Source organism: Anabrus simplex, chromosome 5 (genome assembly GCF_040414725.1).
Source record: "Anabrus simplex isolate iqAnaSimp1 chromosome 5, ASM4041472v1, whole genome shotgun sequence".
NCBI lineage: Eukaryota > Metazoa > Arthropoda > Insecta > Orthoptera > Tettigoniidae > Anabrus > Anabrus simplex.
In genome coordinates this window covers 369,287,016-369,764,404 of record NC_090269.1, presented here as the reverse complement: position 1 = coordinate 369,764,404, position 477,389 = coordinate 369,287,016, and the positions used below count along the sequence as shown (strand labels likewise).

The 477,389-nt window shown below is 38.0% G+C and overlaps 1 protein-coding gene across 1 annotated transcript; it reads right to left on the bottom strand.

Moving 5' to 3' along the window:
* Positions 1 to 51,590: 51,590 nt before the first annotated feature.
* Rme-8 (receptor mediated endocytosis 8) lies at positions 51,591 to 449,041 on the bottom strand. The gene is made up of 37 exons (XM_067147687.2): positions 448,766 to 449,041; positions 448,585 to 448,661; positions 448,206 to 448,464; positions 426,792 to 426,992; positions 415,520 to 415,662; positions 407,859 to 408,113; positions 407,094 to 407,220; positions 401,964 to 402,086; positions 400,747 to 400,919; positions 389,013 to 389,220; positions 372,085 to 372,240; positions 371,613 to 371,867; positions 356,845 to 357,027; positions 353,336 to 353,515; positions 332,802 to 333,010; positions 322,026 to 322,185; positions 320,000 to 320,145; positions 297,801 to 297,924; positions 271,660 to 271,862; positions 259,119 to 259,404; positions 255,822 to 255,976; positions 221,357 to 221,558; positions 218,961 to 219,152; positions 214,507 to 214,642; positions 214,183 to 214,367; positions 200,136 to 200,327; positions 182,794 to 182,973; positions 175,531 to 175,698; positions 175,041 to 175,271; positions 172,220 to 172,382; positions 153,220 to 153,486; positions 135,547 to 135,829; positions 126,876 to 127,092; positions 112,502 to 112,687; positions 104,812 to 104,952; positions 68,931 to 69,171; positions 51,591 to 53,206 (listed from the first exon to the last, which is right to left on the bottom strand). The coding sequence occupies exons 2-37, from the start codon at positions 448,659 to 448,661 to the stop codon at positions 53,094 to 53,096; spliced, it is 6,720 nt and encodes a 2,239-aa protein (XP_067003788.2). The 5' UTR covers positions 448,766 to 449,041; the 3' UTR covers positions 51,591 to 53,093.
* Between the last annotated feature and the right edge of the window lie 28,348 nt (positions 449,042 to 477,389).

Below are 477,389 nucleotides of genomic sequence, written 5' to 3'. Positions count from 1 at the left end.
TGCCTAAATCTTTTTGGCGATTATGTGGAAAAATAAGTATGAAGCTACTAAACTTTTAGTGATAAAATCAGTTTGTTTTGTCAATGTGTCTTTTTTATAGCCAATCGGAGGTTGAAAAGAACAGTCTTTGTAGTTCCATACTATCCCAAGTTGGGTCGGACTGTGTAGTATAGACATCGCAAAGGAAAGGCAAAAGAATGATCAAATGCTAGTAATTTCAGGAATATTTTCATTGATTGTTGAAAATTGTCAACAGTTCCAGTCCTCTGCCCATGATCAATAATAAGCCAGTAATCAAATCCACGGCCTTCTGGTACGAGGCAGTTATGCTGCTTCTACACCCTGGAGCTGGCCCATTTTAATAAAACATTGATCTTTTTTATGTTTCAATAGAATTAATAGGTGTAATTATTCATGTTTATTCAGAAATTGGACCAATATTCATCAACATCATTAGCTATGTATTTAGGAGGAGAGGAGGTGGCGCTAAGAACAAACAAACAATCGAAAAATAAAAACTTCAGAGTTCGTAAAGTTAACAATGTTTTATTGTTAAAGATGTAACTGTATTTCTTTTAACACACTGATCGATGTACATTCTATTAGAAAAACAATTCACTGAAAAGTTCAAATAAGAAACCTGATGTAGGTTTCAGTTTAAATATGTCCAAATGCATTCTTCATATTTCAGTCCTAGATATCATTATTCCAGCCATTTTTGGGAGGCTCTACCGAGTATAAATTGCTAACAAAAAATTACTTATTTTTATAATAAATAAAAATTGAATATGTTATTATATTATTAGGCCCCAAATTGGGGGATATCCCCCATTTCTCCTACTAATGGTGCTCCTGGACCAAAACTGTCTTTTAATAATATTCTATTGCATTATATATGACACAGTCATATGGGAGGGATCTATTACAAGCAATACCATAAATCATTTGTACCAGTTACAGGGTAGGAAAATGTCACACTAGTTAAAAATTGTTTCACCAGAGCTGAGGCAATGTTGTAGGTACAGTGTTACTGAGTATCCCTTGTCACTCCCATATTGTTCTTCATAACGGGTAGGACGAGTCTTGTCTATTAACTTCATCTGCATTTGGTGCATCCTGATTTAAACTGATAAAGCTCTGGCAATTGAATGACTCCCAAGAGGAGGAGTACCTCTCTACCATGCCAATGGCCTCTTGGACAGTGGATGAACAAGTGGAGGATAGAGCATTCTCTTTCCCTTGGGATGGGGAACTACCCTTAAAAGTAGGTGGAATAACAATGCCCAATAGCATAGAATGTGGAAAATTCTGAACATTGAACCAGGCAGAGAAGCATCTATTAGAGCTCTAGTGGTCAGGAAGGCATATGAAGGCTATAGCAGCACTAGAACCTCCATTCATCACAGTCTCTATACCATTGGGCACAGTTTTGAGTATGTCTTCTAAGGTCAACACCATGAAACATATACACATTAAGACAAGCCCTGTGGCGACGAATGTGCGATCACCATTTTGCTTGAAGAATGATTTTCACATTCATTCATGCAAAGCTTCTTTTAGAACTGTGGATTTGGACACAGCATTGACAGAGTTAAATCTTTTCTGTATTAATTTTCTTCAAAGTCGCTACCTGATACAAGGATAAAAGCTCCATGCATGGTGTACAGTTTCTTGTGCCTTACAAAATACGGTACCATAATGTATTGCAGCTACTTATAGAAGCACTAATATGTTGGCAGTGAACAGCAATTACCCATCAAATGATGAGTACAGCAGTCCACCAGAGTGGAAAGGATAATGGACAATGGCATAAAAAGGTCAACAACTGAGATCAGTAGCAGTTGTGCCTCATGAACTGTGGAGATTTAACATATGAACCACATCACTAACTAGACAAACAGGTGAAGGACAATTCAAGGAGCATTAAGGGTGTTATTCTTTTTACTTTATGACAGGGTAGGATGTAGAAGATTTCCATTTTCATGGAGCTGGTTTAGTCATTGACTTCACTCATCACTTCTATGAATTACAATCTGGTATAAATCTAACAATAAATTGCTGAAAAATAGCTAGGTTCACCATGGCATGGTACAGAGCAGTTAGCTGATGACGATGTGAAATGACTTTGTGTATGCTTGTCCGTGGCTATCACCACATAGTAAAGGTAACAGAGAAACAAAATACCGCTACGTAAATATAGATGAAAGAATCTGAAATGGAGAAATTTTTTGAAAAGTGATACAAAGAATCCATTATACATTACTGGCACTTACTAACCTGGGCACTAAACATTGCAACATTTAAGGAACTTTCAAGCATCTATGCTATTTATTGAGTCTCTAAACCAACAGAATGGAATTTCATCAAGAAGAATAACACAGGTTGTCACTAACAAAAAGGTTCAGAAGAAGTAAAATAATCTATATAGGTTCATTTATTTATACAGGCATCGCTTTCTAGTATACATAATATCTCCCCATTTGAAGAATAAATGCAAACATCAAGAAGTACTCCCTTTCTCCACCGGAACGCTGCTAGCGTGCAGTATTCAGAACGAGTGGCACGCAGTTTCCACAGCTGTTAGATTCGGATGATTTTCCTGTTGATCGGCTTGCAGTTTAAATATTTCACCCTCTCGAAAACATACAGTCACTTCATCTCCAATGTTTTTTAAGATAATGAGGATAAGAGTTTTGCAGATTACCTGACCTAGTTTCTCAGCATGATTTGAACTGTCATTTGAGTTGCACTTTAAAACCTCCAAACTCTTTAAAACAGGGAGAACTGCAGTAGTTAAAGTCATACAAGCTCCCATATTAACAAATTTTGCAGCTTCACACACAAAATCATTTACAATGTTTATAACCGACACCAACCATTCTGATGGATAGAAGACGACATTACATCGATCTTGCTTAATAATAATGTCCATTGGTGGCGAACTGCATTTTTCTTGTTGAATTAGGCCACGGCACTATTCACAAGTTACTTCTTTTCTTATTTCCTTTACAATGAAACCACTGAGAAAAGCTAGCGATGCAAGTTTAATAGATACTACCTCCTTAATTGTAAAAGAAATAAGGGTATTAGGTTTACTCCATAATAACAGTATGGTTATTATTTATAATAACTGTACTGGGCGGTACACCTCCACGCCGCTAATTCAAACATTGCGCCAGTTGAAACTCCTCTACTGGAGGGAGCCTGAACTTTAACAACCATGTTAATTCTAAAGTTTCTCAGAAGATGTCGCTATTGTAAATTTTGAAGAGTTCTGAACTGTGTCTTTTTCGATTTATATTTGTTTGCTCTGTAGTAAGAAGTGTGAACATTCTCTTCTAGATGGCACTACTTAAGAACTACAATTGTCCACCCTAGTGCAAAGTGAAGGAACTTTTTTTTGAAGAAATTTTGTAGTCATAAGTTTGTTCTTTGTTAAATTTCTTTCAGTTATTTTTTGGGTTGGCAGTATAACCCTTCTCTTTCTGCTTGTTTTGAATTTAGCCAATCCTGAATTTCTCTAATTAAATTTTGACCAATAACGTATGTCTTCTCCGATATGGAGATGTTGCTTTATGCTACCCAATAAAATTGAGGGGGGTGTGGGTTCTCATTCTTGAAAGGTCTCGAATGTTCCACGAGGGTATTTAAACTGCTGATTTTCTGGTCTCCGGGCCACTTCAGTAACATCTATCCTAGTGTGATTATGTAGCAGGGGCGGGAAGCGCCTCTTTCTTCGGGCAGCAGTTCATCCATCAGGTAATGGCCTATTAATAACTTCTTTGCTCGCTAGCTCAGCAATTTAACCCTCGGGGCAGGTTCGAAACTTTTATCATGTAACTTTCCTTTAAAATGTAAAAGACACTTGGTATAAATTCTGTCTCTTTAACTACAAATTGGGATAGAGAGTGCCTAACCCTCTCGAGCTCCCACTCTTATTGTTTTGAGGTGACTACGTTTTCATAACAGTTTCCCTTCTCTTCGTAATGTAATAAAGCTTTCCTATCCTGGCTGGAGGGCAGCTTGAAGGTTGAGTTTGGTGTGGCCTTTGAATAGGCTTGAACTTTGTGAGCGGGTTGCTCTTTCTTAAATTTGGTTTCTGTGTGCCTCAAGCAGGCTTAACTGGGTAATTGGGAGCTAGTGCTCCTTGGCATGATTGGGGTTTTCTGCCCCTTTGTTGAACTTTGTACATAGGTAAAGTTGGGCTCTTTGCTCAAGGATTGCGTGTCTGGGGGCTCGAAGCCCAAATCCATTAACAAATTGCAATTGTACATTCTTAATTTGTTGATATGCTACTGAATACCTGTCATACTTGTTATTTCTTGATCTTGAAAAGAAAATATAACCTTTGTTAAATTTTTAATTAACTTTAATTTCGTAAGTTGAGACCTATTCATCCCAGCACCTTCTTTCACCTCTGCCGTTCCACAAAACATCGTAACAAGTGGTAGCAGAGCGTGGTTGAATGGGTCTCAATTTAGCCCCCTTGGACGGCTAAACATTGTTTTTAATTCGAACTCTAATAATTTTCTCAGTTGCTGGAATTTCTTTTTGATTTTTTCTAAAAAAAAAATGTTTGTCATCATGTCCGGCCCTCGCGAGGTTCTCCATCCTTTCTATTTGCGTAAAGAAGAATTAATTTATGAACTATCTCTCCGAAACATTCAATCTGGAGGCACGGTTGCGTTGGATGCTAATAAACTTAAAGATTCCCTTGATTTGCCTATTACCACCCCAACGTTGGGAGAGAAAGAAATAGACGATGCTCTCTCCATGATCAATGACAATACTACTACGCTAGCATCTGTAGTTAGTTTCTTGAAGAAGGGAACCCATCCCCTAACCAACTTAAACGTGTGCAAGCTCGACTATTTCATTTTTATAACAGGCTTAATGATCTATTGTCTCTCAAGTTGAGTGGCATTCAGGGAAAGGAGGCTAGTGCCCTCATTGAAAACATTTCTAAATTGTCCAGTACTGTTGGTCACTTGTTATCAGGGGTAACGCCTCCCAAAACTGACCCGCCCCTGGTGGTAAACACTGTTAGCGAGGAAACTTCTTCCAAAGGGGAAGAAAATGGAACATCAACAGTTACTCAAAAAACCACTCCCCCATTAGAAACTGAGTCCGATCGTCGTACGTCCATTCCACCCTCTGTATTAAATAGGGCACCTTCGGAATCGGCTTCTCCGCCACTTAGGCCCCTTTCTACTATGTCACCTGGTTTCAGCAGTTTACCCCATCCATTAGCTATGTTACTTAGAGGTATTTCCAAGTTTTCTGTTAACTCCACAACCGATGTCATTGCTTTCTTAAGGTTTTTAGTTGAATTCCAAGATCATGCCCTTGTTTTTTCGCTGTCTCCGTGTCAAATCCTTCAGATAATTTACCCTTATTACATTGGTGTTCTCTCCGACAAGATAGTTAGGGCAATCGCTGAACAGTCATCCATAGAAGACTTCCATGCCCATCTGTTGGCAAATTTTATCCCCGCTCGAGCTAGGTCATCGCTCATTCAAAAGTACTACTACCGAGTACAACGGTTGGATGAGAATTTGGCAGACTTCATCCAAGACATCAAGTTTTACACTAGGGTGTTTGCCCTACATTTCCCTGAAGATCAAATTGTTCAGGCTATTGTAGAAGGTATTTCACCACCTTACAGATCATACTTGTGTTTTGCTTCGCGTCCGCAAACTTTCGCTGAGTTAGAGGCTATGGCTGTCTCAGCCGAAGGAGTCAGATACACCGATACCTTGCGTGTCGCGAAAGAACCCCCTCCATCCTCTAGTAGTTTTCGGCCTCCACCTCGCCGACCCATCACACCCCGTAAATGTTACGCTTGTGGGTCGCCTGACCATCTTCACAATAAATGTCCATTGATCAAATCTAGTAGGATAAATAATGGAGCAAGTTCATCCCAAGGTTGCTTTAAATGCGGCGCGTTTTCACATATTGCCAAGAACTGCCCTAATGCTAACAGCACTCCTTCCTGCTCAACTTCTGGTGCAACTTCCACCAAGGCCAATAATAATAAGTGACTAGGGGCTTCGGCTGAGTCGGCGAACCCTTCTTCTCGAGGCTCAGCCCCAAGTAATCATGTCGAAATTTCAGGGAAAACTCTGTCTTCAAATTTATCTTTTGAAGGTCCCAAAGAATGTCTTAGGATTGCGGCGGATACCCCCGCACCTGTTCCTTTTCTCAAAATTGAATTAAATAATGAACCTGTAACAGCTTTATTAGATTCAGGCAGTGTGTGTTCTATTATTTGGCTGAATGGTACTCCAAATTGAAAACTGTTTGTAAACTTCCTGACTATTGCTCATCTTCAGTTCAATATGTTTCGGCTAATTCTTCTCCATTAGAAATTTTTGGTTTTTTATATGCCAAAATTCGGATTTCTAAATTTACTTGGAAAGTTAAATTGTTTGTGGCAAAGCACTTGTCGTGCCCCATTATATTGGGAGCAGATTTCATGTCCCACACTGGTCTGGTGCTCGACCTTCAGAGTAGGTCGTGCACATTCAAATTTGCTTCTAATGGTAAAATCCCTTTGTTAAAGTGTAGTTCTGTATCATGTTCATCTATTTCGCCTACCCAGGATGAGATGTTGTTAGATCTTAGACATCTACCTGAGGAGCAGGCTGATAGTATTCGTAAGCTGTGTCAGTCGTTTCCAGAGGTGTTCTCGGATACTCTTGGTGTTACTGACCTTATTGAATACAAAATTGAGGTCACGGATTCGATTCCTGTCCGTTTTCCACCTTATAGGCTGTCACCACCTAAAATGAAGGCATTGAAAGAAATCATCGATCAAATGTTAAAGAATGGTATTATTTGGCCCTCTAAGTCGGCGTATTCTTCGCCCATTTTTCTAGTCCCGAAACCCCAAGGTGGCTTCAGGTCTGTGATTGATTATAGGGCTCTCAATCGGAAGGTGGTGTTACAATCCGTGCCCCTTCCAGACCTTCACTCTTGTTTTTCATGGTTTCGGAAGGCTAAGTTCTTTACCATCTTGGATCTGAATCAGGCCTATAATCAAATTCCTCTGGCTGAAGAATCTAAACAGCGTTAGCCACGGATTGGAATTTGTATGAATACAACCGCGTACCTTTCGGGCTCCCCACGGGAGCAGCTGTACTTACGAGACTGCTAGATAGGGTCTTCTCCGACATCAAATTTGAGTACTTGTACCACTATCTGGATGATGTCGTCGTATTTTCGGAGACTTTCGAAGAACATCTAGATCATCTGAAAGAAGTTCTCAATCGCCTTCGTAAGGCTGGGTTAACTGTGAAGTTGTCCAAGGTCGCCTTCACTAAGCCTTCCATGTCATTCCTAGGGCATATTGTGTTGCCCGATGGTGTTGCAGTCGATCACTCTAGAACACAGGCCATCCGTGATTTCAAGCCTCCCAAGGACATCAAAGGTATTGCCAGATTCATTGGTATGGTGAATTTCTTCAGGAAATTTATTCCAAATTTCGCCAATAGAGCGGCGCCCTTGAACTTACTACGTAGGAAAGGCGTCAAATTTGAGTGGGGACCTTCTCAACAAGCCGCTTTTGAAGATCTCAAATTAGCTCTGTGTAATGCCCCTGTTCTGGCTATGCCCGATTTCTCCAAGAAATTCATCGTCCAAACCGACGCGTCGTCGTAGGCGGTAGCTGCAGTCCTTCTTCAAGAGACTGAACTAGGGAGGCGACCCATCACCTATGCCTCTAGGGCTCTATCGGCTCAAGAAGCCAAGTATACCATCTATGAGCTCGAAGGTTTGGCAGTCTTATTTGCTTTAGAAAAGTTCCGTCTCTATCTGGAACATGTCAAGTTCGACTTGGAAACTGATAACCAAGCCTTAAGCTGGGTCTTAGGTAGGCCGCGTCATACTGGTCATATAGCCCGGTGGGCCATCCGAATTTCTGCCTTCCAATTTGATGTTAGGCATATCAGAGGTACTGAAAATGTTGTGGCAGACGGACTAAGCCGTATGTTTTCCAATGATGTAGAGACCCATGAACTGGTCGATAGTTCGTCACCTCCCGAGTCCATACGACCCGAGGTTTATGCCATTCTGACTGATGCTCCCATGTTGTTTAGGGATATTGAAAAATATCAACGTGAAGATCCAGTGCTGGCTCCCGTTATGGAAACCCTTTCTTCTGGGGAACATGTCGTCCCTTATGTATTGAGGAATGGTGTTTTATGTTGCCCGTCGAGGCATGATCAAAAAATGAAAGTTGTAGTTCCAGCTGTTCTTGTACCAATGATCTTCAAGTACTATCACGAGACCCCAATAGGGGGGCATTTAGGCATCTTCAAAATCCGTGAAAAGATTCGTGAAATGTTCATCTGGAAGGGTATGGACGGAGAAATCCGTGAATTGGTAAAATCTTGTAAATCATGTTGGCTTAGTAAACCTACCATGTCAACTAAGCAAGGGCTTTTGTCTTCTCATTAAGCGTCACGCCCCATGGAACGTCTCTACATCAATTACGTAGGACCCTTCCCCCAGTCAAAGGGGAATGCCAACAAGTTCATCCTTGTATGTGTAGATGGTTTTACAAGATTTTCTTGGTTATTTCCAACTAAGCTGGCTACCGCCCAGTCCACCATTACTTGTTTAAATTCCATTTTTGCTTCTTTCGGTCCGTGTCAATATATTGTGTCTGATAATGCTAAAGCTTTCACATCCAATCTCTTTCGTAAATTCTGTTTTGACCTGTCCATATCGCATGTAACAACATCTGCTTACTATCCTCAACCATCTCTAGCGGAACGGGTCAACCGTAATCTGAGATCGGTCCTTATTGCCTATCATCACGACGATCATTCTAGGTGGGACACATCCCTGCATTGGTTAGCTTTTGCTTTGAATTCGGCGGTTCATGAATCCCATAAATTTACTCCAGCTTCTTTGATGTTCAAGTTTGTTCCAAACATGCCGCTCTCTAACCTTTGGTCTCTGAGTGACATTCTACCTGAGACAATAGATCCTGATAATATTAAAGATCTTTGGAAGAAGGCTAAAGCCAATCTTAAAGTGTCTCATGAAAAGGTTAGGGAAAGATATGATCGTGAACGGAGACCCACCCATTTGAAGGTAGGCGACCAGGTGATGGTCAAGAATTTGGTTCCCGCGGGCAAGCTTGCCCCCAGATTTCATGGGCCATGTATTATTCTTGATTTCCTTACACCTGTTACTTTATTATTAAGCAATCCAGCGACCGAGAGGATATTTAGGGTTCACCTGTCGCAGGTGAAACCTGTGTAACTTCCGCGCTAACTGGTTTTTATTTTTTTGTTACATTTTGAAAGAATTCGGAAGGTTATATTTTTTTGGTTTCATTTTTAGGCCTTTTGCCCCTTGAATTAGGTCTCTTGTATTAAAATATTCTTTGTACAACCACCCCCGACCAGTTAAACTGCTATCCTGTCCTCACCATGGCCATTACCATGCTCCCGTCTCCTGCTCAAACACACCAGTGGCTAATTGAAATAAAATAAAACCTCCACGCCGCTGGCCCCTCTGCCTCACCACAAAGACTGTACCCTAAAATCATTATGGTCCAACAAAATTCTGCCGCCGAGATCTTAATGTTTCAGTGCCCCCGCAGCCGTGCGGTGCCGTACCGCTCCTGTAGTAGAGAACGGGCCCGATCTACTCCAGTAAGGACAACCAGAGTACGGCGAGCCGGAGCCCTCCTCGCGGCCAAGGCTGATGTGCGGCGCTCCTCCGGCAAACTGCCCGCGGACTGTAAACAATCGTCGCGTGTGCGGCGTGCTTCCCCACCACTACCCCTCTCATAGTGCGGGAGAGCGGTATCTCAGGGTACTTGAGGGGTCCAAGCGGCCTCATCGGGCTGCTGCGGCTGGTCTTGCCATCAAGTAATAGGCAACTAATGTACTTATCCAGCTACATGGACATTCCATCTCCACAATTACTACATTTTTGGATTCAGCTGCAACATGCGGTAGACTTAGAAAATTTTTTTTTGTCTCTTCCTTTCAAGAATTAAAAGATTTTTTTTTCTGAATTCAACTACTACAAGCATAAAGACATTTCATCAAAAACTACTACAAAGAATTTTGAAACTGAATCAAACCACCTTAAGAAAACTCTTTTGTGAATCCTTCTGCAATTAATTTCTATATCAACATCATAACTTGGACCTTGTTTTAAAACAAAATTTGGTGTTCTTCTGTGTTACCCCTTGGAAGGACTTTTGGGGGGGGGGGGGGAGGTCTGTACCGGGCGGTACACCTCCACGCAGCTAATTCAAACATTGCGCCAGTTGAAACTCCTCTACTGGAGGGAGCCTGAACTTTAACAACCATGTTAATTCTAAAGTTTCTCAGAAGATGTCGCTATTGTGAATTTTGAAGAGTTCTGAACTGTGTCTTTTTCGATTTATATTTGTTTGCTCTGTAGTAAGAAGTGTGAACATTCTCTTCTAGATGGCACTACTTAAGAATTACAATTGTCCACCCTAGTGCGAAGTGAAGGAACTTTTTTTTGAAGAAATTTTGTAGTCATAAGTTTGTTCTTTGTTAAATTTCTTTCAGTTATTTTTTGGGTTGGCAGTATAACCCTTCTCTTTCCGCTTGTTTTGAATTTAGCCAATCCTGAATTTCTCTAATTAAATTTTGACCAATAACGTATGTCTTCTCCGATATGGAGATGTTGCTTTATGCTACCCAATAAAATTGAGGGGGGTGTGGGTTCTCATTCTTGAAAGGTCTCGAATGTTCCACGAGGGTATTTAAACTGCTGATTTTCTGGTCTCCGGGCCACTTCAGTAACATTTATCCTAGTGTGATTATGTAGCAGGGGGCGGGAAGCGCCTCTTTCTTCGGGCAGCAGTTCATCCATCAGGTATTGGCCTTTTAATAACTTCTTTGCTCGCTAGCTCAGCAGTTTAACCCTCGGGGCAGGTTCGAAACTTTTTATCATGTAACTTTCCTTTAAAATGTAAAAGACACTTGGTATAAGTTCTGTCTCTTTAACTACAAATTGGGATAGAGAGTGCCTAACCCTCTTGAGCTCCCACTCTTATTGTTTTGAGGTGACTACGTTTTCATAACAGTTTCCCTTCTCTTCGTAATGTAATAAAGTTTTCCTATCGTGTCACCTCCATAGTAGGGGATTAGCCCTTGCATAAGCAGCCTAGTGCCAAATAGGTTTAAAAAAAGGTGTATTAGGAGTGCAAGTTACGCCTCCACTCAAGTTGGTATTTTGGGGCCATGTAATTGTCCTGTTTCTTTACTGAATAGGCCTCAGTAGGTTGGATATTTTTACCCCTGTTCTTGTGTGCCTGGAGGGCAGCTTGAAGGTTAAGTTTGGTGTGGCCTTTGAATAGGCTTGAACTTTGTGAGCGGGTTGCTCTTTCTTAAATTTGGTTTCTGTGTGCCTCAAGCAGGCTTAACTGGGTAATTGGGAGCTAGTGCTCCTTGGCATGATTGGGGTTTTCTGCCCCTTTGTTGAACTTTGTACATAGGTAAAGTTGGGCTCTTTGCTCAAGGATTGCATGTCTGGGGGCTCGAAGCCCAAATCCATTAACAAATTGCAATTGTACATTCTTAATTTGTTGATATGCTACTGAGTACCTGTCATACTTGTTATTTCTTGATCTTGAAAAGAAAATATAACCTTTGTTAAAATTTTAATTAACTTTAATTTCGTAAGTTGAGACCTATTCATCCCAGCACCTTCTTTCACCTCTGCCGGTCCACAAAACATCGTAACAATAATATTATCTAATAACCAATAATAAATCAATTTTGTGAAGTGATAGTATGGACACTGGGGCTTCTATAAATTTTGCAGAATTTCTGTCACTGTTTCTGGAATAGAGATCACCTCCGATGGGACTGATCGAGGTGACTTGACACAGCTAATAACATTCATCTCTTGAGTATGCTTGATTTTGCTGTTTCAAAGGAATCCCTATCTTCAAAATTCTGTTGAGGGCAAGTATTACAGCCCTTGAATCCAGCATGTCATTGCTGCCTGAAGTTCTCCTCAAAATGCTAAAGAACATTTCTAGGAAATCACTGTTAAATACTCTAGTTAGCACAAAATGAAAGCCCAATGACAAAAAGTATCAGATACAGAGAACTGTAGAACATGTAGTCAGGCAAATAGCCTCATAATTTTCATTGCTGAGAAAACTCACTCCTTGCTCATGACATGCTTCCTTCACATCCTCAAGATATACCAGGAACTCACTCTCCAGCCAGTGAAGCTAGTCATCATCTGTGTTAAAAAATGGATCTTATCAGGGCAAAACTTAGTGTTGTTGTAACTGCTAACATCATGGATATTGAACCATTTCTGAATCATTTTCGTGAAGTATATGATAGCTGTGCAGTATTGCAATTTGTGGGCTTTCAGATGTTCAGAATATTTTTGGAGATATTCCAGAGCTGTTATTACTGGTGTAGAAAATATGTTCTTCACTCGTTTCACATTCACTTTTTTAATGTTGTTTGGGCTGGCATGTTTTGATTCAGAAAGCAAACAGCTTTTAGCACTTGATTTGCTTGTAATTCATATAAATTCCTCATGTGAGAGCCACTTATTGTGTCCTCTCCGTCAAACATAGTCTTCTCTTAAAATGTGTCTTACATTCTTCAAAATATGACATTGGTCAATTGGAAATAAGGGTCAGTTCAGATCATTTGAGTAATTTGTAGCTTCAAAATCTTGCTATTGGAAAGTCATCTCATCATATTAACGTTGGTCTTGTGATTATCAGAAACTAGATGTGTTACAAGAAATCCACAAGCCTCAATCTCTCAGATTACAGAGAGTGTCAAATTATACAGTTCCTTGCCTGAGATTTGTTTGGTAAAGAAGTACATTCTGCACTTAGTGCATAACACCGCTATCATAAAACAAAGTAAATTATTGGTGAAAAATTCAGATTCGCTCACATTATGATGTTCTTAATTTTGGATATCATATTCTCTGGAACAGATGTGGTTTTGTGACCAAAGAAAGTATCTAGCTTTTGTCATATTGCAATTGTTGTTTTATCACCATTTTATCCACTATCAAAGAATCCATGTTCAAACGTTCAGATTCTAGGGTTAATCTCTCTTTCACAAGGTTCATAACGCCAGTGTTGCATGAAGTATCACCCAAATACCTGGACAGTGTGCTCTTAGAAAGCAACTTCAGTATATTTTTCCTAGCATACCTGTAGCCTTTGAGTGATATCCATTCCCACACTTTACTGTGTTTTACAGTGGATTCTGTCCATCTGGGAGAGCATTTCTCAAAATTTGCCATTTACTCAAGAAGGAATGAAGACTTGTCATTTGAGAGATCTTGCCCAGCTGTTTTAATCATTCACGACGAGGCTCTATGATAATTATTGTTATAAGTCTCCAACTCCTAAATAGTTCGTTCTCAAGATGTGAAAGTTTAGCCCGCCCTCTCCACAATTTCAATCACAATTTTTTTTTCTATTTTGAGCACTTTTCCATCTAAAATGTTGCATTGGATATCAATTGAATGAAGGCAGTCATCTTTTCTGGGATACTCGTATAGAGAGACACCTGAGGTATTGCTTTCTTCATAGCTTGGTTCAGTTGATTCATATTTTCGTTTCTTACCTGTTGCATTGAATGAATGCTTTATAATAGGTCTACATTCTGGTTTGATCTGTTGGACTTTGTAAGATGGATAAAAGGGAAAACAGAGGGAACAGCAGCATCCTGCAGTTTCTTAATTTTCAATCTAGGTTGATAGTCGCACTCACGAAAATGAAGGCTAGATACCACAGAAGATCTAGAATTTAAAATGGTCTGAGGTCTGCTCTTGATATTGCTTTAAGCCATTGTTCTCTGAGATCTGTTTGGTTCGGAAATTTGTTAAATGATACTCCTCTCACTTTACTAATCTGACTTGTGCAGCAAGGCATGCAGCAATACACATTTGCTATTGATAGACTGAAACCTGTAATAAGACATTAATATGACAAGTTAATGCAGCCTATGGCATGATCATAAGCAATAACTAATTAAAACAAATATGTCATGATAGCCTTCTGTGAAGTAGAAAATTAGATGAAAAGGATATGTGAAACTCGAATGGTACGAAAGATTTAAGCATGTCTTGTAATTACTCCTTTTAATTACTGCCATTACATACCTTCTTATGCTGAAATAAATCTTCCATGTTTCCACTAATATCACAACTGAACACAGTCTCAATAAACTACACAAAGAAACAACACTCAACATGTTACTACCTCTTTCTAATGTACCTACAGCACGGGTTTACTGTGTGTTGCTAGCGCCACAGCGGTCAAAGTAGTCCCTATGTGATGTTCGCAAAAAAAGCACACAAGCTGAGTGAAGTGGGGAGGCTGAGAGATATACAGTACCAGAGGGCGATGATATAGGATATAATTGCATTCATCATGGACAACAACACTGAAGAAAGCTGCGTATGGAATTGTGATCAAAGCCAATTCACAATGAAGTGACACAGGACTGGACATTATCAGAAAGGGAAAAGAAGGTACCAAAAGGTACTGTTGCATTAGCCCAATTAATATGGAGTATGCTATCAAAGTGTTACTTTCTCTGTCTGGTGAGCTACCAAACTGATCTCAGAGAACAATGGCTTAAAGCAATATCAAGAGCAGACCTCAGACCAATTTAAATTCTAGATCTTCTGTGGTATCTAGCCTTCACTGTTTTAAGGAAATTAGAGGAAACAATTTCGGCCCTGAAATAGGTAATAAAATACAAGATAATCTTCCATTAAATTTAATTGTAAATTGAAGTTCTGGCAGGAAAGTGACAAAAGAGCATTTGAGGTGTTTTATACCAATATTCTGAATGATACAGTGCAGCAAAATTCACTTCCTCTCTGCAATTCATAGTTTTTTTATAAAGATGAAATATTCCTTAAAGGATCACTATCAGAGAAGATAGTAACAATAAAAATTATTCCCCCTAGAAGAACGAAATACACATAACCCCTACATGTATATTTTTCCAACAGAATAAAGTGTATGTAAGCTTGCCGGAAAAATAATCACTCATATCAGTGCACATGCACAGATGGATAGTTAAGCCTGTACAGATGCCACAGTGAAAAAGTCCTGTGCTCAACCGCACGTGCACTACCTCTATGTGAGCATGAGGGAGTAGCAATCAGTGAGACATTGATATTTCAAGCGGACATTGTACATCAACATGGGTAGATATACAGATGTGACAGAGTGGCAGAAAGGGGGCAATCGTGTTTGGCTGTGTCCATGGCCATACGGTGTCTGAAGTTCTTGGGTTTGTTGGTGTTTCGCAGTGGACTGATCAATGTGTCTACAAGCAGTGGTGTACAACACAACGAAACACGATGTCAGAGTTGTGGTCTAAAAAATATCCTGACTGAGAGGGACTTGAGACACGTTTCACGGCTTGTGAGTCAAAAACGCTTCCAAATCTGACTGGAATTTCTGCAGTCAGTGAATGAAGATCCATCCCAACCTGTTAGCAAGAGAACATTGTGGCGGGAACTGCATCCAATGAACGTTTGGAGTGGGTCACCTCGTAAGAGGCCATTGTTCACACAGGCACATAAAGCTGCACGTCTTCAGTGGGCTAGAAATCATCAAACATGGACAGTAGCTGACTGGTGGAATGTAATGTGGTCTAATGAATCCCTTTTTTTGCCTGTATTCCAATGACCCATATCATCAAGTGCACCAAAGGCCAAATGAAGCATTTCATCCTGGATGTGTACAAGGCCAGATTCAAACCGGAGGTGGGTCTGTGATGTTTTGGGGATGTTCCTCGTATCATGGATTGGGTGATATAGATGTTGATTCCTGTAGGGAATCTGAAATATTTGTTCTGAATAAGTAAATTTATAATACCAATATAAATGGTCCGTTATTGGACATTATAAATTTGCCAGCCAACTCATTCCTGGTTGCCAGCGTTTAGCTCCCGTGTGCTAGGCTGGGCTCATCAGTCAGTACCTAGCACACCCACCAAGACGCATGGCTAGTGCATACCGTGGAGGCCACTGCGTAGGCTACTTGAAGCCACCGGCAGTCCCAATGCACTATGAGAGACTTTGTCTCACTACCAAAAATTGATGCCTGCTTGGCCATCAGATGATATAGATGTTGATTCCCATAGGGAATCTGAAATATTTGTCCCGAATGAGTAAATTTATAATACCAGTATAAATGGTCCGTTATTGGACATTATAAATTTTCCAGCTAACTCATTCCTGGTTGCCAGCGTTTCGCCCCCATGTGCTAGGTTGGGCTCGTCTGTTGGTACCTAGCATACCGACCAAGGCGCATGGCTAGTGCATACCGTGGAGGCCACTGCGTAGGCTACGCACACAGGGGCAAAACGCTAGCAACCAGGAATGAGTTAGCTGGAAAATTTATAATGTCCAATAACGGACCATTTATACTGGTATTATAAATTTACTAATTCGGGACAAATATTTCAGATTCCTTATGGGAATCAACATCTACATCAACACTCGGTAAGGCAATCGGTCTGTGACCGATAGGTTTATCGGCAGGTTTTCCAGGTTTTAGAATGGCAATAATCTTTGTCTTTGAACAGACAAAGTAGCTTATCTCCTTCAAAAACAATGGTAGCAAACTTACTCAGCCACAGGCGAGTGTTTCTGCTGCAGCTGATTAGGAATTCAGGATGGATTCCACCAAACATGGAAGACTGACCAGCTTTCATGTCTTTGAGACCTCTTTCAATATCACCAATAGTAAAAGGCTAGGATTATTCTGAATTTGGTAAATATCTGGCCTTCAGATGTTTATAACGTAGAAAGCTAGGGAGAGAGGATGGACGTGTGATACTGATGCTATTTACTGTCATGGCACCATGATAGTAATTGTTAACATAAAAAAAAGGGAGGAATATGAAAAGATTTGAGAAGCCAAGTATTGTATCTGATTACAAGAATGAAGTTCATGAAACTGACCAGGCTGATCACTTCTCCTTTACTTATTTCCTTCAGAAGGAAAACTGAAATAGTGGAAGGAAGTGTTTTTTTCTGGAAATCAGAATATAACTCTGGTAAACTCACATAAAATTTATGCCAGATCATGAAGAAGTATGAAGTATAAATTTTTGGTGAAAGCTGGTCAAACAGCTCACTGATGATTATTAGCTAAGAGATTGCACAAGAACTGTGTAGTATGCAAAAATAGAAACATAAAAGAATACACCAGGAAACTTGTTCAAATAACCAATATTGGGCCCTGGCATTTGCTTCAAAATAATCTTACATTAAAAACTGTAGCTTAAGAGAACATAAAGCAAGGACACTAATAATGTCTGTATCATCTATATCATATATATAGTCTTTCATAGTGCATTGGTACTGCCTGTGGCTCCATGTAGCCTATGCAGTGGCCTCCGTGGTATGCACTAGCCATGAGTCTTGGTGGGTCTGCTATTTACCAACTGATGAGCCCAATTTAGCACACTGGGGCAAAACGCTGGCAACCAGGAATGAGTTAGTTGGAAAATTCATAATGTTCTATAATGGACCAACTATACTGGTATTATAAATTTACTCATTCAGAACAAATATTTGAAGTTCCCTATGGGAATCAACATCCATATCATAAGTGGTATGTTCCAAGCTGTAAGTGGAGTGATGGTGTGGAATGACATTAGTAGAAAAATATGCTTGAGTGGAGCTTTTAAAGGTAGGAAAGATCATAATATGAAGATAAAGTTTGAATTCAAGAGGGCAAACTGGGACAAATATTTGTTTATAGCAAGAGGAATTAGGGGTTGGAATAATTTATCAATGTTCGATAACGTTCTTTGAAATCACTTAAGAAAAGTCTAGGTAAACAATTGATAGATAATCTGCCACGTGGACGACAGCAGTAAATGCAGATCAGTGATGACCGATTGGTTTTGTGTCTCCATAACTTGAAACATTTCACATAAATACACTGTCTATCAAAAAATCTTCACTTTTGTGTTATCAAAGCATTGCTGTGAGCATGATATGCAATGTTACTTGAACATATGCAGAACAGAAATGAAGTAATATAAAGTAACACAACAAAGATCATATTATTGTTTAAGAATCCCATTACACAGAGGGAGTACCAGAATGGAATGTATCAGTCATAATGGCAGTCACTGGAAGCGATATCAGACCCAGCTGGGTCCTCATGGTAGTGAAGTATTTCATGAAGACCTCCTGTATGAAAGCTAATGTACTTGTACTTGAAAAGTTAATTTTCTTTACGTACACTTCCATAAAGGGGAGTGTGGTAAAATGTAAACATATTATTTGACTAGGTTTTCATTTGATAATTTATATGAAAGAAAAAAGACTGTCATCAGTTGTAGTTTAGAAATGAGTACTAACTGAAGGTAAATTATAAAAGAACATTGTAATATGAAAGCTGTTAAAGACAGGGGTATGGGACAAAGAAAACTTCATTACCTCACTAGCATATACTCACAGTTTCCAGTCGTGTGATAGTGTACAGGACACAACATGCACACATGGTCCCAACCGTGTGAGAGAGCTGTGTGAGCTTGATCATATTTGAGCTCTTATTTCAGACATTTTATATACCATTTGAAAGAGGAATAATTGCTCCTTCTCATGAGAAACATTGCATTTGATTATCTCAATTAGTTCATGTACTATTTGATATTGATCATGAATACCCGTCGTACCTGTCTCCATCCAAACCCAAGGCCAGTAGCAGTAATCATGTTGCATAGAAGGCAGATGTTAACAAGCAGTGATATTTCTGAAATTCTGAACAGAAGCAAGAGTGAAAGTGAGTCAGAAATTTCAGATTATGAAGAAATGTTTAGTGGTAGTGATGACACACTGGCAGATGTAAAAAAAATTGACAGTGAATCCGAAAATTCTGAATTCACGATGTTTCATGGCCAGGTTCAAGTAAAAAATAGAAAAGTGGGCAGTGGAAATGGGGGAAAAGCAGTACAACCACAGAAATTTTCTTTGTCTGGGCCAAACAGTACAGTTCCAACATTACTCAAGCAAATTTATGGTGCATAAAAGCCCCTTACTTAGCCAATACGAATGAGATAAAGGTCTAGTGGCTTTGCATATCCCCGACAGCTTCAGAATTTTCCAGACAGTGGCAGTTTCAGTGGGTGGGCCCAGATGCACCCAAAAAATCCAAAGTTTTTGAAATGTCATAAAACTGTAACTTCAACAAAAATGAACAACAATAGAAACAAGGGATAAAAAATATGAGCATGGTGAAAATATAACAATGTATGAGGATTGTTCCTTTATTAGTGGCAACAGTGTAGATTGTACTCCAGGAAGCGGAACTAGTGTTTCTTGCATATTCACATGTTAGGATGATGCTCATCTCACAGTATATGGACTAATCCATCCAATGCCCCACACTTGAGTTCTCCTGCGAGGTCTAGCATCATCTATGAGAGACTGATCAAACAGTTAGTCCCCATGAAAGTCAAAAGCAAATCAGAACCCCAGCAATGTAAAGGCGATGGCAACTCTGATGTATGACTGTGATGGCGTTATATTATAACCCAAGGAAAGACCATAAATGTGCAGTATTCCTATTCATTTTTGCAATATGGCCTGCAACTAGCATTGAGCAGGAAGCAACGACATATTCTGCAGACTCCTCTCATTATTTTGCAGGCAGCTGATTTATGAGCTTCATGGAACTGGAAAGCGCTCTTCCATCCCCCATACTTCTGAGACTTGAGCCTCTGTGATAAGGATTTGATCCTGAAAATGAAGGAACTGCTGTTCCCAAAGTTCTGCACGCAATAGACTGTTTCATTCCTATCATCCAGAGAATGGGCACACCTACCACAAATTCCACATCACTGAGAATGGGTACTACACACTACACAGTGCTGGGGCTATACTGAGGGATGTATTGTTCATGGAGGTATATCTTTTGTATCAGCTGCAATTAGCAACTGTGAGTAATAGAGAATCAGCCTTGTGTTTTCACTTTTTTGAGATAACAGACAATAGGAATAAGTTTCCAATATTTATCATTCTTGTTATAACAACAGAATTCAAACAAAAATTTTAAAATTTATATTTTTTGGGGGGAAGGGGTAGTTTATTTACAGAGATTATATACCCCCTCTCCTGCTGGTTACTGCCTGAAATATATACTAGTAGTTAAGCCCTATGATCCTTCTCCCCTACACCATTTCTTGGTGATTTCTCACCTTGTTTTCCTTCAACTGAGCTAAGTTGCACAGGATTTTTGCATTTGTGAATAAATCTGAGCAAGGAACAGTGACAGAAACTGTGTGAAGGATGGCTGTATTCTGGGAAAAGTTCTTGTACGTTCCCTTCAGAATATCTGGGCAGTTATATATTTTTTTTTCCATAGTCACTACACAGTTCAATAAAAATATTTCGTCGCCATAAGACCTATCTGTGTCGGTGCAACGTAAAGCCCCTAGCAAAATAAATAAATAAATAAATAAATAAATATTAGTAACCGGTAAGAACTTCAAACTAGGTGCATATTATTGCTGATGTTTTTATGAAACATATGCACAGTAAAAAAAAAAAAAAAAATTCAGTAATATATGTGTTATGCATTTTCCTCATTATTTTATAATGAAATAATACCCCCCAACAGGCAATTTTAGTGGGGAGGAAACTTTCAGACAAAATCGGTGGATTTCACACCCTGGAGGAAAACCTTACTCATACAGTATAAATAGTGCACTCTTGTCAAAATTACGCATAAGGGCTTCTAAAAAATTAGCAAAACAGAAGGGTAATTCAAGGAGATGGAAGATTTAATAAAAAAGTGTGTTAGTTCTTCCTTTGACAACTGCCTTGGCAGAGCAAATTTACTCAACAATGACACTTATAAAAAAAAATGCCTAAAAATGACTACATCCCAAGAATGCCTCAGTAACCTAACAGTGACTTCAGCTGAAAAAGAGAAAAGTTATAATTTCATGTGTGAACCAAATGCCATCACTGATGAGTTTGCCTCACAGAAAGCATGTTGAATTTAATTCACCATAGAGCATAAGCATGTGAGTAATAAATGTATTTTGTACATTTAAAATACAGCATTATCATATTTTTGATTAAAAAATAGGCCATGCATTGTTATAAATTGAACAGTTCTGTTAAATATTCTGATAACATAAAAGCGTTAATGGCACTATTGTTCTTTTGAATTTGTGCAAAAATAAGCATGTAAGTAACTTTAAGTTTGGGCCCATCCAAAATATTTTTCCTAGAACCACTACTGTTTCCACACCATGAAAACCTATTGAAATGTCAAGATATCAATCAGGAAATTCCAAAAGTAACTAGAGTATGGTTCAAGTGTATGGGGCCCTCACCAGGATTATTTGAATCAAGAACTGGAAAAAATCCAAAGAAAAGCAGCTCGATTTTTTCTGGGTGATTTCCGACAAAAGAGTAGCGTTACAAAAATGTTGCAAAGTGTGGGCTGGGAAGACTTGAGAGAAAGGAGACGAGCTGCTCAACTAAGTGGTATATTCTGAGCTGTCAGTGGAGAGATGGCGTGGAATGACACCAGTAGACGAATAAGTTTGAGTGGTGTCTTTAAAAGTAGGAAAGATCACAATATGAAGATAAAGGTGGAATTCAAGAGGACACATTGGGGCAAACATTTGTTTATAGGAAGAACTTACCAAGGGAAATGTCCGACTCATTGGCTGAATGGTCAGAGTACTGGCCTTCGGTCCAGAGGGTCTGGGTTCGATTCCCGGCTGGGTCGGGGATTTTAACCATAACTGGTTAATTCCAATGGCTTGGGGGCTGGGTGTGTGTGGCGTATTCAACATTAGAAATCATCCTAGGTAGGGCCCTCATCTTCACAGACATGCCGGTCGCCTAATAGGCCGTCTACTAGAAAAAGACCTGCACCAGGCCTCTCCAGAGGCCATACACCATTATTATTACCAAGGGAAATGTTCAATAAATTTCCAATTTCTTTGCAATCATTTAAGAAAAGGCTAGGAAAACAACAGGTAGGGAATCTGCCATCTGGGCAACTGCCCTAAATGCAGATCAGTAGTGACTGATTGAATTGATTGATTCATTTTATATATTCAAGTTTGTATGAGAACCCACTAATAAATTTAAGTTTGCATGACAGCCTACGAATAGCTATGACACGTGCAAATTAAATAATAATTTTGGGTGTGCAAAGGGCTTGAAAATTAGCACACCAATGGATTATAGGTGAAATTTGTTATGGGCTGTTGAAGAGACAATCAACTTCCTGACATTTGAGATTTCTTCAGACTTCTGTACTATGGTACTGATCTTTACTTGAGAGAATGAATTAACAAGAAATAAAATCTCAAATAGATTCATATGCCAGTACTGTATAAACTTATAAATTTATAATTACTAGAAGTTTCAGCATTATTACACACATACAGAGGTTTCTCTATTGATGAGATAAAGACAACACAATCACACTATTTATATATTTACAATTTAGAATGTTTGTCATTATATAATATATTATTCACAAAATCACTGTGGTACATGTAGAAATGGTACTAGTGGCAGTAATATTACAGTTATACAGTATTTACACATATACAAGAATGGAACTTGCACAGCAGAGTTATAAACTTCCAGAACCAAATATTATCAAAAGTGCATAGTCAATAAAAATTTATTCAACATCCATTCCAAGCAATCCACACACACCCAATAATTAAAACATCATAGCAGGTTATTTGACTAAACTTTATATAGGGTACAATTTGCATATTACCTAATCACTGGATATAGTGGTTTAAGGAAATTATTCCAATCATAGGAAATTCAGCAATGTTAAGAAGGTGATGGTAACAATTAGGAACATTTACAAACATCTAAATAGGAAAATGTATTATATCTTTTCTACAGGAATGTTTACTCTAGTATTTTCAGAACTGAACAAAAGAACTACATACTTTTTAAAATCCACAATTACTCTTTGGCACGACAACAGATTTAGATCTCATTGAAGGTTAACTGTAATATCCAAAACTAATACAACTGAATTATCAGAAAGGAATAAAATATAATTAAGTAGGAGGTATTTCAAATTCAAAGCTAGTACTGAAAATTAACCTTCAGATTAACAGAGTTATTGCTTCACCTCATATTGGCTTGAGTTGAGTACTAACTGCCTGTCACATAATTGAATAATTGTTATTTCTACTGTATTAGTCAAATATCTCCTATTCATAAGTAACCTCATTCAAGAACTAAAAAGGCTATCATACTTTAGGTGACATTTCATAACTGAACAGTGTTTTAATAACCAGTTGTTTGAGATTTGGATCATTTAAGAAAAGATTTGGTAAATTACTAATAGGAATCTAAAACCTGAGTGACAGCCCTGAATGCAGATCAGTGGTGATTGAAGGTGGTTGAAGGAAAACAATTTAAAATTTCAGTATTTTTGTATTACTTGCTTTGATTAAATTAGTCACAACCACAGATAATAGCATTATTAAAGCAACCAACTTCCACTTCTGCACCCATACAAATAAGACAAGAACCTGTAAATGATATCAAAACACTCACAGCTCAAGTCCAGTTAAAAGACTTATCTGAAATGTAAAGTGTTTATTTTGTAAATACCTGCTTGTATTATGTATGTTTGGGTAAATTAGAAAGATGAACAAAGAAAGAGTGAAAAAATAAACTACGGCATTACAAGTTAAAAGAAAGAGGAAATCGAGGAAGACTCTACAATGAATGGTTAAAGACACATGAAGACAACACCACCTGTTTTAAAATTTGCTAATATATGAGGAATGGTGACAGAAAAAGAATAAAATGGGGTTGGACCATATTTGCCCCATGAAATTGCATCTGGATAAGGAAAAATTGTGATGATGATATCATCATCTTACATATTAAACACAGAGCTACACACAACAGAACAATTGTTAAATTATGAATAATAATACATTTTAAATTAACTTCAAATACCAAAACATCCCTTCCTCCTATATTAACTTGAATTCATAAACTATTAAAAAGAAAATTATATTATTCTCCTTGTAAATGATTAATAGTAGTCCTTAAAATTTCACTAACATCTTCAATATCATCTCATTTTGTGCTCTCAGAACTTAAAGGGTAGTACATATTATTTTTTAAACCAATGATCTGTAGATAAATGACTCAGCATTGTTACTTCCTCTCACATGCTAGACTGGAGCTTGAACTGCAGGTCTATTTCTAGGTGTGGCTTTTACAAAGAAAAATATAAAAAAAACAGAACAGATTGTTCCAACATGGTCTCATTCATGAAATTAACTTCTGGAAAACTTTGTAAACATATGAGAAAAAATCAGGAGGGTTACCTTTTTTAACATTTCTATACAAGACTGAGCTTTCTCTTATAAGTTTAAAAGGGGAATAATTTGTATATTCTGAAATTCAGAAAGTTGTTCTAGTTTTCTTGTTAGATTTGAAATATTTGCTGCTTAAAATACAATTAAAAAAATTGTTCACTTCCTCTATTGTTCATAATTTTTTAGTGGGGTCAAGATCTTGGTACACTACACTCATCATCATCGATGTCCCACTCCAGTCCCTCGGGTGTGGTTAACAAGCCTCCTCCACTCCTTTCTGTCCTTCCACTTTTCCTGCTCCATTACTTCCACCACATCCAATCCAGCTCTAATGTCCTTCCAAATCTGATCCATCCACCTTCTTCTCGGTCTTCCAACTGGTCTCTTTCCGTAACTTCTCTTTCCAATTCCCTTCTTGCTACCCGTTCCTTTCCCATTCTTTTTACATGTCCCAACCATCTCAGTCTTGCTTTCTGTATCTTCTATACTAATGGTTCTATATTTAGCTCTTCTCTGATTTTAATATTTTGAATTCTATCTCATCTTGTCTTTTTAACCGATGTTCTTAAAAATTTCATTTCTACTACTTGGATCTTACTGTCTTGTTTCTTATTAGTTACCAGTGTTTCTAGTCTGTATGTTACAATTGGTATGAAATACTGTTTATAAAATGTTAATTTTGTTCTCTTGGGAACTGAAAGTTCACTTTGATGGCAGATTATTCTCACATACCAGGTATCCAAAATTTCTAGGAGTCATTCTAGATAGGACTCTAAGTTTCAAAGAACATCTTAGCAGAACTGCCGCCAAACTCAAAACCAGAAATAATATCCTGCAGAAACTGTGCGGCACTACGTGGGGGTCAACAGCTTCTACACTTCGGACTTCTGCCCTTGGACTAGTTTATCTTGTGGCTGAATATTGTGCTCCAATCTGGATAAACAGCGCTCATGTTAAGCTTGTTGATACTCAGCTCAACCAAACCATGCGTTTAATATCAGGGACAATCAGATGTACTCCAACATACTGGCTGCCATCATTAAGTCACATACCACCTCCATCCGTGAGAAGAGAACAAGCACTTATCAAGGTGTACAATAATATGTGCAACAATTCTTCTCTTCCTGTACATCTTGACCTCCCTGTTATTAACAGGAAGATACTTCGCTCTCGCCACCCTCCATTGAATACTGCAAGGAAGCTTGCTGAAAGTAATTTCAACATGATTGACAGATGGAAGCAATTATGGAAGACCTCTGCAACACCAGAACAGCAAGCTATGCCATGCATCACATCTAAGCCACCAGGTTTTGAGCTCGCCAGAAAACTTTGGTGTACTCTAAACCGAATCAGAACTAATTGTGGTAGATGTGCAGACTCCCTTTATAAATGGAAGAAAATTCCATCTCCCGAGTGTAGTTGTGGTGCTAAAAGACAAACTGTTCAGCATATTATCCAAGAATGCCCTCTATCAGCCTTCTCAGGAGATCCAGCCGAGTTCCTGATGGCTACTCAAAACGGTTTAAATTATATTAGAGATACCAATCTGACATTGTGATTTAATGTGTTCAGACGTGAAAATAATTTTAAAATACTTTTATTGTGATGTGATTTTAAACCATACGATAAATAAATAAATATTGTTCTCTTGGGTGCTTTGTCATCCCATAAAAGCTCTCTGACTTGATGATAAAATGTTGTACCTTTACTTAGTCTGTTATTAATTTCAGGGTTGATTTCATTTCATTAATAATGCTACCCAGATATGTAAATTGTTCTACATTCTCTAACCGTTTTCCGTCTATGTTCACTTGGCTTCTCTTTTTCTCTTTTCCAGAGTGCGTGACTACAGTTTTCTTTTTACTAATTACCATTCCAAACTCCTTCAGATTTTCATTCCAAACATCCAGTCTCCTTTGTACATCCTTTTCTCCCTTTCTTCAAATCACCAGATCATCTGCAAATACCAAAGCATTCACTTCATCAGTACTGATACTCTGTTTTACATGTTTTATGATTTCATTCATCAATATAATAAACAATAATGGTGATATTGCACTTCCTTGCTTCAGACCTTTTTTTTGTATAAAATGTTTCAGAGTCACCACTCCCCCCTTGTACACTGCTTTTTCTCCCATGATACAACATTTTTATCTTATTAATTAATGATTTTGGTACATTCCTTTTCAGTAGGCATTTCCATACATGTTTTCTCTTAACTGTATCATAAGCTTTTTCCAAATCCAAAATTACGAAGATGCTTTCCTTGTTCCTTTACCCCCTGTGGGTGGGGGCGGTAGAATAACACCCACGGTATTCGCTGCCCGTCGTAAGAGGCGACTAAAAGGGGCCCCTGGGACTCTGAACTTTGGAGCGTGGGTTGGCGACCGCAGGGTCCTTAGCCGAGTCCTGGCATTGCTTCACGCCCTTTGTGGCCCTTGTCTTTCTTTGGCCAATATCTTCATTTTTCGAAGTGTCGGACCCCTTCCATATTTTCCCTCTGATTAGTGTTATATAGAGGATGGTTGCCTAATTGTACTTCCTCTTAAAACAATAATCACCACCACCACCACCACCACCTCCTTGTTCCTTTCCAGGTGCTTTTCCATTATTGTTTGCACTGTAAATATCAAGTCTATTGTTGATCTATGAAAATCTAGATATGATGGATGCCTACATAAGTAAGGACTACTGCAGAGTGAATATGAAACACAACATTCCTACAAAAAAACTGGATAAATACTGACTATTGGATATACAGACAGGGGAGTTTACAGTTAATAATACAGTTCAAGTTGTTTTAAGCTTTTAACATTTTTATTAAAAGAACATTTGGCTTCACAGATAGTAAAGAGTCATTAAAGATGCATTAACCACCTGATTATTATTTCTTCTTCAATTTTTATAATCTCTTTTGAAACATGATACCAAAGCAAAGGTAAAATGTTATTAACATGCTTCAACTAAAATAGTTCTTTATTATAAATTACAAGAACGAGTAATTTTGCAACTTTAACTTCCAGAGGCAAGGAAATAAGGGAGGAAAGGGCAAATATTTACCACTTGTTTTCATCCTCATGCTGTCATTTTGATTTAAAATTACACTTAAAATGTATTTGTCACAACTATTTCAATGGCGTTTAACTCTTGAGGTGGAGTTAACAATTATGTTTATTCTTCTTAGTCAGACAATTATTTCTGTGGTTATTATTCACAAAAATTTAAATAACATGGGAGGAATGCTCAAGAAGATGAATACTGACAATCTGCAAGTCATAGCATGGAATGTAAGAAGTTTGAATCGTTGTGGTAGGTTAGAGAATCATCATCTTATTCTCCTCAACCCTAAGGTTAGAGAATACCAAAAGGGAAATGGACAGACTAAAGTTAGATGCAGTCGGTATAAGTGAAGTACACTGGCGGGAAGAGCAGAATTTTTGGTCAGGTGACTACAAAATTACAATACAAAATCAAACACGAGAAATGCAGGAGTTGGTTTAATAACCACTAAGAAAATAAGGCAGCAGGTAAGTTATTATGACCAGCATAGTGAATGGATTATTGTAGTCAAGATTAGACACCAAGCCAATGCCCACTACAATAGTGAACAGTGAAAGTAGAACAATGCTAAAGAATTGAGAGAAAAAGAATACAGATGATTTAAAGAAAGAAGTAAACAGAAAGTGCACGGTAACTATGGAAGAATGGCTGAAAGAGGCATGGATGTTGAATGTTGTACAATTGTAGGAAAGGAAGATGCCACAAATAGGAAAATGAAACCTTTGGAGAACAGAAAACTAAGTGTATGAAAATTAAGAGCTCGGATGGAAAATCACTTTTAGGGAAAGAAGAAAAAACAGAAAGATTGAAGGAACATATTCAACATTTGTATCATGGGAAAGAAGTAAGTGATAAGGTTCTGGAACAAGAAGAGACTGTTGATGCTGATGAAATGAGAGACATATCTTGAAGTCAGAATTTAACAAAGCTTTGAGAGACCTGAATAGGAACAAGGCACTTTGAATTGATGGCCTACCTTCAAGAAATACTGACTGCCTTAGGAAGAGGATCAAACTCCTCCCCTTTTTAATGTTTATAAAGAACAGGCAATAAAGGAAATGAAACAGGAATTTGGGAAGGGAATCGCTATCCAAGGAGAAGAAATTAAAACTCAGAGTTTTGTAGATGATATTGTTACTTTATCCAAGTCTGCAGATCTGGAGAAATTGCTGAATGGTATGGACACAGTCTTGGAGAAGGAGAACAAGATGAAAAGGAATGAATCCAAAACAAAAGTAACGGAGTGCAGTAGAATGAAGTCAGGCGGTGCAAGAAATATTATGAAGTCTTAGAGGAAGTAGATGCATATTGTTACTTGGGTGTGAGAATAATTAACAATGATAGAAGTAAGGAGGACATAAAATGCAAACTAGCCCAAGGAGGAAAGGCCTTTCTGTAGAAAAAATTTGCTCACTTTGAACATGGATATAGGAACTAAAACAATTTTTAACCTCTATGAATTGGTTTACAACCTGACAAACTGGATAAGTGTGTAAATTGGGGGTATAACCCATAAGTTGCAAAATCCTATGATTAACTGTTGGTTTTTTAATTTCGTACCATTCAAATATTTCTCAACAAAATATAAAAAAGTCATTTGTCTCGGAATAGGTTAATACTTTCATGTAGAGCATTGCATTGTATACAAGTGAAACATGGAAAATAACAAACTCAGAAGGAGAATAGAAACCTTTGAAATATGGTGTTACAGAAAATGCTGAAGACAAGATGGGTATATATTAAATCATGAATGAAGTGATACTGAATCGAATTGGTGGGAGGAGAGCGAGGTGGTGAAATATGACTAGAAGAAGAGATATTATAGGACACATCATAAGGCACCCAGGACTTGTACAATTGGTTTTTGAGGGAAGTGTAGGCAGTAAGAACAGTAGGGGTAGATGGAGGCATGAATATGACAGACAGATAGAGTACATGTAGGAGTTACACAGAAGTGAAAATGTAAGCACAAGATAGGTTGGCATGGAAGCTGCATCAAACCAGTCTATAGACTGATGATGATGATGCTTGTTGTTTATAGGGGCCTAACATCTAGGTCATTGGCCCAGTCTGTAGACTGATGACCCAAACAACATCATCATAAATAAATTTGACTTCAAGGATCATTTGTCATTACACATTAAACTGAACATCCTGAACAGTAACAAACACAATAAGGTATCTAAAACTTAATAATATTACTTAATACTGTTGATAATTACAGTAGCCTGCCTGGTGGCCATGATCATTAAGGTGTTGAAGTCTAAACGGTCTGACACCATGGTTAGTCGGTTTGAGTCCCATTGCATGTTATAATTCTCATGTTAGGTCCGTATTGAAATGTACGTAAATACAAAGTATGTTACAAGTGGATATATAAATATAAATATAAATATAAATATAAATACACTGACTGACAGAGCAAATGCAACACCAAGAAGGAGTGGTCAGAACTTTATGCCAATTGCAGGGTAGACTGACGTCACTGAGGTATGCTCATGATGTGAAATGCGCCGCTGTGCTGCGCACGTAGCGAACGATAAATGGGACACGGCGTTGGCGAATGGCCCACTTCGTACCGTGATTTCTCAGCCGACAGTCATTGTAGAACGTGTTGTCGTGTGCCACAGGACACGTGTATAGCTAAGAATGCCAGGCCGCCGTCAACGGAGGCATTTCCAGCAGACAGACGACTTTACGAGGGGTATGGTGATCGGGGTGAGAAGGGCAGGTTGGTCGCTTCGTCAAATCGCAGCCGATACCCATAGGGATGTGTCCACGGTGCAGCGCCTGTGGCGAAGATGGTTGGCGCAGGGACATGTGGCACGTGCGAGGGGTCCAGGCGCAGCCCGAGTGACGTCAGCACGCGAGGATCGGCGCATCCGCTGCCAAGCGGTGGCAGCCCCGCACGCCACGTCAACCACCATTCTTCAGCATGTGCAAGACACCCTGGCTGTTCCAATATCGACCAGAACAATTTCCCGTCGATTGGTTGAAGGAGGCCTGCACTCCCGGCGTCCGCTCAGAAGACTACCATTGACTCCACAGCATAGACGTGCACGCCTGGGATGGTGCCGGGCTAGAGCGACTTGGATGAGGGAATGGCGGAACGTCGTGTTCTCCGATGAGTCACGCTTCTGTTCTGTCAGTGATAGTCACCGCAGACGAGTGTGGCGTCGGCGTGGAGAAAGGTCAAATCCGGCAGTAACTGTGGAGCGCCCTACTGCTAGACAACGCGGCATCATGGTTTGGGGCGCTATTGCGTATGATTCCACGTCACCTCTAGTGCGTATTCAAGGCACGTTAAATGCCCACCGCTACGTGCAGCATGTGCTGCGGCCGGTGGCACTCCCGTACCTTCAGGGGCTGCCCAATGCTCTGTTTCAGCAGGATAATGCCCGCCCACACACTGCTCGCATCTCCCAACAGGCTCTACGAGGTGTACAGATGCTTCCGTGGCCAGCGTACTCTCCGGATCTCTCACCAATCGAACACGTGTGGGATCTCATTGGACGCCGTTTGCAAACTCTGCCCCAGCCTCGTACGGACGACCAACTGTGGCAAATGGTTGACAGAGAATGGAGAACCATCCCTCAGGACACCATCCGCACTCTTATTGACTCTGTACCTCGACGTGTTTCTGCGTGCATCGCCGCTCGCGGTGGTCCTACATCCTACTGAGTCGATGCCGTGTGCATTGTGTAACCTGTATATCGGTTTGAAATAAACATCAATTATTCGTCCGTGCCGTCTCTGTTTTCATCCCTTTCGAACCACTCCTTCTTGGTGTTGCATTTGCTCTGTCAGTCAGTGTATAAATATAAATATAAATAAACACTTGTAACATACTTTGTATTTGAGTCCCATTGGTCGAAAAAGTTTTCACCATCAGAATGCTGGCCGTCAGGGTAGGAGAGGTGGTGGTATACAATTTCTAATCATTAGATTGCGTGCCAAAAGCCTGGATTAAATTCCAATCCCCTCCGCAGTGATCATATGGAGTAAGGGCATATGACGCTGTTGTTGTTGATGATTCATCCATCGGATGGGGACGTTAAGCCTTGAGCAGACCCCTTGGTGCTATGTAGGCTATGTGCAACCACCGGGTTTGACCCTCTCCCTTCCTACTATCATGTATCACATCATTCATTTCATCTCAATAACTCCTCTAATGAAGTTGTCATCAGGAAGGGCATCCAGTCATAAAAATCTGCCACGACATATGGGACAAGGGTTGGACAAACAAAAAACTGTTGATAATTACAGCATGACAATTATAAAGTGTGGCAAAAGAATTGGATCACATTTATAGAGCTCTTTGTTTGAAACATTGCACCTTAAACAATAGAATTTTCAACAGTCCCAGCTTCTTTTACTAAATAGAACAAGAAAGATCACCCGGAAAGCAAGCACTCTGATGTGGGATATCCAGTTTGTGAACTCTGTTCATTGATAAGGTAGGCAGAGTTTAGGGACTAGGGACTACTATGGATTCAATGTGATCTGAAGCACCACAAGTCAGTCCCTAGTGCATTTATTTTTATGGTGTTTATTTGTTACTATTCAGGATGTTCAGTTTAATTTGTAGCGATGTGATGATCTTTGAAGTGGAATCTATAGTGTGTTACTTAAGTCAATTTGTACAATCCATAGTTGAATCAATATTAATCATGCTGAAGACCAATGGAGCAATCTTTTTGGTATCCAGAATGCTGTTAAGACAAAAAATGCAGGAAAACTGCAGTGCTTCATTAGTTCAAAGGTAAGCATCTCCATACCTGAACATATTTTACAATTAACCATAGTACATCACACTCACGTAAATGAGCATTGCTGATTTTAGAGAAGTGAACAGCAGATGTGTATTTCTGTCTGTTGGGGTACGAGCCTGGAGTCTGGTTGCATCCTCAAACAGTACAATAGATGCACTAGTCATATTCCAAAAATTTCATGACTTGTACCTAGCCACTCGTATCTCATATATTATCCAACTGATATACTGTAGCTAACTACCCAGACTGAACACTAATTTCATTTTTATTCTTCAATTTAAGAAAATACCTTTTATCATTTGCATTGGCTCTTAGAAGGCAGAATTTAATATGCTAAATCCCATACAGAGCTTGGTAGCTGCAGTCGCTTAACTGTGGCCAGTATCCAGTGTTCGAGAGATAGTGGGTTCGAACCCTACTATCGGCAGCTCTGAAGGTTATTTTCTGTTGTTTCCTATACCTTATTTAAGGCCACAGCCGCTTCCTTCCCATTCCTAGCCCTTTCCTATCCCATTGTTACCATAGGACCTATCTATGTCGATGTGACGTAAAACAACTAAAAAAAAATCCCATAATAGGTTCCCCACGAGCAGAATTTAATATATTAAAATGTTCAGCGATCCAACATTAGCAGCGCACATTGTAATAAAAAAAACTCAACAGATGGCAGTAAACACCACTTTTAGGTCTGGCTGAAGGGTGAATCCTCGAATAGAGTTGTATTATCTCCCTGATAGCTTTTTACAAGCTGTGTTCAGTCAAGCATGTGTTGCAAGTTCTGAGACCGGCTATTGCAATTTATATAGCTATTTTGAGACTTGGTTAGTAAGAAGTCAGTGAGCAATAGATTGCTTCAATTTTGGACTCCATGGATGTAGGTGAAAGTGATTTTTCATTTGAAGAGTCCAAAGATAGAAATTCAAGTAGCAAGTCTTCTCACTACACAAGCGACTCAAGTGCCCCAGAGAACGAAACAGGTGATTAAAGGACTGATGTGAGTAACTTAGACCCAGGACCTTCGAAGTACCATTCCGATACATAATATTAATCAAGAACCAATTTAACATTAACATTTTTACATGGTAATAATAATAATGGCGTATGGCCTCTGGAGAGGCCTGGTGCGGGTCTTTTTCTCACAGACGGCCTATAAGGCAACCTGCATGTCTGTGAAGATAAGAACCCTACCTAGGATGATTTCTAATGCTAAATGCACCACACCATCCAGCCCCCGAGCCATTGGAATTAACAAATTAAGATTAAAATCCCCGATTCGACCAGGAATCGAACCCAGGACCCTGTGAACCGAAGGCCAGTACGCTGACCATTCAGCCAATGAGTCGGACATTTTTACATGGTGACCAAGCCTACAGAGTACTTTTCACAATTTTTTTAATATCGAAATGTTGACATAATTCACCAGGAAACAGTAATTCAGGGAAACAAATGTTAACGACAGGCAACATGGCCAACTAGATGATGTGCAATCAAAGACTGGTAATCTCAAACACTATCTGATATAAGGTCTTTGTTTGGTGTAATAACTTATACGTGTAATGACTCTTATGTCTTTTATGCACTAACATGCTAACGCAAAAAAAAAAAACCACTATATCCTACGCACCTCTACAATGGAGTACATCCAATATTCAAGGTAAGTAGTTAAGATTATATACATATGCATGTTTATAGCTAGTGTTCAATAATTCTAGATGAATTTTATTTTGTCATATACTTGGTCCGCGTACAGACATATAACACTTGCACCCGCGTAGGGTTAATACAATGAATGATGGATAACTAGGAAATATATTTAACATACTTTTATTTTCTAGAAACACTCAAGATGTTGGTTTAACAACATAGGATTATTTGGACATTATCCCTCCTTTGATTTGTGATGCATGACCAAGACCGTGAAGGTGATGTCACTGTTATGCTGTTTCGAAGAAAGAGTCGAGCTGAGGAGTGTGTGTTTGGTTACAGGACAAACAAGAGTTTTAATTATGGACAAAGCAAGAAGTGTGAAACGTTGGTTCTTCAAGAATCAAGATTCATAACTGGTTGATGAGTATGATTTTCAAGCAAATTCTGTAGCAATGGTGCCAGTAGTTCCAAAATGGACATGAAAGCTTTTTATTTTATTTTTGCTATTTGCTTTACGTTGCACCGACAACGATGGGATAGGAAAGGCCTAGGAATGGGAAGGAAGCGACTGTGGCTTTCACTAAAGTACAGCCCTAGCATTTGCCTGGTGTGAAAATGGGAAACCACAGAAAACCATCTTCAGGGCTGCCAACAGTGGGGTTCAAATTCCACTCTCTCCCGGATGCAAGCTCACAGCTGTGCGCCCCTAACCGCACGGCCACCTCGCTCGGCAGGACATGAAAGCATGAAGGATGCTACAGGATCCAGGTTGTGTCAACACCCATGAAGATAAAAACATCAGATAAATTAATGAGCTGATGAAAGGAACAGACATCGGACTAAAAGCAAATGTTTCAATTTAAAAAAAACAAGAAGCCAGAAATAATATTTGGGCCATTCTCCCAATTCCTTTTCATGGACATATTTACACAATTTTTAGTATGAGCTTTTCATATACCTTGGCTGTTCCTTTGGAAAACTCTCCTCTTTAATAACAATATAAAAAAGAAAGTAGATTTTTTAATGATATGTGACTCATTGCATGGACAGGAAAGTAGGAATTTTCATTTTTGAGATTTTTGTGGATATAAACTTGGCATAAGATACTGAGCATTTAAAGAAGAAAGTTCATGCTTCTAGATGCAATACTTTAGAATATATTAATTATTGACTGTTGCTATTACGAAATTGTATTTTGAGAAAAACAGAATTACAGCTTTCGCTAATTTTCTTACCAATTGTACAACATTTTCCTGACATCAAGTGATGAAGACTCAAACTGCTGCATAAGTTAGTTTGTTAAGAAGACCCATAGATAGCAGAGGAAATCAATACATAAAGTGCAATTTTTACACCCCAGACACTTTTGTTCAGCTCTATGGTAACATTTCTATCAATATCAGGAACAATGTCAGGTTCAATGGTCCACTCAATCAATACACCCCACTTTACAAGTGAAAACTATTTAATATAAAAACACACTCTGGAACATGTTTTGTCTCATTTGAGACTTCATCAGCCATAATGTCTCGTAGTACATTATTGCTGGCAGGACCTAGTGTTTACAGTGCACTATGTCTTCTGGTATGGGCTAGAGCAATTTTGTTACTTTCATTGATCTGTCTCAGCTTTATCCTTAGCTTTGACAAAATGAAAGTGACTGAGGTATGAGTAATGCTAGTAATGCCATTCCTTCTGCAGCCAGTCCCTGCTATGAATGGTGTGAAAATATTGCTCATAGGGTCAGTTGGTGCATGCATTTCAGTGGGCTTGGCAGACTGATGTGTAATAGCAACTTCTGGCTCGGTGAGGAAAGCAACGGGAAACTACCTCACTCCTCATTTCCCTAGTACGCCTCTTCAGTGATGCCTAGGCCATCTATGACAGCTGATGGCGGAACTGTTGAGGATCCAACCAGCCTTCGGGCTGAGGACTAAACATACATACAGTACATTACAAAGCTCATTGTTGCTGTCTAGTAACTGATAAAAATGGGAGAACCCATGTCCTTTAAGAACTATTTGAGAATACACTAAAGAAAATATACACATTAATTACATAAAATTGTCCTCACTTCCTGCAAAAAAAAATTACCTTCAATGTTAATTTGAAACATTTCTTGAAACACGACATGCCAGCCATAATGTCTCGTAACAGAATACAATGCTCATTGTTGCTGTCTAGTAATTTAAAAACAGAAGAACCCGTGTCCTTTATGAACTGTTGAGAATAACCAGAGACAAAATATACACACTATTTACAATAAAATAGTTCAACACTTCTTGCAAAAAATCTTTCTTCAATGTTAAATTTTGAATGAACTTTCTTGAAAATATTACATGCAGTGTTGGTAGCTGGTAGTTTCAGTGTGCTGACTGAGGGAGATTGAAATTCTGGCCTCGGAATAGGAATGGGACAAAATCCACATCAGAATATTTAAAAGCTTTAACTCATATAGAAATTTCTTTCCAAAAAGAAGCTGTATCTGGTAGAAGGAATCTGAAGCTTCTGAGATAGCCTGTCATATGCCAAAGATCAGTGCTGCATGACCACCATATTGATGGCTTAATTCTTATGAATATTTCTTTTTTAAAAAAAGACAAGGTCTAGAAAGAAAGATATAAAAATTAATGGGTTTAAAACCCTCGGAAATTTTAGAAATAAGTCATCATCATCTGGGTATCCTTCCAGCGGGCTGGGTAGGACTTTCGTGGACAATATGCCTCCATCAGATCCTGTCATTATATAGAATTCCTCTCCTTTCACATCCTGCAGTGTTGTTCCTTTCTCGATAAGGTCTGCATTTATTTGGTTCAGCCACCTTCTTCTGGTATGTCCAACAGGTCTCCTTCCAGGTACTGCCATTTCCAAATATTGTCTGGGAGTTCTAGTATCTTCCATCCTTTGCACATGTCCAAACCATTTCAATTGTGCAATGCGTAGTCTTTCTTCCATCATACAGGTCATTTGCATGTCAGTTCTAATGCACTCATTTCTAATTTTGTCTCTTCTTGTTTTTGGCATAGCAGATTGTAGAAATTTCATTTCACATGCTTGCAGTTTGCTGATGCCTCTTTTCAATAACAGGTCTCCAATCCATATGTCATGATTGGCAGGAACATTGTTTGTTTGGCTTTTACAGGAACTGCTTTGTCCCACACTAGATTTCGTACCTGATAGAAGAACGTGGAACCTTTTGTCACTCTGTTTCGGATTTCCAATTTAACACTCCCCTGGTTCGATACAATACTTCCAACATAGCTGATGCTTTCTACACATTCAATTCTCTCTCCATGAAGTTTGAGGTCACATTCGCTGGGTGTTCTACTCAATTTCATTGCTACTGTTTTCTTCTTACTCACAGTTAACTTATATTCCTTAAATTTGTTGACCTAGCAATCTAATTTCCTTTGGACTTCTTGCTCTGTTTCTCCCCAAAAGCCTGTCTTGTTTCTTGAAGAAGGTGTTTTTTATTATGATGTTATTTCTGGCACAGAAATCTAGGACATTCTCGCCTTCACCATTCCTTCCCCCATATCCAAAGGGCTCCATTACCTCTTCAGAGCCTGTTCTATCTACTCCAACTTGAGCATATAGATCCCCTATTATCATAATATTATCCTCTTGTACATGCTCCTCCAAATTCTGAAGGAACTCTTGCTTTTCGTCATCATTACATCCTGTCTGCGGAGCATATACTAGGATTATTGTGAGACTGTTACTGCCAAGTTTTATTCTGGCTTTGATCATACTTTCATCTGTATGTGATATCCGTTACAGCTTTAATATCTTTATGTAGCACAAATCCAACTCCATTCTTTGTTTCCTTCTTGTTACCATGCCAGTATAGCTTGTGATCTTCGCTCAGTTTCTTTGATTTCATCCCCTTCCATTTTGTCTCACTCATTCCTATTATATGAATTTTCCACCTTTCCATCAGGTCGACTATCTCTTCACACTTGTTGGTCAGTGTAATTATATTCAGGGTTCCTACTCTCAGTTTGGTTTCTTGGTAAGGTCTATTCCAGCTGTTAAGTCTTTGATCGGCATATCTTCTTGCATTTTCAGTATAAGCATCAGCCTTCTTAGGGTCATCATTAGTTCCTGAAGTGCCAGAAGTGGAGTCTTTTTCTAGTATGTTCGATCCGAGGCTTGTCCGTACATTGAAAGCAATCAAACAATTACTTTTTTACTGGCTCGCTGGGTCTAACATACAGAAGGATTTTCTTTCGAGGTTTACTCCCTTAGCCTCCTCAACCCACAAGGCAGTGGGATCCATCTGTACTACCCCAGAGGATGGGTTGCCTCGAATGCCAGCTCTGCCATACCGAATCATCATTTCCACTTTCGCTACCATTGAAATGAGAAGTCAGAAATGAGTTTCCATCATGAATGCGTGACGTAAAAGCTTACCATCAAATTTGGTGAAACTCCCTATAGCTGGTTCACAAGTGAGCCTTGCTCTGACTTGCTTCTCGCCATGCTACTGTGCATGTTATAATTATGTTTCCTCTCGTCCCGTGGAACTTGGCTAGGGGCGATAGATGGGAGGGGCATTGCTATTAGTATGGGAGGGGAAATAGCTTGGCCTTTGGGTCTCTTTCCACGCAACAGGTCACATATGTAAATATATAACCACAAATGTTGTAGTTGAGCGAAATGTAAGTGTTTTGTGATTCAGGACCTATTGTTCAAAATTAAACAAATGTTCAATTAATCACGTGATTGTTTTCTCCCTGTCTACTTGTATCTCTACAAAATACAATTCATCTTCAAAACAATTGAGATATGCAGACAGTTCACAGTAAACTTCAGTACAAGCTCAAACATTGGTAACTTAAAACAGTTAAATGACCTCAATAAAGTACTGGTTCAGTTTTATTTGTTATGCATGCATGCTGGATCAGTCATAGTATGGGAATGGGCAATACTATTTATCATACCAACAGTCCAGCTCCTAGGCTAAATGGTCAGCATTGAGGCCTTTGGTTCAAAGGGTAACAGGTTCAATTCCCAGCTGGGTTGGGGATTTTAATTGCATCTAGTATTTCCTCTGACTCAGGGACTGGATCTTTGTGTTTGTCTCAAACACACTCCTCTTCATATTCACTCAACAAACCACACAGCCTACTACTACAGAAACACACAATAGTGAATACATTCCTCCATATAGGGTTGGCATCAAGAAGAGCATCCACTCATAAAACAAGGCCAAATCCACACAGTTCGCACTCGCGACCTGAACGGGATGTATGAGGAGGAGGAGGAGAATACTTCAGTATATACCAAATTAAAGGACAACACAGGAGAGTAAGCAAAATTAGACAACATTAAGCCTGTTTCAAGACAATACAAAGGCATTTTGTAAACTTTGTAACTAAGAAATTAGAGTTAAATGTGCTATTAAAAAAGAAGGAATATGATAAGCACACACAAATCCACACCAAAACCTTGCAGTTGCAAACATCAAACTTGATTTTGAATCCGGTTCCTAGGTTACAAAGATCATTTTATTGTAAAGTTAATTGATTCCAACATCATTTAATAGTGCAAGGTATCAGTTTAACAAATTCTGATGAAATATCATTTTGTAAACATGCTGCTTTCCAGACATCTTTTGAACAGAGATTTCTCATTCAAAATCAGACCTTTTGTAACGTAGGCCTACTGAAGAATAATTTTTAAAAATATTAGAACAGTATCTTTATACGATTACAGTTGTCTTCAAAGAGTATCTCACCGGGCAAGTTGGCCGTGCGGTTAGGGGTGCGCAGCTGTGAGGTGAGCTTGCACCTGGGATGCAGCCCTGAAGAGGGTTTTCCGTGGTTTCCCACTTTCACACCAGGCAAATGCTGGGGCTGTACCTTAACTAAGGCCACGACCGCTTCCTTCTCATTCTTAGGCCTTTCCTGTCCCATCATCGCCATAAGACCTATCTGTGTCGGTGCGACGTAAAGCAAATAGCAAAACAAAAAAGGGCGTGGGGCTATCTCATGCAATGTATTAAGAAACAGCTGTGTAAATGTGGATCAGAAGTGTTTATCCCCATTAGTAAGATCAATTTCTCTCTTTTTTTTTTAAGACATCAAGGTTTATACTATAAATACAGATTAAATGAAAAGAATTAGTTAACAATACAAACCTGGGAATAAGCAACAATATCATAATGAACTTTATGTCAAATATTCTAGAGAAGAAAAATTATACTAGCGTAACAAGTAGAAGAGAAAGTATGAGGTCGTACGTGGTTTACTATTGGTCAGTATAGGGACCACAGTGACACGTTTGCTAGAGGCAGCACCGTATATTTGAGGGTTGTCCTAGGTATGGTGTTAAATTGTGTCTGAGTGACCACCTAAATAAGTGGTTCCCCTCCATCAAGTACCCAACATCCTCTTCCGAGATATGATAGAGGGGTAGAGGTAAAGGACACCCTCATGCCCTTGGAGCAAGAAATCACCCCTAGAGATGGAGGATCCAAATCAGTTGGTCAATGGCACAGGATGTGGAAGGAAAAGAGAAACCACCGCATTTACGATCTTAATGAAAGCATCATGCAGCCACAGAAACAATACTGTCATGCCACAGAATCTGAGTAATAACCGGCGCCAGTCTGGGTCCGGGCTGACTGGTGTGAAATCTGTAACCGGATTTTCAGCGGTAGCGACCAGGCCATGAATGGCAAATCTCCTATTGGTCCAACAATTACAAACTAGCTCTGCAGTGACAAAGCTATCATAACATGGAACGTGAGAAGCTTCACATTGTAAAATGAGAAATTTTACAGCACAGAGTCGACATCTGTGGTTTATCAGAAACTTGCTGGAAAGGCTGAGGACACTTCAGCACTGCAGATCATGTTGTATCACGTGCTGGTGCAAATGAAACTAGTCAGAATGTAGTTGCAGTTATTGTCAACAAGCGACTGTCTAATTATGTAGAAGTGTAGAGACGTATCAGTGAAAGAATGTTTACCTTTGCCTTCATCACCAAGCCATACAAGCTAAACTGGGTATGACATTAAATGGTATCAATCAATCAATCAATCAATCAATCAATCAATCAATCAATCAATCAATCAATCAATCAATCAATCAATGATCTGCATTTAGGGCAGTTGCCCAGGTGGCAGATTCCTTAAAATTGCTTACCCAGTCTTTTCTTAAATGTTTTCAAAGAACTCGGAAATTTATCAAACATTTTCCTGGATAAACTATTTGAATCCCTTATTCCTTGTTCTTTAAATGAAAATTTGCCCCAATTTATTCTCTTGAATTCCAACTTTATCTTCATATAATGATCTTTCCTACTTTTAAAAGTTTCACTCAAGCTTATTCATCTACTAACATCATTCCTTGCCATCTCTCCACTGACAGCTTGGTACATACCGCTTATAAGTTATAAATTTCATTTTTGTTCCATAATGAAGTGCAATTATAAGAAATAAATTGACAAGACCTTTTCAAGTAAATAATATTACATCAGCCTTGGGACTAGTTTCAGCCACTGAGTGGACATCTTTAGCCATAATAAAACAGATTGTGTGATAACTAAAACATATGTATACAAGACAAAGAAAATGTTGCAGGAATAATTATAACATTAAAATACATACAGTATTTTAAAAAATATGGTTGTGATCTTCTTGTCATAATATGATGTCTTTAAGCAGAGTTAGAACCTCAGGCAATGAAGTAAATCTGGAAATGATAACCAGAATTAGGAATGAATAAACAAACAGAAAAGAAATTAGAAAGGAGATAAATATTATTTGAGATTCACCTCTATAGTGAAGTGTACAGTATATCTAAATTCTTTGTCTTATATACACGTGTTTTAGTTATCACATTTTTTTGGCTACCGCTTTTTTCCCACATCTGTGAGGTCGCAGGTGCGAATTGCGCCGTACATATGGATTTGGCCCTGTTTTATGGCCGGATACACTTCCTGAAGCCAACCCTATAGGGAGGGATGTAATCACTATTGTGTGTTTCTGTGGTGGTTGGTAGTGTGGTATGTTGTCTGAATATGATGAGGAGTGTTTTGGGACATACACCCAGTCCCTGAGTCAGAAGAAGCGATTAAAATCCCCAGGGTATCTTCCATTCGCCAATTTTAAGTTAAAATGACTTAGACCTCGCAGCTAGTCAAACCCCCTTTGTTTTCGAGGCATTCCCTCTTTCTTTGATTTTATATACTGTGAAATAAATATGTAAATTTTAATTTCCTCTGGGATTGACTCCAGTAGTCCTGTTTCAGCTTAACGTATTCTTGCTTAAAGTATGCACCTTATTCAGAAGTGTTTTTGAAAAGGCAGCTACTTGATCAAGCTCTGAGTTAGGATTTAAAAAAAATAATGAACATGCTTTCTTTTCCTTGCTAATGTCTTAACCTGCATTTGGTATTATGTTAACATGTAGTTTTCTTTAACTTCTTTGGTTGTAGAGGGACAGTCCTTACTAAATTGAGAGCTCATTTTACTTATATGTAATTTTAAGTTGGTATCGTCCGCAACTACCTTGTCATGACTTCAAATTATGACTCTTAAAAATTTTCTTTACATTGTTTTTAAGTCGTTGGCATGAAGCTGAAGCTTGTACTATTGACACTATTGATATCTCAAAATTTGTTTATTTACTATGTTAACTTCATTTGTATTTCATTATTGGCCTTGTTTGTAACGTAATTTTCCGACTTTTTAAATTCAGTAAATGTAGTGTTCAATTGGGATCACCGTGAATTTCATTTTCCCGGCAACGGACCTGGCAGGGTTCCCAACCGCTTCCCATTTCCTTTCTTTTAGTTGTCATGTTGGTTAAACTGTTATTTATATCTCTTATGTTGTTTTCAGAGTATTAACATGGTGTGTATATTTCTTTTATTTTTGTGCAATCAAAATTTATTATATATTTAAAATTTTATTTGTCTTGTTCCTTGTTGTGTAATCCGTAGCGGTTAAACAATTGAATGTTTGTTGTATCCTAGGAGCTGTCTCAATTGAAGTTTAGCTGTCATGGGGCAACATCTTCCTTGCTCCTACTTCATGCAGGACATGGACACTCCCAGACAATTTCTGTTAAGCGTTTAAATTAAATAACAGACCTCCATGTTGACAGTGTGCATCTGTCCGTTCATTCATTCAGCAGGCCATAATAGAATCATACAATGGAATTAGTAATAACATTCACGAAAGATGACAGAGATAAAATGTAACCATCAACAGGATTTTAAATCCAGAACTCAAGTTCTCCAGATTCTACTAGGACAGTCGACACATGTGACAGTGACCATGGAAACATCTGTTCACCCGACACCATGCAGGTTTGAGTCCTATGGCCAATCACAATTTCAGCTCTATCATCTTGGGCACTATTCGTTTGAAGAAAAACTACTGTATCTAAAGTCATTTCCAACCTTCATAAAACTAAAGTATTCACTGAAGCTTATGCTTAGGAATATATTGGGTGAGCAGAATATGAGTTGCCAGTGCATGCAATAGGCCTAGTTCAGTTACAATGTCACCCAATGCTGCAGACGTCGAGCTGGGAATCCCGAGCATCTTGGGAATTGTGAGTACATTACCAGTTGGACCTAAGCAGTTGCTGAAATAACACATGTGTAATACTGTGTTTAAAAAAAAAAAAAAAGCTTATAATAGAAATCTACTCAACGAGTGCATATGATTCACACCGATTCACACATACGTACAGAATCAGCTTGTGCTGACAGGAAATTATTTCAAGAAAAATTCCCCTACGACTGTGCTCCAAGTCATACTGCAATTAATGAATCGGCTAACAAACTTTCGGAAACTGGCAGAATTCAAGATAAGAACCAAACACGACAACACATAGTGCTTGCAGTAGTAGTTCTTGATTAGACTGAGCATCATCTAGAAAACTCCCCTAGGAAATCTCACTGGAGTCTTTCTCAGCAACTGGGAATTTCTTGTTGTTGTCGTCTGAGTCATCAGTCCATAGACCGGTTTGATACAGCTCTCCATGCCACACTATCCTGTGCTAAACTTTTCATTTCTACATACGGTAACTAATACATCCTCTATCTTCTCTAATCTGCTTGTCATATTCGTACCTTGGTCTACCCCTGCCATTCTTACAACCTACACTTCCCTCAAAAACCAATTGTACAAGACCTGGGCGTCTTAAGATGTGCCCAATTATTCTCTCTCTTCTTCTGGTCAAATTTAGCCAAATCGATCTTCTCTCACCAATTCAATTCACTATCTCTTTGTTCGTGATTCTATCTACCCATCTCATCTTCAACATTCTTCTGTAACACCACATTTCAAAACCTTCTATTCTCTTTCTTTCATACCTAGTTAATGTTCATGTTTCACTCCCATACAATGCCGCGCTCCAGATGAAAGTCTTCAAAAACATCTTTCTAATTCCTATATCAATGTTCGAGGTGAACAAATTTCTTTTCTTAAGAAAGCTCTTCCTTGCTTGTACTAGTCTGCATTTTATGTCCTCCTGACTTCTGCCAGCATTAGTTATTTTGCTACCCAAGTAACAATAGTCATCTACTTCCTTTAAGTCTTCATATCCTAATCTAATATTTCCTGCATCATCTGACCTTGTTCGAGCGCACTCCATTACTTTTGTTTTGGTCTTATTTATTTTCATCTTGAATTCCTTCCCCAAGATTCTGTCCATACCATTCAGCACTTTCTCCAGATCTTTTGCGGAGTCAGATAAAACAACAATATCATCGGCAAATCTCAAGTTTTTGATTTCCTCTCCTTGAACTTTGATACACTTTCCTAATTCTTTTATTGCCTGTTCTATGTAAATATTGAAAAAGAGAGGGGGGACAAACTGCAGCCTTGCCTCACTCCTTTCTGGATTGCTGCCTCTTTTTCAAAGCCCTCGATTCTTATCACTGCAGACTGATTTTTGTACATTTGTAGATAATTCTCCTCTCTCGGTATCTGATCCCTATCACCTTCAGAATCTCAAACAGCTTGGTCCAATCAACATTATCAAATGCCTTTTCTAGATCTACGAAGGCCATGTACGTGGTCTTGTCTTTCTTAATTCGGTCTTCTAAGATCAGACATAATGTCAGGATCGCTTCACGTGTTCCCACATTTCTTCTGAAGCCAAACTGATCTTCTCCCAACTCAGTTTCAACTTGTCTTTCTATTCTTCTGTAAATAATACATGTTAAAATTTTGCAGGCATGAGATACTACACTAATGGTGTGGTAGTTTTCACACTTTTCAGCACCAGCCTTCTCGGGAATAGATATAACAACTTTCTGCTGAAAATAAGATGGCACTTCTCCTGTACCATACATCTTGCACACTAAACGGAAAAATCTCTTCATGCTGGTTTCTACTAAGGCAGTCAGTAATTCTGAGGGTATGTCATCATTTCCCGGTGCCTTGTTCCGAATTAGGTCTCTCAAAGATCTGTCAAATTCTGACCTCAAAATTGGGTCTCCCATGTCATCAGCATCAACAGCCTCTTCTTGTTCCAGAACACTATCATCTACTTCTTTACCTTGATACAACTGTTGGATATGTTCCTGCCATCTTTCTGACTTTTCTTTCCCTAGAAGTGGTTTTCCATCTGAGCTTTTAATATTCATACACCTACTTTTCCTTTCTCCAAAGGTTTCCTTGATTTCCTGTATGCAGCATTTACCTTTCCTTGCACTTCTCTTTCAGCCATTCTTCCTTACATGTCCTGCACTTTCTATCTACTTCATTATTTATTTGCCTGTAATCTTGTCTGCCCTCCTCAGTTTTTGCATTCTTGTACTTTTGTTGTTTGTCAATCAGGTCTAGTATCTCTTGAGTTATCCATTGTTTCTCAGGTGATCTTTTCTTTCTTCCTAACTTTTCTTCAGCAGCCGTACTGATCTCATTCTTCTTGACTGTCCATTCTTCTATTGTGTTTCCTTCAGGCTTTTCATTTAGTCCCTATGTTACACGTTCCTTGAAACAATCCCTCACACTATTTTCTTTCAACTTATCTAGATCCCATCTCCTTGCATTCCTTCTTTTCTTCAATTTCTTCAGCTTCAGATAGCATTTCATGACCAACAGGTTCTGGTTAGAGTCCACGTCTGCTCGTGGGAAAGTCTTGCAATCCAACACCTGGTTTCTAAATCTCTGCCTGATCATAATGAAGTCTATTTGATACCTTCCAGTGTCTCAGGTCTTGTCCATGTATACAGCCGTCGTTTGTGATGTTTGAACCAAGTGTTAGCCAGGACTAAATTGTGATCAGTGCAGAATTCAACCCGCCGGCTTCCTCTTTCATTCCTTTGCCCCAATTCGAATTCTTCTACTGTATTACCTTCTCTTCCTTGGCCTAGCACTGCATTCCAATGTCTCATCACAATTAGATTCTCATCACCTTTTACATACTGTATTAAATATTCTATCTCTTCATATATTCTTTTGATTTCTTCATCATCTGCTGAACTAGTAGGCATATAGACCTGCACTATTGTGGTGGGCACTGGCTTGGTGTCTATCTCGACCACAATAATCCTTTCACTATGCTGGTCATAGTACCTTACCCGCTACCCTATTTTCTTATTCATTATTAAAAATACAGATGGAATTCCTCCACAGTTTTGGTATGGTCTTTCAGCGATAGCTGGCATACAAATCTAAGAGAAAGGTTGTTCCCCTTCATGAATATACAGAGCCACCAGTTGCCGTTTCCTAATTCAGTTACATATTTAAGCAGATATCTTCCTGGATACTGACCTGATTTCGATCCCTAAAATGTTTTATATTTTATTTAGTGCATGGCTTTTAGTCCAAAGAACTGTTCAGTTAACCTGACGCAAGTCTTTCTATTTGATACCCATTGTCAACCTGTGAATCTAGGTGTGTAGATGATGAGGTAGGGAGACGGTGAAACTCGTTGGCACAAAGCCACCAGTTGTTGGATAAGGCTGTCTTCTTGGCACATGGCAATTGTCCTTTTTGTTTACGCCAGTAGCATACGTGTGATGACTCTACACAAAACTCATATGCTGCAAATGTGACTAGTGTTAATTTAAATTGTGCATTGAAATTCCTGTTTTTCTTACCCATCGCTAACTGCATAAAATTAATTAGCATAGAGACCAGTAAATAATATAGAACAAGTGTGCTTCTCCCGTGGAATTACTACAAGCTTACTAACAATGCGTAAATAGACCAACACTATGTCAGGTTGCTGAGCGGTCCTGTTGCAGCAGTGTTGTAGCTTGCGGTTCTATCACTGCCTACAAAGTAACGACCGGCCATTGGAACAATAGTGCTATGGCTAGACGGGAGTCTTTAAATGCAATAATTTTTATGGAAATGAATGTAACATATTATTTTGTTCACCCTAGCTAGACTGTGTATTAAATAAAATAGGTTTCAGAATGTGCTGGCTACACAACGTATTTTTAAGTTAGTTACCTTTGTTGTATGGCCTCAGTGTAAACCGTCATGCATTCGTAAGAAATGAAGTTCTTTGAAAAGTCATGTGAGAATTAAGCACAACATAAAGCATTTGTGTAGTTATTGGTTGTTAGACGATGACATGAACAGAAATGATAAAGATGTTGATTCCAATAATGGACCAACTATATTGGTATTATGAACAGAAACGACAAAGTGGTGGATCCATCCAATAATCTGCGACTATGTTACTTACTGTATGTGTAGCTGTTAAAAGATGTGCCCTTTAACTGGAAGGTTATGTACACCGGTTCATTGGTACGCGTAGTGACCCTGAAGATGCTTCGTACTTTGATATTAACACAATGGAGACCGAGCTCGAGTGTGTATCGGGGTGGGGTATCAGCTCAGACTGACCGCGCCTGAGGCTAACTCAGGTCTGCGTATTTGTTATATTGTCAACACAGCCAGGATGAGAATCGCTCGGAAAGTAAAGAACTTTTATAACAGCTATACCGTGCGTTCGTGTCCTCTGTCTTTGATTTCTCGAACTTATAGCAGCTTATTTTTACTCAAATTCGCTTCTACACTCCATGCTTCCAGCTGTTCAAGGCGTGCGCTTTCAGAGTTTTGTTTACATCGTGCAAAGTGTTTAGACTGCGTTTTGTTTCTGCTATAATGATTGGATCATTGAATGAAGGTGGAATTGTAGAGATTTTAGAAGAGATTTTTGATGACAGTGGTTCAGAAGAAGAGGTAGATGATTCAGATTTAGACCCTGATTTCGAACTTTATGTTAGTGATGAAGGTATTTATGACCTATTCTATCATATTCCACCCAGATGTGATTTTGCACTTTGTAGTTTATTTAGCTAATGTTTCACGATCTTCATGTGACTGGATTTTCATTTAGAATGAAGTGACGCAAGCGATGATAATTCAAAGGCAGGGACTGATTCACATTCGCCGGGTACTTTTGGTGATTTGGATGCACTTGCAACGCGAGTGCAGGTAAAGGAAAAGCAGAAAATGGGAAAGTAACGAGGAAAGAGACATACTGGTGGTATCCAATGTGTTCTGTAGCACTTTGTGTTCCTGAATGATTTAAACTATTCCGCACTCAAGCTCATTATTTGTAAGACTTTGTTGTCAGACTTTTTTTTGTTGTTGCAAAAGACATACCGTTGGAAAATGTGTAATGTGAAAAGTATTCAATAGATCTTAATGCAACTTTTTAATCTGTAGAATAGACACTTTTAATTTTTTAATGATATATACGTGTTATTGCGACCTACCTACTATTTTCTACAATTTTTTAAAAACCTTCAAAATATGGCGGTCTACCTGCCCACATGCCACCTTAAGACAGGGTCTCCAATGTGTTAAGCAATTAATTTCCATACCGCCTAGCCATGTCTTTATTGCACACCATAATGTACATATTTCTAGCATTATTCAATGGATGAATGTTATGTTTAAAAGAGACCATTTTGACTCAGCCTTAATATTTTCACAATGTGCATCTTGAAAAATTAAAAGTTTTTATGATTTATTTACGTCGAACCGACACAGATAGGTCTTATGGCGACAATGGAATAAGACAGGGCTAGGAAAGTGAAGGAAAAAACCTTGGCTTGAGTAACCCTCTCCCGTCCACATTTCCGCTCTGCTTATGCCCAGGTTACAACCTATTATTTAGGAAAAATTGAAACAGAGCGCACAGTTTCGGAAAAAGTTAAATATAATAAAAACTATTGATCACAATGAGTTCAAATTTTCAATAATATTAGAAAATACACCATCACATCCATTTCTCTATTCATAGAGTCATAATGTTGTTGGTTCAAACCTCTAACTCCTACTGGTGATACTCGCCACATAGGTAGGTTGCATTTGTCACATTTTCATGTTGTCTGATAGGCTGCCATGCGCTGTTGGTGGGGGATAAGGGAATGGAGGAGCGGCAAGGAACTGACCACCCTACCGTAGGTAAACTCCGGCTCAGGCACACCTCTGCGGAGGTCGGACCTGCCTTCGGGCAGAATACACCCTTACCCTACCATGTTGTCTGAATCCCTCTAAACCAATAATCACGTGATTTTGGAGGTGGAATGATGCCCATGTATATAAGATTTTATTTCATCTGGAAAACTGTCTTCCCATTCTGTATCTATTTTACTGGAATGTGCCTGTTTGAATGCTGCATTGATATATATGCAATAGGCAATATCTCCTCCTAATATACATAAAAAACAATCTGTTTCTTGTAATACTCTTTCTGAATTATGGACAGGTTTAACATCATCCATGTAATCATTTGGAGTAATGAAACAATACGTTTGTGTTACATGAATTGCCATGGCATCGCTATCAGGTCCGATTTCTCAATATCAGTTTTCACCTATATCACTGTTATCACTAAATTTATCTTCATTGATATGTTATTCACTCACTAAAAATTCACCTCCACCCTTACTCATTGATTCTGTGTCACTTTCTTCGCCTATATTCAGTTTCAATATCTGCAGTATTCAATCCCGCCATGTTTACGAACGAAACAGCTGACCTGTCCTCGCGGAAGTTCAAGACCGTTGCCTAGGTTGATAATAGCTCTTCTTTTATTTCCTAAGCCTTGTAGATTGTACTGTGTGTTCATAAATGCCTTATAAATATTTTACAGCCGATAAAAACACAAAACTATTGCACAGATTGCAGACGTGGGCAGTAATGCAGCCAGGCGCTAAGGACCGGAAGGCAAAGTAAACAGTCGGGCGCTTTCTGGCGGGAAAGGGTCAAGGTACAGCCCCAGTCTTTGCCTGATCTGAAAATGGGAAACCATGGAAAACCATCTTCAGGGCTGCTGACAGTGGAGGTTTGAACCCACAAAATTCCAAATGTAAGGTTACAGCTATGTGACCCAAAAACCACATACCAAGCAAGTGGCTGCGTGGTTTGGGTTACGTAACTGTCGGCTTGCATTTGGGAGATAGTGGGTTTGAATCCTAATGTTGGCAACCCTGAAGATGGTTTTCTGTGGTTTCCCATTCTTACACCAGGCAAACGACGGGGCTGCACCTTAATCAAGGTGCTTCCTTTCTACTCTTAGCCCTTTCCTACCCATCATTGCCATGAAACCTATCCGTGTCGGTGCGACGTGAAGCAAGGAAAATAAAACACGTAGACAGCTCACTTGGTAAATCAAACAGAAAACACATTGACGATAGAAAACTTTTATATAATCATGGTAGTAAAATTATGCAAAAATTTTACCCAAATTTCCCTTTAGAAATTAAGGGTGGGAAAATTATGCGGCTAAATACAATATTAGTCGGTGTGTCTAATATTGAAGTTGTAGTTTGGTACACCGCAAACTCGTTTGCCATCTGGCTACGAGTACTGGCCGTGTGGCTCATACAGGCTCCACTACATAGATGGGAAACTCTATCTGCTCACCCTGGACAACAAACATGAAAGAAAAATGACAGTGCTGACAATATATACCTGAGAAATCTTTACTTCAGTTTTCTTTTTCCTGAATCTTGAAACCAATAACTGATCTCGAAAGACCACTAAAATAATTTTTGAAGGTTGCATTTCATAATATGAGAAACTGTTCCTAATTGTTACCTCTCACAATCCATCACTAAGTAGAGACACTGCCATCCTTTTCATTTAAGAAGTAGATAACAACACATTGCCCAAAATGCCAATTTTTGTCCTTAGTTACTGCCGTTAACCAGAAACCACTGGTATAATTTCCAATATTTAGTTCTTATTTAATCAAACTCTTCTTAAAAATATCTCATTTACTTGATAAAAGGATGGGATTCCTCAAGCTTATTAGTTTTCATTTACCACACAAATTATAGTCTTATTTCATCACATGTTCTATAACTCACTCAACAGTTTGGGAAATGGGTGTCACAAAAAATATTTGATAGATCCATTACTTTCATATAATACATTTTGTCTCATACTTACAAAAATACATACTAACTTTATATCTTAATATTACAATTAAAAATAAGTCTTAATACAGATAAGACCAAAATTATTTTACACTCCTCATATTTCCAAGGAGTTCACTAGTTTTAAGGTACATTTCAGAATTGAAAAAATCAAATAACCTGAAACTTACATATATACACCAACTTCAGCTGAAAAATATTACAACACTTTCCCTGTAATATAAAGTAATGCTGAAAAACAAGGAAGATCAAATTGTGCACAAATGCTGATGATATGGATGTTTATAAATACGTAAAAATGATATAAAGAAAAGAAATACATTACTCACTTTAAGCTCCATGATCATGTTTTAAGTTGCAAACTCATATTAGCTTGGAAAAAGTTATGGAATTCTTTTAAGTATGAACCTCAAATTGTCATGCAGAGGAAAATCATAATAAGCTTTACTTAAATTTTACAATTCTTAAATGTTTCAAAAAGGCTAAAGAGAACCAGTTTATCATGATATAAACAAAAGATGAAAATTCATAGATTATAACAAGTGTCTTTCAGAGTACCACATGAAATCAAAATTGATAGAGAAAGACAACAAAAAATTCAGCTATAAGCTTCATGTTTTAGTAACTAAAATAGAAATATATAACCTAAGAAATGAATGGATAAAGAATATTTATAATATACATAAACCTGTCCATAAAGCCTCAAGGTACATCCATGAAAATAATTTCAACCAAGCAAGAAAGTACTTTCTTTAAAAAATTATCGTCCACCTCTATCACCAAAAATTTAGCAAGAGACTATTATTGCATAACTACTTCTTACAAAAATATAGAATTTTAAAAGGTAACTGTCATTCACTTAATTATATTAAGCAAGGCTTTGTTTTTAACACCATATGGTAATCCAAAAGACATATGATTGAATTTAATTCCTCATCAGCTTCCAAAACTTCATGTAATATATAATTACAGCAACAAGGTTATAACTGTTTCAGAAAATTAACAAAGTAACTATTGCAATAGCTCTGAAATAAGCCCACATAGGAACTGACATACAAACTTATTATAATATGCAAACCCATCCAAATCAAGGGTTTTTAATGAATAAGAACTAAGAGACTTCTTAAACATAATGGGTCTTTTCATATAAACTTAAGTTACAAAAATCAAGGCTGATTATCATTGACTAGTAAGGAGTAGAACTGTACTAAATTGCCTAGAATAGAATATCTGGACTTGTAAAAGACAAGTCCAGGATTAAAAAAAGAAAGAAAAAACAACAAGAAAATAAGTCGTACTCCAACATTGGAATGATTTGTTATTATCAACACGATGGAGTGAAGAGCTATGAATAAATAAACTTAACATTACTGGAACATAAATATATAAGTTCATACTCTCAGTAGTTAATTCTGGCAAGAATTTCTGTTACCACTGCATGTATTAAAAAGCCAACAATAGCATATCAACAGAATTCTCATCATTCACACACAAAAAGCAGTTATTGCAAAAACACTGCATACAGCTTTCCATTTCTTCTTAAATACCTTCAACCTGATTCCATAACATGGTTTAAGAGTTTGTAAATTGCAGACGTATTTTAGATAATATTGTTCTCTTATAATCTAACAATATAAGTCTCTTTGATTAAACCAAAATTAATAAAATAGTATCACATGTGTATTCTGTAGTTCATAATGCACAAATTTAACATACTAAACATATTTGTTCTTGTAGCTGCTTCCTATACACATACTTATCACAGAAGCAGGGTCACGTATGATCCCTGGTAATTACAGTTCATTATACCTGCAACATAACACATTATTTGACGAGATGCTATGATGCTGGTTTGCTATTATCAGATAGTGTCAACCCTTCCTAGAGGATCTTCCCTGTCCATGGGTGGTGGTAAATCAGGTAAATTGGGCGAAGGGCCCTGTGTGAGGTAGCCAGCTGTAGCAGGAGGAGCTCCTAAAAATAAACAATGAATAGGGATGACTTGAATATTTGCAACAGTAACTATCACACATTTATACATACCGTACTAAACAGACAAATTTACTCGAATGAACTTTCCTTTACTAATTAAATACAACAACAACCACCACCTGCAATGCATTCGAAAATGAAAGTCAAATTTGGAATAGGAACACATTAGAATGAACACTGACAGGTTATGGTGAAAAAAAGAAGAGGAAGCAACAGAAAGAAGAGACCAGGGCAAACAGTCATTCTTTTCCAAATTTAAAACAATTACTCTTCTCAATTTGAATGGAATAATGATCTTCATACATGGTGATTCAAAATTCCAGCACCATAGGACAACTCTGCTACTAGTACAGAAGCAAAAAATGGAAAGAGGGGAAAGTTGTTTGAAATATATTCTACTAATGTGTTTGAGAAAATGCTGAAACAAACTGCATTCACGACAGCGACATACAGTAACAGGGGAATCAAAGTCAACTGACGTACTAGTGAGGCTGATAATTCAACATGTAAATAAAGGTGATGCAGGAAGGTGGCGTTGGTCACACTTCCAAGTCCATGATATTATCTTCCAATCGTTTCCATCCATAACACATGTAATTTGTCAAAGACCTTCATGGTCATGATGCTGATATGTGGGTGGAGATCTGGGAGTGATTGGAAAGGCATCAACACCAGTGGAACCGTGAAGCTGATATACTGTTCAGTGATAAGGCCCTTTTCTATTTGAATAGGGCTGTGAATGGATACGACGCTAAGTACTGGGCGTGTGAAAACCCCTTCACCTATCTGTAGAGGCACATCATTAGTCGCATATTACTCAATGCAGTGGAGCTGGGTTGGTCAATGAGGTCTAGTGGAATGGCCACCTAAATCACCCGATCTGACATCATTCCTCTGGGTATAACTCAAGTCTACTTTGTACACAAACAGGCTCTGAACACTAATGGCACCATGGGACAACTTCAGGAGAGCCTGTGCAGAAATAACCCCTACAATGCTTAAGAATATGTGCAGTACTTTCCTTCACCTTCTCTGTTAGTCTGCATGCAAAGTAAATAAAGAGACAATGTAAATGCAGTGGTAAATGAATCTCGCATCGTATGCATACCAGCAGTGTTAATAGTGGAGTTGTCCCATGGTACCAGACCCTTGAATCACCCTGAATAATGAGAATTAAAGTACTGGACAATGTTTTGATGTCTTAAGTTAGATTCTGTGGACAGTATACAGCACAAAATAGCTCGTTAAGAATTACCATTCTGAAGCATGACAAAATGGTTAAAATTAAGTCAAATACTGTGCACTTTTGACAATGACTGGTGACAAAGTCAGTTCATTTTTATTTCCAAGGGAGTTCATGACAATGAAAAACATTGGATTTAAATGGCATTATATAAAATTCATATATGTTATCAAGATATTTAAAAATTTGATTTAACATGTAGATACCCGTACTTAACTTTCATTAAGTTCCATTTTGTGATTTCCTAGGAATTCTTTAATCTTTCCTTATATTTTTGAAGAAAATGGAACAATGGAGACAAATGTTTCCTTTGAATGTTAATCAAATAGCCTCAAAAGTGACCAAATAATAATAATAATAATAATAATAATAATAATAATAATAATAATAATAATAATAATAATAATAATAATAATAATAATAATATATTATTATTATTATTATTATTATTATTAAACCAAAGGCCAGTACGCTGACCATTCAGCCAACAAGTCGGACAATATTATATTATATTAATTAATATTATTATTATTATGGAGACCCTGAGATACCAGAATTTTGCCCTGCAGGAGGTAAGCCTGGAGTGACCATGTGGCGTCAGAGATATCACGCTAGTTTATTTTTGTCATTGCAAGGAAACTACCAAGGCCACTAACCAGAAAAGTCATCTACATTTCAAGTAACTATTCACAACCAACAAAATAAAGTATCAGTGCACCAATATTGGTCTAACTTGTGTGGTGGTGTGTCAATGTCACGTACGTGTCATGGCGTCTTTAACTTTCTGTTTTGAAGTATTATCTTCAATATTATTGCAGCAATTCTTCTTCTTTTCCTACCGCTTATCCCACACTTGTGGGGTCGCGGGTGCGAACTGCATCGTACATGTGAATTTGGCCCTGTTCTATGGCCGCATGCCCCTCCTGATGCCAATCCTATATGGAGGGATGTAATCACTATTGTGTGTTTCTGTGGTGGTTGGTAGTGTGGTATGTTGTCTGAATATAAAGAGTGTTGGGACGGACACAAACACCCAGTCCCCGAGCCAAAAGAATTAATCGGAAGCGATTAAAATCCCCGACACGGCCGGGAATCGAACCCGGGACCCTCTAAACCAAAGGCCAGTACGCTGACCATTCAGCCAACAAGTTGGACAATATTACTGTAGCAATTATTCTTTAGAATATCTCAGATTGCATATTTCTGGTATTTTTAGAGCTGAAAATGACTGGAAAGGCGATATAACCTTGATGGCCTTGATGATGGAAGGACTGTGCAGAGTTTGGTTGAGGATGATCATGATGATGATGAAACTGAACTGTACAGTATAATGTAAACTCATATCCTTGTCCCAAGGCAGTGCAGCTCTTTTTAGACACACCCCCAATGGAGGTGTGCCATTTTAACCACATACCAGCCCTGCTGTCATTCTTAAAAAAAAAAATTCTGGCAATACCGGAAATCGAACCCAGGCCTTTAAGGACGGCAGCTAATAGTGCTAACTGTTATGCTATGGAGGAGCATAATTGTATAGTGATGAGGAGGAAGACATTCCAGAAACCAGACACTGAACAAGATGTAGATAGAAGTGACGAAGCAGGAGAAAATGATATGATTATTTCCTAGGGCAACATGGAGTTTCTAAGTGGTGTAAAGCTAATCCTCCCAGAAATGTTCAAGTGAGTGATAAAATATCATCACGCATTTATCTGGTGTAAAAGGTGTTGCAAAGCTTGTTAAAACTCCTGAAGAGTGCTGGGAACTACTACATAAAACTACCAAGGACATTACTGGGCTAGCGATAGGACTGGCGTGGAACTGTGCCACTTGGTTATGTCAGAGAGACTATTCAGGTCCTAATCTATTGCCTGATGTCCACCATTAGTTGTTTTATATTAATAAATTAGATTCAGTAATTTATATTCATCTTTTCAAAATGTCCTGAAATTAATGCAAATCCTTACTCGAAACTTGGGATAGCATAATTGCCTCAAAAACTCAATGGTTTCCATCCATATATCAGCTGAGAGTTTGAAGGCAAAAGGGTTAATCATAACCTGGCTCAAAGGTTTTTAACAGTTTTGGAGGTATTTCAACAGACAAGGAGTACAGAAGGAGCTGTAATATAAATTTTAAGTTTTAAGTTTTTGACACAAACATGGTTTTTAAAGATATTACATATAGTTTCCAGAATATTTTAAGAAAAGGGATGGATTTTTTAATATAATTTCAAAGATTTTACTTAAAATTGACAATTCTTGTATTTTTAATTTATTTGATAACATATTGTTCAGTTGCTCGCTCGCCGTAAGGCATGAAGGTCGTGTAGTAGTGATATCGTGTGCGGCGTGTCAGTTGCTGGTGTGCTTTAGTGTGTATAGTGAGTGCAAAGTGAACGATGGCCGCCTCCAGTGGGGGGCATCTGCCCCTCACAGCTGATCAGTTAATTGTCGATAAAGAAATTGAAGTCCATATGGACAATGAATCTATAGATAGTTCTTTAGAATCTTCTAATCAAACGCAAACTCAATTATCTACGAGTAATCAATAAGGGCAAACTCCACCGAACAAGGAAATTTCATCTGATCAACAAAGTACTCAACTCAGTGTTGTAGCACAGTCTACAAATGTGCTGGAGTACTATAATAAGTTCCATTACGGTCCCTATATAGTGTTTGTGGAATCGTCCACTGATAAAAATATAGGCCAATTACACCCTATGGCTTTAGGACGACGTTTCTATGAAAACGATTTAAATGTAAAATCCCTGCAACGCAAGGGACGAAACCATATTCAAGTAACCTTCCATATGGTAGTACAGCAAATGCCTTCTTACAAAATCCGATGCTCGAGACTCTTAAAGTCAAAGCCTTTATCCCCTCTTTGAATCTCCTACGTGTAGGACTTATACGAGGTGTTGATAAAAACCTATCAGATGATGAAATACTCCATCAACTTGAATCCTCAGTGTCTATTAAAGTGATACAACGGTTCAACCGAAAAGTCGTTCAAAACGACACAACCGAATATTTACCCACAGGATCCATTAAAGTTATTTTTCGTGCACAGAATCTACCTCAACAAGTAGCATTATACAAAGTTTATTTAGATGTCGAGCCATTTATTTTTATGCCTACCAGATGCCGAAAATGTCAGAGGTATGGGCATACTGAAAAACAGTGTAAAGCACAAGCTCATAGATGTGGCAAATGTTCCCAACAGCACGCCACTATTCAATGTACTGAACAGTTCACAAAATGTGTTTACTGTAAACGGGAGCATTTGACAGGATCCCCCGATTGTCTGGAACACAAATACCAAGTAAAATTGAAAAAAGTCATGAGCACAGAACATATTTCATTTGCAGAAGCGAAAGCCAAAGTAGCACTCCCTATATATTACCCGGAACAAAACCCTAACCATTTTCCTCCATTATCCCGAGATCACACCCCTCCTCCTCCTGAAAACCCCAGGAAAAGGAAATTCACGCAGGTTATTGTGCATCCTCCTCCTCCTGTCCCAGGATATGATAAAAGAGGTTATATGTCCATTTTCCGCAATGAAAATATTCCTGTAGAACGACTCGCTTCTCAACCAACTACAACATCAGCTAACTCAACAGTTCAACCTTTTACATCAACCACACATAATATGTATAATAGAGATATGTCGGCCCCACAGGCCCAACCGCTGCACAGTATGAAGGACCATCTTCAAAAAAGAAATTCAACGAATATTAGTTTCATTAATACAAACTCTGGGCAAAGAGCCCCAACTGACTCAATTAGTTTACAAATTACGTGATCACATAGCAAACATTCTAGACGTGTATGATCAACATCCTACAATGAAATGTTAGGAGTGTAATTCCAAAAAAACATGAATTACAACTACTTATTCAGGAAACCTTGGCCCATATTATTATGCTTCAAGAAACTTGGTTCACATCACACTCCCATTTCACTCTCCTGGGATATAATATTGTAAGACAAGATGGCCCCAGATCCGCTGGCGTGGCAATATGTATACACAATTCCTTTACCTATATGCCTTTTCCAATCCATAATCAGATTCCCCAAACTTATGTTGTCGGCATCATCTATAATAATATTCATTTGGTTAATATATACTGCCCCCCAGATATTTATATCTCGACATTGCAATGGTCCCATTTTTTTTCACAATTCGATTCCTTCTCAAATGTCATTGTCTTTGGTGTCTTAAATTGCCACCATACAGAACAGGGAAGTATATCTGATACACCAAAGGGTTCACATCTTCTTTGTACCTCTCATCAGCATAATTTTACGATACTTAATGATGGTTCTCCTACGCGAATCTCCCCTCCCGGCTCTCCTCCTAGCGCCGCAGACTTAACTTCATGTCGTACAGCTTTGGTCCCCAATATTACTTGGCACACTTTATCAGATACTCACACAAGCAACCATTTTCCAATTATCATTACTTATGGTATTAGTAAACCTCAAATCTCGATACGACTAATTGAACAAGCCAGTAACATACGCTCCTTTAAAAATTTTAATAATGATACATACATCAAGTACCTGAATCATTCATTTACACGTGTGCACGGTTGTAATCTTACATTTTCAACTCTTCTTACAATCCTGAATAATTATTTAAATACTTATCACCCATTCAAACCAATACTATTATCTTCTTCCCAGCCCTTTCAGACTATACATTGGTGGGATAAGGAATGTCACAATCTCATTAAACACCCCAATATTTTATTTAAAACCTATTGTCAAGCAATGACGTAAGCAAATTATTTAAAAATAAAGCGACATATCGCTAAAACTAAACTTATTTTTAATACTAAAAAGAGAAATGCCTGGAACAAATTCATATCATCATTAACTTCTCATATCCCACCAACCCATTTGTGGAATGTTATACGAACGATTACAAGAGCCTTTCACCATCAATCACAGCATCCTTTCCTGCGAACCATCCTCTGTTCCTTACTCAATTCCCTCACACATGATTATATGGTACCTCAATTCATTTCGCCCTCCTATACAACACACCCTTATTTTTCTACTATAACACAACCAATACAATTAAATGAACTACGAGCTGTTATGTTAACTGCAAATATTTCTTCCCCTGACCCTGATTCTATAACTTACACAATGCTCCGACTACTCCCATCTCGGCACAACTTTTACTCCTCAACTATTATAATGATATCCAACACACGGCGCGCATCCCCACCCAATGGAACGATTTTCATTTAAAACCTATTTTAAAGTCACATAAACTTCCTGATACTCCAGATCATTTCCGCGGAATAGTATTGAGTTCTTGCATACGCAAAACCTTTTGTAAAATCATACTGCGGCGACTAATTTGGTTGCTAGATTATTATAACCTTTTTTCCCAAATTCCAATATGCCTTCATAAAAGGACGTAATACCCAAGATCCAATTAATATACTAATTCTTGATATTCTATTAGCCTGTTGGAGACAACAGAGTACTATTGCCATATTTTTCGATATAAAAGGTGCCTATGATTCGGGACCGTTACATCTTCTATGGGGAAAACTAGCCATGAAGGGATTCCCTTTCAAATTTCTATTTATCCTATATCAATTATTTTCATATCGTACATTAACGATTAATTCGGCACACTACCAAATTCCAAGTCGACAGACATCTCATGGTTTGCCTCAAGGTGCAATATTAAGTGGAATACTATTTGCCTTATACATGAGTGATTTAGAACAAATCATAACACCATTTGCTAGAGTGTTAGCCTTTGCGGACGATTTTGTTATTTATGTTACACATACAAACATTGAAGAATGCCGACAAGCAATCTACTGCTATGAGCAAAGTATTCCTTTGGTTTAGCGCTCAAGGTCTACAACTTTCCATTTCAAAGTGTGCGGCAATGGTACTCACACATAAACACTCATTTGATAATAAACCTATTTCCATTAATGGTTTCATTATAACTTTCACCAATCATCATATATATTTAGGTATACTTCTAGATCGTAATCTCACTTGGAAACAACATATTCAGACCTTACGAAGAAAAGCAGATGGTTACCTCAAAATTCTAAAAACAGTTACTAGGCATAAATGGGGAGCAGAACCATCAATCGCGTTAATGCTCTACCGGATTATTGATAAAGCGTCAGAAACCACCTTATCTCAACTCAATGTAATTCAACACCAAGCATTAAAACTTTGTATCAGTGCTCTCAAAACTACCCCCACAAATGCACTACTGGTTGAAACAAGTGAATGTCCCCCTGTCATTAGATGCTTAATGCTTGCAAAAAAAATATATCTTAAAACATCTCGCCCTATCACGCTCCATCCTCAGACCGAAGCTGCAACTTCTTTATGAATATTATTCCCAACGCCCTCCAAAAAACGGAAGAACTCCAGCGATATATCAGGCTTATGTTGAGATGCAAGTTATTCGCTCCTTGTTACTACGAGCTCCTTAGTTACCCATGCATTCTTTTCCATACAGTACTCTAAACTTTATACCACATATTATTATTCAATCCTCATCCATTACCCCACATTCCCTACAAAGTGCCTCATTATTTACTTCAGTGACTAAGAAACTCAAAATTTCATCAATTGGAAGTGATGTAAATATATACACAGATGGATCGAAGTCCAAACACGGCGTAGGAGCAGCCTTTTTTGATTCCAATACACTTACAAGCTTTCAGTATCATTTACCAAATCATATTTCCATCTTTACAGCTGAACTCTTTGCAATTAGGCAGGCATTATTATATGTTCAACAACATTCCTTTCCTCAAGTAAACATTTTTACTGACTCCCAAAGTGTGCTACAATCTCTAAGTACCACCACACAGTCTTATAATGGATATTTATATGATGTTAAACACATGCTATATCAACTTGAGAATTCAGGAGTTTATCTCAATTTAATATGGATAAAAGGACACTCAGCACACCCAGGTAATGACAAAGCTGATCTCGCTGAGAAAGTAGCTAGTAACTCCCCTTCTGATCCGCTTCAGATAAAGACTCCTCTTGCAGATTATTTTCCAATTCTCAAACGTGATGCTCTTCAAACTTGGCAGAACATATGGCAACATACTTCGAGTACCAAAGGGAAATTCGATTATCAATTACAACCCTATATTCCACTGAAACCTTGGTATCTAAAAGGCTCCTATACCCGATGACATGTTATTAACATTATTAAACCCTTTATACAAACTTAGTTTTAACATTTCTAACCTCCCATACTGTATATGTGGAAATCCTGATGGCGATAGTAACCATCTGCTTTTTCAATGCCCTCAATATTCATCCTCTCCCCGTATTTTATTCAAGCGATTAATAAAATTACACATACCTTTGCCAACAAGCGTTCATTGTTTACTATTTGAACCTTCTCCAAATATAATTACACTTTTAAACCAGTTTCTTGATCATACTAAATTAACTTTGTAAACAACTGATCTTCTTTTGTTAGTTTCATCACAGGTCTTAAAACTCCTACATTCTTTTGTTATCAACATTACAACAACTGTTCTTCGACTTCGTACATAGCTTATAGACGTCGACAAGTGTATACATGAGTGCTAAAAGTACAAAAGTGAGACGGATAATATTAAGTGAGTTTTGTGTGGAAAGTTTTTTAAACAACAACGGGCTGATAATCACTATAATTCTCCGGCTGGGTAACATTCAAATCCCCCCCATCAGCAAGAAGAAGAAGATAACATTGTTAGTATGCAACGTATGCAACTGAATCAAGTTCAGAGGTTATTTGGTAAACTTGTGGTTGCTGATGAATGAATGTGGTTCTTGAAACATGTAAAAACAAAGTTAGTATTGACAAGGTGGACACACAACATTACCGGTGATTTTTCAATGTTGTGATTATTATATCTATCATTAATATCAAACCACCTAGACATCTGTAATGTTACATGTGAGACACATACAGCACTTAAAGTAAAACTTCACGTGGTAATGTACTGTATGAGGGGCAATCGCAGGTGCACGCAGTTGTTGGGTTATGTCTTTGTTGGTGCACAGACTGATCTAGTGTGTTCGTCCGGCTGTAGAAATGGAGGCAAGCAAAGAAGAACAGAGAAGTGTGGTTTGTTTTCTGGTGGCTGAGGGTGCTCGTCATCTCAAGTCTGGTGTGTATGACGAACACTGCATGTCCATGATGAGTGTGCACGAGTGGCATAGGAGATCCTGAGAAGTGCGCATATCACTGTAAGATGATGCGCGCCTAGGAAAGGCCCATCGAGCCATTTCTCCTGATGTGATAGGGCGGATTGATGGCCTTATCCAGGAAAACCGACGAATCACAGAGGAAGAATTTTGTGTTCAGGCCAGCATTAGCCATGCCTCCGTGCACGCCATTATCAAAGAGCACTTGCATTTCTAGAAAATTTGCGCTCAGTGGGTTCTGCATCAACTGACAGAGGGACAAAAGACTGACAGAATGGCGTCATGTCTGATATTTCATCTTGTGATTTTCATATTTTTGGTGACTTGAAGAAAGATATTCGTGGAAGTTGATTTTATTTGGATAAGGAACTGCAAGAGCAAGTGCGGTTGTGGATCCGTCAGCGACCTACCTCTTTCTACAAAACTGGATTGATTGTCAATGGGATAATCTATTAATGCTTTTAGTAATTACTTATGAATAAAACCATTCCACGGTCACGTAGCGGGTGTTCGGTTTTCGTTTGACTGTCCCTTATATTTCATGTATTTCTGTTCAATGCCAGAATAAACCTACATAGTATTACAGAAACCAGTACTAAGTGGACACACTGTGGAACCGCACAAATTTATTGGTAAGGGTGTGCTATGGCCACATTTTTTAATGAGAAAGACAAGACTTATTATGTAAGACCATAGCATGGGATGAGATGAGATATAATTCCCGACACAAAAAGTGAGTGTACTGAAAAATCCTAAGTCCAACTGTACAGTGACAAGCATTGTTACGTACCACTTATGATGGTGTGATTCCTAGTTTGATACTAGGGGCAATGAAACTTTACTCATTTAGAAGTTGCCATCATAACTGGAGTATCTATAAGTATGGGAAGCAATTAGATAGCACTGTTTCCTGTAAACGGCCTTAAATATGCTAGTTGCTTTATGTCGCACCGACACAGATAGGTCTTATGGCAACAATGGGACAGGGAAGGGCTAGGAGTGGGAAGAAAGCGGCCATGGCCTTAATTAAGGTACAGCCCCAGCATTTGCCTGGTGTGAAAATGAGAAACCACGGAAAACCCTTAAATATGAGCAAGGTGGAAGGTAACGGGAAGACTAATAGGTGTGTTATGCGTTCCTGTTCATAAAGTGCCGTAGCCCAGTGGGTATGGACTCAAGTTCACAGTGGAAGGCTTGTTTGAATCTTCTTGGGATGTTTTCTTTTTTGTTTTGTTTTTTCCATTCCACTGGCAGCATGTGGCGTTATAATTATTGAATAAACTTGGAATCTTCTTCGTATATCTGCAATATATCCTACTCCCTCCGAATGCCAAAATATAAACCTAAGTATGTTCTTTCCAGAAACACAAAAGACATGACGCTTACAATCTACCCTGGAATGACATACTCCTATTGGACGATATAGACGCGAAAGTAGACAAGTTTAATTCCCTTGTAATCACTCTGTACGATAAACACCCCCTAAGCGACAGATAAAAGTTACAAGTTATAATTCTCATGTTTAGGTCCATATTGAATTGTACAATGAAGTCAAATAAATATTAAATGTTTATTTATTCCACCTGTTCAATACATAAAAAAGATAATGAATTAAATAAAATTATAGGGACATGTTTCGCCCTTTAATTATGGGCATCTTTAGCCTTAATCTCAAACTGAAAGTTGATTAATCAGGTACCTGATTGTAATTAACTTACATATGAATGTGAAGGAAATGTTAGAAATGTGCTAAATGGTTGACAATAGTTATGAAATTCTTAATACCAGGCCAACCCTTTCCGGGTCACGGAGCAATATATTGTGCCTCGCGGGAAGTGCCCCAGCAGTTACGGCGCAATACATTGCGTGTCGAACTTCCCAGCATCATATCTTCGCTTCTCTTTGACTTTCTGCAATGATTGAAGTATTTGTCGTATCTGCCATCTATCAGCTATATTACAGAAGCTTGCGCTCATTTGTATTCTCTTTGGGAGCACTGTTAACTTAAATTTTTCATGTGAATGTCTACTACACTTGCGAGTCAATGCGATCTGATAAACATGGCTGCTCGCAGGAATGCGGAAGTTTTGAAAGGTGATGAAAAAGTGTTTGAAATATTAATGAATGATGAAAGTGAGGGTTCAAATTTGTGTGAAAGTGATTTAGAAAGTGTTGACGATATTGTACCCGAAGTTTCAACTGTTGATGATGAAGGTGTGACAATGATGAAGGATTATAACCAGCTACCGCGAAGAGGCAGAAACGAAATGTATCAACTGATCACCGTGTCTGGGAAAAAGAAACGAGTAATAATACATTTTTACCTACTGATTTCTGCTATAAGCCTGATCTTGCCAGAATCCAGGACTAATCTTTGACTGAAAACTCTCCAGAACTAGACATTTTCAAAATATTTTTTCTGCATACCTTAGTGGAAAAAATAGTCATAGAAAAGAACTTTTATCACTCGCAATACATAGAGAATAATTAGATCATTTCTCCCAGATCCCGAGCATCAAAATGGACTGATGTTACTGTCGAAGAAATGTATTTATTTTAGCAATAAGTATTAATGGGTCATGTAAACAAATATAGCTTAGAAGAATATTGGTTTGTGCCCAGCCCCATGCTTTGAGGAATATCATACAAAAAAACTTTCAAGCAGGTAAATTGTGTGATATTATTGTTTTTCATTTCATTCATCTATATTTTATCCATTTTTGTGAATATAATGTCCAATGAGTGTGTTTTGCTATTTATAGAGAGATTTATTTATGTGCCTGTAAAAACCTAAATTGTGGGGTATGTGAGCATTTAGAAAACCTGACCTTGAAAGGGTTAATAAAGTCTAAAATACAAATGTTCGTAAAGTTATACACTTTCTTGAATGTAGTTAAGAAATTCTTGAAATGAGGCCTTAATGAAGTTTAAAATACAAGAAGTCGTGAGTTTATACACTAGAGGAAACTTTTGGATCTTAAACAGATTGCATATCACTATAATAATCACATCAAGAGGGGTTTATAATAAATGTGAAGTGATAAAACTGTAATTTTCTAGGAGCATGAGAGAAGAAGAGTGCTTGAAGGTAAGTTGCTGTGTTAAATGTTAGCAGGAAGGAACGGCTGTAGTCTCTTGTGTAGAGTCTTAACGTTGAAATTGGTTGACGTAAAGAAGATTCGGAGAGAAAACGTTGTGTGTAATTTCTTTTATTTTCAAGTGAGTGAGTGAGTGAGTGAGTGAGTGAGTAAGTAAGTAAGTAAGTAAGTAAGTAAGTAAGTAAAACAAATAAAATAAAATAAATAAAACAAATCAATCAATCAATCAATCAATCAATCAATCACTGGACTTCTCGAATGAGCTGTTGAACTAAATGCACGGCACATTTTATACTTCGATGTTGGTAACGTGTATTCAACTGACTGAAATGTGTACCTTAATGCATCCACCCACGCGCAGCGGAATTTGTAGCGAGTTTGAACGCTGATAGATAGTGCGTGCGTGGCGCGCTAGACTGCTGTTTTTGTGGTGGCCGCTTCACGAACGGCTGCCTGCATTTTGAACTTATTGGGGAATGACTCACATAGCTGGGTCTCCGTTTTCATTTTACGAGATGAACCTGCCTAGTACAGGCATTGGATGAAAGGTGTTCTGGATCCCTTTCAGGGATCAGGGATTGTATATATTGTACCGTTGTATCTTTTATAATGAAATAGTGTAGTGTTAATATGAATATTATATTAGTTTAAGTGTGGTGTTAATTTTAGGTGTATGTGACGTGGTTGCTCGGAGCACTGTTCATTATGGATTATACGATAATGTAGTGTTCTTCATTTATGTAAGTACTGCATCTTAATTATTTGTTGCTAAGTTTAATATAATTTTGTGTGTGCATGCCTCGGTATTGTGCTGTACATATTATTGTGAGGCATGATTTGAGCTCCTTCATGTGGACTTCGTCCATGTGGACTTCTATTTGGAGCCGTTGTATGGCATTGTGATGTTGCCCGGTGAACTTTGGGAGTGTTTTGATCATTTCCCATTTTATTTTTCCTCTTATTTATTTTATTCTGCTAATTTGGCATGTGCTTCACCATACGTTTCCCCTTATGCTGGTGTTTACATTTATTTATTGCTGGCCGTTGCTTGTAAATTTTTTTTGCCAGTGTTTTTCGTAAATTTTATTTTGATATCTTGTTCTATTAATTTTATAATTTTTCATGCCGGTAGTTTTCTCCCTCGTGACAGTATATTTTGAATTGTGCACCAAGCAATCACTAGTTGTCACTCTTTTTTTTTTAAAAAGATTATTATTATTATTATTATTATTATTATTATTATTATTAAAATTAATTTAAATTTTAGATAGTTATACTCAGGTTTACTTGGTAGTAGGGATTTTTAATATCATCCTTTTAACAAATAATAATTGAGTAGAATGTAATGGATTCTTGATGGAGGTTTCCTAACATTCATGTCGTCATTTTGCATTATTGTGTTATCTTGGTAAATTGATTTGGTGCAACGTGTTATGGTATTAATCTTCTTCTGCTATGCGTTCGGTGTGAATACCTCCATCGAGAATGGTCCTGAGAAAATGTGTTTATTTTTAAGTGTAAATAGGATGTAATATGGTACATTTTTAAGTTTATTTAAGGAACTCCTTACTTAGTTACGCCCCTAGGTTAATCATTTCCATTTAACTGATTATATTTACTTGAACTTGAATTAGTTACCTCAAGATTATTTATTTCTTTATTTATTTAAGAGATTTTTAAAAAAAAACCTTAACTTATGACTTGTAAAACTTATTATTACCTTAATTGAAAGGCACTATATTTAACCAAATTTTACTTCCTTTTTTTTAAAAAAAGATTTATTTAAAGCTCTAATTGTTCCTCCACCTAGATAAAATAGATTTTATTTTTCAAATTTATTTCTTGCTAAAGATGTAAGGTTTTGTATAGTTCATTGAATTAATCATAGTATTTCTTTTTGAAAAAGGGGTACAATTTTTTTTCTTGTAGAGGCTTGTTCTGGTACCCTTGTTGATCCCACCCCTTTTACTTGCTTGGGAAATGGGTCCTTTGTGCTCAATATTCACTCTTCCACATTTGTTTTGGGTTAATTAATTCTGTGTTTTTGTGGCATTTTATTTTGTTTGCTTCTTTGTTGTGATACGACTCCCCATGGCGTTACTAGCCAGATGCCATTTTGATCTCACTAGTGTTAGGGGGCGTGTCAAGCATAGTGAGCAAACCAATCAGATGGCAGGATGCCCCCACTACACTTATTACGCACAAGCAGGTTATTCTAATGGAAAGTATGGCACACCAAGGACCTCACACCTGTGAGCGAGTAGTTGCTCTCGCTGAACAAGGAATTCTAACCGCAAGAGGGGCTGAACGATGCACCATCATCCCACAGAGTACAGCGATGAACTGAATAAGATGTTTTCGAGAACTGAGACACGTAAATGGACATGCTGGTTCGAGTTTGTAGCAGATCTCGAACTGGGAACAGGATGATTGGATGATCGCTGAGGCCCATTCAACCCTGTTCATGAATTCCGTGAAGCTATGCCAGGCCACGTGTTTTCCTGGCAGCTCAAGGACGGTCATGAGATGCCTGAATGAGGCAGGGTTACAATTCTGATGATCGTCCAAGAAACAAAAGCTCACCAATAAGCAGGGGGATGTACCGCTTGTGTTTGCCTTCTCGATTCTCTGCAACATTTCTATCCCGCGAGAGCTCACCCAACTCCAACACACAACAGATGGATGACTAGAGCTCCTATGCTCGATCAAATGTGCTGGTTTGTGCTGAGTGCTGAAAGGGTGAAACACGTACCAGCCCATCATTCGTGAAGGAAAATGTGCCCTCATCACAGAATATGACATTCAACCATCACGTACCGCCTTGGCTGACAGAGCCTGCACGTTTGGAGGTACTTCACACAAAACTATAACATACCTGCTGGACAAAATAGAGTGCATACATTTCTAATGTGAGCACGCGAAGGATAAATAATATCCCCATGGCTGAGAGATGTAACAAGCCATGTCCTGTGGCCATATAAGAACAATGTAATAGAATGTAACTCAGCAAGGCCATGTTGCAATTATACAGAAAGGATAAAGTACATGATTTTTTAGCTTTGGAAAATGGGAAGAAATAACAGTATATTTCAATTAAAAATTTACTAAGAAATGAAATATTGACTATTCATTCAAAATTAAGATCAAAATACCTGTAAGATATCCAGCCATAGGAGTGTTACTGATGAAGAGATCATGCCGCTGATCTTTGTATTCCGTCCATACCGATGATTTATCCAATATATGCGTAACTTTTTCCCCAAACATTAAGCTGCGAGTCATCGATTTGAGAGCTTTTACTATTTGAGCTTTTGTCATGGCTGGGTTTTCCGATGCATCTAATCGACCGTCCAGCAGTCCCAGTAGATATGGCACCATATCAGCATCCAAGGCCTAGAAGACGTATCAGAATAACACATTTTATTCAACAAAGTCACACATAATTAACAACATTAGAGCATTATAAGAAGACCACTTTAAGATGTTACACAAACGTTGGCTCTTAATACCTTGTTAAGAAAGAAGTCATTATTTTTCAGTGTTGATTCAGTTAATCTATCTTATAAGCTTTTCAGTCTGTCAAACATGAATGTAACACTTAGAAACTATAAAGCACCTGTATAAAGTGAACAATTATAATTTACACATATTTTATAGTGTTGTATGTGTTATATTTGTGTTTGACAGACTGAAAGACATATCGTAATACCTTATTGTTTAAATTACATTTCTAAAACATAAGGAGAACATCTGGAAAATAAAAATGATTACATAATTATGAAAACTGACATACTTGTGTAGAAAATATATTTACTTTGGAATAGAGCATAAGCTCTTTCTCCCTAAATATTGGTGCATAAATTAAGATACTTTCACATCTGACTATATAGTTAATCCAGAGACCTACGAAATGTTTCCAACTTGTATTGGAATCGGACAGCATTGATTAAGTTTTGAAGACATGAACACAGCAGCCATTGAAATAAAATTAAGAGTGAGATAAGACTGTGTTCTATTCCTACTTCTCTTTAAACTCTACTATGAAAGACTCTTCCTTGAAGCAATGGAAGGAAAACAGCAGGGTATTGTAGTGAAAGGTAGTGTAATAACCTGAGATACACAGCTGACACGGTTCTACATGTTAAAAGTGCGTAAGATCTACAAGCACTACTGAAATGGGTAGAACAACACAGTGCATCTACAAGCTTGCATCTTGCTCTACATCGCACCGACACAGATAGGTCTTACGGCGACGATGGGACAGGAAAGGGCTAGGAGTGGGAAGGAAGTGGCCGTGGCCTTAAGGTACAGCCCCAGCATTTGCCTGGTGTGAAAATGGGAAACCACGGAAAACCATTTTCAGGGCTGCCGACAGTGGGGTTCGAGCCTACTATCTCCCGAATACTGGATACTGGCCGCACTTAAGCGACTGCAGTTATCGAGCTTGGTACTAAAGAGATCAAGGTAATTGTTGTAAGCAGTCATGCCATTCTCCCTGTTACCTTATTTCCTGGTAAAATATTAGAACAAGTTCACACTGTCAGATATCTAAGCTGTATACTTGAACACAAGTGGAACTATTCAATAGAAATAAGATCTTGGATTAAGCAGGCAAGAACTGCTTTTAAGTAAATGTCCAAAATTCTCTGCAGCAGGGAATTTAACATAAGTCTTTGTCTTTGTACACATCAGTTCTATGTATTCTCAGTATTGCTACACGGTGTTGAGACCTGGACAATCAGGGCTATTTCCAGCAAAAGACTAGATTCTTTGATATGTCATGCTATGGACACCTATCAGATATAATGGGTGGATAAAGTACATAACAATGAAGTGCTTAAACGACTGCAAAAAGAACTAGAGGACATGCACACCATCAAAACAAAAAAACTAGACTACAATCAATCAATCAATCAATCAATCAATCAATCAATCAATCAATCAATCAATCAATCAATCAATCAATCAATCAATCAATCAATCAATCAATCAATCAATCAATCAATCAATCAATACTGATCTGCATTAAGGGCAGTCCCCCAGGTGGCAGATTCCCTATCTGTTGCTTTCCTAGCCTTTTCCGAAATGATTTCAAAGAAATTAGAAATTTATTGAACATCTCCCTTGGTAAGTTATTCCAATCCCTAACTCCCCTTCCTATAAATGAATATTTGCCCCAGTTTGTCCTCTTGAATTCCAACTTTATCTTCATATTGTGATCTTTCCTACTTTTATAGACGCCATTCAAACCTATTCGTCTACTAATGTCAATCCACGCCATCTCTCCGCTGACAGCTCGGAACATACCACTTAGTCGAGCAGCTCTTCTTCTTTCTCTCAATTCTTCCCAACCCAAACATTGCAACATTTTTGTAACGCTACTCTTTTGTCGGAAATCACCCAGAACAAATCGAGCTGCTTTTCTTTGGATTTTTTCCAGTTCTTGAATCAGGTAATCCTGGTGAGGGTCCCATACACTGGAACCATACTCTAGTTGGGGTCTTACCAGAGACTTATATGCACTCTCCTTTACATCCTTACTACAACCCCTAAACACCCTCATAACCATGTGCAGAGATCGGTACCCTTTATTTACAATCCCATTTATGTGATTACCCCAGTGAAGATCTTTCCTTATATTAACACCTAGATACTTACAATGATCCCCAAAAGGAACTTTCACCCCATCAACGCAATAATTAAAACTGAGAGGACTTTTCCTATTTGTGAAACTCACAACCTGACTTTTAGCCCCGTTTATCACCATACCATTGCCTGCTGTCCATCTCACAATATTTTCGAGGTCACGTTGCAGTTGCTCACAATCTTGTAACTTATTTATCACTCTATAGAGAATAACATCATCCGCAAAAAGCCTTACCTCCGATTCCACTCCTTTACTCATATCATTTATATATATAAGAAAACATAAAGGTCCGATAACACTGCCCTGAGGAACTCCCCTCTCAACTATTACAGGGTCAGACAAAGCTTCACCTACTCTAACTCTCTGAGATCTATTTTCTAGAAATATCGCAACCCATTCAGTCACTCTTTTGTCTAATCAAGTTGCACTCATTTTTGCCAGTAGTCTCCCATGATCCACCCTATCAAGTGCTTTAGACAGGTCAATCGCGATACAGTCCATTTGACCTCCAGAATCCAAGATATCTGCTATATCTTGCTGGAATCCTACAAGTTGAGCTTCAGTGGAATAACCTTTCCTAAAACCGAATTGCCTTCTATCGAACCAGTTATTAATTTCACAAACATGTCTAATATAATCAGAAAGAATGCCTTCCCAAAGCTTACATACAATGCATGTCAAACTTACTGGCCTGTAATTTTCAGCTTTATGTCTATCACCCTTTCCTTTATACACAGGGGCTAGTATAGCAACTCTCCATTCATCTGGTATAGCTCCTTCGACCAAACAATAATCAAATAAGTACTTCAGATATGGTACTACATTCCAACCCATTGTCTTTAGTATGTCCCCAGAAATCTGATCAATTCCAGCCGCTTTTCTAGTTTTCAACTTTTGTATCTTATTGTAAATGTCATTGTTATCATATGTAAATTTTATTACTTCTTTGGCCTTAGCCTCCTCCCCTATCTCGACATTATCCTTGTAACCAACAATCTTTACATACTGCTGACTGAATACTTCTGCCTTTTGAAGATCCTCACATACACACTCCCCTTGTTCATTAATTATTCCTGGAATGTCCTCCTTGGAACCTGTTTCTGCCTTAAAATACTTATACATACCCTTCCATTTTTTCACTAAAATTTGTATGACTGCCAATAATGCTTGCCATCATGTTATCCTTAGCTGCTTTCTTTGCTAGATTCAATTTTCTAGTAAGTTCCTTCAATTTCTCCTTACTTCCACAGCCATTTCTAACTCTATTTCTTTCCAGTCTGCACCTCCTTCTTAGTCTCTTTATTTCTCTGTTATAATAAGGTGGGTCTTTACCATTCCTTACCATCCTTAAAAGGTACAAACCTGTTTTCGCATTCCTCAACAATTTCTTTAAACCCATCCCAGAGTCTGTTTACATTTTTATTTACCGTTTTCCACCGATCATAGTTACTTTTTAGAAACTGCCTCATACCTGCTTTATCAGCCATATGGTACTGCCTAACAGTCCTACTTTTAAGACCTTCCTTTCTATCACATTTATTTTTAACTACCACAAAAACAGCTTCATGATCACTAATACCATCTATTACTTCAGTTTCCCTATAGAGCTCATCTGGTTTTATCAGCACCACATCCAAAATATTTTTCCCTCTGGTTGGTTCCATCACTTTCTGAATCAGCTGTCCTTCCCATATTAACTTATTTGCCATTTGTTGTTCATGCTTCCTGTCGTTCGCATTTCCTTCCCAATTGACATCTGGCAAATTCAGATCTCCCGCTACAATCACATTTCTTTCCATGTCGTTTCCCACATAGCTGACTATCCTATCAAATAATTCCGAATCCGCATCAGTGCTACCCTTTCCCGATCTGTACACTCCAAATATATCAAGTTGCCTATTATCTTTAGAAATGAGCCTTACACCTAGAATTTCATGCGTCTCATCTTTAACTTTTTCGTAGCTTACAAATTCTTCTTTCACCAGAATGAAAACTCCCCCTCCCACCTTTCCTATCCTATCTCTACGATAAACACTCCAGTGCCGTGAGAAAATTTCTGCATCCATTATATCATTTCTCAGCCATGATTCAACTCCTATTACAATATCTGGTAAATATATATCTATTAAATTACTTAATTCTATTCCTTTCTTTACAATACTTCTACAGTTCAACACTAACAATTTTATGTCATCCCTACTTGATTTCCAGTTCCCTGTTCCCTTATCACCGCTCCCTAGGCCATCCCGTTTCCCTGAATGTACCTCCCTATTACCCTTCCAAACAAATTTCCTAACTTATACGTACCACTGCGGTTTAAATGAAGGTCATCCGAGCGCAGATCCCTTTCTCCTACCCACCCATTAGGATCTAGAAATTTCACTCCCAGTTTCCCACATACCCACTCCATAGTCTCATTTAAATCCCCAATCACCCTCTAGTCAGTATCCCTCCTACACAGTATTCCACCAATAACAATCTCTGCTTTCTTAAACTTCACCCATGCTGCATTTACCAGATCCCACACATCTCCAACTATGTTGGTACTTATATCAGCTTGCCTTACGTTGTTGGTACCAACGTGAAACACTACCACCTTCTCCTTCCCCTCCTCCCTCTCTTCTACTTTCCTCAACATCTGCCTCAACCTAATTCCTGGATAACTTTCTACCCTGGTTCCCTTTCCTCCACACACTTTCCCCACGTGTCTAACGATGGAATCCCCCATGACCAGAGCCTCAACCCTACCCACCTCATTTGATCCCCTCCCCTCCTGGTCAGCCCTATCTTTCCTGATAGCTGCAGAAGCTACTTCCTCCTCCCTTTTCTCCTTCCCATGACCCTGTTCCACCTGTCTTTTCCTATCCTCTACTCTACATTTCCCTTTCCTACCTTTTCCCTTCCTCCTACTTCCACGCATCTCAGCAACAGTTCCCTGTCCCTCATCTTCCCTCTGTTGTTCTACCTGGAGTGACTCGTACCGATTTCGCACAGACACCTGTCCTGAAGTCTGATCCTGAATAGAGCCCTTGGCCTGCAATCTCCTTCCCCTTAGAACATTAGACCACCTGTCTTCTACAACTCCTCCCTTTCCTTCCCCTCCCTCTTGTACACCTACTGTAACCTGTACATTGTTTGAGGGAGTCCTATCTTCCTTCCTGTCTTCTGTGAGAATCCTAATTATCTCCCTCAAACTTTCCAACTCCTCCCTCATACCCCTCAATGCCTCACCACACCCACAATAAGTACACTCGCGCTCCTTAGCCATTCTTTATGGGGGAAAATTTTTAAATTAAAAAAATAAAATAACTTATTTGCAAAAAAAAAAAAAAAAAAATGAACGGAGGGATATATTGTCTGGGATAGTACACAACAATAAGGTAATTAATATACGACTACACTACAATACTACTTAGTCGTGCTCTATTTTTTTATCCTACAACCCCTAACAGGATAAAAGCTGCTGTTAGTTACTGAATATCGAAAGTAATACACAAGAACTACACAGTTCCAAACTGCAATTAAGCCTATCCTAATTTCACCAATATTTTAGTAAGAGTTTCTACGGATACCTCTACTGCACCAGTACTACACAAATATTTTACAATAATAAAATAAGCACACTAAATTCTAATAGGATATTACTCGTATACTACTGTACAGTACACTACAGTAATTTTTAAACTACTTTCAGACGTATCCTAATTACGATACCGGTACTGTACCGTATGTCACTACTAAGCACAACAGAAATGAAATTTGCAAGAACTACTGTACTCAAAGATTACCAACGAAGCTAAATACTTAGACAAATTATTATTAGTATTACGGTCTAATAGATATACACGAAAGATAACACAAGAATATAGCAGGCAAGATACGGCACTATCTAAATGTACTGTATCTATACTACAATGTATCTACACTACACTACACTGCGTTTGGTTAAATGCTTAAGTATCAAAAGGATTGCCGTACACGAAGAAAAACACGAATATAACTGGCAAGATACTATCTAATATATTATACCTTATCTTCACTACAATTCTACTGAAATGTGGTTATGTGATTATTACAGCTGGTGGATTACTATTATTTTCCCTACTCCACGGGACGGAGAAAAAAAAAAAAAAAAGTGTCCTTAATTAGGCCTACTGAAAAATACGAGGTTGTCTACAATAATTTCTCAAATATTTCAATCAAAACTACTACTACTACTACTACTACTACTACTCCAGGGACTTTAACTGCAATTACTGGGATATATGAACTTTATTATTATTAGCTAATCGCTCATAAATACTGAAAGATCGAGGTAGCGAAATATAAATTACGGATACTAACTACCTACTCAGAAGTACAAATGAATGGAATACAAGGTCAGCTGATTTTTATTTATATTTACTTGACTACACTACACCCTTTGTTCACGACTGTAGCCAACAATGCAATATTTGAATATGAGGAGCGACAATAATCAATAACAATACGACTGTTAACTATTACCGTGTAATCTCTTTAACTTCTTTTTAAATGGAAGTTTACAGGTGTATCGTGTTTTTTAATGTAGTAAATTATTACCTTTGCGATAGTTTGAACGTATATCTATACAAAATACCGGAGAAGTTGCTGCAGAAGTTACGGTACTATTCCTTATGATAATCTGCCTTTGTAAGTACAACCAACAAACCTACAGATATTTACAAATATTTTTAAAGTTAATATTGTTACCTACTTTGGACATATGAGGAGATACAACAAATACCAGCTTCTTTCAAATTGCCATCCAAGGTAAAATTGAAGAAGGAAAAAGAAGAAGAGAAGCAGAAGAAGAAGAAGAAGCCATGGACAAAGACTAATATCTGTTTAAAAAACCTAAGTGATTGGTAATTCTTTTTTGAGTAGCAGAAAACAAATAGCAATTTATTCACGAGTTATATTTTTGGGTTTATGCCATGTAAATTTTGTGAGACTGGGAGGAGGAGGAGGAGGAGAAATGATGTAATTAATCCTCTTACTTCTACCAGTCTCACAAAATTTCTATAAAGTAATGTGTATTTGTATATATTAAAACAACATCTGAAAAGACAACTTTTGTATGTTCTGAAATACACCAATAATCCATTAAAGCTGTCAGTATGCAGAAACATTACAAGCAGGCACTAGACCACATGGAAAGAAAGAATATTTGCAAGAAAGAATCTTTGCATGTCAGAGATACAGTTATATTATTGTTTAGAAGTGTTATAGGAAGATACATTCAGGGGAATGGGAAAGGCTAGGGAGCAGTGAGGAGAGTACAAGGATGACAAAGTTATTAAGCTGTAGAAGTACTGTAATCACTAATATCAGTTATGTGGAGAACAACACAGAACAGAAATGATTGTAGTGTGTGAACTCAATTTACCACATGTTAACTGAGAATGACACAAAGCATGACCAACAAATAATAAATTAATCTGGGAACGACAGCTGAATCAGAAAGTGATGGAACCAAATATAGGGAAGAATGTTCTAGATGTGGTGTTGATAAAACCAGATGAGCTCTATAGAGAAACTGAAGTGATAGATGGCATAAGTGAACGCAAAGCCGTTTTAGTCATAGTTAAAATTAAATATGACTAGCACTTACCCGCCGGCTCCGCCTGCAATGTATTACATTGTTCATGTTGCAACGTTTCAAGGTAATGAAATAATACGCATGATGGGGGTGAAGCTGATTCATCCACGTTGTGCCCCTGGATAGGTATTTGATATCTCAAATGCTGAAATGAATGTCAGCACTTGGCTGCCAGACTATCTTTATAAGATCTCCTGGCAAATTTAAACATGCAGATTGCACCAATTCAAACTACTGTTCCCAATGGCTTCTTTCAGCCCCATGACAAAGAAATTGGGAAATGGCATCAAAATCTGCCAACTTAATGTTGAAGGCATCAGTCGATGTAAATGTGAATATCTCTCCAGAATGCTCTGGGATAAAAACACTGATTAGTACTACTCCAGGAAACTCAGGTAGCCAGTGAGGAAGAACTCAAGAAGAGAGGGAGAATTTATGATTATGATGTAACTGGAGCGACCTATGATAGTGTGTACGGAGTAGCACCATATGCTCGTAAAAAATCTGGATCATGTGGAGTTTCCCTCCTGTAATGCAGATAACAGCATCCATACAATTGTGGTAAGTGTCCAAGACTTAACAGTAGTTAATATCTACAAACCACCAATAATCCCCTGGCCTACCCAAGTTCTCCCAGCTTTTAATCATCCTGCCATCTATGCTGGAGACTTCAACAGTCATCACGAAAGTTGGAAGTATGTAAAAGATGATGAGTGTGGTAGTGCTCTCGTTGCATGGGCTGAAGATCTGAACCTACAACTTATTTTCGATGCTAAAGATAGGGGAACATTCAGATCAGCTAGTTGGAAACATGAATACAAACCAGACCTCTGTTTTGTCACCAGGCTATCCCTTTGCCATCTAAAGAAAGGTGTTGGAAGATTTTCCAAGATGTCAACACACACCAGTACTCATAGAAACCGATATCTCCATTCCTTTAATTCAATCATTCCCCCATTCCAGATGGAACTTTCAAAAGGCAGACTGGACAAAATTTTCATCGGAACTAGACAAATACATCAAACAGATCCCTGCAAGTAGCAGTAACTATCAGAGATTTGTGGGCCTTGTTACATCAATAGCCAAAAAGTATATTCCAAGGGGTTACAGGGAAGATTATGTTTCTGGGTGGAATGAGGAAAGTGATGCCCTCTATAATGAATTCCTAGAAATAGTGACCATAAAGAGCTGTAACATCATCTTACACATGCTTTGTAGAACAACTTGGGGTGCCTCTGCTACAACCTTGAGGTGTTCTACACTGAGTCTAGTCTTCTCTGCAGCTGAATATTGTTGTCCAGTATGGCTAAACAGTAGTCATGTGAAGCTTGCTGACACCCAGCTGAACAACACAATGAGAATGATCTCAGGTTTAATAAGATCCACACCTTCCTACTGGCTTCCTGTGCTCAGTAATATCATGCCACCTTCCCTTCACAGGACACAAGTGCTTATAAGGGAATATAATAAAATTCTAAGGAACTCCACACTGCCTATTCATGATGACATTCCTGCTATTGAAACAAATCGGCTTAAATCAAGAACTCCACAGATCCGGTGTGCCCAGATGCTATCTGCAAGCAGTTTCTGCTCCACTGCACAGTGGAGGGAAGACTGCACATCAAAAAATGACCCTCAGCACTGGCCACTATCCAGCATCATGAACTTTCAAGAAAAATGTGGAGTACACTGACTAGGATCCGTTCTGGGCATGGAGTCTGTGCCTACTGCCTGTTCAAGTGGGGAAAGATTACATCCTCCCAGTGTGATTGTGGTGTCCCTGCTCAGACAATCCAACATATTGTGCGTGGGTGCAACTTACGAGCCTATCATGGGAACTGGACAGATTTCCTCAGTGCTTTGTCAGCTTCACTTGCATGGATAGATGCTTCGGGTACTGGGCTGTGAATTGTTGTGTCTCTTATCCACAGTAGCTTGTAATTGTGAAGTTACTTTGTAAATCTGTATATAGTTAATTTTTTACCTTTATCTCGTAAGCATGTTTTCCTTTCCATATGCTAAATAATAATAAATACGCATGATCTGTTGTGGTAATAGAATGTAATATTATATCAACAAACACTTGAAAATATATCAGAAATGGAAACTGAATAACATTTGTATTTCTGCAGTTTGGTAACTTTTTGAACTTATTGCAAATTACCGATATCAATTTGTAATTTTATACATATTTTTTCCTAAATGTGAAATCATTAACCTAGTGGCGTAGGATAAACAACATTACATCACACTACTGGGAGTGTAAATGTATAATTCCCTCGGAGTTACAACCCTCGAGCAAGCTATATATATGTATACAGTAACTGACCATGAAAGAAACCTGTAGTTATGATTTCCGCTAATGATGGAAATGAGGTGAAAGATTCAGAGCAGATTTTCCAATTGCTGCAATGTATGGCTGTGGTAAAGATAATGTCAAGAGCAAATAATTGCAGGATTGCTTTGAAAGTTACTTACATGTGATCAGAATTCAATTTTGAAGGTACTCTGGTTGCATTTATTCATTACAAATGACATAAATTACGAAAATATGATTTGCATAACTGTGCTTTTCTTCCATTCTGAGTAGTTATGAATATATGGCACCCTACACCAACGAACAATTTAGCCCTGGTATCTCTGCAATCTCTACGAAGTTTGGTCATGACACCTGAGTGTCAAAGACAATACACTGCTATGTTGTACCATACAGCAAAATCCACCATCTAAGAGCAAACATTTGATACCTGTGTATAGAACAGAGGTTAAGAACTGCAGAGAAATGCAAAATGACTGTACATACGATTGAAGTAAGTGCAGTAATCCAATCTATGACTAATACAAAGTCTGTATAGGTTGGAATAAACAGAGTCAAGAAAATACATCTGAAAGCAATCGCACAGTACTTATTCTAAGCAATAAATTGCTATGCTGTATCACAGAGCAAAATCTGCTACCTGTAAAATAATAATTTGATACTCATTTATGGAATTTAGGTTAATTTTCCTAAGAATAAATCACTAATTGTTCAATAGATATTGTTGTCATCGACCGGGCAAATGGTGATTGATCCCACTGTAAGATTCGAAGAAAATGAAGAGCAGCCTTGATTGGTGTGCGAGGAGAAAAAGGCCATATACGAAGCATGCCTTGAGGACCTCGGAAAGAAAGATGAAATTACAAAATGGGAAGTCGTTGGCCTTATGATCGGCGCTAGAGAGACAATTCCTAAGGAGATGCTGAACTTCTTAAGAAACAAAATCTCGAACACCATTATCCAGACCACGGCGGACTCTGCGTTCAAAACTTCATTGGCGATTGTTAGACACCACTTGTACTCTCTGACTTGAAGAATCATGTATTGGATTTTTTTTTTCAAATAAAATCTGAAAGAGAGTTATGACTCAGGCCCTGCTTAATCCATATAAAATAAATATTATTCATATGAACTGATCAGGAGGCCAATCTTTTGATCCCTAATAGGGGTGGCTATCAGGTGGATTATCTCTTATTTCAAGTTCTATGCTATTTGTTTATCCAGTCTATCCGTTAAGACTGTTCGTATCAAAAATGATGTCAACACGTGAAACCTTTACCCATATATTGTATATTAAGACCGGTTTTATGAAATCTTTGATGATATACAACCCGCCCGATTCATTTATGGGATTGAGGTTAATTTTCCAGAAAATAAATTGCTAGATTGTATCATAGGGCAAAATACAGTGATATACCAACACAGAGTTTAGTCCTGTACCACTGTATGAGGTTTGACCATATACTATTCTAAATTCCATGCTGCTGACAAGAGTAATTATGATAGGTAGAAAATGGTAAATAACAATGTAAATAGTCTATGGAACGGATTTAACGCAACTGCTGAGGGGTGTGACAACAAGTAAGTACCTTTAAAGGTGCTAAGGAATGTTGAATAACCAGTATATTACAACAGCAAAATAAGGAGATCAAGAAGAAGATGCAGGTTGGAAAGAAACAAGTTGGAATGGTTGTTGCGTACAATCTATTACTTTTTGCTATCCTAAATCCCATGCTTTTCGTATGTCTAGTTTATTCCTTACGAACTTTGGTATAAAAAATGGCATCAAAACCTTCTAGCCGTATATTACATATAATGATTAATGACTAATTTTATTTTATTAAATCTTTGATGATATAACTACCTCTACAAACTGTCTGAGTGCCTCATGAGCCTTTGTGCAAATTTTGGTACTGATCAGTGGAGGTGTGTAGATTTGTTTATTATTATTTATCGATATGGCTACCTGTGGGCCACGTTTACACAATCTTCCTTCTGTCACGTAGTAGACTGATACCCTTTTCTTTACACTCTCGCCAAAGATTCTTGAGTCTTTCACTTCTTCTTGCTCGCTCTTCCACCGAGATGTTCTGTGGCTTTGCATGTTGCTCTTCAGACGCATCCCTCATTCCTGCAACCTTCTTCCTAAATGATGTCCTTTCTTTTATATCCTCCTCCTTGATACCTATTTCTGCCAAGTCATTGTGCACCTGTGTAAGCCATCCTGGTTGTTTTTTCCACTTTTCCTGCAGAAGAAGTATCCTGTTAGCCAATCTTTCAGGGTTCATTCTTTTGATATGCCCATAAAACGTCAGTCTCCTTTTCCTCATTACAGTTGTGATTCTGTGTAGATTTGTATAACGAAAAAACAAACTTACTTTTGATTTTATAGATATACAGTAGATACAAAGGAAAGTTCTAAATTAGGACTATTAAGCAGTATCAGATAGTTGACAAGAGAGTAATTATGATAGGTGGAAAATGGTGCATAACAATGTAAACTGCCTATGGAACAGGTTTAAGCATCTGCTGAGGGGTGTGAAAACAAGTATGTACCTTTAAAGGTGGTAAAGAATGGTAAATACCCAGTATATTATAACAGCAAAATAAAGAGACCACGAAGGAAATGAAGGCTGGTAAGAAACAAGTTTGGAATGGACGTTGAAGTAAGGAGAAAATGAAGGAACTTGCTACAAAACTGAATTTAGCAAAAAAGTCAGTTAAGGATAACATGATGGATAGTATAATTGGAAGTCATGAATTTTTATTGAAAAACAGAAGGGTGTTAGGTATTTTAAGGCAGATACATGTTCCAGGAAGGACATTCCAGGAATCATAAATGACCAAGGAGGAGCTGGACAGTTAGACATAAGGATAACGTCCATGCAGAGGAGGTGACTATACTAGTGAAATACTGAAATTTACCTATGACAAAGATATTTGCAAAAAGTTACTGTACCTACAAAAGTTGAAAGCTGGAACAGCTAAAAATGGTAAGATTTCTGGGGATGGGTTAGGATATATTACCTTATCTGAAGTAACAGTTTGCATGAAGGAGCTATTATCGATGCAAAGACGGCAATGAAGATTTAATTTGGATCAATAGCATCTCGTGTATAAAATCACAGGAGCACATTAACACCCACATTATTTTGCTGACATTGCATTTAATTATTTTTCAAAAACAACAGTTAAGTATTGTTTTGCTTATCCAGTTGTTGGTTATAAATGTCCATTTTCACAGAGCAAACATACAAATGAAGCTCTCCTAACAGATAATCACAAGCGAGTCAAAATATGAGAGTTGCTCAATTATTTCTGCTGATGCTGTGTGGGTGTGCGCACGCGAAGTCGGGGAATAAGTCGCTACAATCTAGGCCATAAATGATTGCATTCACGCTGAGTGAAATGGTAGTTTAGGGGAAGGCCTAAAATTTAATTATCAATTATGTTATTAGTTATCGTATCTTAATGAAATTTGGTATGCGAAGTCAGGGAATAACTCGCTATAATCTAGGCCATAAATAATTGTATTCACACAGAGTAAAATGGTAGTTTAGGGGAAGGCCTAAAATTTAATTCTCAAGTATTTGTTATTAGTGGTCGTATATTAACAAAATTTGGTACGCAAAGTCGGGGAATAAGTCGCTACAATCTAGGCCATAAATAATTGTATTAAAGCTGAGAAAAATGGTAGTTTAGGAGAAGGCCTAAAAAATTCTCAAATATTTATGTTATTTGTGGTCCTGTCTTAATGAAAATCGGTATACAAAGTCGGTGAATACGTCGCTATAATCTAGGCCATAAATAATTTTATTCACGATGAGTGAAATGGTAGTTTAGGGGAAGGACTAAAATGTAATTCTCAAATACTTCTGTTATTAATGGTCGTATAAAGTTATATAGCATTAAATTTCCAATCATTTATGTCTTATACATTGTTACCGCACCGGCTATGATCACAGAGATATTCATGAATTTGGATTTTTATTACTAAGTCCATATCAGCGCTGAGTCACAAGAAAATGGGTAAACAGAATTTAATGAAAATCAGTATGGCTAGTCGGGGAATAAGGAACTAGACTCTACGCTACAAATAATTTTTCAAGACGCCCTAATATCACAGAGTCGAAAGAAAACTAAATGTGAAGGTCTACAATATAGAAAGCTTACAAAATTGATCAACAATAACATTACGTTGACCATTGTTTGTTGTGATGTGTTTTGTGCCTTCTGTTGCCACTCATCTCCGATAGGATTACTGCTGCGTACCGAGTATTATTTTTAATTTGCCTTGCGTCGCACCGACACAGATAGGTCTTATGGCGATGATGGGGTACGAAAGGGCTACGAGTGTGAAGGATGCGGTCAGGGCCTTAATTAAGGTACAGTCCCAAAATTTGCTTGGTGTGAAAATGGGAAACTACTGAATAAACTCTTCAGGGCTGCCGACAGTGGGGTTCGAATCCACTACATCCCGGATGCTAGCTCACAGCTGCGTGCCCCTTACCACATGGACAACTCGCCCGGTCCTACCGAGTGTAACAGCCTTCCTGAATATTGGCGGGAAGTAGCTGGGAGTTAGATAACTTTCTTCTTTAGCATGCCATTCCTCTGGTTCATACATTTTCTGACACTACTGGTACATAACACACTGGTTCATCATAGCATTCGAGCTATTCAATCCCTACTCTGAGGCACTGATTGGAATGAGCAGTGTGCATATTTAATGGAGTAAAGGCAGAGGAGTGTTCACGGCTGTCTGCGGCCTGGTCATTCCAGTTCTGGAACTTAGGACTCAGTTCAGCACTGTTGTACTGTTCGTTAAAAGTGACAATATGTGCGTTTTTTTCATTTGATCGCGTATTTTATATGATTACATTGCTTTTAATCGCTACTTTCCTAGTGATGTTTTTGTAATGACCTATGTTGACTTCAGTTAGGGAAAACCACAAAGTCAGTCTTTGTGAAAATCCCGTTGCGAAGCACGGATGCATCAGCTAGTTATAAATATTACTGAATCACAGTTAATTTCTTTATATGTGTTTGTGTGTGCTGCCTGTAGTTATCGTGAATATAAATTAGTTACTGTATAATCTTGAATACCACCCGCACTGTTTTTTCGAAAATATCGCTTCCAAAATTAGGTGCGGGTCTTATTTAAAATTATGGGAAATTTATCTTTCCGAATGCACGTAAATCGGGTATCACCACCGGCACGGCTTGGCAGCCATGCTCTCTCCGCTCTCAGTATACGCTACTTCCGCGCTTGGCGTCAGTCTCACGCACGTTCTCGGAGTACCAACATGAATTCCACAAAGCGTTTGCGATCTTTTACTGCGAGTGAGAAACTGAAAGTAGTTCGGGAAGCCGAAATTATTGGAAATCGTGCCGCCGGTAGGAAATATGATATTGACGAGTCGTGTATTCGCGATTGGAGAAAGAAGAAACATGTGCTATTAACATGTAGCGGTGATTGTAGAGCTTTTCGTGGACTGAGTGTACAGTTTCCAGAAATGGAATGGATGGCGGCTGATAATCACATACTGACGCCAAATGGTCACATTCAGTGCCCGGAAGTTCAGCTGCTGTGTTTGTGGATTTTGGCGGCATAGAATCGTATCCCTGGAGACCTCATAGGAAGAGCTTCAGGAAATGTAGCATTTCTAATGCTATGGATGACAGCGATGATGACATTTTGTGGGAAGGTGAAGGTGATGGTGGTGGTGGTGGTGGTGATGATGATGATGATGATGATGATGAAGAATGAACTCGTTGGATATCGTTCTGGAAATGCTTGTTTACTTTTATTTGTATTTTCTAATTATTTGATTGTGTTAGTAAAGATTGTAAATAATTTTGACCTCACATTTAAAAAAAAATTGTTCTTTAAAAATAAGGGTGCGGGTCTTATTCGGTGGCGGGCGGTATTTCTTCATTCATACTCGTAGCATACTATGTTTGTTTCCATTAACGCTTATTAATTTTTGTTTGTACCTACTCAGAGGAGCGTTAGTTTGAGGTCCATATCAACAACAAATACCAGTAACTTTCAGTACCTGCTTCAAAAGCAAAGGTTGCAAATAAAGACAGCTGCACATCATCAATCCGATTGTTGACAAAACTGAAGTTGTGAGATGAAAGCGTGTGTATAAAAGAAAATTTATACGGGAATGGTACACAAAACATGGTTTTGTAGATGTGACACACTTAACGCGTTCTGTTTCCTGGGCCTCTTATTTGGGGAGATATTGCGTGAACAAGGAAGGGTGTTACAGATTAGGGGCATATGAGTAGATAGATAGATATATATATATTTATTGAACATAACAGGCGAATTTGCCCCGATACATGTTCACATGGACAACTCACATCAAGAGAAAAGAAAAGAAATACCGGATTCCCTGGGCATGCCATGAGGGTTCATTGGATACCCCGGAAACATGACACTCCCAAGGTAGAATCACCACGGCAGTCATCCTCAGTCTCTCATGCCACGCCAATCTTCTCTACTTAATATTAAGACACGAAATAAAATGAATGATAAAGAATAATAATAATAATAATAATAATAATAAACAAAAATCTACCTACAAAACAACTAATCTGGCCCTACCCTGACCTTGCAATCACCACATGACTGTCACAACATATAGTTCCGCAAAAGAACAAAAACCGCTGACATTACATTACAACAGATTAAGCTCAAGCCCTTGTATACATAGTTGCTTACTTCGCAATCCTTGTTACTTAACTGGCTTACCCTGTATTAAAAGTATACCAAATGAGAACAATCGCATACTTTCATGCAATCTCGCAAACGGTACTTCACAATCTGAATGCACATCGCTGTCACTCGGTCTTACTTCACCTCAAGGCACGAATTCTACATTCTTCACTATGTCACCAGCACTTCACTTACTGCTGAACTCGCCTAACAAACTCAACCACTGAATACTGTTAAACAAGACCCCCATAAACATTGTAAACACCTGTCCCCATTCCCAAACACATACCTCCTTATTTCCTCCAAGCTATACTCACCACCATTGCCCTATGAATCTCCTTTTTCCATTTTTCTTAAACATGCCTTTTTAACCGCACATAAATACTGGTTCAATTCTCCTCCGTCTTCCCATTCCTTAATAATCCACCTTATAATACTCCGCTCGTCCCCTATTCCTAACATTTCCCAACGTTTGGCACTCAATAGACTATTTCTGATCTTACTTATTTCTTCACAATTACCTAATAAGTGAAAATCACTGTTCTCTGCCCCACAAAGTATACATACCAACTTCTCTCAACCTTTTAACCATCCCTTATTTTTATGAAGCCCCAACAGCCACCAAACCAACCCTCTCCTGTTTAACCTCTCAACATTTCTAATATTTATCCCCGTTACTTCTTCTACTTTATTAAAAACACTAAGAGAACTTCTTACTCTATTTTCAGCCAATAATTTCTGCCTATACAAATCTTTAATCCTCCTTGTCAGTACCTTCATCCCTCTAATTCCGTCTTCATCCACACCTCTTCTCATCCAATATCTAACTATTCTTTTCACACACTCAGATTCCAAATCCTCCCCACACATTAGTTCTGCCCCTGCATTAGCTGTGCACAGCGGCAGTCCCATCACCATCTTACCAAAGTTACTTATAATTCTTCTTAATTCACCTCTTTTCTCATTCAACCCCCATACTTCTGCACCATAGAATACCCTATTGAAAATTACCGATCTTAACACTAACCTCAAGGTTTTATAACTGATACCCGGATATTTAACTAACAAGTTTTTGACTGAGGCTAGGGCTGCCAAACCTCTGCTTTTCGCCCTACTAATCTGATCATTCCAAGTTCCTTTACTGTTAATAATGACTCCTAAATATTCCTGATACTATCCAAGTGCTACAATCACTAATGGATAGAATTGTAAGAGTCAGCAGCCAATACGGGCTTGAAATAAACACCGCAAAGACAAAACTCATGGTTATAAGTAAGGAAAATATTTCCGGAATAAACTTGGTTATAAATCAAAAGAGTATAGAAAGGGTAAAACAATATACATACCTTGGAACCATAATAAATGAAGACTGGGACTGCTCACAAGAAGTCAAGGTACGCATTGGAAAAGCAAGAAGTGTGTTCCAGAAAATGAGTAATGTGTTTAAAAGCCACAATCTAACTTTAGGGACTATAATCCGACTTCTGCACTGTTATGTATTTTCTGTTCTTTTATATGGTGTAGAGACATGGACCTTAAATAAAAACACAGAGAAGAAGCTGGAGGCCTTCGAAACATGGCTTTATAGGCGGATCCTGAGAATATCTTGGACCCAGAGAATTACAAACGTGGAAGTAATGAGAAGGATGAACACAACACCTCAGTTGATCAAGATAGTGAAATGCCGAAAGCTGCAGTATCTGGGACATATAATGCGCAACACAGATAGATACAACCTACTCCAAAAAATACTCCAGGGGAAAATCAACAGCAAAAGAGGTCCTGGAAGAAGAAGAATATTTTGGCTTGACAATCTTAGAGGCTGGTGCAATATGTCATCAGTTGAACTGTTCAGCTCTGCCACAAACAAGACGAAAATAGCCATCATAATCGCCAACAACCGAAACGGATAGGCACCGAAAGAAGAAGAAGAAGAAAAAATATTCCAACTTCCTTTCTTGTTCCAACCCTTCTCCCTGCAGGACCCATTTCCCGTTCTCCCCTCTACCTCTGTTTCCCTGGGCTACTAGCATTTTAGATTTATTCCCATTAATTCTCAGGTCCCATTTCTTCGCGAAATCCAACACTGCATATAAAGCTTTCTGTATCCCTCCTGCAGTTAATATTACATCGTCCGCAAAAATCAATCTCGGAACCTCTAACCCATTAATTACTGGCACGGCCCAATTTCTATCCCCATGCCCATCCAAGATATCGTTGATAAATAAAATAAACAATATTGGCGATAATTTGCACCCTTGCTTCAAACCCACCTCGGACTCTTAAGGGTCTGCTCAATCTAACATCTCCCAATTTTACACAAAATCTGACCACCCTATATATTCCCTCCACTGCTCTCATCATTTTTTCCGAAACCCCCAACCTACCCAATTTCTCCAATAGAGCCTCTCTATTCACCTTATCAAACGCTTTTTCAAAATTAATTGCTGCCACATACACCTTACTTCTATACAGGCTCTTATACTTCTCTAAGACTGTCCTTACTATCATTATATTACCCACTATTCTTTTCTTTTTTCTAAATCCTCCTTGGTAATCTGTCAATATTTTATTTCTTTCGGCCCATTCACTTAACCTGTTCGCCAACTTACTTAAGGAGTCTAACAGAGATATTCCTCTATAATTGTTCAAACTATTCTTACTACCCTTTCCCTTATATAGTGGACATACAATTCCTATTTCCCATTCCTTCTGGTACTTCCCCCCCATCATAGATCTTATCGAATAGTTTAACTATGCCCTCCAACATTATCACATTTTTGCTCATTTCTTTCCAATACTTGTTATTGATCCCATTACATCCCCCAGCCAATTTGTCCCCGATTCTTCTCATCACTCCCAAGATTCTTCCCTTGTAATTTACTTGTCCAAATCATAATTTGCCACTCTTCTATTCCTCCAAATTACTTCTTCCCCCATCTCCCTCCACCATTCTTCCCCCTTACCCCCAAGTAATTCACCAAAATACCTCACCCACTGAACTTCCTCAATGCTCATTCTCTCTATACTCCTTCCACCCTTAATTATTCTATTAATCCTTCCCCAAACTTTTTCAATGCTATTAGTCTTACAATCTTTATTTATGGCTTCAGTTTGTTCCCCTAACCACGCCGTTTTTACCTCACAAATTTTCTTTTCATACTCCTTCCTCAACTTACAGAAAACCTCCCTTTCTGCACTCCCACCTTTCTTTCTATACTCTTCTAACGCACCCACCACCCTCCTCCGCATTCCTTCACACTCTGTATTAAACCATTCTTCACCCTCTTTCTTTTTCTTCCTTCTACATTCTACCTTCTGTGCTATCATCATTGTTGGATGTAGCATCAATTCCAAGGTCTCCTCTAACGCACCTTCGCAACCATATTTCAAAAATTGTAATTCGTCTTTTGCTACTCTATCCCAATCCCGTCCCACTTTCTCTGACCATTTGTACTTGTTATATCCACTCCCTAATTTATCCTTCATCTTAACTTCCGTCCTTATATGCGTCTCTTCCCCCCTTTTGAACACAATCCACACTGGGAAATGGTGTGTTTCCGTCCGTCCGTCCATCCATCCATCCATAATACACAAATTTCCCGCAGCGCACATCTCTAGGAGTTTCTCCCCATAGCTGCTGATAATTTTATCCTCGCTACTTCTAGGGAGGTACATTCAGGGAAACGGGATGGCCTAGGGAGCGGTGATAAGGGAACAGGGAACTGGAAATCAAGTAGTGGAAGTAAGTAATTGTTAGTGTTGAACTGTAGAAGTATTGTAAAGAAAGGAATAGAATTAAGTAATTTAATAGATATATATTTACCAGATATTATAATAGTTGAATCATGGCTGAGAAATGATATAATGGATGCAGAAATTTTCTCACGGCACTGGAGTGTGTATCGTAGAGATAGGATAGGAATGGTGGGAGGGGGAGTGTTCATTCTCGTGAAAGAAGAATTTGTAAGCTACGAAAAAGTTAAAGATGAGACACATGAAATTCTAGGTGTAAGGCTCATTTCTAAAGATAATAGGCAACTTGATATATTTGGAGTGTACAGATCGGGAAAGAGTAGCACTGATGCGGATTCGGAATGATTTGATAGGATAGTCAGCTATGTGGGAAACGATATGGAAAGAAATGTGATTGTAGTGGGAGATCTGAATTTGCCAGATGTAAATTGGGAAGGAAATGCGAACAACAGGAAGCATGACCAACAAATGGCAAATAAGTTAATATGGGAAGGACAGCTGATTCAGAAAGTGATGGAACCAACCAGAGGGAAAAATATTTTGGATGTCGTGCTGATAAAACCAGATGAGCTCTATAGGGAAACTGAAGTAATAGATGGTATTAGTGATCATGAAGCTGTTTTTGTGGTAGTTAAAAATAAATGTGATAGAAAGGAAGGTCTCAAAAGTAGGACTGTTAGGCAGTACCATATGGCTGATAAAGCAGGCATGAGGCAGTTTCTAAAAAGTAACTATGATCGGTGGAAAACGGTAAATAAAAATGTAAACAGACTCTGGGATGGGTTTAAAGAAATTGTTGAGGAATGCGAAAACAGGTTTGTACCTTTAAGGGTGGTAAGGAATGGTAAAGACCCACCTTATTATAATAGAGAAATAAAGAGACAAAGAAGGAGGTGCAGACTGGAAAGAAATAGAGTTAGAAATGGCTGTGGAAGTAAGGAGAAATTGAAGGAACTTACTAGAAAATTGAATCTAGCAAAGAAGGCAGCTAAGGATAACATGATGGCAAGCATAATTGGCAGTCATACAAATTTTAGTGAAAAATGGAAGGGTATGTATAAGTATTTTAAGGCAGAAACAGGTTCCAAGAAGGACATTCCAGGAATAATTAATGAACAAGGGGAGTGTGTATGTGAGGATCTTCAAAAGGCAGAAGTATTCAGTCAGCAGTATGTAAAGATTGTTGGTTACAAGGATAATGTCGAGATAGGGGAGGAGGCTAAGGCCAAAGAAGTAATAAAATTTACATATGATAACAATGACATTTACAATAAGATACAAAAGTTGAAAACTAGAAAAGCGGCTGGAATTGATCAGATTTCTGGGGATATACTAAAGACAATGGGTTGGAATGTAGTACCATATCTGAAGTACTTATTTGATTATTGTTTGGTCGAAGGAGCTATACCAGATGAATGGAGAGTTGCTATACTAGCCCCTGTGTATAAAGGAAAGGGTGATAGACATAAAGCTGAAAATTACAGGCCAGTAAGTTTGACATGCATTGTATGTAAGCTTTGGGAAGGCATTCTTTCTGATTATATTAGACATGTTTGTGAAATTAATAACTGGTTCGATAGAAGGCAATTCGGTTTTAGGAAAGGTTATTCCACTGAAGCTCAACTTGTAGGATTCCAGCAAGATATAGCAGATATCTTGGATTCTGGAGGTCAAATGGACTGTATCGCGATTGACCTGTCTAAAGCACTTGATAGGGTGGATCATGGGAGACTACTGGCAAAAATGAGTGCAACTTGATTAGACAAAAGAGTGACTGAATGGGTTGCGATATTTCTAGAAAATAGATCTCAGAGAGTTAGAGTAGGTGAAGCTTTGTCTGACCCTGTAATAGTTGAGAGGGAAGTTCCTCAGGGCAGTGTTATCGGACCTTTATGTTTTCTTATATATATAAATGATATGAGAAAAGGAGTGGAATCGGAGGTAAGGCTTTTTGCGGATGATGTTATTCTCTATAGAGTGATAAATAAGTTACAAGATTGTGAGCAACTGCAACGTGACCTTGAAAATGTTGTGAGATGGACAGCAGGCAATGGTATGTTGATAAACGGGGCTAAAAGTCAGGTTGTGAGTTTCACAAATAGGAAATGTCCTCTCAGTTTTAATTACTGCATTGATGGGGTGAAAGTTCCTTTTGGGGATCATTGTAAGTATCTAGGTGTTAATATAAGGAAAGATCTTCACTGGGGTAATCACATAAATGGGATTGTAAATAAAGGGTACCGATCTCTGCACATGGTTATGAGGGTGTTTAGAGGTTGTAGTAAGGATGTAAAGGAGAGTGCATATAAGTCTCTGGTAAGACCCCAACTAGAGTATGGTTCCAGTGTATGGGACCCTCACCAGGATTACCTGATTCAAGAACTGGAAAAAATCCAAAGAAAAGCAGCTCGATTTGTTCCTGGGTGATTTCTGACAAAAGAGTAGCGTTACAAAAATGTTGCAAAGTTTGGGCTGGGAAGAATTGGGAAAAAGAAGACGAGCTGCTCGACTAAGTGTTATGTTACATGTAATAAATATCATTTTTGGTCCGTATTGATGATATTTGATTGAAATAATAACATTAAGTTATTTATTAGACCACCACTATTAGCTAACAAATTTATGTAAATCATCCAAGACGATTTTGTATTGATTAGGTGGTCTAATAAATAACTTAATGTTATTATTTCAATCAAATATCATCAATACGGACCAAAAATGATATTTATTACATGTAATATCAATGCCAACCAGGCAATAGTAAGACCTAACAAGTACTTGAACCTAAAAATTAAAATAGGCAAGATTTCTAGAGATATCAAGTTTCTTAAAGATTGCTTGAAATTAGAGTTGGTACCTAAATTTCTCAAATCTTTACAAAGAAAAAGTCATCCCTATTCAAAATCTAATGCCACTCAAAAGAAAGTAAACAACATATGGTTGAAAAATGAAATTAAACTATTATACAAGAAGAAATCTTTACTAAATTTACAATTATATAGGACTCATTTGACCATCTCTCAGAAATTACCCCCACTTGAATGGAGCTCATTTTTAAGGTACACTGACCTCAAACTATCTTACGTATTAGACAAGAAACAGAAAACCCTAAACCATAAATTACTTTGTCTTCAAGAAAACAAATGTAAAACTCCTGACCAAAATACAAACAACAAAGTGTCCCCTTCCCATTTGACTAACATTCCCACTACAATCAACCTATCTAATGCAACCTTCTCCAACCAAGAATTAAATCTATTAGATAAAGGCATCAAACATAATTGGCCTAATCACAAAAAGGCAGAAGACATCATCACTACCATCGCTGAAACCGAAACTAATATCGATAAACAAATCCCAATTGATAAACAGAATGACGTACGATATGGAGTGAAAAAGAAACTCCCAACTTTGATTAATGAGATAACATCTAATAATAACTACAATGTCTCGAAACAAATTCTAAACCTGAAATCCAAAATCCATAACAACAACGTAGTAATTACAAAAGCAGATAAGGGCAACACCATAGTAATAATGAACAAACAAGATTACATCAATAAAACTGAAACTTTTTTTTCAGACAATACCTATACCTTAATCAACAAAGATCCAACAAACAAAATACAGCGTAACTTAAAGAACCTTCTTAAAAATTCTAACTTCATTTTAAATGATCTAGATTATCAGAAATTAACTGTAATAAACCCAAAATTACCTACAGTCAGATCACTGCCCAAAATTCATAAAAATGATGTCCCCATTCAGCCTATAATTAATAGTATCAATAGTCCTACCTATAAAACCTCTCAATTCCTACACAAATTCCTAAAAAAACACTTCAAATTTCACAACTCCAACCCCATAAAGAACTCGATCGAACTTTGTAATTCCCTAAATAAGTTCAGTCTACAACCAAACCACGTTTTACGTTCTTTTGACATCACCAACATGTATACTAATATCCCTATCAACAATACTATTAACATCATAAAAAACAATCTGTTGAAACATAGCACATTGAGTAAAATCGAAATTGATGAATGGTTAAAATTACTTAATTTCGTTTTAGACAACAACTATTTTACCTTCAATAAGAAAATTTACAAACAAGAAGGTCTAGCGATGGGAGACCCGTTATCTGGAATACTAGCCGATATATACTTAGATAATCTCAAACATAGTAAGATTATTAATAACATCAACGGACTCTGTCTTTGGCATCGCTATGTTGATGATACCATAGCTATCATTGATAAACAAATCAACAACAGCAATAACATACTATCATTTCTCAACAACTTAGATAATAATATTAAATTCACTAAAGAAGATGAGTTCAATAACTCTTTGAACTTCTTAGATATCAAAATCACACGAGCATTGAACAAATTTGACTTCCAAATATACAGAAAACCCACCTTTTCTCCAACAACCATAAAAAATGATTCTTTACATCCCAACTCACATAAAAAAGCCACTTATCTCAGTTTAATATATAGAGCATTAAAGATCCCTATGTCCTCTATTAATTTAAAGAAAGAATTACTATTCATCAAGGAAATAGCTAAATTCAATGGATTTAACACGAGTATGATTGATAAAATCATCAATAAAACCAAACTGAAACTAGCTACCAATTTAACTCCATTGAAACCCGTCAAACCAAAATACGCTAAATTCACTTTCACTAACCATAGCATTTACCCGATAACCAATTCATTAATGAAGCATGAAATAAAAATAGCCTACACAACAAAAAACACTAATCGTAATTTATTCTTCAATCACAACTCTATTAACATCACAGACAATAGTTACTCTGGATCAGGAATATACAGATTGAAATGCTCTACATGTAATTTTTCTTATGTTGGCCAAACTGGCCGCAGCTTCTCTACCAGATACGCCGAGCATTACAATGCCCAAAGACACAACAAATTCTCCGCAATGGCCAACCATATGAGGGACACCGGGCATAAATTCACCACAATAGAACAAGACCTCCATATCCTAAAAAGAGTCGATAAAAGCAAACTCATGACAGAATATGAAAACTTATTTATTTTCCTCGACCAACATTTTAATAAAGATAAGAATCTAAATGACACTATTGATAAAAAAAGCCCCTTGTATGAACAGATTCTTATTTTATTACGAGAATCAACTTCCCTCACCAACAAATTCTTAAAAATCTTCAACCTCACATCAATTAGAGTTCCCACCTCCCCTACAGCTAATATAACCCCGTCCCTTCCCCCCGCCGCTAGTACCTCTAATTCAAATACAACCAATAAACCCATAGCCACACCCACCGTAACATCGCTCCCTCCAATAGCCTTACACCGTTACAACACACGCAGTAATACACTCTCTTCCTTTCCTCCCACCAATAGTAGCCCCCCTCCAATAGTTACGTCAACGCAAACAGATCCCCCTCCAGCACAAAACTTCAGTTATAACACACGTAGCAAGAAGTCTACTGTTGTAAATACTTCTAACTCATAATGTTACAAGCTATCTTTGTCACCGTCAAATGGTAAGTGCACACGATTCTACTTCAATATTTTTCAAATATCTTTTCACACAATTAACTCTACGTTTCTTGCTTCCTTTTACAGATTCCACTTTTATATGCTTTTTCAACTAGAATATCTACAAACTCACAATTTACAACATTTGAACATCACTTCAAATTTTGAGATGGTCCATAGTGATCCTATTTGAAACTGTTCTTCAACTTCTATTCACCAACTTCATATCCTCAACGTGTTCTACAACTTCACCATATGCATCTGACTTTCGTCTTTTATCTTCAAGATCATGATTATCTTCGGATCTCTCGACTAACTTTGACTTTTCTTTTTTCTCTCTTCTTTACTTTGATTATATACGATTTTTCGCCATCGTCTAATTATAACCGCCAGACTATCAACTTTACTTTTATGCAATCTTACTACTTGTTGTATAACAATCTGTTGTTTTATCCATTGTACTTATTTTAGCAGCCTTTTAATGTTAATTTTGTTAATACTTCCACTATTATATCTCATCACATTGTATTTTCAAACCATCATTGTCATTTTTAATATTATTTTACTTCAAATCTCTTCAAGATTTTAAAATTCATTTCATTACTACATGTTATTTAGACGCTTATTTTTAATTTAAGGTTAAGACTATGGCTGATGATGCCTTCAGAGAAGGCGAAACATGTACCACTATTACCTAACAAATTTATGTAAATCATCCAAGACGATTTTGTATTGATTAGGTGGTCTAATAAATAACTTAATGTTATTATTTCAATCAATAAGTGTTATGTTCCAAGCTGTCAGCGGAGAGATGGCGTGGAATGACATTAGTAGGCGAATAAGTTTGAATGGCGTTTTTTAAAAGTAGGAAAGATCACAATATGAAGATAAAGTTGGAATTCAAGAGGACAAACTGGGGCAAATATTCATTTATAGGAAGGGGAGTTAGGGATTGGAATAACTTACCAAGGGAGACGTTCAATAAATTTCCAATTTCTTTGAAATCATTTTGGAAAAGGCTAGGAAAGCAACAGATAGGGAATCTGCCACCTGGGCGACTGCCCTAAATGCAGATCAGTATTGATTGATTTTCAACATACACCTTCCATCCTCCCTACTATATACTGGGCTCTGTTCCCCTATTCTAGCGTTCCAGTCTCCAAATAACAACATATCCTCTTCTCCTGCAAACTTCTCTCTTATCATACTAATATCCACCAATAAATCTTCAAAAAGATACTTATTTGCATATGGTGAACTACCAGGATGGCAATATACGAACGCTAGATTTATTTTCTTCCCCCTTCCCTCTACCCCTCCCATATTCAATCTCAACCATATGGTTTCTTTCATATCTGTCTCTATATCCTCCACCAGTTCACTGATTTCTTCCCTAATTAGTACTATCATCCCTCCTGGTGCGCGACCCTTAGTCCTCTCCTTTCTTCTATATTTATATTTAATCACAAACCCCTTCCATGAGATATCCCTCCGTTTCTAGCCAGGTCTCCAAGAGTACCATAACATCGAAACTTTCTATTACTTCCCGAACTTTCTTATTTCCTAATTTGTTCATTAGTCCCTCAATATTCACACATCCTATTTTCCAATATAGTTATAACTTTCCCTCCCTCCCTTCTAAGTTTCCTCCTCTAATCTTACTCCTTGTAGTTCTCGCCCCCTCATCCCCTGTCTCCATTCCTCCTTTTTTTACCAACCTATTCCATTCCATGCCCTCTGTATCCTTCGTCCCTTTACATACTTTACCCCAGAGGTCTTTTAAACTCCTACTTCTTCCTTTGCTCGTAACTGTTTTACCTTCCTGTCGATCAGTCTTCTCATGTCCTTTCTTGCTCACTAAACCATTGCACTCTGCTCTCACCGTTTCTTGCTGCTCACCCTCACTCACCCCTTCACTGTTCTGATCTTCTGTATCCACACTGCACTGTCCATTCTCACCTGAGTTGATTTCCTCTCCTTCCTCGTCTCCACTCCTCGTTACTTCTTTCTTCCTTCCATCTTTCCTTGTTATCTCTCCTCCCTCGGAACTAACGCATTCGTCCATCTCCTTTAGCTTCGCCACTGAGTGCTCCCTAACCCATCTTCCGTTTGTCACCACCAACCTCTGGCCTCTTATTCGGGCCTTTAGCCCCTGATTTCTCGCTCTCCATAGGTGTCTGTTCAAAATCTTCATATTTTCACTTCCTTCCTTTCCCATGTTTCTTTTCACCCCTCCTTTCTGGTCCTGTAAATTATTACTGTTTCTTATCACAATTTCTGCCATTAGGGTTGAGAAAAATTTTACCCTAATTGGCCTCCGTCCTTTAGTTTTTCCCACTCTCTCCACATCGTCTATGTCCACTTCACTGAAATTTATCTTCATCCTATCCCGTATAACCTCTGCCACCTTGGATATCAGGTCAATCTTGCCTTCCCTCTCACCTTCCTCCACACCATATATCAATATGGCTTTCTTCATTCTCTCCTACCTGTACCCCTCCGCTTCTCCCTTTATCATCATCACCACCTCCTCTTCCAGATGTTTCACTTTCCCCTCTTAATAACTCTATTTCCTTCTCATTGTTGTCCACTCTCCTGTTCGATTCCTCAGTCTTCGTTTCCAGCCATTTCTTCATGTTGCCTATCTCCTTTCTCTGCTCCTCCATCATGTCCTTTATTTCCTATACCTTATCCCATTGACACTTTTCCTGTATTACCTCACTCACTACCACCTTGAGTGCTGCCAAGTCCTCCATGCTGAATTTTCCGCTGGTATTTGGACCTGGATTTACTTCCAACCCCCCCGCCCTTCTCCCCAAATAACCAGTAGCACCGCTATCACTGTCACTACCAGCACCGCTTCACCCATTTTTACTCCTTTTCTTAACACCCGTCCATTCTTGGTCTCCTTCCCCTGCTTCACCTGCCATTTCCCAATCGCGGCCCGGTACTGCTCAATACCGACCATGTTCTCGGCACGCACTGCACCTCGCGACTTCACTCCATGGTTGCTCAAGCCAGACTGGCATATGAGTAAGAAAGTGAAAACAACACAAATTTTTAGAGACATATTAATAATATGAATCTGGCTATGATAGCAAAAGACACTACAATGATTTTTTGCTACTTGTTTAACACTGCACTAACACATTGAAGGTTTTTGCTGCCTAGAAAGGGAGGAGAATGCATTTCCTGTTCAAATGAGGAAGGAGATAAGTTCCTCTGTTATTTACTGTCTGTTGTCAGCTAGTGTAATCACCCAGCTACTTTGTCTACGAGACCCCAATGCCAATGATAATGTTGCTGTCAAAAGCACTCTGGTAGACTACAAAGACAATGAAACAAAGAAAATGCAGATTATTATTATTATTATTATTATTATTATTATTATTATTATTATTATTATTATTATTATTATTTAGCACCTGGCACAAAATCTAGATGTATAAAATTGAATATATTACAATAACAAGAAAACAATTTCATATCAGGATATCCACCCCTTCCGCCCACTCTAACACTGCTTCTGATGGTATAAGGAAGTCAGCCCAGCTACCCAAGTAAGCATGTAGCTTGTAGACTCCCCAAACAAATAGCATTAAAAAAAAGCATGTAGCTTGCAGCTGCCAACGATATGTGCGATGGTTTGCCGTGGGGTACCACAGTCACATTCTGGTGACGTTATGCAGTTTCATTTGTACAGTGAGTCCCTGCATCTTCCATGGCCTGTCCAAACTCTGTTAAGAGTGACTCACTGCCTGTGCGGTAGATGAAATCCACTAATAATTTGCGCACCAGAAAACACGTCGTGAAGGGACAAATCTGCTGAAGATTCCCAGTGGTCTTTCCAAACTTTCACAACGTTAAAGTTGTTGCGGATCATGCTAGCAGCATCACGCAAAGGTGGATGGCGTGATTTCAACCTTTGAAGATTGAGCGCAGGGATGTCTTCTTGTACCGGTAGTTGGGGGTTTTTGCAGATTTTACAGTACTCTCTTAAGAGGGCATTCGATCTGCGCAGGTATGAATATGTACTTCATTTTCCATGGCAATTTCATAGCACATCCTCAATTAAATTAAAACAAACAGGCTTGCATCTTGTACTGTAGGTGCAATTTCTCACAATGTTACAACAGATGTAATGATTATGCTACATATTATTTTCAAGTTTAAGAAACCTCATGGTAAATACGGTATTATTATTTCTATTTTAAAACTCTTTTTCATGAATCTATCACTGGTGAAGCATTAAAAGAACAATACTGAGTTCTTGAAATAAGTTATCAAAATGAGAACGTGCAGTTTGCACACTGGAGTGTGTCACAGGTATGCAAATACAGATGATGATGATGCTTGTTGTTTAAAGGGGCCTAACATCTAGGTCAACGGCCCCTAATGGTATGAAATGAGACGAAATGCAATGATAATTTAAAATACAAAATTCATCCACTGACCAGAATGCAAAACGTGTTGGTGAAGAATGGATGAATATGAATTTAAAACAGTGGATCCGACCCCCAAATGCCTCACCTTCCTAGAAACTATATTACTGATATTACTGATCAAGGGACTGCTTCCAAAGCACAATCCTGAAGCGATGATGCTTGATGTCTAAAGGGGTTCAATATCCAGGTCAACAGTCCTCATAATGGCACTTGTCGCTATTAAAGTAGAACCATGGTATTTCTCAAGTTGTGGTACTAAGGAAAGGTAGCGTAAACTCATGCTGTTCCAAACATTATGTTACTACTCACAAGTACTGTAAGTCGTACAGGTAATGCAGACCTATGGTGTTTCTCACATAATGGTACAAATCACAGGCAATGCGTGATGTTCCGCATATAGTGGTACTAACCACAGGTACTGGAAACCCACAGTGAACCACTCTCTGCTGCTACTAATCACAAACCTATTGTGTACCTAACATAGTGGTACTACTCACAGGTAAAGGTGACCCGTGGCTTTCCCTGCGTGATGGTACTAATAGCAAGTATTTTCATGGTTCTAATTTGATCATCCCTTGGTCGCCCCTTTTAGTCGCCTTTTACGACAGGCAGGGGATACCATGGGTGTATTCTTCATGTGCGTCCCCCACCCACAGGGGGTTGCAAATGGAGTACAATTCTGTCGTAATTGTCTTAAGGTGAAAACCACATGGTCATCAGCCTATCGGCAAAGAAAATTGCAAAAATGATTATCAAAATGAGAAAAGTCATGAAGGACTCTCCCAAATATCACAGAGTTGGAAGAAAATTAAATATGCAAGCCTACAATCTCAAAAGTCCGTAAAATTGATCAGCAATAACATTGCACTGACAATTGTTTTGTAGTAATGTGCTTTGTTTCTTCTGCTCTCACTCGTCTGCGATATATGGCATGACTGTTGCATACCCAGCTGAACAGCCTGCTTGAATAATGGTGGGAAGTAGCTGGGGAATTAAATAATTTTCTTTTCTAGCATGCCATTCCCCTGGTTCATACTTGTTCTGATAACTGCTGGTAGGTGACACACTGTTTTATTATAGTATTCCAGCTATGAGCTGGAGACAGGAATGGGCAGGGTGCAAACTTAACAGAAAACATCAGAGCAGTGCTCACTGCTGTCTGTGGTGGTGTCATTCCAGCTCTGGAACTTGCCATTGTTAGAATGCCAGCATAGTACTGTTCATGAAAAGAGAGAAACTGTGCCATTTTTCATTTGATTGAGCAGAGCATTTCATAATTAGATAACATTGCTTTTAATTGCGACGTTCCAGCCGGTTAATATTGTGCTCTGACAAGAATAGAATAGAATAGAATAGAATAGATTTATTTATCACCAACAGGTTATTTCCCAATTAAAGATTATTCAATAAAAGATAATATACAGCAAATACACCTTAAGTAAATAACACTAATTTACTAAAATAAAAACCAAATTCAAACTAAATCTAGAGACCATTTTATATGCATATTTACAAAACCTTAAATAAATTAAATAAATAAATAAAACTCAATCTCCTTAAATAATTGACATTATTAAACTACATCTAGTAACATTTACATATTTACATATCTTACATATAGGGCCTTACATCTGTGAGGTCATTAGGGCATATCTGATTTTAGACGGGGGTGAGTGAAAAAGGTCCACTGATTCACCCACCTCATTCAGTGATGTTAATGCCCTCACAAGCCATGAGTTAGCCCGAGCCACAGTTCTCACTTTAGGCAGATGAAAAATATACCTTTGCCTAGTATTGCGACGAAGAACATGTAATGGAATCAGCTCCAGTAATGTTGAGCAATCCACTCTGTTCATCAGACACTTATAAAGAAAGAGGGCATTGGCACATCTGTGGCGTGAGTGCAATGTCCTCATGCTCATAGTCTCACAAAAAGACTCGTAATCGGACGAAGAGAGAGAAATACCCAAACCCTTGTAGCTGATCCATTTCATGAACCTTATTTGGACTCTTTCCAAGTTTTGTATTAAATACTGCTGAGAAGGCAGCCACACATCGCAACAGTATTCTAACGATGGCCTGATTAGAGTGCAAAACAAAGTTTTTAGAGTTCTAGGAGAAACAAATTCGACACAATTTCTTTTCAGAAAGCCAAGTAATTTAAACCCTTTCCTAGAAATCTTGTCTAAATGTTTCTCGAAGGAAAGACCGTAGCAGTTTGAAACTGTCACACCAAGATCATTTATTTCATTCACACGAGCTATTTGGTTATTGCATAAATGGTAAGGGTAATTTACTGGTTCCAATTTGCGTGAAAATGTAATTGCGTTGCATTTTGAAGTATTCCAACCAAGCAGCCACTTTTCACACCAGTTACTTAGTAGGTTTAAGTCAGACTGTAACAACTTACAGTCCAACTCACTATTGATTACCTTAAAGATCTTTAGATCGTCAGCATAGAGAAGGCAATTACTGTGTTGTATAACTGATGTTATATCATTTATAAATATGACAAAGAAAAGAGGGCCAAGTAAAGAGCCTTGGGGGACACCTGAAGTAGGGTGGTATGGCTTTGACATAATACCATCAGCTTTTACTACGCGACCTCTATTAGTGAGATAGCTTCTAATCCACTCCAAAGCACATCCTCCTATCCCATATGCTGACAATTTGGTGAGTAGAGCATCATGTTGAACTGAATCAAAGGCTTTGGAGAAGTCCGTATAAACAACATCCACTTATTGCCTCCTATCCAGAGAATCAGAAATGAAATTGATATACACCGCCATATTGGACACAGTAGAGCGTTTCTGTACAAAACCGTGCTGCGCTATATTAATATACTGTGAAACTGAACTGTACAATCTCTTATACACGATCTTCTCTGCCACCTTTGAAATTAGGGACAATAACACAACAGGCCTATAGTTATCAAACGCCATTTTGTCTCCTTTCTTGAACACTGGTATGACATAACCTTTCTTCCACTCACACGGAAAATACCCTGACGAGAATGACATATTTATTATGATGCTAAGCGGCCTACCTAGCTCAGACGCACATTCTTTCAATACTACTGCGGGTACGTCATCTGGACCACATGATTTGGAGGTATCCAAAGAAGCAAGAATTGAAGATACCTCTGCTGGAGAGGTCACTATTGAAGTTAGGCCTATATCACACTCGGACGAAGCGGATAGATTACACTGTGCGGCAGGTGAGTGATACTTTTCAAAGGTATCTGCAAAACTGTCCAAGATGCTCCTCTTGCCCTGTAATTCTTCCCCGTCCTGAAGCATAGTAGATGGCAGGCGAGATGACCTCCGTTTGTTGTTTACAAAATTCCAGAAACACTTTGGGTTGGCAGCTAATTTTGATTCCATCGAAGTTATATAGTTTCTGTATTTTATGAGCTGAAGACGCTTAAATTCACCGCGTATGGTCGAAAATTGCACATAATCACTATTATGGCCCTTTTTTTAAACTTCCTTCTTGCCCTCTCCTCTACTTTTAATTTATCTATTACCTCAGAGTCGTACCGGCATGGGTACTTCCGCGTGCTAACTATCCGGGATGGTACAGTGTCTTTTATTACAGCGCGAAGGAAGTCGTAGAAAAGGGTTAATGCCTCGTCAATGGAGAGGGAGTCCTCGATTAAATTCCAGGGACACAACGAAAGGAGATTTCTTATTTGAGGAAAATCGGCCTTAGTCCATGCGAACATTAACTTCCTCTGCGGTACGGGGCGCATAACTTGCGGTAAAGATAGAGTGAATTCTACAGCTCGATGGTCAGAAGTAATTACCTTTTCCGTCTCAAAGCAGTCCAAGTGTCCACAGTATTGATCCGATATTAGAACAAGGTCCAGGAAGTTCTCGTTTCTTGTTGGGAAGTGACACATTTGCTTGAGTCTGAATTCACTAACGATTTCAAGAAGTAAGAAGACATCCGCACATCTTTGTTTTATAACGGGACCAGGATTCCAAGCCAAATTTCTGGAATACTGATGTGGTTGTAATGACCCACGTCAAATTCAGTTTAATATTTGTCCGTGTCTGTTACAGCACCACAGGAAAGACGGATGTGTGGATTTAAATAAAACTTGGTACTCAGTTTAGAATGAGGTTGAGTATGATCTTAGCTACAAGTTGTTCAAAAAATTTCAACAGGAGGGTGCATTTTAGAAGGGGCCTAAAGTATAAAACTAGATGTCTCTCTCTTATGGTTTACACTAAAATAGCTCGTGGCGATTTTTCATTGTATACCTTTTTCCGATACAGCCAAAAATGAGAATTTTTTTAATGACTGGCTATACGTCACACCAACATAAGTAGGTCTTTCGGAGACGATGGGATAGGAAAGGGCTTGGAGTTAGAAGGAAGAGGCTATGGCCTTAATTAAGGTACAGCCCCAGCATTTGCCTGTTGTGAAAATGGGAATCCACGCAAAACCATCTTTAGGGCTTCCGACAGTTGGGTTCGAACCTACTGTATCCCGAATGCAAAATCACAGCTGTGTGCCCCTCACCGCACAGCCATCTCACTCTGTAAGGGAGATATCAGTGGCAGTTGTGTGAAAGTTTAAGTCCAAGAGCAGGTAACTAACTATAGATTGTAAAGAGAGTTGCTATGGAGATCGTTCTGGTAACATTTTAAAGGCTTTGTACATACCTCAATAGTTTTTAATATTAACGCAATATATGACTTTCTTTTATACAGGAAGGAAGAGATCAAATCCAGATCACCAATAATCCAAAAGAATATGAAAGTGCAATGGGACACGGAGAGCAGGGAAGTGAGTACGTAACAACAAGCTTCTGACAGGTAGAGGCATGCCTGCTAATATGTCTCAAAATCTGGGGGAACAGTATGAGGGAAAGACAAATATGTAATCATCTATATGCTAAGTGATTGTCCTGTCAACGACGGGTACTACATCTAGTTCATACATGTGTGATCATTGTTCACATGATGGAAAGAATACAAACCTGTCTTACAAGCTGATCCTGATTAGTTGAAAAGAGGCGATGTAGAGTTTCACAGGCTACACCTATCATGTCCTTTCGAACCTGCATAGCCTTCTTCAAAGGGCAAATACAGTCTGTGTGAGCCATTGCTGATATGCACGCCTGCAAGGAAACACAAAATTAGAAAAAAATAGTTACCATAATTTCTCCCTTATCCAGATGCTGACAGATTGGGGAAAATATGGCTCCTCTGTATTTTGCTATAGGTATTTACCACTCCTCCCTCATTCATTACCATGTTTCACTCTAGATTTTGTTACGTTAAGCTTTTTGTAACCAGGTTCATCCATTACAATCTGGATCTTTCTAAGCTTCTCTTCCCCTTAGTTTGCAATAGCATAGTTCACACTGGCACTGGTTGAATATGTCCAAACTACTTTTATTTCTTTTCATAAATCTTTACTTCTCACTCATGTCTACAGTACACAGATCTTGGCTTTCTTCACAGAACTGTTAATGGTACACTTAAATGCACATCTTTATTACCTCATTTTCCGTTACATGTTCATTCATGTAGGATCCGAAATAAACCACTATTCCACATACCTCACGTGCGCCTAACACTCCAGCAATGCTCCATATTCTATCACCTTCTCACAACAACAAATGTCCTGCACAAAATTGACATATTTATTTCCTATCATCTCACCAAAACAAAACTGAAAACAGGGACACTGGCTATCAATTAAGTAATACCTGGTTGCCAGCCAATTAATGATTTATGTAGGTAGTTCCCTTCCCTATCCCTTCACTACTGTTATTTTGTTTTGGTGTTTTCCAAATTTGTACGCTCCTCATCACCAGATGTTTTATTCCTGGCTTGTGTCAATGTCATACCCTCATATGTGCGTATGTGCATACACATGTTATATTATGTTATGTGACCCTATCAGACTGATTCTGATGGTTCCGTCAGCTTCTGCTTCGAACGCTAGTGCTGTGCCGCGTATGCAGAGCCATCTGGTGACGAATGAACGCACCATTTCCACTTCAATTACGTCTAAATTCAAACACCTCATTGTTTGAGAAGCCTTTCTCGTGGACAGTCAAGATTTTCTTATGATGACGCAGAGCAAAGTTCTCTGCGAAACGTAAAGAATTTCACCTTATTTTCTTGACACGGCATAAGCCCAAAAGCCTATATATATCATGTCTAAAACTGAAATATATGCTAAAGGAATAAGCTCTCAATTCTCTCTTGACAACATGGCCAGAACATTATCAGCAAAATGGACATTATATATATGCGTGTGTGTTTTCCCCTTCTTATTTATATTATTTATTATCTAAAGATTTTGTTAATATTAAGCCCCTTCTTTGTTAAATTTTATTGTTTTCTTACTATTAATAGTTTATATATTGTTCCACAGTCAGTGTAAAACAAACAAACAAACAAACAAACAAACAAACAAACAAACAAACAAACAAACAAACAAACAAACAAACAAACAAATAAATCCGTATGTCCATCCATCCACAAATGAGTGATTCTGAACAGGAACCAACAGTTTTAAAGATGCAATGCTTTTAATGTAATAGTGATCCACTCTAGTCACAACTTAGCAGTACTCCTGCATTTTATTTTTAAAATTCTTATGTATTACCTTCAATATCAAAACTAAGTTTTCTTGGGATTTCTAACTTCAATGTAACTAGACCTCAACACAATTACTGGACTTTCAATGAACAACAGTGTTTTCTGTATATAGTGTACACTCACATGGTTATATTTACTGTACTTCTTTTTAATGTACTGGTATCTTTAAATATTGACATATTTTTTTTTTTACAACCTGCTTTGCGTTGCACCAACACAGATAGGTCTTACGGTGACGATGGGATAGGAAAGGGCTAGGAGTAGGAAGGAAGCGACCGTGACCTTAAGGTACAGTCCTAACATTTACCTGATGTTAAAAGGGGAAACAATGGAAAGCCAGGGCTGCAGGCAATGGGGTTCGAACCCACTTATCTCCTGAATGCAAGTTGATAGCCTACTTGACCCAAACCGCACAGCCACTTGCTCAGTCAAGATGAAACATGTATGAACAGGGATGTAACTGTGTTATGACAATATATTGCTTTGTATTGAAGAAGGTGGACTCCTTTCAAAGTTTCACTTAAAATGAGGAAAGTTCACCATACAGGACTTTGCAAGGAAGCCTGGTGTCGCTCATTAGACAGACATGCCCAGTCCACCGAAGCTGATGGTCAATGATAGAGGCTTCTATACAGTTTGTATAAAATTTCTCAAGAACTGCAAGATTGGGGACATAGTTCTCCCATTTGATATTTAATATGAAATGGTAGTTACTGTTCATGAAAATGCTCAAGTTTATTGATGTGTTGGTGGTACAGAGTCCAGGCTTCGCAACCATAGAGTATCACTGTGATGATGACTGCATTATCCACCATGAGTTTGGCATGATCTGTTAAGTCTTTATTCCTAAAGACCTGGTTGGATAGCTGACCAAATGCCAAATAACCAGTACTGAGTCTGTCTTTCACATCCTCTTCTGAGGTGCATTGCTTAGACAGAAGCTTTGAAGGTATGAGAAGTGTTCTAAGTGTTAGAAGTTTGTGCCCGAAACAGAAACACTGAACTCTGCAAGGGTGGTCCCTGGGGCAGGTTGGGCAAGAATCTTTGTTTTTTGTGCGCTGATGGTAAGGCCAAAACTATCACAAGCACTCTTGAAACCACTGACTGCTGCATCTCCTCAGGTGTAAGAGCAGGAGATGCAGTGTCATCAGCATACTGCAGTTCAGTTACCCTGGTCACACAAGTTACAGAAATGTGGACGAAGTCTCATCAAGTTGAAGAGAAATGGCAATACCTTAAATCAATGCCAGAGGTGTTGGTACAGGATTTTTCACAAAACATAGCAGCCACATACAGAATAAAGATCATTCGGGCAAGTACACACCCTTCCTTCAATCCATGTGTGAAAGGAAAAGCATCACAGATGTTTCGCTGATGGAAAACTTGACCAGACATGCCATCATAGAGTGCTTGCACCAAGCGAACAAAGTGTTCAGGGCAACCAAAGTGTCTCATCAGTGTCCACATAGCAGGCCTCAGGACAGAATTGAAGGCCTTTTCCAGATCATAAAATACTACGAAGAAAGATTGCTGCTGTATTTTCTTGGAGTTGCCATGTGCATAAGATTATATCAACTGTGCTTCTTGAAAGATAAGAATTTCATTTTGGTCCGCATTGAACTGAGATTACAATTAAATTAATAATATATTATGGTTCCACCTATTCAATACAATAACACTTAGTAATGTGAGGTTACATCACAAGTCTATCACAAATGGTATCGGTTTCGACCCCAGATCTGGGTTATCATCAGCCAATCGTTCAAAAGGTACAAGATAAAAGTAATGCACAGATGAATAATAAGTAATATAGAAGCTACATTTTCAAGACTAAAGTTCGTGTGGAGCTATATAACACTTGAGTATAAAGCACTAGGTTTTAAATGTCTTTAAAATCTTGATGTGAAGATGAATAAATAGCTCAATGTTAAATCTTATAATCGTATGTTTGATACATTAAGATGCAAATACCTAGTTGTCTTGTTATGCAGAAAAGTTGAAATTAAACACCATTGTGCAGAGAAATAAAACAGAGTGCAGTATTAGAACAATTGAGAATCACAGTTGACAAACGAGGGTATCTTTAAGATAAATGCTTGAGTAGTTCTGGAGGTGGTGAAGAGATCAATTTGAAGGTCATATTGTTCTGAACCATGGTTGATTTTAATTCCCAGTTCAATGTGGAAATAGAAAGACATAATGAGAGTGATAAAAGCCAATTTAGGTGAGGGAAAAATTTTAACGGCAAATTGATCGAGAAAAATATAATATATAACTGCATAGCGTAATACAGTGAAGGGCTGAATTTGGAAATGTGTAAGAGAGCGGAAAGGGAACGAGGAGAAAGGGAGAGGGGAAGGAGAAGGTGGGGAAGATGGAAAGGAGGAAAGGGGAGTGAATTTAAGGAAGGGCAGGTGGATGAGGTAATGGGAGTAAAAGACGTGGATGGAAACTATGCAAGGCTTGGAAAATCGAATTTGAGTTTAAAGATTTAACATTTAAAAAAATTAAGATAAAAAAATCGAAAAGAATATTTGGTTTCTCTGAAATGTTGTTTAAATTGAAATTTGGATTAAAATACTGGTCAAGATTAATGTAACATTTTTCGGTTGCGTTAAGTAGGGAGGCCTTTGTTTATTATTTCAAGTATTTTCATGTCCTGTTCTATGTTGGTGAAATTATGTTTAGAATAATGTCCTGGTTCTGGTAATCAAAAAGTCTTTCTTATCGCATTGCCTGGTAATGACATAGTCAAGGATATATCAGTGCTAACAGCATGGGTACATTCATGTGGTTTTAAAACTGTTAGGTAGGTGGAACTACTGTAAGTATCGGTGATGAATAGTTGATGCTCAGCACAGAGGCCAGGAAATAATAACCCACTGGTGTTGCATTTTCCAATACCATGTTTGCCCATCATGTCTACAAAAATCCCATTTGTGGGTCATTAAATTATTATTTGTTTAAAAGGAATATTTTATATTTCCACATTAGCTGAAGAAGGTCTCACTGATTGAAACATATACTAACATATGCATAGTATATTTATATTCGTAAGTATTGAATGGTGGAAATGACATTCCGTTTAAAGGAATAATTAGAGTAGGTCAATTTGGAACAAACATGATATTCATCAATTGCAAATTGCAGTCATTAAATCTTTATAACAGGGGTTTCCAATTAGTAAGGACTCTAGGGCCACATTGGAAACCTTAGGTATGATCGCGGGCCGCACTTTAATAATAGGCCAATTTTCGTAAAATTCTACAAATAGAACAGAGGTACCAGTATGAAATAATGTTCATAGTTCAATTGAAATGAAAGTTTGATAATTTTAATTGCTTAAAATACTATTTTACATCAGCATAAAGGAGTGAAATTAAAAATTAACACTTTTATACCCAGGACAATTGAATTCTGAAGCAAAGCACCCAACAATCACAGTACATTTGAATTAATATTTGACGAATGACAAAAAAGAAAAAAATGCCTTAAGAATAACAAATTAACAATGTAGTCAAAACAAAACTAAAATAAGGACAATTTATTGGGAGTAGTGTGATCGATCAGCTGCAGCTCTGTTGTTACTAATCTCAAAAGATGCAGTAAGGAAGAATCTGAAAGTCGACTTCTGCATTGATTTTTAATGAATTTCATAGATGAAAACACACTTTCACATATGTATGTGCTCCCAAACATTGAATTTACAAGGAAAGCTGGGAGAGTGACTATTTAATTACTAACAACAGTGGGAAGCTTCAGTGTATGGTTTGTATGCAAATAGTTTCTGTGCCGAAGGAGTACAATGTTAAATGACATTAACTCAACAATGCACGAGAAAAAAGTATGCAGCATATAAGGAAGAAGCTTGACACGCACTGGTTGCGGACTTCAAAAAGAAATTAAACCAGCAAACAGGTATGTTTGGCAAAGTCTTACAAAATCAGTTGTCCTCTCTGTACGTATCCTATGCAGTGTCACTTGAACTAGCAAAGGAAAGGAAAAAAAAACAAAACACAGAACAGCTGACTTAATTCTTTATCAACTTTGTTTGCTCATTTTTTTCTGTATCCTTTTCAGACCAGCCACTTGCTGTTATGAGTGTCTTTTATAAATTTCATTAACATTAGCGATTAGAGTTCAGTTTCTGTGGAGTTGGGACTGGTTTCACATGAATGTGAAGATTTTTTGTATCAAGTAGGCAGTGCATTTCTACAAAAACATTTTTAGACAGGTTGGAAATTATGAAACAGTTGAATGTTGCAGATCGTATATATCTGCATGACAATTCAAATGTTTTTATGTCATCATTACAATATGTATGACAATATTGGAACATAAGTTATTGAAAAATATTCTCAAATGTTTAAATATTGATTTTATTATTGTGGCAAGATATACATGCAAGTGAAAATGATATCCATACGAAAATATATGCTCTCACAAGAAAGAGGGCTCTACATTAAAATAAAATAATCTATTCAAATCGAGTGAATACTTAAGAACAGGAAATAATATTAAATAATGAATTAGTCCTGACTTGGGCTAACTTTCTGAATGAGCTATGAAATATTTTGGGTACATTTTCTTCACATTTCTAAAGCTCTCATGGGCCGCACAATATGGCTTCGCGGCCCGCCTTTTGGAAACCCGATTTATAATATTGTAATTGTTTGCTGTGGACAAGAACTGTACATAATTTGTATAAGACCAAACAAGTAGTTTAGAAGATGTTGGAATGTCTGTGTTAGCATGAAAAATTGTGGGAATTAATTATTGTTGTAGAGCTACCGTACAGTCAATGAATATTAATGACTTTATAGGTTATATCCCTAGCTGATATGCAGTAGAGTCCCGCTTAACCGACCTTTCCTTTTCCAACATTTCCTTTTACTTGACATGACTGTAAAACAATGGTGACATAGAAACAGAAGAGGAAGAAAATTTGTATGATGGTGTTGCCAAAATAACACACAAGGAAGGATTTAAAGCCCTTGAAACCGCACTGGAATATGTGAAACAACAAGAAAAACCTCCAGCATTGGTGCATTGCTTCTGTAGAGAATATCTGATGTGGCAGTGAGAAAAAGGCTCAGCTGGAAAGCAAATGGTTATTAGAAACTTTTTACAATAAATTTAAATCTGGATCCATGTCTTTTTATGCTCAAATTTCTAACTGTATTGTACAGTGAATAGAAATATCAATTGCATGAATAATAAGACATCTGTGAGCACTCATGACACTGTTCTTTCTCTTCTTCTCCTTCTTCTTCTTTTATGACCACATAGGATCACTTTAGTCAGTCCGTCGTTCAGGTCTCTTTGAAGGGATTGTTCGGGCTTTGCGGTCCTCCCAGTACTTCTTCAGACGCTCCGATCTTCGTGCCCTTTCCTCAGTTGAAAATGTGCGTGTTGTTGGTTTGTTTTGTGTAAGGGTAAAGCGGAGGTTTGTATTCTTGTTTCTCTTTCTCTATTGACAAACATTTTCACTAATCTGACACCCTGCTGGCCTGTTCACGTCAGATAAGCAGTATTCTACTGTATTCTAATACTGCACATGTTCGTGAAATAGTGATGAAACCATTTGGGCATCATGACCCTTGCAACTATCAACACTAACGTCATTTACATGCTCTTGATATGTGAAGTGCAATTATGACTACTCAAGATTTTGAATCATATTTAACCTCAAGCATCAGTAAAGAGCACTTACACAAAGCAATCTGCTGTCTATTCTCTATCAAGTTGTGTTAATGCTTCATTTACCAGTTAGAACATGGCCTGCATGAAATCTATCTGCAAACTTTGGTACTCAAGTGTATATACTGATGCAGCTGTAAGGTTAGGACAGAGAAATGTACCCCACGAGTTCTACAATTATGCAGTATTTCCATGGAAAAGCTGCCAGACTTTCAGGAGAAATATTCAGAATAGCTATTGAATATAATCTTAGTCACATACAGAAATAGTCTACTCTGTCTTCGTATGGTATTTATCTCATCGTTCATGCCTTGGTACTCTAGGTTAAATCATCCAAATATCTCTGTAACTTACCTCACTGGTAGCAAGTTGATGTAAAATAAGGATAGCTGCCCGAGGAACTGCTGTTTGCTGTAGCTGAGCCACCATTTGTTTGCATATTCTAGGAATATGACCCAATGAAGGCACCTGATCTGCCAGAGCAGGCTGGGCTTGTAAGAGACTCACCAAGGCATTGGTAGCTAATTCCAGAAGCTCTACCTAAAGGACATATATACAGAATTGTTATGGAAGTCAATAAATCCATGGTTACTCCCCTTAACAAAGCACTATTAAAAGATATTACTAACTTCTGTCAATCTCAAAGTGCACAGGAAGAGAGATAAAGTAATAACAATGGAGAGAATTATGCAGATCTTTAAAAAATACATAGAGAAACTACACAAGTAAAGCAGGGGTTATGGGTTACCATCTTAAAATACTTAAAATAACTTCCAGTTTGTTAGATTGTATTCAGTACATATAGTACATGCTGAAGAGAAGTTAGTAAAGAACAAAAATGGCCAACCGTACACCAACCGAAACTATAACCTTCTGATTTTGCATCAGGTGATCTACCATTTGAGCTATGGTGGACCAGGTCATACTTGTTCTGTTGGAAAGGATTCGAGTTATGGGTCTGGTACTACTGTCAGCATAACTGTTGAGTGCAAGCTTGAAATACCTTTACAGCATATCGTCGTCATCGGCTGTAACTCGATCCGAGTATATATAACTTCTTCCTGCATACAATGACTAGTTCAACTCAGTTTATGGATGTGTTTATGATGACTAAACAGACCAATCCTGGCATAAAACATATGCCCACACAAATCACACTGAATGGATGGAGGAGGGCTGGGTTGTAATTGATGGAGTTTTCTTGCTTGTCGCTTGGCCCCTTAAACAAGTTGACAGCAGTGAATGTAGTGTTCTGCTACAGTGAATGGTCCACAGCACATTCTTCCCATGTCTGTATATCTTCATGCTGTGTTTCAGCTGGTCCTTAAAATGCTTAAGAGGGGCTCCATGAGGTCTACTGCCAGAGCAAAGTTCACCATAAAGAATTTGGCAGGGAAGCCTGGTATCACCCATGCAGTGAACATGGCCTAACCATCTCAGCTGATGAACGATGACTGTTGCCTCAGTGCTATTTAGCTGCACTTCGTCGAGAACTGCCGTGATTGTAACATAGTCCTCCCAGTTAATATTCAAGATGAATCTAATTTTCTGTTTGTGGAAGTGCTCAAGTTTTTTGATATCACGCCGATAGTGTCCAGGTTTCACAGCCATACAGTGGTGTGGAAATGACAACAGCTTTGTACACCATGAGTTTGGTATGCAGTTTTAGGTCGTTATTCATGAAGACTCTGTGCATTAACTGTCCGAATGCTGCATGAGCAGCCCCAATTCTTTTATCAACGTCTTGTTTGCAGGTACACCGTTTAGACAAGATGCCACCAAGATATGAAAAGTGATCAACCTGTTCCAGTGTTGAGTCTAAGATGGAGATACTGAACTCAGGAAGAGTTAATCCTGGGGCAGATTGTGCAACTACCTTAGTGTTTTTCGCATTAATGGCGAGACCAAAACGATCACATGCAGTTTTAAAGCAGTTGACTGACTGTTGTAGTTCTCCAGGTGTTAGAGCAGGAGATGCGGTGTCATCGGCATACTGCAGTTCTGTCATCCGGGTAACCAGAGTACGTCTTTGTGAGCGAAGTCTTACCAGATTGAAAAGGCCTCCTTCAAAACGAAATTGAATCTCCATGCCTAAGTTGTCTGCAGATGATTCATGCAGCATGGCAGCCATGTACAGTGCAAAGAGTGTAGGAGCATGCACACAGCCTTGTTTTAATCCATGAGTGATTGGGAACGAATCTGATACTGAGTTACCATGAAGAACCTGCCCAGATATGCCATCATGAAGAGCTTGAACCAATTCCATGTAATGTTCAGGCCATCCAAAATGTCTCAATACTTTCCACATAGCAGATTTTGGTACTGAATCAAAGGCTTTTTTCAGATCATAGAAAACTAAATACAGAGGTTGCTGTTCTCTGCATTTTTCCTGGAGTTGTCTAGCACAGAAGATCACATCTGTTGTGCCTCTGGAGGTTCGGAAACCACATTGAAACTCGGGCAAAATCCTGAGATAACTCAGAGCCGGTTTAATAGAATTCTTGCAAGAATTTTACCTGCAATTGACAAAAGCGATATACCACGGTAGTTCCCACATACACTATGATCGCCTTTCTTGAAGATAGTGATGATGGTAGCATTTTTCAAGTCGTCAGGTACTTGTCGAGTTTCCCAAATCAAGAGGATGAGTTAACAGAGTGGAAGTGCAAATGATAAAAGCTAAGTACAAAATTGTGCTAGTATGTGAAGGCTAGTATAGGGGGGAAAAAAATAGTTTAAAGTTGAAACTGGTCTCCGACAGGGAAGTGTACTATCCCCCATACTATTCATCATAATCATGGATGAAATTCATAAGAACATTAAACAGAGATTTGGAAGACAGGCAACAAAAACCATGTTGTTTGCAGATTTATTTATTTCGTGTCAGAGTGTTGAGAAACTTAAAAATATAAATAAGGTATTATATACAAATAAAACAGAATGCATTTTATGTCACAAAACATGTTTCACACAATGTCTGTCCAGAAATGGGCAACAGAAATTCCCTCTTCAGTGGCTTGAATCAAGTCTTGAAGTGTACAACGAACAGGGCAGGACTGACAGTCATACAGGTGTTGGGTAGTTTGTTGCTCCCCACAATCGCAGAAGTCTGACTGATCTTTCAGATAACCCCATTTTTTAAGGTTATCCTTGGATTTACCTACTCCACTCCTCAAACGATTAAGTGCCTTCCAGGTTGTCCATTCCAAATGATGACCAGGGGGTGGAGATTCAGAAGGCACCATCCAATCAGAAAGATGCTCCATTTTTGCTCGCCACATATCACAACGTGCTGTTCTTGCTGGTTTATCGAGAGCCTTGGAGACATTGAGGAAACTTTTCCTGGACTTCAGTCTTCTGGGTGGAGGTCGATGTCCAAATAACGGGTGGTTGCTAGTGAGATCCACCTTCGACCTCTCTTGCCTTGCAAACACTTCTCGCCGAATGTCTGGAGGAGAAATACCAGCCAAGCAGTAGAGTTTGTCAGTGGGAGTAGGTTTCAGACACCCAGTTACTATTCTACATGTTTCATTAAGGGCTGCATCCGCCCGCTTCGTATGGGCTGACCTAAACCATACAGGACACGCATACTCAGCTGCAGAAAAACTCAGAGCAAGAGCTGAGGTTCTTAACAAAGTTGGATGGGCTCCCCATTTGCATGAGCCAAGTTTACGGAGGATGTTATTTCGGGCTGAAACTTTCTGTCCAGAATTAACAGAGTGTTTCTTGTATGTTAAGGTCCGGTCTAAAGTGACACCCAGGTACCTAGGTGTAAAACAATGCTCCAGTTGCTTACCCTCCCATGTCACGCAGATGATATAGTGATATGGGGTGAGGATGAAATGGAAGTGCAAAAACAAGTAGATGTATGGAATCAAGAGACAGAAAAATTTGAGATGAAAGTAAGCTCAGAGAAAATAAAAAAGGAAGGAAGGAAGGTAGGAAGGTTTTCAAGTACTTGGGAAGTGTGATCACAGAAGATGTAAAGATAACCGAGGAAATTGGGAAAAGAGTACAAGCAAACAGCTTCTACCAGAGTGTAAGGGGTATTTTGTGGAACCAAGATGTCATGAAGAAACGTAAGACTTCTACCAGAGTGTAAGGGGTATTTTGTGGAACCAAGATGTCATGAAGAAATGTAAGAAAGTATTATATTCAACCTATTACGAACCCATACTAGCCTATGCAGATGTATTGTGGACTACAAAAAAAACGAGAGAAGAGTACAATACAGGCAGAGGAGATGAAATTCCTAAGAGGTATCAAGGACAAGACCACAAAGGATAGAATTAGAAATAAAGAGATAAGGAAAAGGACAGGAATCTTGAAACTTCAAGACAGGATAGAAACAACAAAGCTAAAGTGGTATGGGCATATGATGAGAATGGCAGAAGAGTGTGTGCCAAAAAAAAAAAAAAAAGAAGAGCTTTTTCTGAGAAGTTAACAGGAAAGAGACCACGAGGAAGACCCCGAAAGAGGTGGACAGATTCAGTGTGGGAGTGCATAGAGACGAGGGGAAGGAGAAAAACCAGAAGATATACTTAAAAAAGGAGAAGAGTGGTGGAGAGACAGGCAGTGATGGAGGTCCTTGATTCACGACCTGACCCAGGAAGCTGGAAACTGGAAATGAAGATGATGATGATACCCATAAACACAGGACTGCTGTATTCTACAAGACAACACTTTTTAATAAGTCACAAACCTAGTTATTAGTTTATTTTACAACTAGCAATTAGCCGCGGCTTCGCTCACATGGATTTCATAATTTGATCAGAGTAATCGTTCCTCTGCATTGTACTAAGAGACTATCTGAAAATTCCTAAAGTATAAAACCTCACCCAAAAATTGAGTTTCATTTACCCCAGAAATTCTTTGTAAACCATGTTTGTGGTATTACCTTTTGGGGCTAAGACGACCATGCGACATGGGAGAAACAGTCTTCTCTCAAGTCAAAAAATAAATACATAAATAAATACATACATTTTTATACGAGATTTCAAATACCTATTCCCATATCTGTAACTTATTCAGTTGTTGAGATATACATAATTATTCCCATAAAAAGAATTCAACCCCTTGATCAGCACTTCCCCTACCCCGATCTAAGTGTATTTTCCGGAAACAAAAATACATGTTACCTTATTTTTAAAGAAGATTCCAAATATTAATTTTCATGTCTGTAACATTTTCAGTTTTTAAGATATGAATGTCCTCATAAAAAATTATTCAACAATTTTTCACTACTTTTCACCTCCTGTTAAGTGCCCTCTCTGAAAACAAAAAGGAAAAGGTTCCTATATTTTAAAGGACTTTCCAAATACCAAGTTTCTTGTCTCTAGCATGTTAAGTTTTTGACATATAATGTAAAATTAAATGGCTTATGGCTTTTACTGCCCGGAGATCCCAGGATGGGTTCGGCTCGCCAGGTGCAGGTCTTTTGATTTGGCACCCGTAGGCTACCTGCGCGTCGTGATGAAAATGAAATGATGATGAAGACAACACATGCACCCAGCCCCCGTGCCAGGGAAATTAACCAATGATGGTTAAAATTCCCGACCCTGCTGGGAATAGAACCCGGGACCCCTGTGACCAAAGGCCAGCACGCTAACCATTTAGCCATGGAGCCGGACGACATATAATGTAGATATACCGGTACTCATTTTAAAAATTCACCCGCTTTTCCAATTCTTTTCAGTCCCTCAGTTGGATTTTCCGAGAAAAAAGTTTTTCATTAATTTTAAAGAATACTCAAATACCAGTTTTCATGCCTGTACATCTGTAATACCTTCAGTTTTTGAGAAAAATGTATACTCATAAGAATTATTCAACTTCTTCTTCCTCACTTCTTTCCACCCCTCTCCCACCTTAAGTGGACTTTCAGAAAACAAAAAATACGTGTTTCTTTATTTTGAAAGGAAATTCAAAATACCAACTTACACTTCTGTAACAGCTTCAGTTTTTAAGATAAAGTATCCTCATAAACGTATTTCAACTCTTTAGTTACTTATTTTCAACCCCACACCCCTTACGTCAATTTTCCGAAAAAGCAAATGCGTGTTTCTTTATTTTTAAAGGAGATTCCAAATACTAATTTTCACATCTGTAACATCTTCAGTTTTTGAGATATAATTATACTCATGAAAGTAATTCAAATCCTTTAACACCCCCCTTCCTACCCGTTAAGTTGATTCCCCCTCCCCAAAAGTGCGTGTTTCTTTATTTTTAAATGAGATTCCAAATACCAATGTTCACGTCTTTGATATTTTTAGTTGAAATGAACTGGCGTATGGCTTTTAGTGCTGGGAGATCCCAGGACGGGTTCGGCTCACCAAGTGCAGATCTTTTGACGCCCGTAGGCGACATGCACGACGTGATGAGGATTAAATGATGATGAAGACAACACATACACCCAGTCCCCGTGCCAGGTAAATTAACCAATGATGGTTAAAATTCCCGACCCCGCCAGGAATCGAACCCGGGACCCCTCTGACCAAAGACCAGCATCATTTAGGCATGGAGCCGGACAACATTTTTCATTTTTTGATATATAAGTATCCTCACACAAAGAATTCAACTAATTTTTCAATTCACACACACACACACACCTAAAGATGCGTCTTACTTTATTTTTTAAGGTGATTCCAAGTAAAAATTAATTTTCACATGTGCAACCTTAAGTTTTTGAGATAATTTTTTTCCATAAAAATAATTAATTTTTTTCACTTCCTTTCACCCTCTCCCTCTTAGTGAATTTTCAAAAAAAATAAAATAAAATAATCGTTTCTTTGTATATAAAGGAGTTTCCAAATGCCAACTCCCTTTCCACCAGCCCACCCCCAAGTTGACTGATTCCCCCCACCCCCCCCTAAATCCATGTTCCTTTATTTTTAAAGGAGATTTCAAATACTATTTTTCACTTCGGTACCATGTTAAGTTTTTGAGATATACTGTACAAATGCTCATTTTAAAATTTCAGCCCCTTTTTAGTTAACCTTAAGTGGAGTTTCCAATGTTTCTTTACTTTTACAGGAGATTTCAAATACCAATTTTTACATCTGTAACATTTTACGTTTCTGATATATACTGTAGATATAGTCTTTCTAAAAATTCACCCCAATTTGTCACTCCCATTTAACCCCCATTAATTAGATTTTCCAAAAACAAAAAAAAATATGTGTTTATTTTCAAAGGAGATCCAAATACCAATTTTCAGGTCTGTAATATTTTCTGTTTCTGAGATATAAGTATCCTCATTTAAGGCATTCAACCCTTTTTCACCCCTCTTATTGGGATTTTCCGAAAACCAAAAATATGTGTTTATTTTTAAAGGGGATTCTAAATAACAATATTTATATCTGTACACTTTAAAAGTTTTGACACACACACACACACACACACACACACACACACACACACACACACACACACACACACACACACACACACACACACACACACTCTCTCTCTCTCTCTCTCTCTCTCTCTCTCTCTCTCTCTCTCTCTCTCTTTAAATGTTAACCCCCCCCCCCTTTTCAATCCCCCATTAATTGGATTTTAAAAAAAAATGTGTTTCTTAATGTTTAAAGGAGATCCCAAATACCAATTTTCAGGTCCGTAATGCCTTCAGTTTCTGAGATCTAAGTATTCTCATTAAAGGCATTCAATCCATTCTTCACCCTTTTCCACCCTTCCTATTGGGATTTTCCGAAAACAAAAAAAAATACGTGTTTCTTTATTTTTAATGATTCTAAATACCAATTTTTACATCTGTAAACTTTCAAAGTTTTGAGATATATATACACTCATTTTAAAAATTCACCCCCCTTTTGACCCTCCCAATAATTGGATTTTCCAAAAACAAAAAAATATGTGTTTCTTTATTTTTAAAAGAGATCAAAAGTACCAATATTCAGGTCTGTAATATCTTCAGTTTCCGAGATATAAGTACCGGTATCCTGATTTAAGGCCTTCAACCCCTTTTTCACCCTTTTTTACCCCTCCTATTGGGATTTTCCGAAAACAAAAAATATACATATTTCCTTATTTTTTAAGATGATTCTAACTACCAATTTTTACATCTGTAAACTTTTAAAGTTTTGAGATATAGGTACACTCATTTTAAAATTTCACCCCCCTTTTTACCCCCTTTGCGACGGAATATCCAAAAATCCTCTCTTAGCGAGCACCTACATCTTAATATGAATGTATCCCCAAAATTTCATTTCTTTATGTCAAGACTGAATCAGTCAGTCAGTCAGGACAAGTTATTTTATATATATAGATGTTAATGGTATTTAAGTATGATAGTAAACAAAATTTATTAGATATGTAACCAGATTAATAAGTTAGAGAACATGCAGTGTAAATTAAAATTGTATTTTAAGAGTGCGTGTTCATATATGAATCAATATACCAGTGGACAACAAGACTAAGTGCATAAACTTGCCAAAAGTTGAACAATTTTAAATTTAAAATATTTCAGTGTTATTCCAATAATTTTATTTCTATTACATTTCAGTGTTTCGCTCTATGTATGTACATAATCCTATAAGCTATCTTTAACTAGTCAAATATGGACACCTATTGTAACAAAAAAAGCACATTTTAAAATAACTTTAATTATATTTTACGGAGCAATGCAAGTTCAAATACAAACAGGATCCTGATTATATTTTCATGATTTTGAGGTAGAAACATAGCTGATGATGCCCATAATATAAGGGTGAAACATGTCCCATTTATGAAATTAACAATAATGTAAAATTTCTTAATGTAATAAGAAAATATATTGTATTGAAAAGGTGGAAAATTTTAAAAATAAAATAATTATAAATAAAATAAATAAATAAAAATTAGATTTTAATATTAAAATGCCCTCATGTCTGAAAAATCATATCTAGTGTTTCCATATGCCTGCTGGATAGTTTTTATTTGTACATTCAGTAATACGTTTTCTCGCTTAACGAGGTTCTACTGCAAATATCTGTGCAAAATTACATGTTTTCAAAAATGTATGTCATGGTAAAGTTGGTGAAGATGTATTCAAACATTTTTCAGTTGGTAAGCACATAAAATTAAGATTATCTGCAGCTAAAATTTTAGCTAATGTTTGCTTCTGCTGATATGTGTGAATAACTGTTTTCACAAATTAACTATGCAACTATGCTAGATCCTGTTTGACTGACAAACATCTGTCGGCACAACTGAAAACAGCTTTAACTGAAATAAACTTGGATTTCAGTGAAATAATTGTTTAAAAAAACATCTTGTAATTAATTATCAGTTTATAGTAGTAGTAAATTTGTACTTGCTTTCAAATATAATACAAGCCTTGGATGGAAGTTTAAAAATGGAAATGGAACTGACAAGTCTCTGACTACAGTTGCACAGTATGATGGTATTGCTGATGTTCATGCAAGTGTTAGATCACAGAAAAAAACCCAATTTGGAACAATAAATATTTCAACATTGAATGGGAAGGAAGATTAATTGATTGACCTAATGGAGAGACGAAAAATTGACATCCTAGGATTAGGTGAAATAAAAGGGAAAGGAATGAAGAAACTAAGAAAGAGGTACACCTTGTACTGGATAGGTAACAGTAAAGAGAAAAGAAAAGAAATTGAGTTGGATTTGTAGCGAATCAGAATGATGAACCAACAGCTGAAGTTGAGTATGTAAATGAAAGAATTATAACAATGCACATAATGTAAATAAGGAACTACTGAAGATAGTACAGGTGTATGCTCCACAGACAAGATGTAGCATGAAAGAAAAAGAAGAGTTCCTGAATGAACTGGAAACACACATTGTTGGAGATGGGATCATGACAATGGGAGATCTGAATGCTCATGTGGGAACTGATAGAATGGGATACAAGAATATTCTGGGCCCACATGGGCATGGTGATAGAAATTAAGATGGAGAGAAACTGTTGGACTTTTGTATCAGAAATAACGTGATAATAAAGAACACATGGTTTATGAAGAGGAAGAGCCATAAGATCATACGATATAGTTGGGATGGACAGTATGGAAAACTCATCGATTTTATAATAAGAGTCCGAGAATGGGGAAAATACGTCATGAATATGAATATAATCCCTAGTGAAAGTGTGGAAGGTCATCATAGATTATTAATTGTGGAATTAAAACAAGTAAAAATCCCTAAAATTGTATTGAAGAAGAAACCAAAGATCAGGATTTGGGAATTGGAGGAGGAGGATAAAAGAATGGCATTCGAAGATTGTATAAAAAGGAAGTTGCCTAACACAGAAATACGAAGTGGAGAAGAAGAGTGGGACAATTTAAAATAGACATTTGTGGAAGCAGCAATTGAGGTATGCGGGAAAAGAAAAGCAAAAGTTAAGGAAAAGGAGACGTGGTGGTGGACAGACAAAATAAAAAAAGAAATAAAAGAAACGAACAAGGTGAAGAAAGGAATGGATAAGGAAAAGCAAAAAATGCACCAGAGGGATGAAAATAAGATAGAAAGGTTACATGTGGAATTCAAAAGATTGAAACTACAAATAAAGAGGAGTGTCAAGGAACAAAAGGAGAAATGTTGGGGAGAGTTTACCAACAAAATTGAGCAAGATAGTCAAGGAAATTAGAAACTATTATGCAGAGTAATAAAATTGAAAAGAATAAATCAAGAAAAAAAAATCAAGGTATTAAAGAGAGAAGACAGATCCATAGTACATGACGAAAAGGGTCTTCAGAAGGTGATGGTAAAGTATTTTGAAAAACTTTATAATGAGGAGGACTGCTTGGAGGAAGGAGTAGATAAGAAAATGGAAATAATAGATGGAGGAAAAGAAGAGAACCCGATAACATGGTTGGAACTTGGAAAGGGCAGTGAAAGCAATGACCAAAGGTAAAGCAAGTGGAAAAGACTAATTCAATGCTGATATGATTAAGGCAGCAGGAAGCATTGGACTACAATGGCTATACAGAGCCCTCAATGCCAAATGGAAGGATGAAAGGATATCTGAAGATTGGCAACAAGGAAGCATTGTACCATTGTTCAAAAAAGGAAATAGGAAGAAATGTGAAAATTATAGAGGTATAACCCTATTATCACATGGGCTAAAAATAGTGGAGAAAGTCATAGACAAAAGACTAAGGGATATAATAGAAATACGGTTAGAGGAAGAACATTATGGCTGTAGACCAAATACATCAACAATAGACTTAATATTTACAGTGCAAACGATAATGGAAAAACATCTGGAAAGGAACAAGGAAATCATATTTGTATTCTTGGATTTGGAAAAGCTTATGATACAGTTAAGAGAAAACATGTATGGGAATGCCTACTGAGATGAAATCTACCCAAATCATTAATTAACAAGATAAAAATGTTGTATCATGAGAGTAAAAGCAGTGTACAAGTGAGGAGTGGTGACTGAAACATTTTATACAAAAAAGGTCTCACAAGGAAGTGCACTGTCACCATTATTGTTTATTATATTGATGGATGAAATCATAAAACGTGTAAAACAGAGTATCAGTAGTGACGAAGTGAATGATGTATTTGCAGATAATAATACTTTATTAACAGAAATACCATTTTACATAACAGTAGAGAAGTATAGACAAACCACAGTAAAAAGAAAGTTCAATGGAGTATAAGTAGAAAAAATATGTACAGATATATACACAGGATATATTACAAGTAAGCACAGGAAAGTAATACAAAAGTAATACAAAACACAGTAAAAAGTAAGTTCAATGGAGTATAAGTAGAAAAATATGTACGGATATATACACAGGTTATATTACAAGTAAGCACAGAAAAGTAATAGTCAATTCTGGAGATTATGTAAGCGAGTTCTGAATTTTGACAATGAGCAGTTAAATATATCAATATCCACTTTGTTTAGAGGTCTTGACATTCGTTCAATTGGTCCATTGAATGCATAGTTAGTTCTATGCCAATTTGTAGACAATGGATTCTTGAACCTTGTGCGTCAGTCTGGTACATGTACGTTAATTTTTGCAAGGAGTTGTGGACAATTCACCAAGGAATGAAGCAATTTAAAAATGAAGAGTGTATCCAATAATTCACGGCGTTGTGACAGGCTATTGCAGATTTAAGGACTGTTGTAGGGATGTATAATCAACATTATCATATGAGAATCCTGCTCTAAAAGAATATAGACGAAGAAATTTATGTTGTACTGAATCTAATCTATGGATAGAGGTCTGATGAGAAGGGTTCCAAACAGGTGAACAGTATTCTAGTATAGGGCGTACCTTAGATACATACAGCAATCGATAGATAGCTAAGTTTGAAAATTCCCTAGAATATCTAGTAATGCAACCCAATCTTTGAAATGCTTTCTTACAAATATTTTCAATATGTTCATTAAATGATAGGTTATAACTGAATAAAATACCAAGGTCATTAACTTGTGAAACAGGAGTTAGAATGTTATTACTAAATTTGTACGAAAATGATATTTTCTTCTTGTTTAAAAAAAATGATATTATTTTACATTTCTCATGATTAAGTTTCAACCCATTTTGATTACAGTACTTTTCCAGATGATGTAAATCTTCTTGAAGTTTTAAACAATCAAGTAGACAATTTATTAGCATAAATTTTTTTGCATCATCGGCAAACAAAAGCAATTTAGAATTCTTAAGTATATTTTTAATGTCATTTATGTAGAGAGTAAAACGTAAGGGCGCAAGGTGAGACCCTTGAGGAACTCCACTGGTAACAATAATAGGCGCAGAAAAATGATTCCTTATTTTAACAATCTGCAGGCGATTTTTCAGATATGATTCAAACCATGAGAGGAGAGGCCCATTAATTCCGTAGCCCGTTAGTTTTTGCAGCAAGATATCGTGATCGACAGTGTCAAAAGCTTTTGAGAAGTCTGAATAAATGCAGTCCTCTTGGGAGTGGTTCTCTATTGCATCCAAGAGGAACTGATAGAATAAAAGAAGATTGCTACAGGTTGACCTTCCTGAAAAGAATCCATGCTGCTCATCAATGATGATGTTTCTAAAGAGAGGTGTGATTTTGTCAAGAATTATTGAGTCAAATATTTTGGAAATGTGAGAAGAAATTATAACTGGTCTATATTGTTTTTGTCAGTTTTATCACCATTTTTGAAAACTGGACTAACAAATCCTTTCTTCCATTCCAATGGAAAAACACCTTGGTTTAATGATAAGTTGAACAGATAAAAGAGTGCTTCACATAAAATAAATGAGCAGTACTTGAGCATGTAAGTTGAAACACCATCAGGTCCTACAGTTTTCTTTAATTCCAGAGATATCAGTTTGTTGTAAATTTCTGCCTTACTAATGTTTATAACTGATAGATTGACAGAGAAAGGATAATCATATGACATACTACTACTATTCTGATAAGAAGAATAGACAGATGAAAAGTGGTTAGCAAAATGTCAATATATTGTCTCAGTATGATAATGTGTACCCACATAATGCCTGTGATCATAATTCACAAGATATTTCACAACTTTCCTAGCCAGCACGAATGCCAATGGATAAGGTGGGGCACTTTCTATAAAATGTAAAGCTATCAGGGAGTCCAGACAATTCTAATATTTTAGCGTGAATTAACAAGTATGTACTGTCTTCCAACAGAATTTCACATCAAGGAAAGAACTACCTGTAAATTTTCTCAAATTTTGTATGTCACAATAATCACAAGATAATATATGACTTTATATGACCATCCAAATCAAGAAACAGTACAGGCATGTGTCAATGGCTAGGGACGACACGAGACACATTCACAGGGTGTTGGAATGCCAATGAAGTTCAGAACCTATGCATGTATTAAGATGAGTAAATAATAATTTACTGGAGCCCGCTGGAAATATCTGTAGGTAAGAAACTCGAGTTAGAAAATGATGATGATGATTAAGATCTTGTATTCCCTAAGATACATGTTCAAGATGTTGTGATTTCTCTTTACAGCAGAGTATAACATCCATAATAGTATCAATTTCAGCAGAAGCTCTCCTATCTACTCAGAAAGCTATTGGGGAGTCCTGACAATTCTAGTATTTTAGTGTGAATTAACAAGTATCTACTATCTATCTTCCAATGTCTGGCTCCATGGCTAAATGGTTAGCGTGCTGACCTTTGGTCACAGGGGTCCCGGGTTCGATTCTCGGCAGGGTTGGGGATTTTAACCATAATTGGTTAATTCCGCTGGCAAGGGGGCTGGGTGTATGTGTTGTCTTCATTATTTCATCCTCATCACGACGTGCAGGTCGCCTATCGGCGTCAAATCAAAAGACCTGTACTTGGCGAGCCGAACGTGTCCTTGGACACTCCCAGCATTAAAAGCCATACGCCATTTCATTTCATCTTCCAATGGAATTTTACAACAAGGAAAGAACTACCTGTAACTTTTCTCAAATTTTATATATGCCACAATAATTTGAAGGCAGGTATTTTGGCAGTGAAATGGAAATAAAAAGAATGAATTTTAACTATAACAAACAGAAAGATAACTCTGATACTGGACGAGTTCATTATTTATAGTCATGAACATGTTCAGAAATTGCATGAAAGAACAAGATGAAACAATTCCATGAGGTGGATTAATTGAAGTGAAGTGATGAATAGGACAAATAGACTTTGCAAGCGACAGTTCTTTTAGAGCATGTCATTTATGAGATTTTAAAATTCAGAAACTCATCTATCAAAGTTTACTGTCAATATGCTTCATGAAAACTTACATCTGGTTTCTCCTTACTCATGAGGTTAAAACATGTATCCAAGAGTTCTGCCAGGAACTCCTTTGGTTTCCGCAGTACCCAGCCAGGATTGTCCACAAATAGTCTTAAGTACACTCCTGCCACTACAAGCTCATTTGGATTTGCAGAAGTTACAATTGAACTATCTTCAGGAAGACGCCAGTTTACTTTAGGATTCTGCCTCTGTGCAACATGGTGCCTGTGAAAATAAAACATTAGTTCAGTTTGACTTTTTTCTATGTATATAACTCATTATACTGATCAAAATGTCTTTTAAATAAGGTATAATATTTGTGAGGTGCAACCACAGTTTTTTGAATGTATTATATTGAAGACAGAACGCTAGGAATCAGGATGGAACATATACAAAGGATAAATATAATGGAAATTCCAAACATGAAAACACACCAAGACAGCCATTTCTCAGCCATAACTAGATACAAATGATCATATTTTGCAACTGTATACAACAAAATTCATTTCAAATTACTGTGTGACCCTATGTACATACAGTAGACAATTAACTGACCATTGGATTAACTGACAGTATTATTATTTTTAAATAATCCCAGCTAAAATTATATTTGTCTGTTAGGCTATAATAAAGCGCTATGTCTCTTCAAGTATAAAATTGACCCTGTGTTGCCATTCACAACACATGGTATTTTCAACTGTTGGGTGAGCGGGACCCTTATTGGTTGCTGTTGAGACCAGCCTACCAAACATCACAGGTCATTCATGGAAGTTTTATAAACTCAATCTCAACGTTAAATCTCAACTATAGTCACTTAAGCTCCAGTTCTCACAATAACTATAAAAGTTTTCTGCGACACAATGTCATCAAAACAATTTAGTAAGAGAAAATTTAAAGTGTTGGACAGTGAAACAGAAGTCAGAATCACAGCAACAGGAAGCTTTTAGGTTATTAGGCCTCTCGTAAGTCCAATTCCTCATCCATGTTGTGGGATATGAGCAGCATATAGAAGTAGGGGAGTGCCTGTAAAGGTGAAGTACAGTGGGGACTTCTTGTGTCCTGAGACTGCTACAGCATCTGTGAAAGCCTTACCGAAACCCTGAAAATAGCAACTAATGGGGCTCTGGTGAAGCTACTGTCTAGCCGTATATGAGCTGGTTCTCCAAAGACTAAGGGAACAAACCCTAACAGAAAATCAGCATGCCCACTGAGCTTCAGGTGCTGTGGGCTAATAACTTCCACACTCAAGAGTGGAAACATTACAGGAACACATACAAAAGCCAACTGGAGAGATATGTCAATGGCAAATTTTGGAATAAAAAAACGGACTTAAATTGGTTTTGGAATGTACGGGCAATTTGGAAAATGGTAAGTTGGAACAGATTTCAAGAGAAATGGACCACTATGAGATGATGAAACATGATGAAATGGATTTGAAGAACACCAGCAGAAGAAGAAGATGATTACCATCAAAGCAGGGTGGGATTGTTGCTGACAAGAGAAGCACAAAACAGCCCTCTAGACACGAACCCAGTGTCAAACCCATCATTACAGCATGGCTCAAGACAAGAGTTAGAAATATCCACCTTGTACAGTGCTACGCATCAACAGAAACAATGGATCCTCAAGATAAGATCACTTCTATGGACAGCTTGAAAGTGTTGTAACCAAGACCAAGAAGAAAGATCAAAATACTAATCTGAAAATCTGAAACAAAAATGAGGAGATGCAAAGAGTACTAGAGAAACATGGTATGGGAGTCCAATATAATGTTTCTTTTTGCCTGAATAACAATTTTTCCTCTCAAAACATGCCATAAAATTACATGGGCCTTGCCAGATGGGAGAACACAAAATCAAATCCACCACTTTGTGATCAGCCAAATGTGGTGACAGTCCCACTTAGACACCCAGAACAAAAGAGGTGCAGATTATAGAAGCGATCGCCACTCTGTAATGGCTTTAAAACAAAGATTGCTACAGTAAATTGAAGAAGCAAATGAAGAGGAAATTCAACATCGAAAAACTGAAGGAGCATCACCATCACCATCATCATCAACATAATTAATTTCCCTCATCCAGCTCCCAGCAAGTTGGGTTAATTATGGCACCTTTCCATCTTCCTCAATCCAAGCACCACTGTTCCTCCTTAATTGTGTTCCAATCTACGTTTCTTTTAATTATACCATTCTTGATTGTTCTATCTCAGTCTCCATCATCTGCTTCAGCATTTTTCCCTCTTCTATCCTCTTAACATGTCCAAACCATCTAAGTATATCCCTCTCCATTCTGTTGTAAAGCTTTTCCACTGTGACTTTCTTCCTGATGTCCTTACAGTATTTTGTTCTTGTTTTTCTTATCACACTTCTTAAAAATTTAATTTCAATGGCCTGGATTTTATTCTCCTGTACTTTCGTCAGTATCCAGGTCTCTGCTGCATGTCAGTATTGTCTTAGACATTACCTCTTCACACTCCTTTAGTACTTCCTTCCTCAACATCAGGTTTCTCACACTCTGGTAGAATGCATTTCCTGTTTCATATCTCCATGTCCAGACCTGCATCCTGTATCAATTTGCTTCCCAAGTACTTGAAGCTCTCCGCAATTTCAAGGTTCTGTCCCTTTATTTTTATTATTCCTTTCCTCCCTTCCTCCTCTAGTCAACAACACTGTCTTACTCCTTTCTATGTTGATTTTCATTCTATAATTTTCAATAATCTCACACAACATGTCAAGTTACCCTTGTACTTCCTCTCTGTTTGCTCCCCACACCACAGTGAAGATTCAGACTGGTATGGTAAATTGAAGAAACAAACAAAGTGGACAAAGGAAATACATCATCAAAAAGCTGATATAAAAGAATTTGTATTAGAGCTGAAGAATAGGTACAGTTCACTTGAGAGCTCAGGTGAAGACCCAAATAAAACAAGTGTGAATGGTACATGGAAAAGGATCAAATCAGCCTTCTTGAACACAAGTGAGAAGATACTGGGATTTAAGTAAAACAAGAGAAAGCCTTGAATAAAATACCTGGAAGAAGATAGACGGAGGAAGAGATATTAAAGCACAGTTAAATCATGGCAAAGATGAAATGAAGAAGAAAAGCTTGATGGAACATTACAGCAAAGTGAATTGATGAATACAAAAAGCAGCAAGAGATGATAGAAGGAACCAGGTAAATAGACTAGCAGAGAAGGCACATGAGGCAGCACTCAGGCGAGATTCTAAACAGCTCTACAACATCACAAATCAGCTGTCTCGAAAGAAATTCAAACGGCCATGAATAGTGAAAACAAATGAAAAGATGGAAGGACCATTTCAGTGAAATGCTGAATATAGTTGTACAGGAGGATCAATGTGAGGCCGACTATCAGGAGGTCCCAGAACTGCAAGTGAATATAAACCTGCCAACGAAGAGTGAGATCATAAGGGCACTGAAGAACTGCAAGATAGGCAAAGCACCTGGTGTGGATAACATTGTGACAGAGGTTCTGAAAAAAAAAAAAACTATGAGGGAACTGCAAAGTGGTGTTACCATTGTTTGAAGACACATGGAACATAGACACACATTCAGAGGATTGGAAGAAGGGCACTGATGAAACTATTGACGAAGGGGAATCTGACATGTTGCATTAACTGGTGCAGAATTACATTCTTGTCTATACCAAGAAAAGCTTTTTTTTTTCCCAGAATCATACTGAATCAACTGAGAGAACTACTGGAGGCCATGTTCTGGAAAGAACAGGCAGTTTTTAGAGAACAATAATCCTGTACAGACCAAATTAATAGCCTAAGAATCATACTAGAGTAGTCCATGGAATATCAGTCATGTACTTGGTTTTTATTGACTTTGAAAGGGCCTTCGATAGAGTACAGTGCCAAGCAATCTGGAGAGTGATGCAGGGTTATGGGGTTACAATGAAAAACATTAACATGGAAAAAAAATGTTATACCTGTCACGTGGAAAATGGAGACACTTCTTTCTTTCTTTCTTTCTTTCTTTATTTTCTTTTGCTAGTGGTTTAAAGTCGCACTAACAAATCAAAGGTTTTCAGTGATGTAAGGATGGGAAAGGGCTAGACTGGAAAGGTAACAAGCCACGGCATTAATTAAGGTACAGCCTGGTGTGAAAATAGGAAACCATGGAAAAACATCTCAGGGCTGCTGACTGTGGGATTCGAACCTACCATCATGGAGACCTTTCAGAGCCCTTCCAAAAATAGTCATAACAGAGTGATAATTGGGAAGTCCTGTAAGAACAAGACAGTGGCAGCAAATCAAGTCAGATGGAGAACTCTTCTATGTGTCCTATGCTCCACTGAGAAGTCAAGATCATTGGCAAGCTTTTCCAAAATATTGCCTAGCAGTGGCAGACTGTCTGCACAGTCCCGCCTAGTTAGCAAATATGGTTCGCTAACCTCAGAGAATTAAAATGACTCTCCATTATCAAAAATTTCCTTTTGATATAGGTATAATTGGCAAAAGTTAGAATAATAGAAAGATTCACGTTGATGAATTGGTGGCCACTGACAGGGATGCCAATGATAACAATGGCTAGGAAGAAGGGATTATACCTTGATAGTGTATTATTCTACAAATTGCCCTTGAATGAGCAGAAACCTTCATTCATTTTATTGAGCAAGAAGATGACACTTCATTCCTGGGCATTATTTAACTCTGGATAATTAGAATGGACATCAGCAAAATAGTTGCTGGTAGTAAAATTCAGAAGAAAGTTGCAGACTTTTTAAAAGAACATAAAATATGGTATGAGCAAGTTGAACTGATTTTCTGTTATTCTGCTGCTCTTCATTATGAGAGAGAATTAAGGCTCAACTGTAATTGAAAAATTTGTGTAAATCACTGATAATGAAAAAAAAAACAACAAAAAAAAAAACAAGAAAAAAAATCATCCCCCTCAAAATTTGCATTTCCTTCCACCAGGAAAAAAAAATTAGAAAAAATCAATAAGGCTTCAATGTACAGTATCACATTGATCTTCTTCTTGTTCTTCCTAACATTTTCCCTCTGGTGAAGGGTCCGCTGTTCTAATCTCGGCTCGCCATTTTGCATGGTCTTGGGCATCGTGTGGTTTTAAGTCCAAAGTCTTCATATTCACATTCACTGTGTCATGCCAACGCTGCTTTGGACATCCACATGGTTGATTCCCATTCGTTTCAAACATGTGGGTGAGATTGACTACTGTTACAGGTGCAGCACACAGGACATGACCATACCAATGGAGATGTTTTTCCAGTGCCTTCTCAGTGATGGGTGCAATGCCCATTTGCTGGCGGACGGTGTCGTTTTTGACATGACGCAGGAGTGTGATGCCCATCAACCAGCAGAGCATGCGCATTTCCATGGTGTGTAATTGGCGCTATGTAGCTTTGACAGCTGGTCGAGATTCAACACTGTATAATGCAACAGGACGTACTGCCATCCAGTATATTTTCGATTTCAGATGTAGTGGTATCTTTCTGTCGCAGAGTAGGCCTGTGACTTCTCTCCATGTCATCCATGCTGCCTCTATCCTACTTTGCACTTCATCACGTATCCCACCATCGGTCTGCAAATGAGATCCTAGATACCTGAATTTACGGTCTTTGTTAAGGTCTCTCCATCAACTTGAACTGAGCCATTGCTTGGGATGGTTTCCAGGTATTTGGACTTCTTTTTGTTCAGTTTAAGACCATACTGTGAGAGACGGCTGTTCCAAACTTCAACTTAACGCTGTAATCCACTTCTGGTGGTATCAACAAATGCGACATCATCTGCATACAAGAGAGTCCAAGGGACACTCTTCTGCAGGTCCTGTGTTACTGTGTCCATGACAAGAATGGGGACAATGTGGAGCCTTGGTGTACACAGACTTTCACTCTTCGAGATGCCGACAGCGCAACGCGCATGACTTGTGGTGTTTGTGTAACACATCTTGATCCAATTGATAAGCATTTCTGGTACACCATGGTTACGAAGAGCATACCAGACCACACGATGTGCAACACGGTTGAAAGCCTTTTTCAAAATCAATGAAGGCAATATGCAGTGGCCGTAGTTTCTCTCAATGCTTCTCAATGAGCATTCTGGCAGCAAAGATGGGTTGGTTGTTACAGCACCCTTGACGAATCTGCACTGGTTGGTACTAATGCCGACAATATCACGCAGCCGTCGATCGAGGATTCTCTCAAATATCTTCATTGTGTGCGACAGGAGGTGAATTGGACGGTAATTTTCACATTCTGCTGGGTCACCTTTTTGCTTATGATGCTTGCAGCCCAATCACTGGGAACAGAGCCAGAGTACATTATGGCACTGAAAAAGTTGGTCAGCCAGGTGATCGTGGGTTCTTTTAATTCCTGCTATTTCCAGAAGTCTGCTAGAAGATCATTGGGTCCTGGCGCATTCTGGTTCTTCACGGTTCTTTTTATGCACAATTTCTTGGACATGGGCTGTCCATAACCACGTCTGCCTGTCAATACGGTGGGAACCAGGTTTTGTTGTACCCAAGGCGTTGGTGACTTCCTCTGGTGTGATATGTGAGATAGGACCTGCTGTTGGATTACTTTCTGGAATAGGAGGATGTGGGAACTCAATGTTCGAAATCTCTTCAAAGTGTTTTGCCAACATTTGAGGATGTTCTGTTTGTCTTGTAATTGCTGACCATCTTTGTCCTTTATGCATACATAATGCTCAATATCCTGTGCAGACTTTGTTCTAGCTTTGGCCATACGAAAGATAGTTTTCTCTCCTTCCTTTAAATCCAGTGTTACATACAGGTCACTATAGTGACTGTGCCTAGCTTCAAAAACAGCTTTCTTAGCCTCAAGTTTGGCTATGACATACCTTTCCCTGTTCTCTGGAGTTTTGTGTGAAACCCAGTTTCTACATGCCTTCTTCTTTTTATGCACAATTTCTTGGACATGGGCTGTCCATAACCACGTCTGCCTGTCAATACGGTGGGAACAGATTTTGTTGTACCCAAGGTTGCTGTGGCAGTTGCAGTAACAGATTTCCAGAATGTGATCCACGTGTTGTCAAATGCATTCAGGTCGATGGGAGGAAAATTTACACTGTCTGCTAGGGTCTCCTTTTGGTCTTTAAGCTTCCACCACTTGATCTTTTTGGGGGCATTTATACCCCCACCCCCACCCCCACTTCTACAATGTTTACACATCTTTAAATCTGCCGCGGGCAGCTTATGCTGAGGGGCTACACAGTCAGATGGTATGACCTTGACATCTAATACTAATCTGAGATCACACCATCGAACAAGGATAAAGTCAATTTGGCTGCTATAGTCACCACTAGTATAGGTGATGAGGCGGTTGATGCGCTTTTGAAAAATGTGTTTTCAATAACCATGTCATCTGCCTTGGCAAAATCCAATACCATCATCATTTCTGGATACGGTAGCCATTACCACCATGGCAGGTATAACCATCCTTGGTGTGACCAACATACATTGGGATCACCACAGAGAAGTAGAAACTCATCTTGAGGACACGCTGAAACACTGTCTTGGAGCTCCTGCCAAACCTGTTCCTTTTCTAGGTCACCACAGCCAGATTGTGGCGCATATGCAGAGAAAACACAGAGTCGAGAAGATAGTGTGGTGATAGTAATTGACATAAGGCGTTCTGAATCGTGCTGAACCTCAGCAACTCGATCTCGCAGGCTGGCGCAGACAACGATAGCCACACCATTCCTGTTGGATGTATCATGGTAGATCAGTTTATAGCTACCTCTGATGTCATGAGATTTCTGGCCTTTCCAATGTGTTTCTCGCACAAATGCAATGTCAACATTCCATTCTTTCAGCATCGCTGCTAGATTACAACTGCGTCCAGTAAGAGTCCCAATGTTGAGCGTAGCGATGCATAAATGTTGTTTGTATTGAGCTAGCTTCTTTAGCTGGTTCCGCCCTTAAACCAGTAGCCCTTGTCTATTTGTCACTGTGGTCAGGTGAGGCCGTCGCGTGTCCCTTCTACGGGACGTCCTAGCATTATCCGACAAAACTGACGTAGACATGATTTATGGGTTGTGACAGAGTTTGTCGCTGGGACATTTTAGAACTATTACCAACAGGAATTTAGACCGCCCCTAACATGGTCAACAAACGTCTTTTGTAGCCGCTCCTAACATGAAGAACAGATGCTAACTCAGATATATGCCCAAAGTTATGGACAAATACCTTTTACTAATCCTGAGTACTAGGATGCCACTTCTGCCAGCCGCACTGTTCCGAATTCCAGCTTCTCAACTGTTGCTACCATTGTGGACTTCACTCATAACCCTGAGCTGGAGCCTTCCATATTTATGACCCCTGAAGAGAGGGTGTCCAAGTATTATAAACCCTCAGGAGTAGGGCTGCCTGTTGGTCCGCGGGTTCATTTCCAAGGTATCTCACCACACATTTCTGTAGGCCTCCTATCCGCCACCTCGGAATGTGCCCTCTAGGGGTTGACAGGCTTTCCCGAGGGCACAGTATCACACTGATATATGCAATGATCACATGGCCAGAGTGATTCAATTTGTTAAAAAGATTAATACAATTCAGTGAATAAATTTCCTTGTGAACTCAGCATAACTGTTAAAATATGTGAAAATTTGCATTGTTGAATCATAAATATTCACAATTGTAAAACAATAGAGAGAATAATAACATAAGATGAACTTACTCTTCTCTCAGTTCAGCAATTGTACTGCAGACTCTCTTCCGACAGTCTGTATCCCAAATGAGTTCTGGGTTTTCATGAGTGTTCTCAAACATATGCACACATGCTTGAGGACTGTCTCGCATGGCATCAGCAAAAGCGGGAGGAAGGAAACGTCCCAAAGTCAAGCGCACTTTTGGTCCCATAAGTTTATCAGCCATCATACGCGCTAATAGTTCTGCACATTTTTCCCTTACAATGGAAACATTAGAATTGCAGAACAGATCCAGCAAGTAAATGACTGCACCTGTAAGAAAAAAATCTGGATTAAGGATCATGAATACCAGGAGATCTGAGGGATATACTTCAAAATTTAAGAAGGCAGAGGGGAATTCTCATAGAGGCAAGTGTAAAATTCTGACTGGATACTAAGTTCCAAAGATCTGATGGTCAAGGTCTGGCAATCACAGATTAAATCTACAAATCCTAGGTAAAATAACTAAATCCATCATTTGTAGAAAGAGAGAAGTCACATATAACAAAAAAACATAAGGACATTTTCATAACCTATGACTAAAATCCTCATAATTCAGTGTAAAAGGGAGACAATTCCCATTAATGTACATGCTTCGTTCTGTCACATTAAATTTTGTTTCATTTGAATAAAGTTACAAGTCCACAAGTGAACATGGACTTGTAACCTTCTTTCAATCATAGGAGGTTGTGCTTTGCAGTTGTCATTTGTTTAGTTGTGCATTTCACGTTTTTTCTATTCACAAACAAATTTCCATTGTCCAGTAAAGATGTAGCATTTGGATAAGCAGGATACCACCTTTGCCACACAAAATAAAGAGAGGTGTTTGTAATTCAAATGAATATAAGAGAAATAAAATCAGGAATTTCAAGATCAAGGGTCTTGCTCATGTGAATCATGCAGGCAGACATGTTCCAGTATGCAAAACAGAAAATCCTTGCAAATAAGTTGAGGTTATGATATAGTATTACATTTTTTTTTGCCCTATTAGTTTTATTATTTTTTTAATACATTACCTGATATGACATGGTAATATGCAGTCATATGCTATACCATCGTTCTTTCATTTCACAGTTGTCGCCAGAAATGCTTTGAAGGAGGGTGCGAAATAACACAGGCAGGCATCTCATGCTACATAGACAGCCTTGAATCAAAAAATGCTCAAGATTTGTACCTTCAAAGTCTCACTGAATGCCTACCAGTTAAACAGCAACGCATTCAAAAGGAAGGTAACCCGAGATCAGCAACATACATTTACCATGTCATGCTTAATGGTATATGCACACAGGTATGTAAGATAGCATTTGACTATGCAAGCTGCAAGAGACAAGAATATCTCCAGTGGAGAAGAGAAGGAAAGCACCGAATCCTCGTGCTACACCAGGGGAGGAACTTGCAAGAATACATAATCATATTATTTATTTTCCTTTAAAAGAAACGTACTATGGAGGTAAAGAAGTTCCCCATCTAGATGCAAGACTTTCTGTTCGGATAATGCACTCTCTCTTTAAAGAGCAGCACCCAGACACCAAATTAACTTACCCATTTTAGGTTAAATATTTTCATGATAATTGTTCATATTGTTTTGGAAGACCACAGATTGACATATTCTGCACCTGTGAGGAGTTAGTTGTGAAGATAAAAACTCCTCACCTCAATGACATGGCTAAACGAGTTGCTGTGGCCGAACTACTAGTTCATAAGAGAACAAGTCAGAAATTTTATAAGAAAATTAATGAACTAGAAAAGAAATACACAGACCATGCACAAGCAGCTGCCCCAAGTTTTGACTTTATGCAGAATCTTCCAGTCTCGGTGATACCTGTACAAGAGATGTTTTACAGTAGGCAGCTATGGGTAAATGTCTTTAATGTACTTCATATACAACATACGAAGAGGACATTCATGTTTCTTTGTCTATCATGAAGGACAAGCGCAGAAAGGTAGCAACGAGTATGTACTTTCCAGCATCAGTACATTGAAGAAGAAGTATCGTCTTCAGTAACAGAACTGCATTTGTTTTTTGATTCCTGTCCTGGTCAGAATACGGCCCTACGGTATAGGGGAATTGAGCCTGCCTCTTACCCGGAGACCCTGGGTTTGATTCCTAGCCAGGTCAGTGATTTTTACCTGCATGTGAGGGCAGTCAGCCTACGTGATTACAAATGAGGAAATATCTGACGTTGAGATGATGACCCCGGTCTAGAAAGCCAAGAATAACGGCCGAGAGGATCCGTCGTGCTGACCACACGACACCTCGTAATTTGCAGGCCTTTGGGCTGAGCAGCGGTCGCTTGCAAGGCCATGGCCCTTTGGGGCTGTTGCACCATGGGGTTTGGTTTGGTTCTAGTCAGAACCATAATCACACAATGGTAAAATTTATTTTGTCATTAACAGATAGTGGAAGTTTTCAGAAAATATTCCACAACTTTCCAATAAGAGAGTAGTGCGGAAGAGAGACAGGACATACACAATTCGAGAGCATGTAAAAATGATAGTCACAGCTCATACACAAGGCTGTTTTACTGTTATTCTTGTAGATGGAGATAATATTCTAGATTTCAAGAGTTGCTGGCCAACTTCCTATAAAAGAACTTGCTTATTTCTAGAGACATCGTCTAGAAACGTTCCAAGAGTCACACCAAGTGAAAACATAGATGGGCTTGTAAACCATACATTTCACCTCCTGGCACGGCCATACCAAACCCCAGAATGAACTTAATTGCAGCACATCCTCGTGGTCAAGTACCATTAAATAGAAAGAAATCAGAAGATAACAGAAAAATGATAAAATACATTCCTTCTGAGTATTTGGGTTTCTATGAAGAAATATTGATATAGCCAACAACTGAGGGAGAAGAAGAAAGCAATGAATCAATGAATGAAAATCAGAAAACCATTATGTACTTGCATAATATATTGTATTTGAACCTGAATACATTTTTCCGAATTATATTTATGATTATTTAATCAAGCTGTTTGATAATATCATTTAAAATGAATAAATCATTTGAAAAACATGGCAAGCCCACGATATATTTTGACCACTGGAGTTACGTTAATCTTTTAAATAGTAATATGTTTATGTGTGATGTAATGCCTAATCAACCTTTTATAGTTTAAGTTAGTTTTGAATGCAGAAGTATTAGAATACATACATACATTATCATTATAGACCGTTATGCCTTTCAGCGTTCAGTCTGCAAGCCTCTGTGAAATTACTAATTAGAATTAATCACTTTATACAGTTTTTCTTTCATTCCTGAAAAATTACTTGTAATGGACTTTTCTCCTTTTTTAAATGGTGGATTCAATTGCAGCCAGTTCATCATGAGAAGTAAATAATTTTCCATATCAACGAATAGTAACAGTATGATATCATTGAAGTTGCAATACAGACAACATATTCAAGCAAGGAAAGGAAAACTCAGGACTGAAAAGGAGTTAACCAAGCAAGAATGAAAAAGGATTATATTACAGATTCAGTGGGGTTGGGGGCACTGAAACTATGATATATTTTAACAAATCATTATCAGTATAAGAGAAGAAAGAATCCAGTGTGAAGTTGCCTAGCATTTTTGAAAAATATTTCCCAATTAATCCATTTCCTATTCTTTGACATGTGTATTTACAGCCCTTTTTAAGTAAGATTGATATAGCAAAGCTAAAATGGTTTGGGCACATGATGAGAATGCCAGGAGAGAGAATACCAGAGAGAACATTCATGGATACAGAGACTGGAAAGAGGCCTAGGGGACAGCCTAGAATGAGATGGAGGAGCTCTGTTGTGGACTGTATTGCAAATAGAGGAGTCGATAGCAATAAAGTACTAGAAGAGGATGGTGGAAAGATCGAGTAAGGTGGAGGGCTTTGGTACACTACCCTACCCAGAGAGAATGTGGAAAAGGGAATGGATGAAGATGATTTAAGCAAGTGACTCTTCCTCTCTCTCTTTCCTTCCCTAGTTTTACAGTCATTCACAAATATGCAAAAAATCTTCCAGCTGTGCATACATCAGCCAGCAGGGAAATGGCAAAAAGAAGAATAGCTCCAAGGTATAGATAATTTGGTGCGAACCTAAAAGACATTTTATTTTCCTTCCAGTTTCACTGATTTTCTCTGCTAGGTCCAGTACTAAGCAATGAGCTCATGATTCTTCATAATCAGCCTACACCACATATCAATCAATCAATCAATCAATCAATCAATCAATCAATCAATCAATCAATCAATCAATCAATCAATACTGATCTGCATTTAGGGCAATCACCTAGGTGGCAGATTACCTATCTGTTGTTTTCCTAGCCCTTTCTTAAATGATTTCACAGAAATTGGAAATTTAATCAGTTATATACTTGTCGGTTATATCTTGTTCTACATTATATATTAATTGTGTTGATTTATGAGTGATGAATGGCATTTATAAAATTTCATAGAGCATCAATATTTGTTTATATCTGTTCAACAACCAGAGGTTACATAAAATTTCACTATCTAGAGAGAGATCATCTATATATTATATAAAATAACATGTCCTGACTGATTGACTGATTTATCATCGCCGAGCCAAAACTACTGGACATAATGAAATGAAATTTTGAGGATACATTTATTTATAGTACAATGAAGGTGCTCGCCAAGAAAGTATTTTTAGATATTCCGTTGCTAAGGGGATGAAAAGGGAGATGAAATTTTAAAATGAGGGTATCTATATCTCAAAACTTTAAAAGTTTACAGATGTAAAAATTGATATTTAGAATCTCCTTTAAAAATAAAGAAACATGTAATTTTCCCCCCCAGAAAATCCCAATAAGAGGGATGAAAATTGGTTGAATGCCTTTAATGAGGATACTTATATCTCATAAACTGAAGATATTACAGACCTGAAAATTGGTATTTGGGATCTCCTTTAAAAATAAAGAAACATGTATTTTTTTTTTGAAAATCCAATTAATGGAGAGTGAAAAGGGGGGTGAATTTTTAAAATGAGTATCTATATCTCAAAACTTTTAAAGTTTACACACGTAAAAATTGGTATTCAGAAACTCCTTTAAAAGTAAAGAAACATGTACTTCTTGTTTTTGTAAAATCCAAATAATGGGGGGGGGGGGTGAAAAGGGGGGTAAATTTTTAAAATGAGTGCATCTATATCTCAGAACTTTTAAAGTTTACACATGTAAAAATAGGTATTTAGAATCTCCTTTTAAAATAAAGAAACACATATTTTTGGTTTTCAGAAAATCCCAATAGGAGGGGTGAAAAAAGTGTGAAAAATGGGTTGAATGCCTTAAATGAGGATACACTTATCTCAGAAACAGAAGATTATGGACCTGAAAATTGGTATTTGTGATCTCTTTTGAAAATAAAGAAAATGTATTTTTTTGTTTTTGGAAAATCCAATTAATGGGGGTTAAACAGGAGTGACAAATTGGGGTGAATTTTTAGAAAAACTATATCTACAGTACAGCTCAGAAACGTAAAATGTTAGATGTAAAAATTAGTATTTGGAATCTCCTGTAAAAGTGAAGGAACATAGGTGATTTGTTTTTGGAAACTCCACTTAAGGGGAACTAAAAAGGGGGTGAAATTTTAAAAGAAGCATTTCTACAGTGTATCTCAAAAACTTAACAAATTACTGAAGTGAAAAATAGTATTGTCTATCTCATTATAAATAAATAAACATGTATATATTGCTTCTGAAAAACCACTTGGGTGGAGGGGTACAAGTGACTGAAAATGGGGTTAAATTCTTTTAATTAGGATACTGATATCACAAAAGCTGAAGATGTTACAGACATGAAATTTGGTATTAGGAATCTCCTTTAAAGATAAAGAAATTGTATTTTTTGTTTTCAGAAATCCACCTAAAGTGGGAGGGGGAAATTAAAAAATGAGTTGAAGTATTTGCATGAGGATACTATTATCTCAAAAACGAAAGATTTTGCAGACATGAAAATTGGTATTTGGAATCTGTTTTAAAATTAAAGAAACACATATTCTCGGAAAATCCAATGAAGAGGTGTGGGGAGGGAGGTGAAAGAATTGAAAAATTAATTGAATTAATTGTATGAGAATACTTACATCTAATAAAAACTAAAGTTGTTATAGACATGAAAATTGGTCTTTGGACCTCCTTTAAAAACAAAGAAAAAAGCATTTTTGGGGGAAAACATCTTTGGGGTGGGGGTGAAAAGGAGTTGTATTCCTTTTATGAGGAGACACATCTCAAAAACTGAAGATGTTAGAGCCGTGATAACTGGTATTTTAAGGTCCTTTACTATTAAGGAAACGAGTACCTTTTGCCGAAAAATTCACTTAAGGGGGAGGGGGGAGCGTGAAAGGAAGTGAAAAAGAAGAGAATTTTTTTAATAGGAATACTTATATCTCAGAACTGAAGGTAACAGACGTGAACATTGGTATTTGGAACCTCCTTTAAACATAAAGAAACACGCCTTCTTTTTTTTTGGGGGGGGGGGGGTAAACCAACTTAACGGCAGTGGGGTGAAAAGGAGTTGAGACCAATTGATTTTACTGCTCATAATGTACTTTTTCTGATCATAAACTAATCATTTTTAATCTTTCCTGGGTTCGTTTTCAAGAGTCATCTTTTCCTTTGGAGACCTTAAGGTTAGATTACAGTAGATTCTGCTGGCATATAAATAAAAATTTAAACACATTTAAAATAAACGATAGGAATTATATTAACCGTGCAATTGTTTAACTCTATAACAAGGTCAATTATGCATGGAAGTACATCATTCGTGTCGCCAGAAATCTCGTGCACTTGCCTACGAGCGACAATGGTGCTGGTCACATTGTCAGCAATGACAATGGCAGCAGATGTAATTAACCGCCAAGTAGCGGTCTTGCATCTTGCTGTGGGGTCCAGAATAACAACAACAACAACAACCTAAATTCAACTAATATCACCCACTCTAATAGTAAGAATAAGAATTTTAAAAATGTTCTGGACCATCGTCAAAATGTGCGGACCACGCTGGAAACGGGTCCTGGCCGGGTAATGACTACAATTGCAGTCCGGCCGCGGGTTCAATACCGCCTAGGCACCCAAGACGACACCACGCCGGATCTTCTCAAGGATTTGATCCATATTAAAAATGCTTATAGGAAAAGATGGCAAAGAAAGATTTAGGGACCCAACTGACTGGGTGGAATACCTGGACCTAGCCCGGGAAGTACGAAATCGATTGCTGGAAAGAAAGATTGAAAAGTGGGAGGAACTTTGCCGTAATCTCTCAGAAAACGAGTCAGATCACGAATTTTGGCGGATTCTCTCAGAAAATGAGTTAGATTGCGAATTTCGGCAGATTATATATAAAACATTAAGCATTCAATTATACATTTCATTATAATACCGTAGCGAAGCATGGGTATCTTGATAGTCTATATATATAAAATAACATGTCCTGACTGAATGGCCGACTGATTCATCATCACTGAGCCAAAACTACTGGCTATAAAGAAAAGAAATTTTGGGGATACATTTATATTAGGGTTTAAGTGCTCAGTAAGGGAGGATTTTTGGATATTCCGGCGCTAAGGGGGTGAAAAGGGGAGCGAATTTTAAAAATGAGGATATCTATATCTTAAAAACTTAAAAGTTTACAGATGTAAAAATTGGTATTCGGAATCTCCTTTAAAAATAAAGAAACACGAATTTTTTGCTTTTAGAAAATCCCATTAAGGGAGCTGAAAAATGGGGGAAAAGGGGTTGAACACCTTTTATGAGGAGACTTATATCTCAAAAGCTGAAGATGTTACAGACATGAAAATTGGTATTTGGAATCTCCTTTGAAAATAAAGAAACACATATTCTTTTGTTTTCAGAAAAACCCTTAACGGGGGATGGGGGGGGGAGGAAATTGAATTTTTTTGTATAAATATACCGTATATAGCTACCAAAAAATCTAAACATGTTACAAACATGAAAACTGGTATTTGGAATCTTCTTTAAAAATAAACACGCATTTTCGGGGAGGGAGTCAACTTTGTAGGGGGGGATGAAAACGGAGATGAATTCCTTTTACGAGGATACATATATCTAAAAAACTGAAGATGTTACAGTCATGATAATCCGTATTTGGAAGCTCTTTTAAAGAAACGCGTACTGTTTATTTTTGAAAAATTCACTTAAGTGGTGAGTGTGAAAGGAAGTGAAAAAAATTGAGTTATTTTTCTGGAGAAACTTATATCTCAAAACTGAAGGTTACAGATGTAGAAATTGGTATTTGGAATCTCCTTGAAAAATAAAGAAACACAAATTTTTTTGGGTGGGGTGAAACCAACTTAACGGGTGGGAGTGGAGTGAAAAAGGGGTTGAATTCTTTTTATGAGGATACTTATATCTCAAAAACTGAAGATGTTAGAGGCATGAATATTTGTATTTGGAATCTTCTTTCAAAGTAAAGAAACACGTGTTCTTTTGTCTTCAGAAAATCCACTTAAGGGAGATGAATGAATTGAAAAATTAGTTGAATTCTTTGTATGAGGATACTTATATCTCAAAAGCTGAAGATGTTACAGACGTGAAAATTGGTATTTGGAATCTCCTTTTAAAATAAAGAAACATGCATTTGCTTTTTTGGGGGAGGAAAATCGACGTAAGGGGTATGGGGTTGAAAATAAGTAAATAAGGAGTTGAAATATGTTTATGAGGATACTTTATCTTAAAAACTGAAGCTTTTACAGATGTGAAAGTTGGTATTTTGAATTTCCTTTCTAAATAAGGAAACATGTATTTTTTGTTTTTTGAAAGGCCCCTTAAGGCGGAAGAGTGGTGGAAAGAAGTGAAGACGACGAAGACGAATTATTTTTATGAGTATACATTTATCTCAAAAACTGAAGGTGTTACAGACGTACAGACATGAAAACTGGTATTTGGAATATCCTTTAAAAATAATGAAACAAGTATTTTTTTGTTTCTGGAAAATCCAGTTAAGGGGCTGAAAGGAATTGGAAAAGCAGGTGAATTTTTAAAATGAGTACTGGTATATCTACATTATATGTCAAGAAATTACACAAGAAACTTAGTATTTGGAAAGTCCTTTCAAAATACAGGAACATGTACCTTTTTGTTTTTGGAGAAGGCATTTAACAGGGGTGAAAAGAAGTGAAAAATAGTTGAATTATTTTTTTTGAGGATATTTATATCTTAAAAACTGAAGATGTTACAGCTGTGAAAATTGGTATTTGGAATCTTCTTTAAAAATAAACATGCAATTTTGTTTCAGGAAAATAAACTTAAATGGGGGTGGGGGTGGGGGAAAGACTGATCAAGGGGCTGAATTCTTTTTATGGGGATACTTATGTATATCTCAAAAACTGAACATGTTACAGATGTGGGAATAGGTATTTGGAATCTCCTTAAAAAAATAAAGAAACAATTTTTTCAACTTGAGAGAAGACTGTTCCTCACATGTACAGTTCTATGTCGCATGGTCGTCTTAGCCACAGAAGGTAATACCACAAACATGTGAAAAGAGGTTTGTACCTTTAAAGGTGGTAAGGAATGGTAAAGACCCATCTTATTATAACACATATACTAAGAAAGAGGTGCAGATTGGAAAGAAATAGAGTTAGAAATGGCTGTGGAAGTAAGGAGAAATTGAAGGAACTTACTAGGAAATTGAATCTAGCAAAGAAGGCAGCTAATGATAACAAATGGCAAGCATAATTGGCAGTCATACAAATTTTAGTGAAAAATGAAAGGGTATATATAGGTACTTTAAGAAAGAAAAAGGTTCCAAGAAGGACATTCCAGGAATAATTAATGAACAAGGGGAGTGTGTATGTGAGGATCTTCAAAAGGCAGAAGTATTCAGTCAGCAGCATGTAAAGATTGTTGGTTACAAGGATAATATCAAGATAGAGGAGGAGACAATGCTAAAGAAGTATTGGAATTTACATATGATAACAATAACATTTACAATAAGATACAAAAGTTGATAACTAGAAAAGTGGATGGAATTGATAAGATTTCTGGGGATATACTAAAGACAATGGGTTGGGATATAGTACCATATCTGAAGTACTTATTTGATTATTGTTTGGTTGAAGGAGCTATACCAAATGAATGGAGGGTTGCTGTAGTAGTCCCTGTGTATAAAGGAAAGGGTGATAGGCATAAAGCTGAAAATTACAGACCAGTAAGTTTGACATGCATTGAATGTAAGCTTTGGGAAGGCATTCTTTCTGATTATATTAGACATGTTTGTGAATTTATTAACTGGTTCGTAGAAGGCAGTTCAGTTTTAGGAAAGGTTATCCCACTGAAGCTCAACTTGTAGGATTCCAGCAATATATAGCTGATATCTTGGATTCAGGAAGTCAAATGGACTGTATCACAATTGACCTGTCTAAAGCATTTGGTAGGGTGGATCATGGGAGACAACTGGCAAAAATGGGTGCAATTGGACTAAACAAAAGAGTGACTGAATGGGTTGCTATATTTCTAGAAAATAGATCTCAGAGAATTAGAGTAGGTGAAGCTTTATCTGACCTTGTAATAATTAAGAGGGGAAATCCTCAAGGCAGTATTATTGGACCTTTATGTTTTCTTATATATATATAAATAATATGAGTAAAGGAGTAGAATCAGAGGTAAGGCTTTTCGCAGACAATGTTATTCTGTATAGAGTAATAAATAAGTTACAAGATTGTGAGCAACTGCAACATGACCTCGATAATGTTGTGAGATGGACAGCAGGCAATGGTATGATGATAAACGGGATTAAAAGTCTTCTTTTTTACTATTTGCTTTACGTCGCACCGACACAGATATGTCTTATGGCGATGGTGGGATAGGAAAGGCCTAGGAATTGGAAGGAAGCAGGCGTGGCCTTAATTAATGTACAGCCCCGGCATTTGCCTGGTGTGAAAATGGGAAACCACGGAAAACCATCTTCAGGGCTGCCGACATTGGGGCTCGAACCCACTATCTCCCGATTACTGGATACTGGCCGCACTGATTAAAAGTCAGGTTGTGAGTTTCAAAGATAGGAAAAGTCCTCTCAGTTTTAATTACTGTGTTGATGGGGTGAAAGTTCCTTTTGGGGATCATTGTAAGTATCTAAGTGTTAATATAAGGAAAGATCTTCATTGGGGTAATCACATAAATGGAATTGTAAATAAAGGGTACAGATCTCTGCACAGGGTTATGAGAGTGTTTAGGGGTTGTAGTAAGGAGGTTAAGGAGAGGGCATATAAGTCTCTGGTATGACCCCAACTAGAGTATGGTTCCAGTGTATGGGACCCTCACCAGGATTACTTTATTCAAGAACTGGAAATAATGCAAAGAAAAGCAGCTCGATTTGTTCTTCGTTACAAAAATGTTGCAAAGTTTGGGCTGGGAAGAACTGCGAGGAAGAAGACGAGCTGCTCGACTAAGTAGTATTTAAATACAAAGTAAGTTACAAGTGTTATTTTTAATATCCACCTATTCAAAACAAAGATTAACACCATAACTGTCAAAGAAATAAATGAGCATACACTTAACGTTATTTTCTTCAACTAACCTATCCATAACTGATTTACATCTTTACAGACTAAAGGGTAAGTGTTTATACATTCTCCATTTTTTGCTTTTGAACCCACATTCTCTTCAAAAATACCTTTCCTAAGCATTCACTCTCCTCTTGTTACAGACTTCACACCAAAAAGCTCTAATCAACATCAATATACATTCGACTTTCGCTCCTTCAAGCAAGATAAATACGACTATAGACATCTGAATACCTTTCCTTGCTCCCCCAACTACTTAAAGAAGACTGTTATCTTATTGTAACACATTCGACTTTCACTCCTTCAAGCCAGTTGAATAAGGCTATAGACAGCTGAACAGCTACTTAAGACTGTTGTCTTATCTTAACCCTTTGGCTTTCAAGGTAACGATCTATCGGTATCCACGGGTCCTGCGAAAACTGTCAGGGTAACGATCCGTCGTTACCCGCCTTTATTGTAATTATTTCATTATTTACGCGCCAAATAGCATTTTTTTTGCACGGAATAAGAAGAGTACAGTTTTATCTCACGTTATACTCCGCGGGAACTGCCGGCTAACCGTATTTATCGTTATTCTTGAGGTCTGATACATGTGCTCACTGGAGTTCCGTGTCTTGTTTACATCGTGGTTGGCGGCAAACTTGCGTTCATTTCTCTCTGTTTTCATTCGTGATCATATAGTGAAATTAGGCTGTATCGTAGGCAATATATTTAGTTTACTTGTTAGTTCATTATTGAAATAGTTTTCTTAGGTAATTAGATGCATAGTGATAGTGAAGTGTAAGATATAGTTCATTTAGGTTAGGCCTAGTTATTTATCGCACGCGACATGGCGAAGAGTGTTCATTTAGCTGACGATGATATCACTGAATACCTTGAGAATTATTCAAGTGATGGTGATGTTTCTCTGTCTGAATCGGAAAGTGTAGACGATAATGATAATAATCCAGCACCTCCAGACAGTGATGTTAGTGTGGATATCGATATCAGATTTAAGAAATGTGTCTTTTATGCAAAAATGGCTGACATTTTTCAGTGTTACATCACTTTAAACATTTTAATCTCTCCTTGGATGTAATGGACATAGAATCGTGATATTTACCATGATAGTAAACAATAATATAGCCTTCCTACTGACATGAATAACAAACTCGGATTGTGAACACTATTTCCTAGAATTACTTCCAAACTTTCAAAATCTGAAATTTATAACTTTGCTTCTATATTTATTATTTTTTAACATTATACGCTTTTGGTTTAGGGAAATGACTTACATGCAGTGATACTAAGTGATGTATATTCTATAAGTTTGCCAACTTTCATGTTGATATCTTCATTGGTGTGCCTTCAATGCAATTTTAAAAGAAGTGTATGCATAGTGTGCTAAATATGGCTGTCAGTTTTCACACATCCATCAGCTGAGAGCTTGAAAGCGAAAGGGTTAATAGACGAAATTAACATCTTTAACAGTCTATCAGCTTTACTTTTTCTTATCCTCCAATAGGAGTATTGAAGGAAACACATTTCTATTTCATTATAAAGTTTGAGCTGTTTATTGCTCTACCCTTAACAGGTTTTGGGCGCATTGACTCAGCGCTCCGGAAAGTGTATCTTGTGAACTTGTGACATGCAGCTTGATACGATTTTAACCAAGGACATTCAAATAATTTTATGTTAGACAAACACCTACATTGATATCCTCTTTTAAAATTTGTAAGAACAATCAGGGTCCTGATTATTCACCTTACAGGTTTGAGTTTGAGGCTGATGATGCCCTTAACATGGGCGAAACATGTCCCTTGTAACTTTTTATGATAAGATTTAATTCTTAATTTACTAGATCTCTTTGTATTGAATAGGTGGATATTAAAAATAACACTTGTAACATACTTTGTATTTACGTACATTTCAATACGGACCTAACAAGAGAATTATAACGTGTAACTGGTATGTTCAGAGCTGTCAGTGCAGAGATGGCGTGGAATGACATTAGTAGACGAATAAGTTTGAGTGGTGTCTTTAAAAGTAGGAAAGATCACAATATGAAGATAAAGTTGGAATTCAAGAGGACAAATTGGGGCAAATATTCATTTATAAGAAGGGGAGTTAGGGATTGGAATAACTTACCAAGGGAGATGTTCAATAAATTTCCAATTTCTTTGAAATCATTTAAGAAAAGGCTAGGAAAACAACAGATAGGGAATCTGTCACCTGGGCGACTGCCCTAAATGCAGATCAGTATTGATTGGTTGGTTGATTGATTGATTGAAATCCTTATCTCCCCTTATCCGAATAATCCAAATATCATTAACTCCTAAGGTATCCAAATCCATCCTCTTTCCTGACTCAGCCAGCCAGTTTTACTTTCTTTCTTCCTTCCATAACATTAACATTCATAGGTCCCCATCGAATTACATTTTGTTTGCCAAATTGTTTCCTAGGAGTACTTTGCCTGTCAAATGGAACTGGAATTAAGTTACTCAAATAGGTTGAAGGCTTGCTTGAAATATTACTAATAATAATAATAATAATAATAATAATAATAATAATAATAATAGAGAATAATAATGTTATTTGTTTTACGTCCCAGCAACTACTTTTACGGTTTTCGGAGACGCCGAGGTGCCGGAATTTAGTCCCGCAGGAGTTCTTTTACTTGCCAGTAAATCTACCGACTCAAGGTTGACGTATTTGAGCACCTTCAAATACCACCGGACTGAGTCAGGGTCGAACCTGCCAAGCTGGGGTCAGAACGCCAGCGCCTCAACCGTCTAAGCCAGTCATCCCAGCGCTTAAAATATTCAGAGGTCAGTAAATTCTATGAATCAGAATGCTACCCTACATAAACGTAGTCCCAGCGAGAATCTTTGCACTAACGAGTTAGGGACCACTGGTTGATTGCACAGTCCTAGCCGCCCAAGCACAAGAAAAGTCATGAGTCAGAATATGTAAAAGATTCCCAGTCATATTCCATAGAAACTAGTATCCTGACTCTTAGGACCTCTTACTAGGCCCCTCACCCATGGTCCATGAGCTAGTATGTGATTACAATAACCCACTCTATGAACCATAAAATGTTTCTAAGGGAGGGAAAAAACTTCCTTGAATCATATCTGAGGATCAAGTGAAATTTTGGAATAAATCTTTTATCTTTGCTGTTGGTTTACTGATTTTTATCATCATCATCGTCCCACTCCAGTCACCCAGGTGTGGTTAACAAGCCTCCTCCACTACTTTCTGTCCTGCCACTTTTCCTGCTCCATTACTTCCGCCACATCCAATCCAGTTTCTCTAATGTCCTTCCAAATCTGATTCATCCACCCTCTTCTCGGTCTTCCAACTGGTCTCTTTCCCCTTCTCTTTCTAATTCCTTTCTTGCTACCTGTTCCTTTCCCATTCTTTTTTACATGTCCAAACCATCTCAGTCTTGCTTTCTATATGTTCTGTATAACATTTCTATATGTAGCTCTTCTCTGATTTTAATATTTTGAATTCTATCTCTTCTTGTCTTTTTAACCGATGTTCTTAAAAATTTCATTTCTACTGCTTGGATCTTACTATCTTGTCTCTTATTAGTTACCAGCATTTCTAGTCCATATGTTACAATTGGTATGAAATACTGTTTATATAATGTTAATTTCGTTCTCTTGGGTACTTCATCATCCTATAAGAGCTCTCCGACTTGATGATTAAATGTTGTACCTTTACTTAATCTGTTAATTTCAGGGTTGATTTTATTACTTCCATTAATAATGCTACCCAGATATGTAAACTGTTCTACATTCTCTATCTATGTTCACTTGGCTTCTCTTTTTCTCTTTTCCACAGTGCATGACTACAGTTTTCTTTTTACTAATTACCATTCCAAACTCCTTCAGATTTTCATTCCAAATGTCCAGTCTCCTTTGTACTTCCTTTTCTCCCTTTCCCCAAATCACCACATCATCTGTAAATACCAAGCATTCACTTCATCACTAATGATACTCTGTTTTACACGTTTTATGATTTCATCCATCAATATAATAAAAAATAATGGCAACAGCACACTTTCTTGCTTGAGACTTTTTTTTTTTTTTTTGTATAAATGTTTCAGAGTGAACACACTCCACGTGTATACTGCTTTTACTCTCATGATACAACATTTTTATCTTGTTAATTAATGAAATGTCATATGGCTTTTAGTGCCGGGATATCCCAGGAAGGGTTCGGCTCGCCAGGTGCAGGTCTTTCTATTTGACGCACGTAGGCGACCTGCGCATCGTGATGAGGATGAAATGATGATGAATACAACACATACACCCAGCCCCCAGGCCATTGGAATTAACCAATTAAGGTTAAAATCCCTGACCCGGGACCCTCTGAACCGAAGGCCAGTACACTGACCGTTCAGCCAACGAGTCGGACATCTTGTTAATTAATGATTTTGGTACATTCCTTTTCAGCAGGCATTCCCATACATGTTTTCTCTTAACTGCATCATACAGTAAGTTTTTTTCCAAATCCAAAAATACATCTAGGATTTCCTTGTTCCTTTCTAGATGTTTTTCCATTATCATTTGCACTGTAAATATCAAGTCTATTGTTGATCTATTTGGTCTACAGCCATATTGTTCTTCCTCTAACTGTGTTTCTATTATATCTCCCTCAGTCTTTTGTCTATAACTTTCTCCATTATTTTTAGCCCATGTAATAATAGGGTTAAACCTCTATAATTTTCACATTTCTTCATATTTCTTTTTTTTGAACAGTGGTGATTTTTATATAAAGGAAAAATATTTTCCAGATTGGAAATGGTCTGGATTTCTTTGGTTTGATATTGAAATTGAATATATAATCTGTTACAGACCACCATATATTGAAGTCGAGTAACAACCCCCTCTCTCAACTAGTATTTATCTTTACAAACAAGATCTGCTGTCCGGCTACATCTTTGCCATGTAACGTGGCTTTGGACATCTTCAAAGTTGAGGCCTACATCCGACATGTTTTCCATTATGTTATCCAACCATATCTCCTAGGTCTAGCTGAAGGGCTGTCTTTATTAATGAAGTATTGCTACTACGTATGACATGATCATACCTCCGGACTTAAGCCTCTCTTATTTTCTCTATGATTGCGACCACACCAACACATCATAGTATCTTCGTGTAATTTCTATGTGGTCCATTTAAGTCACTTGTAGTGTCCATCTCAGTGTTCTTATCTCCATAATCTTGAGGATCGGTCCTTGATGTTTAGTTAAAGGATGACATTCCACTCCACAGAGAACATTAATTACGTTGCTCCACTTGGACCAGGATGTGCTTACTCTCAGCCTGGCGTCTGAGGTGATCAGAGACCCAAGGTATTTAGAGTGGGTAGTCTTTTGTAAGTTCTGACTGTCAGTGATGATGGTGCCATTGGTTTGGGAGCCACAATCTAAATATTCAATCTTTTTGGAAATTTAATTACAGTCCATTCTCAGCAAACATGTTCCAGATTTGTGTCCGATACTGAAGTGCAAGACGACATTCCTGCAAAAGTACCACATCATCAACATATACAAACATTCAAGGATGCAGAGACTGCATGTCAGCCATTACAATATTTGTATAAAGAATGAATAATAGGGGCTACAGGGCTGGACCTTGACAAACACCAATGGTGATGTTAAAAGGCAGTGAGATTCTAGCTAGACATCTAATCACGATTGTAATGGTTCAGTAAAGAAGTCAGGCCCATTCTATAAAGCTCCGAAGTGCTCACCATATGAGACCATAAGGGACCCAATCAAAAGCCTTTTCCAGGTGCAAAAATGCAAAGAGCGCAGTTTTTTTTTTTCTTGTCTGTATCTTTCCATCGAGTGACAGAGAGGATACAAAAATCAAGTTTAGCTTTTTGAAAAACCCACCATCTTACAACAGAAAGTTATTAAATATTATATGAGATTGAGAAGACATTAATTTCCATCTCAAAAGTCAAAACAATGAATGAATATTGGCTACCTGTGTGGCAAAAATGAGATGATAATCACCAAAAGCAAAACTATAGGGCAAGAGTATTATCGGAATAAAAATGAAGAGCTTTAAGAACCAAGTATTCCAAGATCACATGTATTTTATTCCATTATTTAAAATAGCATACAGTATGTGCAGAATACTCACCCTTATTAAGAGCCTCCTTCACTAACTTGGTTGTTGACATGAGAGCATATAGTGTTTCCAGGGTTGTGGCCTGACTTTCCACAAGAGCATACAGGACTAGTAGAAGATGCACCAGTACATCAGATGCAGCAATATCATTAACACACTCCTGGTTACGGGTCACACTAGACACCACATTCAGAGCACCTTGCTGAACAGCCTTGCAGCTGTCCACACCAAGCAAGCCGAACAGTAACCGGAAATGGCCAATACACTGCATCTCTACACCTAGAAAAAGAGTGCCATTTCTAGAAGAATGTTTCACAAAAATATGTTATATCAATGAGAAATTAGGAGATATATAGACAGTTAGACACATAAAAAGGAATATTTAATAGGATAAACACAAGGAAAAAGTTGCTGTGGGAAGAGAGAGAAAGAGGAGACATGGACAAATGTGAAAATACAGAAGGGCAATACACTGCCATCTTCAAATACAGGATCTCTCATATAAACTAAGACTGTCCAAGTAGCGTTTTTACTCTTCGATTCATAAGGTGCAGTACTGGAGGTGCGTCCATAGTTCTTGACCTTGCAAGCAACATCCACAGGTTTGACCTCGCAAGCATTAGTCGCCAGTCTGAATGGTGAGACAGTTATCATTGTAAAACAGTATTTTCATATGTAAAAGTTATTTCAAGTTCGAGTCGGCTTGACGGGCTCGTGATGCATTTGTTGAGCAATTTCCTGGTGAAGTGCCCCCTCATGAGCACAGATTCTCATAACTTAAATAAATTTGAAACTACTGACTCGATGCTTAATATAAAACATGCGCACACACAAACAATTTTAACAAAGGAAAAGCTAGATGACATTGGTGTGAATCTTGAATGGTCACCGAATAAATCACTCAAAAAATTAGCACAAGGAGGGGTTTCTACTAAAGGACTCATGCTGCTCTGAAGCATTCATTATAAATAGGTAAAATAACGTGTCTAGATATGAAATTGCTCCATGCATTGCCCTGGTACTTTTTGAAAAGCTTCTTTTAGGATTTATATTACCTGTTAATGCATCAAGTGAATTTTTGTGGATTTTTTATTGTGACATTGATTGATATTTGACAAACATTTTGTACTTTTAGAATTATTGTTGTGTGTTTAATTTAAAGTTTGATTTATTTGTTAAGTTCTTAAAGATTTAGATTCTTTTTGGGTGGAAGTTTGTCCTTATTGTCTGCATATTGTCTGCACATTAGATGATCCTTTCAGACAAATAATAAAAATAACCTAAGTGATGGTTGTAAGTGCTTACGCGTCGCATAATAGATGTGATGTACACAATTTCAATTGTCGTTGGGACTGTAACCAATTAGCCTAGTAAATTAGAGAACAAATCCTCACACATTGGAGGAATTGAAAAAAACCATTGCGAATGAAATCAGAAACATTACAGTGGCAGATCTCACTCGCGTCAGCCAGAATGTGGTTACCAGATACAACGCCTATATAATCTAGGAAGGACGACACTTCCGGCATCTTTTATAAGGCAAGATTTCATATAAGATTGTATACACGCTTAAAGTTGGACGGCTGCGTGCGACATAAGTTCAGTTAAGGCAACTGCCATAGCGCACAGTACAAACACTGTGCGTTAGGTCTTAGTTTGAGAGACTCTGTAGACAGGATCTCTTCTCATCAATCCCAGAAATCAAATAGTTTCTAAGAGGAATTAAACCAGCTATTCTTGCAAATAACAATGAGAATATAACAAAATACACTGCATATTTAAGGAGGAGCTACAGGGATATTAACCACCAAGTCTTTGCTTCAAACAAACAGATGGAAGTAAAGTTACTAACAATAAAGGAAACTGACAGCTATTGGCAGGCTATTTTAAAGCACTGCTACACTGCCAAGAACCTCTGGAAAGACTACATGCCCAGAAACAAATCCACAGCAATCCACATTCCAAACTACCAAGCCTTGATGAGATCAAGCAGAGCTCAAAGATGCACCAGGTGAAGGTGGCATTATGACAGACATGTTGATCAAAGGAGAAATTGCTGCAGAAGGAATCCACTGCCTCATTGAAGACATATGGAAGATGAAAAGATCCTGAATGACTGGAAATGTGCACTCATACACCTCTTCCATAAGAAAGGTAATCAAACGGACCCGAACAACTATAGAGGGATCTCTCTACTTCCAATCACCTATAAAATACTCTCTAAAGCCCAGCTGAGCAGAACTGAAGATCAAGCAGATCACCTCATTGGAGAATACCAAGCTGGTTTCTGAAAAGACAGATTGTGCGTGGAACAGGTATTCAACCTTAAAAGCATTCTGACAACAAGAGCTATAAGGAGCGAGAAGACCACGGTCATCTTTATTGCCTTAAAAATAAAAAAAAAGCATGCGACTTGATTGATAGACAAACCTTATTTAGTGACTTAGAAGTTTGGAATTTATAAGAAAGTGAGATAAATAAAGTTAACACTGACGGACACCATCTCAAAAGTACAGTTCTTAAGAGAAACCCCTGATCTGTTTGAAATGACGACAGGGGTCAAACAAGGAGATGGATTATTCCCGATCCTCTTCAACATCAAACAGGAGAAAATAATGAAAACCTTGGAAGAAGCTCTTAAATTGGAATGAATAAGTGGAATATACCAGGGAAAGAAAGGACAGAACCTAAAAATCAAGTGTTTAGCTTTTGTCAATGACCTTGCTGCCTTAGCCCAAAACCAAGAAGATGCTCAAAAAATGCTGGAGAACCCATGAAATCGCCAAAAATTCAGGTCTTATAAAAAGACAATATATGAAATACAAGCATCAAAGTGAGAGGTATATGGCGGTAAAACATCGGAAGATTAAAAGGACAGAGAAGTTCAAATACCTGGGAGAATGGATCCAACCCAACAGACTGGATAAAGAGGCAAACAAGGCAAGAGACAGAAAATTAGATCTGGTCTACAAGCTAACACAGAACATGTATAAAAAACGGGCAAAATCCCACAAGGCGGTCATCTTTATTGACTTCATGCAACTTGATTGATAGACAAACCTTATTTAGTGACAGAGGAGTTTGGAATTTGTAAGAAAGTGACATAAATAAAAAAGATAACAATGACGGACACCATAGTGAAAGTAAAGTTCTTAGGAGAAACCCCTGATCTGTTTGAAATGACTGGGACTTGGAAGAAAAAGAGAAATGATGAGCTTTACAAGTACACTGAGAAGTTCACGGACACAACGTGGAAACGAAGGCTAAAATTCTATGGACACCTACTAAGAATGGATGACAAACGACTGACCAAAATCTTCCAGATACTTCATGGCACCAAAGCACACCTCCAAGTGGGGAGAAGAGGTCAAGAGGGAAGTTGGAATTACACTAGAGATGATCCAAAATAGAAGAAAGTTCAGAAGAAGTGTTGACAGTCTAAAATAATTTGAAGACAAATCATTAGAATGGAGACCCAAACGGATCATTTCGGAAGAAGAGAGAAAGACGAGGAGCAAAAGAATGAAGAGGTTCTGGGAAGAGAAGAGAAGAGAAGAGAAGAGAAGAGAAGAGAAGAGAAGAGAAGAGAAGAGAAGAGAAGAGAAGAGAAGAGAAGAGAAGAGAAGGCCAAGAAGCCTTAAGTTCTATGCAGTCTATAGTTGGCCAAATTTGGAAAAAAATATATATATATATCCCTGCATATTTTAGTAACATGATCAATAGCTTAAGTAAAAAAAAAAAAAAAAAAAAAGAACACATGAGGGGTGGTAAAAAAAAGCAATGAGGCTATGCAGAAAGCAACAAAAAACAAAAACAAATGGCTTTATGTTCAATAATAATGTAACATAGGTACGTACATATGTTGAAAATCTCAATGTACCAAAAGCATGTCTAATTTTAATCTCAATCTCAACCAATAATCCGCTTTAGGAGAAACAAGAGAGTTGCCTACTCTCTTCCCTTTCACTTCAAGTAATAATAATGTTATTGGCTTTATGTCCCACAAAGTACTTTTATGATTTTTGGAGACGCCAAGATGCCGGAACTTGGTCTTGCAGGAGTTCTTTTACGTACCAGTAAATCTACCAACATGAGACTGAGGTATTTGAGTACCTTCAAATACCATGGGGTTAAGCCAGGATCCAACCCACCCAATTGGGGTCAGAAGGCCAGAGCCTCAACTGTGAGCCATTCATTCAGTGTATTTAAGTCTATATACAGGGTGATTACAAATGATTCATCAGGTTTTGGATGATGTATTTCACAAAGTATTACTAACAAAATAGTGAATGATGTATGTATGTATGTATGTATGTATGTATGTATGTATGTATGTATGTATGTATGTATGTATGTATTGAAACAGGGACCATCCGCTTATGCCTGCAATTGCCCGTAATTGAACTGGAGACTGCACAGACTGTTTCATAAGTTTAAATTGTTTGAGCTGTAGTCTGTGACGCAGCACATGCTACTAGCGAGCTCCACTGCAGCTTGCGAAGGCAAGACCGCGACATCACCGAACATGAGTCCTGCACTCCAAAAGGAATGTCCTAGAAGCTTTTTTCTATCTCCACTTCCTGATGAGATAATGGCAAATGGACAATGGGACCGTGTAGCTAGCAATAACAAATACCTCGTAATCAAATTTCAAACCAATAGCTAAATTATTAAGATGTTAAAATATCGGGTGATATCCACAACGTTCACGCTCAGGGTCAAGTTTTTGTATAAAAGGCGAGCCTGGAGACTCAATGACACACAGCGACCTACAGCAGAGACTGGTGGAGGTCTGCTGCATGACGTAGTACTGGCGAGCATGATTTGAATTGGTGCGTGGAGTGCAAAGTTCCAAACGTCTGCAACTTCGAACTCGGTATCAGCGAGGCATGGCCTAGGTGAGAAATTTAACTGTCACAGCAGTGTAACTTTAAACTCTAAACTTTTTGTGCACTTCTAAAGGACTTATTTCAAAGTTGTAGCATTCAGACATTTTAACATATTACGTTACTTGCTTCAGAACCCAAGTGTTATACTTTGTTCAATGAGACATCATATTTTTGTGCCGTGTGCTACAGAACTGTGAGTAAACAACATAACTTACAATTTAATGAAAGAGGCTAACGTATTTGAACTTCTGCAAGTGACCAGCTATTTAGGACTCTGTTTCTTAAAATTATGTGCCAATTATTTCACGTAAGTGAACACAGACTCTTTACGGTGTGCGAGATAGGAAGTAGACTGTTTCTTGAATATTACGTGCCCATTATTTTATGTGAGAACATAGACTGTGTTATTGAACATTACGAAATTATCGTGTGCGAGATAGAATATACAGACTCTGTTTAGAATTCACGAACTGTATTCAAACTTACAGTCAGGAACACAGTGCATTCAGTGTATTGAACTTGTGCATTTAGACAGTGACGGTTCAATCGCATTGTTAACTGGAACCTTAGTTCAAATATCACAAGTGAAACTTCCCTATGACGTTACACTCGTTAATCATGAACTGACAGTGCTATTACACATCAAGTAGCGTGAGCAATTTGACACCACATACATAGACTTCACCACCCGTATCATGGTGAACATGGTGATGGTGTTCCGGATCATTGGGGAACATGTGATGAATGTGCTCCTGGTCGTCGGTGGATATGTGGTACTCTGGGGCTACGAGGACGCAGTCAAACGGAGCCAGCAACTTCAAGATCCAGAACAACAACTTGAAGGTGATATGCATCTGTGTTGCTTAAAGAACAGTCAGTTCAAACTTTATGGACTGTGACTTCCAATTTAACTTTCTAGCTCATAAGTTACTTTCAATTTCTGAAGTAACTATCAATTTCTCAAGTGACTTTTGATTTTACAAATAATTCTCAATTTTACAGTGTAATATTAAGTCTTACCAGAGCTACTTCAAAGCTCAAACGAACTTGCTAATGAGTGGAAAGAACTTTGAAGGACATTTATAGAATGCAATTGAGACTTAGCCATTTTGTTAGATATTCTTCCAGTGAATTAGAACTTCAGTAATATCAATTTTACTAATTATTTCAAGAGTAAACTCTAATTTACGATAATTTCTGAATTAGGCATTCAGTTTAGAACTTCAAGAGTGAACTTTATGTTCATAACAAGTATGTATGTATGTATGTATTGAACCCAAATGGTCCATATCATTATCTTAAAATATGGTAAATTATAGAAAGGTACAGGGAAATGGATTACAGTCACATTGGAGGCTGGATATATGGTGCAACTTCGCTTGCCCAAGCTTGGAGCTAAGGTCCACGTGTCAGGGTCATTTGATGACGTAATATGGAAGTCATGGAATATTCTACGCTATCATGAGAGAAGTGTGTGATCAAAGCACTCAGATCATAAGTTGGCAACATTTCTGGGTAGCGAATAGGAGTACAGCAGGTTCCATGTGATGGGGGAAAATTAAATATGGATGCCCGTATGAATGCCCTCCAAAATTAACTAAATCTACCGAGGGACAGTGTGGAATCAAATTTAAGTTCTCCCGTGGACGAGAATTAAAGAAGACATACTCCTAATGATCTATCGTAACCAATAAATGCAGTCATACATGACAGGATATTGCACCACTAATGATGGGGTTCCCCGAACTCTGTACCCGAAAGCTACTGTGCAGGGAGAAGCCGCGTGCCGCTTGGAAGAACTCACTCTGTTACGTGGTTTTGAATGGACCGGACGAAAGGCGCATGGTGTCTGATGCGGACTAACGATTTTGAGCATTTCTCAGTCTGATAACTATAACTGTCGAGAGGATACAACGGGATCCGATAGATTTCCTTTTAACTGGATAATGGTGAAAATCTTGTAATTGTGAAGATAATATTGTAATATTAACTTTGATAAAGCAGGGAAGACCGGAATGATATCGATATACAGACGCTTTGCAGTGCTGCGTGCTAAGAATCGTGAAATAGCAGAGACAAAGTCTATATTATTGGTGTAAATAAGTGTTTAATGTGTTGTTATAAGTTGTTTATATATGCGTGTGTGCATTTTAGTGTGAAATATGTGAAGCCGTGTGAAACATTAAAATCTGTAAGAATGAAGAACGTAGGTATCGAGAAAGGCATTGGTTCGCATGCTAAGGCCGCCAATATGATGGCCTAACTCTTATCATGGGGCCGACCTGAAACCATGAGGCCGTGGAGCTGAGTATGAAACGTCGCCGAATTTGATAAGTACCCCTGATATACTATATCTGGCTTATGCATGATTAGCTGTTAACACATAATTAATTTCATGCATGATGTTCATTTTATATTTTTTTCTTTCACTGTAGCAAGGATAGTTAGAGTTATAGGGCGTAATTTTCGTACTGATGCCTGGGGAGTGAATAATTAAATAATATGCGTGTGTTGAATATGATCTTCTTAAATAATGATATAACAAGTGTATAAATATGATTTTCTAGTGATAAATACGTGTGTGAAATATGGGTTTTCTTTCGTGCGCGATCTTCTAATAAAGATATCAGCGTGTGTGTGAATATTTGAAGTGATATAGGAGGCATTCAGTAAATTTTTGTAGTCATGGGAATTAAATAGCTTAGTATAGCATGGTGCATGATATCAAGATCATCGAGAGAAGTTTCATTGACTGAGAATATACGAACCTTGGCTATCCAGGCACATTACAGTGAAATTTTAGAGTTTATCTCCTCAGTAAGTAACCTGTATTTTTATTAGTAGACGAAATGTGCTGTAGGGAATAGATATTCTTCATATAGATTTTATCCGAGATTTAGTGAGTCTAGTTTCGAAGTAGAACCTTTAAGACACAAATACCAGTAGCAGGAGTTGAACCAATGAGGTTCAGTAATATGGGAATCAGTACCGGCCAAGTGATATATTTGTATTTTAAGATACTGAAAGTCGCGAGGAATGTGGAATTAAACACGTGATAAATGGAGCAAATAATGTGTACTGAAAGTGTTGAATGCTCATAAATGGTGGTTCTTGTTAGCTCAGAGAAGCAGTAATACGAAAGTTGATTTGAGGAAACATAATGAGTTCATTAAAGTGGAGAGAGAGAGAGAGAGAGAGAGAGATATTAATTTGGTGCTAATGAGAATGAATGGCCGTGCTAGTGAAGTAAACAGATGAGAGGCGCGAGATAAAATAGTCGGCGGTGCCAACTGGATATGTGTATTAGAGGTGTTCAAACAGCGTTGTTAGGGTCTTAAAGTAAAGAATTAATGTCATTCATAATATAGTTCGACTTGAGGAATTTAGGACAGCACATTGAGATTAAAATGATAGGTATACTTCGAGACAGTTCATTGTGATGTACAGAATGATAGGTCACTGTAATGATGCGGAGCTGAAGGTCGGAGTTTGATGCCCCGCCAGGTCAATGATCATGTTTTTCCTGTGATTATTTATTTGACTGATGTTGTATTTGCTTCATTGAATTTATTTGACTGATGTTGTATTTGCTTCATTGTATTATATGTTTACTATGTTTGGGCAATGCAAATTCTGGTTTGCAGTTGTATAATTTCTTGTCGATGTGTGAATTCATTTCAATTATGGTTGATTTATTGCGACAATGTGGTTCTGTCCTATTTTAGAATCAGTGTAGAATAAGTTTGTGGTTTATGATATTAGTATAGGCTCTTTGTTACAGAGTTGGAGTATATTTTACGTACTACGAAAACAGCTGATTATGTATGTGCGAGATATTTTTGTTTAATAATGAATCAGAGTAGTAAGTTAATTTAATCGTGTCAGGGGTTACTATTGAGTCGTCACATTCCGTATTATTTGCATATATAGGAGTGGAGGATGTTACAGGAAAGAATGAGTCAGATAGATTTCAGACTTAAATAATATTAGGAATGATTACATAAAGTATTGAATAAATAATTATATGATTTTAACAAATCTGCGGATTCAGTAATTCTTTGATTTCACAAATATAATTGAATAATTTTTGACGATTCCAGATGTAATCATTTTAATAATGGTGATAACCTCAATTTAATGAATAATAATAATTTAATGAATTTAAATTAATAAAACGAGGGGTTCACGAATTATACAACGAATGTCGGATTTAATGACTTCATACAGCTTCATAATTTCACGATGGAACATAGTAATAAAGTAAATGATTTAAGAATTATAATTACAAGGTTCATAATTCAATAACTGAATAATTTGAAAGTATGGAAAGTGAATGCAGATTGATTCAGGAATAAATGGATGAAGGTTTTTGGTTTTATATTTTGGACTTCGAAGGTCACTCTGACGAACTAACGGATGTAATGATGGTCAATTTCACTAATAGTTTATTACTATTATTATTTTTGAAATGTGGTGTTAACTAGAGATGATGGAAATTGGATTGATTTATAAAAATGGAAGTAGTGGAGAAAAGAAATGTTGGTAAAATGAAAAATGATAAGTAATAGGAATAAAATCGAGTAATGTGTTTGGAGGAGATTTTGAATTCATGAATCAGGTTGTTGATATCTCAGGGTGAGAGTTGACAAATTGGAAACATTAATTTGGTAATTTAGGTTGGTGAATTCCTAACAAATGATGGCGTGAGGAGTGCCTCATAATACATAATTATGTAAATTGAACATAATTCAGATGAACCGAATGATATAGTGAGTGATGTATCAATACATGGTCCGAAATTATTTTTGTTGTTAATTTGTATAGGAGCGTTACTTTGCCAAAGTTTAGCATTTTAATAAATCTGTGTTTACAAAAAACTTCTCATGCAGATTTTCTTATCTAAAATTTTTCTTCTCTCCTATCCTTCTTGCTTAGTAATTTAAGGCTAGTTTGTAACATTTGAAGATGTCTCTGTGGGTAGTACCCAGTCAGTGACCCTGTAATAGTCTTATGCCGGTGCTACATTTCAATGGCTTGAAGGGTAGAGGGTTGAGTATGTTCAGTCCGTCAGCGATGACGCTGGTGGGATCCTCAACAGCTCTGCCATCAGCTGTCATAGATGGCCTAGGTATCACTGAAGAGGCGTACTAGGGAAATGAGGAGCGAGGTAGTTTCCCGTTGCTTTCCTCACCGAGCCAGAGTTGCTATTACATATCAGTCTGCCAAGCCCACTGAAATGCATACACCAACCGACCCTATGAGCAACATTTTCACACCATTCATAGCATTCATTATCATTGCTCATAACTCGGTCACATTAATATTGTTAAAGCCAAGGATGAGACTGAGACAGGTCAATGAAAGTAACAAATTTATTCTAGCCCATACCAGAAGTCATAGAGCACTGTAAACACTATGTCTCGCCAGCAAATACATTGTACAAAAAGCACATTTTCAAGTTTCTTACACATCAATACAAATGCTCTATGCGTCCCTTGTGTTACACAACATACATCTATGCAGTAGTCAAGTTCGACCCATACACATTCGAGCATGTCCCTGTCAATGTTCACCAGCACAGCAGTGATACGATCCTGGAGTTCAGCGAATGTTATTGGCGAAGGTGGTACCAGTATGTAAACAATGTCTTTCACGTATCCCCAACGAAAAAAAAATCAAACTATAAGGTGAGGAGACCTTGGGAGCCACCTGAAGAGTGTCAAATCATCCGGAGCATATCGCCCAATCCATCAGTTTAAAAATTCCTTGTTCAGATAGCAATGCACTTCTCTATGCCAATGCATATTCTTGCTGGAATATAAAGTTTGGATTATCATCTATCAGTTTCAGGAACTGCCAACTGCCAATCTTACAACATGTGTAGGTACCCTGTACCCATCACAGAGCTCCCAGAAATAAAGTAGGGCCCGTAAACATTGCTACGTGAAGCAACTCAGAAAACATTCACCTTTGGAAAATCTCTTTAATTCTCCACTATGAAAAGGGGATTTACTGTGTCCCATATGCGGACATTGCGACTGATCACTTTTCCATTTACGTGGAACGTCGCCTCATCACTGAACACGAATTGGGAGGCGAATTAGTCATCTTCCATTGCTTCCTGGAAATGTTCACTTAATTCTTGTCTGATGGTGCACTCGTTTGGCCATAAACGTTGCACCAGCTGTAGGCAATATGGTGTCTGGTGTAATCGCTTGCACAGAATCTTCCACACAGTTGGTTGAGGAATGACCGGTTCGTAACATGCACAATGAAGGAATGCTTCTTGAATGATATCCACTCTTTCAACTGAAACACCTAGTCGTTCAGAGCTTTTTCCTTTACAGAGCAAACTGTGTCCTTGAACTCTCTATACCACCGCAGAATGCTTTGGTGGACTGGTGGCTGTATGCTGTACTGTCTTTGGAATGCATGCTACACGGTACTGACAGATTCGCCCTTCTCGTATTGCAACACACACAAAATGCTTCCTGTTGATTAGCCACCATCTGGAAAACTTATCACCCAGCCACCTGGTGAATCACAATGAAATCTGCAATGACATAAAAAAAACTTAAAATATGCTCTTTTGATTGGTTATGGGTAGAAACTGATGGGTTTTACATATTTGACTCTGAAAAATGTCAAAACTATAAGGTCAGGAGACCTTGGGAGCCACCTGAAGAGTGTCAAATCATCCGGAGCATATCGCCCAATCCATCAGTTTAAAAATTCCTTGTTCAGATAGCAATGCATCATTTGTAATCACCCTGTATATATAAAATAAGAGCTTTTTGTTATTACTTTCAGTATTATTAACAAATACATCGCAAATGAGAAATATCCCGATGGCAATGGTCACTTACAGTAGTGATATAATAAAGTTAATAATTACCCAACAAAAACAACAACAACGAGTGCAACAAGCAATTCCGTGGAAAGAAAATATTACAAGAAATACTACTAGTTTAACATTCCAAATCCAGCATCATCATATACAAATTCACACACTACTGAAGTATTTCCAGTGCTTAACACAACGGCTTACAATACTACAGGTTGAGCTTAAGACTAACTTAACATTACAAGTGATAATAAAGTGAAGTTAAACCATAATTACCCTACAACAACTACAACAAGCAATTCCGTGGGAAAAAAATATTACAAGAAATACAACTAGTTATACACACATTCACACACAACTTAATTATTTCCAGTACTTAACACTACGGCTTACATTACTATAGGTGGAGCTTACTACTAGCTTAACATTATAAGTGATGATAAAGTAAAGTTAAAAAACATAATTACCCAACTACAACAACAGGAGTACAACAAGCAATTCCATGGAGAGAAAATATTACTAGAAATACTACTAGTTTAACATTCTAAAATTCAGCACAAAATCACAAATTCAGTGTCAGTCGTTTACAGCTTTTACTTTTCACTTCACACTAGCACTAACGATCTTCTTAAACGATTTGATACCGGAAGGGAATCTATCAAAGACCTGCTGCAAATAATTTATTCCAATCCTTTATGGTCCTGTTTATGAAAGAAAACTTGCCCACATCAGTTTGCTGGTTTCTGGCCCTAATTTTATGCTTTTGATCATTTCTCAATAAGTATGAAGGAGGTTCCAACTTATTCCTAATACTACTCCAGGCAGCTCCTCCCGTGTAGCTCTTATAAAGACCACACAGGCATGCTGTAGTTCTTCTAGATTCAAGACTTTCCCAATTAATGGTATTCCTCCTATTTCCGTTTACAAAATGTATCACTCTTCTGTGAACTTTTTCTAGGGAATTTATTAAACTTACCCTGTACGGATCCCAGCACGCAGACCCATATTTAATAATCGGTCTTACCAAACATTTAAAAGCTTTACTTTTGGCACCAACGATCTCCAGGATTTCTTAACTACATTTTCCACTTGCTGTGAACAGTTTAATTCTTTTCTAATAGTAACACGTAAGTACTTACAACTATCAACTTCAACAACACTTCCCCCACCCACCCAAGTTTGTAATCCCTCTTTCCTGTCATTTTTCTTTTACTGAAACACAATTTCTTGCCTTTTCCGCTGTTCATTTTCTTTTGATTTACATGCGCCCATTTTTCAATCGTATCTAAATCCTGCTGAAGCAATAGTTTGTCCTCTGTCTATATCTCCCGGTATATGACGCAATCATCAGCAAAGAGGCGCACTTCCGATTTTATCGAATCAGGCATATCATTCATGAAAAATATGAAAAGAACTGGCCCAACAACGGTACCCTGAGTTACGCCAGACGTAACATTTACTGGAGAAGATAGTGTCTCTCCAACGCGCACCCTCTGAGATCTTCCATAGAGGAGTTCTCGTATCCATTTCACCTCTCTACTGTCATAAATTTGTACGTTGGTCAGAATTTAAAAAGAATGGTATTTCTGTAGCGGCCATGTCCACAGTAAGAAGGAAATGCAATTTTTAATTTTCCATCATCTTTGGTTGTCTCTACCTGCATCACAAGAGAATGGATGAACAGAATTCAATGAAAATCAGTATGAAAACTCGGGGAATATGTAACTATAATCTAGATTATAAGTCATTTTAATCACACTAGGTGAAATGGTACACCACTGGCGTGTATGTAAATGAGTAGAGTTGCAATTCTCTGTGATAGGTAGAATGGCCACCAGACAGCATTAATGTTGTTCATGTTTAGTGCTGTTACCAGGCCTGGTAGGGTATATAAGGGACAGCATCAAATGTTGAGCGATCACGGTGAAGGTAACGGAGATGCCGTGTACTCATGTGAGACAAAGTTATCAGCACCAGACAGTTTGACAGAGGCTTCATTGTGAGTCTCCATTTGGCCAGTTTGTCAAATCGTGCAATATCCAGATTTGTGGGGCATTCGAATGTGACAGTGGCATGATGTTGGACTGCATGGGAACATGAGGGCAGATATACTTGTCGTTCAGGTTCCGGTCGACCAAGTTTAACTGCCACAAGGGAGGATTGCCGTAATGTGCACCAAGCACATCGTAACCCCTTCACATCTGCGCCTGTCATCCGAGAACAAGTAATGGACTCCCTGCAATATTTTGTGTTATCCTGCATCATCGGTCAGAGACTAGCAGCAGCTGGACTAGGGAATTACTGTCCGATGTGTAGGCTGCTGTTAAGACCACAACCAAACGACTGCATTTGGAGTGGTGCCGTGACCGGAAAGCATGGACTGCTGATGAATGGCATCAAATTTTATTCAGCGATGAATCGTGGCTCTGCGCTGCCCCATATGACCATTGTCTGCAAGTACGGCGGTAACCTGGGGAGAGGTTCCTTTCTTCCAATGTTTTGGAGAGGCACAGCGGTGTTACTCCTGGCATCACGGTGCGGGAAGCTATCGGGTATGACTTCAGGTCACGGCTGGTACTGATTAAGGAACTATGACGGCACAACGGTACATCATGGACATCATGCGTCCTCATATGTTACCTCGTCCACACACAGTGTGTGTCTCTATGAACTGTATGCATGATGTGGAGGTAATCCTGTGGCCAGTACGATCCCCAGATCTGTCTCCAATAGAACACGTCAACTCCACCCCAGAGTCAGTATCCAAGATATCAATGACCAGTTACAACAGTTGGGGGCCAGCTTGTCTCAGGAAACGATACAATGGCATTATGACACTCTTCCCAACTGAATCAGTACATACTGTACATCCAGGCCAGAGCGGGTGCAATGTCATACTGATAAGTTGGCACGTACTGCCAAGTTTTAAAAATAAATTTGACTGTATTTTGTAATCACTGAAATAACATCACATACTCTCTCTCAATACGTTAAGTTTTGTTTTCTCCTCCCCTTTTGCGTGTTTCAATTTTTTTGTCAGGCAGTGTATACACAACCACTTCTACCCTGCTGACCAATATTCTGATGGTGACTCCCCCTCACCATCAAAACTCAAATCAGGTAACAACATCAGACCATTAAGACTTGACGCCTTAACAGTCATGACCATCAAGCGGGCTCATTAGGAGTAATCATGTACTCCACATCACAGTATAAAAATGGTAGTGAATAACACTAATGTTCAAAATGTTGCATTTGTTTCCTTTCTGCCTCACAAATGATTATTCGAGGAATTCAGATATTAAAAAAATATTTACATTTCAGTTACATTTAAAAGATACATCAATAATATAATATACACACAATTGGTTCAACTCATTTGCGGTTAATCGTCATTTGGCGTAAAATTCCGGTGTGAAATTCTTTCTGAAAAGTCAAATAGGGTACATCAGATAAGCTGGAGATGTAGGTCTGAAGTACCGACATTGGAAAATATTCTTCCCGTTATGAGCTGACAATATGAGCTGAAGTGAAATAAATGTGTACTAATAAAAGTACAATTCATGTAAGTACATAATAATGACATACTAGCAAAAAGAAAACTGTCCAACAGGAGAAGGGCCGGGCATCGAAGAAGAGTCCCCTGTTATATGTCCCCAAACCATTCGTATCCAATCTTGTACAAGTGACGTATCCATCAACCATTTTTCTTGGATACTAACGTGGGTCCATTGTGGAAATTTTACTTTAGGCATTGTTTTTTGTTTTAGAACATAAGGTGCAAGCTTTCTGCCATCACCTGTTATAGCAAGCAGTGCAGTATATCGATCTTTTTTGCTTCCAGTAGTGTGTATGATAACACTCGATGTCCCTTTCTTATCGACTGTTCGACTCTGTGGCATACGGAAACTGACTGGCGTATGACCTGTGGTTCCCATTTGCGAGAGCAAATATTCCTTCACTTTATGTTTCTCAATTACAAAGCAATGAAAATCAGTGACTTTTTGGTTGAAATCATTCCGCATTTTGTGGCATAATGTTGTTCTTCGTCGCAGAGAAAGTCCATTTCTCTTCATAAAATTAATCATCAGGCCTCGGCTAACCTTTAAATCGGAGACACTGATTCCATGTGCAGCAGCTATTTCTTGTCCTTTAAAATACAGCATTTCGCCAGAAACGACATAGCCAACATTGCGTAACAAAATCACATATTTAAGCAGATCATTCTTTACTTCGGAAACTTGCCGCTTTTTGGTCCGCAAAATGCTTTGCGAGACTTGTTGGTCATTTGAAGTGCACTTCTCTGTTACCACGGTAACGCAGGTTGCATTCGGACATTGAATAATTGCGGCCCACTGCCCTATCCCCGTATGTTTCAACGTAAATGATCACCGCAAGTTTATATGATGCAGTATTATTCTAATACTTGCTTACTGTGGACTAACAAACAATTTTGAGATCACAAAAAACATGTCCCCGTGCCCAAAACATCTTTATTTCGAAACGCATTTGGAGCTGCGCGATAGAAGTTTGAAGACGTGGGTGCGTCAAATATGTGAACATTTCTTTTTCTCCACTTTGGACCTAAAAATATTGGGAGTGTAAATTATGCAAGGGCGTTAATTATGTGAGAAAATACGGTATATCAGGGAAGGGTGGAAAGTACCGAGTGAACACAAAACAATATTGGAGTTTTAAATGGTTAGTATGCCTAAGCAAACAACTTCAGCCACCTGTTTCCACAAAAGAGTTAATGTGAAAATTTTTATTGTACTTGCAAATTGTTTCCTCATCCACCTTTTGAGTTCTATGGTGGTTCCCTAGCATAAGGATTTCTATTTTCTGCAGTTTGCAAAGCATAAATCAGTAATTATGGTTTAGCATGTGTGTCAGCAACAATTTGGATGTGATCCTCCATCAGACAATGTTTGATGGTGGTATTAGCAGTCCCAGAGGGCAGAGTGTATATGTAAAGGGAAGAGTCCAGGGCAACCATGAACATCAGATGAGAAAGTCGAATGCATGGCAGTGTAGAAAATGTATAAAAGTGAATGAACATGTGACTGAACCATCTTCAACAGTTAGAGAACATAAAGCCTGCTGAGTGTGAGGTATGTGTATACTTCTGCACACAACGCAGCAGTGAACAGAAAGCAATGAATATTTCCTCAACCATGAATGTCACCAATCAGTTATGTATAACATTAGTTTCTTACAAAAATGTAATTGGTTAAGTTCACTAAATGAGTTTTTCTGTTAATGGTGAAACAATAAAAATGTATATCCATTTGCATTGCATTTTGGCTTTTGATTTCCTAGTACCATACCATAGGAAGGTTTGGGAAACCATGGTTAAAAAGAGACTCGGAAGAGAAATGTTAGAAATGGGGCAAGCAATGTACAACTGTGTTAGCAGAGTACTGACCCTAGTTGAAAAGACAGAATGGTTTAGGAATAAGACTGGACTAAGATAGGGGAGTGTGCTGTCACCTCTTGTGTTTATTATGGTCAAGGATGAAATTGTAAAGGAAACAAAGGAAGCCTATGGAGATGAGATACAGCAGAGAAGTGCAACAATAACTAGATGTACTGAACAAAAAAGAAAATTGAGAAGTATGCCATGAAAATCAGTACAGAGAAAAACAAGACTATGATGATGTCGAAAAGCAAAAGGCAAGGAAAAAGGCACTGTGAAAATTAGAAGTCAGAGTCTGGAAATTGTGGACAACTTTAAGTACCTAGGAAGTGAATTAATGCAAAATGCTAGGGTGGACATGGAGATTAGCAGGAGGGTACAGCTGAGTAATGCATACTACCAAAGTGTAAGAAAACATGTTTGGAGCAAAGAAGTACCAAGGAAAAGTAAAGAGATAATATATAAAATGTACTATGTATCCATACTGACTTATGCAGCTGAAACTTGGACTTTGACTAGCAGGCAAGAGAGTAGAATTCAAGCCAGTGAGATGAAATTCCTAAGATGTAAGATAGGAAAGACAAGGAAATGAAGATGTTAGGAAGGAAGTTGGGATAGGAAAGCTAAATGAGAGAGTTGAAAAGAATAAACTAAGGTGGTGTGGACATGTAAAGAGGATGGAGAATAGAATTCCAAGACAGATGCTGGAGACAAAGTGCGAGGGCAAGAAAGCAAGACGAAGACCCAGAACAAGATGGATTGAATCAGTGAAGAGTGGCATAAGAAGATTAAATTTAGACTGGGACAAGATCGTGGAAGAGAAATGGTGGGAGGAAAGAGGAAGATAGAGAAGTACCATAAATACCCCAACTGGGCAAGAGCTGGATAAGGGGAAATGATGATGATGATGATTTGGCTTTTGATGCTCAATTTTTCAACAAAATTCTACAGTAGCCAGTATTGTTCTCAAACAACCTGATGCCTCAGAACAATTTTCTACTAATTCCAATAAAGCCATGTACATTATTCGATTGGTTTTTAGTGCCAGAAGTGTCCAAGGACAAGTTTGGTTCGCTTCATGCAGGTCTTTCTATATGATGCCCATGGGCGACCTGTGCACCTGGATGTGGGATGATAATGAGGCAGGGAGAGGATGAAACCCAGTGTCAGCACATAGCCTACTCCTAACGAATAATACCAAGGGGTCGGCTCAAGGCTTAATGTCTCCATCCGACGGACAACTCGCCATTGAGAGTATCATTTGCCTTCACTCCATATGAACACTCCAGAGAGGTCTGGAATTGAATCCAGGCTTCTGGCATGCAATCTAGTGATTAGAAATTGTATACCACCACTTCTCCTATCAGCCAACATTGTGATAGTGACATTTTTCCCCAGCAACAGGACTCTAACTAGCTAACCATGGTATCAGACAATACAGACTTGACTCCTTAACGACCTTGGCCACCAGCTGGGCTGCCATGGTACAAAACACATTGCTCACTTTCTCTCTCAAACTTCCTTATATTTAGTTCTCAAGCTAGTAGTTTTATGTGACTGCTGAATATTGAAATCATAGCCACAGGACCTTCAGTTTACATGGAATCCAAACTACAGGGACATGCCTTTCATTTCAAAAATCCCACATGTATTGGCCAGGATTCTCCCCGTGGTTGCCTTGGCAAGAAGCCAGTGACAATGTTACCCAGCTATCACTTTCTCAACATTCAGATTCAGTTCTGCTTCGATAGTTGTATGTATATACCCTACCTTGATTTCTAACAGACATTTCTGGAGAAAACAACAGTGCATGTTTATTATACTGTGATTAGTAGTCTACGTGTTATAATTGTAAGGACATACCTGGGTTATTTTTGATAACATTCGACAATGCCTCCAAAGTCATGATGACCTGCTCGACACGTTTCTTATCACTTTCTGAAAGTGCAACGCTTCCCAGACCACTTAAGTGGTTGGACTGAGCGGCCAAGAACTCCAGTAGGTCAATTGTAAAGCCCTTTGAATTCTGTAAAATGCAAGAAACCTTAGTTAAAATTTTATTTACTGCTAAGTAAAATTTAGATCAAAATATTAACTATACAAATACCAGCATCAGCATCAACAGATTGAAGCCATTATTACATGCTAAAGAGAGAACAAAAAAATAACAGGAAGTTAAAAGGAATTTAAAAAAAGTATACTGTATACACAGCATGCAGATAATCTGTAGAAAACTTCAAACCAGATAAATGGTATTTTATAAAATAAGTGATAACCAGTCTTTAAAACTTCTGTTTTCTTTGAACACCCACCATATGCAAATTCTGATGCAAACTTCAAAATGCTTTCTTCCTAGTTTTTAAAACAAGTTTATGATTTTCTTCACAATATCACAAATACCAAAACCAGGTTTTCCTAGCGAAAATCTATTAAATAATTTTGAACTTTCAAGATTTAAGCATTTGTATCCATTTTGGGATGAAGAAGATAACACAATAGTATACCTCATGTACAACAGAGATTAAGAGTCACACATTAATATAGTTATGGTCATTAAAATGAAACCCACTTGCACACAGCACTGGTTATTATGTGATTCTGACAGCTTGAGCTGGTAGCATGAGTACATACTAAAGGCAGATTCAAGGATAACGGCTGATAGTAGCATCAGATATTTGAACTGGGAAATCTCCATGCAAAGGTCTTGATGTTCAATTCCAATTTCCCAGAAACTTTGCTCAGTCGAAATAAGTGAATACACGTTTCGGCTTATCCGTAGACACTCGACCGTTTCAGAGAAAATGTTGGTCAAAGTTTCCGACGTGCTTTATGTACCTATTAGCGCGTAGCAAGTTCAACCAATGCGGTGATGCGGTTTCACACTTTTGCTCATTTCGACCCCTTTTTCACTGAGCGAAATTTCTGGGATTTCGGGTTGTTACACTTGGCGGGGTTCCCCTTGTGAGAAATCACCCGCTACCTGTTCTCAAAATTTAATTACATTTCCTCTTTCCACAAACACAATACATGCTCTGTTATCACCCTTGCCATTCCCTTTGGCAGGTCAGATGTCTATGCTCACTCATTTATTCTGATGGGAACCCGATTATGGAACTAAATAAGGAATAGCATTCACAAAGTGACTTCTTTAGTCTCATTTAAGTCTTCATAAGGAAGAGCATCTAAGATGCCATAAGACCTATCTGTGTTGGTGCAACAAAAGCCCATAAAGCCCCTAAAGCCCCTAGCACAAAAAAAAAAAAAGAAAGATGCATAAACCAAAGGTGTGAAATGCATAATCATGACAACTGCATAACAGTCACATCCTCATTTAAAGACAAACTGATCAACCTTTTCACTGAATAGTCATTGCAGGGATAATTCTGTTTACCAAGACGAAGAATTATTTCAAAATGTGCCGCCACTGCAACATAAAGTACCAGTATGCTCAAGGTCGAACTATGTGAGAAACAGTGGCGACTGCGATGAAAGGGCGGTGTGAGATGCTAGCACAAAGACAATAGCCATAAATGCCTTCAGTTTGGTACAATTGTTGATTACGGGTGGTGATTATTACTGGCTGCTGGTGAAACAAATTTTATTTCTTATGGATGCTGGAAAGGACCCATCATCATTTTAAGTTTCAATCCTCAATGCACTTCCCTTCATTACAAAGCCTCAAAAGGCTTTGAAGCGGACTATCATCTTAAATTGCTCCTTGAAAGCAGGATTCTTCAAGAATCATCCTGACTCTCAGCTGGCAGAGGAGGAAGAAGAAGACCTGCTTCTTGAACTTAAGAGGACATTAGAGAGAAGTGTAAACAGAGATTCTGGATTATTTAAGTAGTAAGCAGTGATTAAGTAGTTTTCCATATGGAATAAATGTGTGTTAATGATGTAAATAGGTATAATAGCAGTAATTAAACTGTTCCATTCAGAGAAAGAAAATTTATTGCACCTTAGATAATTCTATACCTACCTATTCTAAAAAGATAACTGGAATAAAAGAATATATTACACAATATTTTAACTATCCCCTTCTCCCAGTCAGTGGATGAGGAGAATTACAAAGGCAGTGTAATATCAACAACAAATTAACAATGAACCTTTATTTGAGGTAAGAAATAGGATTAAGATTGAAATACACTATAAATTAATAACATGCATTCATGTAACATTTCCCTTCTTTTCCAAAACATTTTTACATATATAAGTTGTTTCCCATGATTTACACTTTCCTTCTGTTTACACCAGTATTCCTTGGGTCCCTTGAAAAGTGCAAAAGGGGTAATACTATAATTACAATTACGTCCGATATAATATTAACTGCAAGAAACATGCACTACCATGAGCTCATTCTTTCTTCTTTTCAGCAACTACAGTATACATACGTGTCACCACAATTCCTAACAATTGTTTCCCTGCACCTCAGGCTCTATTCTATTCTGAACAAATATCTCCTTATTTTAGTATTAAATTACAATTAAGTAATTCCAGGAAAATTTGTATTTCCAAACTAATAAAAAAAAAACATTAATTTTCATATAAATATAGAAAGTATTGTAAAAGATAATTTCCACAAATGGCAGATCTTCAAAGTTAATCTGAAAATTAAATACTTTTATCAATAGTTCTGAAACAAGTACAAACTCACAGAACAATTAAATCAAGTTTATATACTTGCCTCAATGGGAAAAGTAGGCTGTTCATTGTAGATGCGTACAAAAATTTCCCCAACAATAAGTTCCTTCTCATGCATTGAATATGTAAAATCACTGCCATATGTTGGATCTTCTTCATCCATATCCAGTCTACTTTGACGATGCTCCTCCAGGAATTCACACAACTCTGCTCTTGTTCCATTATCCCACAAAAGATACGGGTTCTCACAGTTGCTGTTTAATGTTTTCAAAATCTAAGAAACAAAAATGAACATTTTAAATAACAATAACAAACAGAAATGCCCATGTAGAAGTTTAAATGACCAGTTTAAATACATGTTTACCCAGCAAGTTTTGAACTTACCCTTTCATTAATAGAGAGAGAAAACATTTATTTACAAATGTATTGCTAGATTTTCATCTAGTTGCCACAAGGCACAGTATACTAAAAATCAATCAAATATTAAAAATACAATATGCCTCAGGAAAACTGGCAGATTGTATGCAACATACCTCAGCTGGCTTATCCAAGCCAAGTTGCCGAGAAAGATATGGAGTTAACAGCCTCTCTAAAGCTGATCTTGTCACAGCATTGGAAGGAGTTTCCAACTCGCCAGAAAGATAGCCTCCCAGCCTGGCACAAGCAGTCACAGCTAGTTTTGCAAGTTTATTTGCCACCTCCTGTATTCAAGAAAAAAGAAATAACTGAAATATGCAACCAAATAAATTAATGGTAGATAGTAGTTGTATCCTTAGGCTAAGATAATGGCCTGTCTCTCCACTTTATCAGGGTCAGCACTTGATATGGAATTGGCTCAGTTTTATGGCCAGGTGCCCTTCCTGAAGACAACCCTATGTGGAGGGATGAATTCACTGTTATGTGTTCTGTGTGTTTCTGTGAAGGTGGCAGAAAGGTGTGTTGTATGTACAAGAAGAGAAGGGTATTGAGACAAACACAAATACCCAATCCTCAATAGTGTTCTCCCTAGGACCTTTTACCCCATTCAATGCCAAACCCGTATATATACGTTAATGAACACTGTGCCTTGTTGGCCAAACCCATACATATACGTTTTGGTGCAGTGTGTACTTCACTGATCTCATATATGAACGGGATATACTGTCATGCTTTGAAATTCCGTGGAAATCCTCAAAGAAGTCCTCTCCATTTTGCTTGTTTTGAAAGTGATTTGATGTTACTTCACCTTCGTTGGAGTGGAGCATCTTTCCTGCTAACGTGTAGCCATCATGGCCTCTTGAAGTATACATTCAACTCTTGTTGACAAAGAAATTGAATGTTTTCTCGTAAATAGTGATTCTGGAGAACGATATTTTGATAATGAAGTTGGAGTATATATAGGGGGCGATATTGAACAACAAGAAAGTGAGAGACAAATTAGTAATGATGAATGTCGTGTGGAATTGTCAACCCCTTCTAAGATAAATTCTAAATTCTTTTTTTTTCCCAAATGTCAATAATTTTAATAATACCAGTTCTTGGATCAACAATTTTATATTATATTTCAGTAATAATGTCACTGAGCGGAGTAACCGTGCATGTTAACATGCTACGGGTATGGAGCCAAGCTCTCCATTCAGCAGGCGAGTGGGTTCGAACCCCTCCATCAGCTGTCCTGGGAATTTTTTTTTTTTGGTGGTTTCCCTTTTGCACTCCCAAGCAAATACCAGGACAGTTCCTATTCATAGGCCACAGCTGATTCCTTCCACTTCCTTACCCAGTTTCATTCACCATCATTTTATATTCATTACCTTCTCAACAGAGATTGGCATCAGGAAGGGCATCCAGGCGTAAAAACATGCTGTAAAATATCAGTAAAAAATTATCTGTAAAAGAACTTCTTCCTTGGAAAAACCCAGCCCAGAGGGTTCACCTGTTCATCAAATCTCATCAGTGAAAAGGTTTATGGGCGCACTGCCCTGCCGTTTTTACAGACCACCCGGCTAACATAACCTAGATATGTGCTAATTACATAATATTACTACATATTTGAGTCACTGGGTGCTCCAAATTAAATTTAAATACAGTAGAATCCTGCTTAACCGAATTTCACTTAACCAAAACCCGGCTTAACTGAAATGCTCTGGCAAAATTGTATTTTAATATTTTGTTTTTACCCTCTCATTCTTAGCCGTCAAGATTAGAAATTCTCTTGCTATATGTGCTGAGAGCTACTGGGCAAACCCTATTTTTATATCATGACTTATACCAGAATGCACGTGTAGCATAAAACAAAACAGTTTCTTACCATCTAGTTCGTTCCATGATACATTTTTTGAACAAGCGCCTATGATGGACCACGTGGTTCTTAACTCTGGTGAGCTCTTTTCTTCCTCTTAGCCCAGTATTCCTTCATTCTAGCGCTACGGATGTCTTTTCTTTCTTGAGTCCATTTCACTCCTACTCCTGGACGCAGTGATTTAGTTGTTAGTGACTGGAGAGAGTCAGATGTCTTGATTAACTTTCTGAATTTATCTCGGTTGTAAATGTCAATATTATTATTATTATTATTATTATTATTATTATTATTATTATTATTATTATTATTATTATTATTATTATTATTATTATTATTATTATTATTATTATTATTACTGTATTATTCATCATGAAGATCATATAGACTGTGGTTAACGTTGCTTCAGTTGCGGGAGTTTCATCTTGTTTACTGCTTGGACTATACTGCAGCTTCTGTTAGGAAACCAGGGAAGTCCAGCAACCCTTCTCCATTCATATTTTTCATTCATCCAAGGTCGTTCCACTGGCCTTGTGGTTTTATACTGTAGTTCCAATGCTTTACTTTCCCCATTGCAAAAGAAATTGTTTCAATATTTCAGATTGCTTTGCGCTTTGTTGAACAAAGCAATGAATCTACACCAGCTGATGTATTGTTGATTTAACGGTGGCACGATATAGCTCCAAGACAGCACTGCACCAAGAAAATTCAGAAGAAAATCACTGATTTTATACAATGAGTGAAATTATGTACACATTTTAATGTTAATATACAGTAGGCACATTTGCTTAACAGAGTTTATGCACTTTTATTTCAACATTTAACTTCCGAAAATATTTACCATGTGTCATCTGAAAAATGCATTGACCAAAGTGGCTCCGCCTCCTTCATTTCGGATAAGCGGGGTTCTACTGTTCTACTGTAGTGCAAAAATTACTCGAATTACTTCGGAGTTTAAACGTTTAGCTTGACTATCACATAGTGTCGTATGCGAGCGGTGTCTGGATTGGCGTGGAATCGCCTGCAAGCACACGATTCCACATCGTGTCACAAGCCCGTTAGGCACTCCACAGCAAGAGAGTGCTAAGCCCGGTGTTACAAGATTATGAACAAGCAGTAGAACACTAGAAGTTCAAAATACTCTGTTATGTCTTGTTCATGATAATTACACTAAAATAGTTCAATTTTGCAGTTATGTTTACCTGTCTGATATTACTGTTAATGCCCCGAGGGAAATAAACTGAAATCTTATATTCATTTTTTACATCGTATTCCCCGCCTGGCTACTCATTCCTACCACCCGGCTGATGAAATTTCTGAGGAGAACACTGCTCGAACTAGGGCAATTAACCATGAGCAGTTAAATATCTTGGCTACGGAATCTATGAGAATGGTATGAGCTCAGTACCCCCACCCTTTTCCGAGTTGCTAAGAACAAGAATCTAATTGCCCTGATGATAGCAGATATCTGATGAGGATATGGAAGAAGGAGAATAATAATAATTTAAAATGCTTGCCCTGGTTGGGAAAGAAATCCAGAGATTTCTCAACTGAAGATCAGTATGCTGACCATTCAGCCAAGGAACCAGACAAATCAGGATAAAGCACAACAAGAAATAATACCAGATTCAATGAAAACTACTAGACTTACCTTACAAGTCATTATAGTTTTCCCTGGGGATAGAACAAGGTAGGAAATTATTATCATACGATGTAGCTGCCTCTGTGTATGAGTGGTTGAGTGTCTGCCTCCAGATTCCAAGATAGCTGGTTCAAACTTAGCAGACGCAGTCTGATTTTTTAAGGACAGAAAAAAGTCCATTTGATACACTATATCATACGATGCTGGCATGTAAAAGATCTCTGGTGGCACATCTGATTTTTGCCCAACAAAATTCATTAACATCAGCCATAGACGCCCAAGAGAGATTTGATTTACTCTGGCATCTAGTAAGCTAGAGTAAGACACAACGTCAAAACTGATGAGCCAGCAGCCTGATAGCATCAAATTAAAGTGCTTGCACATGGTAGATGAGGCCATACAATTATTATTTTCATTATTATTATTATTATTATTATTATTATTATTATTATTATTACATGCATGCATACATACATCTTCATTTTAGACTGTTATACCTTTCAATGTCCAGTCTGCAAGCCTCTGTGAATGTACTAACAGCTGGCACAATCCCCTAATTGTAACTAGTTTTGTGATTTAATTTAGTTCTATGCCTTATTAGAAACTGAGTACAACCACCATTGTCCTGGTCTCCTTCTATTTCTCTTACACCCCATAACAGAATTCATTATTTTCCTAGGTAACCTGACGTCATATGACCCCACAACCGAAGCCAGTTTATACATACAGCTTCGTCCATCGAGTTAATTTCTAACTTAGCTTTTATCTCCTCATTTCGAGTACCCTCCTGCACTTGTTCCCACCTGTTTGTACCAGCATTCATTCTCGCTACTTTCATGTTCTTGTTCCTTGAAAGTGTACACAAATGCATTTAAACAGTAAATGCCAATGTAGAAAAGCTAGATTTGTTGATTGTCATTCAAAAGTGGTGTTGTACCTTAGTGAGGTACATACAAATTAAATCAAATTCATTTATTTGCAAATGAGGTGTCTACCTCGGTGGCAAACGGTACACAAAAATACATTATCTAGCACTAAATTTTAAATTAACAAGAGAAGAAGACATCATCTTAAAATTCAGTATTATACAATTTACACTAACAATTTTTGTATTAAACACACAGCTCATCCTTAATAAATTTATATTAATTACAAAATTCTACTCATAATATCTCCTGTACTTACAAACATAATCAACTTGTCTACGGTACGAGGACGGTTTGAAAAGTTCTCGGAATCACTGCTAGATGTCAGTGCTAGAGCAACGAGGTTCCCGCGCAATAATCAGACATCCTTTGTGAGTGAACACGTGGTGCGTCAGTGCTCTAGCTGCAGGAGTGTGGTAGTGACGACTGTTTGTTGTTGTTCCCGCGTTGTGATTTGTGACAATGGAAAAAACTGAGATTCGAGCAGTGATTAAATACTTTGTAAAGAAAGGTACGAAAGCAAAGGAAATTCATGCCGACTTTCAGAACACACTGGGGGATTCTGCTCCTTCATTTTCAACTGTTGCCAAGTAGACCAGCGAGTTTAAATTTGGTTGGGAGAGCTTGGATGATGATCCGCGTAGTGGACAGCCAAAAAGTGTTACGACCCCAGAATTTATCACAGAAGTGCATAAAATGGTCATGGAGGATCATCGACTGAAAGTGCAGGAGATTGCTGAAGCTGTAGGGATGTCTTCTGAATGGGTATATTATATTTTAACCGAAGAATTGGGTATGAAAAAATTATCCGCAAGACGGGTGCTCTCGACATTGGACAATAAACGCACCAGATTGGAAATGTCCGAACAAAGTGCAACCAACAAGATTTTTTGCGCCGGTTTGTGACTACAGATGAAACTTGGGTCCACTACTATACCCCAATGACAAAACAGCAGTCAAAGCAGTGGAAACATGCTGATTCACCACCACCAAAGAAAGCAAAGGCAGTGTGTTCGGTCAGAAAGGTCATGGCCTCAGTTTTCTGGAATGCAAAAGGTATTCTGCTGATAGATTATCTTCCTACTGGCCAAACAATTAAGGGGCAATACTATGTAAACCTCCTAGATAAACTATAGGAAAAGATATGCGAAACAAGGCCTGGTTTGGCAAGGAAAAAGGTCATCTTTCATCAGGACAACGCTCCGCCGCACACAAGTGTTATTGCCATGGCAAAACTTCATGAACTGGGGTACGAATTGTTGCCACAGCCACCTTATTCACCTGATTTGGCACCATCAGACCTTCATCTATTCCCCAAGCTGGAAATTTTCCTTGGTGGACAGAGATTTTCTACAAGGGAAGAACTAACAGCCGAATTGGAGAGGTATTTTGCAGGCCTGGAGGAATCTCATTTTCAAGATGGGATCAAGGCATTGGAACATCGCTGGACCAAATGCATTAGTCTACAGGGAGACTATGTTGAAAAATAAAAGCAGTTCCACCGAGGAAAGCTACTTAATTCTAGTACATTCCGAGAACTTTTCAAAGCACCTACGTATGTAGAATACATCTGCTATAAGATTAACATTTACATTGCATTTATTTATTTATTTTCCCATTTTGGAACCTAACAAGCCTAACAACCTGCTGCGTCTTAACCAGAGTTCTTGAAGGGCCTTCACAGCTACCGTAGCGGGTCCCAGGGCCCTCAAAGTTCCCACTGTACCTCACCCCTACTTTGGCTGTCCAATCTCCATGGACCAGGGGATGGAATTAATTTATTCACAAAAATTCTTTATTTACAATAACCTGCACAGATCAAATGCCCTCTAACATTTCTTTTCTCTGTTGCTGCTTATTCTTTTCTTGAATATCTGTGCAGATTTTGGAAAATGATCGAACACTACCCCTGGTAAACTGTTCCACTCCTTCACGCCCTTCCCAATGAATGAAAATTTACCTTAATCGCTTCTGCTAAAATCCCTTCTAATTTTATACTTGTCGTCAGCCCTGCCGATGTAATTATTTTCCAACTGAAGCCTCTCACGGATTTCCCCCCCATGCTTCCTCTCCTGTATAAGCTCTATATAATCCTCTAAGTCTAGTTTTCTCCTTTCTCTTACTTAAAGTTTCCCACCCAAGTTTCTCTAACATTTCTGATACACTACTTTTTATTCTGAAATTCCCTGTTACAAATCTTGCTGCTTTCCTCTGCACACCATCTATTTCTTTTATTCGATATTCCTGGTGAGGATCCCAAACACTGTTTGCATATTCCAATAATGGACGAACCATACTTAAGTAACTTTTCTCCTTTAATTTTTTGTTGCATCCTTTAAGTAGCCTCATTATGACATGTAACGATCTATATGCTTTCCCAACAATGTCATCAACATGACTGTTCAAGTGCAAATTACTTTCAAATCTCACACCTAAGTATTTGCACTTGTCATCTTTTCGAACAATTACCTCATCCAAAGTATATTTAAAATCAGTTTTCAAGCTCCTGTTTGTAAATGTTATAACAGTTAATTTGCCTCCATTAACCGTCATATTAGTATCTTCAACCCATTGTTGAATACTGTCAAGATCCCTTTGTAATTCTGAGCAATCTTCAATGTCATATATTTACTTATAAACAATTACGTCATCTGATTACAACCTTATTTTTGATGTTATATTGTTCCCTAAATCATTTACGTACATTAAGAAAAGTAATGGACCGATTATATTACCCTGCGCAATTCTCTTCCAAACTTTCTTCTTGTGATACATTCCACACTACATGCTGACTCGCTTTTCCTTTGTGACTCATTCACATGAAATCCAATAGATGTCGTTTAATACCTGCTTATCAATAACCTCAGCTAACTAGTATGTAAAAATTTAGCCAATTTCTGCTATTGACAGACAGCGCTGAGAGCATTAACATGGCTATATTTGGACATAATACCTGCTGATTTTCTTCTTCATTACGTTCCACCCCTCCTTCCTCCAGTGTGAAATCATAGCTGAACATGAACAGCAGAAGATGCCACAAAGCTCCAGCTTGCATCAGTTTCATCTGAAGTATGCTGTCCACTGCAAGGGAGCTGACACACTCAGTAGCCACAGAGCACAGCTTGGTCAGGTGCTGCAAAGGATGGAATACAACAGTTCTGTTTTTTGAATTTCATGAAAACACTTCTGTTGTAAGAAATCAGTTCATAGTGTCAAACTTCTCTGTTTTAAGACCATGTTACAATGTCTAATGTTTTAAGGGGAAGGAGATTGTAGGCTAAGGGCTCCATTCAGGATCAAAATTCAGGGCAGGTGTCGATGAGAAATCGGTACGAGTCACTGCAGGTAGAACAACCAGATGAGGAACAGGGAACTGTCGCCGAGAAGCATGGAAGTAGGAGAAAGGGAAGAGGTAGGAAAGGGAAATATGGAGTAGTGGATAAGAAAAGACAGGTGGAACAGGGTCATGGGATGGAGAAAAGGGAGGAGGAAGTAGCTTCTGCAGCTGTCAGGAAAGATAGGACTGACCAGGAGGGGAGGGGATCAAATGAGGTGGGTAGGGTTGAGGCTCTGATCATGGGGGATTCTATCGTTAGACATGTCGGGAAAGTGTGTGGAGGAAAGGGTACCAGGGTAGAGTGTTATCCAGGAATTAGGTTAAGCCAGATGTTGAAGAAAGTAGAAGAGAAGGAAGAGGGAAAGGAGAAGGTGGTTGTGTTTCACGTTGGTACTAACAACGTAAGACAAGCAGGTATAAGTACCAAAATAGTTGGGGATGAGTGGGATCTGGTAAATGCAGCACGGATGAAGTTTAAGGAAGCGGAGATTGTTATCAGTGGAATTCTGTGTAAGAGGGATACTGACTGGAAGGTGATTGGAGATTTAAATGAGACTATGAACTGGGTATGTGGGAAACTGGGAGTGAAATTTCTAGATCCTAATGGATGGGTAGGTGATAGGGATCTGCGCTCAGATGGCCTTCTCTTAAACCACAGTGGTACATATAAGTTAGGAAATTTGTTTAGAAGGGTTATAGGGAGGTACATTCAGGGAAACAGCGTGCGCTAGGCAGCGGTGTTAAAGGAAAAGGGAACTGGAAATCAAGTAGGGATGACATAAAACTGTTAGTGCTCAACTGTAGAAGTATTGTAAAGAAAGGAATAGAATTAAGTAATTTAATAGATATATACTTACCAGATATTGTAATAGGAGTTGAATCATGGCTGAGAAATGATATAATAGATGCAGAAATTTTCTCACGAAACTGGAGGGTGTATCGTAGAGATAGGATAGGAAAGGTAGGAGGGGGAGTATTCATTCTCGTGAAAGAAGAATTTGTAAGCTACGAAAAAATTAAAGATGACAAGCATGAAATTCTAGGGGTAAGGCTCATTTCTAAAGATAATAGGCAACTAGATGTCTTTGGAGTGTACAGACCAGGAAACGGTAGCGCAGATGCTGATTCAGAATTATTTGATAAGATAATCAGCTATGTGGGAAATAATAAGGAAAGGAACGTGATCGTAGCGGGTGATCTCAATTTACCAAATGTTAATTGGGAAGGTAATGCGAACGACAGGAAGCATGACCAACGAATGGCAAATAAGTTAATATGGGAAGGGCACCTGATTCAGAAAGTGATGGAACCTACTAGAGGGAAGAATATTCTGGATGTGGTGCTGGTAAAACCAGATGAGTTCTATAGAGAAACCGAAGTAATAGATGGTATTAGTGATCACGAAGCTGTTTTTGTGGTAATTAAAAATAAATGTGAAAGAAAGGAAGAGATTAAAATTAGGACAGTTAGGCAGTACCATATGGCTGATAAAACAGGCATGAGGGAGTTTTAATAAGCAACTATGATCGGTGGAAAACGGTACATAAAAATGTAAACAGACTCTGGGATGGGTTTAAAGCAATTGTTGAGGAATGTGAAAATAGGTTTGTACCTTTAAAGGTGGTAAGGAATGGTAAAGATCCACTATATTATAACAGGGAAGTAAAGATACTAAGAAGGAGGTGCAGGTTGGAAAGAAATAGAGTTATGGCTGTGCAAGTAAGGAGAAATTGAAGGAACTTACTAGGAAATTGAATCTAGCAAAGAAGTCGGCTAAGGATAACATGATGGCAAGCATAACTGGTGGCCACACTAATTTTAGTGAAAAATGGAAGAGTATGTATAGGTACTTTAAGGCAGAAACAGGTTCCAAGAAGGACATTCCAGGAATAATTAATGAACAAGGGGAGTGTGTATGCAAGGATCTTCAAAAGGCAGAAGTATTCAGTCAGCAGTATGTAAAGATTGTTGGTTACAAGGATAATGTCAAGATAGAGGAGGTGACTAATACTAAAGAAGTATTAAAATTTACCTATGACAGCAATGACATTTACAGTAAGATACAAAAGTAGAAAACTAGAAAAGCAGCTGGAATTGATAAGGTTTCGGGGGATATACTATAAAGACAATGGGTTGGGATATAGTACCATATCTGAAGTACTTGTTTGATTTTTGTTTGCATGAAGGAACTTTACCAAATGAATGGGGGAGTTGCTATAGTAACGCCAATGTATAAAGGAAAGGGTGATAGGCATAAAGCTGAAAATTACAGGCCAGTCAGTTTGACGTGCATTGTATGTAAGCTTTGGAAAAGCATTCTTTCTGATTATATAAGACATGTTTGCAAAATTAATAGTTTGACAGAAGGCAGTTTGGGTTTAGGAAAGGTTATTCCACTGAAGCCCAACTTGCAGGATTCCAGCAAGATATAGCAGATATCCTGGATTCAGGAGGTCAATTGGACTGTATTGGGATTGACTTATCTAAGGCATTTGATAGGGTAGATCATGGGAGACTACTGGCAAAAATGAGTGCAATTGGACTTGACAAAAGAGTGACTGAATGGGTGGCTCTGTTTCTAGAAAATAGAACTCAGAGAATTAGAGTAGGTGAAGCTTTATCTGTCCCTGTAAAGATTAAGAGGGGAATTCCTCAAGACAGTATTATTGGACCTTTATGTTTTCTTACATATATCGTGTTATTTGCTTTATGTCCCACTAACTACTCTTTTACGGTTTTTGGAGATGCCGAGGTGCCGGAATTTAGTCCCGCAGGAGTTCTTTTACGTGTCAGTAAATCTACCGACACGAGGCTGACGTATCTGAGCACCTTCAAATACCACCGGACTGAGCCAGGATCGAACCTGCCAAGTTGGGGTCAGAGGCCAGCTCCTCAACCGTCTGAGCCACTCAGCCCGGCCTTATATATATATCAATGATATGTGTAAAGAAGTGGAATCAGAGATAAGGCTTTTCGCAGATGATGTTATTCTGTACAGAGTAATAAATAGGTTACAAGATTGTGAGCAACTGCAAAATGACCTCGATAATGTTATGAGATGGACAGTAGGCAATGGTATGATGATAAACGGGGATAAAAGTCAGGTTGTGCGTTTCACAAATAGGAAAAGTCCTCTCAGTTTTAATTACTGCGTTGATGGGGTGAAAGTTCCCTTTGGGGATCATTGTAAATACCTAGGTATAAATATAAGGAAAGATCTTCATTGGGGTAATCACATAAATATGATTGTAAATAAAGGGTACAGATCTCTGCACATGGTCATGAGAGTATTTAGGGGTTGTAGTAAGAATGTAAAGGAGAGAGCATATTTGTCTCTGGTGAGACTTCAACTTGAGTATGGTTCCAGTGTATGGGACCCTTACCATGATTACTTGATTCAGGAACTGGAAAAAATCCAAAGAAAAGCAGCTCGATTTGTTCTGGGCGATTTCTGACAAAAGAGTAGCGTTACAAAAATGTTATGAAGTTTGGGCTGGGAAGACTTGGGAGAAAGGAGACGAGCTGTTCGACTAAGTGGTATGTTCCGAGCTGTCAGTGGAGAGATGGCGTGGGAGGACATCAGTAGACGAATAAGTTTGGATGGTGTCTTTAAATATAGGAAAGATCACAATATGAAGATAAAGTTGGAATTCAAGAGGACAAATTGGGGCAAATATTTATTTATAGGAAGGGGAGTTAGGGATTGGAATAACTTACCAAGGGAGATGTTCAATAAATTTCCAATTTCTTTGCAATCATTTAAGAAAAGGCTAGGAAAGCAACAGATAGGGAATCTGCCACCTAGGCGACTGCCCTAAATGCAGATCAGTATTGATTGATTGATTGATTGATTGATTGATTGATTGATTGATTGATCTTTAGACCACTGTGTTTCAAATACTTTGTTCTACACGTAATATGGCTGAAGATGACCTTTAAATAGATCATAGTCCCATTAAATGTTCATTTCATAAACACCATTTAATTTGTATTGAAAAGGTGGAATTAACTCACTTATTTTTTAATTTGGTTTAATCAGAGTTCAATATGGACCCATAAAATGAAATTCATTTCTCTTGATTCCTAATACAGACAGTCACCAAGATGAATGATATAAAAGTTGGTTGGTATATATATTTTAGTGAGCTTCTGAACTATTGCAATAAGAATTCAAAATGATAGCTTGACCAAACATGCAATAGACTTTATAGATTTCTGTCTATTCTCTAAGGTCCATGGTGTGGGTTCCTGTAGTAGTGTCCTAATTTGTGAACCATGAGCAATGGCTGAGTGACCTGGTAAAGGCCGACTCCAACTTATTAGATGCTATGGGAAGAGTTTTTTTCTCACAACGTATTTAAATTGATGACAAGAAATTCAGCGCCTCCAAGCAATGTGAACAGAACTGTTGTTTCAAATGTAATCATTTGCTCTCATGATAATCAGGTGGAACATATGGTTATGACATTCCGTACTTTTTCCTGGTTAAACTCTACGTCATTGAACAGTAAAATGCTACTGCATACTTTTAAATTTAGAAAGAAAAAAAAAAAGAACATTTGTTTTCTTACCTTAAATAAACTTCTAGTTTCATTATTGTAGATATAAGAGCATGTTCTCGAGTGAAATCTTTGGTCATATTTTGGTCCACCAACTGAAATAATTGCCAAAATTTTGGGATAATACTCATTCTAAATCATTTAATAAATTTGTCTTCTTCATTCAAAAGGAAGTCAAAGAGCTTTGCAAGCTCACTATGTGCATCCCTGGTAAACAAGTTTAAAGAATTAAAAATATCCCCCTTTTATCTGTACAGTAAAGCCTTGGGCTGTGAGCATAATTTATTCTGCAAATGTGCTTGTAAATTTTCTCATATGAAATAATTGAAAGGCATATGATTTGTTTCACAGCCCAAGAATATGATGTAATGATATAAAAGGATCCACATGAGAAGAAACTTCTCTACCTCTTCTAGAATATGTGGTCATGGCTTTGGAATGTTCATGACGCTTTTTGCTGCATCTGGACCCTTTAGTTCTTCCTTCTTTAATATTGTGCAAATAGTTGAGGTAGACTTTATGTCAAATCTCTTAATATTGGGCACACGCATGTCTTGTTCATAGTTCTCGATGTTTTCCATCTTAATTTTCATCATATCGTTTCCTTATTGCCTTCACATTCCTCTTAATTTTTTTCCTTCACGGAGCCCATTGTTATAGTAAAGTTACTAAATAACAGTCACTTGACTTAGACACAAAATAGAAAATGCTTTATTTAAACACACACTTGATTAAAGTGCTATAGTATACAGTTTGTAAGGATGCTAACTATACAAGCTAGACATGCTAACTGAACTCAACCACGGGAGAAGATTACCCACAATCCCACTGTGTGAGGGAAACGACTGACTCAATTGTGTGATCATGTGGCATTCAGCAGACAGATCAGTACTTACTACAGATCAGTACTTTGCTCATTTATCAAGTTATAATTCTTTAAATTTATTTGCTTGTCTTGCAAAACACACGCAATCCGAGGTTTTGCTGTATTTATTTCTTCATGTTCTGCTTCTTTGCAAGAATATGGTAAGGCTATTAAGCAAACCATTTTGTTTGTTTTGTTTCTCTTTCCTTTGCTTCTGATACGTGGAATCTTCCAAATGCACGTTACTTTGATTTTCATCGCATCACTACAAATAAGTGGGAGTTAGCCTTAAGTCATCCTGAGAGTCAGCATACCAGTTGCTATGAAAAATGAGAGGGCATCTCGGGACATAATCTCAGTCGTGGCTCTCCTTGTGCTCAGGTGGCTAGGACTATATCAGTGGTTTCTAAATTGGTAGAGGAAAAATTCTCACTAGGACTATAAGTTATATATGGTAGCATCCTATTTTTCACAAATCGCTGAAAAGTCATGCAAAGATGATTTGGGTGTCAGCATCACACAACCTGGCTAGAAGGTCATGGATCTGCTACACCAGTAGGTGTTGCAGGAAACATGAATTAACTCTTTAAATCCTCTGCAATTGATGCACACGAGAAAGAGACCATGTTTGTGCCTCAGCACACACTGCAGAGCTTCTAAGATGACAAAGAGTTCTTCAGTATACATGCTACAGACACTACGTAGCGGTATCTTTGAGTTGATATTGTCGGACATGAATGAGGAGTCCAGATACTGGTGAACAAAGTCATGGAAATATCTTTGAGGAACAGAGGCATCTGGGTTCACCCTAGGTCTACAGAGGACATCTATCCATATATTCGATTGCAGAACTAGCCATGGAGGTACTTCACTAAGGATCCACAGAAGACAACCGCTTTTAGCCAAACCCAACTTACAACACAAGCTATTAATTCGAATCTTGACTGGTCATGTGGCTATCTGCCATTCTTTGTACTTCTGCTAATATCTGATTGACAGCTTAGATGATGAGGCATTTCACGAATTCTAGCAGCCTACATGAGGAGTATATGCTGCCGTCTTTTTCGCAAAGGTTGCAGAGAGTTGCCTGGGAATCAAGCTAGTCCGGAGAGCTTCCATTGCCTGCCTAACTTCACTATGGTGTTTACTATTTAAATGATTCAGCATAGATTTTGTTGCTGAATCATATGCTGCTCTACCATAGTCAATACACAAAAAAATATCAAAGCAGTATACAAAAAGAAGCAGCACCGCATGGGCAGCCTCCCTCAAAGTACTGTTGATAAACTTGAGATTCACATCAAAGAAAAGTACAATAAGTTCCACCTTTTCAATACATTATATTATGTGACAGTTTTACGTTACAGTTAAACCTTCACATTTTTATACACTCGGGACCGGTTTCGACAGTGTACCTGTCATCATCAGCCAAGAACAATTAATCGAGGACAATAAACCTTACAATACTTCAGGTATGATATAACAGTGAATATAAAATTATACATTATCTATCTACAAAAAAGTGTGAACATGTCCAGGTAAAAAATCACGATTTAAGAAAAATCATAGTCCTGTAGGGTGTACACTTATAAAATTTCTAATTAAAATAACGTGTTAAAAACCTGCTGTTATATTATAGCTATAGCAGAGATGTTTATAGGTGTAAATCTATGGAGTTTTGGCACTCAAGACATATAGCTATGTTTGACAAGTTAAAGTGTTCAAACATTTAGTTAAATGGTGTTCCACTTAGAATATGTGATACAGTTCAGCTGAGGTTATAGTAATATGTTTGTAGGCTTAGTTTGGTATTTTTAACACTCGGGACATATAGCCATGTGTGACAAGTTAAAAGTTGATAAAACATTTAGTTAATGGTGTTCCACTTAAAATATATGGTGAAGTTCAGCTGAAGCTACAACTTGGACTTGAGGAGCAGATAATTATGTAAAATATCAATATAAGTAGAAATGAACAATTTGAATGGGTCACTGCTTGTTGATGTAGATGATCAGCGAGTCCTATTAAACAATTATACATGTCGACATGTGGTTGTATATCATCTTGCTGAGAAGTAACAAAGGTCCTGGCTAAAATGGTGCTTGTAGATCTTATGTTGTAGGTTGTGATTACATAAATTGACTAGAAGGGATCCTGATCCAAGTCGGAACCTATAAGAAATAAAACGCGATATAAAGTTACCGTATTTAAGAAACGAAAGGGAGTTAAATTTCGCGAAGTATTGGTGAATGAGAAACTCACCTCAGGTGCCAAGTTGATGGTAGACGGAACGTAGTGGAACTGACAGGCTGAGGAGAGACGAGGCCTAGAAGGGAGCAGGGAGGGGCGGAGTTACTGAGTTAGGGGAAGGAGGCAACGCGGTAGAGGCGGGACTGTGATCAGGTGGGCGCGTGCGATGGTAGGGGAAATATGTAAGCGTGTTGTGTATTGTTTTGAAGATGGATCGGTTTTTTGGTATTTTAAGAGTGTTCATTATTTTGATAAAAGTGTCAAAAAGTATTGTAGGTTTTTCGGAGAGATCGTTAAGGTTAAAATTTGGGTTATGGTATTGATCGAGTGAGATGTAGAATTGTTCTGTAAAATCGAGTATGGGGCCTTTGTTTATTATTTCAATGATGTCTATGTCGTTATTCATACCATAAAATTTATGTTTATAATCATGTATATGTTGGCCTATTGCGGAAAATTTTCTGTATTTTATCGCATTTACGTGTTCAGTATATCTAATTTTGAACGATCTACCGGTCTGTCCAAGGTAGGTGCTGAGACAGTCGTTACAGTGAAATCTGTAGACGCCTGATTTGTCAGAAGGGTTAGAGGTATTGATTGAGTTAGAATTGTATAGGATATCTAGATTTCTGTTATTAGTTTTGAAGGAGATGTTAATTTTCTGTTTCTTAAATATATTTGTAATTTTGTGAATATTACGGTTGTAGGTAAAGGTTGAAAAAGATTTCGATTTAGTAGCTTCTTTAATTAGGTTCGATTTTGGGCGATGTCTGAATTTACTGATTATATTTTCTATAAAATTCTTGTTGTATCCATTATGAGCTGCGATATTGCGTATGGTATTTAATTCTTTGTTGAGGTCTGATTTCGACATTGGGACATTAAATGCTCGATGTACTAAGCTATTATAAGTGGCCCGTTTATGGCTTAGGGGGTGAATAGAATCTTCTTGTATTGTAGTGGCAGTATGTGTAGGTTTTCTGTAGACATTATATTTGAAGGAAGATAGAAGTCTGGTGATAGTGAGATCAAGAAAATTAATAGTATTATGGGCTTCGGATTCCAGTGTAAATTTTATGTCTGTATCAATAGTGTTAAGGTGCGTTAAGGTGGTAGCTGCGTCTGTAGTGCGTTGGTCCATAATAATAAATACATCATCGATATACCTGGACCAAAGATGTATATTGCTAAATGTTATGTTATTGTCAATTTTTGTATGTTCTAAAAAATCTAAGTATATTTCTGCTAAAATGCCGGAGGCTGGGGATCCCATGGCTAGGCCGTCTTGCTTGTATATTGTTTTATCGAAGGTGAAATAGTTGTTATTGATTAAAAGTTTCAAGATAGACATAAAGTCAGTAATCTCAAGTTGACTAAGTTGACTATGGTTATGCAAATTTTGAGGGATAATTTTAAGAAGTTTTTCTGGTTTAATACTAGTGTACATATTAGTGATATCAAACGAATGTAAAGAGTGGTATGGTTGAAGTGTAAAGTCATCCAGTTGTTTGATAAGTTGTAGTGTATTCTTGATAGATTTTCTAGACTTAAAGGTGTAGTGTCTTAAGAAATTGTTGAGTGAATTGTGCTACTTTGTACAATGGGCTCGGTCTGTAGTTTACTATAGGACGTATCGGGATATTAGGTTTATGTATTTTAGGTTGTGCTTTAACGGTGGGAAGTCCTGGGTTCATTTTAATTAGTTTGCTTTTTTCACTGTCGGTTAAAAGAAATGATGTGTTTTTAAGCGTCTGTTTTAATTGCCGTTGGATAGTTTGTGTAGGATCTTTGTTAATTATTGTAAAGTGCTGTCTGTGAAAAACATTTTGGTTTTGGATACATATTCTGTTTGATTCATAATAACAGTGGTGTTGCCTTTATCTGCTTTCGTGACGATAGTATGAGTATCTTTAATTTTATTTTTAAGTTGAATGATTTTATTTCTATCTTCGAATTGAGATTTGGTCATGCTTTGGGTAGGTGATGTAAAGGTTTTCTTAAGCTGTTTGTTGGCTTCGTGTCTGAGTTCATCTTGTATATCATGTTGCGAAAACACTAATAGTAGAAACGGAAACAGCGATAAAGAAGATGCCTCATGATATACAAGATGAACTCAGACACGAAGCCAACAAACAGCTTAAGAAAACCTTTACATCACCTACCCAAAGCATGACCAAATCTCAATTCGAAGATAGAAATAAAATCATTCAACTTAAAAATAAAATTAAAGATACTCATACTATCGTCACGAAAGCAGATAAAGGCAACACCACTGTTATTATGAATCAAACAGAATATGTATCCAAAACCAAAATGTTTTTCACAGACAGCACTTTTACAATAATTAACAAAGATCCTACACAAACTATCCAACGGCAATTAAAACAGACGCTTAAAAACACATCATTTCTTTTAACCGACAGTGAAAAAAGCAAACTAATTAAAATGAACCCAGGACTTCCCACCGTTAAAGCACAACCTAAAATACATAAACCTAATATCCCGATACGTCCTATAGTAAACTACAGACCGAGCCCATTGTACAAAGTAGCACAATTCACTCAACAATTTCTTAAAAGACACTACACCTTTAAGTCTAGAAAATCTATCAAGAATACACTACAACTTATCAAACAACTGGATGACTTTACACTTCAACCATACCACTCTTTACATTCGTTTGATATCACTAATATGTACACTAGTATTAAACCAGAAAAACTTCTTAAAATTATCCCTCAAAATTTGCATAACCATAGTCAACTTAGTCAACTTGAGATCACTGACTTTATGTCTATCTTGAAACTTTTAATCAATAACAACTATTTCACCTTCGATAAAACAATATACAAGCAAGACGGCCTAGCCATGGGATCCCCAGCCTCCGGCATTTTAGCAGAAATATACTTAGATTTTTTAGAACATACAAAAATTGACAATAACATAACATTTAGCAATATACATCTTTGGTCCAGGTATATCGATGATGTATTTATTATTATGGACCAACGCACTACAGACGCAGCTACCACCTTAACGCACCTTAACACTATTGATACAGACATAAAATTTACACTGGAATCCGAAGCCCATAATACTATTAATTTTCTTGATCTCACTATCACCAGACTTCTATCTTCCTTCAAATATAATGTCTACAGAAAACCTACACATACTGCCACTACAATACAAGAAGATTCTATTCACCCCCTAAGCCATAAACGGGCCACTTATAATAGCTTAGTACATCGAGCATTTAATGTCCCAATGTCGAAATCAGACCTCAACAAAGAATTAAATACCATACGCAATATCGGAGCTCATAATGGATACAACAAGAATTTTATAGAAAATATAATCAGTAAATTCAGACATCGCCCAAAATCGAACCTAATTAAAGAAGCTACTAAATCGAAATCTTTTTCAACCTTTACCTATAACCGTAATATTCACAAAATTACAAATATATTTAAGAAACAGAAAATTAACATCTCCTTCAAAACTAATAACAGAAATCTAGATATCCTATACAATTCTAACTCAATCAATACCTCTAACCCTTCTGACAAATCAGGCGTCTACAGATTTCACTGTAACGACTGTCTCAGCACCTACCTTGGACAGACCGGTAGATCGTTCAAAATTAGATATACTGAACACGTAAATGCGATAAAATACAGAAAATTTTCCGCAATAGGCCAACATATACATGATTATAAACATAAATTTTATGGTATGAATAACGACATAGACATCATTGAAATAATAAACAAAGGCCCCATACTCGATTTTACAGAACAATTCTACATCTCACTCGATCAATACCATAACCCAAATTTTAACCTTAACGATCTCTCCGAAAAACCTACAATACTTTTTGACACTTTTATCAAAATAATGAACACTCTTAAAATACCAAAAAACCGATCCATCTTCAAAACAATACACAACACGCTTACATATTTCCCCTACCATCGCACGCGCCCACCTGATCACAGTCCCGCCTCTACCGCGTTGCCTCCTTCCCCTAACTCAGTAACTCCGCCCCTCCCTGCTCCCTTCTAGGCCTCGTCTCTCCTCAGCCTGTCAGTTCCACTACGTTCCGTCTACCATCAACTTGGCACCTGAGGTGAGTTTCTCATTCACCAATACTTCGCGAAATTTAACTCCCTTTCGTTTCTTAAATACGGTAACTTTATATCGCGTTTTATTTCTTATAGGTTCCGACTTGGATCAGGATCCCTTCTAGTCAATTTATGTAATCACAACCTACAACATAAGATCTACAAGCACCATTTTAGCCAGGACCTTTGTTACTTCTCAGCAAGATGATATACAACCACATGTCGACATGTATAATTGTTTAATAGGACTCGCTGATCATCTACATCAACAAGCAGTGACCCATTCAAATTGTTCATTTCTACTTATATTGATATTTTACATAATTATCTGCTCCTCAAGTCCAAGTTGTAGCTTCAGCTGAACTTCACCATATATTTTAAGTGGAACACCATTAACTAAATGTTTTATCAACTTTTAACTTGTCACACATGGCTATATGTCCCGAGTGTTAAAAATACCAAACTAAGCCTACAAACATATTACTATAACCTCAGCTGAACTGTATCACATATTCTAAGTGGAACACCATTTAACTAAATGTTTGAACACTTTAACTTGTCAAACATAGCTATATGTCTTGAGTGCCAAAACTCCATAGATTTACACCTATAAACATCTCTGCTATAGCTATAATATAACAGCAGGTTTTTAACACGTTATTTTAATTAGAAATTTTATAAGTGTACACCCTACAGGACTATGATTTTTCTTAAATCGTGATTTTTTACCTGGACATGTTCACACTTTTTTGTAGATAGATAATGTATAATTTTATATTCACTGTTATATCATACCTGAAGTATTGTAAGGTTTATTGTCCTCGATTAATTGTTCTTGGCTGATGATGACAGGTACACTGTCGAAACCGGTCCCGAGTGTATAAAAATGTGAAGGTTTAACTGTAACGTAAAACTGTCACATAATATAATGTATTGAAAAGGTGGAACTTATTGTACTTTTCTTTGATGTGAATTCTGCTTCAATACGGAACCTAAATATGAAGTTCTTAACTTTAAACTTGAGATTGTTAAATCTCTCTATGCAGGTAACCATAAGTTGATGGATGCCACATCAGTCTCTTATTAAAATGAAGTCCCAGGAACTTGCAGGTGTCTACACCACTGGTAGGACACTATTTTGTAAGCAGAGCCACAGATCAGGCTGACATTGACAGAAGTGTACAACTGAGGTTTTCACGACTGAAAATAGAAAACCGTGACGTAGGGTCACCTGTCGAATCAGTTAACAGCTTGCTGCACTTGTCTCACAGTAACCAGCATCCTACCCGAGCTGAAATGTAGAGCTAAATCAACAACATACAGTGATGGCAAAACTACAAGCCCAGCAGTGGGAATTATGCCATTGACAGCGATTGTAAACAGTGAGACAATACAGACCCTTGTAGTAGTTCATTTTCTTCAACGTAATATTGAGAGTACATCCTCCCTCCCAGACTTGAAATAGCCGGGGGGACATTAAGTTCTCAATAGACATTACCAAATTCGCCTCTAATTCCCAAGGATGAATTATGGAGATAATTCCCTATTGCCAGGGAGGTTTATAAGCCTTTTTGAGATCAAAGAACATTGCGATCAAGTGCTCCCTCTGAAGGAAGGCCCTCCTGAACGGTACTCTCCAGACTGACCAGATGATTGGTGGCAGACCAATGAGAGCAAAAACTATACTGGTAGTTAGTAAGGTGGCCTCTTTCCTCTAATGCTCACACAAGTTCATGGTTCATCATCCTCCTGAGCAGCTTAGATGGCGATTTGTTAGACAGACATTTAACCCTTAGCGGACAAATTTTTTTCTTGTGTAGTCCTGCACTACTAAGGGTTATAAATTTCATGTTGTTGGTCCGTATTGAACTGAGAATAACATATGAGTAAACAACACAGTAAAGGTTTCCACCTATTCAATACAAAATATGTTCACAATATTTTAAAATTACATGGAACTAGTTTCGACCCATCTAGGGTCATCATCAGCCATATCAAAGCAAAGATCACTCTTGATGAAATCCTAAGAACATGTTCATTTTAACAGTAAGATTATTATGGAATAACAAGTGAATGTGGTAAATGAAATGAACATGAATTTTAACAGTAAGAACAACCTAAATACTTGAAATTATCGATCTAGCTTTGTATCACCAATCTGACATTCAATTCTGTTGAATATCTTACCTACCGACATCAATTTAGTCTTCGAGAGGCTAATTTTCATACCATACTCATTGCACCTATTTTCAAGTTCCAAGATATTAGACTGCAGGCTTTTGGCACAGTCTGCCATTAAGACCAAGTCGTCAGCATAGGCCAGACTGCTTACACATTTCCACCTAACTGAATCCCTCCCTGCCATTTTATACCTTTCAGCAGATGATCCATGTAAACTACGAACAGCAAAGGTGATAGATTACAGCCTTGTCTAACCCCTGTAAGTCCCCTGAACCAAGAACTCATTCTACCATCAATTCTCACTGAAGCCCAATTGTCAACATAAATGCCTTTGATTGATTTTAATAATCTACCTTTAATTCCATAGTCCCCCAGTCTAGTGAACATCTTTTCCCTCGGTACCCTGTCATATGCTTTCTCTAGATCTAGAAACATAAACACAACTGCCTATTCCTCTCATAGCATTTTTCAATTACCTGGCGCATACTGAAAATCTGATCCTAACAGCCTCTCTGTGGTCTGAAACCACACTGATTTTCATCCAACTTCCTCTCAACGACTGATCGCACCCTCGCTTCCAAGGTGCCAGTGAATACTTTGCCTGGTATACTAATCAATGAGATACTTCGATAGTTGTTGCAATCCTTCCTGTTCCCTTGCTTATAGATAGGTGCAATTACTGCTTTCGTCCAATCTGAAGGAACCTTACCAACACTCCATGCTAATTTTACTTCTCTATGAAGCCATTTCATCCCTGCCTTCCCACTATACTTCACCATTTCAGGTCTAATTTCATCTATACCTGCTGCCTTATGACAATGGAGTTTATTTACCATCCTTTCCACTTCCTCAAGCATAATTTCACCAACATCATTTTCCTCCTCCCCATGAGCTTGGCTGTTCGCAACACCAACAGGATGATTTCCTTTTACATTGAGAAGATGTTCAAAATATTCCCTCCACCTCTCCAATGATTCCCTGGGATCTATTATGAGTTCACCTGAATTACTCAAAACACTTTTAGAAGTGAAGCTTCCACGGTGTGAAGAATTATTTAATTTATTTTCCGGGTTGAACCGTGTTGTACTTGTACGCATATCACGTACAGTTTGCCAACGTTTCGAATACATTGCAGTATTCATTGTCAAGGCGACTGAAATACCCCTACTCGATCCGAGGTAATCAGTCTCCCAGGCTGGGAGTAGGGGTATTTCAGTCGCCTTGACAATGAATACTGCAATGTATTCGAAACGTCGGCAAACTGTACGTGATATGCGTACAAGTACAACACGGTTCAACCCGGAAAATAAATTAAATAAATACTCAAAACACTGTTCATTTCATTTTTAACTCCCTTCCTAAGATTCTTTATTACTGTCCAGAAAGGTTTCCCTGCTGCTTCACCTAGCCTTTCAGGTTATTACCAAAATCTTCCCATGACTTCTTTTTGGATTCAACAACTATTTGTTTTGCTCTGTTTCTTTCATCTACGTACAAATCTCTGTCTGCCTCGGCCCTTGTTTGGAGCCATTTCTGATAAGCCTTGTTTTTATGTTTACAAGCTGCTCTCACTTCATCATTCCACCAAGATGTTTGCCTTTTCCCATCTTAACACACAGTTGTTCCTAGGCATTCCCTTGTTGTTTCTACTACAGCATCCCTGTATGCCACCCATTCACTTTCTATATCCTGAACCTGCTTACTATCTACTGTTTGAAACTTCTCACTAATCATACCCATGTACTTCTGTCTAATTTCCTCGTCCTGGAGATTTTCTACCCTTATTCATTTGCAGACAGATTTCACTTTCTCTACCCTAGGCCTAGAGATACTTAGTTCACTACAGATCGGATAGTGGTCTCTATCATCGAAAAATCCCCGGAAAACTCGTACATTCTTAACAGATTTCCTGAATTCGAAGTCGGTTAAGATATAGTCTATTACGGATCTGGTACCCCTAGCCTCCCATGTGTAGTAGTGAATAGCCTTATGCTTGAAGAATGCATTCGTAGCAGCTAAACCCATACTAGCACAGAAGTCCAGCAAACACTTCCCATTCCCATTAGCTTCCATATCTTCCCCACATTTACCAATCACCCTTTCGTATCCTTGTTCTATTATCCAACTCTCGCATTGAAATCGCCCATTAGCACTTTTTTATCCTTGCTGTTGACCCTGACCACGACGTCACTCAATGGTTCATAAAACTTGTCAACTTCATCCTCATCTGCACCCTCACATGGTGAATACACGGAGACAATTCTAGTCCTAATTCGTCCAACTGACAAATCTACCCAAATCATTCGCTCATTTATGTGCTTAAAAGAAACTATGTTGCGTGCAATGGTATTCCTGATAAAGAGCCCTACCCCAGACTCTTCCCTTCCCTTTCTAACACCCGTCAAGTACACTTTATAATCTCCCATCTTTTCCTCATTATCTCCCCTCACCTGAATATCACTTACTCCTAGCACATCCAGATGCATCCTCTTTGCTGACTCAGACAGTTCTACTTTCTTTCTTCCATAAGACCCATTAATATTGATAGCTCCCCATCGAATTCCATTTCGTTCGCCAAGTTGTTTCCAAGTAGTCCCTCGCCTGTCAAATAGGAGTGGGACTCCGTTACTCCCATAGGTCTGAGGCTTTCTTAAAATGTTCTGAGCTCGGTAAATTCATGAAGCAGGATGCTACCTACTTGCACATAGTCCAAGTGAGGATCTCTCCTCTAACGGGTTATGGACCACCGGTAAATTGTATAGTCCTAGCCGCCTGAGCACAAGGAGGGCCTTGACTCAGAATATGTCCAAGATGCCCACTCCCATTCCATAGCAACTGGTATCCCAACTCTCAGGACCACTTACTAGGCCACTCAGCCGTTGCCCATGGTTTACGAACTAAGACGTGACTACAGTAACCCACACCATGAACCATCATCACAAGAAAGAAAAGAAAAGAGAAAAAAGTCAGGATGCTTACCTTGAAGTACAATATATGACACAAATCTTTCACTAAGGTAGGCATCTCCACCATTTTGTCCCTACATCCCTGGAACTGGGCAGCAACACTAAAGCACCTGGTTATGTGGGTGCACACCTGAACTGCAACATCAGAAGGCTTTGAAGATGCACTCAAGACTGAAACACATCTTGAATAAGCATCTAGTAGCACCTGAAATCAAAATATTAAGAATAAAATAATACTTCAGACTAATGATGTTACAATTTTCTAAATTTATATACTTTCTGAATGTGAGATATTCAATATATGTAACATTCAGATGTAAAATTTTGGAAGAATGTACAGCCAAACAAACATAAACCTTCAAATGAGAGAAGGTAACAAGAGGTAAGAAGTGAAAACATGCAGTGATTTTTAATGAACAACATATCAAATGACATACCATGAACAAAACTGGGAATGAATGTCAGTAAAAAGTATGAAATGAAATAAAAATTAATGAAATTGAATGAGAAATATGCAATATGACCTGTTCCTGTTTATCTGACAGGAAACTTGATCAATCTGTACACTGATGTAGTGCAATATCTGTCTTGACTAGTTGATTTACTACTAGTTACATTCTCTCTGACGGACGGTCACCCATGTAAAGTGAGATGGTTGAGGTAAATAGACTTACGGTAGAATTACCGTATTTACTCGTGTATTAGAGCCCCCACCCCCACCACCACCGGCTTTTCGAGACAAAGAAAATAAAAAAATAAAAAATCTCGCATATAAGACCTCCCAACGTAATTCGTCAGAGAACAACTATTCCGCTTTGAAGCGGGTACATGTCTTATTGCAGCTCTGATGACGTCGCACAAATTTGTGAATAGTTTCGTCCGTTCGACCTACGCAACGAATACGCGACAAATCCATGCGGTACATCTGTGTTTCATAGTTAAGAAATGTCCGCCTCCGTAGCGTAGGTCTACTGCAGCTCTGATGACATCGCACAAATAGGTGAATAGGCCTAGCTTCGCGTCCGACCCGCGCATTGCAAGCATGCATCAGTCATGCTATATGTCTGTGTTTTTTAGTTAATAATGTCTGCCAGCGTAATGGTTAACACAATTAGTTGCTGTTCTTGGGAGTCTGACTTCGATTCCTGGTACCGTACTGCCAGAGATTTACGAATGGCAAGAAGGTTGATATGCGGTAAAAACGGCATATGTAACTCCCCTCCCCTGGAGGTGTGTGTCAAAAGATCTGCACTACCTCGGGATGAGGAAACGAGTTTACTTTAGTTGAGAAATATTCGCGGTTGTTGCTGTTTATACAGCAGGCGAGAACATTAACAAAGCTGTCATTTAATATCTTGTAACTCGGGCCAGTATAGGTGTATATTTGGAGAGAAGTAAGTTTAAAACGTGATAAAAGCTATCCAATTTAAACGATTGTTTTACTCGCCAACGTGTGTAACAAATAATAATAATAATAATAATAATAATAATAATAATAATAATAATAATAATAATAATTTTATGTCCCCACGTACTTTTAACGATTTTCGGAGACGCCAAACAAAACATACTAGGGTATGCGTTAATAAAAGAAGAGAGAACGAACGTACGAAATTAAACATTATGATAACAAAACGCATTACCGCCGCACCTATAGATATTCGCAAATGCGGTATATTTTCCTGTTATTTATTTTTATTCTTTCCGTCGAGGAACTTTCGCCACCATCACGGCGATAATATACCTAACCTAAACAATGTGGTCTGTCTTATCTCATGGACAGGTGTTTATAAAATCCTGATGTGATAAATGTAGAGAACAAGCATGAAATGTACTTAAAAATAGGGGTCTGTGTTTCAACAACCGCAGTTCTCTAAAGCAAGTGATTACATTCGAATATAGGCTACAACTCGTAACATACGCTAGTTATCAGCTGATGGTTTGGCACATAGAACACCGGTTTGGTATGCCTTCTACAGACTGCTTTATTCGGAAGGAGTAGCTTCTGCTACATATAATCAAATGGGAAAATAAGAGACCATCTCCAGAAACCATTTGGGAATAGATTCACACTGTTTAGACTCTATAGTCGGGAACAAAATGATTTTTAAAAGGTTCAAAAAGACGGGACCTTGTATGCTCTCGATTGCACTGCATGGCTCAAAAAGAATGAAGCATGGCTGTCGTAACGCGACTGACGAGATGGCAGTGAAGATGACGTCACTTGGAATTCCGACACGCCGGTAGCAGGGCAGGGAAGTTGGTGGCGCAAGGCAATAATTCAAATGAAAGCAGTGATCAGGTTTTCTGTATGGTAGGCCTACTGCTGAACTGACAGAAACAAATGACTGGCCATTAAGTTATTTTGTATCAATATTTGTTCTACGGGGTCGATTATGGAGCGAGACGAATCTTCGTAGCGAGTTTTTACGGTCGTATGCCCTTCCTGACGTCAACCTCACCAGAGGAATTAATGAGATGTAACGAATGACGTGACATGAGTAACTAAAACGGACTTTTATATGTACCGTAGGTCTAAAAGTCATGTTCACCATTTATTGTCTTTTTACGTTTAGAAATACTGCCTTCCGACGAAAATAGCCAGTATAATACCTTCTAAGTTTGTTAAATAATAGTATAGAATGTTTACACTACAATTTATAGCTCTTTATAGCCTAGAAGTCATGTGTTCGCTGCACAAAATTTTGAGGCTTTCGCATACTGGACCCCCCTTTACAATTTTTGGCTGTAAAAGTGGGAAAAAAAAGGGGTCTAATACACAAGTAAATACGGTATTTACCATATGGCTTTTAGTGCCGGGAGTGTTTGAGGACATGCTAGGCTCGCCTGATCCAGGACCTTCTGTTTGACATCCATGGGTGACCCATATGAAAATGAGGGACAGAGAAGGTGAAACCTGGTGTCGGCACATAACCTACTTCTGTTGAGTAATGCCAAGGGGTCTGCTGAAGGCTTAATGTCTTCATGTGATGAACAAGTCACTATCTTAAACTCACTCCATATGAACACTGCAGAGAGGTTTGGAATTGAATCCAGGCATTTGACAAGCAATCTAGTGATTAGAACATTCTGATGGTGAACATTTTTTTGATCAATGGGACTCGAACAGGCAAACCATAGTGTTAGACCATATAGACTTCACACCGTAATGATCATGGCCAACAGGCGGGCCTAGTGACAAAAACATGTGAATGAAAAATAAAACAATGATCATGCTTCTACTGAGAAAGTGAACAGTAATAGTATCATGTGTGCTGAAGTCTGAGATCAGATATGTGAAAAGTAGCGACAAATAGCAATCGTATTCCAAGCACAAATGCCAGGAGTGAACCACACAATTAATTAAAAATTGCATTTAATGATTGTGATGAACTTGACACAGGACACTCTGTGAACCGATATTTGTGAAGTGATGACATGAATTACAGAGCACTGACTACTCACTGGATTCCCCTGAAAGTAACAAGTTTCCAGTGGAATTAGAAGCCAGTAAGGAGATCCCTTACTGTCTGGCATGTATTATGTTCAAAGGAAGGGGGATCATAACAGGGTCCAATTACAATCTCTAGTAACTAAGTCCCTAATGAAATTTTAAAAATTGCTAAAATATTCAGAGAACATCGTAAATAACAACTACCAAACACCTCTCCTTAAAAGTGACAATTTTAAGGTAGTATAAAAGGAAAAGAAAAGAGATGAATGTTGAAGTTAAACTGAAGAATGAAATGAAAAAAATGAGTGAAAATCATACAAAACAGGTATCGATCGTGAAAACCATTACTTTGTGTTTGCCAGAACTTTCCACCTCAAGGTCACAGCAATGACACCACTGATTTAGAACACTAATTCAAACGTGAAAATTATGGGAATTTTAAGGAACCTCTTAAATTTTGCGTTGACAGTGGATGAAATTCTGCAAAGTCATTCGCAAATGCACCTAAAAAATTGAATCTAACAATTAAGACAACACACAATGATTTGATAAATTACTGTGCTACAATAATAAGTACATAAATACATCTTCATTATAGACTGTTATGCCTTTCAGCATTTAGCCAGCAAGTCCCTCTGAATTTACTAAATGCCTTCACAATTCTTTATTTGTAACTAGCTCCGATGCATTCGGGACAAAGTGGATTCGAACCCTACAGTTGGCAGCCCTGAAGATGGTTTTTAATGATTTACCATTTTCACACCAGGAAAATGCTGAGGTTGTACTTAAATTAAGACCACGATCACCTCCTTTTCACCCCTAGCACTTTCTTATCCTGCTGCCGCCACAAGAGCTATCTCTGTTGGTGCAAAAAAAAAAAAACTCCAGGTCTGTGGCCTTGTTTAGCTCCACATCTCTTATCTTTAAATCATAGAAACCAAGTACAACCATTGTCGCCTTGGTCTCCTTCTACTTCTCTTCCCTCCATGAACGAGTCCATTATTCTCCTTGGTAACCTAGGAGTGCCATGGCCAGGTATTACATCAAATCAGGAATTGTGGGAGCGTATCCAATAACGCAAGGCTGAAATCCAGATAAAAGAATGAAAATGGATAGGTCACACACTGCGTATAAAGGCCCTGACAACATTCCATAACAGGCTCTTGAATGAAATCCACAAGAGGCTTGAAGAGGAAGACCAAGGATAACGTGATGTCAAACAATGGAAGCGGAGGCGGCGTCAGTTGGGAAGTCCTGGAAGAATATCAAAACTGTGGCAGCAAATCGAGTCAGATGGAGAGCTCTTGTATGTGCCCTATGTTCCATCCACAGGAGTGAAAATGAAAATCCACAGCCTGTTTCCAGTCATTCAACCAGGTCAGGAATGGAATGAATGAAGCCCCCATCTAGCAGTGAGGATGGGAATTGTGCCGGCTGCTGAAGCCTGTCGCACTCCTCTGGGGCAATGCTTAATGAATGACAGATGAAATGAAATCGGAGAGTGTTGCTGGAATCAAAGATGACAGGGAAAACTGGAGTACCCGGAGAAAAACCGCCGCCTCCGCTTTGTCCAGCACAAATCTCAAATGGAGGGACCGGGATTTGAAATACAGAACCCATCAGTGAGAGGCCGGTACACTGCCGCCTAAGCCACGAAGGCCCTTTCCACCCAGGAGTAATAGGAATTAATGATGATGATAATGAGTTTACTACACACTGCCCTCAGTTAATCATTCCACTAAGATGTTGGCTTTTTCTTATCTTAACATAGAGTTGTTCCTACATTCCCTTGCTGTTTATACTACAGTATTCCTGTATCTCACCCATTCTCATTCTATATCCTGAACCTGCTTGTTGTCTTATTTGGCACTTTTCACTAATTACATGCACGTATTTCTATGTAACTTCCTCGTCCTAAAGATTCCCGACCCTTATTTGTCTGTAGACAGATCTGTTTTCTCTATCCTAGGCCTAGAGATACTTAGTCTACTACAGATCAGATAATGATCCGTATCACTGAAATATCCCCAGAATACCCGCACATTCCTAACAGATTTCCTGAATTCATATTCGGTTATGATTTAGCCTATTATAGATCTGGTGACCCTATCCTCACATGTGTAGCAGTGAACAGCCTAATGTTTGAAGTATGTATTCGTAACTGCTAATCCCATACAAGCATAGGAGTTCCGGGAAACACTTCCCAGTCTCATTGGCTTACATATCTTTGCCCCAATTACTCACCACCTTCTTTTATCCTTCAGTTCTATTTCCAGCTCGCATTCAAATTGCCCACTAGCACTGCTGTTGACCCCGACTACAATGTCACTCAATGCTTCATAAAATTTTGGTGATGTCTGAAGCCATTTCTTTTCAGATTTGATTCTGTTAATGTATATATACATAATCATTATGGACCGTTATGCCTTTCAGCATTCAGTCTGCAAGCCTCTGTTGCCACAATCCCCTACTTGTAACTAGTGCTGTGGCCTCATTTAGTTCTATACCTCTTATCTTTACATCGTTAGGAACCGAGTATGAACATCGACATCTTCGTCTCCCTCTACTTCTCTTACCCTCCATAACAGAGTCCATTATCCTCCTAGGTAACCTATCCTCCTCCATTCGCCTCACATGACCCTACCACCGAAGCCAGTTTATGCGTACAGCTTCATCCATTGAGTTAATTCCTAACTTAGCCTTTATTTCCTCATTCTGAGTACTCTCCTGCCATTGTTCCCACCTGTTTGTACCAGCAATCATTCTCGCTACTTTCACGTCTGTTACTTTTAACTAATAAATAAGATATCCTGAGTCCACCCAGATTTCGATCCCGTAAAACAAAGTTGGTCTGAAAACAGACCGATGTAAAGATAGTTTTGTCCAGGAGCTGACTTCCTTCTTACAGAATACTGTTGATCGCAACTGCGAGTTCACTGCACCTTGATTCAATCTCACTTACTCTATTACCATCCTGGGAGAACAAACATCCTAAATACTTGAAATTATCTACTTGTTCCAGCTTTGTATCACCAAGCTGACATTCAATTCTCTTTGATTTCTTACCTACTGACATCAATTTAGTCTTTGAAAGGCTAATTTTCATACCATACTCATGTACCTATTTTCAGGTTCCAAGATTATATACTGCAGGCTTTAGGCACAATCTGCCATTAAGACCAAGTCATCAGCATAGGCCAGACTGCTTACTACATTTCCACACAACTGAATCCCTCCCTGCCACCTTTCAGCAGATGATCCATGTAAACTACGAAACACAAGGGTGAAAGATTACAGTCTTGTTTAGCCCCTGTAAGTACTCTGAACCAAGAACTAATTCTGTCATCAATTCTCACTGCAGCTCAATTGTCATCATAAATGCCTTTGATTGATTTTAATAATCTACCCTTAATTCCATAGTCCCCCAGTATGGCGAACATCTTTTCCCTCGGTACCCTGTCATATGCTTTCTCAAGATCTATGCAACAAACACAACTGTCTATTCCTCTCGTAGCATTTTTCAATTACCCGGTGCATACTGAAAGTATGATCCTGACAGCCCCTCTGTGGTCTGAAACTGCACTGGTTTTCATCCAACTTCCTCTCAACCACTGATCACACCCTCCCTTCCAAGATGCCAGTGAATACTTTGCCTGGTATACTAATCAATGAGATACTTCGATAGTTGTTGCAATCCTTCCTGTTCCCTTGCTTATAGATAGGTGTAAATACTGCTTTTGTCCAATCTGAAGGTACCTTACCAACACTCCATGCTAATTTTACTACTCTATGAAGTCATTTCATCCCTGCCTTCTAATTATACTTCACCATTTCAGGTCTAATTTCATTTATTCCTGCTGCTTTATGACAATGGAGTTTATTTACCATCCTTTCCACTTCCTCAAGCGTAATTTCACCAACACCATTTTCCTCCTCCCCATGAGCTTGGCTGTTCACAACACCACCAGGATGATTTCCTTTTACATTGAGAAGATGTTCAAAATAATCCCTCCACCTCTCCAGTGATTCCCTGGGATCTATTATGAGTTCACCTGAATCACTCAAAACACTGTTCATTTCCTTTTTCTCTCCCTTCCTAAGATTCTTTGTTACTGTCCAGAAAGGTTTCCCTGCTGCTTGTTCTAGCCTTTCCAGGTTATTACCAAAATCTTCCCACGACTTCTTTTGGAATAAAAAAACTATTTGTTTTGCTCTGTTTCTTTCATCTACGTACAATTCCCTGTCAGCATCAGCCCTTGTTTGGAGCCATTTCTGATAAGCCTTCTTTTTATATTTACAAGCTGCTCTCACTTCATCATTCCACCAAGATGTTCCCTTTTTCCCTTCTTTACACACAGTTTTTCCTAGGCATTCCCTTGCTGTTTCTACTTCAGCATCCCTGTTTGTCACCCATTTTCTTTCTATATCCTTGAACCTACTTACTGTCCACTGCTCAGAACTTCTCACTAATAATATCCATGAATTTCTGTCTATCTTCCTCGTCCTAGAGTTTTTCTACCCTAATTTGCTTGCAGACGATTTCACTTTCGTCTATCTTCCTCGTCCTAGAGTTTTTCTACCCTAATTTGCTTGCAGACGATTTCACTTTCTCTTAGATACTTAGTTCACTACAGTTCAGATAGCAGTCTGTATTATCGAAAAATCCCCGGACAACCTGTACTTTCCCAACAGATTTCCTGAATTCGAAGTCTGTTAAGATATAGTCTAATGTAGATCTGGTACCCCTACCCTCCCTGTGTAGCGGTGAATAGCCTTATGCTTGAAGAATGTAACTGCTGAACCCATACTAGCACCGAAGTCCAGCAAACACTTTCAAATCCCATTAGTTTCCATATCTTCCCTACATTTACCAATCACACTTTTGTATCCTTCAGTTCTATTTCCAACTCTCACATTGAAATTGCCTATTAGCAGTATCCTATCCTTGCTGTTGACCCTGACTATGATGTCACTCAATGCTTCATAAAACTTGTCAACTTCATATTCATCTGCACCCTCGCATGGTAATACACTGAGACAATTCTCGTTCTAATTCCTTCAACTGACAAATCTACCCACATCATTCACTCATTTAGATGCCTAACAGAAACTATGTTGCATGCAGTAGTATTCCTGATGAAAAGCCTTACTCTACACTCTGCCTTTCCCTTTCTAACATCCGTCAAGTACACTTTATAATTATCTCTTCCTCGTTATCTCCCCTTATCCGAATATCACTTACTCCTAGCACATCCAGATGCATCCTCTTTGCTGACTCAGCCAGTTCTACTTTCTTTCTTCCATAAGCCCCATTAATATTTATAGCTCTCCATTGAATTCCATTTCATTCGCCAAGTTGTTCCCGAGGAGTCCCTCGCCTGTCAAATGGGAGTGGGACTCCGTTATTCCCATAGGTCCGAGGCTTGCTTAAAATGTTCTGAGCTCGGTAAATTCATGAAGCAGTATGCTACTCTACTTACACATAGTTCAACTGAGGTTCTCTCCTCTAACGGATTAAGGACCACCCATCGCTTGGTAAGCTGTTTCTTTTTCAGGTATAATTCTGTAGCCAAATATTTTCTTTTTCAGATAGTTTATAAATTTATTCAAAATTAGTTTTAACAGACTGAAGAACCTAACAGTTATTTTTAATTCTTTTTTAAAATTGTTATGAAAATATTAAAACTCAACACAAAAATTAATAGTTGATTAGTCATTAACTCTTAGACTCAAAGTGGTTTCAAAGAATTCGTATGTAGACAGTTGATACATCATTTTCTACTGGTAGGTTTTGGATTCAATCCATTAATCTACTAACAACCCAACATAGCTTGACATTTAAGAGAAAATTTACTAATCTATTAACGAAACTCTTTCCAGGGCAAAATTGTAGCACCTTCAGTTTGAGGAACTCCTCACACAGTGTTTTGTTTTAAGGTAAATACTTCTAAAAACTCACCCCAAAATTATTACTGAAAAACAATTTTTTATTACATCAATATATATATACAGTCGAACCTGCCCTAACGGACACCCTTATTCAGCGGACACCTCCCTATACGGGCAATTTTCCTCGGAACCGATTTTATTTTACATAAGACAAGTGTTAAATTGGCCTCGTTTAAGCGGACACCTTGAACTCCTGACAGCGGACAGTGCCATTTGTCCCATCCACTTGACTTAAGCGGACACTTTACACATTGCAGGACAATTTATTACATTACACGTAACTAATCTCATGATTAGGCCCGTATTGAAATTTGCTATAAATGCTTACAATATAGTAATTATTTCAATCCACCTGTTCAATACAAATTGGATTTTATGTTACTAGTTCATAATATTACAACATGAATTTGCAGGGACATGTTTTGCTTTATTTACAAGCATCTTCAGCCTACACAATTGTCTCAAGGTTAAGACCATGTCATATTTGGATTGTTTTTACAAAATATTTTGCTTGAGTATATGTCCATGTTTGGTAATAATATGGGAAATATGTACACATTAAAAGTATAACAATATGAATTACAATGTTGGATAGAGGTAACCCTTAAATCCTAAAATGCATTGACGTCTAAAACATAGTAACTACAATTTTAAACTACAATTTAAAATTCATGTTGTAATATTATGAACTAGCAACATAAAATCCAATTTGTATTGAACAGGTGGATTGAAATAATTACTATATTGTAAGCATTTATTTTACAATTTATTACGCCGGACCACATGTCATTCTTTCTTTTAAAACCATTCTTCAGTCATAAGGAAATCCCTTTTGAATGTTTGAACTATTTCGAGTGCGAGGGGAGAGAGTGTACATCAGAATGCAGCTCTACCTAGTGGTGTATAGGCCTATTCCGAGAATTCTAATTGCCCAGAAATGCTGCCAGAGACTGTTGACTCACAAGTTACCTGGGGATTTTCGTCCCTTCTTGCATCATTTTATTCATAACTCTGATTGTCGTTGTCGCTGATAATTAGTGAGACAGAACTTACCGTAGCAGTTCAGTTGTCTGTTAAACATGAGTAACAAGGGACGATCCTGTTTAGATCTCGAGGCAAGAAAAAATGTAATTATAGAAAGTGACAAGGGACTTTCAGTGAGAAAGCTTGCCGAAAAATTCAACTGCGGGAAAACTCAAACATTCATTTTCTTCTTGTGATAAGAAGCTTTTAATTCTTTTAAGCTAAATTTTCAGCTTTCATTTAATTCACTGCACTTCGTAAATATTTCTAGCTGTCCATAGCAGCCTTCATTAGTCATACAAAAGGACCATTTTGAATAAAACTTTTGTTTTACAGAGCCCGAATCAGGAACGAAAAGCGATGATGACGGTGAGGCGGAAGAAGAACAAGAAGTTCTGACAATGAAGCAGGGACTAAATATGCTTAAACAGATAAAGAATTTGTGTATCACGCTGGACCGTGAGTACGGCGAGAACACTATGGAACCATTTAACAGACTTTATTCTGTTTTCGAGAATATCACAGTTAAGAAAACATGTGCTAAATTTACACAGACGAAGCTTCACGATTACTTCACGAAGCTGTAATGTTTGTAAATGATGTAAAATCACTTATAATAACTCTCTATGAAATACTAACACAGAAATGACTTAGAATAATAAAAATAAAGATATGTATGCTTATATTTAAGGTGGATGTTCTTTGCCATTAAAATGTGATTATTTTTACAAACTTACTTTAGCGGACACCTCTCGTAACGGACATTTTTCCTCGGAACCGACGGTGTCCGAAGAAGGGAGGTTCGCCTGTATATATAATACAGTAGAGTCTCGTTAATCTGAACTAATTGGGACCGGAGTTTGTTCGGATTACAAAATTGTCAGATTAACCAGAAAATATTTTCTAATAATAATTTATTGTTTTTACGTCCTACTAACTACTTTTATGGTTTCCGGAGACGCCTAGTGCCGGGATTTTCTCCCGCAGGAGTTCTTTTACGTGCCAGTGAATCTACTTACACGACGCTGACGTATTTGAGCACCTTCAAATACCACCGGACTGAGTCAGGTTCGAACCTGCCAAGTTTGGGTCAGAAGGCCAACGCCTCAACCGCCTGAGAAAAATAGTTTCTACAATACAGTACAGTACATACTGTATTTTGAAATGTCCATTCGTTAGCAGTTACATTAATAAAATACTGTATAAAATTACATTAGGGTATTTAAGAACTCGTACAGGAGAAAATGACAATGAAAATGACATTAGCGAGTGCATGGAAGCTGACTGTCATCAATTATTACAAACAGGCCAAGAAATTGTAGCTATGGTGGAGAAAGAATCTGGAGTTGATGAGGAACAGAGTGACGATGAAGAAGACCACAATGAACAACTAGTGTCACATTCAGATGCCGCGGCCGCCTTAGAACTTGCCGTACGCTACATCGAGCAACGCTCCGCTGCCTACGCCCACTGCTGTGATGTTTATGAGACGCTGGTTTAACACTGCATCTTCGAGTAGGTTACAATCACTACAGCAAAATAAACTAACAGACTTTGTAAAGATAAACGACCAGTGATTGATGGTTTATGATGTGTAATTATGTTTACATTAAGTTATTCTGGTAAAATATGACTAATAAAATGCAAGTAAATCTTCATTCTGTAATATGTTCCTTCATTTCAATAAGGAGAATTTTTTTAAAAAATTCAATATTTCAGTTCGGATTAACCGGACTTTTGGATTAACGGGACTCTAGTGTATATACAAACAGTATAACCCTGATTTTATGTGACCTCGATGTAACATAAACCCGCATTTGAAGTAAGAAATTTCCAGTCCCTGAAATTATTCCATAAGAGCAATGCTATTTTATATTCGATTTAATGTAATTCACAATAGGGCAAAACCCGCATTTAGCATAAGGAAATGTTGAAATTCTCAAATATTTATTTCTATCCGTTTTGGTTATGGGACATTAAGAACCTATGAAAAAGACGTCATAAGCTTGCTAAGGATGATTCAAGGCAGAAGAGGAAATTGGAGCTCGGGCACTTAGGACTAAAGTGAGATGTTGGACTCAGATGCACTTCCGACCAGGGCCGTTGTAGCAGTAAAGAGCCCCCGTTTTAATGATATTATAACCTTCGAAAATTTCTATATTATTCTGTGCAATATCCTTCATTTACAATGGGAACCCTTTTACTGATTCATCCCTTATTACGGACAAATTTGGGCACATTAGTTTGTATCCGTTATCAATATTCATACACTCTACCAAATACAGTACATGACTCTTTTTTTTTGGCTTTACGTTGCACCGACTCAGATAGGTCTTATGGCAATGATGGGACAGGGAAGGGCTAGGAAGTGGAAGGAAGCGGCCGTGGCCTTAAGGTACAGCCCCAGCATTTGCCTGGTGTGAAAATGGGAAACCACGGAAAACCATATTCAGGGCTGCCGACAGTGGGGTTCGAACCTACTATCTCCCGAATACTGGATACTGGCCGCACTTAAGCGACTGCAGCTATTGAGCTCGGTGTATATGACTCTACTCCAGCGTTTATATTGAATGTGATCAATTGTCTTCCGTGTCGATTCCTTGCTACGCGCAAGCGAGTCAATCATGAGTGAGCCTGAGGTCTCCTCACAACTCCGAGTCTCCGACTCGTGTAAACAAACATCAGGATAATGTTTTCGCAATAAGTGCAATGCCAACAGTTGTTAAATCATTAGAAATAAAGGCTGAAGTAAACGATTGCTAAATTTTAATACTATGTACTGAAATAAAATAAGAATCTGATACTTCTTCTCAAGATACAGCGGTGTACATAACTAATTTCAGTGGTTAGGTTATGTACTTTCACATCTTGTTAAATTTCAGAAAGGTTGTTTCATGTAAATTTATAATGAAAATGTTATCAGGGAGCTTGAAACATCTTTTTATAATACATGCGCAGTAAACCTAGGTTAGGTAACGCCGTTTGAAGTAAGAAAATGGAAAAGTTTGCCACAAGCCTCTTGGAGTGATGCTATTACAATTCTTAAGAATGAAATGGAATATGCGTGTTCAGACTATTGGAATTAGAAAATACATGCTAATAAATAAGCCGCTGCTTGGAAAACGTCCGCGAAAATATTTAAACAAACCGACTGCCATTTCATAATGATTTTAATGTGTTTTTGTGCGAGTTTGGTATCTTTCCCAACTTTTATGGAAAATCATATATAAAAAAAGAACAACCTTAAACTGGAGTGGTTTTGCATTCACCGACAAAAATCTGTCAAAATGAAACACAAACCGTAACTACAGTACAGTGTGTATGGTAGATATATCCTTGTTTTATTGCTGTCACTGTGTAAATAATATATGATGTTAATACAGGCAAAGGTCTCTGGAAAAGGTATGCTTTCCATTGAAACCTCGATTTGAGGTAAACCCCCATTTAAGGTTTAAAAAATCAAGTCCCTGTAAAAACAATAAATAGGGATTTTACTGTATGTTTATTCAAAAATGGTTTCTGTAGCAATTCTCTGCATGAAAAACATTCTTACAAAAATCCTGTAAATTATGACTTTAAAATAATAAAAGCAAATCAAGTCACAGAGTAATTATGAAGCAAGTGTAGTACTTACATCCAGTCCTCTTTCACGCCGAAGTTCTTCAGCATTTAGTGCAGAACAATGGACTGTATGATAAGCTAGTTCACTAGCTGCAGACAGCAGTGGTGCAGATTTAGAGAACAGCTGATCATCATCAGTTTCCATTTGAATTGTTTTAATCAACTGAGGATAGCCGGCATACTTATAAGGCTGTAATTCTGGAAATGACAGCACAAGAAAGAGGCAAAGATATTAAGAACATATTGAATGTATCACTTCAGCTGGTAACTTTTAGAAAAATTCTTTAGAAATTTCAACTTGTAAATAAACTGTATACTTCATGGTTGGATGTTTTACCTTCTGTATAGCGATGGAACAGTATACTTTGTGTTTGAAGAATTAAAACAATGTTGTTTGGATTTGGTCCTTGGGTGGTCCATATACTTCTACTACACAGAAATTCATATGCCTTGCTCACACTCTCAAATTTTTCCTGTGAACAAAAAAAAAAAAAGGAAATAAGGTCATTTTTGGAACTTTTTCGATCGCCAAGCTGTTAAGCAATAATACATTACAGTTTTACAGAATATACACCATTACTTGTATAATTCTCTCAATCACAAAATTTACACACCCTTATATTTTTAGTTCAAAGTGGGAAAATATTTTTCCGCATATCTGACACACCCGGTTTCTTAAACACTTACTGTGCAGTTCCATGAGTGTTGCAAAATACAGGTGGTAAATACCAGATCTGCTATTTTGAAATCTGGTATTTCCAAATTGCAGTGCTCAACTTGTTCAGTGTGAGAGACGAACATATATTCTATGCAAGTGTTCTGCATGTGTCCTGTGATCTCATAACTGTTAGTTATAAAATCCACAATCAGCAAATAGACAAGTAATATTGCATTGTACAAACTCATGGTAATAAATTATGCCAAGATTAATGGTGGTCATAAGTTTTCAGTCTGAGTGCAATGTGTGGTACTGGTGGAAACAGAAACACACACTTAGTTACGGTACCATCAAGTGTCATAAGGCGCTTCGTGGAATAAAAATTGGTAAGTTTTCGCAAGTATAAGAGAAACTTCTGGAATACTAGGTATTGGTGCGTAACGATAGATATGCTGTTTCTCATGAAATATTTTGAAGTACATGAAATACATGCAGTCAGTCTGGGCAGTTACCTCACTACAGCAACGAGTAGACCGTACAGCTAGCTCCTCAACGCAAAGTGTCGTTAAATAACACGATCCTTAAAAGGGACCAATGGCTTCGGGCAGATAAGTTTCCTCTGGTGGGGTGACACCCTCAGAGTAGGAAACAACACTGGAACCCATCAAGCAGCGCCTAACCCCAGGTAAGGGGCGGCTGCAAAAGGCATCTGTACTTCACGTTAGGAGCAGCCTGATTACCTGTTTGCAGTAGCTATTAACTGCCTTCATCATAACAAGAGCCTAAAATGAAAATTTTACCTTTAAATCAGCCTCAGAAAAGTCTAGGGTATTTCCCCGCAAGCACACCCAGTTTTTATGCTGGGGAGAACTTGGAGAGGTGGGTGATCAGTAGAGAGCATCATGAAGATGGCAATAATCATGCCACTAAATGGAAAGTCAGAAGATGCGATTGATGTTAAGGAAAGTATAGCTATGAGGGGACTGAGCGAGCAGAAGTGGAGAGGAAAGGCAAGAAGAAGTTTAGGAAGGGATACACACTCTACTAGAGTGGAGGAATGGAAGTAGGAATAGCAGCAGGACCTGTTACTCTACATTGGCTGTACGAGTTACTTAGATGTATTTGGAAAAAGAAGAAAAGGAGAAGAAGAAAGAAGAGGAAGAATGCCTCAGCTACAGTGCGCAAGCATGTAATTTGACAGCATCTGGCAGCTTGCTCATCAATTTTGACATCCCTTTATCTAAAGTTGATACTGAAATGTCATTCTCTAAATACCCTGTAACAGTGAACGACAGATAAAGTCTTAAGCCATAAAATGTTGAAACATTAACAATCGTAGCTTCTGAATGAGTAGACCAGGTATCTATACTGTTTAGGAATATGTAGATTTTGTGATTCTTTATTTCTATGTTTAATTTAAATTGTAATTGTGATGATGTTTAATTACTACAGTAAACTTGAAAAAATCCACCTAATATGTAGGTTATCAATGCAGATTACACACTTTGGGTATCTGAGCTTAAGTATTATTTGAAAACAAATGTTGATTTTGCATTTACATCACATTTTGGCACAAATTTAATTTTTTTTTTTTTTTTTTTTTTTTTTTTTTGCAATTTGCTTTACGTTGCACTGACACAGATAGGTCTTATGGCGATGATGGGACAGGAAAGGCCTAGGAGTGAGAAGTGGCCACGGCCTTAATTAAGGATCAGCCTCAGCATTTACCTTGTGTGAAAATGGGAGACCACAGAAAACCATCTTCAGGGCTGCCGACAGTGGGGTTCGAACCCATATCTCCCGGATGCAAGCTCAAAGCTGCGCGCCTCTAACCACACAGCCAACTCACCCGGTAATGTCAGATTTGATAATGTTTTCAAAATGCATTCAAAATAGGTTTACAAGGTCATGAAGAATGTAAAAACAAAAGCAGAGGCATTTCAGGTAATATCACAATTGTATAAAATCACTACCCCCAAACATTACACAGTACATACTGCAAACATGGCTAGTCAGAAATAAAATTTCTGAGAAAGAAAGAAGGGAGGAAAAGAATAACAATTGAATGAAATAACAGACTGATATAGTTTGGATATATTTAATAGATGAATGATGAAATGTCAAAATGAGGAATAAAATCACCAACAAAAGGAAGAAGTGAGAATGAGGAAGAATCAGATTATGATGGATAAACTTGGTTAAGAATGGTATTAACACCATTATCTGAACTGACTGGTTTATTTTATTTATTGTATGGCTTTTAGTGCCAGGAATGTCTGAGGAAATACTGTATTTTTTCGCATAATTAACGCCCTTGCATAATTTATGCATCCGAATATTTTTGGGTCCAAAGTGGAGAAAAAGAAATGTTCACATATTTGACGCACCCACTTAATAAACATCCATCACGCACCTCCGGATACGTTTCAAAATAAAGATCTCAACTACTCAGTTATTAGCCTTCCTATTGCGAAACTGGGCATTGCAAATACTGGGCAACTAGAGGAGAACCTACTTAATTATATGATTCTGTTACGCAACGTTGGATATGCCGATTCTGCGAAATGCTGTATTTTAAAGGACGAGAAATCAGCGTCTCGGATATGAAGGTTAGCCGCGGCTGGATGATTAATTTTATGAAATGAAATTAACTTTCTCTTCGACGAAGAAAAAATTCATGCCAAAAAAATACCGAATGATTTCAACTGAAAAGTACGGTAATTAATTTTCATCACTTTGTGATTGAGAAGCGTAAAGTGAAGGAATATTCGATCTTCCAAACAGGAACCGCAGGTTGGACGCCAATCAATTTCCAAGCGCCACAAAGTTGAACAATCGATAAAAAAATGGACATCGATTGTTAGCGAATGCACTACCGAAAGCAAAAGACGATGTACTGCAATGCTTGCTTAACAGCTGATGGCAGAAAGTTTGCACGAAAAACAATGCCTGAAGTCAAATTTCCACGAGGGATCCACGTTCGTATCCAAGAAAAAGGGCGATGGACAACAAGATTGGATACGAATGGTTTGGAGAAATCTAGCAGGGTTGCTCCCTCGATGCCCAGCCCTTCTCGTGTTGGACAGTTTTTTGGCCAGTATGCCATTATTATGTACTTTTATTAGTTCATGTTTATTTCACTTCAGGCCGTATTGTTAGCTCGTAATGGGAAGAATGATTTCCAATGTTAGTACATCAAACCCACGTGTCGAACTTACCTGATGTACCCTATTTGACTTTTCAGAAAATATCTCACCCCTGAATTTTACGCCAAATGATGATAACCTCAAATGAGTTGAACCAATTGTATTTATATTACATTTGATGTATGTTTTAAGTGTAAATGAGTTGTAAATAATTTTTAAATATCTGAATTCCTTGAATAATTTACACATCCAAAACCTTCATCGGTATTTTTCGTCAAAAAAGTGTGAGAAAATACGGTATTCAGCTCGCCCGGTGCAGGTCTTTCTTTTTGACGTCCATGGGCGACCTGCACGTCTGGATGGGGGATGATAATGAGGTAGGGAAAGGGTGAAACCCAGTGTTGGCTACATTCCTGTCTAATAACACCAAGGGGTCTGCTCAAAGCCTTAAGTCTCTATCCGATGGAAGAGCACCATCAACTGAAACATGTGCCCTCTCTCCATATAAACACTGCAGACAGGTTTGGAATCGAATCCAGGCTATTGGAACACAGTCTAGCGCTTAGAAATTGTATATCAACACCTCTCCTACCCTGCCAGCCAACACGCTGACGGTGCAACGTTTTTCGACCAATGGAACTTGAATTGGCTAATCATGGTGTCAGACCATATAGACATGATGCCGTAATGATCAGGGCCACCAGGCAGACACTGAATATAGTGATAAACAAGAAATGTTGGAGAGACAGGACAGAATAGATGAGAAGTGTTGGAGATACACAAAAGAACGGAAAGGAAATATGCTTGTCCCAACCTGACTGCTACTGGGTAAGGAGGAAATGATGACTTTTTCTGAAGACTCCACTGTAAACAGAGCACTACATAAAGAAGAGAAGTTATCTTTCATTCATTCATCTTTCATTTATTCAGTAAATTGACTTTTAACATTTAGGTTCAGAACTTTAATTTCTAAGAAAGATGCCTCACCCGTCCTTCAGGATTTTTATCTGGATGGAACTGTTGAGCCAAACGATAGTATGCTTTCCTAGAAGCAGCCTCATCATGTGGAACTCCCCTCTGTAGTCCAAGGGCTTCATATGCATCATCCACAGACATAGCAGGAGGCTTCTTTTCTACTTCCTTCTTCCATGCTTCCAGCACATCCTTGAGCAGTTTCACCTGAAATTCCATTCAATAATCATACTGCATAGAAACTGCAACTTATATTGTAAGTACCTGGAACTTAAAATTTCTTACATAATACAAAAACTTACAGGAGTAACAAATGAACATCAGCTCAGGCACCTTATGTACAGTTTTATGGATGATGTGGAGTTTTTGGACAAAGAAAACAATCACAAGTAAAGAAATAGCTAGTGACTAAGGTGACTAACATTCCTCCCCCACTAACCCTGGAAAAAAGAAGTTAACAGCATAAACGATTAAATTTTCATTCCTTGATATTTTAAAACTCCATCAAAATTGAAACTGTATTCTGGATCCAAATGGTCACCCTCACTGGAGGACAGATGATTAATTTCTTTAATAAATCTCTCTCCTCTCTCTATAATGTATTTTATCGAAAGGGAAAAAAAGAGGTAGAGAGAATCATCAGTATAGGCCCACAAATGTACACACGTTTTAATGAAAATGCTTCCAGTGTAAGTCTAACATGGCGTTTTGAGAAGTTTTGCCTCCTGAACTATAACTATTAACAATTGCAATTTACAAATTTGGTCCGTATTGATGCAGCTTAATTAAGAACAAATATTTTGTTTAATGATACACCTAATCAATACACTTCATTTTACACTTTACAAGTGGAAATACATTCAATCTTAAAATATTTACGTATAATTTGCTACATGTATCTGTCTGTTATAACATAAATTTTATCGCAAGGTATACAGTCATCAATATCGAAGATATATCCTAAGTGTTGGAAGTAATGACACATTGTTATGGAGATGCAGGTACCCATATGCTGAATCCTGCAGTACCAGTATCATCCAGGTGCAAGAGCTTTTGGCTGTTTTGTACTGCTTGAGGTGAGACATGGACAGTTAACATCTATGATTGTGACTTCGAATTATGCTCATAATAGCCCAGAAGCTAGAGACATCCGGTTTTCATGGTGCTCCAAGCTTATCATATAAAAACAATTTTTAAAAATTTATTTATTTATTTAATCTGATCCAGGACAAACTAGATTTGCCATAAGACTGTGTGAGTAGATTTTTAAAGTGTAGTTTTCAACATTTTGTGAAGGAAGCAGTTTTTGTAAATATTACAGCAGAAGTCCGACATAGCGAGTACAGCATATAACAAGAAGCCCGTTGAAACTATAATTTTGGTCTGCCCCTTCAAAATTCCTATATTAAACTGTATAGTATCCTTCGATTACAGCGACAGCCCGATCAGTGACGCATCCATTATTACGAGCGATTAAGCGTGCATGATTTTTCCATTACCGATATTTATGCACCTCAGCGATTATGTTGCATGCGATTATAATTTCATAATGTTACCATCCGAAGTCACTCCCAAGTCGTGTGTTTCCTTACACGGGCCGTGACCTGTTTGTAGTTAATTTCTGTGTGTAAATGTTATGGACATGTGCGTGGCACATTTTTTTAATTTTATTGGCCATTTAGCTTCTTCTCTTGTTAATTTGTGTTGTTCAGTATGAATGATAGTAATGTCCTACATTAATAAATTCATTTTACCCAATTTCTTTCTCTTATTCACGAGATTTATGTACCCGTATTCCTGTCATGTACCTATGGTATTTACCTCATGGAGAGGTTAGATTAATTAACTCAGCTCACACAAATTCTGAACGGTAACAACACGCTTTTCTGCATGAGCCCGGCATAGTTTGAGGACACGTACGGTACAGTACATTCCAGTGATTACTGAAGTGAGAATCTATAAACTACAAATAGAATAGCCACTGAAGACTACTGTGAATGATCAATCAGTCTCGGCTTTGAGAAGCAAAGTGATAACAGTCCTATTCTCAACTCCTGAGTCCTGTGGTCACCAATCACAAACTACTACTTGTGAATCTCTGAGAGGCACTTAAAAAATGCAAGTCCATCACTGTAATATTTCCATACGTTTTGTAAGAACTTAAAAGTTTTCTATAACACAGGTTTTCAACAGGTACATAGCCTTTTGGGGACCAAGTGTTAACATGCAATATATATAATGTGCAATAATATAAATCATGTAAGTAGCCTTAATTCCTAAAATTGAGAGACAAAGTTTCACTGTATAATGTTCTTATTTTCAAATCTTTAGTACATTTTATTCACTATAAAATCACATTCTGAGATGTAAAAGACTCAATTATAAATAATAATTATGATATATAAGCTTACAGGTTCATTGATGGGCCAGTTTGGGAATCTGACTTGATCACAGAGATGTCGCAGGTAGAAGATGCTGCAGAAAAGTTCCTCATCCAGTTGAGGATACCTCACCACTGGAATAGCACAGTAGGAGTAGATTGCCCGTGTATTACTGCGCAACCGGGGACTGAAGTCAGCTACGTGAGCACACAACTTCTCTATCAGCATTCGCCTATGAACAGTAAAATTAGAAAGTGAATCAAGTTATCCGTACATAATTATCAAATAAAATTTCAAAAAACCTACATAAGTAAAAGGTATGTGTCAATTTTTAAAAGATACTCAAAATCTACTTTAAATTTATTAGGTCATGTTCAGTACATATTGAAGAAATGTTAAGTACAGAATAAAAACGGCCAATCGGACACCACTGGGATCTGAAACCACAATTAAAAGATACTTGCTTATGATGACTGTTCACATGTTCAGGATATATGTACACAAATGAAATTTGCATAATTAGTACCTAATTATGAGTTAGAATATATCACAACAAGCAAAACATGTTCTGTCACTCAAAAATGAATGAGCTCATAGTTTATTTAGCATATGACATACAAAGCATATACAGAAAGTAAAACTGAGGAAGATACACGTTTAACAAACAAAAAGGAGAGATTCAGTAGGCTGTGGCGTAGTAGCCCTCAAGGCTGACAATCAAGATTCTTCAGCCAGTCAACTACCGCAGAGGTGGCATCATCAATGAAGTCTTCTTTTTTGCCTCATAAAACTTGACCGGACCTTCAAATGCGATGTGGCTGACTGTCTGGTTGTCATTTCCACAGTTACCGGCAGCCCTGCTTCACTGCTGATACAGCACAGATGATGGAGTGGGTCAAATCCTGTGGGCCTAGCATTCTGCTTTTTGATGGTGTGCCTGTGGCAGTACCTTGGAGGAACTCTTTAATTCCACTTTTGCTTCAAACCAAACGCATTTGCAGACTGAATGAAATCTGCAGATATTGGGCAGCGGGTTTATGATGTTAATTTAGGATGTAGTATCTTCTCGTCCAGCAGGTGGTGGTGCTGAATTTTTTTTCTCAACTTGCTCTATGTCGCACCGACACAGATAGGTCTTATGGCGATGATGGGATAGGAAAGGCCTGGGAGTGGGAAGGAATCGGCCATGGTCTCAATTAAGGTACAGTCCCAGTATATGCCTGGTGCTTGAACCCACTATCTCCCGGATGCAAGCTCACAGCTGCGCACCCCTAACCGCACGGACAACTCGCCCGACAATTTTCATTTTAAGAGAAAGTGCAACTAGGCAACCATGCTCTATATAACACTAATCAGAGAGAAAAAATGGAACGGATCCAACACTTTGAAAATGAAGGCATTGGCCAAAGAAATACAAGGCCCACGAAGGGCGTGAAAATGAGCCCCTGGGGCCCCTTTTAATTGTCTCTTACAGGCAGGGGATACCATGGGTGTTATTCTACTGCCCCCACCCACAAGGGGATTCTCGTCCAGGACATCAGCATAAACTGGTAACCGAGAGTTTCAGAGCATCTTTTGATACTCGTGGACGAGGGCATTTTCTCGTCTGAGATGTGAGGAAGCAATATCGCAGAGTGTTGGTAACTAGTAGAGAGGGGTGGATTTAATAGAAGACAAAAAAAAGATTTGGAAAAAATATATAGATTTATTTCATGACACTAGATGTGCTTTTACACAAAATACAAATGCAATCAATCAATCAATCAATCAATCAATCAATCAATCAATCAATCAATCAATCAATCAATCAATCAATCAATCAATCAATCAATCAATACTGATCTGCATTTAGGGCAGTCGCCCAGGTGGCAGATTCCCTATCTGTTGCTTTCCTAGCCTTTTCCTAAATGATTTCAAAGAAATTGGAAATTTATTGAACATCTCCCTTGGTAAGTTATTCCAATCCCTAACTCCCCTTCCTATAAATGAATATTTGCCCCAGTTTGTCCTCTTGAATTCCAACTTTATCTTCATATTGTGATCTTTCCTACTTTTATAAACGCCATTCAAACTTATTCGTCTACTAATGTCATTCCACGCCATCTCTCCGCTGACAGCTCGGAACATACCACTTACAAGTAACTATTCTCATTTTGGTTCCGTATTGAAGTTGACATATGTCTCAAGTATTATTACAATATTATAAGTCCACCTGTTCAATATTGTATTGTATTGAACAGGTGGACTTATAATATTGTAATAATACTTGAGACATACATACCACTTAGTCGAGCAGCTCTTCTTCTTTCTCTCAATTCTTCCCAACCCAAACATTGCAACATTTTTGTAACGCTACTCTTTTGTCGGAAATCACCCAGAACAAATCGAGCTGCTTTTCTTTTGATTTTTTCCAGTTCTTGAATCAGGTAATCCTGGTGAGGGTCCCATACACTGGAACCATACTCTAGTTGGGGTCTTACCAGAGACTTATATGCCCTCTCCTTTACATCCTTACTACAACCCCTAAACACCCTCATAACCATGTGCAGAGATCTGTACCCAGCAGCACAGATATATTAGAAGAAGAAGTTCAAACAGCCATCAATCAGATGAAGGACGGAAAGGCAGTGGGACCAGATAAAGTAGAAGCAGAGTTCTTAAAACTGATGGATGAACATCATGTAAAATGGTTGACCAAAGTTTTCAACCAAATTTATTTATCTGGGAACATTCCATCGGAATGGCTCAAATCAGAGTTCATCACCTTGCCAAAAAAGCCAAACGCAAACCAATGTGGAGATTACTGCACAATAAGCTTGATGAGTCATCTCTTGAAAGTGTTCTTGAGAGTGATACACAGAAAAATATACAGAATGTGTGAAGATCAGATAGCCCCTAATCCATTTGGGTTTATTAAAGCAGTAGGTACGAGAGAAGCTTTGTTCAGTGTGCAGGTTCTCTTTCAGAGATGTAGAGATGTAAATAAGAATGTATTTGCTTGTTTCATAGACTACCAGAAAGCCTTTGACTGTGTAAAACATGAAAAATTGATGGAGATTTTGAAAAATATTGGAATGGAGGAAAGAGATCTGTGAATCATGAAGATGCTGTATTGGAATCAAACAGCGGCGTTGCGTGTTGAAGGAGAACACACCGAAGAAGTCAAAATCCTGAGAGGAGTGAGGCAGGGATGTATCTTGTCTCCTATACTATTTAATTTGTATTCAGAATACATATTTAGAGAAGCTTTGGAAGATATAGAAGAAGGAATTTTGATAAATGGAATGAGATTAACAACATCCGGTATGCTGATGATACAATTATATTTGCTGATACTATCCAAGCGTTACAATCACTAATGGATAGAATTGTAAGAGTCAGCAGCCAATACGGGCTTGAAATAAACACCGCAAAGACAAAACTCATGGTTATAAGTTAGGAAAATATTTCCAGAATAAACTTGGTTATAAATCAAAAGAGTATAGAAAGGGTAAAACAATATTCATACGATGGAACCATAATAAATGAAGATTGGGATTGCTCACAAGAAGTCAAGGTATGCATTGGAAAAGCAAAAAGTGTGTTCCAGAAAATGAGTAATGTGTTTAAAAGCCACAATCTAACTTTAGGGACTAAAATCAGACTTCTGCACTGTTATGTATTTTCTGTTCTTTTATATGGTGTAGAGACATGGACCTTAAATAAAAACACAGAGAAGGTGAAGGCCTTTGAAACATGGCTTTATAGGCAGATCCTGAGAATATCTTGGACCCAGAGAATGACAAACGTGGAAGTAATGAGAAGGATGAACACAACACCTCAACTGATCAAGATAGTGAAATGCCGAAAGCTGCAGTATATGGGACATATAATGCGCAACACACATAGATACAACCTACTCCAAAAAATACTCCAGGGGAAAATCAACAGCAAAAGAGGTCCTGGAAGAAGACGAATATCTTGGCTTGACAATCTTAGAGGCTGGTGCAATATGTCATCAGTTGAACTGTTCCGCACTGCCACAAACAGGACGAAAATAGCCATCATGATCGCCAACATCCGAAATGGATAGGCACCGAGAGAAGAAGAAGATCTCGTTCATCTGAAAGTTGATCTTAGTATGGCAGCCGTCCATCATCTTAGTATGGCAGCCGTTAAGCTAAGCTGATTTTAGTATTCAGCAATGGAGTACACTAAGCCAAGTGCAGCGGTCCACATACACTTGCCTGTGCTCCCCATTATGTAGCTGTTAACTTACACAAGATGTTCCATGCTCCGGTTTTTACTGCTATTCTAGAAAGCTGCTGACAGAATGTCATCGATCAGTCCAGCATTATAACCAGGTATTTAAGACGTCTGTTGTGGTGAAGCTACATATGGTTAAAGCGGAGTTGGCAAGTCGACTATTCAGATGGAAGCAACACACTTTTCATTTAGCCATGCTAGGACAAAGTCTCCATTTCCTGAAGTAATCTCCTAATTTAGTCAAGTCATTTGTCAAGGTGTCCTTGCTCACTACAACAGATTGACATGTCACTATGGCCCAGTAGTCAGTACATCGAAATTTCCTGCAAGATGTTGGTGGCATGTCATACAAGTATAAGTTCAAGAGGAGTGGAGCAAGAACTTATCTTTGTGCCAGTTCACTGTTTAGCTTGAATTTCCTGCTGGTTTTGTCATCTAGATGTGGTATGATCTGCTCATTACCCAGAAAGTTGTTAATTATATTTACAGTACTATCTTCCTGCAGGGTACTACTTAAAGCAGTCTATACACGAGTCCTTTCCTCCAGACAGTGCTATACGCTGCTATTACGTCTATAAATGCTGCTTATGTTTTCAGCTTCTTTTGAAAACCAAGCTCACTGTAGGCAGTCAGTGCCAGTACTTGATCTTAGCAGCTTCAGCTGGGTTGAAAGCCTGCTTGTTCCTGGGGATTACATCCATTACTGTAGGAGCAATACGACTGTCTCTCGAACAATTTAAAACAGCAGCTTAGGAGTGCAATCAGAAGGAAGCTCGAGTCTATCACATTTGTTACGTTTCAAAAGTGTTATCATCTTCGTGTTCCTAAATTCCTTCAGCAACATCCTGGCAGTTAAGATGTTATTGAAAAACTTCACACACCACTGTTTGTGTGTATCCTTATCACTATACTGGAAAATTTCTGGATAAATTCCATCCTCTCCAGCTGATTGCCCCACCAGTTACAAAATAAATGTTAATTAAGGCCAACCTAATCAATACCTGTATTACTCATGATGAGTTAAAATTGGTCAGTATACGAGTTTTGGCTTGTTTCAAGCCATCATCAGCTGACAATGCATGGTAACGAATAATCATTCTCTTAATAGACTAAAAGACATACATAAAATAGACATTAAAAACTCATGAACCTTCATGAGAATGTCTTAAAATTAATTATGTTGTAATTAATGTACACAAAATGTTATTCTTAGGAAAACACTGCACATGAATTTGATGAGAGTGTAAATCCTCTGCTGTATTATAAGTACTTGTTAGAACAAGTAACATAAAGGGAGGTGTGCGGTTACATGCAGTTTGAAGTTGAAGAATGTGTGTTGTTCATGGAATGGGGCTAAAAACATACAGTATTAAAACATACTAAAACACTGCACATCTTAGGAAATTCTTAAAAATTAGTGCTTCTTGATAAAGAGAACGTAAACACTGTGTTTCGTTGGATGTGAAGGACATCTTAAATTTTTAAACAGAACATACACCCTGGTTTGATTGGGTCCTTCAGATATTAGTGAAAATTTCTGAAATGAGATGTTGAGAAATATAAATATTAACATGGTCAACATGTACAGACTTGACAAAACAGATTCTTGATTTGGATGTTCTTGGAACAAACTGGATTCTTTCTTATCTTCTGATGTTCTGTCAATACGGCCCAAATTGTTCACATGGATGAGTTTACAAAGAAGATGAATATCTGAAAGATGCAAAACAAATTTTTAACAATTGATTTTCCCCACCTTCAGCTGCTGCAGACCATCTTCTATCTCATCCAGGGTGAAAGGGTTTGAAAAGGTTGTTGAATTTATTGTTTGTATTTAATATTTTCAGACTTTATTTTATCAGATAAAACTTGCTGCAGTTAAGACACCCTTTGTACTCCCTGACCTGAAATAACGTGCATCTGATGTTATTTTTTTCCAACGAATCAGGAAGGGAAAGTCCACCCGATGGATGACAATTTCAATTTTGAGTCATAACTCAAACCCTGCTTGCATCTAAACAACAGATAAAAGTACTTAAATATTGCTCATATTAACTGATTAGGGGCCCGATCATTTCAATTCCCTAATAGGGCGGCTATTCTCTCTCTTATTAAAATATTCACCTCCCATGTAGATACAAACCCTATGTATACCTCACAACAAACATTTTATATATATATTTGCTAGTGGCTTTATGTTGCACCAACACAGACAGGCCTTATGGCGACGATGGGATAGGAAACAGCTAGGAGTGGGAAGGAAGCGGCCATGGCCTTAATTATGGTACAGCCCCAGCATTTGCCTGGTGTGAAAATGGGAAACCACGGAAAACCATCTTCAGGGCTGCCAACAGTGGGATTTGAACCCACTATCTCCCGGATGCAAGCTCACAGCTGCATGACCCTAACCACACGGCCAGCTCGCCCAGTAACATTATATTTACAGGTTACATTGTTTCTGAGAAAAGTCTACCTTCGAGGAACTTGCACAATTCTATGCGCTGATTCTTTTTGAGCTACTGTACATGTTATTAGGTCATTAATGTCATTCTGAAATTCATTGTTAGATAACTTAATAATTATAGTTAGCCCTTATACAGGCATAAAAATAACGTGGTATAATTAAGCTCACAATGGGCAGTACTACATTTACCAAAAATGTCACAAAAGGCTGTCCTCAATGTTCTGCATGTAGTCCAGGATCCTGGACAATTCTATATGACAATTTACTGACTTTGGAATTACCTACTGACTGTCACATAATTGCTTATGCAGATAATGATCCCCTTCTCTTACTTAAAAGTGATGTTTCAAATTTGACTTTTCGAGCTAATACAGTGCTGAATATAATTTACAACTGGAGATTTGAAAATAAATTGGAGTTCAACCCCCAAAAAACGAGCGACATGTTCATTACGAGGAAGAGGAAAGCTGAAACACCTGTAGTACACATGAATGGACAAGTCATAAAATTGGTGGACCAAATGTCATACTTAGGTGTTGTTTTAGACAGAAAACTAACATTTAGAGCTCATTTCAATGCTCTGTCTACCAAAGCTAGCAAATTGCTGTCTGGTTTCACTATTGCTACTGGATTGGCATGGGGTCTTAATCCAGAATTATTAAAGATAATGTATCATGGAGCAGTGGAACCATTATTACTGTATGGTTCATCTGCTTATTGTAATGTATTGAAAAGGAAGTGGGTTCAAGCCAAACTAGCCCAAATTCAAAGAGGTTTTGTACTCAGAATTATTCGTGCATACCGCACAATATCCACGGAAACAGCCCTTGTTGTGGCGGGAATCCCACCTCTGTATTTAACAGCCATTGCCAAAACTGAGCTCACATTAACAAAAAATGGTGTTTTGTATCCTGATAGGATCTTAAGGGTTACTCCTGAACTGCAAGCTAATGCATTGACAGCAGGTCACCCAAGTAAATTTGCCAATAATCTTGTGCAAGATGTGTGCAACACACAACATCATTACAATATTTATACAGATGGATCCCGGATTAGCAAAGAAAAAGATGGCTGGCCTGTAGGATGTGCTTTTGTAGTGCTACAGAATAACAGTGAGGTGCATGCAGAAAAATTTAGACTATCTCCCTCATGTTCAGTCTTTCAAGCCGAATTGTGCGCTATACAACAGGCAGTTATGTGGATTAAAAAACACAGTTGTGCTGCGCAAATATTGAGTGACTCACAGGCAGTTTTGAGAGCAATCCAAGAAAAATATAACTTTCATCCGGTAGCTGTTAATATAAGATCACACATATTAGGCCACAGTAACCATATCTGCATGAAATGGGTCCGAGGTCATGACAGAGTAGAAGGAAATGAGAGAGCTGATGAACTTGCCAAAGCAGCTATTACTACTTCTGATGCCTTGTTGATATATGAAAAGTCCCCTATGTCTCATGTACAAAAGGAACTGAGGGAGTATACACAAGATATGTGGAACAACCAATGGATCACCAGCACAAATGGCTGGCTAACAAGGGAGTTGTTCTTTCCAAATATTCAAGACAGACTACAAAGTAGGTTATTACAACATGAACATATTATAACTCAGTTTCTGACAGGACATGGAAAGTTTGGATCATACTTCAAGAGGTTTGGAATCAGTATTCAGAAGCCCTACAGCTGTACCTGTTCCTCATCTTTTATTTGAGTGTCCAATTTTTAACAGGAGTAGATATGAATTATTAATGCATTTAAACATGTGTAATATAGAATAACAAGCACCTCTCACTATGGTATTTCAGAGAAGATGCTATTATAACGTGTTTGTTAAATTTCTCCAGCTCATTTATGTCATTTCTATTTTAATTCAATTGTCATGTATCAACTTAGTCTCACTATCTATAGCCCTAATATACTACTTGTAAAATAGGGTTTGTAATGGGATATTCAATAATAATAATAATAATAATAATAATAATAATAATAATAATAATAATAATAATAATAATAATAATAATAATAATAATAATAATAATGTAAGCTTACTAATTTAAGTTCTGAAGAAGTGATGTTGTTGAATAATGGTATAGACACTTTATGTGAACCCCAATTAATAGCTGAAATCTTTGACTCGTTTGGAAAAAAGAATCACTGTCATAAGCCAAACTTAATTTTGTGTAACTAAATATGTTTATACTGACATAGAATAAATTTCTGAAGTTTATCAATCAATCACCACTGACATGCATTTAAGGCAGTCGCCCAGGTGGCAGATTCTCTCTGTTTTTTACCTTCTCTTTTCTTAAATAATTGCAAAGAAATTGGAAATTTATTGAACATCTCCCTTGGTAAATTATTCCAATCTCTAACTCTTCTTCCTATAAAAACTTTATCTTCATATTGTGACCATTCCTACTTTTAAAAACACCACTCAAACTAATGTCATTCCGCGTCATCTCTCCACTGATAGTTTGGAACATACCACTTAGTCGACCAGCTCGTCTCTTCTCTCCGAAGTCTTCCGAGCCCAAACTTTGCAACGTTTTTGTAACGCTACTCTTTTGTCGGAAGTCACCCAGAACAAACCAAGCTGCTTTTCTCCGGATTTTTTTTCCAGTTCTCCAATCAAGCAATCCTGGTGAGGGTCCCATACACTGGAACCACACTCTAGTTGGGGTTTTACCAGAGACTTATATGCCCTCTCCTTTACATCCTTACCACAACCCCTAAATACCCTCATAACCATGTGTAGAGATCTGTACCCTTTATTTACAATACCGTTTATGTGATTACCACAATGAAGATCTTTCTTTATATTAACACCCAGATACTTACAGTGTCTCCAAAAGGAACTTTCACCCCAACAACACAGTAATTAAACCTGAGAGGACTTTTCCTATTAGTGAAACAACCTGACTTTTAACCCCATTTAGCTTTGATAGGGAGTTCAAGTTATACTGGTTGGGAAAAGGAAGCAAAAAATGGGCTAATTGTTATAGTAAGTATACTGAATGTGCTGATAAATGCAGCATATATAGGTGATAGAATAATAAAAGTGACAACCAACATCAGAAGGATAGAGAAAGACTGATTATAATACAGGAAGAAAATCAGAAGGAAAAACTGGAGGATTTTGTAAACAAATTTGAAGAAAGTAATACTAGTAATGAGACAGTAGTCATGGGAGATCTAATTGCAGAGGTGGGCCAAGAAAGGAGGAGAGACCTTCTGAATTTTTGCTGATAACTGGCAATACTTGGTTCACAAAGAAGAATTTTAAGAACACCTGGTACGAGTGGGATGAATGCAGGGCAAAGACCGTGACTGATTATTTCCTGAGAGAGGTGTAAAAGGAAAGAACAACTAGATGTATCGACGTTTCCACGTGAAGCCTTTGATGGGGATCATAGATTGATTGTAGCCCAATTCAGGGTAGAAAAATTAACTAGGATCAAGGATATGAGAGAGAGAGAGAGAGAGAGAGAGAGAGAGAAAATTAAAGTGTGAAAATTGAAACAGGGAGAGCCCAAGGAGAAATCCAAGAGGTAATCAAGAGAAGAGTCCCAAATGGGGAACTGATTGATTGATGTTTGTTGTTTAAAGGGGCCTAACATCGAGGTCATCGGCCCCAAATGGGGAATTAAATGAAATAGAAGAAGAATTAAGTAGGCATTTATACAGAGGGCAGTAGAAACCTGTGGACTAGCGTCAAGAGGAAGGAGAAAGAAACGCCTTGGTGGGGTGAGAATGTTATAGAGAGAGTGAAAATAAAGAAGACAGCATGGAAAATATGGGTACCGAAGAAAGTGGATAGTTACAAGAAAGCAAGAAAGACGTGTTAACAGATAGTGAGGAAACAGAAATGTTGGGGAACTTAGCAAGAGAATTGGATACATTGGTCAAAAACAGAAGAAGAGTTAAAGAAGAGGTGGAAAGACTATTACAATATGCTTCTCAATGTAAACTGGAAAATAGGGGGAGGAAGAGCCAGAGGATGCAATAAAACGCACACATGATTATGAGGTAAAAAGTTGAACAGGCAAACAAGAAAATGCAGCAGGGGGAGCAACTGGATGTGATGGAGTAACCAATATCTCAAATGCTGGCAGTCTTGGACTCTATTTAACAGGAAGAGTAATTAAAGCACCTTTGAGAGAAAGAGAATTACCTCAGGAATGGAAAAAAGGAGAGAGAGCACCAGTACTGAAGAAAGGTAACAAAATGATATGTGACAACTAACAAGGAGTAACCTTAATTCCCCATGTTGACAAAATATGTGACCAGGTTTTGGAAGATAGACCAAGAAAGGTAGCATAGGAACAACTGGAAGAGAAGCAGCATGGTTTCCAAAGAGGCAGATTGACAATTAATTTGATATTCGCTATGAGACAACTGGTGGAAACTAAAATTGGGAGTATGATAAGGATGTAATAATGACTTTTATTGACATCCAAAAGACATAGGATGGTGAAATCAGAGAAACGAGTATGGACAACTTTGTGAAATAAGGGTTGCAGAGGATACGGTACCCATAATCCACGCATTATACAGGAAATGCAAAAGCAGAGTGAAGAAAAGGATTGGAAAGACAGACTGATTTGAAGGTAAGACAAGACATACAGGGAAGTGTATTGTCCCTTTTATTGCTTGTCATTGTAACCGGTGAAGTTATTGTATTCACAAAGATGAGCACACGAGATGCTGTCAATTGTGTACACTGTTTTATTTGCAAATTATACAGACACACATTAATGAAACACCATCCTCAACTGAATAGAAGAAGACTGCCACATTAGCATGTCAACCAACTACCAACACAACAAAATCACAACACGAGTTCACACACTCGACTCGACTAACGACTTTCACTAACAACTCAACAACCCACGACTGTCCTTTATATACCTTGCCTGGCCAGGCTTATAAAAACAACATGCTTTCTTGTATTTTCTCGAGTCTCCAATAACCTACGTACAAATGGACTGAACATTCTGTACAACTCTAGTGACAAAGGTGCATTGTTCTAGACTGTTACCCTGTGTTGCAAAACATTACACTGGATTTATACATCATATTTACAGGTAATAATAAATGATATACTATTAATTACGTATTCTTACATTAAATAAAGTCGTATTAATAAACATACAGTATAAGTATCGTGACATAACCTCACATGTTCTGTTATACAAGAAAGATCATACACACACAAATAATAAATGATACGACCACGATTTATACAAAATAAAGTCCGTAGTGACAGCCTGTCATACATAACTATGTAGATAATAATAATAGTAGTAGTAGTAGTAGTAATAGTAGTAGTAGTAGTAGTAGTAGTAATAATAATAATAATAATAATAATAATAATAATAATAGACGTAAACAACTTCGTAGCCACACCTCACCAGTCATAATAACAATAATAATAATTATAATAATGACAACACCACCTACTAATCAAGCTTGATATTTTCACTATTTACCCACGGGTTTAGAACGCCTCCGTGGCTCAGGCGGCAGTGCGCCAACCTCTCTCCGCTGGATTCCGTGGTGCAAATCTTGGTCAATCCATGCGAGATTTGTGCTGGACTAAGCGGAGGCAGGACAAGTTTTTCTCCGGGTACTCCAGTTTTTCCTGTCATATTCCATTCCAGCAACACTCTCCAATATCATTTCATCTGTCATTAATTAATCATTGCCCCAGTGGTGTACGACAGGCTTCGGCAGCCGGCACAGTTCCTATCCTCGCCGCTAGATGGGGGCTTCATTCATTCCATTCCTGACCCTGTCGAATGACTGGAAACAGGCTGTGGATTTTCACTCATGGGTTTAGAGAATTGTTTTCAAGTTATACTGATGATGATGATGATGCTTGTTGTTTTAAGGGGCCTAACAGCGAAGGTCATCGGCCCCTAATGGTACGAAATGAAAGAACAAAAATTTCAAAGGCATCCACTGACCAAAATAAAAATAAAGCATGTCATGAAGAATGAATGGATGGATGGACAGGAACCAAACAAAACACAAAACAAACAAACAAACAAAAATCAAACAAAAACCAGTGGATCAGACTCAAAACAGATTGAAAATAACATTATTACCGACCAAGGAACCACTTATAAAGCACAATGATGCTTGGTGTCTAAAGGGGGTGCAAAATCCAAGTCTAAGGCCCCACAGAATGGTACCTGTCGCGAGTAAAATAGAACCATGGTATGTGTCATGTTGGGGTATTAATCAGAAGTAGCGAAGACTCACGGTGTTCCACAAAAGATGGTACTACTCACAAGTATTGCAATACGTACAAGTAACGCAGACCTATGGTGTGTCTCACACAATGGCGCAACTCATAGCCAACGCAAACCGAGAAGGTTCCCCACCTAGGTGTACTAAACACGGGCGCCGGTATTCCCGTGGTGTTCCTCACATAGTGGGTACTAATCACAGGCAACGCAGACCCACGGTGCTGCTCATATAGTGGTACAACTCACAGGCTACGCCCAGACCCGCGGTGTTGCACACATGGGTACGACGCACGGGTACTGGAATCCACCAGGCCAGGCTTTAACTGCTACTAATCACAAACCTATTTCGTACCAAATTTAGTGGTACTACTCGCAAGTACAGGCAACCTATGGTGTTCCCCGCGTGATGGTACGATTCAAAATTAGTTTCATGGTTCTAATTCAGTCAGCCCTTGGTCGCCCCTTTTAGTCGCCTCTTACGACAGGCAGGGGATACCGCGGGTGTATTCTACATGTGCGTCCCCCACCCGCAGGGGGTCAAGTTATACTAGTCCATTACACACTTGCATCAAAGTACAGAAGGAAGTCAAAAGGAGGATGAAGCCAGAGAACACTAGAGTTTGGTTATTTGCTACTGATATTGTGATATGGGGCAAGAGTGAACATACATTAAAAACTCATTTGGATGCTTGAAACGAAGTAACAGAAGTCTGGGATGTTAAAAATTAAATAATTGAAAAGGAGGTTCAACCTATTCAATACTTAAAAGAAGGAAATGCAGTAATCACATTCCTATTTAAATGGGACCGGTTTCGACCTTAGTCCAGGTCATCATCAGCCGTAAAAAGATGTACAATGTTTATGAATATTGGAGGTCAGTTTCACACTTTGATAGGCACAAAGACACGACACCACATTCTGTATGCACAAAGTCACAACACTATCAACTAATATACGAAGTTCAAAAATAACTAGAAGTCGCAGACGAATAGATTTGTAGTAGAAAGCCGCCAGCTCCTGGTGATCAGCGCGGCACATTCAAGGTCATGCGCTGCGGTCAAACGCCAAAGTAGAGTGGAGAATGTTTTTAAGGTCTAGAATTTGTCACGGTTGCGGGAAGTTAAGTACGTATATAAAAATATACGACGCAAATCAGAATAATTGAGTGAGTACTTGTACTCCTGCTAATTTCTTGGAAAACAGTTGACTTGAAAAAACAATTGTAGAGATAAGAAAATTGTTTTTTCAAGTCAACTGTTTTCCAAGAACTTAGCAGGAGTACAAGTACTCACTCAATTATTCTGATTTGCGTCGTATATTTTTATATACGTACTTAACTTCCCACAACCGTGACAAATTCTAGACCTTAAAAACATTCTCCACTCTACTTTGGCGTTTGACCGCAGCGCATGACCTTGAATGTGCCGCGCTGATCACCAGGAGCTGGCGGCTTTCTACTACAAATCTATTCGTCTGCGACTTCTAGTTATTTTTGAACTTCGTATATTAGTTGATAGTGTTGTGACTTTGTGCATACAGAATGTGGTGTCGCGTCTTTGTGCCTATCAAAGTGTGAAACTGACCTCCAATATTCATAAACATTGTACATCTTTTTACGGCTGATGATGACCTGGACTAAGGTCGAAACCGGTCCCATTTAAATAGGAATGTGATTACTGCATTTCCTTCTTTTAAGTATTGAATAGGATGAACCTCCTTTTCAATTATTTAATTTTTAACATCAATAATTTCAATACGGAACAATGAAGTTTTTATCTTTAGAAGTCTGGGACACGAAAATAGTAAATACGAGAGTAGAACCACAGTGGTGACACAGAGTTAGAGGCTTGGAAGAGGTGTAATAAAGTCAAACAACAAGCCTATGGAAATAGTTGACAGCTTCAAGTACTTGGGATGTGTAGTGTCAGAAGATGGGACTATAACACAAGAGATCAGTAACAGGGCGCAAATGCAGAAAGATTCTTCTAGAAGATAAGCAATATAGCAGTGGCGGTGGGCTCTCAGGAGCACTTGAGCACGTGAAACCAAGTTTTAATACATCTTTACGCATTCATGGATAATTTAAAACTTTCCTTTCTTTCGACCTGATTTCGACAATCGATCGAAAGCATTCGACTTATATCGAAGCTCCATTACACCGACAGTTGTTCGTTTTGACTGACAGTGCAACGAGCACACTGGATAATACGCTATTGTGCTGAAGACTATACGCATGCGCAAAGCAGATGACATCATGGTTTATGCACTGGTATTGCCATTAGCAAGGAGCATGGTAAGGTACGTGCCTTGCCATCTAGAGCCACCCTCAAACCAGTGGCAGTATTACAGTTGACCACAAGGGTCTGCCACCTCTCCTATTACGGTTAGCCACAGCCTCCCAAGAGCTACTATTGTATTACATTACCGGCAGATTTCCTTAGTATTTCTGAATAAGCATTTTCTAGCTCGTTGTGAACAGGTGTTCGTAATCGCAGGAAGAAGTTTGCTTTACCTTGTGACTGGAAAATCTTTTCCATTGAAATTGATTTGAGCGTTGTGTTTTGCTTCTCTGTTTGTATGGTTTGTAACCATGGTATTCTTTGTGTAAGAGGAAATGAATTCAGTTCAGGTAAGTTTAACCAGCAAAATATTAATCTCAGGATAAGTTAGAAATTAAAAGGCTTGGACCGGACAGACCAGATTTGATTATCGAAAAAGTTACAAAAACTGACAAACGCGAGTATAGGCGTAAGTTTGAGAGAGAAGTGTACGAAACACGCAAGTGGCTCTGTGGATGTAGATCTAGGAATGCGCTTTTTTGTTTGTCCTGTCTATTTTTCAACAAAGAACGAAGTGTAACTTATGGAATTCAGCTGGGTGCACAGACCTTGTGCATTTGAGTACAAAAATAAATAAACATGAAAATTCTCATGCACACAAAAATGTGAGTATTGAATTCCCTACGTTTAGTGTTGTCTATTATTTCCAAGATGAAAATAATTAACATGTGATACAGTAGAACCGTGATTAACCGAGATAATGTGGAGACTATTGGGCTCAATTCGGAAACAATTATTTTACAAAAATCGACCGATAAATGCGGTACGCATTGTTTCTATACTTCTCTTTATACCCAGGTGAATTTTGTGCTACTTAAAACCAAGAACCAAGGTAGTGCTCGCATCCTTCAGTGTAGTAAAGTTCTACACTAACACAACCGGCCCCGGCGCTGCCTCTTACCCGGATGTCCCGGGTTCAATTCCCGGCCAGGTAAGGGATTTTTACCTGGATTTGAGGGCTGGTTCGAGGTCCACTCAGCCTACGTGATTACAACTGATGAGCTATCTGATGGTGAGATGTCGGCACCGGTCTAGAAAGCCAAGAATAACGGCCGGGAGTATTCGTTGTGCTGACCACACGACACCTTATAATCTGCAGGCCACCGGGCTGACCAGCGGTCGCTTGTTAGGCTATGGGGTTTGGTTTTGTTCTACACTAACACTTCGTGCTATTTAAAAGCCAAGAATAGTACTCGCATCGTTCAATATTCGCAGTGTAGTAAAGTTATTATGAATTTTACTCTTGTTCTACACTAACAGATAAAATGTATCCTCGGTTACAGGGGTTCTACCATATTATTTGTGAAAAAGGAACTGTACAAGGAACTTTTATTGAAGTGATTTATGTACCTATGTTACTTTTTCCTGATTTTGTTGTGAACCCCCAAAAAGTTTTGACACGAACTGCCACTGCAATATAGTATGGAATGAAAAGGTCCCATGATGATGCAAAGAGATTTAATGCAAAACCTATTTTATCCCTATTTTGGTAAATAGAGCAGAAACATGGACTACAACATCCAAAGAGGAAAGCAGAGTCCAGGAAGTGGTAATGAAGTTCCTCTGAAGCATGCATGGGAAGATGAAGAAGGACCATTTATGGAACTTTGAGATACAGGAAAGGCTGGGGATAGGGAAGCTACAAAACAGAACAGGGACCAGTAGACTGATGTGGTTTGGCCACATTGGTAAGACGGAAATAATAAGAACCCCTAGAGCAATTACAGAATGGAAATGACAGGAACAAGACCAGAGGGAGACCAAGGAAGAGTTTGATAACCAAAGCAGAGGAAGCAGAGGAGAGCAGAGGTGTGAACTGGTCCAGAGAGTTCAGAGAAGAATGGTGAAAGAATAAACAAAGGTGGTGGTCACTGGTCCATTACCTCAAGTGGCAGGGAAACTGATAAGAGGGTGTTCAAGAAGAATAAGAATAAAAAGATGATAGAGTTTAAGCAATGTGAAATATCAACCGGATGAAAACTTGACAATTCACAAAGATCTGCTCCACTTCATAAGAAATAAACCAGAACTGTCCAAATCATACCAAAGGTTTGAATTAACTTTCACTGTGCTCTAATAACACACTGAAGATGGGCCCCAAACGGAGGCTGCTACCCCATGTAGACCGGATAGTTCAAGCCTCCAAAAAAGAAATTACACTGCTGCACTCAAACTATTGTAACTGTGTAACTGTGAGAGATTTCAAAATATCAACCTCAAACTTGGAACATGCACTCACCAGACTGCTTAGTAGTGTATACAGTGTGGTACCTTTCAAAGCAGTACCCTTCGTGGCTACATTTAATAGCGTTTCTTAACATTGTGTAGTTTTTTTTTTTTTTTTTATAGGGGCTTTACGTCGCACCGACACAGATAGGTCTTATGGCGACGATAGCATTGTGTAGTAGGAAAGTTACTAATTTGCCCAGTCTGCACCTTTGATGTAATTATTGTATTCTAGTATGCAATGATTTCTCTATGTGGTTACTCCCCGTTTAGTGTTAACCATTTTATTAGAAATATCCAATTCACTGTCACTCAGTCCCTGTGATAATTGGTCTGCATATAATTAATCGCAAATATCGGTATCCGTCAGCAACTGAATGCGCTCTGCCATTATTGAATCCGCACTGAAGCCAGGGAATAGTGCTACATATCAGATTTTTTAAAAAAAATATCATCATCATAAGTCGTGTAACTCATTGCTGAGAGTCATGACCCCATTTGACTTCACACAATATTCTGGATTAAGCGGCGCCAACTTTGACAATGTTCAGCTTCTCTTAAAGCCTGCTGAAGAGTCAGACCGGTGGTACGCAGAACTTGATCAATCCACCTATTCGATGTCCTTCCTGTGGTCTTCTGCCAAAAATTTTGCCTTCCATGACACATTTCTCCAGATTTTCACTATCACGTCTTACAATATGTCCAAAGAAATGGACAATTCTCTTTATGATGCGAGAGGAGAGACGTTCGGAGATATTCAGTTCTTGAATAATAGATGCATTAGTTCTTTCCGTCTAAGGTACACGGAGCATCCTTCTCCAACACCACATCTGAAAGGCGTCGATACAGTACTTATCTCTTGCCTTGAGGGTCCAGGTCTCGGAACCATAAAGGAAGACAGAACACAAGAGAATCAACTAGTCTAATCTTTGTACTGTTTGTAATTGCTCTGCTCTGCCATATTTTTGTGAGTTTGCTCATGGCAACGCGCCCTAAGGTGATACGTCTCCTAATCTCTTTGTCAGAACTTCCAGTATCACAGATGGTCGACCCAAGGTATATAAAGTCATTTACCATTTCCAGTTCCCGTAATCGACCTGTCGGCTGGATCTGTGCCGCTCTGTCAATTATCATTAGTTTGGAGCTGCTCAGGTTGATCTCTAGCCCATATTCTAAACTTGCATCTTTTACCCTTGCTAATCATTCTGCAAGTTCATCTTCACTGCTGGCATGGAGAGTGGTGTCATCAGCAAAGCGCAGGTTACTGATTTTTCGTCCACCAATTGATATGCCTCCAGTCCAGTCATCGAGGGCTTTATTCATCACATATTCAGCATAGAAGTTATATAGAACAGGTGATAATATGCAGCCCTTTTGGACACCCTGTGAAATACTGAAAAATTCTGAAATGTCGCCATCTACCTTTATAGTTGCTATGTTGTTTCCATACAGACTTTTCAGTAATGATATTAGATGTTGTAGAATGCCAAATTCACCAAGAACCTGCCATTGTTTATTCCAGACAACACAATCAAAAGCTTTCTTGAAGTCAAGGAAGCATATTAACACAGGAACACAGAACTCACGAGATTTTTCAATTATTTGCCTCATATTAAAAATCATGCCTTTGCTGGCAGGACCTAGTGTTTACAGTGCACAATGTCTTCTGGTATGGCTAGAGCAATTTTGTTACTTTCATTGATCTGTCTCTGTCTTATCCTTGGCTTTGACAATATGAAAGTGACTGAGGTATGAGCGATGCTAGTAATGCCAATCCTTGTGCAGCCAGTCCCTGTAATGAAGGGTGTGAAAACGTCGCTCATAGGGTCGGTTGATGCATGCATTTCAGTGGGCTTGGCAGACTGATATGTAATAGCAACTTCTGGCTCGGTGAGGAAAGCAACGGGAAACTACCTCACTACTCATTTCCCTAGTACGCCTCCTCAGTGATGCCTAGCCCATCTATAAAAGCTGATGGCAGAGCTGTTGAGGATCCAACCAGCCTTAGGGCTGAAGACTGAACATACATATATTAAAAATCTGTTCCCGTGTTCCTTTTCCTGCAACAAATCCTGCTTGCTCAATGTATATGTGAGGCATTATGTAATACTTGAGACGCTGGTTTATGATGTACAATAAGATCTTACTTGCATGAGATATCAGAGCAATTGTATGATAGTTGGAACACTTCCTGACTGACCCTTTCTTGTGCAAGGGGATTAAGATAGAGCTTGTCCAATCTTTTGGCCATTCTCTCGTTGTCCATATCCTATTACACAATGAGTGCATCACGTGCAAACCTTCTTCACCCATTTCTTTAAGCATCTCTCCAGAAATACCATCCAGTCCTGGTTGCTGGACTGCTACATCATCATTTCTTCCAGAGTACAGCTTTTCACAGTATTGTTTCCACCTCTCTAGCGCTTCTTTTCTATCTCCAATTAGCCGTCCATTCTCGTCTTCTATACACCATGTGCGTGATTTAAATTGACGAGTAATGCTATTGATTTTGTTGAGGAGATCCTTTGTTTGATTTTAGTTCTGGTTTTGTTCTATTTCCTTGCAAACGCTGTGAGTGAACTGTGATTTATCATTCCTACAATTACACTGTATCTCTCTACACAGGATCCTGTACCTATTTTCATCCTGAATGGATTGGATACCATGTTTCTTCAGACTACTCCTCTCTTCAATCAGTTGCAAAGTCTTGTTTGATATCCAGGGATGTTTTGCACTCGGTGTCCTCCTAGCTTGCTCTGGGAGAGATGAGGAGACAATCTCTCTTATTCTGTACCACGTCTGATAAGGTGATTCTTCTTCCTATAGTAGCAAATATGGGAGCTTTGGCCATACAAATTGCCTGAAGCGTGCAGGATATTCCTGGTTTGTGAGTCTAAACTGCCTTGCTCTTATCTTCTTGGTGACTTTAAATATATGAAGGTATAAAGAAAGGAAAATGCAGTTATTGTGATAGTTTATATTCCATGACTATACCATCTGGAACTTCATAATCTCCCCCACAATTGTATCAATGATCAACGAAATAAGAGGTGCATAAAAGCAAGAACTTTCGTAGCCTGTCACCTACTGTCAGCTGAGAAACTACAAAAATTCTCAGGGCTCGTCACCCATTAGACACATCAGATAATGAATCTGCATATAAATGTTGAAATACTTTTGTCGTCTCACAAGGCATGTTGCCTTGGGCACGCCATCTTGACAATCACATCTCTAGCGCATGTGTAAGATCACCCGTGTATATAGGTTGTTTTAATGCTTACAATGATCATAAAAGTGGGGGCGTGGGGAAAAATCAGCACTGAGATCAATGACTCTTCTACTCCATGAAGTTGTTGTTTGAGTCATCAGTCCATAGACTGGTTTGATGAAGCTGTCCATGCCACCCTATCCTGTGCTAACCTTTTCATTTCTATGTAACTATTGCATCCAACATCTACTCTAATCTGCTCGTTACATTCATACCTTGGTCTACCCCTACTGTTCTTACCACCTACACTTCCTTCAAAAACCAACTGAACAAGTCCTGGGTGTCTTAAGATGTGTCCTATCACTCTCTTCTTCTCGTCAAATTTAGCCAAATCGATCTCCTCTCACCAATTCCATTCAGTATCTCTTCATTCGTGATTCGATCTATCCATCTCACCTTCAGCATTCCTCTGTAACACCACATTTCAAAAGCTTCTATTCTCTTTCTTTCTGAGCTAGTTATCATCCATGTTTCACTTCCATACAATGCCACGCTCCACACGAAAGTCTTCAAAAACATTTTTCTAATTCCGATATCAATGTTTGAAGTGAGCAAATTTCTTTTCTTAAGAAAGCTCTTCCTGGCTTGTGCTAGTCTGTATTTTATGTCCTTACTTCTGCCATCGTTAGTTATTTTACAACCCAAGTAACAATTTTCATCTACTTCCGTTAAGACTTCATTTCCCAATCTAATATTTTCCTGCATCACCTGCCTTCGTTCGACTGCACTCCATTAAGACTTCATCCATACCATTCAGCAACTTCTTGACATCTTCTGCAGTCTCAGATAAAATAACAATATCATCGGCAAATCTCAAGGTTTTGATTTCCTCTCCTTGGACTGTGATTCCCTTTCCAAATTTCTCTTTGATTTCCTTTACTGTCTGTACCATGTAAACATTGAAAAGGAGAGGGGACAAACTGCAGCCTTGCCTCACTCCTTTCTGGATTGCTGCTGCTTTTTCAAAGCCCTCAATTCTTATCACTGCAGACTGATTTTTATACAGATTGTAGATAATACTTCGTTCTCAGTATCTGATCCCTATCATCTTCAGAATCATAAATAGCTTGGTCCAATCAACATTATCGAATGCCTTTTCTAGATCTATGAATGCCATGTACGTGGGCTTGTCCTTCTTGATTCGATCCTCTAAGATCAGACAAAAAGTCAGGATTGCTTCACGTGTTCCTACATTTCTTCTGAAGCCAAATTGATCTTCTCCCAACTCAGCTTCAACTTGTTTTTCCATTCTTCTGTAAATAATACGTGTTAAAATTTTGCAGGCATGAGATACTAAACTAATGGTGCGGTCATTTTCACACCTGTCAGCACCGGCTTTCTTGGGAATAGGTATAACAACATTCTGCCGAAAATCAGATGGGACTTCTCCTGTCTCATACATCTTGCACACTAAATGAAATAACCTTGCCATGCTGGTTTCTCCTAAGGCAGTCAGTAATTCAGAGGGAATGTCATCAATTCCAGGTGCCTTGTTCCTATTTAGGTCACTCACAGCTCTGTCAAACTCTGACCTCAAAATTGGGTCTCCCATTTCATCAGCATCAACAGCCTCTTCATGTTCCAGAACCAAATTATCTACATCTTTACCTTGATACAACTGTTGGATATGCTCCTGGCATCCTTCTGCTTTGTCTTCTTTCCCTTTTTTTTTTTTTTTTTTGCTAGGGGCTTTACGTCGCACCGACACAGATAGGTCTTATGGCGACGATGGGATAGGAAAGGCCTAGGAGTTGGAAGGAAGCGGCCGTGGCCTTAATTAAGGTACAGCCCCAGCATTTGCCTGGTGTGAAAATGGGAAACCACGGAAAACCATCTTCAGGGCTGCCGATAGTGGGATTCGAACCTACTATCTCCCGGATGCAAGTGTCTTCTTTCCCTAGAAGTGGCTTTCCATCTGAGCTCTTAATATTCATACACCTAGATTTCTTTTCTCCAAAGGTTTCTTTGATTTTCCTGTATGCAGCATCTACCTTTCCCAGGACCATACAGCCTTCGACATCCTTGCACTTCTCCTTCACCCATTCTTCCTTAGCTACCTTGCACTTTCTATCCACTTGATTCTTTAATCGCCTGTATTCTTTTCTGCCCTCTTCATTTCTAGCATTCTTGTATTTTCGTCGTTCATCAATCAGGTCTAGTATCTCCTGAGTTATCCACTGATTCTTAGTTGATCTTTTCTTCCTTCCTAACATTTCTTCAGCAGCCCTACTGACTTCATTTTTCATGACTCTCCACTCTTCCTCTATAGCGTTTCCTTCAGCCTTTTCATTTAGTCCTTTTGCAACATGTTCCTTGAATCAATCACTCACACTCTTTTCTTTCAACTTGTCTAGATTCCATCTTTTTGCATTCTTTCCTTTCTTCAATTTCTTCAACTTCAGATGGCATTTCATGACCCAACAAGTACGTCTGTTCCTGGGAAAGTTTTGCAATCCAACACCTGGTTTCTGAATCTCTGCCTAATCATAATGAAGTCTATTTGATACCTTCCAGTGTCTCCAGGTCTCATCCACGTATACAGCCATCGTTTGTAGTGTTTGAACCAAGTATTGGCAAGGACTAAATTATGATCAGTGCAGAATTCAACCAGCCGACTTCCTCTTTCGTTCCTTTGTCCCAATCCAAATTCTCCTACTGTACTAGCTTCTCTTCCTTGGCCTACTACTGCATTCCAGTCTCCCATCACAATTAGATTCTCGTCACCTTTTACATATTGTATTAAATCTTCTATCTCCTCATATATTCTTTCGATTTCTTCATCATCCGCTGAACTAGTAGGCATATAGACCTGCACTATTGTGGTGAGCATTGGTTTAGTATCTATCTTGACGACAATAATTCTTACACTATTCTGGTCATAGTAGCTTACCCGCTGCCCTATTTTCTTATTCATTATTAAACCAACTCCTGCATTTCCCCTGTTTGATTTTGTGTTGATAATTCGGTAGTCGTCTGACCAAATATCTTGTTCTTCCTGCCAACACACTTCACTTATACCAACTACATCTAACTTTAGCCTATCCATCTCCCTTTTCAGATTCTCTAACCTACCACAACGATTCAAACTTCTAAACATTCCACGCTTCGACTCGCAGAATGTCAGTATCCATCTTCCTGATGGTCGCCCCGTCGTGTAGTCCCTACCCGGAGATCCGAATGGGGGACTAGTTTACCTCCGGAATATTTTACCCGGGAGGAAGCCATCATCAGTACATCATTCATACAGAGAGAGCTGCATGTCCTCGGGAGGTAGTTAGGGCTGCAGTTTCCCGTTGCTTTCAGCCGTGTAGCAGTATCAACACAGCTAAGCCATGTTGAGTATTATTACAAGGCCGTATCAGTCAATCATCTAGACTGCCGCCCTTGCAACTACCGAAAGGCTGCTACCCCCCTTTCAATGAACCATTCGTTAGTCTGGTCTCTCAACAGATACCCATCCGATATGGTTGCACCTGCGGCTCGGCTATCTGCATCATTGGGACACGCAGGCCTCCCCACCGCGGCAAGGTCACATGGTTCACACAGGAGGCTCCATGATATAATGGCAAATAGTTCAAACTGGAGCTAACAGACAGCACAAAAAGCTGAAATCCAAGTAAGTACGTAAAAGGTGAGATTTCTGGGGCCCGTCTATAACCACTGGCTGCTGTAATATACAGATCTCCAAGGCCAGTCTTCAATGTGTTAATGGTTTCATGCCCTCATTCATTGACAGATGCTTCAACGTGCAGCATTATATATGAAAAAGCTGTTCATGTTGCAATATTTGCATGAAGTCTGGAATTTTCTTGGAAGCCGATATGTGAAATGACGCCAATGAAAATTTATTTCCAAAAGAAGATGAGAAGTAAAATGGATGACAGATTAGTCCCCTATGAAGAAACATTGCTCTTCACCAAATTTTCAAAAATTACAATACCCTCTTACAACAGGATATAAACAATAAATAAAATACCAATTTGCAGAATTTACATAAGGTTTATGGTTCATGTTTGTGGGTTACTGTAGTCACGTCCTAGTTCGTGAACCATGGGCAACGGCTGAGTGGCCTAGTAAGTGGTCTTGAGAGTCAGGATACCAGTTGCTAGGGAATGGGAGTGGGCATCTCGGACATATTTTGAGTCGTGGCCCTCCTTGTGCTCAGGCGGCTAGGACTATACAATTCACCGGTGGTCCATAACCCGTTAGAGGAGAGAACCTCACTATGGACTGAAAATCCGGTTACAGATTTCACACCAGTCACCCCAGACCCAGACTGGTGCCGGTTATTACTCAGATTCCGTGGCATGACAGTATTGTTTCTGTGACTGCATGATTCTTTCATTAAGATCGTAAATGTGGTGGTTTCTCTTTTCCTTCCACATCCTGTGCCAGTGACCAACTGATTTGGATCCTCCACCTCTAGGAGTGATTTCTTGGTCCAAGGGCATGAGGGTGTCCTTTACCTCTACCCCTCTATCATATCTCGGAAGAGGATGTTGGATACTTGATGGAGGGGAACCACTTATTTAGGTGGTCACTCGGACACAATTTAACACCATACCTAGGACAACCCTCAAATATACGGTGTTGCCTCTAGCAAACGTGTCACTGTGGTCCCTATAATGACCAATAGTAAACCACGTACGACCTCATACTTTCTCTTCTACTTGTTACGCTAGTATAATTTTTCTTCTCTAGAATATTTGACATAAAGTTCATTATGATATTGTTGCTTATTCCAAGGTTTGTATTGTTAACTAATTCTTTTCATTTAATCTGTATTTATAGTATAAACCTTGATGTCTTAAAAAAAAAAAAAAAAAAAAAAGAAATTGATCTTACTAATGGGGATAAACTCTTCAGATCCACATTTACACAGCTGTTTCTTAATACATTGCATGAGATAGCCCCCCCCCCCCTTTTTTTTTTTTGCTATTGCTTTACGTCACACCGACACAGATAGGTCTTATGGCGATGATGAGATAGGAAAGGCCTGAGAAGGAAGTGGTCGTGGCCTTAGTTAAGGTATAGCCCCAGCATTAGCCTGGTGTGAAAATGGGAAACCACAAAAAACGATCTTCAGGGCTGCATCCCAAGTGCAAGCTCACAGCTGCGCGCCCCTAACCGCACGGCCAACTTTCCCTGTGAGATACTCTTTGAAGACAACTGTAATCATATAAAGATACTCTTCTAATATTTTTTAAAATTATTCTTCAGTAGGCCTTCGTTACAAAAGGTCTGATTTTGAATGAGAAATCTCTGTACAAAAGATGTCTGGAAAGCAGCTTGTTTACAAAATGATATTTCATCAGAATTTGTTAAACTGATACCTTGCACTATTAAATGATGCTGGAATCAGTTAACTTTAGAATAAAATGATCTTTGTAACCTAGGAACCGGATTTAAAATCAAGTTTGATGTTTGCAACTGCAAGGTTTTGGTGTGGATTTGTGTGTGCTTATCATATTCCTTCTTTTTTAATAGCACATTTAACTCTAATTTCTTAGTTACAAAGTTTTCAAAATGCCTTTGTATTGTCTTGAAACAGGCTTAATGTTGTCTAATTTTGCTTACTCTCTTGTGTTGTCCTTTAATTTGGTATATACTGAAGTATTCTCCTCCTCCTCATACATCCCGTTCAGGTCGCGAGTGCGAACTGTGTGGATGCTCTTCTTGATGCCAACCGTATATGGAGGAATGTATTCACTATTGTGTGTTTCTCTGGTAGTAGGCAGTGTGGTTTGTTGAGTGAATATGAAGAGGAGTGTGTTTGAGACAAACACAAAGATCCAGTCCCTGAGTCAGAGGAAATACTAGATGCAATTAAAATCCCCAACCCAGCTGGGAATTGAACCTGTTACCCTTTGAACCAAAGGCCTCAATGCTGACCATTTAGCCTAGGAGCTGGACTGTTGGTATGATAAATAGTATTGCCCATTCCCATACTATGACTGATCCAGCATGCATGCATAACAGATAAAAATGAACCAGTACTTTATTGAGGTCGTTTCACTGTTTAAGTTACCAATGTTTGAGCTTGTACTGAAGTTTACTGTGAACTGTCTGCATATCTCAATTGTTTTGAAGATGAATTGCATTTTGTAGAGATACAAGTAGACAGGGAGAAAACAATCACATGATTAATTGAACATTTGTTCAAGTTTGTGGGTTACTGTAGTCACGTCCTAGTTCGTGAACCATGGGCAATGGCTGAGTGGCCTAGTAAGTGGTCCTGAGAGTCGGGATACCAGTTGCTATGGAATGGGAGTGGGCATCTCAGACATATTCTGAGTCAAGGCCCTCCTTGTGCTCAGGCGGCTAGGACTATACAATTCACCGGTGGTCCATGACCCGTTAGAGGAGAGATCCTCACTTGGACTATGTGCAAGTAGGGCAGCATCCTGCTTCATGAATTTACCGAGCTCAGAACATTTTAAGCAAGCCTCGGACCTATGGCAGTAACGGAGTCCCACTCCCATTTGACAGGCGAGGGACTCCTTGGAAACAACTTGGCGAACGAAATGGAATTCGATGGGGAGCTATCAATATTAATGGGTCTTATGGAAGAAAGAAAGAACTGTCTGAGTCAGCAAAGAGGATGAATCTGGATGTGCTAGGAATAAGTGATATTCGGGTAAAGGGAGATAACGGGGAAGAGATAGGAGATTATAAAGTGTACTTGATGGGTGTTAGAAAGGGAAGGATAGAGTCTGGGGTAGGGCTCTATATCAGGAATACCATTGCACGCAACATCGTTTCTGTTAGGCACGTAAATGAGCGAATGATGTGGGTAGATCTGTCAGTTGGAGGAATTAGGACTAGAAGTGTCTCCGTGTATTCACCATGTGAGGGTGCAGATGAGGATGAAGTTGATAAGTTTTATGAAGCATTGAGTGACATCGTGGTGAGGGTCAAAGCAAGGATAGAATAGTGCTAATGGGCGATTTCAATGCGAGAGTTGGGAAGAGAACTGAATGATACGAAAGGGTGATTGGTAAACGTGGGGAAGGTATGGAAGCTAATGGGAATGGGAAGCATTTGCTGGACTTCTGTGCTAGTATGGGTTTAGCTGTTACGAATACATTCATCAAGGCTATTCACCGCTACACATGGGAGGCTAGGGATACCAGATCCATAATAGACTATGTCTTAACAGTCTTCGATTTCAGGAAATCTGTTAGGAATGTACGAGTTTTCCGCGGATTTTTCGATGATAGAGACAACTATATGATCTGTAGTGAACTAAGTATCTCTAGGACTAGGGTAGAGAAAGTGAAATCTGTCTGCGAACGAATATGGGTTGAAAATCTCCAGGACGAGGAAATTAGACAAGTTCATGGATATGATTAGTGAGAAGTTTCAAACAGTAGACAGTAAGCAAATTCAGGATAGAGAAAGTGAATGGGTGGCATACAGGGATGCTGTAGTAGAAACAGCAAGGGAATGCCTAGGAGCAACTGTGTGTAAAGATGGGAAAAGGCGAACATCTTGGTGGAATGATGAAGTGAGGGCAGCTTGTAAACGTAAAAAGAAGGCTTATCAGAAATGGCTCCAAACAAGGGCCGAGGCAGACAGGGATTTGTACGTAGATGAAAGAAACAGAGCGAAACAAATAGCTGTTGAATCCAAAAAGAAGTCATGGGAAGATTTTGGTAATAACCTGGAAAGGCTAGGTCAAGCAGCAGGGAAACCTTTCTGGACAGTAATAAAGAATCTTAGGAAGGGAGTGAAAAAGGAAATGAACAGTGTTTTGAGTAATTCAGGTGAACTCATAATAGATCCCAGGGAATCATTGGAGAGGTGGAGGGAATATTTTGAACATCTTCTCAATGTAAAAGGAAATCATCCTGGTGGTGTTGCGAACAGCCAAGCTCATGGGGAGGAGGAAAATGATGATGGTGAAATTATGCTTGAGGAAGTGGAAAGGATGGTAAATAAACTCCATTGTCATAAGGCAGCAGGTATAGATGAAATTAGACTTGAAATGGTGAAGTATAGTGGGAAGGAGGGATGAAATGGCTTCATAGAGAAGTAAAATTAGCATGGAGTGTTGGTAAGGTTCCTTCAGATTGGACAAAAGCAGTAATTGCACCTATCTATAAGCAAGGGAACAGGAAGGATTGCAACAACTATCGAAGTATCTCATTGATTAGTATACCAGGCAAAGTATTCACTGGCACCTTGGAAGCGAGGGTGCGATCAGTCGTTGAGAGGAAGTTGGATGAAAATCAGTGTGGTTTCAGACCACAGAGAGGCTGTTAGGATCAGATTTTCAGTATGCGCCAGGTAATTGAAAAATGCTACGAGAGGAATAGGCAGTTGTGTTTATGTTTCGTAGATCTAGAGAAAGTATATGACAGGGTACAGAGGGAAAAGATGTTTGCCATACTGGGGGACTATGGAATTAAAGTTAGATTATTAAAATCAATCAAAGGCATTTATGTTGACAATTGGGCTTCAGTGAGAATTGATGGTAGAATGAGCTCTTTGTTCAGGGTACTTAACAGGGGTTAGACCTTTGCTCTTCGTAGTTTACATGGATCATCTGCTGAAGGGTATAAAATGGCATTGAGGGATTCAGTTAGGTGGAAATGTAGTAAGCAGTCTGGCCTATGCTGACGACTTGGTCTTAATGGCAGATTGTGCCGAAAGCCTGCAGTGTAATATCTTGGAACTTGAAAATAGGTGCAATGAGTATGGTATGAAAATTAGCCTCTCGAAGACTAAGCTGATGTCAGTAGGTAAGAAATTCAACAGAAAAGTGAGATTGAATCAAGGTGTCGTAGAGCTAATGCAGTGAGCTCGCAGTTGCGATCAACAGTATTCTGTAAGAAGAAAGTCAGCTCCCGGATGAAACTATCTTTACATCGGTCTGTTTTCAGACCAACTTTGCTTTACGGGAGCGAAAGCTCGGTGGACTCAGGATATTTCATTCATAAGTTAGAAGTTGCTTGTTGTTTTAAGGGGCCTAACATCGTAAGTTAGAAGTAACAGACATGAAAGTAGCAAGAATGATTGCTGGTACAAACAGGTGGGAACAATGGCAGGATGGTACTCGGAATGAGGAGATAAAGGCTAATTTAGGAATGAACTCGATGGATGAAGAGTACGCAGAAACCGGCTTCGGTGGTGGGGCGCGCGCGCACACACACACACACACACACACACACACACACACACACACACACACACACACACACACACACACACACACACACACACACACACACACACACACACACACACACACACACACACACACACACACACACACACACACACACACACACACACACACACACACCCCCCCCCTCTATTATGATCAACTATCAACAGATCATCTCCTCAAATTCAAGTTTTTTGTGACCCTAATATGCTCTGAAAAATCACTAATAAAACTGTCCTGATAGATCACACAATAGAAAAAGCTGTAAAAGAAGCTTGAGGGTTGAATAACCTAATATTTGATATGAATATATTTCAAATGTGACTTGAGGGTATACTATTTAGTAACATTTATGTCTCTTAATACTAATAACACATGTACTTCCTCAAATCATATAATTAATAATCCTGAATACTGACAGATGCTTGATTGGAATAATACTGTATATAACATTACTAGGCTCTATCCACAAAACTATACCTGATAAGGTAAAACTAGTGGCAGTTTTGGAACCAATGCCATTCATTTTTTTTTGCTAGTTGTTTTATGTCGCACCGACACAGATAGGTCTTCACAATTAAGTATTTATTTATTTTCCACCTAGTCGATACAATGATTGCTTAAGGCAATTTTTAATGGTCAAAAGTGGTACATGTTTCGTATATTATCAACATCTTCAGCCACATAACACTGTTTAGATGAAAAATATATAAAATTGACAAAGTAATGCTTTAGAGGAAGTGTCCTTAAAATTAACATAAGATTGACAAGACTAAAACAAACAAATAACTCAAGAGAAAATATATAAATTATTTCTACAATAGAAAGCAGTCGTCAAGGAAACACTTGTACAATATTCCATAGAGAAATTGTCCTAATAAATATTCTTTTCTTAATAATTCATGAAACAAGATCAATTTATAAATTAAAAATTATACAATTTATAAGTAATTATCAAAATGAAGAAATCCTGATATCACAGTGCGGCTCTTATTATTAATGTAGATGAAAATATAACTAATTCCTATTTGTCAAATCTTATTAAGCCTGCTTTCCTTTGGAACAGTAACTCCTGTCATTCTTTCACAGTTTTGCGCCGGGTGTAATATTGGTGATGCGTTCTTCCTTGCTCTTGCACCTGAGGAGGTGGAGGAGCGGGGGATATAGGTGTGTCAAGAACTTCCTTGCTGTCACCTATAGCTTCAACTGAGGAGGAATAAGCTGTAGGGCTATCTGTAGGTGGAGAAATTCCAATTCTTTTTTCGTGATCCTTCTCAAGCATTTTCAAATATACTAGAATTTGATAATATAATGGATTTTTAAATTCTACAGCCTCATTAAGGTTATCATTTTTCTTTACAAGTTGGTCTAGATGAATGTACAGGTCTTCATATGTGTTCATTAAGCTGCCCTTTTTTAACTTTTTTATGATGGTCAGGTCTTGTTCTATGTTGGTAAATTTATGACCTGTGGCCGTCATGTGTGATCCCATTGCTGAGAATCTTCTATGTTTTTCAGCATTCACATGTTCCAAATATCTAACTTTAAAATTGCGGCCGGATTGTCCTATGTATGTATTCTTACATTCAAAGCATGTGAGTTTATATATTCCAGAATCAAAAAATTTATCTTTTTCCGAGAGATTTATTGTATCATGGTTGAAAATACTATGTTTCATGTTGTTATTGGTGGAAAATGCAATTTTGAAATTTTTTCTCTTAAATAAATTTGTTATTACATGAATGTTTGGATTATTATATGTGAACTTGATATATTTTTCAGTTTTACTAGGTTCGACTGCTAATTTAGATTGTTGCTTCTCCGAAAATTTATTAATTATTTTATCAATCATGTTATTGTTGAAACCATTCAAGAGGGCTTGTTGTCGGATAAACAACAGTTCTTTATTCCTTTCAGATTTGGATAAAGGAATACTAAACGCTCTGTTAATGTAACTATAATATGCTGATCTTTTCTGTGCCTCAGGGTGTAACGAGTTGTTCTTGATAGTGGTCAGTGTGAAAGTGGATTTTCTGTGTATTTTGAAAGAAAATCCTTTTTCTTCTCTTGTTGTGACTATGTCCAGAAAATTCAGTGATTTTTCAACCTCTTCTTCTAAAGTGAATTTTATATTGGAATCCAAATTATTCAATATATTTAAAACTTTATTGCTATCGGTGAGTCTGTTATCTATTATAGCGTAAACATCGTCCACATAACGTGTCCAAAAATACCAGAAATTGAAGATTTTATTAATGTTTTAAAATTCGTGTTAAATCAAAATTATTTTACGTTTAATAATAAAATTTACCGACAAAAAGGACTCTCAATGGGAGCCCCAGCATCAGGAATATTGGCTAATATATACTTAGACTATTTGGAACACACGAAAATTATTAATCAAATAGAGGGTTTGGATTTTTGGACACGTTATGTGGACGATGTTTACGCTATAATAGATAACAGACTCACCGATAGCAATAAAGTTTTAAATATATTGAATAATTTGGATTCCAATATAAAATTCACTTTAGAAGAAGAGGTTGAAAAATCACTGAATTTTCTGGACATAGTCACAACAAGAGAAGAAAAAGGATTTTCTTTCAAAATACACAGAAAATCCACTTTCACACTGACCACTATCAAGAACAACTCGTTACACCCTGAGGCACAGAAAAGATCAGCATATTATAGTTACATTAACAGAGCGTTTAGTATTCCTTTATCCAAATCTGAAAGGAATAAAGAACTGTTGTTTATCCGACAACAAGCCCTCTTGAATGGTTTCAACAATAACATGATTGATAAAATAATTAATAAATTTTCGGAGAAGCAACAATCTAAATTAGCAGTCGAACCTAGTAAAACTGAAAAATATATCAAGTTCACATATAATAATCCAAACATTCATGTAATAACAAATTTATTTAAGAGAAAAAATTTCAAAATTGCATTTTCCACCAATAACAACATGAAACATAGTATTTTCAACCATGATACAATAAATCTCTCGGAAAAAGATAAAAAATTTTTGATTCTGGAATATATAAACTCACATGCTTTGAATGTAAGAATACATACATAGGACAATCCGGCCGCAATTTTAAAGTTAGATATTTGGAACATGTGAATGCTGAAAAACATAGAAGATTCTCAGCAATGGGATCACACATGATGGCCACAGGTCATAAATTTACCAACATAGAACAAGACCTGACCATCATAAAAAAGTTAAAAAAGGGCAGCTTAATGAACACATATGAAGACCTGTACATTCATCTAGACCAACTTGTAAAGAAAAATGATAACCTTAATGAGGCTGTAGAATTTAAGAATCCATTATATTATCAAATTCTAGTATATTTGAAAATGCTTGAGAAGGATCACGAAAAAAGAATTGGAATTTCTCCACCTACAGATAGCCCTACAGCTTATTCCTCCTCAGTTGAAGCTATAGGTGACAGCAAGGAAGTTCTTGACACACCTATATCCCCCGCTCCTCCACCTCCTCAGGTGCAAGAGCAAGGAAGAACGCATCACCAATATTACACCCGGCGCAAAACTGTGAAAGAATGACAGGAGTTACTGTTCCAAAGGAAAGCAGGCTTAATAAGATTTGACAAATAGGAATTAGTTATATTTTCATCTACATTAATAATAAGAGCCGCACTGTGATATCAGGATTTCTTCATTTTGATGATTACTTATAAATTGTATAATTTTTAATTTATAAATTGATCTTGTTTCATGAATTATTAAGAAAAGAATATTTATTAGGACAATTTCTCTATGGAATATTGTACAAGTGTTTCCTTGACGACTGCTTTCTATTGTAGAAATAATTTATATATTTTCTCTTGAGTTATTTGTTTGTTTTAGTCTTGTCAATCTTATGTTAATTTTAAGGACACTTCCTCTAAAGCATTACTTTGTCAATTTTATATATTTTTCATCTAAACAGTGTTATGTGGCTGAAGATGTTGATAATATACGAAACATGTACCACTTTTGACCATTAAAAATTGCCTTAAGCAATCATTGTATCGACTAGGTGGAAAATAAATAAATACTTAATTGTGAATCTATTGAAGTGCGATACGGACCATGAAGCTGATTTTATGTAACAGATAGGTCTTACGGCGACGATGGGACAGGAAAGGGCTAGGAGTGGGAAGGAAGCGGCTGTGGCCTTAATTAAGGTACAGCCCCAGCATTTGCCTGGTGTGAAAATGGGAAACCATGGGAAACCGTTTTCAGGGCTGCCGACAGTGGGGTTCAAACCTACTATCTCCCGAATACTGGATACTGACCGCACTTAAGCGACTGCAGCTATCGAGCTCGGTGCCATTAATTTACCCAAAGAGATACCAAACTGAGCTGACCCAAGGTTAATAGTAGTCAAAAAAGGAAAAAAAAAGAAAAGAAAAAAACTCTTAATATGGTTAAAACAACTTCATGACTTTTCTTTTTCCTTATGAAAACATTTATAATATACATTTTATTTATTACATAAGATTCATTTTGAAAACAAACCTCATTTCTGCGTTCCAAATTGCTTCAGGAGTATCAAATTCACCTAGGTATATTTGTGCAAACTTTTCAGCACCATGGTTTTCCAAATAACTGACCATCGCTTCAGGTAAAAGCTGACCAAGTATACTTCTCTGCATGATTTCCGATGCCAAAGTCTGTAAATATAAATCAGTCTTAATTTCTATGATACACATTGGTTCAGTCTTAATTTCTATGGTACACATTGGTTTTAATAATAATAATAATAATAATAATAATATACAGTATACTGCATATATTATATACAGTACGTATATAATGATGAAAGTTGAAAATGGGGAACAACAACTACTGTCGCCATCACCATCGAGGCATCTCACTACTGGAGTATTTAGGAGAGGAAGTTTGTATATTGAACAGATCATGAACCATAAATCCATTATTTTGTATCTGAAAGTTAAGAATAAGAAATTTGTAGTGACCTTCGTTGATTTTAAGAAGGCCTACAACTCTATTGATGGATGCATGGCTAGTGGGTGGGTGTGCTGGGTACCAACTGATGAGTCCAATTTAGCACACTGGGGTGAAACGCTGGCAACCAGGAATGAGTTAGCTGGAAGATTTATAATGCCCAATAACGGACCATTTATATTGGTATTATAAATTTACTCATTCGGGACAAATATTTCAGGTTCCCTATGGGAATTTAACATCTATATCATCTGATGACCAGGCAAGCATTAGTTTCTGGTAATGATGAAGTTTCTCATAGTGCACTGGCACTGCCGGTGGCTTCAAGTAGCCTACGCAGTGGCCTCCATGGTGTGCACTAACCATGTGTCTTTGTGGATGTGGTATTTATCAACTGACGAGCCAAACTGAAATAGTATTTGGTGACAACGGACTTAACATCGGCAGTCTAGATAAGTACGTAAGTTTTCATTATATTAATACTTGTATATATTTTTATTTTTGTCATTACTGTTTCATGTTATCACTAAACTCTCTATCATTGACAAGTTTACGCTACGTAAACAATACTGTACATATATAAGATGGTTTTTAAGTGATCTGATAGAATTTGAGGATGTTCTTGTAGAACAAAACATGTCATTCTTTGTATGTTAGTGTTTTTACAGGTATGTTTATAGAGTTATAATTTACATTGTATTTGCTGTATGTTTGACAGACTGAAAAGCCTTTGTTACACAAAGCACACTGGGGCGAAACGCTTGCAACCAGGAATGTGTTAGCTGGAAAATTTATAATGTCCAATAATGGACCATTTATATTAGTATTATTCTGTATTATGTCGTTCATGAAGGTGACGAACAATATTGGGGATAGTGTACTGCCTTGCTGAACTCCATTTTTGGTCTGGATCTAGGATGAATGTCAGCCACTGAATCACAAAGCATAATAATGGGTGAAAATCACTTCCAAGTGTGTCCAAACTTGCACCGTACTTGTCGAGAAGAAATACAAAATAAATAATCCCCTCTTAACACTAATCAGAGGAGCATACAGAAGAGATCTGACCCTTCAAAGAATGAAGGTGTGAAAAAAAAGAAAGGAAAGGACCATGAAGGATGTCAAAATGAAACATTTCCAAGACGTCGCAAACTTAATGTCTTCAAGGTTGAAAGAGAACAACAGTCATCCAAGGTTGGTTGAATAGCAAAGATGAAAATGGGGAACTACAACAACTACTGCCATGATCCCCACCGAGGCATCTCACTACTGGAGTATTTAGGAGAGGACGCTTGTATGTTGAACAGATCACGAACCATAAATCCATTATTTTGTATCTGAAAGTTAAGAATAAGAAATTTGTAGTGACCTTCGTTGATTTTAAGAAGGCCTGCAACTCTATTGATGGAACCACCTTAATACAACTAAGTCTTTTCAGTCAGTTGAAACGCTAAGTATAAAACATAACACACCTATTAACAAAAAATAACAAACCAATGTATTTACTGAGTTAGCACTGAAAAAGTATGGCTTCCTTCTTAAAAAAGAACGAACTTAACCATCAGAATGCCAGAACAGGAGAGAGCCCAACTTACTGCCATACTCTCATGCTGAGAATGTGGCAAGAATGCCAGGCTGATTAGTAGCATTTTCCAAGTCCCTATTCGAAGCACCACATAATTTACAATTTTGAATACTTCAACTGTGTACTTGAGAAAGTTATCCGCGAGTGGTGCAAAGAATCAAGTAAAGATGGTACCGAAAACAGGTTAGACTGGGCTGTAAGACTAAGAATGTGATAATCGTCTAGCATTTGCAGATGACCTTGCGATATTTTTTCTACTTTCCTTTTCAAGAGCTATGTACCATATTTCCAGATATTATATAAACACATTTGTGCTGAGTTATTTTCACACAACTTAGTCTCATTCTACATCAAGGCTCTAAGTCAATTTAACACATTCTCTCTCCTCCTACTGGCTCCATATAAAACATTAGGTTCCATTTTATATACATCCCCATGTACTCTAACCATAGAGATTGTAAATATAAAGTAAAAGGTTCTGTAGGCTATAACAAGAGAGCAGATAAGTCTACCTTCAAATGACAGCACCTCAAACAGCTGGAATGTGGAACTAAAAAGGTGCATGCTTAGTAAGGAACCATTTTGTCAATACCATCAACCGTGCGGTAGCACTCATGACAAACTGTGTTGTCAATAGCACTCTGAAGGTTAAAGAGAACAAAATCTTCAAAATAGGTTTTCATGGTCATATAGGACACTGGAAATTGAAAATTTTTTCCTGGGGCACATATGCTTTATGTATTTTTCAACCACTTTTTGCACAACTCAATATCCATTGTAAAAGTAAATACTACCAATGAGTTAACACGGTCAAATATTAGACGTAATTCTATCTGAATAATTCAAGAAATTTACTGGCATCTTAGATTATGTGGAATGAATTTTCATTTCATTGATATATCTTTTCATCCAAACCTAAATCTGAGCTCTTTATTGTAAAAAAGTTATTTTCGTAACTTTTACTGTACATCTGAGAATTTTTGAAAACATACAGGAGTTTTTATCAGAACAATCTTAATCATTTCTCACTGCAAAGATCACTGTTTTGGTAACATAATATTCTTAGCACAGTATACCTGAAACATACATTTCTCTGTTTTACTGGAATTATTCCTTGATACAAAAAAAAAAAAAGTCTCAGACATGGAATTTCCCTTCATGTTCAAGCCAGCTGGACTATATTATCTAAAAGACTAAAATTTTAGTATCAAAACATCTTTGTCTAACCTTGTAAGGAGAATAAAATACACAGTGTAACTTACATCACTGTCTCGAAAAGCTTGATTCATGTGAGTAAGCTGGAGAAACCGAGCAATGGGGAGAACGTTAGACCCTGTGTACATCAGGATGAAATAAAATACCCCACTGAGATACAGGGTAGAGATCGCAGGGTTGTCCTTCATCACTTCACACAATAAAGTGGCAACTTTCTCCACCAAGACAGGGTCAAATGTGAGGAGAAGCTGTACCACGTGTGGCAAACAGACAGACTCCGACAACAAGCGTTTCACACGAGGCAGTGGCCGAATGACAGCATCATCAGCATCCCTAAGAAACAGAAAATGAAAAATGCAAGAAATGCATTAACTAAGTGGTCATAAATATAAGTAGAATAGCAAATGATGGGCCAAGTAAACAGACATATTAAAATCTCAACATATATAAAATATAAAGTCAGCCTGTGTAATAATGTTATTAGTTTTATGCCCTACTAAATACTATTATGCTTTTGGGAGATACCAAGGTGCAGGAATTTTGTCTTGCAGGAGTTCTTTCAAGTGCCGATAAATCTGGTAACAGGAGGCTGGTGTATCTGAGCACCTTGAAATACCACTGGACCAAGCCAGGATCAAACCTGCCACCTTTCAGTTAGAAGGCCAGTGCACTACCATCTGTGATACTCAACCCAGCCCAGAAGTGGTGGGTGGGAGGAGGGAGAAGAGAGAGAGCAACTTGAGAACTGTTAGACAGATTTTTATGTGGTTTTCGCTTTTGCCTAAAGGAACTCCTGGGGAAGATTACCATGTATTATATATTGAACTGTGATGAAAGGAAGCTGAGCATAAAGGGTTTCTGCAAAACAACTTAAAGGAAGTGACAGCATGTTACCACCTTCCCAGCTTATGCTGTCTAAACTGTTCCAGATATCCACGAACTATATGCACAGGAATTGTAGAGCATAAGAAGTTCCACACAGAGAGTCCACAGGATCACATGCCTATCTTTCAAAGGACAACCAGAATAACAGTTTCTATATTTGTTAGCAGCAGAAACCTGTTTCCAACCTGTAAGCAAGATATGAATATGGGTGCTGCATAATTACTTTGAAATAACAAAAACCCAGAATGTAATAATAATATTTTTAAAATGCTATTTGTTCGTGGCATCGACCTCTGTAGATCTTTTGCCACTACTTGCACCATATGATATGAACCTACATGTAATTGTAATTGTGGAAGTGTAGAGTGTTGAATGAGAGGAAAGGAACGTTACGGACGACACAAACACCCAGTCCCAAGCCAGGGATATTAATCATTTACAATTAAAAACTCCTGACCCGGCCAGGAATCGAACCCAGGGCCGCTGGGTGACAGGCGGACGCGTTGCCCCCCTACACCGCGGGGCTGGACAACAAAAAACCAAAAATTCAAATAATATGCCACTCACAATTCATCCTACCAACCTGAAGTTACAGTCCTATTATTCTAAGACTGGCTGCTATAATAATTCAATGCTCAGAGAGTAAATTCAGAAAGCCAATACAAAAATTCACCCTTTCTGCTTGATCAGCATCTGACAAAACTTTACTGGTTCTGTGTTCAGACTTTCCATTCTGCGGTAACACGGATCAGAAAATTCCACTATAAAATTCAAAGTATCAGGTTATTATTACAAAAGGTACAGACAGAAGTACCAAGCCTTCAAAATGCTGCCTCCATTGCAAATCTCCAAACAGAGTGACAAACACACAGACTCTGACAATCGGCTCTTAAAAAACTTCTGCACAACCACCTCAGGGACCCTCGGAAGCCCCTCTCCTGCTGAATATTTTTGAACAGCATACAGCATATCTGCAATATGCACACGATACTGTTCTGCTTGCAACAAGTACTGAAGATCTACAAACATTACTAAACTGTGATCGAACACAGTACTGCAGCAGGTCTGCGTTTAAACATGAAAACTACCGAAGTAATGATCGTACCATGTTATTCAACCTGTATCAATGGAACAAGTCCAACACTTTAAGTACCTCGGCTATGTACTTCATCACAGCTGGAATAATTCTGTTGATATTAGGTCCTGGATTGAGCAGGCAAGCACTGCATTCGAGAAAATAAGTAAAATCCTCTGTTACAGGAACTTTAATATTAATCTCAGTCACAGTTTATTTTGGTGTTTAGTATTCTGTCTCATTTTATGGTGCTGAGGCCTGGACTGAAATAGAGAATAACAGCAAAAAAAAAAAAAAAAACTCATTCCTTTGAGATGTGGTGCTCAAACATGTTCAGAATATCATGGACTGATAGAATACGTAACAATGAAGTACTTCTACATCTGAACAAAGAGCTAGAAGTATATGCACAATATCAATAAGAAGAAACTAGAGTACTTGAGCCATATCATTCGCAATAAGTACAGACTCCTTCAGCTCATCTTACAAGGTAAGATTGAAGGAAGGAGAAACAGGGAAAGAAGAAGAACATAGTGGCTACAGAATCTATGAGAATGGTATGAACTCAGTATCCCAATGCTTTCCCAACCTGCTGAGAACAAGAATCCAGAAGAAAAGAAGAAGACATCTAACATCCTACTTGCCCTTATTCTATACTTAAATGCAAAGTTTCCTGAAAATCCACCTATCCATTTTCCCATGATGCTATAACAGACAAACAAATGAAAATTAAACCTAACCCGATATAGACCATTGTTTGTCCTGTTGAGTATGAAAACCAAACCAAGTATCAGGTTAATACTGAAAAAAAAAAAAAAAAAAAGACAAAAGACTACTTTTTACCTTTACAATCAGAATCGGTTACGACGTCTCCCCTCCAGCATGTTTCCCTGGTTATTACGCCATTATTTCGAAGTCCCAATCTATATCCTATTAAATACATGTCAAAGAAACCTGGGTAGCATATTTATGTTACTCTTTAGTACATTCATATATCCTGCCATAAGGCATTTAAATTAAGGTTCCCGGTCATGTTGCGTGAACAATGCACCAGCTGTACCGTACCCAGGGGTAAATACCCTCTAGGACGATGCCTCCATTCCTGTATGAACATCCAACTAACTCAGGGTTGGGCAGAGAGTGGGTTGGTCGTCATTGGGTCAGGCTAAAAGTCGAAGTTCTACACTTAAATATAAGTAAATGACAGGAAAATGGAGGTAAAACTCGAATGAGAAACAATAATATGGGGTAGGATGAGTTTATTCATAAATATCCCCAAATCATACTACTCGAAAATCAAATAATAAAATGTCATTACAAATATCTCAAACTTAAAGAAATACCTGGACATTAACAACATTAATTAATCATCAAATAAACAAAAGTGAAATGAAGTATCATGCACAACACTGAGGACTTGCACACGTTCAGAAATAATCTTCTTCTTATTGTCCATTGTTCATGTTATATGACAACATATGTACGCATATACTGATACATATTAATCTCAGATGGAGTGACACTTGAAAATATCGCATTGATACAGGTTTGTAATTTAATTTAGAGTCGTCGCAAGATTAAACGTTAAAGGCAAATTACAATATAAAAGAAAGTTACGATGAAAAGAAAAACTAAGACGCAATGGGACATGATATGAATTATGAAAAATACTAGTGGCATTTCCTACGTTATATTTACAATGAACAAAAATAAGCAAAATAACAGATCTATTTACATCGGATAAAGAGAAAAGTCGTACATACCACACAGATTCTACGTGAATCGCGGTTCACCACAAAGGATCTAGTGAGAACTAGATTGACCATCAATATAACTCAGCACTCGGGCTGTTCCCCATTAAACAACAAGACAACATATTCAAACAACATGAAACATCATAAAACACCATCCTGTAAGGGAAAAACATATAATTATCCATCAATATCATGTAGAAAGCAATGGGCAACATTGCCTTCTTCTGCTGCATTTGCGCACTCAACAGCGCGATCATTTCCTGGTGTGCTGTGAGCTGAAAAGAAACGTTGGAACTCAACACTGTGCTAAGGCTTGGATTCTGTCCGCCAAGATTGTAACACGGAAATACCATCTCATTCACGCCGTCTAAGAAAACACGGCCAATATATCAGCTTGCAATGAGACATCATCTTTCGTTGGCTACACGGAAACTCACGTATAATCGTATTCCTTCCTAGCATGCTTCGACAATTTAACGCACATCAGACTCTTTGGTCTGGAATCAATTCCGTCAATTCTGATAATTAATATTCTCTCAGAAGGCAACAGCAGGTACATATCCACTGTACATAATTCTTTCACTTATCAGGCATGCAATCGGCCTGCATAATCATTTTATAACTCCGCATGCATCATAACTTCTCATATCTCTTACAAATCACATCAGCCTTTTACATTATGAGACCTGTTTGTTTCCTGTGCAAATCATTGGTCAAAACAGATTCTAACCTACATTCGAAGATCCTATTCTTTCAACGTTGTTAAGCAGCTCCTTACGTACAGATTCTGAAATACCATGCGTCATGCAATTTAACTGTTACTGTCTCTCTAAATGACCAAAATAAAATTGAATTAACACTCAACGTATCAAATGTTTAACTTTGAACTGGGATGAACTTGTCAATCTAATCCTCCTACCACTAATATACAAGGAAAGACCGGAATAAAACTAAACTAAATTATCATGCATGAATGAACAACAACTAATCCTAACAATTCCCTCATTATCCCAAGTGTGTGTGTGTTTTTTTTCTGAAGTGTAACCTTATGTTCATGCATAAATCACCATTATAGACTGGTATGCCTTTCAGCGTTCAGTCTGCAAGCCTCTGTGAATTTACTAAACGTCGCCAAAATCCTTGATTTGCAACTAGTGTTGTGGCCTCATTTAGTTCTATACCTCTTATCTTTAAATCGTTAGAAACCGAGTCGAACCATCATCGTCTTGATCTACCTCTACTTCTCTTACCCTCCATAGCAGAGACCATTATTCTCCTAGGTAACCTATCCTCCTCCATTCGCCTCACATGACCCCCCCCCCACACACACACACACACAAAAACTTTGCTTCGCCAAACTATTAATGCTACAATTTGATTTCTTATACCCTCAACCCTTTACAGGACACCTTTTATCAAAATTAACTGAGTTCTTATAGAACTTTATAATAATAGATGTTTACTGTCACACTTTCCCTCGCTCCTGCACCGTAGTTCAAGAGTTAGGCTAATTTATCTCCTCACAAAGGATTGACTATAGGCTGGCTCTAACTTTTATTTAAAGTCCATTTGATACTGATGATATCGTTTCTCTTTATTTTGTTCTAAGAATTGAACTCATTTCTTGCTACCCGCCATGACCAATATCATATAAACTTGACACACCGCTTCGACCCTCTCCTCCTTTAATCTCACTTCATCTGTAACACTAACTTAAATATCAGTCATTTCAACGCTACCATAGCAACTATTTAACACTATTACAATTGAAAACAGAAGCCAAAAATGGTGTAGGTTTTATATTAAGGGAGGACATTGATGTCATCAGTGAGGTAATATATGTTAATGAAAGAATTATTAAGTCGAACATCTCTCTTAACAAGAGTGTGCTGACAGTAGTCCAGGTGTATGCCCCACAGACTGGCCGTAACGAAGAGGAAAAAGAACAATTCTGAACTGATTTAGAAGAAGCTATAGAAAGAGAGGAAAATATCATAGTAATGGGAGATCTAAATGCTCAAGTTGGATCAGACAGGCTTGGATATGAAAATGTACTAGGTCCACATGGTTATGGAGATAAGAACCCAGAAGGAGAAAGTCTTCTAGATCTATGTGTAAGGAATGTCTTGAGAATAAACAACAGTTGGTTTCAGAAGCAGCTAAGTCATAAACTAACAAGATACAGTTGGAATGGAGATACTAAAACTCTGATAGATTATTTTATATCAGACAATGAAGCAGGAAAGACCATATGTGATGTCAGAGTTATAGCAAGTGAAAGCCTGGACAGTGACCACAGACTTCTCCTCGCAACAATACTTACATTAAAATTTACAGACCTCAGAAATACAGGAAACCAAAAATCAAGACATGGGAGCTAAAGAAGGCAGAGAAACAAGCTGAATACACAAAAAAAGTGACCAATAAATTACCATCAGATGCATTACAAGAAGGCAACATCGAGTGGACTAGATTCAAAGAAAGCATTGTCGGAGCTGCAGTAGAAGTTTTACCACAAACTAATAGCAAAATGAAGGCAAAAGAAACTCCTTGGTGGAACAATCGGGTGAAGATTGCTGTGAAAGCGAAAAATGAAACCAGGAAAGCCAGAGACAAAGAAATGAAAAAAGTCAAAGGAATGAATCTAGAGTAAACGAACTGCAGCAGAAATACAGAGATCAGAAGCTACGAGTAAAGAAAATTGTGGCTGAAGAAAAACAGAAAGCTTGGACTGATTTCACAGATAAACTAGAGCAAGACAGCAAAGCTAATTCTAAAATACTTTACCGAACAATACGAAATATAAGAAGAGACAATGAATACATAACAGCAATAGAGGAACCAGATGGTAACATAGTCAGGGAAGAGACAGAAATAAGGAAGATCATGAAATCCTATTTTGATAATTTATACAACTGTACTGGGAAAGACTTAGATGATGTAACCATGCAGGTCAGTTTAAGCTGCAATGATGAGGCTGACCAAGAGAGCCCGCCAACATGGAAGGAAGTAGAGACTGCCCTTAATAGTATGCCCAAAGAAAGATCAACAGGATTTGATGAAGTCAGTGCAGATATGATCAAAGCAACTGGTGCAATAGGAATACAGTGGCTTCATAGAGTAATTAATGCAATGTGGAAGGATAGGAAAGTCCCAGATGATTGGAAAAAGGGAATAATAATACCTCTCTTCAAAAAAGGAAGCCGGAAGAAATGTAGCAATTATAGAGGGATCACTTTATTGTCTCATGGTTTGAAAATATTTGAGAAAATACTTGAAAAAAGGCTAAGGAAAATAATAGAACCACAACTACAGGAAGAACAATATGGATTCAGAGAACACCGATCAACTACCGATCTCATATTTGCACTTAGAATACCGTTAGAAAATCATTGGGAGAAGGGCAAAGATTTAACACTAGTGTTTTTGGATCTCGAAAAAGCATTTGATAGGAAGACTATATGGGAATGCTTAAGAAAGAAAAATGTACCCAAAGGTCTTATCCAGAAAGTTAAAATGCTTTACGAAGACTGCTGCAGTTGCGTACAGATAGGAAACGGTAATTCTAACTGGTTCCACACCACTAAAAGAGTGCAACAAGGCAGTACCCTTTCACCCTTACTTTTTATCACTGTCATGGATGAAGTCATGAAAGAAATTAAGCAGAAGAACAATATGGACATCAATGCATTTGCATTTGCAAATGATGTAGTACTTTGGGGAAATACAGAGAAGGAAGTCCAAGAGAGGCTGAACACCTGGAATGAACATTTGAAAGCACACGGATTAACAATAAATAAATCGAAAACTGTTACTATGTCTGTCAACAGGCAGAAGAGAAAAGGAAAAATAATGCTGGAAGATACACAGCTGGAAACAGTAGACCAATATAAATATCTTGGGTGCATCATTTCGAGTGATAACAGAATACAGCATGAGATTAACAACCGCATTCAAAAATCACCTCCTCTGGAACGAACAAGTTCCCTTAAGATCAAAGCAGATTCTATTCCAATCATACTTCACCCCCATTATAACATATGGCCTAGAAACCTGCACAACAACCCAACAAGTGGATAGCAAACTACAAGCCGCAGAAATGAAGTTCCTACGTACTATGGTACAGAAGACAAAAAGGGACAGGGTAAGGAATGAAAGAATAAGGGAGGAAGCTTGTGTGTACCCATCCCTGAATGAAAAAGTGACAAGGGCCCATTTGAAATGGTTTGGCCATGTCAAACTATTGGACGATGGAAGGACAGCAAAACAATGGCTACACACAGTCGTGGCCGGAAAACGACCGGTAGGAAGACCTAGGAAGAGATGGCTGGACCAAGTGAAAGAGGACATAGGAACAAGAGGAGTCAGCTGGGATGTGTTGGGAAAAGAGTGGTACATGGACAGACAGAAATGGAGAGTGCTCGTAAACCACACCCGGGCAACTGGAGTGGAAAACTGATGATGATGACAATTGAAAATAAATGAAATTACACACAACGTGTTTTCTCTCCAACTCATCTTTACGTTAACCAATTTCAACATTAATAAAGAGGTAAGTGTTTTTACACACTTCGATTTCTCTTTGAACTCTCCTTTCATTCAAATTCATTCTTTAACACATAAATCTCCTATTGTTACAGACTTCAAACCAAATTTCCCTTTCGACTTTATACAAGAGGCTACAATCGCTCCTTCCAGCTAATATTCAACACAGATGCTAACCATCAAGCACTCTTCTTCACTCGTGCTTTTAGAAGACTACAGTTTTATCTCTTCACACGAGAGTTACAACAGTCTAACCATTTTTATATTATTATAAATCCCTCTTGATGTGAGCAGCAGAAACGTCTCTTTGCTAATTTTTTAAAAATTGTGTTTCAACTCCACTCGGAGTTATTAACTACATTCTTCATCATTTTCCTGACATTTGAACTGTTTAAGACCTGATAATTTTATCTAACACCCTCAACCATCACAAGGCCCCGCTTTACTTGTTTCAATGTAACAATTTATTGCAAACCTCACTTGAAATGAGCAATGGTAACGTCTCTTTACTAGCTTTAATGTGTGTTAATACTCCATTTGGAATTATCCACTACATTTCTTATCATTATTCTGACGTTCGATCTGTTAAGGATCCAAAAGTTTTCTCTAATACCCTCAACCTCCACAGGGCGCCACTTTACAAGATTTAATGTAACATTTTGCATTCTTATAAAACTACTAGTATATAATTTGTTACCAATTTTTTAATGAGGACATTCAAGAAAGTGTATACATTTACGACTATTTGTATGTAAGACTTTATTAAGGCTTCATTTTAAGAATATCATAACTATTGAATTAATAAGTAAGGTAGTTCAATCTATTCAATACAAATAAACATGAAATGTAGTATTACATTCCTATTTAATAACAAGCGGTACCGGTTTCAACCCTAATCTGGGTCATCAGCCGCATAAAATGAAAAAACAATGCATAGGAAAATAAGAAATTAAAGAGTGAGTTTTTCACAAAAATAGTTGAAGTGGCAAAATATGTTAATGGGGATTGGCACTGTGCAATTTTAAAACCTAAAATCTAGAAGAAGTAGGGAAGTAAGGTGCGATCTTCTGAATAGTAGCACAACACACGCAAATTTCAGCACTGTCTTATAATGTTTAAAAGAAGAGATGAATAGTTAAATAAGCCAGCAAATAAAGCGCAAAGACACAATATAATTTAATGAATGTGAAGTCCCAAAATTGTTTAGAAGTCGAAGATGAGTCGCTTGATTGTAGCGAATTGCTAGTTCCTGTTGATCAGTGCAACACACTCAATGACCGGCACTGTGCTTTCAAATGCCGATGGGCGACGGAACTCTGTGAATAGCTTGATGAATCAGTCTGTAATTGAAACAGAACTTCAACACGTACTACATGTACGTAACACGACCTAAAACGTTGAAAGTCTGTTTCGATTACAATGCGGTCGTGAAAATTCAATATTCAGTCTGTAATTGTTTCGGTTGCGAAAATGTGTGTATAGTGACTGACTTCCTACTTCTTCTAGATTTTAAGTTTTAAAATTGCACAGTGCCAATCCCCATTAACATATTTTGCCTCTTCAACTATTTTTGTGAAAAACTCACTCTTTAATTTCTTATTATCCTATGCATTGTTTTTTCATTTTATACGGCTGATGATGACCCAGATTAGGGTTGAAACCGGTACCGCTTGTTATTAAATAGGAATGTAATACTACATTTCATATTTATTTGTATTGAATAGGTTGAACTACCTTACTTATTAATTCAATTTTCATTGTGATACATTTCAATACGGAACATTATGAAATTTTTATCTTTAAATCATAACTATTGTCAACCATTTCGCTCACCATTTGAAGCATATTTCCAACATCATCCTCACTTTCATATGTAATTTAAATACAATCAGGTACTTGATTAATTACCTTTCAGATTAAGGCTGAAGATGCCCTTAAGTAAAGGGCGAAACATGTCCCTATAATTTTATTCAAGATTTAATTCTTAATTAAAATCTCTATTTATGTATTGAATAGGTGGAATAAATAAACTTTAATACTTATTTGACTTCATTGTACATTTCAATACGGACCAAAATATGAGAATCATAACATGTAATACTCATTTGGAGTCGTAAAGTGGGAGTTGAAGGATCTTCAAACGAAAATGAATGTGTTATTGACAAAACACCACATGCATCATCCAAAATCAGCCTCAGAAAGACTCCCTCTACTACGTTTTGATGGTGGTTGTGGACTGATAGACCTTGGGAAATTACACACTGCACAAATTGCATCACTAAAGTGCTACTTCAAAATATAAATCAGAAACCTCTGCTCTACATAGTGCAATAGTCGTAGCAGATGATTTTGCATCCCTCAATCTAAGCACCCCGGCTTCTCTTACTCAGTCTCCACAACTGAGGAAAAGATCATTCTATGGAAAAAGAAACCTCTTCATGGAAGGTATTCAAATGAGTTAGATCAGCCATACATCGACAAACAAGCATTGCATGAGTGGCTGACACACTCGTATATATACCAGAAACAGAGGGCCTCATGTTCACAGGTAGGCAGTTCCCTTCACTACTTATTACTGTGAGCTTTGCTAGTTGTCCCTCTGGACCTACCTGCCTTACATTCATAACACCACAGATCGAACTGCCAAGGTCCTCTGCAAGCACAATATAAAAACCGTGTTCGGCACAGTCACTAAAATTGCTCACAGTTTAGGTAAAAGTAAGGACAAATTGTCCCCACTATTACGCACCGGGGTGTTCAAAATTCCCTGTACTTGCAGCAAGATATACATTGGCCAAACACACCGGTCCCTGTCCTTTCACTATTGTTATTTTGTTTCTGTGTTTTCTTCCAAATCCGTACATTCCTCATCACCAGATGGTTCATTCCAGACTATTTAATAAGTGTCATACTTTCATAACATGTGCCGGGTATGTCCCTCTCCCACACATCACACGATTATCATCCTCTGGCTTTCTTCACACTTTCTTTCCTATCCCGGGTGTCCTTCATTGCACTTTATTTTCTTTTATTATTTTCTATTTATTTCTTCTACCCCATTCGTTTCTCATTTGTCTGATGACCACTCTTTTTTTTTCCTCATGCAAACATAGTGTGACTGGACATCTTAATTGGAGCTTAATGGTGTCATCAGCTCCCACTTGGAATGCTAGCGCTGTGCCAGCATACAGCGAGCCATCTGGTGACAAATGAGCGTACCACTAACAGCGACCTATGGTAAAGCATTCTTAAATTCAAACCGTCCTTATTGTGGAAGTCTTCCTCGTGAACGGTCTAGATTTTTTTTCTGAGGATGCGGAGCAAAGTTCTCTGCAAAACGTAAAGAGTTTCACCTTATTTTCGTGACACGGTACAAGCCCAATGTCTACAAGTACAGGCCGTGAAAGCATCAATGTTAATTTATAGTTAATTTTCATTTTAGGCATATCTTTCTTCTATCACCACAACTCGACTTCTGATTTGCGTGCTTTTTAAACAAAAGTTCCTCCTACAAATCACCTTGTAATAAGACCAATTACAAAAAATTGGACCAATCTTCAACACATCAGGAGTCCGTCCAACAGCCACATTTTCAACAAAACCTTTTATGTGTGCTAACAATACTCAAGCCAACAACTCTGGCTCAAAAAGTGTGCACATCATAACTTTTTTAGTTTTAAACATTCTCAGTTGACACTCTCTTGAAAGAAATGTTGCATTTTACTTGACTTATTCACCAACTGAATCATATTTTTATTCTTTTAAATGTGTTAATAATATGCTTGTTATATTTTAACCTGTCTTGCCTCTGTCCATAATGTGGATAAAACATGTCCTGAATTACCATATTTATGTTGCCTTGAATAAATAACTACTGGTATTGCAAAGGTGGCATTTTTTATTAAGAATCTAAAAGATTATTCAATAATAATAATAATAATAATAATAATAATAATAATAATAATAATAATAATAATAATAATAATCATCATCATCATCATCATCATCGATGGGTCGGGGAAGGAAGCGACTGTGGCCTTAATTAAAGTACAGCCCCAGCATTTGCCTGGTGAAAATGGAAAACCATCTTCAGGGCTGCCAATGGTGAAGTTCAAACTCACTATCTCCCAAATGCAAGCCGATAGCTATGTGACTTAAACTGCACAGTCACTTACTCGACATCATCATCATCAATCTAATCGGAAGTACATTGTTATGCTGAGGCATCATGTAAGAAAATCATTTAACAGTAACTATCGGTGGCCGTATATAACATAGTGATAGATCAAAATACATAGGAAAGAAATGGTCTAAACTGTGTAGTCTCACCTACTGGGAAAGTACTGGCACATCTGAATGAGGATATTCAGTATTAGAGTAGCTAGATCACTTTCATTCATAACTGCTGCACCTTTTGCCATGAGGCACCATTTGAGTTGAGGAATTTGTTGTAAAGTACGCCAGGTATCCATTCCCTGCGCCCAGCACTTTGTCTTAGCATTCAGTTCACCTTTCTTCCAAAGGTCCCGCATCTAAGAAGAGAGAACATTTGAAATATTAAAATTCAAATAAAACAAGCCATATTTCAACACACAAATTAACACTGCAAGCAAACACACAACCAAGAATGGTGCTAGTTCAATTCTGAGGACTAAGATGTTTCATCATCATGGAGAATCTCTCTGATAAATCAGCATTATTGTTGAGTCCATGGTAGTGTAAGTTACGGAGGTTATTTGGTCCAATGGTTGAGACAGGAAGCCAGGTGCTCCAGGTAAAGTATTACTGTACTCTAGCATCATCCAGTATAGAAAAGTAGAAAGAAAACAGTCAGGGTAAACAGTGTTAACATGAGGATTTTAGATTTGGATATTTGAACAGTGTAGTTTCCCAGTCTCATACTGGAGAGAAAGGGCAACTTAAGCAGGTAAGGATGCAGTACACTGTCAACCAATCCAATTTTTTTGCCCAAGATGAAATTATCTGATTTTGAAATATGGGTCTACTGGTGATGAATAACAGATACCCTTACCATGGCTAACCTTTTCTGCCATTAGCTGCTGCACATGCAGCACAACTTTCAGAGCATATGAAAAATAAGCGGCTTACAACTATTGCCGTGCCAGTGCAAGACCACGATAAGTGCAAATTTAATTTTTTTTTTTTTTTTTTTTACAGCAATCAGTGTATTGCAATTGATCTTCAAGGTGAAAGTGCAAAAATTGCTAAATTTATATCATTAGGCCCTTTAAGTAAAATAAATTTGTTTTCCACTGGAGTAATTTTTTAAAGATGTTCAGTGCAAAACAGCATCATCTGCAAATGCATCAGTTTTATGCAGGAAATTGAAGGAAAATCAATTTACCTTCAGTGTAAGGCCACAATATCTGCAACTGTTGCGGTTTTGCGTGGGGATTGTTTAGAATTTGGCATTCATTCTTGTGTTTTGTATTGACATGAGTAAAGATTTTCTTTTCTTCCCACTCATTCGCTTCCTTGTTATTCAAAGCCACATTCAGTGTAGCAGTGAGTGTATTATAGTGAAGTGATTGCCAGCGAGTTATATAAATATGAAGAAGATATATCGCAGTCGTGGTGAAATGATGTTAGATTTGACAACTGATAATGCAAGTTTCCAAATGCAAATGCCATTACTAGTGGTTACAATTACCGAGCTCGATAGCTGCAGTCGCTTAAATGCAGCCAGTATCCAGTATTCGGGAGATAGTAGGTTCGAACCCCACTGTCGGCAGCCCTGAAAATGGTTTTCCGTGGTTTCCCATTTTCACACCAGGCAAATGCTGGGGCTGTACCTTAATTAAGGCCACGGCCGCTTCCTTCCCACTCCTAGCCCTTTCCTGTCCCATCGTCGCCATAAGACCTATCTGTGTCGGTGCGACGTAAAGCAACTAGCAGTGGTTACAATTATTATTTTCTTTTCGTTGTTTAGTGCTAGAATTATATTTAGCCTACGTAATGTTTTTTAAATATAAAAGAAAATACCTGAGCAAGGTGTAATGTTCATATTGAAAGAGTGTATTTGTTATGAGAAGGGTTGAAGGGAAGGAACTTTTCCCACCAGATGACACAAACTCAAATATTATTGAACTTTATCATCTTCCGGGACAAATAGAACATGAAAGTTTGATATACCAAGCAATGTGTTCTTACCATACCGATGTACCTCAGCCTACAATTTATTCTGCAGAGATGTTGCCTTCATCACTACAAACGCAAGAGTTTAATGATACCATGAGTAGGCCAACAAACTGGATTAGTTTCCATTTTTTGTGAAATAGGAGTAAACTACTGTAGGACCAAGTGTGATTTTAATGACATGTGTTTTTAAGATTTAATATTTAATGTTAAATGGGGGTTTGTATTTGTTTCCATTGGGCCAGACTTTCAGAAAAATCTACACCATCCATTATGGGAAGGGTTGAAGAGAAGGATTTTCCACCAACAGATGACACAGGCTGAAATATAGTTGAAATTGTTCCTGTTACAGAACAAATAGAACACGAAAGTTCGATGTACCAAGCAACGTGTTTGTATCACACCGACGTACCAAAGCCATCAAGTTATTGTGCAGAGATGCTGTCTCCTTCACGACAAATGCATGGGTTTAATGATACCGTGAGTGGGCCAACAAACTGGATTGGTTTCCATTGTCCATAAAATAGAAATAAACCACTGTAGGACTACATGCGATTTTAATGACATGTGTTTTTAATGTTCATAATAATAATAATAATAATAATAATAATAATAATAATAATAATAATAATAAATAACACATCTTTTGAATGAATTTCCTGGGACTGGATGACTACTGCACTGATAATTCACATAATTCAAGTTACTGCATTAATGATGCTCCAAAACGCATGAACTACCTTTGTGAAACAAGTTCAGGAGGAGGAGGAGAAGAAGGAGAAGATGGACCAGACGATGGTGATAACGACTATATTCGTGAGATGAGTAATTCACAAGAGGAAGATAACTATGATATTAACAAACCAGACAAGAGGAATATGGAAGACAAAGAACTACCATCAAGTAACAAAGAACTCAAAAACTCTAAAATTTCAGCATTCCTTTTGAATGAAAGTTGTGTTAACGAAACTTCAGACATTTCTGTTACTTCGGGAAGTGCCAATTTAGTAAGCAACTGTGAAGGACCACGATCAACAACACCACCACCACCACCACCTCAGAAACACAGATGCCCAAAGAAACGTCTTCCTCAAGAACATAAGTGGTCTCGAAACATAAGAAAAATTAAAGTAAATACAGGACAGTTAGTAAACAACAAAAATGGTGCCTGTAGGAAGGAGAGAACATTAAAGAAAGGATGTCAAGGAAACTGAAGATCTAAATTTTCACTTTGGGAGGAGGATAGGGTTTCAATTTTTAAGAGGCTCTGGGATCTTGGAGATCTGAACAAACAGAGACAATTTATTAGTCACAACTTGACTCAAGTAAAGTCGAAGTATCGAAGACCCACTGCTGGAAGTGAAAGGTCATGCAACATGAACTACAGTTTAATCATAAGAAAGCAGACAAAGGCAATACCACAGTCATAATGAACAATACCGAATATGACTCAAAAAAAAAGGAATTTTTTAATAACAGCACGTTCTCAATACTTAAAAAAGACTGATGTAAAAAATTCAGTGACTACTTAAACAAATTTCAAAAAATACCTCCTTTCCTTTTACTAATCAAGAAAAATCAAAACTATTAATTATGAACCCAGGTCTGCCCACAGCAAAAGCCCTCCCCAAAATTCATAAGGCCGGCACCCCCACTCACCCAATAATTAATTACAGACCTACCCCTTTGTATAAAGTATCTCAATTCGTTCAAAGGTTTCTGGCTAAAAACTATCATTTTCTTTCTAACAAGTCTATCAGAAATACTACAGAACTTATCAAGAAACTAAAGAACTTTGACATTCAACCTAAACATTTCCTTCATTCCTTGACACAGTCAACATTACAACTTTTATTATAATTTGGGTCCACCTAATTCAATACAGTACATAAAAATTGTTGCGAAGATTTAATTACAACATATATTGCAATCCGTACTAGTTTCGACGCCCCTCTGCGTCATCATCAGCTGATAGAAGTTTGTAGAAAAATTGACAATCATATAAGATTATCAACGTCAAATTGATCACAATTAAAAACCATATTAACAACATGAAACTGTGTTAAAAATATGCTGTCTCCAAGTTCATATTATCTACAAGTCCAAGACTTGCGAGTCTTATGCCATAAACTGATAAAAACATATACAAACCGGTTTGCTCACTTATGATATAAAGTGCTTGCTGTGCTTCATTGCGCTTCGCATGGACAGCGGCCTTTTGAGGTCCGCTCTGAACTGGGAACATTGTTCTTGATAACATCTCAAAGGACTTACTGCTTGTTTCCACCTCATTAGGATTGTTCCATTAAATGGACACAAGTTTTTATTGAATTATTTCTTCTATGATACTATGTCAAGTTTTAAGAAGTGCGATAAATTAAGCACATAGTGCTTCAAGACAATTCTATTTTTAATTTGTTGTTCTTTTAAATCCACTTTATATCATAAGTGAGCAAACCGGTTTGCATATGTTTTTATCAGTTATGGCATAAGACTCACAAGTCTTGGTCTTGTAGATAATATGAATGAGACAGTATATTTTTAATACAGTTTCATGTTGTTAATATGGTTTTATATTGTGATCAATTTGACGTTGATAAACTTATTGTCAATTTTTCTACAAACTTCTATCAGCTGATGATGACGCATAGGGGCGTTGAAACTAGTACTGATTGAAATATATGTTGTAATTAAATCTATGCAACAATTTTGTGTACCGGTATTGAATTAGGTGGACCCAAATTATAACAAGAGTTGTAATCTTGGTTCAATATGGACAAATAATGAAGTTTATTAATTTAATAGTCAACATGTACCCTAGCATACAAACTGCAAAGTTTTTCCCCATCATTGGATACAACTTAAATAAACACAGTCTCCTCAGTAAACTTGAAATCCAAGACTTTATTTCCATTCTAAAATTAGTCGTCAATAACAACTTTTTAATATTTGACGGTACTATATACCAACAAGATGGCTTAGTTATGGGCTCGTCGGACTCTGGAATTTTGGTGGAAATCTATTTAGACGTTTTGGAATACTTGAAAATTAACAATGACAACTTTCAAACATTTTCCTATGGACCAGATATGTCGATAACACATTCGTAATTATGGACGAAGGAATTAATAATGCGACCTCCACCCTTCAGGCTCTTAATAACATCAATCCCCATATTAAGTTCACTCTTAAGTCCGAAACCGATAAAGTAATTCATTTTTTAGATTTGACCATTCATGGACAACCTTCCTTCTTATCTTATAAAATCTTTAGGAAACCTACACAAACAGCTACCACTATCCGTCAGGACTCCATGCATCCACAAGCACACAAACGCGCAACCTATAATAGTTTAGTTCATCGCGCCTTTACAGTACCCATGTCAAAAAAAAGACTTGAGTAATGAACTTAATACTTACTATATGTGCAATTGCTAAATTCAATGGTTATAATAAAGCCTTCATAGAACAGATAATCACCGCCTGAAGACCACACTTACTAAAGAAAAATTCAAAGCCGCTACATTTTCCACTTTTACTTTTAATAAAGACGTTTACAAAATTACTAAGATTTTCAGAAAGCATAATGTAAAAATATCCTTCAGAACCAGCAATAGGAATTCAGAGGTTTTATACAGTTCCCTCTCAGTAAACAATTCCAATACTTTTTCAAAATCTGGTGTCTACAGATTCAAGTGCAACAACTGCAGTTTTTCATATGTGGGACAGACCGGGTGCAGTTTTATGATCAGATATTTGGAACATGTTAACGCCTCAAAATATAATAGTTTTTCGGCGGTAGGTCAACATATAAGCGACTCTAATCACAACTTTACTGACATAGAACATGATTTAGAAATCTTTAAAACAGCTAATAAGGGGCCTCTCCTTAACATAAATGAAAATTGCTTTATTCATCTCGACTAATACTTTAACCCCAATTTAAATGAAATTTCGAAGAAGCCTTAAAATCTTTTCGATTTTCTCATCAACCTTTTTAGAAGTGTTAGATATTCAAATATAAGCTCGATTTTTCACATTATGTGCAATACGCATCCTCGTCAATTATCCCCACTACACCATTCCCTCTGTTCCACCGTAATCCCACTCCCCTGCTGTTGCTTCCCCTCAACCCCCTCACTACTCTCCCTCCTTTCTGCTGTTTCGCCTTCCGCTCTCACACACTTCCAGAAGTCCAGTCCCACTCTACTCATCAATTATTCCAACACGCTGCACAAGGTGAGTTTGATACCTTTCTTCTTTCTCTTCTTTCCTTGCATTTAGTCTATCATACCTAATTTGGCTTTTGATTTCTTATTAGGTCTTTCTTGTCCCATATCGAACTGGGACTCCACCATGGTTCCTGTAAAGTAAGATCATCACATAATCACCTTGTTTCCTCTGGAACCACCTGATTTAAGACTTGAATGACACTGTCAAATACCACAGCTATTACAAAACAAGATATGTTCTTCACATAGATGATATATGTTTTACGCTTCCCTCTTAACATTTTAAAGACTTATATCCTTTAAGCAGGATTACCAATCATGTGTACATAGGTTTAACAACCTTGTTCTTCATCCAAGTTTTATAGAATTTCATGCCATGGTCTAATGCACCATATTTACATTATAAGTCTTTGTATCATACTTTTAACTTATCATTGGCTATTGTTTTTTGTCATGTGTTTTTTGAATTGATTTTAGGTATTTGTAATTTGCAACTTCGCATCATTGGCTGATGATGACACAGAATTAGTGTCAAAACTAATACCATTCTTTTGTGAACGGCATGCGATATAAATCACATCGAAAACTATTATTGTATTGAAAAGGTGGATCCAAGATATATTTAATTCATTGTATTCAACATAAGTTTTTGGTGGTAGGACAAACAAAATGAGGGAGACTCTATGCACTTCCGCACAGAATATGAGAAAAAAAGAGCTGAAATCAGATCCTACTTACGTTCCCTCTCAGGTTGCTACTATTCAAGTCTAGCAAAATGGACTGGAAAACCTTACTTTGTAAGAGAAATGGAAACAACTGACTTCATAGAGTGCAAGTCATTATGCAATGACATCGGCAACAATTTTTCCATCAATGACGATGGGGAGAAAATTTCATGGTATGCTGTCACTGAGATAATGGTGAAGAAGAATTCCCCTGGAGTGTTTTTTTTATAAAACTGCCACTAAAAGCAATGTAAACAAGTGCATATTAAAAGGAAGACGAAGAGGAGCAATCCCTATCATCCCAAAACTCAAATTCAAATCAGCTTTTAGAAAGGTTCCAAAGATATCAGCCAGCAAGAAGAAAGGCCTTGTTTCACTCTGTGCTCAAAATCTGATACCGAAGACAAATCACCCATTCTTCCTTACTTTGGAAGCGGAAAAGGAATAACGTTCTGGCTATTGGAGCAAAAGACGTACTAATGCTGATCTTGTGAACTATTTTCCAACGTTCATGCCATTTTTGGACCCAGTGATCCTTTTCTCAATAACTAGCGATTCTGTAAAATTATAAATGTATAACGAATGTTCAGATATAGCCATTAACAAGAAAAAATTGAACCTGGAGTGTTGGAATTTATTAATATTGTCTAGTATTTTCACACAGCAGTTAGTGCAAGTCCAAGACATCTGCATTTTAGCCTTTTTTTCAAGCCTTTTTTGCAAGCCTTTATTACAAAATGTATAATTTAAAATGATATTACACACTATGCAATCAACCAAAACATATCCAAAATTCAAAATTTTCTATATCATTTTACACTGACGAAAGGCTAATACAAAGTTATAAAAAGCTTCAAACCCATTTTTCTCAATAAAATGATTTTTGCAGATATCGTAGTCTTGCACTGGCACAGCAATATGTCAGAATAAAATCTACAGTTTTTATCACGACTACTGTGACAAGTCATTTAAATGCCCATAATCTGATCAGCAGAGTGATTCGGCTGCCATGGGAGGTAATTTAGTGCAAGTAAACCCAAGAACTTCACAAGTAAAAATTGTATCATTCCAGTATTTTAAACAGTAAGCTCATGATGGCAGGAATTTTGTGAGTATTTCAGTGGTAATTCTGGTGTGAACTCCTGAAGAACTGAGGAATGTCTTGGAAGTACGTCATGGGGTTCTGGTGGAAAGCACATTGTCAATAAAAGTTTTATGCTCACGGTTCTTTGAACAGAGGGATTCAGTGTGAATCCATGCTTCCCTGTACCAGCTCAGCAGAGCTGGTTTTATTTTCAAAGTTCTCTTAGTGAAGACTTAAACTTTCAACGAGGTTTCACATGAGAATATTTTCACAATGTAACTTTCACAAGTATTAAAATCTAATAAGTGATAGCAACTTCACTCATTTGCTAAAGCCTGATACTTGGTAAAATTGTGCGTGCCGGACTGAGTGGCTAAGACGGTTGAGGTGCTGACCTTCTGACTCCAACTTGGCAAATTTGATCCTGGCTCAGTCCAGTGGTATTTGAAGGTGCTCAAATCAATCAATACTGATCTGCATTTAGGGCAGTCGCCCAGGTGGCAGATTCCCTATCTGTTGTTTTCCTAGCCTTTTCTTAAATGATTTCAAAGAAATTGCAAATTTATTGAACATCTCCCTTGGTAAGTTATTCGAATCCCTAACTCCCCTTCTTATAAATGAATATTAGCCCCAGTTTGTCCTCTTGAATTCGAACTTTATCTTCATATTGTGATCTTATCTACTTTTAAAGACGCCACTCAAACGTATTCGTCTACTAATGTCATTCCACGCCATCTCTCCACTGACAGCTCGGAACATACCACTTATTACAAGTCATTAAACTCATTTTTTGGTCCGTATTGACGACAGTGATTGCATACTATTTCCAGAATATTCGTTTAATGTCAACCTAGTCAATACTTACAATACTACATTTTGTGGTTAAATAATTATAAAAAATAGATCGTGAACATGTTTCGCCCTTCCTAATGGGCATCATCAGCACAATGGGTAACCTTAAAACAAATAATTACAATTAAGACTGTTTACAACTATTAGTTATATAAAATTGGAATGAGATGTTGTGATATTACAAGTTATTTTCAATATCATGATAAAAAAAGTTTGATGTCAATATTACAAAAACAAGTTAAAACAATTGTAGTACAATTTTACAATATTGTCTAAAAAATATTTGTTAATATTGGTGAGAAGTTTGTCAATCGGCATTCATCTGGAATTGAAATAGATCCTTTTCTTTTAACTTTTGGTGAAAGTCAATATTATAATCGTGTTCACCAGCAAGTAGAATTTGCAGACTAGAATATATAAAAAACATATGTCCTATGGTAGAAAATTAGGTCAGGAATGATCATTTGGTGTTTCTTCTTGAGTTAAATTGGTTAAAATCCATTCAGGTAAGAGTACATTAAAATAGAATATACGTTGAAAATTTTATTCGATGTATTGGTTGAAATATCTATCACTTTGACAGTAGTCTTCCATTACGTTAAAATAGAACTATCACTTTGACAGTAGTCTTCCATTACGTTAAAATAGAATAATAGAATAACGTTCCATTTTAACGTAATGGAAGACTACTGTCAAAGTGATAGATATTTCAACCAATACATCGAATAAAATTTTCAACGTATATTCTATTTTAACGTACTCTTACCTGAATGGATTTTAACCAATTTAACTCAAGAAGAAACACCAAATGATCATTCCTGACCTAATTTTCTACCATAGGACATATGTTTTTTATATATTCTAGTCTGTAAATTCTACTTGCTGGTGAACACGATTATAATATTGACTTTCACCAAAAGTTAAAAGAAAAGGATCTATTTCAATTCCAGCTGAATGCCGATTGACAAACTTCTCACCAATATTAACAAATATTTTTTAGACAATATTGTAAAATTGTACTACTATTGTTTTAACTTGTTTTTGTAATATTGACATCAAACTTTATCATGATATTGAAAATAACTTGTAATATCACAACATCTCATTCCAATTTAATATGACTAATAGTTGTAAACAGTCTTAATTGTAATTATTTGTTTTAAGGTTATCCATTGTGCTGATGATGCCCATTAGGAAGGGCGAAACATTTTCACGATCTGTCTATTTTTTATAATTATTTAACCACAAAATGTGGTATTGTAAGTATTGACTAGGTTGACATTAAACGAATATTCTGGAAATTGTATACATGCCACTTAGTCGTGCGGCTCGTCTTCTTTCTCCCAATTCTTCCCAGCCCAAACTTTGCAACAGTTTCGTAACGCTACTCTTTTGTCGGAAATCACCCAGAACAAATCGAGCTGCTTTTCTTTGGATTTTTTCCACTTCTTGAATCAGGTAATCCTGGTGAGGGTCCCATACACTGGAACCTACTCTAGTTGGGGTCTTACCAGAGATTTATATGCCTTCTCCTTTACATTCTTACTACAACCCCTAAACGCCTGCTGTCCATCTCACAACATTATCGAGGTCATGTTGCAGTTGCTCACAATCTTGTAACATTTATTACTCTATACAGAATAACATCATCCGCAAAAGGCCTTATCTCAGATTCCACTTCTTTACTCGTATCATTTATATATATAAGAAAACATAAAGGTCCAATAATACTGCCTTGAGGAATTCCCCTCTTAATTATTACAGGGTCAGATAAAGCTTCGCCTACTCTAATTCTCTGAGATTTATTTTCTAGAAAAATAGTAACCCATTCAGTCACTATTTTGTCTAGTCCAATTGTACTCATTTTTCAAGACGGTAGATTTACTGGCAAATAAAAGAACACTGTGGGGCAAAATTCTGGCACCTCGGTGTTTCAAAAAAAGTATTTGGTGGGAGTAAAAACAAATAACATTAAAATTGTAAGTCATTTCACACAGGTGGAAACAGTAGAATTTAAGTTCAGTAACTTTAGGAGTCAAGCCACCATGCTCAGCAAATATTCTGAGGCATTCAGGATTGTGGGGAAATATTTGTTGTCCTGATACTGTTGGAAGAGATGGTAGAAGTTGTCTCAAGCCGGTCAATCACCTGTTGTCGGCCTGTGTTATCCTAACAGGTGGTCACTACTAATGCATTTTCTTGTTGGGTGAATGGTAAATGCAATAGTGAGCATTGGGTCTTTTATGGCAGGCATAGCCTCCTGTGATACATTGTGGAGCAATCTTCAAATAACTGTGTGTGGTTGTGCAAATTAGCAACCGTAAAAAATGTGTGTGTTCACACAAATGCAGAATTTTTTGGGTATTTCTCTCTTTTAGATTCTTAGAACAGGCTTAAAGAAAAAATGAAAATGACAAAAACCATGTAATTTGCTTATACCTGTATAATGTGTAACATGGAATAAAATCAACATAGGTTGCCGGCGAAATGGAGATGGAGGTCAGAGTCGATCCAGGATAAGGTCTGTGACTTAATTGTTCCCTATTATGTAGCCCTGTGTTTATCATGTTAATGTTCCAGCTTAGGGCTGACTGTCTCACGATTCAGTTTATATAAAAAGTAAGATTTATGTCATGTTTCGATCATGTGTGGGTATTTTCCTGTATCGTTTGCATTTTCTGCAGGTGTTAAGCCTGTGCAACAGTGGCTGGCGGTAAAACTTGTCATTTAGTTGCACGTTAGAAAGCTGAAATTATCACTCTTATTAAATTGTCGCTGTGATGACATATGAAATCGTATTATGGTCATTATGGTTAAATTTATGATCGTCATATTCCAGAAGTGCAGGATGGTTATGAGTGTGGAAGTTAAATTCTTTGTTCACCCGGAAATGATAACTCTCACTAATAATAAACGTGTAATGTAATTTGAAAAAGTAAACGTAATTATGGGAGAATTAGGTTTTGTAATGGATGTTTTTGAATTTATGTTGAGAGGTGACAGTGCAAGATTTTGGTTGCTATATTTTGAGACCTGAGTTTTATTATGTCTTTCCTAAGCGTAGGATTTTTTAATGAGTGAGATTTCTCACCGTTGTTCCATGTATTGTGACAAGGAAGTGTTGTTTATAGTCCAGGTAGATGTTAGTTCCTGAGATCCATATTGTAGTAATGTAGTGATGTGCCAAGCTTGAGTGGCCTGATGATGACAGATAGGTAAAATGCCCGATAATCTTTAGAATGATGCCCAATGATCTTTAAAACAGAGCAAGATGATTCTTCTGTGGTAATCCTGTGTTGTGGATTTTATGCAGAACCAATGTCCAGAAGTAATTGTAGGTATTTCTTCCACCATATCTCAACTGAAATATCTTGTAACTTCTCAGGTCTCATTAGATTTAAATTAAAATTCATCATTATAGATTCTGTTTGGAAATTATATGAGAAACATGTTCTTCTTTTGACAAATTCCTGGTAATCGTGTTGTGTTAGCTCAGCCCGCCAAGCACATAGCACATTGTTAAGGCGTTGAAGTCTAAATGGTCTGATGCCGTGGTTAGCCGGTTGAAGTCCCATTAGTCAAAAAAAATTTCACCATCGGAATGTTGCCCGGCAGGGTAGGGGAGGCGGTGGTATACAATTTCTAATCACTAGATTGCATGCCAAAAGCCTGGATTACATTCCAAACCTCTCTGCACTGCTCATATGGAGTGAGGGCATATGATGCTGTTGATGGTGATTCGTTCTTCAGATGGAGATGTTAAGTCTTGAGCAGACCCCTTGGTGCTATTCAACAGGAGTAGGCTATGTGCCAGCACCGGGTTTCACCCTCTCCCTTCCTACTATCATATCACGTCATTCATTTCATCTCATTAACTCCTCTGATGAGACTGATGTCAGAAAAGGCATCCGGTCATAAAAATCCACCACGACAGATTCATCTCGCTTCATACCCAACCCCGTAGAGAAACTGGATAAGGGATGGACAAACAAACAGTATTGTGTTAGCTAGAGAGAGCTATGCTTAATCGTAGATGGGTGGGCGATAAGTTCATTGGAGGTCAAGTTCACAGATGAGTGCAGCTGTTGTGTTGATATTTTAGTAATGACCATTTGAGACAGCTACAGCAGAGATTGATTAAATCCTTGAGTTTTGGGATTGCAACCATGGTGATGGTGGTGATTTTTGTTTTTACAGAAAGCACAATTAGGTAACCACGCATCAATGAGAGGTCGACTGGATCCTCAGTATTTCTAAGATTAGGTAATGTGCACCATTTTGGTTTTTCAGTGGTGACCAGATATAACACGGGACGTCTGCCGTGATTCACCCCCTCCACAAGAAGGGAAGTAAGACAGATCTCAACAATTATAGAGGTATTTCCTTGTTACAAATTACCTACAAGATCCTCTCCGTAGCCCTGCTTAATAGTCACTACACAGCTAGACTCATACTTAGGTGAATACCAAGCTGGTTTCCGTAAGACTAGATCTTGTCCAGAACAGATACACAATCTTAAGACAGTTCTCAATTACAAAAGCCGAGGTGGACATCCCTGGGTGGTGGTCCTAGTAGACTTTCAGAAAGCTTATGACTCTGTGGACAGAGACACCCTTTTCTCCATACTATGGGAACTTGGTCTGGATGGGAAGACCCTACGATTGATTCAAGCCACTCTGAGGAACACGACGTCCAAGGTCAGGTTCAGAGGTGAACTATCTGAAAGCTTTCCAATCAGAACAGGAGTTAGACAGGGTGATGGTCTCTCCTGCATTCTCTTCAACTGTGTCCTGGAAAAGATCATTAGAGAATGGAGAACTATGCTACCACCGGGAGCTGGACTGAAGCTTGGGTACAAGAGAGACAACCTCATTGTCCCGTGCCTAGCCTTTGCCGATGACCTCATTTTACTGGCAAACAATATAGAGGAGGCTACCTACAACTTACAGAATCTTTATAGTGTAGCGGTTAAGACTGGTCTGAAAATCAGCATCCAGAAGACTGAATTTATGACCAATATCAAGGAGGCCCCTTCTACAATTCCTCTCACAGACGCTACCATACGAAAAGTACCTGCGGTTAGGTACCTGGGAGAATGGATCTCTGCGAATCAGAGCGAGAACCCAGCCATAGATGCCAGATGTACCAAGTTTGAAAGGGCTTATCACTCGTGTCGTAGTATCTATTCATCTCAGTGCCTCTCCAAGAACCTCAAGCTCAGACACTACAACTTGGTAGTCAAACCATCTGTTCTGTATGCTTCTGAGTGCCTTGTAATGGCTAGGAAGGGCCCACTCAGAAAGCTGGAGTTAAAAGAGAGGAAGATCCTGAGGAGGATATTAGGACCAATCAGAGAGGAAGGAGGCACTTACAGAATCCGCCATAATGATGAACTGTATGAACACCAGGAGGACATCGTCACGTCTATAAGGAAAAGGCGCCTGACCTTTTATGGACACTTGGCCCGTCTGGATTCCGAAAGACTCACCAACAGGATATTCACAGTAACAGGAAGAGGCAAGGCTTCTAAGAACAAATGGATCACGTCAGTTAAGTCAGATATGGAACAACTAGATATCCCACCGGGACAAACTCATGACCGACTACTGTTCCGTCAAGCCATCCGACACGGAGTTTTCCCAACGTCCCTTACAAGTAAGAAGACTACAGGAACTAAGTGGACCGAGGAGAGAAAGCTGGCTCATAGTCAGCAAATGAAGGAGTATTGGAAGAAGAAGAAAGCAACAACTTTACCCAAGAGTAGATACGAGCCCCGTGGTCCTCAGTAGGCCTAAACGACAAAGAAGAAGAATAAGAGGAACCTTTTAGTATTCTACCATTTTGATAATTAGGCAAAAACCGTGATAGGTGTTTGTAGATGGTGTCGAACATGGTGGATGACAGACGGATCATTGCTTTAACATCATAGGTTAGTGGTTGGATTATGTCACGGGATAGGATTCGTGGAGCATGTTTCGGTCATGGCAGGTCTGATTAACTAGTGCAGCTATGACACTCATCCTGATTTAGTGTTGAGTCACCTAGCTTGCACAGGAGGGTCGTTACTGCATGAAATTCCACGCAACAGTTGAGTAGTTCACCCCTAGTCCATGGACATTTTAAGGTTCGATGTTAGTGTTGTGATTTTATATTGCTATTGATGTTTTGGATGTATACACGATTTTGCAAGTGCAGACTGACTCCTCGGTGGAGACATTATATTTAAGGATTACCCACAATTTTTGCTTAAGAAATCAGTTTTATGTTAGTGTTTTTTTTATGATGTACTGACTGGAATGCATGGGTTTCTCTTACAGGCTCATAGAGAACAAGTGTGACTGTTTACACAACAAACTCCAAAAAACAAATCAAAGCAATTTCATGTAACAATGCAAAAGTTAACAGACTGGGAAGTTAACAGTTTCAATGAAAACCTTGGTTTTAGTGTTGAATAGTACTTTATTCTAATTGTGCATGCATTAAATTCACATAGTTTGTTCAGTAAACTTTTCAGTTTAGAATTGTAATTGAATATTCAAGTAAGCTCAAGTTATAAAATGGGCATTAACCTGAAAGTCATTGTTGGTTTCTTTTTTCTCTTTGTTGAAGCTCTTCATTTATTTAAAGTAAACTTTGCCGTTCAGTTTTGGAACTTAGTCTTTGTGAGAGATGCCTTGTTGAGCATTTCTTTAATATTTAACCTTTGTGATCATGTGAGTTTATGCCACGAGTGATGCAATATTATTTCCTGATCTTCAATCACTTGGCTCTAACGTTTAAGAGCTATGTTTTGCCATCAACACAAGTAACTTATTATAATATCAGTAAATGATAATGATTGGTGCACAACAGAACTGGAGGTTAATCTGATTCCATTAAGGGTCCAGGTAACAGACAAGGTTACCCTGCACTGGTATTAGGTTAGTGGACAGCCTTAATTATAATTAAAGTCTGGAGTCTGAAGCTCGGTTCCAGAGAGTTTACCTTTCAAGAATCAAGTGGATTAAAGCATGGTTACTTATGGGAGCTGAATTTAGGGACTTTCAGGTCATTGTTTCACTACAATAATTTATTGATGATGGTTTTCAGTTTTCAATTCAAGTAGCCCCTTAAGTAGAAAATGTTTATTGAGAAGCCGTGCAAGTTTAAATTCATTTGTTTAAGAACAAATTATTCATTTCTGTAATTTTCTTTTATTTTCATTGTTATATTCCGTTGGTCATGACATTTTGCTTTTAGATTTTAAAAAATTTCACTTAGCATATTCATATCTTTAATTTTGAGTAATTAGGTCTTCATTGCATACCTGCCAACTTTTAGAAATCAAAAATAGGAAGATATTTTAATTCTTGGATTTGATCACGTATATTGCGCCCCAGTCTCTGTGAAAAAAAGACTAGATAAAAGGCATACACATCTACAGTTACAATACGAATTGACCATTAAATATGAAATCTTAAACTTAGAAAACATAAAAATAGTTACAAGAAAACGTAAAGATCATGGAAGAAAATCCTTAATAGTTTCCTTTATTTGACTGTAAAATGAAAAGAAATTCAATTTTGTAGGTTTTTAGCCATATTGTGGAGAGAAAATACCAGAAACTGTCACCGAAACAACATTCAAGTAATTAAAATTATGAACTAAAAATGAACACAAATGCAGTGAAATACGCGAAACTACCACATACAAAACAGATGACTTCGACAGGGAAAAAGCACAGAACCGCAAGAAAAAACATGTGGACTACAACTCCAACGAAACTACGCTGAGAAAACAAAGTAACAAACTCATTCTTTCGTCCCGATTAATGGAAAAAATGAAATGGCATATGGCTTTAAGTGCCGGGAGTGTCCGAGGATAAGTTTGTTTCGCCAGATGCAGGTCTTTTGATTTGACACCCGTAGGCGACCTGCGCGCCGTGATGAGGATGAAATGTTGATGAAGAAGACACATATACCCGGTCCCCATGCCAGCAAAATTAACCTATTATGGTTAAAATTCCCGACCCTGCCAGGAATCGAACCTGGAACCCCTGTGACCAAAGGCCAGCATGTTAATCCATTTAGCCATGGAGCCAGACCCAATTAACGGAGTCGCTAGCCCCTCTCGCTTGTAGGACGATTTCCATCCAGAATTCCCAGCTGTAAAGTACACACGCTGCTGTAGTGTGCGGGAAACATGATGCAATTGCCAAATAAGCCATCAAATAAATATGCTTGAAAATTATACAAGCACATAAGATTTTTTTTTTTTGCTAGTTGCTTTACGTCGCACCGATACAGATAGGTCTTACGGCGACGATGGGAGAGGAAAGGGTTAGAAGTGGGAAGGAAGTGGCCGTGGCCTTAATTAAGGTACAGCCCCAGCATTTACCTTTTTTTTTTTTTTTTTTTTGCTAGGGGCTTTACGTCGCACCGACACAGACAGGTCTTATGGCGACGATGGGATAGGGCTGCCGACAGTGGGGTTCGAACCTGCTATCTCCCAAATACTGGACACTGGCCCCATAAGAATTACCCTAGGGGAAGAGTATTGAATGTACTGAAGATTACATTGGTCAAAAATAGGAAGAAGTAAAAATAAATCAGAAAATCGGAAGACGAGTTAAAAAACGGAAAGTTTCCGGGTAAATCGGAAGGGTTGGCAGCTATGTCATCGATACCCGGTAGTCATGCCAACAAGTGAAGAACAGCCCGTAATCACCCTGAGATACAAGATTCAGCCAATATATGCCACCGACAGCGGAGGTAACTGACTGCTGCATGATGATTGGAGGGTTCAAAGAGATTAGTTGGCAGCAGTTTTTCTTTCCATCTGTCTCTGTCCTCCACAAGTCTCCTTAAGATTGAGCAGGCTTCAGTCTATGCGGCCTCTAAATATTAGTTCCTAATCAGTGTCGACCTCTAAATTCTTTTGCTACAGGGTTCAGTCTAAGTTTATTGACATGAATTATCTGCTGGGTGTGCTGTAATGTTGGGTATCATATTCTTTGCCAGAATTTTTCCAGTCATAAGATTTACTATGAGCAGTAGCTGTATAGAATGCCCAATCCTTGTTCTAAGAGAGACCTCTAAAGAGTCCATCTCTCCAGTCCTACTGACAACTTGCTCATTTGAGACTATCTACGCAGAAGATCTTCAAGAATTTTCTCTAAAACCATGCTTCAAAAGTTTCCAGTATCCTCTTCATTTCTCCATCATCCAAATCTACAAGGCATAAAGATCAACTAAACCAAACCCACGACACTACAGACCTGATGGGCCTTGGCCTACCAACCGACCACTGCTTTGCCTGAAGGCTTGGAGCTGATAACAACTGGTCAGAGCAACAAGCCCTCTTGACCGTTATTTTTAGCTTTCTAGACAGATAACTCAACTGTTCTCATGTACGTTGACTGGGCCTCGAACCAGTCCTCAGATCAAGGTGAAAATTTCCAACCTGACTGGGAATCGAACCTGACACCTCCGGGTAAGAGACAGGCTTACTACACCTATGCCACAGTGCTGGATAAAGGTGAACACTCGAAATAAATGATCTTACCACATGTTTCCTTTAAAAATAATGTTGTTGGATATTAACAAGCTTTTCCTTTTTACAGAAAACACCTTTCATTTCTGTGTTTTATTTCCTGATAGTTTCCACCACCCTTGGTTAATCTGCTACCTAAGTACTTGAAGTTTTCTCCCCGTTCAGTTTAATGCAACTTTTCTTGGCATTCTGCTACACACCAGAGTCTCAGTCCTCAACTTCTGTATTTTAATTTTATACCTTTCTAAGAAAGAAAAGAAGAGAAACAGCTGCAGATAACAGTCTGAGCTACTTTCCAAAGTATTCAAATCAAGAAGTCTTGGAAGAAACCTGAAGTTAATAGTATATCATACTGTGGTGATACCTGCAGTGATGCTTTGTTCAGCGACCTGGACAAAGACACACAGATGAACTGTTAAAGAAATGCAAAAGGAAAATTCTTAGAAAAATGTATGATCTATAATGGATTTTGGAAAGTGGAAAGCAATAGAGATTAGAAAATTATACAACAGACAAGATATTGTTTAAGATATTAAAAGTAAGACAGCAAGGCCAGGCCATGTCAAAAGAATGCCAGAGGATAGAAAGGTTTTCAAGGCGAAGCCAGAAGGATATCGAATTAGGTGGTTGGATAATGTGGAAGAGGACCTGAGGGAAATCCGAGTTAGATGATGGAGAAATAAGGCAAGGTATAGAGAATTCTGGGCATAAGTTGTCAAGGACACCAAAGCCCTTCAATGGTAGCAGCAGCAAGAGTGAGTGAGTGTGAGAGTACCTTTCTAAAAATCATCCATAACCTTAACAGAATTTTAGCAGAATCAAATAAAAGTCAGCAAAACTACACACACACATCTGTATTTTAATTTTTTAAATTCTCTCAGTCTTTGCAACCATTTATAGGCTCATCAATATGAAAATACAAAAGGTCAAGAACAATTTCCTGACTGCCGTCTTTAGATAGATAGGTCTTATCAATCTCATTTCTTCTTCATTCACTTCATTTCAGACTCTCCTGATGAAGCTAGAAAGTAGAAACAAGTTCACTGGGGGCAGATAATGTCTAACTGAAGATGGCAGTTTGTAAAGATGCAGACATTGTCTTTTGTTTATTCATGCTTTCCCTGGTCTGCTTCTGTTACTTCCTCTCCCAATGCTGACATGTTTATGTTATAACTGGTTTTTATTAATGGTATGTTATTTTTTCTGAATCTGTAGTCCAGTGTAATGTTTTTGAGAATCATTATCTACCTGGCATATTTTCCTTCTCATGTGGGGTCCGCTATTCTGCATCATGTCCCCCATTGCTTTCAGTCTATTGCATCAGCTGTGTGAACACCGTCAGCTTGCATGTCTTTCTGCAAGCATTTCATCCATCTCCTTTCAGGTCTTCCTGGAGGGCTTCGTCCATCTGGGTTCAGCTCACTGCCGACACTGCATCTCTTTCCATACCACTGTAGTCTAAGTTCTTTCAATTTCAATTTAGTTGGAATTGTTGATACTCCAAAGGTGTTCTGGATGCACTCATTTTTTTGTACGATCCAACCACATCACTACCAGAGATCAGCGAAGCATCCTCATCTCCATTACTATGTTCTGTTATGTACTCGTGCGACTGCCAGTCCTCTGCAGCCCTCTTCGGTATTTCCTGGAAGAGATGAGCGAGTCAGACCGGGAAGCTCCCAGCCAACCCCAGAGAATGGGTTGGCCTCTGCTTGTACTACGCTTTTCATCTGGTATCTCCATGGATTTTCTGGAAGGTGAAACTAGCATGTTTGTACTCTGGCCGCAACTTGAAGATACTAGAAATTCATTACCAGATATATAAAAGCAAGCTCGCCATGAAGAAGCAGCAGTGTTGAGTGTAGGAGTGTTATTGGAGGAGTGATGGAGAGTAATGTTGGTTAGTAGTGTTGGAGTATTGTCATGGTCATTGTTTAGTAGTGAGTATTGAGTGTGTGTCGTAGCGTTAGGGCAGTTGTTGTCGAGCGGTGTTGTGTAGCTGTTTTACCGAGTGGTAAGCCTTGAGTAGTTCAGTGTATGGAACAGTCACATGAAATGAATGTGTGAGTTACTGGTCTTGCCTGGAGTCGAGCCAAGTGTAATATCGTCATGCGCCGCGATAGTCAATGCTCATTAATGGTTATGAATTTCATGTTTTTGGTCCGTATTGAACTGAGAATAATATATAAGTAATAATAATAACAACGTAAACGTTTCCACCTTTTCAATACTAAAATATATTCACAGAATTATAAATTACACGGTACTAGTTTCGACCCATCTAGGGGTCATCATCAGCCGTATTGGATGACCCCTAGATGGGTCGAAACTAGTACCGTGTAATTTATAATTCTGTGAATATATTTTAGTATTGAAAAGGTGGAAACGTTTACGTTGTTATTATTATTACTTATATATTACTTATATATTATCAGCCGTATTGGATGACCCCTAGATGGGTCGAAACTAGTACCGTGTAATTTATAATTCTGTGAATATATTTTAGTATTGAAAAGGTGGAAACGTTTATGTTGTTATTATTATTACTTATATATTAGCCAATGCTCATGCATTCAAACCCAAGTAGAGGGAACTGCAGGTTGAAATCATTGGCGTGTGCGAAGCAAAGTGAAAGATATGAGACTTGTCAATCATGATTACGGAAGGATCGTCTGTTCCAGGTAAATACCAGCCAGGCGTATACACTGACTGGGTCATCCTAGATTAATAAGTTCAATAAAACAGTAAGCATTTTATTCGAAACAATGTGAAGTGCTTGTTCATGTTGCTTCTTGACAGGCCAGCAATCAGCTCCAATCATTCCATCTGTAACAAAAAGAAGCACTGGACCTACCTATGCATACTGTGCACTACTCCCTATTATTATAAATATGTGTTAATTGCCTTTTCATATTTTTGAAGAATATTTGGGACCTGGTCAAAGGAAAGTTTGCTTCCTCATACGTTTGTGATTTTTAGTGTATTTTATTGTATCATTATCCCATGTTGTGCCAAAACTACGATTTGTTAAAGTATTAAAAGTACATCATAACAACTGTTCATTATCAGGGGCCACAATGAACCCAAACTTCAAATAATCCTAATCATAGGACTTTATGATATTTCCTTTAATTCATCCTGTCGTCGCTGTAAATCTCACATCATTACAGAACATCCTTGAATTTTTCAGACTATGATTTGTTGGTGGTTGGACATACTTTCAAGTCACCAGAAGGATGGTTTGTAATTTGTTGGCAGTTGTGGCAAGAGATGGCAGCACACTCATTTACATTTTTTTCTTTTAAGTGAAGTCTTTCTCTTTTCCTCTTGGGAAAGAACCAGACTGTCAACACAAGCATAAATTCTGTCTACTCAGGGCTATTGAGACAATTTTTCACCCAGACTGTCAACACAAGCATAAATTCTGTCTACTCAGGGCTATTGAGACAATTTTTCACCATCTATTTCCTTATCACCCACTCTCTGTCTTGCATTTGCTCAGTCATGAGTAGAACAGGGCTTCTACAAGCAAGTATGGATTATCCAGTGGGGAGGGAATAGAACATATTTTAGGAAAACAGTTCAGTGATTCTACTGATAGAGAAATTCAGATGATGATGATAGTCATCTGGATGACACAGCTGTACATAAAGGCCTTTGTTCGGAATCACGTACAAGTGGAAGCATGCAAAATTGTAATGAGCTTGTTATTGCTAATACATGTTTCAAGACATTCCAGACCAAACTGAACTATTAAGGTAAGATTCCATCATATTTTCTGAAACATACATACATACATTATCATTATAGACTGTTATGCCTTTCAGCGTTCAGTCTGCAAGCCTCTGTGAATTTACTAAACGTCGCAACAATCCTCGATTTTCAACTAGTGTTGTGGCCTCATTTAGTTCTATACCTCTTATCCTTAAATCGTTAGAAACCGACTCTAACCATCGTCGTCTTGGTCTACCTCTACTTCTCTTACCCTCCATAGCAGAGTCCATTATTCTCCTTGGTAACCTATCCTCCTCCATTCGCCTCACATGACCCCACCACCCAAGCCGGTTTATGCGTACAGCTTCATCCATCGAGTTCATTCCTAAATTAGCCTTTATCTCCTCATTCCGAGTAACATACTGCCATTGTTCCCACCTATTTGTACCAGCAATCATTCTTGCTACTTTCATGTCTGTTACTTCTAACTTATGAATAAGATACCCTGAGTCCATCCAGCTTTCGCTCCCGTAAAGCAAAGTTGGTCTGAAAACAGACCGATGTAACAATAGTTTCGTCTGGGAGCTGACTTCCTTCTTACAGAATACTGTTGATCGCAACTGCGAGCTCACTGCATTAGCTTTACCACACCTTGATTCAATCTCACTTACTATATTACCATCCTGGGAGAACACACAACCAAATTACTTGAAACTATCGACCTGTTCTAGCTTTGTATCGCCAATCTGACATTCAATTCTGTCGAATTTCTTACCTACTGACATCAACTTAGTCTTCGAAAGGCTAATTTTCATACCATACTCATTGCACCTATTTTCAAGTTCCAAGATATTAGACTGCAGGCTTTCGGCACAATCTGCCATTAAACCACGTCGTCAGCATAGGCCAGACTGCTTACTACATTTCCACCTAACTGAATCCCTCCCTGCCATTTTATGCCTTTCAGCAGATGATCCATGTAAACTACGAACAGCAAAGGTGAAAGATTACAGCCTTGTCTAACCCCTGCAAGTACCCTGAACCAAGAACTCATTCTACCATCAATTCTCACTGAAGCCCAATAGTCAACATAAATGCCTTTGATTGATTTTAATAATCTAACTTTAATTCCATAGTCCCCCAGTTTAGCAAACACCTCTCCCCTCGACACGCTGTCATATGCTTTCTCTAGATCTACGAAACATAAACACAACTGTCTATACCTCTCGTAGCATTTTTCAATTACCTGGCGCATACTGAAAATCTGATCCTGATAGCCTCTGTGTGGTCTGAAACCACACTGGTTTTCATCCAACTTCCTCTCAACGACTGATCGCACCCTCCCTTCCAAGATGCCAGTGAATACCTTGCCTGGTATACTAATCAATGAGATACCTCGATAGCTGTTGCAATCCTTCCTGTTCCCTTGCTTATAGATAGGTGCAATTACTGCTTTTGTCCAATCTGAAGGTAACTTACCAACACTCCATGCTAATTTTACTAATCTATGAAGCCATTTCATACCTGCCTTCCCACTATACTTCACCATTTCAAGTCTAATTTCATCTATTCCTGCTGCTTTATGACAATGGAGTTTATTTACCATCCTTTCCACTTCCTCAAGCATAGTTTCACGAACATCATTTTCCTCCTACCCATGAGCTTGGCTGTTTGCAACACCACCAGGATGATTTCCTTTTACATTGAGAAGATGTTCAAAATATTCCCTCCACCTCTCCAGTGATTCTCTGGGATCTATTATGAGTTCACCTGAATTACTCAAAACACTGTTCATTTCCTTTTTCACTCCCTTCCTAAGATTCTTTATTACTGTCCAGAAAGGTTTCCCTGCTTTTTGACCTACGCTTTCCAGGTTATTACCAAAATCTTCCCATGACTTCTTTTTGGATTCAACTACTATTTGTTTAGCAATGTTTCTTTAATCTAGTACAAATCCGTCTGCCTCGGCCCTTGTTTGGAGCCATTTCTGTTAAGCCTTCTTTTTACGTTTACAAGCTGCTCTCACTTCATCATTCCACCAAGATGTTCGCCTTTTCCTATCTTTACACACAGTCGTTCCTAGGCATTCCCTGGCTGTTTCTACAACAGCATCCCTGTATGCCACCCATTCTCTTTCTCTATCCTGAACCTGCTTACTGTCTACTGTTCGAAACTTCTCATTAATCATATGCATGTACTTCTGTCTAATTTCTAATTTCTAATTTTTACCCTTATTCATTTGCAGACAGATTTTACTTTCTCTACCCTAAGCTTAGAGATACTTAGTTCACTCTAGGCCAGATAATGGTCTGTATCATCAAAAAATCCCCAGAAAACTCGTACATTCCTAACAGATTTTCTGAATTCAAAGTCGATTAAGATATAGTCTATTATGGATCTGGTACCCCTAGCCTGCCATACGTAGCAGTGAATAGCGTTATGCTTGAACAATGTATTCGTAACTGCTAATCCCAACACTAGCAAATGCTTCCCATTCCCATTAGCTTCCATATCTTCCCCACATTTACCAATCACCCTTTCGTATCCTTCAGTCCTATTTCCAACTCTTGCATTGACATCAATCACCCATTAGCACTATTCTATCCTTGCTGTTGACCCTGACCATGATGTCACTTAATGCTTCATAAAACTTATCAACTTCATCCTCATCTGCACCCTCACATGGTGAATACACTGAGACAATTTTCATCCTAATTCCTCCAACTGACAAATCTACCCACATCATTCGCTCATTTACGTACCTTAACAGAAACTATGTTGAGTGCAATAGTATTCCTGATAATCAGCCCTACCCCATACTCTGCCCTTCCCTTTGTAACACCCATCAAGTACACTTTATAATCTCCTATCTCTTCCTCGTTATCTCCCCTTACCCGAATATCACTTATTCCTAGCACATCCAGATGCATCCTCTTTGCTGACTCAGCCAGTTCTACTTTCTTTCGTCCATAAGCCCCATTAATATTGATAGCTCCCCATCAAATTCCATTTCGTTCGCCAAGTTGTTTCTAAGGAGTCCCTCGCCTGTCAAATGGAAGTGGGACTCCGTTACTTCCATAGGTCCGAGGTTTGCTTAAAATGTTCTGAGCTCGGTAAATTCATGAAGTAGAATGATACCCTACTTGCACATAGTCCAAGTGAGGATCTCTCCTCTAACGGGTTACGGACCACCGGTGGATTGTATAGTCCTAGCCGCCTGAGCACAAGGAGGGCCATGACTTAAAATATGTCCGAGATGCCCACTCTCATTCCATAGTAACTGGTTTCCCGACTCTCAGGACTACTTTCTAGGCCACTCAGCCGTTGCCCATGGTTCATGCACTAGGATGTGACTACAGTAACCCACACCATGAATAAAGTTTTAAACATGTGAAAATTTTATTCAAATCCATAAAATAGTACCAAAGTTATGTGGCACAAGTCTGAGAAAATGTAAGTAGGCTACAGGGCTTAGAACCCCTCCCGCAGCACAGAGATTGGGTATTGAAACCAAACGTGCTGAGGGCTTAACAACAGAATGACATGTTTCATTCCTGAAAGAACATTATCAGATTATATATCAAATCACTTTTATTATACATATATGTTATTGTACTTTTTGTGTAAATGTTTTTGATTTAAAAAAGGTGATTACTATGAACAAGCATAACATTTTGCATTAAAATTCTTACCAGTGAGATCAATCATCTGGCGTACGTTAAGGATACTGTAACACAGTACTGACTTGACAGCTGAGAAAAGTGGACATACAATAGATGGACTGCAATACGATATGCTCAAAAAATATTTCCACACTGAACAAAGAAGTTTAATATAAAATGTTTTTGATCTTGTTCATAATAATCACCTACTCTTAATCAATAAAATTCACAATATATACAGTACATGCATAATAAAAGTGATCTGATGATGACCGCTCAGAAATGAAACATGTCACTCTGTTATTTTCTTTTACAGGTATTTTTTAATATTTCTTAATCTTGTATTAGTTTTGATAGACTGGAAAACCTAAAAGATATACATTTCAGTAAAGTTATGAAAAATCAAATACTACAATTAAAATCTATGAATATTCCACTGCCGTTTGGTGGCTGAAAACCACTGGCATACTACTTTTTCTTACTAGTATGAGATAAAAAACAGAATAAAAACATACCTCTTGAAAGCTAACTGCACCTTTCTTGTCCCCAGAATTGGATAAATAATGCCACTCCTTTTCTGATTCATTCACCACATTAGGACCTGCCTCAATAACATTGCTTTGTGTTGGAACCACAGCACTGAAAATTAGATAAGATGTATTACTGAGAGTCTGTTTAATAATGCAGACATTACTGAAAAAGAACTGAATGATACAACAAAACACTGAACTTCAAAATGTAAAATCTGATATTCTGAATAAACAGAGAGATGAGGGACAATTTCTGCCTGTAAATCTTCAGTATCATCTCAGATAACTGCATCTTCAGAATAAATTTAAGCCAACTTTAAACTTCGTGTAAACACAAATTCGCTAAACCATGTTATAAACAATCTACGAACTGTTTGACCATCAAATATTACGGGCAAATATACGCTGGCGTAAACAACAATTGCCCAGCATTTTGGAATGTTTTTTCTTTATCTTTTATATTCATTAATGTAATCTTTTTCATATTCTTGTACCTCATATTAACGTGTTATTCTACTTATGCTTCAAACTCTGACTATGGCTTTAAGCCATCAACTGTCACTCATAATTATAAGATACCTCCATTTTTAAGTGTACCACCTAAGAACCTACTATTTTAATACCATTTAAATGTATTGTATATTTTTAATGAAATGATTTTATATGCTTTCCACTATGTATTTAAGATTTAATACTGACTAAGGCTTCAAGCCATCTTCTGTAATACTGTACCATCCTATGACGTCCTTTTCATCAAGTGAACAACACGTTTTCATCACTACAATAGAGTTTTAGTTATTTCATGAACATCTGTATAATAGCTGTAGAATATTTGGAAACGTCTGACAGAAATAATAAGGTTTTGATTAGTGACTGAAGATGCCTCAAAATATGAGGTGAAACATGTCTCACTTTTGAAAAATGTTTTAAGTTAAATGTCAATATCTTATATTGTATTGAATAGGTGGAAATGAAATTTTAAATATTTTTCTATATACTTAACAAAATTTTCAATACGGATAAAAATGATTTTCATCACTTGTAATAAGTGGTATGTTCCGAGCTGTCAGCAGAGAGATGGCGTGGTATGACATTAGTAGACGAATAAGTTTGAGTCCGTCTTTAAAAGTAGGAAAGATATGCAGATAAAGTTGGAATTCAAGAGGACAAATTGGGGCAAATATTCATTTATAGGAAGGGGAGTTAGGGATTGGAGTAACTTACCAAGGAAAATGTTCAATAAATTTCCAATTTCTTTGAAATCATTTAAGAAAAGGCTAGGAAAACAACAGATAGGGAATCTGCCACCTGGGAGACTGCCCTAAATACAGATAAGTATTGACTGATTTGATGTGATTTGAATGTATGGTTAATGGAAGACAGACCTGGCATGTTATAGTTGCTAATGTGACACTGAATTTTAAAACATGAAGGATAGTTGTATGTATGTATATATAAATATTTCATTTGGCAATGATAAAATTTACAACAGCTGATAGTAACTGAGTACGAGAAACTTGAAAGTCAAAATCTTTGACTCAAAGATTTTACAGAGGGAAAGATAGGCCTATTTGAAACTCTTTCCCACATTACATAGTGTATTAGGAGTATTTACAAAGCTGATTTCATCATACTAGTCAACATTATTTCTTCTCCTGTCATGCTGCCAAAGTTGCTATTACTTGTGCAGGATAGCATTGTTCTCTTCCTGTATTTTCTTTTCTTCCAAGTATTATATTTAATAAATAAGTAGAAATAATAATTAATTGGGCTTATTATTTATAAGAAGTATGATGGAATAAGATAGATGGAAGGTTTCTGATATATGAATTGCCAAGGTGTGTCGGATGGAGACGTCCATCGGGAGGACTGTGATTGATGATATAATAATTCGAAACAACAGGAAGAGGATCTTTCTCAGATCCCATGAATAAAAAACTCAAAAGACAATGAAAGTCATAATAAGATTCCAGAAAATAAAATACAAAATAATAAGATCCCAGATGATAAAATTGCAGATGATAGAGTTCTGGTTACTAAAATTTCATATAATAAAGATGATAAATAATGAGATTCAGATATAAACATCAGAATTAAGTGATGTAGATCAATTTAGGTTCATATTGGTCAATCTAGATAGATTGTACTTTAGGTAGGGCATTATATCAGTGATGTTAAACTCCAATTTTCTTATAGGAGGATAGACCAATTATTTGAATGAGAAGAGTAGGTTTTGAATCTTGTGTAGTGTCAAGTTTAGAGGATGACTGACCAGTTTAATTCAGTGGAACCTATTTCAATTATGATGGAGATTAAGTGTAAATACGAAGGATTATTGAAGTGATGGAACATTTTCAGTGGATATTTGTGTTATCAGAGAAAATGACTTGTGCAGGATAGCATTGTTCTCTTCCTGCATTTTCTTTTTCTTTTTTTCAAAGTATTATATTTAATAAATAAGAAATAATAATTAATTGGGCTTATTATTTATAAGAACTATGATAGAATAAGATAGATGGAATTAAGGTTTCTGATATATGAACTGCCAAGGTGTGTCGGATGGAGACGTCCATCGGGAGGATTGTGATTGATGATATAATAATTCGAAACAACAGGAAGAGGATCTTTCTCAGATCCCATGAATAAAAAAACAAAAATTTAATGAAACTATGATATTTGCTGAGATGCTGACCGAGATCCCTTTAAGTCGGCCTGAACGCAGGCGGGGTAGACATTGTTATAGCAACTTTGGCAGCATAACAGGAGAAGAAATAATGTTGACTAGTATGATGAAATCAGCTTTGTAAATACTCTTAATACACTATGTAATGTGGGAAAGAGTTTCAAATAGGTCTATCTTTCCCTCTGTAAAATCTTTAAGTGTCAAAGATTTTGATTGATTGATTGATTGATTGATTGATTGATTGATTGATTTATTTATTTATTTATTTATTTATTTATTTACTTATTTATTTATTTATTTATTTATTTATTTATTTATTTATTCAGTTTCTTTTATAATATTCTCTAATATAATTCAGTATGATATGAAACTAGATTATTTTCCACCCAAAATTTGAGTTCTTATTGAATTTTCCTGTCTTGATTAAAAAGGTTCCAAAGGACCTAATTTCAAAATAAATGTTATTTGATATTAATAAGCTGAACAGTTTACAAGATTTAAAATTTTAACAACAATAAAATGTTGTGTTTTCTTACTGAAAAATTATAATTTTGAATCTTTAAAGACCTCTTTCATAAAACTTAATTTTTCAACTGATGAACTTTTTCCATCCAACTGTTTTCATGGTATTTTTATTATTTTAATTGCAGACTTCTCAAGGAAACAAAGATGATCAGAAGTGACTAAAAATATTTAATTAATGATAGTTTTCTAAAAATATAGTATTTTTTTTAACTTTTCTAACTTAATTTATGTTTATTTGCGGTATATGCTCCGTTGTTCTATATTCTGTTTACTCTCAAAAAATAACTGGGAGCTGCAAGTATGTGATTTTGATTTCCTTCAATATGGCAGCTTTAAAGGCCTATCTTTATTTTTTTCTTATGGTAGATCGCTGGAGACAAGAAAGTCCACCTATCTCAGAATGAGAAACCTGCTCTCCATATAGGAAACATTACATGCCAACAGGCAAATCATCGGGCACCATTAATTCAACCCACTACATTTGAAAAACAATCAGTTTTATTATGATACATATCATTCTTTTGCAAGAGTTAATATCCTTTGGAACACTGTGGAAAATCCTACAGTAAAAGCATTCTAAGAAGAATATTGTATTCAATATATATATATATTCGGAATCTAAATTACATAAGAGCTACATTGATTCAGTATTTCTATCAGCACTTAAGGAGTTTCATGATGATATTGATTATTAATATTTGTATTTCAGTTGATAAAACTGCAGATCCACTTCACCAATGTATAGTGAACTTAACTGATGGAAAAATGAGCAAAATTTATCAGGAAATTCACGTTCAAAATGCAAATTCCCGAAGTATTGCATATTTTGTTAACTCAAGATTAAAAACATTATTTCCAAATGGTGTTGAAGTTCAAAGAATACCATTATTCGTAACAGATGCAGTGGCATATATGAATGCAGCAGGTCAACTTCTGAAGCCACTTTACTTCACTCTCACACACTTAACTTTCCTTGTCCATGGCTTCCATCCATTTGCATAGGAAGTAGGAAAATTGTTTCCAACAATCAATATGTTAATTTCATCTCTTAAGAACGTTTTCCTAAGTCCCCTTCAAGGATTAGTGTATTCAGAGAGAAGTTACCTGGCACTCTGCTACCCATTGAACCTGTGAAGACATGGTTGAGGGCAGCTAATTCTATGCCATGAATTTCAAACAAATAGCATTAATTGTGAACAAATTTTCCGAGAAGGATTCCCCGTCACCAAAGAAGCACAATGTATGTTTCAACAAAAAGGTCTGAAAGAGGACTTGATATATATATTGATGCACATTTCACTTTTGTAGCAGACACTATTCACATACGGTACTCAAATATCTGAAAAACTAAAACATGTTTTCTTAATAAACTGTGTCTATGTAACTATGAATTCCATTAATAATGTGTGAGAATGGCAGTGAATTTAGTGCTGCAGTACATAAACTGATTGTGTCCGATAAACATAACAGTAATCTGTCAGTTGATCTTGAAAAGTTGCTTGTTATTGATGTAATTCAAATGATGTATGTGACAATATAGATGACTAATTGCAAATGAAAGTAGTCTATGGAAGAGATAAACTACTAATTCTGTTTTTAAGTGCACTTCTGTGGTGTTCTATTAGCCGTGTGTTTGCTTCATCAATGTTTAATGAACAAAAGGACAACTGCATGTATTTTAGTAATACAAAACTTGTGTGGAAGAGAATGGTTAATTGAGCTGCGATTATGAATACTGATTAACAAATGGTTATACTGTAATTTAATTCTTTGAGTGCAGTTGTTTTAAAAGAACTATTTTGCATATACAACTTTTCGTGCAATATAATTTCAATGTTATTTATTGCTCTATTTTTCCTTCTTTTTAGTACTTCTTTAGGTGCCTAATGTACTATTTTTTAGTGCCTTAACATCCAATGCCTACTTTACAATGGCGAAAAATGAGAGTATCCTCCTGTTCAATACATCATATATTCCGTCATTAGACGGAGCAAACAAATTCAAACATGTTTCGGCTCGCTTGAGCCATCTTCAGTGAAAAAATTAGGGGGGTTGAAATAATTTACATAATATAAGTTGAAAAAAAATGCTAAAAAACATAATGAAAGAGAAAATGAAAAAACAAACAAAAGAGAGCCTAGACGGAAACAAAATTAGCACAAATATACAATATTTACATCAATAAGCAGAGCAAAAAACAACTTATTGCGACAAAATTCAGTGAAACAGGTGTTAATTTAAAATACTAATTGAAACTAAAAATTGCGTTAACCTAAGAAACAAGGGAATGAGAAAACAAATGATGCAGATGGAAATGAATAATAGTAGCACATGGTGAGGTTGTGGACCTCATAGTTTACAAATTATTGGTTTAGTAAAAATGACAAAACAGTTTGAAATTGCTGTCAAAATCATCCTAGTAGAAACCCATCACATTAAATTGGTCAGGAGGAGAGCGGGAGCAAACATTTTTGAGAAACCAAGCCTGATATAACCTGCAGGCGAAAAGCCTGTGACAAGGAGAAAAAACACCAATGAAATTTAGGCTTTAGAAATAGCAGCATTCTCAATATTTTCTCAATCTAGCGGTCCCTTTCTTCATTATTGTTTCATAATGTTGGCTGGTGTCTTGCCTTATTATAAAGGGGTCGGAAGGGCCGCGTATAAAAATTGAGAAGCTGTGTTAGGTAGAAGACAGATGCATAGTAAATTGTAAGTAATCTAGTGGAAACCGTCAATGAAGTTCTAATCTGTAATGGAAAAAAATGAGGTTGTATGAGAAACATGGGTTGATAAGTAAAAAGTGTGGAATGGTTGTGAAGAAAGCTTAAACTTACGGTGTGCAGTAGGTGGTTGTCCTCTCTAATGGCCTGGCCTTCTCAAAGTAATGGTCTCGTTCGCGTGATCGAGTCTATTGTTGGTTCGGCTGTGTTTGCTAGGATGGAAGGAGCGGAGGGAGAAGGGGAGGTGCAGGGCTGGTTTGAGGAAGGGAGGGGAGGTGCAGGGCTGGTTTGAGGAAGGGAGGGGTGGTGAGTTGGAGAGATGGAGGTGGGGTTTGTTTGGCAAATATATGGAATGAATGTTTCAAGAGGATGTTAGTTTACTCGCCGACTTCTAAAGCTCGAATGGCGTGACCTTCTCAAAGTGACGGTCTCGGTCGCGTGATCGAGTCTATTGTTGGTTTGGCTGTGTTTGCTAGGATGGAAGGAGCGGAGGGGGAAGGGGTGGTGCAGGGCTGGTGTGAGGATGGGGGAGTGGTGGTGAGTCGGGAAGATGGAGATGGGGTTGGTTTGTGTTATGGAAATTCTGACAAATGTATGGAATGAATGTTTCAAGTAGAATGTTCTTTTTCTCGCTGACTTCATTTAAATTGTGAGTGGGGTTCATAAACTGATCTAAATCGATGTGGATGCTCTCGAGAACGTTGAGCAAGGTGCCTTTTTGCTCATAATGCAAGATCTTCAGGTCTATCTATTGAAGTGTATTCGTGGCTGGATGCTTTATGATGTTCACTCATAGCTGAAAAACGATTATATTCGCGAGCGTTGCGATGTTCAGCGTATCTTATGACAAAATTGTGGCCTGTTTGACCTATACAGATGGAATTACAGGATTGGCACTTTAATTTGTAGATTAGAACTTCATTGACGGTTTCCACTAGATTACTTACAGTTTACTATGCATCTGTCTTCTACCTAACACAGCTTCTCAATTTTTATATGCGGCCCTTCCGACCCCTTTATAATAAGGCAAGACACCAGCCAACATTATGAAACAATAATGAAGAAAGGGACCGCTAGATTGAGAAGATATTGAGAATGCTGCTATTTCTAAAGCCTTAAATTTCATTGGTGTTTTTTCTCCTTGTCACAGGCTTTTCGCCTGCAGCTTATATCAGGCTTGGTTTCTCAAAAATGTTTGCTCCTGCTCTCCTCCTGACCAATTTAATGTGATGGGTTTCTACTAGGATGATTTTGACAGCAATTTCAAACTGTTTTGTCATTTTTACTAAACCAATAATTTGTAAACTATGAGGTCCACAACCTCACCATGTGCTACTATTATTCATTTCCATCTGCATCATTTGTTTTCTCATTCCCTTGTTTCTTAGGTTAACGCAATTTTTAGTTTCAATTAGTATTTTAAATTAACACCTGTTTCACTGAATTTTGTCGCAAAGTTGTTTTTTGCTGTGCTTATTGATGTAAATATTGTATATTTGTGCTAATTTTGTTTCCGTCTAGGCTCTCTTTTGTTTGTTTTTTCATTTTCTCTTTCATTATGTTTTTTAGCATTTTTTCAACTTATATTATGTAAATTATTCCAACCCCCCTAATTTTTTCACTGAAGATGGCTCAAGCGAGCCGAGTTTGAATTTGTTTGCTCCGTCTAATGACGGAATATATGATGTATTGAACAGGAGGATACTCTCATTTTTCGCCATTGTAAAGTGAAAACCGTCAATACGGAATGATTCTAATATCTTGTAATCCAATGCCTAGTCGTATTTATCTCCTTTTCCTTTTCCACAGTGATTCCCTATTTTTCAACCTTCCCATTCATTACATCAAACTGTTCTGATACATCTGTCTAGCTGTAACTCACTCAACTCACTCACTCCCTCCCTCCCTCCCTCCCTCCCTCCCACTAATGCTCCCGCCAAATTATGTAACCATCAACAAATTTGTTTGGTTTATTTTTTGTATCCCCATATGGTGTTTTTACTGTACTCATATCACATATCTAGCACAACTGAATCAGTCATTGGAGAAGGGAACTAACGAGGGAACACATACGTGTGTTTCACTCGGATTCGGTTGAAATTTGGTAGGAATATTCGTGGGAGGCAGTAGAATGCTAAGGTGAAAACTGCATGTCCCCAGCGCAAGTTTAAACGCCAAAATAGAACAAATAAATAGTCGTAAAAATTATAAGTGCCGCGGGAGTATCTGGGTGTGGCGGAGAGGGAGGGAAGAGTGAAGCAGTGGACGTGAGCAGCGTATAGTCGGGCTGCTCGCTCGAGTCGAATGAATGACCACCCACCCCCCACCCTCCCGGCCGCTCTTCTTTACTACACCGCACTTCGCACATACCTCGTATCTTCCCGATTAGAAACGTCAAAGCAGATCAAGAGGTGCACATTGATTAGTCATCCGATGAGACAACGTTCTTACAATGACAGGTAAAATCTGACGTTCTTATAGTCATTTTTATGAATGGTGACTGTATATTTACTTTAACCATGTATGGTAATAATTGATTTTTTACACCTAGATACAAAAAAACGCCCACTACAGAAGTCATTCAATCCGTGGAATGTAGTAGTGTGCCTTCAGAATTGTTTTGCAGAGTGTGACAAAAAAGACACCCCATTTTCTGAGGATGAAAGGAATTTGGGATTGGAATTATGTCGTAAGTAGATCAATGTATTTATATATATTTACTTTTATGAGAAAAACAAGCGTTCACAGGAACTGCGTTCTTGTCTCCGTTTGGAATTATATCGTAAGTAGATCAATGTATTTAAATATATTTACTTTTATGAGAAAAACAAGCGTTCACAGGAACCGCGTTCTTGTCTCCGTTTTACAGGTCTAATTGCCGACAGGGTTTTGGATACCGATATGACAGTGGAACTGGATGGCACATTGGATATGTCAGATGATGACTTTGATTTCGAGGAAGACAATATTGAAACACCGTTATTTGACCTTGTCTCCAAAAATGTTGCTCCAAACCCTGCATCCACAACAACAGCTGAACGATGCCTAATCCCAATAACTTTTAAGAAGAAGGTCGTTGAATATTGGCGAAACAAAGGTGGGAAACAGAGGAGCTTCGCATCAGTGAAACACAGGTTTTGTAAATTAAAGTTCCAGCAAGAGCTTTACAGGTGGGAGCAACAACTGGAAAACGGTGGCACAATGGGAGAAAAAAATTAATTTGTTACGAAGAAGACTTATCAAAAGTTCAAAGAAAGTAGACAATGAAACAAAATTGTTCACGATATAAATATTAAAAAATGGGCCTTAAAGTACGCTCGTCTAGTTAACTACGACAAGTTTCGAGCGTCTCATTTCTGGGTAATGAGTTTTAAAAAGAAATTCAAAATTGGATCAAGAAAAATTTGCAAATTCTTATCTAAAAAGTACCAATTTGAACAAGAAGATACTAATTGTAACGCGACACTGTTTGTTGAAGGAGTGTCGCAATTAATAAAAAGTCACGGCCCAGAGAGTGTGTTTAATACTGATCAGTCTGGTTTTCATGAAGAGTTCCATTCTGGCAGGACCCATAATGATGATGATGATGATGATGCTTGTTGTTTAAAGTGGCCTAACATCGAGGTCATCGGCCCCAGGACCCATAATAAACAAGGAGAAAAAGTCGTATTAGCAGAAGCACAATCTATGAATTCACTAACTCATAGCTACACAATACAGCCAATAATTTCAGCAAATGGACAACTCCCGCCGAAGTTGCTAGTGGTGATGAAACAAAAAAAAAAAAGGCAAATTTGGTCCTAATATAGAAAAAAAACTATTTACCGCACCAAACGTGTACACTTTGCCTTCAAAGTCTGGAAAACTGACCAAAGAACTTGTACAGAAATGGTTACAGGATGTTTATTTTGAGCTAATACCAGAGTACAGTGTTTTAGTTCTCGATTCCTGGACCGGACAGAAAGAAGAAAATATTTTAAATGCTAAAATTGGGAATAAGAAAATCATTAATGTTCAAACAATTCCGAAAGGAGCCACTGGACTTATCCAGCCGTTAGATGTTTTGAGCTTCCGCATTTGGAAGCAATTTATACATATTTTGTACGATTTAATTTAAGGAACAACATTTTAAAAGTGCAATCTTTGATGCACAACCAGTTCTCCTCTCCACGTTTTCGTAGCATGTTGCAGTACAGTTGGTACGAATGTGGCTATGTTAACAAGAAACCTTCACAATTTGTTAATCCAGTCGATTGTTGTTTCAAAGAAGAGCCTTCCTATAATCAATGTAATACTTGTGAAAGCGACAGCGCTGTAAGATGTGCATGGTGCACACAGTATCTGTGCCTTGTACACTTTTTTGTAAACAATCACTATTGCACTAATTACAACGAGTAACAAGAACTCAGGCGTGAATTCTTCAAACCTTATTGGCATCGTTGTTCAAACATCGTCCTTTGTACACTTGTTTCATGTGCCGTTTTCATATTTACGTTTTGCACATCTAATCGGGAAGTTAAGGGGAACGCGCTAACTATACGCTGCCTGGCTGCTGGCGCAGCTCGACACAGCCCTGTTGGCTTAAGTCCGCTGCTTCGCTCCTCCCTACCTCTCCGCCAAACCCCGATACTCCCGCGGCACTTCTAATTTTACGACTATTTATTTGTTCTATTTTGGCGTTTAAACTTGCGCTGGGGACAGGCAGTTTTCACCTTAGCATTCTACTGCCTCCCATGAATATTCCTACCAAATTTCAACCGAATCCGAGTGAAACACATGTATGTGTTCCCTCATAAGTCACTTTTTCTCACTTTTCAGTTGAAGGAGAAAACTATATTTCCATGAAACTACATCCCTCGAGTCTTCCTTGATTTGTCTATGTCAAATACCTTCCTCTGTCCAGATGACCAACAGTTTAAAATAAAATATTATGGAACATGTTTTTAAAAATAGCATTTATAAAAAATGGATCTACTTCCTTTCTCCTTTCACTAACCATTTTCAAGTAATAATTCAGCATCTGTTTCCCTAGATACAATGGTCAAGAAACAAAATTTGGTGAAGTCTTTAGATGTTCGTAACTACACTGTATGAATGCATAGTGGGATGGAGATTCAACTATTACAGCAATAAAACTTCCTGTTAACCAAACAGAGAATTCCAATGTCATCTGTATCTCTTTGGGAGATGTCAGTATCAGTTGAAAGGGATGAGTGCCTCAATTCAAAGCATGTGCAAAAGTTGGTCTGCAAGAACTGTATTGTTGACAAGTCATGGCTGAAGTTGCAGACCACGGTAGGCAACAAGGGGAAGAAGTTGTTGTCAAATGAAACCACTTGAGCACTTACACTGCTTCAAGAAGGCTACTCACAAAGGTACATTGCCAGAATGTCAGGGGTAGCTCAGTATATGATTTGGTATCTGGGGAAACATTTCCACAAGACTAGAAGTGTTGCTGAGCGTCCTGGCATGGGCTGCCTAAGGAAAATAACCCCAGGGTAGGATTGTTTTGTGCATCTACAAGTTCTCCAAAACTGCCAAGCTACAGCATGATGAGCACAACAGGTAGATCTACAGCAGGCTACAGCAATGACTAGACACTCTGAAACAGGCTTTGAGAGGTCAATTTAAGATCCTAACTACTTACTTTAACCCATTTGCATCATATGACGAGGTGTGGTCGCACGCAGGGTTTTGGCGCATGAATCAAATTACGAGCTGAGCTTGCAATGATGCAGTGCCTTGCTTATCTTCATATATTAAATTCCCTTTGTATATAATTTCTAACAATACACACTGTAAGGAACCAGAGGCATGTACTGTTGGTAAAAAATGCTGTCTGTATTTCTGTGCGACACTGGAATTGTTGAATAACAGTTTATTTTCATCAGTATTGATCAGTAGTAGAACCGATTTCACGTTAATGTCGAGAGACTGAAAGCGCTTGTAAACATTGTTTTAGATGGCGATTATAGCAATAATGACGTTCTGGAAAATAAATCCAATTTTGAGGATAGTGATCACAACAGTAAAAGTTACTGAAGTGAGCAGAATATTGAAAAAAGTGAAAGAAGCGAAAGTGCCACGCCAGGTTCTTCCAAACACGTGTGGCCGGTGACACAAAAGAACTGTAGTGATTGGTAATGAGACAACAAAAAAGGACTATAATCTTGATATACTTCCATTTCGTGGATAGAATGGTGTTTCACAAAATCTTACGAAAAATTAACAGTTCGCCCACTGTCCGAAACTGATGTTTTTTAGAGTACAAGGATCCGTTCTTTTTGAAATTATTCCATATGAAACACTTGTACCACAACCAGCAGTCACTCAAGGAATGAAGAATGGGTAAGTCATAACCTTCAATTGTATGAATGTAAAATTTGAGCGAATTTTCTGCATTTGTTTTTTATTTTTTGCATGTTTTTATGTGACAGGTACGCTCAAACTACGGGAGGGCAAATTGAATCTGATTCCACAGTCAACAATGTGGCCATTTATTGTGACTTGAATGGGTTAAGTACCTGCACTAGACAGACAACATAGCAGCATGAGACTACAGTTTACTACAGATCACCTACACTGGCAACTAAGATACTAGTATTTTGAGCTGTTCTTGGATGAATCCCTTTTCACATTTCATTGCTCAGATTGTCATCTACGAATCTGGAGAAGACGCAGGCAGCAATTTCATCTGACAGCTGTATACTACCATTGCTTGTGGAGGTGGATTTTTTTTTTTTTACGTCGCACCGACACAGGTAGGTCTCACGGCAACGATGGGTAGACCCCTGTACGGATATACAAAATAGTATACACAACTGCACTTCCTCCATCCGCACCCGAATCCAGAAAAGGTTATCCACATCCGTGAATGCTTATCAGCGGATATTGTAAATATTTAAGTACAGTATATTACACCTAAAGTATTGAAAAGGATAGATCTGTCAACACAATACAATAGGCCAGATATTCCTGATATCTGGCACCAGAACCCTTACAGTCATAGGTTTATGATGGATTTTCTCTTGCGACAACTACCGAAGTATTGACCTGTGTTCCTTCCTTCCATTATTTGTGGACAGGAGCCAGTTAGGCTTAGGTCAGATTTATGGCTTTTTATGGTCTCAAGGCTCCTTATTTATCACCATTCTTCCATACCACTGTCAAGGGTCGCCTAACCGTAAACGGAAATAAGAGTGTACCTGAGTGAAAATCAATAAACTTAATTATTTAGAAATTATCAACAAATTTATCTATACGGCCATACAGTTTGCATCTGCCAACACAATAACTTCGCGGATATCCGCACCCGGAATTGACTGACATCATCATAAAGATTTGGGAAACTGAGAAACTTCCACGTGACTGGACTTCTGCCTTGATTCACCCACTGCATAAGAAAAAGGACAAAATGAATGTTAACAATTACCGTGGTATTTCCCTCCTATTGGTATCTTACAAAATTCTTTCAAAATCTCTGCAGATTAGGGCAGAACAACAACTTGATCCACAACTGTGGGAGTACCAAGCAGGGTTCAGGAAAGAGCGCTCTTGTGCCGAGTAAATTATGAATCTGAAATCTATCCTCTCATACTTGAAACTAAGGAACAAGAAATTTGTTGTGACCATCTACTTCAAGTAGGCCTATGACTCTATTGATAGAATCACGCTTATTCAAGTCCTAAAAGAATTTGGCTTGGATAACAAAACCAGGGCAATCATCGAACAAACCCTAACTAACACAACCTCCAGAGTTAAGTTCAGAGGAGAAATTTCAGACTCTTTCAAGATAAAAGCAGGAGTTAGGCAGGGAGATGGGCTCTCGCCCCTGCCCTTTAATTGCATCCTTGAAAAAGTCATCCATGAAAGGCGCTAAGAAATTAACAACGATGGGCTCCAAAATGATGTGAGATTGGGTTACAAGAACATGAACCTTTCAATTGATTGCTTAGCTTTTGCAGAATATCTAGCAATTTTCTCTGATTCTTTAAACATGGCTACAAAGCAAATTAATCGCCTTAAGACACAGGTGAAAAATTCAGGCCTCCAGATATCTTTGGAGAAAACGCAATTCATAACAAACATCAAGCCAACACCAAGAGAGCTAAAAGTAAAAAAGGGGGCAATCGAGCAGACAGATAATTTTAAATATCTTGGCGAGTGGATAGAACCAAATATCTCTGAAAAAGAAGCTTTCGCCTCACGCATGAATAAAATGGAAATGGCTTATCAACTGACCAAAGACATTTACAACAAAAAGTCCATATCCTTGAATGCAAAACTCAGACATTACTGCACTGTCATAGGACCAGAGGCTTTGTATGCAGCAGAATGCCTTGCTATGAACAAGAAAGGCCTGATAAAAAAAATTGGAAATTAAAGAGAGAAAGATCTTAAGGAAAATTCTTGGCCCAATTAAAGACAAAGATGAATATAGATGTCGGCATAACTATGAACTGTATACTCATGTCCAGAAGATCTCTGATGTCATGCGGAAAAGGAGAACTGCATTTTATGGCCACTTGCTAAGAGTGAAACCCACACGATTATTGAACCAGATCTTTACCTACTGGTAAAGATAAGAAGACCCAGCCAACTCAGTTCAAGAAGGTGGAAAGGGACCTACAGGAGATGGGGATCACTTATGAAGATATACAAGAATGCAACCCACTCAGGAGGAAACTAAAAGACCACCAAGGTTTTCAAGAAAGGCCAAAGCTGAAGACAGGAAAGACGTGGACGGAGGAAAGAAAAGAGCAACACTGGCAACGAATGAAGGAGCACTGGGCAAAGATCAAAACCCAGAGAAGACAGCTGAAATAGCGTGGTCCTTAGTAGGCCGATACGAAAAAAGAAAGAAAGAAAGAAAGAAAGAAAGAAAGAAAGAAAGAAAGAAAGGCTACGGTGGTAGCACAACTTAAAACTCAAGTTCTGAGATAAATGTTTGAAGTTTCAGACAGACCACACACAATTAAATTCTTCTGCAACACTGGCACAACTTACAATGTGTCACTACTGATGAACAGCATGTGCTATGTGACTGCCGAACTCCAGGCGCAAACTGAGAAGCACCAGTATTGCAGCCAATGTAAACAACAAAGCAGAGAATGCAACAGCAGCACTTCTACCATTTGTTGGTGGAATACTGAACTACAAGATATGCCACTGCTGCTGCTTGAAGGAAGATTAATCTGCAATGCTGGCGAGTGCATTAACTCCAAATTCTTATTTTTTTTTTTTTAGTTTTACCACTGTTGCAGCCCACGAGCAATATAATTTCAGATTGCATTTCTTTCCTACTTTGCACTAAAGTCTTACATAAAAATTCACTGGAAGAAAAATATTTTGAGTAAAAGCTTGGTAAGCCTGTTCATGGCACAGGCAACAGCTTCATACATTGGATGATATGAATAAACCGGAGATGTATCTCTTGTCTCATAAATATTAAGACATGTCTCAAATGTATATGAATAAAAAAAGCTACGTCTCAGCAGTGACCTTTGCTCCATGAGACGCAGCTCATTAGCGGATTCTCTCGGAGACACATCTCCAAATCTATCTGAATAAACTAGAGCTTAGTCTCTCTGAATGGAGATTTATCTCAGAATTTCTTGAGACTGCCCAGTACATGACTCGAGGTGATAGAGATCAGGCTGAAAACATGATGGCAGAGTTTATGATGGTTTTACAACGGGGAAGAAACATTTATAAAGCACTAAGAGATTCTCTCGAATATGATTATAAAGATCTCTACTGTTTCCGGAAACAAAATGTGGAATGCTTAGCACATTTTCTGGAGCCAATACACGAGAAAAGAGGTGGAGCTCTTACATAATACATACATACATACATACATACATAATCATTATAGACTGTTATGCCTTTCAGCGTTCAGTCTGCAAGCCTCTGAGAATTTACTAACGTCGTCACAATCCTCGATTTGCAACTAGTGTTGTGGCCTCATTTAGTTCTATACCTCTTATCTTTAAACTCCATTCGCCTCACATGACCCCACCACAGAAGCCAGTTTATGCGTACAGCTTCATCCATCGAGTTCATTCCTAAATTAGCCTTTATCTCCTCATTCCAAGTACCCTCCTGCCATTGTTCCCACCTATTTGTACCAGCAATTATTCTTGCTACTTTCATGTCTGTTACCCACCTATTTGTACCAGCAATTATTCTTGCTACTTTCATGTCTGTTACTTCTAACTTATGAATACGATATCCTGAGTCCACCCACCTTTCGCTCCCGTAAAGCAAAGTTGGTCTGAAAACAGGCCGATGTAAAGATAGCTTCGTCTGGGAGCTGACTTCCTTCTTACAGAATACTGCTGATCGCAACTGCAAGCTCACTGCATTAGCTTTACCACACCTTGATTCAATCTCACTTACTATATTACCACCCTGGGAGAACACACAACCTAAATACTTGAAATTATCGACCAGTTCTAGCTTTGTAACACCAATCTGACATTCAATTCTGTTGAATTTCTTACCTACTGACATCAATTTAGTCTTCGAGAGGCTAATTTTCATACCACAATCACTGCACCTCTTTTCAAGTTCCAAGATATTAGACTGCAGGCTTTCGGCACAGTCTGCCATCAAGACCAAGTCGTCAGCATAGGCCAAACTGCTTACTACATTTCCACGTAACTGAATCCCTCCCTGACATTTTATACCATTCAGCAGATGATCCATGTAAACTACGAACAGCAAAGGTGAAAGATTACAGCCTTGTCTAACCCCTGTAAGTACCCTTGAACCAAGAACTCATTCCACCATCAATTCTCACTGAAGCCCAATTGTCAACATTAATGCCTTTGATTGATTTTAATAATCTACCTTTAATTCCATAGTCCTCCAGTATAGTGAACATCTTTTCCCTCGGTACCCTGTCATATGCTTTCTCTAGATCTACGAAACATAAACGCAACTGCCTATTCCTCTCGTAGCATTTTTCAATTACCTGGCGCATACTGAAAATCTGATCCTGACAGCCTCTGTGTGGTCTGAAACCACACTGGTTTTCATCCAACTTCCTCTCAGCGACTGATCGCACCCTCCCTTCCAAGATGCCAGTGAATACTTTGCCTGGTATACTAATCAATGAGATACCTCGATAGCTGTTGCAATCCTTCCTGTGCTCTTGCCTATAGATTGGTGTAATTACTGCTTTTGTCCAATCTGAAGGTACCTTACCAGCACTCCACGCTAATTTTACTACTCTATGAAGCCATTTCATCCCTGTCTTCCCACTATACTTCACCATTTCAGGTCTAATTTCATCTATACCTGCTGCCTTATGACAATGGAGTTTATTTACCATCCTTTCCACTTCCTCAAGCATAATTTCACCAACATCATTTTCCTCCTCCTCATGAGCTTGGCTGTTTGCAACACCACCAGGATGATTTCCTTTTACATTGAGAAGATGTTCAAAATATTCCCTCCACCTCTCCAGTGATTCTCTGGGATCTATTATGAGTTCACCTGAATTACTCAAAACACTGTTCATTTCCTTTTTCCCCCCCTTCCTAAGATTCTTTATTACTGTCCAGAAAAGTTTCCCTGCTGCTTGACCTAGCCTTTCCAGGTTATTACCAAAATCTTCCCATGACTTCTTTTTGGATTCAACAACTATTTGTTTCGCTCTGTTTCTTTCATCTACGTACAAATCCCTGTCTGCCTCGGCCCTTGTTTGGAGCCATTTCTGATAAACCTTCATTTTATGTTTACCGGCTGCTCTCACTTCATCATTCCACCAAGATGTTCGCCTTTTCCCATCTTTACACACAGTTGTTCCTAGGCATGCCCTTGCTGTTTCTACTACAGCATCCCTGTATGCCACCCATTCACTTTCTATATCCTGAACCTGTTTACTATCTACTGTTTGAAACTTCTCACTAATCATATCCATGTACTTTTGTCTAATTTCCTCATCCTGGAGATTTTCTACCCTTATTCATTTGCAGATAGATTTCACTTTCTCTACCCTAGGCCTAGAGATACTTAGTTCACTACAGATCGGATAGTGGTCTGTATCATCAAAAAATCAGCGAAAAACTTGTACATTCCTAACAGATTTCCTGAATTCAAAGTCTGTTAAGATATAGTCTATTATGTATCTGGTACCCCTAGCCTCCCATGTGTAGCGGTGAATAGCCTTATGCTTGAAGAATGTATTCGTAACAGCTAAACCCATACTAGCACAGAAGTCCAACAAACGCTTCCCATTCCCATTAGCTTCCATATCTTCCCCACATTTACCAATCACCCTTTCGTATCCTTCAGTTCTATTCCCAACTCTCGCATTGAAATGGCCCATTAGCACTATTCTATCCTTGCTGTTCACCCTGACCACGATGTCACTCAATGCTTCATAAAACTTGTCAACTTCATTCTCATCTGCACCCTCACATGGTGAATACACAGACACAATTCTTGTCCTAATTCCTCCAACTGACAAATCTACCCATATCATTCGCTCATTTACTTGCCTAACAGAAACTATGTTGCGTGCAATGTTATTCATGATAGAGAGCCCTACCCCAGACTCTGCCCTTCCCTTTCTAACACCCGTCAAGTACACTTTATAATCTCCTATCTCTTCCTCATTATCTCCCCTTACCCGAATATCACTTACTCCTAGCACATCCAGATGCATCCTCTTTGCTGACTCAGCCAGTTCTACTTTCTTTCTTCCATAAGCCCCATTAATATTGATAGCTCCCCATCAAATTCCATTTCGTTCGCCAAGTTGTTTCCAAAGAGTCCCTCGCCTGTCAAATGGGAGTGGGACTCCGTTACTCCCATAGGTCCGAGGCTTGCTTAAAATGTTCTGAGCTTGGTAAATTCATGAAGCAGGATGCTACCCTACTTGCACATAGTCCAAGTGAGGATCTCTCCTCTAACGGGTTATGGACCACCGATGAATTGTATAGTCCTAGCCACCTGAGCACAAAGAGGGCTATGATTCAGAATATGTCCGAGATGCCCACTCCCATTCCATAGCAACTGGTATCCCGACTCTCAGGACCACTTACTAGGCCACTCAGCCGTTGCCCATGGTTTACGAACTAGGACGTGACTACAGTAACCCACAAACATGAACCATGGAGCTCTTACAAATGAAGAAAAAATGGAAATTGTTTTGCGTTACCTACGTAACCCCAGGTTTCAAAGTGGTGCGGCCAAAGATATCGGTGTCGACCAGAGTAAAGTTTCCTTAATGTTCTGGCAGGTAGTTAGAACAATTAGGTCACATGCAGAAGCCTGGATAAACTTTTATGTTATTACTCAAGCATTAGGAAATGCAAAGATCCAGTGGCGAGAAAGATAGCCATTTCCTAATGCTATAGGAGCAGTTGACTGCACCCATGTGCTAGTCAGGAAACCACACATACAGTACATGGAGATGAGTATATTAACAGAAAGGGGGCTTCCCAGTATAAATGTGCAAGCTACGTGCGATGCCAGGGAAGAAGTCGCAAGTGCAGACGCTGCCTGGCCAGGATCTGCCCACGATACAACTATATGAAGGAATTCCACTGCATGTGCAATGGCTGGCAATTGAGCAAATGCACGTATTCTGGGTGAGAAAGGACATGGGATAGCACTATGGCTCATGACACCTTATCAGAATGCTAACAGTCCGGAACAGAGAACGTATAATAAATACATTAGAAAGAAACTTGTTATAATAGAAAGGTAGTTCGGCCAGCTGAAACAACGTTTTCCAATCCTTCAAAATAAGACTAACCGTAGCAAAAGTGCCTTTAGTTGCCATCTGCTGTATTAATACTACATAACGTGGCTAAATATCTTCAAGATGAGTATTTTCAAATACCTGCTGACAAAGTGTGGAATGAGGAGGAGGGAGAAACAGTAGCAGCTGGGGTGGTTCGGGACGCACTTGTGCGGGAGAGGGGACAGGAAGGAAGAGATGCCAAAGTACGAGTAATTCACGGTTTGGAGGCGAGTGCAAATTTAATTTTTAATGATATAACAATAATGAAAAAGATGATGACTATGTTCGCCATTAGCGATAGAATTTACATGCAACCTATAGTCTAAAATGTTCAATATCAAACCAGAAATATGCAAAACTGTGCGACACACAATTCTGAAAATTTTCTTAGTAGGTAATTATTAAATTAATTATTCTTTATCTATTCGCATTTGTGACTTTTTCTGTACGTTGACATTTTTTTCTGTTCACAAAATACGACTAACACTTTATGAATAATTAATTTACAGTCACTGGAAAGGCCAAAACATGGTTATGTTTACAATACGAGTAACATCTCTTCACGTACAGTTACAAAAATATTAAGTTCTGGATGTCTTAGATGATGAAGTTACTAACTTTCACTGAAGGTATGCAAGTTAGACAGTTTATGCAGCAGAATCTAGAAAATATGCAACAGTATATAGGTAACGGTAGTATATTATATGCAGAAATATTCCTAACTATGCACAGGCATGGCAAATAAACTCTTCCACGTTCGTGAAGAAGTAAACTGAGTCAGAAGAAATTCAAAAGGACACAGGCAGAGAGCATGGGACACTTAAAAATTATTCTCTTATTAGGTTGTGTTTGTTTATACAGCTATGGTGTCAGCTGACCAGATACCAGAGCCAGTGTGCGAGACTCATCTCAAGCGGTAGGAGATAAGTGTCGTTAACGGGAAACAAACTTTATTCATATACATGACGAGATCTGTCTTGCAAGTGACTTTCGTCTCAATCCTCCGTTGAGACTTGTGTTATGAGCTACATCTCATTTTTATTCGTATCACCCATTGGTCTTACTGTCATAACAGTAATGGTTGCTACTTGTCTGTGTTTAGATGTTGAAGTAAGGGTTATCTTGGACAAAAATGTGTTGCATACCTGTCATGTAGCAAATATGACTCCGTCTAAAGGATTCTTCAATAAAAGAACATTTAGGAGTAATAAATGCCCGAGAGCAGAAACAGAAATCTTCGATGAAAGTGCTAATTCAAAGGTGGTAGTTGGAAGCAATACCACAAACTTAGGTATTTCAATTATGCCTGTAATGTGATTTCCATTGTGCCTGTAATGTGATTTCTGCTTCACGCGTATCTTTAATTTGTGCTAGTTGTTCTACAGTGAAAAAGAGATTTGAAAATGAAGACTACAGGCACCAGAAGAAGCAAATTAGTGTTACGGACAAAGTTATCACGAGAAATCGCTCTGAGCCACTCCTTAGTTCTGTCCTGGTCTGCAGGAAATGTGTGAAATGATGGTGGCCTGTTGCTCTTTCCTGTTTGAAATACGAGAAGGCACACAGCAATATGACATTTTTTAATATTTGCTAACACAGTTTTTTTTTTAAATCACTTCATTACATGATTTTTAAAAATCAAATTAGCGTACAAGAGAATTTTTTTAGGACAAAGTTATGGTGAGAAATTGCTTTGAGGCACTCATATTTGTCGTTATTTGCAGGAAATTAGTGAAATCACAGTGTCCCTTTGTTTTTTTTATGCTCAAAGTACAAAAAGGCACCCAACAATACCACATATTTGAAGATTTGTGAACACAATTTTTGAAAATCAAATCACTACACAATAAAAAGCAAACTAACTAATGCATAAATATCCAATCTTAATAACAAACATCTTATTATGAACCCATAAGCATCACTTGCGATAATAAAACAAGACATATGAAACTGGAAATAAGATAATTAAAGTACACAGATTCCTTTCTGTGTCAGAGATGGCCAGTGCCCCAGTGGCATTATGAAGAAACTTTCCAATTAAAGCTTTATGCTGTGCTTCAAACATGATTGTCAAGGCTGGTAAGTGCTAGCTGTAGTAATGCATCAAATCGGTTTCTAATGGCTACCATACTAAACATGAATAGGAATACATCTGCTCAGTTACAGAAGCATTTCAGTCATTCTGAAAAAAAAATCCTTCCGTGAGGAAACCATACATATTGACTGAAGTGTCCTATAATTCTCTAGCTGAAGGTAAAAGATGAATAGGTCAAGACTCTGGAATATCTTCATATGCCCGTAAATAGTTGAGTATCTGATAATTATTTAAATGCCTGAACACTATACACTGACAACCAACTGCCTATTGTATCAAAGAGGAATATTCTACAATAAATAACGAACTAAAGTAGTGTGTTGTGCCTCATAAAATTTAACATGATTTAATGTTTTTTTAATAAAACGTGGTTCACATGCATATTAAAAATATTTTCATTACCGAGACGTGTGCAGATGAGCCAATGTCAACAGATCCACCAAGATACGCACGCCATTTGCAGCCATTATATCCTTCACATTTCTCCTGTGAAGGATCAATTTATTAATAAAGAGCACCAGTCGATCACGTTCCATTCTGTCAGTACACTGAAACAAAAATATCTTGTTTGAAACATTCCTAAGAGAAAGTAACAAGCACATTGTGATCTTAAAATAAAGGAAAACTTAAATTGAAGGGTGACAAGTCAAAGATGACCAATCAATGATATCATGAAACAAGGCTTAGCTGTTCCCATCAACTCCAAGGGCAAAGATTTAATTTGTACCAGACATGACTATCATATTTTGGTAATGTACAGTGCTTCAGAATGATACCTTTCTACTGAGTTGATGGGGTGAAAGTTCCTTATGGGGATCACTGTAAGTACTTAGGTGTTCATATAAGGAAAGATCTTCATTGGGGTAATCACATAAATGGGATTGTAAATAAAGGGTACAGATCTCTGCACATGGTTATGAGGGTGTTTAGGGATGATAGTACAGATGCAAAGGATAGAGCATACAAGTCTCTGGTAAGTCCCCAACTAGAGTATGGTTCCAGTGTATGGGACCTGCACCAGGATGACTCGATTCAAGAACTGGAGAAAATCCAAAGAAAAGCAGCTCGACTTGTTCTGGGTGAATTCCGACAAAAGAGTAGCATTACAAAAATGTTGCAAAGCTTGGGCTGAGAAGACCTGGCAGAAAAAAAAGATGAGCTGCTAGACTAAGTGGTATGTTCACAACTAAGTATTTATTTATTTTCCACCTTATCGATACAATGATTGCTTAAGGCAACTTAATGGTTAAAAGGGAATGCTTTAGAGGAAGTATCCTTAAAATTAACATCATATTTTGGTAATGTACAATGTTCAGAACGATATCTTTCTACTGAGTTGATGGGGTGAAACTTCCTTATGGGGATCACTGTAAGTACTTAGGTGTTCATATATGGAAAGATCTTCAATGGGGTAATCTAAAGCATTACTTTGTCAATTTATGTATTTTTCATCTAAACAGTGTTATGTGGCTGAAGATGTTGATAACATACGAAACATGTACCACTTTTAACCATTAAGTTGCCTTAAGCAATCACTGTATCGACTAGGTGGAAAATAAATAAATACTTAGTTGTGAATCTATTGAAGTGCGATACGTACCAGGAAGTTGATTTTATGTAAGTGGTATGTGATATAGATGTTGATTCCCATAGGGAATGGGGCGAAACACTGGCAACCAGGAACGAGTTAGCTGAAAAATTTATAATGTCTAATAACGGACCATTTATATTGGTATTATAAGTGGTATGTTTTGAGCTGTCGGTGAAGAGATGGCGTGGAATGATATTAGTAGATGAATAAGTTTGAGTGGTGTCTTTAAAAGTAGGAAAGATCACAATATGAAGATAAAATTGGAATTCAAGAGGACAAACTGAGGCAAATATTCATTTAAAAGAAGGAGAGTTAGGTATTGGAATAACTTACCAAGGGCGATGTTCAATAAATTTCCAATTTCTTTGCAATCATTTAAGAAAAGGCTACCTGAGGGTAGCCCTTTCAAAAGAACAACAACAACAACAACAATAATAAAAATAACATAGGTTTGTAATTCTGTAAAGCTGAGGTGCCAAAATTTTGTCTTGCATGAGTTCTTTTACATAGAGTAAATCTGACAAGGTTGGCATATTTGATCACCTTCAAATACTACCATATATAGCCGGGACAATCTGCCAACTTGGGTTCAAAAAGCCAGCACTCAACCGTCACAGTCATTCAGCGCTGCATTTCCTACCGAATGTTATCAATGAAAGCCTACGTTTGTCCAGGGCATAATTTCTCTAGTTAACAAATTCCTGCTTTCTTGACTATTTGCTATTAAATCTATCCTTACAGATTCTAATTTAAATTGTCACCATCCACTATACCAAAATACAAATGATGAACACATAATAGGATTGTAAAGGGACTCATTTTATAATATAACCTTACCCTATCCAGCATTCCCAGAATGTACTTGGTGTCACTGAACGGTCCAATATCCTCAAAATGTCTGCCATATACTATAGCCATTGCTTGTAGGCACATGCATTTCATCTCTGGCTTACTTGTGAGTAGAAACCGGTGGTATAAGTCATTGAAGAACTCGTAGCTGTAAAATTAATACAAACTTGATGTTCAACTTACATATCAAATTAGATTTTTTATTTCTTATAACAGAGATCACAAATTAAAATGCAAAACACATTAATGAAGCAAACTGTTTGAAAAAACAGATCTAATCTCGAAAGATCAGAGAACAAACAAAATACAAATTTTAAAGAAAAGACAGGGTAAATAACTTTGCTTTTTTGCTATGTGCTTTACGTCATACCAACACAGATAGGTCTTATGGTGATGGTGGGACAGGAAAGGCGTAGGAATGGGAAGGAAGTGGCTGTAGCCACTATCTCCCGGATGCGAGTTCAGCTGTGTGGATATAACCACATGGCCAACTCGGCTGGTGGCATAAATCACAAATGTTTCAAACAGTACACCTACTCTAAAATTTACTTTTGTTTGAAAAGTTCACAAAAGATGAAGATATTTAACCATAAAGTGGTGTAATGTATGAGAAAGTGAAAAGAACAGGTCTATCTTCTATTAAAAGGATCATGATAATAGCACGGTATGAATAGACGGGGCAGAGCAATATTTACCCTTCTCGTCTTCCCTGGCTCTTTAAAGAATAATTCCTAACCTGTTGTGGACAAATATTTGCCCTATTATTTTATGAATGATCACTGTGTAAACAAATTTCTTTTCAAATGAACTGTCTTCATAATGCAACTGACATAGCAGTACAAGTCTTGTATGCCAACTAGCATTATTTCTGCACTAAGCATACAACTGAGATGCAACAATGAAAGAACGTTTTTAACATTTTATATGGTTCTTATTACTGCTTTGTGTCAAAACTGTTCAACTTAAGCATTTCTTAAGTAATAAAAATGCTATTGAAGTACTGTATGTAAATGTATGCTAATCACAACTGCTCAGTAGCTGTAAGTTCAATTCCTCTAAAAACAAAAAAAAATAGATCGGTGAATGTTACACTATATTATGAGATAATACTTGGTGAACATCAAAAAGCATATATATCTGATCAAGAAGTATTCAGTAACAGTATCGAATAGTGTACTGGAGTCTCAAGTGTTAAGTATAATAATTTTGTGTGGTTATTTCTAGCCGAGTGCAGCCCTTCTAAGGCAGCCCCTCCGATGAGGGTGGAGTGTTAAGTAACACTTAGGGACACCTGTTTTTCATAAAGTACAAAATTGCAAAATTTGACAAATTTGGCTCAAAATGCAAAAACAAATGCCTTTAACCTTTTGCCAGGTGCAACCAATCAGACTGGCACATGTTTCTTTTCTTATCTCGAATTTGTCATTCGTGGGGATGGAACTACTTCCACCTTTCAGTAGCTTCCTGTTTCCGTGCGACCTTCAAGCCCGTATCAGCCAATTCATCACTGACTGTTCACATGTGCTGTTGTTGCGAAAAAAGGTAGGTGTTCTCCATTTATTTTAGATCAGAATCTTTTATTCTACTTCCTTGATAATGAAAAACTGCTGTTGTTCATAAATATTCATACTAATTGTAATATTATCCATCCTTGTGCTGGTCAGGCACATTGCGCCCGAACACTATGTATATCATACTATTGCATTATTTTGTTTCAGGATTTATACTTCAGGATGTCAAGTTCAATGAAAGCGTACGACCTGAATAAATCTGATGATCTTGCAGAAGTAATGAGATATCTAGAAGATGATGAAGACTTGAATGAGGATATTGATGACAGAGCTACAAGTTCTGAAGAGCATTTAGAGGACCGCCATGGTGATTCTGAAACCGAGCAAGAGGACAATGGAACAGATGAAGAGGATGAATCAACTTCAGGTAGCAGTTACTTTATAGGAAAGGATAAAATAACTGAATGGAGTCATAATCCACCTCTGAAAAGTGTTAGAAGGAGAACCCACAATCTTCTTACTCGTCTTCCTGGAGTAATAGGAAATACTAGGTTGGCATAAACTGCAGTAGAGTGCTGGAATAATCTATTTACAGAAGAAATTTCGGATACTGTAGTCAAATACACAAATCAGTACATCAGCAACATCAAAGATAAATTTGTTCAGGAAAGAGACATAAAGAGTACTGATGTGATAAAAATAAGGGATTTTATAGGACTTTTGTACTTAGCAGGAGCTTATAGAGGAAATAGGCAGAGTCTAGAAGAACTATGGGAAACAAATGGAATAGGTTAGCCAGAAGAGCAGAAGACACCAATTCGTGATAGTTTCTCCCAGTTTGAGCTCAACTGCCAGAAGAATTATTCACTTGGTGGAAATACAACCCTCAATGAAATGGTTCCAGGTTTTTGTGGAAAGTGTCCTTTTCGCCAACACATTCCATCAAAGCCCAGCAAATATGGGATACGCTTGTGGATGCAAAAATGTTTTATTCCTATAACCTACAAATTTATGCCGGGAAGCAACCACAAGGATCTTTCATGAACAGTAACAAGCCAGTTGATGTGGATAAACGCATGGCCAAACCTTTGTCCGGCTCAGATAGTAATATAACAGCTGATAACTGGATTCAGTGACTTAGAACTTACAGAGGAATTAAAGGAGAAAAGACTATCCTACGTGGGTACATTGAAAAAAAAAAAAAAAATTGCCACCAAAGGACGGGAAGAAAGTACCAGCAATTTTGCCTTCAGAAAAGACACAACCTTAGTGTCTTACATCCCAAACAAACAAATGTGATTCTTGTATCTACGCTCTATAATGATACATCAATTGAGGCGTCTATTTGTAAAACTGGCCATCTCCCAAAAAAATTGAAATCCACTTTTTGTGCTGAATGTGTTCTCTGTCTACTTTTACACAAGGTGGCAAACTATTAGCTGCAAGCTCGACCTCCAACCAGCTTATTTACTTCATCAAAAATTGGGGTTATTTGAAAACACGGCCCTCCGCGTATGGTTATGAGTTGCAATACCGGCCATCTCCTCTAACGCTAGAGAGCAGAGCAATCACAGCAACTGTGTGGGAATGAACAGCTGATTCATGGTGACTACTGTAGGCGTCGTAGTTCTGTTGTAAGGAAAGTTGTGGTTTTTAGCACAGAACTGTGTAGCTATAATAATTATACTGGGAAAAATGGACACTAAGGTAGATGAAGCGACACCTGAAAGGGCCAGAAAAAGGCAGAGGAATCCGGCTTCTTGGAAACAAGAAAAAGAGAAAAGGGAAAGGTAAGTGTATCTTTTAAGGTTATGTTTTGATGTTCTTCAGTGAAATATGTTTTTAAACATTGCTGCTTTTTGAATTTGCACAATAACAGGGATGTTTTGTTTTCAAACAGATATTGTGCTTCAAGTGACAGGCCAAAACTTGAAGTGTGTGGGCATTCAACAAACACTCACCAGTGTATGACTGTAAAGAAAGCTGATATAACTGCCTTTCATGATCAATTCTACAGATATCCTGATAAAATAAAACAAGATTGCTTCATTCTGAAGTACAATGATGTAATGCCTCCAGTTCGACATAGGCCTAGTACTGCCACCAGGGAAGCAAAAACGCTTTCGATAGTATATTATATTAACAGAAACACAACCAAAATTCCTGTGTGCAGGGAAACATTTCTAAGTGTGTTAGGTATTACAAAACACAGAGTACAGGGAGTGGCAAAACATTTTCGTAAGTCTGGTTTAATGCCAAAAAAAATAGCGGAGGTGACCGTAGAACCCAGATTTATTCACAAAAGAGGGATGCAGTTATAAGTTTCATAAAGCAATTCAAAGGTCTGGAATCACATTATTGTAGAGGTAAATCTGATGTTAGAATTTATTTAAGTAGCGAGTTAAATATTAAGAAAATGTGGCGCATGTATAACTCCCAAACTGTCACTGAATTAAGGGTAAAAGAAAGTCTTTTTCGCAAAATTTTCACCACATCCTTTAACATTGGATTTGGCTCCCCACGTACGGACGTATGTTCCAAGTGTATTGAATTAGATGAGAGAATTAAACTGGCTGACAATCCAGAGATCTTAAGAACAGAAGAAAACCTACATAAAATGAGGGCTAAAGCATTTTACCAACTAATGAAAGAAGAGAGAGATGATTTGCTGATTCTCTCTTTTGATTGTCAAAAAAAATTTCCTATGCCTAAAATTCCAGACCAGGCAACATATTATAGTAGGCAAGTGTATTTATACAATTTCATCATTGTGAGTGGTTCTTCAAAAAAGCCGTTGACAGATAACACATTTATTTATTCATGGGGTGAAAATGATTTGCCGAAAGGAGCCAATGAAATAGCATCACCGCTTTATCATAAGCTAAATACTACTGGTATGTCCAATGTTTCTTTTATAAAGGTGTTTTGCTGATGGATGTGGGGGGCAGAACAAAAATTCTGTTATGATATCAATGCTCTCCTTTTGGTTTGTCACAAAAGCAACTAAAAGCATTAAGGAAATTGAGTTAATTTTCCCCCGACAGGCCATTCATTTTTACCATCTGATAGAGTTTTCAGGCTCACTCAAAAACAAACGAAGAAAATAGAAACTTTAATACAACCTGAGGAATTTCATAATGTTCTTTCTCAGTATGGCAAATTATTTCATCTAGGAAAAGCTGATGTTCCCGACTTCGACTGGAAAACAGAATGTATTTCTATTTTCAAGCCTACAGGGAAATGGCACTTCAAATCTTCTGCTGCAAAAAGGGTTATTTTGACCAAATCAAAAGGAGGCAATTCAGTGTTAATTCAAGGTGAACCCAACTACAGAACAGAACAAAATTAGGAGTTTGTAAGAAAGGCAAGAATGTTTCGATGATGAATCCAAAAGCTATACGTGCTGGTAAAATAGTAAACAATTTAAAGGCAAAAGATGTTGAATCTCTATTGACCAAACATTTTGGGACTCAGTGGAGAAATGTTTTAAGTGCTTAAGTTTTACAAAGAACTCATTGATAACAATAACCTTCCACAGAACAACCCAGAAGATGAGGGAGATGAATGTGAGCACAGTGTAGACAATGGCATTAATGGTTAATTTGTTGAATGTTTTTAAAGTTTATTCTTTTTAAATTTAATTCTGGTTCATTTTGTGCAATGCACTGGCTTTTTATACTGCATTGATTTTTTAAGTTAACTTTTAAATAAAACATTTTTTGTACATTTTCATTCCTTCAGTTTCTTTAGTTTGGTGCAATCCCGGCCATCTCCAAATTTGAAATTTAAATATTTCAAATAATTATACGAATAAAACATTGGCATTCTGTAACATTAATTACAATGCTATTTATAAGTGATAAAGAAAATACAAATAATTCTAAATCTCTTCATTTAGATTTTATACATTTTTTCGGTCTCCTGAAACATTTAACCATTTAGAGATGGCCGGTTTTGCAAATAGACAACTCAATTGATCCTGACATGAAATTAAAAAAGAAGCCAGTCATTAAAACCTTCTATAACTCAACAAAAGGAGGGGTAGACACTGCAGACAAACTGTGTGCCACATTTGATGTGACTCGAAACACCAAGCAATGGCCTATATTGATATTTTTTACTATGCTAAATATAGGGGGCATCAATTCTCAGGTTATATACCTGGGTAATGGACTGGAACAAATGTGAAGGAGAGTTTTCTTGAAACAGCTGTCACATGAACTTGTAGGAGAGATAGCTAGAAGTAGTATGAAAACTGTTGGCATACCCTTGGATCTTCAAAGGAAATATTCAACCAAACCAGGAAGAGGAAAATCAAGATGAGACAAAATCAAAACCTTCCATAAAAAGAAAATGTGCAACATGTACGATGGAAACTGGCCTCAGAAGACTAACTAGATACAAGTGCAAAAAATGTAGATTGCACTTTGTATGTTACATACCAATCTCATATGCGACTCGTGTTTTGGTAGTTATAGTAACAAACAAATATGTAGAAAATGAAGAGTGTATTCACTATTGTACCAAAATTAATTATTGGTAATGACTATTGTTTGATTTTTCACCATGGGTTATGTGTAAAAACAATGAAGTACCAATGAAAATGAGAAGGAATAGTGGAAAAACAGTATTTATCAAGAATATATTATTACACATAAAAATCTACTTTCTTAAGAAATATTTATGTAATAAGTGATAAGTATAGCTTAAAGCGCAATTACGAGGGCTGATCAACAAAGACAGACTGATTTTTTTCCTGTAGCTTCCGCGATAGTTACCTATCTGTAATATAAATATCTGAAAAGAGCCAGTTTTTATGTATAATGTCTGTAGGAGGCAGCACTCTCGTATTGGTAGGTTGGTAGAAATGCTCTATTTTGTAGACGCTACGTGCATTTTGCATACCAGACAATGGAGGTGACGTAAGAGGAGCAGTACAACGCAATCAAATTCTGTTTTCGTTTAAGGTAAAAGTTGTTCCATCTACAGGGAAAGTGATGGTGATCACATTTTCTTAATGTAATGGAATGATTTACCAGCATGCAGTTCCCCCCTCACACTACTGTTACTACACGTCAGTATTGGCTACACTGAGGAAGCACATTGCAAAGAAACGACCAGAGCTTTCTCGGACTTGGTGGCAACTTCACCAAGACAATGCACGACCTCATGTCGCAAATCAAGTAATGCAGTTTCTGGCTCGATTCAACATTACCTGTGTACTGCATCCAACTTATAGCTCTGATTTTGCACCCTGTGATGTTTTTTATTCCCATCACTAACGGCAAAGCTTAGGGGCATTCGATTTGAGAATTCTGAAGCAGTGCTCATGAAAAGTGAGGCGATTCTCAAGGACCTGACAAAGAATAGTCTGCAGCATGTGTTCAAGGAATGGCAGAGATGCTATAAAAATTGCATTGAAGTAGGAAGGGGCTAACTTTGAAAAAGATCATGTAAACATTGAAATGGAGTAATAAACATCTGTGAAAAAAATCAGTCTCATTCTTTGTTGATCAGCCTTTGTATAAAATAATATAGAATTTTTCTTCAGCAAATGTTGTAAACTATTTTTGTTTCTGATTTCTTAAGTGTGCCTGTCAGGCTCATTGCGCCCACTGCTGCTATACTTAATACTGCGCCCGACGGAAGGTTAAACAAAATAATTGTCAAAATTACATGGAATCACTCTGATCCAACAACTATAATGAAATGTAATTTTAAAAATGATGAAGTCTCATCTAATAAAGCTAGTTCCCATTCTACAAGAAATTTCAACATAAGAATATCTTGAACCATACACAGTGTTCAGGGATCTAGTTAGCAGTTCAAGTAGAGCAGGTAAACATATTGATGTGATTGCCATTCTTCTTTCCCTGAAATCAGAATATGGGCATTTTGTAGAAGCTACAGTGAAGGCTTTATCGACCCCAGTCGGTAGAGCCGATAGTGAAAGATAATTTTCAATGTATTGGTAATGCAATTTAGAATGTATTAATTTAACCATTGCAGTTTAATTTGTTTCGGTCCGTACTGACCGACTGGAGTCCGTAAAGCCTTCACTGTAGCTTCCACAAAATGCCCATATTCTGATTTCAGAGAAAGAAGAATGGTAATCTATCCACAATGAAAATCACTGTTTGAGTTAATAGACAAGGCTGGTATTTTTTTAAGATAATTGTATATAGAAGATTGTAATTTAGAGTTTATTGATTGACATACATTATATTTTAATTTGGAGGGAATGCTTTTACATGTTATAATAGGACGTGTCATGAGATTGATTGGTGTTAAGTATGAGGTAATAGGTAGGTCCAAGAAGTACTTGGTAAGTTTCGCTTAAACTTAGTAAGCATCTTCAGCCATTTAATCCAAAGTTAAGTCAGGGCCCTCAACCAGGTTCCTCAGTAAGATCTAATACTTGCAATATTATAAGGTAGAAAAGACGTAAAAATCTAATCTATGGAGTAAGCGGTGCTTAAATATAACAAATTCAAATAATGAACTTGTCATAGTACCATATATACATGGAATAAAATATTAGTATATGTCTAGGATGGTACAAGTTGACTAGGCCTATATGTAAAGTGAACAAGGTCATAAAGTTGTAACATTACAATTGGATTGTACAACTTTATCAATATTAATGAAGTGTGGAATAATTAAAATTAAAATATCGAAAATTAAATCTTTGAACGTTGATGGAATGAGAGTCAGGTACGCAGAATTAGTGGAGTTGTTGGTTAACATCAAGCAGTTACATAATAAAGTTAAAGGCACACTGAAAAGCATCAGTGTGTAGAAGTATTGTATCACTTTCTGAGAAATATTCTTTGTAGCGAAATTTAGTCGAAAGCTATCTTGCCTTAGATGTGGGAAAATTCGCAATGTGACGCGTGTTGAAGAATGAAATGTAAAAGAAAAATAAGTGTAAGTTTTAGAAACACAGAGACTATTCTACTAATGAGCAGGAGTTGAACAACGCTTACCCCTTATGTTGACAGAGAGGTGACTAGCCTCGTTGGCTGCTTGAGAAGATCTGGCAGTCGTTATTCTGCTACTTTGTGTGTTCTAGGGGTGCGGAGAATGAGTCGGGAGAGGGGGGGGTAGACGGAGCCTTGAGAACATTAGGGGTAGGCGGAGGGGATGTAATGTGGATAGGTGACATGGGAGCAGCTACTGTTGTGGTAGGGAAGTTATTGACGTATTTGTATTTAAATATTTTCAAGAAATTATCAGTGTTTATATTAAAAGCAGTGAGTAAAATAGGGATTTGTTCAATTAATGGACTATTTGTTTTCAGAACATCATTTAGATTACTATTAGTATTAAATGCTGATGCAAAAAATGTAGGAGTTTTCGAACTCGGTCATCAACCTACTTTTGTTGATGCACTGTAAAATTTGAAGATATTATTCAATCGTAGTGAAATTGTGCCCAGTATCCCTCATGTGAATGTTCATAGCAGAATATTTTCTATGTTTTGAGGCATTGTAGTGTTCCTAGTATCTAATTTAGAAACTACGTACGGTTTGCCCTATGTACGAGAAAGTACATTGGGCACATCTGAGTCTATAGATTCCAGAATTTGAAAATTTATTATGAATTGAGTTTGCAGTATTGGAGTTAAAAAATATGTTGTGATTCGTGTTACGGGTTCTGTACGCAAGTTTGACGTCATACATCTTTAACGCGTTGGTGATATGATATACAGTTGGGTTAGTAAAGGTAAAGCCAGCAAAACTTTTTTGGGGGGTTTTTTCAGGGGTTAATTTTGTGGTGGTTCTTAGTTTGATTTTACCTATAATTTTATTAATCATGTAAGGTTTGTAGCCGTTAAGTTTAGCCAATTCGTTAATATAACCAAATTATTTTTTTCTATTAGTGTTTGAAAATGTAATTTTTAAGGCTCTATGATCTTAATGAGGAACCTGGGTCCTGACTTAACTTTGGATTAAATGGCTGAAGATACTTACTAAGTTTAAGCGAAACATGTCCCATTTTAACATCTATATAATATTGTATCTTAAATTTAAATATTGTAGAGTACTGGAATGGTGGTTTTTGATAAATATGTTTGAAACTTTTTTACATTGTATGTTCCAAGCTGTCAGTGGGAGATGGCGTGGAATGACATCAGTAGACGAATAAGTTTGAGTGGTGTCTTTAAAAGTAGGAAAGATCACAATATGAAGATAAATCTGGAATACAAGAGGAAAAATTGGGGCAAATGTTCATTTATGGGAAGGGGAGTTAGGGATTGGAATAATTTACCAAAATGAGATGTTCAATAAATTTCCAATTTCTTTGTAATCATTTAAGAAAAGGCTAGGAAAACAACAGATAGGGAATCTGCCACCTGGGTGACTGCCCTAAATGTAGATCAGTAGTCACTGACTGATTGACCATAAACAGGTACGTCTAGTAATAGGTCTACTTCTCATCATGTAGAAATTCCAGCAGTGGCATGAAAAATGTGATGAACGTAAATTTAAATTATATAATGGAAAATTAAAGGAGAACTAGCCAGCCCATTAAATGCTCATTAGGCAACCCCTAATTAGTGTTCAAAACAATTAAAATTACAATGGTAATTAACAATAATTGTAACAACAATGAAAATTGTAGCTTAAATCGAATGAATTTAAATGTCAAGTAACAAACTGCAACGCCACACATACAGGCCAAGCGAACATTAAAATTCCCCACCAATAAGAGTTGAAGTAAGCAAAAGTGACAAAAAGGAAAATTACGCTACAGAGCACCATCTACACAACATCGAAATGTGTATGCTCCGTTGGTCGATGGGCTTCACACTTCTGCATCATGTCAAAAACAACACCGTTCGCCAATAAATGGGCATCACACTCATTATTGAGGAGGCACGAGAAAAGAGTCTCCAATGGTATGGTCATGTCCTATGTGCTGCACCTAGAACAATCGGCAATTTCACCCACTCCTTTGAAATTAATGAGCAAACGTCCACATGGACGTCCAAAGCAGAAGCGATGCCATGGCACAATAAATGCTGATATAAAGTCTCTTGACTTCAGAACACACAATGCCCAAGATCGTGCAAAACGACAAGCCAATATTAAAACAGCATACCTTGCACAAGCGGGAAAATGTTAGGAGGAAGAAGATTGCCACTATTATAATTTCATGGCACAATAATTCAGTATGGCATTACAAAAGTTGATTAAAAGTAATTCAAACAACACAATGAAAAGACTCATAGTGTATATTCAGCACTTACGATCTGCGTATTGGTGAGTCTGGATTATCCTCCTTTTCCAGAAGTAATCTGAGGTAGTAGTCTCCAATACGTACTTCATCAGAGAGACACTGATACTGGATTTCAAATTCGTTATGGTTCCAAGCAATGAGAGCATTACCAGCTAGATCTCGATCAGCATTAAAGATTCGAAGTTCATTTTCTAGGCCATCGCGAAGTTCTTCTCGAGTCTGTATGACAGATACAAAGTATACACCATATAAAATGTGAAAGACATGGAAAGAACAAACAGATGACAAATGAATTTCGTATACAGAAAGATAGGAACATGAACAGGAACCAGAAGGAGCAACAGAAAAGGAAACAAGAACAAACATGAAAACACAAAAGGACATGCTGACTTATGTGTTTGTTCCATTGTATATTCAAAGCCAAGAACATCTGGAAACTAATGAGCTCTCAAAGCCATTTTCACAAAATGATTTGCAAAAGGCCATAAACAATGTAAGAACAACAAGGCAGCTGGATTAGATGATATAAGAATAGAGCAAATAAAGAAATTTGGACCAACAACACAGAAATGGCTTGTGGAACTCTTTAATAACTGCTTAAGGCAGAACAAGATTCCAAAAATATGGAGGAAAACTAAGATAATTGCTAACTTGAAACCTGGGAAAGAGCCTTCTGACCCCCAGAGTTATCAGCCCATCTCATTATTATGCCATCTTTATAAGATATTGGAAAGGCTGCTATTGAACCACCTATTACCAAAGACTGACAGTTTACGTATACCTGAACAGGCAGGCTTCAAACACCAGAGAAATTTTACAGCACAAATAAATCACTTCACACAACACATAGATGCTAGTGGCTTTACGTCTCACCGACACAGATAGGTCTTATGGCGACGATGGGATAGAAAAGGGCTAGGAGTTGGAAGGAAGCGGCTGTGGCCTTAATTAAAGTACAGCCCCAGCATTTGCCTGGTGTGAAAATGGGAAACCATGGAAAATCATCTTCAGGGCTGCCAACAGTGGGATTCGAACCCACTATCTCCAGGATGCAAGCTCAAAGCTGTGCGTTCCTAACCGCACGGCCAACTCACCCGGTAACACAGATGATGGGTTTGAAAAGGACCAGATTACTGGAGTGGCATTTATTGATCTCTCATCAGCTTATGATACAGTCCAACCCTGCATAATGCTTCACAAGATCTACAGCTTGACCATGGACTTTGGTTTTGCTAGAATAATTGCCACCTTATTACACAACCAAAGATTCTACGTTGAATTCCAAGGAAGTCAGAGCCATTGGAGGATCCAAAGGAATGGCTTAGCCCAAGGGAGTGTATTGTCACCAATACTCTTCAAAATTTATACAAATGATTAGCCTAGACCTCATACAACCAAAAATTTCATATATGCCGACGACCTTGCTTTGACGGTACAGACAAGTAATTTTGAAGCAGCTCAACAGATGCTTAAAGGAGCTCTAGGAACCTTTTCTGACTACTACAACAAGAACCACCTGAAGCCAAACCACAAAAGACTCAGGTCAGTGCTTTCCACCTTCGGAACAGACAGACAAGAAGAAAACTGAAGGTAATTTGGGAAGGCAACTTTTTTACACCCAAATACCTTGGAATTACCTTAGACAGGTCACTCACCTACGACAACATTGCTTAAACACCAAACACAACGTGTCAGCCCGTAACAACATCATTCGGAAACTTGTTGGTAGTAATTGGGGTGCTGAACCTCAGGTGGTCCGTACTTCTGCCATGGCATTTCACTTCTCCGCCGATGAATATGCCTGTTCAGTGTGGTATAAATCCGCCCATGCAAAGCAAGTAGATGTGGCGCTTAATGTAACTGAGAGACTAATTACTGGATGTCTGAAGCTAACTCCAGCTGACAAACTGTACTGTATGGCAGGAATTGCTCCTCCTGATATATGCCGGGAAGTAGCTGCAAATGCCGAAAGGAAAAAAGTTGAAGAAAATGAGCTACATCCACTACACAGGCACACTCCACCAAGGCATAGATTGAAATCTAGGAGAAGCTTCTTCCACTCAACACCTCCACTAAATACATCTCCGAAAAAAGCCAGAGAAAAATTGTGGGCAGCCAGAACAAGTCATCTTCAAACATGGACAAAACCAGCTGAACGCATATCAACCGGAGGTACAACCTGGACTGGATCACATGGATATCACCGAACAGGTTAAGAACAGGTGTTGGAAAGTCTAAGGACAACCTAGTGAAATGGGGATATTTGGATATATCTCCACTATGTGAATGCAGAGGGGTGCAGACTATCAAGCATCTGTGTCAGTGCTCGTGTTGCCCTGATTCTTGCAGTGAGGAGGATTTGCTCAAGGCACAAGGAAATGCAATCACAGTTACTCGTTTCTGCGTAAAGACAATTTAATACCATTTTGGTATATATGTATAAATTCCTTCTTTTCACTGTTACTAAATTGTAATGTAAAAACAAAAAATAAAAGTTCTATTGTATGCTTCTGACTCTATTCAATAAATTGTGTGTTTCTATCTTTCACAGAGATTGTTATCAGTGGGATATTGTGTAGGAAGAATACCGAATGGAATGTGATCGGGGATTTAAATATGGAGTGGGTATGTGGGAAAATGGGAGTGAGATTTGTAGATCTTAATGGGTGGGTAGGAAATAGGGATCTGCATTCAGATAGCCTTGTTTAGAAGAGTTATAGGAAGGTACATTCAGGGGAACAGGGTGGACTGGGGAGTGATGATAAGAACTCAGGGAGCTGAAAGTCACATAAGGATGACATATAAATGTTAGTGTTAAACTGTAGAAGTATAGTAAAGAAAGGAATAGAATTAAGTAATTTAATAAATATACATTTACCAGATATTGTAACAGGAGTTGAATCATGGCTGAAAGTGATATTATGGGTGCAGAAATTTTCTCACAGAACTGAAATGCTCATCACAGAGGCAGGATGGGAATGGTGAAGGGGGAGGTGGGGGAAGTATTTATTCTGGTGAAAGGACACATTTTTAAGTTATGAAATAGTTAAGGATGCGAATCATGAAACTCTAGGTGTAAGCCTCATTACTAGGTACCTGAAAAAAAAAAAAAAAAAAAAAAAATTTTGCATTTGCGATAAATGAGAATTTTTTAATCTTGTACTGAATCCAAGCCTACAGTAATTCTAATGTGGATAAAATAATTTTTACGCATCAATAGAAGTGCGACAAAATGCGAATTGTGACCCAAAATGTGAAATTAATATGAATATGCGATTTTGGTGCAAATTCTGTGAAAATGTGCTATTTTACTGGCGAAAACAACATATTTCGGCAAAATCGCCAGAAATACTCAAAATATGATGCATAAATATTTCGACCGTTCTGATCGATGAAAAAAGTAGCCGATCGATTGTTGCTTGCTGACTTTAATCGATATTTACAATGGGAATAAGATCTGTATCGATTATTATTGAAATATAAATAGAGTGTCACAGAAATAACGAGATAGATGCAGCGTTGTTTTCCTGTTGTTTAAAAATGAAACTAGTGAAGAGTAGAAAGTCGAGCGATCACTTAGGTTATGGGGCGCATGACAAAAACTGCACACAAAAGGGCTCAGCAATATGCAAAGTATGGTTTATATGCCACAGATTCAGCGACAGTGTTTTGCAAGTACTGTAACTGCCGAGTTGGGTGAGGAAAAAAATGATTATGAAACGTGTTAAATCTGAAAAACACGTGGGTAAGCAACGCAATAACGAAAGTTCAACCCCTGCTGCTAGTACGTCTCAAAGAAAGCAATCTTCTGTGCTTACACAGTTAGCTAGTTGTAAATGACGAAAAATTTCCAGAGATAACTTCTCGGAACGCACAGTTGAAGAATTTGCCAAAGCAAACTATACCTTTGGGAAAGCTGGAAAGCAAAGAGCTAAGAGCCTGGATTACTGAGTTTTCAAATGAAGAGCTTCCATGTGTGAGAACTCTACGTGAAGTATATTTACCAGGTAAGTTTTGATTTCATTGATCGGGTACGGTTTAGGTATTACAACATCGAAACCATGCGCAAAATTGAAGGATACTGAATTTGAGTGAATTTCCATATCAAACTATCTTACCCGTACCCAATTGATCCTGTAATTTTAAATTATTTTGTTATAATTTGAGGTCTTTCTTCCTTTCTAGAAGTTGCATCTGACCACCAGAAAAGAATTGCAGAGGTTCTAGTGCAGAAGAACATCAACATACTCTGTGATGAAACTACAGATAGAATGGGCCGTTGTGTTTTTATCATCATATTCCAAGGTCCAGCCGGATCGAAAGGAGAACTGCATGTTGTTTCTGTGAACTATCTTGATGCAGGAAATGCTACAAACTGCTCTTGTGCTGTTTTAGAAGCTCTGCGCAGTTATAGTATACCATACGATGCAGTTAAAGTGTTTGTTAGTGACAGTACCCCCGTACAAGACCCGGTGTTATGAAATATTAAGTGTGGTCATAGGGGATCATTTAATGCATGTACAGTGCTGGGCACATAAGCTCAGCTTGGTTGGCAATAGTTGGGTCGCAGTAATGACAGATTTAAATCATGTGGTTGCGATGGTAAGGTCTGCATTTTTGAATACAAGAAAGCGAAAATATAATTATTTACAATTCTTAACATCAAAGTATGGTGCTTCAAAGCAAGCAAAGCTTTTTCCTGTACCTGTCATAACCCAATGGAATAGCTGGTTTCAGGCTGTCTGCTATTTTAGTGCTTACTTTACTGATGTTACATTTTTCAAGATGTCTGACATGAAAGACATCAACAACTGTGGTATTAAGAACCTGACTGATTTGAGTGACCGAGAAGTGAATAGGCTTCACACCCACATGGTTTTTGTCACAGATCATGCAGCTGGATTGGTTGACCTCTTTAATAAACTTGAAGGGTCTCTGTATCCTACCTCTCATCTCATTTACCCCAAACTGCATAACCTTAACGCCAGTTTTACCTTCATTTGCAAGGGGAATTTTTCTGCGGCAACTAATGATGCTTGGATTAAGCTCGCTCCTCTACAGCAGGCTGCATGTAGACACACATTTGTCAAAGCTGCTCCTTCTTCACAGTGCAAGCTAGCCACATTGAAAGCTGGTTGTACCTGACGCTGAGCAAAAGTAACTGTTTTATAGACAGCAGGAATATTTTCCTGATGGATCGTCGTATTGTAGAGATGCATTGAACATTTATTGCTGGCAAATGTTTGACGAGTTCTCTTTGATATTATGATATCAATTTTAAGTTAACGGTTATTAAACCCATGGAAGTAAAGAGTAACTGTACAGCTGAAAAAAAAAAAAAAAACGCCATAACTAAAGCCAATGTTTGGCGCTGGTGTGAAGACAAAGATAGTCTAATGATGCGTACTATACAAGAAAGGCTTTCATAGGATTTTACAAAGCACTTTTTAAGCCTGATGTAGTTTTTGAAGGAAAAAGTGGGGGTCGTTTTGGATTAAGAGAAATACGGTATATGTAATTGTATTCTGTTTATGAATATTGAACAATATTGAAAAGGTGGACTCATAATCTATTTTCTTTAACGCAAGGTTTCACTGTCAATATAGGCTATAAATGTAATTTATTTCATGTAATATTAGTAGATGACACTTTGGGTGTGGCGACCCCATCGTACTAATAGCCTATATCTGCTTCATTCATTCCATCCCTGACTCAGTCAATGACTGGAAAACAGGTTGTAGGTTTTAATTTTCATTAGTAGATGAATAAGATTAAGTGGTGTTTTTAGAAGTTATGGAAGATCACAATATGAAGTTTAAGTTGGAATTCAACGGACAAATATCTGTTCATAGAAAGAGGAGTTAGGGATTGGAAAAATTTACCAAGGGAGATGTTCGAGAAATTCCAAACTTTTTTGAAATTATTTAAGAAAAGACCTTGTAAACAACTGACAGGGAATGTGCCACCTGGCCAACTGCCCAATATGTAGATCAGTGGTGAGTGATTGATTGAAAGTACGATTCATTGTTTGAATTAATATTTGACTGCCTAATATAAAATGTACAGAAATGATATATATAACATGACCATATAAGAAGATACAGTAGAAGTCTGCTATAATGAGTACAGCATATAACGACAACCCTGCTAAAACGACAGTTTTTGTCTGTCCCTTCAAAATTCCTATATTAAACTGTGTATTATCCTTCAGTTACAGCAAGAGCCCAATCACTAACGCATCCTTTATTGTGAGCGATTAAGCATGTGTGATTTTTTCTGTTACCAATATTTATGCACCCCAGCTATTATGTTCCACGCGATTGATCATCTTCGGTATCGTTTCCTCATTATGTCTACTAGCGAACTCTCTCATCGACATTCGAAGGCGATGTCGGAGTAATTTTAATGCTAAATGGGCCTACTGCAATTAGGTAAGAAAGGGATACACCTGAAGATATGACAGAGTGCATCATTGATTTGAAAGTTTGGCTCATATTTTCTCATATCTGGTTAAATTTGACATAAAACAAATGAAACAAATATATACAAATTGACATTAAAAACTGGGATGAAATTATGATTAAATTTGAAAATAAACTAGGTAGAGGTAAATCTCATATAACCTATGCCATCTAACTAACACATTCTCTCATTCGATTCATTAATTTAATTTAATCTAATTTATTCAGGTTAACTTCATGGGCACCACAATGAATTGCAAATTTTATACCAGACACAATGTATCTGTGTTAACCCACATCTTCATGTGCCGTCCTGACAATGTCCAACAACATTTCAGCATGATTTAACAAGCACCACGAGAGCATCTCATTTTATTTACCTTGATTGATGATGAAACATCTGACAGTTCTCTGTCAGCTAATGGTTATTTACAGCAGTGTCCCATGGCTTGCATATGACTAACACCACTCAAATAGATTTGATGATGAACTACGGGATCAACTTTTACCAGTTCCCATTTACTATTAAATTATTAATGATTAGATGTTCTGTGTATATAAATTAATACTTGAAATATTCTCAATGATGAGCATAACCTACTCAAGAAGTTAGAACCTGCTTTTTTTTTCAAATTTAATCATAATTTCTACCCAGTTTTTAATATCAATTTGTATACATTTGTTTTATGTCAATTGTGTGCATGTACATTTGTTTAGTTATTAGATGTTTTACATTAAGGCTGAAGATGGCCAGCCCCAGCCAAAACTAGTCCCTAATTAATTAATGTAATTTAGAATATTACATATTATAGTATTGAAAGGTGGACCATTACTACATTAATTTAATAATTATATTGTACTTACAATTCAATACGGATCAGAACAATGTTCATAACCTATGAAGACTATTATCATGTAAAAGTATAACGAAAAGGGTCTGGCGCTTGAAGTATGTTTTCATCATACATAACAGTAGGTTAGATAGTGCTGTTTGACTAAGAAAAGTGAAATGTTTGCCACAAAATAGACCAAACATCTTCGTTATTGTTTTCTCGCTATGTACAAGCCCTCTTGCAGACATTAAAAGGAGATGTCGGAGTCGATTAGTAATACCCATCAACATTTGAAGGTGATTAAAATGAAATAATAAATAAGGTAGTTGAACCTATTCAATACAAATAAATACAAAATGTAGACTTACATTCCTATTTAATTATAAGCGGAAGCGGTACCAGTTTCGACCCCTATCCGGGTCATCATCAACCGAATAAAACGCAAAAAACAATGCATAGGTAAGAAAGAAATTAAAGATCAAGTCCACATAAAAACAGTTGAATAGGCAATATAAAATAATGGGGATAGGCACTGTAAAAATTCAGAAGAAGTAGAAGGTAAGTCACTTAAAAGAAGCAAGGCGCAATGTTCTGAACAGCAGCATAGCACACGCAAAGTTCGGCCCCCTGTGATTATAAACTAAGATTAAACCACTCTGCATATTTCCGATATGTCAATGCTACAATCATCTTCCAACGATTAAAACAACGGGACACACTTGGTACTAGACTTTTTTATATCCTTGCTCACCAAGCTGCTCTCTTGTAAATAGGTATATAAACTGTAAATTCTCAACTGTTCAATTAGATAATGTAAATTTACTGTATAGTTACCAACCATTGACGGTAATTTTTGTTACAAACATTGACGCCAAACCTATACCCTTCCCCCATGACTGTTATACTGTAAATAATTTCATAAACTTTATAATTTCCCATGAGTGCGACAATTATTCTTCAGAGCACCACTGCTGAACTCTGCTATAATTACCCAGTAATTTTAAGCATTGGTGCCGACTTCTTATTCTATAAACTTATATTGTTTAACCATCACCATTGTACAAGTGTTTCTCGTACTTAATTTTCCTGTAAGATAGGAAACATAAAAGGGTCCACCTTTTCAATACAGTTAAATGTTATAGTTTATTTACAACATATATTTACACTTGGAACTAGTTTCGACGCTGTTTGGCGTCATCTTCAGCCAAAATGTGGGAAATAGGCATAGGCGTAAGCGTGCAGACATTTATATTATACAAGGTGTTAAATCAGTGTGATTAAATGAGAGACATGAAAATGTTAAGTACAATGTCAGTTTCAAAATGGTCATGAAGGGTGAGTCAAAATTGTATAACCATGAGATAACATAATCACTTAAACAAAAAAACATATAAACTGTAACAAAACTATGCGGAAGTTCGAGATGATTGGCATTGGAGATTCAAATTATTTCAGACACTCTTCCATTGAATGTTGCCTGCCGCGAGTGTAGTACAAAACATAGGTTAGATTTCAATAAACACAATCGTCTCAAAAATGCACATAACATTTTAAAAATATTTTTGGGTTGAGATCAAATTTGGCAGTTTGGGATTGAAATCACTTATTCAATAAGCGTCAATTCAAAAAAACAGCTGTGAAGGTTGACAAAATTGCACAAGCATGAGTTTGGACTCGATAAGTGCAAAAAAACTGAAACACATGCAACACACTCGAAGCTGTAGGTTCGTGATGGATTTGGCACAAAAAGGTCTGCGTTCAATCATACATTGAATGGCACTGGTGCGAGTGTAGTTCAAATACGAGTTAGGACTTAACAGAATCAAGCCTCTTAGAATTGCGCGTGACATCTGAACTCAAACAGCATCGAAACTAGTTCCAAGTGTAAATATATGTTGTAAATAAACTATAACATTTAACTGTATTGAAAAGGTGGGCCCTTTTATGTTTCCTATCTTACGTTCTCAGCTCAATACGGACAAAAATGAAATTCTTAGATCTTAATTTTCCCATTGTAATGTGTATTAATATGTGCATGTTAAATACTAATCAGGTACCTGATTTTTGTCTTGAGGAGGTGATTTGACTGAAGATGCCCTCAATGAAGGGCGAAACATGTCTCAAGTGGAATTAATAATAAATTCCTAAATGTAAAATTTATATGTATTGAATAGGTGACAAAATAAACAATTTAGCATCCTACATTGTCTCAATGTTTACGAGAAGCAGAGAACAGTTAAATGAGCCAACTTGCATACACTATCAGGCACAAAGTCACAACACAATCCAAAAAATACGAAGATCCAAAATCGTGCAGAAGCCGAAGACGAGTAGCTCAATTGAAGTAAATTGCCAGCTCCCGAAGATCAGCGCGACATATTCAACGTCAGGCACTGTGCTTTCAAACGCCAACGGAACTTGATGAATAGTTTTATGATCCAGTATTTGCTTCGGTCGCAAAAATATACATATATATATATATATATATATATATATATATAATACAATACAATTCAATATAATTGAAATATGCAACTAGGATCCTGTAGATTTTTTTTGAACAGTTGACGCAAAAACAATTGTAAAGAGAAAAATGGTAAAAAGCGCAATACCAGAAACAAACGAAAAACGTTCATGCACAGTGCGCTATTTCTTGAAGATAAAAGTTCAGGTCGTAATTGAAGTAGTCGAAGACAGCGCTAGGCACGAGTTTAAATTTGAATGCGAAGACCCAAAATGCAGGTGGCAATATAGTATATTAGTACACAGTTCAATTCGGAAAGTAGTTTTTTTTTTTTTTACAGGAGATGTGAAAGATAGGATAAGTTAATAAAGGAAGAGGATTAGTAGATAAGAGAAGATTAAAAGGATTTGAAGTTGAATAAGATAGGGAAATAAAGGAGGGGTAGTTTAGGGTGGAAAATGTGGGTAGGAACTTTGTAAGGCATGGAAAATTGAATTCGTGTTTAGAAATTTAGAATTTTTGAGAAGAAGAATTAGGAAGTCAAATAGGATATTGGGTTTTTCAGAAATGTCATTTAAATTGAAATTAGGGTTGAAGTATTGGTCAAGATGAATAAAACAATTTCCAGTAGTGTTTAGGAGGGGGCCTTTGTTAATGATTTTAAGTATTTTTATGTCTTTTTCAATATTGGTGAAATTATGTTTGGAGTCTTGTATGCGTTGTCCTATAGCAGAGAATCTGTTGTATTTAATGGCGTTGATATGTTCGGAGTATCTGATGTTGAAGTTGCAGCCAGTTTGTCCGATGTACGAGGAGCTGCAGTTGTTACCTTGAATCTGTATACTCCAGATTTAGAAAAAGCATTAGATTTATTTAGTGATTTAGAGTTGTATAATATATCAAGATTTCTGTTATTGGTTCTAAAAGAAATTTTCATGTTGTGTTTTTTAAGAACATTAGTTATTTTATAAGCATCTTGAGTGAAAGTGAAAGTGGAAAATGCAGTGGGTTTGGTTTTGTCTTTTGATAACGTAGTTTTAGGACGGTGTTTGAATTTCTTGATGATACCGTTTATGAAAGAGTTGTTAAAGCCATTAAATTTAGTGATATTACGGATGGTGTTCAATTCGTTATTTAAATCCTTTTTAGACATAGGGGTGTTTGAAGGCACGAAAAATTAGGCTGTTATAAGTAGCACGTTTATGTGCTTGAGGGTACCGCTTCCGCTTATAATTAAAACTCTACATTTTGTATTTATTTGTATTGAATAGGTTGAACTACCTTATTTATTATTTCAATTTAATTGTGATACATTTCAATACGGACCATTATGAAATTTTTATCTTTAAATGCACAAGCTAACCAAGCTAAACATAAAGGCTTCTCTTACATGGGCCTAAAGATCAAGATCGCTAAAGTAGGAAAAGATATCGACTTCCTAAAACAATATATTTCCTATAACCTTACCTGTAAATTTCTTCAAAGTTGTGTCAGAAAAACCCATTCTTCTCCTCACACGTTAAAAACCCAAAGAATAACCAACAAAATTTGGTTGAAAAACGAAATTAGTTTCTTATACTAGAAAAAATCATTTTTAAATAACAGATTATATGAAACACACCTAGAAATTGCTAATCTTCTCCCAAGTGCACAATGGAACCTCTTCCTAACTCAAGTTGATAATAAATTATTTCATGAATTGTCAATTAAGCAACAAACCCTTGAGAAAAAACTCAACATTCTAAAGAACAACTCTTCTTCACATAAATATCATATTCAGCACATTAACACACCCTCCAAAACCATTGAACAATTCCATCCTCCCATTGTCAATTTATCTAAAACAACTCTGAGTGATGATGAAAACTTAATTCTTCCTAAGGGCCTCAAACACAATTGGCCCAACCTCAATACTTTCAATATAGCCACCAATTTAATAAATGAATCTGGAATAGCCATTAACAAAATGCCAACAGAAGAACAAGATGAAATCAGATATGAAGGAAAAAGAAAACTTTAAAAAATCTTCATTAATAATAACAAAAACACTTCCCTGAATAATAATAATAATAATAATAATAATAATAATAATAATAATAATAATAATAATAATAATTAATTAATGACAAACTCATTTTAGATCTTAAAAAGAAAATTAATGACAATAATCTCATCATTACCAAATCTGATAAAGGCAACACCACTGTCAATGGAAAAAGCTGACTACATAGCTAAAACTAAAGATTTCTTCAATGACTCTTCCTTTTCTATAGTAAAAAAAGACCCAACCACTAAAATCCAACGCCAATCAATACTGATCTGCATTTAGGGCAGTCGCCCAGGTGGCAGATTCCTTATCTGTTGTTTTCCTAGCCTTTTCATAAATGATTCCAAAGAAATTGGAAATTTATTAAATGTCTCCCTTGGTAAGTTATTCCAATCCCTAACCGCCCTTCCTATAAAAGAATATTTGCCCCAGTTTGTCCTCTTGTGCTCAAACCAACCTTAAAAAACACTTCCTTTCTCCTAACAGATCAAGGAAAAACTAAATTAATAAACATGAACCCAGGCCTACCACCTGCCAAAGTCCTTCCAAAAATTCATAAAATTAACATTCCCATCCGCCCAATAATCAATTACAGACCCAGTCCCTTATATAATACTTCTAAATTCATCCGAACATTTTTACTAAAAAATTATAGATTTTTATCCAACAAATCTATCAAAAACACTTCTGAATTAATCGACAAATTAAAGAACTTTGACATCCAATCAAATTTTTCTCTCCATTCTTTTGACATCGTAAACATGTATCCTAGTATTCCTATTTCCAAATTATTCCCCATAATAAACAACAACTTAAACAAATTCAGTAATCTGAGTAAACTAGAAATTCAAGACTTCATGTCAATCTTAAAATTGGTTCTCAACAATAATTATTTCACCTTTGATAACACCGTTTACCAACAAGACGGTTTAGTTGTGGGCTCACCAGCTTCAGATATTCTAGCTGAAATATATCTCGACTTCTTAGAAAACAAAAAAATTAATAATAATAATAATAATTTCTCTAATATCCTCTTTTGGGCCAGATATGTTGACGAGACATTAGTAATCTTAAATGAAGAATCAACCAACGCAGCCTCTACACTTCTTCTCAACAACATTGACTCTAACATTAAATTCACCCTTGAATCAGAACACAATAAAACTCTTAATTTTCTAGACTTAACTATAACTAGACATCCTTCTTCTTTAACTTACAAAATTTTCTGAAAACCAACCCAAACAGCAACCACATTACGGCAAGATTCTTCACACCCTCAAGCACATAAACTTGCTACTTATAACAGCCTAATTTTTCGTGACTTCAACACCCCTATGTCTAAAAAAAATTTAAATAACGAATTGAACACCATCCGTCATATCGCTAAATTTAATGGCTTTAACAACTCTTTCATAATATAAGTTAAAAACTTCATTTTCCCGTATTGAACTAAGATTCACAATTAGAATTAAAGGAAGGTTCAATCTTTTCTGTACCGGGCGGTACACCTCCACGCCGCTAATTCAAATTTTGCGCCAGTTGAAAATCCTCTGCTGGAGGAAGTCCGAACTTTATCTAATGCATTAATTTTCAAGTTACCCCGAAGATGTCACTACTTGGAAATTTTGAAGTTTCTGAACTGGGTCGTTTTCGACGTATTTTTGTTTTGCTTGTAGTAAGAAGTGTGAACTTTCTCTTCTAGAGGACACTACTGAAGAACTACTATAGTGCACCCTAGTGCAAGGTGAAAGAACTGTTTTTTTTGGAGAAATTTTTATTTCAAAAGTTTGTTTCTTGTTAAATTTCTTTCTGGTATTGTTTAAGTTGGCTGTATACCCCTTTCTTTCCCCTTGTTTTGAATTTAGCCAATCCCGAATTTCTTTAATTAATTTATGACCAATAAGGTGTTTCTTCTTCAAATTGGATATGCTGCTTAACCCTAACCAATAAATGATTGTGGGCGGGTGTTTTCTTTCCTGAAACGCCTCGAACTTTCCGCGAGAGTATATAAACTGCTGATTTTAGGGTCTCTGCGCCACTTCAGTACCATCTTTCAGTGTTTAAAGTACATAGCAGGGGGCGGGAAGCGCCTCTTTCTTCGGACAGCAGTTCAACAACCAGGTAATGGCCGTATAATAACTTCTTTTCTTGCTAGCTCAGCAGTTTAACTCTCGGGGCGGGTCCGAAGCTTTTCCACCATGTAACTTTTCCCTAAAATGTAAAGACTCTTAGTATCTATTCTCTTTTAAGCTACATATTGGGATAGAGTGCGCTTAACCCTCTCGAGCTCCCACTCATATTGTTTTGAGGTGAACTTATTTTTTCACAACCTATTCTTCTTTAACGTAATGTAATTTTTTTTTTTTCTAAAGTCACCTCTTTAGTATGGGATTAGCCCTTGCATTTGTGGCCTAGAGCCAGATTAGGTTTTAAAACAAAATGTATTAGGAGTGCAGTTCGCCTCCTCTCACATTGGTATTTTAGAGGCCATGTAATTATCCTTTTCTCGCTTAATAGGCCTCAGTAGGTTGGGTATTTTACCCCTGTGTTTACGTCCTTAGAGGACAGCTTGAAGGTCGAGTTAGGTGTGGCTTTTTGATAGGCTTAAAATTTTGAGAGCGGATCGCTCTTTTGAAATTTGTTTCTGCGTGCCTCTAGGAGGTCTTACTGTGTAATTTGGAGCAAGTGTTCCTGGGCGTGATTTGGGGTTTTCTGCCCCTTTGTTAAACCTTATGTACATGTAAGCTTGGGCTAACTGCTCAAGAATTGTGAGTTCGGGGCTCGAAGCCCAAAGCCTGTAAATACTGTTGTTGCTCTTTTGTTGCCTTGCTACTCTGTACCTACCATGCTTGTTATTTCTTGATTTTGAAAAGAGAATATAACCTTGTTAAAATTTCACATTAACTTTAATTTCGTAGTTTGAGACCCGTTCACCCCCGCACCTTCTTTCACCTCTACCTACCACAAAAATACGGTAACATTTTCAATACAAAATGTGTTGTACAGAGTGTTCACATATGTGAATTTCGATTTAAATGACATGTGAACACCCTGTACAACACATTTTGTATTGAAAAGGTTGAACCTTCCTTTAATTCTAATTGTGAAACTCTTTCATAAACGGTATCATCAACAAATTCAAACACCGTCCTAAAACTACGTTATCAAAAGACAAAACCAAACCCACTGCATTTTCCACTTTCACTTTCACTCAAGACGCTTATAAAATAACTAATGTTCTTAAAAAACACAACATGAAAATTTCTTTTAGAACCAATAACAGAAATCTTGATATATTATACAACTCTAAATCACTAAATAAATCTAATGCTTTTTCTAAATCTGGAGTATACAGATTCAAAGGTAACAACTGCAGCTCCTCGTACATCGGACAAACTGGCTGCAACTTCAACATCAGATACTCCGAACATATCAACGCCATTAAATACAACAGATTCTCTGCTATAGGACAACGCATACAAGACTCCAAACATAATTTCACCAATATTGAAAAAGACATAAAAATACTTAAAATCATTAACAAAGGCCCCCTCCTAAACACTACTGAAAATTGTTTTATTCATCTTGACCAATACTTCAACCCTAATTTCAATTTAAATGACATTTCTGAAAAACCCAATATCCTATTTGACTTCCTAATTCTTCTTCTCAAAAATTCTAAATTTCTAAACACGAATTCAATTTTCCATGCCTTACAAAGTTCCTACCCACATTTTCCACCCTAAACTACCCCTCCTTTATTTCCCTATCTTATTCAACTTCAAATCCTTTTAATCTTCTCTTATCTACTAATCCTCTTCCTTTATTAACTTATCCTATCTTTTCTTTTCACATCTCCTGTAAAAAAAAAAAAAAAAAAAAAAACTACTTTCCGAATTGAACTGTGTACTAATATACTATATTGCCACCTGCATTTTGGGTCTTCGCATTCAAATTTAAACTCATGCCTAGCGCTGTCTTCGACTACTTCAATTACGACCTGAACTTTTATCTTCAAGAAATAGCGCACTGTGCATGAACGTTTTTCGTTTGTTTCTGGTATTGCGCTTTTTACCATTTTTCTCTTTACAATTGTTTTTGCGTCAACTGTTCAAAAATAATCTACAGGATCCTAGTTGCATATTTCAATTATATTGAATTGTATTGTATTATATATATATATATGTACATTTTTGCGACCGAAGCAAATACTGGATCATAAAACTATTCATCAAGTTCCGTCGGCGTTTGAAAGCACAGTGCCTGACGTTGAATATGTCGCGCTGATCTTCGGGAGCTGGCAATTTACTTCAATTGAGCTACTCGTCTTCGGCTTCTGCACGATTTTGGATCTTCGTATTTTTTGGATTGTGTTGCGACTTTGTGCCTGATAGTGTATGCAAGTTGGCTCATTGAACTGTTCTCTGCTTCTCGTAAACATTATGAGACAATGTTTTTTTTTGCTAGGGTCTTTACGTCGCACCGACACAGATAGGTCTTATGGGATAGGAAAGGCCTAGGAGTTGGAAGGAAGCGGCCGTGGCCTTAATTAAGGTACAGCCCCAGCATTTGCCTGGTGTGAAAATGGGAAACCACGGAAAACCATCTTCAGGGCTGCCGATAGTGGGATTCGAACCTACTATCTCCCGGATGCAAGCTCACAGCCGCGCGCTTCTACGCGCATGGCCAACTCGCCCGGTGTTTAGGAATTTATTATTAATTCCACTTGAGACATGTTTCGCCCTTCATTGAGGGCATCTTCAGTCAAATCACCTCCTCAAGGCAAAAATCAGGTACCTGATTAGTATTTAACATGCACATATTAGTACACATTACAATGGGAAAATTAAGTACGAGAAACACTTGTACAATGGTGATGGTTAAACAATATAAGTTTATAGAATAAGAAGTCGGCACCAATGCTTAAAATTACTGGGTAATTATAGCAGAGTTCAGCAGTGGTGCTCTGAAGAATAATTGACGCACTCATGGGAAATTATAAAGTTTATGAAATTATTTACAGTATAACAGTCATGGGGGAAGGGTATAGGTTTGGCGTCAATGTTTGTAACAAAAATTACCGTCAATGGTTGGTAACTATACAGTAAATTTACATTATCTAATTGAACAGTTGAGAATTTACAGTTTATATACCTATTTACAAGAGAGCAGCTTGGTGAGCAAGGATATAAAAAAGTCTAGTACCAAGTGTGTCCCGTTGTTTTAATCGTTGGAAGATGATTGTAGCATTGACATATCGGAAATATGCAGAATGGTTTAATCTTAGTTTATAATCACAGGGGGCCGAACTTTGCGTGTGCTATGCTGCTGTTCTACTTCTTCTGAATTTTTACAGTGCCTATCCCCATTATTTTATATTGCCTATTCAACTGTTTTTATGTGGACTTGATCTTTAATTTCTTTCTTACCTATGCATTGTTTTTTGCGTTTTATTCGGTTGATGATGACCCGGATAGGGGTCGAAACCGGTACCGCTTCCGCTTATAATTAAATAGGAATGTAAGCCTACATTTTGTATTTATTTGTATTGAATAGGTTGAACTACCTTATTTATTATTTCAATTTAATTGTGATCCATTTCATTACGGAACATTATGAAAAATTTTATCTTTAAATTTGAAAGTGATGTCGGAGATGATTAGTAATACCCATGAACTCCTGTTCCATAAAGAAAATTATAAGTGAAAGAGGTGAACGTTTTTCGTAATAAATACGTAAATAACGTGGTCGACAGCAGCTGTCAATTTTAAAAAATTTCATGATTCTTCCGTATTGAATAGAGAAATATACAATATTATATAGAAGGAAGGATCCACCTTTCAATACTCCGTTGTTAAGTTGAACCAAATAGAAGTTACAACCTGTTCATTTGGGACCGGTTTCAACACATTTGAAGTGTCATCAACAGCCAATTAGCAAAGCAGTGCAAAAATTAAGACATAAAGATCCAAAAACAATTAACACAATGATCACAGACAAAAAATTAACAATATTTCATGTCGAAGCAATTCGAGTTTATGTTCATAACACAGATCTCAAACACAACATCTTCATATGTGATGTGAATGCAGCATAACAGGATTGTACTAGACCTGCTTATAAACTTCAACTAGATTTGTTTCGGCACGAAATAGTGGTGTTCTTTTTACTCTTTTGACTGTGATCATTGTGTTATGAACATCAACTCAAATTGCTTCGACATGAAATATTATTAATTTTTGTCTGTGTTCATTGTGTTAGTTGTTTTTGGATCTTTGTGTCTTAATGTTTGCACTGCTTTGCTAACTGGCTGATGATGACACTTCAAATGTGTTGAAACTGGTCCCAAATGAACAGGTTGTAACTTCTATTTGGTTCAACTTAACAACAGAGTATTGAAAGGTGGATCCTTCCTACTATATAATATTGTATGTAGCAGTTGTCGACTCATTAGAAATAAAGGCTAAGTAAACAATCGCTTGATTTTAATACTATACACTGAAATTAAGAAAGAATGTGATACACCTTAAGATATGACAGAACGCATCACTAATTTCAGAGATTAGTTTATATTTTCTCACGTCAAGTTGAATTTCGGAAAATTTGTAATAAGAAGGTTATCATTTCTCTACTGGCACTTGAAGTATGTTTCATCATATAAATAGTATGGTTAAGTTAGGTTAGGTGACACTGTTTGAATAAGAAAAGTGAAACATTTGTCATAAAATGCAATTGAACATCTTCGGTATTGTTTTCTCGCTATCTACACTTAATAATAATGTTATCTGCTTTACGTCCCACTAACTACTTTTTCGGTCTTCGGAGACGCAGAGGTGCAAGAATTTAGTCCCGCGGGAGTTCTTTTACGTGCCAGTAAATCTACCGACACGAGACTGACGTATTTGAGCACCTTCAAATACCACCGGACTGAGCCAGGATCGAACCTGCCACGTTGGGGTCAGAAGGCCAGCGCCTTAACCGTCTGAGCCACTCAGCCCGGCTATCTACACTTGGGAGCTCTCTCTTCTACATTAAAAGGCGATGTCAGAGTCAATTAGTAATACCCGTCCAGTGCTGTTCTCTAAAAAAAATTTGAAATGAAAGATGACACATTTTTGTAATAAATGCGTAAACAACGTTACTGATAGCAGTTGTTAACTGGTTAGAAATACAGACTAAAATAAACGATCCCTTAATTTTAATGTTATATACTGAAATTACGTAAGAATGGTATACATCTGAAGATATGGCAGAGTGCATCATTGATTTGAGAGGATAGTTTATATTTTCTTGGTTCTAGTTAAAATTTCGGAGAGGCTATTCCCATGTAAATATTTAGTGAGGAGGTTATCATTTCTCTACATGCGCTTGAAATATGTTTTCATGAAACATATGGTTAGGTTAGGTTAGGTGATGCCGTTTGAAGATGGAAACGGCAACGTTTGCCACAGAAGCCTATGAAGTAATACTATAATTTTTTCAGAATGAAATTAAACATACACTTTCGCGTACTATCAGATTTAAAAAATAACAAACATGTAAGCCATGTGTGCATAACATCCGTGAAAATGCAAGTTTTAAACAAAATGGTTGCCGTTTCATACTGATGTTAATGTGTATGGAGTTTTTCCGGACTTTTATGAAAAATCGGATATGACGACAATCTGCTATAGCGAGTACATTTTTCGCCATTATGAATTCTTGCTATAACGGACTTCTACTGTATTAAACTCTGGAAATGCATAGTAAAATATAACAAGAAATCACAATGATGAAAATATTTCCTGATGCATTAATCAAAATTTTATAACAGCCAATTCAATTTAACATTTACTAAACACATTGTTCATCTTATCCTAGATTATTTTTGGGGTCATTAGTGCCACTCTGCTTCATTTCTTAGTATGGCCAGAAGTTCAAGACCAAAAATTCCATCCTAGGATACAACAAAATTCAAACCACAAACACACATGTAGGAAACCAGCAGCTAAGCTACTAAGTTGATAACTCTGTAATTGTTGTTAATATTAAATATCAAATAAGTCTCACCAGTATAAAAGCTTCATTTGGCTTTAACATCTTTCAATTCTTAATAATTGACTTTCTCCATTAATATATAGTCAATTAAGATAATAGTTCTTCAACCCCTACCTATACTTGATGATCTTTTATTTTTCTTTCAGAACTATATGTTTGCTATAATCAGTTGGATTCACTAGCAATTACCACATTCAGCAACTGATGCAATAAAAGAATACATAACAGTGCTATCACAGAATATGGAAAGTTTATCACCACTGAGTGTGGGTTCATGCTTTGCTGGTGGTGTAATGTGGCACTAACATATAGGGGACTTTCAAAGACGCAAGTACGGGAAAGAGCTAGGATTGGAAAGGAAGTGGCTGTGGTCTTAATTAAGGTAGAGCCCCAGCATTTGCCTGGTGTGAAAATGGGAAACCATGGAAAACATTTTTCATGGCTGCTTACAGTGTGGTTTGAACCCAACATCTTTCGAATGCAAGCTCATAGCTTCGTGACCCAAACTGTATAGCCAACTTGCTCAGTGGCATGGGTACAAATATTGTTACATTCTGAATTATTTTCTGAAATGAATATAATCTATTTTCTAGTTCTCAATCAGAAGTTAATTAAGATATGCCATACAACAATTAGTACAAAATCGAACATAGATTTTTCATCAGGTTTCAAAGCTAAAGAATGAATAAAAGCATTTCTTACCTTATGATTCCATATTAAATTAGGAAGTGTGTGGTCTTGACCAAATTTATAGTAAAATAACAGCCAATTGGCTTCACTTTTAATCCTCTCTCTTCGTTTCCTCAACACAATAGGTCTCTCTTTTATTTTGTCCTCTTTCCTCTCAAGGCCAAATCGTACAGCCCAATGCTGCAGTGCATGCTGAAATGACACCAGATCACAGAAATCGTTGAAATGAGAATAGGGTTGAAAATAGAATCATGGTTGAGGAAATGGGAAGAATGATGATAAAACAGGGAAGCGTAGTTTATCAACATAGAAAAGAAATACAGTGGAACCTCGATTCACCGTTTTTGGAGGGACCACCGAAAAAAAACGTACAACACGGGAGAACGGAAAATCCAGGAATGAATGAACCATGAACAATTTGGCTAAACATCACAAAAAAGAAATATGTATACTTAAAATCTTACACACATCCCTAAACCAAACCAAACTACAGCCCCAATGGGCTTTCCGCCTACCAAGCGACCGCTGCTCGATCCGAACGCCTGCAGATTACGAGGTGACGCATGTTCAGTGTGACGAATACTCTCGGCCGTTATTACTGGCTCTCTAGACCAGGGTCGCCATCTCACCATTAAATAGCGCCTCAATTAAAGTTAATCGTAGAAAGAGTGAACCTGGAACTAGCCCTCATATCGAGATAAAATGCTTGACCTGGCCGGAAATCGAACCTGGGTCCTCTGGGTGAGAGGCAGGCAAGTTCGACCGCGGGGCCAGCTTCAAACATTAATTACTGGTACGCGACTTAAAAGTCTCGAAACTTTAATTCAGTTTTACCGCGGAAACTTCGTCGGTTTCCTCTGAAAACTTCTTTCAGTTCAGCAACTTTGATCTGTCAAACTGTTCAAAAAAACCTAAAAACATCAAGCCAAACAATCAACCACAAGTATATTTTTAATTCTCTAATCTAATAAAATAAAGCACATTGGATACAAAAGCGCCCAACATGATGGTGAAATCCCTTTTTCTTTAAATCTTCCATTGTAATTTGGTCACAGGAATACTGTTTGTAGTCAGTTTGTGGAAATCTTGTACCATGCAAATTAGGCCTACGGCCTACCTCGACTTTTAAAGGTTATGTTGAACTCAAGAATATTGTTTCGAATGTAAGTATCGATTCTAAAGTTTTCGAATGGATTATATTCAATTATGTCCGTCACCAATCACAATTAAATTGGAAAGAGAAAAAGTATCATCAAAACTTCCAAATTTACGGTTATTCGCGACCTTGACCTCAGCTGGAAAACACGCTCGCTGTCCAAGTCGGTACGAGTACGAAATGATGCAAAGGTTTTTACATGGAACATGCGCAAATAGAATGACTGCGGTTTTAACATTTTAACACAATAACGTGAAATTCCTAGTCTTACATTTAGGACCAAAACAGTAATAGGCAATCCCAAAACCTCCCATGGCTTTATGTATGTAAGAAGGTGCAACATCTGTTCTGGTCTCGATAACGTAATCGTATGCGATAATATTAAAATACTAAATTTGCGTTACTTAAGAAGGAGCTGTTTAGATTCCTGCTTGAAAGCTCAATGACTGTTCAGTGCCCTAAGGGAAATGCCGAAAACCTGTTGGGCGATACACTCAGAAAAAAACAAAGAGAAGTAAACATCTAACCCTGGACATAATGTGGGCGCTTTGCAAGTACAAACATTTGACAAAACTCGTTCCGTCTTCACGTAGAGCTGTCGAAATGCGCTCTGTCTCCTTCCAATTGTTGTGGACACACTCTGCTTTGTGATTTCGATTCTCTAAACAATACAACCCGAATGCGATGCTAAGATGCGATGCTAAGATGCAAGATGCTAATGCAAGTTCACCGCTGATCGCTTTTCCACTTCCTCAAATTACCGCAATGACTGGACGTTAACAGCAAGATCCGCAAGTATGCGATGCCGTCCTTTCGTGATATACAGTTTCTTGAAAAACGCGTGATCGAGGATTTAGCGTTGATGGGACTGAAATTTCTGAACGGTTGATAAGGGAAATCGTTTCTTTGAGGAATGGATAATGCAGGATTTTTACAACGTGATTTAATTAGGATGCTCGTGGGACCATGTAATTTGAACGGATAATACGGGAAAACGTAGCTTCCGGGAACGTATAATCGAGGTTCTACTGTATTGGTAAAAAACAGACATACAGAACTACAAGACTGTCCTCTTTCTGATACAAGAAGTCCAGGCATGAAGTATTCTTGTTAATGGCAGAATCTTATAGAAGAAAGTCCTTAAAGTTGCTGAAAAACTAACATTAAGTTATTTTATTTTTACTTTTGAACAGATGGGTCTCCAGCTTCAGGGAGCATTGCAAACTGGTGAGAAGGAACTTGCAGGCTTTCACAGTCACTATTTACTGTACATGATTCTGAACAAATGGAGTTCATGAACAAAGGCAAAGTAGGGTATCAAGTTAAATCACAATATACAAACAATGTGTTGTTTGCTGATGATCAAATCATTCTTTATGGAAATGAAGATGACTTCCAAAAAGCAACTTCACCAACAAGGACTACAATAATATGACAATCTCAAAAGTAAAATATGAAGGTTATGCTATTTTGATGAATAGAGACAAATAAGAACAAAGATACACAAAAATCATCACCCAACCGACACTCAACTACCTCAAGAATGGCATCAAGGCTGTGACATAAGGTATGATCACAACCACAACGATGATTTAAACAAGAAATTATACTGATTTCATTACACTAATGTCTAAGAAACAGATGAAGAGTAGCATGGATCCATACATTCTTATATGGTACGACACTGCTCTCCACCTGTTTCCTAGACATATATTCTGCTCCTGCTAGCTTTATTATCTGAGCATTTTTGATTTCACGCATTTTTACATGTTAAGGTGCTGCACAAAGATGTAGAGAGCGGGATATAATACGTAAGAAGAAATACTCAGGTAAGAAAGCTAAGAACAGCAAAATATGTGTACATAGAAAGCATATGGAGTGCAATAATTTACCATCCAAGCAATTTTGGATAGAGTACACATAAAAGAAGTGCACAGATTCAACATTTTCAACTGCAATTTTAATATAGAATAAGAATAGTAGTAACTACTGTTGAATAGTAGACCTTGCTGTGAGGTGAACGAATGCTTAAGTGTACAATGTATAAAATATCTCCTTTATATGTTTTTTGTATGTCTGTAACAATATTTTATTTGTAAGTGTTTTATGAGGCTATTTATTATTAGCATTATCCTGAATATGTCATTTTCCCCACATCAATCACTGTTTTCAACATCCTACTGAAAATGAATCATAATTTTATTGTGTAAAAATTATAACATTTTATTCCTTCGAATAACCTCTACAGAGAGTCAAGCAAAAACAGAAAGTATCTAAATAACAAAGCAATATTTTGTTTGTTTACAAATTCTGGTTGATAACTTCCAAACACGTAGGAAAAAATAAAAAATACTACATAACACACCTCAACATGCTTCTCCACCACTCGAAATTGTCGTTCAATTGCTGCCCACTGAGGACCACGTCTATTCTTATTCGCATGTTCTTGAGCTATCTTCAGATTGTCTCTGTTATTAAGTCGTTCTTGTTCAAGAGCTTCTGCTGGAATCTCATCTTTCGAGTCAAGGTAACTCAATAGGCCTAGTGGCTGAAAGACAGTTCATTAAACATATTTTGAAAGAACAGTAAAATTCATTTTTAAAATTTCAAAATAAAAATATTATATATGACATAAAAATTACTCTGAATTTAAGAAAAATACAGGAAATTAAAAATAATCTTTACAAATTTATATTGAGGAAAATTACAGGTAAGAGGTTTGCTAAGTTTGATTTTATACTTGTCAAAGGAAGCAAATGAACAATACATGCTAGAAAACTAAATCAAAACATGTCTAATTGGAGAGAGTAACATACTTTATGATCAATATAACAAGTTCAAGGAAAAACATTAACTTTTTCAGCAGGATAAATCATTTAGACTATCAACATCCTGTGAAGGACTATGAACCAAAACTAACGACCATCACTGTGACATTCCTGATGCTATAGAGGTTGCTGTTGGATACAACAGTAACCTGAACATTACTTCAGAATAAATTTTGTTTAATAACTAACAGCCTATTCCAGCTCCACTTGGGTGGCAATGTTAACACAAGCAAGCAGCTTTATTTAAATACTGATGATAAAAATGAATTTCATTATTTATTAATAGTGTAAAGTTTTCTTAACATTGTACTGAAATGTGGACAAAATACTATTTTCTATTAGGATTAACCTATATAATATGTAAATACGGAATCATCATGAGGTTTATTGTGTGTAATGCCTGACTACAATGTCACTCAGAACTTCATAAGGTTGTTAACTTCACCCTCATCTGCAATCTCACATTGTGAATAGACTGAGGCAATTGAGGAGCATTTTTTTTCAAAAGTTGATAAATGCTGAAAATAAATTTTTCAGGAAATACATTCTTACATACCATACGGAAATTTTTGAAATTTGTTAAAATATATAAGTTTAAAGTTTTGTTACTATACGAATTCAAAATGCTTATTTAGTTCTTTAGTTCTCTATAATAATGTTACTGGCTTTACATCCCAGTAACTACTTTTACAGTTTTCAGAGACACTGAGGTGCCGGAATTTAATCTCGCACGAGTTATTTTGCATGCTAGTAAATTTACCGACACAAGGCTGACATATTTAAGCACCTTCAAATATCACTGGACAGAGCCAGGATCAAACCTGCCAAGTTGGGGTCAGAAGGGCAACGCCTCAACCATCTGAGCCATTCAGCCCGGCCTCCCTATTCTCTTTAACAGAAATTACAAAGAAGGCATCTTTATTGTTCACGTTGCATAAAATACATTTCTTTAGTATCACATTGTCCCATAACAGTCTGATAAACGTAAGTGCAAAATAGTAACATAACATTATCAAAGTAAAAAACAAGAAGTTTGATAAAAAAAAATTTCAGGTTGCTTTACGTCGCACCGACACAGATGGGTCTTATGGCGACGATGGGACAGGAAAAGGCTAGGAGTGGGAAGGAAGCGGCCGTGGCCTTAATTAAGGTACAGCCCCAGCATTTGCCTGGTGTGGGAAACCACGGAAAACCATCTTCAGGGCTGCCGACAGTGGGGTTCGAGCCCACTATCTCCCGAATACTGGATACTGGCTGCACTTAAACGAATGCAGTTATCGAGCTCGGTTTGATAAACATAGAGCAAAAGAGTACCATAATAAAAATATGAACTCCAATAATGCAAACCTGAATGGTGGCTTTCTACAATGTCCTTATAAAATTATTCTACTAATTATTTTATTCTGAAATGCATCTTAGATCATAGTGTCACAATTCATCTCAGCGACTCCAACACTGAAGGATTCAACACTAATATCGGTCATGTTTTTTATCTTTGATAAAAATCTGAAGGAGAAAGCCTGTGAAGTTAACAGAATGAATGACAGAATCATGAGTGTAAAGCTGGTTACTGGAAAAGACCTCAGCACAGTTTTGAGTGTATGTGTACCTCAGACAGGAGGTTCTGAGGAAGAGAAGGACAAATTTTGGAAGATCCTAGATGGAGTAATAATGGAAATACCAGACAGTGAAAGGGTGATAATTGGTGGAGATTTGAATGGACATGTTGGTGAGAGGAAAAGTGGTGAAGATAGAGTTCATGGTGGATGGAGTTAACAGAGAAAGGAATGCGGAAGGGGGCAGTTTTGTGGAATGTGCAGTATCCTTCGACCTAACGATTGCTAACAACAACTTTGAACAGAGAAGAGAATAACTTGAAACTTATAACCGTAAGAGTGGAGACCAAATAAAAAGTCAGTTAGGTTACTTGTTGTAGAGAAGGAAACACCTAAAGGAAATTAGGAACACCAAGGTCACATATACATTGAAAATGTGGTGGTGCAACACAAACTTTTAGTGGCCAACAATTATGAGATGGTAGTGGGAAAAAGATGTAAATATATCAAACAAGGAGAACAAGGAATAAAGTGGTGGAAAATGAAAGAAGAGGGGCTGCGAGAAGAATTCAAGGAAAAGGTGTTAAGGGAAGCAAGATTTTTTTTTTTTTTTGCTTTACTTCGCACCGACACAGATAGGAATGGGAAGGAAGCAGCCATGACCTTAATTAAGGTACAGCCCCAGCATTTGTCTGGTGGGAAAATGGGAAACCAAGGAAAACTATCTTCAGGGCTGCTAACAGTGGGGTTCGAACCCACTATCTTCCGGACGCAAGCTCACAGCCGCGCACCGCTAACCGCACGGCCAACTCGCCTGGTATGGAACTGAGATTATCAGAGGATGTACAGGAGTAGTGGAGTATCAATAGCACTGTTATAAAGAAAGCTGGAGAAGAAGTGCTTGGAGTAACATCAGGAAAAGGACCACCAGAAGGTAAGGAGGCATGGTGGTGGAATGGGGAGGTTCAGAAAGTGATAAAATTGAACAAGGATGCTAAGAAGCAATGGGATTTAACAGGAAAACAGGAAGAATGGAAAGCCTATGAGATTGCAAAGAAGACAAAAAAGAACCGTGGCAAAAGCGAAGGCTGAGGCAGTGGAGGAGGCGTATGTAGAGCTGAAAAGAAGCTGCCAGGATGACAGGCAACTCACAAGGAATTCTAAAGCAAGAGATAAAGCATCCAAGGACATAACATCAGTGAAGCAGATGAAGGATGAGTCAGGTATAGTAATACCCGATAAGGAAAAAATACTGAAAAGACGACTAGAGTACTTTGAAAGTACTGAATGAGGAAAATGTGAGAGAGAAGTACAAGGATGGAGAGGTAAATGAAGAATTGACCCAAGCCATAAGTAGGGAAGGAGCGGAATACACGGTAAAGAAAATGAAAAATGGAAAGAGACTCGGCGCAGATTAAATCCCAAAAGAAGCATGGAAAAACCTGGGAGAACAGGGCATTGATATTTTCTGGGATTTAATTTAATGTGGAAGATTTGGAAGCAGAAAGAATATCACATAAGTGGAGAAGTGGTGTACTTGTCTCCATATATAAGGGGAAAGGTGATATCCAAAACTGTGGCAATTATAGAGGAATAAGGCTGATGTCCCATACAATGAAGACATGGGAAAGGATCATTGAGGTGAGGTTAAGTTTAGAAACCGAAGTTTGCGAAGAACAGTTTGATTTATGCCGGGAAGAGGAACAACCAATACTGTACAATGTTTGCATTAAGGCAACTGATGGAGAGGCAGAGAGAGATACAGGATGTTCTACATATGGCCTTCATTAATCTGGAGAAGGCGTATGACAGAGTGCCCAGGAAGGAGTTATGGAGAAGTATGAGAAGTAAAGGCCTGCCAGAAAAGTACGTGTGAGTGATGAAAGATGTACAAAGGTGGGATGATGCAAGTCAGGAGCAGTATAGTTACAGTGAAGGCATTACCAGTGAAAGTAGGGCTATAACTGGGGTCTGCTCTCAGTTCGTATCTCTTTGACCTGGTAATGGATGTGCTAGTTAAAGATGTAAAGAAGGCAGCACCATGGAGCATGATGTTTGCTGAGAAGACATTGTATTCTGCGAACCAACCCAAGAGGAACTACAAGAGAAGCTTGAAGAGTGGAGGAAAGGTCTGGAAGAAAGAGGAATGAGGATCAGCATGGTGAAAACAGAATGTGTAAGGAAGCACAAGATCTATATGTTAACCTGCAAGAAGAACTACCAATGGTCAGGAAGTTTAAATATCTGGTTCATACGTACAAAGTGATGAACGACTGGAGGCTAAAATACAGCACAGGGTAAATAATCAATGGATGAACTGGGAGAAACAGAGTGGAGTGCTGTGTGATAAGGTCAGCTGCAGGATGAATGGAAGACTCTACAATTATTTTTTTTCTAAAATTACAATTTGCTTTACGTCACACTGACACAGATACGTCTTATGGCAATAATGGAGTAGGAAAGGCCTAGGAGTGAGAAGGAAGTGGCCGTGATCTTAAGGAACAACCTCAGCTTTTGCCTGGTGTGAAATTGGGAAACCACAGAAAACCACCTTCATGGCTGTTGGCAGTTGAGTTCAAACCCTATCTTTCGTATGCAAGCTTACAGCTACGTGCCCCTAACTGCACAGCCAACTTACCCAGTCTCTACAAATCTGTGGTGAGACCTACAGTGCTTTATAGTGCAGAAACTTGGCCAATCACAAAAGCCCAAGAGAGAGAGGGATGGAAGTGGCAGAAATGAGAATGTTAAGATGGATGAGGAGTTACAAGAAAGGATAGAATAAAGAATGATTACGTCAGAATATCAGTGAATGTGGGACAAATAGGAAAGAAGGTTCAAGAAAGTAGGCTAAGATGATATGGGCATCTGCAGAGAAGAGGGGAGGAGTAGGTGGGGAAGAGAGTTGAAAATCTGGAAACTGAAGGGTTAAGGAAGAGAGGAAAACTAAATATGAGATGGAAAGACAAGGTAGAAAGGGATCTAAGAGAAAAAGGTTGGAAGAGAGAAGCACTGGATAGACATTTATGGAAGAGAAGTATCCACCAAAGCAACACTGACCCTAAGTGACAAAGGTAAAAAGCTGAGAAGAAGAAGAAGAAGAAGAAGAAGAAGAAGAAGAAGAAGAAGAAGAAGAAGAAGAAGAAGAAGAATGATCATTATTAAAGATGGGAATTTGCCTATTTTATTCCTGTGTCCAGAAATGTAGGCTTTTGAGATATAAATCCATTTTAGGGTCTTTTTAGTTATATTTCATTGGTTTTATTGTGCCTATAAATGCCTATTTCAGGGGTTTGTACCTATTTGGAGTATAATTGCCTATTTGATGCCTTTTGACTGTATTTTAAAACAGCTGATTTTCTTCCAGTCCATTATATTGTAGCTAGTGTGCTTGACAGAATTATCTTCTCTTTTCTCAATATCTGTTTACCCCGCAAACAAAAATGGGAATTCTCAGAAGTCACCAGAAATAGTTGTAGGGAAATTTCCATCAGGAGAAACAAGGAACCATTTGACCTCGAAGCCTTCAACCCCTCCAACCTCCTAAGACATATGCGAGAACCAGTCAACGTCGAACTATGTTGCACAACCCATATGCCCTGTACCTCCCTTTCGATGCGACCTGTTGAACGCGTACGCTTTATGTTCAGAACGTGTTGTGATTTATTGTGAAGCGGGAGAAGAAGAAGTGTGTTTGCGGCAATGCCCAAAGAAAAATCGTCGAAGTCCTACTGGCTGAAACAGTGGATCACAGGGGATCCCAATTTCACTATGGATCTCTCAAGGTTGCTGTAAGGAGGTAAGTTCGTTTGTTCCTTTTATCTTTTCTGTGATTAAGAACTATGATCAGATTTCATTGTAGTATATATAGGGAGGGCTATTATTTTATGTATTGTGGCAAGTTGTTTTGTTGCAATGCTGTATTAGTCGTGAACTTTCAATAATTTATACTGCTAAAATGTAAATAATCATTAAATTACTGAACGAGGAGTAAGAACGTCAGTGGTCTCTTGTCAGAGAATGGATGAAAATTAAATTGGTATTTTGAACTGTGATTCATTTCCTGTGAAAATAGAGATTTACAACTGAAATGCAATTTTTAAAACTCTCTTTAAAAATCGTGAATTCTATTACACTTCCGTTAAACCTTCGCGAAACACAGGTTGCAGATCCAATGTAGCCCAGCTAGAATGATGCCACAGCGTGTTTTACAAGGTTGCCAGGTTACAAGACCAGGCCAGCGAAAAGACCGTTGGTCTGGATTGGTGAGGACCAGTTAGTAACCGTTGTACTTGGAAGGGGGAAGCAAAGGGAGTCTCAGGGGCGTAAGATCCCAGGTTAACAAACCTTTATCATCCCCTCTACAGTCTTGCTAAATTGCGACAAAAATAAGTTTATGGGCGCATGTAACAACAATTACGCGGTTTTTAATTTTCAATGAGGGTGGCAGCCTTGTGGGCACACATGATACAGTATCTACTGCAGGCAACAGAAAATAGTCTTCATGACAGCTGACCCGGCTGACCAAAGCCAGCAAATAGAAACAAATAAAATGTTCACAAATCTGAGATTTATAGCGCCTACGTTTTCATTCTTCTATATAAGTAAGAATACTGCTAGGGCCAGCTTGGTGGGTCCTTGGCAAACAAAAAGGACGGATCTCTCCTTTACACTGCTCCGGTATCGTTTCAAGTCTTTTTTATTTTATTTTTCACCGGCGAACTCAACACGATACTGCCAAATTATAACTAAAAATCCTTGAGGACATATTTCTATGTAAATTACTAATTCCCTTGTTCCTACTTTAAAGTTTTGTACTTGTAGAAACATCATCTCTAATAGTCTTTTTTTATGAAACAAATACATGATATATACTACGCATTATTGCCAATTAGCCCAACTGTAGAAGTTTAAAATATAGGGACAATGTAATTTATGTCAATTTTATTATTTTTTGGATCAAATGTGAGAAAAATACCACATAGATCAACTTAGAAATACTGCGATGCATCTGATACGAGTACAGAAATCTCTATCAACACAGCCTTTCTACCAATACACTTTGGGCAGTGACCAACAACCATTTTCTTCACACCTATGCACTGCAATGTTGGGAGCTAATATGCCCCTGCATAAACCGGGGCATGTTCAAATTTCAACAAACTGCCGGGAGGAATCACCGAGTTGGAGAAGAGTGGCATGCCCCTGGTGGTGTCTTTTAGGATTGTGGAAGAATTCAGAGGAAGTTTTGACCAAACCTCTGGGAAAGCAGCCACTGTCAGCAAAATAAAACTAGATGAAGTGACTTCATTGAATTTTTGTCCAATCACTTCATGTGATGTTGAGAGATCTTTCTCTCAGTACAAAACCATTATGCACGAGAGGAGAACAAGATTGTTACCGGAAAACATTGAAACATTGCTTGTAGATTCCTTTTATAGTAATTGAGTGTGTTATTATAAGTAATTTTTTCATGCATATTTTGTTGCCTATTTTACACATTAGCGCCTATTTAAATGCCTATTTTGGCTAATTTAAGAGTCGTTATGCCTACCTATTTTAACTTTTTTTAGTGCCTATAATTCTTGTCTCTAGTCATGAGACTGGGCATTAACACAGTTGAACAGTTGTTTGTGTCCCTGGCTTTTAACACCACAAAATTAATCATTGGTGCTGTATACATTCCACCCAAGTCTCCTTTCCAAAAATATTTTGAACATTGCAGTGCTGTTGAAAAAATTATGTCAAATCTTGACAACCATTTATTGCTAATTGTTGGAGACTATAATCTACCACATCTTAATAGGATAGTAAATGAAAAAAAATCTTCTGGCCTTATGTCAGTAGGTAACCACACTATGCAGTCCAGTTTAGTTATAGACTTTTTCTTAACTCTGTTTAAATCAGTTTAATGCTATCCCAAATTTTCTGAATCCCTTTCTTGATTTGGTTTTCAGTAACTCCAGTTCCATTGAAGTAAAATCTAGTAATGAAAGCATTGTCCCCCTTGATAGACACCACCCAGCATCTCCAGAATTGACTATTACTTTCCTGTGATTACTTGTAATATAACCTGTGTACCGTATGCGCACCTTTAAGCGATACATGGACACCCTAGTGCTGAATAGGTTGACTTCGGGTATCTTTGAGATTCGTATTGGCAACCTTTGAAACACAAACTATAGAATTTCTTTACCTATAAATGAGCTTTACAATTCCTTGCCTGCTGATAGTTTTTATTTTGACTTTTTAAATGGTGACTATAATGGACTAAATTATTATCTGTCACAGTTCAGCTGGATGTTTCAAAATGTATCAACTGATAAAGCAGTAGAAACCTTCTATTCAGTACTACATTATGGCATGGAACTTTACATCCCTATACGGTATTTTAAGACTCCCAAATTCCCAAAATGGTTTAATCCTAAATTGAAGTCCCTGATTATTGAAAAGAAGAAAGCCCACAAGCGATAGAGAATATCAGGTCTCAATAGTGATTATCAGCATTTCTCGAAATTAAGAAATGAATTCAAGTATGATTCTAAATCTTGCTATACAATGTATGTCTCCAACTGTGAACGAAGTATTACTTCCAATCCACAGAAATTCTGGCAATATCTAAGTTCTAAAAGGTCATGTAATAATATTCCTTCAACAATGCATCTTAATGAAGTTACAGCAGATACTGGAGAAAATACTGTCAATCTTTTTGCTAACCACTTTTCATCTGTTTATTCTTATCAGAATAGTAGTAGTATGTCGCATGATTTTCCTTTCTCTGTCAACCTATCAGTTATAAACATTAGTAAGGCAGAAATTTACAACAAACTGATACCTCTGGAATTAAAGAAAACTGTAGGACCTGATGGTGTTTCAACTTACCCACTCAAGTACTGCTCATTTATTTTTATGTGAAGCACTCTTATCTGTTCAAATTATCATTAAACCAAGGTGTTTTTCCAGTTGAATGGAAGAAAGGATTTGTTAGTCCAGTTTCCAAAAATGGTGATAAAACTAACATAAAACAATATAGACCAGTTATAATTTCTTCTCATATTTCCAAAATTTTGACTCAATAATTCTTGACAAAATCACACCTCTCTTTAGAAACATCATCACTGATGAGCAACATGGATTCTTTTCAGGACGGTCAACCTGTAGCAATCTTCTTTTATTCTATCAGTTCCTCTTGGATGCAACAGAGAACCACTCCCAAGTGGACTGCATTTATACAGACTTCTCAAAAGCTTTTGACACTGTCGACCAAGATATCTTGCTGCAAAAACTAACAGGCTATGGAATTAATGGGCCTCTCCTCTCATGGTTTGAATCGTATCTTAAAAATCGCCCGCAGATTGTTAAAATAAGGGATCATTTTTCTGCGCCTATTATTGTTACCAGTGGAGTTCCTCAAGGGTCTCACCTTGCACCCTTACTTTTTACTCTCTACATAAATGACATTTAAAATATACTTAAGAATTCTGAATTGCTTTTGTTTGCCAATGATGCAAAAAAATTTATGCAAATTATTGATTGTTTAAAACTTCAAGAAGATTGACATCATCTGGAAAAGTACTGTATCAAAATGGGTTGAAACTGAATCATGAGAAATGTAAAATAATATCGTTTTCTTTTTAAACAAGAAGAAATTATCATTTCAGTACAAATTTAGTAATAACTACATTCTAACTCCTGTTTCACAAGTTAATGACCTTGGTGTTTTATTCAGTTATAACCTATCGTTTAATGAACATATTGAAAATATTTGTAAGACAGCATTTCAAAGATTGGGTTGCATTACTAGATATTCTAGAGAATTTTCAAACTTAGCTACCTATCGATTGCTGTATGTGTCTATGGTACGCCCTATACTAGAATACTGTACACCTGTTTGGAACCCTTCTCATCAGACCTCTATCCATAGATAAGATTCAGTACAACATAAATTTCTTCGTTTATATTCATTTAGAGCAGGATTCTCATATGATAATGTTGATTATACATCCCTACAACAGTCCTTAAATCTGCATAGCCAGGCACAATGCCGTGAATTATTGGATACACTCTTTTTTTTAAATTGCTTCATTCCTTGGTGAATTGTCCACAACTCCTTGCAAAAATTAACGTACATATACCAGACAGACAAGGTTCAAGAATACATTGTCTACAAATTGGCATAGAACTAACTACGCATTCAATGGGCCAATTGAACGAATGTCAAGATCTCTAAACAAAGTGGATATTGATATATTTAACTGCTCATTGTCAAAATTTAGAAATCACTTACATAATCTCCAGAATTGACTATTACTTTCCTGTGATTACTTGTAATATAACCTGTGTACCGTACGCGCACCTTTTAGCGATACATGGACACCCTAGTGCTGAATAGGTCGACCTCGGGTATCTTCGAGATTCGTATTGGCAACCTTTGAAACACAAACTATGAATCGCTTATGCATCGCTGTGTGACATCTGGTGTACACTTTACGTACTAGTACTGTTGTTGTTTACACAGCAAAGCCAAACTATAGAATTCATGCTGGGAACAAGATTCGCATCGAGAAATGTTATATAACGTTATATAAAGTGTGTATGACACAGTTGTTGGCTTAAGATAATAAAGGTTTAAAAAATTCATATCGATCGGTCATATTATCGATTCAATTCAGATTTCATTTTCATTCAGTTGGCAGTATAACCGAAACTGAGAGAGCTCCCTCCTTCCTCCACCACCCGTACAAAGAAATATCGCTAAAAGGTGCGCGGACTATATATATCTGTACATATTTTTCTACTTATACTCCATTGAACTTTCTTTTTAGTGTCTTTTGTTTTTGTTTATTCTTCTCTACTGTTATGTAAAATGGTATTACCGTTAAAAAAGTATTATTATTAAGTATTATTTATGTCACCCCCTCCTCTGGGGATGGTAGGCGTGTCTCACCCCCATAGCACCTTTTTCTTCAACTGATAGCAAGTCGTATGTGTACTAAGAATTGAAGAAAAGGTGGAAACTCAGTTACAAGAGAAACAATTTGGATTCAGAAGTGGAAGGTCAACAGTGGAACCCATTTTCATTCATTCTGAGACAGATTATGGAAAAGAGCTGGGAATATTAGGAAGGATGTAGTAATGATAGATGCAACTAAAGGTCTTCTAGTAGGAATTACAGTGAAACCTCGTTAGTGCGATCTTCATTAACATGCTTTCCCGCTTGGCACATTGTAAATTCGAAGTCCCGATTCTCACCGTATTAAATCTATACAAAAATACCTCACAATCACGTCACGAATTTTCGCTATTACCGCTTAGTATGATCACATTTTCCTAGCCCAAAAAATGTCATTTGTCATCCCTTGTGAAATAAACGTTATTTCCAACTCTGATAAGATCCGTCGCCACAGTTGCGTGATTATGAAAGAAAAAAAAAACCCTTAAATTCCTGAACATCACAGGATAATGTGCACGTTTGGGGAGCAAGCAGTTAGCCTCAGGAATGTTTGCTTTTGCTTGCCGGTTAGCAGCAAGATTGCTGAATAACAGAGTGAGTCTATTTGTCTTGTATTTTACATTCCATTCAGAAGTTAGAAATTTATTTTGTGTTGAGTGGTAAGTGAAGTGCAGCTAATATTTGTCACGTGATACGGTAGCCTTTGTCTGGATTAGAAACATAATCGTGTGAAACTGACTAGCGTGGTGCATATTAGTCATGAGATAGCCTAACGGAAAAATCATGAAATTCCTTACTAATGAAGACAAAAGTAAAATCTTTCAAAAAGTGGTTTGGCATCCACATCTTTAAGCGCACAGAGGTCGCAAATGTTGAACTTGCACCTTCCAGTTTCGACTCTATCATTCTACTATAGGTCGAAGTTTTCAAAATGGCAGTCAAAGTCATTCTTCCTGATTCCTCCCGGTCGCATATGGACGAGTGTAACCTCCAATTCGTTGTTTAAGAGTGCGACCAGAAAATAATGTTTAATAACCCACTGCTCCAAAATAAAAGGCTTCTATTAACATATGGATTAGAAAGAGTGTGATCTGTAATAATACTTGGATATTTTTATTGGCCCCCGTGCATATGTTTCCATATTTGTTGTTTGGTATTGTTCAAACCTTTGTTATTTTATAAGCCCCAGCAGAAAAGGTTAAATATTTGTTCTCTCATGTTTTCACACCTTATAATACTTTCCTCTCATGTTTAGAAATGGTAGATATAGTTTTCACTGTTCTCGCGGATACACGGTGTAAAATGCCCTCATGTCAGAAAAAAAACGTATCTAGTGTTTCCGTATCCCTGTTTTATAGTTTTTATTCATATATTCAGTAGTATGTTTCCTCGCTCAACAAGTTGATTTTTCTTGTCCCCTGCAGAAACATCTTACTGAGGTTTTACTGTATATGATTTTCATGATTTTTCTACATGATAATATTTAGATGAGCATATTTCTGGTGATATTTCTGAAAGCAACATGCCATAATGTGTAGATTCTTTCTGGTAATGTTAACTCTGAGTGTGTTAGTTCTATGCAAATGATTTAACTAATTATTGTCATACGAGCACTAAGCCACGTGGAGTTTTAGGATCGTCATATGAGCACTAAGCCACACTGAGATTTAGGAACATCATATTTTCCAGAGCATACGACTTCATTCCTGTATTATCTGAACGTGATATGAATGAGCACGCAGTGTAAATTTGTAGAATAGTGTTCATCTGCAGATATTTCTAGGGTTAACCAGTAATAGTTATTCCTTTTGTAGTGGTGATGTGTAGATTTGAGATGATGCCAGATTCTGAGAAGCACGCTTTATTTCAGTTAGGTGCTGTGACGTGTTTAATTTATGTACTTGTTCTGTTATTGTGTCATCCAAGTTGTTTAAGATCTTTCAGAGTTGCATTTTTTGTTTGAATTTTCTTGGAGGAGGAGCTGGAATAATTTTAATTTGATTAGATAATTCACGAGATTTAATTGTGAAAATATTTTCTTCTGAAGAGATATTTATTCTAGTTGTAGAGTTAACTTTGATTTTCACTTCAACCTTTGCACAATTACATTAAATTCTTATCTTAATGTTAACGACTTCAAGCCAATTTTAATAGCATATTTCCACAGTAAATTGTTTTCTTGCTAATTTTCAGTTGAACTAATGTAAATATTCATATTTGATTTTCTTTCCACATTTATACCAGAATATTTTAAATTCTGTCAACGAGAATTTCCAATAGTCAAGTCAGAGCCAAATCAAAATTCAAAATCGATGCTATATTTGATTGAATATTTGTTAGAATGGGTAGGAAATATTTTGTTATGTACCATCTCTTTGGTTTGTTATATTTTGATGTTACCTTAAGTGCAATTTAATTTATATTAATGTAACAATCATTTCTCATTTTCACAGTTTGCCAGGATGGCCTATTATTTAAATAAATTAGTGACAAAGTTTCAATTTTACACAATTATTATTTCCTGAATCCTATTCATATCCCTGGATCCACACATATAAATCATGTCAATTCCTTGAGCACACCTGAGGTGTCTCCTTGCGAGCCGATGACTAGCTACATTTTCTATTACATTTGTCGCTAAATGGGCAGAATATTTAGCATAATTTGACAGAATTTATCCATAATATGAGACACATACATTCAAGTAACACCGCAGAATTCTGCATACAATTTGGAGCAGAATCTAGTACACATTCTTCAGTCATATATAGGGCTAACTTTTCTCATTTTTTATTTTTTACTGCTTAACCCTCTCCCGCCCATAGCGTAGTAATGCGTAGCGCGAAAGCTTAGGGCCTCCCGCCCATAGCGTAGTAAAGCGTACTTGTAGTCATATGTATGAGCCATCTATCGGCCGATAGACAAATATAACTTACTGTTACTAGCATGTGCACTTCCTAGAGACCAAAGATATTAGTTTTCTTCTTTTAAAACCTTAGCAGGCGTATTAGAACACGAAATACGGAAGGCAGTGACATATTGTAAACAAACATGTCGACGCGCGATAACGACATTGAACGTTCGGTGAACGATAATTCTGACTGTGAAACTGTTAGTAGGAACTCAGTGACGTGGAAAGTGAAAATGAAAATGACGATATTTCAGGAAATGACGACGTACACATGTGTGATGACATAGATTGTAGGCCTAACCTTCAGTGGACAAATACATTGTCTTACGTCGAACCGGCGGACTTTACTGAAGAGGTAGGACCTTGCCATTCTCTTCCTGTGAGTAGTACAGCATTAGAGTATTTCTCCCTTATATTTGATGAAAACATTTTCAATTTAATTGCCCAGAAAAAGCTTTTGTACAATATACATTTTTATAAATGTCTGCATAATGATGGCTGAAAAGAATTGCTTTAATTCTGAGGAAAACATGCATTTTAATATGGGCAGGAAAGGGTTAATAAACAATATGCTTTCCCCATTCAGCGACTGCCATAAGAAAAAGACTGCCATTCTGCATACAATAATGAATGAATGAATGAATGAAAAATAAGTGACAACGGCAAACACAATATCTCATAAAAACTAAAACAAGAAAGTTAAAATTTGTCAGTTGATGTTAATTGCTTCTCAACTCTTCGACTATATTACCATGCAATATTTCAAATGCAGGCATACCAAATTTGCTCGAAAGTACATTCCACTGTCATTTTAGGTTATAAGGTTAATATTCCATCAAATTAGAAAGTAAATGTGCAATGTTGGGAAGTTTAATTTCAACTCACCATGATTCTTTTCAGAAGGCCCATGGCTGTTGGATGTCCAGTAACCCACAGGCCAACCAGATGGCGCGACAGCTGCCGATGTGTCAATAAGCGGCCATCAGTGCCGGCAGTAAAGAGGGCTATCAATAAATGTCGAGGTAATGCACCCTCTGCCAAAGCAAGATCTTGCATGCGAGCAGCTACTTCTTCTTCACCTTCTTCAATCACTGCTCGCATAACCAAACCAGCACCTTTCACCACCGCCAAAGATGGATGCTAATGAAACAAGCACTTGGTATTTAAGTCAATTAGCTCTAAAATATGTTACTGGGACACAGTATAACAGATACAGAGAAAAAGGAATCAATTCTTTGAAATATAATTTCAAGAGACAATTTCAAACTTTAATAATACTGAACTTCTCAGACGAAGAAACAAAAGTAAAAGAAATAAAAGCATTTGCAAAAGCCAATCACTCAACACATATACGGACCTGAAACAATCTGAAGAGAGACCGGCCTCTATCTGCTACCATTTCCAAGAGAGTATCAAAATGTTTGCCATCAGTGGTCTCACTGTAGGGAACACACAGGGCGAAGGTAAGATAGTCTAACATGGCTGATACAACTAATGCTCCTGTACCATGAGTCTGTGTGACAGAAAAACATACATAATGTTAACAGATAGAAGTAATTGGAAAAATTTATGAGTATTTTTGACCACGGTTTCATAATTTCATGTGTAAATAAGATACTTGAAATAGACATTCACCTAATGAAAACGCAACATTTTTAGAAAAATAATGTGAAAAATATTATCATTCAAAACTACAAAATTCCACACAAGCAGTATCTAGTACACATTCTTCAGTCATATATAGGCCCAACTTTCCATTTTATTTTGATTGCATGATAAACACTATGGTTTCCCCTTTCAGGGATTACCATAAGACTCAGCTTATTGAATAATATGATTATACAGTGTGTCCCGCTCCCAGCGGTCGGCAGTCGACAAGCACATGCACGCTCTGAGCGGTATATTCATTACTACATGCTGACTCACTGCATAGCCACAAGGTGGTCAGTTACTCAAGTCTGTGTGTTGTGGGAAGCTATGAAGCTGTGAAGTGATAGGTTTGTTGCAAGAGCAAGTGTGGCTGAATTACAGTATAATTAATTAATGACAATATGATACCACTGAAACGCCAGATAATGAGATCAGATATGGCTATTTCCAACAGGATTCTGTCACAGCTCACATTGCACACGATTCTTTGCAAGACAAAGAAGCGGTTTTTGTTGTTAGGATAATATCGCAAGGGTTATGCCCCCCCTCCCCCCAGCTCTTACTGTGTGCGACTTTTATTTGTGGGGAACCCTAAAAAGAATAAAGCTTACAGAAATAATCCTTGCACCACAAATGAACTTGAAAACTATATAACAACAGTAATTAAGACAATTATGCAACAATAATTTATACATGCGAATAGAAATTTCATTAGAAGATGCCAGGAATGTTTGAATGCTGAAGGACACCACTTTCAACACAGTCTGTAAAACAGGTTAGTACTCATGATAAAGGCTATTGGGTACATAAATAAGCAATAAATGTAATAATATCTGTAATGGAATAAGCGGGAGGTTATGAATATACCGCTCAAAACATGCATGTTATTTCCCGGCCCCACTGGGAGTGGGACACACTGTATAATTAGAAGTGAAAGGATTTGAAAGATCTTAAAAATATGACTGTAATTTGAAGTGATTACATATACTTGCAACTACGCAAAGAAGCCTGGGATTATACAACTCGCACCAATCATCAAACTGATGACCTGAATGTAGTCAAGTTTGGCTTGCAGTAAGGAATCGTTGGATTATAGTTGGAGCATATCTTAGTGTACACGTCAGATGTAGTGAAGATGCACGGAGAAGCTATAATAAAATACCAATACTGTATACCAAAAATTTTTGGGGGCAAACTCAGAAATTAATTTGTTATAGTGAAATTTTTGTTATAATGAAGTAAATCTATTCTTAAGAACTCGCCTGTTGTTACATCTATTGCAGAATCTAAATATGAATTTACAGATTTTAAAAATAGCTTAAACTGGGTGAGATGGCCGTCCGGTTAGGGTCGTGTAGCTGTAAGCTTGCAGCATTCGGAAGATAGTGGGTTCAAATTCCACTGTCAGCAGCCCTGAAGATGGTTTTCCATGGTTTCCCCATTCTTACACAAGGCAAATGGTGGGGCTGTACCTTGTGCTACCTTCACAATCCTAGCCCTTTCCCATCCTTGCATCACGGAAAACTTTTGATGTGTTGGTGCGACATTAAACCACTAAACCCCCACCCATGGCGCAACAGCCCCGGAGGGCCCCATGGTTTACCAAGTGACCGCTGCTCAGCTCGAAAGCCTGCAGATTATAAGGTGACGTGTGGTCAGCACGACAAATACTCTCAGCCATTATTTTTGGCTCTTTACACCAGAGCCACCATCTCTCCATTCATTTGTAATTGCATAGGCTGAGTGGACCTCGAATGAGCCCACAGATACAGGTAAGAATCCCTGACCTGGCTGGGAATCGAACCCGGGGCCTCCGGATAAGAGGCAGTAACGCTACCCCTACAATGCAGGGCCGGCCATTAAACCACTAACAAAAGAAAAACTTAATATTTATTAGCTGACAGGAAAATTAGGAGAGACAAACACACAAAATAATGATACAGAATACCTGCAAAAAGTTTCCTGTAAATTTTCAGAATATCAGTTTTATACTGTTCCAATACACTATGTTCTGAACTTTATTTTTTGAAAAAGTGTGTGATTAATTTTTGATAATTTTTGTGCCAACCTCTAGAAATCCAGCAAAAAATGTTACCACCGTTAGAGCATTTCATTCACAGATGGTTCCAGTGCATGAAAACTAATGGTAACTCTGCAGAAATTTGAGAGAATGTTCATGAAACATGCAAGGATATTTCAAGTACAGTAAAACATTTCTGCAGGGGCCAAGGAAAGAGAATGTGTCAAACAACAAAATGTACTACTGAATAGGTGAATAAACACTAGCAACAGGGATATGGAACCACTTGATACGTTTTTTCAACATACAGTAGAACTTCTTTTATATGTTTCACATTTACACGTTTTCTACACTTATACTTTTTTTTTCAGCGGTCCCGACAAAATCCTATATATGTTACGGCGAGTTATTTCATTTAGATTCACAATTAAGTATTTATTATTTTCCAATGATTGCTTAAGGCAATTTAATGGTTAAAAGTGGTACATGTTTCGTATTTTATCAACATCTTCAGCCACATAACACTGTTTAGATGAAAAATATATAAAATTGACAAAGTAATGCTTAAGAGGAAGCGTCCTTAAAATTAACATAAGATTGACAACATTAAAACAAAAACTCAAGAGAAAATATATAAATTATTACTACAATTGAAAGCAGTTGTCAAGGAAACACTTGTACAATATTCCATAGAGAATATGTCCTAAATGAATATTCTTTTCTTAATAATTCTTGAAAAAAGGTCAAATTATAAATGATAAATTATACAGTTTATAAGTAATTGTCGAAATGAAGAAAACCAGATATCACAATGTGGTTCTTATTATTAATGCAGATGAAAATATAACTAATTCCTAGTTGTCAATTCTTATTAAGCCTGCTTTCCTTTGGAACAGTAACTCCTGTCATTCTTTCACAGTCTTGTGTCTGGTGTAATATTGATGATGCGTTCTTCCTCGCTCTTGCACCTAAGGAGGAGGAGGAGGAGCGGGGGATATAGGTGTGTCAAGAACCTCCTTGCTGCCACCTATAGCTTCAACTGAGGAGGAATAAGTTGTAGGGCTATCTGTAGATGGAGAAATTCCAATTCTTTTTTCGTGATCTTTCTCAAGCATTTTCAAATATACTAGAATTTGATAATATAAAGGATTCTTATATTCTACAGCCTCATTTAGGTTACCATTTTTCTTTATAAGTTGGTCTAGATGAATGTATAGATCTTCATATGTGTTCATTAAGCTGCCCTTCTTTAATTTCTTTATGATGGTCAGGTCTTGTTCTATGTTGGTAAATTTATGACCTGTGGCAGTCATGTGTGATCCCATAGCTGAGAATCTTCTATGTTTTTCAGCATTCACATGTCCAAATATCTAACTTTAAAATTGCGGCCAGATTGTCCTATGTATGTATTCTTGCATTCAAAGCATGTGAGTTTATATATTCCCGAATCAAAAAATTTATCTTTTTCCAAGAGATTTATTGTATCATGGTTGAAAATACTATGTTTCATGTTGTTATTGGTGGAAAATGCAATTTTGAAATTTTTTCTCTTAAATAAATTTATTATTACGTGTATGTTTGGATTATTATATGTGAACTTGATATATTTTTCAGTTTTACTAGGTTTGATTGCTAATTTGGAATGCTGCTTCTCCGAAAATGTATTAATTTATTATTTCGGAGAAGCAGCATTCCAAATTGAACCTAGTAAAACTGAAAAATACATCAAGTTCACATATAATAATCCAAACATACACGTAATAATAAATTTATTTAAGAGAAAAAATTTCAAAATTGCATTTTCCACCAATAACAACATGAAACATAGTATTTTCAACCATGATACAATAAATCTCTCAGAAAAAGATAAATTTTTTGATTCGGGAATATATAAACTCACATGCTTTGAATGCAAGAATACATACATAGGACAATCTGGCCGCAATTTTAAAGTTAGATATTTGGAACATGTGAATGCTGAAAAACATAGAAGATTCTCAGCTATGGGATCACACATGACTGCCACAGTCATAAATTTACCAACATAGAACAAGACCTGACCATCATAAAGAAATTAAAGAAGGGCAGCTTAATGAACACATATGAAGATCTATACATTCATCTAGACCAACTTATAAAGAAAAATGGTAACCTAAATGAGGCTGTAGAATATAAGAATCCTTTATATTATCAAATTCTAGTATATTTGAAAATGCTTGAGAAAGATCACGAAAAAAGAATTGGAATTTCTCCATCTATAGATAGCCCTATAACTTATTCCTCCTCAGTTGAAGCTATAGGTGGCAGCAAGGAGGTTCTTGACACACCTATATCCCCCGCTCCTCCTCCTCCTCCTTAGGTGCAAGAGCGAGGAAGAACGCATCATCAATATTACACCAGACACAAGACTGTGAAAGAATGACAGGAGTTACTGTTCCAAAGGAAAGCAGGCTTAATAAGAATTGACAACTAGGAATTAGTTATATTTTCATCTGCATTAATAATAAGAACCACATTGTGATATCTGGTTTTCTTCATTTCGACAATTACTTATAAACTGTATAATTTATCATTTATAATTTGACCTTTTTTCAAGAATTATTAAGAAAAGAATATTCATTTAGGACATATTCTCTATGGAATATTGTACAAGTGTTTCCTTGACAACTGCTTTCAATTGTAGTAATAATTTATATATTTTCTCTTGAGTTTTTGTTTTAATGTTGTCAATCTTATGTTAATTTTAAGGACGCTTCCTCTTAAGCATTACTTTGTCAATTTTATATATTTTTCATCTAAACAGTGTTATGTGGCTGAAGATGTTGATAAAATACGAAACATGTACCACTTTTAACCATTAAATTGCCTTAAGCAATCATTGTATCGACTAGGTGGAAAATAATAAATACTTAATTGTGAATCTATTGAAGTGCGATACGGACCATGAAACTGATTTTATGTAATTATTTCATTTATACGTTTTTGACACTTATATCCCAAGTCCTCGAACACAAAATGCTTCATTTATAGGTTCGTGATAGTTTCAGTCTTCAAAATCGCAAGAAATATTCTAAATAAAGACTTATGACTCGCCCTATACTTTTCTTGGAAATCATAACTCTACGCACATGTTTGCAAGCCTGAGCGACCTGGAAGCTATTTTTGAGCTTACTCTTTGGTGTTCTGTGCTTCAGGTGTGACCGAGTTGTGATTAGCATCGTGAGAATCGTGAGTTGTGAACATGGGTGAAAGAAAGAATGAGCATTACGACTGCTGAAAAATTATGAATTTTGAGTGTAGCGAAGGAAAGTGGCAACATGAAACGAGTTGAAACTGCTAAGAAATTGGGGATCGCTCCTCTATCTTGAATACTATTTTAGCTAAGTTTGCGGAAACTGAAGAAAGTGTGCGTGTTAGGTGTTACGACAAATAATCAGACCCACATTCAGAGTGGAAAATATGAACGCCTGGAAGATTGTTTATTACAGTGGTTCAAGCAACATAGGGCAGAAGACATTCCAGTCAGCGGACCAATGCTTTACGAACTAGCGATCAGACTAGGTGTAGAAAATTTCAGTGCTTCGTCAGGCTGGCTACACAAATTTAAGGTTAGACACGGTATCGGCAGTCATAATGTGTGTGGGAAAAACAGAAGTGTCGATGACGAGACTGTGTAAGATTGGAAGGAAAATCGTTTGAAAGAACTGACATCTCGATTCGCTCCTAAAGACATTACAACATGGACGAGACAGGCCTCTTTTTTAATGTAATGCCTGGACATACAATGGCATCCAAAGGGGAAAAATAGCATAGCGGGAAACAAAGCAAACAACGTGTAACAGTTCTGTTATGTGCCAAGTGACGGAAGTGAAAAACTGCCTCCTCTGACAATCGGCAAATTTCCAAAACTGCGTTGTTTTAAAAACGTTGCTGAGCTCCCCACGAATTACACCAACATAAAGAAATCCTTTTTATTATTTATAAGTTTCATTTTCCGTTTTGATTGGATTCAGTGTACAGACAAGAAATGTGTTCCACCTATCAATACTTATTTATTGTAAATGGATTTACATTAGTACCGGTTTCGGCCTTCCATGGCCATCATCAGCTAGTACATAATTATAATACAGCCGTTAGACAATATCACAAAGATGTTTTTATGTTATTATTAGCTTATCTTTACAGATAATAACTACAACACGAATACAGAGGAGAGAGGTGTCGCCACCAACAGCTCCTAATCAAAATTTAAACTCAAGTCTTGCAGTCTGTCATAAAACTTACTGAAGTACATCAACAGTTGGATTACATAGTACTAAAAAAATTTTCACGACAAGGGTTTTCACCATGAATCAATATGACATATATCAGCCATAGTATGTTTTAATATAATTATATATACACCATATTTTAGTGTGTTTAACTTATTAAATGTTTTATACTGTGGCTTATGTATTTTAATATGTTTAATGTATTTATGTCCAATGTATACTCAATAGCTTTTAGTTTACTGTAGCCATCACCACTTTGATCACATATATTTTAACCTTACATACACAAACACTACAATATATTTTATTTTCATCCCCATTAGACATCCAGATGATCTAACATACTAACATCTTTGTGATATTGTCTACTGACTGTAATATAATTATGTACTAGCTGATGATGGCCATGGAAGGCCGAAACCAGTACTAATGTAAATCCATTTACAATAAATAAGTATTGATAGGTGGAACACATTTCTTGTCTGTACAATAAAGAAATCCTTGGTCACTACGAAAGTTTTTGAAGACTGGCTTTGAAGCGTGGATGCCAAAATGGGAGCAAAATGTCGTAGGATCTTATTGTCATGGATCGATGTCCAGCACATCCTCCTATTACTTCATATCTGAAGAATGCGACTGTGGAATTTTTCCCCGCGAACTGCATGAGCGAGCTGCAGCCACTCAATCTTGGAGTGATACACAACTTCAAGTAGTATTATCATAAAATGCTGGTGCAGCATGCAATCAGATGTGTAAACGTCGGAAAGGACAAAATGAAGATAGACATATTACAGGTAAGATTTCTCTCATTTATTTCCTCTTTTTATAAGATTATTCATGTTAATGTGAAATATTTGCCCTAGGACTTTCAGCAGTACCATGCATTAAGGGCTGTTTCACACTAGGTGACAGGAATTGGCTACCAGCTGGCCGTGCTTGTGAAACATTATTTTAAATGGATTTCTTCACACAGGGCTACTCTGTCTCAGCGACCGACCTTGAAATATTTAATTTAATTTCCGGGTTGAACCGTGTTGTACTTGTCTGCACATCACGTACAGTTTGCCGACGTTTCGAATACATTGCAGTATTCTTTGTCAAGGCGACTGAAATACCCCTACTCGATCCAGGGTAATCAGTCTCCCAGGCAGAAATTACACTACTCGAGTGGCCCGGACCTTGGCCTTTTATATCCTGGCCTTTCTGGCTGACGTAAGCCCTGGCTGTCTCGTGAGTATTCTGGAAAGTATGTGTCACAGCCAGGGAGTGGGGGCTTACGTCAGCCAGAAAGGCCAGGATATAAAAGGCCAAGGTCCGGGCCACTCTAGTAGTGTAATTTCTGCCTGGGAGACTGATTACCTCGGATCGAGTAGGGGTATTTCAGTCGCCTTGACAAAGAATACTGCAATGTATTCGAAACATCGGCAAACTGTACGTGATGTGCAGACAAGTACAACACGGTTCAATCCGGAAATTAAATTAAATAATTCTTCACACCGTGGAAGCTTCACTTCTAAGACCTTGAAACAGTTCACTCCCGCTACCAACAGCCGAGGCAGATTTCGCAACCCCGACTGGTGACAGTTCATAAACTACCACTGTGCACTGGGGTCTTCACATTCTTCAGTTGCGTTCCGTTCAGAACCCCCTTCAGTGATTGTGCATTTCACGTTCCTTCAAGTTATAGATTCCGTTTCAAAATACTATAAACTGTACTAAATAAATTACATTCAGTATGAATGATGTCCAACTCCTTGGCTAAATGGTCAACCTATTGGCCTTCAGTTTAGAGGACATGTTCGATTCCCAGTGGGGCCGGAAATTTTTAACTGTGTACGGTATGGTTTGCATCTGTCCCCACAATCTCCTCTTCATATTCATATAACACATCACACTACCAACCACTAAAGAAACACATAATAGTGAACGCACATAAGGTTGGCGTCAGGAAGGGCATTCAGCCGTAAAACAGGGCCAGATTCAGATGGGTAACACAGTTTGCATCCACGACCCCACCACTGTGGAAAACGCAGTAGAAGAAGAAAAATATTCAGCATGATATATCTAGACAAGTAGACCGAATAAACACGGAAGACTTCATTATACAAATTATACAACCATCTGGAACTTAAAATGCAACGAATATAGCAACAGAGTTGAGAAGAGAAATGGCTGGTCTCAAGCAATGACCATCTCAGTTCAACTATCTCAAAGTTAAAACTTATCTTTTGCTTTTCTCAACCTGGTATCCATTCCGGTAATATCTTCTTTCACACTTTCGAAGACTTCCTCAAAACGTTTCTTTGACATACTGAAGAAACTAATAAACTTGGTCATCACATAAATAATCTAATAATTTACAGAAAAGTCCTTTTTCCAAATGATCTTTCAACACAGGATGTGAATGAAACCTACAAAACTCTCTTTCATTCTTTCTATTTGACAATAACAAGAGGCAAGAAGATGATGAAAACTGGTAGTAGGCTGGGGAAGGCGGTTAAGTAGTGTGGCGGGCTACCACTCAGCGACACAGAATTCTTATGAGCTAATTTCCGGCCGCCTAGTGTGAAGCGGCCCTGAAAGAAATGATTCTCTGAGTTGTTGTTATAATAATCTTGTGTCTTCAAACAAATTAAAAACAATAAATTAATATAAACTATTTTCTTTTCATCTGATAGGCAATGCAATACATCGCGGCGTCATGGCACCGTGTTTCAGAACTTACAGTTCAAAATTGTTTCCGAAAAGCTGGATTTGGAGGTAGTTCTGATGATGACTATGATATCATAGACGATAATGGCGATGCTCCTCATAATGACAGAGAATGGAGGAAATTGTTGACGCTAGCCTCGTCACTGCAGAAGCCATGACTATCTCTGAGATTGCTGAAGACGCACAAAGAGGTTTGAGTGAGGACTGCAATCACAATGACAATGATACCAAAGAGCCGCAGCATACTTCAGTGACCTTTAATGATGCTGTCAATGCTGTATGGATTATCAAACATTTTGTGCTGCGCCGTAACGTTTCTGAGGAAATAACGGTTGAATTGTACCGGTTTGAGAATATTGTTCATGCCGTGGCCAACAAAAAACAAACCAAAATAACTGACTACTTTATTCCGTAAAGTGAATCTGAATATTTTTAATCTGTGTGCATTTATTTTGTGTTTATATTGTTTCATATTGCCATATATACTTTGGAATATAACTCAGCTTCATAATTACAGAATTTCATTCTAGCATTTTTCACATTTAATGGTTTTTTCCTTCAGTCCCCTGTAAAACGTATAAACAAAGTTTGACTGTTATAAGTCATTACTTTCATTTTTTGTCCGTATTGAAAATAGCGATCTCACTTAATTTACACTAGTTACGTGGATCGCCAACCTCCGCTCGGAGACGGCGTCTTAAAGAAGAAGAATACATTTATTATTCAACCTATTCAATACATACAGTACCACGTTATGTGGTTAATTAGACATAAAAGATGTGAATATTATGGACATGTTTCGCCCTTCATATTGGGCATCATCAGCATATTAACTAATCTTAAAACAAACATTTTTAAAAAGATGATAACATTTATGGTTTATGAGAATTGAGCTAAGATTTGTTATGATATTAAAATTTATGGAACAGTGGTTAAAAAATATGGTATTGGGAAGTACAAGCACTAGTTAAAATTATTGTAGACTAATTTAAAATCTTGTCTAAAAAAGTATTTGTATCGATATAAAGTTCTAAAAAACGGCGCGTGTCTGGAACTGAAATGGATCCTCTCCGTTGTGAAAGTCAGCATATATTTGCTGTGGTAGCTGCTAACATAGGTCAGAGGGTGAATTTTGTTTGTATTATATGTTCCAACATTAAGAGATAGGTTAAGAAAAGGCAAATGTTATGATGCATCTTCAGTAAGTTGATTGGTTTAAGATACTCTCTGATATAACCGTTGCAAAAGTGTACTGGTTGGAGCTGCTATGAGGAGAGATTATATCAGTATTTGAAGGTTATATTTGATTTTCACATAAAAGTGTAGTCTTCTAGAAGATGTAGGAACCTCGATGAATAGTGTGTCATTAAACTGCAAAAGAACAAAAAGACGTATTTGACGTGTGTGTTTAAAACGTATGTGAATGTCCAGTATTGTGCATTATGTAAAGTGGATACTTACTCAAACGCCGTATGTATATCTATCTTGTTGTGTTAGGAGCCCTGTCTGGAGTTCCTACTTCGTGTGTTGTAAGGATGTGACGGAGGGAGGGGGGCATGCTGAGGGGGAGCGATATTGGGCGGAGCATTCATGTCAGTGTCAAAGTGGGAGGGGGACTGTTTGGAGGGGCAAGTGCAGGCTTAGTATTCGGGGGGGATAAGTGGAGTTGTTGATATGACAAATTTAAATGTTCGTGGGATCTTGTTTTGCTTTGGATTGACTGTTTCTAGTAACTTAGGCGTTAACATATATAAGGGACTCTTAACTTCCGTATCGTTGTTAAGGTTGCGATCTTTATTAAATGTCCAGAAAAATATATATATTCTCTAATTCATTTAGAAGTTTACCCTTATTAGTATTCCTGATTATTGAGAGATCCTTTTCTATTGAAGTAAAATGGTGACCTGTTTCCTTCATGTGCGTGCTCACTGCTGAATATATAGTGTGCTTATCTGCATTGAAGTGTTCCATGTATCTTATACGGAAGCTTCATCCAGTCTGTCCAACGTATGAAAATCCACACTGGGAACATGTTAACCTGTATACTCCTCATCATCATCATCATCATCATCATCATTTCCCTTTATCCAGCTGTAGCCGGGTAGGGGCAAATATGGTTCCTCTCCACTTTCTTCGGTCTTTCCACCACTCCTCCTCCAACACTGTGTCCCAGTCCAGGTTTCTTTCTATAATGCTGCGTTGGATGGTATCCTTCCATCTCAATCGTGGTCGTCCACGGCCTCTCCTTCCTTGGATTTGCATTTCCATCACCTTTTTTGGCATTCTTTCGTCGCTCATTCGCTTTATGTGCCCAAACCATCTTAGTCGGCTCTTCTCTATTCTATCATTCATTTTTTCCACTCCAATTTCTTCCCGGATTTCCTCGTTCCTTATTTTGTCTCGTCTACTCTTCTGTATCATACTCCTCAAGAATTTCATTTCGGCTGCCTGTATTCGACTCTCATCCTTCTTTGTCATTGTCCAAGTTTCTGCTCCGTAAGTTGTTATGGGTACGTAATACATCTTGTACATAGTATCCTTTGCTTCCATTGGCACATCTTTGTCCCATAACATATTTCTTACACTATGATAGAAACAACTTCCAGCTTGAATCCTTTTACTAATCTCAGCATCCAGTCGAGCATTCTCCATTAATTCACTCCCCAGGTATTTAAACGTTTCCACTACTTCCAGGGGCTTGTCTGCAAGTCTAATCTGACCTTTCCCTTCTTTCTCCCCTCTCGTCATAACAAGAGTTTTACTCTTTTCTACACTTATTTTCAATCCACATTCTTCAATCTTCCCATTCACCACATTCAACTGTTCTTGAACCTTCCTGTCGTCTTCTCCCCAAATCACAATATCATCTGCAAATAACATCATGTTCATTTCTCTTCCTCTATATGCTGCTTTTGCTGTTCTCATGATGTCATCCATTACTATTGTAAACAGGATTGGTGATAGAACACTTCCCTGTCTCAGCCCACTAGTTATTTTGAACCAACTTGTCCTGCCAACTTGTGTTTGCACGCAACTACAACATTCCTTATACAATGCCATGATCATTTTTATTAATCCCTGTCCAATTCCTTTTTGCACCAGACTGTCCCAAACTTTCGTCCTAGGGACACTGTCATATGCCTTTTCAATGTCAATGAATGTCATCACCATATCATTCCCGTACTCCCAATGCTTTTCCATTAGTTGTCTCATAATGAAAATGGGCTCTATTGTTGATCTTCCACTTCTGAAACCAAACTGATTTTCCTGTATCTGCTTCTCAACCCTCAACCTTATTCTACTTTCCAGTATTCTTTCCATTATCTTAGCAACATGGGATATTAGAGTAATTCCCCTGTAGTTCTTCAAAACTTTCTTATCACCTTTCTTGAAAATTGGGATGATTATTCCTTTTTGCCAATCGTCAGGGACCTCCTTATTCTCCCAGACATTCCTGAGAACCCGATATGTCCACTGCAGGCCTACAGCTCCAGCTGCCTTTATCATCTCCACTGAAATTTCATCTATTCCAGCAGCTTTTCCATTCTTCATCTTTCTTACTGCCATTTCAATTTCATTCATTGTAATTTCTTTATCCATTTCTTCGTCAACTAATTGTCTTTCCTGGTCGTCCATTGAATGACTGTCATCCGTTCTTATGTTCAGCAGCTTCTGAAAATACTCTCTCCATCTATTTCTTATTTCTTCCGGCTTTGTTAAAATTATGCCACCTTCATCCTTCACAAATCTGGTGTTTACTTGATCTCTCTTTTTGTTTCTTAAGATACCATACAGTAATTTCTTGCTGCCCTGCGTATCATCTCTCAATTTCTGTGTGAATAAGGCCCAGCTTTTCCTCTTTTCTTCCTCCACTACTTTCTTGGCCAAATTCTTTGCCTCCACATATTTTCTTCTACTTTCTTCAGTCTTAGATGTTTTCCATGCCTTCCATGCCATTTTCTTTTCCTTCACTTTAATCTTTACCCTATCATTCCACCAGTGTGTTTCTTTGTCTTTCACATTTCCTGATGTTCTACCACACACCTTTTCTGCACATCCAACTAGTGCTTCCTTAAATCTTTTCCATTCCTCTTCAACATTCCCCACCTCTGTCCTGGGTACCAAGGGTATTATTTCCCTTTGAAATTCTTCTTGTACGCTTTTCTCCTTCAACTTCCATACTTTAATTCTTTTCTCTCTTCTTAATTGGGGTTTTTCAATCTTTCCAACTTTCAATTTTCCTATCACAACTCTATGATCTCCACCAAAGGCTTCTTCAGGCATGGCTGTTACATCTACAAGGTTCTTCCGGTGTTCTTTCTCTACGATTATATAATCAATCATGGTCTTTGTTCGTCTGTCTCCCCAGCCATACCTTGTAATCTTCTGACTGTTCTTCTTCCTAAACCAGGTGTTTCCAACAATCATTTGATTCCTCCTGAGCCTGAATATTTACTGTTATTATTATTATTATTATTATTATTATTATTGATTTTATTATAATTGAAAAATATGTTTTGTGTTGTGTTGGTTGTTCTGAAGGCTATGTTCATGTTATATTTGTTGAAAGTGTTAGCAATTTGGTGGATAGCTGGGTTACTTTTTTTTTTGCTATGGGCTTTACGTCGCACCGACACAGATAGGTCTTATGGCGACGATGGGATAGGAAAGGCCTAGGAGTTGGAAGGAAGCGGCCATGGCCTTAATTAAGGTACAGCCCCAGCATTTGCCTGGTGTGAAAATGGGAAACCACGGAAAACCATTTTCATGGCTGCCGATAGTGGGATTCGAACCTACTATCTCCCGGATGCAAGCTCACAGCTGCGCGCCTCTACGCGCACGGCCAACTCGCCCGGTAGCTGGGTTACTATATGTAAAAGTGGCGTATTTAGTTCTTTTAGGTTTGTCTGGTATAAGGTTTGTGGATAACTTGTTTTTAATCTTACGAAGTAGGCAGTTTACCATTTAGATCTTATAACCATTAATTTTGGCAAGATTCCTTATGTAATTTAATTCTGTTTTTAAGTTTGTAGGGGATAATGGGATTCTTAAAGCTCTATATATCAGACTATAAAAAGATGCCTGTTTCTGAGAACCGGGGTGTACTGAGGAATTATTTATGGTTACGGGCGAGTGTGTAGGCTTTCTATGAATCTGAAACTCGAAGGAGTTATTAGTTCGGGTGACTTTTATGTCTAGGAAGTTTAAGGAGCCTTTGCCTTAGTGAAATTTACACTAGGGTTGATGTTATTTAAGCTTTCTAGTACTTCGTTGCTATTGGTGACATTCTTATCAATTATTACAAACGTGTCATCCATGTACCTCAACCACAAATAAATCCCTTTAATATTGGTTTTGATTTTTGTGTGCTCAATCGTATCCATGTAAATATCAGCTAGGATGCCCAAAATTGGGTCTCCCATCGCTAGGTCGTTCTGTTTATAGATTTTCTTATTGAAAGTGAAGTAGTTGTTGCCTAAAATAAAATTTAATAGTGTCATGAATTCGTCGATCTCCATTTTACTGAGGCCACAATGTTTACAGATGTTATTACACATAATGTTGATAGTCTCTCTGGTCGGGATGTTTGAGTACATGTTAACCACGTCAAAGGAGCATACTGTATGATAAGGCTGTAGGTTGAACTTATTTAGGGTTTCACAAAAATCAATGGAATTCTTTAAAGGTTGCTTGTTATTAAATGTGTAATGTCTCTTAAGGAAGCCATGAATATATTTCGAAACTTTATAGGTTGGACTGTTACGGCAGTTGATGATGGGACGTATTGGGTTGTCATTCTTGTGTATTTTAGGAAGGGCTCTTGCTACAGGGATGCTGGGATTCATGTTTGTGAGTCTTTGCTGTTCTTGTTCGTTAAAAAGAAATGTAGATTTCTTAAGTAATGTCTTTAAATTACGTTGTATTTTTGCTATCGGTCCTTATTAACCAACGTGTAACTATTACTATTAAAAAAGTCTTCTGTTTTTTGAATATGTGTTTCTTTATCTAGTAGAACTATTGAGCCTCTTTGTCGGCTTCAGTTACAATGATGTTATCTATCTTGGTTTTTATGTTTTGTATTAATGAGTGTTGTTCAGGATCAAATTTAGTGTTCAGGTCTTCAGCTAATCTTGGAAGTTCTTTCTTTAAATCTGTTCTAATGTCGTTTTGTATTTCTTAAGGTAGTTTGGAAATGTTGGTTTCTATTTCGGCTACTGTATTTATGATGTCATGATTATGAAACACCATAGAGTTCAGAACAAGAGATTAATCATCACTTTTGTCGATTTCAAAAAAGCTTATGATAGTATTCATCGTGAGTCACTACTGAAAGTCCTTAAAGAATTTGGTTTACACCAAAAATTCATCAATCTTACTGGAATCGCTCTTGAAAAGTTAACTTCAGAGGTGAAATGTCTGAATCATTTGAAATCCACACTGGATTCAACAGGGAGATGGACTATCACCATCACTGTTTAACTGTGTCCTGGAGAAAGTCATGCGAGAATGGGTAAAGAAATGTCATTCAAACATCAAGACAGGCAGAAATATTAAACTTGATTGCCTAGCATTCACAGATGATCTTGCATTACTAGCTAGTAGTGTGGAAGAAGCTAAATTTCAAATTGAAGAACTATAGAAAATTGCTGCAAAAATCGGACTGCAAATCTCAACACCAGCCATTCACCTTGACAATGGCTAACAAATTAAGATTGTGAATAACTTCAAATATTTTGGGGAAATTATAACTTGGAACACAAAATAGAAAACACTGATCAACAGCAGAACATCTAAACTGAAAACGGCACAACGAATCACCTGGCCAACTTATTTTTTAAAAATCTCTCCATGAATGCTAAATTTTGACATTACAATACAGTTCTAAAACCTGAAGCAACTTATTCTAGTGAAACACACTTCAAATTGAACACCAAATCAACAACTGATAAATTGCAGAAAGTAGACAGAAGAATCATCAGAACAATCATCAATAAGAAACACCAAGTTGACGGCCAATGAAGATTATTACCTAATGAAGTGGTATATCATGAAAGCGAATCAATAACAGATACAATGCGGAAAAAGAGAATGGCCTTTTTCTGTCATGTATTCACACTGTCAGAAACCCAACTAGTGAAGCAGCTAGTTAGTTACTTCTGGAAAAATAAAATGAAGGACACTTGGTTCACCGAGATCATGAATGATTTAAAAGAATTAACTTTATCAATGCTTCAAACTGAAGGCAGAGAAGAGAAGAGGATTCTAAAGAAAAAAACCCAATTAAACCCATAACATTTGAGGGAAGCACACCATTACTGACAATCAAAGGACAGCCAGGTCTGATAGGATGAAGAAGTTTTGGGAGCAGAAGAAGAAGCTGGAAAGCTGACTATTTATAGTCTACTATTAGACTTTAATGTATATGATTGATTCAAGTGCTCCAATGGGGACATAAACTACGTAAAAAAAAAAAAATTAATTTAAAAAAGCACATATACAGTAATATACTAATCTAAAGGCAATTCACATGTAGTAGAAGCTTTGTCAAGCTAGATCATAAACTAAACATGACAGATTTACAAACAAGGAAGTGTTCCTTAGAAAAATTACAGATAATAATGCATTACAAACCACATGACCAATCCACATTTCTAAAAGACTCTCCAGGAACTTTGTTGATGACAGTAAGGATGATTTATTAAGTTGCTCTTGCCGCAAATCATAGTCGTCATGCATAGGATGCATCAGTGCACATATCATATCCATTGCAGCATGTGTCACGCCTTCATCTTCCCTCTTCAGTGCCTTCACCACCTTAAGTCCAATTTTCTCTCGAAACCTAAAAAGGTACAATTTCTGGGTAGAAACATCTCACACACACACACAGTACATTAACGAAAGCAAAATCATCCCTTTGTGGGGACAAAGGAGGCCTTCTGAGGAGTAGAAAATAAAAGCAGAAATAAGTTTGTAAGTGGCTGAAAAGAAATACAGTAGAACCTCGATAATTCGAAATCGGTTAATTCAAAATCCCGCCTAATTCGAAGAAGCTCTCGTTCCCGGAAACATGAGATACAGTTTTGCAAGTTATTTCAATTGTTTAATTCGAAATACGGATAATCCGTAATTCGAAGTACAATGTCTGCCCCATTACCGAAATTCAGACTTTTAATTCGAAACTGCCTTTACATTTTAAAACAATACTATGTTACAGAGTAATTTCAACTCGAAATTTATTAGCTCCGCATCATAATAGAACGCGCGTTCCGGAACGTGGAGGGGTAGCTTTCCGCACTTACACTCACTTCGGTGGGTCTACAGTGCGCTTCATGATTGCTAAGTTGAATAAAATCGGAATTCTTTTGTATTCAACCTTTTAAGGAACGCCGTAATATCACACAACAGGCATTTTGCGGGAAAACAGAATCCGCGAACACTGGCGACGCCGACAGTTGATGAAAAAACGTGGCTCATATAATAAATTCGTAGGCACCGAACAATATTGTCATTGCCGGTGAAACTGCATTGCTTTATTTTAATGCGAGTCCAAACGGTCTTATGGTTTTAAAGGAGAAATTGCCAGCTGGGAAATCGTACAAGTGTGAGGGATGGGGGTCATAGTAGTGCGTTGCAATGCACATGGAAGCGAGATACTTTATCCCTTCGTCATAGGAAAGTTCGATAAGCCACAATGTTTTAAGAGCGTCAGGCACTTTCCATGCCAGTACAAAGCATCTATAATAAAAATGCAAACAGTACAGAAATCAAAAAAATAATGCATTTGCACAGGGGAACCGGCATAATTTATCCTCGTCTTTGAATTGTGCGATTTTTTTCTTTCGTTGCGTGAGGTTATGTTTGTCAGTGATTTATCCAAGTGCATTATTTGAACATTGTAAATGCACCTTGTTGGATACATTTCGGAAATAGTTTTTTTCCGTGGCATTTGAAAGGTTTAAACTGTAAATCGAGGTGATTGCGTGTATTAATGGGTCTCAGAATACCTTATGACGCGGCAAGTGTTTACATTTCTGAAGTACGAGAGAAGTGCCATGGCGGGAAATCGTACAAGGATAGAGTCATAGGAAAGTTTGATTTTAAGGGCATCGGGTACTTTCTGTGTAAATACAAGGCATCTAAAATGCATACAGTATAGTAATCCAATTAATAAAGCACTTGCACATGGGAGCCAGCCTAGATTTCTCCTCGTCTTAGAATCGTGCTTTTTTTTTTTTTCTTTCATTCGTTGCGTGAGGTTATGTTTACCAGTGAGATATCCCAGTGCATTATTTGAATACTGTAAATGCACCTTCTTGGATAATTTTGGAAATAGTTCTTTTTTCATGGCATTTGAAAGGTATAAACTGTGAATCAAGGTTAACTGCATGCAGTAACATGCCTTAGAATATTTTGTAACGCGGCAAGGGTTGGTACTTCTGAATTGCGAACTGGCGGTTAATTCGAAATCACGTAATTCAAAGTCTGATTTTTTAGTCCCAACGACTTCGAATTAACGAGGTTTTACTGTACTGTGGACCTGGAAGAAATGGGTTTGTCGACAGGAAGGCCAACCTACGAAGAGAGCACTGTGTGTGAAGAAAGAATTTTCCTTATTCTCAGGTGTTTTCACATTTGCCTCATTCTTTCCTTCTTGTTAATCCCTCCATCCACACTAGCCTATCATTACATTTATCTCTAAGTGTTCCTCCTTTCTAGCTTTCTAGTTCTGAAAATTAATCATTAAAAATGTAGAATTATAGATACCAGTATTTATTTACAAGTAGGCCTATATATTAAACAATTTGAAGTTTTATGGAAAACCAATTGTGGTAAGAGTAACTTCTACAGTATCCAAAGTAAAATGAGTTTTTTAAAATTTCATTTAAAAAAGACAATTACGAAGAGGAGGGAGTATTACAGCAATCACAGTGACTTCTATGAATAATTTAAAGTGTACAATGATTACAAACTATCAGTTTCTTAGTTTAAGTCAAGTGATTGAAACATCTGACTTGCTTTAGGAGATAACAAAATAAGAAAGATTATGTTAGCTAACCCCCTTAGTGCCAAGCCACTTTCAATGGTACTGGAATCTTGTAGAAAAAATTTCTAAAATTTGATCTTGAAAGATAGATGCATCATTCATGCTGTGTTCTACAAACAATCATTCATGCTTTAATAAGAAAACCCCATTAAAGAAAAAATACTTAAAATTACTTTTAGATTGCAATCACTTCGATCATTTTTTAAAGTATTTAGAAGTTAAAGTCTCGTTTCAGTAATACACACGTCATATTGCATGGATCCAAGAATACAGGTCAATCAATCAATCAATCAATCAATCAATCAATCAATCAATCAATCAATCAATCATGTGATCTGCATTTACAGCTGTCGCCCAGGTGGCAGATTTCCTGTCAACTGTTTACTTAATCCTTCCTTAAATAAATAAAGAACTTGGAAATTTATTGTATTTCCCTTGATAAATTATTCCAATACCTCTGCCTATAAATATCTGCCCCAATTCATCCTCTTGATTTCCAACTTTATTTTCATATTGAACCGTACTGTTCATCAGCCAATAGCATCGATTTTAGTATTGAGACTGGGATTACATGAGACCACCCACGAAGTCACTGTCTTAGAGTATATTTCATAAAAGAGTCCAGAAGACGCGTTCTTGTGTGAAGAGAGCTGAAGCGTTATTATGAGAAATCTCCAGAACCTCATTAAAGGGAGTTATGTCCCAAGCCAAGCCTCTTAATGAAGATTGGGGACGCTTCCCGGATCCCGGCAAAACTGACATTAGGAGGGAAGAAAGAATGAAATTAATATCTTTGGTTACGGAAGAGCTGCATTGGATTTAAGACAAGAAATGCAACCTGCATAATTTCTGCTGAATTTTGATATGCATTAGGGCTGCAATCATAAATGCACTCATTAAATAGAGTACTTGGCGGGAGTTGCGCGGGAGAACTGCGAGTCGCGGGCGCGCGTATCCTGCACGCGATCAAGTGGCGTGGTTACGCTAACTGATTATAAAAGTGAGGCCGCCTGGCATATCAGTCTCATTCTTTGACCGGAAGGCTGCTTGAACGAGTCGTCATACGGCGTGTTGGTACTGAGAACAACGCTTTGTCTTCGAGCTGCACATACAACTAGTACTACTGTATCTGCGAGGAAGTAAGTAATCAACTTGAATATTCAGCTGAATTCTTGATTTTACCAGTGAGGATATGCTATGGGGAGATGAGGTACTGCCTGTAAGAGACTGATGAACTAGTAGCTTCATATTTCTGTGAGGTCAAGTTGTAACAGTACGAAATGCTAAAATAAATATAGGCTCAGGGTAATTCAAGTACTACATGTTGTCCGAGTGAAGGGATGAAATAACAGTGACTAAGAGTAGTGAAGAAACTATTGTGTACCAGGTTTAAAATTCTGAACAAGACTTGGTCAATGTAACGTGTGAGACACGATAGTTGTGGAAACAGGCATCGAGTTTGGACAATCTGTAATGAATGAATTTGTTTTCAGTTACCCCAGCATCAAGTCAGAACGAGTTTTGACATCATCATTGCGAGGAAGCCACAACCGGAGCTGAAGCCAACACGACAACGGGCATCAATCCAGGAACGTTGGGAGCACCTGATCAGCGCGACATCGAAGGGGACATCTTCCAACCATCTAGGGAGCTGTACGCAGGAGTCACGCAAGAAAGAATGTCTCCAAGTGGTCAACAGTATCTGCTGCAAGCGTCGCAGTCTGTCATGATGTGGTAAATTCAGTAGCCTACAGGGAGGGCCGCTCCGTCATGTCATCAATAACATAAGGTCAGAGCTTTCCAATTCTGTTTCAAGCATGTCATTTAAATTTAGATAGGAATAGGGGGGGCCCGTCAGTCAACAGATTAGTTATGGTAGGAAAATTCTTAGTAATATAGATCTAGGCCTCAAGCTCGAACCCCGTACATTAGGGTAGATGATTGTTTGTAGATTCGTTGTTGGTGTGTGTATATTTCCTTTGAAAGTATTATGTTTGCGTACGTGTTATCTTTATGGGTCAGATCGAACTCCCTTGGTCATGGTAGGTTAGTCTAACTCGCAGGCATTTTTATTGTGTCGCATTTAGGCATTTGTTTCTGCAGGCGTAGATGTGTATAGTTGTGACCAGGATATAACCCGTAATCCACCTAGCTTCACTGACAGGGCGAGCGTGTCCGAATATTTGAGAGATATGAGCATTATGCAGACAGCTGACTGTATGTATTGATATGAGAAAGCCCAGCACAGTTAGAGAGTGTATTTGATGTATTGGAGATGCCTTAGTATGGCTATGTGACTATCATTTCGTGATTTGTGTTTTTGTATTATCAAGGTTGAGCCCATGGGAGGCGGAAGTAAGATTTATTATAGTGCGGGTGATATTGAGATGAGGGCGGACAGCCCAGGTGTATTTAAAAGAGTGCTTAAGCAGCCAGATTACGTACGGTGTTTTTGAAAGGCGAGATTTCTTAGCCTGCAGCCCAGCTGAGCTCGTAAATTATGTGGACTGTCGCTGGTGAAGTGGTCGCAGGGTGAGGGTTGTGCCTGACGTCACAGTCTTGAAACTAGGTGATATTGCCGTCTGCAGCTTGTCGAGTGTGGTAAGGGGAAGAGACGACCTTGATGTTTTGAAAGCTGAGAGAGATTTTTTTTTATGCTCTATTTGCTCTACGTTTAATTTTACACTGACCCGTTTGATATTGACACCCTTGGATAGGTTGGTTGTGTTCTTTTATATTATTTGTTTATGAATATTATTCGCCTTACTCTTCATGGGACTAGGGTTCGTGACCGAGTCAGGACATTGTACATTTTGTGGTGATATTTGTTTGCACCGGGGTTCGATGGTACGAGGCATAGTAAATTTTATGGGAATTACTGTTAGATGTGTATTTCAGCAAATATTCGTTTTTCTAGAATTCGTTACTTACACTATTGTAACATGCTTGTTACAGCACAGCTGTTTTCGTGAAGGCAGTGAACTGGTTGTCATCGGCTCAACATTATCTTGCCCCAAGCATTTTGAAAAGCTCTTACATTTGTAAATTATTTAAATTTTATGTAATAAATCCCTGTTTGTTAAACTTTGAATGCAGCGATGTTTCTGTTAGATTTTTTTAATATTTTAATTTAGCTGATTCTTACCTGATTAGTCACATATCCTAGTGTTTATCTTTATGTTGCCCTTTAATCCCCATGTTATCCCTGAGAAGAGCGCTTGTATCCGGCTGAGAGTGGATGTGTGTTCAGGTAAGACTATGTGCACCAGCTCACGTTTGTGAGAGTTCTTTCACTACTGTACCTTGGGTTCGAGACCGGCTTTCGCCTGGCCGGAACCTCAGAGTCCAGTAGGGCACAATATCATGATCTTTAACCTTTTGCTACAAACCTCGGCCCTATCATCCTCCATTCACTCCACATGACCCCACCACCGAAGCCGGTTTATGTGTACAGCTTCATGCATAGAGTTAATTCCTAACTTAGCCTTATCTCCTCATTCCGAGTATCCTCTTGCCATTGTTCCCACCCATTTGTACCAGAAATCATTCTCGCTACTTTCATGTCTGTTACTTCTAACTTAATAAGATATCCTGAGTTCACCCAGCTTTTGCTCCCGTAAAGCAAAGTTGGTCTGAAAACAGACCTATGTAAAGATAATTTGATCCGGGAGCTCACTTCCTTCTTACAGAATACTGCTGATGCAACTGCGAGCTCACTGCACTAGCTTTGCTGCACCTTGATTCATTCTCACTATATTACCATCCTGGGAGAACACACATCCTAAATACTTGAAATTATCTACCTGTTGCAGCTTTGTATCACCAATCTGACAGTCAATTCTCTCAGATTTCTTATCTACTGACATCAATTTAGTCTAAGAAAGGCTAATTTTCATACTATACTTAATGCACCTATTTTCAAGTTGCAAGATATTAGACTGCAGGCTTTAGGCACAATTTGCCATTAATACCAAGTCGTCAGCATATGCCAGACTGCTTACTACATTTCCACCTAACTGAATCCCTCCCTGCCACTTTATACATTTCAGCAGATGATCCATGTAAACTACGAACAATAAAGGTGAAAGATTACAGCCTTGTCTAACCCCTGTAAGTACCCTGAAACAAAAACTCATTCTATCATCAATTCTCACTGCAGCCCAATTGTCAACATAAATGCCTTTGATTGATTTTAATCATCTACCCTTAATCCCACAGTATGGTGAACATCTTTTCCCTCGGTACCCTGTCATATGCTTTCTCTAAATCTACGAAACAAACACAACTGTCTATTCCTCTCGTAGCATTTTTCAAATACCTGGCGCGTACTGAAAATCTGATCCCGACAGCCTCTCTGTGGTCTGAAACCACACTGGTTTTCATCCAACTTCCTCTCAATGACTGATTGCACCCTCCCTTCCAAAAATGACAGTGAATACTTTGCCTGGTACACTAAACAACGAGACACAGTATCTCAATAGTTGTTACAATCCTTCCTGTTCCCTTGCTTATAGATAGAAGCAATTACTGCTTTTGTCCATTCTGAAGGTACCTTACCAACCTTACCAACAATCCATGCTAATATTATTCTACTAGCAAATGTACCCGTGCTTCGCTACGGTATTCTACATTGTATACGGATATCGATGTAAATACTGTGCGTGCAGTAAATGAGATTGTTTAAAAATCGCATGTCTCTTAGCCTTATCTGAGAAATAGCATGGGGAGGTCCCCGTACGTTGTTTCCAATGTTAAGTGTGGGTTGCGGAGTTGTGATGATAAAGGTAGGCTCACTTGCCTACTGCCATTCACAATCGAGTTGGGTTGTTTACATTATAATTGCAGGCCCCATTGCCTCCTGGACGGTCACAATTTGGGGAGTTTTAGTTGCAATGGCAGACCCCTTTCCTACTTTCAGACAGATAACAGTTGAGGAGTTTTTATTATAATAGCAGGAAACTTTCCTACTACCAGTCAAAATTGAGTTGTGCAGTTATCATTATAATGACAGGCCCTTTTGCCTGCTGCCAGCCAGCTTACTGCCAGTCACACAGAATTAGTGAGTTTCCATGGAAATAGCAGGCCACTATGCCTAATGCTAGTCCAATTTTAGATTGGAACATTTGTTTATAATGGCAGGCACCCTGGCCTAGAGCCAAACACAATAGGGTAGGGGACTTTTGAACAAAATTACATGTTCCCTTCTGCAAGATAAATCGAGAAGTGAATTATTCATTACAATGGTAGGCCCTCCTTACTAATGCCAGTTACACAGGAGTTGGAGAAGTACCCCATTCCTACTCCCAGTCAAAGTCGGTGTAGGGAGTACTGATTACAATAGCAGACACACCCTTTCTCGATCGCTACAAATCGACATCAATGAATATATATAGATAGACATACGAAAGTATATGCATGTTTACAATATTGCAGACCTTCATTTACAGATTAACTGCTGCTAAACGGTACATCATATTGACAAAGGACTGCACCATAAGGCGCAGTATTTAGCGAGATAAATGGCTGGTCCTATGATATTTTCTCGCATCTCATCTATTCACGGGTCAGATTGAGTCACAAACATTGAATAGGTTGAAATCTGTGTAAGATTATCTTACATTGCATTACTTTCAGGGTAATTATGTGACATAGCATTTGGCTCACATATGAGTACTGGGTGGGCCAATGTTCATGTAGAGTTTGATGATACCATCTTTCCTATAAGTGATTGAAAGTATGAATTATACAGGTAAAAATTCCAAATTTACTTAAAATCGAGAAATAGAGAGGAATCTAATGTATAAGCGATACAGATATGACAAAAAGTCATAAGACCAAGGTTGAAGATCACTCCTAATTCAACGAAGATTTTGCCATCCGTTATGTGATAGGACTTCCCGTTTATCCCACGAAATACCTCGAAACGAAGGTCTGCACCATCATTAAAATTGCCTCCATATTTCGATATTCTTCGGGGATAAAAAAATGAAAAATTTAAAGGTCTTGGAAGTTTTTCATTTGGTACAGGCTGAAACGTATAATTTTGCCAAATTTCAATTTTCTTGCTCGTCTGGCAGATTATGCTCCAATCTGGATTTTGGGTGAGGGGGTAAAAATTAGGACTTTCAGGAAATTAAAACCAAAAAATATGCAGATGATCATTATTACCCCTCAGACGGGTATATGTACGAAAATTTCACCAAAATAGTCAATGTACAGAACATACAGTTGTTACGATTTTATTTATATAGATAGATAAGGAATCTGCTTCACGTACAACACCTTTTGGCTACATTCACTGGACTTAAGCTGCAAAACCAACCGTTCATGATATTTCCCTTATTAATCCTCCTGTCGAAAAATTCACATGAGAAAAAAGTTTTAGAAATGGATTTCCATTAAGGATTACAGATTTCGATTAATTTCGGATGTGCATATTTTGAGGACGTGCAAAATCATGGTTCCGGTTTCGGACAAACCCCCAGTAAATTTAGGTATTCAGAAATAATATTGGCCCTAAAACCTACACAAAGACAGGTGGATTCTAAATATTAAGTTTGGTAGAAATATATTCAGTAGTTTTGAAGTTACAAAAACTCATACAATCAAATCGACAGACACCAAAGTTAAGAAATATGCAGATGGTCATTATTACAACTGAAACGGATAACTGTACGAAAATTCCGCCAAAATAGTCAATGTACAGACAGACGGTCGTTACGATTATATTTATATAGATGACAGATAAGCATGGGCACGTTTGTAAGTGCAAACCTTCATTTCGAGATTTACTGCTCCTAAATGGTACATCATACCAACAAACGGTTTGCACCCTCAGACGTCCCTTTTATCGCTCTACATGTTTGGTGTTAAAACATTTTCTCGTATCTCACATATTTATGGGTTCGATTGAGTTACGATATTTGAATGGGGTGAAATTCGGGTACATTTTCATCATTTTACATTATTTTTCACATATGTTACTTATGTAGAAGCTAGAATCATGAAATTGGGTTCACATATAGCCACTGATCGTGTCAATGTGCGTGCCAAATTCGATGACTATCTTTCTTATGTGTGTGTCAATCTAAGAAACAAACGTGTAAAAAGCACAAAATGTACGAATAATCGAAATATACAGCCAAATCTACCCTATAAGGGAGATAGAGAGACGACAAAATATCACAGGACCAAAGTTGTAGATCACTCGAAATTGAACGGAGATCGTGCCATCCGTTTTGTGATAGGACTTACCGTTTAGCCGCGAGATACCTCAAAACGAAGGTCTGCACCGTCATTAAATTGCCTATATTTCGATATTCTTCGGCATAAAAAGTGAAGTATTTAGAGATCTTGGAAGTTATCCGTAGGTTACTGGCTAAAACGTATAATTTTGCTTAATTTCAATTTTTCAGCTCGTGTGGCAGATTGTGAGGCAATCTTGATTTTAGGCGAGGGGGGTAAAATTTAGGACTTCCAGGAAACTATAGCTAAAAAATATGCAGATGGTCATTATTACCCCTTAAACGGAAAGCTGTATGAAAATTTCGCCAAAATAGTCAATGCACAGACACACAGTCGTTACGATATGATTTATGTAGATAGATACGGAATCTGCTCCACGAATAACACCTTTTGGGCTATGTCCGCTAGACTTAGCCTGAGAAACCGAACTTTCATGTTATCTCCCTTATTAATCCTTCTGTTGCAAAATGCACATGAGAAAAAAGAAATTATAATTGGATTTCCAAAAAGTCTGATCGATTTCCAGTCAGGTTGGTCTTGTACTTTGTATATTGTGTGAGAGTAAAAATTACCATTTCGGTCCCCTATAAAACCCCAGTCCATTCCGGGAATTTGAAGTGGTATAGACGTTAAAACCTACCCTTGGACAGGTGGATGCTAAATATAAAGTTTGGTTCAAATATCTTCAGTAGTTTTCAAGATGTAAGAAATACGCTTTACATGCACCCGCTCTTGCGTTAAGTCCGCTGGGACTTGTACCGAAAAACGGTCCGTTAATGATATCTCCCTTATTAATCCTGTTATCAAAATGATGCACATGAGAAAAAAGTTCAGAAATTAATTTTCATTAAGGCAGGCAGATTTCCATTAAGTGTGGTTGTGTATACTTTGAGGGAGTGGAAAATCACGGTTTCGGTTTTGTAAAAATCCCCACTCAGTTCAGGGATTTGGAAACGATATTTGTGTTAAAACCTACCCAAGGACAGATGGATTCTATACATGAAGTTTGGTGGAAATATATCCAGTAGTTTTCAAGTCATAGAAAAAAAGTAACAAATGCAGAAACAAAGTTACAAGTTTCAGATTTTGAAAGTTTTGAAGTAATTCTGAGAAATGGTGTTCAATGCAGAAATTTGTGACTGATGTTAGTAAAAAGGTCACATTATTATTTACTAGTATGGTAAATATCAAGATTATATGTGCATTAGATCCAAGAACAGATTAAATTGTGTAAAGTGATGTATCAATGAAAAAAGTTGGCCATTTTGTATAGAATACACCTTTTTTACTGGAGGTGCTGGATTAGTATCATCGTCATCTACACTTTCTGATTCAGACAAAGAACATCATCACTTGAATAATTGTCAAGATATAATCAGTGATATCATCAGCTAAATGAACTCTCTTCGCCATGTCGCACGCGATAAATAACTAGGCCTAACCTAAATGAACTAGGCCTATATCCAACTAGACTATATCTAACACTTCGCTTACAATGTTCACCTAATTACCTAAGAAAACTATTTAATTAATGAACTAGCAAGTAAACTAAATAATATAGTGCATATGACACTACTTAATTTCACTATATAATCAGTATCATCAGCAAAAACAGAGAGAAATGATCGCATGTTTGCCGCCAATCACAACGTAAACAAGACACCGAACTCCAGTCAGTACGTTTTAAACTCTAAGAATATCCATAAATACGGAGAGCTGGCAGTTCCCGCAGAGTATAACTTGAGTTAAAACTGTGCTCTTCTCATTCCGTGAAAAATGCTGCTATCTGGCATGTAAATAACGAAATAACAACAACAACAACAACAACAACAACTAAGGCTGGTAGTGATGATGGATCGTTACCATGTCAGTTTTCGCAAGAACCGTGGGTACCAATAGATTGTTACCTTGAAAGAATAAGGGTTAAACTACACACAGTCTAAAAAGAGATACTAGTTGTATCACCTATGGAGAAATGAAAAGATTCACCAAAAGGTCAAGCATGTGGGAAAATTGTCTCAAACAGGTCTGATGACTGAAAGAGAGCAAGAAAAAGCAGCCTATTTTAGTACCTACCCTTGCATCGTTGTAAAAGCAGCAAAGCCCACTTTCGAAGCTGCCAAACGTCTCAGAGCATGGAACTGTCCTTCAAGTTCAGGAAGAGAGATAACATCTTGATCTCCTTCATTATCAATTAAGGACTGTAGAGCACTAGATATTAGCTTCTCTTTATTTTCAGCGAAAATTCCCTGAGAAAAAAAAAAATAAAATTACTAATTGAAAATTTTTAATTGGACAACTACATGCTAGAATGAGATATTTCATTAATTTATTCTCATTTCATCTTCCTGAGCATTGCTAAATGGACATGAACTTAATTAGTTTAGGGATGAGTTACAAATTCTTGATGTGATGCTAGCCACATACTAAATATATTCCATGAATAAAATCAAATTTTAAAAATGTGTAGAATATAATCAATTTATCTAGTTGCATAATGATAAAGAAAGAGGAAGAGCAACTCAACTAAGCAAGATAATGGGACATGAACAGTAAATAAGAGAAATAATTCAACATTACATGATCACCAGTTGGAGATGAACAACAGTAAACTATGATTCAACAGAATTATACTGTAGTTTTCCAGCCTGTCAAAAACATGAAATGTAACACTATAACATACTTGTGAAAAAAAATCTTCTCTAATGGTATTTAAACATTGTTTTCTCATCAGTCAGTGAATCAGTTTCTTGTTGCTCCTTATTATTCCACGTGCTTTGCTTGATCCTGCACTCACAGTAACCCTTTGGAGAATTAGCTGTCAAGAAGCTTGATGCAATATCCCTTTCAAATATAATACCGTGACATACAGAACATGTTTCACAGCAGACAACGTTAAGATGCAAGTGACTGAAAAAGTGAAGTAAGTTCTTTTCTCTCCAGTCGATTAGTTGAATGATGCTGCAAACCTGGCCCACCTTGTGTGTTTTGTTAGATCTGATGTAAAGTCAGTCAAATACAATTTTTCATACTAACAAGATATTAAGACAGTTCTTGTTTTCAACCAACTGAAATGATTTTACATATTCTCAAGATGTTGTCATGCATGTTAAGAAATTATTGGGACTGAAAGCGTACAATGTACTCCAGGTCAAGTGTTCTTCCTCTCAAATTTTTCCTTTCCCATTTCAGCTTTATTTACTAAAAACCTTGCTGCATAAAATGGCATCTTAATAAAGGACAAGTAAATGCTCTATATATAGTGTATATATAGGAAACACATAAATACTTACATCTTGTGAAACAGAATGTCGAAGGCCACTGTACGGTACGTTTGCATTAAATCTCTCTACTATTTCAGCGAATGTTCTCCTTCCAGGAGGTTGCAATAGGAACTTCAGATGCATGGATTCTGTCTATAATAAAAATGAGAGTATTTATTCTGTCACAATCAAAATCATATTCAACAGTACAAAACAATTTTATTCCAATAATATTACAAATGGATCAGGCAATAAATAGAATCAGAGAATTTGGAAAAAAGAGTAAATGTAAAATGTACATCAAAGAAAGGACGATAAGTTCCACCTTTTCAATACTATATATTGTGTGAAAGTTTTACATTTTTGTTAAAACATCACAATTTTTGTATATTTGGTACCGGTTTCGACAGATTCTCTGTCATCATCAGCCAAGGACAATTATATAAAGACATGTTGCATTAATCATGACTCTTATGTTAAGATTACAATAGTAGTTCAAAACATATACATAATATGGCTAAAATAATATTTACATATTTACAAAAAGAAAAAAAAAATGTAAAATGTTCCAAGGGGTTTAAGATTAATTAATGTGTCGCCTCAGTTTGCTCAACATATAGTCTGGAGAGAAACTTATGAACAGTATACACAAGCGGTTCTCAAACCGAGATATGCAGAGAGGTTATTTATTTATTTTATTTATTTATTTATCTTAAGTACACAGGTTTTACACCCAATTAAGTACCTTCTTGACATTCAGTATGCGTGGAATGCTACAAAATTTACATTAATAATGTAGTCTGTGAAGGGTACAATCAATATGCACAATGTGATTAACTCCATTTGTATGATACATACATACATATATACATACATACATACCTTCAATACAGATGTTTATGCCTTCAGAGTTCAGTCTGCAAGCCTCTGTGTATTTACTAAATGCCTTCACAATCCTCTATTTGTAACCAGTTCTATACCTTTAATCTTTAAATAGAAACCAAGTCTAACCATCGTTGTCTTGGTTTCCCTCTGCTCCTCTTACCCTCCATGACAAGTCCATCATTCACTTATGTAACCTAACTTTCTCCATTCACTTCACATGACCCCACTACCAAAGCCAGTTTATGCGTACCTCTTCATCCATCGAGTTCCTTCCTAACTTAGTCTTTATCTCCTCATTCAGAGTATCCTCCTGCCTCATTATTCCCACCAGTTTGTTCCACCAATCATTCTTGCTACTTTCATGTTTGCTATTCTAACTTAGGAATAAGATACTTGAGTTCACCCATGTTTCACTCATGTACAGTAACACTGGTCTTAAAATTGACTGATGTAAAGATGGTTTCACCCAGAACCTGACTTCTTTCTTATAGTATACTGCTGACTGCATCTGAGAGGTCACTGCATTAGCTTTGCTGCATCTTGATTCAATCTCTCTCACTACAATACCATCCTGGAAGAATACACATCCTAAATACTCGTACATGAAATGATATACCTGTTCCAGTTTTGTATTCCTAACCTGAAGTTCAATCCCCTTAGATATCTTCCCTAATGACATTACTTCAGTCTTGGAAATGCCATACTCACTACACCTATTATCAAGTTAAAGACATTAGATAGCAGGCTTTCAGCACAATCTACCATGGCCAATTCACCAGCATACCAGTAGGCCAAACTGCTTACTAAATTTCCACCTAACTGAATCCCTTGCCATTTTATACCTTCCAGTAAATGAGCCACATAAACCAGAGCTTTGTCTAACCCCTGTAACTCCCTTGCATCAATTCTCACTGAAGCCCAACTGTCAATATAAATCTCCTTTGATAACCTATAATAACTTACTCTTAATCCCATAATCTCACAGTACAGCTAACATCTCTTTTCTTGGTACTCTGTCACATGCCTTCTCTACATCTACAAAACATAAACATAACAGTCTATTCTTCCTGTTGCATTTTTCAGGCACACACTGAAAATCTGATTCTGACAGCCCGTCTGCGATCTGAAGCTACTCTGGCTTTCATCCAATTTACTCTCAACTACTCATTGCAACCTCCCATCCAAAATGCCTGGTATAATTATCAATAAAATGCCTTGATAGTTGTTGCAAACCTTTCTGTTCCATTGCTTATAGATAAGTGCAATTACAGCTTTCGTCCAATCAAAAAGTACCTTACTAAAATTCCGTGCTAATCTGATTATTCTATAAAGCCATTTCATCCTTGTCTTCCCACGATACAGGGTTCCCCATATAAACTAAGACCGTCCAAGCAGCGTTTTTACTCACTGCAGTATTGGAGGCACACACATAGTTCTTGACCTTGCAAGCAGTGTGTACGTGTTCGGCCTCGCAAGCATCAGTATCAGTCACCAGTCCAAATCTCAGCTGTTAACATGGTGAGACAGTTATCATTGCAACACTGTATTTTCATATGTAAAAGGTATTGTAAGTAAGAGTCGGCTGGACAGGTACGCGATGCATTTGTTTAGCAATTTCCTGGTGAACTGCCACCTTCACAAGTACAGATTTACGTAACTGTAAATAAATTTGGAACTACCGACTCAGTGCTCAATAAAAAACGTGTGCACACAAACACTTTTAAAAAAGGAAAAGCTACATGACATTGGTGTGAATCTTGAACAGTCACTGAATAAATTGCTCACAAAATGATCACAAGTAGGGGTTTCGGTTTCTTTTGAACATAGAGCTACAAAGCTGTTACACATCAAACTGTACAAGTTTACACAGGCCCTTTGTTTAAAACCTGTTGATCCAGCCACAAGAATGAGATATTGTGAGTGGTATCTTGCATCACTGAATGATCGTTTTTTCAACCCACAGCTTGTGTTCTTTTTGGATGAGGTTTGTTTTGATCTTAATGGTCGTGTGAACAGTCATTACTCTCACTACTGGTGTGCAAATCCTAATGGTGTTTTTGAAGTCCCTCATTATGATAGGAAGATGGGTGTTTGGTATGCTGTTGGTGCAAAATGAATAATTGGGCCTATTCCCACCCCCGAGATGACAGTAAATGCAGAGAGCAACCCATGACTGTCCTAATTCAAAACTTTTTGGTGTATCGGGAAATGTTATATGTTATTGGTGCTACTTTACTGTTTCAAAGGATGGATATTAAAGACATCAATGAATTGACTTCATGCTTTTGATTGTAGAATGTTCAAGACACTGTGGGTAGACCATGTCTCCAATGAGGAAGTCGAAGTTGGATCAAATATAAACAGGAATTATTTTTAAAAATTTATTGCATAAAAAAAAAAAAAAACAAACATACAGAGATCACTTTTCTAGTGTCCTGCCTTCGTTACACATTTTCTCCATCAGACTGGTAAGTTTTTGATGCCATCCTGATAGAAAGATGAGGGACGTGTGCGGAGCCAACTGTGCACAAACTCTTCTACACTTGCACCACCATCGAACTGCTGCCCTCCTAGGTCTTGTTTGAGTGGTCCAAATAAATGGTAGTCACAGGGAGATAAATCTGGACTGTACGGGGTGTGTTCCAGAGGTGTCCAGTGAATTTCCACCAGTTTTTCTCGCGTTTAAGTGTCAGTATGCAGCCCTGCATTGTTATGGAGAAGAGTGAAGTTTCAGATCGGCTGCTGGCATTGCTTTTTGCGAAACGTAGTTTTTGCTTCATCCAAAAGGTGATTATAGTAGGCTGCATTAATTGCCCTTTGTTCATGAAAAAAATTCACCAGACAAACACCCGTAGAGTCCCAGAAAATGAACGCAAGCACATTTCCAGCAGATGGGCATGTTTTGGCCTCGACCGGACCTGCTTCGTCTCTTCGCCACCAGTCCATGCTTGCTTGCTTTGACTATGGGGTGTAATGATGCACCCAAGTTACATCACAGGTCACAACACGACACAAGAACTCCTCTCCTTCCTCCTCGTAGCGACACAACAGTCTCTGACATATTTCCTGGCATAAAGTTTTTTGTTCCTGGTTGAGCGAGATCAGGAACCCACCTCAACAGCTTCTCTTCCTGCCACAAATTTTCCAGCCCACTTACACACTCGAGTCTGCGAAAGTGTTTCTTCCCCAAACTATGTGCGGAGACGTCTTAAAATTTCGGAAGGTCTGGTGCCGTCTTTTGCGAGAAATTTGATTGCTCACTGATGGTGTACTGAAGCAGCCCAGCTCTCGACCGATGTTCGTGCACACAAACCCCTTCTCCAGACACCCTCACCAATACCCTGGCAAAGCTCTGCCTCAGAACTGCTACTAACAGCAGTAGTACATTCAAATTCCTGTTTATATTGGATCCACCTTCACACTCCACCATACCAGGAAATCATACAAAGTTTTAATCTTAGCAAAAAGCAGCAAAGCAGCTTATATTGATCACATCTTCTGAAAAGACACATTACAGCCAGATACAACTGATCACAGAAGGCAAGACAGAATGGACACATGGACAATGGCATAGAAAATTATTCTGTACACAGAATTTCCAACAGTGGTTCGACATCTACAATACAGCAACACTGATACAAGCAACGCAAAATAGGAAAGATTACTCCATGGTGTTGCCAACCTACTGTAAGGAGCTGGCACCAGAACACCAGAAAAAGGAAGAAACTACCAGTACTTTTACTGTTTTCAGAGAAGCCAAGGTGTCAGAATTTTGTCCACCAGGACTTTCATGTGCCAGTAAATCTGATGGCATGAGGCTGATTTTTCAAATACCTTCATATACCACTGTGTGAGCTAGGATCAAAACTTCCAATTTGGTCTTAGCAAGTCAGCACTCCACAATCTGAGCTAATGAGGTTTCACTTGTAATTTTTTCTAGAATGGCATTTTTTTCATCACAAGATTCTGTTCTACAATTTCTTCCTTAATATTTACTTTTTAGTTATCCCAAACTTTATCATGTAAGATCAAGAACATTAAATTGCAGTTTTCTGCAGCCCACACCATACAGACAGTGCTGATATAGGGATGGTGCCACAATCATTACAGTAAAGCTGGTTTTCAGTTCCAGGAAGTTTTAACATTCTCTAATCGGTGACTTTGCAGCATTTATAGACAATAGTTTGATTCAATTTATCTTTACAATGCAAAATAAGTTATTTTTAAGATCAGAAAGAAAGAGAAAATTGTGTACAAAAAGCAACACATTCATACCTCATCCTCTACAGGGATATTCAAGGGACCAAGTCTCTTTCCCCTTGAAGTAGGTATCATTTTTACATGGACATCTCTATTGTTAGATGCTCGTACTCCATCTAAAAGCGAGGCCAGGAGAGAGTCCCTGAAATACAATGGAAAATCTACATCTGCTGCTCAAAAAATGTTAAATCAATTTTTATCACCACAAATAACTTCAATTAAAATAGCTTCTATATGCATACACTTTACATTTTCCCAAATTTACAAATATAAACAACAACTATCCTGACCAAATCAACTACAGGAAAAGGTAACATAAAAAGAAGTCATCCCCAGTTCGATGAACAAACTCCTACTTTATACGGTTGTCAACTAAGGAGAGTGGTGCAATGACCAAGTCTGCCATTTCTTCCACTTACCTGAGCCAAGTTGTTCACCTTCCCTAGTCAAAACCCTGATAAGGTTTTTGAGGCATAGGGATTATTTCTTTTTCAAACCTTTTATGGTCCTTCCCTTTCTTCTACCGATACCTTTATTCCTAAAAGGGTCAGGAATCTTTCTTGCATACAGTAATTCAAGTTAAGAGAAGAGGATTATCTAGTGCTTTCCCTTAAAACAATACACACCATCAACTGCACTCATTTCAACAAGGACAACAGATGCCAAAATAATCCAGTGTTGGCTGTCCCTATTATTCTGGAATATGCAAGTGTAGAATACTTCAAAGTAGAAGCTTGAAATATACAGAAAATATGTTTCAAAGAGTAATAATTTTCTCACCTGTCGTTGGCTGTGTAGGTTCGAGTCTGTCCATTAACATACTCGACAGTGAAGAGCTGAGGATTATCTCTACTTCTAACTAGAGCAAAAATATCACTAAGTGGTCTCAATGTGCATATGCTGTAAGTCTGATGATCTCTCTCCAGAAGGCAGGTTTCACTTAGACACAGTAATCTCTTTTGTGGTTCTGGATGTCTACTGCTTTCAACTTTCTGGACTGTGAATTCTGACGCAGAAGTTATATGTTCATCTCCACTGGCAAGATAAAACATTCAACAAGAAATCATAAATATACACAATGGAACTTCACTATAGTTACAGTCAGCAAATGTAAGGAGACATTCCTCAGGTCTTACACAAGTAAACCTTGAAAACAGCAGTACATAAATTAAATAAAGAGATAGTGTAAAGGAAACAAGCAAGTGATAAATCAAGTAATATACAGAAGCACACAAGTATAAAAAAGAATGTATCTATATACAGAGTGTCCAGTTTAAAGGTATAATGTAACAAAATTTAATAACATTATAACATATAATTTTGGGAATGTTAGGCCATGTAATACTTATAATATGCTGACGTATTTCGAACCTGCAACCACGATCGTCTTCAGAGCATAACAGAGATTTTATTGGGAACTGTCACTCCGTAGTAACCAGAGTCAAGATGGAGAGACCCTGTTAGAAATGCAGTTCATTTCAGGGCCTCTAGAGTCAAGGAGAAAGATGTTGATAAGTTAACTATGGAGGGTAGCCATGATCTACTCTGTACATAGCAGTCACCTTTCTTAAAATTATTCAGGTGTTTAGCAATTTCTATCACCTCATGAATGATTCTAGGTATAAAATGTTTCTTTTTACAAATGTCAGAAATGTGTCCTTTACAAATGACAAACCTTTAATGGTCTTTATGTATGGCATGTTCTGCCACAGCAGACTTCTCCAGCTAGCAAAGACGTAACTGCCAGCTATGTTCCTTAACCCTCGTTGCTACCTTCCTACAAGTCTGGCCAACATAAACCGATCAACAGGAACAAGGAATCATATATATTCAAACACAGTTTAAACTAATAGGATCTTTAACAGATCACAGGCAATTGCCTCTGATGATATTCAATCAATCAATCAATCAATCAATCAATCAATCAATCAATCAATCAATCAATCAATCAATCAATCAATCACTCCTGACCTGCATTTAGATCAGTCGCCCCAGGTGGCAGATGCCCTATCTGTTGTTTTCCTAGCCTTTTCTTAAATGATAGCAAAGAAATTGGAAATTTATTGAACATCTCCCTTGGTAAGTTATTTCAGTCCCTAACTCCCTTTCCTATAAAAATATTTTCCCCAAATTTGTCCTCTTGAATTCCAACTTTATCTTCAAATTGTAATCTTTCCTACTTTTAAAGACACCACTCAAATTTATTCGTCTACTGATGTCATTCCACGCCCATCTCTCCACTGACAGCTGGAACATACCACTTATGATACAGATATTGATTCCCAAAGGGAACCTGAAATATTTGTTCCGAATGAGTAAATTTATAATACTAATATAGTTTAAGGGCCGATGACCAGCGATGTTAGGCCCCTTTAACCAACAAGCATCATCATCATCATCACTAATATAGTTGGTCCGTTACTGGACATTATAAATTTTCCAGCATTTCGTCCCAGCATGCTAAGTTGGACTCATCAGTTGGCAAACAGCACACCCACCAAGGCGCATGGCTAGTGCATACCATGGAGGCCACTGTGTAGGCTACTTGGAGCCACCGGCAGTGCCAATGCAGGAATGAGTTAGCTGGAAAATTTATAATGTCCAATAACAGACCAACTACATACCACTTAGTTGAGCAGCTCGTCTCCTTTCTCCCAAGTCTTCCCAGCCCAAACTTGCAACATTTTAATACTACTCTTTTGTTGGAGATCACCCAGAACAAATTGAGCTGCTTTTCTTTGGATTTTTTCCAGGTCAAGAATCAAGTAATCCTGATGAGAGTCCCATACACTGGAACCATACTCTAGTTGGGGTCTTCTGTACATCCTTACTACAACCCCTAAATACTCACATAACCATATGCAGAGATCTGTACCCTTTATTTACAATCATATTTATGTGATTACCCCAATGAAGATCCTTCCTTATGCTAACACCTATATACCTACAATGATCCCCAAAAGGAACTTTCACCCCATCAACGCAGTAATTAAAACTGAGAAACTCACAACCTGACTTTTAACCCTGTTTATCATCATACCATTGCCTAGTGTCCATCTTACAACATTGTCGAGGTCATTTTGCAGTTGCTCACAATCTTGTAACTTATTTATTACTCTGTACAGAACCATTAACCCAGCTCAACGGAGATAGGGTCATCTTCCCTATCCTTCACTTGAGTAATTCTTGTCTGGCACATCCACGTTGTGGGGGTGGGTATCCTCCACATCAGTAGGCTGGTGTGAAGGAGAGCTAAGTTCAGGCAGGGACCCAGTTTCACAGGGTATAACATGGAACCCATGCCCAGGGTAACGGGTGAAGACCTTAACAGCATCTTAGGCAGAGAAGGAGACTTTCAGAATGGCGATGATGATGGATGAGGCAACCCATCCTCTCTGGGGAAAATTAGAAGAGGAAACCACTGCCTTGTGGAGAAGAGGGATCTTCAAAGGCTAAGGGAGTAAACCCAAAAAGAAAATCCTCAGATGTGTTAGGCTTAGCAGGTCAGCAGATGAGTAAATTTGTACTTGCTTTCAACTACAATACAAGCCTCGGATGGAAGTTTAAAAATAGAAATGGAATTGACAAGTCTCTGACTACAGTTGCACAGTATGATGGTAATGCTGATGTTCGTGTAAGTGTTAGATTAGAGAACAAAACCCGATTTGAAGCAATAAATATTTTAACAATGAATGGGAAGGAAAATAAATTGACTGACCTAATGGAGAGACGGAAACTTGACATCCTGGAATTAAGTGAAGTAATATGGAAAGGGAAAGGAATGAAGGAACTAAGAAAGGGCTACACCTTGTACTGGATGGGTAACAGTAAAGAGAAAAGAAATAGAGTGGGATTTGTAGTGAAACAGAATGTCGAACCAATAGCTGAAGTTGAGTATGTAAATGAAAGAATTATAATAATGCACATACATGTAAACAAGAAACTACTGAAGATAACACAGGTGTATGCTCCATAGACAGGATGTAGCGTGGAAGAAAATGAAGAGTTCCTCAATGAACTGCAAACACATATTGTTGGAGATGGGATCATGATAATGGGAGATCTGAATGCTCATGTGGGAACCGATAGAATGGGATATGAAAATGTTCTGGGCCCACATGGGTATGGCGACAGAAATGAAGATGGAGAGAAACTATTGGACTTTTGTATCAGAAATAACCTGGTAATAAAGAACACATGGTTTATGAAGAGGAATAGCTATAAGATCAGCCGATATAGTTGGGATGGACAGTATGGAACACTCATTGCTTTTATAATAACAGACTGAGAATGGGGAAGATATGTTCCGAATACAAAGATAATCCCCACTGAAAGTATGGAAGGTGATCATTAGATTAATTGTATTAAAATTGTATTGAAGAAGAAACCAAAGATCAGGATTTGGGAATTGGAGGAGGAGGATAAAAGAATGGCATTGAAAGATTGTATAAAAAGGAAGTTGCCTAACACAGAAATACGAAGTGGAGAAGAAGAGTGGAACAATTGAAGACAGACATTTGTCGGAGCAGCAATTGAGGTATTCGGGAAAACAAAAGCAAGGTTAAAGGAAAGGAGACAAGGTGGTGGACAGACAAAATAAAAAAAGAAATAAAAGAAAGGAACAAGGTAAAGAAAGAAATGGATAGGGAAAAACAAAAAACGTATCAGAGGCATGAGAATAAGATAGAAAGGTTACATGTGGAATATAAAAGATTGAAACTACAAGTAAAGAGAAGTGTCAGGGAAGAAAAGGAGAAATGTTGGGGAGAGTTTACCAACAAAATTGAGCAAGATAGTCGAAGAAATCAGAAACTATTACACAGAGTAATAAAATTGAAAAAAATAAATCAAGGAAAAATCAAGGCATTAGAAAGGGAAGATGGATCTGCAGTACATGACAAAAAGGGTCTTCAGAAGGTGAAAAGCAAGTGGAAAAGACAAATTCAATGCTGATATGATTACGGCAGCAGGAAGCATTGGACTACAGTGGCTATGCAGAGCCCTCAATGCCATATGGAAGGATGAATGGATACCTGAAGACTGGCAACAAGGAAGCACTGTACCACTGTTCAAAAACAGGAAATAGGAAGAAATGTGAAAATTATAGAGGTATAACCCTATTTTCACATGGGCTAAAAATAATGGAGAAAGTCATAGAAAAAAGACTGAGGGATATAATAGAAACAGTTAGAGGAAGAACAATATGGCTTTAGATCAAACAGATCAACAATAGACTTGATATTTACAGTGTGAACGATAATGGAAAAACATCTCGAAAGGAACAAGGAAATCATATTCGTATTTTTGGATTAAAAAAAATGGAATTAAAAATTTCATTAAGTCAAAAAAATTTGGAATAACTATTAATTGTATATGAATGAAATTTTCATAATATCTCTACTTTTATGTAGGTGACACTCCCACAAAGTTTCGTGAAAATCCATGCATTGGGTAAAAACATATTTTTATCTCCAGAGTGTCGCCTTAAAGATGGTCTTGATATTGTGCCTTCCAAGAATATTGCCAATCCTATCCATAACAGATTGTACATATGGCAAGAAGGCCAGGCTCAAAGGACAAGAATCGCGTGACAATCTGTCATTTGGCTTAGGATGTAGCATTCTGTCAATCTCTTTCCTTGAGTAGCCATTGTTCAAGAATGTTCTGGTTAGGAACTCACATTTACAGTTTAATTTTTCCCTCTTCATAAACCTCCCTTGTTTGGCTATAAGGGTGTTAAGCACAGGATGCTTTTGGTAAGGATGGTGATGAGAGGATCCATGAAGATATCTATTAGTATGGGTGCATTTACAGTAAACCAAATGATCTGAAGTTCCATCTGATTTCCTAGAAACTAAAACATCCAAGAACGGCAAACATCCTCCACATTCAGTCTTCATGGTAAATTTAATGTTTGGATGTATGCTGTTCAAGTGATCCAAAAATATAGATAACTGTGTTCACCATGGGGCCAGATAACAAATGTGTCATCAACATACCTCAACCAGAGGGAAGGCTTGAGTGAGCAAGATTGAAGACAGAGCTCTTCAAAATTTTGCATATAGAAATTAGCGAATATTGGTGCCAATTGCGATCCCATGGCAACACCATCTATTGTTCATATATTGTACCATGAAAACTTAAATACATGATGGTACAGACAAGGTGAAACAGATTAACAATGTCAGCACGAAAGTGTTTATCCAACAGAGACAAGGTGTCTATGATTGGAACCCAGGAGAGACGTGCAGATTGGATAAAATGCCAATGAGAGGATGCCAGTGAACAGAACTTTGAGGAGGGAATCTGAAAGAGAGGTGGAAGAAAATCAACCTATGGGAAGACCAAGAAGAAAGTGAATTGATTTAGTGAAGAAGGGTGTACTGCAGAGAGGATATGACTGGGACTAGTTAGTGGAAGAAGAGTAGAACAAGGACAGGACGAGACTTAGGGGGCTCATACACCCGTGTAACTGGAGATGGTTTAAGGTGGTGATGAAGAAGGTCAACAAAAAAGTGTGTGATAACCATAATGGAAAAACACCCATATCACTTACACAAATAATGGAAAGGATAGTGGTGGTGGTGCTTATTGTTTAGAGAGGAACTTCAAATAGGCAACCATCCTCGATATAACATAAAACAGAGGGAAAAAATCGAAGGGATTCGACACTTCAAAAAATTAAGAAAGACGAAGGGCATGAATATGAAAGACTCCCTAGCCCTTGAATGCTCTATTAGCGTTGGGGTCAGAAAAGAACAAGAGTTGACCAAGGGAGGTCAGATAAGATAAATGAAAGTGAGGAGTCTGGTACAAGTAAGTGGAAGCAATGTCATGACTCAGTGAAGAGCCCTGTGGTTGCCAAACCTATGCTCCCAACTTTAGAGCCCCAGGGGCCCCTTTTAGTGACCTCTTACGACAGACAAGAGATACCATGGGTATTTTTCTACCGCCCCCACCCACAGGGGAAAAAGGAAAGGGCAATATAGAGGAGACTGAGAAGAAAAATGGAAAGATATAGGAGGAGCATTAGAAATGGCAGATCAATGGTGAATCCTATCTTCAGTATGAGACAGTTAATGGAAAGACATTGGGAGAGTGGCAAGGATCTTCCGAGGATATTTTTCAATGTAGTACCCATGGAAAAGGTATGGGAAACAATAAGAAAGGAAACGGGCAAACAAATAATGCAAATTCTATATGTAATGTATGGCAAATATTTTAGCTGTGTCCAGATCCAAGTTCAGAGTACAAGATAGTTAAAGAATGTTACTGGGCTAATACAGAAAAGCATGCCATCACCACTTTTATAATGATAATGGATGAATTTGTGAAGGAGTCAAAGGAAGCATTTGGTGAAATAGAGTTGAGTAATGCTATTTGTTGATTATATTATGAATTGGGGGAACAGAGAGTGGTATGATAAAGAGGTGACAGAGTAGAGAAAGGAATCATAAATACTGGAGGTCAGAACCCTGAAATAGTGGACAGTTTCAATAGGAAGCAAACTAATGAATATAAAGGCTGATATAGAGATAAGCAAAAGCTTGCAGCAGGAAAATGCATTCTACAAGAAAGTATGGATTTTTTTTTTTTTCTGCTAGCTGTTTTACGTCGCACCGACACAGATAGGTCTTACGGCGACGATGGGACAGGAAAGGGCTAGGAGTGGGAAGGAAGCGGTCGTGGCCTTAATTAAGGTGCAGCTCCAGCATTTGTCTGGTGTGAAAATGGGAAACCACGGAAAACCATTTTCAGAGCTGCCGACAGTGGGGTTCGAACCTACTATCTCCTGAATACTGGATACTGGCCGCACTTAAGCGACTGCAGCTATCGAGCTCGGCAGTATGGAATCTAGTTTGGAAATATAGGGAAGTACTATATAGAGGGACTATATACCCATATTGATATACGCATCAGAGACCTGAGCAGTGACAAGAAGAGAGGAGAATAATTCAAGTCAATGAAATGAAATTCCTAAGAAGCGTGATAGGAGAGAGAGATTGAGAAATGAAGATGTAAGGAAGGAAACTGGAGTAGAAAAGGGTGACAGAATTGAGAAGAATAGACAAAGACTGTTTGGACATGTAAGGAGAATGGAGAAGGAAAGGATTCTTAAACAGATGGTGAAGGCTCTGTTTGAGGGAAATAGTGCACAAGGGAGACCCAGGGCAAGTTGGACAGGATCAAGACCAGTATAAGAAGAAGAATGGTGGAAGGAGAAAGGAGTATGGTGAAATTCCATAAATGCCCTAACCAGCTGGAACTGGACAAGGAGAAAAGATAAAGATATTGACTATCACACACTATCCAGCATGAAGTACAAAACCAATAATTCTTCTTCCTCCGATACATAGTCAAGTAAAGTGACAGCCATAGCCTAACAGAAAATCAGCGAGACTCAAAACAGGAAAAGATGATGGAAAAATGATCTACTATACCTGTATTTCCCAAATCGTTGATTCACCACTTCGTCCCTTGTCACAGAAACCTCCAAAACCTTAATGCTAATACCAACATTTGTGCTGGCTGCTTCCTGCATCTTGTGTCGGATTTCTCCATAATTTGGTGATGCAAATAGATGCTAGAAAGAAAGCGGAAGAAAATTTTGGGGTTAATTCAATGCAAGACATGTATCGTAACTGACTGCTATTTCAAAATAAGAACTCTGAAAGTAAAAATCTATAATAGCACAAAAGAAGGCAATTCTACAACATACAAGGTAATAAAGATCCCAAATAAAATCCAGATATGACAAATTTGTTTCTTGCCTTTGGCTAATTTATAAGGATAAATAACGTTTGCTCAGGTAAGAAAGCCAGCACAACCAAAATATATACAGTAAACATCTAGGAAACAGATAGAGAACAGTGACTTACTGTGTAAGAACATGTGAATAGAGTACACACAAAAGAAAGACACAAGTCCAAACTTTTTGGCTGCAACCGAGGAGAGAGTAAGAATGGAAGTGGTCACTGTTGACAAGTAGATGCTGTTGTGAGATAAGGGGAATAGGGAGAAAGACAAGATTTTTTTTCTGTTAAGAAGGAAACCAACCGTTTTCAATATTGACTGAATATACAGTAACGTAGCTTTTCAGTCTGTCGAAGCATGAAACGTAACACTATAACATATTTAATTGTTAATTTTTTTACAGGTATGTTACATTGTTACATTTCATGTTTCAAACAGACCAAAAAGCTATACGTTATACAAAGATCAATCAAATATAAATGGGATTTTTGTTCCTGAACATCAACCGTTGGTAGGACAAGCCCTGCGCTTCTGCTATGCTTAGGCGGGTCCGTCACGAGTGGGGAGAGTGTGCTGTTAGATATTTCCCCGCCGTTTCATCAGTAACGCTCAAGATGTCTGAGCAACCGTTGCACCTCTCCACTGCGCAATACATAATTATAAAATATCTCGCTCGTGAAGGAGTTACAGTGGTGAAAATTTACCGGAGATTGACTGCACAGTTCGGTGATCAAACACTGTCAAGGACGCGTGTATTTGCCTGGCATAAAAAGTTCAAGGAAGGACGAGAACATGTGGAAAATCAGCAACACGATCACTGTCCTCAAACTAACAATACAGACAAAATCTGTGCGGTTAAAGACATTACTGATGACGATCGACGGGCGAGAGTATCAGAAATTGCAGAACAAGTCAGAATCAGAAATGGGAGCTGTCAGTCAACCATCACAAACAACCTACTGTTCTGTAAAGTGTGTTCCAGATGGGTCCCTTGCCTTTTGACCAAAAATCTGAAGTTGAGACATTTGGAGGTCTGTCAGAGACTTGCAGCAAGAAGGTGATACATTTTTGAGTCTAATCATCACCTGTGATGAAACATGGGTCCACCACTACACTTCCAAATCCAAATAAGCAACTAAGGAGTGGCTGAGGAAAAGAGAGGCAGCACCAGTGAAAGCCAAGACTCGACTGTCAGCTGGCAAGGTTCTTGCAACCGTTTTTTTCGATCGGCGAGGCATTTTGCTGATCTAATTTTTGCGAGAGCAACGCACAATCAACGCTGCTTACTACTGCGAGCTGTTGAACAAGGTGAGGGTTGCATATCGCCGCAAAAGACGAGACCAACCGATTCTACAGGTCATCCTCCTCCACGACAATGCGCAGCTCCAGACTGCAGCTCTGTCTCCAAGCTACAGGAAATGCACTGACTACACTTGATCCTCCTGCTTACAGCCCCGACTTATAGTCCTGCGATTTCCATTTATTTGGACCGCTTAAAGAAGCTCTAGGAGGGCAACAATTTGAAGATGATGAGTGTGTGCAAGACTTTGTGCACAACTGGCTGGCGACAAGACCCTGTTATTTTTACGATGAGGGGATCAAAAAGCTGCTCATACGCTGGGACAAATGCATTTCCAAAACAGGAAACTATGTGGAAAATTAAATTGTAACTGCCTTATGTTTTTCAATAAATGAATTTAAATAAAAAATAAAATCCCATTTATATTTGATCCACTCTCGTATCAGACAAGAGAATGGGATAAAAAGGACCTGTTATTTAATGTTAAGGCCATGTGCTTCCTCAGACCTAAGCACCAGTTGTTGACCAACTTCTAAGGGTGAAAGGGTGGGAAGTTGGGTGTAAATGTTAAAGGATTTTAACTGTGAAACCATTATCAAATATGGCCTGATGGTGCCTGGTGTTAACAAGTACAGAAAGATACACGTTAGTGGTTTTGCAGGTACTGTAGTTTAACCTGACTGCTTTACATACTATACACAGACTCACTCTCTGTTTTACTGTTCATTCACACTAGTTAGTCTAATTATATTATACACTCCTGTCCCCTAGCGCTGCTTCTTATTCTTCTTAGCGCACCTGTCCGCCTCTGACATTGGCAATCAACATGGCTATTCTGGCTTTATCCATTACAATTCAGAACAGTTCTGCAGATGTTTTGTTGAACCAGGTTTTAAGGTTGTCGAGCCGGGGAATTCTTCGCCCAGGAGATATTTTTCCTTCTATTTTTCCTTGCAGCATAAGTTGATGCAACTCATATATTTTCTGATTCCTCATGATGTGTCCAAAATATTTTAGTTTATGACACTTGATGGTGTTGATCAGCCCTGGTCTCTTGTTAGATTGGCTTAGAACCTCAACGTTAGTAACTTTCTGAGTCCATGATATTCTCAAAATTCTTCTGTATAGCCAGAGTTCAAATGCTCCCAGTCTAGCAGTGGTGGCTTTTGTAAGGGCCCATGTTTCAACACCATAAAAAAGAACTGAAAACACATACATAGCATCTAAGGAACCGCATTTTGGTATCCATGGTAAGGTTGTGATTGTTGAAGGTTGAGCTCACTGAGTTGAAAACACTCCTCGCTTTTCCAATGCGACACTTTATCTCTTGCGAACTGTCCCATGCTTCGTTAATTATGGTACCCAGGCAGTTCACTATAAACTCACTGTACAATGTTCACAGCCACACACTTTACAGTTTATGCACACGCAACCAGTTTCACAAGTCTGTACGTGGTACATGGCTCACACACTCACGGCAGTCTTCTTTCATTGTCCCTCGTCGCACGGCTGCATTGTTCTGCGCCAGTTCATATGCAACACTAATAGCACTCTGTCAACACTGTCTTCAGCTGCACCCCACTGAACCGTTTTGATTGCTGGCAGAACTGAGCCAACACTGAACCATCACAATCTAGAATGGCCTGTCTTATATAGGGAGGCTGGCCCTTCCAAATATTTCTAGAGAATAGAAGCCCCTGGAAATATCTGAAAGCAGAAAGCTCAAAGTTCCTCTCTCAAAATCAGGGAGGCCTGCAACTGGTGAAGATAGTAGCGGTGGCTGGTCTTAAATGCATAACTCGTCTCGATTGGTCACTAGGAGTAGCGAGAAGGCAGGGCCCACTCAAAGTCATTTGTGGCTGAAACTAGGCAAACTTTCTCCTCCTGTGATGAAAAAATGATTTCCCTTACATATTCCTGTTTCAAATCCTTTTATTCCTCCTATTTTGATTTTTACACTACTAATACATTTTTTGTACAAAGCTTTTATCATTTTCACTTCTGCTCTCTACTTGTTCTTTTTTTTTTTCTCAGTGCATCCCAGACTGCCTTGGTACACTGTCACAGGTCTTTTTGATATCTCCACAAACATCATCAAATCTTTCCTAAATTCTCATCTTTCCTCGATCAGTTGTTTACTGTGAAGAACAGGATTAACCCTTAAATGCACAGCATTGCATATGAGTAAAGGAGAATTTACTTGCTCTTTATAACTGATTTACGAGTTTACAATTAAGCATTTACCTCTACCTTGCAGATGAACTCACTAGGTGTGGCTAATGTAACAAAAAATTAACAATCTTTCATTTTATGATTTTTCTTGTTAATTAGCTAGAGTGCTGTAAACTTTAAACAACCAAGGTAAAACAATTAAAATGTTGTTTACCTCAGAGAATTTGTGAGCAAGGACATCCCAAATGTAACAGTAAATACAGTAATCATAGAGCTTTGCATATACTGATTCGTAAAACATTCAAAACTTGTATCATTTTGACTGATTCAAATAAATTACAAAATATTTATTTTGAAAAATACTTTTGGAGTGAAAAAAATAAAACTTGAAAGAAATCATAAATTGCACTTTTAAAGATTAATGTTGATCTGCCCTTCGTAAACCCATACTGTTCTTCTCCCACTGTCTTTTCTACTTTCATCCTCAGTCTTACTTCCAATAACCTCTCAAATATATTGATAACATGTGCAATAAGAGAGATTGCTGTAGTTGTGTCACATTCCCCTCTATCACTTTTCTTGATTCAAACCCACCATCCCTCGAATGCAAGCTCAAAGCTACGTGACCCAAACCAAACAGCCAACTCGCTCAGTTTACCATAACTTCTGGGACTTCTTTTTCTTCCAAATCGCTCTTAATGGTCTATACAACCACTGTACTCGTATTGGGCAAACTGTCTTCTTCATTTCTGTACCTACCTACCTGATCTACTCCAGGTGTTTTGCCACACTTCCTCTTTTGTATAACTTCTATTTCTAGCATGGTTATGTCTTCCTCAATCAATCAATCAATCAATCAATCAATCAATCAATCAATCAATCAATCAATCCTGATCTGCATTTAGGCAGTCGCCCAGGTGGCAGATTTCCTATCTGTTGTTTTGGCTTTGCCATCAGAAATAAACTTGCCGAATCACTCTTGGAAACTCCTAAGGGAATTAATGATAAATTAACAATACTGTGTGTCCATTCTGTTAATGGAAGACGTCTTCATTTCATATGTGCCTACACTCCCACCCTCACCTCACCAGATGAAGAAAGAAACAATTTCATGATGATTTGCGTGAAGTTCTACTGATCATTTCCCTCCAGTGATAAAATTATTCTGATAGGAGATTTCAATACATATGTTGGGATGAAGTATGAAGCCTGGAATGGAGTGCTTAGCCAGCATGGCACTGGAAAATGCGACACTAACAGCCATGCACTGCTCATTTTTTGTGCAGAATTCAACCTGAACATTACAAACACCTTCAGACTCCCTGAAAATTATAAAACAACTTGAGTGCATCCCTGCTCTGAACACTGGCACCTTCTTGACTATATAATTGTTACCAGAAGATAATAATGCTATTAGCTTTATATCCTGCTAACTACTTTTTCAGTTTTCGGAGATGCCGAGGTGTCGGAATTTTGTCCCGCAGGAGTTTTTACGTGCCAGTAAATCTACCGACACGAGGCTGATGTATTTGAGCACCTTCAAATACCACCAGACTGAGCCGGGATCGAACCTGCCAAGCTGGGGTCAGATAGCCAGTGCCTCAACCATCTGAGCCATTCACCCCGGTGTTCACAGAAGTGACCTCAAGGACATGTTAATTACTAGGGCCATGCATCGAACTGAGGTTTGGACAATGAAAAGTAAGGAGCAGAGTAGAATTCAAGCCAGTGAAATGAAATACCTAAGAAGTATGATAGGAAAGAAAAGGACAGACAGATTGAGAAAAAGAGATGTGAGAAAGGAGGTTGGAATGGAAAATCTAAATGAGAGAACTGATAGGAGTAAACTAAGATGGTTTGGAGTCCAGCCCCGCTGTGTAGGGGGCAACGCATCCGCCTGTCACCCGGCGGCCCCGGGTTTGATTCCCGGCTAGGTCAGGGGTTTTTAATTGTCAATGATTAAAATCCCTGGCGTGGGGACTGAGTTTTTGTCATCCTTAACGTTCCTTTCCTCACATTCAACACTCTACACTTCCTCCATTCTCATAACATGCAGGTTCATATCACATGGTGGAAGTAGGGGTAAATGATCTCCATAGGTCGACGCCCCGAACAAACAGCATTTAAAAAAAAATGGTTTGGACATGTAGAGAGGATAAAGGAGGAAAGAATACCAAAACATGTGATGGAGATAAAGTTTGAGGGAAATAGAGCGAGAGGGAGACTTAGAACAAGGTGTATCGATTTGATAAAGAGGAGTGGAAGAACAAGAAACCTGGATTGGGACAAAATGATGGAAGAGGAATGGTGGAAGGAGAGAGGAAGGTGCAGAAGCGCCATAAATACCCCAACCCAGCAGGAGCCGGATAAGGGGAAGGAAGAGGAGGATGATGAATAAAGAATCTTAAACAGGAAGATAAAAAGGAAATGAATAGTGTTCTGGGTAAATTAGGTGAACTCATAACAGTTATAACAGATCCCAGGAAACCACTGACACGTGGAAGGAATATTTTGACTTCTCAACATAAAACAAAATCTTACTGGTGATGTCATGAACAATGGATCTCATGGGGAGGAGGACAATGGCACTGGTGAAATGAAGCTTGAGAAAGTGAATGGATGGTAAGTAAACTCCACTGTCAAAGCAGCACGAATAGATGAAATTAGACCTGAAATGGTGAAATATGGTGGGAAGGCAGGAATGAAATGGCTTCACAGCATAATAAGATTAGCATGGAAAGTTAGTAAGGTACCTTCTGATTGGACAAAAGCAGTAATTGCACCTATCTACAAGCAAGAGAACAGGAAGGATTGCAACAACTATGAAGGTAGTTCATTGACCAGTACACCAGGCAAGGTGTTAACTGGCATTTTGGAAGGATGGTTGCAATTAGCTGTTGAGCATAAGTTGGATGAAAAGACCAGTGTGATTTCAAAGCACACAGGAGCTGTCAGGATCAAATTTTCAGTATGAACCAGGTAACCAAAAAATGCTACAAGGGGAATAAACAGTTACATTTATGTTTTGTGGATCTAGAAACAACATATGACAGCGTACCGAGGGATAGAATATTTGCCATACCGGGGGACTATGGGATTAAGGATAGATTATGAAAATCAACCAAAAGCATTCATATGTTGACAAATGGGCTGAGGTGAGAAGTGATTGTAGAATGAGTTCCTGGTTCACGGTACTTACAGAGCAAGGCTGTAATCTTTCACATTTATTGTTCACTGTTTACTTGGATCATCTAGTGTACTGAAAGGTATAAAGTGGCAGGGAGAGATTCAGTTTGGTGGAAATGTAGTAAGCAGTCTGGCCTATGCTGACGACTTGGTCTTAATGGCAGATTGTGCCGAAAGCCTGCAGTATATCATCTTGGAACTTGAAAATAGGTACAATGAGTATGGTATGAAAATTACCTTTTCCAAGACTAAAGCCTTGTCAGTAGATATGAAACCTAAGAGAATTCAATGTCAGGCTGGGAACATAAAGCTGGAACAGGTAGATAATTTCTAGTATCTAGGACACGTATTCTCCTAGGATTGTATTATTCTAAGTAAGATTGAATCAAGGTGCAGCGAAACTAATGTAGCGAATTCTCAGTTGTGATCAACAGTATTCTGTAAGAGGGAATTTGGCTACAAAACAAAACTGTCTTTTCACTAGTCTGTTTTCGGACCAACTTTGCCTTACAGGAGTGAAAGTTGGGTGGACTGAAGATATCTTATTCATAAGTTAAAAGTAACAGACTTGCAAGTAGCAAGAATGATTGCTGGTACAAACAGATGGGAACAATTGTAGGAGGGTACTCAGAATGAGCAGATAAAGGCTAAGTTAGGAATGAACTCAACTAACAATGCTGAGGCGAATGGAGGAGGAAAGGTTACCGAGCAGAATAATGGACTCTTTCAAAGAGGGCAAGAACTTACTGATTCAGCTTCGAAAATATATCTACAACTTCTTACAGAAAGAGACACCAAAAAAAATCTAGTGTACTGTAGAATAGTCTATAGGTCCTTAATATACTTTCTATTATTTGATTAAATAATCATAGTAATGGTTAATTCAAATTTTGGATATTTAAAAGTCTTTCAGATGTACCTTCCATTTGAATTAATTATAGTAAATTAGTTGTAACTTTTACAGCTATGTAGAAAAGGAAGGAATCAGGTCAGAAAGCAAAGGACATACGCAATGTAATATCAATTCACATTATGTTATAAACAGTGTCATCTTTACAATCAAGTCAAATTGTAAATTAATAATAAACATTGTTGTTCTTTCTTCATTATGCCCAATTGAAGATTATATTTGAACTAGTTAGCTTCTTCAAAATCTCTTCATGATCTCTCTCTCTGTTTTTGTGTTTTCCTGTCCATTGTTTTCCAAAAGCTTTACAATTTCTGGTGGTATTTCTGTAGCATTTATTTCTTGTAAATCCTGCTTTATTTCTTCTAGCCAGTTGATTTGACCTTCTTTGAATTGATTATAGCAAATCCATTCTACAGATGTGACCATCGAATTGCAAGTGTCTCCTACATTCAGCATCAGTAGACATATACAGTTGCTGTGTACAGGTCCGTAGTTTTTCTTTTAATCCATACACCACTTCCATGAGTGGGACCATACATTTTCCTAAAAAAAAATTAATTCTTGCTTTTGAATTTCATTAATTTTAGAGTGGCCTCCTAGAGATGTTGTTTCTGAGGCATATAATACCTCGGCAAAACAACTGTCTTGAAAAGCCGAAGTTTCACATTACATGATGTCACTCTTTTATTGTAGTGATGCCATGTTAATGTAAGCTTTCTGGAGTTTGGTGGCTCTTCCTAAATTGTCTTTACTGTCCAGTTCAGAAAGTAATGTGATTTCTCCAACATATGTGAAGGAAGACACACATGAAATTGTTTCATATTTAGTCTATAGTGGGGATCTGATATTCTGATGTACAACTGCCATGAAATGGGTTCTCATAGGATATTCTGGAGACCTGTCTTTGATGCTATCTCGTGTAACTTCTCTATGACCTACCTGGTTTCTTCACTAGCCTTACTAATGAATCAACAAAAGCTGGCACTTCGCCTTGATTCTCTTTCCTACAGTAGCGGAGGTTATACACATCATCATCATCATCATCATCATGGGGGAGAATGTTGACCCCCGGATCCGAACATGGCAGGTTCAAACCCAGCAGAGGTAGTCGGATTTTTGAAGTGCGGCAAAAAGTTAATTTGACACTTCATGTTGTACGATGTCAGCATGCAAAAATTTCTGCTGACACATTTGGTGTTTACCCAATAAAATTCATTAAACCTCAGCCACAGACGCCCAAAATAAATTCAGTTTAGCTGTCATTAAGTAGGCCCAGAGTAAAATGGAATGTCGAAATTGACTAGCAGACAGCCAAATGGCGTCAAATCAAAATGTCTACACATGGTAGTGGAGGCCATACGATTATTATAAATATATACAGTATATGCGAATAAGCCCATTAAGATTACGCAAAGTACTTAAAGGCGTGCATTTGCCTTCCTCTGTGCCCATATTTCTTTCATTCTTTTACAGTGGGCTTTCTTTCTGTCTTCAGACCAGCTTGTTCCAGTCTTCTTCTTTGGTCTCTCTCAAATCGGTTTTAATTTCGCCAATCCATTTCATTGTGTCTGTTTTAGCTTTAATCCTATTTGCATAGAATTCAATGATTTGTGTGGTACGTCTGTCTGGGTGCATCCTTTTAATATGACAATAGAATCTTGGCCTTCGTTTTCTTATGTCACAGTGAATATTTGTGCATTGTTTGATTTCATGTCTGCTTCTAAGTTGGTATTGTCCATTGGTGAGTTTTGGGCCTAAAATTTTTCTTATGATTTTGCGTTCCTTTTTCTCTATGTTTTCAATGCCTGCTTTCCTGTTCAAAATTAGCATCCCTGATCCATAAAGGCATTCTGGATTAATGACTGTATTGTAATGTTCCAGTTTTGTATGCCTGGAGATACATTTTTTAATGGATATTTTGGGTTAGTCGAAGTGCTGCTGATGATAATTATGATGCTTGTTGTTTAAAGGGGTCTAACAACTAGGTCATCGGCCCCTAATGGTACGAAATGAGACTAAATGGAATGACAAATTAAAAGTCCAAAATCCTCCAATGACCAGAATTCCAAACGTGAGGACGAAGAATGAATGGATATGAATTTAAAACAATCAGTGGATCCGACCCGCAATGCCTCACATTCACAGAAACTGACGTGAAACAATAATATTACTGACCGAGGGACTGAGTCTATAGCATAATACTGAATCGATGATGCTTTTAGTCTAAAGGGGTCCAAAATCCAAGTCATCCGCCCCTCATAACGGTACTTTTCACTAGGAAAGTAGAACCATGGTATTTGTCATGTTGCGGTACTAATCAAAAGTAGCGTAGACTTGCGGCATTCCACACAGTATGGTACTACTTACAGGTAATGAAATTTGCACATGGAATACAGACCTATGGTGTTTCGCACACTGCAGCGCCATTTACAGTCAATGCAAATCTATGGTGTTCATCACATGTGTGTACTAACCACAGGGAGCCACACTATCCCATGATGTTCCTCATATAGTGGGTACTAATCATAGGCAAGTCAGAACCATGGTGTCGCTCCTAAAGTGGTACTAATCACACGTACTGTAGAAGCCGGCAACGCATTCTGTTGCTACTAATCACAAACCTATTTGGTACCTAACATAGTGGTAATATGCGCAAGTAAAAGCGACCCATGATATTCCCCGTGTGGTGGTACTAATCATAAGTAGTTTCATGGTTCCGATACAATCATCCCTTGGTCGCTCCTTTTAGTTGCCTCTTACGACAGGCAGGGGATACCGTGAATGTATTCTTTGTCTATGTCCCCCACCCACAGGGGGTTGTGTGTTTGGTCCGCGAGAGGTATTTTATTTCCCTCAAGTCCGCCGGCAAGCCGGTTAGGACCCCCCTATCCGCCATGTGGGACGCGCCACGTGGGAGCACATCACCTTTCCCCCTGCTACGCCAGCGTAGTAGATTCGTGGAGTCGAAGTGCAGTTTCCATCTTTTAGCATCTAATTTCAATGGCTTTTGTTTAAAGTCCATTATCCTGAACTGTTTCACCAAGGTACATAAATTGTAATACTCATTTAATTTTGCCATGTTATGTTTTCGTGAACTTTGGTGCAGGTTTGTTGCAGGTCATGTATTCTGTCTTTACAAAAGATATCTGAAGGCCGACTTTTTCCGCAATTTCTTTCAATCTGATTTTGGGTGGTTGAAATGTCTCGGGTTAATATTGCTAGATCGTCTTCAAATGCTAAGCAATCTATCGCTAGTTATTATTATGATGTCACATTCACACATGTTTTGTAAAGTAACATTAAACTTTGTAGAACTTACAATGAATTATAACAGGCAACATATTATAACCATCAATCTCTCTCCATTAACGTGACTGTAAAAGTAACTTACCGTTCGACCAAAGCCTCCACAAACCACAGCAAATCCTCCAGGGAGATCTGTTACTTCTGCCAAACCTTCAAAATCTTTGTAGTAATACGATGCTAACACAGCACACGTTGTAGGATCAAGCTGGTCCAGAGAGAATGGGGTAACCTCCAACATCACAGGTAATTTTGTTTCTGACCAATGGTATTTGTAAGCATGGTACCTCTGTTCAAATAAATAAGTACTGTACATCAGCAACAATTAGAAAAACAGCTATGCAACATAATTTAAATTACAGAAGGTTAGAAAAAAATGTATATATAGGCAATGCTACATCATGGCATGTTTGAATACTAGTTACACCTTGCATCACAGTTCAAAAACTAAAACCCATGCCACAACAGCCCCGAAGGGCCATGGCCTACCAAGCTACCGCTGCTCAGCCCATAGATCTCCAGATTAGGAGGCGTTGTGTTGTCAGCATGACAAATCCTCTCTGCCATTATTCTTGGCTTTCTAGACCAGGGCGCCATCTCACCGTCAGATAGCTCCTCAATTGTAATCACGTAAGCTGAGAACCTCAAACCAATCCTCAGATCCAGGTAAAAGTCCCTGATCTGGCCAGGAATCGAACCCGCGACTTCCAGCCAAGAGGCAGGCACGCTTCCTCTACACTGTGATCCCCATTTTCTCTCTCTCTTTTTTTTTTTTTTTTTTTTTTTTTTTTTTTTTTTTTTTTTAAATGTTGTGGAACTGCTGCAATTTAGACACACAGGATAGGAAACGTAAGTCAATAAGTGTCCGTTATTAATGGTACCAAATTACTGTGTGTCATACAATATAACAAGCAACTTAGAGAGGAATGCAGTACACACTGCAAACAGCATAGAATAAATACAGTAGAACCTCGTTTATCCGAAATAAAGGGGGCGGAGCCACTTCGGTTGACGCATTTTTTTCAGATGACACATGGCAAATATTTTCTGAAGTTAAATGTCAAAATAAAAATGCATAAACTCTGTTAAGCAAAGGTGCTTACAGTATATTAACATTAAAATGTTTACATAATGTCTCACATTGTATAAAATCAGCGATTTTCTTCTGAATTTTCTTGGCGCAGCTACATTGCGCCACCGTTTAATCAACCCTACATCAGCAGGTGTAGATCAATTGCTTTGTTCAACAAAGTGCAAAGCAATCTGAAATAATGAAACAAGTAGTGTAATTAAAGCGCGTGGTACTGAATTATAATAAAAATTCAAAATTATTCTTACCTCCAATGCATTAAATCCATATCTGCTGCAACTCGATTCTCAGAACAGCTATTGTCAAAGTCAGAGTCGTCTGCATAATATTCATGATGAATAATACAGTAATAATAATAATAATAATAATAATAATAATAATAATAATAATAATAATAATAATAATAATAATAATAATAATGCCTGCTCGCTCAAGAAAAAATGTATCATGGAACAAACTAGAAACTAGAGGGCAGAAACTGTTTTCTTTTATGCTACATGTGCATTCTGGCATAAGTCATAATATAAAAATAGGGTTGGCCTAGTAGTTCTCAGCACATATAGCAAGAGGATTACTAATATTGACAGCCAAGAACGAAAGGGTAAAAACAAAATATTAAAATAAAACTTTGCCAGAGCATTTTGGTTAAGCCGGGTTTCAGTTAAGCGAAGCGAAGTTCGGTTAAGCGGGATTCTACCATATTTGGATTGATGCCTTCACGGCCCATTACTGTAGACAAGCTTTTGGGCTTTTGCTGTTCCCTTAGGGAATTCTTGCTCATGGACAGACAAGATTTTCTTCTGAAGGCGCAGAGCAACGTTCTCCGTGAAATGTAAAAAACTTCATCCTGTTTTCTGATATGGCAAAAGCCCGAAAGCTTATTAACGCGTCTAGCGTAGAATAAAAATGATTTTAGAATGCTTCCCAACACTTGCAAAAGATACACAGAGAAGAGATTTTCTTTCACTGGTTGAGAGTAATCACTAACACAACTATGAAGGACACATGAAATGCAAAATTCTGGGCTCGCCATTCTGACTGGTTGACAACAACTTTCATCCCTATTCCAAAGAAAACAACTGCTAAATCTCATGGAGATTATAGAATCATAAGCCTAATGAGCTATGTTCTCCAAATCTTCATAAAAGTGATACATGCAAGAATATACAGCAAATGTGAATCCTACATAGGCAGCACAAAGTTTTTTTTTTGTTTTTTTTTGCTAGTGGCTTTACGTCGCACCGACACAGATAAGTCTTATGGCGACAATGGGACAGGAAAGGCCTAGGAGTTGGAAGGAAGCGGCCATGGCCTTAATTAAAGTACAGCTCCAACATTTGCCTGGTGTGAAAATGGGAAACCATGGAAAACCATCTTCAGGGCTGCCGACAGTAGGATTCGAGCCCACTATCTCCCGGATGCAAGCTCACAGCCGCACGCTCCTAACTGCATGGCTGACTTGCCCGGTAGTTTGGTTTCTGTACTGGATTTGGCACCAAAGAGGCATTGCCGGGGATGGAAGTTTTGGTACAAAGATGCACAGATAAGTCTGTGGATGTATATGCATGTTTTACTGATTATGAAAAAGCTTTTGACCATGTGAAACATGAAATATTGCTGCAAATCCTATATGATATTGGTGTGGATGGTAGAGATATCTGAATTATTGTCAACCTGATTGGAATCAGACAGCATCAGTTAAGGTTGACAGCACAACGCTATTGAAATAAAGCAAAGAGTGAGGCAAGGCTGTGTTCCATTTCCACTCCTGTTCAATATTTACTCTGAAAGGGTATTTTCTGAAGCATTAGAAGGAAAACAGGAGAACATCCTTATTAATGGGATCATTCCCTGCAACTCACACACCACACATAACACTATCCTCCACCACAATAACACGCAGTTACCTACAATTGGCAGATGCCGCCCACCCTCGTCGGAGGGTCTGCCTTACAAGGGCTGCACTCGGCTAGTAATAGCCACACAAAATTATAATTATAATGGGATCATAATAAATCATCTGCAAAATGCAGATGATACTGTTCTGCTTGCAACAAGTGCTGAAGGTCTGCAGACTTTAATAAACTGTGTGGTTGAACACAGTGCTGCAGCAGGTCTACGTTTGAACATGAAAAAGATCAAAAGTAATGGTCATAAGCAAACATGTCATTCAATCTGTTAACTTGACAGTAGCTGGCACGTCACTGGAGCAAGTCCAGTGCTATCTCGGCAGCGTAGTTCCTGTTGAAATTAGGTCTTGGATTGAAGAGGCAAGGACTGCATTCAAGAGAATAAGCAAACTTGTAGTGGCAATAAGTGTACCTAAAACTAAAGTTGTAGTAAATAAAAATTTAGCAGGAGTAGTGAAGATCAATCTCAGTCTCCATTTACTTCAGTGTTATGTATTTTCTGTCTTATTTAATGGTGCTGTGACTTGGACCCTAACAGAGAACACCACCAAAATAGTTTGATTTTCTGAGATGTGGTGCTACCAATGCCTGCTCAGAATATCATATGTTGACAGAATACATAATACTGAAGTACTCCAATGCCTTAACAAAGAGCTAGAGGTCAATCACAAGTTCAAAAAGAAGAGGCCATATCATTCAAAATGATAAGTATAGACTCCTTCAGCTTATCCTACAACCTTGGTAAAATTGAGGGAAGGAGAAGTAGAGGAAGAAGGAGAATATCTTGGCTACAGAATCTATGAGAATGGTATGGACTCAGTACACCCACTCTTTTCTGAGTTGCTGAGAAAAAGAAACAGATCACCCTGATGACAGCCAAATATCCAATGAGGATATGGTACGAGAAGATTAAAAATTAAATTGATCGCAGATCCTGTACCCTCTCAAGATACCACTAATATGAAAATGGCATAGAACCAACAAGTTCAAGAAATTGTGATGATGTGGTAACTAAACAACAACAACAACAACAACAACAACAACAACAACAACAACAACAACAACAACAACAACAACAACAACAACAACAACAACAACAACAACAACAACAACAACAACAACAACAACAACAACAACAACAACAACAACAACAACAACAACAACAACAACAACAACAACAACAACAACAATAATAATAATAAATTCTGCAATTATTGTCAGTAAAGTATTTCTGTTTATATATTGTATTTCTATGTTTCTTACACTGCAAATATAAGTATGATTTTCTACGTGTACATTCATATTAGGTTCTAGAAATAAATTAATTACAATATGAGCAATGCCAGCCTGCAATCAGAGACATCAGAACATCCATCCTAAGAAGCACATTGTCTACAACAGCAGAACTGTCTTCCTAGAAACTATAACTTGGGCACTCAACAAATACAGTCATGATCCTGGAGTCTGTTGACAACAGTAAAGAATAAATTAAATTGGCTGAAAACCAAAATGAAGAGATTGACTTAAACATGCCCTCTATTAAGCAGAAACTTGCCCTAACAGAAAAATTACCTCAGTCTCTTGGGCATAAAATGTAATGTGGATCATTTTGGATGAAGTGAAAACTGTCAAAAGCAGAAACGGAAGCCAAAATATGCCCTTAAACAGAAATTGTTCAATCCTCCTAGTGGATCATTTAGCAACATTTTGACCTTTGTATACTTTCTCAGAGACAGAGTATGATAAAAGGACAGATACTGCATATGGCATATTAAGATACATTCATTCTTTCCCAGTCTTTATTTTGGGGATTAACTGCTGGATATTTCCTTCAACCAACTGGACTGACTGGACAATCCAATTTCTATACAATACTATACTTTACAAATAGCTATCTTCTCTGGAATTCATCACCTACTGTTCAGTAGTTCTCACTACAGGAAAAAGAAGTGGAGAAACGATCAAGTGCATATTGAAGATTCATTGAGATGTCGTCAGAAGTTTAAAGGAGCTATAAGAATTCACCCTATGACGGAATTATTTGGATATGTTCATTGTAATTTTCGAGGCTAAAGTTTTAATGGAAAGTCAAGCAATCGAGAGCAAGACCACTGGAATTGAGAAAACTCCATTTGACTGCTGGAGAATGTGTAGTACAGCATCAGCAACAAAACCTATTTTATGTATTCTGATAATGTTTGACTGAATGTTTACTCTACCAGTACGATTGCTGATCAGTTTAATGTATTCCAACGTGTTTTCGACTGTCTGGTATGAACAAAATGGAGAAAATACACTAATTTCTAGTACACCTTCAATAAATGGAAACCTGGCTTTAGCAGAAATCCATTTGAGACAGGTTTTATTGAATAATATTCAGACAGAATTAATATTTCTGTAGATATGTAGAAGTTTGTGAAAATGAAAAAAATTGTGAATATCTCCTTTATCATCATTTGCACGGTACAAACTCATGAAACATAAAAGATCAGAAATTATATTCTTCACAACTTTTATCCTGTACAGTTTCTCGATACAGCTAATATTAATGGACAAATTTACATTTCCTGGGTTGGTCCACTTAAGATTACTATGCCACTGTAAACTGATGGTTCATGTTTGTGGGTTACTGTAGTCACGTCCTAGTTCGTGAACCATGGGCAACGGCTGAGTGGCCTAGTAAGTGGTCCTGAGAGTCGGGATACCAGTTGCTATGGAATGGGAGTGGGCATCTCGGACATATTCTGAGTCGTGGCCCTCCTTGTGCTCAGGCGGCCAGGACTACACAATTCACCGGTGGTCCATAACCCGTTAGAGGAGAGATCCTCACTTGGACTATGTGCAAGTAGGGCAGCATCCTGCTTCATGAATTTACCGAGCTCAGAACACTTTAAGCAAGCCTCGGACCTATGGGAGTAATGGAGTCCCACTCCCATTTGACAGGCGAGGGACTCGTTGGAAACAACTTGGCGAACGAAATGGAATTCGATGGGGAGCTATCAATATTAATGGGGCTTATGGAAGAAAGAAGGTAGAACTTGCTGAGTCAGCAAAGAGGATGCATCTGGATGTGCTAGGAGTAAGTGATATTCGGGTAAGGGGAGATAAGGAGGAAGAGATAGGAGATTATAAAGTGTACTTGACGGGTGTTAGAAAGGGAAGGGCAGAGTCTGGGGTAGGGCTCTTTATCAGGAATACCATTGCACGCAACATAGTTTCTGTTAGGCATGTAAATGAGCGAATGATGTGGGTAGATTTGTCAGTGGGAGGAATTAGGACAAGAATTGTGTCCGTGTATTCACCATGTGAGGGTGCAGATGAGGATGAAGTTGACAAGTTTTATGAAGCATTGAGTGACATTGTGGTCAGGGTCAACAGCAAGGATAGAATAGTGTTAATGGGCGATTTCAATGCGAGAGTTGGGAATAGAACTGAAGGATACGAAAGGGTGATTGGTAAATGTGGGGAAGATATGGAAGCTAATGGGAATGGGAAGCGTTTGCTGGACTTCTGTGCTAGTATGGGTTTAGCTGTTACAAATACATTCTTCAAGCATAAGGCTATTCACCGCTACACATGGGAGGCTAGGGGTACCAGATCCATAATAGACTATATCTTAACAGGCTTTGAATTCAGGAAATCTTTTAGGAATGTACGAGTTTTTCGGGGATTTTTCGATGATACAGACCATTATCTGATCTGTAGTGAACTAAGTATCTCTAGGCCTAGGGTAGAGAAAGTGAAATCTGTCTGCAAACGAATAAGGGTAGAAAATCTCCAGGATGAGGAAATTAGACAGAAGTACATGGGTATGATTAGTGAGAAGTTTCGAACAGTAGACAGTAAGCAGGTTCAGGATATAGAAAGTGAATGGGTGGCATACAGGGATGCTGTAGTAGAAACAGCAAGGGAATGCCTAGGAACAACTGTGTGTAAAGATGGGAAAAGGCGAACATCTTGGTGGAATGATGAAGTGAGAGCAGCCTGTAAACGTAAAAAGAAGGCTTATCAGAAATGGCTCCAAACAAGGGCCGAGGCAGACAGAGATTTGTACGTAGATGAAAGAAACAGAGCGAAACAAATAGTTGTTGAATCCAAAAAGAAGTCGTGGGAAGATTTTGGTAATAACCTGGAAAGGCTAGGTCAAGCAGCAGGGAAACCTTTCTGGACAGTAATAAAGAATCTTAGGAAGGGAGGGAAAAAGGAAATGAACAGTGTTTTGAGTAATTCAGGTGAACTCATAACAGATCCCAGGGAATCACTGGAGAGGTGGAGGGAATATTTTGAACATCTTCTCAATGTAAAAGGAAATCATCCTGGTGGTGTTGCAAACAGTCAAGCTTATGGGGAGGAGGAAAATGATGTTGGTGAAATTATGCTTGAGGAAGTGGAAAGGATGGTAAATAAACTCCATTGTCATAAGGCAGCAGGTATAGATGAAATTAGACCTGAAATGGTGAAGTATAGTGGGAAGACAGGGATGAAATGGCTTCATAGAGTAGTAAAATTAGCGTGGAGTGCTGGTAAGGTACCTTCAGATTGGACAAAAGCAGTAATTACACCAATCTATAGGCAAGAGCACAGGAAGGATTGCAACAGCTATCGAGGTATCTCATTGATTAGTATACCAGGCAAAGTATTCACAGGCATCTTGGAAGGGAGGGTGCGATCAGTCGTTGAGAGGAAGTTGGATGAAAACCAGTGTGGTTTCAGACCACAGAGAGGCTGTCAGGATCAGATTTTCAGTATGCGCCAGGTAATTGAAAAATGCTACGAGAGGAATAGGCAGTTGTGTTTATGTTTCGTAGATCTAGAGAAAGCATATGACAGGGTACCGAGGGAAAAGATGTTCGCTATACTGGGGGACTATGGAATTAAAGGTAGATTATTAAAATCAATCAAAGGCATTTATGTTGACAATTGGGCTTCAGTGAGAATTGATGGTAGAATGAGTTCTTGGTTCAGGGTACTTACAGGAGTTAGACAAGGCTGTAATCTTTCACCTTTGCTGTTTGTAGTTTACATGGATCATATGCTGAAAGGTATAAAATGGCAGGGAGGGATTCAGTTAGGTGGAAATGTAGTAAGCAGCCTGGCCTATGCTGACGACTTGGTCTTAATGGCAGACTGTGCCAAAAGCCTGCAGTCTAACATCTTGGAACTTGAAAATAGGTGCAATGAGTATGGTATGAAAATTAGCCTCTCGAAGACTAAATTGATGTCAGTAGGTAAGAAATCCGACAGAATTGAATGTCAGATTGGTGATACAAAGCTAGAACAGGTCGGTAATTTCAAGTATTTAGGTTGTGTGTTTTCCCAGGATGGTAATATAGTAAGTGAGATTGAATCAAGGTGTAGTAAAGCTAATGCAGTGAGCTCGCAGTTGCGATCAGCAGTATTCTGTAAGAAGGAAGTCAGCTCCCAGACAAAACTATCTTTACATCGGTCTGTTTTCAGACCAACTTTGCTTTATGGGAGCGAAAGCTGGGTGGACTCAGGATATCTTATTCATAAGTTAGAAGTAACAGACATGAAAGTAGCAAGAATGATTGCTGGTACAAACAGGTGGGAACAATGGCAGGAGGGAACTCGGAATGAGGAGATAAAGGCTAATTTAGGAATGAACTCGATGGATGAAGCTGTACGCATAAACCGGCTTCGGTGGTGGGGTCATGTGAGGCGAATGGAGGAGGATAGGTTACCTAGGAGAATAATGGACTCTGTTATGGAGGGTAAGAGAAGTAGAGGGAGACCAAGACGACGATGGTTAGACTCTGTTTCTAACGATTTAAAGATAAGAGGTATAGAACTAAATGAGGCCACAACACTAGTTGCAAATCGAGGATTGTGGCGACGTTTAGTAAACTCTCAGAGGCTTGCAGACTGAACGCTGAAAGGCATAACAGTCTATAATGATAATGTATGTATGTATGTATGTATGTAAACTGATCAAATAATATACTGTAAATAGCATATAGCTATTCCTACACTTACATATAGAGTTTTAAGAAATTTCCCGTGATTTTATAACAAACAAAACAAACATTGAATTGAACTTCTTTTCAATATATGTATACCTAATCTGAGATAAAAACCGAGTATGAGCCTAATGTTTGAAGTGTACAAACATAATTATAATTAGCAAAATTACCTATAATTGTATTTATATAGATAAGCCTAAGAGAAATTTCAAGTTATAGATGAGTATCAACATCTGACCCAGTACCTCATCAGTGATTAAATAACTTTCTGAATGTTTATCTTAAGTAAATATATGAGTAATATGTTTGTGTATTTTAGCCTTACCAAATACTGACAAGGAACACTCATCAACTCTTACAAATTGATGAAATGGTGAGTAGTACTGTTTCACATTCAGAAAGAGACTGCACTTTAAAATAATTCTTGGAAGGAAGTGGCTGTGGCCTTAATTAAGGTACAGCCCCGGCATTTGCCTGGTGTGAAAATGAGACACCACGGAAAACCATCTTCAGGGCTGCCGATAATGGGGCTCGAATCCACTATCTCCCGATTACTGGATACTGGCCACACTTAAGCGACTGCAGCTATCGAGCTTGGTTTAAAATAATTTGATGCTGGTTTTCACTTAACACAGATAGCAAACATTAAAAATAAAGCATTCAAATGCTGGTGAGCAGCAGCTGGTTTTCATCCTTTACCAGCACTACTGACACTGTGCAGTGCTGCTAAGAGTGGGAGGGAACAGGCAGACAGGCAGGCAGGCAGGCAGGCAGGCAGGCCAAAACTGCCAAGACATTCAGAATTTTTACTTATTGAATCAATATGCACCGTATACGACTTATCATATCAGAATTCCTCATAATTAGGGCACCACCCTCACAGATGTGCAGGCTGCCTGCACAGGGTCCACTCGAAAGACCTGCACCAGATCTCCCTGAAGGCCACGTCATTCTTTTTTTTTTTTTTTTTTTGTCATACTACTATAAGTAAGCATTCCCACTGGATGTGTCCCAATTGGAATGTATATGATGATGATGATGATGATGATGATGATAATCAGGGAAAGGATTTAACATGTACTAATAATTATTGAAATATGTACATATATATTTAGTTATTTCTAATGAAATATGGAATTATATATGGACTTAAAATTACACATATAACATTAATTTCTATTTAATATCAAAGTTCAAAGAAGCTAAACAAAGTAGATCTACATACAACATAATGTTGCACTTCTCATTTTAATATATGTGAAGAACACACAATCTTTTATTCTCTGTTACCAAAACAATGGATTACAAAATGTTCTTTTAAGTGCTGGAAAGTGAATCTTCTCCTATTATCTCTAAGGACAGATTTATATTGACTGAAACTGTGTTCAACATCGGAAGAAGTAATGGGGGCATAATTCAACTTCACAATATCTGCTGTGGTTAAATCCAATGTTAATTTTACACTTAAATCTCCACACAGTATTGCAGCAACCTTTGTCATTTCTTCATATCCAGGGTTCTTTGAGAGTACAGTGGCCATCTTCATGTTTGCTACATTTGGAACTTTACCTGTACCACAATTTAGTTGTTCCACAGTTTTATTCACAATTCCACATCTTTCAGAAAGTGAGAGATGCGAGTTTTGGAGCTTTCTCATTTTTGTGATGCATTAAAAATTATGCTGAATGTAACATAAGTCATTTCTCATACTTGTATCGCAGACAACTGTTTTCGCGGCTTCAACTGAGGCTGCATCTTCAGAGTCCATGACATGCAGAACGTACTTAATACAGCCTATATATTCAACATAATATTCAACCGCTTACAGCCACGTACCCCACCTAGTTAGAATCAGGTTAGGCGGCAATGGAATCTCTGGGTACATTTCTTTTAAAATATGAACTCTTCCGTAGGCTTTGAGAAAAACTTTTTTCACTGAGTAAATCAATAAATCTACTTTGGGGTAACTGCCAAATACCACTTCTGCCACACGATGAAAGGCATGTGCTACACATGTTAAACGAGTCATCTTAGAATATACAACACACAATGCTTCTCCGGCTTTTATCATATAAGGTGTGGCATCGCTAAAAAAGTAACACTTTATTATACTTAACGCCCTGTGGCCAGAGGATACCCATAGCCTCATTGAGCAGTTTTGCTATAGTTTTGTTATCGCACTTTTCTAGAACATCACAGTGTAAGAGAATCCATTTACAATAATCTTCGCTTAACAAACCAATGATTACGTTGCCAATTAGCCTGCCTTCTTTGTCTGTTGTCTCATCAATGGAAACCCAAATTTGACCGTTTTTAATCTCTTGCCATATCTTCCGAACAGTTTCATCATATATGGCTGAACAGTACGTTTTCTGAACATTGACTCATCCGGGATGGATCGTTCAGTATATTTCTTGAGGAATTCCCGGAAGCACTGATTATTCAGTTTGAAGAGAGGTATGTCAGCAGAGCTGAGAGCCTGGCAGAGATCGGTGTTCAACTCGGACGTTACACTGGAAGTTGCTGGTTGTGTCAGAAACAACCATCTCTGCTGGGAATCTCGTTGTCTGTTAGCCCGGTGTTTATTGGTTGAAACGTGCTGTTGCACAAGGAACCTTTGAGTAGATGTCACTGTACAATGACACAAATTACAAAATAATATCTTACTGTCAGTTGATAAACCATCTTCTTTAAATTCTGATATGTAACTTTTCAATTTTTAACTGGTTGACTGAGCTACTTTAGGCATATTGTAACAACGTTTATGTCTTCAATGAATATCAACATACAACTGCACACACTGAACGTACAAGAACACTATGATCCGTCTCACTGCTAATTCAAACTGTGAATAACTGGTAGTGAACTAGATAGAGTTATGAAGCAATCAAAGGGAATTCCCGAATTACGAACTAATCCGAAAACCATTAGCACATCGTCGATGAATGAGATTTCCCTAGTTACGAAATGATGGCACAGACACATTCAATGTTATGTAATGCAGCTTATCAGAGCTGTAAGTGTGATTCAGATAGTCATGGTACTGACCGGCTGATCTCCACCACTTCCGGGCTCAACCTCTCTCTTTCTTCGCACCGCTTATCAGCTTATTTTATTAGCCCAGACATGGGCAGACGTGATAATGATCTGCACACCAGTCAAAATATTAATTTTTCGAATATAGATTTTTAATTTATTTCTCCATTATTGAGAGGACTGCTATTTATTATAATTTAATACTTTCTTAGCTGAAATATGGACTATATTGATTTTAATGACAAAGAATATGGAACATACGTGCTAAACTCCAAAATATGGAAAAATATGGAAAATGAATATTCCATTTTTCAACTCCACACGTCATGATTCGTAAAGATAATGCAAAAATATAATTAATGTTAGCTTCCTAAAGAGATATGTATTTACATATAAATCCGTTCCCTGATAATAATAATAATAAAAATAATAATAACAACAACAGCTTTAATGCCTCGATAATCTGATGTTCCTTAAAAGCAGAGACTTAGGAAAAGAAGAAACTCTGTTAACAATGGGCAAGTAGTTATTGTGGTGGGATCTGATTAGCTCAGTGGCTTAGCTGCTGGCTTACCACTCAGAAAGCTGAGTTTCAAGTCCTGGTTAATCCTGGGTTGAGATTTTCATCTCAAAAATCACGTTGCATCAAGGAGGGCATCCAGCCTTAAATCCCTGGCCAAAATCAAAAGGAGTCTGGGTGGTTCCAGTGACTTCAGAATTAACTGTAATAAGTTTATATCTATTATTATTATTATTATTATTATTATTATTATTATTATTATTATTATTATTATTATTATTATTATTATTAAAGTAAACCATGCAAGAGGGAAGGAAAACGTAGAGTAGAGGATAGGAAGAGTGAGATTAAATAGGATTACGAGAGGGGTGAAAGGGAGGAGGAAGTAAGTTCTGCAACTCTCAGGGTTGCTGATTTTACTGAAGCAGCTGATTCACGGATGAACTGCAGACAATAAAAGTAGAGCTGAAATCTGTTATAATGACCCTGAAGAGACCACCAATCAGATACCTGTAGTTGAGGATATAATGCACACTGCTGACCATACTAAATGCTACATGTGGTCAACCGTTATCCTCCCTGAGAGTTGCAGAACTTACTTCCTCCTCCCTTTCACCCCTCTCGTAATCCTATTTAATCTCACTCTTCCTATCCTCTACTCTACGTTTTCCTTCCCTCTTACCCCTCATCTGTAACATTTCCCTGTTCCATATCGTGAAAGAGAATCTGCCACCTGGGCAACAGCTCTAAATGTAGATCAGTGGTGACTGACTGATCATAAAAATCTTCTAGAGCTATGTTCTGCAACCTCCACCTCCTTTTCGCAACACATCTTAAAATTCTCACGACTCAACACAGCAATCAAAATAATGATGTCTGCAACATCAGTCCATAGATTGGTTGGATACAGCTTTCCATGCCACCCTATCCTGTTCTAACCTTTTCATTTCTTATCCTACCATCTGCTATCAAAATATTCTAATTGCATCACCTCATTATTAAAAAGAAATAAGCATGTACCTTTACTACCATAAATAAAAATTTGAAAACAATACAGACATGAAGAAAAGACTCTTCTATTACTATTAAAGTAAACAATTCAAGGTTACTTTGTGCCAATTTTACTGAAGCAGCTGATTCATGGATGAATCCAAGACAATAAAAGTACAACCAAAATCTGTTATAACAACTCCGAAGAGACCGCCAATCAACAGTTGTTTTAAGCGATAGTCTCGCAAAGAGTTCTTCTTTCTTTTTGCTAAAAATTTCATATCTGCAGGTTATAGGATACACACTTACATGGAATTAAGAGAATTAAGTTAAAACTTTATAAAAACCATATCGGTAACTGAAATAAGTACAGTATTAGTGGAGTGGGACTGCAAGGAATTTCACTGGTTTTTGCTTGAAGAGCAAGTCCATTGATCAGCACATTATTTGTTCTCTCCTGCTTAAACCATCCAAGTAAAGATTCTTCAATATCTTTGTGCTCAGATGATATGGCCCGCTTGATTTTTAAAGAATTTTCTTTGAAAAGAGATTATATTTTCTCTCTGTCATTCCAAATTACAGAAATCATTCCTTCCCAATGCTGGTATTTATTTCCCCATTTTATAATCGCAATATTATGTGTGACATATCTTCAATATTAGACATTTTCCTTTTATTTTGAGCCATCTTCATAGCGATGCTTGCTTTGACTATTTAAGAGACAGACTGATTTGAAATCTACAATAAGTGTTACATTGTTGTCAGCAAATCCCCAAAAGTGTAACAAATAAAAAATCAACACTGGACGTTACAGACAATTCATTTATCTAAAAATGTGATCAAACTACATCATTTTTTTATGATGTCATAATAAGCAATGTCGCACTACGCAAATTTTTAAATACAGTGTTTATATAGGATTTAGACAGGACTGTTAGACTTCGCTGTTACATCCAACATGCCGTTAAAAGCAATGTTGCAATAAACAGGTTTGACTGTAATTTCTTTACTGACTGATTCAAAGTTTTAACTGCAGTCAAAACAAAAACAAAAAAAGCCTGATTCACAAAAGATAAGTATTTAGCAAAAAAGAGCAATTACACATCAATTGCCATTTTGGAAATAATTGCATAACTTTTCCTTATTACTAACCAAATTTGGCAGTTCAAAAAATTTTAATTTCAATGTTCTATCTGTTTCTAATTTTTTTTTTTTTCTATCTGCTTTACGTCGCGCCAACACAGATAGGTCTTTTGGTGACAATGGGATAGAAAAGGCCTAGGAGTTGGAAGGAAGCGGCCGTGGCCTTAAGGTACAGCCTCAGCATTTGCCTGGTGTGAAAATGTGAAACCATGGAAAACCATCTTCTGGGCTACCGACAGTGGGATTCGAACCCGCTATCTCTAAATATACTACTCATGTATATTAATCACATATGATACACAATGAACAGATCACAAATCCAGCTGAAATCTTCAATACTCTCTCCAAAATCAATCAATCAATCAATCAATACTGATCTGCATTTAGGGCAGCCACCCAGGTGGCAGATACCCTATCTCTCGTTTACCTAGCCTCGTCTTGATTGATTTTAAAGAAATTGGAAATTTATTGAACATCCCTTGGTAAGTTATTCCAATCCCTTACACCCTTTCCTATAAACTAATATTTGCCCCAATTTGTCCTCTTGAATTCCAACTTTATCTTCATATTGTGATCTTACCTACTTTTAAAGACACCACTCAAATTTATTCGTCTATTAATGTCATTCCAAGTCATATCTCCAATGACAGCTTGGTACATACCACTTATAAAACCAATATAGTTGGTTCCTGAGAAATTTATGACTGTATGACTACTTTCTGCTGATAAAAAAGTGGTAGTGAGCCTCATTAAAGTACATTTTGAAGTCTCGTAGGAGCTCGTCTTCTTTCTCCTAAATCTTCCCAGCCCAAACTTTGCATTTTGTAACACTACTCTTTTGTCGAAAATCACCCAGAACAAATTGAGCTGATTTACTTAGGATTTCTTCCACTTCTTGAATCAAGTAATCCTGGTGAGAGTCCCATACACTGGAACCACTCTATTTGGGGTCTTACCAGACTCTTGTATGCCCTCTCCTTTACATCCTTACTACAACCCCTAAACACCCTCAGAACCATGTGCAAGGATCTGTACCCTTTATTTACAATCCCATTTATGCGATTACCCCAATGAAGATCTTTCCTTATAATTATTAACAGCTACAGTGATTCCCATAAGGAATTTTCACCCCATCAACGCAGTAATTAAAACCGAGAGGACTTTTCCTATTTTAAATCACAACCTGACTTTTAATCCTGTCCGCAAAAAACCTTATCTGTGATTCCACTTCTCTACTCATATCATTTATATATATATAAGAAAATATAAAGGTCCAAATAATAATTCTGAAGCTTCTGCGAGATTTAAAAATGTACTTTAATGAGGCTCATTTCATAAATTTCTCAGGCAACCTTTTACAATCTGTTGTATTCACAAATCACAAGTATTTTTGTCCTTGTCTATAACTTTTCTATTTAACTCACTGCAGTGAATGAAAATATCAGAAAGTTATTCCAGATCCGATGCCCATCCATTGCCTGCAAATAATTCTACATATGCAATATCCTTCAATAGTATAAATGTACTAAGTTAAAAAACCATTCTAGCAAACTCTTTTCCTTTTCATGAGTATCACTGAAGCCTCCATGCCTCAGGTGGCAGCCTCTCACCGCTGAGTTCCGTTGTTCAAATCCCGGTCACTCCATGTGAGATTTGTGCTGGACAAAGCAGAGGTGGGACAGATTTTTCTCCAGGTACTCCAGTTTTCTCTGTCATCTTTCATTCCAGCAACACTCTCCAATATCATTTTATTTTCATCTGTCAGTCATTAATCATTGCCCCAGAGGAATAAGACAGGCTTCGGCAGCTGGCACAATTCCAATCCTCATCACGAGATGGGGTCTCCATTCATTCCATTCCTGACCCGGTCGAATAACTGGTAACAGGCTGTGGATTTTCATGAGAACCTCTGTATTTTCCATTGAGGAGACCATACTGCCCATGCTTTCATTACAGTGAAAATGACTGATTGTAGAGCAAGAGTATAAAGAATCTTCTTATTCTTCGGTCAACATTTGCAACACGATCTAATTAAGATTGTTTTATTAAAGAGAAGCTTTAAATAGAAAAACTACAAAGGCAATAAAATAAATTTAAGAATTACTTTACAACTGGACACACAAAATTTTCTGATGTTTGGAAATTAATGAAACGTGTTCAGGTAAATGACGCTGTAGGCCCTATTCAAGAAATTATACAACAGATGTACTGAGCCAGGAAGCCTTGTAAGACAGGCGTCATCCACTTATAACGGATTCGGACTGAACATACTACACCCACAACTTCTCTGTTCATGTTTGATTATGCCGATGTATGTTATAGTCACATCGCCAAGGAAGACCATGCTATGGAAAAGATACATTATAACTGTGCGTGTGTGAGACAATTCAGAAGAGGCACATGCCTGTATGAAATAATGTGGCTAATGTTGATTCACTAGTGGGAAATATTTACGTGAAAACTTCAAATGCATGCATCATTGATCGACATGTTTCTTACAAGGAGATTATGTTTTACTTTGACAAACTGGTCTTGTTTGAGAAGCAGTGTAATATTGTGGTAACAATCATGTTCAAGTTTCAGATATGCTTCTGTGAAACCAACCAAGTGGATATGTGCACCAACAAGAGGATGAAAGGGATGATGCAGTAAACCAAGCCTTGAAAGATGCCAACAGGACGATATACTTTATCCCATACCATATGACCAAATGCAGCCATCCTAAGTTAAGTAGTCATTTCTGTACTTTCATTATTTCTTTGTTATTTGTGTGTCTTATTTTTAGGTACAAGATTCTTTTCAGATTTTCAGAGTTAATTTATCATATGTTACGAATTTCATTATGGTCCGTACTGACAATTTATCACTATCAAATGGTAGGAAGGGTCCACCTATTCAATACTATCAGTTTGTATACTGTCTTATAAAACTGGGACTAGTTTCGACCCCATATATATTGGGTCATCTTCAGCCACACTCCAACTGGAAGACATAAGCACTCATATAACCAATAATGATATAAACACTGATATGACACTATTTATAGTCTTAATTTAAACCACTGATGAAGTCTGAATAACATATCTACACTTTAAACTATTAGGCCCCTTTAAAAAACAATCATCATAATCATCATCAGAAGGGTACAAAAAAGAAAGACTCTCTAGGCCTTATGAACCTAATACCGTCAGGATCAGAAGAGAAAAATAGTTGACCAAGGAACGTCAGATATGAAAAAGGAAAGTGAGGAGCCTGGCACAAGTGAGTGGAAGCGTGTCGGCCTTAATTAGGAGATGCCCCGTGGTGACCATGTTGAGAGCCGCCTCTTATGACAGGTAATACATACTATGAATGTATTCTACCACCGCCTCCCATACAGGTAAGTGGCTCATGCAGGAATATAATTTAACTTGTTCCTTTTCAATGGCAAGTACATCTGTACTTGTGTATACAAATCGGAAATATGTTTCTGCCACTTGATTTATTTCAACTGTGACATTCAAAATTAACATTACATGTGTCAGAGTGCCTTACAGGTCCTGTTATCATCTGAAGACCATATCTCCAATGCAGGCCCTATATGTTGCATTCACAGTTATTGTTTTTCACAGAGCAAATAGCTGATCAGTGACAGGTATGTCTTATTAGGATTTTGGCAAGTTTTTCTTGACAGAGGAGATGATGAAGGCTCAGAAACATATAATAATTTACTGATCAACTGTACAGAGATTCTGATTTTATCAAGACAAAATGTTTAAAAAATGAAACATTTGAGGGGTGTAGAAGCAAAACTCTCATTCTCCATTTTTTTCCATATTGAGTTTTGTGTGAAGGCATGTTCACTACCATGATGGGCATCATTTCCAATGAAACACTTGTAGCAAAACTAACATTTTACTTGTATAAAATCATTCTGAAATTCAGGGTTAGTTGCAAAACTCACATTATCCACTTCCCAGCACGAAGCAAAAGTCACACTCTCCGGTTACACCAATCATGTTGCTACACTTGTTTCCGGGTGTATTGTAGGTATCCCATGTTTACATTAGGTTACAGATTATGTCATATTTTTAGGTGAAAGCTTCATCAGTACATCAGTTGTTGAATTAAGATAAATAGTTCCCCAAAATAAGGGTTATAAATACGAGAAAGTGTGAAACCATGTTCTCCAGAGGGAAAGAGGTCAGAAGAGGAGTAGAGATCAATCTAACTGGAAAAGAAACAAGGCTAAACAAATGAGGTGAGTTGGATGTACACATTCTTGCTCTGGAGGTGGAGTATTAAGAGAAGGTTTCACTATTCCAAGTTTTCGTATTTACATGTTTTGAATTTGTTTTCTTCCAGATATTCTGCAAAGAGGTTACCAAAGTTTCCAGAGTGCAAAGAGGTTACCAAAGTTTCCAGAGTGCAAACACAGTCAGGGAGCCTTCTTATGTCGTACAATTGGAGCTCAAGACCTTCGCAGATTTCATGAGAGATTCTATTTTCATAACGGCAAAGTTTCCCAAGACAACTATGTTTTAAAATTTATAAGAGTCTGTAGGCATGAAAAGAAAGAGGCCCACCATACGAAGATACAATATTCAGTCTTGCAGGACAAAATATTTGATTCCAAACCATAAGGGAGACAGAATTCCTTTTATAAACGCATTGTAGATGGAAATGCAGATGTCAATGAGGATGAACAAGAAGACAATGTTCTTCATTGCCAGCCACAGGAAGAAGCTCAGCATCTGTTCATTTAAATAGTTTAAGAACTTTTAGTGTATCTATTCCGCTAGGACATTAAGTGATTCTGAACCGATTTGATTTGTCGGAATGTAAGTCATTCATGTTAACATCTTGAGGTACAGTACTATAATTCCGTTTTAATAAACATGTACAGTATTATCAATATGCATTACTGTTTAATAAACTGTATTTTTATTATTATTCTCCATCGAGCTTGATAGCTGCAGTCGCTTAAGTCCGGCCAGTTCCAGTAATCGGGAGATAGTGGGTTCGAACCCCACTGTCGGCAGTCCTGAAGATGGTTTTCCGTGGTTTCCCATTTTCACACCAGGCAAATGCTGGGGCTGTACCTTAAGTAAGGCCACAGCCGCTTCCTTCCCATTCCTAGGCCTTTCCTATCCCATCGCCACCATAAGACCTATCTGTGTTGGTGCGACATAAAGCAAAATAGCAACAAAAAAAAAAAATTCTTTCCTCCAAGTGTCCATTTTTCTTTTATTTATTTTCTTCTGTTCACTGTCTGAATCCTGTTTATTAGCTTCATATAGCCTACTGAACATAAGATTATCCACAGCCTTGTGATGCATAACTCGCATTATCCAAATACGTGGAGCAAAACTCACATTCTCCAAACTTAAAATGTAATTTGCCGTCTTCACATTTACTTTACAAGAAAAGATGCTCCCTGGCATTTATTATCACATTCAAGATGTAAACAGAAATGTATAAAGCAAGATTCGTCTAGGTGTACACATTTGACAGTTTTTTCCGCTTTGCCGAAAATCATGAAAAGTGGACAAGATGAGTTTTGCTTCTACATCCCTCATTTCTAAGAATTTGGATGCAAATTCTCTTTCCTTATGACCACCAATGTATGTAAGTTAAATATCATCATAAAGTACTTGATACTAGCAAAAATGGAAAGTGTAACTCAAATGTTGCTGGCTGAGAAAAGCCATTTAAACATTTCAAGCATTCATAAGCTATAAAGTAAGGAACTAATCACATTTCGAGGTGCTTTTTCAAGAGAAATAATTGTGTAAGTCAGAATATATTAAAAGAGTATGTCTATAATTATGTACCATACATAACTTATTTTAATTTTCTTTAGTCAAATTATGCTAATTTCACTTTGGTTCCTCAAAAACTACTGAATATATCAAACAGCATTCAAAGCACCAGTAAATATGATTAAGAAGACCAAGAACTTGATTAGTATCTTCCATTCTCCTGCAGAAGAATTAAGAAGAGTAAGAAAAATAGCATCTTCCATTCTACTGCAGAATAATAGTCATCCATAGATATAAAGTATATCAATAACCATAGCTAACTGTGTACAGTCTGTCATTTGTCAAGTTTGGGTCACCATAATGTACAAAAGGTTCCTTTTGAATGAATCCTTACAAACTGGACAAATTACAAATGGAAGTAACTTAGAAAACACATAAAAACCAATGCTAAAACAAGCTTGTTGATTAAAGTTAGCACTAAGATCTTTGGATCTTGACCAAGATCTTGTTTACTTTTGGATTTAACCCTGACAGTAACACCATACGTTTATCTGACGTGTTGTGCGAATGAATGCCATCTATTCCTCTTAAGGAGGGGAGAGTTATCCCCTCCACCATCTCTATTCCTTATTCATTCCATTTGGTAACTTTAATGTAACTTTAAATAATAGGCTTTGAGTGACACGTCTTCGAAACGTGTGGTGTAACTAAAGCGATATTTATAGACGTGTTACTGTCAGGGTTAATAATCACAGCACAGTTGTTTTATTCTGAATCGCCTACCAGGATTAATTCTACATGAAGTTACACTGTCTGCAATATGATGTCCAGGGCTATTGTTGAATTCCACTAACTGACCATACATGAAATAAGGAAACTTAGCCTATAGGCTATGATAGGCCCTATGTCAACACGAGCTTGTCAAAGTTCTCACGTCCCTACCTTCTAATGACCTGACTGGAATAAATACATAACTGATAATTACAGTCAGGTCCTATAACTTTTGTACACTTTTGCACAGGGTTAAGAAAATCAGTTAAAATTACCAGAAGACAATTGTGTATACCTACCAAAATATAACTTCAACTCACCAGAGTCTCCTTTCGCTTTTGCACAGCAAATCTGCATTTAAGAGCATCTGTCAACAGCTGTGCTCTGTGTTCTGATGAGAATTTCATGGTGTCATTTTTCTTGAGATTCATCACTGTGAATTCATTGTTCTGTTGACATGACACTTTTCCACTGGGCATTAAACTTATATCACTATATGGCCACTTATTAGTGACTTCAAGAGAATTTGGATTGTATGTTGTTATACCCATGGTTCCAACAGAAAATATTCTCTTATATCTGTAAGAGAAATAAAGGTATATTACACACACACACACGCGAAAAAAAATTACACAACACAGTCAAGTTCACTTTTTGATACAACAAAAGGAACCTTATACTCAGCAACAGTACACTTACTTTCCTTTCCATGAATGTTTGGTAACAAGGAAGCATGCCACATCTTCGTTGCCTTCCAAGGGAATCATTTTAAGCATCTGCAAAACACAACAGAGAACTATTCCAGTAAACCATCAATTATTTTGGTAAAAATAATTAATATTTGACTACTCCAGTTTGAAAACATATTTAAAACAATCACCTGTCACTGTCAAAGGTTAATGCTAAGACACACTATAACAACTACAAAACTTTACGTTTAGCAACATGTAGGCGTATACAGTAATTGGAGTGTCAAATGTCAAGAGCATCGCCATATAATTCCGCGGTTAACGAATCTCAGCTTCATTAAGCGCCGCCATGCTCCGTAGGATACTGTCAACTAACATTACATATCTCACAAGTCATGTGAAAGATTCGGAAACTTTCATGTAACAGACAAATGTCTGTACAAGAACAACATGTACGTCACGCAATACACTCCGGTACCGCCATTAAGCTGGGGGTGTTTTGTAGGAGTCAGCTGTTCAGCACCTCACAGGTTAGCCAATCCTTGGCTGTGTTACTGTCATGCAACTCAAGGACACAGACAAAATACTGTAGCAAATTGATGAGATAATTCTCATAGAATAAACTTTTGCAGTCCGAGCGTAAGGATGTTTTTTATGAGTCACATTACACTTTGCAGCTTGTCTGATCAGTTTTGTAAACAAAATAGTAATATAACTGCATTGTGAAGAGCTGCTTGCCCTGCATGCTTCATTGGTCCATAGTTACAGAAAAACGCTTGAAACATCTACCGAGTCCCATGAGCAAAAAGGTAAAAAACCGAAAAATGTTCAGGACGTTATGACCTATTTTAGTACTGTACCGGTATTTTACAGAAAAAAAGAATAGCTGATCTGATTTTCGATGTTCACGTCCATTACAAAGAACAGGCTATTTGAATAATAGGCTGTATTGTGACTGTTCATTAAGAAATATTATGTAACTCTTTTGGACGTAAAAAGACAAGCATTATTGTTTAGTGTTCCCAGTAGGCCTACTACATTCTTCCCTCTAGCTTACTTTCTTGCTATCTATTTGTTTTACCTCGCATCGATACCGGCGACGATAGCATTGGGAAGGAAGCGACCGTAGCCTTAATGAGGAATAGCCCCAGCATTTTCTTGATGTGAAAGTGTGAAACCATAGAAAACTCCTCGGCAGCCCTGAAGATGGTTCAACGTTGAGATAAAGATAGCTCAGCCGTAGAGTACCTACTTCAATGAAATTATTATGAGCAGAATAAAATCCTAATTGGCAGTGGCGGCTGGTGGTAATTGAAGCTGGATGTTGCACCAACATTTTCAGTGTCACATTTTTATAGCTTACAGAAATAACAAGAAACTCTATTATCGTAAAGTAAAGAACTACATTCCTACTAAAACGGTAATTACAACCCAGGAAATAAGAGGCTAATTATACACTATACCTACAGTTACGCTTAATAATAATGTTATTGCCTTGACGTCCCACTAACGACTTTTTACGGTTTTCGGAGACGCTGAGATGCCGGAGTTCTTTTACATGCCAATAAATCTACTGACACGAGGCTGACGTATTTGAGCACCTTCAAATAGCACGGGACTGAGTCAGGATCGAACCTGCCACGTTGGGATCAGAAGGCCAGCGCTTCAACCGTCTGAGCCACTCAGCCTGGCACAGTTACTTTTGAATCACTTGAAAATTTCCCGTCCTGTTTTTTATTGAAGCAAGATGTTGGTAATATTGCGGGTGGTCTCGTACGGCGTGGAAAAGAAATCACCCAGCAAGTTAGTCGTGCGGTTAGAGTCGCGTACGGTAGCTATGAGCCACTGTCGGAAGCCATGAATATTGTTTTCCGCTGTTTCCCATTTTCACACCGGGCAAATGCTGTGGCTGTGGCCTAATTAAAGCTACGGTCGCTTCCTTCCGACTCCTAGCCCTTTCCTATCGCATCGTCATCGTACGACCTATCTGCGTCGGTGCAACGTAAATGAAATTTGTAAATTTAAAAAATGGAAAGTAGGAATGAAATAATCTCCGCAGAGTGGCACTTTGTGTTTCTCGGTAGGGGACTTGCTAGTCTCGTGCAACTCCCTGAGAACGATAGTGGCGAGTATGCTACCTGATGCTATGCAGAAGGCTCGCCCTGCTGAGGTACATTGCGCCGCGCTGTCCGCTAGGGAGTTGCCGTAGGAACGCAAACCCCCTGAGTTTGATTCGAAGCCAGCGGTGTTTGTCGGTCCGTTACGAAGCATTAGTACAGTGAACGACCGAAGATGGTTGATTTTAACATGTTTTCGAATACATGTTAGGTTTATTAAACTAAAGCATTAGAAGAGTTGTGCAACACTTCAACAATATCACGCACCACCCCTGCTAATTGACACAGTATAAAAAAATCATTTTAGTCTTCAGAGAAAAGACGGCTCAGTTGCAGAATAATTTACTTAAAGTAATATGAAGCAAACCTAACTGCTATGGTACCGTATTTAAAGGCCTGAGGTGATTTCACTCAGGCTAACCATTCTCTGCAACATTTAGGTAATTAAATGACCGGAGCATAAAGAGCTAAAGAGAAGAACCAATCTACCTTAAATTCCAGTAATGCAGTAATAATAATAATAATAATAATAATAATAATAATAATAATAATAATAATAATAATAATAATAATAATAATAATCCTTCTTCAGCTTATCCCAAGTATTTATGATGGCCACTGGCTACACCCTAGCTCATTTTGAGTCTCGGGAGGGGTTTTAAAGACCTGATGCCCTTCCTGACGTCACGTGATTTTTCAGGAAAAGATCCCAACACGTGATCGATAATAATAATAATTTTCTTCTTCAACCGCTTTTCTCATACCGGTGGCGTCTCGGGTGCGAACTGCGTCCCACATATGGATTTGGCCCTGTTTTACGGCCGAATGTCCTTCCTGACGCCAATCCTATATTGAGGGATGTAATCTCTCGCGTGTTTCTGTGGCGGCTGGTAGTGTGGTGTGTTGTCTGAATATGAAGAAGAGAGTGTTGGGACATATACAAATACTCAGTCCCCGAGCCAGAAGAAATAATCCGAAGGGATTAAAATCCCCAACCCGGCCGGGAATCGAACCTGGGATCCTCTGAAATGTGAATCGAAGGGCAGTACGCTAGTACGCTGACCATTCAGCCAACGAGTTGGATAATAATAATAATAATAATAATAATAATAATAATAATAATAATAATAATAATAATAATAATAATAATAATAATTGTACCGGGCGGTACACCTCCACGCCGCTAATTTAAAATGTGCGCCAGTTGAAACTCCTCTGCTGGAGGAAGTCTGAACTTTATCGACGGTATTAATTTTCAAGTTTCTCAGAAGATGTCACTACTTGGAAAGTTTGGAGTTTTTGAACTGTGCCACTTTTGATGTATTTTTGTTTTACCGGTAGTAAGAAGTGTGAACTTTCTCTTCTAGAGGACACTACTGAAAAACTAAAATGGTGCACCCTAGTGCGATGTGAAAAAAACTGTTTTTTGGAGAAATTTTTATTTCAAAAGTTTGTTTCTTGTTAAATTTTTTTCCGTTATTGTTTAAGTTGGCTGTATACCCCTCTCTTTCCCCTTGTTTGTATTTAGCCAATCCCGAATTTCTTTAATTAATTTCTGACCAATCTGATGTATCTTCCCCCAACTTGAATATGCTGCTTATCCCTAACCAATAAAGTTTTGGTGGGAGGGTGTTCTCATTCCAAAAACGCCTCGAACTTTCCGCGAGAGTATATAAACTGCTGATTTTTGGGTCTCTGCGCCACTTCTGTTCCATCTTTTAGTGTGTAAAGTACATAGCAGGGGGCGGGAAGCGCCTCTTTCTTCGGCAGCGGTCAACAACAAGGTAATGGCCGATTAATAACTTCTTTCTTTGCTAGCTCAGCAGTTTAACTCTCGGGGCGGGTCCGAAGTTTTTCCATAATGTAACCTTCCTTAAAATGTAAAGATCCTTGGTATCTATTCTATCTTTAAACTGCATTTCGGGATAGAGAGTGCTTAACCCTCTCGAGCTCCCTCTCATATTGTTTGAGGTGAACTTATTTTTTTCTCAACCTATTCTTCTTTAACGTAATGTAAATTGTTTCTTTCTTAAGTCACCTCTTTAGTATGGGATTAGCCCTTGTATTAACGGCCTAGTGCCAAGTAGGTTTTAAACAAAGTGTATTAGGAGCGCAAGTTCGCCTCCTCTCTAATTGTTATTTTAGAGGTCATGTAATTAATCTTTTTCTCACTTAATAGACCTCAGTAGGTTGGGTATTTTACCCCGGTATCTATGTCCTTAGAGGACAACTTGAAGGTGGAGTTTGGTATGGCCTTTAGTAGGCTTAATGTTGAGAGCGAGTGGCTCTTTCTTGAAAATTGAGTGTTGTATGCCTCGAGGAGGCTTTTCTGTGTAATTTGGAGCAAGTGCTCCTGAGCATGAATGGGGTTTTCTGCCCCTCTGTTAAAACTTATTTTGGAGTAAGGTTGGGCTGATTGCCCAAGAATTGTGAAGTTGGGGCGCGAAGCCCAAATCCGGTAAATATTGTAACTACATTTTGTTGCCTTGCTACTCTGTACCTGCCATGCTTGTTATTTCTTTATTTTGAAAAGAAAATATAACCTTGTTAATTTTACATGAACTCTAATTTCGTAGCTTGAGACCCGTTCACACCCGCACCTTCTTTCACCTCTAACTACCGCAAAAACACGGTAACAATAATAATAATAATAATAATAATAATAATAATAATAATAATAATAATAATAATAATAATGACCACTTCCGTAATGTAACAGCGCTGTTAGCTGGTCCCATCATTGGATACTATCTCAAAGATTCGCCATTCCAACGCGAAACGTTCGCAGCGTTGGTGATGAAGACGAAAACGCGAAGTTTGTTGCGGTAACGGAAGTGGCGCTTTCTATTCACACCGAAGCGTCGTCAAAAGGACCTCGACAATGTCGCTCACAAACCTGTCACTTATTTATTGCTCTATACAATATAACATCACCTGCAAAATGCCTTATCTGCGATTCCTCACCTTTACCTAGGGTATAGCATTTACTCACTTAAAAGAATATGTATGTCCATCGCTAGTCCCGTTTCTCTACGGGTCGGGTATAAAGTGAGATGAATCTTCGTAGCGAGTTTTTACAACCGGATGCCCTTCCTGACGTCAACCTCCTCATGGGAGTTAATGAGATGAAATGAATGACGTGATATATGACAGTTAGGAAGCAGAGGGTGAAATTCAGTGCTGACACGTAGCCTGCGCTTATTGAATTGCACCAAGGGGTCTGCTCAAGGCGTAACGCCCCCATCCGACGGACGAATCACCATCAACAGCGTCTTATGCGGAGAGGTTTGGAATTGAATCCAAGGTTTTGGCACGCAATCTAGCGATTCCAATTAGAAATCGAATAACACCGCCTCTCCTACCCTGCCGACCAACATTCTCACGGTGAAATGTTCTTCGACCAACTGACTCGAACCGCTTGACCACGGTGTCAGGCCATACAGACTTGACGCGGGCTATACATAAAAAAGTAAAGTCAATAATATTTCCTTTCGGGACCACCATCTTAATTGTTACAGGATCAGACAAATGCTTTTCCTACTCCAATTCTCTGCGTTGTATTTTCCAGAAATGTAGTCCCCCATACAACCACTCTTTTGTCTAGTCCAATAGCCCTCATTTTCGTCAGTAGTCTCCCATGATCTACCCTAACAAGGACCTTGACCTCCTGAATCTAGAATATCTTGCTGGAATTCTACATATTGAGATTCACTGAAATAATGTTTCCTATACTCGAACTGCCTTATATAAAATCAGTTATTTCGAAACGTGTCTAATATAATCAGAAAGAATGCTTTCCCAAACATTACAAGCAGCCCATATCAACCTGAATGGCCTGCAAGTATCCGCTATATGTTTATCACTCTCCCTTCTTTTTGCACTGGGGCAACTCTCCAGTCATTTGGTAAGTTATAGCTCTTTCATGCAAACAGTAAACAAGCAAGTGTTTCAGATTTGGCCATTGCCTTTAGTATATTCCCAGAAATGTTATAAATCCCAGTTACTTTTCTAGTTTATTCATTTTATATATTTTTGCAAATATTTTTATTATCATAGGTAAATTTCAGCACTTCGCCAGTATTAGTTACCGCCTCTACTTGGACATTATCCCTATATCCTCCCATCTTTAAATACTGCTAACTGAATACGTCTGTCTTAGTCCTCACATATACACTCCCCTTGTTCGCTAATGGTCCCTGGAAAGTCCTTTCTGGAACCCGAAATCTTACATTAAATTATAGACCAAGAACAATATGATCAAGATGAATAGTTTTACAGCGAATGGTATGTTCACATTACCAATCTAAACTCCAACTTTCGAGGCTTCTTAGAAAATAGATTCAAGAGATCTTTTTGTTTTATAATTACGTCTCTGTGAATGTTCAAAATAGCCAGCCCATTGAATCGATTTCAACGTGTTTATTGTCAGTTTCTGTTCATTTTCTTTTGTAAAAGTTCCATTGGCCTCCTGGCCATATTCCTGATACGTACCCTTCCATTTTCCCCTAAAATTCATACGACTGCCAATCATGTTATCCTTATGTGATTTTTTGCTAAATTCAAATTCCTTTGCAGTTAACATTTGAAATCTCCCGCTGCAATAACGTTCCTTTCTGTGTCGTTCTCCACATAGCTCATTTATCTTCTCAAACGATTCTGCGTCATTCCATCTTTCTCATTCTTACCTCGCTTACAACTTTTTTTCTCACCAGTATGAATATTTCCCTCCTTACCGTCCCTATCCTGTCCCTTCGACTCCTGTTCGTAAGACAATTTCCGCATCCATAATCCCACTTCTCAAACATGATTCAATTCCTATTGCAATATCTGGTAAATATAATATATTTATAATATAATTATATCTATTAAAATACTTAATTCTATTCTTTTCTTTACAGTAATTCTACTGTTTAACACTAATAGTTTTATGCCATCCTTACTGGGTTTCCAGCTGCCTACACTCTCATCATCACTCCCTAGTCCACATCATTTCCCTGAATATACCTTTCTATAATTCTTCTAAGCAAATCCCCTAAATTATACGTACCCCTGCTGTTTTAGTGAAGGTCATCTGAGCGTAGATCCGTTTCTCCTATGCACCCATTAGGATCTACATGTTTAACTTCCAATTTCCCGCGTATCCACTCGGCAGATTCATTTAGGCCTATATCCCCGTGGACAGATTATTATTATTATTATTATTATTATTATTATTATTATTATTATTATTGCTGGTCTTGTTCTTGTTGTTACATGCTAGGCCTGTGGTAGCTCCATTCAGTACTACCTGGAAGGGACTAGCGAATCAGCCGACCAGGGAACTCCCAGCCGGACTGGAGGGCATTTCCGTGTATTGTTCTCGTCGGCTGGTTTACCTGTGAGTTTCTTGAAGATACAGCGAGAATATCCCGTCTCTGGCCACATCGCGAATATTTCTGGTTCACATCATCCGAGCTATAAAAAGGGAGGCTAGCCGTGGACAGTCAGTCAGAGTTGGGCTCCGCGGTGGACTCAAGTGTTGGTGCTGGACTCGGAGTCAGTGTTGGACTCCGTGGTGGAGTCAGTGTGAGACTCAGTGTGTTGGGATTCAGTGGCTGGCCTGAGGGCGATAGAGGTGTTGGCTGTCGTTAGTGCCCCACCGAGGTCAGAACGAGGAGCTGTTGTGGTGCTGGTGAGTCCAGTGAGTAGGTGGGCTGAAGACGACGTACGAAACGGAAGACTGTGTACTGCCTGAGAGTACTGTGTGTATTTCTGTGGACTGAGTCAGCGAGGGAGGCCGCTATCGTGAGTGTGAGGGTAAATGAACCTGTGTTAATATTCGCTGTTGTATCGTTCTGCTGTTGGAATACTGTTGAGCTGTTGCTGTTTAGTTATTCACTGCATTTGATTGTGTGAATTACTGGACTGTCTCTGGAGTCAAACCAAGGAATAGTCATCGTGTGTTGTGTAGCTCATAGCCCTATGTTCAAATCCAGCGGTCTGCCCACAGTTGCTGTATGTGGTGACTGGACTTGAAGAAGTGAAAGTAAGAATTATAGCCGTCCCCAGGTAATTCCAACCGGCCAGGACTCCCTAGCGTGTGTACAGAAGAGAGCCTTGTAAACAGATAGCAATTAGTAAGTGTGGCCATTCATAGCTGAATAGTATTGTGTGTGTATATATGTGTGTGTATGCATTTATTGAGTCACCCTAAAATAAATTAGAGTAATAGCAGACTCTGTGAAGGGGTCGCCGTCTCTCGGTGGTGGTGGTGATTATTGTTTTAAGAGGAAGTGCAACTAGGCAAGGAGTCACTATTAACGCTAATCAGAGGGACAAAAACGGAAGGGAAACAACACTTCGAAAAATGAAGGTATCGGCCAAAGAAAGATAAGGGACACGAAGGCCTCGATATCTAATACCGTCGGGGCAAGCCTCGTGACTGCAATGTAAGCTCTTTTATAGATTCTAATATTGTCACATGGTTTACGCCTACGTCATGGTTAATACAGACCATGACCTCAGTCAAACCAAGCACATTATGTGGCAATCGCCTCAGGCAGGCTGAAAACTCCCTCCGAGCACCTCCTGTTTCCCAATGAATGCAGTGACGTATGGGGTAGACCCATGACTGGACACTAAATGTAACAGTAATACACCACCTAATGCAACTTCTTAAACGTAGGTTTACATAATTAATTAATATCTTATACTAAGCAGCAAATATCATAGTATACACATTCCCTTAATACTAACATACACATACCTATGATACATAATAAATGAAGTGAAATGGTGCAAGCGATAATTAATAAATAGCGAAATCAGATTATAGAATTGAATACAAATAATAATATTTATAATAATAATAAATACAGAGGAATATTTGTAAGGGGATTTGAACCGTTACAGTTCCTATCATTGATTCCAGCGTTTCTATTAATTTTGTTCTGTTGACAAAGTCGAAGGCTTTTTAATAACTTTGCTATAATAGCTGAAATATGGAAAATAAAGGGAAAAAGTATTTTTTTTTTGGCTATGGGCTTTACGTCGCACCGACACAGATAGGTCTTATGGTGACGATGGGATAGGAAAGGCCTAGGAGTTGGAAGGAAGCGGCCGTGGCCTTAATTAAGGTATAGCCCCAGCATTTGCCTGGTGTGAAAATGGGAAACCACGGAAAACCATTTTCAGGGCTGCCGATAGTGGGACTCGAACCTACTATCTCCCGGATGCAAGCTCACAGCCGCGCGCCTCTACGCGCACGGCCAATTCGCCCGGTGGGAAAACGTCTAAAACAGCGATAATTTACTCGACCGTATGCCTAAAGCGGAATATTTGAAATGAATGAGAGCAGTTCACAGAGTTTTGAGAGACTTAAATGGGAACAAAAGGGCTGCCTGGCCGAGGCGGTAAAGGCGTGCTCAGTTCGCCCGGAAGGACGTTGGTTCGAATCCCCGTCAGGAAGTCGTAAAATTTAAGAAACGAGATTTCCACATCCGGAGGTGCACATGACCCTGAGGTTCACTCAGCCTACACCAACATGACCCTGAGGTTCACTCAGCCTACACCAAAAATGAGTACCAGGTTAATTCCTGGGGGGAAAGGCGGCCGAGCATAAAGCTGACCACTCTACCCCATCAAGTGCCGAGGTTACGGATAGTGGAAGCCTTTACCTTCCACCTCTCCAAGGGCCTGAATGGCCTGTACGGAGAGATGAAATGGGAGCAAGGCACCTGAAATAATTGATGACATGCCCGCAGAACTACCGACTGTCTTAGGAGAAACCGGCATGACGAGGTAATTTAATTTAGTGTGAAAGGTGCATGAGACAGAACAAATAAAAATGAAAATCTACAGCCCGTTTCCAGTCATTCAACCGGGTCAGGAATGGAATGAATGAAGCCCCATCTAGTGGCGAGGATAGGAATTATACTGGCTGCCCAAGGCTGGCGCACTCCTCTGGGGCAATGATTAACGAATGACAGATGAAATGATATTGGATAGTGTTGCTGGAATGAAATACGACAGGGAAAACCGGAGTACCCGGAGAAAAAAAACTGACCCGCCTCCGCTTTGAGACCATATGTTGTCATACCTATTGTGACCGTTCACCATCATGCCGTGGACATGTTAGGAGGTCAGGCTAATTATATATGCCGTTTTCCGCAACATCCTGTGACATATAATGCAGTAGTTAGCATTCTGTATGTCGAACCGGGGTATGATTCGCGATACGCCAGCCCGAAGGGAGCAGTTTTCTGCGCTGTAACAAGAGAAGGATAGCGCAGTATTGCTAAACCTTGAAACCGCGCTCTCTTTCCGAGCGAGCGAGAAGGGAAGATAACGCTACGCACGGAGATGGAGGTTATTGGAGACTGGGCCGAATTAAGGTGTGTTAACCTTTGAAAAATAAATGCCCACTATAAATTCAACACCGCATTCATTAGTACCACTTCACCATAATTTACGAAAAAGAGGAAGAATACTTCTATATGAAATAATTTTTCTAAATTTCCTAGGAAATATTTTATTTTCAGTGCTAACTTCCCTTTAGATTCCTTAGGGGTGGAATAATTAAAAATATTTCTTAGTAACTTCTAGCGCAGAAATGATCAACCATCATATGCAATTTCAAGATCGTATGTCAAACGGGTTTGCATGATCTCGACCCCCACAGGGCTGGAATTGTTTAGGAAATAAAATGACCGTTTCGTGAAATTTCAACTTTGTATGGCGAATGGTTTCACAGGAATGATATTTTGGTTTTTGGACTTCAACCCCCGTTTCGTTCCCATTACGGGTGGAAATTTTGTCAAACCGTTCCATAATAACGTATAGTTCTCATGTGATAAATAGTATAAAGCTCATTTTCTTACAAAGTCAATTCGTTTCTCAGTGAATGCCATTCAGGCACACAAATTTCGCACCGGCAGCGGAAAGAAACCGTGCACGAGGCGAACCTAAATTCAAACACTACATTTCCATTGACGCCCGAGCGGTAGTTCGCTCCAGTGTGACCACTCTTACAAACCGCAATGTGCGCTGAGTCGGTCTGAACTTGGCGGGGCGGAAGTTTCGTCACCATCGCGAATGTTTCGCATTGGTGTGGGGGTTATGTGCCCGAAGCGACCTTGCTGGATGCGACCACGCGTGACCCAGTGGATTAACTAAGCATTGTGGCGCATGCGACCAATCTGTCAGTCAGTCAGTCAGTCAGTCAGTCACCGCTGATCTATATTTAGGGAATCGCCGAAGTGACAGATTGCCTATCGGTTCTTTACCTAGTCTTTTCTTAAATAATTTTAGAGAACTTGGAAATTAATCGAACGAACCATGTGACCTTGCCGCGGTGGGGAGGCTTGCGTGTCCCAATGATGCAGATAGCCGAGCCGCAGGTGCAACCATATCGGATGGGTATCTGTTAAGAGACCAGACTAACGAATGGTTCATCGAAAGGGGGGTAGCAGCCTTTCGGTAGTTGCAAGGGCGGCAGTCTAGAGGATTGAGTGATACGGCCTTGTAATAATACTCAACATGGCTTAGCTGTGTTGATACTGCTACACGGCTGAAAGCAACGGGAAACTACAGCCGTAACCACCTCCCGAGGACATGCAGCTCTCTCTGTATGAATGATGTACTGATGATGGCTTCCTCCCGGTAAAATATTCCGGAGGTAAACTAGTCCCCGATTCGGATCTCCGGGTGGGGACTACACGAGAGGGGGCGATCATCAGGAAGATGGATACTGACATTCTGCGAGTCGGAGCGTGGAATGTTAGAAGTTTGAATCGTTGTGGTAGGTTAGAGAATCTGAAAAGGGAGATGGATAGGCTAAAGTTAGATGTAGTTGGTATAAGTGAAGTACGTTGGCAGGAAGAACAGGATTTTTGGTCAGGCGACTACCGAATTATCAACACGAAATCAAACAGGGGTAATGCAGGAGTTGGTTTAATAATGAATAAGAAAATAGGGCAGCGGATAAGCTACTACGACCAGCATAGTGAAAGAATTATTGTCGCCAAGATAGACACCAAACTAATGCCCACCACAATAGTGCAGGTCTATATGCCTACTAGTTCAGCGGATGATGAAGAAATTGAAAGAATATATGAGGAGATAGAAGATTTAATACAATATGTCAAAGGTGACGAGAATCTAATTGTGATGGGAGACTGGAACGCAGTGGTAGGCCAAGGAAGAGAAGGTGGCACAGTAGGAAAATTTGGATTGGGACAAAGGAACGAAAGAGGAAATCGGCTGGTTGAATTCTGCACTGACCATAATTTAGTCCTCGCCAATACTTGGTTCAAACACCACAAACGACGGCTGTATACGTGGACGAGACCTGGAGACACTGGAAGGTATCAAATAGACTTCATTATGATTAGGCAGAGATTCAGAAACCAGGTGTTGGATTGCAAAACTTTCCCAGGAGCAGACGTGGACTCTGACCACAACTTGTTGGTCATGAAATGCCATCTGGAGTTGAAGAAATTGAAGAAAGGAAAGAATGCAAAAAGATGGGATCTAGACAAGTTGAAAGAAAAGAGTGTGATGGATTGTTTCAAGGAACATGTTGCACAAGGACTAAATGAAAAGGCCGAAGGAAACACAGTAGAGGAAGAGTGGAGAGTCATGAAAAATGAAGTCAGTAGGGCTGCTGAAGAAATGTTAGGAAGGAAGAAAAGATCAACTAAGAATCAGTGGATAACTCAGGAGATACTAGACCTGATTGATGAACGACGAAAATACAAGAATGCTAGAAATGAAGAGGGCAGAAAAGAATACAGGCGATTAAAGAATGAAGTGGATAGAAAGTGCAAGGTAGCTAAGGAAGAATGGCTGAAGGAGAAGTGCAAGGATGTCGAAGGCTGTATGGTCCTGGGAAAGGTAGATGCTGCATACAGGAAAATCAAGGAAACCTTTGGAGAAAGGAAATCTAGGTGCATGAATATTAAGAGCTCAGATGGAAAGCCACTTCTAGGGAAAGAAGACAAAGCAGAAAGATGGCAGGAGCATATCCAACAGTTGTATCAAGGTAACGATGTAGATAATTTCGTTCTGGAACATGAAGGGGCTGTTGATGCTGATGAAATGGGAGACCCAATTTTGAGGTCAGAGTTTGACAGAGCTGTGAGTGACCTAAATAGGAACAAGGCACCTGGAATTGATGATATTCCCTCTGAATTACTGACTGCCTTAGGAGAAACCAGCATGGTAAGGTTATTTCATTTAGTGTGCAAGATGTATGTGACAGATGTCCCATCCGATTTTCGGCAGAATGTTGTTATACCTATTCCCAAGAAAGCCGGTGCTGACAGGTGTGAAAACTACCGCACTATTAGTTTAGTATCTCATGCCTGCAAAATTTTAACCCGTAGTATTTACAGAAGAATGGAAAAACAAGTTGAAGCTGAGTTGGGGGAAGATCAATTTGGCTTCAGAAGAAATGCAGGAACACGTGAAGCAATCCTGACTTTACGTCTGATCTTAGAGGATCGAATCAAGAAGGACAAGCCCACGTACATGGCATTCGTAGATCTAGAAAAGGCATTCGATAATGTTGATTGGACCAGGCTATTTATGATTCTGAAGATGATAGGGATCAGATACCGAGAACGAAGAATTATCTACAACCTGTATAAAAATCAGTCTGCAGTGATAAGAATCGAGGGCTTTGAAAAAGAAGCAGCAATCCAGAAAGGAGTGAGGCAAGGCTGCAGTTTGTCCCCTCTCCTTTTCAATGTTTACATAGAACAGGCAGTAAAGGAAATCAAAGAGAAATTTGGAAAGGGAATCACAGTCCAAGGAGAGGAAATCAAAACCTTGAGATTTGCGGATGATATTGTTATTTTATCTGAGACTGCAGAAGATCTCGAGAAGTTGCTGAATGGTATGGATGAAATCTTAGGTAAGGAGTACAAGATGAAAATAAATAAGTCCAAAACAAAAGTAATGGAGTGCAGTCGAACGAAGGCAGGTGATGTAGGAAATATTAGATTAGGAAACGAAGTCTTAAAGGAAGTAGATGAATATTGTTATTTGGGTAGTAAAATAACCAACGATGGCAGAAGTAAGGAGGACATAAAATGCAGACTAGCACAAGCAAGGAAAAGCTTTCTTAAGAAAAGAAATTTGCTCACTTCAAACATTGATATCGGAATTAGAAAGATGTTTTTGAAGACTTTTGTGTGGAGCGTGGCATTGTATGGAAGTGAAACATGGACGATAACTATCTCAGAAAGAAAGAGAATAGAAGCTTTTGAAATGTGGTGTTACAGAAGAATGCTGAAGGTGAGATGGATAGATCGAATCACGAATGAAGAGATACTGAATCGAATTGGTGAGAGGAGATCGATTTGGCTAAATTTGACGAGAAGAAGAGATAGAATGATAGGACACATCTTAAGACACCCAGGACTTGTTCAGTTGGTTTTTGAAGGAAGTGTAGGTGGCAAGAACGGTAGGGGCAGACCAAGGTATGAATATGACAAACAGATTAGAGCAGATGTAGGATGCAATAGTTACGTAGAAATGAAAAGGTTAGCACAGGATAGGGTGGCATGGAGAGCTGCATCAAACCAGTCTATGGACTGATGACTCAAACAACAACAACATTATTCGAATCCCTAACTTCCTTTCTTATAACCGAATATTTTCCTCAAGCAGTCCTCTTGCATTCCAACTTCATATTGTGATATTTCCTACTTTTAAAAGCACCACTCAAACTTATTCGTCTGCCAATATCATTCCACGCCATCTCTCCACTGACAGCTCAGAACATACCGTTTATTCAAGCAGCTCGTCTCCTTTCTCCCAAGTCTCAGCATAACGGTGCAAGCAAGAGACCTGAAAATTACGGCATTGTGATCCTCTCTCCAAGATCTACTGTGCATCAGTTACCTTCCATGCTGTATATACTGGAATGTGGTCTGATTTTGTAACATGATCTCACGGAACCACCTTTTATGATTATCTTGAACGTTTTCAAATTTTATTTTTTTAGAGCAAGACTTTTAGTGCCGGGAGGTCTGAGGACAAGTTCGGCTCGCCAGATCTGTAGCTCCTTTTCCCGGTACACCCCATGGGAGTGAGCTACATGTAGGCTATTACTGTGTGAGGGTGTTGTCTGTGGCTGTAATTATAACTGTACGGACTTGGAATGGGAAGGAAGTGATTGTGGCCATGAGAAACGTACCATCCCGGCGTTTGGCTGGAAATGAAAATGGAAAACCACGAAAAACCATTTTCGAGGATGGCCGACGGGGGATTCGAACCCAGCTGTCTCCCGAAACAACCGTAACAGGTAGGGCCGTAACGCATTGAGATAACTTGTTTGGTAACTTCTCGCAGACATGGAAACGCAGCTCTATATATGGGCATGTTGTTGGATAAAACGTAAACACAACATCATATTTCGTGTTGTAAAAACTACAAGTTTCCAGCAGTAAATTCTTCAAAGGAAACTTTGGAAGATGCTGCTGTCATTTCTGTTTGCCGAAAATCCAGGGACTAAACTTCATGACGACTCCATAATCCCCAAGAACTATCTTTATAGATAAAGTAACTGTCAAGCAAATATAATCATCGGGCTGAGTAGCTCAGGCGGCTGAAGCGCTGGTCTTCTGACCCCAACTTGGCAGGTTCGATTCTGACCCAGTCTGGTGGTATTTGATAGTGCTCAAATACGTCAGCCTCGCGTCGATAGATTTAGTGGCACGTAAAAGAACTCAAACGAGTCTAAATTCCAGCATTTCGGCGTCTCCAAAAACCGTAAAATTAGTGGGACGTAAAGCCAATAACATTATCTACCTATATATTAAATACTAAAAACAGTTTTGGCAGATCCGTCCTTCTGTTCTACTGGACCGATTTGCTTCATTTGTGTTTTATTCTCTACGGAATTACCTGCTGGTGAATCATGGGACATCCATGGGACTCTAAGTTTAGCCGACTTTGAGTAATCATATATATATTTTTTTTGCTATTTGTTTTACGTCGCACCGACACAGACATGTCTTATGGCGTCGATGGGATAGGAAAGGCCTAGGAAGTGGAAGGAAGCGGCCGTGGCCTTAATTAAGGTATAGCCCCGGCATTTGCCTGGTGTGAAAATGGGAAACTACCGAACACCATCTTCAGGGCTGCCGACAGTGGGGCTCGAACCCACTATCTCCTGATTACTGGACACCGGCCGCACTTATGCGACTGCAACTATCGAGCTCGGTAATCATAAAATCAAAGAATTAAATAATAATTTTGTAATTCGTGTGGCTATTTCTAGCCGGGTACAACCCTTGTAAGGCAGACCCTCCGATGAGGGTGGGCGGCATCTGCCATGTGTAGGTAACTGCGTGTTATTGTGGTGGAGGATAGTGTTGTGTGTGGGGAGTGATTTGCAGGGATGTTGGGGACAGCACAAACACCCAGCCCGCGCACCAATGGAATTAACCAATACAGGTTAAAATCCCCGACCCGGCCGGGAATCGAACCCGAAACCCTCTGAACCGAAGGCCAGTACAAAAGCATTAAATGATCACTCTAATAATTGCAGGGGAAGGCTTACCCTAACCCGCAAAACATTCTGTACTTAACAGGTTGCTAAGCGACTAAGACTTTTTTTTTTTTTTTGCTAGGGGCTTTACGTCGCACCGACACAGATAGGTCTTATGGCGACGATGGGATAGGAAAGGCCTAGGAGTTGGAAGGAAGCGGCCGTGGCCTTAATTAAGGTACAGCCCCAGCATTTGCCTGGTGTGAAAATGGGAAACCACGGAAAACCATCTTCAGGGCTGCCGATAGTGGGATTCGAACCTACTATCTCCCGGATGCAAGCTCACAGCCGCGCGCCTCTACACGCACGGCCAACTCGCCCGGTCGACTAAGACTTACATTAATATTTTGATATATTTAATCTTCATCCGTAGTAATGTTCGACTCGCTGGCTCAATGGTCGCCGTAAAGATTTATATCGGCCGTCTTAACCGAAGACTCCGGCCCATGGCTAAATGGTTAGCGTGTTGGCTTTTAGTCATAGGGGTCCCAGGTTCGATTCCCGGCAGGTTCGGGAGTTTTAACCATCATCAGTTAATTCCCCTGGCACAGGGGCTGGGTGTATGTGTCGTCTTCATCATTTTATCCTCATAACGACGCGCAGGTCGCCTACTAGCGTCAAATCAAAAGATCTGCGTCTGGCGAGCCGAACATGTCCTCGGACACTCCCGGCCCTAAAAGCCATACGCCATTTCATTTCATTTCATTTTCTTTTACTGACCACTAATTTAGTGTACATAATTAAATGTGCACGGTTTGTGGTTATAGTAGTTCGCTATTTGAACAGAACAAAGAACAATTTCATGCTCAACCTGGTAAGCGGTGTTATAAATGTTTGGCCTATTTTCTAACCTTTTCTTGTTCTGATTTAGCTTACCTTATCTTGGATGATGACATAGCTTATTAAATTAAAACGGGTTGTGAACACGGGTCGCATACGGCACGATTACAGGTTATGCGGTCGCTAGTAGCACGGGTCGCATACGGCACGGTCGCATCTGGCACGACACCGATGTGGGTAGTCCTTTAATGACTGAAGATTGGCAATGTATGGACGATGTGCAGTTGAAAAGGTATATATATTGCTGTTTCGAACGTTCTGACAGACTGCGCAATCTTCAAGACCTAACCAGAGTTGTCGTTAAAGAGTGGGACAAATTGGATAAATACGACTTGTAGGGGCTGGTGATCGGTATCACTGTAGAATTTAATAATACCGTTTTTCTTATTCTTATTCTTATTGCGTAGCTTCTTGGCTGAATAGTCAGTATTAAGGCCTTCGGTTCAGAAGGTTCTACAGTGGGATATTTTAACCTAAGTGCCGAGGGCCCGTCTCTTGCTTTTTCGTTTCTGCCTCTGCAGCAACTTCTTTTAATATCTTGGTTCGGGGACTGAGTTTTGTGTTCGTCTTAATACACACCTCTTCATTCGTGCACAGCATATCACAACCAACCACGATAGAAACACGCAATCCCTCCACTCCTCCATATATATTTGGTGGCATCCAGCCGTAAAACTAGATCAGATCCACATATGCAACACACATTGCACCCATAACACCGCACCTCCTAGCAGGCGCGGCTTCTCATTAGGTTCACTGAAAGCCCCGACACTAAGAAGCCATTTGTTTTCCTGATTATTAATTTCTTAAGGCCAAAGTCACTGAAGATATTTAATGTAATATTTGGTTTTCTTCGCTTCAGTGCATAATGGAGGTCTAACCAGCGAACCGGGTGGTTCATGCTACTGAGTGAATCAACAGAAGCTTCTAATTGCTCTAGGTGGGCAACAAGTGTTGAGAGGTACAAAGCAAATGTGCTTTTAAATAAATGCAGACTTACAATATAGTATTACATTTCGTGTTCAGATTACACGACATTCATACAAATCAGCAAATGCCAGAAGTCCTACATTATCCCACAGGAATACAAAGTGTTCTCTCCTTCCGGGAGCATCCCTCAACACTCTAACATTGGCCTTGCATTTTGAAACCCCAAAGTCGTCTTCACGGTAAAGGTAAATTATGTCCCGGTAGTAGCTCTTCCTTTAGAGGAACGATGGAACTGGGTCTCCGTTCTCCACTTCTGAAGCCTGCTGGCTTCCCCACTTCCTTTAAAGGCGTTGTTCTTGAGAGAAAGCTATGACGAGATCGAAGTCTAAGTGTGGATAATTGATGGTCGTACAGTGTGTGCCCAGGGTCTGTCCCTTGCTTCTTCCTTTCTGCCTCTCCGGCAACTTTTCATATCGTGGGTAGCGCAGTGCTAGCAAGGGGGCACAGATGGTGTAATGGAATAGGTTTGAGGGAGCCTGTAACGAGGTGAACCGTTTAGTTGAGGGCTGATTTGTCAACCTGCTATGCATGAGATGATGCACCCCATGCTGGAGCGTTGTACTCGGCTGCAGAGAAACAGAGCTCAAAAGAGAAAGTTGTGGTTTTATACTTTACTTCTCCATCACACTACTCTTCTTTTTATTCAAACCGCTCTTCTTTCTCACATTCGCACTGTCCTCTCTTCAAACCTAGCTGGAACCAGTGGAACAAGCAGGGTTGGTCTCTGTTCTGTTAACACATAAAGGTCTATTTACACATATTCGTGACTTATTAGTTCAGTTTCAGTGGCAGCCGTGACGTCTCAGCGTCAGCTGAAAACCGAGGTGGCAAAGTTTACGGACATGGTATTGATTGTTGATGCTATAATTTTGGATGAAGAGGAAGAGGAACAGTGCTAGTTGAAAAATAATTGGAAGTAGGTACGTGAGGCACAGTAGAATAGAGTACGTGTTGTAGAATTCGTTACCCTGTATAGAGAACTAATTGATGATACGATTGTCTGGTGGTCGTCAAGCCCCGTACTTTCTACTTATAAGTGTCCTGCATGCACTGATGATGAATGGGATGCCTAGTCTCTAGTTTACAAAGGAGCGCTACAGCGTGCTGTATTTCGGATGCAAAACATTTTTTTTTTTGCTAGGGGCTTTACGTCGCACCGACACAGATAGGTCTTATGGCGACGATGGGATAGGAAAGGGCTAGGAGTTGGAAGGAAGCGGCCGTGGCCTTAATTAAGGTACAGCCCCAGCATTTGCCTGGTGTGAAAATGGGAAACCACGGGAAACCATCTTCAGGGCTGCCGATAGTGGGATTCGAACCTACTATCTCCCGGATGCAAGCTCACAGCCGCGCGCCTCTACGCGCACGGTCAACTCGCCCGGTGGATGCAAAACAAATGACAGTCATTTTACTACACACGTTCTGTAACAGGGTGCATTTGTAAACACGCCAAAGATACAGAAAATAAAGTATAATAACTCGTTAATTCATATACGTCCCACTCTACCAAAGAGTTGCATGTGTGTGATTAACGATCCATTAGCTCCTAATTGCAAACCTGTTCGGCAAAATACGTGTATAGAAGGCAGGCGGCTATTTAGAAACTCCTGCCCAAACCGTCTGCGAGCTTCGGCTGCATTTCGTCCAAATTCTCCATAGATTAAAATGATGTCTGTGTACTCATCGTTGCTGAACCACTAGCCATTGTAGATATGTTGACAGCAACTGCAGTGCTGCTGTACCAAATGCCAGCCTGTTACTGAGCGTTCGATAACGAGGCTTACTAACGAAAGGCGGAGCATTAGACGGGTAACTCTGAGGAACATGTAGAGAGCGGCCATTCGGTTATCTCTTCGTATTCTGAGGTAACCTGTCTGCAGACAAACTCCTGTGACAATCAGATACCGATATTAGATATCCCATTCATCATTAGTGTATGCGTAACACGTTGAAGTAGAACGTGCTGGCGGGTGACCATTGGTCAAAAAACTTAACAGGAAGAAGAGGTTGCAGTTTGTTGGGAAAATATTCTGACTTCTGGAAAACGATGATATTTGCAGAATGGATCAGATGAGAATGGCACTGCCTGGAGAAAACTGAACGAAGAGCTAAAACCTACCAAAATGCCTCCATGTAAATATCTGGGGGTGTACGGCACCTTCATTGACGGGTTAATGGATAAAAATGTGTATTTGAACATACTGAAAAACAATTTGCCTGCTAGTGCTCAACGCTTGGAATACATGACCAATACAAGTAATATCAGGATAACGACCCTAAACAAAAAGCTCACACAGTGAAAATGTGGCTCCTATATAACTGTCCAAAGGTGCTGGAAACACTTCTTCAGTCACCAGATTTAAATGTTATAGAGAATATGGAAACATAAGATTTCCAGCACAGATGACCTGAAAGCTTCTTTATGCGAAGAATGGGAGAGAATAAGTCCATCGTACTGCTTAAAATTTATATGATCCATGCCTACTCGATTGAGAGATGTTAGACCAGCCAAGGGATATCCAACAAAATACAGAGTTTATAAGTGATTGTGTCTTATTCCGAGCTCCAATGACCTACCACATGGTGTATGAGTTCTACTGTTATCTCTTTTTGTGTATGTTTGAGAAAAGCCTTTTACGTTGTAGATGAAATATATTTATGTTAATTTTGAATATTGTAGTAGAAAATTATGTATTGGTTACAATAGAGTTAAAACCAGCTTGAAATACAAATTATGTAATTGTTGGTAAATGTTCAAAGAAATATTTTGCTGATGTATGAGTTTCATTGTGACTCACTGTATTTCTATGGGGAAAAAATCATCACTAATAATTCTACAAGGTTGCTTTCCTGTAGTGGAGATTTCTGTTCACTCGTACCAGGTGTATGCTAGGTCTTTTCCAGTTTCACTAAGAGATGGCGCCAGCGAACTGTGCGCAGCGTATGAATTTGACATACGCCAGTTTTTTCGTCAGACATTAACCTATCATCAACACACATAAGTTGAGTCCGCCAAACACTAGCGTCTGTGTTGTATCGTTCAGTTATCATGTCGACGTCCGGCTCCATGGCTATATGGTTAGCGTGCTGGCCTTTGGTCACAGGAGTACCGGGTTCCATTCCCGGCAGGGTCGGGAATTTTAACCAACACTGGTTAATTTCGCTGGCACGGGGCTGGGTGTATGTGTCGTCTTCATCATCATGTCACCCTCATCACGACGCGCAGGTCGCCTAAGGGAGTCATATCAAAAGACCTGCACCTGGCGAGTCAAACATATCCTCGGACACTCCCGGCACTAAAAGCCATACGCCATTTCCATTTCATGTCGACGTTTGCACCGGAAAAAGAACATTGCGGCACGCATTGCTTTTCTTATTTAATCAAAAGAGAAAGACTGTGGAAAGCCATCGTTTTCTGATAGAAACATATGATGAACACGCTCCATCGATTAGAACATATGAGCCATGGTTTCGACAATTTAAACGTAGTGATTTCAATGTGAAATACAGTGCGCGCTATGGACTCAAACTCAACAACAATTGGCACAAGCATTAAATGTGTCACAAGAAACGATCAGCAGACGTTTACGAGCAGTGGGGAAGATCAATAAACACGGTAAATGGGTCCCACACGATATGAATGAACGGCAAATGGAAAATAGCAAATTCGTGTGTGAAATGTTGCTTCAGCACCACGAAAGAAGATCATTCCTTTACCTAACTGTGACAGGTGACGAAAAATGGGTTTATTTTGAAAACCAGAAGCGAAGAAAACTGTGACTGTCACCTGGCGAAGCCGGTCCTTCAATACCAAGGCCAAATCGCTTCGGCAAGAAGACTATGCTTTGTGTCTAGTGGGACTTGAGCGGTATTGTGTATTTATGAACTGTTGAAGCCCGCGAAACGGTTAATGCCCAAGCCTATCGCCAACAATTGATTAATTTAAATCACGCATTAATCGAAAAACGACCGGAATGGGCCAGAAAACATGGCAAAGTGATTTTGATACACGACAATGCGCCGTCTCACACAGAAAAACCAGTGAAAGACACCTTGAAATCCTTTGGATGGAACATCCTTCAGCACCCGCCGTACTACCCCGACCTAGCATCAATGGGGTACACGCTCGCAGAGCAGCACTTCAACAATTTCGAGGAAGTTAGAAAATGGCTCGACGAATGGTTTGCCACAAAAGACAAGCAGTTCTTTTTTTCTGGCATGGTATTCATAACTTACCTGAAAGATGGAAGAAGTGAGTAGAAGCCGATGGCCAATATTTTGAATAAACAATAAGTGAATTTCCCTTGAAAAGTGCATGTTTTCTTTACCACAAAAACTGGCAAAAACTTATGCATACACCTGGTAGAAACTGATGTTATTGCGAATGTGTTACGTATGCTTGTTACAGTAGCAACCTAAAATGTGTGTTTTATAATGGCGCAAAACTGCGTAGGGTTTTCCCAGGATTCTGATTTCAAGCTCTCTATTAGACTTAGATAAAAAAAACCTGTGGCTGGGTGGGGGCGGTAGAATAACACCACGGTATCCCTTGCTTGGCGTAAAAGGCATCTAAAAGGGATCGCAGGGGCTCTGAGCATGGGAGCGTTGGTTCGTGACCACGGGGTCTTTATCTGAGTCCTAGCATTGCTTCCACTTACACGTGCAAGGCTCCTCACATTCATCTATCCTATCCAACCTCATTGGATTAACTCTTGTTCTTTTCCGATCCCGACGGTATTACGTGTGGGGACCTAGGGAGTCTTTCATTTTCACGCCCTTCGTGGCCCTTGACTTTCTTTGGCCGATACCTTCGTTTTTCAAACTATCGGGCCGCTTCCACTTTTTCCCTCTTGTAAGTGTTAATAGAGGATAGTTGCCTAGTTGTACTTCTTGAAACAACAATCACCACCACCACTGTTAGATAAAGAACCCTTTGAAATTGAGGCTTTTGGTTAAGGTCGCCTCTGAACATTTCTCAGGACTGGTCTTGTAGAGGCAAACGTTTTGTAAAGTACTCGTATTCAAGCCTCAAATTTATTTTCGCTACTAACATTAAAAGCTAGACCTACACTATCGACTCCATCACCAAACTTCACCTGTTTTGCATTCAGAAGATGTTGGGTTCGAATCCCACCGTCGGCAGCCCTGAAGATGGTTTCCCGTAATTTCCCATTTTTTACACCATGCAAATGCTGGGGTTGTACCTTAATTAAGGCCACGGCCGCTTCCTTCCCATTCGTAGCTCTTTCCTATCCTATCGCCACTGTAAGACCTACTTTTCCCATCTTTGCGTCGCCAGAAACCTTCAATGTGTTAGTGGATGTGAAACCACTAGTAAAAAAATGTTAGCCCTGTTCTCTGTTGCCTAGATCTCCAGGTCTCCCATTCTGCGGCCGAGTGGTCGCCACTGCTAATGGCGTCAAATTAAAATGTATGTACCGAGCTCGATAGCTTAATTAAGGCTTCGGCCGCTTCCTTCCCACTCCTAGCCCTTCCCTGTCCCATCGTCACCACAAGACCTATCTGTGTCGGTACGACGTAAAGCAACTAGCAAAAGGAAAAAAAAGTCTGTACACGGTAGCTGAGGCCATATTATTATTATTATTATTATTATTATTATTATTATTATTATTATTAGGCCTATTATTATTATTATTATTATTATTATTATTATTATTATTATTATTATTATTTCCGGCTCATGGATAAATGGTTAGCGTTCTCGCCTTTGGTCACAGGGGTCCCGAGTTCGATTCTCGGCAGGATTGGGAATTTTAACTATAATTGGTTGATTTCCCTGGCATGGGGACTGGGTGTATGTGTCGTCTTCATCACCATTTCATCCTCATCACGACGCACAGGTCGCCTACGGACGTCAAATCAAAAGACCTGCATCTCGCGAGCCGAACTTGTCCTCGGACACTCCCGGCACTAAAAGCCACACGCCATTGTGTTCTTATTATTATATCTACTAGTTCTATGGCTAATGTTTAGCGTGATGGCCTTTTTTCCAGAGGGTCCAGGGTTCGATTCCAGGCCGGGTCGGCGATTTTAACCTTCATTGGTTAATTCCGATGACTGGGTGAATGTGCCGTCTTCGTCATTAGAATTCATCATAGCTAAGACTCCATCCTTATAGACGCGCATGTCACCTACTCAACTCAAAAGGCCTGCACCAGGCCCCTTCCGCGGCCACACGCCAATTTATAATAATAATAATAATAATAATAATAATAATAATAATAATAATAATAATAATAATAATAATAATAAATGTCCCTTAGCCCCGTTTCCTGATAAGGGGTTGGGGATGAGGTGAGATGAATTAATATGGTATGTTTTTATATCCGGATGCCCTTCCTGACGTCATCCTCGGTTGAGGAGCTAATGAAGATGAAGTGAATTAAATTAGGTAATGAGGTGGAAGAAATCGGCTGTTATCTATGAATACGAACTGTCCCGGCATTTTGCTGGAAATGAAAATGGGAAATCACAGAAAACCATTCTCAGAACAACCGATGGTGGGTTTCGAACCCAGTCGTCTCCCGAATACAGAACTTTGCTCCTTAGCCGCAGAACGTTAATTCATCATCATCATCATCTAGTAATTTACATCTAACTCTTCATTAATTTTGCTAATGAGTGGTTACTACAAAATTAAGAAATGTACAAGCTAGTTAGGCCTACCTTTCTATTCACTTTTTTGTTTTTCATTTGCAATTTAACTGACATGTCGCTTCCACTTTGCATGCACTTTAACAAGCGCTAGATGTTGAACGTTCGCTGTGACACCAGTCAGCCACAGCCATTTCTGTTTCATTCCGGTACTAGTTTGAATGATTTGCAACGGAACTGGCGCGAGTAGGCCTATTCCAGGAAATGTTACTTCCGCAAAGTGACGTGTCTCACGCTTCGGTGCAGGAAGGAAACTACTCGTATATTAGAAATTGGAAGAAGAGACATAAGTTATTCAGTACAATAAAACTAATTATATTTTATAGATTACCTGGATCTGTGACGTGCAGCTTATAACATATGTAGACCTATGCGTGTCCCAGTGTAGAACATTCATACTGCAGGGGTGGATTTTAAGCTGGTTGCAGGTTTGTGCAAGCACCAGTTTTATCTTTTCAATAGAAACGTTTTTGTTCATCGTCCTCTTCAGTACAATGTATCCATCTTTTGATGGAGTGATTTTTAATCAAACATGTTTCGCCTCATTTCGAGCCATCTTCAGTAAAACAATGTATAAAAGCTACATGAATCGATATTGAAAGAATATCACTAAAACCAACGAGAAAGAGTATATAAAATCCAAGTGAGATATGATGATAGGCTATATCTAAAACATACACGTTGGTAAAATCGAAAAAATGAAGTGTGTGGTGTTTTGATAAGGTTAATATCCTTAATTTTATTGCTGAGTTCTATGGAATTTTTCACTGACGTATCAGCTTGATTAGCTTGATTGTATCGAACAGCAGGATGTAACAAAAACATGTCTATTTAAAGTGAAAACCGTCAATACGATACGATACTAAAATCTTGTAACACCAGTTTTTTGATTCTATTTTAAAATAATCGCCATTACTTTTTTATTTGATTTATTTTTGTATATCTTTCCTCGTCCGACTCTGTGGTGTTTGGTTAGCGTGATTAACTGCCACCCCCGGGGGCCCGGGTTCGATTCCCGGCTCTGCCACGAAATTTGAAAAGTGGTATGAGGGCTGGAACGGGGTCCACTCAGCCTCGGGAGGTCAACTGAGTAGAGGTGGGTTCGATTCCCACCTCAGCCATCCTGGAAGTGGTTTTCCGTGGTTCCCTCTTCTCCTCCAGGCGAATGCCGGGATGGTACCTAACATAAGGCCACGGCCGCTTCCTTCCCTCTTCCTTGCCTATCCCTTCCAATCTTCCCATCCCTCCACAAGGCCCCTGTTCAGCATAGCAGGTGAGGACGCCTGGGCGAGGTACTGGTCATTCTCCCCAGTTGTATCCCCGACCAAGAGTCTGAAGCTCCAGGACACTGCCCTTGTGGCGGTAGAGGTGGGATCCCTCGCTGTGTCCGAGGGAAAAAGCCGACCCTGGAGGGTAAACAGATGATGATGATATCTTTCCTCTCGCAAAATATTTCACTAGCGCTGAGCAGCGATTTTCGTAAAGTTCTTCACTCTCTGCAATAACGTTATTCCCAGGCAACCTGGCTGCCGGTCGGAATTCTCGCTAGTTTCCTGTACACGCACATCTAGTTTGGTATATTGGTATATGTATTTATATTTTACATCTGGGAGCCATTAGCCTCTACACAGCGGATAGCTGCACTCACCTCGCAGCAGTAAGCTCCGAGGATACTGTTGCCGTTCGTTAAACTCGACAGTGTACACTGTACGTGTTCAAAATGAATTCAGTGTCTAGGTCAGGGCCTCTCAAACGCCCAAACTCTCACGCGTTCAAATCGAGGCGCAAGAGCTCCGTGCACTGTGCATCGGTTCCATTCGGCTGGGCTTGGACCAACGCTTCGTCTCTGGGCTACTCGGCTAAGCTCGGCTCAACTTCTAGGATTTGGAGCGCTACGGAACAAGTGAGGAAGAGGGAGACAGGGGGAGCGAGCGAGACAGGCGTTGGAAAGAGAGATACAGCGCTATTGCTCCAAATCGAGGAGTGGGAGTCTGTACTCTGGGCAACCAAGCGAAGTCGTCTTTTGCACAGCATGCACCAGGCGCATGCACCCTGAGAGGCCCTGTCTAGGTTAGTGTTCGGAAATTTCAATGTTCAAGTACAGTTTCAAAAAAAAAAAAATACTGTAGTGAAGTTTTATTCTTAATTTGTTGCAGACACTTTTCCCCAAAATATCATGTTTTGCTACTTAATTCCTGCTGTCGTGATTGAGTCTATCTTATACAGGGTGTAACAAAAATGTACGGCACAAATTGCAGGACACATTCTTTATACATAGATGAAGAAATTATGTTATATGAACATGGGTCCGGAAACGCTTTGTTTCCATGTTACACCTCATTGTCTGCAACTCATTAATCATGGGAAACACACAAGAACAGAACGTACCAGCATACTACATGCAAATCTTTCTCGCAGGAGATGTTCAATATGCCCTCCGTGACCTCTGATACATACTTACCAAGGTTGTACCGTTCGCTGGCACAGTTGATGTTACCTGTAAACAAGCAATGACGTAAGTCGCATGGCAACAGGGAAATGTAAAACAAAACAAAACACTGGCAGTGCACCTACGATACTGACACCTTTACCAGACGTAACCGAGAGTGCATGTTTCCCATGATTAATGCGTTGGTGAAAATGAGGTGTAATATGGAAACAAAGCGTTTCCGGACACATGTTCATATGACATAATTTCTTCGTCTACGCGTGAGGAGTGTGGTCTGCACATTGTGCCGTACATTTTTGTTACACCCTGTATGTTTCGAAGGCCTTTATCAGAAGTTAAATTTACTGTAAACACCAATAGATTATACCAAGAACCGTCGCTGGTTTCTAGTTTCATTCATACGTCGTATGGTTCGTACACAAGGGAAGTGCCACAAGTCAAAATAATGCAATATTGGGTTTAGAAGTGGAAAAGTTGCTCTCACTACGTACTACTAGTATTTTTGTATAGAACATCGTACAATATAACATCGACAGCGAGAGGAGACTAATATAGTTTTCCTTTGGAAGAAACGCGACTGGCTTAAATTAGACGAATACTTAAATTGATCTACATTTAGGGCAGTCGCCCAGGTAGCAGATCCTCTATCAATTAGAATAACTCACGATAGCAGAAGTAAGGAGGATATAGAATACACACTACGCAAGCAACGAAAAAGTTTCTTCCATTCTCCCAAACAACATTACTACAGGAAATACGCCATTTGCTTTACGTCGTACTGACACAGATAGGTCTTATGGCGACGATGGGATGGGAAAGACCTAGGAATAGGAAGGAAGCGACCGTTGCCTTTTTTAAGGTACAGCCCCAGCATTTGCCTGGTGTGAAAATGGGAAACCACGGAAAACCATCTTCAGGGCTGCCGACAGTGGGGTTCGAACCCACTATCTCTCAGATGCAAGCTCACAGCTGCGCGCCCCTAACTGCACGGCCAGCTCGCCCGGTATAGAAATTACGATGTTTTTGAAGAGATTCGTCTGGAGCGTAGCACTGCATGAAAGTGAAACTTGGACAATAACTAGCTCATAAATATTGAAGCATTTTGAATGTGCTGTTACAGGATAATGCTGAAGATAATACGGGTAGATCGCAGCACGAATGAAGAGATACTGAATCGAACTGATGAGAGGAAAACGATTTGCCAAAAT

What these genes read in the sequence shown, in the direction of transcription:
- Rme-8 (XM_067147687.2), bottom strand. Translation starts at nt 448,661, where the DNA reads ATGCTTAAAATGATTCCCTTGGAAGGCAACGAAGATGTGGCATGCTTC. An exon ending in AAATGTGGATTGGTCATGTG is followed by an intron (nt 372,241 to 389,012) that starts GTTTGTAATGCA and finishes TCTGTCACACAG; the next exon opens with ACTCATGGTACAGGAGCATT. An exon ending in AGCCTACTTTTCCCATTGAG is followed by an intron (nt 172,383 to 175,040) that starts GCAAGTATATAA and finishes TGCATTTTACAG; the next exon opens with AATTCAAAGGGCTTTACAAT.